At 42.9% G+C, this 517,020-nt stretch overlaps 15 protein-coding genes and 1 pseudogene across 24 annotated transcripts; 9 read left to right on the top strand and 7 right to left on the bottom strand.

Annotated features, from left to right (window-relative positions):
* The first annotated feature begins 30,012 nt into the window (after positions 1-30,012).
* Positions 30,013-37,755, top strand: LOC134340773 (uncharacterized). 2 transcript variants are annotated; one of them, XR_010016633.1, is made up of 4 exons: positions 30,013-30,293; positions 31,532-33,310; positions 33,899-34,312; positions 36,840-37,755. XR_010016633.1 is itself a non-coding variant. In XM_063038278.1 (4 exons), the coding sequence occupies exons 2-4, from the start codon at positions 33,262-33,264 to the stop codon at positions 37,342-37,344; spliced, it is 678 nt and encodes a 225-aa protein (XP_062894348.1). In that variant the 5' UTR covers positions 30,013-30,293; positions 31,532-33,261; the 3' UTR covers positions 37,345-37,755. The 2 variants fall into 2 exon arrangements, 1 of the variants encoding a protein (XP_062894348.1); XM_063038278.1 differs by having other exon boundaries at positions 34,189-34,312.
* Positions 37,756-45,048: 7,293 nt separating this feature from the next.
* On the bottom strand, positions 45,049-49,442 carry LOC134340696 (apolipoprotein A-IV-like). Its single transcript, XM_063038159.1, has 4 exons — positions 49,419-49,442; positions 47,450-47,559; positions 46,892-47,018; positions 45,049-46,137 (listed from the first exon to the last, which is right to left on the bottom strand). Exons 2-4 carry the CDS (start codon positions 47,496-47,498, stop codon positions 45,237-45,239), a joined length of 1,077 nt encoding a protein of 358 aa, XP_062894229.1. The 5' UTR covers positions 47,499-47,559; positions 49,419-49,442; the 3' UTR covers positions 45,049-45,236.
* A 12,043-nt stretch (positions 49,443-61,485) lies between these two features.
* On the bottom strand, positions 61,486-64,788 carry LOC134340852 (apolipoprotein A-IV-like). Its single transcript, XM_063038422.1, has 4 exons — positions 64,746-64,788; positions 63,888-63,997; positions 63,323-63,449; positions 61,486-62,568 (listed from the first exon to the last, which is right to left on the bottom strand). Exons 2-4 carry the CDS (start codon positions 63,934-63,936, stop codon positions 61,668-61,670), a joined length of 1,077 nt encoding a protein of 358 aa, XP_062894492.1. The 5' UTR covers positions 63,937-63,997; positions 64,746-64,788; the 3' UTR covers positions 61,486-61,667.
* A 5,864-nt stretch (positions 64,789-70,652) lies between these two features.
* Positions 70,653-73,955, bottom strand: LOC134340828 (apolipoprotein A-IV-like). The gene is made up of 4 exons (XM_063038377.1): positions 73,913-73,955; positions 73,055-73,164; positions 72,490-72,616; positions 70,653-71,735 (listed from the first exon to the last, which is right to left on the bottom strand). Exons 2-4 carry the CDS (start codon positions 73,101-73,103, stop codon positions 70,835-70,837), a joined length of 1,077 nt encoding a protein of 358 aa, XP_062894447.1. The 5' UTR covers positions 73,104-73,164; positions 73,913-73,955; the 3' UTR covers positions 70,653-70,834.
* Positions 73,956-79,819: 5,864 nt separating this feature from the next.
* Positions 79,820-83,185, bottom strand: LOC134340827 (apolipoprotein A-IV-like). The gene is made up of 4 exons (XM_063038376.1): positions 83,071-83,185; positions 82,214-82,323; positions 81,657-81,783; positions 79,820-80,902 (listed from the first exon to the last, which is right to left on the bottom strand). Exons 2-4 carry the CDS (start codon positions 82,260-82,262, stop codon positions 80,002-80,004), a joined length of 1,077 nt encoding a protein of 358 aa, XP_062894446.1. The 5' UTR covers positions 82,263-82,323; positions 83,071-83,185; the 3' UTR covers positions 79,820-80,001.
* An 8,054-nt stretch (positions 83,186-91,239) lies between these two features.
* LOC134340743 (apolipoprotein A-IV-like) lies at positions 91,240-93,579 on the bottom strand (annotated as a pseudogene).
* Positions 93,580-98,879: 5,300 nt separating this feature from the next.
* zpr1 (ZPR1 zinc finger) lies at positions 98,880-119,848 on the top strand. The gene is made up of 14 exons (XM_063038202.1): positions 98,880-99,052; positions 100,075-100,236; positions 102,635-102,725; positions 104,572-104,642; positions 105,264-105,350; positions 106,610-106,732; positions 109,037-109,087; positions 110,390-110,456; positions 113,598-113,668; positions 114,417-114,506; positions 114,724-114,834; positions 116,169-116,258; positions 116,806-116,871; positions 118,754-119,848. Exons 1-14 carry the CDS (start codon positions 98,927-98,929, stop codon positions 118,883-118,885), a joined length of 1,338 nt encoding a protein of 445 aa, XP_062894272.1. The 5' UTR covers positions 98,880-98,926; the 3' UTR covers positions 118,886-119,848.
* A 5,286-nt stretch (positions 119,849-125,134) lies between these two features.
* Positions 125,135-144,162, top strand: bud13 (BUD13 homolog). The gene is made up of 11 exons (XM_063038136.1): positions 125,135-125,262; positions 128,215-128,308; positions 129,055-129,139; positions 130,557-130,611; positions 131,473-132,257; positions 134,846-135,126; positions 138,678-138,792; positions 141,202-141,340; positions 141,923-142,101; positions 142,242-142,323; positions 143,206-144,162. The coding sequence occupies exons 1-11, from the start codon at positions 125,138-125,140 to the stop codon at positions 143,297-143,299; spliced, it is 2,034 nt and encodes a 677-aa protein (XP_062894206.1). The 5' UTR covers positions 125,135-125,137; the 3' UTR covers positions 143,300-144,162.
* A 204-nt stretch (positions 144,163-144,366) lies between these two features.
* On the bottom strand, positions 144,367-170,052 carry si:dkeyp-69c1.9 (uncharacterized). 2 transcript variants are annotated; one of them, XM_063038137.1, is made up of 8 exons: positions 169,956-170,052; positions 165,017-165,126; positions 162,980-163,116; positions 160,226-160,418; positions 153,164-153,374; positions 148,326-148,461; positions 146,144-146,259; positions 144,367-144,604 (listed from the first exon to the last, which is right to left on the bottom strand). In XM_063038137.1, exons 1-8 carry the CDS (start codon positions 170,033-170,035, stop codon positions 144,499-144,501), a joined length of 1,089 nt encoding a protein of 362 aa, XP_062894207.1. In that variant the 5' UTR covers positions 170,036-170,052; the 3' UTR covers positions 144,367-144,498. The 2 variants fall into 2 exon arrangements, with proteins under 2 accessions (XP_062894207.1, XP_062894208.1); XM_063038138.1 differs by having other exon boundaries at positions 160,226-160,409.
* An 8,437-nt stretch (positions 170,053-178,489) lies between these two features.
* Positions 178,490-229,802, top strand: LOC134340688 (T-cell surface glycoprotein CD3 delta chain-like). 3 transcript variants are annotated; one of them, XM_063038140.1, is made up of 6 exons: positions 178,490-178,789; positions 185,487-185,507; positions 186,795-186,986; positions 187,320-187,442; positions 189,205-189,251; positions 190,650-191,926. In XM_063038140.1, exons 1-6 carry the CDS (start codon positions 178,735-178,737, stop codon positions 190,710-190,712), a joined length of 501 nt encoding a protein of 166 aa, XP_062894210.1. In that variant the 5' UTR covers positions 178,490-178,734; the 3' UTR covers positions 190,713-191,926. The 3 variants fall into 3 exon arrangements, with proteins under 3 accessions (XP_062894210.1, XP_062894209.1, XP_062894212.1); XM_063038139.1 differs by lacking the exons at positions 185,487-185,507; positions 186,795-186,986; positions 187,320-187,442; positions 189,205-189,251; positions 190,650-191,926 and adding exons at positions 198,950-198,970; positions 200,664-200,852; positions 203,983-204,114; positions 204,673-204,725; positions 205,469-206,195 and having other exon boundaries at positions 178,546-178,789; XM_063038142.1 differs by lacking the exons at positions 185,487-185,507; positions 186,795-186,986; positions 187,320-187,442; positions 189,205-189,251; positions 190,650-191,926 and adding exons at positions 219,554-219,574; positions 221,630-221,764; positions 226,409-226,537; positions 228,053-228,105; positions 229,033-229,802 and having other exon boundaries at positions 178,552-178,789.
* A 14,161-nt stretch (positions 229,803-243,963) lies between these two features.
* LOC134341035 (T-cell surface glycoprotein CD3 epsilon chain-like) lies at positions 243,964-256,805 on the bottom strand. The gene is made up of 6 exons (XM_063038770.1): positions 256,613-256,805; positions 252,374-252,394; positions 252,031-252,243; positions 250,996-251,124; positions 247,810-247,889; positions 243,964-246,590 (listed from the first exon to the last, which is right to left on the bottom strand). Exons 1-6 carry the CDS (start codon positions 256,662-256,664, stop codon positions 246,540-246,542), a joined length of 546 nt encoding a protein of 181 aa, XP_062894840.1. The 5' UTR covers positions 256,665-256,805; the 3' UTR covers positions 243,964-246,539.
* A 5,757-nt stretch (positions 256,806-262,562) lies between these two features.
* LOC134341001 (myelin protein zero-like protein 2) lies at positions 262,563-291,680 on the top strand. 4 transcript variants are annotated; one of them, XM_063038681.1, is made up of 6 exons: positions 262,563-262,753; positions 278,494-278,660; positions 287,019-287,229; positions 287,825-288,005; positions 289,091-289,171; positions 290,518-291,680. In XM_063038681.1, exons 1-5 carry the CDS (start codon positions 262,702-262,704, stop codon positions 289,158-289,160), a joined length of 681 nt encoding a protein of 226 aa, XP_062894751.1. In that variant the 5' UTR covers positions 262,563-262,701; the 3' UTR covers positions 289,161-289,171; positions 290,518-291,680. The 4 variants fall into 4 exon arrangements, with proteins under 4 accessions (XP_062894751.1, XP_062894750.1, XP_062894753.1 ...); XM_063038680.1 differs by having other exon boundaries at positions 289,091-289,176; positions 290,518-291,679; XM_063038683.1 differs by lacking the exon at positions 290,518-291,680 and adding an exon at positions 289,246-290,511.
* A 25,915-nt stretch (positions 291,681-317,595) lies between these two features.
* mpzl3 (myelin protein zero-like 3) lies at positions 317,596-347,585 on the top strand. The gene is made up of 6 exons (XM_063038788.1): positions 317,596-317,891; positions 318,949-319,106; positions 340,240-340,450; positions 341,469-341,622; positions 342,198-342,255; positions 343,613-347,585. Exons 1-6 carry the CDS (start codon positions 317,627-317,629, stop codon positions 343,673-343,675), a joined length of 909 nt encoding a protein of 302 aa, XP_062894858.1. The 5' UTR covers positions 317,596-317,626; the 3' UTR covers positions 343,676-347,585.
* A 26,813-nt stretch (positions 347,586-374,398) lies between these two features.
* LOC134340681 (out at first protein homolog) lies at positions 374,399-411,380 on the top strand. The gene is made up of 4 exons (XM_063038128.1): positions 374,399-375,576; positions 397,555-397,689; positions 399,516-399,696; positions 406,748-411,380. The coding sequence occupies exons 1-4, from the start codon at positions 375,334-375,336 to the stop codon at positions 407,011-407,013; spliced, it is 825 nt and encodes a 274-aa protein (XP_062894198.1). The 5' UTR covers positions 374,399-375,333; the 3' UTR covers positions 407,014-411,380.
* A 38,311-nt stretch (positions 411,381-449,691) lies between these two features.
* Positions 449,692-491,471, top strand: pou2f3 (POU class 2 homeobox 3). Of its 3 annotated transcripts, none has more exons than XM_063038250.1 (13): positions 449,692-449,851; positions 450,500-450,570; positions 462,665-462,699; positions 466,081-466,116; positions 466,691-466,796; positions 469,996-470,087; positions 470,740-470,934; positions 471,527-471,668; positions 479,610-479,755; positions 480,579-480,740; positions 486,838-486,904; positions 487,430-487,538; positions 488,544-491,471. In XM_063038250.1, exons 2-13 carry the CDS (start codon positions 450,504-450,506, stop codon positions 488,581-488,583), a joined length of 1,197 nt encoding a protein of 398 aa, XP_062894320.1. In that variant the 5' UTR covers positions 449,692-449,851; positions 450,500-450,503; the 3' UTR covers positions 488,584-491,471. The 3 variants fall into 3 exon arrangements, with proteins under 3 accessions (XP_062894320.1, XP_062894319.1, XP_062894321.1); XM_063038249.1 differs by having other exon boundaries at positions 449,692-450,253; XM_063038251.1 differs by lacking the exon at positions 466,081-466,116 and having other exon boundaries at positions 449,692-450,253.
* Positions 491,472-500,697: 9,226 nt separating this feature from the next.
* On the top strand, positions 500,698-511,907 carry tlcd5b (TLC domain containing 5b). The gene is made up of 3 exons (XM_063038252.1): positions 500,698-500,836; positions 505,366-505,565; positions 508,805-511,907. Exons 2-3 carry the CDS (start codon positions 505,370-505,372, stop codon positions 509,344-509,346), a joined length of 738 nt encoding a protein of 245 aa, XP_062894322.1. The 5' UTR covers positions 500,698-500,836; positions 505,366-505,369; the 3' UTR covers positions 509,347-511,907.
* Positions 511,908-517,020: the final 5,113 nt, after the last annotated feature.

The following is a 517,020-nucleotide window of genomic DNA, read 5'->3' as shown; positions in this document are numbered from 1 at the left end:
AATAGGTGGGTGGCTGAGCAGTGCAGTTGTTGGGCGGAAGGGCCTGTTCCGTGCTGTATCTCTAAATAAATATAAAATAATCAGTGATCTCTAATCTTGGTTATATTTCACAACTATTCCGTAAGATATACATATTTGTCCAAATGCTGGATAAGGGAAGAATCACTACATTTGAATGACATCCACATTCAAAAAGCAAGTTTACCATCTGAAAGGTTCCCAGTACCAGTGAAACTCCAGTACACATCACTGCATTTACTCCTTGGCTGACTTCCTCCTTACCCAGGAGAACTTGGACCATTCCATTCTTTGTGAGTTGACATTACATGGCAGCAGGAAAGATCTTGTTTCAAAAGGGCCCAAAGAATTTCCATTTGGAGGAAGTGCTGAACCCTGAACATCTACTTGGACTGTGGATTAAATTCCATCTTTGTAATTGGTGCACAGTTTGGAACTTGTCCCAAAATGTTACTAAACATCAACTGAACATAGATTTACATTTTTATTTTAATTATTAGCCAAAACCAAAATTTAAGGGCTGAAGGTAACATATTGATATGTCCAGTCCAAGCATTGCACAACTTATCCTCAAAAGGTAGACAGCAATAGCTATCGCAACAATTAATCATTAAGATCATTATAGCATAGTTTAACGCTTCTGCAGTTTAAAGTTTTGAAATTCATATTTTTTCATATTTCTTTATGATGTGTGAGGAGCTAGTCATCTCCTCAAGTCTATGCCAGATCTCAGATCATTCCTGTCAGTTACAACCCTGACTATTTCCTTCTACTTATTCTTCCACCACCTCCCCTCACTTCCAATGTCCCTCCACCCACTGAAATTAGGGACAGTATATACAGCTGCTAATTAAACTACCAGCATGGCTTTGGAATGTAGAAGGAAACTGGAGCATCCAGGAGAAACCCATGTGGTGACAAGGAAAATAAGATCATAAGATATTGGAGCAGAATTAGGCCATTTGGTCCACCAAGTCTACTCTGCTATTTGATCAAGTCTGGTTTCAGAGTTCAAAGTTTAAAGTAAATTTATTGGCAAAGTATGTATATGTCACTATATAAAATCTTGAGATTAATTTTTTTGCAGGCAATCTCAGTAAATACAAAAAAAAACAATAGAATCAATGAAAGACCACACCCAACAGGGCAGACAACAACCACAGTGAAAAAAACTGCAAGTACAAACAAGGGAGGAAAAATAAATAAATAATCAATAAATATCGAGAGCATGAGATGAAGAGCCCTTGAAAGTGAGTCCTTAGATTATGGGAACAGTTCGGTGATGGGGTGAGTAGGGGTGAGTAAAGTTGGGTAATGTTATCCCCTCTGGTTCAAGAGCCTAATAGCTGATGGGTAATAACTGTTCTTGAACCTGGTGGTACATGTCCTGAGGGTTATTATCCCTCTCAACCCCACTCTCCTGCCTTGTCCCCATAACCTTTGACACCCTTGCTAATCGAGAACTTATCAACCTCCGTTTTAACTATAACCAATGACTTGGCATCCACAGCAGTCTGTGTCATTGAATTCCACAGACTTGCCAGCTTTGGCTAAAGAAATTCTGTCATACCTTCACAAAATAATGCCCTTCTACTCTGAGGCTGTGCCTTCTGGCCCTAGACTCCCCCACTATTGGAAACATCTTCTTAATATCCACTCTGTCTAGGCCTTTCAATATTTGATAAGTTTCAGTGAGATTCTCCCCCATTCCCCCAGGCCCTGAGCCATCAAATGCTCCTCATACTTTAACCTTTTCAATCCCAGGATCATTCTTGTGAATGTCCTCTGGACTCTCTCCAATGCTAGCACATCCTTTCTTAGATAAGGGGCCCAAAACCGCTCACAATACTCTGAGTGTAGGCTGATCAATGCCTAATAAAGCCTCAGCATTACATCTTGCCTTTATATTTTAGTTATCTTGAAATGAATGTTAACATTGTATTTTCCCTTCCTTACCAGCAACTGAACCTGCAAGTTAACCTTCCATGAAACTTGCATGAGGACTCCCAAGACCCTTTTCACCTCTGATTTCAGAACTTGCTCCTGGTTTAGAAAATAGTGTACCCCTTTATCCCTTCTACCAAAGTGCATGACCATTCACTTCCCTACACTATATTCCATCTGTCAACTTTTTACCTATTCTCCCAAATCTGTTCGGGTCCTTTTGCAGACTCCCTGCTTCCTCAACACTACTGCCTCTCCACCTGTCTTTGTATCGTCCGCAAACTTGACCACAAAGCCACCAACTTGCATTGAAATCATTGTTATACACTTAATGGCCACTTTATGAGGTACACCTGCTTGTTAATGCAAATATCTAATCAATAAATCACGTGGCAGCAACTCAATGCATAAAAGCATGCGGACATGGTCTAGCAGTTCAGTTGTCATTCAGACCAAACATAAGAAGAAATGTGGTCTAAGTGATTTTGACTGTGGTGTCAGACAGGGTGTTTTGAGTATCTCAGAAACTGCTGATCTCTGGGATTTTCATGCACAAAAGTCTCTAGAGTTTAAAGAGAATGGAGTGAAAATTTAAAAAAAAACATCCAGTGAGCAGTAGTGCTATGGGTGAAAATGCCTTGTTAATGAGAGAGGTCAGAGGAGAATGACTAGACTGATTCAAGCTCACAAGAAGGTGACAGTAACTCAAATAACCACGTGTTACAACAGTGGTATGCAGAAGAGCATCACTGAATGCACAACATGTCAAACCTTGAAGTGGATAGGCTACAACAGCAGAAGACCATAGATATACACTCAGCGGGTACCTAATAAAGTGGCCACTGAGTGCATGATGTAAAAAGAAGTGGTTCTAACACCAACTCCTGCAGATTACCACTAGTCACTGGTAACCAACCAGAGAAAGCTCCTCTTATTCCCACTCTTTACCTCCTGCCAGTCAGCCAATCTTCAATCCATACTAGTATCTTTTCTGTAATACCATGGGTTCTTCTTGTGTTTAGCAGCACCATGTGCCATACTTTGTCAAAGGCCTTCTGAAAATCTAAGTAAACAACACCCACTGACTTTGTTTATCCTGCCTGTTATTTCTTCAAAAAATTCCAACAGATTTGTCAGGCAAGATTTCTTCTTAAAGACTTAGGACTATTTCATGATGTGCCTCCAAGTGCTCCAAAATCTCATCCTTAATAATGGACTCTAACATCTTCCCAACCATTGAGGTCAGGTGAACTGGCCTATAATTTCCTGTCTTTTGCCTCCCTCCTTTCCTAAAGAGTGGAGTGACATTTGCAATTTTCCAGTCCTCCAGAACTATTCTGGAATCTAGTGATTCTTGAAAGATCATTACTGGTGCCTCTACAATCCCTTCAGCAACCTCTTTCAGAACCCAGGGTGTAGTCCATCTGGTCCAGGTGACTTATCTACTGTCAGTCTTTTCAGTTTCCCAAGCAACTTCTCCCTAGTAATAGCAACTGCACTCCCTTCTGCACCCCGACAGTTTTGAGTTTCTGGCATACTGCTAATATCTTCTGCAGTGAAGACTGGCACAAAATAGTTAAGTTTGTCTGCTATTTCTTTGCCCCACCCCCTCCCCATTGCTACCTCTCCAGCATAATTTTCCAGTGGTCTGAAATCCACTCTCATCTCTATTTCACTCTTTATATATCTAAAAATTCTTTTGGTATCCTCTTTTATGTTATTACTATCATTACCTTCATATTTCATCTTTTCTCTCATTGTTTATTTTAGTTGCCTTCTGTTTCTTAAAACCATCCTAGTCCTCTTAGCTTCCCACTAATTTTTGCTATATTATATGCCCTCTCTTTTGCTTTTATGCTGTTTTTGTCTCATACTCCCTTTAGAATGCTTTGTCCTAGGGATGAATCAGTCCTGCATCTTCTGAATTGCTCCCAGAAAACATGTAAACTCCACACAGAGAGGACTGAAGAATGGGATGAAATCTGAATCCTACAGCACCATCTCTAACTACAAGACCATTATGTTGCCCATACAAATACGAAAGCTGTAACATTTTCATACTATTTTTATTTTGAGTAAATCATACGTCTCACAGAAAATCACACTTTTATTGTTCTTAATTATTTCTGCTTGTGATCTCCAGGATTCTTTGAGTAAGGTCTTGATGTTTTTGTTTTATATATTCAGGTAGCTGCCCAAGATGAGAAGAAATCCATTCTCTGAAAAATAAAAGTCAAAATTATTATTGCAATATACATGGGACTGCAGGGATGTATCTGTGATATATGGTCTTGGGAATATTTTGTTGGGAACATAAGATGGAGTTTTACTGTAAATTTGTAACTTTTCCTGTAATTTCCTTGGATGTATTCAAAGGAACTGTGAAGAGGAAGTTCCCCTTTATATAACCTATTAGTTACTTGCTCAGAGCAGAATTACAGCACCATAGAGTGACATATAAATTAAAAAATATCTTTATAGCATCCTAAGCTTCAGATGCAGCTCTTATATCAAGCTAAATTAAAATCAAAATTTTGTTTTTATTTAATAAATATATTTGAATAACATAAAGGTTTGGTGATTACCTCCCACTTTGAACCACAGAACTGCTTGCCACATTGTCTAGAAGAGAGGATGCAGACTCTGCAATTCTTCTTGCAAAACTTAGAAGTTGATGAGGTTCAGCTGTGGTACTGACTTCTTCCACAGGGGCAGCTTCATATGCTGTAAAACAGAGTTAGGAAAATACAGAGATTAAAACAGTGTCCAACAAAGGTAATGTTTATGTATGTTAAAGTATGAAAGCATGCAAATTTAGTTAGGACACTCTATAAGAATCCTAACTCTATTCAATCAAAATTTTATCTTACCCAATGTATTAATTGTAATAAAGGGGCTGATTTTAACAAGAGTGGGAATTTAGATTGTGAGGGTATTGATCTGGTCCCAAAATACTATCATTTGGCTGTGACTCAAATCAAGCCCCAATTTAGAGTAGAAACCTTGTCTACTTCAGAGTATATGAAGATATTAGTTTGGGCTAGAGCAAGCAATTTCTTACTGATAAATAACATTTAACTAATTTAAACCCCAATACATATTATATTTTCTATTGATAATGTTGTTAATGGAAATTAAGGATATCTGATAGAAGCGCAAACTAATTTCAGCTTTAACTGCTCCAAGAAGTTTGATGGGGCAATATTGAGGAAGTCTTACAACTAAACTGAGCTATGTAGAACTGATAGTACTCAGGGCCGATTTGGGTGGAAAAGGTGACATTGTTTCTTTCCTCAGTGTTTAGGGCAGTTCCATTTGAGACAAAGTGACTTCGTGAGAAAATAGTTTCATTTGTTACCATATTCTCAGTTAGGAATATAAAGAGTCATTCACATACCAGCCAGTGTTGCAACTAGAAGAACCAGAACTGTGACTTGAATCTTCATTTTGATTTTTCTTTCCTTTCTGTCCTTTGGATTGAATTAGAGAATTTGCAGTTATTAACAGCATGCAGTTGAGCTTCTGGGTAACCTCTCGTGGGCTATTTAATTTTGGACTCATTGACTAGTTAGTGTTTACATTCTATTCCATTCTCTCATTTTCTTCACCTTCAAAGTAAAACATCAAACCTCCTCCCCCGTGCTCAAAAACATTGCACAAACAGCAACAATAAAAAATGAGTGAAAAACACAGAACATAAAACACAAAATCAAAAGGTATATTTCAGTATTGTTCAGCTCAGTGTTCATTATCTGCAGTCTGCCCTGATTCAAAAATCTCCCAAAAGTAGTAACAAAAAAGAGCAACCATAGTTAGAACTAGAACTAGAACACATCATAAAAAATGAATTGGATATTAGGATGATAGGAAACAACCCTGAAATTGTCCTTACTGCTTTTTTTCTAGAAAAAAAATTAAATTTTCAGTTGTGCAACATTGAAAATAAGATATATATTTGAATTGCTAGGCAGTGGTCTCTTCTGAATATGTGAGAGCAAAAGAAGAATGGGTAGCACTTCCCGGCTTTTTAATTCTCCTTCTCATTTCAATCTCACCTGTATTGTTCCAGGGTGGTTCAAGCTAAACTCGAGGAACACCACCACCACTTCTAATTAGCTGCATTAGAGCCTTCTGAATTTAACACTGATTTTTTTTTTAAAAATCCAGATAATGAACATTTCCATGATTTTATTCCGTATTTCTAGTGCCCATTCCACATTTGTTTGGTAACTTTGAATAATTATTCTGCTTTTACATATCTTTTAGACTTTTGTTAGCTTACTCTATTACCTCTGTAACACAAAATACTCTGCAGATGCTGGGGTCAAAGCAACACTCACAATATACTCCCGGTGCGGCCTCCTCTGCATCGGTGAAACCCAACGCAGATTGGGGGACCGCTTCGTCGAGCACCTCCGTTCCGTCCGCCACAACAGACAGGATCTCCCGGTTGCCACCCACTTCAACTCTGCTTCACATTCCCATTCAGATGTGTTCATACATGGCCTCCTCTACTGCCAAGATGAGGCTAAACTCAGGTTGGAGGAGCAACACCTCATATACCGTCTAGGTAGTCTCCAGCCCCTTGGTATGAACATTGAATTCTCCAACTTCCGGTAATTCCCTCCCCCTCCTGTCCCCCATCCCAGTTTCACTCGGCCCCCTCCCCCAGCTGCCAACTACCTCCCTCATGGTTCCGCCTCCTTCTACTACCCATTGTGCTTTCCCCTATTCCTTCTTCACCTTTCCTGCCTATCCCCTCCCTGCTTCCCTTCCCCCACACCTTTATCTTTCCCCTTACTGGTTTTTCACCTGGAACCTACCAGCCTTCTCCTTCCCACCCTCCCCCCACCTTCTTTATAGGGTCTCTGCCCCTTTCCCCTACAGTCCTGACGAAGGGTTCTGACCCGAAACGTTGACTGATCGTTTCCACGGATGCTGCCCGACCTGCTGAGTTCCTCCAGCGTGTTGTGAATGTTTCTATTATCTCCTGCTTTCTACCTTGGCAGAGACATTAGCTTTTTTCCTCTCTCCCATTTCTTCTTTCTCTGCATCGTAAAGTGGTTTATTGCTATTATTCCTAGTTCCACTGAAAGGTCTTTGATCTTATATAGTATGTTAACTCTGTTCCTCTTTCCATGGATGCTGCCTGAGCTGGTGTTTTGAGCATATTTTTGATTTTACAACATCCAAAAATCTCATAGCATTTATGTGCCTTGACAATGTCAAGCATTTAAAATATGTTTTTCCTGAATAAAAACCAAGTGAATGGGAATTGAATTCCCAAAACTATTATCACATATTCCAGGCTGGCAGATATCCATACTTCTATTGCAGCAAAAAGTGCAATTGTCTTGTCCAAGATTCATCAGGAGCAACTTGAGTTGACTTTTCTTTTGTAGGATGTCTTTGCTGAAGTCTACCACCTACTGGACATTTTTGCAACAGCCAATAGTTTGCTATGCACTGAGGCAAATGCAAGATACCACCCCAGCTCCCAGTGAGAGAATTTCCTTTATTTCAATCTCCTTCAAAGGTACAATAGTATAATTTAAGAAGCACTTGGATAGGTACATGGAGGGGAGAGGCCTGAAGGGATATAGGCTGAACACAGGAAATTGGGGCAACACACGCAAAATGCTGGCAGAACTCAGCAGGCCAGGCAGCATCTATGGAAAAGAGTACAGTTGATGTTTCGGGATGGACCCCTTCGACAACCCTTCTCTTGTTTGTGACAGGAAATTGGGACTAGCTGGGTGGGCATCATGTGGGCAACATGGACTTGTTGGGCCAGAGGGCTGGTATCTGTGCTGTATTTCTCTGTGACTCTGTAGGCAGTTACTCAGGGTTGAGAAAAACTCATGAGGCACACAGGTTTCCAAGGATTGTAGGCAACCCCACATTGCGGATTGTCAGTACATACATTCTGTTTTGACTGCAAGTCCCCTGAGTATACAATCAACTCTCTCCCTCCTCTCTACTCCCTCACCAAGACCTTTAATAAAACATTAGCTAATTTTGGTAGTGCTAGTCTGATTAGCAAAAAAAAAACTTTCTCTTCAGGTTTTAGCCACAATGCATTACTGTTGCAAGAAGGCAGGTGACATACCTGCTGTGGTCGTTGAAGAAGGGTCTCAGATCGAAGCGGCGACTGTTTATTTATTTTCATAGATTCTGTCTGACCTGCTGAGTTCCTCCAGCATTTGTATGTGTTGCTTTCCCCCTCTTTCTCTGTGTTTCTATCTACTCCCACTTGCACTTTGTAAGTACAGTAGCACAATTCTATGATGAAAAGCTAAATCTAAAGGAAGAAGCTTGCCATTGCCTTGGCTAGATTGCAATAAGTAAACAGTGATTGAAGTTTCTGTTGCTTATCATGTGACAGTGTTTACCTTGAATTACTGCAGGGTTGTCTTGATCTCCCCATCGTCTAAACCACTACCATGTGTAAGTAACATAAAAAGTATAGATGCTGGGAATCTGAAATAATATGCTTTTATACAGCCTTTTTCTGTCAAGTCCCTTGGATAGTCCCATGCTTGTGAAGGGGCTATATATGTGGAACATCTTGCTTTTATGTGGTCAGTGGATATTCTTACTCAATGACCATGCTGTGGGGAAAATAATCAGAAGCAGGAATTCTGGCTGATTGCTCGCTTCCACAAGCTGGCCTGAGGTCAGTTACAGTGTCAGCACTGGCTAATCAGCTAGGATCAGCTCATTGAAATTTCCTCAGAAAATACTAGAATTGTTTCTCTAAAGCAGGGGTTCCCAACCCTTTTTATGCCATGGACCCCCACCATTAACCGAAAGGTCCATGGACCCCAGGTTGGGAACTCCTGGTCTAGAATGCTGGGGTTTAGTTGTGATTAGACTTAATTTAATTCAAACAAAAGTAGTAAATTTCATTGACTGTAAAATAATTATAAAGTTACAACAGGGAAGTGGGATCCGAGAGCTAGAGACAGCATGCATCCAACCATTACAGTCAAAATAGTTAAAGAGAGCAAGATGGTAAATTAATATGTAGGTAAATGTTTGCCATGGCATAATTTATTATACTTTTGCCTTGAGTCAGAGATTGCCCACAGAAGTTTAGGCTGATTGTCGAACTGGTATACTGAGGGATTGCTGCACAGCTGTATTGTAAGAATTTAAAATGAGAAGCCCTTTTTCCTCAGTAAAAGATCCATGGAACTACTTTAGAAAATGTGCAGGCCTGTTATCACTAGAGATTTGATCAACATCACTAAATCTGATTGCATAACTATCATGCCACAAATCGTAATGCCATACTGAAAAGGACTATTGTGATTCCTACAACAGGAACCATACATTTCAAGTACTTTATTGGCAGCATCCATCACTAAGGACCCTCACCATCTGGATCATGCCCTCTTCTCATTACGACCAACCAAGGGGAGGTACAGGAGCTTGAAGACCCACGCTCAATGATTCACAAACAGCGTCTCCCCCTCCACCATGAGATTCTTGAATGATCCATATATCCATGACACTACCTCATTACTCCTTTTTTTGCACTATTGATTTATCTTGTAATTTTATATCTTTGCACTACTGCTGTCACAAAACAATAATTTTTAAGTCTTATAATTCAGTGATAATAAATCTGATTCTATTAGCAGAAGAGCAATGCTTAAAATTTGTCTCCTGTGAAATTTTCGACTAAGTTATTGTGAATAATGACCTAGAAAAGAATCAGCTTTTACTAATGCTGAAAGCTCAGAAGGAATGCTTATTAAAGGGCCAATCACTGTAAACCTGCTGTATAATATTATGCACACTGCTCACATTGAAGATTGACTCTGCCATATTCCTTCAAACATTTTGCTACAACCAAAACTGACTTAAATGGTCAAGGTATGACACTGCTTTTCAGAGGGAAATTATTTGCTTCAGGACTAAATCCAGTGTTCGCAGCCTGAGTTTCTGTGGCCAAAACCCTCAGCACCAGCTCCTTCTAGAACTTTTCAAAATCCTCGACCAGTAAACCTATTCACAATAGTCAGAAATCTCTGGTGAGTCTCTAGTAGCTGCAGGATTGCTGTTGAGTGTTGTGTGCTCTTGGGCTGGCCAATAAGCTCTCAACTGAATGTCTTAAGTGCAGGCATCATCAAGAAGTTCGCTAAACATTGGGGCAATATATGAGAGAGTTGAAGAACACTTCTTCAACTGGTGTTAGCAAATATCACCTTTTAGGAGCTATCGAAAATAGTTTTGAGGAGCCAATTTTTAAAACCCAGAGGATAGTGTAGACTTTCTATCTGAACATGTCTCCCTGTTCTCTCTGCTGCTCTCACTCCCCTCTTCCTTTTAATATACATTCCTAAATGCACCTAAGTTTCCAATTATAAAGAATAGCCAGAAACAATTCCTGTAATTTACACTTTTCTTCTCTATTTTTAAGTGAACATTTGGAATAAAAATGTTGAGCCATGCCTTGTGGTTCAAATAAAAATTGTCAGCTTGGCCCATAAAGGAGAAAGAAATAGCTCTTACCTGAAACTGTGTGAGGTTCAGCTTCTGTGAAGCAAGTTGTCGAGTATATATGTATTTATACATAGCTTGATAAGGATGCTCAGGTTAAGATAAGTTTTGTTGACTAATGATCAATAGACGCTTGCTCTTGTGTCATGAGTTTGTCAACAGTAGCACTTAGGCCAAGAATTTTGAAAGTCCTCTAGCATTTCTGCTGATCTGACATGCTGGGTGCCTTGACTTTTGAATCAATACATGCCCAGATTACTGCTGTCATGATGGATACAAGGTTGTGTTGAATTGCCCTGATTGCATAACCTTGATGCCTTCTTTTTTGTATCGATATTTCAAAACAAATAGAGCAATCAGAGATATTCTAGAAATTAAAAAGCAGCCATTTGAGAATGAAAAAAGGAAACACTTTTTCTCAGAAAGGACAATAGACATTCAAAATAGTCTCTTGATAACCAGGGACCAATCCAGGTTTTCAAGGCTTTGATTCATACATATTTGATTTAGAATTTTATCAATGATTTGTGGAACAAAGAAAATCTTCTTCATTTCTTAATTTTTACAAAGCAGCATCACTGGCAAGGCCACTGTTTATTGCCCATCCCTAATGGTTCTTGAGAAAATGGTGGCAAGCTGCCATTTACTGGGTGAAGGAACGTTCAGAATGCTGGATAGACATTTCCAAGCATTTAAATGGAGTGACCATGGAAGAACAATGTAGTCAGTCCCAAGCTCACTGTGACAAATGGTGTAACAACCCTCCTCTATTGTGCATTTGGCTAATATTCATTCAGGTCTCAACCAACCCATTTTAAGGTTAGTTGTTATGCTTTATACCTAACACTGATTGGCCTGGTGGAGTTCACTTCTTCTCCAAAACTGTATGGTAAATGACTTGCTTAGAGCTTATCTGCCCTCTGACATGTCTTTTCGTTTTAGTTTGATCAGGTGTCCACATATCTTCTTCCCCCAGCCTATCCCAGGTCCACACACCAGTTTACTAGCCAACAACCCAACCATAGAACAGGATGTATAGGTTTCCATGATAGCAGATGGCCATCAAGAGAGGCCTGATCTGACAATAACGGTACCAAGAACCCAATCAGAATTACTGCACGAATATGCAATATAAATTCTGTCTTGTTTCAGTTCCTGAGTGGCCCGAAAGGACTGCAACCTGCCTAAGGAAATGTGTAAAAACATTCTCAGGGTTTGATTTCTGTTCAACCAGAACCATTACAGTTAGTTCCTTTGCTTCTTTCCATTCACTCTGCAATTTAAAACTAACTTTCCTTCCCAATACCGATGAGGAGCCTTCAACCTAAACATTAGTCCTGTTTCTATTTCTACAAGTGCTGCCTGAGATACTAAATGTTATTAGCATGTCCATTTTAATTTAAAGTTATTGAATTGGTGTATGTTCCTTTGTTTAATCCAGTAGATGCCTTATTATAATTCCGAATGTGATATGGTATCTTTTTTATTTTATGGTCACCATTCTTAACTTTAACACTAAAACACCAGTGTCCTATGCTGAAGAGACCTACTGAAGATGAGTATTGAGCTTTTAAATTGAGGGATAAATATAGAAGTAACAAAGTTAGCTAGAGCACAGATTTAAGATAATTGAAAATAGCAAATGGGAATAAAGATTTTTGTACTCAACCAGTTATTATTCAAAATGCACTGCATAACGTGGTAGTTTTTAGTTGGATCATGTTGTACTACACTAAAAAACTCTCTTGCCAGAAGTTAATTTGCTGTGTCCTGTTTTTTTCAGTAGTCCATTATTGAAAATTATCCACAAATTATGTTTTAACAAATTCTGCTCAATTATACCAACAGGCTATTACTTCGAGTAGATTTTAACTTCGAAACAATATTCACTTCAGGAGGCATCCTCCTCCTTAAAACACTCCTGTTGGAGTCTTGCAGGACATCTTGGTCCTCTTTGTTCTAGGGGCAATTATTAAATGGGAATGCCTGAAACATGTAGTCTCGAAATCATAGCATCATGTTGGATGAGGAGCAAGATACATAAAATATTAAAAACACAAGAAAATCTGCAGCTGCTGGAAATCCAAAGCAACGTACACAAAACACTAGAGGAACTCAGCAGGCCAAGCAGCATCTATGGAAAAGAGTAAACAGTGAAGGTTTCGGGCCAAGACCCTTCTTCAGGACTGAGAGGGAGTGGGGGAGATGCCTGAATATAAAGATGGGGGGAGGGGAAAGAGGCTAGTTGGAAGGTGATAGGTGAAGCCAGGTGGATGGGAAAGATCAAGGGGTAGAAAGGAAGGAATCTGATAGGAGAGAAGAGTGGGCAATAGGAGAAAGGGAAGGAGGACAGATCTGGCCACTGGGAAGTTCCACTTGTGGCACATGGTGCGGAGGTGCTTGAGAAGCGATCCCCCAACTTACCTGTATCCCAGCAACTCCCAACATGCCTCCACCCAGTTCCAACCAATGACCCCAACCCCTTAACTGTGCTCCCTAGTCTGTCATCTCCAATGAACTTTGCTGCCTCTACTCCTCCCCAGCTCTCATCCTGATTTTACTCTCACTCCTTCAGTCTTAATCCTCTACCCTTCTGCTCTCCAATCTCATCCGTTAAAGAGCAACCTGAACCCTTCAGTGGATAAACTTCCTGAATATCACCCAAGCCTTCGGGTAAGTACCATAAATTTATCACTGAATATACTCCTTGAAGTTAGCCCCGCACCCATCTTTGGGTAAAACACTGAAACTATCCTGAATGAATATGCAGAACACCAACTGTCTGAACCGATCCCTGGGCAAACATTCTGAACTCATTGCTGGGTAGACATTTGGACCCCACTATTGTACGAACACCCTGAATGTTCATAGTAACCCAAACCCATGAATAGATAAACACATTGAATCCATCACCTGGCAACTACCTAAATCTATCAAACGATTTAAAACCATGTCAGCGTAACTGTGCTAAACCCATAACTGGATATACAGCTTGAATCCAACCCTGCATGAAAACCTGAACCTCGGAGAAACAACGTGAACCAACGGTTAGATACCCTAAAAAACCATCTCTGGGTGTGATACCAGAGTGCCTCTCTATCTAAACATCCTGATCCCACCAAGAGATAAGCTCCCCAAACCCACTGGTAAGCAAACACGCTGAAATCATTCTTGGCTGAGTAACTGTACTCAGCCCTGGGTAATTCCTTTGTATCCATCCCTGGTTAAGCACATTAAACCATGAAAAACTCTGAGGACATCCCTTAATAAATTTCCTGAAGCAATTAGTGAGTAGCTGGTCTAAACCCATTACTAGGGAGTGGCTCTGAACACATTCTTGGATAAATACTCAGAACCACCATGGGTAAATACAGTATTCTTGACTAATTCCTTGGAAAAACTTCTTCCAGCACCGGAGAACTACCTTGAAACCAGCACTTGAAAAAAGCCTCAAACCCATCTCTGAATCTTCACCTTGAACCCAGCACAGAATAAACATTTTGAACCATCCCTAGTTGTACAATCTGAACTCGGAGGGCAGTGAGAGTGTGGAACAGGCTGCCAGTGGAACTGGTAGATTTCATATTAAATAAATATTTCCCAGCTGTGGAAAAGCTCATAGAAGCTAAGGAATTAAGGGGAATGAATAGTGATGTCTTGGAGTGTATCCACTTTGTAAAAGTGGTGCTGCCCATCCATAAGGTGTTGTGATTATCAACAGCATTGGAAACATAGTTTACACAACAGAATATATATAACCTCATGGTCTGGCATTCTCTTGCTCTACTTTTACTGTCAAGTCAGATAAAAAAAAAAATCACAAACATAAACATAAAACTACTATCTGGTAGGCAGCCATCAATCCCAGGAGATGATGGGTTTGTGCCTCTGGTAGACTGTATCCTCTCCAGGGCGCAAGCCTGGGCAGGAAGATTTGAAGAACTGGCTGTTGCCAATGCAGTGGGTTCCCCCTCTCCACGTCACTGATATAGTCCAAGGGAAGGGCAAGCACCAATACAGCTTGGCACCAGTGTCGTCACAGGTTTCCAGAGTGAAGTTGTAAACAACATCAAACTGCCTTAGGGACCCCGGCTCCGGATTTCTTCCTTGGGGTTTACTCCTGAAGCTATTCCCATGGGTGGGTCTGGCCGCAAGGCAGTGGAAGTTTAAAATCAGAGTTTTCCTTCTCCCAGGTGTGCTGCTGTCCAAGGCTGATGAGCCCCACCTGCCCAAAGCAACTAGTTTTGAGGGGCCAGTGGTCCACCTTTACCCCTTCTCTTGTCAGTAGAAACAGTTTTGCCGGGCCTAGTAGCTAAGCCACATGTGAAGGCCAAGAGATGGACTTGGTTGTCAGAGGCTGTTAAGAGTCGCATGCCATTTGGAGCACTTCATAGGTAGTGGGAGCTTATCCTCACTACCATCCCTGGCTATGACAACCTTAGGAACCTGAAACTACTATAATTTACAAAATAAATAAAGAGTAATGCAGTAGTGTTTATGAGTTCATAAACTGTTCCGGACTCTGATGTGAAAGGGAAGAAGCTGTTTGTGAATCATTGAGTATGTGTCTTCAGGCTCCTGTACCTCCTCCCTGATGCTAGTAACGAGAAGAGGGCAAGGGGGTGGTGTTTCATTTTTGGGATGAAGGAACAACCTTCGTTCAGTGAAGAGTGTGGTAGGACAGGACAAGACAGCAAGAAGCATGCAATAAATGGTGAGGTGCTAGCCTGATGGAGCTGCAACACAGCATACTGAAGAGTAAAAACATGTGATAGGCAAAGCTAAATGATCTCGCAACCATGGGATCAGATCAGAGCTCTGTAATAGTACCACACTAAGTTGTGAATTCTGGTGGACAGTCAAACAGCTAATGGGAGGAGGATTCTACAAGAATATCCTCATTCTTAAGAAAGCAGAGTTTACCATGTGAATGCTAAAGCAAATCCTGAAATATTTACAACCATTCTCAGCAAGATATGTCATAAAGGTCATAATTTCCTCCTGGCACCCCACCAGCATAGAAGCAGGTCTTCAGTCACCTCAGTACATTTCACATAATAAGAGCAGTGCATACTGCAAAGACTATGGAACTGGGTAATATTCCATCCATACTACTAAAGATCTGCAGTCTAGAAATAGCTGTACTTCTAACCAAACAGATTGCACACTGGCAATTACTCAATAATGTGAAAAATTAACCAGGTATCGATAGACACAAGAAATCCTGCAGATGCTGGAAATCTAGAGCAATACACACAATGTGCTGGAGGAGCTCAGCAGGTCAGGAAACATCTATGGATGGGAATAAACAGTCGATATTTCGGGCCGAGACCCTTCATCTGGACTGGGGATGAGGAAATGGTCCCGGGTTCAGATCCAGCCGGCTCCTTGCACACTTTCCATCTGTGCTGGGTTGAGTGTCGAGCTAGCAACTTGGTCTCATAAAATAGACAAATGGCAAGGTTGCCACCTGGTGTGCCAAACAAGGCATGAGGGGAGGAATTTTACTTTTCATAGGGTGATGGTTGTGATTGTTGGAGGTCTATCATCTTCAAAGCACAAGTCAGGAGTGTGAAGGACCTCCACCTTACTCTCAGTGAGTTTGGTTAAGATTACCCCAGTATGTGCTGGTGGCTACTTGAGAGTGATACGGTATTTCATAACGGAGACTTACTCCTCATCTGCTGTCCACCCACACACACCACTACTTGTTCTAGCTTGTGATCAGGCCTGGGATTTTCCTGGTCACGCTGACTGAATTGCAAATACCAGGATCTCAGAATGGAAAGGAAGGAAGGGGAGTTTGAATCTCAGCTTTGGTGGGGGGGGGTGGGGTGACAATATTAGAGCAACCTAAAGCAAACTGGAAATATTTATTTTAAGATAAACCAAATTACTTCCCATGGGTCTCAAGCCCTGAATTCACCACTCACAGTGACACCATCCCTCAAAGACCACAGATCAAAGTCAAGGCCCTAGTTAGTAACATTTCAACTGATTTCAAACATTCGTTCATCTGGGGACCAAGGCTCCCCCAGCTCAGGGAACTAAATAAACCCAAAAGGCTTACAATCGTCAAACTTCACCAACTGAGACTTGGTGGGACTAAGAAACGGCAAGGTCGGGATGGGATAAGGTAATCCTATAAAGCCCAGTACGGCCCTCTCTAACACTGTGGTTTGCAGATTGAGGGAAGTCAGCTGGAGAAGGCTATTGTTGAGACCCTCATAATCTGGACCCCAGAAAGAACAGTGGGAAATCCCCATCATTCTGAACAGAGGTCAGTACATCACTGAATCATCAAGTGATGGGTTCGCTTTAGGCTTCTGATGAACTTTGTCTTTTAAAATTTTTGCACAAAACATTACACTTATCCTTGGACTTTATACAGATAATAAATTAGCACCAGGATCATCAGTTTAAAGGTAAGGGCTGCCACCTGAGGTCATGAAAGTTTGCACGGTACTTGAACAATATTTACTCTAGGTTACAATTTTACCGACCTCTCTGATTTCAGTACAAGATATCCACCAGTTTAGGAAAGAGTTATGTTATCTTTTTAAGAATTTGTTCTTTGTATAATCAACTAAAGAAAATTCAGATTTAATGCCATCCAAGCAATTCTTTGCCAGTAAGAGCTTTTGGTGAGTGAGGCAAGGTAATTGTGGATGTAAAGACTGATGTATTGGAGTGATATGTGAAGTGACCAAATGACACCAAGATCAGGAACAGTCCTGAAGTTCTATTATTTAAAAATATAAGAAACTCTTGACTTTAATAACTCTTATGTCATATTGAAATGACTTCAAATGATCACCTTTGTTGAAAGAAACCCATCCTTGTAAAACTAATTCTGCATTTGGCAAAGAAATGTGGTTTTACAAGATGATCCACAATATACGAGTTCACAGTCATCCAAGGATGAGGGTCTGTATGACCTTGCACATCGTCTACTCCCCGCCTAATACCTCAGTTGTTTGAGTTAGGCAGAGTTTGGAGTACTCTTCTGAAAACCTATTGGGTTCACTAATGTTCTTTTGAGGAGGGAATTTACCATCCTTGCCTGGCATGGCAATGTGATTGACCCTCAAAAAGCTCAGTACACAATTCCATTCAGAGACAATGAGGGAAAAGTAATAAAAACCTAATATGGGTTGTAACATGTTAGTGTGACAAAAATCGTGGAGTTGGTTATTACCCATGTCATTGACATCGAGGAAGTCATGTACAGTAAATAACGATGACCGAAAATGATTACATTGGCAATTGCAATGAATTTGAGGGTTGGGCGTTTTCAAGGATATTCACATAATTTTTAACTAATTATATCGGAAATATTCCAAAGGAATGGGTGGCCAATCAAAGAGCTTCAAACAAGTCATGGTGGATGTAATTCAATCAGTTTATGGTGTTTCCCAATAGATCAGTGTTTGATGGGAGTATTTGGTAATGTTTCATGTCTCATAACTGTGATGTTTTTGGAAATTTAGCAGAATGTGAAAGAGCCAGGGATGAAGTACAAACAGGAAATGCATTTGGAATGTAAGGGAAAGAAATGAACTGACAAAAGAGAATAAGCTGGGAGAAAAAGAAGAGGGAATGAGCTGGAATATTAAGAATACAGAATATGATTTGGATATCATTGTGGGGGATGACTTACCTGGGACAAACTGCGGCAGCCGGATCTCTGGCACTGAGTCTGGTTCTGCAGTGCAGAAGGGAGGGTGGAAGAAGAGGAGCGCGGTGTGATAGGGGACTCGATAGTTAGATGTGCAGATGGAAGGTTCTGTGGTCGTGACAGAGAATCCAGGATGGTTTGTTGCCTCCCAGGTGCCAGGGTCAAGGATGTCTCTGATCGATTGCATGACATTCTGAAGTGGGAGGGTGATCAGCCAGATGTCATGGTACACATCGGTACCAATGACATAGCAAGGCAGAGTGAAGAGGTCCTGGACAGTGAGTATAGAGAGCTTGGTAGGAAGTTGAAAAGCAGGACCTCAAGAGTGGTAATCTCAGGATTGCTACCTGTGCTAGGTGCCAGTGAGGGTAGGAATAGGATGCTCTGGAGGAGGAACAAGTGGCTGAGGAACTGGTGTAGGGGGCAGGGTTTCAGATTTCAGGATCATTGGGACCTCTTCTGGGGCAGGTGGGAAGAGAGACAGGTTACACCTGAACCACAAAGGGAGCAATATCCTTGCGGGGAGGTTTGTTAGTGCTGTTGGGGAGGATTTAAACTAGATTTGCAGGGGGATGGGAACCAGAGTGCCAGAGCAGATAGTGGAGTGGGGGTGAAAATAAATGATGTTAAAAGTTCATGCAAAGTCACAAATAGAAGGGCTGTGTGTGGTGGTAATAATCTTCTGAGGTGTGTCTATTTCAATGCAAGGAGTATTGTGGGGAAGGCTGATGAGCTGAGGGCGTGGATTGACACATGGAATTACGATATTATAGCCATTAGTGAAACTTGACTGCAGGAGGGGCAGGACTGGCAGCTTAATGTTCCAGGGTTCCGATGTTTCAGACGTGATAGAGGCAGAGGGATGAAGGGTGGGGGTGGGATGGCATTGCTAGTCAGGGAAAATGTTACAGCAGTGCTCAGACAGGATAGATTAGAGGGCTTGTCTACTGAGGCCATATGGGTGGAGCTGAGAAACAGGAAAGGTATGACCACATTAATGGGGTTGTATTATAGACCACCCAATAGTCAGCGAGAATTGGAGGAGCAAATCTGCAGAGAGATAGCAGACAACTGCAGGAAACATAAAGTTGTGATAGTAGGGGATTTTAATTTTCCACATATTGATTGGGACTCCCATACTGTTAAAGGTCTAGATAGGTTAGAGTTTGTAAAATGTGTTCAGGAAAGTTTCCTAAATCAATATATTGTCACAAAGGCGGGGGCATTGGGAGCAAGGGTGGACCCAAATACAAGACACATCTTGTGAGGTTAATTAGATTTAGTTTATTGTTTGATACCAGGAGAGCAAGGCAGAAGCAGGAGTAGCAAACTGGACAAGGACTGAGGACTATGACTAGGCTGGGACCAAGGGTCTGGGCTAGGACTCAGAATCGGCTCCCAGAACTAGAGGAGACATGAAGAGGCTAGGGTATGGACTCCGAGCCAGGGACTGGGCAAGGACCCAGTACCTGGGTCTTGCCTCTGACTCAGACCCCAGAACCAGGCATGGACATGACATGGGCTAGGGAGAGGAGGAACATGGGAACACAGAGCCTCGGTCTCGAGAGAGCAGGTACATGGAACCATGGACACATACACAGAACACAAGCCGGGACCCCTCCTTGGGTACAGGACATAGGGCCGGGACTCATGATCCCCCGCGGTGCAATGGCAAGATGGCCTGACTTACCCCAGGGAGGCGAGGACAAGACAAGACAAGACATGACCCCCCCCCCGCGGAGCAACGGCAAGACGGCCTGACTTATCCCACGGAGGCGAGGACAAGACAAACACCAAAGAACAACACAGTTCCTATCTAGCTCCAGCGATAGAACTAGACCGAGACAGGGGGGTAGGACAGGAATCACAGACCGCCAGGGCCAGGACTTGACTTGGTACTCGGATGCCGCCAGGGCCAGGACTTGGACTTAGACGTGGTACTTGGATGCCGCTAGGGCCAGGACTTGGACGTGGTACTTAGATGCCACTGGAGCCAGGACATGGTACTTGGAACCTCCGGGTAGTGGCGAGCTCTAGACTCGGCCCAGGAACAGTAGACAGTGGCTCCTGACTCTCTCCGGCGGGTTAACTGACGGACTCACCTTGATGAGGAAACTTTGCAGGCTCGCTTCGGCGAGGTAACTGGACAGGGTTGCTCCGGTGAGGAAAGGCGAATTACCGGCACTCGCTTCGGCAGAGACTAGGCTTGCTCCGGCCAGATGACATCGGCACACTGTACCTTGGTGACTTTGCAAACGCTCTCGCGCCGAACAGCTGAAAGCCGGAGACTATAAACTACCGGTTCAGCCGAGCGTTAATTGCTTCTAATCACCAAAGCCGAGGGACACGGGAAAACAGGGAATCAACGGTCCAGATCGTAACATAAACAAGGTAAATTTAAAGGGACCCCTATCCGGACCATGACATATATAGAGGTACCAACTAGAGAGGATGCAATATTAGATCTCTTATTAGGAAACAAGTTAGGACAGGTGACAGAAGTGTGTGTAGGGGAACACTTTGGTTCCAGTGATCATAACACCATTAGTTTCAACTTGATCATGGATAAAGATAGATTTGGTCCTCGGGTTGAGGTTCTAAACTGGAAAAAGCCAAATCTGAAGAAATGAGAAAGGATCCAGAAAGCGTGGATTGGGATAGGTTGTTCTCTGGCAAGGATGTGATTGGTAAGTGGAAGGCCTTCAAAGGAGAACTTTTGAGAGTGCAGAGTTTGTATGTTCCTGTCAGGATTAAAGGCAAAGTGAATAAGAATAAGGAACCTTGGTTCTCAAGGGATATTGGAACTCTGATAAAGAAGAAAAGGGAGTTGTATGACATGTATAGGAAACAGGGAGCAAATAAGGTGCTTGAAGAGTATAAAAAGTGCAAAAAATACTTAAGAAAGAAATCAGGAGGGCTAAAAGAAGACATGAGGTTGCCTTGGCAATCAAGGTGAAGGATAATCTAAAGAGCTTCTACAGGTATATTAGGAGCAGAAGGATAGTAAGGGATAAAATTGGTCCTCTTGAAGATCAGAGTGGTCGGCTATGTATGGAACCAAAAGAAATGGGGGAGATCTTAAATGGTTTTTTTGTGTCTGTATTTACAAAGGAAACTGGCATGAAGTCAGTGGAAATAAGGCAAACAAGTAGTGAGGTCATGGAACCTATACAGATTGAGGAGGGGGAGGTGTTTGCTATCTTGAGGCAAATCAGAGTAGATAAATCCCCAGGACCCGACAGGGTATTCCCTTGGACCCTGAAGGAGACTAGTGTTGAAATTGCAGGGGCCCTGGCAGATATATTTAAAATGTTGGTATTTACGGGTGAGGTGCTGGAGGATTGGAGGGTAGCTCATGTTGTTCCATTGTTTAAAAAGGGCTCTAAAAGTAATCCGGGAAATTATAGTTTGACGTTGGTAGTAGGTAAATTATTGGAAGGAGTACTAAGAGGTAGGATCTACAAGTATTTGGATAGACAGGGACTTATTAGGGAGAGTCAAGATGGCTTTGTGCGTGGCAGGTCATGTTTAACAAATCTATTAGAGTTTTTTGAGGAGGTTACCAGGGAAGTGGATGAAGGGAAGGCAGTGGATGTTGTCTACATGGACTTCAGTAAGGCCTTTGACAAGGTCCTGCATGGGAGGTTAGTTAGGAAGATTCAGTCGCTAGGTATACATGGAGAGGTAGTAAATTGGATTAGACATTGGCTCAATGGAAGAAGCCAGAGAGTGGTAGTGGAGGATTTCTTCTCTGAGTGGAGGCCTGTGACTAGTGGTGTGCCACAGGGATCACTGCTGGGTCCATTGTTATTTGTTATCTATATCAATGATCTGGATGATAATGTGGTAAATTGGATCAGCAAATTTGCTGATGATACAAAGATTGGAGGTGTAGTGGACAATGAGGAAGGTTTTCAAAGCTTGCAGAGCGATTTGGACCAGCTGGAAAAATGGGCTGAAAAATGGCAGATGGAGTTTAATACAGACAAGTGTGAGGTATTGCACTTTGGAAGGACAAACCAAGATAGAACATACAAGGTAAATGGTAGGGCACTGAGGAGTGCAGTAGAACAGAGGGATCTGGGAATACAGATACAAAATTCCCTAAAAGTGGCGTCACAGGTAGATAGGGTCGTAAAGAGAGCTTTTGGTACATTGGCCTTTATAAATCAAAATATTGAGTATAAGAGTTGGAATGTTATGGTGAGGTTGTATAAGGCATTGGTGAGGCCGAATTTGGAGTATTGTGTGCAGTTTTGGTTACCAAATTACAGGAAGGATATTAATAAGGTTGAAAGAGTGCAGAGAAGGTTTACAAGGATATTGCCGGGACTTGAGAAACTGAGTTACGGAGAAAGGTTGAATAGGTTAGGACTTTATTCCCTGGAGCATAGAAGAATGAGGGGAGATTTGATAGAGGTATATAAAATTATGATGGGTATAGATAGAGTGAATGCAAGCAGGCTTTTTCCACTGAGGTTAGGGGAGAAAAAAACCAGAGGACATGGGTTAAGGGTGAAAGGGGAAAAGTTTAAAGGGAACATTGGGGGGGGGGCTTCTTCACACAGAGAGTGGTGGGAGTGTGGAATGAGCTGCCAGATGAAGTGGTAAATGCGGGTTCACTTTTAACATTTAAGAAAAACTTGGACAGGTACATGGATGAGAGGTGTATGGAGGGATATGGTCCGTGTGCAGGTCAGTTGGACGAGGCAGAAAAATGGTTCAGCACAGCCAAGAAGGGCCAAAAGGCCTGTTTCTGTGCTGTAGTGTTCTATGGTTCTATGATTAGGGAGCAAGGAGTAAACTGGATGTTGAGAATGACTGAGAAACAAGGCAGAAAATGATGTGGAAGGAGGGAATGAAGTGGAAATAAGGAATGAATTGGAATTGGGAGCAAGCAATGAGCTGTCAGAGCGGTAAAGGTAAGATTGAGAAATGTACACTGAGAAAGGAATGAAAATGGGGAAATTTAAGGAGCAGGGAAGGTGAGATTTAGACTTAAAAGTGAGTTTTGTAACACCTGCCCATTCACCTCCTCCCTCACTTCCATTTAGGGCCCCTACAGTCCTTCTAGGTGAGGCACACTTTATCTGTAAATCTGTTGTGGTCATTTACTGTATCTGGTGCTCCCAATGCAGCCTCATTTACATTGGTGAGACCCGCCATAAGTTGGGAGACCACTTTATTCAAGCACCTCCACTCCATCTGTAAAAAGAGGAATTTCCTGGTGGCCAACCATTTTAATTCTTGTTCTGATATATCAGTCCATGACCTCCTCTTCTGCCACAATGAGATCACACTCAGGTTCCGTCTTGGTAGCCTCCAACCTGATGTCATAAACATCGATTTCTGCTTCCGGTAATTTTTTTTCTCCTCCCTGTTTTCTCTTCTTCTATTCACCACTCTGGTCTTTTACCTCTTCTCTACCTGCCTATCACCTCCCCCTGACACTGCTGCTCCTCCTTCCCTTCATTGCATTGTCCAGTCTCCCCTCCTATCAGATTCCTCCTTCTTCAGTCCTTTGCCTTTCCCACCTATCACTTCCCAGCTTCTTACTTCATTCCTCCTCCTCCCCCACCCACCTGGCTTCACCTATCACCTTCTAGCTTGAACTACTTCACCTCTCCCTCCTCCTTTTTATTCTGGTTTATTCCCCCTTCCTTTCCAGTCCTGAAGAAGGGTCTTGGCCCAAATGGTTGACTGTTTATTCATTCCCATAGATGCTCTCTGACCTGCTGAGTTTCTGCAGTATTTTGTGTGTGTGTGTGTTGCTCAAATATTGTAAAATGTGTTAGTCAGAGTCTGAGAAACATTAGGTGTTCTGGCTGCAAATACACAACAGGAAAGTTACTTAGTAAATTTTCTATTTGTGTACCTAGGTGATCTTGTGTGATTGTACAGCTTAGGTAAATACCCAAATAGAAAGAAATTTGAGGCTACGGGGAAAGAAAAATTAAATTATCTTTAGATAATTAAATTCTCCTTTGGACTCTGAGGCGATTTGATGTGGCAGAACCAAGGTGAGGTAAGGCGGTGGGCCCGTCACTGAGAGCGGGGGGAAGAAATGAAGGTTTGATTGACTTAAATGCTAGGCCGAATTGGAGAGGTTGATATAGGCCGAATCAAAGTGGGGGAGGGGGGGTCTAGCCCCCAGAGTGCATTGAAGCGACAGAACCCGATATTTGGACGATGATTTAAGCGCTGGGCCCAATTGGAAAGGCTGGGCCGAAATGGAACAGTCGGGTACAGGCCAAATTGAAATGGTGGGGTCCAGGGTCCAGGCTCCAGAGCCTATCGAAGCGACAAAACTTGATGTTTGGACGATTTAAGTGCTGGGCCAGATTGAAAAGGTCAGGCTGTCGGGGCCAGAGACGAGGGACTGCGCTGAACTGAGGCTGTGGCTTTGTGTCTGCGGACAGACTCTCTTTTCTGAATGCTATTTACTTGCTCTTGTTGTTTGCATTTCTTTTTTCTTTACACATTGGGTGTTTGTTGGTCTTTTTTTAAAAGGTTCTTTCTGGCTTTCTTGTTTTGTGGCTGCCTGTAAGGAGATGAATCTCAAGGTTGTATAAAGTATACATACTTTGATAATAAATGTACTTTGAATATGGGTGATAGTGTTCAGTGCCTGTTACCCATCCAATACTGCCCTTCCAGTGAAGATACTGATGCTATGCTGAAGAATATTGTTGGATCCTAGTGTTTTTGTGATCCAAAGGTTCTTTGGAAGTCAAGAATGAGGCATAAAACTTGTTGGTTATGACCATTTATTAAGTGTTATAAGAATGAAGCACAAACAAAGGAATAAGGAAAAGAACAACGAAGTTGTGGTTGTCTTCATGGTCATAGTCATAGTCATACTTTATTGATCCCGGGGGAAATTGGTTTTCGTTACAGTTGCACCATAAATAATAGTAATAGAACCATAAACAGTTAAATAGTAATATGTAAATTATGCCAGGAAATTATGAAGTAAGTCCAGGACCAGCCTATCGACTCAGGGTGTCTGACCCTCCAAGGGAGGAGTTGTAAAGTTTGATGGCCACAGGCAGGAATCACTTCCTATGACGCTCTGTGCTGCATCTCGGTGGAATGAGTCTCCGGCTGAATGTACTCCTGTGCCCATCTAGTACATTATGTAGTGGATGGGAGACATTGTCCAAGATGGCATGCAACTTGGACAGCATCCTCTTTTCAGACACCACCATCAGAGAGTCCAGTTCCATCTCCACAACATCACTGGCCTTATGAATGAGTTTGTTGATTCTGTTGGTGTCTGCTACCTTCAGCCTGCTGCCCCAGCACACAACAGCAAACATGATCGCACTGGCCACCACAGACTCGTAGAACAACTCGTAGGTCTTGTCCTAAAAACTACAAATAACCCGTGAAATAGCCAGATTCAGTGCCAGGACTTCTGCTGCAGAAAAACTAAGAAGCTTCTAGAAAATACAGAATCAGTTATATTACAATTACTAGAAAAAAAAATCACTGGACAGTTATACACACAGGTGATGATATAAAATACAGTAAGCATAGAAAAAGTTAAATTATGAGAATTATTGGCACTGTAATTCAATCGATCTGGAGATCCCTGTTTTGGACCTAGTATTGGTGATTATAATAGCAGATCAAGCTGGTGTGAGAGCCATCAGAGAACTGGGTAAGTGTAGTGTTCCCATGCATTCACTGCCCACCTTCCTTGTAAGGGTCGCAGAGTTGGACGATATTGTTATGAAAAGCCTTGGCAAGTTGCCAAGTTGTGACAAGCTAGTAGAAATTGTAGCCACTGTGGATGGAATGGATGTTTAAGGATAAAGAAAGCACTCTTACTATTGGGACACTAGGGCCTGTCATCCATGGAACTGAACCTGAGCAGGAAACAGTAGCTTCAGGGGAAAACATTGGAGAAGTAATAGTTGTGCTGTTAGTTGTAAAATAAACATTGGTTAAGACAACAGTGACAAGCCTGCTCTTTGAGTGGTGCCACAGATTTTTACACCCGCCTTCAAAGACAGATAGGGCCTTTGCCTAAAATTTCATTCAAAAACAGGCTCACTAACTTAACTGCTCTTCCTCAGTATTCTACAGGAAACATTGTACTTGAATTTAGTACTGAGTTAGTGGAGAGAAAGAACTGAAACAAAGAGGGGTGGAGGTGGGGGGCTGTGCTGATCCTGAAGCCTGTGTCCTGAGTTCCTTTTACCCTGGCCACAAGCATGTCTGTAAGGAATTTGTACTTTCTCCCTGTGACCGCGTGGGCTTCTCCCGGGTGCTCTGGTTTCCTCCCACAATCCAAAAGCCCAATTAAAAATGAATAGATTAATTGGTCACATGGATGTAGTTGGGCAGCACGGGCTCATTAGGCTGAAAAGGTCTGTTAGCATTCTGTATCTCCAAATAAATAAGAAGGGAGAAGAATTTGAATAGAATAATTATAGACAGTAAAACCTCGGAATTGGAGGTGTAATGTATCTGTTCCTCCTCCAGGAGGCAGGCAAGTTCTTCTTTTCACTGCTGACTTCACTTCAGTTGGCAATGAGCATTCTAGGGACATTCCTCAGGAAGAACTCCGATTGATAAGTGTGTTTGAGTTTTAAACCTCTTTAAAACTCTCATCCTGGTAGATGGTTTCACATGACAGGGCACAGGAATGGGAAAAGTTATTTGTGGTTACTTGAGCTGAGACAGTCCCTGAGTTATACCGTAATATGCCCAAGTGCTGGGAAGACGGAACCCAGAACCATGCTGGAAGAAAGAGTATGGCACAGGGCTAGGCAACCAGCAACCTCAGGTCGGTGGAAGTATTGTGCTAGTGTATTAGATTGTTGCTCTGTGAATCTCCCTCACTGTTGCAAGCGTTGGTCAGGGTCAACCATGGACATTGTGTTCGAGCTGTCTACATCAAAGTAAATACATAAGCCAGGGCAGTACGATATGGAGAGCAAGCTGTTGCCCATGCAGTAAGTTCCACCTCTCCACACAGGTGATGAATCCAAAGGAACAGCAGGGACCAATACAGTTTGGCACCAGTGGCATTGCAGGAGTTGTCAGTCAGCATTGAATTCAGCTTATGTAGGACTGCCTGGGTACTCCTGCTCCAGAATTTTCCTCGGGGTTTACTCCTGAAGCCTTCCCCATGAGTGGGTATAGCCACAAGGCAGCGGAGGTTTGAGATCAGAGTTTCCTTCTCCCAGATGAGCTGCCAATTATGGCTGGTGAGCCCCATCAGTGACTGATTTTAAGGCACCAGTAACCCCGGTTATGAAAGCCTTAGGAACCAACACTTGTATTAGTATATTAATGTATCCTAACTTCTTTCATAATTGTCATCACAGTCTGCATCAAGTTCCTTGCCATAGTTATGTTGTAGTTACATTATTCTCTCAAAAACTCAGAGAACTGGGTTTTATCCTGACTTCGAATGCTGTCTATGTGGTGTTTGCATGTTCTCCCTGTGACTGCATGGATTCCACCTGCCCCCCCCCCGCCATATGTTCTGGTTTCCTGCTAAATTCCAAAGCTGTGCTGGTATTGCTCCTTAGCACAGTCTAGGGGAAAGGAATCAAAAGGGGGAGTTACGTGTATGTGAGAGAGAATAGGTTGTAGAGAAATAATATGAGAAAAGAATGGAATTGATGAGATTGCTCTGCTGGGAGCTAGTATAGACCAGAATGACCGAAAAGCCTCCATCTGCGTTGAATACAGTAAGTAAAATTTATGTTACTTCATCCCATGCACCATCCTGGTAAAGACAACATCTCGTCTACTGATGTGGAGATTGTTTTATGTGCAGTCCTCCAGGAGTGGCCCTTTTAAGATTACAAAAGATCACCATTGCCTAAGACTTGCTTTGTGTGTCCAACCAAAGTACTTTTGATGTGTGAAACAAACAGAAAATGCTGGAAGTACAGAGAAGGTGGGGGCAAAAATTAATTTCACGTTTCATGTCGATGGTCTTTCATCAGAACTGGTCACAGATGCTGCTTGGCCTGATGAGTATTTTCGCCATTTGCCCTGGCTTTTCATTAAGGATCTGGACAAGGTTAGAATTGACCTCATATCCTCATGATATTGTAGTGATTACAGTACTTTACAGTAACTGCAACCCAGGTTCAATTCTGCCACTATCTGTAAGGAGTTTGTACATTCTCCCCATGCCTGCATGGGTTTTCTCCCATAATCCAAAGATGTACTGGTTGGTAGGTTAATTGGTCATTATGAATTGTCCTATGATTAGGCTAGGATTAATTTGGGGGGTTGCTGGGTGGTGCCAGAAGGCCCTATTCTGTGCTGTATCTCAAACAAATATACTTGCCATGTTCCTATCCTGGCACTGAAATGTCATAGCTCACCCCTCAACCACCAAACAGGATTAATAAGGTTTCTGTGGGGGGAAGGAAGAGTGGTTGGGGGAGGAAATATTTGCCAAGCTCCTTCCCTGGTGCTAAAAATAACATGGGTCACCCCTCAACTACCAAACAAGATTAAGAAAGTTTCACTGATCGACACCCTGAGAGATGTGATGATGAATCAGTTAAGAAATACAAACTATTTTGACTGTGGTCCCTTAAAGAATCTTCATCTGTAGCACCACAGAACTAAATCATTCAGAACAGGAAGGTCCAATTAAAGCTGAATTTTGCTGAGGCAGTGATCGGAAGCCTAAAGTTGGGTTTGGGTCAACCATAATATTCCACCAGTGATCCTGTTGTAATTTAACCCTATCTTGTAGGGACGGAAGTCATTATGAACTAGGCTAGCATTTAAAGCACATCCACTTGGGTGTCCCTGGAACAGTCAACTTTGCATTAACAACGATAGGCAGACTGAGAGAAGAAAGAAAACCTTCTATATCTTCCTCATCCTTTAAACACATCTAAAGGCACTGTGAGTTTCTTTGGTTAACTCCGTAAGATTGATTTGAAAACTCTGCTGTCATTAACATGGACAATTTGTGATCAAAATTTTCTAATTATTGACTGAATATCAATTACTGTTGGCCAGATTCATTTAACTCACTATGAGAGTGATAGAATGAACCATTCTGTTCCAGGATGTGGACTTTGATTCTGCCTTCATATTTCCAGCTCAATGGGCATGCACAGCACATGTTGTTTTTGGTTAATTAACAGTCAAGGTCTTGTGAACACAACATTGGACTTTAAACAACAGATTACTCCCCCAAATGTGTGAGTGTGTGCGTGTGTAATGTGTATACGTGTGTGGGGGAGGGTGGTGGGGGTTTGTGTCTGTCAGTGACTCTGTATCTCTATCTGTACATGGTTCTGTGAGTGTGTGTATGTATGTATTCATATTTGTAAGAGTTTATTTGAACTTGTGTTTCTGTCTGAGAAGCTTTGACTCTTCTGTGTCTCTTTCCCTGGGCATTTTCTTTGTGAGAGTCACTGTCTGTATCTACATGCCTTGTAAGTGTGTTCCCACTTGTTCCCTACTCAGAATTTCTTATTTTCAGATTTAATATCACCGGTCTACACTGGCCTATGTCATGAAATTTACTGTTTTGTGGCAGCAGAACATATATATATATATTGTGTGTGTGTATGTATATATACTGTATATAGTGCTAAAAGAAAGCCAAAAAATCAGAATCAGGTTTATTATCACCGGCAGGTGATGTGAAATTTGTTAACTCAGTAGCAGCAGTTCAATGCAATACATAATCTAGCAGAGAGAGAGAAAAAAATAAATAAAATAAGAAAAATAATAAATAAATAAATTACAGTATATGTATATTGAGTAGATTAAAAATCGTGCAAAAAACAGAAATAATATATATTAAAAAGTGAAGTAGTGTCCAAGGGTTCAATGTCCACTTAGGAATCGGATGGCAGAGGGGAAGAAGCTGTTCCTGAATCGCTGAGTGTGTGCCTTCAGGCTTCTGTACCTCCTGCCTGATGGTACCAGTGAGAAAAGGGCTGTACTGTTTATGTTCTATGATGTAGGGTACATGACTTTGCTGAACCAGTGGTTCAGGAAGATGAGCAGACTGGTTAATAAGGGCATTACCTTCAGCAGGCCACCACATAAGGAGTGCAGCATGATACATGCACAACAATTGCTACGTACTTCTAGGGCAGCTGATTCCTCGTCTCATGTCATGGAATTTCTTGATTTCACCCATGTAAGTAAAAGGACTTAAGTTTAAATTAAGACAGAGTTACGCAGGTAAACCTCGGTGCTGAAGTAAAACTTAGAATACACAATCCTAAGCAGCCAGGAACATGAATTACCACACCAGCAACGATCTGGCGATGAGTGGATGCAAAGCCGGGATATTTATGCTGCAGGTTTAAATGAACATCAGGTGTGCCGCAATCAAAGGGAATTAGGAGAATATGGGGAATTAACAGTCGGGACCGTGACAATGGTAGAATCATGTTAGGTTATGAGTCATGATCTTTTTTCTTTGGCATTCTCTCAGGTCAAGGATAAGTTGCTTTCCCTCTAATTCATTGATTTCTGGAGTGTTTAACTAGGTCCTGCAGGCTCTGAGCAGGAGGTGTCTGATGGGCCAGGCAGGTGGGTGTTACGGAAAGCGATGCATTCCTTTTGCTTTGCTCTCTGGATTTCCACATGCCCAAGTGGCTCAAAGTTCTGAGCATGGTCTCTATTTTGAGTCGTGATTAGCAGAGATTCCCATGCTGAGGGTGTTACGTTTTTGTCATGGAAACTCTGGGAAAATCCTTGAAACATTTCCTTTGTCTTCTGGTAATGTTTTACTATAACAGAGCTTCTGATTCAAAGGCTGGGACTTCATGGACTAATTGGAGCCATAATGAGGAAAACACATTCGCAGTGAATTGCTGATATCTCAATATCAGCCTCGGTCTAATGTGTGGAGACTGGCTCTTTTGTAGTTGATAGGTAGTGGGTGGTGAATCTATGGAATTCATTTCCACAGGTGACTGTGGAGGCCAAGTCATTGGGTATATTTAAGGCAGAGGTTGATAGATTCTTGATTAGTCGGGGCACAAAGGCTTACAGGGAGAAGGCAGGAGATGGGGGCTGAGAGGGAAATGGGTCAGTCGTGTTGAAATGACAGAGCAGATATGATGGGCCGAATGACCCAATTCAGCTCCTATATCTTATACATGATTCAGGGTGGGGGTCCAAGATGTGATACAGAGCCTCATAAGCAGATCATTGGAAAGTATCCCAGCAGTGGCTTTCCTTCTGGCAAGAGCAGGGAGAGACCTCAGTAGGTATCACAGTCAGACCCATCTCCTTTCTTCAAGAAGGTCACAGGAACATCATTTGTAAGATCCTCTAACGTACTCTTCTCTGCCTGGGTGAGAGTGTTAAGATTACAATGTGACCTAACCATGTTGTGATACTTCAAGTATTTTGTTTTCCTCCAAGGCTTCGTTGTTCTTTATTGGATGGGTGGCAGTCGTGGTGGATCGAGCAGTCCAGAACACATATCAGACAGAGAATCCATTGAAGGGGCCTTTGAAGTGCCTTGTACAATAAGCACTGACTGCTTCCCAGTTAAAATCAGCATCAGGTTTATTATTACTAATTGATGTTGTGAAATTTATTGTTTTGTGGCAGCATTTCAGTGCAAGACATAAAAAAAACCTAAGTTACAATAAGAAATAAAGTAAATAAATAGTGCAAAGAGTGGAATAGTGAGGTAGTGTTCATGAGTTCATGAACCCATGAGAAAGGAAGAGGCCATCCCTAAAATGTTGAGTGCGCATCTTCAGGCTCCTGTACCTCCTCCTTGTTGTTACTAGTGAGAAGGGGACATGTCCCAGATGGTGAGAGTCTTTAGTAATGGATGCTATCTTTTTGAGGTACCACCTTTTGAAGATGTCTTCGATGGTGGCGAGGCTTGTGCCCGTGATGGAGCGGGGTGAGCCTACAACACTCTGCTGTGTCTCGGTGATGCAACTAGTCAGAATGCTCTCCATGGTTTATCTGCAGAAGTTTGCTAGAGCCTTTGGTGACATGCCAAATCTCTTCAGACTTCTAATGAAGTATAGCCAGTTGGTAAGCAAACCTCTATTATTGTCTCTTAGCAAGCTAGTCTCCTTAGGTGTTGGGGTCACAGATGTTTTGACAGCACTGAAGAATCCAAGCCTGTTGCGGTTATTGGTGAGTTCCTGATCTCCCTGTGCATTTCCACCTACCATATGTTGAACTTCAGCTTTCAGTGCCAAAGAAATTGTTTATCTGCTCCTTTTCTTGACAATGTTTCCAGTCCAAATATGATTTGCATTTGTGTTTGGTTTAATCCTGAATCCCCTGATAGTTTTGATAAATCAGGACTTAGTGAGTTCAGATGGAGAAGCCAAACATTTTTTTTTGTAGGCACTAGTTACAATGGACTTCAAGGCTGACCAAATTCTATGAGCATTCTGCTGTCCCTGCTGGTTTAGACTCGGGTTGTTTGTAAGGTAAGTAGATTTAGTGTTGTGGGCTTTCACCTCAATTTATGTCATTGTCCCTCAGACATGAAAACTGATGGGCAGAAGGTTCTTTCAGGATACTATCCCTTTAACAAGTCAGTCAGTCAAAAGAAGCTTTCCCTCCAAAATATAATCGATTTGTTTTTGAAAACAAGAGGCTTTGCTATTGAAGAGCAACATCATTTGATCAGTTGGACTGTGCACAGGAGAGCTTTCAAAATATGGTCAAAATGGGAGTGCTTTGCCCCAATAACATTAACAAGATTCTGTAGATTTTGTGTCATGGGAAGTATTTGGCCCGTTGAAATTCTGTAACGTATGTGAGTGGGAAGAAGTTTGGTCCATTGGATTCTATAGTGTATGTAAATGAGTGAAAGTTTTGTCTTTTGTGTGGATCTGCAATTTATTCTACTAAAGAACATTAGAACAGTTTTAGATGTTTTCCCTCCAGTGACTTTGTTACTGATGCTTATACCAATCCGAACCTTAATGGAATTGCATTGAAAGATCAACAAGTTCTCATTAACAAGGTCAAAAACATCAAAGTGTTAATGAATAACTCTAGTCTGAACCTACAAAGACACCGAATAAAATTTGTTTGGAGTTTTAGAGGTTAAATATGAGTGGAACTCAGATTTTCATTTCCGTTCGGATTGTTCATAGCTTGAAACATCCACCATGATAATCAAGTCATCGATTGTGATTTCAATCCTCCTCACACTCTCAGGTTGGTATACTTTATTTTCCTCTGATTATTTGATATGGTACCTGATCTAGGTAGGCTTTTATACTGGTTTCAAAGCCATAAGAAACTGGTTCAAAGCTTACCTTTTCACTCTGATCACTGTCTTCATTGCCTTGTCCCTCTTGCTCTTTCCATCTTCCTTTCCTTATACTCCCATCCCTATCAACCCATCGCATAACCCTCTCCCACTTGCCTACAACACACTCTTAGTATCACTCTGTCTCTGACCCATTCTCAGTGTGTTATCTCCACTGTGATCCATCACTCTGTTCCCATCTCTGTCTCCAATTGTGAATCATGTGGACCCCATTATGCTGACGAAGGGTCTCGGCCTGAAACGGCGACTGCACCTCTTCCTAGAGATGCTGCCTGGCCTGCTGCGTTCACCAGCAACTTTTATTTGTGTTGCTTGACCCCATTATGCTGCTGTTATTATCCTCTTCCCTCAATTTCTTCCCACAATTTCTGCTCTTTAAGTAAATAACGGTGGGGTATACAACTAACTGCTATTAAGCAGTCAGCTCTACAGTAGGTGGTCAATATAATATTGTGTGCTTACTTCCACTGAAGGTGAATCATTTTGTCTTGGAGTCCACAAAAGCTGCCTCTCTCAGTATACCATCAAACGACATTCCTGTGACTGTCCAAATGTCATGATAGAGAATTGTTTGGAACCCTGCAGAGCAAGTCCTGATGGTGCCTCACCAGCTGCCTTGTAATGGAGAGGGCCCTGGCTCTATGAAGTCACCAGGTTACTTCTTCAATGACTAGAACCCACTTCTCAGTGAATTAAACTGCAGACTCATTGAACCTTTCTCGTGTGTTCTTTCTCTATTCCTTCCATTCCCTTCACCCTGAAGGCTCATGGGCTGACGATAGTGATCAGTTTCAAAATGTCTTGAGAGACCGCATCAGCCAATTGGACAATGATGCCGAGGATGATGCGAACCAGCTACAGGGCTTGAAAGCTAACCAACGACACAAGTGAGTACCTGCCGTGAGGGGTGTTATTAGTACAGGCTGGGCTCCTGTGAGATGATTCGAAATGACAAAATGTTGCATTTAGTAAGATAATTAAAAAGTTGGCACATTTACTGATCAGCAGAGAATTGATGAACTGAACCAGTGCCAGGGTTGTTGAGTGGAAGCTGATGAGCTGCACATGGTAGTCAGACAGAGACTAAACAAAGGGTAATGGATAACACACGCAAAATGCTGGAGGAACTCAACAAGTCAGGCAGCATCTATGGAAGGGAATGAACAGTCAACATTTTGCACTGAGGCCCTTTAACACAACTGGAAAGGAAGGGGGAAGAAACCAGGATAAGAAGGAGGGGGTATGGGAATGAGTACAAGCAGGTGATAGGTGACACCAGGTGATGGGGAAGATGGGTGGATGTGGGTGGAAAGATGAAGTAAGAAGCTTGGAGTGGATGGATGGAAGAGGTAAATATCTGAAGAAGAAAGAATCAAATCTGAGTGGACAGTGGACCATTGGAAGAAAAGAAAGGAGGAGAAGAACCAGGGGGAGGCAATGGGCAGGTGAGGAGAAGAGAACTTAAGAGCGTAACCAGATCAGGAAATGGAAGAAGAGAGAAGGATGGTGGGGGAAGAAATTACCAGAAGTTTGAGAAATTGATGTTTGTACCATCAGGTTGGGGGCTACCCAGTCAGGTGTTACTCCTCCAACCTGTGTTTGGCCTCATCTTGGTAGTAGAGGGGGCTATGAGTAGTCATGTCAAAATGGGAATTGGAAGTCAAATAGTAATGGGTGTTAGATGAAGAAGGTCATATTTGAATCTTATCTGCTGTTCTATACTATCATGAGATCCCCTATCTAAATACTATAGTTCTCCTATCTTCCCATATCCACTGTTGCCTATTATGTGCAGAAACTTATTTGTCTCCTTCAGAAAATATATTCAGTATTTAATTGCTACAGCTGTCTATAGTAGTGAATTCCGCAAATTCACTATGTCCTAAGTGAAGAAAATACTCCTCATCTCCGTCCTAATGCTTTACCTTGTATCCTGAGACTGATCTCCTGCTCTAGACAACACAGTTAGGATTAAGCAATATCATCACTGCATTTATGAAGGGGTATGATAACCCTCCTGGAGTTTTTGAGGCCTCTACTAGTGAAGTAGACAAGGGAGAACAAGTGGATGTGGTGTGTTTGGATTTTCTTAAAGCCTCTGATAAAGTCCCACGTAAGTGGCTACTGTGCAAAATTAAACCACATGGGACTGGGGGGTAATAATCAATCATGGATTGAAAATGATTTGACGGAAGGTGGGAAACAGAGGTGCCACTACAGGGATCAGTGACTGGGCCTCAACTGTATACAGTATGTTCATGATTTGGATGAGGAACTGAATGTAATATTTCTGTCAACAACATGGAACTGAGTGAGATTGTGAGTTATGAGGAGGATGCAAAGGGGTTTCAAGCCAATTGTAACAAGTGGAATGAGTAAATACACGGTAGATGCAGTGTGAAGAAATTATATTTGTTGCAAAAACCTCAAAGGCAATTTTTTTATTTAAATAGTGAGAGCTTGGAAGTATTGATGTACAACGGAACCTTGTTCTTCTTGTACACCAGTCATTAGAAACCAACATGCAAGTGCAGCAAGCAGTTAAGAAGGTGAATGGCATATTGGCCTTCATTACTGAAGTTTTTTGAGTACAGGAACAAGGATATTTTGCTGTAGTTATATGAGGTTTTGGCAAAATGACATTTGGGAGCATTGTGTGCAATTTTAATTTCCTTACCTATGAAAGGGTATACTGCATACTGGAGGGTATAGCTAAGGTTCACTGGATGGGTTCCCAAGATGGCAGGACTATCACCTGAGGAGAAATTTGGTCGATTATATTTTCTGGAATCTAGAAGAATGAAAAAGGGATTTGCTGAAACTGACAAAATCCTAACGTGTTTTAATAGACTGAATGCAAAAAGGATGTTTCCTGGGGCTTGAGGGTCAAATGGAGTAGGGGAGGGAATTGGGAAGGGTTGATGTCTCAGTCATATGCTGACATTAAGGACTGAGATGAGGAGAAACTTTTCCCTTAGGGATTGGTGAATTTGTGGAATTCTGCACTCAGAAGGCAGTGGAGACGGAGTCACTGAGTCTATATTATAGAGGTGAATATATTTAAGAAGGAGATACATTCTAGACATGAAAGGCTTCAAGGGATCCAAGAAAAGAGGAGGAATATTGTATTGAGGTAAGCAATCAGCCATGACCAAATTGAATTATGGGCTTGTCTTGAAGAGTCAAGTGACTTATTACAGGTCTTATTTTCTGTTACTTTGTGCCTATTACCAAACATCAAACAAAGGCATTAACTATGGAAGGTGTTTGAGTTTCTTTCCTTATCTATTATCTCACTCTCCATTTTGTTTTGAATCTTTTCCAAGCATCCAGTTACCAGGAAACTTTCATGCAAGCTGTCTTTTTGGATATACACCTTTCGAGTTCATCTCCTTTTCTTGTTGATTCTTCCAGCCCCACAATGGCTAATCCTGGCCTGACTCCCATCGCAGACGACTTTGAAACGGAGATGTCTGAGAGGAGAGAGGCCATTCAACAGCAGGTCACAGAGCAGCTGAGCAACATGGGTGAGAAGCTCTCAGTTGCCATTGATGGCATGCGTCAGAAGATCAGCAAGGACGTTGAAGAAATTACTCAAAGTCTGACACCCAGCGTTGAAAAACTCAACTTCAACCGATGGGGGCAGTTACTTACCCCCTACAACAAGGTTCTTAGGGCCAGACTGGAAAGCATGAAGGACGCGCGGGATGTGCTGAGTCCATCCATTGAGCGAGTACAACTGAAAACTATTGGAAATGTGAACATCCAGCACATGACTGGCAATGACGAGCAGACACGCAGCATGGTTGACCAAGTCTCGCAAGAGCTGCTCAATAAGATAATTCCGCTGATCAAAGATAGCATGAGCAAGGTGAGCCAACTGGCAATTGAAGTAGCCCAGAAGGGTTGTTCAAAATAAGATAGATTCTTAGCACATAAGGTGGTTCTGTACATCAGAGAACTAACTGTAGGCCAGCCTCACAAGTGTTGAAAGCACCAAATAAAATCTGGAATCATATATCTTAGCAGCAACGTCAACCAGTAGATTGAAACAAGTGGTCCCTGTAAAGAAGGCAACAAAAAATGTGGAGGAAACACAAAACAAAATTGTCACAAAATACAAACGTCAATCAGCAGAATCTACCGTGTGTGTCCTCGGCTTTGCCAAACTTCCACCTGCAGCCCTTAAACAGCAAAAGTACTTAGCTAAATTGTTACCCAGAACTGTGGAATTGCTTTGGAACACAAAATGCCATGTCTTTGCTTGTAGTCATTTAAAGCCCTTCAAATGCTTTTATTTGTAAAAAACAATGATTTTGAAGCCACTAATAAAAATTTTTCAAGCCTGATCTGTAGAATGTGGTTTCTTGAACTCACTCCTGTAAATCCCCACCAGCCGAATGACCCTCTGTAACATTTATTCTGCTCCAATTCTGAGGGTCCTGAATAACCCTGAGTTCAGTTGCCAAGGTCCTAAGTTTCAAGATGTCCTCTTCAAGCCTCTTTGTCTCACTATTTAAGGAGGAAAATAGCAAGGGAAGTAACATAGTAAAGAGTAAGTAAAAGTTATGAATGTTATTTTCAAGAAATAAGCATCAACACTTCTAAAATTAAGACTCTAAGGCATAAGTGGTTCAAAAGGAATTTTATCTCAATACATCATTAAAAGCTCAGTTATGCTTCTTTCAAGAGGACAGTAGTTGCAACAGATTGTATTGTAAGAATAGTGTATAAATGGTTAAAGGGTATATTTAGTCAGCAATTCTACTTGGATTGCCATGTTCGTTATGTCACATAGAGGAGCAGAGTGTCATTGATGGCACTTGCAATTTCCATACTTACCAGCCCAATGAAGACTTCAGAAGTAGCTCTAAGTTTAACAGAATATTGACAATGTGATTAAAGTTTTGCCATCACCACAAATTCATTCCATCATGATGTCATCTTTTCAAGAAAGGCTTGGATTTATGTAGCACTTTTCAGTGCTGCAAAATCCCCAAAATAGTTTCCAATTAATTACAAACAAGAGAAAACCCGCAGATGCTGGAAATCTGAGCAACAGACACAAAATGCTGGAGGAACTCAGCAGGCCAGGCAGCATCTATGGAAAAAAGTACAGTCGACGTTTCGGGCCAAGGTCCTTGGGCAGGACTGGAGAGAAAAAGCTGAGAGTAGATTTAAAAAGTGTGGGGAAGGGAGAGAGAAACACAAGGTGATAAGTGAAACTGGGAGTGTGAGGGATGAAGTAAAGAGCTGGGAAGTTGATTGGTGAAAGATATAAAGGGCTGGAGAAGGGGGAGTCTAATAGGAGAGGACAGAAAGCCATGGAAGAATGGAAAGGGGGGAGGAGCACAAGAGGGAGGTGTTGGGCAGGTAAGGAGCTAAGGTGAGAGAGGGAAAAAGGGATGGGGAATGGTGAAGGGGGAGGCATAACCGGAAGTTTGAGAAATCAATGTTTATGCTATCAGGTTGGAGGCTACCCATGTGGAATATGAGGTGTTGTTCCTCCAACCTAAATGTGACTTTATCCTGACAGTGGAAGATGCCATGGATTGACATATTGGAATGGAAATGGGAAGTGGAATTAAAAGAGGTGGCCAGCGGGAGATACTGCTTTTTCTGGCGGATAGAGTGTAGGTGCTCGGCAAAGAGGTGTCTCAATCTATGTTCGGTCTCACCGATATACAGGAGGCCACACTGGGAGCACTGAACACAGCACTGACCAACAGACTCGCAGGTAAAGTATCGCCTCACCTGGAAGGATTTTTTGGGGCCCTGAACGGTGTAGGGGCAGGTGTACTCGTCATCTTTTTTCTCCAGTCCTGTCGAAGGGTCTTGGCCTGAAATATCCACTGAACTTTTTTCCATAGATGCTGCCTGGCCTGAAGTTCCTCCAGCATTTTTTGTGTGTGTTGCTTGGATTTCCAGCATCTGCAGATTTTCTCTTGTCTGTGCTGCTTCCTACACCCATGCAGAGCTCATCGACTTCATCACCTTCGCCTCCATCTTCCACCCTGCCCTCAAATTTACCTGGTTTATTTCTGACATCTCCCTCCCCTCTCTCAATCTCTCTGCCTCTGTCTCTGGTGACCGCTTATCTACTGATGTCTATTATAAACCCACAGACTCTCACAGCTACCTGGATACTACCCATTCCCACTCTGTTGCTTGTAAAAACACCATCTCATTCTCTCAATTCCTCCATCTCCACTGTATCTGCTCTCAGGATGAGGCTTTTCATTCCAGAATGAAGGAGATGTCCTCCTTTTTCAAAGAAAGGGGCTTCCCTTCCTCCACCATCAATGCTGCCCTCAACCGCATCTCTTCCATTTCGTGCACGTCTGCCCTCACCCCAACCTCCCACCAGCTCACCAGGGATAGGGTTCCTCTTGTCCTCACCTACCACCCCACCAACCTCCACGTCCATCACATAATTATCTGTAATTTCCGCCATCTCCGGCAGGATCCCACCACCTGCACATCTTTGCCTCTCCACCCCCAGCCCACTTTCTGCTTTCCGCAGGGATCGATCCCTGCGTGACTCCCTTCTCCATTCATTCCTCCCCACTGATTTCCCTCCTGGCACTTATCCTTGCAAGCGGAACAGTGCTACACCTGCCCTTACACCTCCTCCCTCACTACCATTCAGGGCCCCAAAAAATCCTTCCAGGTGAGGCGACACTTCACCTGTGAGTCTGTTGGGGTCATCTACTGTGTTCAGTGTGCCCGGTGTGACCTCCTGTATATCAGTGAGACCCTATGTAGATGGGTGACATTAAGAAATTAAATAAAGGGATATCATCGGGGTTGATATTGTTAATCATGCCTGAACTGAATAGAGACTGACACAACAAAGCAGACTGAGAGATCAAGAGCTCATCTTTGTCATATAAAAAGTCAGTTCAAAGGTCTTATAACAGCAATATAGAATCCGTCCTTGTGCTTCTGGTACATGTTCTTAAGCTTTTATATTTCCTACCCAATTGGAGAGGGGGCAAGAGGGAATGGTCAGGGTGAGAGGAGTCCTTGATTATGTTGGCTGCTTTCCCAAGGCAACAGGAAGTATAGATGGAGTCAATGGATAGGAGGTTAATTTTTGTAGTTCACTGGGATGTGTTCACAACTCTCTACAATTTCTTGTGATTTTGAGCAGATCAGTTGCTGTACAAAGCTGCAATGCATCCAGATTGGTGCATTCTTTAAAAATTGTAGAGGGTCTTTAGGGACATACTGAATTTCCTTGGAGGCCTGAGGAAGTAGAGGCACTGGTGTGCATTCTTGGCCAGGGAATCAATGTGATTGGACCAGGGCAATTATTGGTGATATAGAAAACTAGGAACATTAAGCAATGTGCCTGAAATATACAGCAGGTCAGGCTGTATCTCTGGCATAAGGAGCAAAATTATAGGTTCAGTCCCTTCATCAAAGCGTCAAAGAGATCGTTTAAGTTTTGGAGAGCATACAGTTGTGCACCTGAAAAGATGCTGAGGGAAAAAGAGAAGGAAGACTTCAAAATTATGCTTCAGGAGGATGCAAGTTAGAAAATTGGAGTATGTCCGAACAGGACAATTTAGACCAGTTTGTTTAAAATCTGTCATAATAGTAATGCTAATGCTTTAAATTTGTAAACTAAAGATAATTTACAAACTGTCTTGGTAAGGGAAATGATTAGACTCATGAATTTCAGAAAGGGAGGATGATCTTAAGAAACCTAACTGACTTCTTTAAAGAAGTGATGGATAAAATGTCAGAATGGTTCGGATATGGCCCAAGTGCGGAGTGAGAGACACTGACGCGGGTCGATAGTTCACAGATTTTAATGTGAACGGAGTTAAAGGGAAGAGCAAACAAGAAACGCTTGGCCAAACAGGGCCGTTAACTAAAACTCTCAAATGGAAAACGAAGTCTACACTGTGGCTGAAAAGAACGACTAAGTATAAAATGAATACCGCTAGTCTTCAGAGTCAGTTGACTGGACAGTCCAATTTCTCAGGCAAGGCAGAATACAGGCAGTGAAGTGTTGCTGTGTTCCAGGTTCAAGTCCTGACAAGCACTACGACGGAATGAATGGAGTTAAATACTATCACAATGAAATAATAATTAGCTGGCACGTACATATTCATGAGCGCAATTGCCAAAACTGCTGCGCTGCTGAATCTGTGGTTGTGACATAAGATGGGCTAGGAGCCGAATGGATGTGGCGTACATACGGTACATTTTCAGTAAAACACTTACAAAGGTCACCACATGAGATTACCGTAGGGAAGCAAATTGGATTCAAAACAATCTGATGGTAGGAAACAGCAAGTTAGAATTCAGGATGACTTGATGACTCAATGAGAATGAGAAGGTAATGAAGCTGGTCATTACATGAAGGGTTTGTGTAAATCGGTGGTTGATGGCCACTGCAGACTTGATGGGATGAATGTCCTGCATGGAATTATTTGTCTGGATAGCATGCAAGCATAAAGTACAAAATGCTGGAGGAACTCAGCAGGCCAGGCAGCATCTATGGAAAAGAGAACAGTCAACGTTTTGGGCCGAGACGCTTCTGTTGACTGTACCCTTTTCCATAGAAGCTGCCTGGCCTGCTGAACTCCTCCAGCATTTTGTGTGTGTTGCTCGGATTTCCAGCATCTGCAGATTTTCTCTTGTTTGGAGCATGCAAAAAGCTTTTCACTGCATCTCGGTACATGTGACAATAATAAAAAAACAACTACCAATTACCTCCCTACGGCAAAGTCTCAGCTGGGGTGGAAGTCAGTAGTGCATACTGCCCAGGGGTTCATCTTTGTGTACTTGTCTCCAGGGAGTACAATTCAAACTTCCAGTTAATATGAGAAATAATTAATTATAAAAAAATGAATTGACAATATGGCAGAATAGGTTTAAGAAGTTGGAATTGTTTACAGATGACACTGGGAAGATTGATGGGGTTTTTGGTTCTTTAAAAGGTGTTGATGAAGGGCCATAAGCTAGAGTCGGTAACAAAATTGAAGCCCTTGGATTTAGCTGGACACCAGCATCAGGGATATGGAACTGGTCAGAAGGCAGAATTGTGGCACAGTTAGTTGTCAGGCTGCAGCAAATTAAGCAGCGGTGCCAACAAGGGGTCAGGGTCAGTAACATTGGGAATTAAATTTCACATCATTGCCATTCCTTTCCAACCTATTGTGTGGCCTATGCAACGTCCTTCCATGTCAAAGTTGGAACTTCCTCCACTCTCAGAAGGGATACCTGGCCAGAGGGATAGTTTGCCGTTTGCAGGCATGCCACTCCACCTGCCCCATAGAGCTTCAGTGAGATGCACTCTGCCTGCCCCTTAAAGGTTCACTACCCTTCTCCTTGGCCTTTCTCCAGCATGTAACATCTTCACTTCAAATTGTTTGTAGCTGAAGACGAACTTGTTTTCTCATTTTCCCTCTGACCTGTTCAATGATCAAGTCGAGTTTAATGTCATGTGCACAGGGACAAAGCTGGTTAGGGTTGTGCAGGTCGGTTCAAGAACCTAACAGTTATTGGAAAGTTGCTGTTCCTGAACCTGGTGGTATGGGACGTCAGGCTTCTATAACTCCTGACCAGTGGTGTCAATGAAAAGTTGGCATGACCCAGGCAGTGTGATTCTTCATGATAGAACATAACAGATAGAATATAAAACATAGAACAGTACAGGCCATTCGGCCTGCAATGTTGTGCCAACCTACTCTGAGGTCAATTTAACCATTGCCTCCTACATAGCTGTCCATTTTTTTCTATCATCCATAGGGTTAGATGCCGCTTTCTTGAGGCAGTGCCTTGTATAGATGTTGTCAATGGTGGGGAGGATTGTGACTGGGATAGACAGGGCTGTGTCAACTACTTTCTGCAACCACCTACACCCCTGTGCATTGGAATTGCCGTACCAGGCTATCATGCAACCATTTACTTTCTATAATGTATATGTCGAAATTCCCCAGTTGTTCATTGACAGACACTCTTGGTCATGAAGGGGGGTTTCATGAATAATGCAAACAGGTGGCAGCAGCAAGGAAGCTGCCAACTGTGGCCTATCTTGCTCATAGTTATGCGGTCTAGATCTAACCAGAGCAAACTTCAGCACAGTTGGCACCCAACAGCTGTATTGCCATTGGCTGACTTAAATGAAGGAGGTCAGTGGTCAGTTTGTGTAGGAAACATGTATCTATTTTCTGTCTACTTGTATTGTACTTTGTGCTGTGCATTTATTATGGGTGATTCGTCACATAGGTTGGGGCGTAGTAGATGTGGCTAGTATAGTTACATATTCATGTTTTGTCTTTCATTCATTTTTAGTCTGGTTAGAGTTAGAGGCAGCCAGGAATGATAGTTTTTCATTTAAATTTGCTTCACTTAGTTACGCTTGGCTTAAGTATGATTGAATACGCTCAGGCTGTATACTTTCTTGTATCGCTAGTTTAGTTTCATGAGTTTTATCGTTACAAGATAGCTTGTCTTTGCTGGTTTCTCAATAATGGATCCAGAAACTTTCTTCGACTTTAAAACATTGTTATTTGCGGAGGGTGTCATACAGTGTCAGTTTCCCGTTCTTGTCTCTGAGCGGTTTCGGTTAGTTTGTGATAATGCGACAGTTTGCGTTCCCAAATGGGACTTCAGTGTGCACACATCCACGTCCATTTCTGTGTATTGGGTTGCGTGTTCCCTCCAGCCACCAGTCCCTGCTCCTCCACTGGTGGGGCTTCTGGCCCCTTCACACTCAGGTGAGACTGAAGCATATTGACTCAGCTAGTGCACCGTCCGCAGGAGCACAACGGCAAAGTCCCCTGTGTCCCTGGGTAGGGTTAGGGTTATGGTCGGGTGTGGTGGGAGGGGAAGTAGTTAACTATCCATCCAGACTACACCAGTCACCACAACCATTGTGCTTATCAGGTACAAATTAAAGGCTCTATTTTTGGACAAGGTTACCGTTCACTAGTTCCCAATATTACATAGACATGGACCATACGTTATGTATTATTACCATTGTAGTATTTGTTATTGTATATGTATACTGCTTACACAGTGAACATCACACGAGTGAGGAATTTCATTGCACCCTGCTGTATATGACAATAAACTAGCTTGAATCTGGAGTGAGCATATACATCACCATGTAAGGAGTGTGCAATCATTTGAAAAGCAATGCCTCAACCTTTGGACACCTGTCATAGTGGGAGGACTGTACCATATTGCAGACAAGCCTGAAGACACAAAATAAGTAAAAGATTCATTGTTTAGGAGTCTCAATCTATTTAGCAGCATGCCTTGGGTTGAGAAGTGCCCACAGAGAGTTGCCTCTGGGGAAAAATATTCCGGTTTTCCTCAAATGCTCCTGAGGGAGAATAGCAAAAAATATAAGTCTGAGATAGACAAAACCAGAAATGGCACCAATTCAACAAGGATGTCTCAGACTAAGGAGGGTCTGAATTGAAAATCTGAAGTGATGCAAAATCATTGAGAAGTGGTCATTTCCAGGGCTCAGTCCAGATAATGTTAATTACCAATGGTACAACACTGAAGGAAATGTGTTACATGAGTGAATTTCTTATAATATTTACAAAAATGTAAGTATACGAAGAGACGATTTCTATTATGAAAATAAAACATGCAAATGTGATGGATCAAAAGGTAATTCAAACTTTTATTGTACATACTTCAGAAATTCAGACTCAAAAATATAATCAATGATATTGATATATTCCTCTTTGCAAAAAATAAAGAGAGTGGGGAGAGTTACATTTAAGCATTCCTTTATCTGTGCACCAAGAGGACAACAAAGTAAATTCTACTTATCAGTTAGTTCTGCAGATGCTGCCAGAAGTTGCCCCATAAATTGGTGAGCTGGGTCTGAAGATCCTGCTGAACATTACCTCCATTCAGGACAAGTCTGTCCTGCATCTCCTTCACATTCTGACTGATGATTTGTTTCAGCTGCTCAGTGTAGGGAGCCAGGTTCTGATGGAACTCCTCGATTCCCTGGTTAACGTTGGTGTTGAAATTTTCAATGAATTGGCCCAGGTTCTGGTCCATGTTCTCGTTAAGTTTAGCCTTCAGTTCGACGATGTAAGGGTTCAGCCTTTGGTTCAGAACATCCACATGCTCATTGACTTTTGCCTGGAGCTTCTCGGCATATGGTTCAACCATCTGGGACATTTCTCCAATTTGTTGGTTCATCTTGATCTGGACATCCTTGGCATAGGGGGCCAAGCTATTGCGAAGCTCCTGGACATTCTCATTAAACCTGGAGCGGAATTCAGCAGCTTTGGCAGCCACATCCTGCCTGAGGGTGTCCATGTTTTCATCAATCTTCATCTGGAGCTCCTCAGCGTAGGGAGTCAGGACTTCCCTCAGGTTCTCTGTGCTCACTTCCAATCTGGCCTGTAGCTCTTCAGTAAAGGGAGTCAACTTCTGCCGAAGATCCTCTGCATTCTTACGCAGCTGTTGGCCCAGGTCTTCAGCAAAAGGGGTCAACTTCTGATGAAATTCTTCAATGTTCCTGCTGATCTTCCGATGAACTCCATCAGCAAAGGGAGCAAGTTTCTCCCTCAGGTCTTCCAGCTGTTCTCTTATCTGCTGGCGAAGGCTCTCAATGTCGACTGTCATCTTCTCATGAAGACCATCGGTGTAAGGAGCCAACTTCTGTCGGAGATCCTCAGCATAGTCATTGGCAGTCTGCAGATTATCCTGAATAAGGTGACTGGAAAAGAAGAGACAGTTGTTTCTTATTCTCGTTACAGGAAAGAGGTACATTTAGACAGAGCTACATACAAGGCTGGTTCTGAAACAAATGTACACTGGAAAGGAGAGCTTATAAAGGACATTTTGGATCACAAAATCTTCTAAGGATAACTGTAGATGTTCATTGCAGAGGGAGGATGTGAGTCACACAATAGTTTTCATTCAATTTATTATTACCTATCTGTTAAGTTTTGCTGGGTATCTGTTCCACAAGCCCTGATGAGTTTACCCCTTTTATCATTTATTCTCATTCTTGTTTGTTTTTAAACTTGCTGAGGAACCTTCACTTTAATATTACAGCACAGTGGTTATGTTCCTGGTAAAACCAATCTACAAAACCATGACGATTAATCTGAAATAATGAACTCAGCTCCTCGTGAAAAACACTTACATTAGAGTAGATAAATAATACATCTGGAATTCAAAATATCACTCTTGTTATAGCAGATTGACTGTGTTATTATAGAAGTCCATAATGTCCTTAAGGGAAGGAAATCTGTGTCCATAGTTGAGACTTCACTGGCATCTTAAACTGGTCAATTAACAAATAGAGCTGGACAATAATGTTGGTGAGGATCAGATTCTATAAAATAATTGTAAAGAACCTCGTGGACTGTTGCAGTGCTCCAGTCCTAAGGCATGCCTGGCCAGCTCCTTGCTCAATAGACGTTGCTGATCTATTCTTAGTACCCATTAAAACCCCAAATGCTCACTTGAGTTGCTGTCCGATTTCTGAGCTCTGGATCAGCTCGACACTATCCTGGGCTTCCTCAGTCATTTGGCTGATGTAATTCCAGAAGGCATCTCGAATCTGATCTCCATTGATCTCAGCCTGACAGCCTATGGGAAGGAAAATTTGAGGTGATCAGGGTAGGAACACAGCAGGAACATTCCACAACATCTACTGTTCATTCAACCAAATGATGCGTAACAAGACTTCACTCTGTATCTTGCTGATCACTCCTCTTTGGGGATATACTGTAGCTGAATGAGTCGTTGAGTAAAATCCCAGGTCTTTGATTATTTGTAACGGGGACTTAAAACAAACCCAGTAAGGGGAGGAACAAGTTGCAACCAGGAGCTGATGTGTGGAGGAATGGACAATGCAAGGGGCTCCAGAATTCAGATCAGAGCTAAAATCAGGTGCACATCAGTGAAGTGAAGCTAGTGAGTCCAAGGTCAATCAAGAACCACCTATGAAGACTGGAAATGGCAATAAAATCCCAGTCATCGTCCCAGAATAAGAGAACAGGAATATTTGAATCTCATACCTGTGAGAAAGGCAGCAGCCAGAAGCAGGAGGATTGCTTTGGGAAACATGGTGGTGTTCTCAAATGATATTGAGTATGGCAGATTATTTCTATGTCCCTTTACAGTCAATCTATGGAAAAAAAAACAATCAAAGTTAGTCCAGGGTTTAAACCCACATGGAAAATCTACCCGAGTATTACTGCCCCCTTCTGAACTCTATTTGTTATACAAGGAGTCAGCATCCAGCCCTTTGAACCTGTTCAGTTATTGAGATCAAAGCTGATCATTGAGCTCACCACCATTTTCTGCATTCTCCCAATATACCTAGGTGCCCATGGCAACCAGAAATATATCCATTTCTGCTTTGAATGAGCTCAGTGACTGAGACCTCCAGACTTCCAAAGACCTACTGACCTCTAAACATCGAACATAGAACAGTACAGCACAGTACAGGCCGTTCGGCCCACAATGTTGTGCCGACCCTCAAACCCTGCCTCCATATAACCACCCACCTTAAATTCCTCCATATACCTGTCTAGTAGTCTCTTAAATTTCACTAGTGTATCTGCCTCTACCACTGACTCAGGCAGTGCATTCCAAGCACCAACCACTCTCTGAGTAAAAAACCTTCCTCTAATATCCCCCTTGAAATTCCCACCCCTTACCTTAAAGTCATGTCCTCTCCTACTGAGCAGTGGAGCCCTGGGGAAGAGGCGCTGGCTATCCACTCTATCTATTCCTCTTTTTATCTTGTACACCTCTATCATGTCTCCTCTCATCCTCCTTCTCTCCAAAGAGTAAAGCCCTAGCTCCCTTAATCTCTGATCATAATGCATACTCTCTAAACCAGGCAGCATCCTGGTAAATCTCCTCTGTACCCTTTCCAATGCCTCAATATCCTTCCTATAGTGAGGCAACCAGAACTGGACACAGTACTCCAACTGTGGCCTAACCAGAGTTTTATAGAGCTGCATCATTACCCCGCGACTCTTAAACTCTATCCCTCGATTTATGAAAGCTAACACCCCATAAGCTTTCGTAAATACCCTATCTAACTGTGAGGCAACTTTAAGGGATCTATGGACGTGTACCCCAGATCCCTCTGCTCCTCCACACTACCAATTATCCTGCCATTTACTTTGTACTCTGCCTTGGAGTTTGTCCTTCCAACGTGTACCACCTCACACTTCTCCGGGTTCAACTCCATCTGCCACTTCTCAGCCCACTTCTGCATCCTATCAATGTCTCTCTGCAACCTTCAACAATCCTCTACACTATCTACAACACCACCAACCTTTGTGTCATCTGCAAACTTGCAAACCCACCCTTCTACCCCCACATCCAGGTCATTAATAAAAATCATGAAAAGTAGAGGTCTCAGAACCCTACAATCCGAATGTATTCCCTCCACCACGACCCTCTGCTTTCTGCAGGCAAGCCAATTCTGAATCCACCTGGCCAAACTTCCCACCACAGATGTAAGGCTCACTGGTCTATAATTACCCGGACTATTCCTACTACCTTTTTTGAACAATTTACAACATTCTTTCTTTTTGAAGTCCTTAATGGCACACCCCTTACTCTGAAACTCTGACCCCACCCCGGGATCCTGAACTCTTCAGCCAGAGAAAGTATCCTCCACACATCTAGTCTGTGACGTGTCAGTTATAAAACCATAAATCACAGGAGCAGAATTGAGCCTTTTGGCCCAGCAAATCTGCTCGTCCATTCAGTCAAAACTGATTTATTTTCTCTCTCAGCCCCATTCTCTTACATTCTCCCCATAAACTTTGATCCCATACTAATGAAGAACCTATCAAATTCCCAGTTAATTATACCCTGTAACATTACAGAAACAGAAAGCTGTTCTTTTGTTTCTGTGCCTTGACCAATTGCCTGATCAGTGAAGCTGTCCATTGAGAGTAGTTAAAAGGAGAAGCAGGCAAGCTCGCTGGGGTGGAGGAAAGTGAGCGTCAGGGCTCCTCTCACCTGTTTCTGCTGTGTTCTTCCAGGAGATCTGTGGCAGCCCACAGACGCTCACTCTATATAAGGGCACCTTATCAGCAGCTGATAACAAAGTTGGTACATTTGTGTTCAACTCGTGGACTTGCCCTGAAAACCAGGAGAATGTGGAGCTTCCAACAAGAATGTTACTCTGAACTGCTGCCTTCACCATGACTCCAACTCAACCTGAGAGGGCAAATTTCATTCAAGATTAAATTTTCAGTCCAAAGGCCGTGATTTGTTACCTCTGGAACATTAGATCACTCTATGGACTTGGGGTGAGGTATTTTTAATGACAGGGAGAGTCTGTCATCATTGGCAGCAGGTTAGGTAACCTGAGGACATTGATTCGAGATCATCAGCAAAGGAAGCAGATTGGAGATGTCGGAATAATGAGTTGCTGGCGTCTGGAATGAATCTTGTGGAGTGGATGGAAAGAGTCTCCCCTTGCCTCTGCAAATAGATCGAGAGGAAGCAAATTGTAAAGCCATGTGGAAAGTGTGATGATTGGAATTAATTCCTTAGACAGAAATGCTGGGCCTAACAAGGACCTGTCTGAGATAAAAGAATCTATGATTTTGTATCGTTTTACCTGCTAAGGCCTTAAAAGTTCTCCATGTGAACATATTCACACAAGACAATCACTGTTGCTTAAACCTGCGACCTCATGGTCACAGAGTCACACAGCACAGAAACAGGCCTTTGGCCAATGGAGTCCTTGACAAACAACAGCCTACATTAACACTATATTAACTGCATTTTTAAATTCTTCCCACATTCCATTCAAATCTCCCCATATCCTAACCGTCTATCGGCAATTTACAATGTCCAATAACCTACCAACCTGTCTGACTTTGAGGTGTGTCAGGAAAAGGAGCATTTGAAGAAAACCCACTTTGCTTCATGTACAACGTGCAAACTGCACACAGAGCCCTGAGTCCACTGCGAATCCAATGGGGAAAACAAAGCCCAGTGTCTGTGAATCTACAAGTTCACTGGATGCTGGAGGCCCAGAGGCCTGTCCTGGGGTTGGACAACAGTTTGTTTGTGTGTGTGGGAGGGAGGAACAGGGATTGTTTTGCTGTAGTTGTTTTGTTGCTTGTGTGTTTTGTCTTGCTCTGCCGAGCGTTGTGGGCATGTTGTGTTGGTGTTGGAATGCATAGCGACACTTGCAGGCTGCCGTAGATTGTGTTGGCTGTTAACGGAAATGTCTGTTTTGATCTACACATGATGTATAGATGGATCTGAAGCTGACAGTGCTCAAGGTCAGGGTTGAACCCAGATGGGGACACTGTGGGACAGTAGCTCCACTCGATGTAGAGTTGACCTGTGAATACTGTGTCAAGTGGCTGATGCCTGTTGTGAGTTATTGGCAAGGCTGCAAAAAGTATGGGACGTGACACTAAATGAGTTTGGGGAAACTGAAAATGTGGCACTGCGTCCAGACATCAAATTACATGAACAGGTTGTTCAGGTAAATGATACTTGAGGAAAATGGTAGACTGGAGTATGGCTGGATATATTGGAAGGTTAAATTGTGACAAGACGCAGGATTGTTTAATGCATACTTGAAGCAAATGGAGATTTTTTTCCCCCTGCGGTAATGATATTATAGTGCAGTGGAAAGAGGAGAAAATGAGCAGAACAGGGCGATTTACTCAAGAAAGAAAACTAGTATGTAGAAATTAATTTGAACAGTGGTATTTCATTTATTGGTAGGTATTTGATCTACTCACTGAGGCAGTTACGATATTAGGCACTCACTTTAATCCAGTGCCTTCAGAAACTGTCTAAAGCTATAAATCTGGTAACTAAAACTAAGAGCCAATCGAAGGAAGGAATTGGAGAAATCATCACTGAATGGAATAACCTGCAAATTGCTAATTGTGGGATCTTCTGAGATTTAGCAGTTATCTGTACACTTACACTTGATCTCACTCAGGCTCAGGCTTTTACTGCACCAAAGCTCATATTTAATAGAGTGTAAAATTGGCATTGCTGTGAAAAAACCATCAAAGAACCCGAGGGAGTTCTGTTCGGTGCAAAATGCAGATATGAATGTATGTACTGCATGTAAGCAAAATGGCCAGGCAAAGAAACACGGGTGTAACTTCATCTTTACTTTAACGAGTACAGCTGGCCTGGATAAAGTTACGGTGTTAAATTTGTCAGTGACACAATTAGTGTGAAAGCAAGTTGTGAAGAGGATGTAAGAGGTGACAAAATGTATGGTGGAAATTGTGGAATTGTCCTTTTTAGTAGGGAAAATAAAAGATATGCAGTACATGATGTAATTGGTGTTAATGTTACAGCTTAGAGATACAAATGGATTTTGGTGTCTGAGAGCATGGATTACTAAAGATGAAAATAAAGCTACAGCAAATAAATAAGAAATGCAGTATTATTTATTGTCAGAGGGGTTGCATTCACTAGTGGGCAGATTATTCTTCAGTTAGATGGGGTATGAGTGAGACCACATCTGGAATGGTGTGCATAGTTCAATTAAACAAGGACAGGAACTGCTCAGTGGAAACAATATCTGAAATAGGTGGGTTGTCTCATGAGGAAAGACTGAACCGGTTATCTTTTGTGTGTGCACTTTAGAAAACTGGGAGATTGCTTGATTGAAACATATAAGGGATCTTGACAGGATCAACGAGAGAGGATGTTTCCTCATGGGTTATCTGGAACTGGAATCACTGCTTCACAATAAGGGGTCATCGAATGTTTTGTCTTCGAGGACTTTGAGTCTTTAGAGCTCTCTTTTTCAAATAGTGGTTGAAGCAGAGATCTGAATTTTCCTAAGGCCAAGTTACAGGGTATATTGAAACTTGACAAGCAATGGAGTGATAGATTACTGGGACTAGATTAAAAACTGTGCAGAGTTACAATTAAATCCATCATGACCTCATTAAATCAGGAAGCAGGCTCAAGTGGTCTAACTCTGCTGTTGATTTAAATAATTAACAGAGCACAATGAGTACTAAGGATAACACTCCACCACCGTCCCACAGAAAGGACGTAAACATATGAAGCAATCACAGAGGTGTAGTCTGCACAATACTGAAATGAGTGACTAAGAAATAGTAACCTTCCCAAATCCAAGAAACTATGGAAAATTAGAACCATTGTATCAATTCTCACTTGCCACTTCTTTCAAGACTCTTGACAGAACCAGAACATTCCAGCTCTGAGAAGGGGAGCTTGGGTTGTTTTCTTTGGGACTTAGAAACATAGAAAACCTACAGCACAATACAGGCCCTTCGGCCCACAAAGCTGTGCCAAACATGTAATTACCTTAGAAATTACCTAGGGTTACCCATAGCCCTCCATTTTTCTCTTACTATTAATTAGGGGTCCCATTGATAGTGAAGCAGATCATAATGATTTGCAAAATTGCTTTGACTCGAGAGGCTTCGATGAGAAGAGGCAGAGGACAAGCTTGCTCACAGTTACTCTTTAGAATGCCTCCTGAGACGGTGATGTGCCTCTCATGTGAGATGTGGCAGTCTTGGGGGAACTCCCCTGTCCCGCAGAGTCACATCTGCCAGAAGTGCATACGGCTGGGCGATCTGGAAGACCGTGTAAGGAATCTGGAGCAGCAGCTGGATGACCTTCGACTCATAAGGGAGAATGAGGCAGTCACAGATCAGAGCTACTGGGAGGTAGTCACACCTAGGCTGTCGGAAGCTGGTCGTTGGGTGACAGTCAGAGGGGGAAAGCGAAGGTGAGCAGACAGGTAGTGCAGAGCACTCCTGTAGCCATTCCCCTGAATAATAACTTTACTGTCCTGGATACTGTTGGCGGGGACGACCGACCAGGTGTGAGCCACGGTGGCAGGGCCTCCGGCACTTTGTCTGACCCGGTGGTGCAGAAGGGTGGGACGGAGAAGAGGAGAGCTGTTGTCATTGGACACTATAGTCAGGGGAGTAGACAGGAGATTTTGTGGACGTGAGAAGGACACCCGCATGGTTTGTTGCCTCCCGGGTGCCAGGGTCCGGGATGTCTCTGACCGGGTGCACGACATCCTGGTACGAGAGGGAAAGCAACCAGAAGTCGTGATACATGTTGAGACCAACGACATAGGCAGGAAGAGGGATGAGGTCCTGAAGTTTGAGTTTCGGGAACTAGGCAGAAGGCTGAAGAACAGGACCTCAAGGGTGACATTCTCAGGATCGCTGCCAGTGCTACGTGACAGTGATGGTAAAAATTGGAGGAGATGGCAGTTGAATGCGTGGCTGAGGAGTTGGTGCAGGGAGCAGGGTTTTAGATTTTTGGACCATTGGGATCTCTTCTGGGGAAGGTGGGACCTGTACAGATTGGATAGGTTGCACCTAAACTCGAGGGGGACCAATATCCTTGCAGGTAGGTTTGCTAGCATGGTTCGGGAGGGTTTAAACTAATTTGCAAGGGGGATGGGACCCAGAGCGATAGAGCAGTGAAAGAAGTGCATGGAGTAAAGCCAGATCTAACATATAGAGAGGCTTTGAGGAAAGAGAAGCAGAATAAACGTTGTAAAGACAGTAAGGTAGAAGGGCTGAAATGTATGTACCTCAGTGCAAGAAGCATCATACATATATGGAATTATGATGTAGTGGCCATTACAGAGACTGGGCTGGCACCAGGGCAGGAATGGATTCTCAATATTCCTGGATTTCAGTGCTTTAAAAGGGATAGAGAGGGCGGAAAAGGGGGAGGAGGGGTGGCATTACTGGTCAGGGATACTATTACAGCTACAGAAAGGGTGGGTAATGTAGCAGGATCCTCTTTTGAGTCAGTATGGGTGGAAGTCAGGAACAGGAAGGGAGCAGTTACTCTATTGGGGGTATTCTATAGGCCCCCTGGTAGCAGCAGAGATACAGAGGAGCAGATTGGGAGGCAGATTCTGGAAAGTTGCAAAAATAACAGGGTTGTTATCATGGGTGACTTTAACTTCCCTAATATTGATTGGCACCTGATTAGTTCCAAGGGTTTAGATGGGGCAGAGTTTGTTAAGTATGTCCAGGACGGATTCCTGTCACAGTATGTGGACAGGCTGACTAGGGGGAATGCCATACTAGATCTTGTACTAGGTAATGAACCGGGTCAGGTCACAGATCTCTCAGTGGGTGAGCATCTGGGGGACAGTGACCACTGCTCCCTGGCCTTTAGCATTATCATGGAAAAGGATAGAATCAGAGAGGAGAGGAAAATTTTTAATTGGGGAAGGGCAAATTATGAGGCTATAAGGCTAGAACTTACGGGTGTGAATTGGGATGATGTTTTTGCAGGGAAATGTACTATGGACATGTGGTCGATATTTAGAGATCTCTTGCAGGATGTTCGGGATAAATTTGTCCCTTGAGGAAGATAAAGAATGGTAGGGTGAAGGAACCATGGGTGACAAGTGAGGTGGAAAATCTATTCCTCAATAGACCCACTGAGGTGGAAGAAGGCAGCATACATGAGGTTTAGGAAGCAAGGATCAGATGGGTCTATTGAGGAATATAGGGAAGCAAGAAAGGAGCTTAAGAAGGGGCTGAGAAGAGCAAGAAGGGGGCATGAGAAGGCCTTGGCGAGTAGGGTAAAGGAAAACCCCAAGGCATTCTTCAGTTATGTGAAGCAAAAAAGGATGACAGGAGTGAAGGTAGGACCGATTAGAGATGAAGGTGGGAAGATGTGCCTGGAGGCTGTGGAAGTGAGCGAGGTCCTCAATGAATACTTCTTTTCGGTATTCACCAATGAGAGGGAACTTGATGATGGTGAGGACAATATGAGTGAGGTTGATGTTCTGGAGCATGTTGATATTAAGGGAGAGGAGGTGTTGGAGTTGTTAAAATACATTAGGACAGATAAGTCCCCGGGGCCTGACGGAATATTCCCCAGGCTGCTCCACGAGGTGAGGGAAGAGATTGCAAGGATCTTTATGTCCTCGTTGTCCACGGGAATGGTACCAGAGGATTGGAGGGAGGCGAATGTTGTCCCCTTGTTCAAAAAAAGGTAGCAGGGATAGTCCAGGTAATTATAGACCAGGAGCGTCTGTGGTGGGAAAGCTGCTGGAAAAGATTCTTAGAGATAGGATCTCTGGGCATTTAGAGAATCATGGTCTGATCAGGGACAGTCAGCATGGCTTTGTGAAGGGCAGATGGTGTCTAACAAGCCTGATAGAGTTCTTTGAGGAGGTGACCAGGCATATAGATGAGGGTAGTGCAGTGGATGTGATCTATATGGATTTTAGTAAGGCATTTGACAAGGTTCCACACGGTAGTCTTATTCAGAAAGTCAGAAGGCATGGGATCCGGGGAAGTTTGGCCAGGTGGATTCAGAATTGGCTTGCCTGAAGAAGGCAGAGGGTCGTGGTGGAGGGAGTACATTCAGATTGGAGGATTGTGACTAGTGGTGTCCCACAAGGATCTGTTCTGGGACCTCTACTTTTCGTGATTTTTATTAACTACCTGGATGTTGGGGTAGAAGGGTGGGTTGGCATGTTTGCAGATGACACAAATGTTGGTGGTGTTGTAGATAGTGTAGAGGATTGTCAAAGATTGCAGAGAGATATTGATAGGATGCAGAAGTGGGCTGAGAAGTGGCAAATGGAGTTCAACCCAGAGAAGTGTGAGGTGGTACACTTTGGAAGGACAAACTCCAAGGCAGAGTACAAAGTAAATGGCAGGATACTTGGTAGTGTGGAGGAGCAGAGGGATCTGGGGGTACATGTCCACAGATCCCTGAAAGTTGCCTCACAGGTGGATAGGGTAGTAAAGAAAGCTTATGGGGTGTTAGCTTTCATAAGTTGAGAGATAGAGTTTAAGAGTCGCGATGTAATGATGCAGCTCTATAAAACTCTGGTTAGGCCACACTGTGTCCAGTTCTGGTCGCCTCACTATAGGAAGGATGTGGAAGCATTGGAAAGGGTACAGAGGAGATTTACCAGGATGCTGCCTGGTTTAGAGAGTATGCATTATGATCAGAGATTAAGGGAGCTAGGGCTTTACTCTTTGGAGAGAAGGAGGAAGAGAGGAGACATGATAGAGGTGTACAAGATAATAAGAGGAATAGATAGAGTGGATAGCCAGCGCCTCTTCCCCAGGGCACCAATGCTCAGTACAAGAGGACATGGCTTTAAGGTAAGGGGTGGGAATTTCAAGGGGGATATTAGAGGAAGGTATTTTACTCAGAGAGTGATTGGTGCGTGAAATGCACTGCCTGAATCAGTGGTGGAGGCAGATACACTAGTGAAATTTAAGGACTACTAGACAGGTATGTGGAGGAATTTAAGGTGGGGGGTTATATGGGAGGCAGGGTTTGAGGGTCGGCATAACATTGTGGGCCAAAGGCCCTGTACTGTGCTGTACTATTCTATGTTCTATGTTCTAAAAATATCTGACTAGTCAGGAAATAGGGCGAGGAACGGCAAGTGTATTTTGCACCATCAAGCCAGTGCAGGTCACATGCAGTCAATGCAAGGCACCAGTGCTGCAGAGTTTACTGAAGTTCTCTGCACAAGTACATAGGGTAGCGAAAAAGGAATTTCCTTAAGACTCAGAATGGAATTAGTCCATTGGGCCTTCTCCACTTGATCATGACTGATTCATTTTCCACCTCAACTTATTCTTGTGTCTTCTCCCCATAATCTAAGGCAGTCTTATTAATTAAGTACATATCATAAGAAATAAGACCAGGACCAAGTTTGTCAAACAGGACCTGCCTTTGCTGAATCCATGCTGCGTCTGCCTGATGGACCCATTTCTTCCCAGATGCCTCGCTATTTCTTCTTTAATGATAACTTCCAACATTTTCCCAACTACAGATGCTAAACTAACTGGCCTATAGTTACCTGCCTTTTGCCTGCATTCTTTTCTGAACAGTGGCGTGACATTCGCCGTGATCACCAGGAACCACAATGAGGTCCACCAGCTCCCACATCATGCAGCTACAGCACATCACCTGATCCTGCATCATCCATTTATTTAATTAGCTGTAATTTAGTGACCTTTTATTCAACCACCACAAAAGCCTTACTTGCTACTTAGCTGCGCCTCCTCGCCAAAGCTTCAAGTTCCCACTCCCTCACTGGTCTCCTCACACAATGGCTGCTCCACTTTGACCCTGCTTTACTTTTATTTGCTCCTGCTAATGAATCGTGAATCGATTGGTCTGCCGCTAATGTGCCGAGCTCTGCAAAATGCTCCTTTTTTAAAAAAACTCTTCTCCACGACCTGTGCAAAGCTCCCTCTCCCCCCCCTCCCCGATTCGACTGGTCCACCACTAATACCTCTGCTTTAAGTAGATTGGAAATATGCCCTGAATGTCCACCCTATCTGCTCCTTTCCATATTGGGTTGGTTTCAATGATGTCCCACACATTCTCCTAAACTGCAGTGGATACAGGCCCAGAGCCATCAAACAAATCACATGTCAGTCTTTTCATTCCTGGGTTCATTTTTGTAAGCCTTCTCTGGACCCTCGACAATGGCTCCCTGACATCCTTTCTTAGATATGGGGCTCAAAGCAGCTCAATATTCCAGCTTGCCATCTGATACATGACTTAGAACGCCTCAATATTACATTCTTGTCTTTATACTCTAGTCCTCTTTCTACTAACATTACATTTGCTTTCCTTATTACCAGCTCAAGCTGCAAATTGACTTTTGGGGAAATCGTTCACTAGCACTCTTAAAGACCCTGTGCATCTCTGATTTTTGAATTTGCTCTCCATTCAGAAATGAGTCTACGCCTTTATTCCTTCTACCAATGTGCATGATCATATACTTCCCTACACTATATTCCATCTGCTGTTTCTTTGCCAATTCTCCCAATCAGTCCATATCCTTCTGCAGACTCCCCCTTCCTCAACACTGTCTACATCTTCCACCTATTATTGTTTTGTCTGCAAACTTTACCACAATGCCATTAATTCTGTCATCCATATCATTGGCATCTCACATAGTGAACCTAACACCGGCCCCTGTGGAACACCAGCAGCCAACCAGTAAGCACCTCTTTAATCCCAATCTTACCCCACTGCCAGTCAGCCAATCTTTGTCCATGCTAGTACCTTTTCTGTAATACCACATGCTCTTTGTCTATTCTGCCTGGTATTTCAACAGATTTGTCAGACAACGTTTCCCCCTAAGGAATCTATGTTGACTTGAGCCTATTTTATTCTGTTCCTCAAAGTGGCAAAGAGTGGAGATGAGAAATGGTTTTCACCTCGAGGGTGTTAAGTGTCTCGAACTCGCTGTCCAAAAGGGTAACAGAAGGAGAAACCTTCTTTATATTGAAAAACTACTTGATTTACACTGGCGAGTGTTATGGACCTTCTCTCTAGGATTAGGCTGCTTCACAATGTTTTGGCTACAACAGAACGGCCTGGGAGAATTAACAGGATATTATTGCCTGAGTCTGTCCTTAGCTTTGGCACAAGTGAGTTGAGACGTCAAACTGTGATCACATTTATGACTGCAGAAATCCCAATCTGACCTTCTAAGTCTTAAATTAACCGTCACTATGGGCTTGTGCCCTTTCTACCTTCAACTCATGTGGCTGAGTCGTGACCAGTGTCATGGACTTGGCTCTGGGCAACTTGCCTGAAGAATTATTCTGTTCTCTGGTGCTCAAAGCTGAACACCACTTAAAATCAATGATGTATTTAGGGTGGGAACCCATGACTCTGATATAGCAGTAGATATGGAAAATTCCACTGACGTGGAAGTAGAAGCTCCAGGTTCAAACCCGGCAAAGTACCGAGGGAAAAACCAAAGTTATAAGCCTGAAGGTAGAAGTAGGGGCTCAAAATAGTCATGGGAGTCCAAAGGAATCATGAAGACACGGGTTACCAGGGTGAGAAATCTGTGCAAGTCTGGAAGTTGAGGTCTGAAGGTCAAACCTATGATCAGTGTCCTGTGAAGTCTGAAGTTGGAGGCCCGATGCCTGTGAGTCTGAGAATCCAGAGACAAGGCCTGGAGGCCCAAGGGTGAACTACTCTGGGTTTGGAGGCCTGTCAGGGTGTGTGAATGGGTGAATGGATAGAAAAGGGGTTTGTTTTGTTGCTATTGTCTCTTCTAATTTGCTGTCGTTGCTCCTTGTGTTATTTATTGGAACATATTGGGCCAGTAATGTTTGTGATGGAATGTGTGGAAACAATTGCGGGCTGCCTCAGCACACCCTTGGGTTGTGTTGGGTGTTAACGCAAATAATGGAGGATGACCATGTGATAAATAAATCTGCATCTGTCTCTCTCGAAATGCCTTCTTTTCTGCTACACTGGATTATATGCATCCAGAAACTCTGTTTGCACTTGCTCCAATTCCATTCACTCTCACTCTCTGACCTTTTAATTGCACCTAGAGACTTGATTGTTTTGTATTTAATATTTCAATTATACTTGAGTAATCTTGTGTGTGAAAATACATACATATATATATATATAGTTTGATTTAAGTATTTTGTTCGTTTAAATAATTGTGTTGTTATTATATATGTGTGTGTGTGTGTATATATATAAAATAAAATGATATATGCAGATTGATGAAGTAATCCTGTTCGTTTAAATAATTAATTACGGTTTCATGTAAAAATGCATTAATTGTGACTGTCATCACGCTATCACGTGATACAAGAGCGCCTCGCTTAAAGGCAAAGCGAGAGCTATATTTCGGACTCTGTATCTTTCTTTGAATTACTTCAAGTTTTGAAGTTAGAAAACATAACGGTGCTGATTAGGTATTTTAAAACGAACCCGAGCCCTCTACCAACTTGTTAAGCGCAGCGAACCGTTCAAAATAAAATAAACACAGCAGGTGCACCGTCGAGTGAAAATCCACCCCAACGTGAGGAGAGACGGCCCAATTTAAAGCGAATGCAGCCAGCACGTGCTTTTCGGAAGGGAACGCACGATCGAGGTTTTTTTAAAATGGAGTAAACGGAAGAATTTGGGGATCATAAACTGTGAGTAGCGAGTGATACTACGCATTAAAAAAAATCAGAAATGGCTGGTAGCTTCGGAAAGATTGACGAGTTTGATTACTCAAATGGCTCATGTACTGTTTACTGAACTATTGGGACAGTATTTTGATGCAAATGAAATAGCCAATGAGAAGCGAGTGCCAGTTTTGCTAAATGTATTGGGTTTAAAGGCATACAGTTTTCTTCGACGTTTGACTGCTCCAACCAAACTATCAAGTCTGAGTTTTGCCGCTATTATAAAAGTGATGCAGGAACACTGAGAACCCAGGCCATTGTTTATTGCAGAACACTTTAGATTTCATAAGGAGAATCAAAAAGAAGGGGAGCCCATTTTGGCATGGGTGGCTGAATTGAAGAGACTGCCTTCCATGATGGGCTTAATGATGCACTGAGAGATTGCTTAGTTTGTGTAATCTTAAAAGAAAGTATTCCTCAGCAGCTCCTAACTGAGGCGCAGCTTACATTCCAATGAGCAGTGGAAATCACTGTTTCATTGGAAACCGCAGAAATACAATTGAGTTGCAGTCAGGAATGAAAGTGGGCATGAAGAATACTGAGATGCTGCAGTTGAAAACAGCCTGGCTGACCAAATTATGTTATTGTGGCAGTGGAATAGTTGAGAAGGCAAATAAATCAGCCATGATTGAATGCTGAAGCAGATTTGATGTGCCAAATGGCCTAATTCTGTTCCTATGTCTTACGGATCTTGCACTGCAGACATTAAAGTTAGCAGGTTCAGTGGCCTGATGAAATGACCTGTTCAATAATACATATAGGATTGAAGTTATGTTAGAATCTTTGAAACACTGATTGAATTACTGATGTTAAGTATGGTCGAAAGACTTTATGAAGGCTGTCCAAGCTGCAGAAGGAGCAGATTTCCATCAAAGATATGGCAGAATAGGGCAGGTGTGATTTCAATAAGTATCTCCAAAAATTGCATTGCACCAATGCTTGTCAGAGATATTTGCAGTAATTGGGGAAACGTGTGGGAAAATGGGATGTAGTGTGTTGGATGAATTAGATGAATTGCTTTGTTCTGTGCAGTATGATTTACATAGTTCTAGTGATAACTATTTTCGACCATGTAGTACGGCAAGGAAAACTTCTCAGATATTAAAGTTTTATTGCAGGTATTTTATAGTTCACGCTCCAAAGTTTCAGTATTTGATTTTAATACTTTTCAGTCGAAAAACAATAAATAATTTCGGCATATTACCATTTGAGATAGTAAGAGGACCCCTGAGTCTTGACACACAGTTTGATAGAGCCACACTCTACATCTCAATTAGTTCTGCAGATGCTGCCAGAAGTTGCCCCATAAATTGGTGAGCTGGGTCTGAAGATCCTGCTGAACATTACCTCCATTCAGGACAAGTCTGTCCTGCATCTCCTTCACATTCTGACTGATGATTTGTTTCAGCTGCTCAGTGTAGGGAGCCAGGTTCTGATGGAACTCCTCGATTCCCTGGTTAACGTTGGTGTTGAAATTTTCAATGAATTGGCCCAGGTTCTGGTCCATGTTCTCGTTAAGTTTAGCCTTCAGTTCGACGATGTAAGGGTTCAGCCTTTGGTTCAGAACATCCACATGCTCATTGACTTTTGCCTGGAGCTTCTCGGCATATGGTTCAACCATCTGGGACATTTCTCCAATTTGTTGGTTCATCTTGATCTGGACATCCTTGGCATAGGGGGCCAAGCTATTGCGAAGCTCCTGGACATTCTTATTAAACCTGGAGCGGAATTCAGCAGCTTTGGCAGCCACATCCTGCCTGAGGGTGTCCATGTTTTCATCAATCTTCATCTGGAGCTCCTCAGCGTAGGGAGTCAGGACTTCCCTCAGGTTCTCTGTGCTCACTTCCAATCTGGCCTGTAGCTCTTCAGTAAAGGGAGTCAACTTCTGCCGAAGTTCCTCTGCATTCTTACGCAGCTGTTGGCCCAGGTCTTCAGCAAAAGGGGTCAACTTCTGATGAAATTCTTCAATGTTCCTGCTGATCTTCCGATGAACTCCATCAGCAAAGGGAGCAAGTTTCTCCCTCAGGTCTTCCAGCTGTTCTCTTATCTGCTGGCGAAGGCTCTCAATGTCGACTGTCATCTTCTCATGAAGACCATCGGTGTAAGGAGCCAACTTCTGTCGGAGATCCTCAGCATAGTCATTGGCAGTCTGCAGATTATCCTGAATAAGGTGACTGGAAAAGAAGAGACAGTTGTTTCTTATTCTCGTTACAGGAAAGAGGTACATTTAGACAGAGCTACGTACAAGGCTGGTTCTGAAACAAATGTACACTGGAAAGGAGAGCTTATAAAGGACATTTTGGATCACAAAATCTTCTAAGGATAACTGTAGATGTTCATTGCAGAGGGAGGATGTGAGTCACACAATAGTTTTCATTCAATTTATTATTACCTATCTGTTAAGTTTTGCTGGGTATCTGTTCCACAAGCCCTGATGAGTTTACCCCTTTTATCATTTATTCTCATTCTTGTTTGTTTTTAAACTTGCTGAGGAACCTTCACTTTAATATTACAGCACAGTGGTTATGTTCCTGGTAAAACCAATCTACAAAACCATGACGATTAATCTGAAATAATGAATTCAGCTCCTCGTGAAAAACACTTACATTAGAGTAGATAAATAATACATCTGGAATTCAAAATATCACTCTTGTTATAGCAGATTGACTGTGTTATTATAGAAGTCCATAATGTCCTTAAGGGAAGGAAATCTGTGTCCATAGTTGAGACTTCACTGGCATCTTAAACTGGTCAATTAACAAAGAGAGCTGGACAATAATGTTGGTGAGGATCAGATTCTATAAAATAATTGTAAAGAAACTCTCGGACTGTTGCAGTGCTCCAGTCCTAAGACATGCCTGGCCAGCTCCTTGCTCAATAGACGTTGCTGATCTATTCTTAGTACCCATTAAAACCCCAAATGCTCACTTGAGTTGCTGTCCGATTTCTGAGCTCTGGATCAGCTCGACACTATCCTGGGCTTCCTCAGTCATTTGGCTGATGTAATTCCAGAAGGCATCTCGAATCTGATCTCCATTGATCTCAGCCTGACAGCCTATGGGAAGGAAAATTTGAGGTGATCAGAGTAGGAACACAGCAGGAACATTCCACAACATCTACTGTTCATTCAACCAAATGATGCGTAACAAGATTTCACTCTGTATCTTGCTGATCACTCCTCTTTGGGGGCATACTGTAGCTGAATGAGTCGTTGAGTAAAATCCCAGGTCTTTGATTATTTGATTATTTGTAAAGGGGACTTAAAACAAACCTTGTAAGGGGAGGAACAAGTTGCACCCAGGAGCTGATGTGTGGAGGAATGGACAATGCAAGGGGCTCCAGAATTCAGATCAGAGCTAAAATCAGGTGCACATCAGTGAAGTGAAGCTAGTGAGTCCAAGGTCAATCAAGAACCACCTTTGAAGACTGGAAATGGCAATAAAACCCAGTCATCGTCCCAGAATAAGAGAACAGGAATATTTGAATCGCATACCTGTGAGAAAGGCAGCAGCCAGAAGCAGGAGGATTGCTTTGGGAAACATGGTGGTGTTCTCAAATGATATTGAGTATGGCAGATTATTTCTGTATCCCTTTGCAGTCAATCTGTGGAAAGAAATAATGATCAGAGTTAGTCCAGGGTTTAAACCCACATGCAAAATCTACCTGCTTATTACGGCCCCCTTCTGAACTATATTTGTTAAACAAGGAGTCAGCATCCAGCCCTTTGAACCTGTTCAGTTATTGAGATCAAAGCTGATCTTTGAGCTCACCACCATTTTCCTGCACTGTATTAATATCACTAGGTGCCAAGGCAACCAGAAATATATCCATATCTGCTTTGAATGAGCTCAGGGGCTGAGCCCTCCAGACTTCCAAAGACCGACTGACCTCTAATTTACAGCATTCCTTCTTTTTGATGTCCTTAATGGCACACCCCTTACTCTGAAAATCTGACCCCACCCCGGGATCCTAAACTCTTCAGCTAGAGAAAGTATCCTCCATAAATTTAGCCTGTGACATGTCAGTTATAAAACCATAAATCACAGGAGCAGAGTTGAGCGTTTTGGCCCATCGAATTTGCTCGTCTATTCAGTCAAAACTGATTTATTTTCTCTCTCAGCCCCATTCTCTTACATTCTCCCCATAAACTTTGATCCCATACTAATGAAGAACCTATCAAACTCCCAGTTAATTATACCCTGTAACATTACAGAAACATAGAAAGCTGTTCTTTTGTTTCTATGCCTTGACCAATTGCCTGATCAGTGAAGCTGTCCATAGAGAGTAGTTAAAAGGATAAGCAGGCAAGCTCGCTGGGGTGGAGGAAAGTGAGCGTCAGGGCTCCTCTCACCTGTTTCTGCTGCGTTCTTCCAGGAGATCTGTGTGGCAGCCCACAGACGCTCACTCTATATAAGGGCACCTTATCAGTGGCTGATAACAAAGTTCACTCTGTATAGGGGCACCTTATCAGCAGCTGATAACAAAGTTGATACATTTGTGTTCCACTTGTGGACTTTCCTTGAAAACCAGGAGAACGTGGAGCTTCCAACAAGAATGTTACTCTGAACTGCTGCCTTCACCATGACTCCAACTCAACCTGAGAGGGCAAATTCCATTCAAGATTAATTTTTCATTCCAAAGGCCATGGTTTATTACCTCTGTAACATTAGATCACTCTATGGACTTAGGATGAGGTATTTTTAATGACAGGGAGAGTCTGTCATCATTGGCAGCAGGTTAGGTAACCTGAGGACTTTGATTCGAGATCATCAGCAAAGGAAGCAGATGGGAGATGTAGGAATAATGAGTTGCTGGCATCTGGAATGAATATTTGTGGAGTGGATGGAAAGAGTCTGCCCTTGCCTCCGCAGATAGATTGAGAGGAAGCAAATTGTAAAGCCATGTGGAAAGTGTGATGATTGGAATTAATTCCTTAGACAGAAATGCTGGGCCTAACAAGGACCTGTCTGAGATAAAAGAATCTATGATTTTGTATCGTTTTACCTGCTAAGGCCTTAAAAGTTCTCCATGTGAACATATTCACACAAGACAATCACTGTTGCTTAAACCTGCGACCTCATGGTCACAGAGTCACACAGCACAGAAACAGGCCTTTGGCCAATGGAGTCCTTGACAAACAACAGCCTACATTAACACTATATTAACTGCATTTTTAAATTCTTCCCACATTCCATTCAAATCTCCCCATATCCTAACCGTCTATCGGCAATTTACAATGTCCAATAACCTACCAACCTGTCTGACTTTGAGGTGTGTCAGGAAAAGGAGCATTTGAAGAAAACCCACTTTGCTTCATGTACAACGTGCAAACTGCACACAGAGCCCTGAGTCCACTGCGAATCCAATGGGGAAAACAAAGCCCAGTGTCTGTGAATCTACAAGTTCACTGGACGCTGGAGGCCCAGAGGCCTGTCCTGGGGTTGGACAACAGTTTGTTTGTGTGTGTGGGAGGGAGGAACAGGGATTGTTTTGCTGTAGTTGTTTTGTTTCTTGTGTGTTTTGTCTTGCTCTGCCGAGCGTTGTGGGCATGTTAGGTTGGTGACCGCAGTCTGTTCGGATTGGTAAAAACATATCCTCCTCGCTGACGATCAACACTGGCGCACCTCGGATGTGTGCTTAGCCCACTGCTCTATCTCTGTATACACTTGACTGTGTGCCTAGGTATAGCTCAAATACCATCTATAAATTTGCTGACGACACAACCATTGTTGGTGGAATCTCAGGTGGTGACGAGAGGGCATACAGGAGTGAGATATGCCAACCAGTGGAGTGGTGCCGTGGCAACATCTGGTACTCAATGTCAGTAAGACGAAAGAGCTGATTGTGGACTTCAGGAAGGGTAAGACGAAGGGACACATACCAATCCTCTTCGAGGGATCAGAAGTGGAGAGAGTGAGCAGCTTCAAGTTCCTGGGTGTCATGATCTCTGAGGATCTAACCTGATCCCTACATATTGATGTCATCATAAAGAAGGCAAGACAGTGGCTATACTTCATTAGGAGTTTGAAGAGATTTGGCATGTCAACAAATACATTCAAAAACTTCTATAGTTGTACCATAGAGACCATTCTGACAGGCTGCATCACTGTCTGGTATGGAGGGGCTACTACACAGGACTGAAAGAAGCTGCAGAAGGTTGTAAATCTTGTCAGCTCCATCTTGGGTACTAGCCTACAAAGTACCCAGGACATCTTTTGGGAGCGGTGTCTCAGAAAGGCAGCATCTATTATTTTTTTTTTTAATTTTTATTTGGATAAGGAATTCACAATTATCATGTACTTTTTTCACACATATAACCTTTTCCATTTTTTTATACGTATAAAACTACAATTATTTATACATTCTTAAGTACACATTGAGATGATATAAAAGGAAAATAAACATTTATGTACTGTGGTAAATCTAACCTATTAGGCTAAGTAATGAAATTAGTTGTTAAGAAAAATGGTAATAATAGTTTCCATACAACCCTTCTGGACCATTTCCACTGGTCCAAAATGTTGCATATAAGCCTATATACCAACCATTGTAGGTGTTTATATCCCAATTTGTTCGTGCTTGTTCCTGCCCGCAGACATAATTATCCAATCCCTATGTACTTATTTACTTAATTTTTTCATTTTTTTTTATCCCTTTACCAAATCTTTCCCTTTACTTGTGTTAATTCTCTATTTTCCAAAAAAAACAACAAACATTTAGACTAGGGGTGCTTACGTTAGCAATATTACTGTGTTGATGAGAAGAGCAATATAAATCATTAGGAGAGTCATCTAAAGTCTGCTCGCATTGGGGTTATATATTCAATCCATTTATTCCAGATTTAATAAAATGTTTCTTTTTGAGTTCTCAGGGAGTAAGTCAACTTTTCCATTTTAAATATTTCCAAGATAATTTCGTACCAATCTTCTAATGTAGGTGGTATTGGATTTAGCCATTTTCTAGTGATTGATTTCTTACTTGCCGCTAAGAGGGCCTGCAGCAACTTTATATCTTCCTTCTGTTCAAGGAACAATACATGCCCCAAATAGAGCGTCTCAAAGTTCAGGGGTATCTGGGACCTACGTACCTTAACTAATGTTCTATGAATACCTTCCCAAAATAGACTTAATTTAGGGCAATCCCAGAAAATATGAAAATGATTTGCCTCCTTGGAGCCGCACCTTCTCCAACACATCACATTTGTATCTTTATATTTTTCCTGATATGGGGTCTTGAAGTATCTTATAATGTTTTTCCAACAATGTTCTCTCCAAGTCAAAGAGTTAGTCGAGGACCATTGAAAGCTGCAGATTTTCCCCCAAGCCTCCTCTGAAAGTACCAACCCCGCTTCTTTCTCCCACTTCTCTTTAATATACAGTGTATTTACATTTTTAGCATAGGAGAGTGCATTATATAGGCGAGAAACTGATTTACTAGGTATTGAACTGCAAGCCGAATTCAGAATCTTGAAAAATTCTAATTCTACTGTTGATAGGTCTGTATATCTACAACTCTGGTTAACATAGTTTCGTATTTGAAGGTACCTAGAAAAGTCATTATGTTCTAGGCCATGTTTGTCCTGCAGGATTTGGAAACTTTGTAATACTCTTTTATCTATAAATGAGAGGTAGGTTGTAAGACCTTTCTTTATCCATAGCTCAAATCTTTTATCTCCTGGCAGCATCTATTATTAAAGACCTCCTGCACCCAGGGCATGCCCTTTTCTGACTGATACCATCAGGTAGGAGCTACAGAAGCCTGAAGGCACACACTCAGTGATTCAGGAACAGCTTCTTCCCCTCTGCCATCCATTTCTCAACTGAACTTTGAAGCTTTGGACACTACCTCACTTTTTTAACATATAGTATTTCTCTTTTTGCACATTTTTTAATAATCTATTCAATATACATAATTGTTTTACTTGTTTATTTATTATCATGTTTTTTAATTTATTTTTTCCTCTCTCTCTGTGGATTATGCATTGTATTGAACTGCTGCTGCTAAGTTACCAAATTTCACGTCACATGCCAGTGATAATAAACCTGATTCTGATTCTGGTGTTGGAATGCATGGCACCATTTGCGGGCTGCTGTAGATTGTGTTGGCTGTTAATGCAAACATTTGTTTTGAAGTAGAAGTGATAAATAGATGGATCTGAATCTCACGGTGTCTAAGTTCAGGGTTGAACCCAGTTGGTGACACTGAGATGGATGGAAAAGGGGTTTGTTTTGTTGCTATTGTCTCTTCTAATTTGCTGTCGTTGCTCCTTGTGTTCTTTATTGGAACATATTGGGCCAGTGATGCTTGTGATGGAATGTGTGGAAACAATTGCGGGCTGCCTCAGCACACCCTTGGGTTGTGTTGGGTGTTAACGCAAATAATGGAGGATGACCATGTGATAAATAAATCTGCATCTGTCTCTCTCGAAATGCCTTCTTTTCTGCTACACTGGATTATATGCATCCAGAAACTCTGTTTGCACTTGCTCCAATTCCATTCACTCTCACTCTCTGACCTTTTAATTGCACCTAGAGACTTGATTGTTTTGTATTTAATATTTCAATTATACTTGAGTAATCTTGTGTGTGAAAATACATACATATATATATATATATAGTTTGATTTAAGTATTTTGTTCGTTTAAATAATTGTGTTGTTATTATATATGTGTGTGTGTGTGTATATATATAAAATAAAATGATATATGCAGATTGATGAAGTAATCCTGTTCGTTTAAATAATTAATTACGGTTTCATGTAAAAATGCATTAATTGTGACTGTCATCACGCTATCACGTGATACAAGAGCGCCTCGCTTAAAGGCAAAGCGAGAGCTATATTTCGGACTCTGTATCTTTCTTTGAATTACTTCAAGTTTTGAAGTTAGAAAACATAACGGTGCTGATTAGGTATTTTAAAACGAACCCGAGCCCTCTACCAACCTGTTAAGCGCAGCGAACCGTTCAAAATAAAATAAACACAGCAGGTGCACCGTCGAGTGAAAATCCACCCCAACGTGAGGAGAGACGGCCCAATTTAAAGCGAATGCAGCCAGCACGTGCTTTTCGGAAGGGAACGCACGATCGAGGTTTTTTTAAAATGGAGTAAACGGAAGAATTTGGGGATCATAAACTGTGAGTAGCGAGTGATACTACGCATTAAAAAAAATCAGAAATGGCTGGTAGCTTCGGAAAGATTGACGAGTTTGATTACTCAAATGGCTCATGTACTGTTTACTGAACTATTGGGACAGTATTTTGATGCAAATGAAATAGCCAATGAGAAGCGAGTGCCAGTTTTGCTAAATGTATTGGGTTTAAAGGCATACAGTTTTCTTCGACGTTTGACTGCTCCAACCAAACTATCAAGTCTGAGTTTTGCCGCTATTATAAAAGTGATGCAGGAACACTGAGAACCCAGGCCATTGTTTATTGCAGAACACTTTAGATTTCATAAGGAGAATCAAAAAGAAGGGGAGCCCATTTTGGCATGGGTGGCTGAATTGAAGAGACTGCCTTCCATGATGGGCTTAATGATGCACTGAGAGATTGCTTAGTTTGTGTAATCTTAAAAGAAAGTATTCCTCAGCAGCTCCTAACTGAGGCGCAGCTTACATTCCAATGAGCAGTGGAAATCACTGTTTCATTGGAAACCGCAGAAATACAATTGAGTTGCAGTCAGGAATGAAAGTGGGCATGAAGAATACTGAGATGCTGCAGTTGAAAACAGCCTGGCTGACCAAATTATGTTATTGTGGCAGTGGAATAGTTGAGAAGGCAAATAAATCAGCCATGATTGAATGCTGAAGCAGATTTGATGTGCCAAATGGCCTAATTCTGTTCCTATGTCTTACGGATCTTGCACTGCAGACATTAAAGTTAGCAGGTTCAGTGGCCTGATGAAATGACCTGTTCAATAATACATATAGGATTGAAGTTATGTTAGAATCTTTGAAACACTGATTGAATTACTGATGTTAAGTATGGTCGAAAGACTTTATGAAGGCTGTCCAAGCTGCAGAAGGAGCAGATTTCCATCAAAGATATGGCAGAATAGGGCAGGTGTGATTTCAATAAGTATCTCCAAAAATTGCATTGCACCAATGCTTGTCAGAGATATTTGCAGTAATTGGGGAAACGTGTGGGAAAATGGGATGTAGTGTGTTGGATGAATTAGATGAATTGCTTTGTTCTGTGCAGTATGATTTACATAGTTCTAGTGATAACTATTTTCGACCATGTAGTACGGCAAGGAAAACTTCTCAGATATTAAAGTTTTATTGCAGGTATTTTATAGTTCACGCTCCAAAGTTTCAGTATTTGATTTTAATACTTTTCAGTCGAAAAACAATAAATAATTTCGGCATATTACCATTTGAGATAGTAAGAGGACCCCTGAGTCTTGACACACAGTTTGATAGAGCCACACTCTACATCTCAATTAGTTCTGCAGATGCTGCCAGAAGTTGCCCCATAAATTGGTGAGCTGGGTCTGAAGATCCTGCTGAACATTACCTCCATTCAGGACAAGTCTGTCCTGCATCTCCTTCACATTCTGACTGATGATTTGTTTCAGCTGCTCAGTGTAGGGAGCCAGGTTCTGATGGAACTCCTCGATTCCCTGGTTAACGTTGGTGTTGAAATTTTCAATGAATTGGCCCAGGTTCTGGTCCATGTTCTCGTTAAGTTTAGCCTTCAGTTCGACGATGTAAGGGTTCAGCCTTTGGTTCAGAACATCCACATGCTCATTGACTTTTGCCTGGAGCTTCTCGGCATATGGTTCAACCATCTGGGACATTTCTCCAATTTGTTGGTTCATCTTGATCTGGACATCCTTGGCATAGGGGGCCAAGCTATTGCGAAGCTCCTGGACATTCTTATTAAACCTGGAGCGGAATTCAGCAGCTTTGGCAGCCACATCCTGCCTGAGGGTGTCCATGTTTTCATCAATCTTCATCTGGAGCTCCTCAGCGTAGGGAGTCAGGACTTCCCTCAGGTTCTCTGTGCTCACTTCCAATCTGGCCTGTAGCTCTTCAGTAAAGGGAGTCAACTTCTGCCGAAGTTCCTCTGCATTCTTACGCAGCTGTTGGCCCAGGTCTTCAGCAAAAGGGGTCAACTTCTGATGAAATTCTTCAATGTTCCTGCTGATCTTCCGATGAACTCCATCAGCAAAGGGAGCAAGTTTCTCCCTCAGGTCTTCCAGCTGTTCTCTTATCTGCTGGCGAAGGCTCTCAATGTCGACTGTCATCTTCTCATGAAGACCATCGGTGTAAGGAGCCAACTTCTGTCGGAGATCCTCAGCATAGTCATTGGCAGTCTGCAGATTATCCTGAATAAGGTGACTGGAAAAGAAGAGACAGTTGTTTCTTATTCTCGTTACAGGAAAGAGGTACATTTAGACAGAGCTACGTACAAGGCTGGTTCTGAAACAAATGTACACTGGAAAGGAGAGCTTATAAAGGACATTTTGGATCACAAAATCTTCTAAGGATAACTGTAGATGTTCATTGCAGAGGGAGGATGTGAGTCACACAATAGTTTTCATTCAATTTATTATTACCTATCTGTTAAGTTTTGCTGGGTATCTGTTCCACAAGCCCTGATGAGTTTACCCCTTTTATCATTTATTCTCATTCTTGTTTGTTTTTAAACTTGCTGAGGAACCTTCACTTTAATATTACAGCACAGTGGTTATGTTCCTGGTAAAACCAATCTACAAAACCATGACGATTAATCTGAAATAATGAATTCAGCTCCTCGTGAAAAACACTTACATTAGAGTAGATAAATAATACATCTGGAATTCAAAATATCACTCTTGTTATAGCAGATTGACTGTGTTATTATAGAAGTCCATAATGTCCTTAAGGGAAGGAAATCTGTGTCCATAGTTGAGACTTCACTGGCATCTTAAACTGGTCAATTAACAAAGAGAGCTGGACAATAATGTTGGTGAGGATCAGATTCTATAAAATAATTGTAAAGAAACTCTCGGACTGTTGCAGTGCTCCAGTCCTAAGACATGCCTGGCCAGCTCCTTGCTCAATAGACGTTGCTGATCTATTCTTAGTACCCATTAAAACCCCAAATGCTCACTTGAGTTGCTGTCCGATTTCTGAGCTCTGGATCAGCTCGACACTATCCTGGGCTTCCTCAGTCATTTGGCTGATGTAATTCCAGAAGGCATCTCGAATCTGATCTCCATTGATCTCAGCCTGACAGCCTATGGGAAGGAAAATTTGAGGTGATCAGAGTAGGAACACAGCAGGAACATTCCACAACATCTACTGTTCATTCAACCAAATGATGCGTAACAAGATTTCACTCTGTATCTTGCTGATCACTCCTCTTTGGGGGCATACTGTAGCTGAATGAGTCGTTGAGTAAAATCCCAGGTCTTTGATTATTTGATTATTTGTAAAGGGGACTTAAAACAAACCTTGTAAGGGGAGGAACAAGTTGCACCCAGGAGCTGATGTGTGGAGGAATGGACAATGCAAGGGGCTCCAGAATTCAGATCAGAGCTAAAATCAGGTGCACATCAGTGAAGTGAAGCTAGTGAGTCCAAGGTCAATCAAGAACCACCTTTGAAGACTGGAAATGGCAATAAAACCCAGTCATCGTCCCAGAATAAGAGAACAGGAATATTTGAATCGCATACCTGTGAGAAAGGCAGCAGCCAGAAGCAGGAGGATTGCTTTGGGAAACATGGTGGTGTTCTCAAATGATATTGAGTATGGCAGATTATTTCTGTATCCCTTTGCAGTCAATCTGTGGAAAGAAATAATGATCAGAGTTAGTCCAGGGTTTAAACCCACATGCAAAATCTACCTGCTTATTACGGCCCCCTTCTGAACTATATTTGTTAAACAAGGAGTCAGCATCCAGCCCTTTGAACCTGTTCAGTTATTGAGATCAAAGCTGATCTTTGAGCTCACCACCATTTTCCTGCACTGTATTAATATCACTAGGTGCCAAGGCAACCAGAAATATATCCATATCTGCTTTGAATGAGCTCAGGGGCTGAGCCCTCCAGACTTCCAAAGACCGACTGACCTCTAATTTACAGCATTCCTTCTTTTTGATGTCCTTAATGGCACACCCCTTACTCTGAAAATCTGACCCCACCCCGGGATCCTAAACTCTTCAGCTAGAGAAAGTATCCTCCATAAATTTAGCCTGTGACATGTCAGTTATAAAACCATAAATCACAGGAGCAGAGTTGAGCGTTTTGGCCCATCGAATTTGCTCGTCTATTCAGTCAAAACTGATTTATTTTCTCTCTCAGCCCCATTCTCTTACATTCTCCCCATAAACTTTGATCCCATACTAATGAAGAACCTATCAAACTCCCAGTTAATTATACCCTGTAACATTACAGAAACATAGAAAGCTGTTCTTTTGTTTCTATGCCTTGACCAATTGCCTGATCAGTGAAGCTGTCCATAGAGAGTAGTTAAAAGGATAAGCAGGCAAGCTCGCTGGGGTGGAGGAAAGTGAGCGTCAGGGCTCCTCTCACCTGTTTCTGCTGCGTTCTTCCAGGAGATCTGTGTGGCAGCCCACAGACGCTCACTCTATATAAGGGCACCTTATCAGTGGCTGATAACAAAGTTCACTCTGTATAGGGGCACCTTATCAGCAGCTGATAACAAAGTTGATACATTTGTGTTCCACTTGTGGACTTTCCTTGAAAACCAGGAGAACGTGGAGCTTCCAACAAGAATGTTACTCTGAACTGCTGCCTTCACCATGACTCCAACTCAACCTGAGAGGGCAAATTCCATTCAAGATTAATTTTTCATTCCAAAGGCCATGGTTTATTACCTCTGTAACATTAGATCACTCTATGGACTTAGGATGAGGTATTTTTAATGACAGGGAGAGTCTGTCATCATTGGCAGCAGGTTAGGTAACCTGAGGACTTTGATTCGAGATCATCAGCAAAGGAAGCAGATGGGAGATGTAGGAATAATGAGTTGCTGGCATCTGGAATGAATATTTGTGGAGTGGATGGAAAGAGTCTGCCCTTGCCTCCGCAGATAGATTGAGAGGAAGCAAATTGTAAAGCCATGTGGAAAGTGTGATGATTGGAATTAATTCCTTAGACAGAAATGCTGGGCCTAACAAGGACCTGTCTGAGATAAAAGAATCTATGATTTTGTATCGTTTTACCTGCTAAGGCCTTAAAAGTTCTCCATGTGAACATATTCACACAAGACAATCACTGTTGCTTAAACCTGCGACCTCATGGTCACAGAGTCACACAGCACAGAAACAGGCCTTTGGCCAATGGAGTCCTTGACAAACAACAGCCTACATTAACACTATATTAACTGCATTTTTAAATTCTTCCCACATTCCATTCAAATCTCCCCATATCCTAACCGTCTATCGGCAATTTACAATGTCCAATAACCTACCAACCTGTCTGACTTTGAGGTGTGTCAGGAAAAGGAGCATTTGAAGAAAACCCACTTTGCTTCATGTACAACGTGCAAACTGCACACAGAGCCCTGAGTCCACTGCGAATCCAATGGGGAAAACAAAGCCCAGTGTCTGTGAATCTACAAGTTCACTGGACGCTGGAGGCCCAGAGGCCTGTCCTGGGGTTGGACAACAGTTTGTTTGTGTGTGTGGGAGGGAGGAACAGGGATTGTTTTGCTGTAGTTGTTTTGTTTCTTGTGTGTTTTGTCTTGCTCTGCCGAGCGTTGTGGGCATGTTAGGTTGGTGACCGCAGTCTGTTCGGATTGGTAAAAACATATCCTCCTCGCTGACGATCAACACTGGCGCACCTCGGATGTGTGCTTAGCCCACTGCTCTATCTCTGTATACACTTGACTGTGTGCCTAGGTATAGCTCAAATACCATCTATAAATTTGCTGACGACACAACCATTGTTGGTGGAATCTCAGGTGGTGACGAGAGGGCATACAGGAGTGAGATATGCCAACCAGTGGAGTGGTGCCGTGGCAACATCTGGTACTCAATGTCAGTAAGACGAAAGAGCTGATTGTGGACTTCAGGAAGGGTAAGACGAAGGGACACATACCAATCCTCTTCGAGGGATCAGAAGTGGAGAGAGTGAGCAGCTTCAAGTTCCTGGGTGTCATGATCTCTGAGGATCTAACCTGATCCCTACATATTGATGTCATCATAAAGAAGGCAAGACAGTGGCTATACTTCATTAGGAGTTTGAAGAGATTTGGCATGTCAACAAATACATTCAAAAACTTCTATAGTTGTACCATAGAGACCATTCTGACAGGCTGCATCACTGTCTGGTATGGAGGGGCTACTACACAGGACTGAAAGAAGCTGCAGAAGGTTGTAAATCTTGTCAGCTCCATCTTGGGTACTAGCCTACAAAGTACCCAGGACATCTTTTGGGAGCGGTGTCTCAGAAAGGCAGCATCTATTATTTTTTTTTTTAATTTTTATTTGGATAAGGAATTCACAATTATCATGTACTTTTTTCACACATATAACCTTTTCCATTTTTTTATACGTATAAAACTACAATTATTTATACATTCTTAAGTACACATTGAGATGATATAAAAGGAAAATAAACATTTATGTACTGTGGTAAATCTAACCTATTAGGCTAAGTAATGAAATTAGTTGTTAAGAAAAATGGTAATAATAGTTTCCATACAACCCTTCTGGACCATTTCCACTGGTCCAAAATGTTGCATATAAGCCTATATACCAACCATTGTAGGTGTTTATATCCCAATTTGTTCGTGCTTGTTCCTGCCCGCAGACATAATTATCCAATCCCTATGTACTTATTTACTTAATTTTTTCATTTTTTTTTATCCCTTTACCAAATCTTTCCCTTTACTTGTGTTAATTCTCTATTTTCCAAAAAAAACAACAAACATTTAGACTAGGGGTGCTTACGTTAGCAATATTACTGTGTTGATGAGAAGAGCAATATAAATCATTAGGAGAGTCATCTAAAGTCTGCTCGCATTGGGGTTATATATTCAATCCATTTATTCCAGATTTAATAAAATGTTTCTTTTTGAGTTCTCAGGGAGTAAGTCAACTTTTCCATTTTAAATATTTCCAAGATAATTTCGTACCAATCTTCTAATGTAGGTGGTATTGGATTTAGCCATTTTCTAGTGATTGATTTCTTACTTGCCGCTAAGAGGGCCTGCAGCAACTTTATATCTTCCTTCTGTTCAAGGAACAATACATGCCCCAAATAGAGCGTCTCAAAGTTCAGGGGTATCTGGGACCTACGTACCTTAACTAATGTTCTATGAATACCTTCCCAAAATAGACTTAATTTAGGGCAATCCCAGAAAATATGAAAATGATTTGCCTCCTTGGAGCCGCACCTTCTCCAACACATCACATTTGTATCTTTATATTTTTCCTGATATGGGGTCTTGAAGTATCTTATAATGTTTTTCCAACAATGTTCTCTCCAAGTCAAAGAGTTAGTCGAGGACCATTGAAAGCTGCAGATTTTCCCCCAAGCCTCCTCTGAAAGTACCAACCCCGCTTCTTTCTCCCACTTCTCTTTAATATACAGTGTATTTACATTTTTAGCATAGGAGAGTGCATTATATAGGCGAGAAACTGATTTACTAGGTATTGAACTGCAAGCCGAATTCAGAATCTTGAAAAATTCTAATTCTACTGTTGATAGGTCTGTATATCTACAACTCTGGTTAACATAGTTTCGTATTTGAAGGTACCTAGAAAAGTCATTATGTTCTAGGCCATGTTTGTCCTGCAGGATTTGGAAACTTTGTAATACTCTTTTATCTATAAATGAGAGGTAGGTTGTAAGACCTTTCTTTATCCATAGCTCAAATCTTTTATCTCCTGGCAGCATCTATTATTAAAGACCTCCTGCACCCAGGGCATGCCCTTTTCTGACTGATACCATCAGGTAGGAGCTACAGAAGCCTGAAGGCACACACTCAGTGATTCAGGAACAGCTTCTTCCCCTCTGCCATCCATTTCTCAACTGAACTTTGAAGCTTTGGACACTACCTCACTTTTTTAACATATAGTATTTCTCTTTTTGCACATTTTTTAATAATCTATTCAATATACATAATTGTTTTACTTGTTTATTTATTATCATGTTTTTTAATTTATTTTTTCCTCTCTCTCTGTGGATTATGCATTGTATTGAACTGCTGCTGCTAAGTTACCAAATTTCACGTCACATGCCAGTGATAATAAACCTGATTCTGATTCTGGTGTTGGAATGCATGGCACCATTTGCGGGCTGCTGTAGATTGTGTTGGCTGTTAATGCAAACATTTGTTTTGAAGTAGAAGTGATAAATAGATGGATCTGAATCTCACGGTGTCTAAGTTCAGGGTTGAACCCAGTTGGTGACACTGAGATGGATGGAAAAGGGGTTTGTTTTGTTGCTATTGTCTCTTCTAATTTGCTGTCGTTGCTCCTTGTGTTCTTTATTGGAACATATTGGGCCAGTGATGCTTGTGATGGAATGTGTGGAAACAATTGCGGGCTGCCTCAGCACACCCTTGGGTTGTGTTGGGTGTTAACGCAAATAATGGAGGATGACCATGTGATAAATAAATCTGCATCTGTCTCTCTCGAAATGCCTTCTTTTCTGCTACACTGGATTATATGCATCCAGAAACTCTGTTTGCACTTGCTCCAATTCCATTCACTCTCACTCTCTGACCTTTTAATTGCACCTAGAGACTTGATTGTTTTGTATTTAATATTTCAATTATACTTGAGTAATCTTGTGTGTGAAAATACATACATATATATATATATATAGTTTGATTTAAGTATTTTGTTCGTTTAAATAATTGTGTTGTTATTATATATGTGTGTGTGTGTGTATATATATAAAATAAAATGATATATGCAGATTGATGAAGTAATCCTGTTCGTTTAAATAATTAATTACGGTTTCATGTAAAAATGCATTAATTGTGACTGTCATCACGCTATCACGTGATACAAGAGCGCCTCGCTTAAAGGCAAAGCGAGAGCTATATTTCGGACTCTGTATCTTTCTTTGAATTACTTCAAGTTTTGAAGTTAGAAAACATAACGGTGCTGATTAGGTATTTTAAAACGAACCCGAGCCCTCTACCAACCTGTTAAGCGCAGCGAACCGTTCAAAATAAAATAAACACAGCAGGTGCACCGTCGAGTGAAAATCCACCCCAACGTGAGGAGAGACGGCCCAATTTAAAGCGAATGCAGCCAGCACGTGCTTTTCGGAAGGGAACGCACGATCGAGGTTTTTTTAAAATGGAGTAAACGGAAGAATTTGGGGATCATAAACTGTGAGTAGCGAGTGATACTACGCATTAAAAAAAATCAGAAATGGCTGGTAGCTTCGGAAAGATTGACGAGTTTGATTACTCAAATGGCTCATGTACTGTTTACTGAACTATTGGGACAGTATTTTGATGCAAATGAAATAGCCAATGAGAAGCGAGTGCCAGTTTTGCTAAATGTATTGGGTTTAAAGGCATACAGTTTTCTTCGACGTTTGACTGCTCCAACCAAACTATCAAGTCTGAGTTTTGCCGCTATTATAAAAGTGATGCAGGAACACTGAGAACCCAGGCCATTGTTTATTGCAGAACACTTTAGATTTCATAAGGAGAATCAAAAAGAAGGGGAGCCCATTTTGGCATGGGTGGCTGAATTGAAGAGACTGCCTTCCATGATGGGCTTAATGATGCACTGAGAGATTGCTTAGTTTGTGTAATCTTAAAAGAAAGTATTCCTCAGCAGCTCCTAACTGAGGCGCAGCTTACATTCCAATGAGCAGTGGAAATCACTGTTTCATTGGAAACCGCAGAAATACAATTGAGTTGCAGTCAGGAATGAAAGTGGGCATGAAGAATACTGAGATGCTGCAGTTGAAAACAGCCTGGCTGACCAAATTATGTTATTGTGGCAGTGGAATAGTTGAGAAGGCAAATAAATCAGCCATGATTGAATGCTGAAGCAGATTTGATGTGCCAAATGGCCTAATTCTGTTCCTATGTCTTACGGATCTTGCACTGCAGACATTAAAGTTAGCAGGTTCAGTGGCCTGATGAAATGACCTGTTCAATAATACATATAGGATTGAAGTTATGTTAGAATCTTTGAAACACTGATTGAATTACTGATGTTAAGTATGGTCGAAAGACTTTATGAAGGCTGTCCAAGCTGCAGAAGGAGCAGATTTCCATCAAAGATATGGCAGAATAGGGCAGGTGTGATTTCAATAAGTATCTCCAAAAATTGCATTGCACCAATGCTTGTCAGAGATATTTGCAGTAATTGGGGAAACGTGTGGGAAAATGGGATGTAGTGTGTTGGATGAATTAGATGAATTGCTTTGTTCTGTGCAGTATGATTTACATAGTTCTAGTGATAACTATTTTCGACCATGTAGTACGGCAAGGAAAACTTCTCAGATATTAAAGTTTTATTGCAGGTATTTTATAGTTCACGCTCCAAAGTTTCAGTATTTGATTTTAATACTTTTCAGTCGAAAAACAATAAATAATTTCGGCATATTACCATTTGAGATAGTAAGAGGACCCCTGAGTCTTGACACACAGTTTGATAGAGCCACACTCTACATCTCAATTAGTTCTGCAGATGCTGCCAGAAGTTGCCCCATAAATTGGTGAGCTGGGTCTGAAGATCCTGCTGAACATTACCTCCATTCAGGACAAGTCTGTCCTGCATCTCCTTCACATTCTGACTGATGATTTGTTTCAGCTGCTCAGTGTAGGGAGCCAGGTTCTGATGGAACTCCTCGATTCCCTGGTTAACGTTGGTGTTGAAATTTTCAATGAATTGGCCCAGGTTCTGGTCCATGTTCTCGTTAAGTTTAGCCTTCAGTTCGACGATGTAAGGGTTCAGCCTTTGGTTCAGAACATCCACATGCTCATTGACTTTTGCCTGGAGCTTCTCGGCATATGGTTCAACCATCTGGGACATTTCTCCAATTTGTTGGTTCATCTTGATCTGGACATCCTTGGCATAGGGGGCCAAGCTATTGCGAAGCTCCTGGACATTCTCATTAAACCTGGAGCGGAATTTTTCAGCTTTGGCAGCCACATTCTGCCTGAAGGTGTCCATGTTTTCATCAATCTTCATCTGGAGCTCCTCAGCATAGGGAGTCAGGACTTCCCTCAGGTTCTCTGTGCTCACTTCCAATCTGGCCTGTAGCTCTTCAGTAAAGGGAGTCAACTTCTGCCGAAGTTCCTCTGCATTCTTACGCAGCTGTTGGCCCAGGTCTTCAGCAAAAGGGGTCAACTTCTGATGAAATTCTTCAATGTTCCTGCTGATCTTCCGATGAACTCCATCAGCAAAGGGAGCAAGTTTCTCCCTCAGGTCTTCCAGCTGTTCTCTTATCTGCTGGCGAAGGCTCTCAATGTCGACTGTCATCTTCTCATGAAGACCATCGGTGTAAGGAGCCAACTTCTGTCGGAGATCCTCAGCATAGTCATTGACAGTCTGCAGATTATCCTGAATAAGGTGACTGGAAAAGAAGAGACAGTTGTTTCTTATTCTCGTTACAGGAAAGAGGTACATTTAGACAGAGCTACGTACAAGGCTGGTTCTGAAACAAATGTACACTGGAAAGGAGAGCTTATAAAGGACATTTTGGATCACAAAATCTTCTAAGGATAACTGTAGATGTTCATTGCAGAGGGACGATGTGAGTCACACAATAGTTTTCATTCAATCTATTATTACCTATCTGTTAAGTTTTGCTGGGTATCTGTTCCACAAGCCCTGATGAGTTTACCCCTTTTATCATTTATTCTCATTCTTGTTTGTTTTTAAACTTGCTGGGGAACCTTCACTTTAATATTACAGCACAGTGGTTATGTTCCTGGTAAAACCAATCTACAAAACCATGACGATTAATCTGAAGTAATGAATTCAGCTCCTCGTGAAAAACACTTACATTAGAGTAGATAAATAATACATCTGGAATTCAAAATATCACTCTTGTTATAGCAGATTGACTGTGTTATTATAGAAGTCCATAATGTCCTTAAGGGAAGGAAATCTGTGTCCATAGTTGAGACTTCACTGGCATCTTAAACTGGTCAATTAACAAATAGAGCTGGACAATAATGTTGGTGAGGATCAGATTCTATAAAATAATTGTAAAGAACCTCGTGGACTGTTGCAGTGCTCCAGTCCTAAGGCATGCCTGGCCAGCTCCTTGCTCAATAGATGTTGCTGATCTATTCTTAGTACCCATTAAAACCCCAAATGCTCACTTGAGTTGCTGTCCGATTTCTGAGCTCTGGATCAGCTCGACACTATCCTGGGCTTCCTCAGTCATTTGGCTGATGTAATTCCAGAAGGCATCTCGAACCTGATCTCCATTGCTCTCAGCCCGACAGCCTATGGGAAGGAAAATTTGAGGTGATCAGAGTAGGAACACAGCAGGAACATTCCACAACATCTACTGTTCATTCAACCAAATGATGCGTAACAAGATTTCACTCTGTATCTTGCTGATCACTCCTCTTTGGGGGTATACTGTAGCTGAATGAGTCGTTGAGTAAAATCCCAGGTCTTTGATTATTTGTAACGGGGACTTAAAACAAACCCAGTAAGGGGAGGAACAAGTTGCACCCAGGAGCTGAGGTGTGGAGGAATGGACAATGCAAGGGGCTCCAGAATTCAGATCAGAGCTAAAATCAGGTGCACATCAGTGAAGTGAAGCTAGTGAGTCCAAGGTCAATCAAGAACCACCTTTGAAGACTGGAAATGGCAATAAAACCCAGTCATCGTCCCAGAATAAGAGAACAGGAATATTTGAATCTCATACCTGTGAGAAAGGCAGCAGCCAGAAGCAGGAGGATTGCTTTGGGAAACATGGTGGTGTTCTCAAATGATACTGAGTATGGCAGATTATTTCTGTATCCCTTTGCAGTCAATCTGTGAAAAGAAATAACGATCAGAGTTAGTCCAGGGTTTAAACCCACATGGAAAATCTACCCGAGTATTACTGCCCCCTTCTGAACTCTATTTGTTATACAAGGAGTCAGCATCCAGCCCTTTGAACCTGTTCAGTTATTGAGATCAAAGCTGATCTTTGAGCTCACCACCATTTTCCTGCACTGTATCAATATCCCTAAGTTCCCATGGCAACCAGATATATATCCATTTCTGCTTTGAATGTGCTCAGTGACTGAGCCCTCCAGACTTCCAAAGTCCTACGGACCTCTAATTTACAATATTCCTTCTTTTTGATGTCCTTAATGGCACACCCCTTGCTCTGAAACTCTGACCCCACCCTGGGATCCTGAACTCTTCAGCCAGAGAAAGTATCCTCTATACATCTAGCCTGTGACGTGTCAATAATAAAACCATAAATCACAGGAGCAGAATTGAGCCTTTTGGCCCATCGAATTTGCTCGTCCATTCAGTCAAAACTGATTTAGTTTCTCTCTCAGCCCCATTCTCTTACATTCTCCCCATAAACTTTGATCCCATACTAATGAAGAACCTATCAAACTCCCAGTTAATTATACCCTGTAACAGTACAGAAACAGAAAGCTGTTCTTTAGTTTCTATGCCTTGACCAATTGCCTGATCAGTGAAGCTGTCCATAGAGAGTAGTTAAAAGGATAAGCAGGCAAGCTCGCTGGGGTGGAGGAAAGTGAGCGTCAGGGCTCCTCTCACCTGTTTCTGCTGTGTTCTTCCAGGAGATCTGTGTGCAGCCCACAGACGCTCACTGTATATAAGGGCACCTTATCAGCAGCTGATAACAAAGTTGGTACATTTGTGTTCGACTCGTGGACTTTCCCTGAAAACCAGGAGAATGTGGAGCTTCCAACAAGAATGTTACTCTGAACTGCTGCCTTCACCATGACTCCAACTCAACCTGAGAGGGCAAATTCCATTCAAGATTAAATTTTCATTCCAAAGGCCATGATTTGTTACCTCTGTAACATTAGATCACTCTATGGACTTGGGGTGAGGTATTTTTAATGACAGGGAGAGTCTGTCATCATTGGCAGCAGGTTAGGTAACCTGAGGACATTGATTCGAGATCATCAGCAAAGGAAGCAGATTGGAGATGTCGGAATAATGAGTTGCTGGCGTCTGGAATGAATCTTGTGGAGTGGATGGAAAGAATCTCCCCTTGCCTCCGCAAATAGATTGAGAGGAAGCAAATTGTAAAGCCATGTGGAAAGTGTGATGATTGGAATTAATTCCTTAGACAGAAATGCTGGGCCTAACAAGGACCTGTCTGAGATAAAAGAATCTATGATTTTGTATCGTTTTACCTGCTAAGGCCTTAAAAGTTCTCCATGTGAACATATTCACACAAGACAATCACTGTTGCTTAAACCTGCGACCTCATGGTCACAGAGTCACACAGCACAGAAACAGGCCTTTGGCCAATGGAGTCCTTGACAAACAACAGCCTACATTAACACTATATTAACTGCATTTTTAAATTCTTCCCACATTCCATTCAAATCTCCCCATATCCTAACCGTCTATCGGCAATTTACAATGTCCAATAACCTACCAACCTGTCTGACTTTGAGGTGTGTCAGGAAAAGGAGCATTTGAAGAAAACCCACTTTGCTTCATGTACAACGTGCAAACTGCACACAGAGCCCTGAGTCCACTGCGAATCCAATGGGGAAAACAAAGCCCAGTGTCTGTGAATCTACAAGTTCACTGGACGCTGGAGGCCCAGAGGCCTGTCCTGGGGTTGGACAACAGTTTGTTTGTGTGTGTGGGAGGGAGGAACAGGGATTGTTTTGCTGTAGTTGTTTTGTTGCTTGTGTGTTTTGTCTTGCTCTGCCAAGCGTTGTGGGCATGTTGTGTTGGTGTTGGAATGCATAGCGACACTTGCAGGCTGCCGTAGATTGTGTTGGCTGTTAACGGAAATGTCTGTTTTGATCTACACATGATGTATAGATGGATCTGAAGCTGACAGTGCTCAAGGTCAGGGTTGAACCCAGATGGGGACACTGTGGGACAGTAGCTCCACTCGATGCAGAGTTGACCTGTGAATACTGTGTCAAGTGGCTGATGCCTGTTGTGAGTTATTGGCAAGGCTGCAAAAGTATGGGACGTGACACTAAATGAGTTTGGGGAAACTGAAAATGTGGCACTGCGTCCAGACATCAAATTACATGAACAGGTTGTTCAGGTAAATGATACTTGAGGAAAATGGTAGACTGGAGTATGGCTGGATATATTGGAAGGTTAAATTGTGACAAGACGCAGGATTGTTTAATGCATACTTGAAGCAAATGGAGATTTTTTTCCCCCTGCGGTAATGATATTATAGTGCAGTGGAAAGAGGAGAAAATGAGCAGAACAGGGCGATTTACTCAAGAAAGAAAACTAGTATGTAGAAATTAATTTGAACAGTGGTATTTCATTTATTGGTAAGTATTTGATCTACTCACTGAGGCAGTTACGATATTAGGCACTCACTTTAATCCAGTGCCTTCAGAAACTGTCTAAAGCTATAAATCTGGTAACTAAAACTAAGAGCCAATCGAAGGAAGGAATTGGAGAAATCATCACTGAATGGAATAACCTGCAAATTGCTAATTGTGGGATCCTCTGAGATTTAGCAGTTATCTGTACACTTACACTTGATCTCACTCAGGCTCACACTGAATATCATGTGTAAAATTAGCATTTCTGTGAAAAAACTATCAAAAACCACGAGGGAATTTTGTTCTTTGCTAGATGCAGACTGAATATCATGTGTAAAATTAGCATTTCTGTGAAAAAACTATCAAAAACCACGAGGGAATTTTGTTCTTTGCTAGATGCAGATATGAATGCATGTACTGCATGTAAACCAACTGACTGGGCAAAGTAAGTATCTTTTTCAGTGGGACTTGGTTATGTGAAAGTCAGGAAGCCACAGTACTGTTGTCAAGGCAACCATTCAGATCAAATACACATTCAAGTCAGCTTATTGCTTGAACTGAACAAAGTGGGACACATGGTACAAGTCTGCAAGTTGATAAACTGATAAAGTGCCACATCAAATATTACTGTGAAAATAAAATTTACTGACAGAAGAGGTAATGTTTCATATAGAAAACAGGATAGTTAACAGAAAAAGCCAAGAGTTCGCATAAATGGTACTTTTCTGGTCAGAAGGATGAGATGGCTTGTGTGTCTCAGTGTGTCTTAAAACGAGTACAACTGGCCTGGATAAAGTTACGGTGTTAAATTTGTCAGTGACACAACTGGTGTGAAAGCAAGTTGTGAAGAGGATGTAAGAGGTGACAAAATGTATGGTGGAAATTGTCCTTTTTAGTAGGAAAAATAAAAGATATGCAGTACACGATGTAATTGGTGGGTTTTGGTGATACAGAAGGATCTTGGTGTCCTACAGCATGGATCAGAAAAGATGAAAATAAAGCTACAGCCAGTAAATAAGAACATAGAAATCTACAGCACATTACAGGCCCTTCAGCCCATAATGTTGTGCCGACCACGTAATCTACTCTTGAAACTGCCTAGGATTACCATAGCCCGCTATTTCTCTCAGCTCCATGTACCTAAGAGTCTCTTGAAACACCCTATTGTATCTGCCTCCACCACCGTCGCTGACGGAGTGCATTCCACACACCTACCACTCTGTGTGGAAAAACTTGCCCCTGACATTCCCTCTGTACCTACTTCCAAGCACCTTAAAACTATGCCCCTCGTGCTAGTCATTTCAGCCCTGAGGAAAATCCTCTGGCTATCCACACGATCAATGCCTCTTATCATCTTATACACCTGAGAAAGCTCATAAAATGGAGTATTATTTATTGTCAGAGGGGTTACATTCACTAGTGGGCAGATTATTCTTCAGTTCGATGGGGTATGAGTGAGACCACATCTGGAATGGTGTGAATAGTTCAATTAAACAAGGACAGGAGCTGCTCAGTGGAGACAATATCTGAAATAGGTGGGTTGTCTCATGAGGAAAGACTGAACCGGTTATCTTTTGTGTGTGCACTTTAGAAAACTGGGAGGTGGCCTGATTGAAACATATAAGGGATCTTGACAGGATAAATGGGAGAGGATATTTTTGCCTTGTGGGATATCTGGAACTGGAATTAGTGTTAGAATAAGGGTTTTGTCTTAGCAGATTTTGAATCTTTAGAGTTCTCTTCTTCAAATAGTGGTTGCTGCCAATTGCCTCTGGTTTGCTGTGGGCCACTGTGGGTTGTGCTGCACTAACGCGGGCCGCTGTGAGATCGATGGTAGCTGTTGCTGCCCCCAACGCGTCTGCATCCTGGAGCTTCCCTGGCGGAGACTGTGGCTTCTGCACGGAGGTAGGGAGTTGCCCCTGGCACATCCACACATGCCCTCCCCCCCCCCCCCAGTGGGACAGCAGGTCCAGCCAATTATGCAGGACTCCTAGAAGTCAGCTGGCCACACCTCATGCTTCACTGTGTTTTTCCCCACTGCGATGCACAGCCACCTCTTTCTTCACATCGCTGCACAGTCACCTGTGACCGTAGCCAGCTGGACCGCCATCGTTGTACACGCAGGCAGGATTGGCTGGTCCCTGCTGGGGAGGACTCCGGGACAGATGATGGTGCTGGTTGACTCCGTGCCTACTGATGCACGGCATCTGATGCCCTCCACCACGCAGTCCACGTACAAGCCATGCTCCTCATCCAAATGGCCCACCCGGAGAGGCAACAACGGAAGGATTCTGCTGGAAGTCTCAGGTATTGCCACCCACTTGGCATTTCCCATTGGCTGCACTGGGCTGCGGTGTGGCGCTGGTGCTGGGCAATTCCTGGCCACGTGGCCTGCTTTGCCACATTGGTAGCAGAGATTGTTCCGTGGCCTATGGCAGGGTCTGCACAGCGCTGGTTATACCTGTCTCACTGGCTCCTGCTTGTCTGTTTCCTCCTCTGACTTGGTGACAGAAGCCTGGGCTCGTGGTGTGCGGGGTGATGCTGGAACACTTTGGGGGCTAAAATTGGTTTTGCCCTCTCTGCCTTTGCTGGTGCCTTGCTTCTGAATGCACTTGGGTATCAGCACCTTTAGAAAGGTGTGAAGGGCAAGCTCTTTCTGGGTTGCAGGAGGGAACTGGGGGTAGTCATGCCAAGCACAGTGGTGGAGATCTGCTGCAAGTGCCCCCAGGCTTTCTCTCACATGGTTCTGCCTGCTGCCCAGTTCTTCCCTCAATGCTTCCTCCAATGGCCTCAGCTCGAAGCACCATGATAAGGGCCCTGTAGTTACGCTGCTCAGCCGATATTAGGTCGAGAAGGGCCTGCAGGGCATCCCCTCCAGTGCCAGGGCAAGGTGTACTGTCGTCTTGATGGGGCTCCATCTGCTGTGCCATGTCGTAAGTTTCACTTGCGCCATGTAAGGCTCCAAGCGGCTGGTACCATTGTATCTGGGAGCTTCATGATGGACCTTGTGGTGTGAACTCCTGAGGCCATTTGGTTGTCCTCTTGTTCCAGGGGCATCGGTGGTGCCTGCCATATTGCCCGTCCTTCCATGGCTGCGACGTCTTGGGTTCTGCATGGGCTGAGAGTGAGGCAGGTGATATGCTCCACTGTGTGCCCCAGAGTTTGGAGCCTGGGTACGCTCGCCCCATCGGGGATCCTTGGAAAAGCACCATGCTCGGTTCCCAAGTCCTCCCTCTGGGTCTGCGTCCCGTCTTCGAGAGCCTGGTCTGAGGGTGCGGGAGAGGCATACTACTCGGTCCTTCGACTTATTCCCCAGATTTTAAGGCGTTCTATTTGACGTCGTAGTTCTTCAATCTCGCCGTCAATTTCTAATCCCACTCCTGACACCAGCGAGGTGAGCATTCGGTCCATGATGACAGATGAGAAATGCTCAACTACCAGTTTTATTGTGACAAGCACAAAAACTGACCAGGCACTATGGCCCGGGGAGAGAAGCCACTCAATCACACACAGACAGGGGAGGTGATTATTACAAACCTTGGTTACTGTCAGGGTGACCCACAAACGCACATTAGAATAACCCGAGCTGAAAGGTAACAATAAATTAACTTGAACATCCCACTATAATCCCACGAAAGCATTTTAAACAAGTACAATAAATAGTGCTGGCTGCTAGGAGTTCTGGCCAGGACCACATGCCCCCTCCACCCACCACGACCAGAGCGCGACAATATATTTAACAGAACACTATGAGTACTAATGATAACATTCCACCACCGTCCCACAGAAAGGACGTAAACATATGAAGCAGTCACAGAGGTGTAGTCTGCTCAATACTGAAATGAGTGACTAAGAAATAGTAACCTTCCCAAATCTAAAAAACTTTGGAAAATTAAAACCATTGTATCAATTCTCACTTGCCACTTCTTTCAAGACTCTTGACAGAACCAGATCATTTCAGCTTTGAGAAGAGAAGCTTGGGTTGTTTTCTTTGGGAATTGACTGAGGGGTGTAAAATTATGAGGATCTACAGTAAAGAGGTAGGACCGAATTTTTTTTTTTTCCTTTTTTTTTCTTCAAAGAGCAACAAAAGCCAAGTGGCATAGAGGGGAGATGAGAAATGGTTTTCACCTCGAGGGTGTTAAGTGTCTCGAACTCGCTGTCCAAAAGGGTAACAGAAGGAGAAACCCTCTTTATATTGAAAAACTACTTGATTTACACTGGCGAGTGTTATGGACCTTCTCTCTAGGATTAGGCTGCTTCACAATGTTTTGGCTACAACAGAACGGCCTGGGAGAATTAACAGGATATTATTGCCTGAGTCTGTCCTTAGCTTTGGCACAAGTGAGTTGAGACGTCAAACTGTGATCACATTTATGACTGCAGAAATCCCAATCTGACCTTCTAAGTCTTAAATTAACCGTCACTATGGGCTTGTGCCCTTTCTACCTTCAACTCATGTGGCTGAGTCGTGACCAGTGTCATGGACTTGGCTCTGGGCAACTTGCCTGAAGAATTATTCTGTTCTCTGGTGCTCAAAGCTGAACACCACTTAAAATCAATGATGTATTTAGGGTGGGAACCCATGACTCTGATATAGCAGTAGATATGGAAAATTCCACTGACGTGGAAGTAGAAGCTCCAGGTTCAAACCCGGCAAAGTACCGAGGGAAAAACCAAAGTTATAAGCCTGAAGGTAGAAGTAGGGGCTCAAAATAGTCATGGGAGTCCAAAGGAATCATGAAGACACGGGTTACCAGGGTGAGAAATCTGTGCAAGTCTGGAAGTTGAGGTCTGAAGGTCAAACCTATGATCAGTGTCCTGTGAAGTCTGAAGTTGGAGGCCCGATGCCTGTGAGTCTGAGAATCCAGAGACAAGGCCTGGAGGCCCAAGGGTGAACTACTCTGGGTTTGGAGGCCTGTCAGGGTGTGTGAATGGGTGAATGGATAGAAAAGGGGTTTGTTTTGTTGCTATTGTCTCTTCTAATTTGCTGTCGTTGCTCCTTGTGTTATTTATTGGAACATATTGGGCCAGTAATGTTTGTGATGGAATGTGTGGAAACAATTGCGGGCTGCCTCAGCACACCCTTGGGTTGTGTTCATTGTTAACACAAATGTGATAAATAAATCTGAATCTGTATCTGTCTCGCTTGAAATGACTTCTTTTCTGCTCCACTGGATTATCTGCATCCTTAAACTCTCTGTTTGCACTTGCTCCAATTCCATCGATTCTCACTCTCTGATCTTTTAATTGCACCTAGACACCTTATTCCTTGCGCTGAGCATAAACTCTCGTTCCCACTGTCCAGTACCTGATCGTAGTTATCTTCAGGCTTTAAACAAGCTTGTAATAAGCAGCTGGCATGAATGGGTAAGTGTTCATCAGAGATCCACAGTCACCTGCACAGAACATATGGTCATAATATCAGGTACCCAAACATGGTTCTGGTGTGGTGTGGGACAGTGTGTATACAGATATGGTGTGTATGTATGGGTTTGGGCCCTGTATTTAGAAAAGGATGTGCTGGCAGTTGGAGAGGGTCCTGAGGAGGTTCACAAGAATGATCCTGGGAATGAAAGTGCTAACATATGAGGAGCGTTTGATGGCTTTGGACCTGTACTCACTGGAGTTCAGAAGATTGCGGGGGAATTTGATTGAAATCTAACAAATATTGCAAGACTTAAAGGGAGTGCTTCTGAAGTGGATGTTTCCAATTGTCGAAGACTCTAGAACCAAAGGGCACAGACTCAGAATAGAAGGACATCCCTTTAGAACAGAGATGAGGAGGAATATCTTCAGCCATAGGGTGGTTAATCTGTGGAATTCATTACCACATGCAGGTATGGAGGCCAAGTAATTGGGAATATTTAAAGTGGAGGTAGGTCAATTCTTTATTAGTAGCTGTGTCAAAGGTTTCAGGGAGAAGGCAGGAGAATCAGGTGAGAAGGCAAATAAATCAGCCATGATTGAATGATGAAGCAGATTTGATGTGCCAAGTGGCCTAATTCTGTTCCTATGTCTTACGGATCTTGCACTGCAGACATTAAAGTTAGCAGGTTCAGTGGCCTGATGAAATGACCTGTTCAATAATACATATAGGATTGAAGTTATGTTAGAATCTTTGAAACACTGATTGAATTACTGATGTTAAGTATGGTCGAAAGACTTTATGAAGGCTGTCCAAGCTGCAGAAGGAGCAGATTTCCATCAAAGATATGTCAGAATAGGGCAGGTGTGATTTCAATAAGTATCTCCAAAAATTGCATTGCACCAATGCTTGTCAGAGATATTTGCAGTAATTGGGGAAACGTGTGGGAAAATGGGATGTAGTGTGTTGGATGAATTAGATGAATTGCTTTGTTCTGTGCAGTATGATTTACATAGTTCTAGTGATAACTATTTTCGACCATGTAGTACGGCAAGGAAAACTTCTCAGATATTAAAGTTTTATTGCAGGTATTTTATAGTTCACGCTCCAAAGTTTCAGTATTTGATTTTAATACTTTTCAGTCAAAAAACAATAAATAATTTCGGCATATTACCATTTGAGATAGTAAGAGGACCCCTGAGTCTTGACACACAGTTTGATAGAGCCACATTCTACATCTCAATTAGTTCTGCAGATGCTGCCAGAAGTTGCCCCATAAATTGGTGAGCTGGGTCTGAAGATCCTGCTGAACATTACCTCCACCCAGGACAAGTCTCTCCTGCATCTCCTTCACATTCTGACTGATGATTTGTTTCAGCTGCTCAGTGTAGGGAGCCAGGTTCTGATGGAACTCCTCGATTCCCTGGTTAACGTTGGTGTTGAAATTTTCAATGAATGGGCCCAGGTTCTGGTCCATGTTCTCGTTAAGTTTAGCCTTCAGTTCGACGATGTAAGGGTTCAGCCTTTGGTTCAGAACATCCACATGCTCATTGACTTTTGCCTGGAGCTTCTCGGCATATGGTTCAACCATCTGGGACATTTCTCCAATTTGTTGGTTCATCTTGATCTGGACATCCTTGGCATAGGGGGCCAAGCTATTGCGAAGCTCCTGGACATTCTTATTAAACCTGGAGCGGAATTCAGCAGCTTTGGCAGCCACATCCTGCCTGAGGGTGTCCATGTTTTCATCAATCTTCATCTGGAGCTCCTCAGCGTAGGGAGTCAGGACTTCCCTCAGGTTCTCTGTGCTCACTTCCAATCTGGCCTGTAGCTCTTCAGTAAAGGGAGTCAACTTCTGCCCAAGTTCCTCTGCATTCTTACGCAGCTGTTGGCCCAGGTCTTCAGCAAAAGTGGTCAACTTCTGATGAAATTCTTCAATGTTCCTGCTGATCTTCTGATGAACTCCATCAGCAGATGGAGCAAGTTTCTCCCTCAGGTCTTCCAGCTGTTCTCTTATCTGCTGGCGAAGGCTCTCAATGTCTACTGTCATCTTCTCATGAAGACCATCGGTGTAAGGAGCCAACTTCTGTCGGAGATCCTCAGCATAGTCATTGACGGCCTGCAGATTATCCTGAATAAGGTGACTGGAAAAGAAGAGACAGTTGTTTCTTATTCTCGTTACAGGAAAGAGATACATTTAGACAGAGCACCTTGCAAGTCCAATTGTCAAACATACCATGCAGAAGATTGGATGGTTTACAATAAGAAAGACATTGGGATCAGAATACCTTTTGGAATTAATTGCACATGTTCTTTAGTAACACAGGACAGGATGCAACTACAGTCATGTACAGACATGGGAAATGTTGGCCTAAATAGATCTGTGTTGAGGAAGTGGCAGATATCAGATACAGCCTTGGTATGGTTGAAGGCTTGTATCTGATATCTGCTACTTCCTGCACACAGATCTATTTAGATCTACATTTTCCATGTCTGTACATGACTGTAGTTTAAATAAACTGTAGCTGCATCTGGCTTCACATAAAGCTGTTCCTATGCCTGAAGGTATACCTGCTTATACACATAGCTATATGCATTGATCTGATTTCATTACACGAATAAACGTTACTTTGCTGAGATACTTTCAGCATGTGCCAGAAGCAACATCTGTTATTTCAAACACCAGCCTCATTGCTATTTGATCTCAAACTGGCAGAGAAAGCCCTATTTTAGCTTTTCGGTCAATATTTTCCTGTACTGCTATGTCCAGGTGTGTCCCAGCTAGCACAACTTCTGTAACTATTCCTAATATTGCTGACACTCACTTGACTTGTTGGCTGATTTCTGAGCCTTCATTTAGGTCATTGTTGGTCAATTGGCTGATGTAATCCCAGAATGCATCTCGAATCTACTATCTATTGAGTTCAGCTTGGGAACCTGTATGAAAGAAAAGGAATGCAGCATTTCACAGTGGCAACACAGGAACAAGTTCAATATACCTATTATTCATTTAGCAGGCAATCAGTTTGTAAGGCCCATGCAACTTCACCATAACACACTCCGTATTGAAGGGATAATCAGGTACTCCTCTCAGGAGATGAGGTTAGATGATTTTAGAGTAAAATAATTTGTCTTTTGGGACCTGGTTTAAAATCTTTCCAGACTGAGTGTCGAATCAAGTCTTTCACCAAAGAGGAACCAAATTGTAGAACCAATGGTTGCTAAGCTCAGACCTTGACCTTAAAATTGGGCTCAACAGTTGTGTGCACATCTGGTGTCCAAGGTGCGCAAGCTCAAGAGAAACACTAAACACCTAACAGTGTAAAAAATATTTAAAACAAAGGATTAGATATAGAATCTCATACCTGTCATGAAAATAGCAGCAGCTAATACAAGGATCATCCCTTGATTCATGATGGATTTCACACACTAAGTAGAATTCCTGCTCTCTTTTCAAAAATTCTGTGAAAAAAAAATGAAAAGATTTAGATCAATATTCAACACCTATTCCTTCATCAACAGTTATTCATTTTTAAGTGGAACATTTTCTCACTGATAAATGAGAACCCTGACTTGTATAAATGGCATCCCGTGTATTCTTATCTCCCACTGCATACTGTAGCAGACAATTGTACCCTGCCACACAATTGAAAACAGAAAGCTGAATTCTTGACACAGTACATTTGACTTTATGCAAAGACATTTGCTGAACAGATGCACAGCTAAGTGTGCATACACTGTGCCCCTTAATTAGACCCCATCACACAGATGGTGTATCCAGGGCTTCTCTCACCTTCCTCTTCTCTTGAAGCTGTGTCTCAGACCACAGACCTGCCTGTTTTTAAAGGTACTTTATCAGCAGTTGATGACCAGTTAGTCTGCTTCAGTTGGTGGACTTTCCCTGCCACCCAAGACAAAGTGGAGCTTCCAACCACACTGTCACTCTGAACTGTGATGTGTTTCCTTCAATATGTCTCCATCTCAATTGACAGGGGCAAACTCCAATCAAATGGCATGTCTCCGTACAAAGGCCGTACTTTGATAACATGCAACAGTTGAATATTCTATGTATTTTGATAGAGTAAGTGTGTTTGGTGATAATTAAATAAGAACCAAAGAAAGATGAGGGGAATTAAGGCAGTGAATATAATGATCGAAAGATTCAGCTACAATCATTCTAACAAGTATGTAATCCCTGTTGCCTAATGTACTTCCAGTAGGATTGTATAAGGCCTATAATTAATGCTTCTTCTGAATTTTCAGTATTTTGATGCTTACCAGTTCAGTTCAATCCAGATTGTCCCCAGATTAGGGTGGTTTCCAAACAATTTGCAAGTTAGAAATGCAGTTCCCACTCAGCAGAAGATGGGAAGCTGGAGAGGACCTGTATTCCTCCAGTTAGCAGTTAGTAATGTATACAATTTGGCTAGAGTAAGATTTCCTGTACAATGAACCAGATATGTTCCTTAAGTCATAGGCTCACACAATACAGAAACAGCCCACTCAGACTGACATGTCCATGCCAACATGGTGCTTATCTAAACAAGTACTATGGGGTGGCATGGTAGTATAATGGTTAGCATAATGCTTTGCAGTACCTGTGACCTGGGTTCAATTCCTGCCACTGCCTGTACAGAGTTTGTATGTCCCCTCCTCCTGCGTGACCACGTGGATTTTCCCCGTGTGCTCTAGTTTCATTTCATCCCACAGTCCAAAGATGTACCGGTTGGTAGGTTAGTTGGTCATTGTAAATAGTCCCATTATTAGGCTACAGTTAAATCAGGGAATAGCTGGGAAGTGTACCTTGAAGGGCCAGAAGTGCTGTTCTGAGCTGTATCTCAATAGATTAAAAAAAAATACCCACATATGGTCTGTAGCCATCTATGCCTTGGTCAAAACAATGTTCCACACACCAATAATACAGTTTTGCTTTCATTCATCAATACGCATTTGAACAAATTTTTAAAAATGTTGAATACACTTCTTGCTGCACATGGTGGTGGTAGAATTGGTTGAAACAGGGCCGCGACGTGAATGCTTCTACCTTGGCCTCATCGAAATTCTAACTGGAGAGCTGAGCAAAGTAGTAGTGACCTCAGTGTACAAGCTCACCTTGCCTTGTGAAAAGACCGGCTGGCCAGTCTCAAACAACCCCCAACGATGGAAATTCCACCGGATGAAAGCCTTCCCCCAGGAGCTGATTGCAACTAGGCAACCTGGAAGTGCCGTAACAGACTTAGGACTGGTGTAGGTTGTTCAAAGGTGTCACTAAGGGGCTATACAACCAGCCCGACAATTTGTGAATGTGGAACTGAGCCACAAACTATTCAACATCTCTTGCAATGCCCATTGCTAGAGAAACCCTGTACTGTTGCAGATCTTGCCGAATTCAACAACAAGGCGCAAAAATGTGTCTAGTTCTGGCTGGGCCATGTATAGACAGTCCGTGGACATAAGAAGATGATTTGAACAAATTCAGGCTGGTTTAATGTTTAGGGGTGGCATGGCAGTGTCGTAGTTAGCGTAATGCTATTATAGTGTCAGCGACCCAAACTCAATGCCACTGTTGTATGTTCTCAACGTGACGGTGTGGGTTTCCTCCCACATTCCAAAAACATACAGGTTTGTAGATTAGTTCGTCGCATGGGTGTAATTTGGGTGGCACAGGCTTGTTGGGCCAGAACGGCCTGTTACCGTGCTGTATCTCTAAGTAAATAAATAAAAATGTAAATTAGGAATAAGAGCAAGCCACTTGGCTGCTCAAGCCATTTCTGCTATTTAATGAGATCGAGGTTGAAACTTCTCCACCTCAGCTCCACATTCCCACTTATACCTAGTTAATTTTGTTCCCTTCGTTTATCAAATATTGATCTACATTTGCCTTACAAATATTCATAGACTCTGTTACCACTGCCCTTTGACAAAACTTATAACCCTTTCAGAGAAAAGAACTTCATTGCATTGATGTTTTAAATGCAGAATCCTTTTTTTTTTTAGCAGTGACTCTGAGTTCCAGATTGTCCCACTAGAGGTAACCTCTCCATGGCCACTCTCAGAATCTTACAAGTTTAAATCAAGACTCCTCATTCTTCTGATAAGACTTAGCATGCCCCATCTTTCCGACTAAGCCAACTTGCCATTCCAGATGATAATTCACTAAACTGCTACAAATGTATTCACATTGTTCCTCAAATAAGAACATTAATAGCACACATAATACTCAACACGTGGTCTCACCAATACTCCAATGGAAGTATAATTATTCTACTTTTGAATTCTGTTCAAGCGCTCTACTGCACTTGCAACAAAGGCCCAAGGCAATAACATTCTGTTAATGATAACTTTATGTTACCCTTGCATACGAGTCATTCACTGGGATACCCCGATACCACAACACCTCGAGACTGCAACACCTCAGAGCTTTGCAATATATCACCACTTTTGTTTCACCCCTTTCTTGTTTCCACCTCTCACCAATCAGCCTTTGTCTCAGCCCTACCTCCCACTTCTCCATACTGGCCATCTTACCTCTACACTCTCAGTTTTGACCCAAGATGTTGACCACCCCTTTTCCTCCAAGATTATGCTTGATTTGTTGAGTTTCTCAGCAGTCTACTTTTTGCACCAGATCCCAGCATCTGCAGTTCTCCCGTGTCTCCCTACAAACACATTACTTGCCACATCTTGCAAATCAGAAAACAATATGGTCAGCAAATACTCTATCTATACATCATGGTTACTATTTTTGTTAATAGTCTTCTGGAAACCTTAGTACAAGTTTAGTCTTTTTCTCTTCTTGTCAACAGTCTTTTTTTTCAGCCAAGGTCAGAATAGAGCAATTTGCTATTTGTGGGAACTTCCTGTGTGAGAGGTGGGTGCTGAATTCCTCCAATTTACTTCAGGCCTGAACTTGAAAGGAAATACCTCAGATGCCAAACATCTTTTGAAACACCCTAAGGTGATAAGGTGCACCCCTGCTTCAGTTGCTCTTTAAATGCAGGGACTAATTGCATTAAGTAGTTGGCAGCCGTCAATCCCAGGAGATGATGGGTTTGTGCCTCTGGTAGACTGTATCCTCTCCAGGGCGCAAGCCTGGGCAGGAAGATTTGAAGAACTGGCTGTTGCCAATGCAGTGGGTTCCCCCTCTCCACGTCACTGATATAGTCCAAGGGAAGGGCAAGCACCAATACAGCTTGGCACCAGTGTCGTCACAGGTTTCCAGAGTGAAGTTGTAAACAACATCAAACTGCCTTAGGGACCCCGGCTCCGGATTTCTTCCTTGGGGTTTACTCCTGAAGCTATTCCCATGGGTGGGTCTGGCCGCAAGGCAGTGGAAGTTTAAAATCAGAGTTTTCCTTCTCCCAGGTGTGCTGCTGTCCAAGGCTGATGAGCCCCACCTGCCCAAAGCAACTAGTTTTGAGGGGCCAGTGGTCCACCTTTACCCCTTCTCTTGTCAGTAGAAACAGTTTTGCCGGGCCTAGTAGCTAAGCCACATGTGAAGGCCAAGAGATGGACTTGGTTGTCAGAGGCTGTTAAGAGTCGCATGCCATTTGGAGCACTTCATAGGTAGTGGGAGCTTATCCTCACTACCATCCCTGGCTATGACAATCTTAGAAACCAATTGCATTAAAATGTTAATCAAATCAGTGCAGGTGAGCAAGAGGATATTTTTATATTATAAACTCAGAAGAAATAGACGCAGGACTCACATTGTTCAATAAGGCTGAGCTAATCTTTTACCTCAGTACTGCTTGTCACCTTTGACCTTATACCCCTTGATGCCCATAATATCCAAAACTGTGTTGATCTGTCTTGAATGTGCTCAGCAACTGTGCCTTCCAAATGCTCAAAAGGTAGTAAATTCCAGGAGGCACTAGCTTCTAGGTGTAAAAACATCTTAATGATCAATGCCTTATTTTGATATGATGACCCCAGTTTCTAGACAGTAGAACCAGGGAAAATATTCGTAATTTAAAAAAAATTGTAGAGGCTGGAAGTCTACAATAAAGGCAGAAAGGCCACACTGCAGGCTAGGCTTTTGTTGAAAGGCAAAAAAAAGCTAACATTTCAGGTCAAAGACACTGTTGGGGGGAAAAAGTTAAATTTGTTTGTATTTTCCAATTGTGGCCAGAGTATTATCAGTATTTACCTTTTCATTTTATGTTAGAGAAATATCTTCCCTGCATGCATTGTTTCAAGCCATATAATTTTGTAACAACACGATCACATTATAAAACAGAGGTCTATTCTGTTTAATCTCCCCTCATATCAAAATCCCATTGCCTTAAAATCAGTCTGGTGTGCCTTCATGTACTCCCCCTATCCCAAGTACATGAGGGAGATCAAAGCTATACATAATATTCTGGTTGAGTTCTCTGGCTCTATATAATTTCAGTGAGATGTCTTTACTCTTGCACTCAAATACTCTTGCAATGAAGGCCAATAACATTTGCTTTCTGAAATGCTGACCCATAAGCTAACTTTCAATATTCACCAGTCTCTCTGAACTTTAATACCATTCCATTTAAAAATTACTCTGCATTGCACCTTTGCCCTCAAGGTAGATATTTCTGCATTTACTTCCCCCTCCCCCAATCATGTGCAATATCAAAATATTACTGCAAGTCTGGAAGAGATTGGTCCTCCAGCAGGGAGGCAGTAACGGGAGTCAGTGCGAGGTGGAGGGGAAACTCTTGCTTGTGCCCTTAGTTCCTTGCTGAACTGATTGGCGGAGCTGCTGAACGTGACCGAGGCCGGGGAGATGGCGCTGAGCTGCAATGAGAACGGCCAAGGAAATGGGCCGGTTTTTCCGGATCTGAGTGCTGAAGATTCGGAGGATTTCGGCCCGACTCAAATTGAGAGCTTGTGCATGAATTGCTACCAGAATGTGAGTCTGGGCTGGAAAAGGAAGTGACGGTGGGAGGAGAGTGACACACACGCACACACACAAAAATGCTGGAGGAACTCAGCAGGCCAGGGAGCATCTATAGAAAAGAGTACAGTCGACGTTTCGGCCCGAAATACCGACTGTACTCTTCTCCATAAATGCTGCCTTGATGCTGAGTTCTTCCAGCCTTCTGTGTGTGTTGCTTGGATTTCCAGCATCTGCAGATTGTCTCTTGTTTGTGGAGAGGGTGATAATGGGTTGGAAGAAGGCCGAGGTGGGGGAGGCGTGAGGATTATGGTTCTGAGCTTTGGTGAAGGTACTAGTCGACGGGTGGGGAAGAAGGCTGGGGGAACGGGGTAGGCGGTTACGGGATAGGGCGTGGGAACCGAGGTCTAGGGTGGGGGAAGGGGGTTAGGGATAAGGTACAAGGTGGGAGTTGTATGGAAGTGGCTATTGGGATTATAGAGAATAAGTTTAGGATCTTGGGTGTTTTGGGGAATATTGTCGGGTTGATATTGAAGATGGGTTTTTGGGAACGTGAAGTGCTGAGGTGTTGTGATTGAGGAGGAAGTTGCAGACTGCAGATGTTCACTCCTGCTTAATTCTGTTTCTTGTCTCTGTGGGGAATGTTGTTAAAATGGGGAACTATTTAATACCGTACAAGCCAAAAATGTCTCTTCTGTTGGATGAAGCTAAGCCACCTTATAAATACTACTGTGGGCTGTGAATCGTAGCACTATTTAAAATGTAAATACTTTTTACAGGCTGAAGTATTTCTGTTGACAAGTTATACTTCCTCTTCCCTCCTGCTCATTGTTTTTAGATAAATTTTATTTTACAACTGAGTGCAGCAGGAAGTGCAGTTTGTTGCTTACTTTTTTTTTGGAAATCATCACATTAATTGTAATTTTATAACTGTATTGGATGATTCATCTTAAGAGTTTCATGCCTTTTATCCTTTTTTTTGTATGCTGGATGGTAGGCATTGATAATTCCCTTCTACTTTTGTTCTCATGTTAAAGGGGATAACCAGGTTGCTGTTGACTAAAATTCCATTCTTCAGAGAGATTATTGTTAGTTCATTCGCCTGTGACAACTGTGGTTGGGTGAACAATGAGATCCAGTCAGCTGGGAAGATCCAGGAACAGGGAGTACGCTACACAGTCCATGTTTCTTCCAGACGGGTGAGCCTCTCATGAACAATCCTAGACTCTTCCACCAATTCATCAGTGTTTATATTACTTTAGCCCTGGTGTCAGTTTGATGTCCTTTTCAGAGGTAGTACAGAAAAGGATGCAGTAGGGGAAGTGCAGAAGTGTTGTCACACATTCCGACAACAACAGCATACTCATCGCGTTTGTAGAATAACAGCAAAATAAGTTTCTTCCCTTTCTCCCACCCATCCACACAGTCCTCCAACCCCCACGCAGACCGTCTCCGGACCTCTGTCTGTTTGCTAGTTATTTTCTCTCTTTGGTGCTATTTCTCACTCCTTTGTCTGCAATTATCACACTTCTTTCCCCCCCCCCACCACCAAAACAATCTCGATCCCTGTCATGTAAACTGCTGCTCTGTCTTCAAACTTAATTTTTTCCTCCATTCCCTGAATGAGTTGTCATTTTTCAGCTAGACCAGGTTTACGTCTTTCCAAGCACGTTTGCTTTGCCATGATTTTCAAACACAAGCTGTTCAGTGTAACTGTGATTAAAGTTAAGCTGGCATCCAAAGGCTGCAGGTTGAGAAGAATGTAGTTGATCACAATATCCTCCTCTCCTGACACTCCAGTACCTTTCATTTGGGATGGACTGGAATTTCAGCTGGAGATGTGGATCTGTTTATATGGACACTGTTATTTCCCTTCCCCTTTGCTGAAGCTTATTGCCATTGCTAAAACCTACACAGCACCATCTGACTTTACCCCTGACTCCCTCACAAGTTCCGTTGCTGAAGTTCCTTTTGTTTTTTATGTGTCTTTCTGAATTTTAGGTCACTTGCCCTAATATTTCTTGACCTGGTCTGTTGTCAAATTTTTTGATTTGATTCACCGCACCATTCCTCCAAGAGAGCTACATCCTTGTCATGGGTTGGATGCTTGCATGACTTGATGACCCGGCGAGCTATGTTGTCTGGAGTCAGGACTTTATACTTTGGCTCTTGATATAGTCACCCATGCCAAACAGGGCAAAGGGTAGAGGCCAGACTAATACTGGTCCTCCAGGTTCAGGGGTTCAGCTCAGGGCTAACAACCCTGACTGGTTTAAAAAGAAAATTGTTACGGAAACAGCAATGAAGAATCCTTTTACATCTGAGTGAGACGGTATTCCTGAGCCTCCACCCAGGATTTGCGTGACTGACAGTAGTGAAAACTGAGAGGAAGCTACTGACATAATGAAGGAAGCCCTGAACACCACCATAGATGGAGGATCTTCATTGCTGTCCTAAATGCCAGCGGCATAAAGGGCAGAAAGTAAGTAAGTCACCACACCATTGGAACATTTTGAGGTGTTTGCAGGATTTCCTGTACAGGATAAATAATTGTTACTGATGATGTGGTGAGTCATATTTTGGGTTTGGTTCGTGGTTTGTGTGCTGGGTGGAAGTTGTACGAAATTGGTTTGGGACCAGAGGATAAATATCAGACTGTTCTCTGATTGCTGAGCAGTGATTTCATTTTTTTTTTTAATCCCTTAAGCAGTTTCAATGATTATTGAGGAAAGGTGATGTACTTGTAAACATAGAAAGCCTACAGCACAATACAGGCCCTTCGGCCCGGAAAGTTGTGCCGAACATGTCCCTACCTTAGAAATTATTAGGCTTACCTATAGCCCTCTATTTTACTAAGCTCCATGAACCTATCGAAAAGTCTCTTAAAAGACCCTATCATATCCGCCTCCACCACTGTTGCCGGCAGCCCATTCCATGCACTCACCACTCTCTGAGTAAAAAAACTTACCCCTGATATCTCCTCTGTACCTACTCCCCAGCACCTTAGACCTGTGTCCTCTTGTGGCAACCATTTCAGTCCTGGGAAAAGGCCTCTGACTATCCACACGATCAATGCCTGTCATCATCTTATACACCTCTATCAGGTCACCTCTCATCCTCCGTCGCTCCAAGGAGAAAAGGCTGAGTTTACTCAACCTGTTCTCATAAGGCATGCTCTCCAATCCAGGCAACATCCTTGTAAATCTCCTCTGCACCCTTTCTATGGCTTCCACATCCTTCCTGTAGTGAGGCGACCAGATCTGAGCACAGTACTCCAAGTGGGGTCTGACCAGGGTCCTATATAGCTGCAACATTACCTCTTGGCTCCTGAATTCAATTCCACGATTAATGAAGGCCAATACACTGTACGCCTTCTTAACCACAGAGGTGTGGTGTCTGAAGTTGAATAACCTACCAATTCTTGTTGTTTAGGCTGAGATCTAATAACGGTGCCATAAGCAGCCATATGTTCTGGTACTGAGAATCAGATGTTACGGGAAAAAGTTGCCATGTTGATATTTATTAACCCATCTTTTAATTGCATCTTCAAACTTAATCCGGTGTATCATTAATCTTGTTTGACTCTATGTTCCAAAGGACCTGAATCGCGAGGTTGTGAAAGCGGACAGTGCAACGACCAAAATTCCTGAACTTGACTTTGAGATTCCACCATTTACGCAGAAAGGAGGTAAGTGTACCATTAGGTTGTGGTGCCTATAACTAGTTCCAAAACTGAAGTGCAAAAGAATTTGACCACTATGATGCCTGACCTTAGTTATTTGTTGGAAGTATCAGGAATGATTGCTTTCGAAAAACGTGAGTTGAAAGACAATCTGCTGGAGAAACTCTGGGTTGAGCAGCATCTGAGGGGGTAGAGGTATTGTTGAAATCCTGCATCACAATTGAGAGGCTTAATGAAGACAAGATTGCAGAGTGTAGAGTGAAAACGTTTGGTTTATTAGGATGAAAATCCAATTGAAACTGCTGGTGCTGGAAATCTGAAGTAAAAATAGAAAATGCTGGTCATACTTGTTAAGGGTCTTCACTGTGAAATATATTGGCTCCATTTCTCATTCCACAGATGCTTTTGACCTGCTGAAAGCTTCCAACATTTTTTTGATTTTGGTTGAAAATGGAATGTAAGGACTGGGGGGCAGGATGTGCACTCTCCATGTATTGGGATACTCCTTTGACAGAAACATAAGCTCATGACTAATAAAGTGTAGAGGGTTGTAACTATAATTGGAAGGTATGCTGTGTAGAGAAGCAGTTCCTATACGTTTACCATGTGTACCTCCTCACTTTCCCACTGGCTCCAGGTCTAGGCACTCAACTTCTGCACATCCCACCACTTGCCAGTCTCTCCAAAGTTACCTTGCCCCATCATCTCTGATCTCTGATCTCGTATCCCATCCCCAACAACACACTTGACCTTGACACCTCTCTCTGCTTTCTGACCCCACAATTCATCTCAGTTCCAACCCCTGTCATTGTCTTCACCATCTCCCATGACCTCTCACTCTTGATGCTGAGCAGTCAGTGCTCAGCAGAGGCCTCACCATTGTACCCTTGCACCCACACTTCATTGATAGGATGTTGAGCTCTTCTTCCACTGATTTTTTTTTCCTCCTTATTCTGCTTGGGGAGCTGACAGTTCAATAGCATGAATGTTGAATTTTGCAATCCATACACCCACGTGTTCTTTTCCTACTTCCACCAGTTCACCCTAGCTTTCTCCTTTGTTCACCTTTTCTGTCCCTCCCTCCTCGTCACCTAGACTCATCACCCTTCTCCACCTGGCTCTATTTGCCCATCAAACCTCTCCCTTCTCCTTCACCCCTACCCCTTCATCTTGTTCCATCCATCACCTACCATTCTCTCACACCTCCCTCTCCTATATATTGCTGATCTTTTTACACCCTCAGTTCTGTTGCAGGGTCTCTGGGATCCTATACTTCCAGAGATGCTGCTTGATGCACTGATTTCTTTCATCTTTCTTCTGGCAGTTTATTTTTTTTGCTGTACTTTTTCCTCAATTGCTGAATCATCATAAATGAATACTATTAGAGAATAGACCACTAGAGTTCATATTTTGCACTGCAGTCTGTGAGCATTGTCCACTGGGGTTAAACAAGACTCCAATTAGACTGTTTACTAGCATGCCAGGTTCCACAGGCAGTCACAGCTGCTTGAAGCAAAGCAAGCAGATGTTAGCAAATGACAATGGTAAAGGTTTGGAGTATTAGGTTTTAATTCCTTCTAACAGCAATCATGTGAAAATCTGTTATAAATAAATCGAAGTGGAGCTGTTACTCCTTTTCTAAAGTTGTATGCATATTGTTCAATGTTCCCTGTTCAGAGATTATGATTTGCAGTTGGCTATACCAGCCTATAAAATTAAGGACTTCCAAGGATCACATTTGTATGTAGGTTGTGATGAATGTGTAATAGTGACTGTTGTCTTGAAGATATTGATTCACTTTCTAACAAACTGAAAAGCTAGTACTTACACCAAGCTATTCTTGTTGCTGCAGCTCTTTCTACTATTGAGGGTTTGATTGACAGAGCGGTTGGGGGTTTAGAGCAAAACCAGCCTGCAAGGAAGGTAACTGCTTTTGTGTTACGGTTTTTTCTTATTCTTCATGCCTTTGGCCTTTTTAGAACCAGTTTAAAATCTGAATCCAAGAAACTTGAGTAAAATGAATCTCTGCTTCTCATCTGCTTGATCAAAACTTCCATCATTTGGACAACTAGCTGAACATTCACTATTGGCAGAAATGATTTTTTAAAAGTAAAAATTTGGGTTATTGTAGAAGCGTGTGATGCTTGGGAAGGAGGAATGCTGTTTTGAAGCTATGGAGAAAAGTTAGTATAAGAAAGACTGCCTTGAGCCTTAATTCCAACCTATGTTGATGCTCAATGAAGTATTCATAGGATGAGTGCATAGAGTTCAAGAGGAGCTAGAATATTTAGGGATTTGGTATTTAGAACAATGTGAATAAATTAGAGATATTGAAGCATTCTGGAAAGAGAATGGGGGCTAGAAATGAGGGGGGGAGATTGACTCTCAAGTAAAAAGCTTGTGGAGTCCCAAGAAACTAGTAATCCAGACTTGGGCCAACTGTAAACGTCCCAACATTTAGACTTGACCTATATTATGCAATCTCATTCAAGAATGTGACCTCATGAAATATTTTTTTTATCCATGTACCTCTATCAATTGCAGGCAACTGATCCTGTTGTGGCTTCTAAGGTTGAGGAATTTATTGAGAAACTAAAAAAGCTGAAGGAACTTGAGACTGCATTCACACTGGTAAATAATTTGCTACCTTCTTGTGATGGACTGCTGATATTCTTTCACGGGGAGTCTGTTAGATTCCTCATTTTGCTATTGGGAAATAATTTGATTGCTCCTTTTACATGTAATACAAATAAATCATGGAAGATTATTAGTGATAGCTATGGCACTATCTGCAGGGCACCATGTTCTTAAGGAGTGAACTTCTCTGATCACTTAGTTGTAGCAATCCTGCTACAGGTTGAAAGCCTGCTGACTACTGCATGAACTAATGCACAGGTTTGTTTTGACGCTGATGGTATATTATCCAGATGATTGAGAAACCTGGTGAGGGCAAGAGTTAGTGATAATACAGCAGATGATGGATGAAGAAAGGATCTGTGGTGTAGTGTATGATTTTCAGGAAGCATCGATGAAGCACCACACATTTGTTAAAGGTAGAATAGGTGTTAAGATTGAATGATTTTAAGTGTGTAGGGTATCCTCTGGGAATCTGTTTGCTGTTTACATTCATCATTTAGTTGCAGAGCTGAAGACAGTGGTCTAAATTTGGCATTTTAGTATATTACGTAGCTGGGTATCCTGTCTTATATAAAAAATGAGTTCAATCTGGATAGTTACCATGTTATGTTTTCAATTAACAGAAAAATGGGGGGTATTATTAAAAAAGTTACAATGCTAATGAGCGGTGTTGATGCTCAATTGGTGTTTTGCTGGAACCACTTGGCTCCAGAGGTGACTACAGTCTTGCTCCAAGCATGGACAAAAACACCTGAATTCCAGAAGTGATGAGAAATGGCTCTTGATGTCATCAGTATTTGACCAAGTGTGATACTGAGGAATGCTCGTAAAATCGAATCAGTCTAGCACCAAAATCCTGAGTGTGCCAGGTTAATTGAATTTTACTGTATATTTAAATCCTGCAGATGGAAAAAGTCTTAAAACATTTGGTGCCACTGATTTTTGTTGGAAATTGGGTTGATTTGGTATATTGATAAGAGGATAGGAGATGGTTTTTAGAAGTAGACACTTCATGTGCTTAAGGACTGTAATCACTAATCTTCCATATTTAATTTGGGATATAGCACAGTAATTTATCTTAATGGTGACAGTGGAATGCATTATTAAAGATTGTGATTGAAAGTCGGGCAGTATTACCGTAGCTGGTTGAAGATCAGAATGAATAAGAAAGATGTAGATTGCAGTGCAACATGTGATAAACACCAACAATAACAGATTTTCTGTTGCATTTACTTTATTGTTATGCTGTACAGGTTATTGACGATCCATCTGGAAACAGCTTCGTTGAAAATCCATATGCCCCTCAGAAAGATGAAGCCTTAATGATTACTCATTACAAGCGAAATGCTAAACAGGACAGTATGTTGGGTTTGCAGGTAGGCACATTGCCACAGGTGTGTGAGTTAAATTGTTAGGGTCTGTTTAATCTCTATATGGAATAGTCATTTTAAATCTTTACTCTGTTTGGGGGACTGGAAGTGGGCAATAATTGGTGACCTTCCAAATGATACCACATCCCAGTAATCCTAGTAAAATTAATTCAAGAAAACTTGGGCAATTATTTAAAGGAATACTTATAGCAGCAAAAATAACACACAATAGAAGAAAATTTGATTGACCAATCTGACTGAGAAGATTTTGTGACAGTTCTCAAATTTAATTCTCAGATTTCTATTAGAACAGTTAAACTTGGGCTCATTATGGAAGGGTCCTTCAGCTGCACTGGGTTTGGCTGAAAATATTGGAAAATGTCTGTACATTAATGAAGCTCCAGCCTGAAAGTTCACTGATGGATTTCTGCCTATGTATATCATTCATGATACTTGCCCATCTTTTCCCAATTTTTAAATGAATAAATAGAAAGCATTGTATCCCATGTATAATGTGTGAGAAATGTAATGCAAGCATCAAATTACAGAAGGAGACAAGGATACACACTAATAGATAACTAAAAATCTTAATTACACAGATGACACTCAGATTTGTATGTGTTATCAAGTGACTATGGTCCCACTAATCACTATAAAAAAACTATTGAACAAATCACTGATTGGATGAGCCAAAATTTCCTCCAGTTAAACAAAGAAAAAACTGGAATAATTTTTTTTGGTGTCAAAGAACAATTAAGTCAGTGCTTACTTAGAATCCCTGTCATTATAGACCACAAACTAAGCCAGAAACCTTAGTGTTGGGATGAACTCCGACTTGAATTTTAACTGCTACATTAAGACAATTGTAAAGTCAGCCTACTACCATCTTAAAAATATAGCAAGAGTTAAAGGGCTTATGTCTCAGCAAGATCTAGAAAAACACATCCATACATTTATTTTTAGTAGGCTTGACTACTGTAATGGCATTTTCACGGGTCTCTGTAAAAAGTCCATTAGACAGCTGGAGCTCATTCAGAACACTGCTGCTAGAGTTCTCATTAAGACCCAAGAAAGTAGAACATATCATTCCAGTTTTCACTTTGCTATACTGGCTTCCTGTCTATCAGGTGATTGACTTTTTAAAATGTTACTACTGGTTTATAAAGCACTTAATGGTCTAGGGCCAAGATATATCTCTGATCTTTTGCTGCATTATGAATCTTCCTGAGCTCTCGGGTCATCTAGGGCAGGTCTGCTTACCATCCCCAGGGTCAAAACTAAACATGGTGAAGCAGCTTTCAGTACTATGCTCCATATATCTGGAATAATCTTCCAGAGGATCTGAAATCTGCCCCAACTTTAAGCTCCCTTAAATTGGGGCTTAAAACTTTTCTTTTTGGTGTAGCTTTTAATTAGAATTTCCTGCACTGTAACTTCTATTTATCCTACTTTCTGTGCGATTTTATTCTCCTATATATTCTGAAATTTGATGCTTGATTTTTATATCTTGTTCTATGTAAAGCACTTTGAACTGCCTTGTGTTTGGAAAGTACTATACAAATAAGCTCACCTGCTAAAAATCTCATGAGCAGGAACATAAAAGTAGTAGAGGGATTTACTAGAAAACAGTTACGTCACTAGTATTGCAAAGTTTGGTTAAAACATTCCTATGCTGCATACATTTCATGGTTTTAACAAATGATGGAGTAGCTTCAAATGGCCAGATGGCCTTTTCCTGCTCCTATTTCCATGATTCTGTTGGCTATTATGTCATCATAATTTTGATTAAAATAAAAACTCTACAGAATTTGATTCATAAATTTCACAGTAATAAGTATAAAACAAGAATGTCAATCAGTCCATTGAACCTGTTCCACCATTCAGTGAGAGCACAGATAGTCTGAGAACCAAGTACATTCACCTGGCTTTATCCCGTTTGCTGATTTCATAGATTAACTCTGAAGTACTGATTATAGTTAGTTTCAGTCTGTTGGCTTGAACTTGTGGGACTAATGGCAGTGCAATGGCTTTGAAAAAGATGGGTTTTTTTTCTGTGGGCCTTGGGGTCAGAGATGAATTTTCAAAGCTGTTTGTTGAGGGACTTGAACAGAGGCCAGATGAAACTTCCTCTTGTTGGGGAAGTCAACCTGGACTAAATTTTTAATTGCTTGGCAGTCAGTTTGAGTGGGACCATTGAGCACCGTAGCTTGGTGATGCAGTTGAACTGGAGCAACCCATGAAAAATAAACACAACAAAAATGAAGCCTGGTTTTCTAGGATTTTTTAAAATTCGGTTTGATCTCCTTCCAGGAATGGACACAGGAGGAGACTGAAAATATCCAAGAAGATTTGAGGAATGAAGTAAGTATGTTTGTGAAGACTTCAAAATAAGAACAATCTGACCTGTTAAACTGATAATTTTCTTGTATTGGAAATTTCCCACTGTCCCCATGAGACATGAATGACTTGGTTTATTACAGATTGGCTCTAAAAATGGGGATTGATATCCAAAAATTTCTTGTTCCTTTCAGCTGATACGTTGGTGTGGTGCTTCTTGTACTCTGGAGTTCGATCTATCCCCTGTACATATACCTAATTCTTTGTTAATAAGAGTTTAGAAATTAAGTTTCCAGTCCCTGAAACTGTAATTGAACTACCAACAAAAATACTGCCCAGAGAAGCAGGTTAGTGATTGGGCATTCTTCAGTGAATTTTCATTCAAATCTGAAGGCACAGACTCAAGAGCATAATGGAATAAATTAGAATTACATGTTCTGCAACTAGAAAGTCAAACAAAACAACTTGGATGATTGCTGTTACTATTTACTGCAAAGCTCAGCAAGGCTGCTTTGTCCATCCCTCTGAAACCAATGTGTTATACAAGTGAAAAACGAGTGCAAAAACCACATTGTGTATCGGTGCCATTGATGACATGCAGTATCTTGACTTGAAAGTATTTTCCGGCATCAAGGTCAAACATAAGAAATTCCTTGAGTCTTGGTCCTCAATGTACAAGGGATGTCATGGTAGTGTAGCAGTTAGCGCAGCGATTGGGGTTGAATCCATGCTGCTGTCTAAGGAGTTTGTACATTCCCCCTGTGACCATGTAATTTTCCTCCGGGTGCTTTGGCACATTCCAAAGATGCACAGATTAGGGTTAGTAAGTGTGGGCATGCTGTGTTGGTGCTGGAAGCATGTTAATACTTGCAGTCTTCCCCCAGCACAGTCCTTAGACTGTGTTGGTCATTGATGCCAACGATGCATTTCACTGTATTTTTGATGTACATATGAAGCTAATACTTTTATTTTTTTTAGTCAAGGGCAGTAACAGTTGTGCGAAGGAAATAAAATCCATTGCGAAAGACTGAAAGAATCCAAAATCCTGATAGTCCTGAGACCACAGTACAAGCCACTTGTCAATTTGTAATTGTTGACACACTGCTATAAAAATGTGCTATAAATAAATGAGGCAAATGTTAGGAGTGAATTGACATTTTTGTTTTAGCTTTGTCTTTGCTAACTAGATGTGGGATGTGTGATCTTCATACTGAAATGGACTGCTCAACCATCATCAGAAGAAATTATGAAGTAGTCTTTTGGCAGAGGTAAAGAAAGAAGGGAAATTACATTGTTAAATTAAGACATTTTTACTTTTTCATATAGGTGCTGCAATTTCCTACCAACTGCCCAGAATGTAATGCGCCTGCTGAAACAAATATGAAGCTAGTACGTATCCTTTAACAGATAGAGGAAGCCGAACTTTTTGGATTACGTGCTTCAACAAGAATTCCTTTGACATTTTCTGTCATCTACTTATTGCAGTTGATGAGTGGTGTCAGCGCCTTTGTTTCTTGTTTTCTCCCAGAACTTTGCTTCTTTACACAAACTGAGACTATTTGAAAGTATCGATTTGAGACAGATCTTTTCTGCACACTTTCATTGTTTGCTGGCATTTACAATATTTGTGAGCACAGGTCTGTGATTAAAATATAGACATGATAGTGAACACAGGTGTATGTCCACTGAACAGCTATGTTTGTTTTATAGTGAGAAATTATTTCTGTTTTTGAAAGGCCTGAAATGCTTCAGGAAATTACTTCTAACAGCCACTTTGAATATCTACAGTAGCTTCAAATATGGGCAGATATCCAAGGAGAGTAATGGGCAGACTGTATGTTATGTTGTATTTTTCATTTATTTAATATCATTCCATTCAAAGGCCAAATGGTTGAACTTGTCAAGGTGCTACCAGTAACAAACCAAATGCATAGTCTAACCCTGATTGCTGGAAAACTGTAACTAATCCTCAATGGCAATCAGGTGGTGGTGTTGGTATTTGGAATGATGAGCAAGACATAACTTTGGCAAAGAAAAATTATTTACCATTGTTTTGGGGGTGTATACCAACTGTACATCATGATTAATGAGACTCAGTAAGTACGGCATAAAGGAAATTCAGTCTAAGATTCATCTGGTTTCTGTTGTTCATTTACTCATTCCTTATTTGTTAAAGTAAATAACAAAAATGTCCAGAGATAAATTATACATCGTTGTATAATATGCTTTGACTTAATTTGAAAGATCATTGGGAGGGGAGAAATGAGGCCTGTTTAAAGATTGAATCATTTGAATGCATTGGAAATAATGCAACAGTCTGGAACCACTTGAAATCGCCTTGGATCACCTGGACAATATTAATGCTTGCGTCAGGCTGCTGTTTGTTGACTACAGCTTAAGGTTTAACACAATCATTACTACAGTTCTGATCAAAAAGCTCCAAAACCTGGGCCTTTGTACCTCCCTCTGCAACTGGATCCTCAACTTCCTCACTGGAAAACCACAGCCTGTGTAGATCAGAAATAACATCTCCACATTGCTGATAATGAACACTGGATGTTAGCCCACTGCTCTACTCTCCAGATCCATGACTGTGGCTAGACACAGCTCAAATGCTGTCTATAAATATGCTGATGGCACATCCATTGTTGGCAGAATTTTAGATGGTGATAAGGAGTAGTACAGGAACAAGAGAGTTTAGTTGGTTGTGTGGTGTCACAGCAGCAACCTTGCACTCAACGTCAGTAAGACCAAAGAATTGATTGTGGACTTCAGAACGGTAAGACGAGGGAACATGCGCCAGTCCTCATAGAGGGATTGGTAGTGGAGAGAGTGAGCTATTTCAAGTTCCTGGATGTCAGTATATCTGAGGATCTGTCCTGGACCTAACATAATGATGCAGTTACAAAGAAGGTACAACAGTGGCTATATTTCATTCATAGTTTGAGGAGATCTGGTATGTCACCAAAGAAATGTGCAAATATCTACAGATGTACCGTGGAGAGCATTCTGCATCAACATCCAGTATGGGGGAGGGGAAGGCACTGCACAGGGTTGAAAGAAGCTGCAGAAAGTTGTGAACTCAGTCAACTCCATCGTGAGCACTAGCCTTTCCAACATTCAGGACACTTTCAAGGAGCAGTACCTCAAGAAGGTGGCATCCATCACTAAGGACCCCCGTCACGCAGGACGTGCTACCATTATGAACGAGGTGCAGGAGCCTGAAGGCATACACTCGATGATTCAGGAACAGCTTCTTCCCCTCTGCCATCAGGTTTCTGAATGGACAGTGAACCGATGAACACTACCTCACTACTTTTTAAAAATTTCTATTTTTGCATTATTTAATTTAACTTTTTTAATATATATTTTAATTTAGTTTTTCATTATGTATTGCAATTTATTGGTGCTGCATAACAACAAGTTTCACACCAGTGATAATAAACTGGATTCTGAAATCAGTCAGTATGAGAAATAGTAAAGATGGGTTAATCTTTAAAAGGTGAACATTTGAAAGTATGTTTATCAAAGAAGAATTCAGTTTGTCCCACATTATCAAGAACTGAGAGTTCTCTTTTTAAGGTGCTTGATCTTTGGAAGAAGATGGTTATTGGTCACAGCACTTTCACATTTTTGATGTATTTAAGATCAGCTGAAAAGTAATGTCTGCATGCTTGGTTGGATTTGTAATGGCTTAGCTATTCATGCATCAAACCTGTTGTAGCCTACAGCAAAAGGGAGAGCACCAGTAATCAGCTTTACCTCCCAAATACTTTTGATGTTGTCAGAAACTGAGATCTTCAAAATTCACCTGTCAATATTTCAAATATATACATAGTAGGAATGAATTACTTCAATATTTTGTCACAATCTGTGGAAAGAGTCTTGTAGTACCAGCATGGCACACCCCCTGTTTGTCTTGTAGTCCCCTAATCTGAGGAAAGACATCCTTGTCGTAGAAGGAGTACAAAGAAGGTTCACCAGATTGATTCCTGGGATGACAGGACTTTCATATGATGTAAGACTGGATCGACTAAGCTTATATTTGTTGGAATTTAGAAGATTGAGGGGGGATCTTATTGAAACGTATAAAATCCTAAAGGATTGGACAGGCTAGATGCAGGAAGATTGTTCCCGATGTTGGGGAAGTCCAGAACGAGGGGTCACTGTTTGAGGATAAAGGGGAAGCCTTTTAGGACCGAGATTAGGAAAAACTTCTTCACACAGAGAGTGGTGAATCTGTGGAATTCTCTGCCACAGGAAACAGTTGAGGCCAGTTCATTGACTATATTTAAGAGGGAGTTAGATATGGCCCTTGTGGCTAAAGGGATCAGGGGGTATGGAGGGAAGGCAGGTACAGGGTTCTGAGTTGGATGATCAGCCATGATCATACTGAATGGCGGTGCAGGCTCGAAGGGCCAAATGGCCTACTGCTGCACCTATTTTCTATGCTTCTATGTCACATTGTACTGGGTTTGGAATAAAGTCCTAATCTGGAGTCTGGTCAGTGGCTTCCTTTACCAAAAGCTTCCAGAGATCCCACACTTCAAGGAAGTGATAATCATGGCAACAAACTGCGAAGCATGTGGACATCGGACCAATGAGGTAATTATGTTGGTTGGAATAATATTTTTTAAAAAGTTTCAGTTTGGAGAATAGTGTTATAATGACATTAATAAGTGAAGATTCATTTTCCCCAGTCTTGTTTATTGTTTTGTGATGAAATTGGCTTCCTTTTTATTTTTCCTCTCCAAAAGCCAATCCACAGTCAAGTGGAGAGTAGTGATTTTGCTTATGGCTTCTGATAAAGCAGGTCTGGACTAAATCATTAATGATTATTATGGGTGCCTGTTCTTTCACCATCCATACACTTATACTTTTAAATTTTGAGAGAGTTACAGTTTTGCATGTTCAATGATGAAACTATAATAAAAATACACTTCCTTTATCCTGGACCTGTATATGACTCCAATGTTATCCTTGCACAAGTGCAGTTCCAAGAGCAACTATCAATGTATCAGACCACAAAATGGATATTGAGTAGTATTATAGATTATTAGCATGTGGGCAAAAGCTGTCAAGGACGGCTGATGTTCTGGTCCTATAAGCTAGAATGATCCTAATTTGGTCAGTAAGATTCAGTTTATCTTGTGGATGCCAGGTGGGTTGATACAAGTGTTTTTTTTTATGTCTTTTGGTTAAAAGGTGAGGAAAAACTGATTACCTTCTGCATATTAAGTGACTTGTGTTACAATACTTGCACCCATTATTCATTGTGTTGCACATTTTAGTAAATAGCCTGAATGACCAAAATTGTACAGCCTCATTTATTGTAATATTTTCTTAATCATAGGTAAAGTCAGGAGGAGCTACTGAGCCTTTGGGTACAAAAATTACTCTATGGATTACAGACCCCTCTGACATGACCAGAGACCTGCTCAAGGTACAGCCTCATCTTAGTACTACTGGTTAGAGTAGAGTACTTAGACAATGAGATTTTATGTCACATAGTCAACATTCCTGCATTTGATTGTAACCTGGTTTATGGTGTTACACTTGCGGTTGATATGAATGCAGAAACTTTCGTAAATGATATTAGCAAATGACCTGTGCTTTTAGTGGCCATGCTTTTAATTATATCGTGGTGTTTTTTTTTGCAGTCTGAAACCTGCTCTGTTGCTATTCCAGAGCTGGAATTTGAACTTGGAATGGGAATCCTTGGAGGAAAGTTTACAACCTTGGAAGGACTGCTGGCAGATGTAAAAGAATTGGTAAAAAATGTTTTTGTAATCTCACCAACAGTCAGGTGCAAAGTGCTAAGACGTGTAAGAACACAAGTTATTGTTGGTCCTTGTACTGCATCATTTGAGGAAGGAAAAAAAAATCAATTTTTTTTTGCTTTTGCTCTTCCCCTCATACAGTTCCAAAAGAAAATTAGGATTGTAATCAAAAATGGAAAGTAAAAAATTAATGGGAAGCAACAGCAGGAAAGATGTTTTCACTGAGAAATGTTTGGAATTTATGAAACAAAGTACTACAGGAACTTATAAAATGTAGAAATTTTCAGAAGCATATAGTAGAAGCAATGTTGGTTCTGATTTTATGGTCTATTTAAAACATCAAATAGCATTGTATTTCTAGTTTTTTATTATTTTCCAATTGTTGTTTTTGCCGTGTTCCTTTTTAAAATTGTAATAGTGGGTTGATCATTAAGCCAAATAATTTTTTTTCTTGTGATGTTAGGTTGCCCTTATATTGGTCAACTGATATTTCTCAAATTGATTTCAGTTTTAAGCTTCAGAATGCAAACTCAGAATGTGATAAGATTGTCTAGTATTTGTATTAGAAGGCTGCAATGTCAAGGTCTTGGCTTTAAAAAAAAAACTGATTACCTCATCTAAATGAAGCAGTAGAACTGTTAAAAATCTTATATTTGAGTATGCCCTGGGTTTGAATTAGTTATACAAAATGGAAGCAGGCCATTTGGTCCAACTTGTCCATTATGACCAATGTGCCTGCCTGAGCTAGTCCCATTTGGCTTCATTTCTTTATCATTCCTATCCATTTACCATCCCAGTGCCATGTAAATGTACCTGCCTCTCCCACTTCCTCTGGCAATTTGTTCCATACTGTATACCTACTTCCCAGTGTGTAGGAGAATCTTGCCCTTCAGCTCCCTTTAAATCTCCCTCTCCCCCTCAACTTAATCTAGTGCCCTTTAGATTCTGGGGGAAAAAAGACTGACCATTCACCTCATCCATACCCTTTATTTACTGTAAGTTCATGTTCAGTTATCAGAAGCAGTGTTATGAATGCTTAAATGATGGCAGAAAAGCAGTCTGTTCACAGACGTCTGTTGGAGGTGTTTTAACACTGTTGACACGCAATGTAATCTTTTGGTGGGAGAGGAAACTAGAACATTAGGATTCTAGCACTCTTGCTTGATTGGTAATGAAGCACTGACCGATTAAGGCATTGATCAGCAAGAACATGGGAGCAAATGGAAAAGCTGTAAGTTAATGTGTGAATTATTTTCTGTTTTATTAGCAACTAATATAATTTTTGATTGCTGAAACGCTGAATAAAGACTTTTCTCCTTTGTTAGATTGTGACAAAGAACCCATTTTTTATTGGAGACAGCAATGATCCTGAAAGATCTGCAAAACTTAAAGAATTTGCATCCAAGTTGGATGAGGTAAAAAAAGTTCTTGATTACTAAATTTTGTATTTTCAAACAAAGATCATTTTTCAAGTAAACTAATGGTGTAGGTATCCAATTTTGTGTAATTGGAATAGGCTTCATAACAGAATTTTACTATAAAATTGCATTTTATTTGATGTTAGTAATGCTTCACTGCATCTTGATGTGAGCGGTATTTTGGGTACACTGACTACACTGAAAACTGTTATCACACTGAAGTCCAATGATTGCTTTGCCTAAAAATAATGTTTTATAATGTGGAGTAACTGTGGTGACCTAAAAGTTTGCACTTTTCCTCATGGTTGGACTTGATGTAAACTATGTTCCTAATACTAGCAATATAATGTGTACAAGACTTGCTGTTCTTGGACAATGGATAGCCAAGCAAAGAACATCTTGAAGTGAGAGAATCTGGTAGCTGTAGCTGCGTACAAAGAAACCCTCTGTAGGCTAAATACATTTTTTTGGACCATTTTGATAAATGTGCTTTCATTAAACATGCCACAGAATTACGATTTTAATTTTAATTTTCCACTTTCAGATTATGTTGGGTAAAAAAGAAGCCCATCTTATTCTTAACGACCCGGCTGGGAACAGTTATCTCCAGGCAAGTACTAATGCAGTAGCTTCAATGATACACCATCATTAATTGTGCTTAGCACTGTATACTGTTTATTTTGAGCTTCATGTGAGCAGAAATTAATTGCAGTCTGATATATATGACAGTAAACTAATCTTGAGAATGAAAAAACAAATGGTGACTTCCCTCTAATTAAGCTCGTGGAAAAATTACAGCACTGAAGGAGGCCATTTTGGCCTATGTCCATGACAGAAATGGATTTTTGTTGTTAAGATTCAGCAAAAGCTGAATTTGCTCTAGACCAAGTCTCCCCAATAGGGTGTTAAGTTTTTCTTTTGCTAGTGTGAATAAACCAGAATACTTAACTGTCACTATTTACAGACTAACCAGTGTCATAATGTGCATACCTTTTTCATTTATTCTCTACCTGGACGTGGCATAAAATACTGGTATTGCTATTAATATCCTTTAATTGCTCCTGAATTGCGTATCAACCATCTTACTGGGTCTGGAGTCATGCACAGGCTAGACAAGGTAAGATACAGGGTTCCTTCCCTCAAGGGGCATTAATGAACCAGATAGTGTTTCTTAATGGCAACTCAGTCAATTCCTGCTTACTATTTCTGAGACAGTACCAAATTTTAACTTCATTCAATTACCTAAATTTAATTTCCCTAAAATATCCAAAGATTCAAAGTACATTTATTATCAAACTATGTATGAGTATACAATCCTGAGATTCATCTTCCCACAGACAGCCCCAAAACATAGAAATCCATGGAACCCACTCAAAGAAATAAATCAACCCCCCCAGCGCAAAAACAAACAAATCGCGCAAATGGCAACAAAAACATCACCCCCCCATGTGCAAAAAAAAAACAAATCTCACAAATGGTAACATGGACATGATGCCCCCACGTGCAGAAAAACAAATCACTGAAATGGCAACAAGAACATCACCCTCTCACGTGTGGAAAAAAAACCGCGCAAGTGGCAACAAGGACATTCCCCCCCCATGTGCAAAAAAAACGAATTGCGCAAACAGCAACAAGAATGAATGAGCGAAAACACAGAAAATAAAACAAAATCGAAAGAGTCCATATTCAGTTCAGCTCAGTGTTCATTAGTCCAATCCACAAACCACAGACCCAGAACTTCGGTAGCATCCTCCGACGGCATTGAGAGAGAGCGAGCGACCACTTAAACACAGGGCCTTCCCTTGGGAGCAGTGAACGAGTGGGAGAGCAAGACTGTCACGCAGATACCTTCCTCCGGCAGCAACAAACGAGAGGCTGGTAGATGGTGCTGAACTCTCACTCGCATTTCGCACTTGCCTCTATGTTTTCAATCTTCATGAATGCTTAGATCGGTGAGAAATGGAGTTGATCATCGGCTCTCTAAGCTCCTTGCCCTCGAGGCTGCTTGCCTCCCAGAACTTTCTCGGAGATAGTAAAGTGCCAGATCACTCAATTGGCCCGAAAACACACCATTAAAGTGTAGGTCACAGGCTTCACCAATACCAGAACCACATTTGAAAGAAAAAGAAGACATAAAAGAAGTGAAAGAAACAGTTTCATAGACCATCTGGAGAATGTCGCCGGTGGTAGCGTTGTTCGCTGGTGCCATCTTCCGGATGGTAGAAGAATCATGGTAGGGTTGAAACTTTTGTATCTGGACCAGTAGGCTAGATCTCTGACTGAACCTCGTGCTACTATACTCAATATCATCCTTTCAATGAATAAGCAAGGTGCCAAATCTAGACAGTGGATCTTTTGCAGTAACAACTTGAGGTACTTGATTTAAGAGACTGATGGCAGAAGAGAGAATGCATGGCGGAGAATCCTAGAGACTTGGAAAAATTTAATTTTTTTTTGTCATTTCTAATGTTTGCTTGTTTTTCTTTCACTAGAATTTGTATGCCCCTGATCCTGATCCACAAATGACGATAGAGAAATATGAGCGCACGTTTGAACAAAATGAGGAACTAGGTTTGAATGATATGAAAACTGAAAACTATCAGCCACAGAAAATGGATAAATAGTGCAATAAGTCAATTGAGAACAGGTTGAAGAGAAAGAGCTAATGTGATTGTCACGTGAAAATAATTCATTCTCAAAAGAAACATTATAAAGGACAAGGCATTGAAGTATTTATAGAAGAATTTGACATGGAGCTGGGCCATTTCAAACGAGAAGCAATCAAAATGTCTTGAACATTGGCATGGTGTTTGATTGAATAATAGTTCCTCTTCGGGGAATGTGTCCAGTATTAGTTTCTGCTCTATCCTTCAAGCTCTGTGTATGCTTCAGCAGCAGTTTCCTGATCAAGATGAAAAGAGTGGAATTTACAGGGAAGAACCTACTTGCTACCATCTGAAAGGCAGCCACCTTGTATTCTTTGTGCACTTTGAATTCCTAGTACTATTTCTCAGTCCTAATTTTGGATAACCTTATCCAAACTCTTTCAAGCCCCTAAATGTAAAGGGTTTCCTGGATATCCCACAGATAAGACTGAAATTGATATCCAGATTATTAGTCAATTGCCTCTGTAGACTATTAGTAGTCACACAAAATTCAGCCATAAAGTATTTAATAAATATCAGAAATATCCCTTTCATTTCTCTTGACCAGCTGGCAAAACTAAATCTGAATAAAGCGCTTCAGTGATCAAAATTGCCAATGGCAGATGTTTGAAAGAAGCTGATGTGAATTTCATCCTACATGAAAGGGTGACTTCTGTCTGGTCCATGAGCTGAAAGGGATCAATGCTGTTATCCTGTCTGTATTTTATGTCATTGATGAGAAAAAGGGATGGTTAGCATTGGAAAGGCTTTTGCCCTTCGGAATCTTGTTATGATGACTGAAACTGTGTAATTTGTTTCATGCTGCTGTTTGAGGCTCTCTCTCTACAGTTCTGTATACTCATCATTGGGATAATATGAACATTTTGGATGGTTATATTTTAGTGGAAGAAAAAAATAATAAATCAAATTTTAAGAACTCAAGACTCTTGGAAGTGTTGACCTCTGTTTACTCTTTGAATTGAATATCTGAAATTTGAATGAAGATGCCTTCATTGTTATTTTCATCTGTAAAATTGGACCTGAGGGCCTGTGCTGTTCCATAACACACTGTAGGAGCGCAATTAGGCCAATTGCCCCATCTTGTCTGCTTTGCCACTCCATCATGGCTGATTTATTATCCCTCTTAACTCCATTCTCATGCCTTCATAACCTTGATGTCATTGCTAATCAAGTGCCTATCAACCTCTGCTGGGGCACCACTGTAGTGTAACAGTTAGCCAGATGCTATTATAGCTTGGGATGTTGCCATCTGTAAGAAGTTTGTATGTCCTTCCATGAGCGTGTGGGTTTCCTCCATGTGCTCCAGTTCCCACATTCCAAATAGGTCCCAGTTAATAAAGAAATTCCTTCTCATCGGTTCTAAAGGGATATCCTCCTGAAGCTGTGCCTGCTGGTCCTAGACTTCCCCACTATACGAAACATCCTCTCAATGTCCACTCTGCCAGTCTTTCAATATTTGATAGGTTTTGAGATTCCACCTCTCCACCCCCAGTCATTCTTCTAAACTTAAGTACTAGCCCAGAGCTATCAAACACTCCTGATACATCGACCCTTTCATTCCTGGGATAATTCTTGTGAACCTCCTTTGGACTCTCCTACGCCACACATCTTTTCTTAGATAAGGGGGCCCAAAACTCTTCACAATACTCCCAATTACGGTCTGACCCATGTCTTATAAAGCCTCAGCATTGCATCCTTGCTTTTATATTGCATTTGCCTTCCTTAATACCGACTCAACCTGCAAATTAACCTTTAGGGAATCTTGTATGAGGACTTCCAAGTTCCTTTGCACCTCTGATTTCTGAATTTTCTCCCCATTTAGAAAAATAGTCTACACCTTTATTCTTTCTACCAAACTGCATGACCGTACACTTCCCAATACTGAATTCCACCTGCCACTTCTTTGCCCATTCTCCTAATCTGGCTATATCCCTTTGTAGATTCCCAGCTTCAAAACTACCTGCCCCTCCACCTATTTTTGTATCATCCACAAACTTGGCTACAAAACCATTAATTCCATCATCCAAATCAATGACAGAGGGATAAGGTCAGCAATTTTAAATTCCTTGATGTTATCATTTCAGAGGACCTGTATTGGGCCAGTACACAAGTGCAATTACAAAGCAAGCACGGCAACGTCACTATTTGAGAGTTTGCAAAGATTCGGTGTGACATCTAAACTTTGACAAACTTCTATGGATGTGTGACGGAGAGCATATAGGAGAGAGACTGAAAATCTGGCTGAGTGGTGCCACAATAACAACCTCTTACTCAATGTCAGCAAGACCAAGAAGCTGATTATTGACTTCACGAGGAGGAAACAAGAAGTCCATGAGCCAGTCCTTATCAGAGGTGGAGAGGGTCAGTAACTTTAAATTCCTCATTAGCTTGGATGACCTGTCCTGGGCCTAGCACATAACTGCATTTACGAAGCAGCAGCACCTCTATTTCCTTAGGAGTTTGTGAAGGTTCGGCATGACATCTAAAACTTTGACAAACTTCTATAGATGTGTAGTGGAGAGTATATTGACTGGCTGCATCACAGCCTAGTATGGAAACACCAATGCTCTTGAATGGAAAATCCTATAAAAAGTAACGGATATGTCCCAGTCCATCACGGTAAAGTCCTCCCCGTCATTGAGCACATCTACACAGAGTGCTGTTACAGGAAAGTAGCATCCATCATTAGGGACCCCAACACCTAGCTCATGCTATCTTCTCACTGCTGCTGTCAGGAACATGGTACAGGAGCTTCAGGACTCGTACCACTAGGTTCAGAAAGTTATTGCCACTGAACTATTTTGCTTCTGAACCAAAGAGAATAACTTATCGCATCACTGAAATGTTCTAACAATCTATAGACTCACTTTCATGCACTCCACCTCAAGTTCTTGATATTTGTTTATTATTTCTTTCTTTTTATATTTGCACAGTTGGTTGTCTTTTGCACACTGGTTATACACCCACTTGGTGCAGTGTTTCATTGATTCTATTATGGTTAATGGATTTATTGAGTATGCCCACAAGAAAATGAATCTCATGGTTGTATATAGTGACATGTGTACTTTGAACATGTAAACAGACGCTCCCAACACCAACTCCTGCAGGTCACTGGCAGCCAACCAGAAAAGGCCTTGTTTATTCTCAATTTTTGCCTTCTGTCAATCAGCCAATCTCCTATCTGTTAGTACCTTTCCTGTAATACCATGGGCTCTTGTCAAACAGCCTCATGTGTGGCACCTTTTTAAAGGGCTTCTGATAATCCAAGTAAACAACATCCACTGACTCCTTAGTCTATCCCGCCTGTTATTTCCTCAAAGAATTCCAACAGATTTGTCAGGCAAGATTTCCCCTAAAGGAAACCACGCTGACTTTGCCCATTTTCATCATGCACCTCCAAGTATCCCAAAACCTCATTCTTAATGGACTTAACATCTTCCCAGCCATTGAAGTCTGGCTAACTGGCCTATAATTTCCTTCCTTTTGCCTCCCTCCCTTAAACAGTGGGGTGGCATTTACAATTTTCCTGTTGTCCAGAACCATTCTAGAATCTAGTGATTCTTGAAAGATTAATTACTAATGCCTCCACAATCTCTTTAGCTATCTCTTTCAGAACCCTGGGGTGTAGTCCATCTGGCCCAGGTAACTTATCTACCTTCAGACCTTTCAGCTTCCCAAGCACCTTCTCCTTAAGAGATGTTTTTCCCTGACAGTCTTGAATTTCTGGCATACTGCTGATATCTTCCACAATGAAGGCTGACACAAAATACTTATTAAACTTGTTTGCCATTTCTTTGTCCTCCATTACTACCTCTCCAGCATCATTTTCCATGATCTGATATACACAGTATAAAGAGGCGAGAGTGGATATCTGAAAAAACTTTTGGTGTCCTCTTTTATATTATTGCTTAGTTTGCTTTGATATTTCATTTTTTCTCTCATTGTTCATTGAAACCAGCTTTATTCTAGTATGTAGTCTCTACCATCTCCCATTCTTCATAACCATCTGATCTACAGGAGGAGGCAAGAGATCAAACCGGGTACAAAAGTTTTTCATTTCATGATAACTTACAGAATTTAGAATTTATTTAAATCTTACATTCATCCCACAATGTGAGGGAGTAAAATCTTTGCATTATAACTCCATTACAATGTACAGATATGTGCCACATGTCTCAATAAACCCTCCTGTAGCAAAATACTAACTGCTGGGAATGCACAGCAGGCCAGGCAGCATCTATGGAAATAGACAAGTGAGACGGGAAGAGTGGAAATCAGGACAGACTGGAAGGTGAATTGGTTGAGCACCTTTTTGCTATGTCTTATAACAAGCAACAATTAACTCTGACAACAGGAATTCTGCAGATGCTGGAAATTCAAGCAACACACATAAAAAGTTGCTGGTGAACGCAGCAGGCCAGGCAGCATCTCTAGGAAGAGGTGCAGTCGATGTTTCAGGCTGAGACCCTTCATCAGGACTCTGCATGGATCAATCATAAGTGCTTATATTTTACTTGCTGCAAGGGAAAACTAGGACTGTACAAGAGCTAGTGATGGCTTCGAAAAACAGACAGAATACACAAATCCTTTATAAAATAGTCCTTTATACACAAATGTTCATGGTCAGGGTGTATTCTGTTTGCATGTTCAAGCAGTGTACTTGGCATTCTCTTCCAGTAATGCATCTGTTTATCTTTCTGTAGTTTGTCGTATACTCAAGGTCCATCGACATAATGTTACACAAACACCATTAGCAAACTACTCTGGTACAACACAGGTTCCATTTTGCCATTTTGTTAACACAAGTACATTTCCACACGTGGAACCAAATGAAGGAGGTGTGGTGGGCAGATGCAAACGGAAGGGGACAGAGAAATGGTGCTGCACTTTCTTAAGAACACAAGAAATAGGAGCAGGAGTAGGCCATCCGGCCCATCGAGCCTGCCCTGCCATTCAATAAGATCACAGCTGATCTGTCCGTAAACTCAGCTCCATCTACCTGCCTTTTCCCCATAACCCTTAATTCCCCTACTATGTAAAAATCTATCTAACTGTATCTTAAATATATTTAGTGAAGAAGCCTCAACTGCTTCCCTGGGCAGAGAATTCCACAGATTCACTACTCTCTGGGAAAAGCAGTTTCTCCTCATCTCCATCCTAAATCTTCTCCCCTGAATCTTGAGGCAATGTCCCCTAGTTCTATTCTTTCCTATAATGTGTGGCCTGTTGTTGGCTCCAGTTATCATCTTGCCAGCTTTTGCTTTACCCCTTCTCACCTCTTTTATGCTGGCTATTTCCCCTGATGTTTCAGTCCATATGAAGGGCCTCAACCTGAAATGCAGTTGGTGCATTTCCATCCACAGATGCTGCCTGACAGCTGAGCTTCTCCAGCAATATTTTGCTCTAGATCCCAACATCTACAGTTTTTGTGTCACTTTTCTCTGTAGAAGGTTTCACTTCTTTCAAACCTGAGTAAGAAACTGAGAAGGGATAGGTGGAAGAGGTAAAGAACTGAAGGAGGAGGAATCTAATAGGAGAGGACAGTGGACTATGGAAGAATGGAAAGGAGGAGAACTGGAGGGAGGTGATGGTCTGGTGAGGAGAAGGGGTGAGATTGTAACCAGAATGGGGAATGGAAAAAGAGAGGGGGAGGAGAGAAATTGATGTTCATGCCGTCGGGTTGGAGGTTACCCCGCCGAATGTGAGTTGTTGCCCCTCCAACCTGAGTTTGGCCTCATCATGGCAGTAGAGGAGGCCATGGACTGACATATCAGAATAGGAATTCGAATTGAAATGGGTGGCCACCGGGAGATCCACCTTACTTTCGCGTCGGACAGAGCGAAGATGCTCGACAAAGCGGTCCCCAAATATGCGCCGGGTCATACCTTTTCACTCACCTGATCCCAGCTATCACCTGCCACTGCCAGCTTGTACTCTTTCTCCTCTCCCCACCACCTCATTCTGGTTTCCGCTCCTTCCTTTCCAGTCCTGATGAAGGGTCTCGGCTCGAAACTCGACTGTTTATTCATTTCCATAGTTACTGTCTGGCCTGCTGAGTTCATTCAGCATGTTGGGTGTGCTGCTTTGGATTTCCAGCATCTTTTATGATTTGCCGCTCAGTTTGACGACTGTCGCTCGCTTGAATGGAGCGGCGTTACGTCATGACGCCCCTGTTGCTTGGTGACAGGCGCGGTGTTGGTAGGGATTGCGATGGCGGGCCTCAGCAAAGAGGAATACTTGAAGCGGTATCTTAGTAGCTCAGACTCCGGGAAGCGACGAGACCGGGACCTTCCAGCCGGGCGGAAAAAGCGAAAAGTGAAGATCAAAGGCGGAGGGTAAGAAGTCATGAAGCTTACCGGTGTCTGCTCGCCTGGGTGCCAGGAGTGGCCTATGGTCGGGCCCGGCGAAGGCGCAGCATCGCCAGCTCTTCACAACGTAGTCGGTCAGTCAGCATCTATGCAGAGAAACTGACAGTTCACCTTTCGTTATAGACCCTTCAATCCACTCCCGATTCCTCTTACAGATGCTGCTCGACTCTTAGTTCCTCCAGATTTTTATTTGCTCTGAGTTTCTCAGCATTTTTCGTGTTGAAAAACGGAGAAGATTCCAGCATCTGCAGTCTCTTGCGTTTCAGCTTTTAACTCTTCACCATCTCTAACCTCTATGCCATCAGTCTATTGGTATACACCTCCACTCTTAAAAAGAGGACCCAATTCATCCCAGAATTTGCCCCCGTGTACCGTTTTAGTTTATTTTTAGAAATAAACTATTTTTCTCAAAGTATATACAGGAAATACCGTACAATCAATATGTCTTTTTAAAATTAATTGTGCCTTCAAGCCAATTTATTCTGTTTAAAAAGAACCAATGGCACGTGCGTGGCCTCTTTGAACAATATGCCTATCAAGTATTTGAGAAGCAAATAGATAGTACTCAGCTCCTCAGTATCCAGTGGTGTCAGGAAGGACTTTAGTGCTTTCCCACAAAGCCTTCGCATTGGTTGTGTCGAGCTTCTGTGCTCTTCAGCATGCATTCCTGCAGCCTGGATTGTGCCACCAGCAGCTCTTGCTTGCTGACATCTTGTACAAGAAGAATAATGAGATTTGGGCTGACCAAAGTACACCTTTCACACAGTTGATTATCTTTCAGTACTAGTTGACATTTTCTTGGTATGCATCCCTTAGTTCTCTGTCACACAGTTACTGGTGAGAAACCTTGATAAGAACCCTTGTATCCTTTTCCAGAAGTTCTTGGCAAGCACACAGCCCACAAAGAAGTAGATGATCATTTCATTCAGATTTCAACGATTTCACTTACATTTGCTCTTTGTTAACCATCTAGATTTGCTTTGATCACCACCTTTTGTAATGTAAAAAAAATCTATCACAATTGGTCTACACATGTTGCTCCCTTTATTGTGTGCTCTACATCCAGTTTATTCTTCATAAGGCCATGCACTCTAACCCATTGCATAAGTAGCCCTATGTTATTATTTTGTACTGAAGAGTTGCATTTTTACAGTGAAGAGCTCTGGGTTTATCAACGCCTTGAAAAATTGTACTCTACTAAAACTTCAGTTAAATTGTGGAGAAAACAAAGAACACAAGTCATGTTCTTGAACAAATTTTGTGAAAAGAAAGAAATTTTCCTCCTATATTTTTATTATTAAAATTGCTTAAAGTAAAGTCCTGTTACCTCTCATACTATATTGGGGGTGGAATTTTGGTCAATCTTGCACACTATTGACAAGTTAAATATATATCTTCCAGAAGATATTTTCTTCTATTTTCAGGCAGGAATAAATAATGCTTGAGTATTTATTCAAATCTAAAATCCTAATTGAATTATAACCATGAGATTCGGCAGATGCCAGAAATCCAGAGCACATAATGCACATAGAATTTAAGAACATAAGAAATAGGAGCAGGAGTAGGCCATCTAGCCTGTTGACCCTGCTCCCCCATTCAATAAGATCATGGCTGATCTGGCCATGGACTCATCACCTATCCGCCTTTTTTCCATAATTCCCCGACTATGCAAAAATCTATCTAATCTTGTTTTAAATCTATTTACTGAGGTAGCCTCCACTGCTTCATTGGGCAGAGAATTCCACAGATTCACCACCCTCTGGGAAAAGCAGTCTCTGTCCTAAATCTATTCCCCCTGAATCCTGAGGCTATGTCCTCTAGTTCTAGTCTCCTATCAGTAGAAACAACTTTCCTGCCTCTGTCTTATCTATCCCTGTCATAATTTTATATGTTTCTATAAGATCTCCTCTCATTCTTCTGAATGTCAGCAAGTACTGTCCCAGGCGACTCAATCTCTCCTCAGTCTAATCCCCTTATCTCTGGAATCAGCCTGGCGAACCTCCTCTGCACCGCCTCCAAAGCCAATATATCCTTCCTCAAGTAAGGAGACCAGAACTACACATAGTACTCCAGATGCGACATCACCAGTAGCCTGTACAGTTGCAGCGTAACCTCCCTGCTGTTAAATTCAATCCCTCCAGCAATGAAGGCCAACATTCCATTTGCCTTCTCGATAGCCTGTTGTACCTGCAAACCAACCTTCTGTGATTCATGCACAAACACTCCCAAGTCCCTCTGTACAGCAGCATGCTGCAATCTTTTACTATTTAAATAATAACCTGCTCTTTCATTTTTCCTTCCAAAAGGCTGAGACCCTTTTCTTGACCTGAAAATTCTGTTCTTTATTCCTCTCCATAGATGCTACTTCCAGTATTTTGTGGTGTTACTTTGTAATTGAATTCTGTGTCCCCAGGTCTTTCAGGAAATTTTATTTGACATGATATATAGCCTTTCTGAATAAACATATTTAACTTCCCATCTTTACCCAGTTACTAATTCTGTCTCTTCTGTTGATTGTTTTTTTTCTGAAACTGGAAGCAGTAACTACGAAGTTATTAAAATCCTTTGTGACTTTAAATACCACAAATCTATCTTAAGGCAGCCTTGGCCCCTTGAGTCTCTCACCTAACTGAAGAGCTTAGTCTTTGATACTGTACAGTCTCCACTTTGCCTTTTGCAAGTTCATTGCATCCTCACTAAAGTATAGTGTCTAGTGTTAAAGCCCACTAGAACAGTGCTTTACTCAGGTTTAGCGTGATTTTTTGCTTTGTACTCTATGGTTGCTTTATTGCTATGGTGATGGCAGTTTTTTATTTTTATTTTGCCATTTAAACATTGAGTTTGCTGAACACTTGTACTACTTGAGTCTGATGTTAGCTGACAATAAGTTGAAAATCTTTACTTGGTGTTATGATACAGAATGCGGATTGTGGATGATGATGTGACTTGGAAGAGCCTTGCGAAGGAGAAGGCATTGGAGGTGGAGTCTGGCGAGGAAGATGAAGCTCCTGTGGTATGTAATAGGCAGTTAACCTTAGTCCTAAATTCACTTTCTGCAGTGAGGCTTACTTGATGCTTTATAGCATGGTAGCTGTATAACTCACTGTTATAGACTGCTGCTAAAATCTGTTCAATATTTTTAATTAGTACAAGATGGCAATTGACTGAATGGTGCCGGAACTATTGGATTGAAAAATGTATTGCATCCATTTGACCAATCCTAAAATATATCCTTCTAACAACCACTCTTCCAAACGTATGTCCGATGCCAGACCTTTTAGTGGTGTTGCGGTGAGGTGTTTTGAATTGAATTGACTCTATTACTTACATCCTTTATATACATGAGGAGTAAAAAATTTTAGGTTACCCCTCCATCTAAATGCAATGTGCAATTTATAGTAATTTATAATAGATAGTATGTACAACAGGCTGGTCAATATAACATAGAAATACAGTTGTGTCAGCGTGAATTAATCAGTCTGGTGGATGAAGCTGTCCCGGAGCCTGTTAGTCCTGGCTTTTATACTGTGTTACTGTTTCCCGGATGGTAACAGCTGGAGCAGTCTGTGGTTGGGGTGATTTGGGTCCCCAATGATCCTTCGGGTCCTTTTTACACACCTGTCTTTGTAAAAGTCCTGAATAATGGGAAGTTCACTCCTACAGATGCACTGGGCTGTCCGCACCAGTCTCTGGACACTGTATGAATGACAGCTTATGTTATTATTGTACTTCATGTTCATCTGAAACCTGCTTTTTCAGGTTGCAGAAATCATTGATGAGAGACCGGTAGTTATTCAACGAATGGAAGAATTTCGTTCAAGCAATAAATGGAAAATTTTAGGAGGTATGTGGTAAAATCATGATGTAAGCTTTTCAAAATGATTGTGTATCAGTTTCAGGGTAGATTTTGAAGTCCTGTTGAAAGCAGTAGTGACGTTTTAAAATTCTTTGTTGAAATGTAGATGTCACCGTCGTGGCCAGCATCTGTTGCCCAGTCCTGGTTACCTAGCCTTGAAATGAATAGCTTTCTGAGCAATTTCAAAGAATCATTGCGAGCCAATGAGAAGTTTGGATAAGTACATGGATTTACATAAGTACATGATCCAGGTGCAGGTCATTGGGACTAGGCAGAATTATATTTCAGCATGGACTAGATGGCCGCAGGGCCTGTTTCTGTGCTATAGTGCTGTATGACTTAATCATGATATTGTGGGACCAAGATTAGAAACAGACCTGGTTTGATGACAACTGCTGTGTCATGAAAGACATTCATGAACTAGTTTTTTTTTCAGTGATCTATTGCTACTTAGTCACTTCCCTTTTCAAACTGGCTTGATGGGATTCGAGCTTAATATCACATTATCACAAATCTGCAATGTGACTTTCAGTGCTCTGTTAGCTGTTCTGTTGGTTAATAGCATATGTTGTCTATCCAACTGGCTGGTTTCCCCATCTGAAAAATGCTGATAATTACCCTCCAGTCGCTCTTCTGACATACCAGACTGATGAATATACAGCATCAAAAGCCATCAGGCACTGGCTCTTAGTAAGGTCGAGGGCTCCATGCAGAATGAGTTACAGAACCGGCACGATGATCAAATACCACAGCATGGTCTGAGAACTGCAGCTAAGAATCTTTATGTGTCTGTTATGTGCAGCTCTGCTTCCAGAAGCATATTCCATATTTCCATATGATATAAGAGGGAAGCCTTTTGTTCCATCAGGTCCACGCTAGCCAACACAGCAAACCCATTCTCCCACTTATTTTCCTTGTGACTATTCTCATTAACTAACCACCTCTAAGATTCTGCCACCCCCCTACACTACGGATAGTTTACAGAGGCAAATTAATCCATCAGTCAGTAGGTCCTTAGGAAGTATGAATAAATCAGAGTACCTGGGGGAATCCTATGCAGTCACAGGGAGAATGTAAACTTCACACAGACAGCACTGGAGCTCAGAATCAAACCTGGATCACTGGAGCTGGACAACTACTGTACTGCCCATCATTTTGTTTGAGGACTTCATTATACATTCATATTTAGGTGAAGCTGAATGTAGATTCAGTGTCGTATCTGTTTAAATTGCCAGGTGGGTTCTATTCATTTTCTTGCACGCAGGTCAAGAGAATAAACAAAAAAAAGAAACTTTTAGCTAAGCTTTACCCTTAGTGATACGATTCCACTAAAAAGAAATGTTAAGTAAGCGCAAGATGGTCTCCTGGTATAAAAAGCCATTTACACTTTTGTGTTTTCTTTTAGATGAAAATGCAGACTCCCAAGACTCAGACCAGTTTTTACAAACACATACTGACAGGTAAGTTTCAATTGACAGACACTGCAGGGTGAAGAGACTGTAGTCTTAAGAATTATCCCTTTGAGGAAACCTCTGGTCTTTAGGGCATTTAATATCATAGCTATAAGAAAAATTCTCTCTCTGGAAGAGGAAATCCATGACTAAAAGTCTGAAAGACAAGATGCTAATATATTCAAAGAATTTCAAAAAGTCATTGTCCACATGAGGTAAATGAGGTAGATTCAGGGTAAGCTCAATGTGCACACTTGGGAAGAGTAAATAGAAGAATGTGCTGTAGCAGTAGGTTAACAAGAGAAGAAAAGAAGGATAACTATTATAGATCAGATGGTGTTTTTCTTTGCTGCAGGTCTAGTGTAATTCAATTAGTATTGACTTGTCAACTACCGATTCTGCTCTTTATTCTCTGCCCTTCTTTGGGCTTACTTACAACAGATTGATTAGCCAAATGTTTGGGTTCTATCAGCATAACAGCTTACATTTTTCACAACACCACACAACCCAAGCTGCTTTGTAGAAGTTTTATTGGACAAACATTGGAAAGAAATGATCAGGGTAGGTGACTAAATCCTCAGTGAAAGAGGTAGGCTTTAAAATATTTTTAAAGGAGGAGAGATCTAAAATGGTTTGGAGAGCGAATGTTTACCTGGGACCTAAGATTGGTGAAGCAGAGGCAAACTTAGCACCTGCTGTGTAGTGGATGTAGTCACACTGCCTTCATATCTTGTCATTTGCTTTGCTGACTGGTTCTAATGGAACGTGTGTAGACAATTAAAATAGTTAAGTCAAAGTACTGATATCTTCTTATTGGAAAAAGAAGTTTTACTTTCAATATGTTAACGTATGATTTGTTTTTATTTTCAGTTCAATATTAGGTTTTGATTCTGTAACAGGAAAAAGGATGGATCGTGGCTCTCAACTTAGTAAGAAAAATGTTGACGCTGTTTCTCCTGAATGTTCAGCTACCACAAGGCAACGCCATGATTCTACAGATGACTCACCTGTTTGGAGCAGGCGCCGTGATTCTCCTGACCGTTCACCTCCTCGAAAGGGACGCCATGATTGTCCTGACTTTTCACCTCCTCGGAGGGGACGCCACGATTCTCCCGACCTTTCACCTCGGAGGGGACGCCAGGATTCTCCCGACCTCTCACCCCCTCGGAGGGGACGCCATGATTCTCCTGACCTCTCGGCTCCTCGGAGGGGACGCCACGATTCTCCCGACCTCTCACCTCCTCGGAGGGGACGCCACGATTCTCCCGACCTCTCACCTCCTCGGAGGGGACGCCACGATTCTCCCAACCTCTCACCTCCTCGGAGGGGACGCCACAATTCTCCCGACCTCTCACCACCTCGGAGGGGACGCCACGACTCTCCTGACTTCTCACCTCCTCAGAGGGGACGCCACGATTCTCCCGACCTCTCACCACCTCGGAGGGGACGCCACGACTCTCCTGACCTCTCACCTCCTCGGAGGGGACGCCACGATTCTCCCGACCACTCACCACCTCGGCGGGGACGCCACGATTCTCCTGACCTCTCACCTCCTCGGAGGGAATGCCACGATTCTGACCTTTCACCTCCTCGGAAGAAAAAGATGGAAAACATGGAAAGATCAGTCCGATCTACTACCTTGTCGTATGGAAAGAGTAGGTATAATTTCCATAACTTATCACCTGCTTTTAGAAAACAGTTTGATTCCTCAGATCTCTCATGTCTAGAAATTGTTCTGATTTTGGTCTGTCTCCATCTTGAGAAAGATGTGGTGGTTCCATGGAAACACAAGCAGGTGAACTGGTGCACAAAGGTAGCCTGGTGAAGGCCAATCAAGGTCCTCTGTCCTTACAAAAATTGTTTATGAAGATTGAATGTTAATTCACAGTTAGGAACATAAAGGATTCTTTACACATCAGGATAGTGGCGTCTCATCGAAAAATCTTTTCAATTAGGTTCCCTGCTTTCTTGAAGAGTTTTGCAAATTTACTAATTTTTAATTTAAGAATTTATCAAACTTACAAGTTTCTATTCTTTTGTGTTCTATCCTTTCAGGTAATGCAATCCAGGTTCTAGCTACTAGTAGCATAAAAATAATTTATTTTTTTATTGCCACTGAAGTCAACTTTTCTTTTTTACTGTCTGAAAGTAGTCACAACTTTGAACCAGTGATCCCTTAACTTTCTTTGGACTAAGCAGAGCAACACTAGTTACCCTCCATACACCTTACATCTATCACCATTTATGCCATAAAATCTTGACTGTACTCTGTCTGAGGCCTGGAATTCTTTTCTAAAGTATAATGCCCAGAGGAAATAGGAGATGGGGAATCGAATTGAGAATGCTGCAACCTATTTCCCACCTTAGCATTTGCTGTCATCTCCAGCAATGGCAGGATAGGTACAGATTAGGTTAGATGAAGGATAAAGCACTTACTACACAGTTCCAACAAATAAGAGGCTAAGTACAAACCCTATTTAAAGAAAAGTTGGGATATTTTCCAAAATGCAATAAAAACAAAAATCTGTGATATGTTAATTCACGTGAACCTTTATTTAACTGACAAAAGTACAAAGAAAAGATTTCCAATAGTTTTACTGATCAACTTAATTGTATTTTGTAAATATACACAAATTTAGAATTTGATAGCTGCAACACACTCAACAAAAGTTGGGAGAGAGTTAAAATAAGATTGAAAAGTGCACAGAATATTCAAGTAACACCAATTTGGAAGACTCCACATTAAGCAGGCTAATTGGTAGCAGGTGAGGTATCATGACTGGGTATAAAAGTAGCGTCCATCAAAGGCTCAGTCTTTGCAAGCAAGGATGGGTCGTGGCTCACCCCTTTGTGCCAAAATTCGTGAGAGAATTGTTAGTCCGTTCAAAAGGAACATTTCTCAACGCAAGATTGCAGAGAATTTAGGTCTTTCAACATCTACAGTACATAATACTGTGAAAAGATTCAGAGAATTCAGAGACATCTCAGTGCGTAAAGGGCAAGGTCAGAAACCACTGTTGAATGCGCGTGATCTTCGAGCCCTCAGGCGGCACTGCCTAAGAAACCGTCATGCTACTGTGACAATTATAGCCACCTGGGCTCGGGAGTACTTCGGAAAACCATTGTCACTCAACACAGTCCGTCGCTGCATCCAGAAATGCAACTTGAAACTGTATTACGCAAGGAGGAAGCCATACATCAACTCTATGCAGAAACGCCGGCGTGTTCTCTGGGCCCGAGCTCATCTCAGATGGACTGAAAGACTGTGGAACCGTGTGCTGTGGTCAGATGAGTCCACATTTCAGCTAGTTTTCAGAAAAAACGGGCGTCGAGTTCTCCGTGCCAAAGATGAAAACGACCATCCAGATTGTTATTAGCGAAAGGTGCAAAAGCCAGCATCTGTGATGGTATGGGGGTGCATCAGTGCCCACGACATGGGTGAGTTGCATGTATGTGAAGGTACCATTGACTCTGAGGCATATATTAGGATTTTAGAGAGACATATGTTGCCATCAAGGCGACGTCTCTTCCTGGGACGTCCATGCTTATTTCAGCAGGACAATGCCAGACCACATTCTGCACGGGCTACAACAGCGTGGCTTTGTAGACACAGAGTGCGTGTGCTTGACTGGCCTGCTGCCAGTCCAGATCTATCGCCTATTGAAAATGTATGGTGCATCATGAAGAGGAGAATCAGACAACAGAGACCACGGACTGTTGAGCAACTGAAGTCTTATATCAAGCAAGAATGGACAAAATTTCCAATTGCAAATCTACTACAATTAGTATCTTCAGTTTCAAAACGATTAAAAAGTGTTATTAAAAGGAAAGGTGATGTAACACAATGGTAAACATGCCTCTGTCCCAACTTTTGTTGAGTGTGTTGCAGCCATCAAGTTCTAAATTTGTGTATGTTTACAAAATAATTACAATTAAGTTGGTCAGTAAAACTATTGAAAATCTTTTCTTTGTACTTTTGTCAGTTAAATAAAGGTTCACGTGAATTAACATATCACAGATTTTTGTTTTTATTGCATTTTGGAAAATATCCCAACTTTTCTGGAAATGGGGTTTGTATAATACAAGTTGAATGTAAGTTTGTCATGATAGTTAACTAACAACCTGACCCCTCTTATTTGTGGCTGAAGCTCAGTTCTAATTGTTGCTAATTTGTGCTTACTTTTGTTTCAGTTTTTTAAATTAAAATTGCTGATATTTCACTGTTGAAACCTTTCTTACCTAGCCCTGTCCCCAGTGAAACATAAGGACCGAAGAGCAAGAGGATCTCCACAGAGACTTCAAGATTCCGATTCTGATCCTTCACCCCAACGAAAGGGAGGTCAGCATTCTTCGGATTCAGACTTGTCACCACCACGGAGGAAGAAGCTGGGAATTCAAACCTCAGACAACAGGCCCAGCTCAGAAAGCTTGGATATGTCACCCACTCAGCAGAGGCGACCTACCCATAAGCACACTTCCTCGAAGGGGCAGGTTGTCAGTCGAGACTCAAGTCCCAACAGAAAGGTAGGGCCAGGTGGTGCAGTACTGGTATGATTTAGTAAGAGCCTGAGGGCTGAGGCTTCATAGGTAGGCGTGGAATACTGCTATTCAATTTAGAAGCTGCAGGCTTTGTCAATGTTGACATTCCCGTGCGAAATCCTTTCAACTTTATTTGCTGTTGTGGAGCACTTTTGGATGATTAAATGTGCATTATAGATTTGGGAAATAACTTCTTTAAGGAGATAAAATTGAATTAGCTTTGTTTTCCTTCCGAAGCATTTCCTTATAGGTCACGTTGATGTTGACATGTGAAGCTAATTGAATTAGGAGTATGGATGGCAAGACAGGTCAAGGTTGGAAGCTTTATCAAATCATCCCCATCCATGGTGTCCCCCTCCGCCCCATTCACCCTTTGTTTTTGTAATTGATGTTCTCTATATTGGGTCTACTGACTACAGATTCCAGTCACTTGCTTTTGTGATCTAGATCATGTCTACTCGAGAAGCTCATTGACAAGGTCTGACAGTGAAATTTCCTCAATACCTTTCCCCTTACAGTTTTCTCCCCAGGTACAATGTTGGGGGGAGTTAAGGATCAACATAGGTGCGTTGGTGTCAGTTCAGGGAAGGTTCACTATGTCGATTCTTGAGAGAGATTTGCTTGACAAGGAAAAGTTGAAAAGATCGGATCAACACTTATCAATATTTAGATGAATGAGAGTTAACCTTATTGAGCCAAAATCATGAAGGGATTTAATAGGGTCAATACTAAAAAGGATGTTTCTCTAGAATTAGAAGGCATAGATTTGGAATAAGGAGTCTTCTATTTCAGAGAGATGAGGAGGAATTTCTTCTCTCAGGGTTGTAAATGTTTGAAATTCCCTATCCACATAAAGCTGTGGAGGCCATATCATTGACTATATTTAAGACCACAATCAACATATTTTTGTTTTATAAAGGATAGGAATGTAAAATTTGAACCCGAGATCAGTTCACCCACAATTATATTGTATGGTGGGCCAGACCTGAGTAGAAGTTGGGCCTGCTCTTGCTCCTTTTTCTTGTATTCTTGGGTAAAGTTCACTGCAGCAACTGGGTGCTCTATATCATCATGTAAAGATATGTCATCCTTAAGTGCTATGGGTCTTCTAGCTCAGTCCTATTTACTTGTCATTTTGCTACTTACTAGTTTGTTCTGCTTAAAATCATGTTAATGGGTGGTGTGGAAAGGGCAGTCCTTAACTTCGTTGGATTAGTAATAGGTCAGGACATCAAAATATTTTAGTATCACCAACCAGAGTTGTTCGGAAATTACTGCTTTAGGCTTTATGTGGGTTGTCTCCATCCCCTATGTCTCAAAGGGAAGGTGATCATTTAGCTTTTCATTGCAGCCTAATCCTACCTTCCAGATTTATGTCCATAGGTCTAGATATTCAAGTACAAATCCTCTTTAAAATTATTGAAATTAGGGTTTCTGCTTTTACTACCCATTCAAACAATAAGTTCCAGATCCTTTCCAACTTCTGGGTAAAGGTTTGTTCCCTTATCTACTCTCTAATCACTCTACCATTTATTTTAAAATCAATTGTTCCTTATTGTAGATCTCTGTTGTGGAAGATTGGTACTTTGTCTAAAGTACCAATATAATCTTGAACATCTTGATTATGTCTCTCCTCAGCTTCCTGTCTCAAAGAAAACAACTCAAGCTGACTCAATCTTTCTTCTTGCTACAATTTTCCAGTTTTGACATCCTCATTGATGTAATTACCTTTTGTGTAATTACTTATTTCTTGTAATCCAGTGACCAGAACTATATATAGTACTCTGGCTGATGTCAATAGAACAATGTAAACAGTTTCAGTACAACCACTGTGACCTTGTATTGTATGCCTTAAATAGCAAAGAAAATTGTCTGTTGCATTTTTTCTTATCATACTTATTGACTTCCCTTACTATGTTATACCTAAGATCGTTTATCCTTCTCCATGGTGCTCAAAATCCTCCCATTTATTGTATTTTCCATTTTTGCACATCCACAAATGCATTGCCTCTCAGTCCTCCGGATTTTTTTTTTGCTGTTTTTAACTGACCAGTCCCTCCAGACATTACTGCAGTCTAAAGCTTCCCTCCTCACTGTCAAATGCATGACCAACCTTAAATTGTCCATAAGCGTCCTTATCATGCCCCCTACATTTAGGTTTCACTCATTAATGTATTGATTAAAAGTTGGATCCTCTGTAATTTCAGGAAAACTGGTAAATGATTTTTGAAAGAAGGAGCTATGATTTTTTTTCGAGAAAGATGAAGACATGTTTGAACTTAATGAAGTCTTTTGTATTATTGGAAGAGTTATAACAAGTATGCTCACGTTCTGGCCATTTTCAAGTCAGCAGATGTCCAAGGTTTGCATTGTTATGGTAGCCCTTGTACAATGTGCGTGTGGAGGCACTGGGTGTAGTGTTGCTTTTTTGACGTCACTTCTGCAAAACTACCATTTACAGAAGGCCCATAAGTTCATTGAAACATTTGTCTAGGAAGGTTGAGGTAGCTAAAGATCTTCATTTTGCCTCGCCTGCTTGCTGTCAAGTAGTTAGTTTCATAAATCTACCTCCAAATAGGTGCCTTCTTTAACTTTATATTGTTACTGAGAGCTTTCCACCCCCAAATTACCTCCCTGACCATCAACTCTACCCTTCCCATCAAATGCTTCTCTGGCCAACTCTGCCTATAACCCCACATCCCCATTTTCCTTTCAACCATACTCATTCCTCTCTGATTGCATCTCCAGCCATTCTCTTTCAAAAACCTCCACTTCCGCAACCACTACAACAGCATGCATCTTTTCAGCACTTCACAGCAAACACCTCCCTTGTTCATGTTGTCTAGAATCTCAGCAGTGGGACTGGATAATGTCGTGCACAGTGTTGGTTCTTCATGGGGTGCTGTACACAAGTTGCCATGGGCCATATTTTTATCATTTGATTTGCAAGATGGATGTGGAGAAAAATATCAGTTGGACACTTGCTACTAATAAATGAAAATGAGAACAATGAACTTTTGCCTTGAGAGTACCACTCACAACTGCAAGGAGTGATGAGTAGAGTTACCATTAATTATTTAATGGGAGGCTGGACAATCACTCAAAAGAGGAGTGGCTGACATAACAATGGAGCTATGCGAGTTGTATAAGAAGAGTCTTGAATTGAACATAACACTAGCATAGACCAATTTGTCTTGATCTGCTTTCAACAGATACATTAAGGAAAGAGAAAGAGGACCAGAAATTTTATGCAATAGACTTGAAACTCCAGAAGAGTTTAAGATGAAATCCCAGTAGTCTATGATATTGCCAGGGTAGACATAAATTTTCAAAATTTCATGTTTAAGTAAAAATCACTTGTTAATATCTCAAACAAGCCACTTACATCAGAGAACTAAATTGTGGAGAGTGGAAAGAGGAATAATTGTTTTTTAAAACACATTGATTTGTTGTAACTGGGCACTGGGATTCTTAATCTTGCTGTCTTTAAGATACTAACACAAAAACAGATGGACTTACAAAATCTTGTGTTTCAGTCACGAGGGAATGAGATGCTATCTGGGGGTCAGGCTGGTCTGGTATCGACAGATACATTAAGGAAAGAGAAAGAGGACCGGAGGAAAAGGGAGCGAGCAGCCGAGCACTTAGCAGGTATCGATGCAGCTTGAGGGAACTCCAACACTTGCAGTGTTACACCATTCTTTTGGAACATTTTTCCCTGTACATGCTGATTCTATAGGTCTCTATATTCCTGTCATAAATGTGAACAGCGCATCAGCAATTGTGAAGGCATCGACATAGAGTCTGATCCTTCACATAATCTGTTTAAGTAGCTGCACATTTTCTTAAGTATATAGCATCAGGGTCACAGCCCTTGGCTGATGCAGCCAGGAATGACGAGCTTCTCCAATCCTGCCCCAGCTTATTCAATATAGACTAGGGAATGTGTGCGGGACTTCCTGACTTGTTGGTTCAATAATATGCAAATGCAGTTTTCTCCCGACCCAAAAAAACCTCTTGCTCTTTACTATCATTAATGTGATGCTTTAATAACACTAAAGGTTAAGAGTAGGGCAACTCCAGCATCAATGCCGAGTCTAAATTTGTCTACTTTCCTGCTTTTTCTATTACCTGTTTCTTGCTTTCTGTCTTTCACCGTTTTGCTCTACATTCCCTCTATCACTTCTGTTAAAATCTTTTACTTTCTAATTCTGTCATGCTTTTATTCTATACACTACTCTAGAACTCTCAAGTATGGTTTCACTATTCAATCTGAAAGAAAATTAAAGATGGAATTATTGAGTGGAAAACTGTGATGCTTATACAAGGCATTGTCAAAAACTCAAAGTACATTTATTATCAAAGTATGTGTGCAGTATGCATTCCTGAGATTTGTCTTCCCCACAGACAGCTGTGAAACAAGGAAAGCCATGGAACCCTTTCAAAGAAAAAACATCAAACCCCCGCCCCCCCATGCGCAAAAAAATCGCGCAAATGGCAGCAAAAAATACGCAAAAACCATGGAATATAAAACACAAAATCAAAAGAGTCCTGGCATATTCAGTTCAGCTCAGTATTCATTATCTGCAAGGCAACCCAATTCACCCCAATTCAAAATTACCCAAATTAGCAACAAAAAAAAGAGCAACCAGAAACACACCATAACATGAACTACAGAGTCCAATCCACAAACCGCATTGGTAACATCTTGCCCAAGACTCTGGCAGTGTCCTCCAACAGCGTCAAGCGAGAGACCATTTGAATGCAGGGACCTTCCTTCAGAAGCAGCAAGTGAGAAGGGGAGAGAGACCGTCATATGCAGACACCTTCCTCTGACAGCAGCAAGCGAGGCTGGTAGATGGTGCTGAACACCCGCTTGCTTCAATGATTTCAATCTTCCTCGGCGCTTTAATTGGCGAGGTGAGAAATGGAGTCGATCGGGGCTTGCATCCTGTCTCCAGACTTCTTGGTTTGAGGTTGCACACTTCACTCGAAGCCTCAGAGACAGCGAAGTGCCAGATTGCTCAATCGGCCCGAAAACAACCCCCCCCCCCCACCACCCCAAAATGTAAAGAAGTAGTTTCGAGAACCGTCTGAAGGATGTTGCCCTTGGTCACGTTGATTGCTGGTGCCATCTTGTTCTGGAAGATATAAATATTCTGGTCTTCCTCATTCGAAGTCACAGAAAGCATCAATTCAATCGGATAATACAAATTATTATATGGTGGCGAGAAAATATGTAGCAATTTAATGGAGGATTGTAACATTCCAAAAGACTCTTAAAATTAGCAAGGATTTTAAAGGGAAATATTTGCCCTCCAATTCGGCAATCCATCATCAGCTGTATCTGTTTAAAAATGTTGTTAAGAAAATAAAAAGGAAGGCTCAGTGAAATTTCTTAAGAACGTTTTTGGAGCAAGGATACCTTTCTATAGCATTAGTTAGAAGACATTCTCTACTTAATGCTATAGCGAAAAAGGCTGGCGAAATAATTATAGTCAGTTGTAGACAAACCTCTTGGTGCCAGTTACCTGTTCACTTCTCAGTGAAGTGTTTCCTTTAATGAATGAGACAACAGATGATAACTGTACTTCTGGGATTAAAAAATCTGAAAAATTTGGGAAGGAGCCTCATTTTTATTTTGTCTTGACATTACACTTGAGATAACCAGAGAAAGTGTGTCACTTTTTGAAATATAATGGGCAGCCTTCTTTGTTTAGACCCAAAACTATGTTCTCTTTCTGACTTTAGTGTATGCTCTAGGATAAAGGAAATAAAATCTTTCCATCCAAACTTGTGTGCTTTGTGACATTCCCCAAATGGGGGGTGGGGGGGGCAGTGGATGGATTGCTCTTACCCAACTGTTAACACCCTGCACTAATTCAAGAACCCATCTGCATGTCATTCTAGCCATGTACCTACCTTATAATCCTGCTGTGATAAAGTGATGTTCTGTTGCAATAACTTGGTAAGAGATGTGGCTAGTAGTCAAGATGTGAGGTATTTTAAAAATTCGCAATGAAAATATGATGCTGACATTTATTTCTTTCTATTTTAAAGATAACTCCAGAAATGCAGTCACTGTGTTCCGGGATAAATTAGGGAAAAAGAGGGACTTGGATCAGGAACGGCTTGAACAGAAGAAGAAGGAAGAGGAGAAAGCAGCAAAACTTGAAAAATATGCCCAGTGGGGAAAAGGGTGAGAGCACAGAACGTTAGTAAACCATCAGGCTCTGGTAATGTTAAGTAATACTGTTACACCAGATTCGGTGTTCCATAGCAGCTGAATTAGTCTATCGCAATTCCTTTTGACTGTGGATTGACATACCTCGTACTTATTTTGCACTGTTGTCCATTTTCCCTCTCTACCAATCTGCATTCCAATCTCTTGCCACATTTATCAATCTTATTTCTTCCCCCTTTGACATGTAATTTACCTCATTCCCTTTCCTTCCCAATCCTCTCCCCTTTTCACCATTTTTCCTCCTTCCATCTCCCTCCCAATCACAGCTACAAGCTCTGTCTTGTTTTCCTTTCATACTTCTTTGCCCTGGCTTTATCTTTGCACTCCCTCAATGGCATTTGCACTGTACATATTGGTCTTCCCTCTCTGTTAATGGTCTCCCTGCCTTTCACCCTGGTTCCAGCCCAATCTTTTACATTTACCTCTTTCAACCCCTGCACACTCCCTCACATTCTGCCTTCCCTTTCCTCAGATTCTTCTCTCTTTCTTCTCCATGCTATTTCTGGCCCTACTCATTCTTAATGCACTTTCTCTCAGGGTGGCTCAGAAAGAGCAACAGAAACAGAACATAGAGGATGCTCTTTACGAGATGCAGAAACCATTTGCTCGACATATCGATGATGAAGACCTGGACCGCCTTCTCCGTGAAAGAGAACGTGACGGTGATCCAATGGCTGGGCTAATCAGGAAGAAGAAAGAGGTTAAGAATAAAAATGGTGAGTTTTAAGCAATTTGCTGAACTGAAGGAGTCGCATTACTGAGGGGATTTTAAACGTTGTAATCCATAGCAATGTGAATGGCTGAGCTTTCTGACTCCATGGTTAAAGGCTGAACTTGTTTATCTTTCTCCTTGTAGAGAAGCCACGGTACAATGGCCCTGCACCACCTCCAAACAGGTTTAACCTGTACCCTGGATATCGCTGGGATGGAGTGGACAGGTTATGTACTGCTTCTACTTTAACGGAATTTTTGTTTGGTTTAGTTTTAATTATTAATGTGTTTTTAAATAATATGCCAATGTCTACACTCCATGATATTCAGATAACTTGGAGAAGTTGTTATGTAAATGGGATCAAGAACTTCTGCTGCTGAAACAATATTAACCACGATCATAAATATTAAAACTAATGGTCAGTTGAACTTAAGGAAGTAGCACAGGATATGAAGAAAAAAATGAGTGAATGAATTTGCTACAGTCTAATTGAATGGCAGGATAGACCTGATGGTCTGAGTGGCTTTTGGTTGTTAAGACATGGAAAAATAAAAGAAGAAAGGGAAGAGACGCTTTTGGTTACATGGAAAAATAAAAGAAGAAAGGGAAGAGACTCCAAGTTTAGGACAAAATAAATTGATCCATGGATGCCATATGTGCAGACATTTCCCTGCAGTACCCCCCCCCCCCAGTTGATCATCACTTCCAGTTACGTGGAGATACAAAGAAAATGTTTTTTCACCCGCAGAAAGTTACAAATTACCTTGGGATATTTTATGTATAGTCATTCTAAGCTTGTTATTGAAATTAAATCCATCTTTTGCAGGGCAACATTTCATAGGTGAGTGTAGAAAGAGTCTACTCTATATCTAATGAGTGTTACACCTGCCCAAGAGAGTTTGATTGGATAATAGGTAGAGCTGTATATTGAATCTAACCTTTGCTTGACTGAGGCACTTTGTGTCTTATATGTAAGTCATTCCATTCTCTGTTGATAGCTTCGTTTGCATGAATGAGAAGCAATATCACAAATATGTCCCATATCTATAGTTGCCCTCATAAAGTATTTGAAATTACTTCAACTCAAAACATAATTTTTAATTTTTAGGTCAAATGGTTTTGAAAAGAAGCGGTTTGCCAGACTGGCTGAGAAGAAAGCAGTGCAAGAGATAGCATACAAATGGAGTGTGGAGGATATGTAAACAACTAAATGGAATAGCTCTGCACACAGGGACTGTTATACTGGGAGCATAGCACTCTGTGAGAAGAGACTTCATTGAAAGATGTTACCTCATGTATGCTCTGCACAAGGATGGTTTGGATTTCAGGGAACTCAAGAAATGAGTTTTTTAATTCTATTAATATTTTGTCTTTTTGAATACCAAGTTTATACTGTGTAATTATAGATTTGTTTAATATATAGGCTGGTTCTCATGTGAATTTTCATTTTATTAATTTTTACAGCCTGATCCATGAATCCAACAGGTAAAATTATTTGTTGTTCCCTTCACTGCTCGAGTGGCATTAATGCCAAAATTAGGACATATATTTGAATTTATCTAAACTCACATTTTTGAACAATGCTCAGCAAAATATGTAGGAGGTGGGACAAATTCTTTCACCCACTTCCTTCCCTAGTCAAGGAATTTACAACTTCAAATTAAAGACATCGGAACATTCATTGTGACCCAGTGTTAAATATACAACTTGCATTTTAATGTCATTGGTGTGATCTATGTATATAGAAAGTGTGACAAAAATAACACAGGCTCTCTAAAATGCCATCCAGCAAGAGCATACTGTCGTATTTGATGCCAGGGACTGATTAAATAGAAGCAATGTTGCTGTTTTCTAATTCTGAAATCATCACAAGTTCTATTCAGTAATGGTAAATTTCTTATACCTGTTGTTCAATTGTTACGCCTATTTCAGGTTCAGTGACAAGATGGTTTGGTATATTAAAAGAACAATTTTTTTTTATTTTTTGAACAAAATCATGGTTATATTCTATAATTAATATAACAACTTGGAACTCATCCACATAGATTCTAAAAACATATGTTGATTAGCTAGTATTAAAACAAGACATGTAATTGCTGATCTGTCCTAGAAACATTCTTACAAAAGTCTTTAATATGTGGTATCCACCATCCTTGTTTGGATGTAACTGTCACTGGCAAGGTCGGCATTTATTGCCAGTTCTGGGTTTCCTCAAGATGGTGGAACAACTTTTTTCATTTGATGTATAGACTGAATGGTAAGATTGCCTCCACGCTGCATTAAGACGATTATCCAGTGATGATGACCTGAGGCAGATTGGTCCATGCTTGAGTTATAAAGACCTTGATGGGATGAAGTATTATTGTTCTGTGGCTATGGTTCACCAGCTCTGGCTGTGCTCTTATTGTGTGCATGTAATAGGCACAGCTCTGTTGGAAATTTTCATTTTTTTGAGATGCTGGTGAATCAGATAGGCTTGCAGCTTGCACATGGGGAAGGGCATTGAACTGAAAAAGAAAGAGAGGTGACCATTCAGGATTTTATGAACATTTTGAGAAAGCACATATAGAGACATGATAGAATTGTACACCATGAAAAACCATGCAGTGCATGTATTGGAACTTGGATAAAACTTAGTCAGTCAGTCTCTCTTCACTGTACTTTCCCCATAATTCTGCAAATATGGAATTCCCTTTGAAAGATGTTACTGAATCTGTCTCCAGCACTCTTTCAAAGAGTCTAATCCAGATTATTTTAGTTCAATACATAAAAATTGTAGTAATTAATATTGCCCTCTGGTTACAGATCTTTCTTTTTGACATAAGAATAAATAAGAAAAAACAGGCAAATTAATATGAGGATGTACTATATTTTAGATGATTCTTTTAGTCTTAAGATGAAAATCATAGGTTCTTCTGCCTTCCCCTGCATCTGAGTTTGCTCATGCCCTGATACTCATTGGTACCTACCTAAACTAAACTGTCCAGATTAGGGAAACAGCTGTTACTTAACTCATGATTTGCAAATGTTTAGCATAATTTCCTTGTTTAGTACTTTCTCCCTCAACACAAAGCCCCTAATCCTGTATGATTTATTAACAGCCTTGATCACTTGTCTGGAATTTGTTTCATACTCCTTTCCAACAATATTTCCAGGCCTTTCACTAGAATGAAGTATAGCAGTTGTTCTGTAGCCAAATACAGTAGCTGTGTTAAAGTTCGATAACCAGAAGAAAATATCCAAGGAGTCTTGATTTTAGTTGGCGTAATAGGTGGCCAGGACAAATGGAGAATTTGTTGGTCTTCAGTGAGTGTCTTATGAAAAAGTATTCAATTGGGTCAGCTGGGTTGGACCTTAAACTGGTGCACAGTCTAGGGCAAATGTGCTACCGACTGAACAAATAATCCCGAAATACCTCAATCCCATTTTAGAGATGTGAGATTTAATAGTGTTCAAATATACTGCAGGTTTTAAAGGGGAATTTTATTTTCTCTATTGTGTAGTTTATCTGAACATATTTATAGTCTGTGAACTACTTTAAGTAGTTTTGAAGTGTAATCACTGTTCGAATTTAGAAATCACAGTAAACATTGTGTACAAAGCAAGGTTCACATACAGCAGTGAGATCATGAGCATATATTTTATCCAATGTTGATCAAGTCATCAGGGATAATACTTCTCTTTATAGTGATGTATTTTTTATATTCACCTGAGAGTGCAAAGATGTTGTTTAGATGCCCCATTTGAAAGATAATACCTCAGTTAGTACAGCATGTCATTAGTTTTGGACTGCAACAGCAGCCTGGATTATTGTACCTAGGTCTCTGGAGTGGAGTTGGACTTGAACCACAATCTTCTGAGTCAGGTGAGAGTCCCACAGACAAATGTTGTTGCCTACTGGCATGATCACACCCAGCCCCAGAAATTTATTGCCATATTTGAAAACAGAGGTTTTTACAAGAGTAAGCAAGCTTTTTCAGCTTCAAGTTAACTCTGGCAAGAATGACTAAGCATTCAATGTATCAGTGTTGAAGTGCTGGTATTACCTGCAGGCTTCATGGTGGCCAGGAGTGTTCTTTTGTTGTTTAGCTGAATACATTGGCTTGCAGGCGTTCTTTGGAGTGAAATCTCGTCCAGTGACTGATGTACTTTCAATCCTCCCCTATTGTACAAACAAAAATGGTTAAGTTACAGCACTACTGGAGATTGTTAGAGCAAAGGTATGTGTGTTCAACAAAACCTCTCACATTTTATGATTCAGAAGTACAGGAGTAACACTTCAGAAGTCATTTATCTGCTCAAGGCTGAAGAATGCTTACAGAAAATGTAATTGTTGTGAGCTATCATTTGGTAAAAGACCAATTGGTCAGGGAAAGCTCATATCTAACTTCTATTATAGGTGCTCTGGGAATGGTTGTTGGAAAAGCATAGAGGAAACTTCACTCTACATCTAAGTTGTGGCTGCTTACTGGTGGTGGTGGTTTGTAGGCTCTGTCATAAAGGTCACCATGGCGTATCCTGGTCTTAGGCTTCCAGTCTTTGAAGGAAATTTTATATGCTGTTTCGGAATCAAATCTGCCACCAATAATCTGCTTCGTTGCGGGACGAGTAAGTCCTTGCTGTCTAGATAAACTTTTCATTTTATACTCAAGCTGAGGAGATAAAGTACAGAAGAATAACACTAGCAGGCAAAAACTAGTTCCTCCAAAGTGGGGAGAGGAAGCAGACTATCATTAACCATTGATGGATGACCTGTAAACGATGCACTGAATAGTTAACTGATTTAAGAATTGGGGTGCAGATTCAATGATATAACCTAGAGTCAAGTGGACACAATAGATTCCTTAGAGGTGGCTTGCAGAGGGGCAAGGTACCTCGGTTATACAAGGGATTCAATTACTTATTCTGAATACAAAAGTAGATTTCTAGGTAGTATAAGATACACTGGAATTAAATGGAAAGGTTGATGTAAAAAGGAAAATTAAATCCATGATTGTGAATAGGGGCTTTAGAAATGAAATGGGACAAATAACGTACTTTCATACCAAGATTTCGAATTTGAGTTAATCAGTGAAGTTAGTCTACAGTTTGCAGTACCTAGCAGTACAGTTAGGGATTGCTCTGACATGGCGAATTTTGATAATTGTTTCTGAATGATTTCAAATAAAAATACCAGTCTTCTATTAGGGAATGGGTTTCCGGATCTGGGAGGTAGAGGCGGGAAGTTAAGGTATCAGCCATGCTGTTTTGATCTGTATGTAACTCTACTAAGCACCCTACAAAGTCATTATTTTATATCAAACTGTTAATCAGCAGAGGGCAGCACAGTGATTTATTGTTTTGCGGCTCCACCATGACAAGATCAGTCCTGACCCCTGGTGCTGTCTGTGTGGAATTTGCACAATTATGGGTTTTGGCTGGGTCCACACTCTGAAGATGTTCTTGATTGTTGATGTGGACATGGTTTTCTTTGTTTCATGGCTGTCCTTGGGAAGATGAATTTCAGGGCTGTGTACTGCATTCTTTGTTAATAAATGTACCTTGAATCTTTGAAGTGAATAGGTAAGTGGTGGGATATAAGGGAGATGATGGGAATATAGTGAGAATAACATGGAATTAGTGTAGGATTAAATTGATACCTGATGTTTGGTGCAGCCTTAGCGTATGTAGCCTCATTACCACCATCAGGGCAAACAAAGTCAGACAATGAAACAACACACATAAAATGCTGGAGGAACTCAGCAGGCCAGGCAGCATCTATGGAAAAAAGTACACTCAACATTTTGGGCTGAACCCTGGCAGGACTGGAGAAAAAAAGCTGAGGAGTAGATTTGAAAGGTGGGGGGAGGGGAGAGAGAAACTTCAGGCAATAGGTGAAACTTGGAGGGGGAGGGATGAAGCAAAGAGCTAGGAAGTTGATTGGTGAATGAAGACAATGAAGGCCAGTTTTGCCTGCAGGAGATTACTGCATTGCTGAAATGGGAACTACTGGAAGCAGTTCTTTCCTTTGAACATATTACAGGCTACAGCTCCTCAACAGGAACGACCTACATTTATGCTGCTAACTGTTTACAGACCCTTGAAGACATGATTGTACAGTTAGATTCTAATGTTTGCATGAAAACTGAGATGTATGCTAGGAATCCCATTCTAATTCACTGCCTGGTGACTCTTGGAAAGAGAGATCTTCACATCCTCCAACCTACAGAAGCAATAAACAGGCATTACCTGTGTCACTGTATCACTTTCAATGAGTCCATCCCCTACAGCCAACTCATCTTTATATTTAATAGCGTCAGGGCGGGGATAACGAGTAGTATCCCAGCCAATATATGAATTTCTCTGAATTGTGTTGAAATCCGTCCTGTAAGATAGGGAAAATGTATTGAAGGATTATAAAATGGTGTTACTTATGTGCAACAACAATTTCACTTAAAAGACATCTTTAACTTTGAAAAATATTCTGGATGGTCTATGACAGTACAATCCATGTTCATAACTCCTCAGAGGAGATAGTAAACAAAAAAACCCCACCAATTTCAGAAAAAAATTGCTATGGGTAAATATCAAAAGATTAGAAATCCAAAACAACACACGCAAAATGCTGGAGGAACTCAACAGGCCAGGCAGCATCAATGGAAATGAATAAACAGTCGACGTTTCGGGCCGAGACCAGCTTCACATGGCCTTAGATCACCCAGACAGTACAAACACTTATGTCAGCAGTTCTTCAGAAAGGGGAGGACAAGGCAACACAAACCAATCCTCATAAAGGGATCAGAGTGGAGAGAGTGAGTTAATTTCAAGTTCCTGGGTGTCAAGACCTCTGCAGATATAACCTAGTCCCAACATATTAATGCAGCTAAAATGAAGGCAAGACAGCGCTATATTTCATGAGTTTAAGGAGATTTGGTTTGTCATCTAAAACACCCGAAAACTTTGACAGATATACTACGGAGTGTATTCTGAAAGTCTGCTCACAGTCTAGTGTGGCTTGGGGGGGGGGAGGGGAGGCGAGGCTAGTCCACTGGATCCAAAGAAGCTACAGAAAATTGTAAAATTAGTCAGCTCCATCTTGGATACTAGCCTCTGTAGTATCCAAGACATTTTCAAGGAGCGGTGTCTCAAAAAGGTGGCGTCCATTATTAAGTACCCACATCACCCAGGACATGCTGTCTTCTCATTATTACTGTCAGGAAGGAGGTGCAGAAGTCTGAAGGCACACACTCAGTGATTCAGGAACAGCTTCATCCCCTGTACTATCTGAATCCTAAATGGATATTTAACCCATGAACACTGTCTCACTTTTTTTTTTACTATTTCTGTTTTTGCACTTTTTAAAACATTTAACTAATGCATACAGCTGCAAGAAAGGTTTGTGAACCCTTTGCAATTACCTGGTTTTCTTCATTAATTACGCATAAAATGTGGTCTGATCTTCATCTAAGTCACAATAATAAACACAATCTGCCTGAAGTAATAACACACAAACAATTGTAATTCTCATCAATATTGTGTACGCCATTTAAACAATCACAGTCCAGGTTCAAAAAAGTATGTGGACCTCTGGGGTAATGCCTTCTACAAAAGCTATTTGGAGTCAGGTGTTCCGATCAATGAGATGAGATTGGAGGTGTAGGTTGTAGAGGTGCCCTGCTCTATTAAAAAAAGACACAGGAAGTTAAGTTACTGACAGAGCCTGCTCTTCTCAAGAAAGATCTGTTTGTGCGTACCATGCCTCAATCAAAACAACTTTCAGAGGACCTGAGAAGAATTGTAGGTATGCATGAAGCTGGAAAAGGTGACAAATGCATTTCTAAAGATCTGAGTGTTCATCAGTCCACAATAAGAGAAATTGTCTACAAATGGAAGAAATTCAGTACTGTAGGTACTCTCCCAAGGAGTGGGCGTCCTGCAAAGATCACACCGAGGGCACAACATGCAATGCAGGAGGAAGTGAAAAAGAACCCAAGGGTAACAACAAAACACCTTCAGAAATCTCTAGAACTTGCTAAAGTTTCTGTTTTGTTGTGTCAACTGTAAGAAAAACACTGAACAAGAATGGTGTTCATGGAGGAAACCACTGCTCTCCAAAAAAAAATATTGCTCAAGTTTGCAGAAGACCACCTGGATGTTCTACAATTCTTCTGAGACAATGTTCTGTGGACAGATGAGACAAAAGTTGAACTTTTTGGTGGAAATGTACACCAACACCAAAACCTCATTCCAACCTTGAAGCATGGTGGAAGGGGCATCATAGTTTGGGGCTGCTTTGCTACCTCAGGGCCTGGACAACTTGTAATCAGTAAGGGAACAGTGATTTCAAAATTGTATTAAGACATTTTACAGGAGAATGGCAGAGTAGCAGTCAGTCCGCTCAAGCTTAATAGAAGTTGGATGATGCAACAAGACAATGATCTGAAACACAGGAGTAAATCAACAACAGAATGGTTTAAAAAGAAGAAACTTGTGTTTTGGAATGGCCAAGCCAGAGTCTAGACCTTAACCCAATTGAGAGGCTGTGACATGACCTGAAGATATCCATGCAAGGTATCCCAGAAATATTGATGAACTGAAACGGCTTTGTATGGAGAAATGGTCTAAAATTTCTTCTCACTGATGCACAAATCTGACCAGCAGCTACAGGAAATGCTTGGTGGAGGTTATTGCTGCTAAAGGAGGTTCTACCAGGTATTGAATACGAGGGTTCACATACTTTTTCCAGCCTGGACTGTGAATGATAAAACAATATGCTCAATAAAGACATGAAAAGTACAATTGTTTGTGTGTTATTAGTTTAGGCAGGTTGTGTTTGTTTATTATTGTGACTTGGATGAAGATCAGACCACATTTTATAAGTAATTAATGCAGAAAACTGGGCAATTGCAAAGGATTCACAAACCTTTTCTTGCAACTGTATATACTTTTTTTTAATATATATATTATCATGTATTGTACTGCTGCTGCTAAGTTAACAACTTTCATGATATATATGGGTATTAAACCTGACTCTAATTCTGATTCAGGACTGGAAAGGAAGGGGGAAAACTCCAGAATACAAAGATGGGAGGGAGAGGAAGGACACTAGCTGGAAATGATTGGTGAAGCCAGGTGGGGAGGCAAGGGAAAGGGCAAGAGAAGAAGGAATCTGATAGGAGAGGAGAAGGGGCCCAGGGGGAGCTGATAGAAGAGGTAAGAGGCTGGAGTGGGAAATAGAAGAAGAGGGGCGGGGGAGGGAATATTTTTTACTGGAAGGAGATATCAATATTCATGCCATCAGGTTGAGGAATACAGGGTGTTGCTCCTCCACATATCAGAATGGGAACTGGAATTAAAATGCTTGGTCCCTGTGAAGTTCTGCTTTTGACAGATGGAGCAGAGGTGCTCAACAAAGCAGTCCCTTCGTACTTCGTCAAAATATTTAGATATTCTTCCATCTCCCACATGTCCTGACATTGTCAGGAACACAACTAAACACTCCACTTTTACTCAATGCATGCATCAGACCCAATAACTGGTCTCCAATGTCACCCATTATCCACATCATGCACCAATCCATAAGATCACATGCTTCTCACCTAACTTTTCACAATGGTCTCCAAGAATATATACTTTCCATACCTACTTCTTACAATAATCTCTGGGGTTATCCAGATGCCCTCACGATGGTTCCTAGGGTATCACCCTTACCATTAGCATTACACCCGATACTTCAAGATATGCTTTCATTGGTCAAAGCTGCTCCAAAGCCAAATACTTCCCACCTTCATAAAAATAAATTATTAAACACTTGTAAAATTTATCCCTCATGGTCCCAGCTACTTCAGTTGTATTCATTCAAGTGTAGAAGCCCTCAATATTCTCTATGAATAGCTCTTTAAACTGTAAGTAAGAATGCAGCAAATATTAAGTTGTAGCATTTTGATTGACCTGTTCTTGGTTCCAGGGTTGTTGAATCAAAAATTAGAGGACATAGATTGAAGGTGAGAGAGGAAAGATTTAATTAGAACTTGAGGGGCAAATTTTCACCCACAGAGGAGTCAGTATATGGAACGAGCTAACAGAGAAAGTGATTGAGGCAGATACATTAACAATGTTTAAAAAGGTATTTGGATAAATACACAGAATGGAGAGGTTTAGAGGGATGAAGGCCAAATGCAGCACATGGACTAGCTTGGATGGAAATCTTGGTCAGCTTGGACTAGTTGGACTGAAGGCCCTGTTTCTGTGATGTAGAACTCCCTGTTGGCTTGGTTCTGTGGGCAAAAATGCCTTGTTAATCTCATTAATGAGAGAGGTTAGCGGCAAATGGCCAGACTGTTTCATGCTGACAAAAAGGCGACAGTAACTCAAATAACCATGTGTTACAACAGTGGTCTGCAGAACAGCATCTCTGAAAGCACAGCAGGTTGAACCTTGAAGTGGATGGGCTACAGCACCAGAAGATTACAAACATACACTCTGGCCATTTTATTAGGCTCAGGAGGTACCAAATAAAGGGCCACTGAATGTAAGTTAGTTTTCTCTTTCCCATTTCTGATTAAGGGTCTTTGACCTAAAATATTAACTATTTTCCACAGATGATGCCTGACTTGCTGAGTTTTTCCAGCACTTTTTATTTCAGTTTTCAAGCATCTGCATTTCTTTCATCACTAGACCTGAACCCGAATTGATATTTGTTCCCTGGTACAACCTTTATGGTGAGTGGGGTGGTAGACGAAATGGTCAAGAGAATAAAGTAGAGAAGTTGAAGTTAAGTTCTCTCAAAAATTATTGGAAAGTGAAAATAAGGTCCTAAAATTTGTCATATTCTTCAGAAACCAAACAAGAAGCAGCAGCAGAAAGTACTGAAGGAACTCAGAGGATCAGGCATTATCTATGGATGAAATGGATAGTCAAAAGCGGCAACTGTCCATTTCCCTTTATAGATGCTGCCTGACATGCTGCATTCCTCCAGCGCTTTGTGTAATGCTCCAGATTCCAGCATCTACAATCACTTGCCTCCAGGATGCAACTACTGTTCATAGGCAATCTGGTATTAATGTGCATTAATGCACTATTCTTACGGTAGATGGCGGTTAACTTGCAGGTTGTCCTGTGCTGGTATTATCAAGTTCATCTTTGGTTGGTGGTGTTCAGGAAAATCTTTGCGGTAACTGCTGAGCAGGTCCATGGGAGCGGGTTTGGCTTTTGGTCGCTTCTTAGATCCTGTGTGCTGTTTCTCGAAGGGTAAAGGCTGAAACATGACTTGGTAAGTGGTATTCAAATCAAGAACACCTTTAGTGACAAAGTAACATATTGTGAACAATTTCATTCAATGTATCACAACTTTACAAACTGAAAAACTGAAAATAATTACAGACTTCTTTGTCTGCATGACCCACAAATTAATCCAGTAGTCTGTATCAGATCCATATGTACTCACCTTGTAAGTGTTTGATTGGATAATATAGAGGAAACTTAGTGAAAAAGAAGAAGAAGAAAGCCCTTAACTCTGAGTGAAATTATCGGGACGCCGTCATAACGGCGTTCTTTTAGCAGGCTTTCTTATTTTCACAAGGCCGAGTTGCTAGCTCGACGCTCAACCTAGTATGGATGGAAAGCGTGCAAGGGAGCTGGCTGGATTCGAACTCTGGAGCCTTCACTCCGAAGTCCGGCGCTGATGCCACTACACCACCAGCCGGCAGAAACTTAGTATTGTCTCTCAAAAGAGTTAACTGATCTAAGCCATATCACGCACAACCCCACATCATCTCAATTGGTTTCCAGAACTGTCAGAGGTGCAGATTAGATTAGATTAGAACGGCCCTTGTTAAAGCCACAAACTACTGCAATAAATGTAAAGTATCACTCCTCATCCTTGTCAAACCAGCTGTCTTCCTTGAAGTGGTTTAAAACTGAAGTTCAGCTGGATTGATCAACACTTGCTTGGCTCCAATATTATCTATTCAGTATAAGCCAGAGACTTGCTTGGAATCTTATATCTTTACCTCTTAGTGCACCCCAAAGATCTATTCTTTAATCTCTCTTACTTGTTCTCTATGACTGCCGTTTCAACAACGTCATCTGAAAGTAGTTGCCCAGAAATGCTAGTGCATCCTCAAGGACATGGTAGTGCAATATTGACGTGATGGGACAATGACCGTTTTGGACATCCCCATATTGTATTAAAATGCAGTTGCAAAAGAGGCCTTAGTCACAACAAACTGGCTGTAGGCCAGTTGAATATTCAAACATGAGCCATCTGGTTGTCTTCTCCCATACTCGGGAGATTGGTTACAGACCAGACCACTGCAGTTACATTTCCAGGTAGGTGTCAGGTTCTACAAGGATGCCAATGACAGCCAGCTCCAACTCACAATTACTTCAACTCTTCTGCCAAACTACTTGTCCAACATACAGCACTGGATCTGTAAAAGCTTCCTTCTACTAAGTATTTGGAAAGCTGAAATCAAGTGTTTAGTTCTTTTCACAAACTGTATCTACTGTATGAAGTCCATTTGATTCTTTCCTTTAGCCACTAACTGTGGCTGAAATGGATTGATTTACATATCCATGACCATCTGTTTCCATTTTTGGCTGCTCTTGCCTTATCATGTCCGCTGTTGAAACCACAGCTGATAATTTTGTTAATCGATACCTGACCAAAACATTACTGGCTGTCTTTACTCTTTCGGTCTTATAAAACTGAGGTAAACTCTACTGCCTAGCTATTCTTTCAAACTGCTGCCCATCATTTCCCCTAAACCTGCTGCCCTGTAGTTTGTAGTCAAGCAAGTCCATGATTTTCAGATCCTCATCCTTGTTTTCAAATATGTCTATGTCTTTTCATTCTTACTACTCTCTCTCTCTAGTCCTGTGACTATTTAGTCTACTCAGCACTTTTAGTTCAGGGCTCTTCAACGTTCACAAATTTAACTGATCCATCATTAAGAGTCATTACCTAAACCCAGCATACCAGAATTCTTCTGTTTTCCAATTTCAATATAATTAACTTTTTGACTAAATTGCCATAACTTTTTTTTCGGTGTCTCAAATTCCATTTGACAATGTACCTGTGAAGTTGGTATTTCCTTACCTATCCTTTATTGTTCTGATTTGCAGGTGAGGACATGACTAGGTACTTTCTGACACACAGTGTAGCAACAATGGGAATACTTTATGATGAATACCTGGTGTTCATTGTCCAAGTCTTACCTCCCTGACCTTGAATCCATAAGGTACAAAGCCCAATTTCGGTACACTGAGTAGAGTACCAAAGAGCTGTTGTGGGACCCTGCTCTTATCTGTGGCTCTAATTGCCATACCTTCAAACTTCAAGTTGTCTGGATTTGGTTTTGCACGTTCTGGCATATTGCAGAAATTCTTATGAATTTCTGCTTGTCTTGTGGGTTGCTGGATTTTGTTCTGATATTGGGAGCACTGACATCCTAGGGAATGGAAACAGAATGTTATAAGTTCTGGGCCCTTTACGCTCTCTACAGTTGCAGTGCACATAAACCTTACTACAAAGAATCAGGAGGGTGTTCTGCAGATGGAGTTTGACCATTGTTCTGTGCAGCTAAAGTGCTTCTTTTTCCTTCCTTATCTTTACTTAAGGTAAGCAGTAGCATTTCATTAGCCTTTCTATTGCATTTCACTTATGACAGCTGACGTTTGTTGATTTCTATAATGGAGTCCCAAGTTCCATGACTCTAGGAAATTATTCCTGTATGCTCATTCACGGGGTGTGGACATCATTGCCATCAGGAGTCATTTATTGTACATCACCAGTAGCTCCTGAATGAACAGTCAACTACATTGAGTTTAGAGTCTCATACACCAGTGTGGGTGACAGACATTAGTGAACTAGAGGAGTTTTTCAAAATTGTTTCAAGATTCAAGATTGTTTAGCATCATTTCCAGTATAAAAGTGTAAAGAACAATGAAATAATTGTTACTCCAGATCCAATACAGCACAAAAAAAACACTAAGATAAAGAACACAATAAATATAAATATGTAAGATAGATTATATACATTGATTGTACATTACATGACACTAGACACAGGTGTGACTGACAGGAAATAAAACCATAAGATATTGGAGCAGAAGTAGGTCATTTGGCCCATTCAGTCATGGGCTGATCCAATTCTTCTGATCATCCCCACTCCCCTGCCTTCACCTCTTACCCTTTGATGCCCTGGCTAATCAAGGACCGATCTATCTCTGCCTTAAATACACCCAATGACTTGGCCTCCACAGCCGCTCATGGCAACAAATTCCACAGATTTACCACCCTCTGACTAAAGTAATTTCTCCGCATCTCAGTTCGAAATGGACATCCTTCAATCCTGAAGTCATGCCCTCTTGTCCTAGACTCCCCTACCTTGGGAAATAACTTTGCCATATCTAATCTGTTCAGGCCTTTTAACATTTGGAATGTTTCTATGAGATCCCCCCTCATTCTCCTGAACTCCAGGGAATACAGGCCAAGAGCTGCCAGACGTTCCTCATAGGGTAACCCTTTCATTCCTGGAATCATTCTTGTGAATTTTCTCTGAACCCTCTCCAATGTCAGTATATCCTTTCTAAAATAAGGTTCCCCAAACTGCACACAATACTCCAAGTGTGGTCTCATGAGTGCCTTATAGAGCCTCAACATCACATCCCAGCTCTTATATTATCTACCTCTAGAAATGAATGCCAACATTGTATTCGCCTTCTCCACAACCAACTCAGTCTTGAGGTTAACCTTTAAGGTATCTTGCACAAGGACTCCCAAATCCCTTTGCATCTCTACATTTTGAATTCTCTCCACATCTAAATAATAGTCTGCCTGTTTATTTCTTCCACCAAAGTGCATGACCATACACTTTCCAACATTGTATTTTATTTGCCACTTCTTTGCCTATTCCCCTAAACTATCTTAGTCTCTCTGTAGGTTCTCTGTTTCCTCAACACTACACCCTCCTCCACCTATCTTTGTACCATCGGCAGATTTAGCCACAAATCCATTAATCCCATAGTCCAAATCATTGACATACATCAGAAAAAGCAGTGGTCCCAACACTGACCCCTGTGGAACTCCACTGGTAACCAGCAGCCAGCCAGAATAGGATCCCTTTATTCCCACTATGTTTTCTGCTGACCAGCCAATTGTCCACCCATGCTAGTAACTTCCCTGTAATTCTATGGGCTCTTATCTTGCTAAGCAGCCTCATGTGCGGCATCTTGTCAAAGGCCTTCTGAAAATCCAAGTACACCACGCCTACCATATCTCCTTTGTCTACCCTGCTTGTAATTTCCTCAAAGAATTGCAGTAGGTTTGTCAGGCAGGATTTTCCTTTTAGGAAACCGTGCTGGCTTTGGTCTATCTTGTCATGTGCCTCCAGGTACTCTGTAATCTCATCCCTAACAATCGATTCCAACAACTTCCCAACTGCTGATGTCAGACTAACAGGTCTATAGTTTCCTATCTGCTGCCTCCCACCCTTCTTAAATAGCGGAGTAACATTTGCAATTTTCCAGTCACCCGGTACAATGCCGGAATCTATGGATTGTTGAAAGATCATTGTTAATGCTTCCGCAATCTCTCCAGCTACTTCCTTCAGAACCCGAGGGTGCATTCCATCAGGTCCAGGAGATTTATCCACCCTCAGACCATTCAGCTTCCTGAGCACCTTCTCAGCTGTAATTTTCACTGCACAAACTTCACTTCCCTGACACTGTGGAATGTTCGGTATACTGCAGACGTCTTCCACTGTGAAGACTGATGCAAATGATAAAGTAGTGGTGGTTGGGGATGCTGTGGGGTGAGTTAGTGGGTGGAGGTGTTGATTAGCCTTATTACTTGGGAAAAAGAACTGGTTTTGAGTCTGGTGGAACAACTAGTTTAAATCATAAACCAGTTGTTCAATGGTCACTGCGAATATATTCCAGAATTAAAAATTTGTCTCTGGATCAATGATACAGATCTCTAATCACTTGTCCAATAACTGAGCTACTGCACCCACTGTTCCTGTTTTCTTTCTTGAGTCTGAAGGAAGTGACTTTACACTTTCCTATAACAAATTCTATTTGTCACACCTTTGCCCACATGCTTACTCTGTTCACATCCCTGAACAACTTTCCAGTGTCTGTACAATCCCTCCCAATTTTGCATTACCATCAGAACAGAGGAAATAGAGATAGGAGAAGTCCATCCAAGCTCCATATCTGAGTATCATCTCCCTCAATTTTCCAGCACTGATTGAATCAAATATATAGTTGTTAGTTCTGCATCCACAGTCTAATGAGGCATGGAATTTTTAAGATTCATACACTTCTGAGTAAAGATATTTATTGTCAACTTGGTCCTGAATCTGTCCTTCCTAATTCAGATGTTCCACTCTCCCTACATTCACTTTTAGTGATTCTCAGAACCTCATATTTCAATGAGATAGATAATTTTTCATTTTTATATTATTAGCTTACTTACCATTGTATTTCATCTTTTCTCCCCTTATAGCTTTTTAGTTGCCTTCTGCTATTTACTAAAAGCTTACCAATCCTCTAGCTTCCTACTAATTTTGATATATTGCACGCCCTCTTATTTGCTTTTATGCTGCCTTTGACTTCCCATGTCATCTACCCTTTAGAATGCTGTTTATTTGGCATGAAATGATCCTCTGTTTTCTAAATTAGTCTCAGAAACTCTAGCCATTGCTGTGCTACCGTCATCCTCGATAGCATCCCTTTGCTATCAACTTTAGCCAGCTCCTCTCTCATGCCTCTGTAGTTACACTTACTCAACTGTAATACTGGTGCATCCAATCTTAGCTTCTCCCTCAAATAGCAGGGTGAATTCTATCATAATGATCACTGCTCCTTAAGGGTTCCTTTACCTTGAGGTCCATAATCAAATACAGTTCAATGCACAACACTAAATCCAGAATTGCCTTTTCCCGAGTGGGCTTAACTATAAGCTGCTCTATTGTTGGCTTTCTACAAATTTCTTTTCTTGGGATCCAGCCCTAACCTGATTTTCACGGTCTGTCTCCAAATTGAAGTCCCCATAATAATAGTAACATTGCCTTTCTTACATGCCTTTTCTACCTTCTGTTGTAATTTGTATCCCACGTCTTGGCTACTAATTGGAGGCCTGTATATAATTCCCTTCAGGGTCCTTTTACCCTTCAGTTTTTTAACTCTACCCACAAGGATTCTACATCTTCTGATTCTGTGTCACTTTTTACTAAGGATTTTATTTCACTGTTTTAACAAATGGAGCCACCCCACCCCCTCTACCCACCTGCCTGTCTTTTCAATAGCATTGGTATCTCTGGATGTGATCTTCCTTTAGCAAACATTACATTTATTCTCTCCAATTGTCACTACATTCTCTGTATCTTAAGCCATGCTCATCTCAAATGATGAGAGGACATCAATCCAAAATGTTCTTCTCTCCACAGATACTAGCTGACCTGCCGAGTATTTCCATCATTTTCACTTTATTATATTCATATCTGCCTAATCTTACATTCTATTCCCCATGCAATAATGGCCAACCCCCCACTTACTTTCCTATCACTTGTAACTTTCTGCATTTTATCTACCAGCACATTCAGGTTCCTCAGTTCACCAACACTTTCTCGTTTCTCACCATTGAGGGAAAAAAATTCTGCTTTTTCATTCTTCCCACCAACGTGAATAATGTCCTCTTTTCCCAAATGAATCTCCATTCACCAGCTTCTTGCTGATTCAGTTAATACCTGTGGGAATCTCTTAGTAGTCACTGTTCCAGTTATTAAACTTGGATAAGCTATTCTTTGTTCTTTCCTTCATTGTTAATATAAATTGTAAATAACACACATCCCAGGATACTGCTTCTTGTGAATGCCCCTCCAATAAAAGCCTCCTACTTTCAGTTTTGAATGAATTATCCTATCTCTGTCATCTGATACAGTACTTACATTGTAAGATCCCAAACTGTGAGGTGCTAAGAAACCATTAATATATGGAGAAAGATCTTTGAATTCATTAGCTTATCTCCAACATCTGATGCTATACTCATATCATAAGATCCCAAACTTTGAGTTGCTAAGACACCCTAACATGGAGGAAAGTTAAAGCTAAAGGAGGTAGCTCAGAGAATTAGGGAGCTTCACCTGCTGTGGTCAGACATTCCCCAGATCTCACTTGAGGCTCCGACTTCCAACTCTTGCTGTTGGTGTTGCTTCTGGAACTCAATCGACCAGACCGTGAGCTTGTGCTAGGACATTTCTGTACCATCACTGGACGCTCTTTCAGAGTTAATGCCTTGGTGTGGATAGATTTGGAATGAAGTTGTTCCTGCATAGGCTCATAATTGTAAAATAACCCATCAGCAGAGCACAAAGGAACTGGAAATATTTTCTTATTGTTTCAGATTATTTAAATCCTGTTAATAATCCAACATTCAATAATTATTGGCAGAAATAAATCCTTGTAAGAGTGAAATGAAAGAAGAAAATATTGGAAACACTCAGCAGGTCAAGCATCTGTTGGGGGGGAAAGAGTGATAATATTTCAGGTCAACCTGCTCTGATGAAGGGGCTTTAACTTCAAGTATTAACCAAAGTTTCTCCTTCCACCGAAGCTGCCTGAACTACTGAGCATTTTCAACATTTTCTGCTTTATTTCGTATTTACAGCATTGGTGTTATTGACATTTATTTTAACCTTATTCAACTAGCCACTGAAAGAGAGCTACTGTTGAGAGAATTAACCTTTCACCTCAGTTTTGGCTTCTCTCTTTTCATGACCTGAAGCTTTCTGTCATTTCTATCCATTTTGGTGCCCCTAGAAAAAGCTCCTAGCCAATGCCGCCCAAAATTCTCATCATCCCAGGCAACAGTGGGTGCAACAGGAATATTTTCAAATGTGCTAAGGTTATATTGGTGAAAATGGCTATGTCCCGCACTAGGAGACACATCTTATCTGCTGCTCACCCACTATCATCCTGAATTACCACCTGATAGCAGGCTGAAATCACCAGAGATCTCATTTATTCAATCATATAACAGCCACTGACCTTATGTTCCCCCCACAGAAGGCCTGTTCACTATACCCATGCACCTTTAGACTTTTGTTACCTTCTTATCTTTTTGCACTTCTTTGGGACAGGTAAGAAGAGTTTTATCAGCTGGATGATTTAAATCTATTTTTTAATCTGCAACCCTCTCCATCTCACCTTTATAATCTCTTCCTACTGATACTGCTCTGCCTAATGTTCACCCGAATACCCCTCAGCAAAGCCCTGGTCTTATCCTAACTCTTGCATCATTGCTGTTAATTTCCAATGTTGTGCAGTGGCTCCAACACCAAACCCTTTTGCGACCAAAGTTCCAGGTTACAAGAACCCAAGCTTATGTCATCTGATCCTCACTTTCAGATTTATATCGCCTTCCTCGCAATTCAATTCAACCTGACTGTTTGGCACTTCAACCCTGTTATCAAAAACAAAAGGGTGTAATTTTAAGATGAGAGGTCGGAGATTTAAAGAGGATCTTTGGGAAGCTTGCTGCCAGAGGAAATGGTGGAATGAGATACAATTACTGTGTTTAAGAGGCATTTAAATAGACACTTAAATAGGGGAGGTATAGAAGGATATGGTCTGAATGCTGGCAAATGGGAATGGTGTAGATAGGCAAAAAGGTTACCATAGGGAGATGAGGTTGAGTACAGGGCTACGGTAGGAAACTTTGTCACATGGTGTGAGCAGAATTATCTGCAGCTTAATGTGAAAAAGACTAAGGAGTTGGTGGTAGACCTGAGGAGAGCTAAGGTACCGGTGACCCCTGTTTCCATCCAGGGGGTCAGTGTGGACATGGTGGAGGATTACAAATACCTGGGAATATGAATTGACAATAAACTGGACTGGTCTAAGAACACTGAGGCTGTCTACAAGAAGGGTCAGAGCCATCTCTATTTTCTGAGGAGACTGAGGTCCTTTAACAACTGCCAGATGATGCTGAGGATGTTCTACGAGTCTGTGGTGGCCAGTGCTATCATGTTTGCTGTTGTGTGCTGGGGCAGCAGGCTGAGGGTAGCAGACACCAAGAGAATCAACAAACTCATTCGTAAGGCCGGTGATGTTGTGGAGATGGAACTGGACTCTCTCACGGTGGTGTCTGAAAAGAGGATGCTGTCTAAGTTGCATGCCATCTTGGTCAATGTCTCCCATCCACTACATAATGTACTGGGTGGGCACAGGAGTACATTCAGCCAGAGACTCATTCCTCCAAGATGCAGCACAGAGCGTCATAGGAAGTCATTCCTGCCTGTGGCCATCAAACTTTACAACTCCTCCCTTGGAGGGTCAGACACCCTGAGTCAATAGGCTGGTCCTGGACTTACTTCATAATTTACTGGCATAATTTACATATTACTATTTAACTATTTATTACTATTTTCTACTACTATTCTATTACTATTTATTATTTCTATGACTATTACTATTTACTAATAGTGATATTACTATTACTATTTCTATTACTATTTATTATTTATGGTGCAACTGTAACGAAAACCAATTTCCCCCGGGATCAATAAAGTATGACTATGACTATAGACATGGGGGGGGCGGGGGCAAAGGGCTCATTTCTGTGCTCTGAGTCTATGACTGATACCTGGCACCTTGGGACTGGATCCTTCCCCCGGTGCCCTGCACAATGGCATCAGGTCCTTTCCTGGGATCTCTCACCCTACAATTCTGGAGCCTGCCCTGTGGTAAAGAGCTCTCTCCCCTGCAAACCAGCTGCTTTCCCTCTGGTTCTGTGCTGTGCGGTGTGGCTACTTTATAATCCCATAACACTGAACCCTTCCCAGGAATTGAAAGTAAGCACAATGAATGTCAGCATAGGGCAGTCATGCTCTACTCACCCTGTTCCCAGCTTGTTTCCATTCCTTCAGGACTTTTGGACCAAATTCCGAGCGCTGTGTGGTTTCACACTGCATAGCTGGTGGGTTGGGGTGTGGCGGAGTGCGCAGTGGCCTCTTGCTGCTGCGGGGCAGGACATCTAAAATGGAATTCAAAATGAATCATTGCGTTTCTGCTACTTGCAAGTGCATAAAACATAGATCAATACAGCACAGTACAGGCCCTTTGGCCCATGGAGTTGGTGACCTATGATGTTGTGCTAACTTTTTAACCCACTCCAAGATCAATCCAATGCTTCCCTCCATTTAACCCACCATTTTTCTTTCATCCATGTGCCCACCTAACAGTTGCTTAAATCTCCCTAATGTATCTGCCTCTGTTGTTGCTGATAATAAATTAACTAACTGGAGCTAGAACACATGCACACTTACCACTCAACGTACATATATTTTGTCATTTATTTACTTATTGATTGATTTATTGCGATACAGGGTGGAATAGGCCCTTCCGGCCCTTCAAACCATGCCGCCCAGCAATCCCCTGGTTGATCCTTTACAATAACTAACCAATTAACCTACCAACCAGTATGCCTTTGGACTGTAGGAGGAACATGGAGCACCCGGAGGAACCCATGCAGTCACAGAGAGAATGTACAAACTCCTTCCAGGCAGTGGCGGAAATTGAGCCCAGATCGCCTGCACTGTAATGGATTATGCTATCCATTATGCTACCATGCTGCCCCATTTGTGCAATAAGGAGAATAGCATGGCCCTTGTCACCACACTGTTCTGAATACTGACTTCTCAAACTTCCGCTAATGCCCCACCTCCCCCTCGTACCCCATCTATTATTTATTTATATACACACATTCTTTTTCTGTCTCTCCTTTTTCTCACTCTGTCCCTCTCACTATACCCCTTGCCCATCCTCTGGGTTTTCCCCCCTCCTCTTTTTCTTTCTCCCTAGGCCTCCTGTCCCATGATCCTCTCATATCCCCTTTGCCAATCACCTGTCCAGCTCTTGGTTCCATCCCTCCCCCTCCGGCCTTCTCCTATCATTTTGGACCTCCCCCACCCCCTCCCACTTTCAAATCTCTTACTAGCTCTTCTTTCAGTCAGTCCTGACGAAGGGTCTCGGCCTGAAACATCAACTGCACCTCTTCCTAGAGATGCTGCCTGGCCTGCTGCGTTCACCAGTAACTGTGATGTGTGTTGCTTATTTTTATGCAGAATTGGCTAGCAGTTACAGATAATGACCATTTGGTAAACTATGTGTGAAAGGCCTAGATGGAAAGGATGTTTCCCATGGTGGGGGAGTCTACGACAAGCGGGCACAGCCTCAGAATAGAGGGGCGTCCATTAAACCAAGAGATGCAGAGAAATTTCTTTAGCCAGAGGGTGGTGAATTTGTGGAATTTATTACCACAGGCAGCTGTGGAGGCCAGATCGTTGAGTGTATTTAAGTCAGAGCTTGATAGGTTCTTGATTAGACAAGGCATCAAAGACTATGGGGAGAAGGCAGGGGATTGGGGCTGAGGATGGCGAAAAAGAAAGGTAAGCCATGATTGAATGGCGGAGCAGACTCAAAGGGCAAAATAGCCTAATTCTGCTCCGATGTCTTATGGTTTGAATTCCTTAATTGCAAGAACAATCACCATTCACAATACAGTTGTTAAAAATCAATAGAAACTACAAGCTGACAACTGATGATACTTTGAAATTAGGAAAGCACCTTAGTTGGTGCGTGTGCCTTGGATCGCTTATCTTGTCTCCAGAGCCCTGCTGTGCCCCTGTTGGAGCAAGGATCTGGAGGGCTTGGAAATCACTGGGTGATCTGAGCCTGGGAATCTACCCAGTGTTCAGAAGTAATTATGTGCTACACCGCCCTTTTGACTGAAATCTATTTGAGAGCTATCTCCACTTTGTGGGTCAGTTCAGCTGGCCTCTCAGACCAGAAGCAAATCTGAGCGAATTGTGGAAGCAGATATGACCTAACTAAGATAAAATGTAGATGTGCCACCATGTTATTGTGGTTCTTACTCAGAGGTCTTGTGAAGGATGACTGGTAGTTTGTTAGAAGCCAGTCAGTATTCACTGAGCGTTGCTGATTTGATTGGTTCTTCTTACAATTCTGATGGCATTTGTGTTGACTGGAAGAGAGAAGGAAGAGTTCATTAAGACAAAGTAACCAGATGAAGCTATTAACTAACTAACACCAAACAATTTTACAGTTGGTGACCCTTATTAATTTAGAAATAGTTGCTTGTTTTTATATACTCTATACCCTTTACTGCAAAAGTCAGCATTTCATCTTCCTTTGTAGTTGCATGCTGTAATGTACTTCATACCAGGTCACCCAACTCTATTTTTACAGCTACATTTTGTAGTCTTCATCCATTTAAGCAAGATTGGGTTCCTATTCTACCTATCAAAATAGATATCTTTGTATTTCCCTACATTATGCACCATCTGTCAAGATTTTGTTTAACCTATTTAAATCTCCTTTCAGATTTTTGTCTCCTCCTCACAACTTGATGTATTTGGCTCATCAGGAAATTTGCCTTGAGTTCTCTCAGTCCTTTAATTTATGTTGTTAACATAGACTGTGAATAGATAAGTCCCCCATTTGATCCCTGTGGCATCCCACCAGTTACAGCTTGCTAACCTGAAAGTGATCCATTCACCCTGACTTTAGTTAGTCAATCTTTGATCCATGTTAAAGTTGTAGCCTGAAGATCATGATCTCTTCTCTTGTGCAATAATCTCATTGGTTGCATCTTATTAGATGTTATAGAAACATAGAAACCCTACAGCACAATACAGGCCCTTTGGCCCACAATGCTGTGCCGAACATGTAATTACTTTAGAAATTACCTAGGCTTACCCATAGCCCTCTAGTTTTCTAAGCTCCATGTACCTGTCCAGGAGTCTTTTAAAACACCCTATCGTATCTACCTCCACCACCGTTGCTGGCAGCCCATTCCATGCACTTACCACTCTCTGTGTTAAAAAAAAACAACTTAACCCCTGATATCTCCTCTGTACCTACTTCCAAGCACCTTAAAACTGTGCCCTCTCATGTTAGCCATTTCAACCCTAGGAAAAAGTCTCTGACTATCCACACGATCAATGCCTCTCATCATCTTATACACCTCTATCAGGTCACCTCTCATCCTCCGTCGCTCCAAGGAGAAAAGGCCAAGTTCACTCAACCTATTCTCATAAGGCATGCTCCCCAATCCAGGCAACATCCATGTAAATCTCCTCTGCACCCTTTCTATAGTTTCCAAAGTTTTCTTGAATTCCAAATACATACCATCTTCCTTAATTACATTCCGAAAGAACTGCAACAAATTTTCCAATCCTATTTTATCTTTCATAAAACCACATAGTACCATAGAGCTGTGCAGCACAGAAACAGACCATTTGGTCTATCATGTTCATGTTGGCCTCCAGTCAGTCCATATCCTCTTTTGCCTTGCCTGAGTGCCTGTCTATGTGTCTCTCAAATGTATTGATTACATCTGACTCCCATTTCCTCTAGCAGCAAGCTCCAGACATCACCCACTCTTTAAAAAAGAACTTCCTCCTTAACTCCCCTTTAAAACTCCATTTCAACATAATAACTTGTTATTAATACCCTTGCCATGGGAAAAAGTCTGACTCTCTACCCTGTCTCTGCCGCTTATAATTTTATATACCTCTAGCAAGTCACTCCTCAGGGAAAACAAACCCAACCTATTCAATCTCTCCAAATTCAAAAATATTCACTCTAAGTGATGATGACTTTCTAAATATTCTGCTGCTACATTCTCAAAAATGAATTTCAGAATTTTCTTAAAGACAAATATTAGCTAATAGAGTAGCTTATTAGTTTGCCTGTCCTTTCTTAAAATGGCATGAATTTTGAAGATTTTAATTCCACTGGGACCTAATCTGAGAGAACCCTGGATGTATCCATAATCTCTGTAGCCTCTGAGGAGGTGTGCCTCAGAAAGACAGTATCCATTATTAAGGACCCCCCCCCCCCCCAATCAGCCAGGTCATGCCCTCATTGCTACCATCAGGAAGGAGGTACAGAAGCCCGAAGGCACACACTCAATGATTCAGGAACAGCTTCTTCCCCTCTGCCATCTGATTCTGAAATAGACATTGAACCCATGAACACTACCTCGCCTTTTAATTATATTATTTCTATCCTTGCACTATTTTAAACTTAACTATTTCATATACATATATACTTACAGTAATTGGCTTACTTATTTTTTTTCTAACATTATCATGTATTGCATTGTACTGCTGCCGCTAAGCTAATAAATTTCACAACATATGCTGGTGATATTAAACCTAACTCTGATTCTTTTTTTTAAGACCCCAGGATGCAGACTACTAAATCTGGAGGACTATTAGCCTTTAGTCCTATCAATTTGCGTGGTATATTCTCTCTGGTGAGAGTCATATACCTTTAACTTCCTTCTTCCGATTTATCCTCTGAATGATCTACTATTATTGGAAAACTTTTGTGAAGACAGACAAAATATTTGTTCATTGTCTCCACCATTACCTTGTTTCCTATTATTTCCTCATATGTGGCTCAGTGTCAAATGTTGCTTAATAATTCTCTTTGATTATATTTTGAACATGCTATACAAATACTGCTTGGGTTAAAGTTGCTTGTATTTAGTCACTAAAATTAGGGCATTTGTATACTTTGTCTCTAAATCGCTCTCTTCTACAGTTCAGAGCAATTAGATGTTCTGATCTGACTTTGGATCCTAAGAAAATTATGTCATATTTCCCTACATTAAGTGCACTTTGTTGCAGTTTTGCTCACTCACATTCTGTCAATATTAATCAACATGGAACAATTTGATATGAAGTTTGCTTATCAACAGCCAATGAGATTCCTGGAAACTGTTATAAAGTGGGGTAGGTGGTTCTCATCATCCAATGATGGTTCAAAACAAGACTGACATTTATTGTTCAGAAGTAGGAAATCAGAAAAGTTTAATAGGTGATGAGTGTACACTGTGTTTCAAAAACATCTCAGTCCTCTGCACTCAGAGTAGTTTTTGAAACACAGTGAGTGTACAAAGAAACCCAATGAGTAGAATGTCATGACAGATGTCTGCTACTCATGATACAGGAAGTCCACTGTCACGAGTAGCAGACGTCCAATTCAGAAAATAAACTATTAAAATGTTTTCTCTATTTGTATTTTTTTTACATCGTCCATGCCACATCCTGTGGAACAGTCTGTGAAACACCAGTAAATGATAAAATTGCTGGAAGGACATTCAATGGACTCCAAGTCATTCAATGCTATTGTTTCCAGGATAATGGGGAAAAACATACATAAAGCAGAAAATGTAATGTGCGTCCCTGGCAATTAAGTTTTTTTTTAAATGGACAAGAGCTGGAATGGAGAGCTTACATTTTAAATGGGATTAATTTGGATTGATGCTGGACTATAAACCAATGGCATTAGACAACTTTAGGCAAAGGACAAGCTACAGTTTGGGATTAACATGGCGCTATGAGGAAAAGGTGCAATCGAATAAATTATCTAGGTTGGTGCCTGATCATGATTAAAGTTTGAGATTGGTGCAGACTTTTGACTAACGGGCCCTATATGGCTCATACACAGAGTGAATGGAATGGTACAGTGGTGATCAGGGTTGATGACCAGTGGCTAGTTCAGTGGAATGTTTAACAGAATCTGGTATGCCATGAAGCCTGGCAGTCTCAAAACAGAAGAGCAGAAACTTCAGTTTCCAGTATGTAAAGGGTAACCTGTTCCACACACGCATCCTTGACTGGTGTTGTTTTATACTGAGACACAAAAGTTGTCACTAAATCCGCAAGAATTTGCACAATTCCCACCTCCACTTCCACAATCCTGGTGAAGTTATGAACACTCTCACTGTGTTGGTCTGAAGATCTCCCACAAAGCTCGAGGGCAGCAGGATAGAAATCTTGTAAGTAGAGCCACTCATACCCTACAGGGTGCCCCAAAGTGCTCAATGGCCAATAAGGAATTTCAGAATTGCTATCACCACTGCTTTATGCTTCTAAATTTCTTACCTCCAGCATTGAAGGAATTGACTATTTATTGCCCACTACCCTCATTCAAAGGACCCATTATGTGAGAGAACAGGTTTGACACTCCAAATTGGATATCACAATCAAGATTAGAATTCCACAGACACTTACCAGCAAGAGGAAATAGGTAGTGATTACGAGTTGGATCTCTGGCTCCAATAATCCTGTCCTGAGATGCTGAGACTAATTGTTCTGAGATGTCACTGGTATTGTGATGTCAATAATATAGTGATCAGTGACTTATCACAGACTGACATTGAACTTTGCTGAAATGGGAAAACTTTTGAACGTTGGATCCTAGATACTTGGATAGAAGTGTTGTGGTTAGGATTGAAATTAAGAATAGAATAGAAGGTAGAGTTGGGATTCAGATAGGGGGGATGTGGTAACGCTACTACAATGAGGAATTGAAAAAAAATCTGGTTAGGATAGGGCTGTGATAAGGATAGGCAAGTAAGGTTACTGTTGAAGAAGTTGAGTGTAGTGTAGACAGAGTGGGGTTGAGATTAAAGGCATGGAATTGTGGTTGAAAGGGCGAAAGAAGGAAGCATAATGCTGCAATGCTTGGCTCAGGTTGGGGTAGAAAAGAGAAAGCTGGGATAAAAATGGTTTTTAGGGAGGTTGAGTGGGTGAGGAATAGAAGGACTGGGTTTGCTGATAATGGATACTCTTGAAAGTGAATTTGCTTCTTCCAAATGCATTCATGGTTCAGCACATGGCTTACAGCCTTGGTACATTCTAACATAATATACAGGATTACACTTCAGAAGTACTCTCTTAACTGTGCCAATCATTGGACTGAACTACAAATGTTACAAAAGGTGCCGTATAAACACAAGTCTTTCTAACTTTGTCTATATTGGAGAGACACTCTTACCCACAATCACACAGCTCACAGAGGCACGAAAACTCCGGGAATCTCAGATCTTCTATTTTTTTCAAATAATTGAGAGCCATTTTAACAAATAGTTCTTTTTGAAGTGCGTTCCTAAAGAGAACCACTCAGAAACTGAGCAAGTCCTTTCAGAGCGTCCCACAGTGTGTCCAGGAAGAACTTCCTCCTGACAGTGGTCAGTCTGTGTTCCTTAATTGGAGTCAATTATAATCAATCTCTTCAGTGTATGCCTGTTGCTATGGCACTTTCTCACATGCAACTTGACTACTCAGTAGGGGGTTGTTTAGGTTTGAAAGGAATAATGAGATCTGAGCCTATTTTAATTATGGTTGAAGCAATGAGTAAGCCAAGTTTACTACAGGCTCACCTGAGAGGGAGAGAGGATAGTGTCGAGTACCAATGTGGGTTCACTATTCAGAGTTCCTTTGTTACAAATTACCAGGGACTGCCAAGTCTAAAGCCTTTATTTAAGAACCCTGTGCACAGTAGTTCCTTTCAGCGAGCAGGATTCTTCTCTTTGTGTAAAGTTCCACTGGAGTCACTTGATCGCATAATCGAGACTGGCACTCCCACTGGGGTACTGAAGAACCATTGCATTGTGACTGTATTTCAGAGGGGATGTTAAACTCAGGCTTGCAGCACTTTCCTTGCTGGATGTCACTATTTCAAAGAAACACAACTCTTTTTGCTGCCCCAGCCAACACTTAGAAACCTCAGGAAGGCTATTTGACATGTCATGCCTATAATCACTCTTTTCAAAATAATTATCCAAGCTGTTCTTCAACTGATTCTTTTTCCAATTATTTATCTAATTCCCTGAAGCTGTCTGAGAATCTTTCCGGGCAGAAGGTTAGAGATTATACTAATTTACCTTTGACATACAGCTCCAGCTGCCTATCATGTTCTACCCTTGGAATTTTTGAGTGCGAAATAATGAATTTAAAGGAAGAAAGTTGTTTCCATTTGTGAGTGAATTTTTTGGGTTTGTGTCATGGTTAACCAGAGTCTGGGGTCGGGGTTGGGGGGGGGGCGGGCGGCTGCGCGGGGTTCAGAGGTTTCTTTATTGTGCAAGCCATGACTTATATTCCAACTGTATTACCAAATTATAACTGCAGCATGGTCTAGTTACCAGAATTGCAAAGTAATCAAGTTAGGAGACACAAATTGTGTAGATGAGAGTTGTAACGGAGATGATGAGCTCCAATGGGACGTTCTACCTAGCTCTGTCAACGAGGTTCAGATGTTGACTTTGCACATCTAGCAATATGAATGGAGGAGATATTGTAGCACATTTGGACTGTGATTTCAGCACTATTAACAGATTAATCTCCATAATAGAAAAAAGAAGAAATGGAGGTATTGGAAAAGATGCAAAGAAAATTTATAAGAATGACACCAAAATAACTATTGCTTACAGTAGCAAAGTATTTATTGAAGTCCAGATTTTTGGACTCAGGTTATCACACCCAATTTGGTTATGTTAATGTTTGACTACTATAACAAAAAGATTGGAGAAGAGCAAATGTTGCATTATTTGATCATTGTTGCTGCAGCCACAAGGACACGATTGAGTTGCCATTGGTGGAAAACGTACCAATTTTTTTTGAAGTCCTGATGAAAGGTCTCAGCCCAAAACATCAACTGTTTATTCCCTTCAATAGATGCTGCCTGACTTTGAGTTCCTCCAGCATTCTGTGTGTGTGTTGCTCAAGATTTCCAGCATATGTAGAATCTCCTGTGTTGCAAATCTTCTTTGTCTAGTTTTATTGTCAAGTTCAAGGTTATCCATACTGTATATTGTGTGGTAGGTCCAGTCCTGCTGCTGGTTCCATAGTTCATTACTGAAATTATTGTTATTCCATTGAGACTTACATTGTTCCTTATAGTTAATTGAGATTGGAGTCTCCCTCTTGGTCTTTTCCCTGATTTGAGTTTTGATCCTGGGATGCCTGCAATTCTGTAGTGAAACAGATCTGATTGGTTACAGAGGTTTCTCTTATCAGAGACTGTAATGTTCTTCACTGTTCAGTGAATGATAACCAACTTCAATTTTCCAGTATTGTGATTGCACATCCATTAATCAGCCATGATGGAATGGTGGAGCAGACTCGATGGGCCAAGTGGCCTAATACTGCTCCTGTTGTCTTATGGTCTCATGGTGCGTTGTTTTAGGACAACATTGTCTATTTACACTGGAGCATAAGCATCCCTCCAGGGTGGACTTGCTTCCAATTCCTGTTCTGTGAGTTGGTTGATGAGGCTAATATGGGACTGTAGGCTCTGATACACCTAGTGTAGGAAATGCTTGACAAGTAGGTTTGGGTGGGTGTTTTAGGTTCCTGAAGTTCTCAATGTCATCCAAATCCTCCTCCTCCTCCTCCATGGTTTCATCAAAGGGAGAATCTCGGACCAGAGGGCAGAGCCTTAGTACGTGATGGAATTGCATAGCAGACTCGATGGGTCAAGTGGTTAAATTCTGCTTTTACATCTTGTGTTGTGCAGGCATGGGTCAGAGATTCCCTTTAAACAATGAGGATGTTACAAGGCTTTGAGAACAGCCTTGAATCATTCCTCTGTCCATCCAGAGAGGAGTATATCTGTTTTAGGAGTGATGCTCGGCAAATGAAATGGGCTCTGATGAGCAGGTTACTGTACAGTCTCAATGCATGGGAGTTGGGCTGGGGTGGGGCTCTAGTGTTAATTTTCTTTCCCTGCCAGTGGATTTGAAGAAGATTGCCCAGACAATAACGCTTTGTGTGAATGTTACAGGCTGTTCATATCTCAGTGTACAGGAAGGTGCGAATCACTGCAGCCAAATAGACCATGAGTTTTCTGCTAGTTTGATTTCTTGCTCTTCAAACGACCAAAGATTGTACTGATCCTCTTAGAACAGTGATGATTTTCAACATTGCTGAGAAGCAGCTCCCAGGATGGTGGGAAGTGGTCCCTATTTTCCAGGTCTCATCCTGGACCTTTATCGTCAGGGGATGTCCCATATATTGGAAGCAAGCTCAGAGAGGATTTTTTTCCCTGCCGAGGTTAAGCAATAAGGCTCAACGTTTCATGTGAATTAATGAGCAACATGCACAAAATGCTGGAGGAGCTCAGCAAGTCAGACATGATCTATGGAGAGGACTAACAGTCAATGTTTCAGGCCAAGACCCTTCTTCAGGACTGCTGAGTTCTTCCAGCATTTTGTACGTGTTGCTCTGTATTTCCAGCATCTGCAGAATGTCCGTTTATGAATCAGTGAGTGAGTCAACCTGACTTGGAGCTCTGCTTCTGAATGTATGCACATGTAAGTGTTGTCTGTGCACCTCACCTCAGTGACTGCAGTAGAATAATAGGACTGGAGGGTGACATAAGCTGAATGGTTTCCTGTATGTCTTGTAGATTGGTTCCACTCCAGGAAAGTTTGTTGGAGGTGAGATGCAACATTGCAGCAAGAAATTGTTGAAAGCAACTTCAGACAATTTCTGTGGGCAGCTAGATTTAAGGGTCGTCAACAGTCCCTCTCGACTGACCTTGTGAAACCATTAAACATAAGGTAAGGTGGTGGATGTAGCGTCCTGCACTTCACCTTTCCATTGTGCCTCTTGATGGTGGAATCTGGTGACCCTGTCATCTCTGTCTCGGAGGCTAATGTCAGAGCATCTTTCAAGAGGATGAATCCTCACAAAGCGTCAGGCCTTGATGGTGTACCTGGTGGGTCTCTGAAAACCTGTGTTAACCAACTGGCAAGTGTATTCAAGGACATCTTCAATCTCCCACTGCTGCAGTCCTGACGAAGGGTCTCGGCCCGAAACGTCGACTGTACCTCTTCCTAGAGATGCTGTCTGGCCTGCTGCGTTCACCAGCAACTTTGATGTGTGTTGTCGGAGGTTTCTGCCTGCTTCAAAAGGGCGACAATCATACCAGTACCCACAAAGACCAGTGTGAGCTGCCTCAGCGATTATTGCCCAGTTGCACTCACATCTGCTGTGATGAAGTGGTTTAAGAGGTTGGTCATGACCAGAATCAACTCCTACCTAAGCAGGAAACTGACCCTGCAATTTGCCTGTGGCCACAATATGTCTACAGTGGATGTGATCTCCCTGGCTCTCCACTCGCCCTTGGATCACCTGGACAATAGCAATACCTACGCCGGGTTGCTGTTTGTTGATTACAGTTCAGTGTTCAACACATTCATACCCTCAGTTCTAATCAACATGCTCCAAAATCTTGGCCTCTGTAACTGGATCCTTGTTTTCCTCACCGGGAGACCACAGTCACTGCAGTTTGGAAATAACATCTCCTTTTCGCTGACAATCAACACTAGCATACCTCGACGATGCATGCTTAGTCCACTGCTTCACTAGGGGAAGTCGAGTGAACACACCCAGTCCTCATCGAGGGATCAGCAGTGGAAAAGGTGAGCAATTTCAAGTTCCTGGGTGTCAACATCTCTGAAGACCTCTCCTGGGTTCAACATATCAATGCAACTACAAAGAAGACACCACAGCAGCTATTTTTCATTAGTAGTCTGAGGAGGCTTCATACGTCACCAAAGACACTTGCAAACTTCTACTGATATACCATGGAGAACATTCTAACTGGTTGCATCACCATCTGGTTTGGAGGGGCCACTGCACATGATTAGAAAAAGCTGCAGAAAGCTGTAAACTCAGCCAGCTCCATTATGGACACTAGCCTCCTCAGCTCGAAAAAGGTGATGCCTCCAAAAGGCCCATCACCCAGGGCATACCCTCTTCTCATTGCTTCCATCGAGGAGAGGTACAGGCCTGAAGATACACACTCAACAATTCAGGAACAGCTTCTTCCCCTCTGCCATCAGATTTCTGAATAATGTTCCCCAACCATATCGCAGCCACCACCCTGCGACCAGACATTGTCCTCGTGTCTGAGTCTACTAAGCAAGTGGTGCTGCTGGAGCTGACAGTCCCATGGGAAGATAGCTTGGAGGAGGCCTTTGAAAGGAAGCTCTCCAAGTACGCAGGACTGGTCAGCAACTGTCAGCAGGCTGGATGGAGAGCGAGGTGTCTCCCAATGGAGGTTGGTTGTAGGGGATTCATAGCCCGTTCTTTAGTTAGAGCCTTCAGCATTTTGGGCATCGAGAGAGAGAGGAAGAGGAGAGCCATCCGCAGTACCACCAATGCGGCAGAGAGGGCCTCAAGATGGCTGTGGCTCAAAAGAGGGGAGCCATGGAGTCATAAGTAGCTAGCCATCTGGACACAAGCTGGGGTCTGATCAGCCCCGGCTGGGTCACCTGGAGGAGGGTGTATGATGTTGAAAAACCCAAAACACCCGATGATTCCAGGAACATCACTGAAGCTGTGTCCAGAAGCATCAATAGATGTATGTACACAGAACCCATGAACACTTACGTCACTGTTTCTTCCTCTTTTTACACTATTTGACGGCACGATGCAGTGCGCGCAGCCGTTCCACATGAATATCGATTATGTGTAACTAGGGGCCATGCACAATCCAGATTTGATGGAGACAGCCGTGAGAAGCACAGAGGAACATCTGGAGTAACTTCTGAAATGCCCGCTTCGCTGCCGCTGCTACTGTGTGATCGAGAATCTCCGGAGATGAAGGCCCCAGATCCTTGGCTTTGTGTATCGTCTGTTGCCAGGGCCGGGGTCGAAGTGCTCGGCAGAGATGGTGCTCAGTGTCAAATAGGTGGTTGGAGGCTCGAAGTTTTTCGGACGGACTCGGAGTCGGACTGTGGTCGGATGCTTCCTGGATGCTGCCTCGGCAAGTTGATGGCGCTGGAGGTTCACCGTCTGCGTGAGATGTTGGGACTTTCGAGAGACTTTGAGACTTTTACTGTGCCATGGTCGTTCTTATCAAATTATGGTATTGCTTTGCACTGTTGTAACTATATGTTATAATTATGTGGTTTTTGTTAGTTTTTAAGTCGGTTTGTCATGTGTTTTTTGTGATATCATTCTGGAAAAACATTTTATCATTTCTTAATGCATACATTACTAAACGACAATAAACGGGGACTGCGTGTCCTCATAAACATAATCATAGTTAATGTACATGTATTTCTCATTGTAATTTTTAGTTTTATTATTATGTATTGCAAAGTACTGCTGCCACAAAGCAACAAATTTCACAACATATGGCATATTAAATCTGATTCTGATCAACATTGAAGAACAGATTGGAAACAGAAGAGACTATAGTCGCTAGAATCTGGAGGAACTCGACAGGTTGACAATTCAGTCATTACCCCCACGAGATGCTGCTCGGCCCACTGAGTGCTTCCAGCAGATTGGTTGTTTATGGGGAACAGATTTTTGGCCACTAGGAGGAAACAGTTGACAAGAGCACCTGCTGTGGCAGACAATACTCTGTAATTACCATAATCAGAAATGATCAGATGGTCATGAGCTTTTCTGAGGTCCCTGGTATCCCCCTCCCCCTATTACAGCTCGGGGTCTCAGAGTTCAGAGTTCAATCCTGACATCACCTGTAAGGAGTCTGTATGTCCTTCCTGTTTTCTCCGGGTGCTCAGGTTTCCTCCCACAGTCCAAAGATGTACTGGCTGGTAGGCTAATTGGTGATTGTAAATTATCCCGTGATGAGGCTAGGGTTAAATTGGGGGTTGCTACGTGGTGCAGCTTGAAGGGACGGAAGGGCCTGTTCTGTGCTGTCTCTCAATAAATAAATAAATTGCCCCTCAACCATCAGGGTCTTGAACCAGAGAGGGTAACTTCACTCACCCCATCATTGAGCTGCTCGCAGACCTATGGACTCACTTTCAAGGACTCTGCACCTCATGTTGTCTATATACAGAGTGAGTGAGTGAGTGTGTGTGTGTGTGTATGTGTGTGTATATATATATATATATATAATTCTTTCTTTTTGTATTTGCACAGTATTTTTCACATTGGTTGTTGTCTGCCCTGTTGGGTGTGGTCTTTCACTGATTCTGTGGTGGTTCTTGTATTTATTGTGATTGCCTGCAAAACAAAAAAGAATCTCAGGGTTGTATATAGTGGCATATTTGCACTCTGATAAATTTACTTTGAACTTTGACACCACTGATGAGTCCACACTTGTCATGATTATCAGCGAGTTGTAGAAGTCACAACCCCTCTCCACCCCACAGTTCCTTCTAGGCACCACCAATTCCCATAGGCTTCCTGCTTCGGGGATGTGTGGAGCTGTTTTCTTTTCCTTGCAAGAGTTTCCAATCCAAGAAGGCCTTGCATATGCAGTTAATTAACTCATCATTCTCCAGGTAATTTTCATCAAGTCACATCTGGAGGAGAGCCCAATTGATGAACTTCGGGACAATCATCCAAACTCTGAAAGCACTCTGCAACTCCCAATGGTTCAGGTTCTCATGTTGTCTTTAAGACGTTCAGCATTTATTCTCTTGCAGCAGCTGGCCAACCGGCATTGGTTCCGGACAGGTTGATGGAGGGGATGGACTGATTTAGGTGATGTTTATCACTCATATGATATCTAATAGGTGCTGTACCTGGATAAGGGATAACCCTGAGGCCTTGTTCTTGAATCTGGCTGTGACAAAACCATACTCCTAGCAGGGAGTGCTAGGGAGACTCCAGTGGAGGTAACTTTCCAATCTGCCACATCCTTTCCAACCCTGGCATTATTAAATTGCCCAGAGGATCAATTTACCTTCCACTGGGATGTGGATGAGGACTTTTTTTCCAGGGTCAAGTAAACATTCTCCTTGGCCTTATCCGTAGCTTCTGAAAGTTGGGTGAGAGTGTTGATGGCCATTGTGTGTGCTGCTTTCATATTACAGTGAGTCAGTGTGAAGGTCCTTATTCTGCAGAACCAGATTAGTTCATTCTTGATGTCAATAAACATCCTGTAAAAGTACCTAAAACATTTTGACCTAAACCATAAATTATTCATTTTCCCCTACAGACGCTGTTCCACCTGCAGAGTTCCTCCAGCAGATTGTTGTTTAAGATTGAGCTGAGTCAGACTATGATGGAGAAAAAAATTCACAAGTATGTTGGGGTTAGTTGAAGGGGAGTGGGCAGAGATTCCTATGGATCAGGAACACCTATAGGTTGCTTTGTGATGTAACTAGATTTGATTACCTTCCTTTACATCTCTGGCATCAAGGTGGGAGAGTCAAATAACCTGACTGAATTTGAGCCAGTAACCTGTTACACCCTGTTTCATGGACTCCCCACTGTGTGCACCCTCGTGGTAGAGCCCCCAGTTGGACAACAGCTTGCTCAGGGACTGCTGATGGTCAGGCATTTTTGATGGATACTGACAATACATGCTATTTCACAGTGCATTCCCACAGACAAAACCCAGTGAAAACAACTGAAGACACGTATATACAACGAAGAATTTTCTTCAGAGAAAGTTCCACTGTTGCCTGCAATCCCAAGTACTTTGTGAACTGTGCATTTGGGACACAGCATCTTTGTTTTACATTGTTCAGTTTTGACTTATTTGAATTTAAAGTGTCTTAAATTATTTAAAAAAATAAAACGTTTAAGAATCAAACATTTCTTGAGTAGATGCGATTGCCATCATGACGTCTGCTGCAGAGCCCAGAGTAGCTGAAGCCTCACGGTTTCCTGTTGTGTATCTGAAGGGGAATCAGCAGCGACCAACGTCTCCTCAACCCCCGGAGTAGATACTGTCATCACATTTCCGTAGCCCAGTGTGCAAGAATATTATAGTCATTGAAAATTAGCTAAAATTGTTTCGAGCTTTTAATTTGTTTTTCTCCAAAGGTAGCGGAAAGATGCAATTTTATAAGATCCTCGGGTTCATCGTAGGCGCGGCATTCCTGCTCTTCGGTAAGATCAATATCAAAGTTTTGTACTCTGGGGATAATGTCCTATTAATTAACAATGTCAAACTACATTGGTTTAATTACATTTTGTCAGCGCCAGGGCCAACATGAATATCATCGAATTGTGAATGGTTCCCTCTATGAAAATTATTATATGTTCTGTCGGCTTAATGCTTGTCCGCAAAAAAAAATTTCAGTCATTCGTAACTATAAAATCAAAATTAAAATTATCGCAAATGAGGCCAATGTATATTGTGAAATATGTTTACCTCAGCGGTCAAAAGTATATGGTAATAACTATGGTTAGATTTGCGTTTCCCAGGTGTTAAACTGAAGACCTAATCGTAACAGCAAATACATTCCCATTTTCGAATTAAATTTGAGCTTTTTTAGTTAGAGGGAGAAGAATAAATAACTTTATAGAAGGGATAAAAGTAGAAACTTAATATTTGCTTCCATGGGCTTTGTGATTTTGTTAAAGTAGAAGTCAAGTCACTTAAAATCAAACTTAAAAACTTCGGTATCAAGGCGTTGAAATAAAAGAACTTGTGAAATTCCAACTTGAACGAAGCCGAAAAATAAAGTTATTTTTATAACGAAAGGAAACTCAGACCTGTGCAAAATCCATCAACGTATAAATTAATAACCTTATAAACGCTGCAAAAAGGTAGGTTTGATTATAGTTAGCCCAATTCTTTAAAGCAAAAACCCTAAGATGGTTAAAAGTACTTTCTCAGCATTAAAAAAATATTTTATAATGTTTCCTAAATTATGATTTAAAAAAATACAAATATTTTATATACTTTGATTGTATTTTCCAGCGTATGCCTTTTAATTTAAATTGCTATCGTTTCAAATATATTTCTCGAGTTTTAATATTCGGAAAGTAGGTCACGAAGCAGCTGTCCTTGCGGGTTTTCTTTACAAGAGGAGCAAATTTCACAGATGTTAATTGCAAAATATATTTGCTATTGCCAATTAAATTGCATGCTGCTCTACAACTGAGACTTTGGTTTAATTAAGTATTTAACAGCATAATTAATCACGCTAATTACCCGGCTATTGGTTATTTATTTAACCCATTACCTGCGCACGCGCCTCCTGCCGCCCCGTGCCGCGCGCTCCGGGACCGGCCGCGAGCCCGATTTCTCGCGTGCTCCTGAGGACCGCCCGGTGCACATGCGCATTATCATAATCCCCTTATCACCGCCATCATTCGCATCCTGTATGCAGGATGTCTGAGTCTTTTAGGGTTACTTCTTCCATTTATTTAGGAACTCTTTCTCCTATGTTGCATAATGTTTGCTAAACGTCATAATTTGTTGTAGATGTAAAGCTATCTTAAAAATGTTTAAAAGTAAAGGTAATATTTTCTTGTGATTTTGCCACCTATGTCGTTGAATCCAAATGGCCTCATGAATGGTGTTAAGATATAACTTTAATTTTTTTCCTCAATTTATTAGAGTGAATAAAATTAGGGCACTGCCATTTTAAAATGAGGTGCATTGAAGCTTCTCAGAGGGCTGCAAATCGATTATTGACAGAGAGTTGGGTAAACAATTGTCCTCTGACTCCAGTATGAGTTTTGTGAAGCTGGGGTTCATTTGATCACCTCTTAGTTGGTCAGAATATTAAAGCTGTAACTCTGGGTCCTGTGTTCGGTTCCAGTTCCTCTCTTGCTCCAAGGATAACAAGAAGACTCCTTATCCATGGAGCAGAAGAGGTTCTGAGGAGATGTAACAGAGTTTAAAATGTGGAAGTGTATGGAAACAGTTCCCACTGGCAGAAACACAAAACCAGAGGACAAAGAATGATGACTAGCAAAAGAAACATATGAGAGGAGGAATTTTTCAACAAACAAGAGGTTAGTTAGTGAAATGCACTCCCAGACACCCTTGAAGGCAGTTAGTGTTCAAGAGGGAGTGGGGAAAAATGTGCAGAATAAAGGGATTTGCAAGAGTACAGAGAAGGAATAAGGGAATAGGTTGCGCTGGTTGCTGTTGTGGAAGGGATGTGTGGATAGCTGCTTTCTGCAACAAGAGTTTGCAGATCCTGGAAATCCAGAGTAACACACAAAATGCAAGAGGAATGTAGCAAGTCAGGCAGCATCAATGCAGAGGAAGAAAGATTGAACGTTTCTGGGCTGAGACCTTGCATCAGAAACACAAAACAAGTGAGGAATCCACTAGGTGAGAGCCAATTGCAGCTGTGCCCATCACTCGCCCTTTTCATGAGTTTATTCCATTTTTACTTGAAGATATTCTGCGAGTCTCTGAGAGGGATAAGTAAGATTTTCAGGATTATTCACCCTGGAGATACCGTCCCATATTGAGTCTGTGATTAGATGCTGTTACAATGGGATATGGGATCGCACAGATTTCTGATTGGAATGCATACAAGTTGGTCAATTTCTAAACCACTAGCATGGGGCTTTTGGAAAGATGCAATTAACATCTTTTACGTTTTGTTTTCCCCACAGCACAGTAATTTTGAAAATTGTATTTGTTCTGTCAATGAAGGAAGCATTTTGGGGTTTGGGGAAGAAGATTCTAGTTGACCAACCACCTTCAATTTGAAATGGAATCTGAGAGTGATGTGAATATTAGTGAGGACATTGGACATGAGGAGGAAGAAATGCCTATTGAGAGTTGGGCTGAAGGGCACCAGGATGCAGATTGGAGTATCACTCTTGAAGATATTGATGTGCCATCTTTCACAGAACCTACTGGTCCCCAGCACCAGCTCACAAGTACAGCTAGTCCTCTGGATTACTTCAGTTTACTCTGGCCGAACACCTTGTTCAACACCATAGCTGAGGAAACCAATCGTTATGCAACACAGTGCCAAGAGAAAGCAGGCAAAAGGGATTCCTCTTGGATTTCCACTGATTCCCAGGAAATCAAGGCTTTCCTGGCTATGAACATAATGATGGGCATCAAGCAACTGCCTCGCATCTCTTTGTACTGGAGCCAAGACACGGCCCTCCGCTGCCCATGGATTTCCTCTGTCATGTCCAGGGACAGGTTTTGGAAAATAAACCAGTACCTCCATCTCCGAGACAACAAAGGAGCCCTGGACAAGTCGGACCCCAATCATGATCCGGTATACAAAGTCAGAGCCCTCATGGAGGTAATACGCTGCCTTTTTGGCCAGTGTTATCGTCCGAATCGTGAGCTCAGTGTCGACGAGGCCATGGTTGCTTACAAAGGTCGGCTATATTTCAAGCAGTACGCCCCCGCCAAGCCGACAAAGTGGGGTTTGAAGGTGTGGATGCTGTGTGAAGCTACGACAGGCTACTGCCTGAACTTCAATGTCTACACCGGTCGGCGGACGGTCAAGTCCCCACACAGTACTGGCCACGATGTGGTGATGGAGCTCTGCCGTCCCTACTTCCACCGCAATCACCACGTGTACTTTGACCGGTTCTTTTCAAGCCCCATTCTGCTAGAGCAGCTGGAGGAGCAAGGGACAAAGGCATGTGCCACCACACACCTCAACCGTCGAGGGCTCCCCATCGATGCCAGAAAAATGAAGCTTAAGAAACTGGGTGATGTTAGGTTCTTTCAGAAAGGATCTTTATTGCTAACCATTTGGAAAGATAAGCGACAAGTAGCAACACTCTCAACAAACCAAGGGGGCAAGATGATTGCAAGCTCAGGGGTAGTCAAGCCCCAGTCAGTGATTGAGTACAATAAATACATGGGTGGTGTGGATATTTCGGATCAGATGAGAAGTTATTATCCCGTGGGTCGTCCTTCCAAAAAGTGGTGGAGATGTCTTTTGTGGTTTTCATTGAATATTACTATTGTCAATGCCTGGCTTATCTTCAAAAGGTCATCTCATGATCCACCACTCCCCAGCCGCTATGACCATCTGAACTTCAGGACAGCTCTGGCCAAGATGCTCCGTGGGGATTACTCAGCGGGAGGGAGCAGGAAAGGTAGGCTGTCCTTGTCCGTGGAAACCAGGTACCAAATGGCCTTCTCCAACCCCAGCGCACACAACATGGTGAAGATAGAAGGACGTAAGAAGGTATGCCGGGAGTGCTCGCGAAGCAAGCGCAAAACCGTCTCCGGGAGATCAGTGGAGACTTCTTTCAAGTGCGAATTCTGTGAAGTTCCTTTGTGCAGAATCAAATGCTTTAAAGATTACCATCAGTCCCTCCCTTAACGTCAGGATTACTCCAGGATTGATTTCTCAGACCCTGTTGGGAGTGATCCAGAAGGGAGAAGAAATCAGACAAAGCAGTACAACAAAAAATAAAAACAACAGGAATTCTGCAGATGCTGGAAATTCAAGCAACATACATCAAAGTTGCTGGTGAACGCAGCAGGCCAAGCAGCATCTATAGGAAGAGGCGCAGTCGACGTTTCAGGCCGAGACCCTTCGTCAGGACGAACTGACGAAGGGTCTCGGCCTGAAACGTCGACTGCGCCTCTTCCTATAGATGCTGCTTGGCCTGCTGCATTCACCAGCAACTTTGATGTACGTTACAACAAAAAATAGTTCACTTTCTTTGAGTTCAAGATTCTGTGGCAAGTCTCCCTGGGTATATCTCCCTGATATGGGCAGTTCTACTGCGACTTGAGTGATGTGGCTACAGTGTGTACACCCTGGATCAAACATTGGACTAAATTGTCACCGCATATCATTGAAACAGATCCATTGAGGATCCTGAGAAAAGAACTCTCTTAGAAGAAGCCACATAGTGATTTGTCAACCTTGAATTTGTCAAGCCATGGATAGCAAGAATATTTCCTTCTGAATGCTTGCAATTCTTTGATAGAAAATGACAGGAGATATTGAAATTCCTTGTTTGGTGGTATGGTTGTTGATGGGTGGTCTTGTGATGAAAGCTTCTATAACATGTCAAATCCACTTATAAACCCATACTGATTTCTTGCCTAAAGTCAAGTCAAGTCACTTATTATTGTCATTTCGACCATAACTGCTGGTACAGTACACAGTAAAAACGAGACAGTGTTTTTCAGGACCATGGTGCTACATGAACAATACAAAAACAGGCAACATCTGTCACAGTTTCCTCCAATAAGGTGCTGATTTCTTGTACATGTGTGCATATGTTACCTATGCTTGGACATATTTTTGTGCAATCTTAAACAGAGCCCTGGTTGTGGATCAGAGTGATGTATAGGTGCTAAGATGAAGCTGTTGTGTCTAGCAGGCCTGACTTGGGTATTCCTCGAGAGGAAATGGTACATCGGAAAGTTAACTGGAGGATGTCAGTTAAGGATGCATTCCAGATTTTGACAGATGCTCGTAAATTACTGCCTCCCATACTTTAAAAGAAAATTACTCCTTGTTTTTATTAAGTGAATCTGTTTGGAAAATTTTCCAGTGATTGCATTTTTAATGATAACTGTCACATGTTAGGTATGAGGAAGGGCCCTTAATGCCTTTGCATGCTCTGTGGTGCATTTTAACTACAAATGATCTGTGCCAAATAAGAACTCATGCAGTCTTGTTTTTCTCTGAATCCATTGTTTTGCTTGCAGTATACCTGGGAGAATCTGAGAGAAATTTAATTAAAGAATTATTGGCTTTATCTCTGGTGTTCAGTGATAGATTTTCTTTAAATAATTTTCCCTGATAACTTTTGTAAATCTGTTTCTTTCATTGGCACCTGATTCAGTAAATGCAACAATTAATACATTGCTCAAAAAGGACCAGCATATGTAATGAATAATATGGGTCACATTTCCCACTTTCAGAGAATATCTAATGAATAAATATCAGATCTGAGCAATAGATTTTGTAGAGCTGAAGGGCTTTGTTTATCATTATAATTTCACATTTCGCACACTTGATTCTTAGAAAGTTGCCATGACAAGCCCTAATTTCAGGGTTTGCATTTCCTGAAAGGACTTTGCTCACATCCACAGAAGTAACGCTATCAGATCTGCTCCTTGGGTGTAAAGTTTTTGTCACTGGAATTGTTCATCAATTTTTATCGGTATTCAGTCCTAAATTAATTTTTAACCGGAACCATGTGAGTCCTTGATTAAGAAGAGTCTTAGTTTCCAAGTTTACTTCCTGGTTAACAAGATGGGTGCAGAAGGAGATCACTTGGCCCTTCTAGTCTGCCCACCTTTTGATATGATCATGGCTGATCTGTCCCCAGCATCATCTCCTCTTTGTGGCATTTCTTCAAAGCCCTCAACTCCCTGATCTCTTGAAGACTTATCTATTTATCAGTGGTACAATCCTCTGCAGCCTTCTAGGGTAGAGATTTTGAGAGATTCATCACTCTGTGAGAAATTCCCATGCTCCTCTGTTTAAAATGATTGTTCCCTAAGCTTGTTTACCCCACTGAAGTGATCAATAGAAAAGTCAAAGCTATATCCTTACACCATTCATAAGGCCCACTTGCACTGTCAGTTACAGAGTTCAGAAGCATTTTTTCTGAGTTCATGAATATGCAATTAGGATATTAGGATAATATGCAATGAGGAAGATCTCATGATAACTATAATTGATTGGATAGTGCAGCAGTTATGTGATCAATACACTATGGAGACAATAATGGTTTTTACTGGGACTTGATACTAACCTTAATCACTTGTATATTCTGGTTGGTCTGTGTCTAAATGTGCCTTCCACCTTGCAGTCAGTGTTATATTTAATGGTAAACTACAATCCTTATTGGCCTGGTGACTGATTTTTAATTTCTTTTTACTCAGGGATTTCTGATGGAACAATTGGTAAGCTGTTTTTTTAAATTATTGGGGTTACAAATAAGTTGGAAATATGAAAGGTAAGAAATTGAAGGTTAGGATTTGTGTTAGATTTCCCAGTCTTTTGTTTTGGTTTCCCTGATCCTTGTTTTGTCTCCTGGATAAAGCAACAGCTGGGACATTTCCTCCTCTTCCCCTTGTGACTCCCTTGTCAAGATCTCTGTATCTCAGTTGTTTTTTTTCCCTCCACTTTCCCTGCCACTTGCCCCTGAAACTGTCATGAGAGCTTGCCAGTCAGAGATGTAGGTGTAAAGGTCCTTGGTTCACTGAACTTCCATTTAAGATGTTGGGAAAGACTTTTCAGCAACCAATAAGAATAATAGAATATTACGAAGATAAATAAAATATTACAAAGAGCCATCCAGAGCTGTTTGACCGAAGGTCAGTTTTAAAAATTCTCGACATGGAGAACTGTCCCTCTGCACATTGACATGGGGTCTCACTTCTCGAGGGGCCTCAGTGATCCAGTTGTATTTACAGTATATGATGGAGACTCAAGAGAGAGCGGATGCTGGAATCTGGAGGGACTCTGAAGGTCAGGCAGCATCTATGAGGAAGGTTAACTGTCTGTTCTCCACTGCTAACACATAAATACCAGGTAGTATGTGTAAGCAGTCAACACTAAACAGGCAGGCAACCAATCAGAATAATAGAATATTACAAAGATAAGTAAAATAGTACAAAAATATATCCTGAGCTGTGTGACTGAAAGTCAATTTGACAGTTTAAATTTAGTTTTAAAAGTTCTGGAAATGGAAATTTAGCCCTTTGCACATTGACAGAGGTTCAAGTCCATCTATGAGAGGAAATAGACTGTTGACATTTCAGGTTCTGAACCGGAAATGCTGACTGTCCATTTCCCCCCAATGATCCTGTCTGATCCACTGAGTTCCTCCAGCACCTTGTGTCTTTCTTTCAGAATATGGCCATTTTCAAGATTATTTTATCTGTTGCCAATCACATATTATCACTCATATATCAGTTCCACAATTGTGTGCTGGGATGTGAACTTGCAAGTTTATTTAGTATTATACCACTATCAATTGTCAATACTGAGGAGAAATCCATTTCTTTTTCTCTCCCTTCTTGGCTTCTCTTTCACATCGGTATTCTAAGCTTGACACCAGCTGAATAGACAAAGCTGAGTTCAGATGTTTAGCTGAGAAGCGGACTCTGGATTCTGGCAGGGAGTTCATCTCCCAGTTGGTAGAACTGTATGAATGCTGCTCAGTTCCCTGCACTTTACTCGCCTAGTGATCAAGGAGCTGTCTGGTGGAATCGCTTTGCAGTGTCCAAATGCTGGAGAATGGGAGAAGGACGGAGTGAGCTATGCAGGAAAAATGGACAATGGGAATTTGAAACTGCCAAGGCTTTCAGACACTGATACTGGAGAATATACCTGCATTAATGGCCAACAGAGGTCCTCTGCTTTTGTGTTTGTCAAACGTAAGTTGATCTTTTTGTATGTAACAGATGTGATAAGTGCTGCTTTTCATCACGTCAATGTCCTTGAGTTATCTGACACTTAATTCCGGATTGCAATATTCCCAATTTAGGTTGGGAGCTAAAAGAGGTGGTGAGGTTTCTTTCTTAAAGACAGGATGGGACATCTGATTACCATGGCTGTACTCTCCAATTCAGCACTGGCTGAACTTTGGAAGAAAGTCAGCTACTTCCCAAAGGTGTTTATCAACATAGCATCAATAAGATTAAGAAAAAAGATATCCTGATAAAATTTTTATAAAAATTGACATGTTTTCACCCTATTTTTAATTTCAGTTTGCAAGAATTGTGTGCAGTTGGACCCTAACACCATCTCCGGAATTGTGATTGGAGACCTTATTGCCACCATCTTTATCGCTGTGGCGATTTACTGTGTGGTATCTTCAAATAAGGGGAAAGGTTACCATTTATATTATTAATTCTAATTAATTTTGCTCTGATTTTTTCAGACTTTACTTCCTTTACCTTTAAAGTCTTTATGTTCCAGGACAACCTTTGTCCTTGGGCCAATACTTCATTCATCAGTCATGGTAGAATAATGTACATATCCCAGCAAAGCTCATTGGAACCGTGAGTTGTTGTTCAACCAAAAGCTGCTTCTCCACTGCCATCAGGTGCTTCAACTGACCTGAACAACTGTAGTAGCCTTACACATCAGTGACAATTGGCAGTGGACTTAACACCAAATAAACTTGCAAGTTCACATCCCAATATAATTTGGTGCGACTAAATTCTAAAATCTCATGATGTGATTGGCAATAGATAAAGTAACCAGAGAAACGTCCAAACTTTCAAACAAAGACTCAAGATACTAAAACAACTCAATGGATCAGGCAGCATCTATGGAGGAAAATGGATAGTTACCATTTCAAGTTGAGCTCCTTCATCCAGATTCTTTCCATAGATACTTCCTCACACCTGGGTTCCTGCAGCACCTTTTGTGTTGCTCCGGATTCTGCACTCTTGTGTCTCCACCATACAAAGACAACTGGATCACTGAGGCCCTTCAAGAAGTGGGACCTTATCTTGTTGGACAGAATGCGCCCAAGGTCACTTTTCCGTTTCCAGAATTTTTAAAACTGAATTAAAACTGACCTTCTGACACACAGCCCTAGATGGCTCTATGTAATATTTTATTTATCTTCATAATGTTCTACTATTCTGATTGGTTGTTTACCTGTTTACTCTGAACTACAAAGACACAGTACCTTGTCCTTTGTGTGTTGGTAGTCAAGAATAAACAGGAGGATTTCCAAATGTTTCTGATCAGGAAATCTGATTCATTTTCTGCATCACTGTCATTCTCAACATTTTAAGGATAAGTTCAGTGAACCAAGAGTTTAGCCCTAGAAATTATTTTACCCCTACATCTCTGACTGGTGAGCTCTCACAGCAGTTTCTGGCGGAAGTGGCAAACAAAGTGAAATCACTGAAATACAGAGATCTGGGCAGGGAGTCACCTTGGCACCTTGATGTAAGAGTAGAGAAAGTGGAAGAAATGTCCCAGCTGCTGGACCAGGGGACATGACAATGAGAAGGAAAAACAAAGTTAAAGAGTGCAGGAAATCTCAAGCATTTAACCTCCACTTTCTTATCTTTTCATATATCCAAGTTATTTTTAAAGCCAGTAGTAAGAAAACAGCATATCAACCATGATACAAAACCTGGCTAAGTTTTTGGTCTTATAAACCTGTTATTTATATGCAGGTCATTGGTTACCATCAGTAAAAAAGAATAGTTTGCCTTCCTCTTAATTTCTTGAATTTGGGGTCATCATTTAGTGTTTTACAGTTGAGAGGTACATTTAAACACATGCAATAATATGATAATTAGCAGAAAATCTATTATTGTGATATTAATAGAGTGACAAATACTGCCCAGAACACTGGGAATAATTTCCTTCTCATGAAAGTAGTATAATGCATGTTATACTATATGTCATCAACAGCTGACAGGAACTCGGAGTTCAATGACCCTTCTGAAAGAAGGAATATGTAGGTTGCTTCACTAGCTTGAACATGGGGGAGTTCAGCTGTACTGGAGGTGTTGTCTTTCAAAAGGAACAGTCCTGTCAATTGTTTGCCTGTACATTAGGGGCATTGGTCCAGCTGCAGATGATGATTCCAAGTTTCTTACTACTTTGCTTGTACTTTCCTTCCAGCTTCTGGCAATAGGAGCTTTGCTCCCCATAACAATGATCTCTATCAGGTAAGGACAGTTAATAGTTATCATCTATAGTAATCGCTTAATTGAGTTTGAGTAGGTTTTGGTCTTTGGAGCATTGTGTAGCTAAATGTGTGGAGTTTGCATGTTTTTCCTGTTACCCCAATGGGTTTTCCCCATGTGCTTCAATTTCATCCAGCCCCTGGTGTGTGCAAGAGGCAGGAGAATCAAAAAAGTTATTGATGGCCATGTACAACATATTAGTTTACAATGGAATCAATTGGAGAAAGCAAACAACATAAACTGATAGATGAGAACGCAAGGGAGCTGGTATCCAATGGTTTGCTGCCTTTATAGTTGAGGATGGCTTGACCCTACCACCACCATCCCCCTACATATAGCCAATTCTGGCTATGTCCAGCTGATCCGGAGATAATTGGTGGGAATATAGGCAAAACCTTCAGATATCTTCCATTGAGGAAATGTTTTACTTGTAAGCACTGAAAAGCATCTTCCCTGAAACTGGCAGGCTCAGGTTTTGCAATATGGATGTGTTGGTACTGAAGGATTGGGATGGGAAGAGGAGAACTGCTCCTAGAACTCTGCCAAAAAAACACGTACAGGCATGGATATGCATAACTCTCCTTCTTGGCGGAGGTTTCCTGCTACTGGAATGGGTGAAATGCAGGTATATTAGTGCAAAGAGCTGAGAGTGTGAAGCTGTAATTTTGTAAATCCATATACAGTGAAGTGAAGGAGATTTTATAGAGAGACAGAATGTCTCAGGCCAACCAAAAACTGATCTGCTTAGATTAAAGATACTTCTAGCAATGACCCTTGGCTTTGGAGATAGGAGTCTTCAAGAATTCATCCGGATTTCTTCTACACTTTATAATAGTTTCTATCTCCACAACTCTTTCAAACAGCAAGTTGTGCACTCTTCACCTCCTCCCACCACTGCCTTTGATGAAGAATTTTCCTCAACCCTTCCACCAATTGTCTAATGCTTTATTCTATATTTATCGCTCTTCCTTCAGAGAGAAGTATCTCCCTTCCCTTCCTTCTTTCCAAGTCTCTCATAATTGTACATTTATAATGACACACAGAGTCCATTCAGTCCATCACTCTGACCTATGAACATATCCTTTGCAGCTAACGATCATGACAGGCATCCAAATCTCTCTCAGCTGCCCTTGTTCCAAAGAATCAACCCCAGCCTACCCAGATGCTTCTCATAGCTGAAAACTCGCAACACAGGGTACATCCTCTGAAATCTTTTCTGTATTCGTCTTATTCCTTCACCTCCTTTCTATGATGTGACAACTAGAATTGAGAGAAATAGCTGGAGTTTCTTTGTGACTCATGGGGAGGGGGGAATAAAGACAGTAAATAGTCACATTTCTATTGAAATTGAGGTGATAACACTCTAACGTTATTTTCCAGGAGCTTGCGGATCGTAGAGGGAGCTCTGAATACAGTCAGCTTACTCCACGCCTGAAAATATAAAAATGGGATTCAAAGACTTTCAGCCAAGCAGATTTTAGTTATCTTGTGCTTACTGCTTTTGCTACTTTTTTTGTTAAACCATTTTTAAGAAGCTATTTTGCAAACAAAAGCAAAAAATTGTATTAAGCTGTTATTTTAGATGGTAGGTGTGTAAATTCTGTTATACAAGACCCCACTATTCTCCATTCCAGCTTCTTAATGAGGTGGCTAAAATGTAATGTCCTTGAGTGGGGCATCCCCCCCCCCACCCCCAGCACTAAATGCCAGAGCATCTTCCTATTGTGTGTTTGAATGGCCAACAAAGGGCTGAGAGTGGAGAGTATACAGGAACAGCTCAGAAAGAACTGCCGGCAGTTGTGCTGTTTGGGGAACTTGTGAAGGACAGTTCATTCGTGTCCAGACTGCAGCCTTGTTGCTTATGCTGGAAATACCAGAGCAAATGTGAAATTGTATTAGTGTAATTTCAGTGAGGACATTTTGTGGATGAATAACTTAATGGGCTGAAAATGCAAAGTGTAATTTCTCCAAATCAGCCTGGCTTATGGTAATGAGTACAATATAGCAAAACCCCAGATGTGCGGATATCTTCCCCTGCCATATTGTAAGTGAAATATCTGGTACAGAGTGAGTTTGTGAGAAACCAAATAGGAAGCTACTGATACTGCTGCTGCTGCGAGACTTAAGAAAACAAGTTGTGATGTGGTCAATAAGTTTGGCTCACAAGACAACATTTCGTGAGAGAAGAGCTTTATGATAGCGGTTAGAATGCACTGAACTTTTGTTAACACAGACTTGTAGAGAAGCAAAGAATAGTTAGCTTTCCAGGATAGAATAATTGGTTTATTATTGTCACAAGTACTAGGGAACTTTGTTTTGCACGCCATCCATATAGATCATTTCACAACAACAGAACATCAATGTAGTACACGGGTGGGGGGGGGAGAGCAATAACAGAATGTAGTGTTACAATTACAAAGTGCAGTTAGGCAGACAATAAGGTGCAAAGTTATGATGAGGTAGACTGTGAGGTTGAGAGTCTGTTTGCATAATATATCTGTACCAAGCATATCTAACCATTCTAATCTATAGAAAAGGCACTGGTTCCATAGTTGCTGCACGAGTTATACGTTGCTGGTTCCTCTACCTTGTCTTCTCAAAACTTTTTGTCCATGCTTCCACATATTTCATAGCAGGAATCATTTGTAGCTTTTTGATTGAGAACAATTAAATAAAATATCTGTGAATTTCATATGGTGTGAATGTGTCCTTGGTGTTTTCAATTAAAGCAGAATTCAAGGGGTAGGGTTGACTTTCACATTTAAAACCCCAGCAATACACTCGGTGGCCACTTTATTAGGTACCTCTGTACACCTTGTTAATGCAAATATCTAATTATCAGTCACGTGGCAACAACTCAATGCATAAAAGCATGCAGAGATGGTCAAGAGATTTAGACCAAACCTCAGAATGGGGAAGAAATGTGATCTAAGTGTCTTTGCCCATGGAATGATTGTTGGTGCCAGATGGTATGGTTTAGGTATCTCAGAAAATGCTGATCTTCTGGGGTTTTCATATACAACAGTCTTGAGTTTACAGAGAATGGTGCGAAAAGCAAAAAACATCCAGTGAGCGGCAGTTCTGTGGGCCTTGTTAATGAGAAGTCAGAGGAGAATGGCCATACTGGTTCAAGCTGACAGAAAGGTGACTTTAGCTCAGATAACCATGGTTACAACAGTGGTCTGCAAGTAGAGCATCTCTGAATGCATAGCATGTCGAACCTTGAAGTGGATGGGCTACAGCAGCAGAAAACCACACCAGACTCCACTCCAGTACCTAATAAAGTGGCCACTGAGTGTATATTTTGTACACAAATCAACTGAAGTCTTTCATTTGATTTCAGACTGTAACGCAATCACCAGTGTCTCTTCTCTATGAATAAGCAATCCAAACTCTTTTGTTACATTCCGAAAAGTGAATCTCATTCAGGTATTCATTATTCTACATGTAAACCCACTAACTGTATTGCAGCCTGTGACTCAAATGCAGGTAATTCCCACATTCCAGGGAGGTGTGTTGTATTCCGAGAAAACCATCGGTCTTGCAATTTTGCATAAAACAAAGCCACATCATTCCGCATGTGCCAAGAAACACAAGCTGAAGATAAAATTGGCAAACAAATTCCATAGAGTAGATTTTATTCTGAATCCCAGAATTTTGGGTACTGATAAGTGAATTTGACCAGGGTGAATTTCTGTTGCTAAATGGCTGCGATGTGGATCTCACCTGCATCAGTTTTCCAGTGTAGAAAACTGCTGAGCTCCTCAATTAGATCCCAGCCTTTAACTCACTACAGCTATCGAAATCCAATAGAATGGCATGTTGCCATATTTGTGAACCATGAAATTCTGCTTATAATACACTGAGCCACGATTAAAGCCATTCACTTTCTCATACTGACCGAAATATAAGCTTGATGGTGTTTTGTAAGGCGAGAGTTGAGTGGCACACATTTTATTTACACAAAAACCCTCAGATGACCAGTGGTATAGGGCATCAGCACTGGACTTTGAAGTTGGTGGTCCTGAGTTCAAATCTAGCAGCAGTAAAGGCCTGGAAACCGACTTTTGTATCATGCCACAAAAACTACCACGGTCACAATGAGTCGACAGCACTAAACACACTGGTCTCCTGTGATCTAGGTAACTGAGTGAGTGAGACGGAATAAATCTGGTAACGTATGTGAGATAACAGCATGTGTTGATGTGCTCTGAAGCTGGCAAGAGATATGAACGCAAAAGGAAAAGGAAGGAGGTGAAGATGATGCAGGCGCTTAGAAAGACAAGCAGTTGTCTAAGTGCGTGGGAGGGGGAAGTGCTTATCAGATATTGGGACTTGCTGTGACATCACATCCCCTCAGTTTTGTACATCTGTCAAACCTGACAGAATAGTCAGGTTTCATAATGGTAGTTTCATAACCTTCAGGACTGGAGTTAGATTAGTTCTTGGATTGGAAGCTAAAGAAATTCAGCATGACCCTGACAACTTTTACCAATTTTTATTGATGCACTATAGAAAGCATTGTGTCTAAATGCATAATGGCTTGGTATGGTAACTGCTCTGCACATGACTGCAGAGTGGTGAACACAGCTCAGCACATCACAAGAACCACCTTCCCCTTTATGGACTCTGTCTATACATCTCACTGCCTCAATAAAGCAGCTAACATAATCAAAGACCCTACCCACTCCGGATATTCTCTCTTCTTCCCCTCCCATATCGGGCATAGGACACAAAAGCCCACTAGGCTCAAAGGCAGCTTCTATTCCTGTGTTATCAGACTCTTGAACAGACCTCTCTGCGCTTTTTCTGTAGCTTGATACAGGTGACAATGATAAACCAATACCAGTACCAATAACCATAACCCAGCCGTTTAAGAAAGGAGAGGGAAACCAGGAAACTGTAAGCAAGTGAGTCTGGGCTCAGAGGTTAGGACATTATTAAAATACAACTATTGGGAAATGGTAAAAGGGCCATTGAAAATCCATCAGCAAAAGTCAACAAGGATTTATGAAAAAGGAGTTTTATTTCATAGGATTATCAGCCATAATGGCTTCCATTTCTTTTGGTTGTAATAAGATTAAATAAGGGAAGCAATTGATGTAATATATTTGGATTTTTTGTGAAGCATCCAAGAAGTTGCTCGACTCTGAGATTAAAGACTGGGATGGTTGGATTAGAATAATATATTAGCAAGGATTTGTTGAAAGCAAAATACAAGAAACTAATGACAAGATCTTTGTCCACAGAACTTGGGGAAAAAATGGGAGGTGATTTAAGGAGAAAATGAGAAATTTTCCTTAGTAGTGAACTCTAGTCATAGAAATAGAATCGGAGCTTATGGATTCAGATTTTCTTATTTTATATCTAAGATTTTCTCAGAGGTCTCTGAATTTCTGAACTCCCTACCCACTGAAGGAGTAAATAGTAAAGTATTGATAAATTTAATGTTTTTTAACACTGTGTGAGCAAAGGAATATGGGAGCAGAGCAGAACTATGCAGAGATGATCTCATTGAATGTTCTAAAATACCTGTAGGTCCTGATAGCCTCTCCTGTGCCTATTTTCACATTCTTATAAGCAATTAAAATAATGAGATGTGAGTTCTAGTTTGTTGCTTTAATGTTCTACCTCCTGAATTAAGTTCTCAATTGCATCAGTTCCTGGGAGAGGTAGTTGGGATTGGTGCAGGAGGACCTCCAAACATTGCTTTGTTGAGCATCTGATAACAACCTGGGAGAATAACGGTGAACCTCACCCATGACCCCCCAAGTCTAAATTGGGTTGCTGTTAGGAACAAGCTGTACCGCCAATCAGAAAATTCCAAGTCAATCCCACCACTTGGAGTATCAAGAGCAGAGGGTGAGCCACATTGAGGACAGAAGGAAAAGGATTAAGGGAAACAGGCCGGTGTTTTAATATACTGGATAAAATATATAATATCATAACTTGTTTCTTGCTGGATCATGTCCTGCCCAGTGGCAATTAATCCAATGGTAGAGGTGTTGTCTGGGTAGGAATGACAAGCTGACACCACATCCCTTTGTGGACTACGTACTCGATAGGACAACAGTATTGATTCTGTATCACATTATCCAAAATGCATTAATCTTATAGGACCTTAGTTACCCCGCACTACATGGCATGCCCTTTCCCCACACTGATAATGTAAAATGTTGCTCACCTGTTACTTACATATACTTGTACATGCTCACCTTGGTCTATTGTTGTACCAAATTATCCTGACACAGAATTCTCACTATCTATTACTGTTGGAGCAATTCTCCGGATATCCCTCTCATTTTCCCTGCACCATGTCTTATTCTATCCACCTTCCCTCTGAGTTATCTCCATGTTAAAACTTAACTTATTCTGTCACATAGCAAGACACTGGAACTAATCCAACTAGACTTCACATTCTACGTTATTAGCTGGTATTCTGAGCTGTCCTTAGAACTCATAGGAATACAGGTCACCCTTCACATGCCTAACACCTTTATTATGTTAATACATTTGTTTCAGAACCATTGTGGTCGCATTTTAAAATGTTAAAAAGAAGATTATTGCTCTTTAGACAGAATTCAATGAGAATTTGCCTTTGACAAACTATCCAGCTTCACAAGTGGTGATCTTATAATTAATAACTGCTCACTGCATTTCATTGATTTAAATGCAATGAGCAGATAATCACAAACAGGCCTGTTAAGTACCAAGAGTAAAAGAAGGAATTTGCATCAGGTTACCCCTCTGTAGGAACATGAGCCCTGAGGGAGCTCTGTCCTGTTGGAAAAACTCTCCTTTTTGCAGGACTCATCATCCAAGTTCTTATTTCCTTCAAAGGTGGGTGTAAAAGGCTCCGCAACATTTTTTCCCCGTAGTCCAACAAATATTTATTCCTCAGCAAACATAACAAAAATTTCTCTGGTCATTGTCATGTCAATGTTCATGGGACTTTGCTAATCGCAAATTGGCTGCTGTTTTGCTAACATTATGGCAATGAATTCACTTTGCACTTCATTGATGGTAGAACACCTAAAGCCATGACAGATCTGGATTACAAGTCTCCCATTAGCATCTAACTGTGTATTAGATTGACTGTTTATTTGCTCAATATGACAGTTGAACTCAAACATTTATTTTCGCACAGAGAGGCACTGACTGTTGCTGCTTATAAATATATTTATCAGAGAAAACCCTGATAAGAAAAGCTCATTGCTGATTGGTTGATAAAGTTAGTCAGCGCTCACGTATCAGTCTCTAATCTCATCTCTCGCCTTCCAACATGGTTGCTAAGCGAGGTACTTCAACCCGCCTTCAGATAAATCCGGCTCGTTGTCAGCCAAACATGCAGTAGGGAAAGGGTTAATCCATTGCTTATGCGCCTATGTTCATGAAAAGCCAATCGTTCAATCCTTCTGAAGTGGAGTTATTTCAACACTTGAAATTATCTTGTTATCTTTGTGTGTTCTTTAATGATTTTTTTTGTGCTGAATATTTCCTGCTTTGCAACAGCATCTGTGCTTCTGAAATCCTTCACTGGGACATCCTGAATGAAAAGTGCTGAAGAACATTTCTCTTTCAGCCATTTTGATTATTATGCTCTCCTGCTCTACAAGATCCTCACGTAATTCATTCAAGGACACAGGACGTTAGGTTAACATTAGGACTTGAAAGTAACAAATATGCAGCTGATTGACGTACAGTGCCCTTGGCCCCTAGATAACAGAGCAATCTTGTATTTTGTTTGGTGTGACGACTGAAATATGATTTTATCATCCAACAATCATGGCAGTGAAATGTCTGTTGCATTCACTAAATAAATACAACATAGCCAAAGTAGGTGTTGATACTTTGCCCCCTTGTTTCACCATCAGTCACAACATCCCAAACACTGTAAGTACTGAAAGCAGGCAGAAGCAGGAGTAGGATAAGATCAATAAGCCCCTGGATCCTGTTGCATCATTCAGTAAAGTAAATTTATTATCTGAGTACCTATATGTCACCATGTACTATTTTGAAATTCATTTTCATGCAGGCATCTATAGGGAAATAAAGAAATCATATCGTTGAAGATATGAAGAACTATACATTTTAAAAGACTGATAAGCAACCGATGTGCAAAAGATAATAATACTGAGAACGCGAGTTGTAAAGTCCTTGAAAGCGCGTCTGTAGGTTGTGGAAAACTATAACAGAAATGGGATCTAATTCCAAATGCTTCTCTTTTCCCCTTATTGCTTTATTTAAAATTTTCAATGATCCTAGTTTAATATTAACATTTGAACAACATTAATGGCTATTATACGCCTTCTGAGTTCCAGGGAATTCAATGTTCTCTTCTAACGATTGAACCATTGGAGTCCAAACACTGTTCTCGTAATCCATAGAGCAGCCTGTTCAAGGCCAGTACTTCTTCATCATCACAAGAGATTCTGCAGATGCTGAAAATCCAAAGCAACACACACAAAATGCTGGAGGAACTCAGCAGGTCAGGCAGCATCTATGGAAATGAATGCTCTCAACGTTTCAAGCCAAGACCCTTCATCAGGACTCAATATGATTTATTGTTTTGGATTGAAGATAGTACATCAAGTATCACTAGCTAGGCATTTGCACCACAGAACCAGAACTTCCTAATATTTTGACCAGTATCTCACTAAACTGTTTTCCTATTTTTGTGCTATCCTACATCAATGTAAATGAAGTTACAAGTCTATTTGTACCTGTCTGCCTTTAGATTTCTCACTGCTTAGAAAATAATCTGTCCAATCCTATATAAGTCCAAAGCAAATTATCATTTATTTGCACAATTAAATTAATTTGCAATACTCAATCATTTACAACAAATGTACTCAATTGTTTAAGTCTATTCATTGTTCTTCATATTTTTTCTACACTGCTTAAAGTGTCTTTTATCTTTGTACTTTTTTTGTGGTTCATATCCCACAATAAATCATAAATAGTTCATCAAATGTTCCCACATAACTGAAGGTCCAACACCAGTCCTTATAATCAAATTTTGCCAATTTGGCCTCTCTTGTACAGCTCAGCTGATTTCTTAGCCAGTTCGATAACCTGCCTTCAATTCCAGAAGTTTGAATTTCAGCTCACATTCTCTTATCAGAAGATTTCTACAATTTTATATAAACAAAATATCTTAGCATTGCTGACCACCAGTTCAGTTACCTCTTCAAAATGTTCAGTCACTGTCCTCTGACATGAACCTTCACAGATCTATGCTAGTTCTTTCTGAAAGCTGACAATACAGTCCCTCATGTTTTAATCAAAGGCACAAGTAACTTCTCCTTAAGTTATTTTCATTACAAGTAACTTCTCCTCAAATTATTTTCATTAACAGGTGTATAATTACCTAAATTTTCTGCCCTGACTTACTCAAAAAGTGGAATAATATGTGTAGATTTTCCGTACTGGGACAATGAAAAGTTTGGTGGAGAGAGGGAGATTGTGGGCGGTAGGGGAAGCGGGGATGGGATGATGTGTGTCAACTGTGCAACTCTCTCCGCCAATTGATATAAAACCTTAAAGAAAGAGCCTTCAGCATCCTTATCCAGCAAAAATATTGATCTTAAAAATGGTCTCTTCATTTTGTCAGAGATAATGTAAAGCACACATTAACCGTACTTGGTCGTGTTCTCATTTTCTTTTTCTGTTGCTTTCAGGAGTCAGCGAGGCAGAAATAGGTAAGTGTCCTTTTTTAGTAACATTGGAAGTGAATTAAACTTTTGGGAGATACTACTCGAGTTAAAGCTGCTTTGAGCTGGGAGGATAATCAATGTTTTAAAAACTCTGTGACACCACAGATGATTTAAACTCCTAGTGTTTGCATGATAAAGCCCAACAAAGAAGTAATCCTTTCCACAGGCAACCTTGGGTAACCTTGACACTCACAAACCAAAACTAGTGGTGAAGGGTCAATAAAGCCGTCCAGCAAGAAAATGGGCAAGTATTGGTATTGGTGTATTATTTTCATATATACCAAGGAACAGTGAAAAGCATTTTGCATACCATCCAGACAGATCATGCCACTGAGCGAGTCCACTGGCCTCTGGAGATAGGAGGCTGGAGGTGGCCTGTCCTGGAGTCGAAGGACTGTGCATTTGCATGTCTGGGTGTGTGGGAGGGAGGAATGAGGCTTGTCTTGCTGTTGTTGTTTTGTTGCTTGTATTGTCCTGTGTTGTCCTGCCAAGCATTGAGGGCCCGCTACGTTGGCGCTGGCATACGAGGCGACACTTGCGGGCTGGCCCCAACACATCCCAAAGTTGCGCTGGTTGTTAACGCAAATGAAGTATCTCACTGTATGTTTTGTGAAAAATGAATCTGAATAGTAGAAGGAAAACTGAATGCAGAATATTGTGCTGCAGTTATAGAGAAAGTGCAGTGCAATATACAAAGAAAGTACAAGGGTCACGATAACATTAATTGGGAGATCACAAGCTCAAGTCTTCTCTGCTGTTTCTTGAGGTGTTGGGCACAGCAGTGGCCATGCAAAGCTGTGACACCTCCTGATAGGAAGATCTTTATGGTGCAAATTGGTCTTCATGGATCCGCCAAATTTCTTAACCTTCTGAGAAAGTAGAGACATCCATTTCTTGGCTGTGGCGCTCACGTGGCTCGACCAGGACTAATTTTTGGTGATAATGTGATTGCTGCAGAGAATATGGGAAGATATACTGAATTAGCTATCACTATGGACTGTGAAACAATGGGATGGGTGCACTCCGCTGCCTAATCTATTGCACGTTCCCTACCACTATGAAGGATGGGGCATGGGTAGGGATCACGAAGCAAGAGACAACAATCTGCTGAAGAAACTCAGTGCTGATAGAACCCGCCGGGTTTTGGTCCTAAATGTCGACAATTCTTCTTCTCCCGCACATGCTGTTTGACTCACTGAGTTCCTCCAGCAGATGGTTTGTTGCTCCAGATTCCAGCATCTGGTGTCCCTTGTGTCTATATGAAGCAAGGAATTGTATGACTTCACCTCCCTCCCTTTGGATGTAAACCTTTTGTGCTTCAAGAATGTAATCACTCCAGGGCCTGGAATTGCAGCTTATGACCTTGAGTTTCAGACCACCTATTGTGCTATTGGAGGTCCTTGCACTTTCACTTGCCAACCTGAAGATCTGTTTCAAGCCTGGCCCTGGTGCAGGGTGAGAGGGAGCGAATAGTGGTTGTGGGGTGGAGGGGGTTGTGTGCAGAACGTTGATAGAGGAGTACAGCTAGGAAGGAGGAACTAGAACAACAACTGCACAGAATAGTAACCATATTAGTGACTCCTAACAGAAATAGTACATCTGTTGCATTTAGTGTTTTGAGGCTCTGTGAAGTGGGGAAGAGACCTGCTGGGGTGCAAATTATTCTATGTTTTTCCAGAGATCACAGCGACTGGAAATTCACTCAGACTGCAATGCAATAATGGAAACATAACATTCCAAGGAAATGAAATTGTAGGTTCCAGGCCCATATCCTCCTGCCCGCTGATGATATGGAAAGCCACTGAAGCAGACAACGGGGTGTATGACTGCGCCAAATCTTCAGAACCTACCTTCCTCTTCATCAAAGGTAGGTTGCAAAGTCTTCTCTGTCAAGTACATTGGCCATCCCAAGCACAGTGATTACACTACCTGACTGGTAACTTGACTATCCCACCATGATTTAGGGAATGTACACTGGAATAACTTATTCAGGAAGAATCTGAATTGCAAAGTATCAGTTAAGAAAATAAATACTACAAGAATGAGGAGCTTGAAACTACCGGATTGTCATAAAAACCCTCCAAATTCACTTATGCCCTTCTGGGAAGGAAACTTACCATCCTCAGCAATGGGTTGGATCAGAATGAGAATCAGGTTTAATATCACTGACTGTTATTTTGCAGCAACAGTGCAGTGCAGTACACATATACTGTACTACAATAAGAAATATATTAAATTAAATAAGTAGCTCAAAGGGAGGTAGGGTGCAGATAAATCTCTACCAAAGGAGATGTAAGGCGCTCCTTACCTCCGCTAGCCTGCAGGTCTGCCTTGGACAAGGTGTCGCACCTGCTTAGCCCCCCCCCGATCAGGGTCACATGAAGCCATGGGGGCAGGCGGTGGATGGTCGTATGAGCAGCTGGTTCATATCACAAGTCCAGGTTACGCGACCACTGATGCCAGGCACTCAATCTCTGAAGAGCATTGAGAATGGCTGGGGGGGGCGGGGGTCACCCGTCTTGTAAAGACACTGGCCAGAAAAAGGCGATGGCAAACCAGTTCTGTAGAAAAATTTGCCAAGAACATTCGTGGTCACGAGACCATGATTGCCTACGTCATACAACATGGCACATAATGATGATGATGGTGAAGTAATGCAAAAAGAGAGCAAAAATAGTTTTTCCTAAAACATTGAGTGTGTGTCTTCAGGCTGCTCTACCTCCTCTCTGATGCTAATAATTCGAAGAGAGCATGTCCTGGGTGACAGATGCTGCCTTTTTGTGGCATTGCCTTTTGAAGATGCCTTTGATGTTGGGGAGGCTAGTGCCCATGATGGAGCTGGCTGAGTTTACAACTCTCTGCAGCTTTTTCCGATCCTGTGTAGTGGCCCCTCCACACCAGGTGGTGATGCAACCAGTTAGAATGCTCTCCACAGTACATCTGTAGAAGTTTGTGTATGTCTTTGGTGACATACCAAATTTCCTCAAACTCCTAATGAAAGATAGTTGCTGACATGCCTTCTTTATAATTGCATTGACTCTTTATTTATAGAAACAGCCCATAAACGTGCCGTTCCGGCCCCTTCGACCATTTACACTCATGTGACCAATTAACCTGCTAACCCGTGTCTCTTTGAAACATGGGAGGAAAGCCATGCGGTCACGGGGAGAACGTACAAACTCCTTTCAGTCAGCAGTGGGAATTGAACCCCAGTGACTGGTGCTGTCATAGCATTACACTAACCACTTTGCTCCCGTGCCGCCCTTAAGCTCTTAACTAATTTCTAGTCCAACAAGACACTGGGTTCAATGGCAACTAGGCATAGCTGATGGTTGCTGAGCTAGTTAACCAATAAATAAAATAATAATATCTTTCAAACAGAGTAGGGCTGGCTGACCAATCAGAACAGTGTCCAATCAGTTTCACCCCTGCTGTCAAACCTCTTGTTTGAAGCAGAAGGAAAAAGAATTAAACTATTTTTAGTTATATTGATAATTTTAAAAATTGTTGAATTGCAAGGTTCTTACCTTCCACTTACCTGTTGTTAGATTAGTGTGTAGGTTTGTCATTTTTCTTGTCGGTTAACTTACCTATGTTTGCTTTAGTTCCATATATTCGCCTATATTCATCTAATTGTTCAGTGAATTTTCCAGTAATTGTAGTGTAGCTGTTTCTGTACTTTTCTAGAATCATCTTCTTAGTATTTTTGCAGCAGGTGTCGCGCCACTTGAAGCTGGCTATTTCATAGCTTAATTGTTATCACTGGAATGTTTATCCTTTTTTTAAATTAATTTTTTAATGAGTTTCTACATTAGAACAAAAAAAAACCACCAACAAAAAGGAGATTTATACAGTGCAAAACCAACGTGTCTGATGTACAATTCATAGTCTTGCGAGACCATGGATCTGCGCCTGGAAAGTCTTCACTCTCCAGGGCGCAGGCCTGGGCAAGTTTGTATGGAAGATCGGCAGTTGCCCATGCAGCAAGTCTCCCCTCTCCACGACACCGATGTTGTCCAAGGGAAGGGCAAGGGCCGATACAGCTTGGCACCATGTCGTCAATTCATAACAGTAAAGAAAAAGCACCCAAAATAAAGTCATATAAAGTTAGTTTCCACGCCACCCTTCCACTACGCACTCCAAGCCAACCATTACGATATAAAGAAAAGTTAATCAGAGCTTTTGTCACCACAGAGCTGGGAATATTAAAAAAAACTGTATTGCCTACTACCTAAACTATAATATATTTCACATCATTAAAAAAAAACTAAAAAAGTTAACCAGAAAAAAAAGCTGGATGTAGGGGACTAAATCACTGAAAGAAAAAGGAAGATAAACCTTTAATCTAAAGAGGAGTTATGAAAATAATCAAGAAAAGGTCCCCACACCTTATGGAACTTTATGTCCGAATTAAGAAGTGGTTTATTCTTTTAGTTGAAGCTAGATTTTGTATAAGACGACCATAACTTCTTTGTTCTTGCCTTCTTTTCCTTTGTTTTTTCTGTGCTCAATAAACAATTATAAGCAGCAAGTTTTGTGCCTCATTCTTGACCACCAAACCTCTAGATCACAAAGACGCCAGGATCCAACACTGTTGACGATTGAAGCTCATGATTAATATCCTAGCTTTTGTTTCCGGTGCCAGTGTCTGATCTGTTGATTTAACTGAGCTTGGCAGAAGTAGCAGTGAGCTGGCATACAACATACGCCAGCCCACTGTCACAGAGGTAAGCTAAGAATCAAGTTTCCAATCCCCCTGGAAACAGTCAACAACCTCAGGTAAAGGGGTCCTCCTTTTGCCAGTGGGGATTATGGAGGGGAACTTCAATCCTGGTGAGATACTGCATGTCCAGCAGAGGAGGAGAGAACATATACTGGTTTAGTTTCAGTTTGTTTTTGTGTGCATTGATTTTTAACATTTCTCTTCAGGTCTGGTCAGAACTGTGATTTAGATCCCTGCTTGATCTTTCATATTTTCTGGTCACTTCTCTTTTCAGATTGCAACAACTGCATTCAAGTTGATCCAGGGACCTTGTCGGGGATCGTGATTGGCAATCTTGTTGCGACATTTCTCATCGCAGTGGCTGTTTACTGCGTTTCTGCCCCTCCCAAAGTCAAGATTTATCAAGGTAGGACAGGCCAGTTTTCTCTGGGTGTTCAACACCAAGTTAAATAATTAAATAGAGATAGAGCCCCAGATTTGCTCGGCATTCATTCACACTGACATGTGTGTCAGTCAGTCTTTTGACCATGGGGATTAACAAACTCAGTCTAAGTCTCAAAAGTAAAGTATTTTCTCCATTGTTGCTGTTACTGGTGATGTTACACCAAATGTAGAGCTTTCTCAGACATAAACACGAGAAATTTTGCAGATGTTGAAAATACTGAATAACACACACACACACTCAACAGGTCAGGCAGCATTTATAGAGGAACTCAGCAGGTCAGACTGTCCTGATGAAGGGTCTTGGCCCCAAACTTTAACTGTTTATTCCTCTCTATAGATGCTGCCTGACCTGCTGAGTTCCTCCAGCATTTTGTGTGTTTTGTTCACAGTGTCTAAAGGCAGGAATGGGTCTCCATGGGGTTACGACAGCAGAGATGCCTCATATTCTATCACTGACAAAATGATGCTATAGAATGCAAGTCTTTTCTTGTTACTAACAGTCCTCTCTTCTCCCATGCAGCTTCTGATCGACTGGCCCTAGTTAAGAATGACGCCACTGCTGCACTTTACTCAGTAAGTACGGACTTAGTGTGAACTATCTCATACGTCTGCCTGTGATATTGGGTGAGCTCAAAGCTAGTGACCTGTGAGCAATAAACTTAATGAAAGGCTTAAACGATGGTCCAAACCAGCTCTTGAATGGGTTAAAAAAGTAAATTCATTGTCCAGTTTAAAAATGAGCTGGACAGCAAAGAGAATGCCAAGTTCAATTCCTGCTCCGAGATTGATTCTCTGTGCCACATTCGTCTGTGACACTGGGTTTTGACAGGAAAGAGTTCAGTCAGAACCTTCATCTTAGGCCTTGTCGTTGGAGAAAAGGGCTGGGTCCAGGAATATGGGTAGGGCAGGGGAGGATGTTTGGGGGAAGAATGGAAACAGAAGTTGGCAAACAGGAATAGAGATTTAGTCATGGGGAATAGGATGTGCGTTGTGGGGCTGGGATGAAGAAAATGTGAAAGGCTGAGTGGATTGGGAACTGTGATTGGGGAAGGGACTTAGATAAAAAGGAATGACATTTGGGAATAAGAGAATAGAGCTGTGAATTGTGGAAAGTGGGTTGGGATCCTTGGGGTGAAAAAAAGAATTTGAAAGTGGCGGATGGAATAACTCCCAAGAAGCTGGCCTGCAATGTGAATACAGGCTCTCAGGGCAGCAAGGACAATCCAAGGAGACATTTACATGATCTGATCGACAGTTTGCTGAAGGACTGAGTTTCCCAGAGATGAATTTGCTAACCTCCTCACTCTTGCTTTCAGGGACTCAGGATGGAAGACAGAGCAGAATACAGCAGACTGAAGTCCAAGGCCAAACAATAGATTCACTGCAATTTCATCCAAGAGGCTTTTCTTTGATCTGCCCCTTTCTGCAATTTCAAAACTTATTTGTACAATTTTAAGTAATTAGAACTGATTACTGCTGAGGTAATATTTAGAAGCAGACGTTGCTGGACTTAATAAAAAGAGAAAATGCTGGAAATTCTCAGAATGTCAGGCAGCATCTGTGGAGGGTAACTGAGTTAGCATTTGAGGATTTTGTGGCTGCAAAGTTTGAGTCGCAGAATGGAGGTAAGTGTTGTGCCTTTGCACGGAGCAGGGACAATCCTGAGTAGATTGTTAGTGGGGAAGTGGAGGGAGTACAGTGTGGGAGGCAGGATTGATTGACTGTGAGAGGTGAAAGCAGATGACATATAAAAAGTAAAGGACTGTTCCAATAACCTCTGCCTGAAGAATGGGAGCAGATTTAAAATTATTGAGATAAAATTTAAGAGTGGGGAGTTACAAGATGTTATTGAAAGAATCCCCTTTCCTGCTGACTATTTCCAGCAGTTTCATTTTTTTATTTCAGATTTTCTGGATTGGTGTTAACTACTTTTGTATTAGTAACAAACATAATAAACTGCTTTTAGATTTCGTCAATATTTCCATTCAGGGTTACTCCCAGTTAAGGTCTGAATTGTAGGCAGAAACATGGCCTTTCAGCACTGAAAAGGAAGAGTATACAGTATTTGCAGATCTTTCTTAACTGAGAATAAGAAAATTATGAGAATTTATTTTTATTTTTAGCTTAACAACATGGTAACAAGCCCAATGGGAACCATGTGACCAATTAACCTACTAACCTGAACACCTTTGGACTGTGGGAGGAAACTGGAGCACCCGGAGGAAACCCACGTAGCCATGCAGGGGGGAACGTACAAACTCCTTGCAGACCACAGCGGATTTGACTCTGGGTCGCTGGTGCTGCCATAGTTATACTGACCCCGACGAAATGGAAACGTTAAACCTGTACATCCAGTATACTAATGCAAGAACAAATAATGAGCTACGTTGTTGGCGTTGCAAGTGTACAATTTGTGCTTATTGCACCACAATCGCTCACTTGTCCTTCATGTTCATGTTCAGAATCAGAATCAGGTTTAATATCACTATCACAAATATCATGGAATTTGTTAACTTTGCGGCAGCAGTACAATGCAATACATGATAATGTAGGGGAGAAAAGTAAATCAATAGCGGTAAGTGTATATATATATACAGTATATGTATATTAGATAGACGTCCTGGTCATCCACTGCGCCTAGTCCCATCTCCAGCCGTCTCAACTCTGTCTTGCCACTGGATCCAGATGGGAATTGGGAAGAGAGAGTGAGGCTGACGCTGCACAACTCTCCCTCACTTAAATCCAAATCACGCGCTAGTCTCGACACCATCAATAATGGTGTCGAGGTCCTCATCAATGTCAATGATGGACAAACACACATATTAGATAGTTAAATTAAAAATAGTGCAAAAACAGAAAAAAAAGTGGGTTAGTGTTCATGGCTCCTAAGTCCATTTAGGAATCGGATGGCAGAGGGGAGGAAGCTGTTCCTGAATCGCTGAGTGTGTGCCTTCAGGCTCCTGTACCTCCTCCCTGACGGTAACAATGAGAAGAGGGCATGTCCTGGGTGACGGGAGTCCTTAATGATGGACACCACCTTTCTGCAGCACCGCTCCTTGAAGATGTCTTGGATACTACGGAGGCTAGTAACCGTGATGGAGCTGACTAAATTTACAACGTTCTGTAGCTTCTTACGGTCCCATGCAGCAGACTCCCCCCGCCCCCCCATACCAGACAGTGACGCAGCCTGTCAAAATGCTCTCCATGGTACACCTGTAGAAGTTTTTGAGTGGTTTAGGTGACAAACCAAATCTCCTTAAACTCTGAATGCCTTCCTTGCCTTCTCAAACTGCCGTCTTTGTAGCTGCATCGACATGTTGGGACCAGGTTAGATCCTCAGAGCTATTGACACCCAGGAACTTGAAATTGCTCACTCTCTCCACTTCTGTACAGGATTTCTCATTGTATCTTTAAGCAGTACGTACCCTGTAGTTTGACAATAACATAGATCCAAGTGCAGAGTTTTCAATGCTCATTTGGAAACTGAGCTCTGGGAATAGCATGGTGTAACTTAGTGGCAGTAATGGCCCAATGAGTAAAATTCTCATCAATGTGAAAAATATAGCTGCTGACTTTCACTCTTAGAAAAAAATGTCGTGACTAATCTGAGGAGATTGCTTTAACCAAATGTGAGAATTGGGGCTGTGATGATTGTATACTTTCAGGCACTGAGAACTGAGAGGTGGATAGCATCGAGAAGGTGTTCAGGTAAGTTGAGCAAAAATGAAAGCTGGTGGTGGATGATTTTCTCAAACACACTGGGATTAGAGCAGCTACTTTGTCTTGTGGATGGCAGAGAAAAGATTCAAATTTTTTAATGTGTGGGAAATAAGTGAGGCAGACAGTTAAAGTCCAGACTTAACTTTTAAGAAATTGATCAGCACTCACAGGGAGCTAAAACTGGTGTTTCGACCATGAGTTGCAAAGTCTGAAGCAGGAAGCAGGTGGACGTGTGGGCAATTTCTCTATGGAGCTTCAAAACACACACAATAAGTCCAAGGTCAGAGAAACCAATGAAGGGAGAGCGGTCTAGTGAATATGGAGTTCAGCATACTAAGACATACAAGAACCCTTGAGTGCGGTGTTGGAGCTCACAGTAGCATTGACTAGAGACACTGCCAGTGTACAGGAAGCCACAGGTGGAGGGGTGAATACGCTCGCTTTGTGAACAGCCAGCCCCAGCTCAGTTCTGCTGAAGGGTTGACACAGTTAGACAACAGAAACAACGGAGTGAAATGCAAATGAAAACAAGGTCATGTAGCACCTGTGGAAATCCAGCAGTCAGCTGACAGGGAAAGAATGCTTACAGAACAAAATACAGACTATGTGGCATACTCAAACGGGGCGAAAATATGCAAATTGAAAGTGAAAACAAATTGAGCAAGTGCAAAGGAAGAGCAGAGGTTCAATAGAAGAACAACAAAACCAGAGCATCCTTACTGTGGAAGCACACAGAGTTTGAAGGCACACCAGGTAATGGGGCTCTGATTAGTGTGCAGTGTGGATGTGACAGAGAAATGAAATCCATACTAGTCTCCAGATCAGAGAAAAAGAGAAATCAACCCGAGAATAAAACTGGATACAGAGGCAAAAGGAACATCATATCATTCAGATTACATCTGAAGGTCTTCACTGGAAATCTAAAAGACAGAAATCCAAATGAAACCATCTTGAAACAAAGCAACATTAATTCCCCAATCTTCAAAGGATTATCTACCTCAATCTACTCAACCGTCTGAAGCAGAAAGTTCCAGAGATTCCCCACCCTCTGCAGAAGAAATTCCTATGAACCCCTTATTTGCATCTATGCCCACTCATTTGAGATTCTCCCATTATGGAAAAATTTCAGTATCCGTTAAGCCCCTTAGGATCTTATACGTGTTTATAAGATCACCCTTCATTCAAATAAGCGCCAAAAAGTGCAGATGCAGATTTGCTTGCCATTTGTGTTAAGACAACCCTTTCATCCCAAGAACTAGCCTGGTGAATCTCTTCTTGACTGCTTCCAGTTTTGGTACAACCAAAAGGGGAGCGAGTTTGTGCAGAGTACTCCAGCTGTGGTCTCATTGACAAATTAAAATAAAGACCTTCATTGAGAAATATTTCTTCATTGCATGTTGCTATATTGGTCCATCATGTATCCCACAGTAAGAGATCTTAAACAGCTCACATTTCATCACCCAATTAAAACATAAAAACATAAACCCTGTTTCTCTCTCCTCAGCTGCTGTTCGACCTGCGGAGTGTTTCCAGCATTTTTGTTGTCTTTGTCTTATTATCCAAATTTTGTAAATTGATAATGCTCCAGATATAACTTTTAATTCACTTTTAGTATCACAATTATTTCCCGCCAAGAATCTGGTTAAATTCAGATTTGTGCAGAGGAATATTTTGAACAACACTTATCATCCAAGAGTCAGAAAGAGGAAGGCCCCTGAGGGGGTGAAACACGATGTGTTACTGATGATCCTAGGTGTCAATGGTGACCCTACACTTTCATAAGACCTTAAGCCAATAAGATATATGAATTGAAATAGGCAATTTGTCACACTGAGCCTGCTGCACCATTCAGTCATGGCTGATTTCTTTTCAACCTTGTTTTCCTGCCTTCTCCACATAACCCTTAATGTCTTTACTAATCATCACCAGATCGGTGTCAAAGTGCCCTAATAACATGGGGTTATGGGTCTCACTGACAAGCATTTATCGTCCATCATTGATGGCCCTGAAATGGAGGTGTTCGTTCGTTTGTGGATCAGTGGCCGACATTGCTGTAAACTGCAGCTCTCCTTACGTGAGCATATATTTAGTAAGTAGATCATACTGGAGCAGCTTGTGGTAAGGTGAAGGCAGAATCATTGAAGACACAACCCCAAGCGCAGATGTAAGCTCCACCCTGACTTCCCGCCTGCTCACAGGGCGGCCCAGGTTTGGGCTTTCACACACTGCCGCCTCATCGAGTCTCCACACCAATCAGTCAGTTAGGAGGGAGAGGGTTAAGATCCTCAAGATTTTATAGAAATGAGCAGATCTCTCTGATCCTAAAGTTTCCAAAGCTTTTGCCTAAATAACTGTTGTAGTCTCCATTTAACTTAAGATGACTTACGAGGTAGAACACTTATTTTGGAACTTATTTTGGTGGCAAGGCAGGCGTTATTTTCCCTCCCTTGCACCCTGAGGAAGTACAGATGAGTTTCCCCCCCCCCAACCCCCCGATCTGTTGGAAGAGCTCTCAAAGCAAAGTTAGCTTGGGGCTTCCAGGGTTTACACAATTACAGTGAAAGAACAGCCACATATTTCCAAGGCACAACAGTGTGTGAGTCAAAGCGGCAGAGACACACGTGTAAGCGTTGTCATGGCCGAATCGAGGGAAGAGTCAGCTGCTTTAGCAGAGAAGGAGCTGGGACAATGACATGGTGGGACTAGGGAAGGGACATTACTATTTCCAGGAAATGTGGCTTAGAGACAGGGATAAAGTCACAGAGACAAACAGCATGGAGATGGCCCTGTGGCCCAACCCTCCATTCCAACCAATTTGCCCACCAGAGCTATTTCCATCTGCCCCTCCATAATATAAATCACCTGGATCTCATCTCTTGGGGTCATTGGTTAAGATGTACGTGTTCCCCTTTATCTTGTGTGAATGCTTCTGCCCCATATCCCTTTAAACCTTTCTAAGCATGTATCTGGCGAAATGCCTTTTGAATGTTGTAATTGTACCACTTCCTCTGGCAGCTCATTCCATATACCTATCACCCTCTGTGAAGAAGTGACCCCTCAGTTCCCCTTTAAAATTTCCTCCTCTCACTTTAAATCAACACCCTCCAGTTTTAGGCTCCCCTACTCTGGGAAAATGACTGTGACCATCCACCTTATCTATGCCCCTCAGGATTTAGTCAGATCACTCCCCAGCCGCCTACAATCCAAAGAGAAAGGTTCCAACATATCTAGTTTCTCCTTATAACTCGAGCTCTCCAGTCACAGTAATGTCCTTATAAACTGCTTCGCTCCTTTCCCAGTTAGTGATGCCCTTCCCATGGTGACCAGAGCTGCACACAGTATTATAGGATGCAGGCCCTTCCTCTCTACTGCCCTGAGGATGTGATGCACGCTGCATTTCTGAGTCGTTCAGTGACCCGTGCAAGTTAAAGCAACATACACAAAGTGCTGGAGGAACTCAGCAGGCCAGGCAGCATCTGTGGAAAAGAGTACAGTCGACGTTTCGGGCCGAGACCCTTCATCAGGACTGGAAAAAAAGATGAGGTGTCAGAGTAAGCAACTGGGGGTAGCGGAGGAAGAACCACGAGCTGGTAGGTGAAACCGGGAGGGGGTGAAGTAAAGAGCTGGGAAGTTGATTGTGGAAAGAGATAAAGGGCTGGAGAAGGGATAATCTGATAGGAGAGGACAGAAGGCCATGGAAGAAAGAAAGGGGGAGGAGCACCAGAGGGAGGTGATGGGCAGGTAAGGAGACAAGGTGAGAGAGGGAATGGGAATGGGGAATAGTGAAGGACATTACCGGAAGTTCAAGAAATTGATGTTAGCACCATCAGGTTGCAGTTTTCTCAGACGGAATATAAGGTGTTGCTCCTCTAACCTGAGTGTGGCCTCATCACGACGGTAGAGGAGGCCACGGATGGACATATCGGAACAGGAATGGGAAGTGGAATTAAATTGTGTGGCCACTGAGAGATCCTGCTTTCTCTGGCGGACGGAGCGTGGGTGCTCGGTGAAGCCGTCTCCCCATCTGTGTTGCTTAGATTTCCAGCATCTGCAGATCTTCTCCTGTTTGTGATTGCAAATTAAAGCACCATGATTTTCAAGCACATTAGCAGCAGGTACTCACACCCTCTTTAATGGAGGGGGAGGGGTACCTCTTCAGCTTGTGGCCTGACCTGATTCTGCTGATGTGGGCACCCAGCAGAAGCACAAAGGGAAACACGTGTAAATCTTAAACAATAATTCCAAGAAGTGAGATCCAGGCAGTATCAGTACCGCAATGGAATAAAGGGAATTACAGAAGTATGAGAGAGGAGCTTGCCCAGGTGGATTGAAGGAGGATACTGGCAGGGATGATGGCAGAGCAGAGATGGTTGAAGTTCCTGGGAATAGTTCACAAGGTGCTGGATAGATATGTCTCGCAGAAAAAGTTCTCAAATGACAGGGCTAGGCAACCGTGGCTGACAAGGGAAGCTAAGGACTTCATAAAAGCCAAGGAAAGGGCATATAAGGTAGCAAAAGTGAGTGGGAAGTTGGATGATTGGGAAGCTTTTAAAATCCAACAAAAGGCAACTAAAAAAGCTATAAGAAAGGAAAAGATGAAAAACGAGGGCAAGCTAGCCAATAATATAAAGCAGAATCACAAGATCACAAGATCACAAGACAAAGGAGCGGAAGTAGGCCATTCGGCCCATCAGGTCTGCTCTGCAGCTCCCCCATGAACTAAACTATTCACCCATCTAGTTCCAATTTCCGGCTTTTTCCCTATATCCCTTGATACCCTAACTAATTAGATACCTGTCAATCTCCTCCTTAAACACCCTCAATGATCGGGCCTCCACAGCTGTATGTGGCAACGAATTCCACAAATCCACGACCCTCTGGCTAAAAAAATTTCTCCTCATCTCTGTTTTAACTGGGTATCCTCTAATTCTAAGACTATGGCCTCTTGTCCTGGACTCACCCACCAAGAGAAACAACCTTTCCACATCTACTCTGTCCAACCCTTTCAACATTTGAAATGTTTCTATGAGATCCCCTCTCATTCTTCTATACTCTAATGAATACAGTCCAAGAGCCGACAAACGCTCCTCATATGTTAGCCCCTGCATTCCAGGAATCATCCTCGTAAATCTTCTCTGAACTCTCTCCAACATCAGTACATCCTTTCTAAGATAGGGGGCCCAAAACTGCACACAGTATTCCAAATGAGGTCTCACTAATGCCCCATAGAGCCTCATCAACACCTCCTTACTCTTATACGCTATTCCTCTTGAAATGAATGCCAACATAGCATTCGCTTTCCTTACCGCCGATCCAACTTGGTGGTTAACCTTTAGGGTATCCTGCACGAGGACCCCCAAGTCCCTTTGCACTTCCAATTTTTGAATTTTCTCCCCATCTAAATAATAATCTGCCCGATTATTTCTTCTTCCAAAATGTACAACCGTACATTTGTCAACGTTGTATCTCATCTGCCATTTCTTTGCCTACTCTCCTAAACTGACTAAGTCTCTCTGCAACCTTTCCGTTTCTTCAACATTTCCTGCTCCTCCACCTATCTTGGTGTCATCCACAAACTTAGCCACAAAACCATTTAATCCATACTCCAAATCATCGATATACATCATAAAAAGAAGCGGCCCCAACACCAACCCCTGCAGAACACCACTAGTAACCGGCAACCAATCAGAATAGGATCCCTTTATTCCCACTCTTTGCTTTCTGCCTATCAGCCAATGCTCCACCCATTCCAATATCTTTCCTGTAATTCCATCGGCTCTCATCTTACTAAGCAGCCTCATATGCAGCACCTTATCGAAGGCCTTTTGAAAATCCAAATACACAACAACCACAGCCTCTCCCTTGTCAATATTATTCGAGATTACCTCAAAAAATTCCAATAGGTTGGTGAGGCAGGATCTTCCCTTCATGAAACCATGCTGGCTTCGGCCTATCTTGTCATGCACCTTGAGGTATTTCATAACCTCGTCCTTGAGGATTGACTCCAATAACTTTCCAACTACCGATGTCAGACTAATAGATCTGTAATTTTCTTTTTGCTGCCTCCTTCCTTTCTTAAATAGCAGAATTACATTTGTGACCTTCCAGTCCTCCGGAACCATGCCAGAGTCTATTGATTCCTGGAAGATCATTTCCAATGCTTCCACAATCTTCAAAGCCACCTCCTTCAGAACCCTTGGGTGCACCTCATCCGGACTGGGAGACTTATCTATTCTTAGTCCACTTAGCTTCCCAAGCACTTTCTCTCTAGTAATCTTGACTGTACCTAATTCTATTCCCTGATACCTCTGGCTATCAGATATATTGCTCATGTCTTCCACTGTGAAGACTGATGCAAAATACTCATTCAGTTCCCCCGCCATCTCTTTGTTATCCATTATAATTTCTCCAGCATCATTTTCAATCCTAGAAGTTTTTTCAGTTATATAAGGAGTAAAAGGGAAGTGAGAGTTGATATTGGACCACTGGAAAATGATGCTGGTGAGGTAGTAATGGGGGACAAAGAAATGGCAGATGAACTTAATGAGTACTTTGCATCAGTCTTCACTGTGGAAGACACTAGCAGTGTGCCAGAGGTCTATGAGTGCCATTGCTATTACGAAGGGAAAAGTGCTAGGTAAACTCAAAGATCGTTAAGGTAGACCAGATAGACTACATTCCAGGGGTGAAAGAGGTTGCTGAAGAGATAGCAGATGCATTGGTCAAGATCTTTTAAGAAACACTTGATTCTGGCATGGTCCTGGAGGACTGGGAGATTACAAATGTCACTCCACTCTTTAAGAAGAGAGGAAGGCAAAAGAAAGGAAATTATAGGCCAGTTAGCTTAACCTCAGTGGTTGGGAAAGTGTTGGAGTCTATTATTAAGGATGAGGTTTCAGGATACTTGGAGACTAGTGATAAAATAAGTCAAAGTCAGCATGATTTTTGTAAAGGAAAATTGTGCCTCACAAATCTGTTAGAGTTCTTCGAGGAAGTAACAAGCAGGGTGGACAAAGGAGAGGCAGTGGATGTCATTTACTTGGATTTTCAGAAGGCATTTGATAAGGTGCCACACATGAGGCTGCTTAACAAGATAAAATCCTATGGCGTTACAGGAAAGAGTCTGGCATGGATAAGGGAATGGCTGACAGGCAGGAGACAGCAAGTGGGAATAAAGGGGGCCCTTTCTGGTTGCCTGCCCGTGACTGGTGGTGTTCTTCAGGGGTCAGTATTGGGACCGCTACTTTTCACATTGTTTGTCAATGATTTGGAGAATGGAATTGATGGCTTTGTGACAAAGTTTGCGGATGATACGAAGATAGGTGGAGGGGTGAGTAGTGCTGAGGAAGCAATGTGATTACAGTAGGACTTAGACAAATCGGAAGAATGGGCAAAAATGTGGCAGATGGAAAACAGTATTGGGAAATGTATGATAAAGCATTTTGGTAAAAGGAACAATAGTGTGGACTATTATCTAAATGGGGAGAAGGTTCAAACATCAGAGGCGCTGAGGGACTTAGGAGTCCTCATACAAGACTCCCAGAAGTTTAATTTACAGGTTGAGTCTGTGGTAAAGAAAGCAAATTCAATGTTGGCATTTATTTCAAGGGGAATAGAATATAAAATCAAGGAGATAATGCTGAGCCTTTATAAGACACTAATTAGGCTGCACTTGGAGTATTATCAACAGTTTTGGGCCCCATTTCTCAGAAAGGATGTGCTGTCATTGGAGAGAGTCCAGAACAGGTTCACGAGGATGATTCTGGGAATGAAGGGGTTAACATATGAAGAGCGTTTGGCAGCTTTGGGTGTGTGTTCACTGGAATTTAGAAGAATGCGTGGGGATCTCATTGAAACCTACTGAATGTTGAAAGGACTAGATAGGGTGGATGTGGAGAGGATGTTTCCTATGGTGGGGGTATCCAGGACTAGAGGGCACAGCCTCAAAATTGCCGAGTGACCTTTTAGAACAGAGTTAAGGGGAATTTTTGTTTTAGCCAGAGAGTAGTGAATCTGTGGAGTGCTCTGCCACAGACTGTGGTGGAGGCCAAGTCCGTGGGTATATTTAAGGCGGAAGTTGATCGTTTCTTGATTGGTCAGGGCATCAAAGGATGTGGTGAGAAGGCAGGTGTACAGGGTTGAGCGGGATCTGGGATCAGCCATGATGGAATAGCAGAGCAGACTCGATGGGCAGAATGGCCTTATTTAGTTCCTATGTCTTATGGTCTCATGTTTATGTAATGAAGTGGATGGAGACTCAAGAAAAACATTGGGACTTTGCAACAGACTATTGTTCAACTAAACAGACAGCGTTAGAACACAGAATTGACACTTGGTGATCTGGTCTCAAAACGTTAGCAATTTTTCAATTGCATGTGGAGAAACACTTCAAAGGCTTTTCCACTGAGTTACAAGTAGTTACAGCTTTCCAACAGAGCAAACTGAAAGGCAAAATGGAATAATGGGTCATTTACCCAAAAAACTGGTGTGCTCCAGAAGACCAGTCAAAGCTGATCTACCTCAGTGTGAATTTGGCATGGATTTTACATTCTCAGTTGACAAGATTACCAGTAAAACTTCATTTTGATAACTGAATGGTGGCTACAGGAATACATAATTAAGTAACAGACTAGGCCCTGATTACAGAATAAAATTATTATCTACAGATCGAAGAGTAAATCCACTTTTCTATTACAACAATGGGTGCTCACTGTAACATAATCAGTGGAGCTCCTGAAACGTGGGTGTTGTCACTGCTGCATTCCATGTCTCCACTTCTAGGCTTTGTCTGTGGTTCCCCGTTACCACATCAGCACAATCCCCATTCCTAGTTGCTAGTTATTAGTTCTCATTATTTTTCCCTTACAACAGCTTTTACACAGAAAGTACAGCCATTGACCTTTGATGCATTTTATCGCTGACCTCCACTGCTAGTGCTTGGTCAGACAATTACACAACTGCTTTTGCTTCATTTTTGCTTTTGACTGCTTTGTAAGCATTTTGCAGGTGAGCCTCTTCGCTCTTTATTTTACTCAGGCCAAAATTCTCAGGTGTGTGAGTGACTTTTTGGCCATTCTATGTCTCAATGCTCTGTTAACCCCTTGAGGTTCGGCTTAGATGAACTGGCTTGCAATCCTTCACGCTGCTGACAACTTTCTTGATTCTTCACAGTAAAAGCCTAGACCTTGATCTCAGCAATGCTCTGTGTGCTACGGGACAAAGCATAGGCACCTTATATCGGGCAGGAGCACGAGGGAGCTGTTCACCCCGCATAAGTATGGAAGGGTTTGGGGTGACTTCTAATCACACTGAATCAGCATCAGAATTAGGCTTATTATCAAGAACCTGTTTTATAGCAGCTGAGTGCATATAAAAATGCTATAAGTTACAATAAGAAATAAAAACAAATAAGTAGCACAAAATAGTGAGGTAGTGTTCATGAATTCATGGTCAGTTCAGAAAACTGATGGCAGAGGGGAAGAAGTTGAAAGTAAAATTTATTATCAGAGTACATACATGTCACCGCACACCATCCTGAGATTTTCTTTCTGTGGACCTACTTAGCAAATCTATAGAACAGTAACCGTAAACTGTAAACATCAGAAAATGTACCACGTAAATAAACTGTGCAAATGCAGATATAAGTAAATAGCAATAAATACCAAGCATGAAAGAACAATATAACAGAGTCCTTAAATGAGTGTAGCTATCCCCTTTTGTTCCAGAAGCTGGTTCTAAAATGTTGAGTGTGTGTCTTCGGGTTCCTGTATCTTTTTCCCTGATGGTAATAGTGAGGAGATGTCGTGGGTGGTGATGGATGCCGCTGTCTTGAGGCTCTACCTTTTGAAGATGTCTTCAATAGTGAAGAGGCCAGTGCCCATGATGGAGCTGTCTGGGTATACGGCACTCTGTAGCTTTTTTAATCCTGTGCCTTGGACCCTCCATACCAGACGGTGAGGCAACCAATCAGAATGCTCTCCACACTTGTCGAAATTTGCTAGAGTCTTTGGTGACATACCAAATCTTAAACTTCACTGACTTCTCTTTCTGATTTGTTTGGAATTAGCCATTTTTTTCAATAAATTGATTGTTTTGTGGACTGATAACAAAAATGTGTAAGTTTAAAAGGTTTTTCCATTGTGTGTAGGATTTCTTATTAGTTAGTGACAATTATATTAGATTCCAATATTTTTTAGTTTCAGAATTCAAGCTGTTACCAAGTCCTCCCTTGCTTCATTCCCTCTCCCATACCTCCTCCAATCTAAATAGCTGTCCATTGATCCCCATTCTCATTTCCATCTCTTAACCTTTCCTAACTCAACTCCTTCTCTATCCTGTCCTGCCCCTGAGCAACTCCACCGTTGCCCCGATCCTGCTCTGGAGATACAGACCATGCTCTTGGTAGGTGGCAGGAAGGGAGCGGTCAGGTTACTGCTCTGCATCCTCAGCCCCAAAAATTTTCCCAGCTCTGAAACCCACTGGACAGAAGGGTGGGTAAATGGGTCAGTGGTTGGATGGGGCAGAGAAGACGCAGACGTATGAAGGACAAATAGACCATGGACCGTTCTGGAAATCCTTTATAAAACATTGGAAAATCAGAAATTGCAGAGATTTTTAAACATTGACTGTATAAGATATCCATATTCTGATAACTAGGATCTTACTCCACAACCTATGGCATCAATGCTAGAATTCAAGGTTGCAATGTGTATGAAACCCCGTTAGTTTCCTTGGCTGTGTAAGTCCAGGGAATACACACTCTGGTCCCACCAAACCCATGAGATTGAGACGTTCTCCCACCCCAAACCCCAGTTTGTGTGGATGTTGTGTAATTTGCTACCCTGTTACCACTCAGTGTCAAGAAATAACAGACAGCACACTGCATACGATTAAAGGAATTATATTTATGAATCTTAACTAAAGGGTTAGTAAAGAAAAGAAAGAAAAAAACAAAAAGGGCCCATTATAATTAAACAGTCAAATGTGCACAAGCTTAACTCTTCCCAAAATTCATATTCACCAATACACAGTCAATCTCGGCACCTGACTCCATCGAATCATGGTCCCCCACCGGGTTGAATCTACGACTGGTTCTCTCCAGCGTCTTCTACCTTCATCTCCCGCCGAATAAAAAAAGCCCAAGACCAATCTTCCTAATTGGATGATACACATTCCTCAGCATCCCTCATCTTCAACAATAACCTAAGCAGAACTGCTAAAATGAAATACCTACAGCATAGCAGTGAAAACGTGAACCAGGGTGTTACATGTAGCATTTTTTTAAATGGGATTTATTTGAGGTCACTGCTTTGTGGCTTTGGCCAGAACTTCACTCCAGTTTCCAGGATCCAGTGATGCATTTTGGGAAAGTTTGGTAGTCCATTGGTGGCCGAAAGGTCTCCATGCCTCAGAAAATGAGACTCTAAGTTCTGGAATTCTCTTTCTACCCCTCCACCTCTTTTTCCCCAAATAGCTATCTGTCAACAAAATTTTGATAATCAAACCTAAGATCCTCTTCTATAATTTGGTGATAAATGTTGTTTGATAGTGCTTCTATAAAGCATATTAGGAGTATCAAGTTGAGAAAATAAGCACAACAAAGCTTTATTCAAGTTCTCCTTGAAACAGGTTTTTCACTTGAAGAATCCAAGACTGAATTTGTTCTTTCTTTTTCATTCCAGGTTCGACTTCAACGGAGGCTAGTGAGTTTCCATTTTATACTAAGGCAGTTGATGGATTAAAGGTGTTCCGCTGACATTACCAGGCACATTCCCAGCTTCATATAATTTTTACACAGAGTTCCAGTTCTCAGGGCAGGTTCCTGTGGATATCCATCCAGAATCCCTTTTCCTTTCCATTCATAAGCAACCTTCACTTTCTCCCTCAAGAACGATAGAGCTGTGTGGTGGTGATAGGAAGTCTGACTGAAACTAAAACTCCCACTTCTATAGCCTTGACATTTTCCCAATGCCCTGCAATGCATCATGATAACAGCGCCAGGTAAAATCAATTGGAGATTTTGATCAGGGTTCATTTCCCACTGCTGTCTATAAGGAGCTGGTACATTCTCCCGGTGACATGTGGATTTCCTCTGGTTAATCCTCTTTTTTCCCATATTACAAAGACACGCTACGTTGGTGTTGGAAGCACAGTGACACTTGCAGGCTGCCCCCAACATGTCCTCAGATATATTGGTCGTCAATGCAAAATGACGCATTTCACTGCAAGTTTCGATGCTCCAATGTATATACGACAAGTAAAGCTAATCTTTAATCTTCATTTAATATATCTGGCTATATATCAACCTCATAAATCCACAGTCATTCACTTTCCAATCCCACATGGACTTTGCTGTCTTCTTCTCCCCGTTCAGCACGTGATCCAGAGCAAACTTGAGGTTCACTTGCCTGATTGATCTGTGCTTTCTCAAAGATTAAGTGGAAAAATCTCTCAGGAGAAGTTACCTTGTATACCACTTGCCCCTGTTTCCCTGACAGAAGCAACCAACAGATAAACCATCGATACCAATGGTATTCTATGGTTTCTTATATATTTGGGTCTTGTGATAGTTGGAATCAGTGGAGACTCTGTGGATCAAATAAAAGAGGGGGAAAGGTGGAAACACAGAACATAGAATATAGAATAAAGAACATTACAGCATAGTACAGACCCTTTGACCCATGATGTTGTGCCAACATTTTAACCTACTTTAAGAACAATCTAATGCTTCCCTCCCACCGAGCCCTCCATTTTTCTATCATCCTGGCATCTATCTACAAGTCTCTTAGCCCCTAATATATCTGCCTATACCACCAGCCCTGACGGTGCGTACCATGCACTCTCTGTGTAAAAACCTACCTCTGAAATCTCCCCTTTATACTTTCCTCCAAACATTTTAAAGTCATGCTTCCTTGTATTGAACGTTCTGCCCTGGGAAAAATGTCTCTGGCTGTCCACTCTATCTGTGCCTCTCATAATCTTATACATCTCTGTCAGGTCACCTCCCATCCTCCATTACTCCAAAAGGAAAAGCCCGAGCTTGCTCTACCTTTCTACATAAGGCACGCTCTCTAATCCAGGCAGAATCCTGGTAAATCTCCTCTGCACCCTCTCCACAACTTCCACATCCTTTCTATATTGAGGCAAACAGAAATGAATGCAATACTCCAAGTGTGGTCTAATTGGCGTTTTATAGAGCTCTTGAACTCAATTCCTCAGGTAATGAAGGCCAACACGCCATACACCTTCTTAACCACCCTATCATCTTGCACCACTATGTTGAAGGATGTATGGACATGGACCCAAGATCCTGTTGTTTCTCCACACTGTTAAGAATGCTGCCATTAACTCTGCATTCTGCCTTCAAGTTCAACCTTCCAAAGTGAATCACTTCACACTTTTCCAGATTGAACTCCATCTGCCACCTCTCAGCCCAGCCCTAGACCCTATCAACATCTCATTGTAACCTATGACAGCGTTCTATATTATCCATAATTCCACCAAACTTTGGGAGAGAGAAGAGAGAGAAAGAGGAAGAGTCAAGGTAGATCGTGAGAGATGAAGGAAAAGAGAGAGAGTTAGTGGGATTTAAAAAGAAAGGGTGAGAGATCTGTATAAAAAGAATATAAAGAGAATGAGAGAGAAAGAGGAAGAGAGGAGAGAGAGAGAAAAAAACATAGAAAGAGAGAGAGAGAGAGAGAGAGATGAGGGAAAGAGAGTCCTGAACATATGTCATCAAGACTTATTTTGTCTCTCAGATTTTCGGGACACCAAGGACGGTGTCTTTGTGTCCTGCGATAAAGATACATTGACCCTTCAGAACAATCCAGTAATCGATCCTTCATATGTGGAATTCACCTGTGGCTCCGATGGTTATTCTGTCTACGTTAAAAGTAAGTTTTGCCTCTGTCATTGGTCATTTGTGAGGAATTAGTTACTTGAAGGTCTGACAGCTGCTGACATTCGGTCAAATGCACCAAGTATAAAATAATGTATATTGTCCCTTTTCCCAAAACCACCTATCTGTTCTTAATCCCACCATGCACATGTGAGAGCTCTAGGCATAAGAAACTACATTTTCATTTTAAAATATATTTTATTGATACAAAATTCAGATCATATAATACCAAGCGTTCAAGTCAATACTTTCATCACAAGCCATTATTCTAATTACTTCTTGTTAACATGATATCTGTTACCATTTATCTTCGACACTTGAACCAACAGTTCACTGGGTTTAAACATGGAGTCAATTTGCTTCATGCACGTTGGGAGGAGGTTCTTAAAGACCATTTCTTTCCCAGCGTCTATGAAGTAGCTGCTCCAAACTTTAGTGTGCCATAGGCTATTGAGCATGCCAGTTTGCAGCTCGGAGACCACCTGGTCATGGACAATGCGTTGTTCTGGAAGACCACTAAGTTTCATGCATCTTTCCCCAAGTTGATGCTTCTCCTGCAACAGTTGTTAGTTGTCTTGGTGTGTGTACCTGGGAACATCCTGTCCAGTGCAGAGTCTCGTGATACGTAGCTGTTGAGAATGAACTCAACACCGAACCCTGCATTTTTTTTCCCTGGACCTTTCTGGTCATTCTAGAAGGAGATGGATGGCAGACTCATTTCCAGTGCAGCCATTCCAGGAGTACGTGAGGTGTGAACAATGCTCTGAAGATCTGACATGGAGGGAATTTCTCAGCAATGGCCAGATGAGGTCTTCGTGCTTGCTTGAATTTATTGTGCCTCCTTACTAAACCTCAGGATGTGAAAAAGAGTTTTGCAACAGCGACAATCTAAAAAAAAACATTTGCATTTATAATTTACTTTTAAAGTAGTACTGACCTGTATTTGTGTCAAAGAAAAGCAGAATCATGGAATGAAAAATACTGAATGATGTCATAACTTCATACTGCACTTTTGTTCCTTGGATTAAATTATGCAACCAGTTCAATTCCTATCCACTTTCTCCACAACCCTGCACAGCATTTCCTCACATTTACTGCTCTTAATCTGGTGATCTGCCCTTAGGCATTTCTCAGGAATGTTATCAAAGAAAATTTGACACCGAGGTCACATAATGTAAGAGGTAAGGACAACCTTTGCCAAAGAGATGGGTGTTAAATGAGTGCAGATGGACAGAGAGAGATAGCTGTAGGAATGAATTCCAATGCTTTGAGCCATGGCATCTGAAGATATGGACATCTGTGGTGGAGTTGTTAAAGGAGGAAATGCCCAAGAGGAGAGAACATAGAGGCACAATATTCTCTGACAATTGAAGAGCTGGAGGAAACTGTAGAATAGGAAGAGACAAAATTTTGAATACTTCCAATCTTTCCATTTCCTCAATCCTTCCTCTGTCTCAGCTTAATTCAGATATTGCTTTTACAGGAGCCAAGTTGTCTAATGGGGTTGAGAGACTTGCCTTTTCCATGTCCAAGGGCTACTACATACCGTCAGCTGAACATATCAGTGTTGCACTGTTGAAGAAGGTTCTTTACAGATAAGATATTAAAATGATATCCGGTATACACAGATGGATACAGATGATCCGATGATTCAATTGGAAGAAGGACACAGTCTTGTCCCATAATTTTGATGTGGCTGATAGCTCTTCTAACCTTGGTATCACAAAGTTATCTGGTTATAGCTCTTGATATGTACAGATTTGGTCATATTTCGGTAATTTACCTTTAGAAGTATTTCAGTGATTGTAAAGGACTTCTAGGAATCCTAAAGTTCTCAAAGAATAATAGAAATACAAGCTTTCCTTTCCGTCTGGCTCTTAATGAGTGGGCAACCAGAGGACATCATGTGTGGGAATGAGTTATGTATGCAATGACCCATATGAGCTATGAACCATTTGAAAATGACCATGTCTGGAAATGACCTATGTGGCCAACTGAACAATGTTCCCCCACCACAACCAAAGATGCCTCTGGAGATGAAGAGGAACTGCTTTTCCCAGAGAGTGGTGAATCTGTGGAATTCTCTGCCCAATGAAGCAGTGGAGGCTATCTCAGTAAATAAAATTAAGACAAGGTTGGATAGATTTTTGGATGGTAGTGAAATTAAGGGTTGTGGGGAAAAGGCAGGTTGGTGGAGATGAGTCCATGGCCAGATCAGCCATGATCTTATTGAATGTTTGAGCAGGCTCAACGGGCCAGATGGCCTACTCCTGCTCCTATTTCTTGTGTTCTTATGACCCGGAGAGCTATATTGACTGGAGTTGGGGCCTTATGCTTTAGCAATTATTAGGGTCACCCATGCCAAGCAGGTCAAAGGGTAGAGACCAGACTAAGAGTGGTCCACCGGGCCTCCAGGTTCAAGTGTCCAGCTCAGGTCTAACAACCCTGACTGGTAAAACAAAGTTGTTACAGAAACAACAATGAAGAATCCTTCTACATCTGAGTGCGATGGTATTCCTGAGTCTCCACTCAGGACTTAGATGACCGACAGTAGTGAAAACCGAGAGGAAGCTACTGACATGATGAAGGAAGCCCTGAACACCACCAGAGATGGAGGATCTTCATTGCTGCCCTAAATGCCAGCGGCATAACGGGCAGTAAGTACAACCAAAGATCAATCTGGCCAGTGGCCTACCCGTACAATGACCCACCTTGAGGATGATGTTTAATAACTGCAGAAATAGAGACAGAAGCCTCTATGAAGTAAATCAAAGTAAATTGAGTTCATTGTAATATGCACAAGACCATGTATGCATAGGTGCAATGAAAAACTTACTTGCAACTGCATCACAAATGCATAACATCAGAAAAGCAACAAGAAAAAACATACATTATGCACAATTTTACAAGAAAACACAATCAGAGCAAATTTTTTTTGAAGTCCATTGTAGTGCAAAGTGGTCATAATGTAGCTACACTGAGGTAATGATTAGGGTTGTGCAGGTTGTTTTAAGAACAGATGGGTCATCTGTTGTCAAAGCAGATAACAAAAATACATAGTGTGGGCAACATTAGCTTATTATTTTATTCATTGTGTCTGAAGTCATCCATCATCATTATGTGGCGTGTCATGTGACGAAGGTGATCACAGTCTTTCTCTATGATTGTTCTTGGCAAATTTTTCTACAGAAGTAGTTTGCCATCGCCTTCTTCTGGGCTGTGTCTTCACAAGACGGGTGACCCCAGCCGTTATCAACACTCTTCAGAGATTGTCTGCCTGGTGTCAGTGGTCGCATAACCAGGACTTGTGATATGCACCAGCTGCACGTACGACCATCCGCCACCTGCCCCCATGGCTTCACGTGACCCTGTTCGGGGTGGGGGGGGGGTGCTAAGCAGGTGCTACACCTTGCCCAAGGGTGGCCTGCAGGCTAGCGGAGGGAAGGAGTGCCTTATACCTCTGGTAGAGATGTATATCCACCCATGTGTCTGAAGTTATTTATAAATGACAAGGCTCATCCACGAGAGTGTCTTGAGAAGCTAACGATGAGCTCTCTTCTCGAACCACTGTTGTCTGTGAAGGCGTTCCCATTTTGATGTAGAGAGTCCCAGTATTTTGATTCAGTGACAATAGAAGAGTGATAATATTAATCTAAATCAGACTGTTATGTGCCACGAAAAAGTGTTTGGAAACATTGTTGTTCCCATATGTCTCCTTTCAGATTTTTTACAACCAAGTATTATCTTAGGGGCCACATGAGTGACAAAAGTGCTATGGTTCAAAAATAAACTTAACTTGTAGTATCTTCTGACTGCTCCAACTCATGGACAATCAACCTAGTCAGAGCGGTTATAAAAGTGTTCATCTCAATTTCAAAAACAAATTTTATTCATAATTTTAAGAAATTATGTAAAAGAATAAACACAGTGCAAAATGTGTTATGATTTTAGTGTCAAATGTATTGACAACACAGGCCCACAACATGACATTTGAGGTCACGATAATTGGAGACGTCCATGAGATGCACCTTCAGCTGCCTTGGTGTTAAGCTTGGAAATTCTCTCTCTCCTCTAGGCCTTTCCTTATGAAGCTCTTTAAAAATTTACCCACGTAATTGATGGCATATCCTAATATTTTATTTATTGAAGATAAAGAGTCAGGTAGAAAGAGTATCGCAGTGAAGAGCAGGCCTTCTTCATGTGGTGCTTCTTAGAATGGATAATGAATTAAACACTGAAACAACAGCAAAATCTGAAACACTAACAGATCACTGCAAAAAAATGTTGGAAATACTCAGCGAATCAAGCAACATCAGATGAGAGTGATGTAGACTTAGTTCTTCAGAGCAGTGATCATTTTGGTGGCGTTTTCACCCTGTTTCTCTCTGCATTAATCCTATCTGAACTGCTGTGCATTTCCAGCGTTTTCAATTAGGCATTTCCACAATGGCATAAATTGCTTTGACCTCTGGGTTCCCATTTGTACCTGTATCTCTATCCGAGGGTCAACCTCTGCTTCTGCAAAAAGCTTTGGAATGTTATAACTGGAAAGGTGGATTTGTTAAGCAAGTTAGACAGATTTTTTTTCTGTTGTGTTACATAATCTAATTTTTCTTTCTGCTTCTCTATTTTATCACAGCAATGAAGAATACTGTGAACTCTCTCTCAGGAATGCTTGGTTTAGTAATCGCAAGTATTATCTCCACCATCTTCATTGGCCTTGCAGTTTATTCTCTATCATCCCAGAACAGACCCAGAACTTACCAAGGTGAGAAGTAGGAATAATCTGCCAGTTAATTTATTGCAGCTATTTTCCGGAAAAAAACAATTGCTAACGTTCCATCGTGAGATCCTGATTTCCTAACAGCAGTTGCCTTCTCTGCTGTGGGGCATTTCCATTTCATTCTCAACTGTGATCTGAATACTTATCTGTTATCTGTTCAACATGGAGAGGCATCATAAACCAGGCCTGATGGAGAGATTCACACAAGATGCTGGAGGAACTCAGGAGATCAGGCAGCATCTGTGGAAGGAAGTCAACGGTCCACGTTTAGGATTGATAAACATCTGTTTATTCATTTCTATAGATGCTGTCTGATCTGCTTGGTTCCTCCAGCATTTTGTGCGTGTGTTGTTTTTTATGTGTTACTCTGGATTTCCACCATCTGCAGAATCTTTTGTGTTTATGAAACCTTACAATATTTTCCATGTCTTCATTACACTTCTCCTTAATGTTTGTGGCTCAGAAGAAAGCATTTCCAGTTTTCTTGTTTATTCATATTAATGAAGCCCCCCCCCCCCCCCACTGCTAATAGTATTCTGGTGCATGGCCATGCACTCTGGTAGTGGAAATAAATGTGCAGACTATTTTCAAAACGGGAAGAAAATCCAAAAATCTATGATGCAAAGGGACTTGGGAGTCCTTGTGCAGAACACCCTAAAGGTTAACCTGCAGGTTGAGTCAGTGGTGAGGAAGGGAAATGCAATGTTAGCATTCATTTCAAGACGTCTGGAATACAAGAGCAGGGATGCGATGCTGAGGCTTTATAAGGCACTGGTGAGGCCCCACCTCGAGTATTCTTGACAGTCTTGGGCTCCTCATCTAAAATAAAAAATGTGCTGGTGTTCAGAGGAGGTTCAAAAGGATGATTCCTGGAACGAAAGGGGTATCATATGAGAAACATTTGATTTCTCTGGGTCTGTACTCATTGGAATTCAGAAGGATGAGGGGGATCTCATTGAAACCTTTTGAATGTTGAAAGGCCTAGACAGAGTAGATGTGGAAAGGATGTTTTCCATAGTGGGAGAGTCTAGGACAAGAGAGCACAGCCTCAGGATAGAGGGGCGTCTCCATTTAAAACAAAGATGCAGAGAAATTTCCTTAGCCAGAATTTGTGGATTTGTGCAATTTGTTACCACAGGCAGCTGTGGAGGCCAAGTCGTTGGGTGTATTTAAGGCAGAGCTTGATAGGTTCTTGATTGGACATGGCATTAAAGGTTATGGGGAGAAGGCCAGGGAACTGGGGTTGAGGAGGGGAAAAAAAGATCAGTTATGATTGAATGGTGGAGCAGACTCAATGGGCCAAATGGCCTAATTCTGCTCCTATGTCTTATGGTCTAAGTTTCTGCTCCCTGTCCAAAATCTTGGTACCTTTCCAAATTGTATCTGTTCTCTTTCTGGTTTAGTTAGCTATAACATCCTTGTCCTTGCATCCCATGCATCTATTCATAATGCTGTGGATTCTATTTGCCTTTAATATCTGTGTACTTTTGCTTTGTACAGCTTCTGACAGACACCCATTGATGCGCAATGATGTCAATGAAGCTGTGTATTCGGTAAGTGCCTCATGCGATTAACACACACCCTCAGAGCAGCAATCTGAAGTGTAAAACATCGACTGTTCTATTCAATAGTGAACTCTGTGGTGGCCTCTGACCTCTGAATCCAGCTGTAGCTGAAGCACTTCACTTACGTTCAATTACATGACGTTATGTGTTGATCCAGTGACCCAATGTTCATAGAATCCTCGTTGTTCACCTCAATAATTGGGGGCAGCACGGTTAATACATCACGTTACAGCCGCGACTGTAAAATTTGATTCCTTCCAATGTCTGTAAGGAGTTTGTACGTTCTCCACATGACTATGTGGGTTTCCTCCAGATGCTCCGGTTTCCTCCCACATTCCAAAGATGCACTGGTTGATTTGATTTGAAGCACATGGTGGAAAGACATCCATCTTCATTTTCACTTTATTTGGCCTTGAAACTGCAATATCTGTGACTCTTCAGTTTTTGTTAATATCGGTCAACATTTAATAAATACGGTGCTGTGCAGAAGTCTGAGACACCCTAGTTATAAATGACTCCCTTTGACTCAAGCTGAATGGTGCTCCCAGGAAAAGGTTGGAGGTAGTTTGTGCCCCCCGAGAATTTGCATAACCCTAGAGAAGTTAAAGACTTTACTTTTAACAATCCAACTCTCACTCAGTACCTGTCCTTCAGTTAGATGCTTATAGGGACATTTCACCACCTGTGACATGAGAGGAAGTATTTGCACTTCACAAAGGCAGCAATGCTGCTCTGCACCCAGCTATACACTGGCTCTTCCTTGAGTCAAGTTTATATTAAAAAAGCTTAATAGATGACAATGATAACAAAAGATTGTAATTAATATTAGAGCATTGAAATAAATAAATTAATAGGAATTCATGGTATGTATAGAAATAATCTTTTCAGTGTATCATTGATGTTTTCTTCTTTCAGCATCTCAACCAGGAAGGGCAGTCCCCCTACAGCCAGCTTGTCAAAAATCGAGTCAGATGAATGACTGAGCAGTTTCCCAAGCAACTCCTGAAAACCGGCTTTCCTCTCTTTGCTGCAACACTTGGGATCACAGAAGACAAAAAGATTGACCTTGCCTGCTAATTAACTATGGAAATACATTGCTTTAGTGTAGCATTGCTTCAGATCAGGGGATTGTAACTTTAAAGGAGAAAGAGCAACAGATTATTCTTAACTTGATGTATCTTAATTCCTATAGTTCTCTTAGGCCCTTCTTACATTTTTAATCCATGTCTGGCCTGCTCCCACAATGCAACATGATTCCTTTGGAGGATTACTAACTTTGGAGGAAGCCATTTTATGGGTTGCCCTGGGAACTTCCTTTGAAGTCTCTGTCCTGGTGTGATGTTAAACAACAGAGTGAAAGTACCAGTGGGTCCTCCACTGACATCATAGAATTTCTTCTACTTGATGCTTGGCTTTCAAAAATAAACAGATTTGATGGCTTACTATGAATTATCTGGCTGTTTAACAATTGGACTTGATTCTCCTAAAATGGTAATGTTTGTTTATTGGTCAATCAATATTTTCAAGGGCATTTTGTAAGTTTACTTCATTAAAATATTACTTAACAATTTTTTTACAGATTTAAGAAGCAGCATTTATATCACTTCTCTCTGCCCCCTTGGGTTGATAAGGAATGTCTGATGTGTAGGGAGGGTAGCAGCCAATTTGCACACAATGAGCCCATTCAGGACTCATTCCTTTCAAATGAGACTACAAAGAGAAGGAAGGCTCCAGCCCGTATCAGTTTTGCCAATCTGAAGTTAAAAGGTTGGACTTACTCTTGATTGCCTCAGCTTTCTGTCTGGTTCTCAACTACAAACCATTATGCTTTGATCACAGTGTATACAAAAATTTTGCTCTGAAAAATGTAAGCAGGAAATGAAAAATATGTATCTTAGATATTTGGATTAACTTCAACTACAATGTCAATAACTTCATTGCTATTACAAAATATATGCTCTCAACTAGATTACCTACAGCTAAGAAAAAGTTTTACTTCTCTGTGAATTGCCAAGGATTAACATTTCCTAGCCCATGTTGAATACATTCCCATTTTAGCCTACCTTTTCCCAATATTCTATATTATGGCTGCCAAGCTTTGCCTTAATTAGGTGTCCTTCTCTTAGAACAACACTGGAGGCTGAGGCTGCATTTGTGCAAGTGTTTCGAGGCCGGTCTTCACTTTAGACTTGAGACTTCACTTGAGTTTCAGATCCTAAGTTGAAAGCTTGACCATTTATCCAAGCTTCACATTCTACAAAAGCTGCACAAGTTGCTGTTCTGAACCACTTCAGCAGCTCAGAAGCACCTCTAGCTGTTTTGTATAAACTGTTGTTATGTGGGTAACCGCTAACGCTGTTTTGTGTTCAGCAAGTTCCTAAACTGTATCTAAATCATCAGACTTTATCAGCGAATCAAAGCCAGATCTATAAGTGGAACCAAAGTCGAACTAGATGCAGGCTGTAGGTCTGTATAGAATCTGTTACTTCCCAATAGCCCAAAAAGTCATCATGACCTTAAGGGAAAAAGCTGTGATGGAGGCTACAGATGGTAGTCCAAGTTAATGCATTGCGATTTATATTTACATTACATGATATTGTGGGTAGACCCACACTTCAAGGGCTGCAGCAGTTCATGAAGGTGTATTGCTGCCACCTTCTCAGGGGCAATTAAGGATGGGTAGCTAATTGCTGGCTTGGCCTGCAAAGCCCGCATCAGTTGCAAAAATACAAAAATCCCTGAAATGTAGAGGAAAATCGCATGGACGTAATCAAATAAAAGCAGCCATGCAATCATATAAAGCTATGTTAAGGTAGTCAAGCAAAAGCTAGAAAAATAATTGACTTTGAAAGAGGATTTTACAGGACAGTGATAAAGATATAATAGAAGAAGTTACAGAACCTGTGACCCAGCTGACGTAAGACCCAGTTACGAATGAAAGTGGAAGGAGGTGCAATGGACCAGGAGTGGACAAACATATGATATTGTAAGTCTGCGGGGCTGGAGGAAGGTACAAGGTGGGAGATGCCTATATACATAAAAAGATTTCAAAATGAAGATTAGAATAATTTCGGTATGATGATGCAAAGGGAGCTATTATGGTAAGGATGATGAGTCAGTAAGGCTAGATTTCAACTCAGGTCTGAGCAGCAGAGTTTTAAGCAGAGTTTGGACTTTGGAAAACTGCCTATGCCTATTGGAAAAGTCATGCCAGGAGTTCACAATGGCACAGATGATGGGTTCAGCTGTTGGTGAGTTGAGGTCAGGTCAAAAGCAGAGGATGTTAGTGTAAATCTTGGCAATGACTTAGATATGGGATTGGAAACTCACCTCAAAGTCAAATTCAATTGAAGAGAAGAGAAGGAGTGACAGGGCAACCAGAATGGGGAATGGAAAAAGAGAGAAGAAAGAATGGGGAGGGATTACCAGAAGTTGGAGAAATTGATGCTCATGCCATCAGGTTGGAGGCTGCCCAGAAAGCATATGAGTTATTGCTCCTCCAACCTGAGTGTGGCCTCATTGTGGCAGTAGAGGATGCCATGGACTGACATGTCAGAATGGGAATGGGAAGCTGAATTGAAGTGGGCAGCCACTGGGAAATTTTGCCTTTCGCAGCGGACACAGCAAAGGTCTAGCAGATTGGAAAGTGTGGTGATGTGTTAATGCTGAGTGTCATTGGCGTGCATGTGTCATTGTTGGTATTCATGGGGAAGGAGGACAGTACCTGAAGAGAGACCATCTACACTGTCTGGTATCATGGAGTCCAATAATGGAAGTGGGGTGGTCACAATTAATGATAAATGAAACTGAGAATACAACTCCTTGAACCTTTTCTAAGATTTAAAACATTTGGCAAGCATCTTCCTGCCCATCCATTCTCCGTCGAACCCCCTGATTCCTTTTGTAACTCCCTGGTTCACATCTTTACTGCTATGCCATAGGTATTTCATTTAGCAGTTCTGTAAGAGCTGCTGTTCTGCTGTCAGTCTGTTTGGGTTATTGTTGAAGATAAGGGATGATGAAGAATGTGAGCTATCCAATTACGTTGGTGGAACTGGGGGGAGGTTTTTTGGTGAGGGACACTAAGGTTGGTCTTGGGGGCTTTTGTTCGGTGGGAGATGAAGAGAGAAGACGCTGGGGAGAACCAGTTGTAGGATACGATCCGGTGGGAGACCCGTTTGTTCGAGATGGATTGCGAGCGACGTTCGGAAGGTGGTGTGGGCATTCACGCTGCCTGAGGGCTCAGCGCGTGAGTGACAGAGAAGTTCAAGATGAACTCCAACTTGTGCACGTTTGACTGTTTAATTAGAATGGGGCCTTTTCTTTTTGTTTTTCTTTACTAACCCTTTAGTTAAGATTCATAAATATAATTCCTTTACTCGTATTCAGTGTGCTGTCTGTCATTTTATGGCACTAATTTGTAACAGGGTAGCAAATTACACAGCATGCACACAAACTGGGGGTTTGGGGAGGGGTGGGGGAACGCTCATGCCTCAATCCCACACGTTTGTTGGGACCGGAGAGTGTCTTTCCTAGACTTACACAGCTAAGAAAACCAGGGGGTTCTACTTTATTATCTGATAATCTTTTAATCCATTCTTGATCGAAGTAGTTGTAAATCCAGAGGGTCCTCTTGGGATAATTCCAAACGTTCATGATCCTGAGAGTGAGGGCAGTTCTCACATAGCATCAAAATGGCCAACAATTTACCTGAGATTGTTACTTTCCTGCGAGGCAAACAGTCTCGCTCCATCTACTCTGCAAAGTCCTTGAAGAATTTTATTCCTTCCTGTGAGACCCCCTTTCATTGTTCTCGCGAATGAGAAGAATGTCTTGCTCATCCTGAGAACTCAATCCAAGGATTCTTTGTTGCACCTACTTTAAATCATGTTATCCCTTCCTTAGGTTAGGAAACCAAATATGCAAATTGAGTAAAGGGAACATGAGGTGAGCATCATGTGATGAGCTTGGAGAGGGGTCTTGGCGTGAAATTTGGGGAGGAAGCTCAGAAAAATGTGAGCTTCAGGGCTTCAACCAGGCAATAAAGTACAGGAGGTGTGTGTGGCCAGCAGTGGGAAGAAAGAAGTGGCTGATTCAGGTGCAAAGGATATCTCAGCCCTGGAGGCACGAGCTACCTACACCTCCCACCCGTGCTTTGGAGCTGAGGTTGAACAGGGTAAGGAGATTGGAGAAAACAAGCCAAAGTTTGCTGTATAATTAAAAACATGAACCTTGTTTCAGATAAGAGAATGTTTTTCTGGTCTATTATTACTGGATTTCTCAATAACAGAACAAATGACATAATCTAGAAGCATTCTTCAAAACATCAACAATAGCGACCTTTGGTCCTTTCAATCACAGCAACCTCCGACCTTAATAGTGAACATAGAACAGTACAGCACAAGAAAAGGCCCTGTGCCAAACATGCCAATCTAACTAATCCCTTCTGACTGCATGAGGTCCATATCCCTCTATTTCATGTCTATTGATGTGTCTGTCTAAATGCTTGATCATTACTATTAAATATGGTTCCACCACCTCCCCTAGCAACACCTTCCAGGCAGCTTCCACTCACTGGGTAAAAAATCTACCTGCCAAATCTCCTTTAAGCCTATTCCCCTTATTTTACAATTCACACCCAGTTCACACCTTTCTGAGTTTCAAGATTCAAGACTGTTTAATGTCATTTCTGGTACACAACTGTAAAGGAGAACAAAATAATTGTTATCCTGGATCTGACGTAGCACAAAAGATACAAAAAGCTAAAGAACACATTAATGTAAAAAAATACAATAAATGTAAACACGAATGATAGCTGATATACATAAACTGATTGTATGTCCATAAAGTGACGCTAGGTACAGGAGTGTTTGTACATAAAGTGACCCCAACAGGAAATGATAAAGTAGTGGAGGAGGGGTGGGTTAGCGGGTGGAGGTGTTGATCTGCCTTACTGCTTGGGGAAACTAACTGTTTTTGAGTCTGGTGGTCCTGGCGTGGATGCTACATAGCTGTCTCTCTGATGGGAGTGGGACAAACAGTCCATGAGCAGGGTGGGTGAGATCGTTTATGATATAGTCATAGAGTCATAGGTCAAAGAACACTACAAAGAAACAGGCTCACCTGCCCATCAGGTCTGTGCTGAACCATTAAACCTCCCTAGTCCCATTGACCTGCACCTAGACTTAGTCCTCCCTATCCCTCCCATCTATGTACCTATCCAAATTTCTCTTCAATGTTAAAATCGACCCTGGATCTACCACTTCCTTCGGCAGTTCGTTCCACACTCTCACCACCCTCTGAGTGCAGAAGTTCCCCCTTATGTTCCCCTTAGACATTTCACCTTTCACCCTTAAACCCATGACCTCAGCTCAGTGGAAAACGTCTGCTTGTATTTACCCTATCGATCCCCCTCATAGTTTTGTATACCTCTATCAAATCTCCCTTCAATCTTCCACATTTTTGGGAATAAGTTCCTAACCTATTCAACCTTTCCCTATAACTCAGGTCCTCAAGTCCTGGCAACATCCTTGTAAATTTTCTCTGCACTCTTTCAACCTTATTTACATCTTTCCTGTAGGTAGGTGACCAAAACTGCACATAATACTCCAAATTAGGCCTCACCGACATCTCATACAACTTCAACATAACATCCTATCTCCTGTGCTCAACACTTTGACTTATGAAGGCTAATATGCCAAAAGCTTTCTTTATGACTCTATCTACCTGTGACGCCACTTTCAATGAATTATGGATCTGTATTCCCAGATCTCTCTGTTCTACTGCACTCCCTACTTCTACTGCTTACTGTGTTGGTCCACACGAAGGTGCAACACCCCACGCTTCTCTGCATTAAGTTCTATGTGGCATTTTTCAGCCCATTTCTCCAACTGGTCCAGATCCCTGTGCAAGCTTTGATAGTCTTCCTCGCTGTCCACTACACCCTCAGTCTTGGGGCCATCTGCAAAATTTACCACATTATCATCCAGATTGTTAATATCGATGACAAACAGCAATGGACCCAACGCCGACCCCTGCGGCACTCCACTAGTCACAGGCCTCCAGTCAGACAGGCAACCATCTACTACCACTCTCTGGCTTCTTCTGCTAAGCCAATGTCTAATTCAATTTACTACCTCATCTTGAATTCCAAGTGACTGAATCTTCTTGACCAACTTCCCATGCGGGACCTTGTCAAATACCTTGCTAAAGTCCACGTAGGCAACATCTATTGCCTTGCCTTCATCAACTTTCCTGGTAGCTTCCTTGAAAAACTCTATAAGATTGGTTAGACATGATTTACCATGCATGATTACCACTCTGATCTTCCAGAGGACCAATTTTGTCCCTTGCTATCTTTTTGCTCTTAATGCAGTATATCGGTAGAAGCCCTTGGGATTCTCCTTCACCTTGTCTGCTAGAGCAACCTCATGCCTTCTTTTAGACCCCCTGATTTCCTCCTTAAGTGTTCTCTTGCATCTTTATACACCTCAAGTGCCTCATTTGTTCCGACCTGCTATGCATCTCCTTCTTTTTCTTAGCCAGGGCCTCAATATTTCTCAAAAACCAAGGTTCCTTACACCTGTCGTCGTTGCCTTTTATTCTGACAGGAACATACAAACTCTGTACTCTCAAAATTTCACTTGTGAAAGCCTCCCATTTACCAAGTATACCTTTTCCAGAAAACCTGCCCCACTCCACATTTGCCAGACCCTTTCTGATACCATCAAAATTGGCATTTCTCCAATTTCTAATCTCAACCTGTGGACCAGACCTATTCTTTTCCATAATTACTTTGAAACTACTGGCATTATGATCACTAGATGCAGTGTTCCCCTACACAAATTTCTGTCACCTTCCTGTCTCATTCCCTAATAGGAGATCTAGTATCGCACTCTCTCTTGTCAGGACCTCTAGGTACTGATTAAGGAAACTTTCCTGAACACATTTGACAAACTCTATCCCATCCAACCCTTTTACAGTGTGGGAGTCCCAGTCAATATGTAGAGAGTTAAAATCACCTACTATCACAACCTTATGTTTTTTGCAACAGTCTGCGATCTCTCTACAAATTTGCTCCTCTAAATCCAGCAGACTGTTGGGTGGTCTATAATATAATCCCATTAATATGATTATACCTTCCATATTCCTCAGCTCTACCTATAAAGCCTCATTAGACACGCTCTCCAGTCTGTCCTGACTGAGCACTGCCATGACATTTTCCCTGACTAGTAATGCCACCCTCCCCTTTTAATCCCTCCCACTCTATCACATCGAAAGCAACAGAACCCCAGATCATTGAGCTGCCAGTCCTGCCCCTCCTGCAACAAAGTCTCACTAATAGCTACAATGTCATAATTCCACATGTGGATCCACGCCCTGAGCTCATCTGCCTTTCCTACAATACTCCTTACATTGAAATATAAGCAGCTTCCCTGGAAGTGAACCCAATGGTCCGTAGATCTGAAGCCCTCCCTACTAACACCATCTCCTTAGCCACATGTTAAACTGCATAATCTTCCTGTTTCTGGCCTCACTAGCACGTGGCATGGGTAGCAAACCTGAGATCACAATCCTGGAGGTCCTATCTTTTAACTTGGCACCTAACTCCCTGAACTTACTTTGCAGGACCTCGACACCCATCCTACCCATATCAATGGTGCAGAATTGGACCACACCTCTAGCTGCTCACCCTCTCACTTAATAATGCTGTGGACTCGATCCTGGCACCCGGGAGGCAACAACCCATCCGGGAATCTCATTCTCATCGACAGAACCTCCTTTCTGTCCCCCAACCAATGAATCCCCTATCACTACAGCTTGCCTCTTTACCTCCTTCCCTTCTGAGCCTCACATCCAGACTCAGAGCCAGAAACCCGCTTGCTGTGGCAATAATACTTATTATTGAGGGGAATGGCCACAGGAGTACTCTGTACTGGCTGTCTATTCCCTTTCCCTCTCCTGACAGTCACCATGTACCTGCCTCCTGCAACTACCTGCCTGTTGCTCTTATCTATCACCTCTTCATCCTCCTGTTTGAAGCAATAAGCATCGAGCTGCAGTTCCATGTCCTTAACACGGTCTCCAAGGAGCTGCAGCTTCGTGCACTTTGTACAGACGTAGTTATCAGGGAGATTGGAGATCTCCCAAAGTTCCCACATCTCACACACGGAACATACCACTAACTCTGGACCCATTCTCAGTGCACGAACTATGAACTAACAGGGGAAAAAAAACCTTACTGGAAACTTACTTGGAGCCTGTTCTCACCCAAGCCTACTGAAGGCCTTTGTTTCTGCAGGCCTTTTTCTGATACATTTCTGTATATATTGTATGGCCACCAAAGTAATAGTGATGACATGTTCATGTTCAACTATAGTGAGTACTTCCTTGCTTTAACCTCCAGAGGAATTGATTGCAATTGCCATTGTGGTAAATCTGGTAATTATTGAATTATTACTGAAGCATTGGTTACTTCCTATCTTAAGGTTCTGATCTGAATCCACCCGTGATCGCAGTCCTAGTGGATTCTCATCAAAAAGCGCAAGCCAAGCTCAGCAGAGTTTTAGCAATTAGTTACTGAGAGCACTATAAATAGATGTTGTTGCACCGTAACACCGTGGAAAATGTGAGCAGACACAACATTTTGCCTTTGAAACACTGGCAGTCCGTGGGTTGTAGATGTTTTCTCAAACTATCAGAACCGTCAGAGATTTCTCCCCAACTGCATTTCATCGGCACCCCAGAGTCACATCTTAAATCAACATTACTTACAGTAACACAGACCACAAACCACACGGCCAGTCACACCGGGGCTCTGTGAAAGTCAATGCTATGAGTGTGTTTATTAGAGTTAGTTGGGGGCCAGGGAGATGTAGGTGAATCTGAATGAGTGAGCGTGTCAGTGAGTGTGAGTAGAAAGGCTGGAGACCCATGTGTGCAGGGCTATCAGTGAGTGTGTGTTGCTGAATGGGAGCACAAGTATCTGGCTGAGTGTGCAGTGAGAAGGGCTGCTAGTGCAAGAGTTGGTGAGCACACGTGTATTGGTGAGTATGTTGGTTGGTGGGAGTGGGTGTGCCGGTGGGCGTGAGGTCCAATGGCATCAATCCCTGCCAACAGTGTCTCCAGATGTGTTGAGTCAGTGAGTGATGAAGTAGGGCTTAATGCATATGCCCAATCCTCCTGGCACAGACCCTCTGTGGTATTCCTGCTGACTGGAGTGAAGCCGGGTCCAGGAAAGAAGGCTGATGTACTGAGGAAGACGATCAGGGCCTGGAGTTGGGGGCCAGGAAAGACTTTCCAAACAGATTTAGGGTCGAGCAACAGGGTCAATTTGGTGGTCGGGGGTCTGTCAACTCTGTGTTCAGGGGCTGGAAAAACACGGATTGGAAAGGTGAAAGGTTGCATGCTGAGGCTGGGAATTGTTAGTGTCTTGTTAGTAGTGGCCAAGAAGACTAGAGGTAGGTAAGGGATTTTCCTTCCAAGGGTCTCAACCCTGCGTCTTCCCAAGTGGGACTAGATTAAGTTCACCCACAGTGCTCCAAAGCGTTCCATCATCTCCTGCCTGACAGCCTGCAAAATCAGGTCAACATTTGAGACCTACAGGATGACATGGGAGAACAAGGCATTGTTGTCATGTCTCACTCAGAGTAAGTTAAATTTCAGTCACATAATGCTGAAGACCTTATGAATCTCCGGGCCACCAACAATTGGGGTTCTGCTGTGAAAGTTAATGTCCTTCCTCCCTACCTCAGAAGCAGAATCAGGGTTATTTCCCCTCCTTGCTCCTGCCCTTCTCAATTGCCCTGAGACAGTGGAATTGGGTTAGGCCAGAGGTGGAATAGAGTTAGAGTGGTAGGGTTGTGGCAGAGTTGGAAATAGCAGTGAGGGAGCTTTGATAAGGATGAGGCAGGAGAGTGGAGATGGGAAGAGATTGGATTGGAAAGGATCAACCTTGATGGAAAGGGTGTGTGAGTCTGGGAGTGAGGGATAGGAGGCCATTGAATATGGTGCGAATGGGAAGTAAAACATAAGGGAGGTGTATCCCTAACCCAATAGGATACACCAATTATCCATATTTTAACATTTAATTAGGTTAACTGTGCTATGAATGGGATTTGGTTCCTGATATCAGATAAAGGTCTGCCAAATGGTAATAATTAAACTAAAACCCAGACATCTATTTTAATAATCTGACCCAAGCTGAAAGCAGCATGGCGGAGGACGGAAATAAGAGGAAGTTCCGTACAATCTATCTGCCCAAAATCTCTCACTTCTGACCAACCAGTGGGGACTGTGGTCAACACAATGGCCTCATTGCAGTGTTCAATGGTCATTTATGAGGCCATTTCGCCTCTGGCTCTGATATGCAGATCTAAAGCTGTGTGAATCCCTGCCATTGTAAAATAACGTCTTAGAGATACTTGAATCCTCCTGTTAATTTTCTGGGCTGTTGTGGAGGAAGGAATATATCAGACCCTTCAAATGGGGCTCCAAAAACAACAAAGTTTTACCATGAAAACATTTATAGTTGGCTAGCAGAGTACTACAGAAACATAAGAGCTGAATATTTTGGAAAAATCATCTCCAACTTCCTTTGTCAGAGAAAGACACACTTTGGAAGAAAATGTGGTCAGAACTCTTGGGGATCACAAGCAATGATTCATGACCACGTGCTCTCTCAGCCCACTGACACGGGTGCCTCCCTTTCAAAAGTGCCTAGTGGCTCCTGCAGCAAACAGATCATGAGCTGCTGCAAAACAGCACAAGGTGAAACCACTTCCGTCTGCCAGGGAGGAGCGATGTGCCTGATAAGCTTATTGAGACATGCTGCAAAGCTCTGAGATCAGAAAGTAGCATTGTATCAAACCACACCACATCTCAGGGCTGCTCCAAGCAGAAGTCAGCTACCCACCCACCTCAAGTCAGCAGAGTAGCTCATCACCTCGAAAAACAATTAACCCTTTGATACCTCAGCAGTCAACTTACAAAGTAAGAAACTAATTTGATAAATCACTATTACGCCTGTGTAGTTTTTTAATGCAGAGTGTAGAGGGAGCTTTCACCATCCACCTGATCTACTCTAACCCTACCCTGGAGTGTTTGACGGGACAGAGGAAGGAGCTTTAGTTCAGTGTAACTTGTGTTAGACATACCCTGGGATTAGCTGATAGGGCTACGCATGCAATATTTAAAAACCTGTGTGATTTTTTTTAATTTTAAAAATAAATTATTTCATTATAGATGTATATCCTTCAAGAGGACCACAACCTTGTCATAGGGTTTGGAGGTTTACGTGCTTCAATGACATGGAGAACTATGCTGGCTGGAGTGAGGGCTTCATGCTTTTGCTCTTGGTAGGGTCACCCATGCCAAACAGGTCAAAGAGTGGTCCACCAGGTTCGGGGGTTCAGCTCAGGGTTTACCTTGACTGGTAAAACAAAACTGTTACAGAAATAGCAATGAAGAATCTTTCTACATCTGAGTGCAATGTTATTCCTGAGTCTCCACCCAGGACCTGCATGACTAACAGTAGTGAAAACTGAGCCACCGACATGATGAAGGAAGCCTTGAACACCACCAGAGATGGAGGACCTTCATTGCTGCCCTAAATGCCAGCAGCATAATGGGCTGTAGGTATTCAGTACATATATAGTTCAATGTTTCCATTTAATATCAGAGAATGTATACAACATACAACCTGAAATTCTTACTCTTTGCAGACATCCACAAAAACAGAAGAGAACCCCAAAGAATGAAAGACAAAAAAACGTTAGAACCCCAAAGCCCCCCTCTCCCCCTCCCACGCACAAGCAGCAGTCACCTATTTCAGCAGCAAGTATCAGTGCCTACCACTCACCAAGCAAGCTCCAGCAAAGTCCCCCAAAAAAGAGACCATGATTTGCAGTCCAACAGGAACTATTGTTCACCCAACAATTTGACATGCCACAGGCTCTCTCGCTCTCACTAACAAGGGACAACAGAGAGGTGTCACCCTTTCACAGCAAGGGGGGAGACCAGCAAAACAAACAGCGCGCTGATTACGGTGTTGCAGTCTGCCATGTCGCTTTTATTCGAGTTTCTCCGACTCGAGAATTGGTGGCAAACTCTCCCCCACCATCGAGAGAGAGAGAGAGAGAGAGAGAGAGAGGGAGAGAGAGAGAGAGATTGCCCAAGTACAGAGGCCTCTGACAGCCTGATCCGCTGTCGGAATGTGATGATCCATTCTCCTGCAACACCTCAGTCGATGACACTGGCATGGAATCAGTTTGTCCACAGGGCTGCAGGGCCTTACCCTGAAGATGCACGTACTCCAGGCCACATCCTGGGGATATTGAAAATAGCCGGTCGACAAGCTCTGAAAGCAGGAACCAGCACCATAAGGAATGGTATGTGTACAGTATGTACACACACACACACATACACACAGTGCCTACAAAAAGTATTTCCCCCACCTTGGAAGATTTCATGTTTTATTGTTTTACAACATTGAATCACCGTAAATTTAATTTGGCTTTTTTTGACACTGATCAACAGAAAAAGACTCTTTAATGTCAAAGTAAAGACAGATCTCTACAAAGTGATCTAAATTAATTACAAATATAAAACACAAAATAATTGATGCATAAGTATTCACCCCCTTTAAGTGACACACCAAATCATCACTGATGCAGCCAATTGGTTTCAGAAGTTACATAATTAGTTAAATGAAGATCACCTGTGTGTAGTCAAGGTGTTTCTGTAGATTATAGTAAAACTACACCTGTATCTGGAAGGTCCAACTGCTGTTCAGTCAGTATCCTGGTGAAAACTACACCATGAAGACAAAAGAACACTCAAAGCATTTCTGTGAAAAGATTATTGAAAAGCACAAGTCTGGAGATGGATACAAGAAAATTTCCAAGTCACTGAGTGTCCCTTGGAGTACAGTTAAGTCAATCATCAAGAAATGGAAAGAATATGGCACAGCTGTGAATCTGCCTAGAGCAGGCCATCCTCAAAAACTGAGTGACCGTGCAAGAAGGGGATGAGTGAGGGAGGCCACCAAGAGACCTATGACAGCTCTGGAGGAGTTACAAGCTTCAGTGGCTGAGATGGGAGAGACTGCGCACACAACAACTGTTGCCCGGGTGCTTCACCAAGAGGGGTGAATACTTTTTATAGGCACTGTATGCATGTATAATTAGTGTCAATTAGTCAATATATGAAATACTGATGTTTCTATGTGTGCCAGTGATCACGCCCATGGCAGCATATATTTTTTTTTTGTACAGCACCTTTTCTGTCTTTTGGTCCCTGCAAAGGGGCACCCTTCTATTCTTTGGGAGTATTCTAACCTGTCGTGTTGCCTTGACTTTCATGATATTCTGGTATTGGAATAGGGAGCAGCCCACATCCCTGGGCAATAAATCTTCTTTACAGCAAACAGAGCAAGATTAAGCAAAACCTGTTTTCCCCTCTTCCCCCCCCCCCAGCCCCCTTGTCACATTCTGTTGAGGTGGCAATGTGTGATTAAAACTTTGCCCTTTTCTCAGTTATTATAGCATTTAGACCAACTCCCAAATCAAAGGTTCAGCCCCTTGAATGCAGAAGACCCACTCAGGAAGAACAAGGATATGAGTGCAATCCCAGATAAGTGAATAAGGATACAATTGCAATTCCAGATGAGATCAGGACAACATTATTTGGATCCTGACAAACATCAAAGTAAACAACAATTTTTAAACCATGGTCTCTGTGTTAGGGTTATATGGACAATGGAGGCTGTCCAAAAGACATTTGCTACTCTAATCACTAGGATGAGTGGGTTGTCCCAGTAATCTTTGGTGTATAGAAGAATGGAGGAAGGTCTAGAGAGACATGACAGGGTAGATGTTGACATATTTTCGCTCTTGGGTGCATCTTACATGAGGGGACATGGTAACAAAAGACTTCTTCTCTCAAAGGGCTGAAACTGCCTTGAATTCTCTACCCTGTAAGTTTGCGGAAGCTCAATCTTTGGAGTATTTAAAGGGGAAGCTGTAACATTTTTGAAAGGTTGGAGAATTGATGGGGAACTGGATAAGGCCTTGAGCAGATCTACCATTGTCGGATGGAGTTGCTTACTCCTAGTCCTATGTCCTTATTAGCTGTCAGAAAATAAAATTAGTAATTCACCGTATGTAAATGGAGATGCAGAGTGGTTAGGTTTCACCTGCTTCCCATGCACTCAAATTCCAAATGTCTAATAGGCATAAAGTAAAATCACCAACTTGATCAAAATCACAAGGGTTAATTTTCTACCAGTAGAGCTCTGTCTGCGTGACTCCTGATGGGTGCTGTTGCATTAATTGCCACTCTGACTGCTGGGTAGTGAATCGATGTTTGAAAGTGCACTCCCCACATACACCATCACTGGCAGCCTTGGAGGTGAGGGAAAACAAAGTTGGTGAAATGGGCTGGGGTATTTCAGTGTTTGGAACCATACTCCCAGTGATCACGCCCATGGCAGCAGGGAATGCTTCCACGGGATGTTATGGTGAGCAGCTATGATGTACAGGCAGGGACTGGGGCTATCGGGTCCTTTGTGAACTGGCTTGTCCTGGGTGATCCAGAGCTTTGTGACTGCAACCCCAGGTGAGCTGGGACTGTCCTCTTGCACTCCAGTTTTGGGCTGAGCAGATGACAGCTAAGTTCTGAGGGGAAAGAAGGTAATACACTTGTGTTCCTTCCTGTTCTCAGCTAATGGGTGCCAAGACCGGAGCAGTCCAGCCTTTAACCACTGTAGACCCCAAGATATTAACAAAATTGATGTTTATGAAGGCTTTGGTAACTCTTGTTGGAGACTGACATAGCCAACACTTAAGTAACTTCTGTCAACAATGAATGCAGCTTTGTTTGTTTCTCTTTATTAAAACCAAAAGACATTGAGGAAACAACAATTAGCGACTCTGTCACTGATATGTAGGATGGCAACAATGTATTTAACTTGATAATCAGATTATAGAGAAAACACAAATAAGAGGCTTCGAGATTACATTAACAAGCTGGGTACATTTCAAAAGGCTAAGTAGAAAATGGCAGAGATTCTAACCTGGCCAAGGCTTGAGCTGAACTTGTGTTGAAAGCAATGAGACTAAGATATCTAGCCAAGCCAAATCACTCTCAGAAAGAAACCTCAATTATCCTTCGTCTTATATCACATTATTCTTTCTCCAACAAAAAACTGCTCAACAGAAAACACAATGGTATCCTTTACAAGTAAACAGAGTCACAGAGCACAAAAATAATGCAAAACATTGGAGTAGCAGGTGTCCCCCGCTTTTCGAACGTTCGCTTTACGAAACCTCACTGTTACGAAAGACCTACATTAGTTACCTGTTTTCGCTAACAGAAGGTGTTTTCACTGTTACAAAAAAAAAGCAGCGTGCGAAAAAAGCAACGCGCACACCGAGCAGCCGCTCTTCCCCCCCCGGATTCGGAACTGCATTCTTGCCGGCATTGCTTAAGCACGTGCCTGTGAGCAGCTGTTTGCAAGATGAGTTCTAAAGTGTTGGAAAAGCCTAAAAGAGCTCGTAAGGGTGTTACATTTAGCGTAAAACTAGATGTAATTAAGCGTTTCGATCGTGGTGAACGAAGCAAGGACAAAGTGAATCTGGCTTGTGGAAGCTGACGAAGAAGACGTTGAAGAGGTTTTGGCATCCCATGACCAAGAACTGATAGATGAAGAGCTGATGCAATTGGAAGAGGAAAGGATAACAATTGAAACCGAATGCAGTAGCGAACAGACCGAAAGTGAAGTCGTCCAGGAACTGAACATGAAGCAACTGCGTGAGATTTTCGCTGTAATGATAAAATACGACTTTAATTTTGAAAGGGTACGTCGGTTTAGGGCATATTTGCAGGATGGTTTGAGTGCTTGCGAAGAACTGTATGATCTAAAAATGCACAAGGCTAAGCAGTCAAGCAAGCCTTCCACATCAGCCGCAGCAGATGACGAACCTCGACCTTCGGCATCGAGGCAGGCAGACATAGAAGAAGATGACCTGCCTGCCCTCATGGAAACAGATGATACCCCAGTGTCCCACCACCCCAATCCCCGGGCCATGGACAGATACTGATCCGCGGAGAATGCAGCGGTAGCCGCTGTACCCCTGCATGCTTCGCAGATCAGTATCGGGTCGCTGCCCGGAGGGTGGGAGCCACTGCACCACCCCCACCTCCGACGACTCAGCCTAACACACCCTCATCAGTATGCTCGATGTCTTCTCGATTCCCGTAAGTGATACGACACTGCACATACATTATTTCTACTTGATATTGGCTGTGTTTTTTGACGTGTTATTTGGTATGATTTGGCAGCTTCATAGCTTAAAGGTTACTGGAGAGCACTTGCGCCGTGTTTTTGCCGAGAGCGCTTGCGCCGTGTTTTTGCCGAGAGCGCTTGCGTGAGATTTTCACTACGGAGAACAGTGCGGCAATGACTGTGGAAAAGTATTTCTACTTTATATAGGCTGTGTATTCATCATATCATTCCTGCTTTTACTATATGTTACTGTTATCTTAGGTTTTATGTGCTATTTGGCATGATTTGGTAGGTTATTTTTTGGGTCTGTGAATGCTCACAAATTTTTCCCATATAAATAAATGGTAATTGCTTCTTCACTTTACGACATTCCGGCTTACGAACCATTTCATAGGAACGCTCTACCTTCAGATGGCGGGGGAAACCTGTATTGGATTCAGCTCCAGTCACCACACAATAATATTCTGAAGCTGTGGGGAGGGCCCAAGGAATTTTACCGGAGTGTTGGCAGGGATGGGGGATCTTTAGGGAAGCTGGGTTTTGCCACACCCCACCCCACCCCACCCCCACCCAGGACAGAGAATGTAATAGTAGATCCGTGGAGGTGCGGAGTTGTGCATTATTTTGAGTGCAAGTACAGTCATTGGTGAAACCCTTCATATTGACAGTCATGCAGACAGGTACTTGAGTATAATGGGGCTGTAATGCGTCCCAGGAATGAAGGAAGGAGAGTATATGAGATGGTGACGTGATTGTGCATCTGTTGTCATGGCTGTGTCTACTCCTGTGAAGCTCATTGCTTTAAATTAGGAGAATAGTAAAAAGCACATGTACAGTATAATGGTGGGAAAATGGGAACAAGAGGGGAAATGACAAAGATCTCACTTTGGATAAGCAGTGTGAATACTACTACGTGTACGTACATCTCTGAAAAACGGGTAAATAAATCCAGGAGCTGGGTTAAGACAGTGAGAAAGTAAGGCGAAAGAACGGAGAGAGATTTGGTTGGGAGGGGGAGTGGGGGGAAATTACAGTATGGCTGAGAAGGAAGAAGGGGCAAAGGAAAGACAGCAGGAAGGGTGGAGAGAGCAACAGGAACAAAGAAAAGGAGATTCCAGTTCTTCCCTTGTCTTCGCAATCAACGTTTTTGCAACTTGTCATAAACCTCCCGTTGTCCGCTTTTGATTGGCTGAAAAATACAAATGTTAAATCAAAAAAGGGAATCAACTTCATCAACAACATTTTGAATAAACACCAGTTAGAAATGTAGTAGCAAGGACTAAGATGGGAGAGAGAAGTGCAAGTCAAAAGGTGCTTGTAGATGGTGAGGAAAAGATGAGGGGTGGAGATAGGGAAGGGGAAGAAGTGGAGATAAAAATTGGGGTGATATGGGAGGGAAAGAAAGATATGGAGTGGAAGGGAAGTTAAGGAAGGGAGCAGTGAAGTGGGGGAGGAGAAATTGAGAAGAAGGCAGCTAAGGAGGGGAAAAAAAAAAGACATGGACAGACTCGTAGAACATTTCAACACCGAACAGGCTATTCACCCCATCAGGCCTGTGATAGTGGTAGAGAAAAGTAATCTAGTTAGTCCCAAACTGCAATTTCTGACAATTTTTTTTTCTTAACTTAATTTCCATTTGAAGCCTTCTGCTACATTGGTAACCACACTATTAGACAGTCGTCAGTATAATGTAGTAAAAGGTGGTGATTGATTTATACACAACAAGATACCATAGAGTAATGGGATATGACCAATTAATCTGTTTAAATCATCTTATTTGGATAGCAAGGGCCCCAGGGAGAGCTCTCCTGCTCGGATTTGTAAATGAGTACGGGATGCTTTACGTCCACCTGAGAGGGTGGCACGGTAGTTTTAGAGTGCTGACTGTAAGATCGGGATTCACTTCCTGCTGCAGTCTGTAAGGTGTTTGTATGGTCTCCCCGTCACTGCATGGCCTCCTTCCAGGTTCTCTGGCTTCCTCCTGCATTTCGAAGACGTACGGCTAGTGGGTTGTGGGCCTGTTATGTTGGCGCCAGAAGTGTGGCACACACTCCCTCAGGACTGTCTCTGCCCCAATTGTAGTCCCCTTCATACCCCAGAGAGATCTTCATTACCACCTGATGCCCTAGTATTAGCCTAGGACTGCCCTACCAACTGTACAGTGTGGTCTTCCCTTAGCGTCAGCCAGGAGCTTCGGAATAAGGAACAGGGACTTAAGCCAGAACTTTCTGACCCAGAAGCAATGATGGTAGGGGTATGGTTGAGGATTCATAGCATAAGATGGGGAGCAGTCTTGCCTTACTGCCCCTTATCTTGCACTATGGATCCTCAAGCCTAAAGCTAGTGCCCTCAGATGCAGCAGTGATATACACCACTGGGAAAGGATAATATCATCTGAAAGTCTTTACCGCATATTCAGCTTGATGTGCTGAAGTCATGTGTGGTGGGCGACTTGGTGGGAAGTCATCGGTACCAAGTGATCGGAAATCTAGAAGAGAAAAAAGAATAGTAAATAAAGAGAAGCAGGACTTTCACTGGCACCAACAAGGGACAATTAGCACCTACAATGTCCCATCAAAATGATCTCAGAACAGACACTATACAGTTAGAATACAGGTCCCCTCCTCAATGTCCCTTCAGACATTCCCAGGACCAGAACAGCACAGGTTGGATACAGATTAGATTTCCATTGACATTGTGAAAACAAACAGTCCTGCAGCAACTACTACATGGATTAAATGTGGATATGATAGTAAGTAAAGCTTCCTTTAATACACAAGTTTGAGAACACGCACCAGCAGGCTTAAGGATAGGTTCTATCCCGATATTATTGGGCTGTTGAATGGCAGTCTCATATACTAAAAGATGAACTCCTGATCTCTCAATCTACCACATCGTGGCTCTTGCACTTTATTTGTCTACCTGCACTGCACTTTCTCTGCAACTGTAACATTATATTTTGTATTTGGTTTTCCTTTTTTATTACTGAGATGTACTTAGTTATGAAATTATCTGTCTGGAATGCACGTAAATAAGATTTTCACCGTATCTCGGTACATGTGACAATAATAAATCAATTCCAATTCCGACTCCCATGGTTGGTGTCGAGAGGGCGTACAACAGCAAGATGTACCAGCTGGTTGAGTGGTGTCGCAGCAACAACCTCGCACTCAGAGGTAGTAAGACCGAAGAATTGATTATGGACTTCAGAAAGGGTACAATGAGGAAACAGATATCAGTCCTCATAGAGGGATCAGAAGTGGAAAGAGTGAGCAATTTCAAGTTCCTGGGCGTCAATGTCTCTGATGATCTAACCTGGACCCAACGTATCGATACAGCCACAAAGAAGGCTCGGCAGCAGCTACATGTCACTAGGAGTTTGAGGAGATTTGGTTTGTCATCTAAAACACTTGCAAATTTCAACAGAAGTGCCATGGAGAGCATTCTAACTGGCTGCATCACTGTCTGGATATGGGGGGGGGGGGCAGGGGGGCTACTGCACAGGATTGCAGAGAGTTATAAACTCAGTCAGCTCCATTTTGGTCACTGGCCTCCATAGTATACAGGACACCTTCAAGGAGCAATGCCCCAAAAAGAAGGCAACCATCATTCAGGACCCACGTCACCCAGGACATACCCTCTTCTCATTGCTACCATCAGGGAGGAGGTACAGGAGCCTGAAGGCACACACTCAACGATTCAGGAACAGCTTTGTCCCCTCTGCCATCAGATTTCTGAATGGACATTGAACCCTTGAACACAAACTCACTGCTTTTTTATTCCTATCTTTACTACTTAAACTATTTTATATATTTACTGTAATTCAGTCTTTTTTCTCTATTCTGTATTGCATTGTACTGCTGCCTCAAAGACAAATTTCATGACATGCCGGTGATATAAAACCTGTTTCTGATTCTGTGACAGTAAAGCTCTGTTTACTTAAACTCATTACACATTCCCAGGTAGATATAATTGAGTTAGATACAGAGTTCAGTCTAATGAAGCAATCAAGCACTCGTGGTAGTTGTAGCGTGGATTAGATACAGATTAACATCTAGTCAAAGTCTCCTAGGCAGACTGGTATGGATTAGATTTTGGATACAAAGTAAAGTTGTTTCTACAGTGCCCCATCAGCCACTCTCACAGTAATATTAGAGCCATAGAGCACAGAAACAGGCCCTTTGGCCCATCTAGTCCATGCCAAATGATTATTCTGCCTAGTCCCATCGACCGTAGCCCTCCGCACCCCTCCCATCCATGCATCCCTCCATGCAGCTCTTAAAAGTTGAAATTGAAAGTGAATCTCCCATTAGAATAATCTGTAAAGCACTTGCTGGTTAAAAACGGGACCAATAAAGGTCTTCTCCTTCTCATACGACAAGCAGCAAAGCCACTTCCAAGTCCTCAACCAAATGAAAATTAAAGTTAATCCACAATAGTTGCTATTGACTTCCATAACATTCAAGCAGTTTTGATTTTGAACTCAATGAAATTTAAGTTTTTTTTCTGAAAATATTCAAAATAGAAAACATCTTTTGATAATCTGAGCAAGTAACTGCAGAGTCTATTGAGTGCGAACGTTCTGCAGTGTTTAACTCTCTGAGTGCTGACAGCTCGGGCTGGGCTAAAGATTGGTTAGATTACTGGTACAAGCTTTATCAATGCTGTGATCTCTCCTGGAATTTGGATTACGAGCCCATGTCTTACAATAGTTTGTGAGCACCTGTCATGTGGGAATTGATGTGTGGGCACAGGTATGGGTGGGACTGCAACTGCACTATGGCTAATTTGGAGAATGTACTATACTTCAGGGCAATGAGCCATTTCCTGTGTACAGTCAGTGTGTGAAGATGCCATTAGGTAAGATCCAGGTTGTGTCTGAAACATCAGCTTGGGAGAAAAACACACTGGCAATGTGTTTGAAGGTGAATTTCATTAATATGCTAGAAGGTCACTGGGGATAGTGATATCATTTAGCCCAACAAAGATGGGTGAAATCTGATCGCCAGGCAATTGCAGGAGTTTCCTGAGTGAATGACCTGACTTGTGGAAATTCAACTTTATGTAAATACCCCCTATTTTTAAAGCATTTTTTATAATAATATTTCATGGTATTCATTATTGATTGGATACAGTATACAGCATCTATTTAATCAGTGATTATTCAATAAAATGAAAGATTAATAGCAAGAGTGTATAAAGTACCATGATAAGATAACTATAGAAAATGAACATTTCTGACTTATGGGGAAATTGGCTTGTGATCATTTTGCAGAAAGGGAACTCTCTCATAACCTAGGGACTGCCTATAAATATGCCAAGAAGGTATAATCTAATATAGTGTTTTGTTGACTTAATTCAGATGGACGTTAGTGTTATGGACTGGAGTCACATATAGCACCAGAATAAGAAATGATGGTGTATGGTTTTTTTTTGTGCGAGACTCTAACAACCGCATGTTCACTTTTGCTGGGACTGGTGCTGTGTTTCAAGCTTCTTTTCATGTCTGGAAGACTAAAGGTTTTTTCTTTTCCTGATCCAGTAACATAATCTCAACGTCTTTGAATTGAATATGTCGTAAAGCAAAGTCCAACCTTTGGAGGATGGCCCTCTTCGTTTGGCAAACCAGTAGACCAGTCCAGCCACGATGAGTGTGAGAGCTAGATCTCCGCAGATGATGCCAATGACCATGCCTGTGTCGAGTTCAATGCAGTCAGCGCAAACTGTGGGAGAGGGAGTGACAGGTTCAGCATTCACAACATGCAAAGTAAAAATACAAGTGATGCAGATTTCAAATTATTCTCCAGATAAGCAGTATCTCAGAATTAATAGCGCAGAATGAAGCCAATTGACCTATCAGGTCTCAGTTGCTGTTGATCTCCCATTGTATACATCAGTATCTCTTTGAGTTATAGTTCCTATGCATCTTTTCTTAACACCCTCGCTCGGATGACTTCAGAATTAGAGAAATAAAATGTCATAGGCTGACTGGGGAATACATTTATAAGACCATAAGATATAGAAGCAGAAGTAGACCATTTGGCCCACGAGTCTGCTCCACCATTCAATCATGGGCTGATCCAATTCTTCAGTTATCCCCACTCCCCTGCCTTCTCCCCATACCCTTTGGTGCCCTGGCTAACCAAGAACCTATCTATCTCTGCCTTAAATGCACCCAATGACTTGGCCTCCACAGCCACTTGTGACGACAGTTTCCACAGATTTACCGCCCTCTGACTAAAGTAATTTCTCCGCATCTCTGTTCTAAATGGGCGTCCTTCAATCCTGAAGACGTGCCCTCTTGTCCTAGACTCCCCTACCATGGGAAATAACTTTTGTCATATCTATATTTGGAGTAGGTCAGCCAAGACATGGCAAAATATTTGACAGAACCCCATTCTGACTGAGGATTAAATTGTAAACTTGTTATTTTTAATAAATACCTTAGACAAAACTAAAACCAGAAACTGGAAACAGTCTGCTTATTACCAGTATTTTCTATTTTTATTTCAGGTTCCAATATCAGCCATTTTTTTTTAGTTTTCAAGACCTTCAGAGCAATATCTTTTGTGTCTTGACAGAGTTACTGCAATTATCTTTATTATATCATTTCATTAATCAATACCTACCTCTGGCTCGAATGTAAAAGTAGTATTTGGAAGATCCGTCATCACAATAATATTTGCCATTGTGGTGATCATTAAAGTTTTCTATCGTGTACTTTTTGTCATTTGTGTCTTTGGTTAAAGGTTCCTTATCTTTTCTCTTCCGAAACCATGTAACAGGTTGCGAAAAAGGGCAGGTTAAAGTCACTGAGTCCGCTTCAACTTTCACGAGCTCTTCTAAAGTAAGCAAAATCAACAATGGGTCAGTCATATTTTCCAAAGGGTCTTCCCTTTAATCAACAATTTGTTTTGTTTAATTTCAAAAATCTATTTAAAGGTTAGGAGGGAGAATTTAAAGCGTACTCACCGTTTGCTTGTGCTTCACCTCCTGTTGAAAGAGGGAAGGACAACCATTAGAAAAGGTAAAGTAATCGGTATTACTATATTTTTGAATAGATAGGAAACATTCACTTGTATAATGACATTAATATCTGCTCCTGGTGTGTTGGTTGGGACGCTGAAAGGGGTTGGGGTGTTCAGAGGATTGGAATGTTACAGGGAATCGGGTTGCTGAAAGGGATTGGGATGCTGAGGGGATTGCAATGCTCCAGGGGAAGGGGTGCTGCAGGGATTAGTCAGAATGCCTGTTTAGCTAGGGAGAGGGAATTGGCTTAAGGAATTTAGCAACTGTCACTGCAACCCTTCCAGGGACTGAGTTTGAGAATAGACAGTCGACACTAAGGTTTTCTTCTTTTCCATTTTTAAGTTGTTAGTCTTTTAGTTTAGTTGATTAATTCTGTTTTTCTTTGGGAATGGGGTTTGTTTTTTTTTTTGTTTTTTTCTTTTTCATGATTTTTTTTTTCCAGTTTTTGTTTTGCTTTGTATTATCCGTTGTTAGTTCTACATGATTGGGAGCTTTGTTAATTTACACTATTTGGTTTTGCAACTACTTTTTTAACTGTAACAATATATCTCCTACTATTTGTATTATTGCTATGTTTTGTTTCTATATTTTGAAATTAATAAAAAGATTGAAAAAGAGAATAGACAGACAGAATTTTTAATTTGTCAACGCAGTATCTGATTATTTTACACCGTTGGGAAAGGAGAGGAGAAAATTTTAAAAGACAAAGTACCTCAGAACATTCTCACTTAAGCTGCCATGTAATTACTTACTTGAATTATCAAAAGATGTTTCCTACTTTGAATATTTTCAGAAAAGTTTAATAAGAACACTTAAAAGACAAATAACATTTAAAAGACTTTTGGATAAGTTCATGGATAGGAAGGGTTTAGAGGGATAAGGGTCAAATGCAGGTAAATGGGCCTTGGCTTGGTGGGCACCATGGTAAGTATAGACAAGTAGGACCAAAAGGCATGTTTCTGTGCTGTGTTACCCTGACTCTAAAACTTGCTGATACTTAACTCCTTCAGAGTTCAAAGTCAAAAGTGCTTGAATGTTCAAAAGACAAATAACAGCAGTCTGGGATGCAGGAAGGCCAGAGGAGATTCCTGTGGAATTGGACCATCTACATTTATCAAGTGCACCAAAATAATCTAAAGAAAAATTTTGCTCTATTATATACCCTCTCTTTGGCTTTTATTTCGGCTTTGAATTAAAAGCTCTTACTTTCATTTGTGCTTAAGTTTTTTTGAATGAATTAATCATTTTGGAATGTAACAATTAAAATTGAGCACCAATCCACACTCTGCATTCAGAGCTTGAATTCCAGTGACATGGATGGGCGACAAAGGACATCCACAGTCCGTGCTTCCACTCCACGTTCGAAGGCTGGTGACCAAGAATCCTCGTGAGTAGGTGGCACGAGGGTTGGTCAGTCAGCGCGCTTGGAGTTTGAGCCTGGAGGTTGCGGTCCCATCATTGGCTAGTCCAGAGGTCAATGCTGAAAATCAGAGAATGTCAATTGGTAGTCTGGAAGTCAAAGACCAATAGACTGGATCCTGTCCTGGATTTGGAGTATTTCCCATATGGATGGGTAGTTAAAAATGGAGGGTGGGTGGGAGGAACGGAGCTCATTTTGTTGCTTGCTGTGTTTTGTGTTCTTCTGCTAAGCATTGTGGGCGTGCTATTTGGCATCAGAATGGGTATTGACACTTGCACTTGAATCTGCAATCTCAACCTAAACAATAAGTTATACCAATCAATGATTAGATCAAGGAGTAAGGATGCAGCTTCAAAAAATTGAACAAAATATTCAAGGGGATATGAGGAAACAAAAATAACCAAGATTATCAAAATGGAATTCCAGAAGGCAAAGGCTTAGGATAGAGGGATGTCCACTTGGAACAGAAATGAGGAGGAATTTCTTCAGCCAGAGGGTGGTGAATCTGTGGAATTCATTGCCATGGATGGCAAGTCATTGAGTATATTTAAACCAGAGGTTGATCGGTTCTTGAATAGCCAGGGTATCAAAGGTTACGAGGAGAAGGCAGGAGAATGGGCTTGAGAGGGATAATAAATCAGCCATGGTGAAATGGTAGAGCAGACTCAATGGGTTGAATGGCCTAATTCTGCTCTTCTGTCGTGGTCTTATAGTGTTATGGCATTTGTGGGAAAATAATGTGAAAACAACAGGGAAGAGGCGAATCATAAACACAGTTTCTGCAGATGCTGGAAATCCAAAGCAGCACACACAACATGCTGAATGAACTCAGCAGGCCAGACAGTAACTATGGAAATGAATAAATAGTCAAGTTTCGAGCCGAGACCCTTCATCAGGACTGGAAAGGAAGGGGGATGATGCCAGAATAAAAAGATGGGGGAGGGGAAGGAGGGTGGTTAGAAGGTGATAGGGTGAAGCCAGGAAAGACAAAGAAGTGATATTGATGAGATTGTGAAACTAGGAACTGGCACAGATTTGAGGGGTTGAATGGCTTTCTTCTGTGCCCTAGTGACTCCCTGAGCTTAACCATAACAGGAGGACCTTTGTGCTAGTATGCACTCTTGGAAATGTTCTGAAGAGCTGATGCAAGTGATAATGAACCAAAATGGCTGCTTATCCACAGAGCAGGAACCTGCTATGGTTAGCAGCCAGTTAGCAATTTGATTGGAATCTATGCAATAAAAGAAGAATTAAAAGAATCAAAGACTTTGCAGTTACAAAGGTAGTTATTTTCCCAGTTAAGGAGACACAGGTGATGGCAGATGATGAATCTGGAGTAACATACAAAACACTGTAGGAGTTCAGCAGGAGGAAAAAAGACGGTCAATGTTTCAAATCAAAACGCTTCCTTAGGATCCAATCAGTCCTGTGCCTGTGCTATCTTTTCAATCTAATCCTTGGAGTATTTGTGAGCATTTTTGGGTATGGTGGCACTGGAGAGGGTCCAGAGGAGGTTCATGAGAATGATCTGGGGAAAGAGAGGGTTAACATGCGAGGAATGTCAGATTTCTCTGGGCCTGTACTTGCTGGAGCTCTGAAGCATGAGGAGGGATCTCATTGAAACCTATCGAATATTGAAAGACCTAGATAAAGTGGACATGGAGAGGATGTTTCCAATAGTGGGAGAATCTAGGACTAGAGGACACAGCATCAGAATAGAAGGACGTCCCTTTAGAAAAGAGATGAGGAATTTCTCTAGCCAGAGGGTGGCAAATCTGTGGAATTCACTGCACAGAAGGTTGTGGAGGCCAAGTTATTGGATATATTTAAAGCAGAGGTTGATAGATCCTCGATTAGTGAGGGCTTCAAAGGTCATGGGGAAAAGGCTGGAGAATGGGGTTGAGAGTGAAATAAATCTGCTGTAATGGAAAGGCAGAGCAGACTCGATGGGCTAAATGGCCTAATTCTATTCATATGTCTTATGTTCTTATAATTACAGACTACCAGGCTTTGATTACAGTCCTAGAGTACCAATCCTCATTAATTTATCTAACGTCCTACCATGTTTTGTTGTTGGATGCACCAGGACAAAGCAAGTACTGCATATTTCCTGACACATAAGATGCTATTTTAACACAACGGGTCTGTGCTAGTTTACAGAGAAATACTATTTCCTGCTAATTTTCCCTGTAATCTATTCCCCTCATATTCCCAGGTTCTACCACGCCTCAATGCACTATGGGCTACTTACAATAGCCAATTAACCTACAAACCTGCACATCTTTGGGATGTGGGACAAAACTGGAGCACCTGGTGGAAATCAATGTGGCCGCAGGGAGAATGTATAAAACCCAAACCATAAAAACATGAAATTAGGAGCAGGAATAGGACCTCCAGCCCCACCATTATATAAAATCATGTTCTGACCCAGCCTTGCCTTCTCTTGTGCTGATTCCCCTGAGCCCTTAATACTCCTCAAAGGGGGTCACTTGAGTTGCGAAGTAGCCATTTTACCAGCTAGAGCACATTCGATGAAGCTGAGAAAATGGTGGACATCTTGGCTTTGCATCGGACCTGAAAGATGGTGCCTCCAACTGTGAAGCACTCTCTCAAGGCAGCAGTGAAGTGAACTACCCCTCAGCACTGCTCCTTCATGAGCACAACTCACAGTGTGGCTCGCAACCCCCAACCTCTGATCTGAAGCTTATTCAGAAATAACAAACTTTTCCTTTAACATTTGCCCTATTGAAAGTTGAACTCACCCTGTAAGAGCAAGGTTGCAGTTAGGACAATTTCAGTGAATGTCCACAACATCTTTGCTCCCAGATCCTTGGGAGTCACAGCTTCCTGCCTCCTTGCACACCGAGTCCGTTAGCTGTTCAGAAAATAAGCAAAAGGCTCAGGCCCCTACCCAAACTTCGCGAGTTTCTCGCTCAGAGCTGGTGGCTGCTGGAGTATTTAGCGTTGAACAGGAAACAAGAGCATCAACTGACTTCACAAACCACGGCCTGGTGTGTGCAGCTTCTCAAAAACACGCTGAAAGCCACATCCCCCGCATCACACAGTTTCCATGCTGATTCCAAATCGCTCTCTTTACATTGACATTAACAAATCTACAAATAACAGAGCAGCAGTGGAAAAGAGATTGAAATCTAATTGAGGGGTAGTGTTGGATTAACTGAGTGTGTCTTAGATGGTGGGAGGAAGGTGAAGGGGAGACTATAGGGAGGGGATTAGAGGGCAAGGTATGGTAGGGAAAGTGAATGAGAGGAGGTGTGAGGGAGGAAAGAAGATAGGGGACAGAGTGAGCTACGCATCAGATAGGGAGTCATGTTCACAGGAGCTGGATTATTAGAACAAGGAGTGCTTTGAGATCCTTTGCAAATCAGGTCCTGAGACCTCAAAGATACCTTCAATACCTTGAAGATAAATGGTAGAATTGTTTCTGTAGCCCCTTCAAGACCAGCACTATACCTCCCATTTCAAACCCAGTGCAAAGTGAAAAAACTGGAATATTGTCATACTTGACTTGTGATCTTCCTTGGTACTAACCTTTGATTTAAAACATTAACTCTGTCTCTCTCTCTCTCTTCACAGATGCTGCCTGACCTGCTGAGTGTTTCTAGCACATTTTGTTTGTATTTCCAACATCTGCAGCTCATTGTTTTTCAACATTTTGTAGAATTTTGCTGCCTGGGTCTGAATTGAGTTCAGCCTCTGTTTACCCATTGCACCTGTGCTCACTGACCTATATTGGCACATGTATAAAACCTCAGAATCAATATCTTTGCTTCCAAATTGCTCTGTGATTTTGCTCCCACGCCACTCCACCTCCGCAACTCCTCTCTTCCCTCTCCTCATGCCTAGTATTTCCAAGGCTCCAACCATCAAAATTCCCTTCCTCAATCTTTCCTCTCTCAGGACACTTCATAAAACCTAATTGTTTTTGTCTTTTTTTTTGTCCCAAGTTAAACTTGGACACAAATTTTGTCTTGTGAAAGAATTTTTCTGTTAATGAACCTATACAATTTTTGAACAATTCTTGACTTCGAGTCATTTTTATCTCAGTTTATTTTTGGGGGAAAAAATATCCTTTGATTTGAATCTATGTTCTATTCACAACCACTCCCTATAGATAAACGTTTAATTGGTCTTGGTTTTCATACAGTCGTGCTTTCTGATAAACTGAAATGGAGTGATCATCCAATGCTGCATTTTACATTTTGTTCAAGCTTCATACTTATTGGCTTCAAACACCTGCAGGATTGAGGGCTCTCCATTTTAGAAGGAGTCAAAGTCGATCAACAATGTCACCTCAAAATGGTGGCCAAATACCATGAAGCTATTTCAGTGCGACTGCAGGGGCGCTGTTGTTCCTTTCTGCATTGATAAGCAGTTTATATCGCCACCTGCTGACAAAAAACTAGTACTACAGAGAAACTGGCACCTTGAGAGACTTCTTTAAGATCCATCCTCTGCCTGCAGTTACTCTCTGATTTTGGTGTTGTTGGACTGGCAGACTGCTTGCATGTGGTGGTTATCTAGGACAGTCCTGAAGCAGGCATACAGTCCCTTCACTTTTTATTCTGGTGACGTCCTCCTTCCTTCTCAGTCCTGAAGAAGGATCTCAGCCTGAAACATTGACCGTTGATTCATTTCCATAGATGCTGCCTGACCTGCTGTGTTCCTCCAGCGTTTTTTTTTGTCTGATGCATAAATTAGCATGAACTTAAATTAATATATAAATGATGCATAATTTACATGTGCAAAAATTAATGATATCATTCTATACATTTAATATTTACTATCACTTTTTTCATCCTCCTCTTGTAAATGCTAAAATGTTTCCAAGCCTCAGGTTTACTGCTCTTTTTTTGTTCTATTACTATCTTGTTTTGTTAGCTTCTTCCAGAACAATTTTCCTGTGCGGTTTAAAAGGACACATATTTATTATAAGCTACACTTTAATTTGTGTTTACTGTCATGATTTTTAATATCATTCCCCAATCTACCAGAGCCAGGCCATGCTTTGTTAATGTTAAGAGACTGAGGAGATTTCAATGTCATATGTATCATTCTGACTGGTGGCATCATGGCCCTGCTATGGAGACTGCGATACGAAAGGGGCTTCTATCGAGGACATCTTCAAAAGGTGGTAACTCAGGAAGGCAGCATCTATCATTTTCTAGGATATGCCCTCTTCCATTACTATCATCAAGGGGAAGGCATTGGAGCCTGAAGAACTACACTCAATGTTTTAGGAACAGCTTTTTCCCTTCTGCCATCAGATTTCTGAATGGCCCATTAACAGTACCTTACTATTCCTCTTTTGCACTATTTGTTTATTTATCTATTCAACGATTGTTTGTGACTTCTGGTAATTTGTTCCACCTGCACTGTACTGCTGCCTCAAAACAACAAACTTCACAACTAATAAACAGATTCTGCAGATGCTGGAAATCTTGAGCAACACACACAAATTGCTGGAGGAACTCAGCAAGTCAGGCAGCATCTACGGAGAGGAATAAAGAGTTGACTCATTTCACGTCTTAAGCCAGTGACAATAAACCTGATTGGATTCTGATTCTGTACAGTGCTGCCCTCTGTTGGCCATGGTGAGTAGATCTTCTGGCACACATTCCTTTTCCTGAATGTAGTGCGCCAGGTGGCAGCAGCTTGTGTTAAATTTAGAGCAACACACAAAAAGTACTGGAGGAACTCTGGGTCAGGTGTCAAAGGAAGGAAATGGACAGTCAAACTTTCCAGTTGAAACCCTGACCTGGAATGAAAGATAGCTGTATAAAAAGATGGAGGGAAGGAGCGGTGATGATAGGCAGATGGGGGAGGGGAGAGTGGGAATAGTGCCAGAAGCTGGGAGGTGATAGGAGGAAATGACAAAGGGCTAAAGACAATAGAATCTGATAGGTAGGTGGACTATGGAATCGAGGGAGGGAGGTGGGGAAGCCAATAGGAATGGCGGGAGAGGGGAACCAGTGTGAGAAGTATGTGGGGGATGTGCAGATGGAGAGGAAAGAGGCAATGTGATGGGGAACAGGTAGATCGAGAATAGAGAGAAAAGGGGCAAAGGGGGGCAGTTACTGGAACTTGGAGAATTCAACGTTAATACTATCAGATGGATTATGATGTGCTGTTCTGCTAGTTTGTATTTAGTCATGTGGAGGAGTCCAGAGACAGACATGTTGGGGTGGAAATGAAGGGGAAGGGTTCGATTTGAAAATGGCTCGCAACCCAGAGATCAACGAACAGCAGATGGAGCAGAGGTGCTCAGTGAAGCAGTCACCCAGTCTGCTTTGAGGCTCGTTGATATCAAGGAGGCCTCTTTGGGAGTACTGGATGCTTACAAGTACCACTGCGGCATTTGTATGAGAAATACTGCCTCCTCGGAAGAGTTATTTAGGGCCCTGCATGGTGGTGAAGGGGGAGCATAGGGAAAGGCTCTTCACAAGAAGAGTGAACTTTGCCTGGCCTGGTCCATCCATGTTGATGTCAAGGCCAAGAAAGGTCAGCAATGCTTCTACTTCCTCAGGAAGCTTAAGAAATTTTGCAAATCCCTGTCAACCTTTACCCTTTTTATCGATGCAACATAAAAATCATCCTGGCTGGATGCAAGCAACACACACAACGTGCTGGAGGAACTCAGCAGGCCAGGCAGCGTCTATGGAAACGGTCTCGGCCCGAAACGTCAACTGTATTTTTCCCCCCCCATAAGACGCTGCCCGGCCTGCTGAGTTCCTCCAGCATTTTGTGTGTGTCGCTCGGATTTCCAGCATCTGCAGATTTTTCTCTTGTTTGCTGTCTGGATGCATCACGGCCTTGAATGACAACTGCTCTGCACATGACTGCAAGAAACTGCAGAGAGTTGTGCACCCAGCTCAGCACATCACAGAAAGCACCCCCTCCTCCCTGGACTCTGCCGACACTTCTCGCTGCCCCAGTAAAGCAGCCAGCGTATCAAAGTCCTCACTGACCCCAGATATTCTCCCTTCCTCCTCTCCCATTTGGGAGAAGATACAAAAGCTCATGTCACAAAGTTTAAGTATAGTTTCTACCCCAATGTTATCAGACTCTTGAACAGACCTCTTGTACAATAAAGTGGACTCTTGGTCTCAAAATCTTGCACTTTATCACTTACTGCAATCTTTCAGTAGCTTTTACACTTGATTCTGCATTGTTATTGTTTTACCTTGTTCTAGCTCAATGCACTGTGTAGTGATTTGATCTACATGAACAGTATGCAAGACAAGCTTGTCACTGAATCTTGGTACATGTGACAAAAATAAACCAATTCCAATATCATTACCTCTTGTGGTTCCAGTAGAGTGTCTGGGGCGGGATGGAGGGATGAGCTGGCCAGGGGATCATGGAATGGTTCCTGCAGAAAGGGCAGGGGAGAGGAAGGTGACTAGTGGCAGAGGTTTTGAAGGATGATATGCTGGATGCATAGACTGATGGGATGGTAGTTGTGGACCAGGGGTTCTCTGCCAGGGGGTGGGGGGGGGAGGGGATTAGATGAGGGCAGAAATGCAGGAACGAGAAGGGAAATGCGTAAGGGCATCAATAGCAGTGCGTGTGTGGGGAGAGGGGTGAGGCATTTTCTGAAAAAGGAGGACATCTCAGATGTCCTGGAGTGGACGGCTAGATGTCAGTGGATATTCTGTCTTCTGAAGTTGCGACAGGGAGATCAAGAAAGGGGAAGGAGATGTCAGAGATGGACATGGTCAGGGTAGAAGCTGGAGGCGGAGTTGATAAAATTGACAAGTTCTGCACTTGGGCCCCCTCTGCACCTTTTGTCGCCCTTCCTGAGCTACCTCATCCCCATCACCTTGCCTCATTCCCCTCCTCCATCCTCTCCATCTGCCCATCACTCCTCACTCCTCTCACTGGTTCCCCTTCCCCACCATTCCCCCCTGACCTCCCCACTCCCCCCTTCCTCTCCTCCCTGATTCCACCGTTTGCATCGCTTTGTCCCTTCCAGCAGCGATTCCCAATCTCTCCTCTACCGTTTGCCTATCAGCCCGCCCACCTCACTTGGATCCACTATCACCTGCAGCTCTTGTTTTCCCTTTATACTGGCCATCTCCCCTCTTTCTAGTCCAGATGAAGGATCTCGACCCAAAAGGTCGACTGTTTCCCTCCATAGATGCTGCCCAACCCGCTGAGCTCCTTTGGCGTTTTATGTGTCGCTCCCGCGTCCCGATTCTGAAGCCACTTGTGCCTCCGGTGTTAAATTTTGGCCGATCCTTTGGGGGAATTACAGCAAGCAACGCGGTAACTCGACTGCCCTGCAACACTATTTTTGGAACGGAACTCCGAATTGACGCGAATGCCACACCCTAAAAATATTTCTGGTTCCCAAAAGAAAACCTGTTGCATCCCAGTTTCGTGGCTGTTTCTGAGAACTTGCTTTCCTTAAATTATCTGCCGCAATTTCTACTCTTAACAATGGTGTCCGTACTCCAACATCTCAGACGTTGCGAAGTACTTGTAACGTCTCCAAAGGCGTTCCAACTCAATAAACTGAAGTACAATGTTTTAAAACATTGTTTGATTCACACCTTCTAGACATGTAAATATATTTTACATTGTATAAAACATTCCAAAAAAAACATTGTAAACGTTGGCGCCCTGGCACGTCCGCAAATTTGGATTGAGTAAACACTTCCTAGGCATTGATTTCGCGAGAGGCTCCGCCTCCCAATTCCATGTTTGAACTTGTGATCCACCAGTTGTTCGCCTGCCTGGAGGTTCCCAATCTCCACGACTCTGCCTGTATATAAACCCAGAGAATAATAATTTTTTAAAAAAGCAGTGAAGGTGGATCTGCGGCTCGATGTGGCCCCATATCTCGTCGCAGGATCTGCTGGTGGTGGTGATACTCGCAGGTGAGTCTAAGGGGTTTAACACAGGGTCACGGGCAGGTTTAAAACATTTGAAAAAACCTTCTGAAACCCTGTCAGTTTCGGGGGGCTCCCAGTCAGTCAATGACAGCGAAAGGTATTTCATTTGGAACTTATTTTGTGAGGTTGTGAGGTAGATTTCGTAGGGCGTGGGGGGAGTTATTCTTAACATTTCTGGATTCTGTTGCGTCGTCTTTCTACACGTTTGGAAGTATTAAAAGTAGAGGGTTCCCTTAAACTCTGTCCCAGTAGCAAATAGAAATTTGGAATCGAACTGTCTTTGAATATCGAGTTGAATGTTGGACATATTGAAATCTCGATCGCACAACGTCCGCCTGGTGAACCTGTCTGTAACATTCCAGAAGGAGAAGTCGGCTACAGGTTGGAGCCGGCGGAAACAGCAGGGTGGATTTTGAATGCCGGTCGGCTATGATGTGAGTTCATGGCAGAACAGGTTCTGAGCTGAATGACCTTATCAATTTCTCCTGTGCTTGGCTTCTGGTAAATTACGCCTGTATGTGAGAAATTTGGGGCAGAAGATGAGATAAGTCCCCGATAGCTTGAAAGCGCGTACCACCAGTAACAAGAATACCCCGGTATTATGAGATTGTTGAACGAACTCCCTTACGCTAAAGATTCTAGATCGCTCAATCGATTTCGTTGTAACCCTTGTACTTTATTCTTTACCTGCGTTGCTCTTTATCTGTATATTCTATATATTTTTATTTTTATTACCTTAATGTATTTATGTATGGTATGCAAACAAAATCCATAAGACATGGGAACGGAGTTGAAGCTTCGAGTCATCTGTGACATTCAATCAAGGCTGATTTATTTTCCCTCTCATCCCCATTCCTCTGCCTTCTCCCAGTAACCTTTGCCACCCAAGAACCTATAAACCTCTGCTTTAGATATATTTTAATATATTAGATACAGTACTCTGTGAAAGTCTTGGGCATATATATAGCTAAGACTTGCACAGAAATGTAGTAATTTTATGTAGTTAATTTATGTAGTGAATTTTATGTATTGCAAAAGAAGCAAATTTCATATGTGAGTGATGATAAACCTGATTCTGATATTGGTCTCTGTTGTGGACTGAGAGTGGGAAGGGAGCAGGGAGAGGGGAATCATGGTTGGGAAAAGGGGGATGGGGAAAGGGAAGCACCAGAGAGACATTTTGTAATGATCAATAAACCAATTGTTTGGAATCAAATGATCTTGCCTGGTGTCTCCGGGCTGGGTGTGTCTGCACCCATGCCACCAGCATTCCCCTGGCACTCCTCTGCTACCTGTCCCACACCCTTCCTGGTGTTCCACCCTCCCCATTCCCAATATCCTTTGCTCCTGTCAGATTTACAACCTCACTCTCTGCTCCATGTTGACAAAAGTCTTAGGTACCCTAGCTATAGAAATGTGTCTAAGACATTTGCACAGTACGGTATATTAAAAATATTTATACTGTGACGATATTAAATCAGGAACTGGTTGAGTTATTGTGTCAGGTCATTGTTCAAGGACAGTGTCACTGTGCTGATACAATGCGTGTTTGAAGCTTGCTGTGTGGGACCGAGCTGTACACGGCCAAGTGAGTGGAAATGCTGTGAGCTGCCCTGTGGAGGGGTGAGTGTGATGAATGGGAACACTGGCTGAAGGGCAAAGCCACAGCTCTGGCTGGAAATGAAACTGAGGTTGTGATCCCAGCCTGTGGTACCATTGAAAAGCCAGAAAACGCTGGAAAGGCATTAGGTTCTGGTGGTTTTCAGACCTGAAACATTGACTCTGTTCTTTCTTCCACTGATGCTGCCCAATCTGTTGAATATTTCCTGTTTTCATTTCAGACTTCCAACATCTGTATGTTTTGAAGTCTTTGGTTGACCCAACAAGACATCAGACCAGCTTCTGGTCAGTTCTTTGCTTAGGGAGAAGTTGAATAGATTCCAGATAAAGCTGGGACATGCTGTGATTCCAGCAGTAGAACCGTCCAAGAGCAGATTGGCCAGGCTCAAGGAGATGCATGGGCTGGTCCTGTCCCTGTTTAAGTACTTCTGAAAGACCTGTTTATAAAGTGCTTTGAACTTAAGACATAACAGTAGAATTAGGCCCTTCAGCCCATCAAGTCTGTTCTGCCATTCCATCATGGCCGATTTATTTTCCCTCTCAATCCATTCTCCTGCCTTCTCCCCATAACCTTTGACTCCCTGACTAATCAAGAACCTATCAAACTCTGCTTTAAGTATACCCAATGATTTGGCCTCCACAGCTGCCTGTGGCAATGAATTCCACATCCTCTGGCTAAAGAAATTCCTCCTCATCCCTGTTCTAAAGGGACACTCTTCTGTTCTGAGACTGTGCCCTCTGATCCTAGACTCCCACACTAAAGGAAGCATCCTCTCTACATCCACTTTATCTAGACCTTTCAATATTTGGTAAATTCCACCCCCCCCCCTCAACATCATTATTCTGAACTCCATTAAGTACAGGCCCAGGGCCACCATTTTGATGTGATCAAGATGCTAAAAAATGTTGAACAAATACACTTCTCACTTTTCTTTTCACTCAGTCCTAGAAGCCCTTCTCACTATCTCCTGTTGAACAGTTCCAATACATGGAAATCTTTCCTACTCGTAAAAACATTCAATGTTTGTTAAACTAATATTAAACCTCCATATGGTCAGGTTCATTCTTGAGCTCAGGGATCAAGTTTTGGTTGCTGAAATTTATCTCACTTTAGTCCATATATCCATCCACCTCAGCTTTTATCGAATCTACCTCCACAGCTTTCGGTGGCAGGTGAGGCAAGAGGTAGAGAATTCCAGAGATGGTGTTCCTCCTTCTCCTCCAGTCCTAAGCAGATGGTCCCTTATGTTGAAACTACACTCGTAGATCGAAGCTTCCCACCGCTACCCTAAAAGGAGAAAACAAACCTACAGCAGTTGCTCTTTCAGTTCCCCCTTTGAAATTTGTATGTTTTCAAGATGTTACTCATAATTTTTTATAAGGAAGAGGTTAGGCTAATTCATAGGACAGCTTCCTTGTTCCAGGAATAGACAATAGGTGCAGGAGTAGGCCATTCGGCCCTTCGAGCCAGCACCGCCATTCACTGTGATCATGGCTGATCATCCACTATCAGTATCCAGTTCCTGCCTTATCCCCATAACCTTGGATTCCGCTATCTTTAAGAGCTCTATCCATCTCTTTTTTGAAAGCATCCAGAGACTTGGCCTCCACAGCCTTCTGGGGCAGAGCATTCCATACATCCACCACTCTCTGGGTGAAAAAGTTTTTCCTCAACTCCGTTCTAAATGGCCTACCCCTAATTCTTAAACTGTGGCCTCTGGTTCTGGACTCACCCATCAGCGGGAACATGCTTCCTGCCTCCGGCGTGTCCAATCCCTTAATAATCTTATATGTTTCAATAAGATCCCCTCTCAGCCTTCTAAATTCCAGAGTATACAAGCCCAGTTGCTCCAATCTTTCGACATATGACAGTCCTGCCATCCCGGGAATTAACCTTGTGAACCTACGCTGCACTCCCTCAATAGCAAAAATATCCTTCCTCAAATTTGGAGACCAAAACTGCACACAGTACTCCAGGTGTGGTCTCACCAGGGCCCTGTACAGCTGCAGAAGGACCTCTTTGCTCCTATACTCAATTCCCCTTGTTATGAAGGCCAGCATGACATTAGCTTTCTTCACTGCCTGCTGTACTTGCATGCTTGCTTTCAGTGACTGACGAACAAGAACACCTAGATCTCGTTGTGCTTCCCCTTTTCCTAACTTGACTCCATTTAGATAATAATCTGCCTTCCTGTTCTTGCCACCAAAGTAGATAACCTCACATTTATCCACATTAAACTGTATCTGCCGTGCATCTGCTCACTCACCCAGCCTGTCCAAGTCACCCTGCATTCTCATAACATCCTCCTCACATTTCACACTGCCACCCAGCTTTGTGTCATCGACAAATTTGCTAATGTTACTTTTAATTCCCTCATCTAAATCATTAATATATATTGCAAACAGCTGCGGTCCCAGCACTGAACCCTGCGGTACCCCACTGGTCACCGCCTGCCATTCCGAAAGGGACCCGTTAATCGCTACTCTTTGTTTTCTGTCAGCCAGCCAATTTTCAATCCATGTCAGTACTCTGCCCCCAATACCATGTGCCCTAATTTTGTCCACTAATCTCCTATGTGGGACTTTATTAAAGGCTTTCTGAAAGCCCAGGTATACTACATCCACTGCCTCTCCCTCGTCCATTTTCATAGTTACATCCTCAAAAAATTCCAGAAGATTAGTCAAGCACGATTTCCCCTTCGTAAATCCATGCTGACTCGGACCAATTCTGTTACTGCTAGTGAATTAATAGTGAATTCTTCTTTCCTCCTCCTCATGCATGTATTGTTCCTAAACTTCCCTGTGCAGTTTAGCAAGGCTTCAGTACTGCATTTCACTTGCACTGAAGTCCAATACCCTATTGACCTATTAAGTTGTTTTATACAAAACTTCTACTTTCTTTTCTTCCGAACAAATGGATAAATTCAAGCTTTGATGTATTACAAACTTGAGCACTATGGAAGAAAGGGAAGGAGGAGGGGCACAGAGGGCTTTCTCCCCCCCCCTTTTTTTCCATTCCCCATTCTTGTCCCCCTTTCACCCTTTCTCTTCTCCTCACTACTCATCACCTCCCTTTGGTGTCCTCCTCTTTCCCTTTTTTCCATCTATGGTCCACTGTCCTCGCCTATTAGATTCCGTCTTCTTTGGCCTATTACTTCTTACGTCTATCGCCTCCCAGCTCCCCACCTCCCCCACACACCCACCTTCCCCTTCACCTAGTCTCACCTGTCACCTGCCAGCTTGTACTCCTTCCCCCCCCACCCCACCACCACCTTATTCTGGCTTCTTCCCCCTTCCTTTCCAGTCCCGATGAACCGTCTCAAACTGAAACTTTGACTGTTTATTCCCCTCCATAGATTCTGTCTGACTTTCTGAGCTCCTCCTGCATTCCCACTGAGACCCTCCCCTTGTTGTCCTGTTGGAGACCTGAGTTCTTTACAGTTGTCCTTTTCATTTAGTTCCCATGTAAAGGTGTAACTGGTTCCTGATGCTTCTTTCCAGATACAGCTTGTCTACTTGTGACTTGCTTCTTCATGCTCACTTGATATCTAGAATGACATAGTACGAGGAGGTTTGGCAAGCTCTGAGAGTCAGCAATGTGATGAGGACTGGATAATCCGTTATTAGTGATGTTGATTGAGAGATGAATATTGGCCAGAAGGCCAAGGAGATTATCTCATGTTTTCCTCAAAATGGTGGCATGAAATTCTTTGCAACCACCTCTGAGAAGGAATAGGCCTTCAGTATCACATTGAAGAGCTCAAACAACTTTTATTTATGTTGATATACAGTGTGGAACAGGCGCTTCAAGCCCCCCCCCCCAGCAAACCCCCTATTTAATCCTAGCCTAATCCCGGGCCAATTTACAATGGCTAATTAACCTACCACCCCTTGTGTCTTTGCACTGTGGGAGGAAACCGGAGCACCCGGAGGAAACCCATGCAGTCACGGGGAGAGCGTACCAACTCCTTACAGGCGGTGGCGGGAATTGAACCTGGGTCGCTGGTACTGTAAAGTGTTGTGCTAAATCACTACACTACCGTGCTGCCCACTTTGAGTGCGATTTGAACACATGACCTCTGAGAATGTTAGCAACTGAGGTAAAGTAATTCTGTCCAATTAGTCCACTTGAATATAAGTGGGAAACACATCTGTAGTGGTTGGGTTTCAAATTTAGAGAAAACATTGGTCCTCCTGCTTTTTATAAGCTGTATATTTGAACATTATAAAGGCATTTGGATTGATCCCTGAATCCACAAAGGACCTTGTGAGTATGCAAGGTTTGAAGTTAATTTCTAACTGTGCTGTTACTCTGGACTGGCCTTCAGGATTTTGCTTAGTTTTGCAAATGCTGCAGATATGTTTGGATAGTGGGGGAAAAAGTTGGAGTTGGAACAAATTAGTTGAAGTAAATGAACTCGGAAACGAAGCATAGAACTAATGACAAATACAAATAATTTACTGCAATAACATGTTGTTGTGTCAGGAGTAGCGTGTGGGGGGTGCCATATCTTGCCCTATCAGCATGTTATGTAATTATTTCTCCCTTGTGCTTGTTTACTGCCTCGTAAATTGAACCTGTGCTATTTAGTTAAATCACTCCTTGTGTTAGTGAGTTCCAGATACCAGACTGAGAGTGTCGGAAGGGTGGCTATTAATGGAAGTGGTTTGGGTACAGTTGGTTGGTTGTAATTTTAGTCAATGAGAACAGTGCTGTTAAGGGTGGGGTGGAGGAGAGATACTGCTGGAGTATAAGTGGGGAGTTTAATCGCGTGACATTATAATAACTCTCTGATCAAATCATCCTCAATTTTCTGACCAGTAAGGATAGGTGGTTACACCAGTGCCATGGTTAGTCTCAACAATGGTGCACCATAAGCCCCCGACTCTACACTCACAGTGTGGCCAGATGCTGCTCCAGGTTTGTAGTGGGCTGCATCTCAGATAATGATGAGTCAGAGTACAGGAAGGAGGTCGAGTGCTTACTGACTTGGTGTTGTCACCAATGAACTGGAACCTGACAACTCGCACTCATTCCTCAACCGTGCTTTGTTTACTTGTGTGCAAGGAGAACAGTGTGGCCCGTCACCACACGGTTCTGACGTTTGAACAAAGAAATGGCATTTTATACAAAAATTGACAAGATGAATATAGATATTGATCCAATAGAAACTTCAGGTACTTTTGAATTCCATAATTGGCGTATTTAAGTACCAATCCTAATAGATATTTTAGGTGCTAATATCCATTTAAATCTTGTGGTAAAGGTCAATAATACTTGAGAGTTAGTAAAATAACGATCCAATAATTAGTGTTGCCCTCAAATCCTTTATTTACATCTTTATCCAGTCTTGGTACACTTAGTGACTTTGGTTCCAAGGATTGAACATAAAAACTGTGCAAAGGAGAGTTGGGGTTTGAAGGCCATGTTCAGCCTAAGTGACTGCACTACATCTGCACACTGTCCCTCTCAGCTTATCATTTTGACTCTTGCTTTACTGAACTTCCACACTCACAAAAGGCTGTACAAAGTGTCTGCACTCTGTTCTGCCAACTTACAGTTTTAACCCTTGCCTTGCTGTAGCCTTCCCTCCAATGTCAGTAAAACAAAAGAGCTGGCCACTGACTTCAGGAAGGGGGTGGTGCACGTGCTGCTGTCATCAGCAGCAGCTGAAGTTCAGAGGGTTGACAGTTTCAAGTGCTCAGGAGCTAAGATCACCAACAGACTGTCCTGATCCAACCATGTAGGTGTCGTGGCCAAGAAAGCTCACCAAAGCCTCTACTTCCTCAGTAGGCTTAAGAAATTTGGCATATCCTTGCCAATTTTTGTCGATCTTTGTGCAGCCTGACCAGTGTCTTATAAAGACTCAGCATTATCTCATTGCTTTTATATTCTATTCCCCTTGAAATAAATACCAACATTGCATTTGCCTTCTTTACCACAGACTCAACCTGTGAATTAATCCTCTGGGAGTCTTGCACGAGGACGCCTAAGTCCCTCTGCACCTCTGATGTTTTAGTTTTCTCCCCACTTAGATAATAGTCTGCACTCTTGTTTCTTTTACCAAAATGCATTATCATACATTTCCCAACACTATTCCATCTGCCACTGTTTTGCCCATTCTTCCAATTTGTCCAAATCACATTACTTCCACCTACCCTTCCATCTATCTCCATACCATCTGTAAATTTTGCCACAAAGCCACCAATTCCATTATCCAAATCATTGACAACGTGAAAAGTAGCGGACCCAATACTGACCCTTGGGGAACATCACTAGTCACTGGCAACCAACTAGAAAAGGCCCCTTTTATTCCCACTCACTGCCTCCTGCCTGTCAGCCATTCCTCTATCCATGCCAGTATCTTTCCTGTAACACCATAGGATTTTATCTTGTTAGCAGCTTCGTGGGTAGTACCTTATCAAATGCCTTCTGAAAATCTATGTAAATGACATCTACTGCCTCTTCTTTGTCCACCCTGTTTGTTACTTCTTTGAAGAATTCTAGCAGATTTGTCAGGCAAAATTTCCCTTTACAGAGCCTGATGGTTGAGGGGTAGTATCTGTTCTTGAACTTGGTGGTGACCCTTGCTTTTTCTTCACAAACATCCACGAAAACAGAGGAATGCCCCAAATAATGAATGACAGTTAAATGTTAGAACCCCAAAGTCACCCCCCCCCAGCTCACCTCTCTCCTGCGCGCAAGTGGCGGCAAACACGATCCCCCCTTCTCCCACCGGCAAAAAAAAAGTGGGAAGAGATTCGACAAAAGGAGAAAAGGGTAAGAGCTGAGAAAGGAAAAAAGAAATTCTGCTTGGTGAGGAGAAGCTGGTATGATGAATGCTTCTGGACTTTAGACTGTGGAGTGCAGAGGACTCTGGGATCTGTGACGTTGCAGGTTGTTTGAGGAGCGAGATGGGTAGTGATGGTACAGAGGAGGGAGATCTTCAGAGAATATGTAGTTGGTGACCTGAAGTACCAAATGGGAAGGGACAATCCAGGGCATTTGTTAAATGAGGTATATAAACAAAAACGATTAAGTGAATGGGTGCAAGAATCAGGTTTAATATCACTGGCATATGTTACAACATTTGTTAACTTTATGGCAGCAGTAAAATGTAATACATGATAATATAGAAAAAAACTGAGTTACATTAAATAGTTAAGTTAAAATAACTAGTGCAAAAAAAAACACAAGAAATAAAGAAGTGTTGAGATAGTGTTCATGGGTTCATAGAAATCAGATGGCAGAGGGGAAGAAGTGGTTCCTGAATCATTGAGTGTGTGCCGTCTTCCTTCCTGATGGTAACAATGAGAAGAGGGCATGTCCTGGGTGGTGGGGGTCCTTAATGATGGGAGCTGCCTTCCTATGGCACCGCTCCTTGAAGATGTCTTGGATACTACGGAGGCTGGTACTCGTGATGGAGCTGACCAGTTTTACATGTTTCTGCAACTTACTTTGATCTTGTGCAGTAGCTCCCCCCCATACCAAACAGTGATGCAGCCAATCAGAACGCATCATACATTACAATAAGTGTCCAATCCACTACAGATGACTGATAATTTCAAAAAGTGACTTGAATCTCATAACTTTGGGCAAATACCAAATACTTTATTGCCATATCTCTTTATAGTCACTGTCCGACACAGGAAGTATAGCAGCCCTTTTGTACACAGCAAACCCTGCCAACTTCACACACAAAATGCTGAAGGAACTCAGCAAGTCAGGCAGAATCTATGGAGGGGAATAAACAGTCGCCGAGAACTTTCACCTGACTTGCTGAGTTCTTCCAGCATTTTGTGAATGTTGCTTATGATTTCCAGCATCTGCGGAGTGTTAATCACTTCTTTCGTGATGCTTGTGAGGGGTAAATTTTGGCAAGGACAGAGAGGAAGAAGTATTCTTATGGAATCTACATTCACTGGCAGCATCTCCAAGTTTGCTGATGACATGAAGCTGGGCGGCAGTGTTAGCTGTGAGGAGGATGCTAAGAGGATGCAGGGTGACTTAGATAGGTTAGGTGAGTGGGCAAATTCATGGCAGATGCAATTTAATGTGGATAAATGTGAGGTTATCCACTTTGGTGGCAAGAACAGGAAAACAGATTGTTATCTGAATGGTGGCCGACTAGGAAAAGGGGAGGTGCAACGAGACCTGGGTGTCATTGTACACCAGTCATTGAAAGTGGGCATGCAGGTACAGCAGGCGGTGAAAAAGGCGAATGGTATGCTGGCATTCATAGCAAGAGGATTCGAGTACAGGAGCAGGGAGGTACTACTGCAGTTGTACAAGGCCTTGGTGAGACCACACCTGGAGTATTGTGTGCAGTTTTGGTCCCCTAATCTGAGGAAAGACATTCTTGCCATAGAGGGAGTACAAAGAAGGTTCACCAAATTGATTCCTGGGATGGCAGGACTTTCATATGATGAAAGACTGGATCAACTGGGCTTATACTCTCTGGAATTTAGAAGATTGAGGGGGGATCTGATTGAAACGTATAAAATTCTAAAAGGATTGGACAGGCTAGATGCAGGAAGATTGTTCCCGATGTTGGGGAAGTCCAGAACGAGGGGTCACAGTTTGAGGATAAAGGGGAAGCCTTTTAGGACCGAGATGAGGAAAAACTTCTTCACACAGAGAGTGGTGAATCTGTGGAATTCTCTGCCACAGGAAACAGTTGAGGCCAGTTCATTGGCTATATTTAAGAGGGAGTTAGATATGGCCCTTGTGGCTAAAGGGATCAGGGGGTATGGAGAGAAGGCAGGTACAGGGTTCTGAGTTGGATGATCAGCCATGATCATACTGAATGGCGGTGCAGGCTCAAAGGGCCGAATGGCCTACTCCTGCACCTATTTTCTATGTTTCTGTGAATGAAATATCTCATTGTCCACACCAATATGAACGCTGTAAATCTAGACTTGTGTTTCAGAGGTGAGGAATCCAAATCCACAGATGTAACTTTGAGAATTTGTTAATCTCAAAGTGAAAAGATGGGTTCTCTAAAAATGAACATAACATCTTCTGAATATTGGGCAACTTGATATCCCTACCAAGTTACCCATTTTAGCTCCTATATGATGCCAGTCTCATGACTAATATGTTATTCAATTGTATTAAACTGCCAGTTCCTGGACAAAGGGTGAGTGACTATTTGACAGTGAGCATAATTTCCTAAAAAAAACAATTAACTCTTTCATAGTTTCTGATAAAATTAATGGGTCTCCTTACAGCACACTTCCAGGATGTTGGGAAATTAGCCATTTATTCAGAACTGATACTTAAGTTTGTATTTGCTATAACATACTGGAAGGCATTTAGACCGTTTCTGACTTTGTCAGTTCTTAGAGCAATCTCATTTCCTCTGTAATTCCCCTGTAACTCATTCCTTGTCATATCTGTTCATTATTGCAGCCCCTCCCTAATTCTCTCAGTTCCCCCTATATAAAGCGCAATGTACAGGAGATAATTAGTCTACCAATTAACATGTTGTTGGAATGTGGGAGGAATCCAGAGCACCCAGGGGAAGCCTACACAATGCAGGGAGAACGTGAAAACTCTGCACACAGACAGCAGCAGTTGAACCTAGTTTGCTGAGGCTGGTGAGACAGCTGTACTCCCTGTAGTGGCACTGACCCACTTCTTGTCATAAAGGTTAAATATTAAAATCAGATGGTATGTCCCATGCTGAGTGTTTGAAATGATACTGCAAGGAATGTTAGCGTGGGCAAGTAGGGACATGTTTGGGCGATAACATTCTGCTATGCCAAGAAATAGAATTATCTTATTGACTATGAACTTGCTCTTTGGGGTTTGGCCCAAGAAACGTCATAAATACTTGGCACCACAATGCACTGAACTGATGAAATGGTCCGTATGCAAGTTAGGTGAAATATTTGATCCTGATGAAGGGTCTCGGCCTGGCCTGCTGAGTTCCTCCGGTATTTTGTGTCTGTTGCTTGGATTATTTCATATGACTAGTTTTGCATTTTGAGATTGTGAAACATTGGGAAATTGTTTCGATGTTATAATTGTTGATTAACAGGGTTTGGGGTAATCGGGGAAGAAAAGCTGAGGTGAGGTGAGAAGATTCCTTTTCCCCAGTGTAAGAAAATGGTGCGTGATAATTCCATAACAAGTTTCCATACGGATTTCAAACTGTATCACTGAAGGATTGGAATTGCAGAGCTGTAATGAAAGAATAGGGGAAGGGATTAACTGGATAACTTTTCCAAAGAGATGGCATGTGCAATATTAGGCACAGAAATAGATCCTTTGTCCCGCTGAGTCTGTACTGACCATTGAGGACTCATTTACACTAATTCTATTTTTCACTCCCCACATTCCCATCTAGCCCTCTCCTTCGCACTCAAGGCAACTTGCAGCGGACAATTAACACCCCAATTTTTATGCTTTTGGGATGAAGGGTGTTTTCTCATGGTCACAGAGAGAATCTCTGTCTGTGCCTGACACACAGACAGCACTGGAGGCAGGGATCGAACCTGTTCACTGACCTTAAGCTACATCGTCTGACCGAATCTCAGGCAGATATCCCATTCACTCAAAGTGTGGTTTGAAGGGACAGTTGTTGGATTCAGGTTTCAGCTGGAATGACCTTGAAACTTGTAGCTTGACCTAAAACCTTGAAACATATTTTGTGGTGCTAATATTTGTATGTGCCAAAAGTACTGGTGTGAGGTGTTTATCTGTACTTTGCAGCTAGTGATTGTTCTGACATTGTATTTCCTGCAGTATTTAGAGCACGAGATGCTAATTGATAAATTGTAATCTGAGCCCAGCTAGTGGTACCACCTCTTCAGTCTTTTACCCAGTTGATCCTGTTCGCCACAATGCTGAAAATAAAACTCCCATGACTCACTTGCAGTTGACTCAATAGTTGCACAAAAAAAAAATTGTTTTTCACTAGGCTAAGTTTGGATGAAGCAGGTTGCTTTTGTTAATCACACTGGCTTCACATTAAGATTAATTGCCCTTATTTCTAGGACCTGGGCAGTATTGTTGGAGACATACAGTGTTTGTCAAGGATTAACTTTATTTTCCATTTACCCTTACATGTATTGGGCATTTGCTGTGAAGTGTTGGTCAGGGTGCAACATGTAACGAAAAACAACATTCAACAATTATAAAGTATAAAGAATTATATAAAAATAAAGTTAAAGTACAAATATGGAATCAAATGTGCATAAATAACAGCATGTATTTATAGTTCAAAGTAAATTTATTAAAGTACATGTATGTCACCGTACACAACCCTGAGATTCATTTTCATACTCAATATAACCAATAACCATAATAGAATCAATGAAAGCCTGCACCAACAGGGCAGACAACCAGTGTGCAAAATGTAACAAACTCTGCATGCACCTACAAAAAGAAAGAAAAATAATGATAATAATAAATAAACTATAAATATTGAGAACATGAGATAAAAGAGTCCTTGAAAGTGAATCCATGGGTTGTGGGAACATTTCAGTGATAGAGCAGGTGAAGTTACCCCCTCTGGTTCAAGAGCCTGATGGTTCAGGATTAAAAACTGTTCCTGAGGCTTCTGACCTTTGTCCTGATGACAGCAGCAAGAAGAGAGCATGGGGGTCCCTGATGATGGATGCTGCTTTCCTGCGACAGCACTCCATGTAGATGTGCTCGATGGTGGGGAGGGCTTTACCCGTGATGGACTCGGCCATATACACTACTTTTTGTGGGATTTTCCGTTCAAGGACATTGGAGTTTCCATACCAGACCTTGATGCAGCCAGTCAATATACTCTCCACCACACATCGATTGAAGTTTGTCAAAGTTTTAGATGTCATGCTGAATCTTCACAAACTCCTATTGAATTAGAGGCGCTGCTGCGCTTTCCTCATAATTGTACTTGCGTGCTGGGCTCAGGACAGGCCCTCTGAAATGATAACGTTGAGGATTTTAGAATTGCTGACCCTCTCCACTTCTGATCCTCGATAAGGACTGGCTTGTGGACCTCCTCTTGAACTCAATAATTAGCTCCTTACATTCTAAGTGTTTACAGGGCAGTGCAGTAATGGGGGGGGGGGGCTAAATAGAATGGTTGATCAGATTTAACTGCATGGGGGAAGAAACTGTTAAAATGGTGTGAGAGCTTTATTTTAATAGCTGTACAGCATTTTCTAGGAGGGAGCTTTTAGAAAAGGCAGCTTGCTGAGTGGATGGCGTCTGCAATGATTTTCCCTGTCTACTTTTTTGTCCTGGACGCATACAAGTCTTGCAGTGATGGTAGACTGCAGCCAATTACCTGTTCTGCTGACCTGATAGCTTGCTGTAGTTTTTGGCTATTGTGAGAGGATATGCTGCACAAAACCAGACAGTAATAGCTGTTGTGAGGATGCTTTCTATGATGATAAAATGCAGAATTGCTCTAGTATGTTCTGCGGAAGATAGAATTTTACCAGCTGCCACAAGAAGTACATCCTCTGCTGAACCTTTCTGTTAGTGAAGTGGATGTGGTTCTCCCACATGGGGTCTTGTGAAATAATGGTGCCCAGGAACCTGTTAAAATGGTGCTAATTATAGAGTGGTTGATGATTGGGCGGTGAGGAGACACATTTCACTTGAAATTGAATATGCATCTCCATGGCTTTGAGGGCATTCAGCTCCAAGCTGCTGTGATTGCACCAAGACAATAGGTTGCTTATTTGTTGATGGTAGTTGGATTAGTCATCTCCTGTAATTAATCTAATGTCAGTAGATCATTGGAGTGCAGTCATTGGTGTAGGTAGAAAATAGGAGATGGGAGGGAACACATCCATGTGGTGCTCCAGTGCTGAGTCTATCCTGAGTTGTTACAGGATCAGGGAGGCCAGTCTGACAACTTCTGTTCACTATCATCACACCCACCATTGTGCTCAGTCCTATTTATCAAATCTTTTTGTGTTTGGGAGCTATCATTGCATTTTTCATGACAGTGTTTCCATATCTCATTAAAGTTAGTGTATTAACAGCGGTTGGTCTAGGTAAGTTTCGGTGCGGGGTGTAATGTGAGAATGGTTTGAGAAGTGAGGTCTTTCCTATTGGTACCTGGAGTCAAGGATGATGTTTCTTTATACCAGGCCACCTTGTCCTCTCTCAGAGGAGAGAAATCTCCCCCATTGTCATATTCCACATTCTTCAACCAATATCCTCATGGCAGACAATATGCTCAATGTCTCATTGCTGTTTACTACAGAGACTTGCCCACTGGGATGGATCATTATTTCTGTTAGAATATTTGCCTTCATGTGGTACTAGAAATAGGAACAAAAGAGTGGGTGAATGTTCTGTGGAACAGCAGAAACAAGCTAGGCAATCTTTGTCCCAAACAAGTTGCTAGTATTTCACTTAGTTGCTTTTTGTCCCATATCCAACCCTTTCCTTTTCATATACCTGTTCAAATATCATAATTGTACTCGCCTCTACCACTTCCCCGGCAGCTCATTCCACATATTCACGTGAAAAGGTTGTCCCTTGAGTTCTCTTAAAATTTTCCGCTCTCACCTTAAACCTAATCGCTCTAGTCTTGGACTTCCATAATCTGGGGAAAAGACTTTGGCTGTTCATCTCATGATCCGCCTGTTCATCTATGACCCTACGTGATTTTCCCTCAACCTCCTACACCCCAGGGGAAAAACAGTCCTAGCCTATCCAGTCTCTCCTTATTCCCATTATCCATGGTAGGATGATTGAGGTTTTGACTGCTTTTAGACTATTAATACAAGTGGTCTTTCTAAGGGAGGCTCCCTCCAGATTGGCAGCATCTGCTAAAGGGTGAAGTGTTCTTTTTTTAAGAGATTGCCTTTACCCATTCCTTGTGACCAATGAATGGTTACTTCTGTTGTAAACGATGTTGTAAATGATGAGTGTATGTTTAAAAATAATGTCAAGGAAGTATTCACAGGAATTAAGATTTATGCAAAGTGAAGTTAATAATCAGAACATTAGCTGTTGTGTAATAGTTGAATACACAGGAACTGTGCATTTGCACAGTACATGACTCTTATCTGAGAAACTGTAACTCTGTACATTTGTGAAGTGAGTGGTGCTAATCTTGCTGAACGGTGATCTATTTCCTGTGCAGGTATCGGCAATGTTGCTGGTGTTCACATGTACACAGAAGGCAATGTTGAGGCCCGAAATGGCACCGAGCGCCGTCTAAAGTGCACATTTCAATCCAGCTCCCCTGTTGGGAAACAGACGACTGTTACCTGGTCCTTCCGACCCGAGAACGGTGGCACTGAGGAAGTTGTGAGTATTCTGGGTGGAGCTCCAGCACAAAATGAACTCTCGGACTGGGAATGCACCGACAGAACAACACAAGCTCAGTGTTACTTTGATTAATCCCTTCCCAACAGGTGTCTCCTGCCCCAAATACTGTGGCTTGGACTCGCTTCACTAGATACGGTTTGAATCCTGTGCCACACAAACTGCATGTCTCCGGCAAGACCAGCATTAGAGTCATTGAGGTTAGAAAGCATAGAAACAAGTCTTTTTGCCTAATTCGTCGATGCCGAGCTAGGAATCTCCCTGAGCAATCTCCTTTGCCTGCATTTGGCCAATATTCCTCTTACTCTATCCTAATCACACCCACCACCACCACTCCTTCTGGCAGCTGGTTTCAGATACCCCTTGCCTTCTGTGTGGGAAAGCTTGCCTCTCATATCATTTATAAATTGTTCCCTCTCGCGCTAAACCTGCGCACGCTAGTTTTGTGGACACAGCTCAGCACATCACAAAGGCCAGCCTCCCCTCTCCGGACTCTGTCTAAACTCCTCATCTCGTTAGTAAAGCAGCCAGCATTTTAAAACAATATTTTTTTAAAATTCTACCTATATTTCACATATACAAATAAACAATAATAATTAAACTAAATAGTGAAACATGTCATCATGTTTTTCACCATCAAAGGAAAAGAAATATAACATTACACATATTTCACATATTTAACAAAACAAAATAAAAACACGTCAGGAAAAAAAACCCGTAAAAGCACTCAACAACAAGTAGCTATTTCAAAACGACTGTGCACCTTGACGTCCAAGAAAGTCCAATAAAGGTTTCCACACATTTTCAAATTCTCCTGCCCTTCCTCTGGTTCTCCTTCACCCATACATGTATGGAAGGTATATCCATTTTTCTCCAAGATAAATTTATCATCCTCCTGGCCTGCAGGAGTCCAAAGTCAATTAAAGTTGACTGTTTTGAACTAACAGAAAAGTTTTTTGGATATATACCTAGTACACACATTTTTGCTTGGTGAGGCACCTTTATTCCAACAATCTCAGATATAGTCTGAACAACTATTTTCCAGTATTTTTTAAATTTTGGACAGTCCCAGACACAGTGAAATAGAGTACCTTTTTCTTCTCAACATTTAACACAAGTGTCTGGGATGTCAGGGGACCAACGGTTCAGTTTGACCAGGGTAATATAAGTTCTCATTAACCATTTGTGTTGTAATAGCTTCATTCTCATGTTAATTGATTGTTTTTGGGCTTTTAAGCACGCCATTTCCCACTCAGTTTCTTGTATGTCCTCTTGAGCATTCAATCTCCATGCCTCCAGCCTGTCAATGGTGGACTCCTTATCATATGACATCAAAGCTGTATAGAATAAAGAAATCTGACTCCTCCCCGTTAGGTTTCGAAGCGTAAGAGTTTCAAGATGTGATAGTGGTGGGTCAGATATTAAATGCTTATATTTTGATAATATGAAATGTTTCAGTTGCAAATATTTAAAAAGTTTTTTAGGAATATGGTATGTCTGACACAATTGATCAAATGTCATAAGATTACTATTCATATAAAGGTCCTCTATTTTCTGCACACCTTTGTCTGCCCAGATTCTGAAACCACCATCTGCTCTTCCTGCCCTGAAGTATGTATTGCCCCATATTGGGGAGAAGCGAGAAATGGGAGGAGTATCTTTAATATGCTGATGTGCTTTATACCAGATGTCAATAGTATTTTTGAGGAAAGGGTTCTCGGTTGTTCTTTTCAGATTTCTGAGGTCTGCAGAGTATAGACGGAGCTTTAATGGGAGGTTTGGTACTGATGCCTGTTCCACACTCACCCAGGCTGGAAGGGCCTCCATTGAGAAATAAAACATTGCAGAACGTAACTGAGCAGACCAATAATACTATTTCAGGTTCGGGAGCCGTAGCCCTCCCCTTTCACAAGGCAGGTACAGCAGCCTAAGTCTCAGTCTAGATTTTTTATTATTCCAAATGAATTTACTAAAGATACTATTAAGCTTCTCAAAAAATAATTTTGGTGGTGGGAGAGGAAGTGATTGGAAAAGGTATAGAAGTTTTGGTAATATATTCATTTTGATCATGTTTATATGGCCAATCATTGATATGGGCATTGTTATCCATCGATCCAACGTCTCCTTCACTTCACCCACTAGTGGGTCATAGTTTGTTGGGACGATCGTTTTAATTTCAGGAGTAATTTTGACACCAAGATACGTTTGTAGGTAAATCCTTCCTAAATGGGGTTTTTATGACTGGTTTCAATCTTTCTTCTTTGTTGATGATTTTGAGTTGTTAATGTTATAACCAGAGAACTGCGCAAACAATTCAATCCGTTGCACTAAGTTTGGAATACTGACGGATAAATTTGTTAAAAAATGAATCATGTTGTCAGCATATAAGGATATTCTGTGTTCCTGTTCTCCTAACTGGACGCCCGACAGGCCTGTCTGCGTTCTTATTGCCATAGCCAGGGGTTCTATGGCCAGTATAAACAACATTGGTGACAAAGGGCATCCCTGGCGAGTAGATCGTTCCAAGTTGACTGGTTTAGAAACTATATATTTGTTAAGACACTGGCTATTGGGTTTGTATATAAATTCTGAATCCATTTAGGGAAGTTCTTTCCAAATCCAAATCTAGGCAATACATTAAATAAATATGGCCATTCTATTCTATCGAAGGCCTGCCAAGCGTCCAGTGATAATACTGCTGTATCTTTAGCATCAAATTTTTCATGAATTGTGTTAAGAACTCTTCTACTATTATGGAATCCTTGGCGTTTTTGCACAAAACCATTCTGATCATTATGAACTAGATGTGGAATATAAGGATCTAATCTTCTTGCTGAGGCTTTACAAAGTATTTTTGTGTCCGATCCAGTTAGACTTATCAGTCTAAATGAGGAACATTCTGTAGGCAGTTTGCCTGGTTTCAAGATCAGCGTTATCATTGCCAGCCTTAAGGAGGGTGGGAGAGTTCCATTCTGATAAGATTCATCATGCATATTTAAGAGTGGGACAGTAATTTTTCTTGACATGTTTTGTAGAATTCAATTGGTAGGCTGTCAGGCCCTGGTGCTTTACCACTGTTAATACTTTGGATAGCCTGTGATATCTCTTCAATTGTTTTCCCTCTATCTAACTCCTTTTTTGCATCTTCTGCCAGTGTCTGGAGTTGAAACTGATTAAGAAATGTGTCCTGTTCTTCTGAGGCTTGGGGGCATTCTGATCTATATAAATGTTCATAAAATTCTCTAAAAATGTTATTAATTTCCAGTGGGTCTACTGTTAGGCTTCCTGAAGAGGTTATTCTATTGTTAATTGCTCTATCAGACTGTATTTTTTTAATTCTCCATGCCAAGAGTTTCCCAGCTTTTTCTCCTTGATTGTAATAAGATTGCTTCAGCCACATTAAACTTTTTGCAGCTTTATCAGCAGATAATTTATTATATTTGGCTCTCAAAGGTAGCAAATCTCTTTGTTTTGTTGGATCATCCCTTTCATTTAGTTCTATCTCTAAAGATTTAATTTGTTTTTACAAAGTTTCCATCTCTGTTTTTTGCTGTTTGGCCTTAAAGCTTGTGTAGCTAATGATTTCTCCTCTAATATATGCCTTGAACGCCTCCCATCTCGTGCTGGCGCTAGTTTGATCTGTATTTAACTCAAAATAACTATCTATTTTAGTTCCCACAAACTTAACAAAGTCTGGGTTTTGTAGCCATCTCACCTGAAATCGCCAGTTAGGGGGACTGTGAATAAATTTCTCTCTATGAATACTTAATGAAATAGCAGCATGGTCGCTTATTACTATGCCATTATACCAGCAAATTTTAATCTTTGATAAGAGCTCTCTTGAGACAAGAAAATAATCAATATGAGAATGAGATTTACATATACTTGAATGGCAAGAGTATTCTATTTTGCCAGGGTTTTGTTCTCTCCATACTTCAACCAAATTTATATCCACAATGTATTGTTTTAGTAATTTTCTAGTTTGTGCCTTATAGGTATCACAGCCTGTAGAGCGATCCATTGCTGGGTTTAAAGTACAATTAAGGTCTCCTCCAATGATATAAAAGCCTCGTAAAGTGGACACAGTAAGGAAGAAATCTTCAAAAAATTTAGGATTATCCTCATTTGGGCCATATATACTGACTAGGTTTAACGTGAAAGAAAGGATATTACCTTGCTTAATAACATACCTTCCGGCTGAGTCTTGAATTGTTTTTATAGTTTGAAATGGTATCGTTCTATGAATAAGAATAAGTACACCTCTAGCATAGTTGTTGTATGTTGCATATATTACTTGGCCTGGCCATCTATTCCATACCAGTTTAATATCTGAGACTGTCAGATGGGTTTCTTGAAGAAAAATTATTTTGGACTTAAGCTGTTTGATCCTACTTATAACCTGTTTCAATTTGGTTAACTCCTTTAGTCCCCTATAACATTCCAGCTTGTGACTTTTATATTAAAGATATTCTGAGTGCTCGTTTGTTCCATATATAGTACATGTCAATTACACCAGGAAAAGGAGTAAGGAATATTACTGCTGTGTTGGGTGCACGACATACATATAGAAAAACAAAAAACACATATACATTTACACATATAGACATTTGAACTCTTGAATGTTCAGATATGGCCCTTGTGGCTAAAGGGATCAGGGGGTATGGAGAGAAGGCAGGTACAGGATTCTGAGTTGGATGATCAGCCATGATCATACTGAATGGTGGTGCAGGCTCGAAGGGCCGAATGGCTTACTCCTGCACCTATTTTCTATGTTTCTATGAATTCCCCCTCCCTTACTCAAAACAAAAAACTATACGGCTTGTGCTGATCCATTCTATGGAAGAGCAGCCAACTGTGTGAACCTAACTCCATCGGCAACTAGTGGTGTCCATCAACCACGCACCTTATTATATCTTGAACGTTATATACTCAACCCACTTAACATAAAAATAAAATCAAAGTAGCCACTGAACTATATGCCAGTATTGCCTATTTTAAATGTTCGTTCAGATCTATGGAGTTCCATCTCAATAGAATTAAGGTTTCAACAAAAATGTAATAAATAATGAAAATAGGCAAAATGATAAAGCTATTCTGATGGCATAAACAACCTCTTAAGTACAGTATCTTTTCAAGAATAGAATAAAAGGGGCTAAAGTGGCAGTTCTAGAAAAAGAAAAATAAAGGAAGGAAAAAAAAAGATGGCTTCTGGGACTCAGTGCAGGCTTATACCTGTTAAGCAGTCAGTATCAGCTGATTCTCATGGGTATGGAAGTAAATAAATCTCACTACTACCTTAATCAGACCCCTCAGGCGTGTCCTCGATGGAAATCTTCTGCCTCTGCATCTGGTGATGAAAACAGGAGTATTTTCCCATTGTGAAGGACCCTCATCTTGCATGGCTTACGTTGAAATCCGCGGAATGTTCCTTTTTCGACAAACACGCTTCTGACCGTGTTGAACTCATTTCGCTGTCACATGGTCTCAGCTGAGAAGTCCTGAGTGAAGAAAAGCTTGTATTCCTCATATGTGATATCACGCAGTTTAGTGAAGTGAAACTCCCGATCCTGAAATCTCAGGAACCGAATGAGAACCGCTCTGTTCTGGTTTGGTTTCGATGGTGCTAGAGTTTGGTGAACTCTTTCTAGAATGAAGGAGCTGTCGGTGTCCAGCTCCAGCCAGCGCGGCAGCATGTTTTGTATAAACTCCAGCAGTGGTTGGTTTCCGTCAGCGCCCTCCCGGAGGCGGAACAACCACAAGTTTTTCCTTCGACTCCAATTCTCCAGGTCTTCAGTCTTGGATTCCAAGTGGGCGATTCGTTTCATGGCGTTGGTTAGTTCAGTCTTGTTCTTTTCCAGGTGCTCCTCTGCCGCCATTATTCGGTTTTCAGCCTCTTCCATCCGTGTGGTATTAGAAGCAACATTTCGCTTCATCTCCAACATATTGTTTTCCAAGGCAGCGACAGGGCTGGCCATCTTACCCAGGCGGTCATCTATACTGTCCAGTTCTGATCCAAATCCTCCAAACTCAGAGTGAAGTAACTTTAGTTCAGCTAGAACTGCCATTAGCTCCGTCATGTTACTAGTAGCTTCACAATCTGGCTCTGTTGATGGAGTGTTGATTTTCAGTTTTTGGGAGCCGCGTCTTCAGGTGAAGATATCACAGTCCTTGATTGTAGTCATTTTTGACATAGTCCGGGTTCAGTTGGTATTGTTAACTTAGGGTTTTAAAGCTGTTTAGTGCAAGGTTGTATGGAGCCTCCACGTTAAGCTGCCATCTTAGATCATGGCTCCAAAGCACCCCCAAAGCAGCCAGCATACTCAAGGACCCCCCCTCCACGCCAGACATTCCCACTTCTCCTCTCTCCCATTGGAGGAATGGATACAAAAGCCTGAAAGCACCTACCACCGCACTCAAGGGACAGCTTCTAATCCCACTGTTCTTAGACTCTTGACTGGGCCTTTTGTACGATAAGGTGGTCTCTTGGCATTCACAATCTACCTTATTATGATCTCGCACTTCATCCTTTACATGCACTGCACTTTTTTGAGTTGTCTTTTGCACTTTATTCTGCATTCAGTTATTGTTTTACCTTGTTCTACCTCAACACACTGTGTAATGATTTGATCTGTATGAACAGTATGCAAGACAAGCCTTTCCCTCTATCTCAGTACATGTGACAATTTGAGACAATAAACCAATGGATTCCTTACCTTGGATAAAAGACTGTGACTATCCACCTTATGTATGCCCATCATAATTTTATAACCTGTTTTGTCACCGCACCCCCAACTTCCTTTGTTCCAAGGAAAAAAGTTCCAGTCTGTCCGGTTTTTCCTCATAAATCAAGCCCTTCAGTCCTGTCATCGTCTTTGTGAATATTTTCTCCACCCTGTCTGACTTAAATTGTCCATCTCTAACTGCCTTTGAAGGTGGAGGTGAACCACTGTTGCAGCCCTTTGAGTGAATGTATTTCCCTGATGTTTCTGGGCAGGGAGTTCCAAAATTTAGACCCGGCAGTGATAAAGGGCCATTAATGTATTTGCAGATCAAGATGGTGTTCTTGAGTTGCTGACTTCCCATGCACCTATTCACCTTGTCTTTCTCCATGGTAGTGGCTTGGGTTTGGAAGGTCCTGCCCAACCCAACCTGGAGTCCACTGACCCCTTGGATAATGGTAAGGGTCCAAAGCATATATAGAAAAAAGGGAAACCCTGTTCTAGAGTAACTGTAGTGCATCTTATAGATAATAAACTGTGGCCTAGTGGTGGAGGGGATACTTGTTTGGGGCTGTGGATGGGGTGGTAAAATCATAAGACCTAGGAGCAGAAGTAGGCCACTCAGCCCATCATCTGCTCCACCATTCCATCATGGCTGATTTATTATCCCTCTAAATTCCATTCTCCTGCCTTCACCCCAAAACCTTTGATACCCTGACTAATCAACCTCCGCCTTAAATACACTCAATGAGTTGGCTTCCACAGCCATCTGTGGCGATGAATTTCACAGATGAATGCAATCCAGCTTGTCTTCCACCCAGAGAACGCTGGATGACAGGCCTCTGCTCCCTCCCACACCAGCGTCTCCAGGCAACTGTCAAGCACTCCGTCATGAAGGAGTCCTGTATTCCGCCATATCGAAGGAAGGATGTGCTGGCATCTGAGAGGGTCCAGAGGAAGTAAAGACCTCGGGGTGTCAGAATGGGAGTCGCTCACCACAAGATACCTACTTTGGGAGATGAGAAATTTTAATTGTAGTGAATTATAATTTGGAGTGCCCTGTCTGAGGGGATATGGAAACAGAGGCCAAAGTCTCCTATAAAAACGAATCTGATAAACAATGGTAAAGGAAGAGATTTTACGCACTACTGCAAGAATGGGATTAATTGCATTACCGAAGATGGAATATAATGAACAAAATAACTGCTTTGTTAAGGGGGAGAGAAACAGGAGCAGGAGTGGGCTGAGAAAGGAGGGCTAATGACATGTTTACAAGTAAAATCTTCCACACTCTCCCATTCATTTCATGCCTTATTATGGTCGTCCCTTAACCATGGAATATTCTGTCCCTGAAACAGTGTGTTGTGTAGTCACTTCTCCCTGTGCACCTAACAAGGAGTGGTTAGATATTGCACAAAAATCCCTCTGCACTGCCCCACGCGTCAAACTAATTCCAGTGCAGGCACAGCACTGGTTAGATTCAAAAATCCTTTATATTGTCACACCAAAGATTCCGAGAGCAGGAACAGCATTGGTTAGGTACAAAGTGAAGCTCCTCGAGCACCATGCTAATGGGGATACTGCCCAGGTTAAGTGAATCAGCTTCTCTTTCTCTCCATAGGTCCTGTATTATCTTGAGCAGCCATATGCAACTTCAAAGGGACGGTTTAAGGAACGGGTGGTGTGGTCAGGAAACATCTGGAGAAAAGATGTATCGATTACCATCATTGATCTACAGTTTTCAGACAATGGAACCTTTACGTGCGCCGTGCTGAATCCCCCTGATGTGGACCTGGTCTTTGGTGAAATCAAACTTAACGTTGTGCATAAAGGTTTGTTTTAAGTTGCCCCTATTGTGAGCCTAGCATACTTCCCAATATTACATGGGTGGAGTTACAATGCATTTTAGCTCTTAATCTGCTGTTTTGCTTCATTACATGATAAAAATGAATTAGAGGTGAATCTGCTGGAACACAGTGACATTTGCAAGCTGCGCCCAGCACACCCTCGGCACAAAAGATGCGTCTTCCAGTATGATTCGATGCTTCAATGTACATGTGGCAAATAAAGCAAATTTTAAAAAAAATAAACCTGAACTCCTTTCTACATCAGGGAAAGCTGGATAGCGGTCCAGACCGGAATGGGGCTGTTTCAGACTATTTCTGACATCTGTCTGCCTGGATTGAGTTTGGGAACCTGTCTGGGTTCAGAGAATTCATTCAAATTCAGTAATGTATTCTCATGTTGCGCTCTCTCTCTTTGTGTCTTGCACCTTATCTTCCACCTGCATGGCACTTTCTTGATAGCGTTTGTATCACATCAACATATTGATGTGATGAGATTAGCTGTATGGATGCATGCAAAACAAAGATTTTCACTGTACCTTCGTGGTGTGGCCGTAATAAACCATTTTACCCAATCCCACAGTCACTTACTCAGAGATGCTGATCCTGGGGATTGTGATCGGAGGAGCGACAGGACTGGTGATCCTGATCGTGGTCGTGATGGTTACTGTGCAGCTCTGCCGGAAATCGGGGAATTTGATAGACGACGAGGAAATGATGCAGGAGCCACAGAAGGGGGCACTAGAATACGAACACAAAGATGGGTAAGGAGCAACACTCTACCTCTCTCTGTAGAAGGGTGACATCGGGTCCCGATGCCTCAGAGTCCACAGGTAAAGCTCTTGTTGCTTTGTCCTCTCAACAGCCTCGTTTTGGGTCATCTGGCAATTAATCTGGGGTTTAGAAAAGAATATGAAAGTCATTGAGCTCCCCCCACCCCCACAACTGTCTCCCCTCTCCCTCTCTCTCTCTCCCCCCCCACGTTTTCCCTCAGCTGTGTCACCTCCACCGTTTGTTCTCTAACCCCTCTTATTTTTGCCACCTCACCTTTTCGTGCCTTCCTTCCTCTATTCTCGCTCTTCCCACTCCCGATTAATTCCCAAATTTCTCCAACTGCTAAAATATAGCTTGCGATCTTTCCACCATGAGGGAACAGAAATACCAAGGCCCTGTTCTCAAATGCCGCGGTTTACAATATTTAAAGTGGACAAACCAACAAGCAAGAATCAGCAGCATTAAGATTTGCAGAGGCTTTGTGGCTCAGTCCTGGTGTGGATTCCTAAAGGGAAGTTGTGTGAACCCATTTTCCATCACTTAAGCGGGCTTTCCAGATTTGGGTATGTATTTTTTGGAGTTTAGAACTAGTGGTGATCATATCGAAACATAGAAGATCTGAAGGGGTCACGAGAGGGGCATTGTTTTCAGTAGTTGGAGAGTCTCGAATGAAGTGATGATCGTTTAAAACAAAGTTAAGTCAACATCACTTCTCTCAGAGGGGAGTGAATCTCTGGAATTCTCTACTTCGGAGGGTAGAGGAGGCAAATTGTTAGAGGTGCTTACAATGGCAGTTGATAAATTTTTGAAAGATCAAAAGACTGAAGGCCATGAAGATCTGGCACAGAGGGGTTGAGGCCTAGGGTTGATCAACTATGATCATACTGAATGGTGGGCCAGGCTTTGGGGACCAGGTAGTCAACCCCCCTGCTCTTGTTTTCACTCCCATGAACTTGCTGGGTCCTGCATCCTAGGCCTCGAGTCTTGGTACTCCCTGAAATACCAGTTGCCAAGGTCATGGGTTGATCCTGTTCACCTGCTCCTCCTTCACCTTCCCTCTGTATTCTTTTAACAGTACGGAAATGGAGGAGTTAAATGGTGAGATGATTTTTGCGGAAGAGGCCAAGTCAGCAAGGGTTGTCTGAAGACTGACAGAGTAAGGTACCTGACTCAGCAGTTTGTTTTATAAAACACCTATAGCCCATGACTCAGTGTGACCTTTCCCACCAGCCACATCTCAGCTGGTAAATCATAGGCTCGAGGCCTACTCCTGAGACTGTGCGAGCACTGCCAGAGAAACTATTGATGAGGTAATTCACTGTTTCTGGAACAGCACGGAGGCATAGCTGGGATTTGGGTAAGAAATTCTGACCTTTTAGACTGCTGTAAAAGATCCTCCGGTTTTTGAATAAAAGAGGTATTCCTGACTCAGTGAAAGGCCAATATTTTTGTTCCCTCAACTAACATCACTGAAACAGGTTTGCTGTGTGTAATTTATCCACTTTATTTCCTGCACTGCAACGGTACTGTGTTGAATGTGAAGCACTTCATAATGTCATACCATGCCATAAAAGTTACTGTAGAAATCAAGACTTCCTTTGCTTCCCCACGCTGCCACCCTCTACTGCACCCCTCACCCCACCTTTCCCATACGGCCCCATACTGGCCTGCCGAAGTGCTAGCACATGTGGGAGAATCCTTGTTGTTGTGTTCCTTCCCCTTTCGATACCCATCCATACCCTGGTTGCAACTGAATTTCAATTTGCATTTGAAAACTATCATGTCTCTCCCCCTCTGTGCCTTGCCCAATTCCCACTTGCTTTTTAGGATTGCAATCCCACATTGGGATGGGAATTCCAGTGCCTTGCTGAAGGTGTACAAGCCAAGAAGTTGTTGGCTAGGTAATGGAGAACTTTGGAGAGAGGGGTCAGTCACAGTGCAGTCCTGTCCAACCCTTTATCATTATCAACACTTCTGATTAGTTCTCAGCCTTTGAAACTCAAGGGAATGAAGTCTGTTCTCCTTAGAACTAAAGAAATTCCCCATATAGGATCTGACCAGCACCAAGATCCATAACTCCCAGTATTCCCAGAGCTTCACTGGCAAGATTACTCAACCCTGGCTAACCTTCAGTTGGAGAAGATGCTCCCATATTACTGTTGGGTTGGATATCCTGGATTTTGATCCCGTGACCAGCTGGTGTAATGTTACAGGTCGACCTTCACAAATCCGGCTACCTGTAATCCAGTTCCTTCGATAATCCGGCACTGATTATGCTTAATGTGACCCTTCTGTAATTCGGCATTTTCATTAATCAGGCACTCCTCAGGTCCCAATGGTGCCAGATTCGTGAAGGTCGATCTGTAGTGAGATGTTGGTGATCCACAGTTTCTGGCAAACCTGGGAGAGCAAAAAATGCATCTGATGCTCCTGAAATATCAAACATAACTGTAACTATGGACCCTCTGTCTTTTATAAAATGGTGTTCTTTGTCTTTTCCAGATCAGTTGCAGAACAAAGTTTAATTTTAACAAGAGAAGAAGCAAGATTTTAAAATAAACCTCGTGTCTCTCACCTTCTATAGAGGGAACATTTCAGACTATTATCCTCCTGCTGTTCAGCACTTCATGCCTGATGCTGAAGTCATTACACTAACAGTGTTATCCTTAAACCCAGAGACCAACATCGGTCTGTTGCAGGTAGCTGAAGCCCAAAGCATGCCAGGAATCTAGCGACTCCATCAGAGAATAATCCAGGCACAAGAAATGTAACGGTCACATCACTGGAATATTAATCCACAAAATTTGAATTTTAAATCTCACCAGAGAAATGTGAGAATAGAAAATTTTAAAAGAAAGATTCTGATAGAGGCAATGCTAAAGCTGCTGGATGTTTGGAAAATTCAACAGGTTTATGAATATTCTTTAGAGAAAGGAACATGCTGTTCTTTCTCACATTAGTTCTATATGTGACTCTAGCTTGATGTTACTTCTTTTTAACTGTCCTCTGAATGAGCTACTAAATAGTATCAAAGGCAGCTTCCCAGGCACCAGTATTTCCAAACGAAGGTCTGCCATGTTTGCTGGACATCCAGGGCTGGACAATAAACACCAGCTTTGCCTGACAGCACGATCAAGCTCTAGATTTGGAGATTCTTCACCGCAGTGAGATCCCTACACAGAGCAGCTTCGCTTCCTTTATCTGCTGATCTGCTCCATTCCCTTTCTTCAGTTTACTTGCCTCCATCCTCTCCAAGAGGCAGTAACTTGCTGAGCCTTTTGTACTATAGAAACTCCTCAGCTGCTGCCCCAATGACAATCCCAAAATAATCCAGGTTCTGCTCCTGAGGTCCAAGGCAATAATCAAGAGTTATTAATGGAAATTATTACGTCTCTCTGATTTTTTTTTTCAATTTTAAAGCGATTCAGGATCTTGGTTTAGTTCTCCCTTTAAAGTTAATACAGAATGGGGAAGATCGTTTCAACAGCGGAACATCTGTTACTGACCTGTAAATATTAAAGCAAACTTGAACACTTTTTAAAATTGCTCTTAAAGATGTATAGATTTGTATTTAATTGTTGATAAATTTCTTGTATGTGAAATGTATTTTCACGTTTGCAATTGCATAAAATAAAACAATGAACATGGAGTTGTAGTTAAAAGCAAGGTGTTGGTATTTGGTTGATAGTACCATTAGTTGAACTATCAACCACCCATGAAGTTTGAATCAATTCTAGGCAACAAGTTGGGAAACAATCAACAATCATTGGTGAAAGAATTCAATGTCTGAGAGAGGACTGTTGAACCATTAAAACCAGACCAAAATTTCAGAGTGAAAATGAGGAAATGGACTGGATCAGGATGTGCCTTACAAGGCACTACTAGAAAGGATAGTGGGAGCAGATTTTCAAATGGGATTATGAAAAAAGGGTGAAATATTGGAGAAACAGGTGAAAAATTATTTAGCTAGCTCTTCTCAGCAATAGCCCTAAAGACTACTTCCTGTGCTGCAAGATTGAAGTGCAGAATGGGGTCAAACAGGGCTGCAGCTTCAAACTTCCTTTTTCAATCTTCCTCGTTACAATACCGCACCTCAGCTCCAACAAGCCACTTGCTGGAGTTAATCAAATGAACCCATGAAATCTTTTCACCATGAAACTGAAGATACAATAAATCAATGGCTTTCTACCAACTGGCCTTGCTTGATCTTCCCTCCAACTCTTGCCCACCACTCTACCCAGAGTAATTCACTTTCTGTGTCTTGAAAGACTCATCTGAATGAAGACATATTACTAACAAAATTTACCACTTCCAGTGGACTAACAAGAGTGGGTAAAGGGTGGTTAAAGACAAAACCTGAAACCCCACAGCACGCTCACAGTCTATCAAGCAGATTGAGTCTCAACTTCTTGTATGTGTTAGAGCATGGATATCTTACTGTAGGCACTTCACTCTAGTGGAGAATTGCCACTAACATGTCCCTACAGAGTCTACCAAGTTCACTGGCAGATTGGTGAATCAATATCAGTGTGCTCTCCCATGCCAATACACACTTAAAAAGACTCTGATTGTAGTCAACCAGCTCCAGCATGTTGACATCATCGTCCACATGCTGACAGCCAATTCCCAAATCAAGCACTTTGAGCTCATTCTCAAAGAGATTTCCTGAAGAGCACAGGTTTCTCTTCAAGGACCACCTCATAGACCACTTTATATAAGAAAGCGTAATTCCTGAGAGTAACCATCCTTGTGCTGGGATGGTTCAAAAGGAGCATTTGCAAAGGCCCTGAGACCTTTTAATATTAGGTGCTGAGGCCATGCATAAACAGCAGGAACAGGCACCATTTCAAATAACCCTCCCCTATCTCCCATGGCCTAGTCTCCTCTCCTATCATATTGCTTCTTCACTCCCTTACCTCTTCTACCATTTCCCTCCCAGTTTCTCACTTCATCCATCCCACTTCCCCACCCTCCCCCAGTTTCAGCTATCACCTGCCATCTTGTACTCCTTCCCCTCCCCAACCCACCACCTTACTCTGGCTTCTTCTGACTTCCTTTCCAGTCCCGATGAAGGGTCTCGGGCCGAAGCTTCAATTGTGCCCTCTCCATAGATGCTGCCTGACCTGCTGAGTTCCTCCATCATTTTGTGTGTGTTATTCCAAATAACACACTTATTTACTAATATTAGACTAACTGCCCTATCTTTGATCTCAGAACTGGAGTAGAAGCAAGCCATCATCATTGCGAAGGTACTGCCAGAGAGGTATAGTGAGGCCTCTGCTGGTCAGAGTTGACCACGGTGCGTCCCAGCTCTGTAGATATGCAAACCTGGGCAGCACGTTATGGAGAGCAAGCTCCTTCTCTCTATGCATCTGCTGAAGTCTAAGGAATGGCAGAGACTGATTCCGTTTCAAGGCTTAAGGAACATTTATTATCAAAGAATGGATATAGTATACAACTCTGAAATTCGTCTTCTCCAGACAGCCATGAAACAAAGAAAATTATGGAACAGTTCAAAGAAAAGCATCAAAAAATAAAACGAATAGTGCAAATGGCACCAAGGACATCAATCCCACCACATGGGGAAAAAATAAATTGCGCAAAGAGCAGCAAGAACATCAAAAACCATATAAACCCCACTGCGCTCAAAAAAAATTGCGCAAACGACAAGAGCATCAAATCACAAACCCCCCTTTGCAAAAAAAACTAATTGCACAAATGGCAACAAGACCTTCAAAACCCCCCTCGCGCAAAAAACAAGTTGCGCAAACGGCAACAAGAGCATCAAACCCCAAACCCCGCCTCACGCAAAAAGCAAATCTTGCAAATGGCAACAAGAGCATCAAACCCCAACCCCCCCCCAGCAAAAAACTAATCACGCAGACAGCAACAAGAGCATCAAACCCCAAACCCCCCCCGTGCAAAAAGCAAATCTCGCAAATGGGAACAAGACCTTCAAACCCCACCCCGCGCAAAAAAACTAATCACGCAAACGGCAATAAGCATCAAATTCCAAACACCCCCACACAAAAATACAAGTTGCGCAAACGGCAACAAGAGCATCAAATTCTCAAACCCCCCGCGCAAAAAGCTATCATGCAAACAGCAAAACGACCTTCAACCCCCCCACGCAAAAAACAAGCAAATGGCAACAAGAGCTTCAACCCCCCCGCACAAAAAACAAATCGTGCAAACTGCAACACCTTCAAACACCCCCTGCACAAAAAACTAATCACGCAAATGGCAACAAGAGCATCAAACCCCAACCCCACCCCGTGCAAAAAGCAAATCTTGCAAACGGCAACAAGACCTTTAAGCCCCCTCCCGCGCTAAAAGCAAATCTCGCAAATGGCAACAAGACCTTTAAACCCCCTCTCGCGCTAAAAGCAAATCTCGCAAATGGCAACAAGAACTTCACACCCCCCACGCAAAAATCTAATCACGCAAACGGCAACAAGACCTTCAAACCCCCCTGCACAAAAAACTAATCACGCAAACGGCAACAAGAGCATCAAACCTCAACCCCCACACACAAAAAACTATCACGTAAATGGCAACAAGACCTTTAAACCCCCTCTCGCGCTAAAAGCAAATCTCACAAATGGCAACAAGAACTTCACACCCCCCACGCAAAAATCTAATCACGCAAACGGCAACAAGACCTTCAAACCCCCCTGCACAAAAAACTAATCACGCAAACGGCAACAAGAGCATCAAACCTCAACCCCCACACACAAAAAACTATCACGTAAATGGCAACAAGACCTCCAAAACCCCCGCGCAAAAAACATGCAAACAGCAACAAGAACTTCAAACCCCCCCCCGGCGCAAAAAACAAATCATGCAAACAGCAACAACACTTTCAAACTCTCCCGCACAAAAAGCAAATCTCGCAAATGGCAACAGTCCCCCTCGCGCAAAAAACTATTCACACAAATGGCAACAAGAGCAACAAATTCCAAACCCCTGCGCACAAAAAAAAGTTGCGCAAACTGCAACAAGAGCATCAAACCCCAAACCCCTGCACGCAAAAAGCTATCATGCAAACGGCAACAAGAACTTCAAACCCCCCCCCCCCGGGCAAAAAACTAATCACACAAACGGCAACAAGACCTTCAAACTCCACCCCCCACGCAAAAAGCAAAGCAGAGAAACGGCAACAAGAGCATCAAATCCCAAACCTTCCCTCGCAAAAATATCACGAAATCAGCAACAAGTCCTTCAAACCCCAGACATCCCCCCCGTGCGCAAAATTCAATTTGCGCAAACAGCTTTAAGAGAATCAAACCCCAACCCCCCCCCCCGCACAAACGGTAACAAGAGCAGCAACCCTCAAACTCCCTCTTACGCAAAAAACAAATCGCGCAAACTCCAACAAGGCCTTCAAACCCCCAAACCCCACCCCTCTGAGCAAATGGCAACAAGAACATCAAACACCAAGCCTCCCTCTTCGTGCACAAAAAAATCGTACAAATCTCACAAACAGCGACAAGAACCTCAAGCTCCCCATGTGCAAAATAACAAATCATGCAAACAGCAAAAAGAACATCAAAACCCAAACCCCAAATCCCACCCCCCGCGCAAAAAAACAAACAAATCACGCAAACGGCAACAATAACCTCTGGTAAGATGGCGGCGCGTTTGGTTGCAGCGGCTTCTACAAGAGGTGTTACAGTCCTATTTAAACCTATTTTTAATGATCGTGTGATCCTGTTATACATAACGGACATGAAGTATTTTGTGCGGTTGTATTTTCTACTGATATTCTATATGGGCTTGTTGATCGAGACCAGTGCATTCCACCAGGGGCGTTGTGGTCGACTGAAGTTTTCGATACGTATTTTGTGCGGTTGTTTTTTTTCCTGATATTCTAGATGAGTTTGTAGTCGTGTATATGCGTGGACTGGACCTCAAGCCACAGCCAGGAGCTGGTGTCGGGGCTGGTGCGCTCCACTGGGGGCGTTGTGGTCGACTGTAGTTTCGATGGGCTGCCGGGTGGGAGTATCTGACTAATACAAGTTTATTTCCGTCTGGGTAGCCTCCAACTTGATGGCATGAACATTGACTTCTCAAACTTCTGCTAATGCCCCACCTCCCCTTCGTACCCCATCCCTTATTTATATACACACATTCTTTTTCTCTCTCTCTTTTTACTCCCTCTGTCCCTCTCACTATACCCCTTGCCCATCCTCTGGGTTTCCCCCCCTCCCCCTTTTCCTTCTCCCTGGGCCTCCTGTCCCATGATCCTCTCATATCTCTTTTGCCAATCACCTGTCCAGCTCTTGGCTCCATCCCTCCCCCTCCTGTCTTCTCCTATCATTTCAGATCTCCCCCTCCCCCTCCCACTTTCAAATCTCTTACTAGCTCTTCCTTCAGTTAGTCCTGACGAAGGGTCTCGGCCCAAAACGTCGACTGTACCTCTTCCTAGAGATGCTGCCTGGCCTGCTGCGTTCACCATCAACTTTGATGTGTGTTGCTTGAATTTCCAGCATCTGCAGAATTCCTGTGTGTACAAGTTTATTTTATATGGTTGTATTTTTTTCTAATATTCTATATGGGCTTGTAGCCTTGTATATGCATGGACTGGGCCTCAAGCCGTGGCCTGGGGTGCTCATGGAGTCTAGGCTGGATGAGATGGGCTCTTTTGTAGTTGATTGTGGATTGATGACATGAGTTTTTAGATTCTCTTATTGCTTGATGGTGATACTATTTGTGCTTGCTATCTTTTGTGTACTTTGTGCTGTGTTTTACACCTTGACACTGTTCTGTCTAGCTGTATTCATGATTATTTATGTATGGTTGAAATGACAATTAAACTTGAATTGAATTGAATAATGTCAAACCCCAACCCCACCTCCCCCACAGCGTGCAGAAAAAAAACAAATTGTGCAAACGGCAACAGTCTTCCTCAACACTTTAACGACAAGATCAGTGAAAAGTGGAGTCGATCATTGGCTCGCACCCAGTCTCTTAAGCTTCTAGACCTCGTGGCTGCTCGCCTCATAGAATCTTCACAGAGACAGCAAAGCACCGGATCGCTCAATTTTTCTTCAAACTGTGGATCACAGGCTCCAACGGTATCAGAAACACATTTAGGATAAAAAGAATACATAGAAGTGAAAGAAACTGTTTTGTGGACTATCTGGAAGATGTCGTTCGAGGAAGTGTTGTTCACTGGCGTCATCTTGACCGGAACGAGCAATTTTGTAGGAGTTGCCAGTCAGCGCTGAAGGCAACATGGCACTGCCTTAGGAACTCCAGCTCTGGAATTTTCCCTCAGGGTTTATTCCCAAAGCATCCCCCATGAGTGGTGCTGGCTGGTGGCATAGTGGCATCAGCGCCGGACTTCAGAGCGAAGGCTCCAGAGTTCAAATCCAGCTGGCTCCCCAAGCACGCTTTCCATCCGTGCTGGGTTGAGCACCGAGCAAGCAACTTGACCTCGTAAAAAAGAAATGGCCTGCGACAGAAACACCAACAGCAAGAAGTTGATGGCCTATGCTCTCTCCTGAGTTTGAAAGCAATTTCTTCTTCTTCTTCATTCCTCATGAGTGGATATAGCCACAAGGCAGCAGGTTTGAGATTGGAATTTTTTTTCTCCAAGATGAACTGCCAACCACAGCTGATGAGCCCTGTCTGCCTGAAGCGACTGGCTTTAAGGCGCCAGTCACCTGCCTTTGCCCCTTCTCCTGTCAGTAGAAACAGTCCCACTGGGCTTAGTAGCTCAGCCACATGTGAAGGCCAGGAGCTGGACTTGGTTGTCAGAGGCTATTTGAGGCACATACCATTGGGAAAACTTAATAGGTAGTGGGAGCTTGTCCCATTACTATCCCTGTCTATAACAGCCTTATGGAACCAAGGCAACCAGAGAAGTATACTCAGTAAGGATATCAATAATCTACTGAGGCAGCACTAAAACCAGAACACTATATTTATATATCGAAAGACAGCTAGTTATAAGACCATAAGACATAGGAGCACAATTAGACCATTCAGCCCATTGAATCTGCTCTACCATCCAATCATTTACTTACCCTCTCAACCAATGTTCCCTCTAATTTGTAATGAGCAGTGTGCACAAAAATCTTGTGCTGTGCAATTTTTTGCCCAGTAACACCAATATGTGCACACTGAATAATTTCTTCAAGAAAAACAGGACAAACAGCTTGTTCTAAAACCTGCAGACACATCACCGCAAACTCCATGCTTAACCAGGCCAGTCTGAAAAAATCACTCAGCAATTACTATTAACAGATCACTTGCAATATCAGAGGAAACACTGGACCATTGCTACACCACCATCAAGAACACCTACCGTGCTATTTCACGCCCTTACTTTGGGAAGTCTGATCACCAGGCTGTACTTCTACTCCCTGAGTATACACAGAGACTGAAGACTGCAGCACCAGTTGTGAGGACCAAGAAGGTATGGACAAGGGAAGCACAGGAGCCCTTACAGGACTGCTTTAATCGGTGGACTGGACTGTATTCAGGGATTCATCTTCGAACCTGGATGAGTATGCTGCAGTTGTTACCGACTTCATTAAAACCTGTGTGGATGAGTGTGTGCCGGAAAAGACTTACTGTACATTCCCAAACCAAAAACTGTGGATGAACCAGGAGGTACGTTATCTGCTGAAGGCTCGATCTGTAGCATTCAAGTCTGGTGACCCAGGCCTGTACCAGAAAAACCAGGTATGATTTGCAGGGGGCTATTTCAAGGGCAAAGAGACAATTTCAAATACATGGCAACTCTGGCAGGGTTTGTAAGACATTACTTCCTACAAAGCGAAACCCAATAGCATGAATGGCAGTGATGCTTCACTACCAGATGAACTCAATGGTTCCTATGGCCGCTTTGAAAGGGAGAATACAACTGCAGCTGTGAAGATCCCTGCTGCACCTGATAACCCTGTGATCTCTGTCTCAGAGGCCGATGTTGGGCTGTCTCTAAAGAGAGTGAACCCTCGCAAGGCGGAAGGTCCCAATGGAGTACCTGGTAAGGCTCTGAAAACCTGTGCCAACCAACAAGCAGGAGATTTCAAGGACATTTTCAACCTCTCACTGTTAAAGGCGGAAGTTCCCACTTGCTTCAAAAAGGCAACAATTATTCCAGTGCCTAAGAGGAATAAAGTGAGCTGCCTTAATGACTATCGCCCTGTAGTACTCACATCGACAGTGATGAAATACTTTGAGAGGTTAGTTATGACTAGACTGAACTCCTGCTTCAGCAAGGACCTGGACCCACTGCAATTTGCCTATCGCTACAATAGGTCAATGGCAGATGCATTCTCAATGGCTCTTCACACAGCTTTAGACCACCTGGACAACACAAACACCTACGTCAGGATGCTGTTCATCGACTATAGCTCAGCATTTAATACCATCATTCCCACAATCCTGATTGAAAAATTGCAGAACCTGGGCCTCTGTACCTCCCTCTACAATTGGATCCTCAACTTCCTAACCAGAAGACCACAATCTGTGCGGATTGGTGATAACATATCCTCCTCGCTGACGATCAACACTAGTGCACCTCAGGCGTGTGTACTTAGCCCACTGCTCTACTCTCTATATATACATGACTGTGTGGTTAGACATAGCTCAAATACCATCTATAAATTTACTGACGATACAACCATTGTTGGTAGAATCTCAGGTGGTGATGAGAGGGCGTACAGGAGTGAGATATGCCAACTAGTGGAGTGGTGTCACAGCAACAACCTGGCACTCAACGTCAGTAAGACGAAAGAGCTGATTGTGGACTTCAGGAAGGGTAAGATGAAGGAACACATACCAATCCTCATAGATGGATCAGAAGTGGAGAGAGTAAGCAGTTTCAAGTTCCTGGGTGTCAAGATCTCTGAGGATCTAACCTGGTCCCAACATATTGATGTAGTCATAAAGAAGGCAAAACAGCGACTATACTTTATTAGGAGTTTGAAGAGATTTGGCATGTCAACAAATACACTCTAAAACTTCTATAGATGTATCGTGGAGAGCATTCTGACAGGCTGCATCACTGTCTGGTATGCGGGGGGGGGGTTGTTACTGCACAGGATCAAAAGGAGCTGCAGAGGGTTGTAGATCTAGTCAGCTCCATCTTGGGTACTAGCCTACATAGTACGCAGGACATATTCAAGGAGCGGTGATTCAGAAAGGCAGTGTCCATTATTAAGGACCTCCAGCACCCAGGACATGCCCTTTTCTCACTGTTACCATCAGGTAGGAGATGCAGAAGCCTGAAGGCACACACTCAGCAAGTCAGGAACAGCTTCTTCCCCTCTGCCATCTGATTCCTAAATGGACATTGAATCTTTGGACACTACCTCACTTTTTAAAAAATATACAGTATTTCTGTTTTTTGCACGATTTTTAATCTATTCAATATATGTATACTGTAATTGATTTACTTATTTTATTATTTTTTTTCTCTTCTATATTATGTATTGCATTGAACTGCTGCTGCTAAGTTAACAAATTTCACGTCACATGCCAGTGATAATAAACCTGATTCTGATTCTGTCTGCATCGGGAACTCGAAAAGGAAATGTGATTGTGTACAGTTGTGAAATACACTTAACACGCCGACGATGTAGAGGGTGACAACCTTTTGTGCACACGCACATGTGCACACCTTAGAGGGAACATTGCTCTCAATCTCATCAGTCAGCCTTCTCCCCTAATTTTAACGCCCTTAGTAATCAAGAATCTATCAACCTCTGCTTTAAATATACCCAATGGCTTGGCCTCCGCAGCCATATGTGGCAGTAAATTCCACAGATCCACCACTCTCTGGCTAAAGAGATTCCTGATCACCTCTGTTCTAGTTTTGAATTTGCAAGAGTCAGAAGAATCTACATTAAAGACCTCAGAATCTCCTTTGTTTAGTAGCTTTGCAAAAAGCAACCAAACTGCACGTAACAAAGTCCCACAAAACAAAAATATGGAGATAAAAGGTAAGATTTGTGTGCTGCAGTGACCTTAACTGAGGATAATATTTTACAGACTTATCTACAGAATTGTACCATGGAATCATCCGCCTCAGAGAGACACACGGAATTGCTTTTTAATGTCTGATCCCAAGGATACCATGTCTGAGAGTGTAGAAATCTTGTGTAACAGCCCACCAGTTGCGCAGTGCTTAAATTGCACAACTGGTGGTGGAGACATGCCAAGGGAAGTGTGCCACAAAAGCAGTGTCTTCATAACTTTAACATAATTGGGAGAAGTGGAACAGTTTGTGAAATCATGTAAGTGAACTTAAAAAGGGCAGTTAGGTTAATTTTATACAATGCATTTTAGTCAAGGGAACAAGCTAGATTAAAGAGAACAAAAAGAGAAGGGGTCAACAATCAGATAGTAAGTGAATATTTTGTAACTAATACAATGGAACAATTGAATATAATGTTTGCATTAACAGAGAAAAGATATGAAGGATTTAATCTTCATGACTCTTCAAAATGGCTGTTTTGTTCCTGTTGGTTGGGCACAAATTGATGAATCTCAGAGCCTATAGCAAAGTCCTTGTGAATCAACTGAGTCAGAACAAGGTTCATTCTTGTGCAGTACTGTCACTTCATCGGCTTGTCTGGCTTATTCCATTTTATATTAGCAGTATTTTGCAAATAGTGCCCTGGCAACTCAGCTCCACCCAAACAATGTTGTGCTTACTGCTTTACTGGTTCACAAAGAACGTCTCACATTTCAGGAAGATTAAATACCTACAGCACAACAGTCTTTGGCTACTTACACAAACGATCTGTGAACCTGCTGGACTATCAAAGATCATTTCTCCTCCTCACTTCACACAGAACCAAACTGCAATCTGCCAAAGTTATCAAACTACAAACTCCCATTGAATTTTCTTTTAAACGAGGCTGCATCGGAAAGAATTCTCCTGAGGCCAGACCAAAAGATGGTGTTGGAATAAAGTGAAATGCTGGTCAATGAGGAGAGAGAGTTGGATACTCATTACCATTTAGGAGGGGAGTGCATCAGATCGGTCCCAGTTTCTAAAAGCTCACAGAACTATGTTGCTGCCAAACTGGGAGAAACAAGGAGGCTTTTGTAGAAACGCCTTTATGGGGAGAGTAACGGCTCAGGCTAAATGGGCCAAAGGGCCTGTTTCTGTGCTGTAGTGTTCGATGACTCTACTAAAGTCATGGTGTAACAGCAGAGTGATCCCTGCCCTCCTATAAGCTTTTGATACCAGGACTACTTACAACAGGCATAACAAGACATGATAACATACCCTCTGTGCTGTCTCCACAATATTGTACCAACATTTATTTATTGATTGATTGAGATGCAGCAGAAAGTCGGCCCTCCGGCGCTCCAGGCTATGCCGCCCAGCAATCCCCTGATTTAATGTGAGCCTAATCAGGAGACAGCAGTACCCTACAGAGAACTCTCTCCGGGCAAGAAAGATTGTGGTGCCCCGCGCAAGAGATACAAAGACCAACTTAAGCAGCAGCTCTCTCACGCAAATATCAAGGTCAATGAGTGGTAGCAGCTAGCTTGTGGCAGAGGGTAGGCATGGAGAAGCCAAGAACTTTGAGGAATTCAGAAGAGCGACTGCTGAAGAGAAGAGGAGACGCAGGAAGAATCCTAGTACCATGCACCTGCATCCCGGCTGCTCTCATGTCTCTACTGTTCCAGAGTCTGCAGATCCAGAATTGGCCTCTACAGTCACCAACAATCGTGCCTTCGCTCCTGAGGACGCTTCTTCCCTCCTGATCTTCACAAGTGAAGAACCAGCCATCAATCAGGGGACAATTTACAATGACCAACTAGCCTACCAATCAGTTCCTCTTTGGACCGTGGAAGGAAACCGGAGCACCCAGAGGGTGCACATGCGGTCACGGGGAGAACGTACAAACTCCTTACAGACAGCGGCAGGAATCGAACCTGGGTCGCTGGTACTGTTAAACATTGTGCTAACCACTACACTACCGTCCCACCCATAAACGTAGAAGCATTGAAACAAGAGCACAAGTAGGCCTTTTGCCCTTCATGCTTCACTGTCATTTAATACAATCACAACTGATCCTTTATCTTACCTTTGGTGCCTTTTATGTCTAGAATTCTAACCACCTTCTTAAATATAGAAAGATAAGACCATAAGACATAGGAGCAGAATTAGGCCATTTGGCCTATCATGTCTGCTCCATCATTCAATCATGGCCGATCCTTTTTTTCCCCTTCCTCAGCCCCACTCTCTGGCCTTCTCCCCATAAACTTTAATGCTATGTCCAATCGAGAGCCTATCAAGCTCTACCTTAAATACACTCAACAACCTGGCCTCCACAGCTGACTGTGGTAATAACTTCCACAAATTCACCACCCTCTGGCTAAAGAAGTTTCTGTTTTAAATAGATGCCCCTCTATCCTGAGGCCGTGCCCTCTTGTCCTAGACTCTCCCACCATGGGGAACATCCTTTCCACATCTACTCTGTCTAGGCCTTTCAACATTTGAAAGGTTTCAATGAGATCCCCCCTCATCCTTCTGAACTCCAGCAAGTACGGACCCAGAGCTATCAAACATTCCTCGTATGATAACCCTTTCATTCCTGGAATCATCCTTTTGAACCTCCTCTGGACCGTCTCTAATGGCAGCCCATCTTTTCTAAGATGAGGGGCCCAAAACTGTTCACAATACTCAAGGTGAGACCTCACCAGAGCTTCATAAACCCTCAGCATCACATCCTTGCTCTCGTATTCTAGAACTCTTGAATTGCATGCTAATATGGTATTTGCCTTCCTCACCACCGACTCAACCTGCAAGTTAACCTTCAGGGTGTTCTGCACAAGGACTCCCAAGTCCCTTTGCATCTCAGATTTTCGGATTTTCTCCCCATTTAGAAAATAGTCTGCATATTTATTTCTACTACCAAAGTGCATGACCATGCATTTTCCAACATTATATTTCATTTCCCACTTTCTTGCCCATTCTCCTAATCTGTCTAAGTCCTTCTGCATCCTACCTGTTTCCTCAACACTACCTGCCCCTCCACCAATCTTCATATCATCTGCAAACTTGGCAACAAAGCCATCTATTCCAACATCTAAATCATTTATATACAGCATAAAAAGAAGTGGTCCCAACACTGACTGCTGTGGAACATCACTAGTTGCTGGCAGCAAACCAGACAAGGATCCTTTTATTCCCACTTGCTACCTCCTACCAATCAGCCAATGCTCTAACCATGTTAGTAACATTCCTGTAATACCATGGGCTCATAACTTGGTAAGCAGCCACATGTGTGGCACCTTGTCAAATGCCTTCTGAAAGTCCAAATATACAACATCCACTGCATCCCATTTATCTATCCTATATGTAATCCCCTCAAAGAATTCCAATAGGTTTGTCAGGCAAGATTTTTCCTTAAGGGCACCATGCTGACTTTGACCTATCTTGTCCTGTGACACCAAGAAACCATAACGTCATCCTTAACAATTGACTCCAACATCTTCCCAACCACTGAGGTCAGGCTAACTGGTCTATAATTGCTTTTCTGCTGCCTTCCTCCTTTCTTAAAGACTGGAGTGACATTTGCAATTTTCCAGTCCTCTAGCACCATGCCAGAGTCCAATAATTTTTGGGAGATCATTACTAATGTCTCCACAATCTCTACCACTACCTCTTTCAGTTCATTTGGTCTGGGTGACTTATGTACCCTTAGGTCTTTCAGCTTTTCTCCCATGTATTAGTAACTGCACTCACTTCTCTTCCCTCACACCCTTCAACATCTGGCACACTGCTAGTGTCTTCCATGATGAAGACTGATGCAAAACACTCATTTGGTTCATCTGCCATCTCCTTGGCCCCCGTTATTATTTCTCCAGCCTCATTTTCTAGCGGTCCTATATCCACTCTCATCTTTCTTTTATTTTTTACATTTTGAAAAAGCTTTTAGTATCCACTTTGATACTGTTTGCTAGCTTGCTTTCATATTTCATCTTTTCCCTCCTAATGATTTTTGTAGTTGCTGTCTCTAGGGTTTTAAAACCTTCCCAATCCTCTGTCTTCCCACTAATTTTTACTTTGTTGGGTGTATGGGGTGTCTGGGAGGGGTAGCACCTCTGGTGGGGGAATATGTTGCATCCTTTTCAAAGCAGGTAGTCCGCCTTTGGTCCCCACCTGGCACTCAGCTCTCACCTGTGGCTCCCAGTAGCTGTTTGCATGCGACAGCGGCCACACCCCGGGCAACGGCTTCGACAAGCCGACTAAACCAGGTGAGGGTTATTAAAACCCTCGGTGAGATAGGGAGTTGTCTATCCCAGCATGTGAAGACAGACTCCGACGGATTGAGCGGACGAGACCAATGGAAGGTCCAATGGTCAAGAAGGCGGTCTCTGCAAGCGTCGTGGAACGTGTAGAGCAGGACAAGACACAGAAGACGTCCTGATCATCCACTGCGCCTAGTCCCATCTCCAGCCATCTCGACTCTGTCTTGCCACTGGATCCAGATAGGAATTGGGAAGGAGTGAGGCTGATGCTGCGCAACTCTCCCTCACTTAAATCCAAGTCACGCGCTAGTCTCGACACCATCATTATGGTGTCGAGGTCCTCATCGACATCGACGATGAACGAACACTTTGTCGTATGCCCTATCTTTTGCTTTTATATTAGCTTTGACTTCCCTTGTCAGCCCCAGTATTGTCATCTGAGTAATTCTTTGTTTTTGGAATACATCTATCCTGCACCTTCCTCATTTTCCCAAGAAGCTCACACCATTGCTGCTCTGCTGTCATCCCTGCCAGCAGCTCCTTCCAATTTACTTTGGCCAACTCCTCTCTCATACCACTGTAATTTCCTTTACTGAAATAACGCTACATCAGACTTTACTTTCTCCCTATCAAATTTGAGGTTGAACACAATCATATTGTAATCACTGGTTCCTAAGGGTTCTTTTACCTTCAGCTCCCTAATCAACTCTGGTTCATTACATAACACCTAATCCAGTATAGCTGATCCCCTGGTAGGCTCAATGACAAACTGCTCTAAAAAGCCATCACGTAGGCATTCAACAAACTCACTCTCTTGAGATCCATTTCCAACGTAATTTTCCCAATTGACCTGCATGTTGAAATCTCCCATGACTACCATAACATCGCCCTTTTGACATTTCTATTTCCTGTTGTAATCTGTGGACCACATCCCAGCTACTGTCGGGAGGCCTGTATATAACTGCTAATCAGGATCCTTTTACCCCTGCAGTTTCTTTACTCAACCCACAAGGATTCAGCATCTTCTGATTTTATGTCACATCGTTCCACTGACTTAATGCCATTCTTTACCAGCAGAGCCATGCCACCATCTCTGCCTACCTTCCTAAACCCTCCGATATATTTCATGTGTTGGCCCCTATTTCTTCTAAGGTGCAAAATTCTGCCAAATATATGAAGAATTGTATTCTTCATCTCCATCCTAAATGTCTACAGGAGGACTAGAATTAAAAGCAAGGCTGAACTGCTGAGGCTTCATAAGGCATTGGACAGACTGCATTTGGAATATTCTGAGCAATTTTGGGCTCCCTATCTAAAGAAGGATGTACTGGCTGTGGAAAGGGTCCAGAGAAGGTTCATAAAATGATCCCATGACTGGTTCCTCAGCTTCCTAACCAGAAGACCACAATCTGTGCGGATTGGAGATAACATCTCCACCTCGCTGACAATTAACACTTGCGCTCCTCAGGTATGTGTGCTTAGCCCACTGCTCTACTCTCTATATACCCACGACTGTGTGGCTAGGCATAGCTCAAACAACATCTAGAAATTTGCTGATGATACAACCATTGGTGGTAGAATTTCAGATGGTGGTGAAAGGGAGAGATATTCCAGTTAGTTGAGTGGTATTGCAGTAACCACTTTGCACTCAATATCAGCAAGACCAAAGATCTGATTGTGGACTCCAGGAAGGGTAAGATGAGGGGACTCACACCAGTCCTCACAGAGGGATCAGAAGTGGAGAGAGTGAGCAGTTTCAAGTTTCTGGGTGTCAACATCTCTGAGGATCTAACCTGGCCCTAACATAGTGAAGCAACTAGAAAGGAGGCAAGCCAGTGGCTATATTTCATTGGAAGTTTGAGGAGATTTGGTTTGTCAACTAAAACACTCAAAAACTTCTACAAATGTACTGTGGAGAGTGTTCTGACTGGCAGCATCACAATCTGGTATGGGGGTTGCCGGCAAGGGCTTACTGCACAAGATCGAAATAAGTTGCATAATCTTGTAAAGTTAGTCAGCTCCATCATGGGTACTAGCCTCCGTAGTACCCAAGACATCTTCAAGGAGTGATGCTGTAGGAAGGCAGCGTCCACCACTAAGCATCCCCATCACTGTTACTGCCTGAAGGCACACACTCAGCGATTCAGGAACAGAAGTTAACAAATTACATGACATATGCCGGTGATGTTAAATCTGATTCTGATTCTGATGTAAGGACTGTTTGATATCTCTTCCTACTTGTAAACTGCAGTAAATGAGTGCCCACCTAACACGATCTCTCCTCAGATGACAGTCCCGCAATCCGAGGACTCAGTCTGGTGAACCCTTTCTACACACTATGTAAGGAGACTGAGAGAGCACACAATATCCCTAGGCACTTTACGATTATAGCAAGGCAGTCATTCTGTACTCACCCTCTTGCAATGAAGGCCTACGTCTCATTTCCATATTAATTTCAGTGATAGGAAGGATTAGTTAAGTGCAAGTGCTTTCTTCCAAGCCAATAGACCCAGCACTGATGCCCCAGCTGTGTTAGGGAAACCACATCGCTTGTGTACACAAGATTCCCATTTCCATTTTGAGCTTAGTCATTGGAAGATGTTTCCAGATTGGCAAAGGAAAAGTCTCAACTTACTGCTTCAGCATCTCCTTGAAAAATTGCAGCATCCCCTCTGACCCTTGGGAATCTCTGTCCCAGGACCACCCAAAGTGGAGAGGGAACACCTGGGATGGTAATGAGAACCGCAAGTCCATGCAGTGGGAACCCATGGTATTCCAGTCTAAACCACCTTACAAGTTACCCACCTCCCTCCCCAGTCAGGCAGCTGTGGAGAGTTTATGGTTCCGATGACAGCCTCATCAGTCACCTCAGAACCATAAAGCTGGAGTGGAAGTAGGTCATCCTCGATTCTGAGGGCCTGACTAAAAAGGGTGAAGTTTGTGGCTGAGGGTGTCAACAAAGCTGGAGTAACAGAAGACATGACAAGCATTAAACTGGAGCACTCACAGTGGAAGTACTATTATATATTTTTATAAGCAGAGTTAATTCCATTAGTTGCATTTTGGCTCGTTTCCCTGTCTGCTGCTCCTTTTCCTGAATATTTGTTGTTCCATAATCAGCCATGATATTTGACTCTCCCTGAATTAGACTCCTCTCTGTCATTCATTTCTGGTAAAATTTAAAGCACCACCAACCTCCATGCTCTCTAAACCCTTTTTGTTATAGCCTGTAACTCACTTTCAGTATTTTGATAAATATACACCATTCAAATCAACATAGTTTCTCATCTGCCACTCTGCGTCTTGAACCTGGTGGTCACTGCTTCATGTTTCTTTCTGGCCTGGTCTGACACGACACAACTGTGCTATGACAGGAAATGTCACTGCGCCAGCTGACTGATGGAATCCTCCCTGTTCTGCTGAACATTTCCTTCTATGCATTCAAGGGTAAACATTTTGCAACTAATGAGTCTCCGGCACTGCCCAACTCCACAAGAAAAAGATCAAATGAGGTTGAAATCACAAAATGGCTCCAGCTATAAATAAAATGCCTGCTGAGTGCAGTTTTGCAAAGTTTTGTTAATCTATAATTGGATTAGTCAAACATTGTTTTGAAAGATGCAGGATGTAAGTGAGGCCCAGATAACTTATTGATTTAAGCATTAAAAAAAATCTGAAAATCCTTGACTAGTCCAAAGTGTGGTTTTATTGCTCCATGTCCTGAAATGTACAATCTAAAAAGAAGTCATTAAACCCATCATACTTAAGCTAACTTAACTAAAATGTATTTTCTATGTTCCCTTGAATCTCTTTATATTTGTTCCTGGTATATTCTCTTTTAAATGATTTACTGTACAGTTTAAGATCTTAGAAATGCAAGGGTTTGGAAAAGAATTAATAAGGAAAATAGTAAATTTTTCCATTGGTGGGAGGAATCTATAGTCATAGTCATAGTCATAGTCATACTTTATTGATCCCGGGGGAAATTGGTTTTCGTTACAGTTGCACCATAAATAATAAATAGTAATAGAACCATAAATAGTTAAATAGTAATATGTAAATTATGCCAGTAAATTATGAAATAAGTCCAGGACCAGCCTATTGGCTCAGGGTGTCTGACCCTCCAAGGGAGGAGTTGTAAAGTTTGATGGCCACAGGCAGGAATGTCTTCCTATGATGCTCTGTGTTGCATCTCGGTGGAATGAGTCTCTGGCTGAATGTACTCCTGTGCCCACCCAGCACATTATGTAGTGGATGGGAGACATTGTCCAAGATGGCATGCAACTTGGACAGCATCCTCTTTTCAGACACCACCATCAGAGAGTCCAGTTCCATCCCCACAACATCACTGGCCTTACGAATGAGTTTGTTGATTCTGTTGGTGTCTGCTACCCTCAGCCTGCTGCCCCAGCACACAACAGCAAACATGATAGCACTGGCCACCACAGACTCGTAGAACACCCTCAGCATCGTCCGGCAGATGTTAAAGGACCTCAGTCTCCTCAGGAAACAGAGACGGCTCTGACCCTTCTTGTAGACAGCCTCAGTGTTCTTAGACCAGTCCAGTTTATTGTCAATTTGTATCCCCAGGTATTTGTAATCCTCCACCATGTCCACACTGACCCCCTGGATGGAAACAGGGGTCACCGGTACCTTAGCTCTCCTCAGGTCTACCCCAGCTCCTTAGTCTTTTTCACATTAAGCTGCAGATAATTCTGCTCACACCATGTGACAAAGTTTCCTACCGTAGCACTGTACTCAGCCTCATCTCCCTTGCTGATGCATCCAACTATGGCAGAGTCATCAGAAAACTTCTGAAGATGACAAGACTCTGTGCAGTAGTTGAAGTCCGAGGTGTAAATGGTGAAGAGAGAGGGAGACAAGACAGTCCCCTGTGGAGCCCCAGTGCTGCTGATCACTCTGTCGGACACACAGTGTTGCAAGCACACGTACTGTGGTCTGCCAGTCAGGTAATCAAGAATCCATGATACCAGGGAAGCATCCACATACATCGCTGTCAGCTTCTTCCCCAGCAGAGCAGGGCGGATGGTGTTGAACGCACTGGAGAAGTCAAAAAACATGACCCTCACAGTGCTCGCTGGATTGTCCAGGTGGGCGTAGACACGGTTCAGCAGGTAGACGATGGCATCCTCAACTCCTAGTCGGGGCTGGTAGGCGAACTGGAGGGGATCTAAGTGTGGCCTGACCATAGGCCGGAGCAGCTCCAGAACAAGTCTCTCCAGGGTCTTCATGATGTGGGAGGTCAATGCCACTGGTCTGTAGTCATTGAGGCCGCTGGGGCGCGGCGTCTTCGGCACAGGGACGAGGCAGGATGTCTTCCACAGTACAGGAACCCTCCGGAGCCTCAGGCTCATGTTGAATACATGGCGAAGTACTCCACATAGCTGAGGGGCACAGGCTTTGAGCACCCTGATACTGACACCATCCGGTCCTGCAGCCTTGCTTGGGGTGAGATGTTTCAGTTGTCTTCTCACCTGTTCAGCTGTGAAGCCCACCGTGGTGGTTTTGTGTGGGGGAGGGGTATAGTCATGAGAGCAGGGTGGGGGACTGTGAGGAGGGGTAGGAGGGGAGAGTGGAATATGTGTTGGTTGGGGGCCGACAACAGATGGCTCATGTGGGGGATGGGACTGGGCCACAATGTCAAATCTGTTAAAGAACAGGTGAAGTTCGTTGGCCCTGTCCACACTGCCTTCAGCTCCTCTGTTGCTAGTTTGCCGAAACCCAGTGATGGTCCTCATCCCCCTCCAGACCGCTCTCATGTTGTTCTGCTGGAGTTTCCACTCAAGCTTCCTACTGTACCTGTCTTTAGCCTCCCTGATCCTGGCTTTCAGGTCCCTCTGTATTGCCCTCAGCTCCTCCCTATTTCCATCTCTAAACGCCCTCTTTTTAGCGTTCAGGATGTCCTTAATGTCCTTTGTCACCCATGGCTTGTTATTTGAATAACAAAGGACAGTTCTTGTCGGAACATTGCAGTCCACACAGAAGTTGATGTAATCAGTGATGCACTCTGTGAGCCCATCAATATCCTCTCCATGTGGCTCACAGAGTGCCTGCCAATCTGTCACATCAAAACAACCCTGGTGCGCCTCATAAGCCTCCTCCGACCATTTCCTCACTGTCCTCGAGGTTGCAGGTTTACTCTTCACCAGAGGCATGTAGCAGGGTTTTAGATGCACCAGGTTGTGATCTGACCTTCCCAATATGGGGGGAGGAGAGAGGAGCTGTATGCATCCTTAACATTAGCATACATCAAATCCAGAGTCCTCTCCCCTCTGGTTGTACAGCTCACATACTGCGTGAAGTTGGGCAGTGTTCTAGCCATGGTAACCTGGTTGAAGTCACCCGAGATGGTAATGAGGGCACTCGGGTGCTGGGTTTGTAATCTGGCTATGACGGTGTAAATGATGTTACACGCTGATGTCGGGTTGGCAGAGGGAGGGATGTACATAACAACCACAATTGCATGTGAGATTTCCCTTGGCAAATAATATGGCCGGAGTCCAACAGCAAGAAGTTCAATATCCGGGCTATAGACACGTTCCTTGATCGTAATATGCCCAGGATTGCACCATCTGTTATTTACCAGAACAGTAAGCCCCCCTCCTTTACGCTTACCGCTCTCAGTGCAATTCCGGTCAGCTCGAACGGTCTGGAAGCTCTCTATGGAAACGCTTTGATCGGGTATGTCCTTGTGCAGCCATGTCTCAGTGAAGCTGCTCTCCCGAAATGTTCTCTGACTCCTGACAAGCGCCATCAGGTCGCCCATTTTATTCCCCAGCGATCTCACATTTCCCATGATGAGAGAGGGGAGACACGGCTTATAACTTCTCTTCTCCATAAGCCTCTTTTGTCTCGACCCAGTCCTCTTTCCTCGCCTTTTTGATCCCCCTCTGCATCCTCTGTGTGTTTTCCTCCAGATTTCAGCCGGGATGTCCGCTGCTCTGTTCGCTAAACCGGCCGGCATGAGCGCAATCAGTTGGTCCCTGGAATAAACAATGTGGCCATCCTGCTGCCACGCTAATGAGACGTGTCCGAAAGTAACTAATTCCAGCACTAAAAAAACAAGTCAAACTCTCTCCACCAGCATGTTAGAGAGGGAGCAGCTTCAACCTGTTACCGTGAGAAAAAAAATACAACAAATAACTAAGTTAAAGTTTAAAAGTAAGAAATTACAGAGCAACTGTAACCGGCTGCATGCACGACTGGCGCATGTGCACATCAGGACGTCAGGCAGAGGACACAAACTTCAAAGGAGACCATGACCATTTTGTAGTGAAGTATGGGAAGATATCCGTATTTAGAACAACACATTTTTGCTCCTCAAAAGGAGATGAAGCCAAGGAGAGTGATGTTAGATTGTCAATCTCCTGTGATCTTGCTGAATGGCGGAACAGCCTCAGCATAGGAAAAGCTGGGAATGGCTGTTCATCTGCTCAAACTGGCTCTGCCGTAAGTTCAGCGCTCATCTTTCAGCACATTGCTATTTTCCAGTATTAGCTCCATTTTTTAATTCCTCAAAAATCCAAAAATCTATCGATCTCAGTCTTGACCGAGCCTCCACAGCCGTTTGGGAGGGAATTCCGAAACTGAAGAACTTTATTCCCACCTCCTTGCTGAATGGCCGACCCTTTGTACTGAGACCATGGTGTCCGGTTATGGAAGCCCCAGTCAGAGAAAACATCAATTTTGCATTCACTCTTATTCAAATCCTGTGAATATTTGAATATTTCATTCACATCCCTTTCTTCTAGACTCTAGATAGTAAATGTCCAGCCTGCTTATCTCTCAACAGTTTCTCATTCTATCTTCTTCATTGAATGTTGCCCCACGGTTACTGGAAAAGCCAAATGGGGTCAGCTATTAGAACCAATTCCTCCAGTAATTATACCTTGGCTGATTTGGCGTATTAGGCTCAAACTAAAGTCACCCTAGAATCAGATATTTGTGGGTTCAAGGCTCAATCATGTATCACAGACAGCACAGAAACAAGGCTGCATTATCCCAGGTGTCATCATATAGACCAGAGGATAGCTTGAGTCTTTCTATCATTTACAATGGTCGAGAAGGACTTCCAGCTGCCATATTGAAAAAAGATGGAATGCCTGGACCACCCCCCAATGGGAGGCAACAAAATAAACAGGTTCGAAAAAGGATGTAGGCAAAAGGCAGGTAACTATAAGTAGTTAGTTTAACATCTGTAGTTGGGAAAATGTAGTCTAGCAGATGGGGTACAATGTTGGTAAATGCAAGGTCATCCACTTTGGAAGGAAAAATGGAAGATCAGATTATTATTTAAATGGTAAAAGATTACAGCATGCTGGTCTAAGAACACTGAGGCAGTCTACAAGAAGGGTCAGAGCCATCTCTATTTCCTGAGGAGACTGAGGTCCTTTAACATCTGCCGGACGATGCTGAGGATGTTCTATGAGTCTGTGGTGGCCAATGCTATCATGTTTGCTGTTGTGTGCTGGGGCAGCAAGCTGAGGGTAGCAGACACCAATAGAATCAACAAACTCATTCGTAATGCCAGTGATGTTGTGGGGATGGAACTGGACTCTCTTTCTTTTTAAATCTTTTTATTGAGTAAGTATACAAAAAAGGTAAGCCATATAAACATTAATACAATGTTAAAGTATAATAAAATTCCAAAAGGTATCAATACCAAAAAAAATACTACAAACAATGTAATTTAAACATAAGAAACCAAGATAACATAATAGTATACTAAATTTTATATATATCAATGGAAAAAAAAGAAAAAAAAAACCCCAAAAAAAACCCACTGTGCAACTAACTAAAAGCAAGGCAAAGCAATGGGCTAACTTGAAACCAAACAGAGTTAAACTTAAAATCACGTCCTCAATCCCGACCTCCATTAAAAACAGTGAAAAAAAAACAAGAAGGGTAAATATTACATTAAATGAAAATATCGAATAAAAGGTCCCCAAATCTGTTCAAATTTAAATGAAGAATCATAAAGGTTACTTCTAATTTTCTCCAAATTCAAACATAAAATCGTCTGAGAAAACCAAAAAAAGGTAGTTGGAGCATTACGCTCTTTCCAATGTTGTAAAATACATCTTTTCGCCATTAAAGTAAGAAATGCAATCATTCTACGGGCTGAAGGGGAAAGATTACTAGAAATTTTAGGTAGTCCAAAGATAGCAGTAATAGGGTGAGGAGAGATATCTATATTTAATACCTTAGAAATAATATTGAAAATATCTCTCCAAAAAGTTTCCAAAGTAGGGCAAGACCAAAACATATGAGTTAAAGAGGCTATCTGCCCCGAACATCTATCACAGAAAGGATTAATATGCGAGTAAAAACGCGCTAACTTATCTTTGGACATATGTGCTCTATGAACCACTTTAAATTGAATTAGGGAATGTTTAGCACAAATAGAGGAAGTATTAACTAATTGTAAAATCTGCCCCCAATCATCCACAGAAATGGTAAGCCCCAATTCCTGTTCCCAATCTACCCTAATCTTATCAAATGGAGCTTTCCTAAGTTTCATAATAATATTATAAATCATAGCCGATGCACCTTTCTGACATGGATTGAGGTTAATTATCGAATCTAAAATATATGTAGGAGGAAGCATTGGAAAGGAAGAAAGTATAGTACTTAGGAAATTTCTAACTTGTAAATATCTAAAAAAATGTATTCTTGATAAGTTATATTTATTAGATAATTGTTCAAAAGACATAAGGGAACCATCTAAAAATAAATCCAAAAACCGTAAAATACCCTTAGTCTTCCAAGTTTGAAAAGCGCGATCCGTAAAAGAGGGAGGAAAAAATATGTTACCTAAAATAGGAATCGCTAGACTCTCTCACGCTGGTGTCTGAAAAGAGGATGCTGTCTACGTTGCATGCCAACTTGGACAATGTCTCCCATCCACTACATAATGTACTGGGTGGGCACAGGAGTACATTCAGCCAGAGACTCATTCCACCAAGATGCAGCACTGAGAGTCATAGGAAGTCATTCCTGCCTGTGGCCATCAAACTTTACAACTCCTCCCTTGGAGGGGCAGATACCCTGAGCTGATAGGCTGGTCCTGGACTTATTTCATAATTTACTGGCATAATTTACATATTACTATTTAACTATTTATGGTTTTATGACTACTTAATTATTTATGGTGCAACTGTAACGAAAACCAATTTCCCCCGGGATCAATAAAATATGACTATGACTATGACTTGGGAGTGCTTGTGCATGAATCACAAAAGGTTGGTTTGCAGGTGCAGCAGGCTATCAAGAAGGCAAATGGGATGTTGGCCTTCATTGCGAGAGATTGAATTCAAGAGCAGGGAGGTTACGCTGCAACTGTACAGGGTACTGGTGATGTCGCATCTGGAGTACTATGTGTAGTTCTGGTCTCCTTACTTGAGGAAGGATATATTGGCTTTGGAGGCGGTGCAGAGGAGGTTCGCCAGGTTGATTCCAGAGATGAGGGGATTAGACTGAGGAGAGATTGAGTCGCCTGTGTTATGGTCTGGTCCGTGAAGTCTGTATTCCGGTTCACGGTCCGGTCCATCGACCCTTGCTCCAGGTTTTCCTGTTTACCCTGTTTCTGTCTCGTTGAGCTCTAATTGAGTCAGCTGATGCTAGCTGGGGCTGGCTGCATTAATACCTCCAGAGACCAGGGCCTGGCTGCTGGATTGTTCTTGTCCTTATTCTTTGTATCCCTTCCCCTGCCTTCTGTTTCCTCGCCTGAAGCCTTGCCTTGTCTTGCTGGTAACTCTCACCTCGTCTCGCCTGCAGTCTTGTCCTGGAGCCACCCTGTACCTAGCTCCCTTCCTGTCCCTTGATTCTGCCCAGGTAAGCCAGGCTGTCTTGCCGTTACCTGTGGTTGGTTCTGTCCCCTCCTGTCCCTTGCCTCTGTCGGGTGGTGATCCATGCCCTGCCCAGATGATCCGCGCCCTGCCCAGGAGGAGCCAAACCTCGCCTCAAGCCTGAAGACTCCAGCCTCCTGCCTAGCCTCAAGCCGGAAGGCTCCAGCCTCCTGCCTAGCCTCAAGCCGGAAGACTCCAGCCTCCTGCCTAGCCTCAAGCCGGAGGGCTCCAGCCTCCTGCCTAGCCTCAAGCCGGAGGACTCCAGCCTCCTGCCTAGCCTCAAGCCGGAGGACTCCAGCCTCCTGCCTAGCCTCAAGCCGGAGGACTCCAGCCTCCTGCCTAGCCTCAAGCCGGAAGACTCCAGCCTCCTGCCTAGCCTCAAGCCGGAAGACTCCAGCCTCCTGCCTAGCCTCAAGCCGGAAGACTCCAGCCTCCTGCCTAGCCTCGCCTCAGGTCTCTAGCCTCTAGCCTGAAGACTCCAACCTCCTGCCTCCTGCCAAGCCTCGCCTCGAATCCAGCCACCTGCCTCACCTCAAGTCTCCTGCCTCCTGCCTCGCCTCATCTCATCTCCTGCCTCCTGCCAAGCCTCATCTCAAGTCTCCTGCCTCCTGCCAAGCCTCGCCTCAAGTCTCTAAGACTCCAGCCTCATCCTGCCTGCCAGCCAAGCCTCGTCCTTGCCTAGTTCTGGGGTCCGAGCCAGAGGCAAGACCCAGGTGCTGGGTCCTAGTCCAGTCTCTGGCTTGGAGTCCAAGCCCGGGCTCGTAGCTCTTTTGTCCAGTCCTGTTCCAGGTTCCTGGTTTTCCTGTCCATGTCCTTGCCTTCACCCTGTATCCTAGTCCTGTCCCTAGTACTTCAGTGTCTGTGTCTTGCACTTGGGTCCGTTCCCAGCCACCGCCCTATGACAGCCTGGGACTGTACTCACTGGAATTCAGAAGGATGAGAGGAGATCTTATAGAAACGTATATAATTATGAAAGATGTAGATAAGATAGAGGCAGGAAAGTTGTTTCCACTGATAGGTGAGACTAGAACTAGGGGTCATAGCCTCAAGATTTGGGAGAGTAAATTTAGGACAGAGATGGAGAGAAACTGCTTTTCTCAAAGAGTGGTGAATCTGTAGAATTCTCTGCCCAATGGAGGCTACCTCAGTAAATATATTTAAGACAAGGTTGGGTAGATTTTTGCACAGTAGGGGAATTGAGGGTTATGGGGAAAAGGCAGGTAGATGGAGATGAGTCCGTGGCCAGATCAGCCATGAGCTTATTGAACGGGGGAGCAGGCTCGACGGGCCAGACGGCCGACTCCTGCTCCTGTTTCTTGTGTTTCTTACGTTCAATCGTATTGCTGTTCGTGCAAGAGGAAAGGATAACACTGAACCGTGCCTTCCTGCCTAGATTGGGAAAGGGATCAGAACAAAGTATGCCCGCTGCCTGGGGCAAAGGAAAGCGGTGCTGGCCAAGGTGTCTCTGTCTACCGGGGGACTGGTGTATTTAGTGGCACCTTTAGGCAGTGAAGATGTCACTGCGTGATCGTGAGCTGCTCATGGGGTATGGCGGCGTGGGAAAGGTCCGATCAGCGAGGCGACTCGCTTGTGCCAGGACTGCACCTGAGTCTCCTCCCTCCTTCATCTGGGACACGCGTTTCCTGCCTTTGCTTCCGCTGTCGCCTGATGTCGCTTCGATCAGGGTCGGAATGAGCCTGAGGTTTCAGAATCTGAATCCTGATCGGACCCCACACTGGATCCCTGCCCTGCTGCTCTTCCCCTTGTTGCTACTTCCAGGTGAGTCTGGGGCGCCTCAGCGGCCCGGGACCCAGAGTAAAACTTGAAGCAAACTTCGCCGGAGTGAGGAACCTTTTCGCCTCATTTCCGGGGTTGCTTTCGTTTTAAACATCCCGATTCAGTCCCAAGACACAGAGCTGAAACGTTCGTCATTCTCCTCGCCCCCCCCCCCCCCAGCACCTCTCTTAAAACTGTCTCCACCTCGGCCCAGGACTCTTCTTCGGGATGCATCCCTCCACCCCTAGCTCGAGATATCCTCCTCGACATCAATCCAACTTCCTCCTCAACTTCTTTCTTAACCCTCCTCCTCCTACCAACCCTCCTTCTTCCCATTAGCTTCTCATCTCCCCCTTCATCCCTTCCTGTTGCCCATGTCCATCCCTCACCACTCCCCCCCCACCCCGTTCTCCCTTCCCCATTCATCCTCTCTCCAGGCCTAGCCCCATCATACCTATTCTCTTTGCCCTATCCATCCTTCCCTTCCCCACCGCCTTGGCAACTTTGAAACTAGCTTGTTTTCTCTCTCTCCCAGTTCTGTCAGTCTTTGACTTGAAACCTTGACCCCATTTCTCTCTCCACAGGTGCTACCTGGCCTGCTGAATGTTTTCCATTTTCACTTTTATAATTTAAACTGCCAGAACAATAACCTTGCTCCTGAACTCGAACTGTTATATGCTATTGAATGTCAAGGATTTGCCTAATCACAGTTTAAACAATTTCAGTTTACATCACAAACGAGAAAATCTGCAGATGCTGGAAATCCAAGCAACACACGCAAATTGCTGGAGGAACTTAGCAGACCAGGCGGCATCTATGGAAAAAAGTACAGTAATCTGGTATCTTCCCCCTTCTTTCTCAGTCCTGCTAAAGGGTCTCGGCCCGAAACGTCGACTGTACTCTCTTCCATAGATACTGCCTGGCCTGCTGAGTTCCTCCAGCATTCTGCGTGTGTCAGTCAGTTTACGTCATCTGTGTTAGGTTAATATAGATACAAAACTATATTGCACTAGTTAAGTCTTTCCCCTCAGTGTTGACTGCTGCATTCTTTGCAAAACAGGTGCTGCTTCTATCAAAATTACTTTGCCATCAAAGGTCAGAGGCTTCATTGGAGAGGACATAGAACTGAATTGTAAATTCAAGACGTCTTCTCCCATCACAGAGCGTCTGACAGTGAATTGGTCTTTCCGACCAGCAAGTGGCGGATCAAAGCATGGTGTGAGTATCATTGATAATGTTGGTAGCAATGGTACCTTTTTTGAGAAAGCATTTCATAGAATTGATGTACAGTGACAATGTTTGCTCGTAATGGGTTTGATTGTACTTTCTTGCTCAATTTAAAGATTTTTGAAAAGACATATAGATAATCACTTTCTTCCAACAAGAAATATGGTGAGTGTTTCAGTATAGTGTAAATTATTTGCAACAAGTCTTCTTGACAATTTTTCATTGTTACATTCTAATGTGGGTTAATGGAAATCTGGAACTTTTTCCTGAAAACTGCGATGAATCAATGAAAATTTTCGAAAGAGTATTGAAAGTTGGAGAGTCCATAGAGTGCAGAATCAGCCACTTCGGCCCACATTCTATGCTGGCCCTGAGTATATGTCCACACCAACTGTTTTTCCAGCAGTCAGCCCAATGCTTTCGTTGCTTTGATAATTGAAGTGCTTGTCTAAATATTTTCTTAAATGTGAAGATACCCAATTCCACTACCGCCTCAGGCAGCGTGCTCCAGAATTTAATGACCTTCAGCTGAGAAAATATTTCCTCAGGTGCTCTCTAAACCCTTTGTGCTTGCCAGGGTCTTACCATCTATTCTGATGCAATGCATCACATTTTTCAAATTTACAGTGTGTGCACGTGTGTGTATATTCCTATATGTAATAGTTAAATTAAATAAGTAATGCAAAACCAGAAATAAAGTAGTGAGGTAGTGTTCATGGGTTCAATGTCTATTTAGAAATGAGAGGGGAGGAAGCTGTTTCTGAATCGTTGAGTGTGTGCCTTCAGCACACACTCAGCACTACTCTCATCGACAGACTCGGTCATCTCCTTGAAAAATCATTCAGGTAGGAACTTCCCTTAATAAAGCCACGTAACCTATTTTTGATTAGCCCCTGATCCTCCAAGTGCAGATTAATTCCGTTCCTCAGAATTTTCTCCAATAATTTCCCTCCTACCGATAAGAAATTTGGAACAAAGGTAGATTAGAGGAGTCCAGGAATAAATCGCCCAAAGAACTGCTTGAAATGTCAAACAAAATCGTATATCTGAATATTTCTGTTTCCCTGGAAGAACCATATTTCTCTGGTAAAACTGTATCAATGCAGTGATAAACAAAGGCTTTTGGTCAGTCATACAGTACCTATTGATGTCTTTCTGAAGTTAACCCTTTAGCCATCCTATGCTCTTTCCCTATATCTGTGCAATTTTTTAAACTTTAAATTATTTATCCAATTCCAAATTCATTTTTTGGAATTTATTTTGAACATCTCTGTCAGATTCAGGCTGTCCCTAGGTTACGGAAATCTCTACATGTCAATAAAATTTTATCTTATTAAGCTGAAAAGTCTGATGTACATGCAAATGTTCATTGCTACAAATGGTAGAACTGGTTTCCTCTTTCTCTGCATGTTCTGTTTTATCATTCTTATGTGCTCTTCATGCCAGTCATCACCATTACTATGAGTAATTTTTATTTGCATTTTTAACCTATGGATAAAATCAGCTTGTGGACGTTTGTAAAAATGGAACCTGCTAGTTACCTGAGGATGGCAGGACTCTGTCCCACCTTAACCAGGGTAGCTCACAAGTTGGAACAGCGGCCGCAGAGTTCCCACATGGCAAAAGATGCCTGCTGCTCTACAGCTGGCAAATCCATCCTTTTGATCTGAATGCTCAATAGTCTGTATATAATTCAGGCTTTCATAAGCTGGGGAGGACCTGTAGTGCATTACAGAATGAAACTCAGTATATAAGAAAAGTTTGCCTTCTCGTTATCCCTGGCCCATTTGCCAATTACAGATCTGTGCTTTGGAAATTGGCCCACGAGGCAATGGAAGAGGTGTATGTAGAATTACTGTACCAAACCCACTTTGTGTTTAATATTTAATTTCCCATGCTTGCTTGAGGTAGAGGATTTCTCCTGCTGCCATTCTGGTAAATGCATCTGCACCCTGTCTTAATCATTGACATTCCTCCTGTAGTTTGGTGTCTCAAATTCAGCAGGGCTGCAGCTGAGTCCTGAGCAACTGCTGAGACTCAGGAATTCGATGTTGCAATTTATGAGATTACTTCAGGCACATTATGACGTAAAAGGTCAGACTGGAGTGGAGTCAGTGACTCATTGTTCTGCTTTTTGAGTATTTGTGAAGCTGAAATGGAAAAGTTAACAAAAAATATAATTCAGAGTTGCCATTACAACAGAAACTTGCTTTCTACAACCATAACAATCATGTAATTGAGCTCATCTCAATTATGCTGTTTGCCCTAAATTATGCTGTGAGTTTGATTGCAGCTGATAGTTAAACATATTATGAAGTTTAATTAAAAAGTATGATCTCAGCAGCTTTACTTTTTCCTGTACCTGGGTGCCTGTCTTCTCCAAAGTCTGATTGCCAGCTTTGATGCATGTCTTCCTCCCAGGATCAGGCAGCCTTTGACATGTGATGTGAATTTGAGTCTTCTCATAATGGTGAAGAGAAGGTTGAAGAAGCTTTCCTGCTGTGATTGAATCTTCTGGAGATATGAAAATAGGAGGCCTTAACAGAACTGACTGGTCTGATGAAAACGGTGAAGGGTCCCAGATGGAAATGTTAACCAAATGGTAGCATTTTCAGCTGATCTGATAGTCATACACAGAATCAGACTTTTTGGCCCTTTTGGCCCATCTAGTCCATGCCAAACTGTTATTCTGCCCAGTCCCATTGACTCTCACCTGGACTATACCCCTCCATCCCCCTCCAATCCATGTATTTATCTAAATTTCTCTTAATTTCTAGGTTCTTTAATGCCCCACCATTCTACATCGCTTTCTTTCTTTAAAAAGCTCTTTACAAATGCTCCTTGGCCAAGCTTCTGGTCATCAGTGCTAACATCTGTTTGTATTCTATGCTTGGAAAATGTTCTTATGATATCAGTCTTAAACACATAGTAGATTTTCCAAACATTTGGCGTTTGTCCTGATAATGTTCCACAACGCACTATTATTCCATTGTTTTCTTTTTGTCATATTGGTACGATAAATTTTTGAGTGAACTCAGATTAACGGGAATGGAAAAACATAAACAAGTACTCTTGAGCCCGACTGTGGCCATGGACTTACTCATGGTCCTGACCCCCTGGTATTCCAGACCCCAACACCCACTCTAGCTGCAGAATTGCTTGCACTCATTTCAGGTTCTGGACTATTGAGTTAGCCAGATGCTAGACCACCGCGATTTTCAAACAACTGGATGCCGGATTATTGGAGTTTACTGTAAATGTAAATGATCGATCATTTCTGTTTATTCCTTTTGAAAATTTCCAGCAGTAAAGTGTTTGCTGAACAAACATAATGACTTCAGAATCAGTGCTGTACAGTTGGGGGAAGCAGGGAAAGGAAGAGGGGTGGGCAACACTTGACAGTGCACAGCCCTTGAGTAATTCCTGAGGGAATGGGGCACTGCACTGTTGGAGGGACAGTCCCAAACAAGGACAGCATTGTTGACAGGGAACTATCATTGCAGGGACAATACTGAAGGATTGCCACCTTGTCATGGTGGAGGAGCTTGTAAGTTCCTGAGATCCCGAGAGTATTGCCATTTAGAGTTTAGCCATCTGGCACTGGTAGGGTCACCCATGGGGGTAAGGTCAACGGGGAGGTTCTGTCCAAGGAGCAATCCAACCAAGACCTCAACAGTGGAGATGGCAGAAGGTGAGGACACTTCACTAAGGCAGTGAAGTTGGTGGAAGATTGTAGGAGTGAAGGATCACGAGTCGTCTTGCATTCCATGTCACTGGATCCTGACCCCAATCTGTCAAGGATAGTGTAGTGTCTGCCCGTGCATCAGCCTCCCACGTTAAGCAAGATCACACGCAGGCGTCCTTCATTAAGGGAATCCATCCTAACATCCCGGATTAAGACCCGTGGCGCCCCCCCCTACATCACCTGAGGACCCATCGATAAAAAAAGCCCTTGGGTCGAGTCACTCCTTGAGTCGAGTGGTGGCACTACTACTGAAGAGCTGCACAGTTGTGAGGGGCAACGTTGAGAGGGTGCTTTTTTTATGACTGAGGAGTGGCACAAATTAAGTGAGCTAAAGTTAATGGGATAATATTGGCTGAGTACTGTGCAGAGGAGCAGTTCTAACAGAGCACCATTCCTTTGGCAGTGTCATGTTTTAAACAAAACTATACCTGCCCCTTAAGCATCACTATTTTCATAAAGAGTGGGGATTTTTAATTTAATTTTATTTTCATTGAGATGCAGTGTGGAGTAGACCCTTCTGGCCCAGCAACCCCCCGATTTAACCCTATCCTAATCACGGGACAATTTACAGTGACCAATTAACCTACCAACCAAACTGTGGACTGTGGGAGGAAACCGGAGCACCCGGAGGAAATCCGCGCAGTCACGGGGGAGAACGTACAAACACCTTACAGGCAGCGGCGGAAAGTGAACCCCGGTTGCTGGTACTGTAAGGCGTTGTGCTGACCACTACACACTACCGTGTCACCCCCCAGGGATTCTGACATCCTGGTTGATCGTCATCACTCAGTTATGACAGTCATCTGATCTTCAGTGAGTTTAAGATTATTATTTCAATCATTATTAATTAACTAGTCTTGGAGTTATAAGGTACTTTTTTAAAATTTGTAAATAGCGCAGAATTTTGACATCCTTCATAAAACATAATGACATTTACAATGTAGTGTTGTGATCTACAGGGTATAGTGATAGAATGCAACAAGTTATAGAGAGGCTGGTGGATGGGCAGGCACGTGGCTGTTGAAGTTCAGTGCAGATGACTTGGAATGAACTGCCTGCAGATGTGGTGGGGGCAGCTTCAGATGTGGTGGGGGCAGCTTCAGATGTGGCTTTTGAGAGGGAATAGGTAAGGAAATGGCGAAGGAAGATTTGCAAAGCTGCAGATAAGAGAGTAGAGGAGGGGGCAGGAAAACCAGGAGGAGGCCTTGTATGAACACAGTGGGTCAAGTGGCCTCATTTTGTGTCATAACTATTCTGTAGTTCCATGATTTTATGTATGTGGGATATTTTTGAGTTTAAAGTGGTTTCGTGTATTTCAATGATAAATTAGTTCATTGGCTGTGAAGCACTTCAGCACATTCTGGAATCCTGTTAGGCACTACGTAAATGCAAATTCTTTCTTAATAACGTTCATTCCCTGCTGTCTTCTGCATCTACTCCACTGCGTAATTTTCTGTGTCACCGGCTGACTATGGCACTTTGAGTGAAGTTATATCTTTTGATGTTCTTTGTTTGTATTTGTTTAATTGCTGTTCATTCTGTGTAATCGGCTTCTTCCTTCCTGAAGCCAGTTGCTGTATCTACGTGTTGATGGTGGGCTTTATCAGAAAACATCCTCAGACTGGCCCAGCCCAGCTGGTCGCATACCGGGAGATGTGGGCCTCATACTTACCCAGTCTGATCGTGCACAGACTGATGTCATTGTTGGCTTGTTTTGGACTGTGTTGAGTGAGGTTTCTTTTGTTTAGTTCTTATCTCAGCAAATGCTGCTGCTTCATGTGATAGATAATTGCATAATAGCCGTGACTGGGGAGGGCAAGTGTGGAGTTGGTGGACATGGAATGCAGTCCAAACCTCAGACTTCGCACAAAACATGGGTTTCATCTCTGGCTTGAGGGGAGTAATAGTGTTATTCCAGTACTGGGCCTCCAACATTTCTCCCTTTTCATGGCTTTGGGAGTTCACTGCTCCTTCGACAAAGTCCCTCCATGATCTCGGCATTCCTGCCAGTGGCCCTTTGCTGTGGGAAGGGAAGTCTGCAGGGAGTACAGGGCTGTGTTAGCCCTCTGATAGTACGATCTCATGGAAAACGCTGTATTTCCTGGCCACCAACCGTCAGGCTATCACCCACACCCTCCTCCCACTGGTTCCCTCTCCCAACACTCCCATCTGCCCTCTCCACCTTCCTTTCCTATTCTCTTCAGACCATTGTCGACTCCACCTATCACCTCCCAGATCCTGGCACTATTCCCGCTTGCCTCTCCCTTGTCTGGCTATTGCCCCTCCTGATCTGGATCCACCCGCTTCTCCACCACTCCCATCTTCCCTCCCCATCGCTCTCCATCTCCCAGATCCTGGCACTACTCCAACTTCCCTCTTCCTCATCTGGCTATCAGCCCTCCTGACCAGGATGCACCTCCCCCCCCCCCGCACCACTCCCATTTGCCCTGTTCCCCCGGTAACTGCCCAGTGCAGAGCTCCCTGGGGCAATCTGCAGGAGTGCCGAGATTTTGGAGGGGCTTTGATGAAGGAGCACTGCATTTTCAGAGGGGTGAGAATGAAGGAATGTCAGATGGCTCTGTCCTGAAATGGTATGCTCACTCCCCGCTGTGTCAGTCCAACGTCCTGTCAGACCTCCCAGCTTCTGTCGCTATTTATACTCTCCTCTCCCCCATCTGCCTAGCAACCCTCCTCACTTGGATCCACCAATGGCTTGCTACCTCTTGCTCCACCCCTTCCCCTCATACTGACTATCCCTGTTCCACCTTTCAGTCGAGGTGACAGAACGTCGACTGTCTGTCTCCTTCCGCAGACGCTGCCTGACCCACTGGGTCGGTCTGGTGTCCTGTGTGTACCCCTGTGCTAAACTCAGATGACAGCCCCGTTCCTCAGCACCACCACTCTGATGTCCCTGTGCTCCCTCAGCACTGCCCCTCCAAGAGCACTGGTAACCCTCTATATCTGCTCGAAACAGTGGTTAAGTGAGGCTCCGAAATCTGCTTCTCAACTCCAATCCATTCATAAACTTCAAAGCTGATAAGAGAGGATTTACAATCCTATGGCAATCAAAACATACTTGAGCTGAGGAGCTGTAAACCACTTGATTTGACAACCTGAGTGTTTTATGACCACTTCAGTTTAACAAGGGGATTGCTGAAGGATTGCCTCCCTGCCTGTCAAATAGCTCCTGTTCAGTACAGGGCGCAGCACATGAGGAACAGAGAACGGGGACGACATCTGTTGCAGGGGCAAAATGGGCAAAAGGTCAGGGGTTATCTTCCTGGGGTGGGCTTTAGTGTGTGTTTTCTCATTTGGTGTCTCAGTGGCTCCCCCCAGTGTACACTACGATAAAGTACACAGCCAATGGCTCCTTGCTGCAGGAGATCCTGCAGGACACTGGTCTCAATCAGTGTGGTCGTTCTGGATGAGGCCCATGAGGTGAGCCTCAGCAACGTTAAGTAATACTTCAGAATTCTTGTGAAGCCTGCCTGGCCACGGATTGAAGGGGGTGGCCTGTCCTAGGGGTTGCAGGCCTGTCTCGATGTGCGGGTGGGTGGGAGTGGGGCTTCTCTTGCTGCTGTTGTTTGTGCCTGTGTTGTCCTGTGTGCATGGTGGGCTTGCTATGTGTGGCGACACTTGTGGGCTGCCCCCAGCACGTGTGCATTACCTTTGACGCGATATGTACCATTAACATCTGCCCATCTGCACTATTATCTCCATCAGTTGCTCTGAAAACAATAGGAACAGTGACTGAAATATTTCCATGGGAAAATTCAATACTGAAATACAGAAATAACTCCTTTCAGACAGCACCTCAACAATAACATGATAGGCCGCAGTCAACTGCAACACAGTGTGGCCACTGCATCTGCAATCCCTGAAGTTACCCAGTGAAAAGACTCATTTCTGTTGATGAGAATAAGCAGGAAACCAGGAGCGACAACGAAACTCTGATAACCTAGCACCATCGGGACTGTGATGTCAGATTGGCAGATTTTCCTGACCCTTGGATGTTATTCCCACTGAGGACTATTTTTAATTCACTATTTTTTTTAGATATTACACAATGAATTTAAAGAACTGTGATAAACAGGGTCCAAAAAACTTAAAGGGAGTGCAGGAAACGGGGCCCCAGTAAGCGTAAAGGAAAATGGAAAATAGAACCCAGTGGGTCAGATCCTGGACTATTACGATTTCCGAACAATAGGATACTGGATTATTGGAGTTCTAATAAACTCAAGGGTTTATTAAATTGGAAATTCCACCACACCTTAAGAGAAAAAGCATCTCTACAGATTCCTAGAGTCCAAGGCCCAACAGAAAACCCATGATTTAAGAACAATTGGTGGGTGGGAGGAGGGCAGGAGAATTAGTAACTGCCTGGTAACCATGCACTGCAGATTCTTCAAAGCCCGATCGCCCAGAGGCACACTCTTAAGAGCAAGAGAGGAGATGAACTATGAAGGACAGACAGACAGCCAATGAAAGAACACCTTGTTAGTCCCCATGCCTCTCTCTCTTTGAAACCTTCTACCTGCATACAGTCAGAGGCTAACGAGCAAAGCTCCAGACATTAGGACGACAAAGAGAAACAGTTGGTGAACTGGGCCATGTTCAGGGTCTCATCTGTGGATCCGAATGGATACACCATGGTTGTCACGGATTTTATTAAAACAGTTGTAGATGAGTGTGTCCCCACAAGATTGTATAGAGTCTTCCCCAATCAGAGCCCTGGACGAACCATGAGATCCACAATCTGCTGAGGGCCAGGTCAGAGGCATTCAAGTCAGGTGGACTAAGAGAGTTACAAGAGGTCCAGGTATGATCTCTGGAAAGCCATCTCACAGGCAACGTGGTAATTCCGGACTCAACTGAAGTCACTGAGGGATGTCTGACAGTTGTGGCTTGAATCATATCACCTCTTATAAAGTTAAATGAAGCGACATGGACAACAGCAGGGCTTCGCTTCTCGATGAGCTCAATACCTTCTATGCTCACCGTGACCATCAAAACATGGAGGAACCACAGGCCCTGATGATCCTGTGATTTCAGCCTCTGAGGCTGACGTGTGAATAGCCTTCAGGAGGGCGAACCCATGGAAAGCATTCGGCTCAGACAGGTTACCTGGCCGAGTACTAAAGACCTGAGCTGATCAACTTGCTGGAGTGTTCACTGAGATCTTTAACCTCTCACTCTGGCAGTCTGAGGTACCCGCCTGCTTCAAGCAGACTTCACATACGCTGGTGCCCAGGAGGAACATGGTGACCTGCCTCAATGACTATCATCCAGTGGCACTTACATCCACAGTGATGAAGTGTTTTGAGAGGTTGGTGATGAAACATATCAACTCCTGCCTGAGAAGAGACTTTGATCTGCTCCAATTTGCCTCCTGGCCCATCAAGTTCACAGCAGATAGCATTGCATTGGCTCTTCACTCAAACCTGGAACATCCGCACAGCAAAGATGCATACATTAGGATTCTCTTTATTGACTCCAGCTCGGCACACAAAACCAGCATCCCTTCAAAACTAATCAATAAGCTTCAAGACCTTGGCCATAATACCCCCTTGTGCAACTGGATCCTTGATTTCCTCACTTGCAGACCCCAGTCTGTTCGGATTTGCAACAACCTCTCCACAACCTCCATCAGCACAGGTACACCACGAGTCTGTGTGCTCAGCCCCTGCTCTACTCACTTTACACTTGTGACTGTGTGACTAAGCACAGCTCCAATGCCATATTTAAGTTTGCAAATGACACCACTGTCGTAGGTTGAATCAAAGGTGGTAACGAATCAGTATAGAGGAGGGAGACTGAAAATCTGGCTGAGTGGTGCCACAACAATAACCTCTCACTCAATGTCAGCAAGACCAAGGAGCTGATTATTGACTTCAGGAGGAGGAAGCCAGCAGTCCATGAGCCAGTCCTCATCGGAGGATCAGAGGAGGAGAGGGTCAGCAACTTTAAATTCCTAGCTGTTACCATTTTGGAGGACTTGTCCTGGGCCTAGCACGTAAGTGCCATTATGAAGAAATCACGACAGCGCCTCTACTTCCTTGGGAGTTTGCAAAGATTCGGCATGACATCTGTAACTTTGACAAACTTCTCTAGATGTGTGATGGAGAGTATATCAACTGGCTTCATCACAGCCTGGTGTGGAAACACCAATGCCCTTGAACAGGAAATCCTACAAAAAGTAGTGGATACGGTGCAGTCCATCACAGGTAAAGCCCTCCCCACAACTGAGCACATCTATACAAAATGTTATTTCAGGAAAGCAGCATCCATCTCCAGAGACCTTCTCCACCCAGGTCCTGCTCTCTTCTCACTGCTGCCTTCAAGAAGAAGGTACAGGAGCCTTAGGATTCACACCACCAGCTTCAGGAACAGTTATTACCCCTCAGCCATCAGGCTGTTGAACCAAAGGGATAACTACACTTGCCCCATCACTGAACTGTTCCACACAACCTATGGACTCACTTTCAAGGACTCCTCATCTCATGTTCTTGATATTTTATTGCTTATTTATTTATTATTATTTCTTTCTTTTTTGTATTTGCACAGTCTGTTGTTGCTTGCACACTGGTTGAATGCCCTGTTGGTGCGGACTTTCACTGATTTTATCATGGTTATTATTCTATTATGGATTTATTGAGTATGTCCACAAGACAACAAATGTCAGTCAGGGTTGTATAAGGTGACATATATGTAATTTGATAATAAATTTACTTTGAACTTTGAATAGTCTTCACAAATAAGATGTTGAAATGTCTGTGTGTCAACTGCAAAACGCAGCCTCTGGACTAGATGATATTTCTAAATCTTGACAGAGAGTAGCATCAGTCACAAATGATTCTGTGAAGAGAAGGAGGTTTCAGGGGTCCTTAAAGATGCATTGGAACCATCCAAACAAAAAGGACACAAACCTTGTGCTGCCTATAAAGGGGTCTCACCGCTATCTATCATAGGTAAAATTATCACTTGGTCCTTCTCAATCATCTCGTCCCAGTGGCCAAAGAACTACTCTATGCCAATGCAGAGATCTAAATCAACTGCGATGCATCACCTTTTTTCACCTCCCTTCAGCTTTTGGCTCCATCAATTGAAAGGAACTATTGAGTCTTCTCAGGTTTGAATGCCCACCAGATAGTCATCTCAACTTCATGTCTGCTGCGTAGCAGCAAGCTGGTCATGATCTTACCCAGCAGACCCAACCTCAGAGCAGACTGGCATTGAGCAAGGCCATGTCACTGGCCTGACACTTTTCGGATTACCTCTTCTGGTAATGCTGCATCTCAGCTCCAATGCAAGGAGCACACCTTTGACCAACCTACCTTTCTGAAAGGCACCTGCTGGGGTAGAGTCTTGCAGCCCCACATTGGCCTCATGAACAACTGCAGAACCTACGGAACCACAGTGGAAGCAAGTGTATGAGGGTGGTGTTTATAGTTACAGTGAGAAGTTTTAGAGCAGTTTTAGGAGTTTTTTTAATGTCATGGGCCCCTACCATTAACCAACGGGGTCTGTGGACCCAGGCTGGGAACCTCTACTTCAGATAAATCATCTAGAGTTCAGTGGAGATCTAAAAAGTCAACTTAGTTTACTCTTATAGTTCAAAATTTATCCACTATAATGTAAAAAATTCCAAAATGAACCAGATTGTGTTATTAAAAAATGCAAAATAAGAAAGTAAAATGAGCTTTTGCTAAAAATATATAACCAGAGTGAAGGATTGACTGATTTCTGTATTTTATCCCCTCTCCCCCTTTCCCTTTCCTCCCTCCTGGCTACAAAATTCTGCTTGCCCTCTTCTCTCTTTCTCTGCTTCCTCCGCCAGACAAAGTTCCCCAGCGTCCTGACCAACAGTCATTCCTCAAAAGTTTGATTGGTTGTTAGTCATTGTACTACTTTATGTGATTTTACTGTACACTCATTGGGCGTTGACTTTTTCCCATAAGACATGAAGTATAATTAACAGCTTATAAATCACAGTGTAAGTTGAGAATGGTTTGTTCTTGTTTACTATTCTTTTACTGCAACCACAGTAAAGCTGGTTTACAACCAGGGACACAGCCAGGTACCTGCTTGTTACACAGAACAGGAGATGCTGTAGCTTATCAGCTTATCCTAAAAGACCTGTGTCAAGCTTTAGGCAACACACATCCAAGTTGCTGGTGAACGCAGCAGGCCAGGCAGCATCTCTAGGAAGAGGTACAGTCGACGTTTCAGGCCGAGTCCTGACGAAGGGTCTCGGCCTGAAACGTTGACTGTACCTCTTCCTAGAGATGCTGCCTGGCCTGCTGCGTTCACCAGCAACTTGGATGTGTGTTGCTTGAATTTCCAGCATCTGCAGAATTCCTCTTGTTTGTGTCAAGCTTTAACTTGCTTGCACTAGCAAGCATGAACATGTTAATTCAACTGTGTCGTGATTTCAACTGCTGTAAGAGATTAAGCAGGCTATAACTTCCTGGCTTTTCCTTGCCCGTCCTTTGGGGGCTGGGGTGGGGGAGAAGTACAATGGATTAGCACATTCCAGTTCTCCCACACGCCTCTTCTTCACACCCAAATTATGAAAGAATTCTCCTCAGCCTCTCTGATATTCCCCTCCCACATACCTCGGAGATCCCAAAACAAGCCAACAAGTGATCTGTATGAAGTTACTTTCAGTTCTAGTTCTTGGAATAATAATATCTTACACCAACGCTCTCCACACCCTTTGGTGTGCCTTTATCCTTTAACTGTAGCAATAGACATATTTGATACTCCACCACAGTTCGTCTTGTCCCAGAATCCATGCCTCTCTTCCTATCCTCCTGTTTAAAACTTCCAGCCCTTTATGTGAGTTAGATCTTGCCTTTTTTTTTTATCTTAATCTTGTAAACTCTTTTCACCTCTGGTTGAATCATTGTTGTCACACAGCAGTGAAGCAGGTCCTTTGGCTAACCAAGTCCATACTGATCATCAAGAACTTATTTCCAGTGTCTCTACATTCATCCCATTTTATTCTCTCTGCAATATCCGTTCTACACATTCTGAGTGTTTCTTATTATGGGTGTTATTTAATCACAGTTTATACCTAAAATTGACACAACTGTTTGAAACATTGTTATATGGGTACCTTTTATTGGTCCATTATTCCCTGTCGACAATAGTATTTTTTCTCGGAGTACCCTACCCCTCAGTTCATGTCTCTATCAGCACTCATGATTGGACCCACAACACCTAATCATGAGAAGCTTTTAGAACTTATCTACTTACCCAGCCTGCTTGGTGTCAGTGACGTTATTGTGCGCAGTTCTGGTTACCCCATCACAGGAAGGATGTGTAGGCTTCACAAGGTCACTACAAGGAGAGACTGGACCAAGTTGGGTTGTTTCCTCTGGAGCATCAGAATCTTTCTCCCAGTAGAGGATACGCACTTAAGGTGAATGGGGGAAGGTTTAGAAGAGATGTGCGGGTCATGTTTTTTTACATAAAAAGTGGTAGGTGTCTGGAATGGGCTGCCAGGATTAATGGTGGAAGCAGATATGATAGTGGTGTTTAAGAGGCTTTTAGATCGAAGGCAAATATGCAAGAAATGGAAAGAGATGTGACCAGTATTTTTTCACAGGGATATGTTCTGGGATCCCTGCTCTTGATAATTTTTAGAAATGACTTGGATAAGGAAGTGGAAGGTGGGTTAATAGGTTTGCAGATGACACGAAGGTTGGAGGTGTTGTAGATAGTGTGGAAGGCTGACGTAGGTTACAATGACCCATTGATAGAATGCAGAGCTGGGCGGAGAAGTGACAGAACAGTGTAGAGAGGCTCTCGTTGAAAACTCAAATTTGATGGCAGAATACAAGGTTAACAGCCATATTCTTGGCAGCGTGGAGGAATAGAGGGATTGTGAGGTCAAAATCCACAGATCCTTCAAAGTTCCTGCACAAGTTGATAGGGTGGTTGAGAAGGCATGTGGTGTGTTGACCTTCATTAGCCGGGAGATTGAGTTAGAGTATAGAAGAGTACATCACAGGAACAGGCCCTTTGGCCCAGAATCTTGTGCTGAACCAATTAAATTAGTAATCAAATGGCTAACTTAACTAACCTCTTCTGCCTACACAATGTCCATATCCTTCCATTTTCCTCACATTCATGTGTCTATCTAAACGTCTTTTAAAAGTCTCTAATGTATCTGCCTCTACCACGACCCAGGGCAAAGCATTCCAGGCACCCACCACTTTTTGTGTAAAGGGAGCTCCTCACATTTCCTTTTGAAATTACCACCTCTCACCTTAAATGCATGCCCCTTGGTATTCGACATTTCAATCCTTGGAAAAAGATATTGTCTGTCTAATCTATCTATGTCTCTCATAATCTTACAAAGCTCTATCAGATCTCCCCTCAGTCTGTGCTGTTCCAGAGAAAAAAAAAACAGCTTTGTCCAGCCTCTCGTTATCGCAGATGCTCTCTAATTCAGGCAACATCCTGGTAAGCCTCTTCTGCACCCTCTCCAAAGCCTTGATGTCCTTCCTATAGTGCAACAACCAGAATTGTATGCAATACTCCTGATGCAGCCTAACCGGAGTTTTATAAAGCTGTAACATAACTTCCTGATGTTGGAACTCAATGCCTCGACTAATAGAGGCAAGTATGCCATATGCCTTCTTAACCACCCTATCAACCTGAGTAGCCACTTTCACAGGGTTCCCTCCGCTCATCAGCACTGTTCAGGATCTTGCCCTTAACAGTGTACTGTCTCTTTGCATTTGACCCACCAAGGTGCAACACTTCACATTTGTCCGGGTTAAACTCCCATCTGCCATTTCTCCACTCATACCTGCAACGGGTCTACATCCTGTTGTATTCTTTACCAGTATGCTATCCACAACACCACCAATCTTTGTATCACCTGCAAACTTACTACCCACCCTTCTACATTTTCATCCTGGTCATTTACACATATAATAACCAGCCTGACCCAACACAGATCCCTGCAGAACACCATGAATCGCAGACCTCCATCTAGAATAAGTCCCTTTGATCACTACCCTCTGTTTTCTGTGGGGAAGCTAGTTCTGAGTCCAAATGGCCAATTCACCATGCGTCCCATGTATCTCAGTCTTCTGGATGAGCTTGCATGAGGACCTTGTCAAACACCTTACTAAAACCCATGTGGACAACATCCACAGGTCTAGCTTCATCAATCGCCCTCGTCGCCTCGTCAAAGGACTCAATCAAGTTAGCCCCACACAGAGCCACAGTGGCTCTCCCTAATTAGGCCTAAAGCTCATAAATCCTACCCCTGAAAATTCTCTCCAGTAACTTCCCTACCACTAACGTGATACTCACCGGTCTATAGTTTCCAGGATTATCCCTTGTTCCCTTGAATAATGAAACAACATTAGCTACTCGCCAGTCCTCCAGGGCCTCACCTGTGGCTGGAGAGGACATGAAGTAATTGGTCAAGGTCCCAGTAATCTCTTCACTTGCCACCTTCAATAACCTAGGGTATATTCCATCACCCCCTTGGGACATCCACCTCAATGCCCTTTAAGAGATCCAACACTACCTCCCCCTTTACCTCAAAATGCCCCAGCTTATTAATACTGTCAGCACTAATCTCCCTATCCTACACGTCCATCTCCTTGGTAAATATTGATGTAAGATACACATTATGGACCTCACCCACATACTCTCCAAGCAAATGTTCCCCTTTATCCTTAAGTGGTCCCACCCTCACCCTAGTTATCCTCCTGCTCTTACTGAAAGAACATGTATAGAATGCCTTGGGGTTCTCTTTAATCCTACTTTCCAAGGACTTTTCACAGCCCCTCCTGCTCTCCTAATTCCCTTCTTGAGTTCTTTTCTGGCTTCTTTATGATCCTCAAGGGCTCTGTTTGATTCTAGCTTTCTAAGCTTTACATAGATTTCCTTTTTCTTCTCGACTAAATTCATCACCTTTGTCGACATCCAAGGTTCTCTTACCTTGCCATCCTTGTCCTTCCTTCTGACCGGAACATACCTGTCCTGTACCCTGTGCAGTTGGTCTTTAAATGCCCTCCACATGTCAGACGTAGACTTGCCCATAAACAACTTTTCCCAATTAACTCTCCTTAGTTCCTGCCTAATGCTTTTGTAATTTGCCCTGCTCCAGTTTAAAACTCTCCCGCAAGGTCCGTACTTATCCTTATCTATAGACATAGACATTATTGATCCTGAGGGAAATTGAGTTTCGTTACAGCTGCACCAACCAAGAATAGAGCATAAATATAGAAATACAAAAACCACAAACATCAAACAACAATATGCAAACTATGCCAGATGGAAATAAGTCCAGGACCAGCCTATTGGCTCAGGGTGTCTGACCCTCCACAGGAGGAGCTACAAAGTTCGATGGCCACAGGCAGGAACAACCTCTGATGACGCCCAGTGTTGCATCTCGGTGGAATATGGCCGGAGTCCAACAGCCAAAAGATCAATATCCAGGCTACAAACACGTTCCTCGATCGTAATACGACCAGGATTGCACCATCCGTTGTTAACAAGAACAGCAAGCCCCCAACTCCTTTACGCTTACCGCTCTCAGTGCACTTCCGGTCAGCCCGAACGGTCTGGAAGCCCTCCATGGAAAAGTTTTGGTCGGGTATGTCCACGTGCAGTCCAGGTGGAGAACTCCTCTTCTCCATAAGTCTCTGTTGTCTCGACCCGGTCACTGTACCCTAATTGTTCACCCACTGAAAGGTTGGTCACCTGGCCAGGCTCATTACACAACCCCAGGTCCAGCACAGCCCCTCCTCTTGTTGGACTATCTACATATCCTCCTGGATGTGTGGGACCCACAGTAATGTGGAGCATATTAATAGACACTGGACACCTCCCCCCTAATTTTCTTACATTTTGTTCATTCACAATTTGATTAATGTCCATTTGCACTAGCAATGGTAATATTTTAGTATGATATTTTAGGTTACAATGAGTAAAGCTCACACAGGCACTTGGGGCAGCTGAGGGGTCCTTGGGACATGGGAGCGCGCAGTTGGCGTTGAGTAGACAGAGATGGCCCGCCAGCACGCATGTTAAGCTGATGCGCTTTTCCAGGTGAGCAAAAGTGGTGAAAAGATGCATAAAAGTAGCGACACAGATGTGTGATGAATGTGAAAGATGAATGGACTGTGGATAATGCAAATATGAGTTTATTATCGGATATTTGCAAGTTAATTCAAAGACCATGTTGTGTGAAAGTCACTTCACAATTTGCTAAAAGAAAAGTAAAGGTGTTATTTTGAACTTCTGCATGCCTGGAAGTCCTTTTTGTGTCCAAGTGTGCAACAGATGCACCTAACAAATTCCGCCTATCTAAACCTCTTGCATCAAGAAAGTCTCAGTTTATATTAGAGATGTTGAAGCCCCCCATGACAACAACCCATATTGTCTTTACGTCTTTCCTTTGACATGGTGGTTAGCACAACGCTTTACAGTATCAGTGACCCGGGTTCAATTCCCACTGCTGCCTGTAAGGAGTTTGTACTTTCTCCCCGTGACTGCGTGCGTTTCCCCCAAGACGTACCTGTTGTTGGGTTAATTGGTCATTGTAAATTGTCCCGTGCTTAGGCTAGGATCACATCAGTGGGTTGTTGTGTGGCTTGAAGGGCCGGAAGGGCCAACTCCACACTATATCTCAATAAATTAATCTGCCTGCATATCTGTTTCTCAATGTCCCAGTGTCTATTGGGAGGGTCTGTAGCACAATCCCATCAGAGTGATAGCGCTCTTCCTGTTTTAGAGTTCTACCCATATAGACTCCAGGAATGAGCCCTCCATTTTGACTCCTCTGAGTGCAGCCGTGATATTGTCCCTCATTAGTAGTGCAACCCCCCTCCTCTTTTACCTCCTCCTCCATCTGTGCAACCTGTCCCTCTTGTACACATCACCCCTGCCCCAGAAAGGTTCCAATAATCCAAGAACCTGAAACCCTGTCCCCTCCACCAGTTCCTCAGCCACTCATTCATCTGTACCAATCATCCTATTCCTGCCCTGACTAGCACGTGGCTCTGGGAGTAATCCAGAGATTACTACCTTGGAGGTGCTGCTCTTCAGCCTTCCCCTAACTGCCTATCCTCACTGCGCAGGACCTCCTCCTCCTTTCTAAATTCTACCTTTCATTGGTGCCAATGTGCACCACAAACTCTGGCTGCTGGTCCTCCTCTCGAGAACATGCTGCAGTCGCTCTGGGACATCCTGGACCCTAGCACCTGGGAGGCAGCAGCCCATCCTGGCATCTCTTTCGTAGCCGAAGAATTTCCTGCCTGTCCTCTTAAGTACCAAGCCTCCTATCACTATCGCTCCACCTGACTTTACTCTTCCCTGCTGAGCCTCAGAGCCTGGCACAGTGCAGTGGCCTGGCTCCTGTTGTGCCCTGTTAGGTCAAGAGTTCGAGAGCCACAAAGTGACACTGCAGCTCTATGAGACTCTGGTTATGTCACACTGGGAGTGTTGTGTTCTGTTTTGGTCACCTCATTACAGGAAGGATGTGGAAGCTTCCGAGAGAGTGCAGAGGAAATTTACCAGGGTGCTGCCTTAACTTTCTGACGAGGAAAGGCTGGGTGAGCTAGGGCTCTTCTCTTTGAAGTGAAGGTGGATGAGAGGTGACTTGATACAGGTGTACAAAATGATAAGAGGCATAGATAGATTGGAGAACCAATGCCCTTTTCATACGGGGCTATAATTCCCTAAGGGGGTATAATTTTAAGGTGATTGGTGGAAATTACGGGGGGATATCAGAGGTTTTTTTGCACAGAGTGGTGAATGCATGGAATGCGTTGCCAGGGGTGCTGGTAGAGACAGATACATTGTGGGCATTTAAGAAACTCTTAGAGAGAGACACATGGATGAAAAATAGAGGGCTATATGGGAGGGAAGAGTTAGATTGATCCTAGAGTAGGTTAAAAGGTTGGCACAACATCATGGGCTGACGGGCCTGTATGGTGGTGTGCTGTTGTATGTTCTATGTGCAAGCAAAAGAGATTTAGTTTAATTCTTCATTGTGCTTGGCCAAAGAGTCTGTTCCTGTGCTGTACCGTTCTGTGTTCTCTGTTTAAGTCAGCTCTCAATGCAGATAAAAGCCCATTAGATGGGAATGGCGACCAGACATGGAACTGGCACACACCAGCAGTACAGGGGGAGGTCCCTCTCCCACCTCACCACTTTAAATCATATTGATTGCGAGGGAAGGAAATCTAAGTTACCAATGTCAATGGTACAGTATGTGTTAAAACTAGAGTTTGCTGTCAAGAGCAGCTTGAGTCTCTCTCCGAATAGCATCCAAATACTAGACAACCATATTCTTCAACACTTTTATTGCTTGGATTTTTTTTCTGCTTTGTGTCCTCTTTTGAATTTCTTCTCACTTGATGAATTAACATTCGAACATAGTACAGCACAGGAACAGGCCCTTCAGCCCACAATGTTGTGCCGAACCAGATAAATTAGTCATCAAATGGCCAACTAATCTAATCCCTTCTGCCTACACAATGAAAACTTCCTTCCATTTTCCTCTCACCGTGTGCCTATCTCTCTTAAAAATCCCTAATGTATCTGTCTCTACCACCACCCCTGGCAGGACATTCCAGGCACCCACCACTCTCTGTGTAAAAAACTTAGTCCTCACATCTCCTTTGAGATTACCCCCTCACCTTAAATGAATGCCCTCTGGTGTTAGATATTTCAACCCTGATTTTTCAGATTTTTATAAAATCTAAGTGGCGTCCTTTGTTACATCTCTTTAGTCAAGCATTCTTGTCCTTCAGTGACTGGCCTACCTGATCTGACCTGCCCTGCACTTTTACCCGCAGTCTAGAAAGAGACGTGCCATATTCTGGGTTGAGAATTGTATTGAAATTCTATGAAATGGAGACAATCCCAGTGCCTTTCTCAGGTGCTCACCACTTACTCGTGTGGCAGAAGCGCCTCCTAGTGGCAGTATTTTGTATTGCAGCTCAGAGCAGCAAGGCTGCTGGTTCAAACCTTTACCTCGACCGAAAGACTGATTAAACAGTTAATATATTTTACTGAAAGCTAGCCTTGAAATTAACCGCATCCTTCACAACCCCAAACTATCCCAAGCAGCTATATGAGAACTTTTTAAACAAAGCCACTTACTTTTATATCAGTTTTACTTAATTATATACTTTTATATCTGTTTGTGAACAGCAAGATCCCACAGCTGGCAATCCAGCAATGGTGAGATACGTAATATGAATTAAAATAAAGTAAGATCAATAGGCATGTTGTGCCAAGAATATTTGTAACCTGTAACAGGATATAGATATGTTGAGTGAAAAGGCAAAACTCAGCAATTGAATTTATCGTGGGAAGGTGTTGACGTCATGCCCGTCGAAAGGAGGAATCAATAGGCAGACCGGATACCAAACTAGAGTCACGCTGAAAATGAGCAGTGCAGAGAGGGATGTAAGTGCTCTTGTAGATAAAGTCTAAAAAGCTAGCATAATTAGGTCCAGCAACTAATTAAGAAAGTAAATGGATCTGTTTCTGATCAATCTGATTCTGATTTTGGAGTATTGACTTTCAGTGCCAGTGGTTTGGAGTTTAATAATAGTGAAGTATTGTTACCATTGTGGAAGGTGTTGGTGCATGAAGAGCTGATCTACTGGGTACAGCTTGTATCCCCTTTTGACCCTTATTTTATCCCCTTATTTAAGAAATTAAATACAGTACTGTACAAAAGTCTTTGGAGCAGTGCTGTCAGGAGAAAGTTATCACAAGTAACTAAGGCAGCTGGATCTGTAGTATTTGGAGTTTAGAAAAATGAAGAGTGATCTTCTTGAAACTTATGAGATCCTGAGGGTGTAGTATGGGTAGATATTGAGAAGCTTCAGCCATTGTGAGAGTTTCAATTGAGGGCACATGGTAGAAGATAAGGTTGCAAATATTTAAAGCTGAGGTGCCTAGGAATTTCTCCATGCAGAAAGTAGAAAAATGCCAGGTATTCTCTCCCCATTTGGTCGGGGAGGGCAGATGTATTTAAAAGGAAGATAGGTAAATGTTTGAAAGACAAACTGGCGTAGAAGGGTCGATCAGTTGTCATTTTGAATGTCGGGACAGGCTTAAGAGGCCAAGTGGCCTACTCCTGCTCCTATTTTCTTGAGTTCGTCTAAATGATGTGACACACTGGGCTACAATCTCCAAATATTCTAGATTATACAACTTGGCAGTTCTCACTGCCGTCGACTAGAAGGCAGCGGTTACTTCCGGAATATGAAAGTCAAAACATTTGCGGCATCACCGCTGTGGGAGAGGGTGTCTGCAAATGGTTGGTTTGTGGCTCAGCCATTATGGGTTGAGTTTACCTCAGATCATTCTCACTTCCTCTCCCACCAGATACTCTACTATCACTCTGCAGCCTTCCCTGCACAGAACACTCCGCTGAAGGGCCGGGTCCTGTGGAACGGGGACCTCAGAAATGGCAACGCTTCAATCATTGTGAAGAACCTGACGCTGGGTGACAATGGGACGTTCAGCTGCGTGGTGCAGAACCCACCGGATGTCAGCAGTTCGGTGCCGACGACTGAACTCACCGTCACCAAGAAAGGTGGGCCGCTCAAAGTGACGTGCATGTATTTGTCAAATGTACATGCTGTATTTCAATCGTGCCTCTATTTCAACCCACTTAGTCCATGACCACGTTTCACCACAGAGCAGAGGCCTCACGTTTGATCTTGTCCTTCTCTCAACTTTACTCCATTTTTACAGTTGAACATGGAACAATACCGGCCCTTCAACCCACATCGTTGCTCCAACCTTTAAAATTGATTCCCATTGAATCTGATGTTCTCCAGAATGGAAGGTTTTATTAGGATTTAGATGCATCAGGACCTTTCTTCAAAGGAAAGGGCATAGGATGTAAGAGGGCCTGCTTCATTCCACTGAGATGCAACACAGAGCGTCATAGGAAGTCATTCCTGCCTGTGGCCATCAAACTTTACAACTCCTCCCTTGGAGGGTCAGAGACACCCTGAGCCAATAGGCTGGTCCTGGGCTTATTTTGTAATTTACTGGCATAATTTACATATTACTATTTAACTATTTATGGTTCTATTACTATTTATTATTTCTGGTGCAACTGTAACGAAAACCAATTTCCCCCGGGATCAATAAAGTATGACTATGACTATGACTATTCAGGAGCTAACCAACAGTAATCTTGGTTAGTAACTGCCAAGGTTAACAGTTAGTATGCAGTGTCACCTCTACCCCAGGAATCCCTAGACTCCAGATCCTTCCTCAAACACCCTTCGCCTTGCAAAGTTGCGTTACCGAAATTAATTCAATCAATCCAAAATCTGGGTTTATGAATACAAATTGTTAATAACTTGAGTTAAGAAGTTTAAAAATAAAACTTTACTGGAATTGTAGTTACAAAGTGGAACTTTCTAGCACAGATAGCAATTGAGGAAAATAGTTTGGATGGTTTCCAAATGAAATTATATGGTACAAGAGAGATAAAGAAATTTAAAAATCTGAAAAGCAGCAATATAGTGGACAGAAGGATAGGAGACATGCGTTTTCTGGTTGGGCTGAATGGCCTGTTTCTTCTCTTCTTTGCACAGAGCTCCCTTTCCGTCTGAGTGTGGTGGTCATGCTGCTGCTGCTGGTGGTGGTGCCCACTGTGCTGGTGGTCACCGTGCTCCTGGTGTGGACGGGCAAGAGATTTGATTTCTGCGGACCCACGACCACCAAGTCATCGATTGAGGTGGTGGAAGGGTAGGCTCAGAACTGGCACTGGAGATTGGTGTTGAGATTACTGAGGAAATCAGTCACCTTTCCTTAACCGCCCAAAGCACAATTCAATTCATGAGAGCATTTAACAAAACAATTCTAACAGCCAGGAAGACAGAACAAGGTCCAACAAGGAGCAGTGAGATGATTCACCAAATAAGCATGGGAATATAAAGTCCACTGACAAACAGGGTGGTGATTCATCAGCAAACCACTGAATGAGGCCATTTGGTCCATCATGGCCATTCTGGCTCTGAAAGATATTCTGAATTAATCCCATCCCCTGATCTTTTTCTGGCTCCGGACTCCCTTCTTCTCCCCAAACACCGTTCTGTTCCCAATCCCCATTCCAGAGATTTCCACACAAACACCTACTACCCACCTCCCAACCAAAGCATCCCACCCCTGCCCAATATCTCTGCAGCCCTGGTCTTTAGAAGGTTTTCCAAAGGAACCAGTTTACACTTTGGTCAAATCAAATGCTATTTGTTTTCTGAGGGAATGAGTCTTGTTCTTGCCGCCGTATTACAAGCAATAGCTGCTGGTGTCTTTCTTTACAGAGCTGGTGACGCTTCTGAAAATGGTTTAAGGAACAGCTTTTGCATGCGTTGTTTGCAGGTGAGTGCCAGCACAAAGTGTCCAGAAGCCAACCGTCCTCTCAGGATGGTGCATGAGGAGGGACGGAGGCCGAGAGTCAGGGGCGGGTGAGATGATAAGGAGGGGCTAGGGTGGATAGAAGGGAGGCAGTTCGGAGTGGGAGGATGAGGTGGAGGAGTGTGGGCAGATGGGAAAGAGGGAATGGTTGGAGCTTTTGTTGCTCCATGGGCTGGTTTCAACCCTACTGTGGCGTTGAAGATCTGTGGTCAGAGCAATAAGGAACTGTGGTGAAAGGAGTGTTGTGTCGAACACAATCTGATGATAACTTATAATCTATCACATCAGAAGTTATGAGGGTGTGCAGAGAAGGAGTTGGAAGCTGTAGGGAGCCACATACAAGGTTCCACAAATATAATCTTGGGAAAGGGTGGGATTCTCCATTTCTTTATTCCTCCATTGCAGATTCCTCCAAGAATTCTTCCATTGCAGTGGAATGGAAGCTGTGCAAATAGGTCTGCATATGAACATTGAAAAGTGTTTTATCGATTTGTAAGCTGTAATTTTAAGAATGTTGGGTAAGAGAAAGTGTGGCCGGGAGGCATGGGATCCATGGGAGTCTCACTGTATGGATTCGGAATTGGCTTGCCCACAGAAGGCAGAAGTTGGTAGTAAATGGGACATATTTTGCCTGGAGGTCAGTGACAAGTGGGTTCTGGGACCCCTGCTCTTTGTCATTTTTATAAATGGCTTAGATGAGGAAGTGGAAGGGTGGATCAGTAAGTTTCCAGTTGGCATGAGGGTTGGTGGAGTTGTAGGCAGTGTAGGAGGTTGTCATGGGTTACAAGGGGACATTGACAGGATGCAGAGCAGGGCTGAGAAGTGGCAGATGGAGTTCAATCTGGAAAAGTGTGAAATGCTACACTTTGGAAGGTCAAACTTGAAGGCAGAGTAATGGCAGGGTTCCTTGCAGTGTGGAGGAACATAGAGATCTTGGTGTCCAAGTCCATAGATCCTTTAACTATTTAACTATTTGACTATTTATGCTTCTATTAATATTTAATTATTTATGGTGCAACTGTAACGAAAACCAATTTCCCCTGGGATCAATAAAGTATGACTATGACTCTGACTAACTGCCACGCAAGTTGACAGGGTGGTTAAGAAGGCATATGGTATGTTGGCCTTCATTAGTCGGGGCTCTGAGGTCAAGAGCTGCAAGACAATATTGCAGCTCTGGCCAGTTCTGATTGGCTCATTATAGGAATGATATATACGGGTTGTAGAAGCTTCAGAGAGAGTGCAGAGGAGATTTACTAGGATGCAGGGTCTATTCACTGGCATTTTCGAAGGCGACTAAATTGTTCTTGTTTCTCTCCAGGATTCAGATGACGAAGATGAGGATTTCCATCAATTTTATCCCATGTCAGAATCGGTGACATAGCCTGCAGTGTCTCGGGCACCGTGGCGGAATCATTAGGAAGGCTTGCTGGGTGTTCCCTGATCAGTGTCAGGGAGGGAGTAGTTTATCTGTCACCACTTCAGCTAATGCATGAGTGGGGGTGGGATTGGGTCTCAAAACATATTACCTTCTTCCTTGCTCGCACTGGTAAAAGGGATGAATAAATCTGTATATCTTTTAAATTATGGGCTGGATAAAGTCACAGTGAGATAGTTTTCTAGATGGCAGTTATTTCCAGTATTTAAACATTATAAAAAGGAAACTGCAAATAACAGTAGAACACTAATTATCCCTTATATACAGGGTGCACTGTACAACCCAGTGAGGTTCTGGCTGTCGTTACTGCTATCTCTCTCCAGTGATCTACCCTTGCTACCTAACACCCTGGATGGATGTTAATTAGCGACCTTTGCAAGGCCAACTCATGAGCTTTGCATTGTATAGTACAGGAGTTCCTAACCTGGGGTCCACGGACCTTTCGGTTAATGGTAGGGGTTGAGAACTTTGGTGGGTGGGCATCATAGGAATGGCTCTGAAATCTATTGTTGTCTGTTGAGAATATTCTCAACAGATGAGCCTACTCACCTCGTTGAGGGAGAGAATTCCAGAGATTCATGGACATGCCCTTATTCTGGGATGGTGCCCCTGGTTCCAGACTGGCAACCCAGTGGATATATCCATCCATTGACCCTGTAGAATCGTTTCATTGATCAGCAGCGCCATCAGCAGGCGTTTAGTGGAACTGTAGTTAATCCCTGATTCTGAACTCCCCACCTCATCACCAACTCGATAAAAAACAATCTGCAGATGTTGGAAATTCTCAGCACATCAGGTCACAAATGTGGGAAGAGAAATAAAGTGAACAGTTTGAATTGAAGATACTTCCTCTTACAGATCCTTCTGACTTCTCTGCTCCCTGACTACCCCTCTTTTCCCAGCCAATCCCAATTTAAGGAGCCCACCAATTGTGAGATAAAGCTTCAGCCGACAGGAACTTAAGAAACAAAAGCAGGAACCGATCAAACATTCTCGGAGACCATGGCTGATCCTGGGAGTGGCATCTTTTTGATTTTTAGTTTTGGATGAGTTTGGACATGTTTCCTTTTTTACTGGGGCAGCATGGTAGTTTAATAGCTAGCGTAACACTGTTTGGTGCCAGCAAATGGGGTTCAATTCCTACCGTTGTCTGTAAGGAGTTTGTACGCTCTCCGCATGACCATGCGGGTTTCCTCCGGGTGCTCCAGTTTCCTCCCACACTCCAAATACGTATGGATTAGTAACGGTTAGCCCCCAGCACAATCCTCAGACTGTGTTAATCATTGACACATTTCACTGGATGTTCTGATGTTTCAATGTACACACGAGAAATAATAAGACCGTGAGATCATAAGACATAGGAGCAGAATTAGGCCATTTGGTCCATCGAGTCCTCTCTGCCATTTCATCATGGCTGATCCTGGATCCCATTCAACCCCATACACCTGCCCTCTCACCATATCCCTTAATGCCCCAACCAATCAGGAATCTTTCAGCTTCTGCTTTAAACTGGACTTGGCCTCCACCGCAGTCTGTGGCAGAGCATTCCACAGACAACCACTCTTCTGCTAAAAAAAAATCCCTCCTTCCTTCTGTTCTAAAAGGTCGTCCCTCAATTTTGAGGCTGTGCCCCCTAGTTCTGGATACCCCCACCATAGGAGACATCCTCTCCACATCCATCCTATCTAGTCCTTACAACATTCGGTAGGTTTCAATGAGACTACCCCGCATTCTTATAAATTCCAGTGACTACAGGCCCAAAGCTGCCATACTTTTCTTATGCTAATCCTTTTATTCTTATTAGTTCCAGCAAAATCACCTATTTTCAATTATTATGTGGTGTCATTTTTGAAAAGAGTACAAATTTGGTCTGATAACATAATGAAACTGGAGTAACTTTAAGTCATGACAGCCGTGGTATTCCTCTACACTGACTCTACAAACTATTTGGTCAGATTCTTTTAAGATTTGAAGTCTACTTAGCCTAGTCAATGGAGGAATATGTAGGTGGGGCCCCTGCCACGGTGGTAAGCCATGCTTTTAAGGAGGCGGGGATTTCCTCATACATGCTGGGTCTTTATTCAGACATGAATGGGCATTGAGTCAAGCCTGCTTCACAATTAGTCGAGAAAGGGTTTTAACACTGGAAATGTTCCATTGCACCACAATGGCTGGTTGCTTGTGCAGAGACTGTGAATTGCCTGGACGATTACTGCGGCTGTTCGTGAAGTCTCTGCTGGATATCACAGCCTCACAATCATCGTCTTGAATTTGTACCCTGTAACTCTACACACCGGATTTCTTCCACCCGTTCTGCTGGTATATTTACACTTCCATCCATCCTACAGCGAAATAAAACCTTGTTTTGAAAATTGCATTCAACGCAATTTTCAGTACAAAATGTATACTTTGTACAATATTTTTGTACTTCAAGTTACATTTATTATCAAAGTATGTAAGCTGTATACAACCTTGAGACTTGCCTCCCCTTACAGGCAGCCACTAAACCCAATAGAACCCATTTAAAAAAAGAATTTTTCCCAATTTTAACAGTGGGGGAAAAAATTGTGTATTTTGAAGTAGAACTGAAAAAAAAATCAATATGGTGATCCACTATTTAGCGAGTGAGTTGGCACCTGGTTTTATCACTTTAGGACAATGGCCTCACATCAGAACTGATGAGCTGATTAGGGACTGTAATGGGCTAAGTAACAAATCTCGTGTCTACAGCAGAGGAGACCGTAGATGGTGTTTTGCCTTCCCTGTCTTTACACTTGGTCAAACACAACATTGGGGGAACTCAGCAGGTCAGGAAGCATCTGTAGAGGGAAATGAACAGTCAATATTTCAGGTCTAAGCCATCCGTAAAAGCATCATTGTACTGGAAAGAGTACAAAGAAGGGGACGGAGTTATAGGGAGAGGTCGGGCAGTTTATGACTTTAAGAGTTAAAGGTGGTGATGTTACAGATGTATAATATCATGTGGGGTGTAAATAGAGTGAATGCATAGCCTTTTCCCCATATAAAAAAATCCCTCCTTAAAAGCTAGAGAGCATGGGTCTATTAACAAGCAACTTCTACCTTCACACAGAGGATGGTGCGTATTGGAACGAGCTGCCAGAGCACGTGTTTGAGGCAGGGACAATAACAATATTTAGAAGGCACTTCACAAAGTACATGGATAGGAGGAGTTCAGAAAGATAAATCGGGTAAATGGGACTAGTTTGGGACTAGAACCATGGTCAGAATGGAGGAGTAGGGCTGAACAGCCTGTTTCCATGCTGTGTTACTCTATAACATCTTTGGAAAGGCCTCGACCTGAAATACTGACTCTACATTTCCCTCGACAGATGCTGCCTCACCTGCCGAGTGTGTCTAAGGCAGGGGCTCCCAACCTGGAGTTACAGAGCCTGTGCTTAATGCTATTGGTCCATGGCATAAAAAAAAGGTTGGGAACCCTTGGTCAAAGGGATGAGTAAATGGAAACTACAAAATTATTGTCAAAAATTCTGGTTTCTCTTTCTCTTCCCCTTCCCCTTCCCCTTCCCCTGCCTCTGTACTTGGTCAAAGACTGTTGCATTGCTCACTTTTCATGAAAGTGCATTAACTTGAAGCGTTGACTTTGCTTTTCTCACTACAGATGCTGCCTGGCCTGCTGAGTATTCCTGACTACTATACCCAGCATTGCTCTAGTTATTTTGGTGGCAATCATGATGTTTGCATTTATTTCCCTGTAACTGTATTTTATAATACTTCTGGAAATGAAATAAAGTATATGACTAATGCATAAATAATATGATTAGGCGGTTATAATTATGTAGTTTAACTTAAGCTACCAATAAAAAAATACAAATTGTTATAAATTTTTTCTGTATTATTTACACATTTGTATACATTTTGTAATTGTATATGATATATCCAAAAATGGCATTTAATATAGTTTTCTTTATATAGATATTGCCTATGTGCAATGTGTACATTTACTTGATCTCAATGTTGATGGGTTTCAGAATGCATTATATTTCTGGCTTTTGAATCAGTATAAAAATGTATAGATTATTTTTATCTCCAACTCTGTAGCAACCAACATATAGATGACCGTTGAAAAAGCGTTGAGCTTTAAGATTAAGGCCAACAACTTTCAGATTGTCCCTGCACAAAGTTAATGCTCATGGCAGAACTAAACTGAACAGGACACTGAAGACACTGGAATTGGAACAGTTGATTAGAAGGAATAATTGATACCCAGGAGATGAAGATATTTTCCCTAACATCGTTATGAGTCTTAATTACAAGGGTAGTTATTTTTGAACTGATACTCCTGTGATGTTGCATAGTGTTACTGGATCCAAATTCCTGACTAACATGATTGGAGCTCCTTTTAGTTCAAGATTACATGCTGGTACACCAGGTGGTGACAGAGAGTTTAAAAAGTACAGATTGCACCGAGATGTATCAATGTTTGCTGGTAGATTTACATTTGGTGGCCACTTTATTAGGTACATCGGCTCTTAATGCAAATATCGAATCAGCCAATTATGTGGCAGCAACTCAATGCAGAAAAGCATGCGGACATGGTCAGGAGGTTCAGTTGTTCACAATGGGGAAATGTATGCTCTAAGTGACTTTGACCATGGAATGGTTGTTGGTGCCTGATGGGATTGTTTGAGTATCTTAGAAACTGCTGATCAGTCTCTAGAGTTTACAGAGAATGGTGCGAAAAACAAAAAGAACATCCAGGGAGCGGCAGTGCTGTGGGTGAAAATGCCTTGTAATTGAGAGAGGTCAGAGGAGAATGGCCAGACTGGCTCCAGCTGACAGGAAGGCGACAGTAACTCATATAACCACACGTTACAACACTGATGTGTAGAAGAGCATCTCTGAATGCACAACAGGTCAAATCTTGAAGTGGATGGGCGACAGCAGCAGAAGACCTCGAACAGGAGGTACACAATAAAGTGGCCTTTGAGGTTGTCCTGGAAGCTTCAAAAGTAGGTCTTTATTCATGGTCTGAGCTGCATTATTTCTGCGTGCTAAAATTGCCCTTTCACACAACCATTGATAATTCAAATAGTGCGAGTGACATTTGGAAAACAGCTTTGATCAGATGCTGTGTAATGTGCACGTACTTCATTGAAGTCATTTCTGCTGCGTCTCCTGTTTAATTTTCCCCATTTCCTAATGTGAGTATATTCAAAGCTATGTCTACTGATGGATCACCTGCCAAATGAGCCCGCATATTGGTTTTCAAGTGTAAATGTGTAACATTTTCCCTGATATATGATACTTTATGCAGGATTTTAATTAATTTGCTTTAGTACCTCATGAATTACTGGTAGCATTTAATGAAAATATCCAGTTAGTGCTAAAGTATCACCTCTCACTAATTTATTGTTGTGTTGAAGATCTTGCAACATTCAATCTAATGCTTCAGCGGCTGGTTTGTGGTGCACTCATCCAAAACAAGTTTACAATTTTTTGTAAGGCCTGATGAAGGATCTTGGCCCAAAGCGTCGACTGTTTATTCTTCTCCATAGATGCTGCCTGACCTGCTGAGTTCCCTCAGCTTTTTGTGTTTGCTGTAATCGTTTAGAATTCTTTGCCTTTGCTGTTCCCCTACCAACGTTACATGTCAGAGTCTCCACTTTTGTCAGGCTTAAAAGGAATTTAAAAGCCAACTGTGCAGATTTCACTCCTGTCAAAAGTGTTAAAGCAATGCCTGACGATGTCACAGCCAGAGCAATCTTGTCTTATTTTCAAAAACTGGGATGATAAGGAAAGAACTTCCCATTCCACCACCAGCATCCATAAAAATATATTTTCTTGGTCACTGTGAGCAGCCTTTGTCATAGTATTTGTGGCATTTCTTTAATATCTTAGTAAACTTAGTTCTTTCTCTGAAGTACAGAAGCCTGAAGGCACACACTCAGTGATTCAGGAACAGCTTCTTCCACTCTGCCATCTGATTTCTGAATGGACATTGAATCCTTGAACACTACCTCACTACATTTTTATTTCTGTTATTTTGCACTACTTATGTTAACTATTTAATAGATATAGATATTAAATCTGACTGATATTCATCTAACAAGCCTCAATCATTGCTGATCTCTGACAGAAATGCAGAACACAGATTTGATTCTTTTTTTCTTTGTGCTTCAGGTACACCAGACATAAGTTGGATCAGGTTCACCCAAATGTTTCATACCTCAAGCATAGAAATCTGAAAAACAATTCTCATTGATTTTCAGTGGGAAAAAATTCAAGTCAAATTCAGGTTTATTGTCATATTCACAATACATGTATGTACAGGTGCAGTGAAAAACTTGCAGCAGCAGCATCACAGGCACGTTACAGTAAAGACATAATCTTCACAAGAAAAACATAAACACATTATACAAGAAAGAACAAAATTAGACCAAAAAAAAGTCCACAATAGTGCAAAGTGATTATAGTATTGCTATAAATGGGCTTCTGGGCCATGGAGGTTTTGTAGGAGGAAGTGTTCATCCTTATGATAAGCCAAACTCACCTGTAATATTTCAGATTTCTAGGTCTCATTGCTGAGCTACCGTATGTGTGGGACATATGGTCACTCTGCTGCTGATCTCCAACAGTTTTTTGCTATTATTGCTGTTCCACTGTAGGCCACTAGAGGGCAGTTGTGATCCAAAACCAGATTGCAAAGTTTAATTTATCCATGTACAGACAAACTAAAGTTTGGTTAAAAAAGTTGCAGCATTAATGTTAGTAGCAAATGAGTTTTTGCACAAATATAAAATTATACAGTCAAGGGACTTGAGTTCACACAGTTTTTATCTTCCTTATAGATTGTGTGTTCCCCTCACTCCATTGCCTGAACTTGTATTTGTCCACTGTCATACCTCCTCACTCCTTCCCCCATGTCTCTTCCATTCTCTTCTCTTTGTTCCCATTCCGCCTCCCTTTCCTGGCACCTCTCCCGGTTTTGTTCACCTTGTTTCCTCCTTTTGAACCCCTCCTCTCCCTCTTCTGCTCCCCCTCCCTTCCTCTCCTCCTGCCTCCCCTACCCCTCCCGCTCCCCAATGACTGCGTCCCCGGTTACTGGGTGCCCCTGCTCTGTGTACCATGCACAGGGTTGTGGCTGATTTTATTGAAGTGCCTCCTGTGCTTTATTCTTGGCCCTCTTAACCATGTGCACCTCTGCCCAGTATTCTGGAAAAGTGCTTCAGTCGAAGAGATGTCGTTTCCTTTTCTATTACACATACTTTACAGCGAGATTACAATAGAATGTGTGTGGTGTGTTCTAGACATCTAACTGCAATATGACTCCACTTGAGACCAGAGCCAAGTGGAGTTATACTTCCATTTGTGTTTCTATGGAATGAAGTGACCGCTGTCACCATCTGCTTTGCAGAACTGAGGAAACTGGCACATCACACAGTGTCCAACAGGGTGAGTCTGTTTAGTCATAGTCATAGTCGTACTATTGATCCCGGGGGAAATTGGTTTTCGTTACAGTTGCACCATAAATAATTAAATAGTAATAAAACCATAAATAATTAAATAGTAATATGTAAATTATGCCAGGAAATAAGTCCAGGACCAGCCTATCGGCACAGGGTGTCTGACCCTCCAAGGGAGGAGTTGTAAAGTTTGATGGCCACAGGCAGGAATGACTTCCTATGACGCTCTGTGTTGCATCTCGGTGGAATGAGTCTCTGGCTGAATGTACTCCTGTGCCCACCCAGTACATTATGTAGTGGATGGGAGACATTGTCCAAGATGGCATGCAACTTAGACAGCATCCTCTTTTCAGACATCACCGTCAGAGAGTCCAGTTCCATCCCCACAATATCACTGGCCTTACGAATGAGTTTGTTGATTCTGTTGGTGTCTGCTACCCTAGGTTTACTCCCTAGGTCTATCCTCCTGCTTTTCCCCTTTATTCTGAGGTGTGGCTGGCAAAGCCACCACTTTGTGCCTGTCCCAATTTTCCCTTGGGGAAGGTGAGGACGAACCATCTACCTCTGTAGTCCATCTGGTGACCTTGCTACAGTGCTGCTGGGCTGGGATTACCTGGAGTTCGGGTAGTAGTGAAGGAATGTTAAGATAATTCTAATTCAGTATAACTTGGAGGAAAAGCTGCAGGCAGCGTGTCTCAGTGCAGAGCCTCACTTCGAGCTGCTGGGCGCGGGATCACCCAGTCCTGTCTATGATGTTCAGGTAAACTCGGTGCTGCTCCCGGCATCCTTACCGAGCTCCTCGTGGAAACCAGGTTAGCCCCAGGCTCGCTGGTGATGGCAGAGTAAGGGTTAGGCCCAGGAGGTTATGGGCTGGGGGGTCTAGCAAAGCCCAGTTTTGATCTGCTGGGCGTGTTCTGCATTTGAATCGTTTGGCATGTCTGTCGCGGCTTACGGCGCAAGGGAGAGTAGACTGGGGATGAGGGTGTGATCTTGTTTCCACAAGAGCTGCCCATGCTGTCATGGACAGAGTCATCTGTTGAGTTTGGTGAGAAGACGATGAAGCAGGTTCATCCCATGCATTTTCTCACTGACTACCTGCCGCGTACCCTACTGGAGAGCTCGTTCCTTCACGAATCAGTGATTACATGATAAATCACTCGTGGTAAAGGACAGCCAGGTCCCGCAATACGTACACACTGCACTCTGTGTCCTTGTTACCGTCAGTGTTACTTGACATAGAGGAGCACTGATTCACCAATTGAGCAAAGGTGGTTGGAGAGAGTCGAGAGGTTTCCCTGTCCATGTTGGACCCAATGCTGTGAAACATCATGGCGTCTGGAGACAATGTTGAGAACTCCTCTCGCCTTTAGTATCAGGACCCCACCAGTGGGACAAGATGTTTCCAATGTTTGTGATCACTGTCCCCTCTAAGATGCACGGGTGCGCTGCCGCGCAGTAACTGAAATGGCCTTCGTGGGCACGCAGCTGGACTTTTCCTTTATACACCCAGGCACACAGACTGGACCCAGCAGCGGTGGGGCTGAGCCATTGAGATCGGAGTGAATTCATCAGAATTCTGTCCAGCAACAGCGGCAGTCATATCAGCCTGCTGCTCTGACTACAACAGTAACGGTCTCTCACATCTCGCACTCAATAGAAAGGCTTTCGGCATCAAATTCCGACACTGGATTACCCAGTTTTATTCAAAGAGCTCTGCTCTGGCTCTTGCTGCAAGCAGTGGGCCAGATTATTCAATTCAGAGCTTTGCCTCTAATGTTATAATCCTTTGCTGGCACGCCGAGAGGCTCGGGACTTCTTGAAGAATGGTGTCTCCTCTCAGTCACCAGCTCTGCAAGTTCCCGAACCATCCAGGAAGGTGCGTTTTGCTCCTTCCTGCCCTCTCTCGCACTGACGCTCTCGTTGATCCACTCACACCACCCCCCCCCCCCCGATTCTCCCGGACTCTCTCTCTCACTCTGGCTCACTCAGGTAATCGCTCACACTGGTTACTCTTGGCTCGGTGTTTGGGTCAGGCGTTCGGGTACGAGTATTCTGCGGTGTGGCGGGTGAGGCCAGGCCCACAGGCTCAGGTCTTCGTGGCCAGCTGTTCGGGGGAGGGACTCACATCTATGAGGGCAGTTTTCCAGAGGCTGATTTACAGGGGCAAACATGCCCAGTGTGCTGACTGCATCTGACCTCAGGATGCCAGGGCCATAAGACCATAAGATACAGGAGCAGAATTGTGCCATTTGGCCCATCAGGTCTGGGTGATTCAACCATGGGTGATTTTTTTCAAACATTCTCCCCCCCCCCAAAAAAAATTCTCCTTCATTCTCCCCATAAATCTTAATCCCTTTACCAATCAAGAACCAATTAATCTCTGCCTTAAATACGCCCAATATCTTGGTCTCGAATGCCCCCTGTAGCAGCAAATTCCACAGATTCACCGTCCTCTAGCTGATGAAATTCCTCCTCATCCTTCTATTCTGAGGCTGGGTAATTTAGTACTGCGCTCTCCTACTCATGGAAACATCCTCTCCACGTTCATTCTATCCAGGCCTTTCAGTGTTCGGTAGGTTTTAATGAGATTTCTCCTTATTTTTCTGACATCAAACGCTCCTCGTGTATTGTGAGGAGACTGGTGTCCTGTCCCAGAGTTTTGACCCAAAACATCAACAATTCCTTCCACACCCCTTCCCCCCCCCCGCCCCCAAGCAGACGCTGTTTGACCTGCTGAGTTCCTCCAGCAGATTGTTTGTTACACTCGATCCCAGCGTCTGCAGTCTGACGATCCTGATTAAAACGCAAGAGATGAGGGTCTTTGGCGAAAACATTTTGGGCTGTGACTGTGGACGGGCCAACCGCATCTGAAACCCAATTCACCCAAAACCCCTCACTCCCTTGTAAACACTCCCACACATCACATATCACACCCGCACCAAAATCTCCCCACACCCAGTTACCTCCCTGATGTCTTCACCGTGCATCTCCTTCACCCATCCCTCAAACTTTTTGCCTCATTCTCACCCTCCCATCACCTTTCCTCTTGCCCCTCTCCTCCTGCTCTGCCTCATCACACCTCCTGCCCTCACCCCAGTTTCCCCTCTCGTCCTGAGCACACTCTCTCAACCCCCCCCCACCCATCTCTCCGCTCCCTCACCTCTCCCCTTCTTAACCTTTTTCCTATCAAACCACTTCATCCTCGCACCTCAGTCCTCTCTCTCCTGCCCCCCCCCACTCCTCTCATCTCCCTCTCCCCTCATCACACTCCCTGCCTTCATCCCAATGTCTGCTGCGGCTCAGCTGCCTCAGGATGATCCGAGTTCAAGTCCCACCCCAGGAGTACTAACAGGCCTTTTGGCCCGTCTATTCGGTGCTGGCCTGGTTTTCTGCTTAGTCTGCACCCAAACTATGGCCCTCCTTACCTCTCTCATCCACGTGGCTATCCAAGCTTCTTTTAAATGTAACGGTTGAACTCAAGAAGTGAAGAAGTTCCCCCTTAAGCACGTCACCTTTCACCCTTAACCTATGGCCTTTAGTTCTAGTGTCACCCAACCCGAGGGGAAACAATGTGGCGCTGCTCTGTCAGTGATGGTTGTTTCATGAGGGGGCATCCGGAAGGGTGCTACGCAAATGCAAGTTCTCCGCATCAATCTGCGCCATCCGGTCACCTAACAGGTTAAATAACCTGGGACTGCTCATACGCGGTTCAATTGCATTGCGAGGGTCAGGATGGAAAACATGTGACGGTCACTGCGATGCACCGGTGCCAACAGGAACTTCTCAGCTCTGCGTGTGTGAGCATTGGCAGCCGCAGATGCGGTCTGTCTCAACAGGTTTCTTCGACGCAAACAATTCATGGCGTAATTTTAGTGTGTTTGTGTGTGTGATCTTGGAGGAGAGGAGGGATCTTCAGTGAGGAACCCAAACAGGAATCTGCCCCATTCCGTGTTGAATCTGTCGAGCAGAGGTCCGGGTGTTTCTGGCACAGTCTCCGGGACTAGCTGTGGTTCTGGCAAGAATCCGGAGGCTTCCTGGGAAAGGCTGCTGTCTCCGTGAGCCTGTGGCACTGTAGTCGGGGGGTGGGGGGGGGTAGTTATTGCAGGCAGAGCTGGCAGTCAGCCGACAGCAGGCTTTTCACCAGATCAATCACACACATCCTCTCTCCCTCGTACCTCCCTTCATCTCAGCCTGCAGTTTCAAATAAACATTCATCTCTCTGTTTGAATGCTTTTACACAGAGGGAGATGGTGCAATGCTTGTGTTTACAGGAATATCTGTCAGAGGGTTGTGTGCTTTGCTCTGATTGGTCAACGTCTGGCTGAATGAAAAACAATAAAGTATTGCAGATATTTCCTGGCACTTAACACTGTGTTGATCCAGCCAGTATAGTTTACAGCCCCAAATCTGCTCTACTGCAATCCCGAGAAGAATTTCTGCACGCCACAGATCTCGAGGAGATATTGAGATTGTGTAGCGGGGGGGGCGGGGGGCGGAGTTCAAAAGAGGCAAGCACGTTACAGTTCTTGAGGAGATGTTGGATTGCATAGTGGGAAAGAGAGTTCAAAAGAAGCGAGCGGGAGCAGTCGGGACATTCCCGAGGAGGCATTGGATTGCGTATTGGCACTTGGCAAGGGCCAATAAAAAGAAGTTAGGTTTAAGCAGAGTGGTCATTGTGGGAGTGGGTCAGTGTTAGAGTGGCGAACTTGGGCTTTGACTCATAGAGGCTTTGGCGAGGAGAGGCAAAGGATGTAAGTAGAGTTTTTTTGTTTAATTTTCTTTCTTATTTCACATTTAGAGCAGTGGGGATGCCAGGTAGGCTAGTTGAATGCCCCTCTTGTGGGAATTGGGAAGGCAGGGAGATCTCTAGTGTCCCTGCTGACTATATTTGCAAGAAGTGCATCCAGCTGCAGCTTCTAACAAGCCGTGTTAAGGAGTTGGAGCTGGAACTGGATGAACTCCAGATCATTTGAGAGGTTGAGGGGGACATACAGGGAGGTAGTTACACCTAAGGTGCAAGACACAGGTAACTGGGTGACCATCAGGAGGGTGAAAGGGGATAGGCAGTCAGTAGAGTACCCCTGTGGCTGTTCCCCGCAACAACAGGTATACTGCTTTGGATAATGTTGTGGGGGGGGGGTGTGATCTAGCAGAGGAAAGCCACGATGGTGAGGTTTCTGGCTCTGACTCTGTCTCTGCGGTTCAGAAGGAAAGGGGGGGGGAGAAGAAGAGTGCAGTAGTGATAGGGGATTCCATAGTTAGAGGAGTAGACATGTGATTCAGTGGACATGATAGAGACACCAGAATGGTACGTTGCGTCCCAAGTGATCAGGGATGTCTCAGACAGGGTCCACAGCATTCCAGAGGAGAAGAGTGATCGGCCAGAGGTCATGGTACATAGTTGAACCAACAACATAGGTAGGAAAAAGGGGGACGTCCTGAAGAGTTAGGTTGAAAGCTGAAAAGTAGGACCTCCGGGGTAGTAATCTCTGGACTGCTGCCTGTATATCGCACCAGGGAGGGTAAGATTAGGATGATTTGACTGGCGTGCATGGCTGATGACTTGGTGCAGAGGTCAGGGTTTCTGGTGTCTGGATCATTCGGATCTCTTTTGGGGAATGAATAACCTGTACAAGAAGGACGAGTTACACCTGAATCCAAGGAGAACCAATATCAATGTGGGCAAGGCTGATAGAGCTGTTGGGGAGGATTTAAATGAATTGGCAGAGGGAAGGGAACTGAAGGGATAGAGCTAAGTTGGTATACAAGTCGATGCAGTGTGTAGTGAGACTGTAAGGCAGATGATAGGGAAAATTTGGAGTCAGGGAGATGAGTTGAAGTGTAACATGGGGGCAAAATTGAAAAAGGTGATGAATACAATACTGAAGGTGTTACATTTGAATGCATGCAGTATACGGAATAAGGTAGATGATCTTGTAGCACAGGTAGGGATTGATAGGTATGACGTTGTGGCTGGAAGAAGAATATGGTTGGGAGCTTAACATCCAAGGATACACGTTGTATCAAAAGGACAGGCAAGTAGGCAGATGGGGTGGGATGGGTCTGTGAGTGAAAAATGAAATCAAATCCTTAGAAAGAAGTGACATAGGATCAGAAGATGAAAAACACTTGTTAAGAAACTACAAGGGTAAAAAGTCTCTGATGAGAGTTAAATACAGACCACCAGACAGTAGCCAGGACGTGGGCTACAAATTACAACAGGAGATAGAAAAGGCATGTCAAAAGGGCAATATTACGATTTGCAGGTAGATTGGGAAAATCGAGTTGGTGCTGGATCCCAAAAGAGTGAATTTGTAGAATGCTAATGGGATGACTTTTTAGAGCAGCTTGTGTTGAGCCCACTAGTGGAAAGGCTTTTCTGGATTGGGATCTGTAATGAACCAGATTTGACTAGGGAGCTTAAGCTAAAGGAACCCTTAGGAGCCAGTGATCATAACATGATAGAATGCATCATGCCATTTGAGAGGGAGAAGCTGAAGTCAGATGTATTAGCACTACAGTGGAGTAAAGGGAATTGCAGAAGCTGGCCAAAGTTGATGGAAAGGGACACCATCAGGGATGATACCAGCAGAGCAATGGCTGGATTCTCTAGGAGAAATTCAGAAGGCACAGAATAGATACATCCCAAAGAATCGAAAGGAAGGATGAGGCAGCTGTGGCTGACGAGGAAAGTCAGTATAAAAGTAACAGAGTGGGCATATAATAGAGTAAAAATTAGTGGGAATTTAGAGGACTGGGAAGCTTTTAAAAACCAGCAGAAGGCAACTAAAACAGCCATAAGGAGAGAAAAGATGAAATATGAAGGTAAGCTAGCCAACACTGTAAAAGTAGATTCCAAAAGTTTTCCAGATAAATAAAGAGTAAAAAGAGAGGGGAAAGTGGATATCGGACCACTGGAAAATGACACTGGAGAGGTAGTAAAATGGGGACAAAGGAATGACGGACAAACTGAGTAAGTATTTTACATCAGTTTTCGCTGTGGAAGACACTAGCAGTATGCCAGAAGTTTGAGAGCATCAGGGGGCAGAAGTGAGTGTAGTTGCAGTTACTAGGGAGAAGGTGGTTGGGAAGCTGAAAGGTCTACAGGCAGATAAAGGTCTAGGTACACCTCGATGAGATGGACTATACCCCAGGGTTCTGAAAGAGGTGGCTGAGGGCAGCTATGGAGGCATTAGTAATGATCTTTCAAGAATCACTAGACGGTTCCAGAAAACTGGAAAATTGTTCCACTCTTTAAGAAGGGAGTAAGACAGAAGAAAGGAAATTATAGGCCAGTTAGCCTGACTTAAGTGGTTGGGAAGATGTTGGAATCCATTATTAAGGATGAGATTTCAGGGTACTTGGAAGCATACAGTAAAGTAGACCAAAGTCAGCATGGTTTTCTGAAGGGGAAATTTTGCCTGACAAATCTGTTGGACTTCTTTGAGGAAATAACAAGCAGGATAGACAAACAACAGTCAGCTGATGTTGTGCACTTGTATTTTCAGAAGGCCTTTGACAAGGTACCACACATGAGACTGCTAAACAAAATAAGAGCCATGGTATGACAGGAAATGTACTAGCATGGATAGAAGATTGGCTGATTAGCAGGAGGCAAAGAGCGGGAATAAAGGGGGCCTTTTCTGATTGGCTGCCGGTGCTAGAGGTGTTCCACAGGAGTTGGTGTTGGGACCGCTTTTTTTCATGTCATATGTCAATGATTTGGATGAGGAAGTTGATGGTTTTGTGGCCAAATTTGCAGAAGATACAAAGATAGGTGGAGGGGCAGGTAGTTTTGAGGAAGCTGGGTGTCTGCAGAAGGACTTAGACAGATTAGAAGAATGAAGAATGGACAAACAAGTATCAGATGGAATAAAGTGTAGCGAATTGTACTGTCATGCACTTTTTCAGAAAGAATAAAGGCAAAGACTATTTTCTAAACGGGGAGAAAATTAAAAAAATCAGAGGTGCAAAGGGACATGTGAGTCCTCATGCAGGATTCTCTAAAGATAAATTTGAAGGTGGTAAGGAAAGCAAATGCAAAGTTCTCATTCATTTTGAGACGACTAGAATATAAAAGCAAGGATGTGATGCTGAGGCTTTATAAGGTATTAGTCAGACTGCTCTTGGAGTATTGTGAGTAGCTTTGGGTCCTTTATCTAAGAAAAGATGTGTTGGCATTGGAGAGGGTCCAGTGGAGGTTCATGAGAATAATCCCAGGAAAGAAAGGGTTAACATATGAGGAGTGTTTGATCACTCTTGGCCGGTACTCACTGGAGTTTAGACGAGTAAGGGGAGGACCTCATTGAAACCTATCAAATATTGAAAGGCCTATACAGAGTGGATGTGGAGAGGATGTTTCCTGTAAAGGGGGAGTCTAGGACCAGAGGCCTATTTCTTCTCTTATGTTTTATGGTCTTATGTTGACACGCAGGAAATTAAAAATGTTCACTCTTTCCGTTGCTGACCCCTCAATAAGGAACCACGTGTGTTCTATCCCCTGTGCCCAACCAACCTCCTGGCCTTAGGTTCCATACCCGAGGCTTATCCATCCAGATAAAGGGTGCTGCCTGACCTGCTGAGTTCCACCAGTGCTTCAAGTGTTTCTCCATGGGTCCCAGCTCACGGCTTGTTACAGACAATTACCACTGTGTTCTGGCTCTGATTTCTTCATGGGGGATGGGTAATGGGGGTGTTCAGCAGCTGTTTTACACAATGACATCACCGTGGTATTAAGGTTGAGCGTTTTAAATTCCCTGCAGGATTGATAGAAGTGAGTCTGCAGCTCAACAGTGATATCATTTTAACATCTGTCTGCCCTTAATACTGTTACCGCGACCCTGTACACAGCAGTGCTGATGTCTGACAACTCGGGAGACTTTAGTGGCACAGTAAATATTCTTTGGACAGTGGTGAGTGGATGCCCTTCTCTAAAACAACCCAGAGTTCGGTGTATAGAGAAGTTTCTGACGAGTTTAATCCTGTGAGAGAGGGAGGCGGTAGTGATGAGAATTAGCAGCCCAGAGAAATTACTGGTGTCCTGCACGCAAGCTCCTCTGCCTTGGGGCTGAAACTCAGCAGGTATGGGACAGTTGAAAGGCTCAAATATATAGTTCCCGGAACTATGGACCGTTTAATGAAACCATCAGCTGAAACACTCCCAATCCGACACACTGACTCCTTCTGACTTTCTGGAGTTCAAAAGCCATTGACAACTGGCTGGAGGAAACAATTAACAAATGCCCAATCCTGGAGAATTAAAACTGCAAAATAATTGCAAAGTAATACCATTGCATTCACCCCTCTGAAATCTTAACTCATCTCTGAGGTCACCTAACCCTCAAACCAAACCCCGTCTATGTACAGAATCTCATCTCGTTTATTTCAAAAACTGAGCCCCTTTCTCTGCTCCCCTAACTCACCAAACAAATCCCCTCAAGTCCCCTCATCCTGAATTGGAACTTCAATTTTCTTGCCCTTAACCATCAAAATGAACCCTCTGCCTTGTCCCCCAACCACCAACCCCATTGAGCTCTTTCCCTTTCCCCTTAACTTTCCCACTGAACCCTAAACCTAACCCTCCCATTGAATATCATGCCTACCGTTCTGTAGCCCTTTCGTTCTCTTCCTCTTGATGCCAACAAACCTATTGAATCCCATTCCTCTGAAACAGAAGGCTTCTGGCTTTGTCTGGGGCAGTTGGGGTCTTTGATGATGCGGGCTGCTTTACTACCTGGCAGCAAGAAGTGTATATGTCAACTCTTGTGACTAGAGTTTGTTTAAGATCAATGCAAAAACTCCTGGAGAGTGGGTAGTTGTTGAGCTGAACTTTCATTGGCCTCTCACTCTGTTACAATTCCTATTTTCCTATCATTTCTGAGATGGTGAGAACTTTACAAAAGTTTGACCAAATGTTTTGATTTCTTACTTCAGTCCTCATGACATGTGGCTTTGTGCATGGGAAATGGCATCTCACAAGTTGAAGTTTAATTGTCATCCTTGCTACAACTCAGGCCACACAACTCCTCCACTGTCGGTCTCGCCCAACAAAACAGTGAACCAGACTTGAAGTATTTTACATGATCAATGTCCAACAGGATTTCAAATATATCTGAGTTTTTTTGAAGAGGCAACCAAGAGGATTGACCAGGGCAGGGCATTAGATGTTGTCTACATGGACTTGAGGAAAGCTTTGTCAAGGTTCTCCACGGTAAGCTGGTCCGGAAGGTCGGATCACACAGGATCCAGAATGAGCTACCAAGCTGGATACAAAATCCAGGGGGCATGATTTTAAGGTGATTGAAGGAAAGTATAGGAGGAGATGTTAGAGGCAGGTGTTTTACACAGACAGTGACGGGTGCATTGAATACCCTGCTGTGGTTGCTGGAGGCAGATACACTAGGGGCATTACAAGAAACTCTTAGATAGGCACACGGACCATGGAAAAATGGAGGACTACGTGGGAGGGAAAGGTTAGATTTATCTTAGAGTAGGTTAAAATCTGGCCACAGCATTGTGGGCTGAAGTGTTGGTACTGTATTGTAATACAAGAAATTCAGCAGATGCTGGAAATCCAGATGTTCTAAAATTAGCTTGCTGGTGGGAGCTAAGGGTGGTAGTGGAAGGTTGTTCTTCAGACTGTAAACCTGAGACTAGTGCTGTGCTGGAGTGATCAATGCTGGGTTCCCTATTGTTTGGCATATACATGAATGATTTAGCTGAGAATGCACGTGGTGTCACGGTGAGTGCTGGCAACGACTGACGCCAGGCGCAGAGGAACGGCAGGCTCTCTTGTAAAGACAGAAACAAGGAGTTATGCATAGGAATACCAACAGAGCATCAATGGCTTCGTGAGACAAATCATTCTCCACACACAAGTGCGAGCAGCACTAAACGAGAGTCCAAATGAAATATGGATCGAGCTGGTAAAGGCCATTACAATTATAATGATTAAAATACATTTAGACAGGCACATATATTGGAAAGCTTCAGAGCAACTGTTCCCAGCCATGGAGCCTTACCATTAACCGAGCTGTGCGTGGACCCAGGTTGGGATGCCCTGCTTTAGAGTGATATGGGGGAATTGCAGGCAAAAGGGACTCACTCGGGAAAGCACCTTGATCAGTGTCGATGCATTAGGCAGGAAAGCTTGTTTCTGTGCTGCATTACTCTCTCACTTGGCAACTCTATGACTGTCTCAGCCTTTGTATATCGCATTCCCACTATTCAAGTATATTGGTGTCACAAGACATGGTGTTTGGGAGCTGCATTCACAGTGATTAACAAATACACAATGAAAGCTTAACTAATCCTGCTTAGAGGAGAGAGGAGGGGTGGATGTGTATCCTGTTAAATCACTCTAGGACTCGAGCAATTTTAGGAGCAAAATCTTCTAAAAGGTTTCTCTTACCTTCCATTATATGGCAGGGAATTGTGTAAGTAGTAGTAGTCATACTTTATTGATCCCGGGGGAAATCGGTTTTTGTTACAGTTGCACCATAAATAATAAATAGTAATAGAACCAGAAAATGTTAAATAGTAATATGTAAATTATGCCAGTAAATTATGAAATAAATTCAGGACCAGCCTATCGGCTCAGGGTGTCTGACACTCTGAGGGGGGAGTTGTAAAGTTTGATGGCCACAGGCAGGAATGACTTCCTATGACGCTCTGTGTTGCATCTCGGTGGAATGAGTCTCTGGCTGAATGTACTCCTGTGCCCACCCAGTACATTATGTAGTGGATGGGAGACATTGTCCAAGATGGCATGCAACTTGGACAGCATCCTCTTTTCAGACACCACCATCAGAGAGTCCAGTTCCATCCCCACAACATCACTGGCCTTACGAATGAGTTTGTTGATTCTGTTGGTGTCTGCTACCCTCAGCCTGCTGCCCCAGCACACAACAGCAAACATGATAACACTGGCCACCACAGACTCGTAGAACATCCTCAGCATTGTCTGGCAGATGTTAAAGGACCTCAGTCTCCTCAGGAAATAGAGACGGCTCTGACCTCTCTTGTAGACAGCCTCAGTGTTCTAAGACCAGTCCAGTTTATTGTCAATTCGTATCCCCAGGTATTTGTAATCCTCCACCATGTCCACACTGACCCCCTGGATGGAAACAAGGGTTACCGGTACCTTAGCTCTCCTCAGGTCTACCACCAGCTCCTTAGTCTTTTTCACATTAAGCTGCAGATAATTCTGCTCACACCATGTTACAAAGTTTCCTACCGTAGCCCTGTACTCAACCTCATCTCCCTTGCTGATGCATCCAACTATGGCAGAGTCATCCGAAAACTTCTGAAGATGACAAGACTCTGTGCAGTAGTTGAAGTCCGAGGTGTAAATGGTGAAGAGAAAGGGAGACAAGACAGTCCCCTGTGGAGCACCAGTGCTGCTGATCACTCTGTCGGACACACAGTGTTGCAAGCACACGTACTGTGGTCTGCCAGTCAGGTAATCAAGAATCCATGATACCATGGAAGCATCCACCTGCATCGCTGTCAGCTTCTCCCCCAGCAGAGCAGGGCAGATGGTGTTGAACGCACTGGAGAAGTCAAAAAAACATGACCCTCACAGTGCTCGCTGGCTTGTCCAGGTGGGCGTAGACACGGTTCAGCAGGTAGTCGATGGCATCCTCAACTCCTAGTCGGGGCTGGTAGGCGAACTGGAGGGGATCTAAGTGTGGCCTGACCATAGGCCGGAGCAGCTCCAGAACAAGTCTCTCCAGGGTCTTCATGATGTGGGAGGTCAATGCCACCGGTCTGTAGTCATTGAGGCCGCTGGGGCATGGCGTCTTCGGCACAGGGACGAGGCAGGATGTCTTCCACAGTACAGGAACCCTCCGGAGCCTCAGGCTCATGTTGAATACATGGCGAAGTACTCCACATAGCTGAGGGGCACAGGCTTTGAGCACCCTGATACTGACACCATCCGGTCCTGCAGCCTTGCTTGGGTTGAGACATTTCAGCTGTCTTCTCACCTGTTCAGCTGTGAAGCCCACCGTGGTGGTTTTGTGTGGGGGAGGGGTATAGTCATGAGAGCAGGGTGGGGGACTGTGAGGAGGGGTAGGAGGGGAGAGTGGAATATGTGTTGGTTGGGGGCCGACAACAGATGGCTCATGTGGGGGATGGGCAGGGGTCACAATGTCAAATCTGATAAAGAACAAGTTAAGTTCGTTGGCCCTGTCCACACTGCCTTCAGCTCCTCTGTTGCTAGTTTGCCGGAACCCAGTGATGGTCCTCATCCCCCTCCAGACCGCTCTCATGTTGTTCTGCTGGAGTTTCCACTCAAGCTTCCTACTATACCTGTCTTTAGCCTTCCTGATCCTGGCTTTCAGGTCCCTCTGTACTCCCCTCAGCTCCTCCCTATTTCCATCTCTAAACGCCCCCTTTTTAGCGTTCAGGATGTCCTTAATGTCCTTTGTCACCCATGGCTTGTTATTTGAATAACAAAGGACAGTTCTTGTCAGAACATTGCAGTCCACACAGAAGTTGATGTAATCAGTGATGCACTCTGTGAGCCCATCAATATCCTCTCCATGTGGCTCACAGAGTGCCTGCCAGTCTGTCACCTCAAAACAACCCTGGAGCGCCTCATAAGCCCCTCCGACCATTTCCTCACTGTCCTTAAGGTTGCAGGTTTACTCTTCACCAGAGGCATGTAGCAAGGTTTTAGATGCACCAGGTTGTGATCTGACCTTCCCAGTGGGGGGAGGGGAGAGGAGCTGTATGCATCCTTAACGTTAGCGTACATCAAATCCAGAGTCCTCCCCCCTCTGGTTGTACAGCTCACATACTGCGTGAAGTTGGGCAGTGTTCTAGCCAAGAACGGTGTGATCCTCCAGTCAGTCATTCTGGTTCATTGCCTCAAAGACTCTAGCTCTGCATTTTGTTGTGTTCTTACCATTAACTCTCACAACACCCCCAGCTTCAATGCTAGAAGGCTGCTTTCTCACTCTAGGTGTTCTATCTGCACTCATACAGAAGAAGATAAGAGCAAGAAATAGGAGTAGGGGTAGGCCATTTTAGCTTTCTCGCCCATTCAATAACATCATGACTGACCTGGCTCGTTGACTCATCTCCACCTACTTCCTTTTTCCCCATAATACTTAATTCCCCTGCTATGAATAAATCAATGTAATTGTGTCTTAAATATCTTCATTGAGGTAGCCTCTGCTCAAGTCAAGTCAAGTCAAGTCAAGTCAAATCACTTTTTATTGTCATTTCAACCATAACTGCTGGTACAGAACATAGTAAAAACGAGACAACATTTTCCAGGACCATGGTGCTACATGAAACAATGCAAAAACTACACTGAACTACGTAAGAAAAAGCACAAAAACTACACTAGACTACAGACCTATCCAGGACTGCATAAAGTACACAAAACCGTGCAGGCATTACAATAAATAATAAACAAGACAGTAGGCACAGTAGAGGGCAGTAGGTTGGTGTCAAGCCAGGCTCTGGGTATTGAGGAGTCTGATGGCTTGAGGGAAAAAACTGCTGCTTCCCTGGGCAGAGAATTCCACAGATTCACTACTCTCTGGGAAAAGCAGGTCCTCCTTCATCTCTATTCTAAGTCTAGTCTCCCAAACCTTGAGGCAATGTTCCTTAGTTACGGGGTTACGGGGAGAAGGCAGGAGACGGGGCTGAGAGAGAAAATGGATCAGCCATGATGAAATGGTGGAGCAGACTTATTTGGCAAAATGGCCTAATTCTGTTCCTATATCTTATGGTCTTATAGGGCTAGTCTCACTTACCAGTGGAAACAGCTTTCCAGCCTCTATCTTATCTATCCCTTTTATAATTTTATGTTTCTATAAGATCCCCTCTCATTCTTCTGGATTCTAGTGAGTATCATCACTGACAACTCAATCTCTTCTCATAAACTGAACCGGTTATCATACTCAGCTCTCTTGCCTCCCCCTCTTTGTCCATGGCAAAGGCTTAAATAGTCCTCATGCAGTTGCTTCCCACTCTCTGACCCTACAACTTCCCTTCAGGGCCTGGGAACTCCCTTTCACCTTGCACTTGGCAACGCCTTCTGACCTTTGGTCTGTAATAGTTATTACGATGTCCTGTCACAGTGTTTTACGGGCTGTGCCTCCATCAACTGGAACAGAAACAACACTGGAGGAGCTCAGTGGGTCAGGCAGCATCTAGGGAGGGAAATGGACAATCAATGTTTCAGGTTGAGATGCTTCATCTGAACTGGAAAGAAAGCGAGGGAAAACCCGTATAGAAAGGCAGGGGAAAGGGGTGAAGCAAGAGCTGGCAGGTGAGTGAGTGGGGAGATAGGCAGATGAGGGCAGGAATGTTGCCAGAAGTTGGACAGTGAGAGGTGGAAGTGACAAAGGGCTGAAAATGATGGAATATGATAGGCAAAGCAGTGCAGCATGAAATAAAAGGCGGGAGGTGGGAAGGGAAACTGGTGCGAGGAGTGTGCGAGTGATGGGCAGAGGGAGAGTTTGAGGGTGAGGCTGAGGGAGGGGAAAGGCATTGAGTGATAGAAGCCAGTTGGATCAGGATGTGAGCGAATAAGGGGGAAAAAATGAAAAAATACTGGAAATGGATTAGGAGTGTCTCCTGGGTGTTTGAGGATCCAATTTTCATACTGTCAGTTTGGAGACTGCCCAGGCGGAATATGGGGCATTTTAATTCTAATGTTCACTTGATTATGTTCTGGCAGTAGAGGAGGCTATATGCAGACAGGCCAGTGTGGTGTGGGAACTGAAATGGCTGGCCTCTGCTCGCATCATCTGTTTTCAGTGACCCGATTTTTACCATGGTGAGTTTGTAAAGACTGTACAAACAGGTGAAAGCTCATCAACTTGAAACATTAGATCTGTTTCTCTCTCCACCAAACCTTGCTTGCACTAAGATATTCCGGCTCTTTGACGTAGAGTTTTGACCTGAAACGTTGACTCCTTTCCTCCTACAGATGGCTGCCTGACCCCCAGCAGGCTATTGCATTTTGGCTCTTGGATTTGGTATTGGTTTTTATTATTGTCACAAGTGCTGAGATAGAGTGAAAAGTTCATCTTGCATACTGTTGATACAGATCAAATCATTACCCAGCGCATTGAGCTAGAACAAGGTAAAGTGTAAGATCATAACCAGGTAGATTGTGAGGGCAAGACTCCATCTTATCAGATAGAAATCCATTCAAGAGTCTGATAACAGTGGGATAGAAGCTGTCCCTGACCCTGGTGGTATGCGTTTTCAGGCTTTTGTATCTTCTGCCTGATGGGAGAGGGGAGAAGAGAGAAGGTCTTTGATGATGCTGGCTGCTTTACTGAGGCAGTGAGAAGTATAGACAGAGTCCATAGAGAAGAGGCTGGTTTCTGTACACATCTCTCTTCAATTTCTTGCAGTCATGTGCAGAGTAATTGCCATACCAAGCCGTTATGAATCCAGACAGAATACTTTCTATGGTGCATCAATAAAAATTGGTAAGAGTTGATGGGGACATGCCACATTTCTTTGGCCTCCTGGGGAAGTAAAGTCGTGGGTAATTATTCTTGACCAACTGGTCATGCAACTGTATAATTACCTCCTTCACCAACAACAACACCCACCACCACCACTCTCACCATTATGCAGATACTCTCTATGGGGGAGTGATAACATTCTGTACCCAGAACAGTTCAAGCCACCACAGTACCTAGCTTCAACACATTCACCATGATTGCTGTTGCCAAGAGCAGCTGGCTAGATGGTGAAACATTCCGATCACAGAGGAACAATGTAACTCTGACAACCATCTCCAGGAGGATGTTTTCCTTCAGGGAAGTTACGTTCTGGAAATTACATCAACAATAAAATTTTGTGTTGAAATATCCACATTTCAGTCACAGATCACGGGTTGTATGTCACACGTCAGTTAACACATCACTATCTGATCAGGTCCAAGTGGGAATCTGATTGGAATCAAATTTCATTTAGGCTGTGAATAAAACTAGTACTTGTATTTTTGAAAGGAAATTTTCAAATAAGATCTTGCAGGCCTCCACAACCCCCACAAGGATTTACAAGGACCTGTCAGGTTACATCTTTCCCTCCCATTCTTTGTTTCTCATTCTGTATCTAATTCAGCACCAATTCATCCAACATTCCTCTGCTGTGTTCTCAACGCTAAACTCTTTTGATAGACTAATCTCCCAATCATCCAAGTCCCAGAACTCACTTGCCTTCACCTTGCTATTATCTGTAAGTGATAGTATAAAGCAAGAGAGGTTAAAGTCTAACAAATGTGGCATATTTGGAGATACACAACGTAAATATTCAGAAAACTGTGATACATGGGTAAGGCAATTTAGCCCTATTTTAGCTAAAACAATAGGATGACATTAAGGCACCACTATAATGCAATGTCATAGAGACTCAAGCAATGGATTATAACACAATGTAGTGATGTTTAGACATACATAACACAATATGACCATCTTGAAACAGAGGTGTTTAGCTCAATCTATCAATATAGTGGATTCCAGTTAATTGGCTCATTGGGGAATCATGCAGCTACTTATTTGGCTTAAAGAACTAAAACTAATCAAGAAAATAGCTAGGATTCCTTTCATTTATTTGGGACACTATGCCACTTAATTGGGGCAGGAGACAGTTGCCAAACAGTTTCTAAATAGTGTCATATGTGTTCATTTGTGTGACTGTTAGACACTACACCATGCTTAGAGCAATCAGTTTTTGAGTAGCATCAGTTGTGTGCACTTGTGTTCAAAAAGTATTGTTTTTTGTCATTGATAGCTGGTAAGAAATAAGCAGTAATCTCACTGTGATTTCAGGCATTCAGGTTTGGAGATGCCAGAAATGGCTGGTAGTGAAAATGAAATGATTGCAGTTCTTCAAGTTAGGAAATGCAAAAAATTTGAAGGTATCAACAATCATCTTGAATGTTACAATGAAAATGAAGATTTCGAGGATGCAATCATTGATAGCATTATATGAAGGCAGTCTATTATCTACTCTACGTGTCTACGCTGATTTTGTTCATTTACGATCAATCAAAAGAACACGTACACTGGATCAATTCCTTCATTGATAACTATAAGGAAGTAATACACAGTTTTATAGTACTGTAGAAGTATTAATAGTGTTCTAATTTGTTCTGTATTTCATTTAAATATGCAATTTGTTATTCAATTAAATGGTAACTTGTCCTTTTTATACCTTTTTTAACTACTTACATGAAATTTCGGGTAATTGGGGGGGGAAATCTGTACAGCATGTAGCCTGACATATAGATGCAGTCCTATAACCCAATGTAACTATATTTAAACAGATGTGTAGCTCAATGTTATAATGTTTAGATGCACAGAGAAGGACCACAATGCACCCATGATTAGGCACATGTATAAATCAAAGTAGCAGTATTAGACATACTGTAGTACAATGTGACAATCTTTATTAAATGCATTATAGCATTTAGAGGTATCTAACTCAATGTAACAATATCTTGATGCAGCTGTGTAAACTAATCAAACAGTACTTAATCATGAGTAATTCAATGTAATAATGCTTACATACAGATGTGCAACTGTTTAGTACATGGGCACTCAACAAAATGTAACAATGTTAGACTCAGATGAGTGACATATGTTCAACATTTAAAGGCAAATGGAAAGTGCCACATTTATACTGAGATTATGCATTTAGCTTCAGTTTACCAGGATACAGCAGAACAATAAAATTCTAGAAAATAAATTATTTTGGATATAAAAATAAGCAATTCATTGGGATTAGATCCAGTCTGGATTTGGCTACAGACTATTGGTTTCAACTAGTGACTACGATACCAGATGGCTTGTGGGGATTGCAGATTCTCAGGACAGATAATTGGCAGAACCTTTGGTAGCGAGCAGGGAATAGTGCAATCCAGCTTCATCAGTGCAGATGATGACTTGATAGGGAAGTAGAAATTGGTGCCAGGAAAATCTATGCTTCTTCCAGAAATCCAACAAGAAGCAGATGTTTTAACAAAATTTCTCACTATTTCAGCAGTCTGTTCAGATTACGCCACCCACACATATTCCCTTCCCTGCACCCTAAATACTGATATTCTCACCGGGTTATTTACTGCCTTCCCCCCAACCTTATATAGTTGATTACCAAACCACATAGATTTAGAACTTGTCACTTGAGAGTCTATACTTCATCCTAAAATGAACACTTTGTCGCATTCAACATCTGCTTCTGTGAGCTTCTGTGACATCTGCCAGTGAACCCTTCCTCAAGCCTTTCTCACCTCCAGGCACCCCCGAAGATTTGAACCCTCTGCTCCAAGGAGGAGAATCCCAGTTTTCCAGAATAATTTGGCAGCTGAGATTCTTCATTTCTCATTCTTCACCCTTGGTCAGCACTCTGTCCATCATTTTAAATTTCAGTGCCTGTATCCTACTTGCATTCTTCCCCACTCACCCATTCCCACATGTCATTCCATCCCCCCCCCCACACACACACAAAATGTTGGAGGAACTCAGCAGGCCAGGCAGCATCTGTGGAAATGAGCAAACAGTCAGTGTTTTGGGCTGAGACCCTTCATCGAGATTGGAAAAAAAAAGGTGAAGGTGGGGGGAAGAGATGAAAAAATACAAGAGAGTAGGTGATAAGTGAAACTGGGAGAGGGAGAGGGATGAAGTAAAGAGCTGGGAAGTTGATTGGTGAAAGAGATAAAGGGCTGGAAAAGGGGGAATCTGATCAGAGAGGACAAAAGGCCATGGAAGGAAGGGAAGTGGGAGGAGCACCGGAGGGAGGAGATGGGCAGGTAAGGAGATAAGGTGAGAGAGGGAAACGGGAATGGAGAATGGCGAAGGAGAGGGTGTGACATTACCGGAAGTTAGAGAAGTCAATGTTCATGCCATCAGATTGGAGGCTACCCAGATGGAATATAAGGTGTTGCTCCTCCAACCTGAGTGTGGCCTCATCACGACAGTAGAGGTGGCCATGGACTGACATGTCAGAATGGGAATGGAAAGTGGAATTGAAAGGGGTGGCCACTGGGAGATCCTGCTTTCTCTGGCGGATGGAGCGTAGATGCTCACTAAAGCGGTCTCCCATTCTATGTTGGCTCTCACTGATATACAGGAGGTCACACCACGAGCACCAAATGTTGTTGATGACCCCAACAGACTCACAGGTGAAGTGTCACTTCATTCCAGAACTAAGGAGATGTCCTCTATCTTCAAAGAAAGGGCTTCCCTTCCTCCACCATCAATGCTGCCCTCGCCCGTATATCTACTATTTCGTGCACAGCTACCCGCAACCCATCCTCCTGCCATCCCACCTGCCATCCCACCAGGGATAGGGTTTTTCTTGTCCTCACAAACCACCCCACCAGCCTCCGCATCCAGCACATTATCCTCTGTAACTTCTGCCACCTCCAACGGGACCCCACCACCAAGCAATCCTGCCCTACCGTTTCCCCTCCCCCCCACCAATTTCCGCAGGGATCACTCCCTACGTGACTCCTTTGTCCATTTGTCTCTCCCCACTGATCTCCCTCCTGGCACTTATCCTTGCAAGCAGAACAAGTACTACACCTGCCCCTACGCCTCCTCCCTCACTACCATTCAGGGCCCCAGACAGTCCTTCCAGGTGAGGTGACACTTCACCTGTGAGTCTGTTGGGGTCATCTACTGTGACTGGTGCTCCTGGTGTGGCCTCCTGTATATCGGTGAGACCCAACGTAGATTGGGGGACCGCTTGGCCAAGCACGTACACTCCGTCCACCAGAAAAAGCAGGATCTCCCAGTGGCCATCCATTTTAATTCTACTTCCTATTCCCATTCCAACATATCAGTCCATGGCCTCTTCTACTGCCATGATGAGGCTACACTCAGGTTGGAGGAGCAACACCTTGTATTCTGTCTTGGTAGCCTCTGATCTGATGGCAGGAACATCAATTTCTTGAAGTTCCAGGAATGCCCCCCCCCTTCACCATTCCCCATTCCCATTTCCCTCTCTCACCTTATCTCCTCACCTGCCCATCACCTCCCTCCCTCTGGTGCTCCTCATCCTTCTCTTTCTTCCATGGCCTTCTGTCCTCTCCTTTCAGATTCCTCCTTCTCCTGCCCTTTATCTGTTCCATCAATCGACTTCCCAGCTCTTTACTTCACCCCTCCCCCACCCCCCGGTTCCACCTATCACCTATCACCTTGTACTTCTTCCTCCCCTACCCCCACCTTCTTACTCTGACTTCTCATTTTTTTTCTCCAGTTCTGCCGAAGGGTCTTGGCCCGAAACGTTGGCTGTACTTTTTTCCATAGATGCTGCCCAACCTGCTGAGTTCCTCCAGCATTTTATGTGAGTTGCTTGGATTTCCAGCATCTGCAGATTTTCTCTTGTTAGTCATTCCTACCCACATTAGTTCTTGTATCTTGACAATTTATTTCTTACTGCGAAAAAAACTGCAGAGTTGTGGACACAGCTCAGTACTTTATGGAAACCAGCCACCCCCCCCCCCCATGGACTCTGTCTATACGTCTTGCTGCTGCGGTCAAGAAGACAGCTGAATGAAAGACCCCACCCACCCCAGGCCTTCTGTCTTCTCTCCTCTTCCAACAGACAGTAAATATAAAAGCCTGAAGCATGTATCACCAAGCTCAAGGACAGCTTCTAACCCACTGTTATAAAACGATTAAATGGTTCCCTAGTACAATGAGACGGACTCTTGACCTTACAATCAATCTTGTTATGATCTGCCACGTTTCTGTTTATCTGAACTGCACTTTCGCTGGAACACGTACAAAATGCCGGAGGAACTCAGCAGGCCAGGCTGCATCTATGGAAAAGAGTGCAGAGCTGATATTTCAGCCCAAGACCCTGTGCACTTTCACTGTAGCAGTTACACTTTATCTTACATTGTTGTTGTTCTACCTCAGTGCACTGTGTAATGATTTGACCTGTATGAACGATATGGTTCAAATGGTTTTGTTTATTATCAGAGAATAATGCAGTACACAGTATACAACCTGAAACGCTTGTCTTTGCAGACATTCACAAAAAAACAGGGGAACCCCAAAACAATGAATGGCAGAAATATGTTAGAGACCCAAAGTCCCCTTCCCCCTCCCCTGCACAAGCAGCAGCCACCCCCTCCCCCCTCTTCAGCAAAACAAGTATGCAATAGGGGCAACTTTTTCACAAGAGGGCAATGGGCATGTGGAACAATCGGCCAGAGGAATGATATAGCTGGGTACAATTACAATGTTTAAAAGCCGTTTGGACAGATACATGGATAGGAAATGTTCAGGGAGATACGGGCAAAATGCAGGCAAATAGGACTCAGCAAGCAACTAAGATGAGTTGGGCCAAGGGCCTGTTTCCATGATATATGCTGTAACTCTGTGACTCTAACTGCCGCCATATTGACCTTGCTTTTAGTCAGTCTCCTCATAAGCCTTGCTATGTATTCTGATTTTCTCCTGCGCCTCACTGAAGCACCATGGAATGGTTTTCTATGTCGAAGGTACTATCTAAATGCTTGGTTGGTGTGGAATATTTCATTTCCATAAGACCATAAGATATAGGAGGAGGATTAGACTACTTGGTCCATCGAGTCTGCTCCATCATTTCATCATGGCTGATTTATTATTCCTCTCGACCCCATTCACCTGCCTTCTCCCTGTAACCTTTGACAGTCTGACTAACCAAGAACCTATCGACCTCTGCTTTAAATAAACCCAGTGACTTGGCCACCGCAGCCATCTGTGGCAATGAATTCCACAGATTCACCACCCTCTGACTAAAGAGTCTACTTCCAGGTATATTTGCATTGATCCTCCTAGTGTGACCTGAATAATTTGCATCATTAAGGTGAATGTCCTCTGTTTAAATTCGATGCCCAGAGGTTGCATTATCTGTGGAATTGGGGTGGGGAGGAATTAATGACCACGTGTTGGCATTTTGACCTGGACGGGGATAGAATCAAAAAGGAGTTGCGATTTGGCTTGATGATCTTTTATTGGGTTTTACACCAGTCCACAGATCGCTTGGTTAATGGTATCTGAGATGGGCTTGATGCCAATCTGTTAAGATTCACTAAGGCAGATGTCCTGCATGGAGATTGTTGGTGCCCAATTAAAAGACTGGAGATAAATGATGATCTTGCCAGGGAACACATCCCGTGATCTGTATATAAGAATAGCTATATATATATATATATTAATATCAATTCCACTGTTGTGCTGATGCTCTTGTCTGGGACTATATTGCAGCTGATTTGCAGTGATGCCCTGCTTTGGAACTGGTACCCCAGTACTGCGTGCAGATGGGAGGCATCATTGACAATCTCTTTGAACCACATAGCATTAGAATAAGAACTGTTAGGATGGGAAACAGCTAAGGTTTTAAGACTACGGAACTCCCTGCCACCACCCAGGTCTCATCACGTATGAAGCGCCAGTAGCATCTTACTATTTACTTTTTCACTTGTGCCATAAGTGCACCTTCTTCTTTGTTAATTTATTTGTGGCAATATTACTTTGTGTTACTTGTGTGAGTCATATGCACTTTAGTCCAGAAGAGCATTGTTTGGTCTGGAGGTTTTCATGTACACGTTGAATAACCATAAACTGAACTTGAACTCGAACTTGTACGCCTGCGATGGTTTTATGGCATTGGCCTTGCCTCTACAACGGGGACTATGACAGTTTTTTTTGGGGGGAGGGGGTATATCCGAATATTGGGGTTGATTCTTCTGCAGTGGCGATCGAAGTCTCTTCCGTGATTCTTATATTCCTCTGCTAGGGATGAGCTCGGTCTTTTTGATGCAATACCTCCACGCCATTGCAGATTTTTATAAAGGATTGCCGTCCTGAAACTTGCACCGTTTATTTTACCACTGCTGAGACTTGGCTTTGATTTCCCCTGACCTAATATTAGATACCCCTTCACTGGGGGGCAAGATGTCCGAGTGTTTGATGCCTGTTCGTTCCACTGGAGTGAGGTGACTGCGGCTTTAAAGTTGTTTCGGGCGGAGCTGCAGGAAGTGACGGGAGATCCCGGGAGGAGAAGTTGGGAGAGAGTTTGAGAGCGAAGTCGGGGGGAGTAGTTGGGTTTCAAGGTGAATGACTTCGGGTTTCCCGGGAGTGTGCTGTGGCGTCAGGGGGAGTTGCTGAAGCTGCTGCCCCCACGATGCTCGCCGCGCTCCCGCACCCCCGCCGGCCGTCGCTGCTGCTGCTCCTGCTGGCCGTGATGTGGGTGGCTGGAGCCGGACCGGCGCAAGCCCTGGTGGCGGGGCTGAAGGTCCGAATCCGGCAGGCGGACGGGCAGGTCGGCGAGGAGGCGCTGGAGGCGGACACAGACACCGACTCCATCAGCATCGAGTTCAAGAACAGCGACGGGAGTCTCATCACCCTCATCGCAGACTTACGGAAGGTGAGGTGGGGTGGGGGTGTGAGGGAGTGAGTGAGGGAGGGAAGGAGGATGTGAGGGGGTATCTGAATCAGGTGGAGTCAACTAAACGCAGGGGAGGGAGAGGGAAGGGATCGCCTTGTCTCGGGATGGGGAAACTGGATTCTTGGGAGCGGGTGTGAGAGTAGGTGGGGGTGGTAAATAAATGGGCCAATTAGGGTCTCATGAACACTCAAGAGGGTGGGGGATTAGGTCAGCTTGTCTAAGGGGGCAACTTTTTTCTGGGAAGTGGGTGTGAAAGGGGTACTGATATCTGGAAGAGGAGTGTGTGAGGGTGGGGGTGCAAATGGATGGACCTGGGGCTCAACTGGCCACTTTGAGTCAACTTGCCTCTGAGGGTGTGTTGAGTGGGGTGGACCTGGGAGGGGGAAGGTCTGGGGTCAGTTAGACCCTGTGATGAATGGACAAACCCACCCTGAGGGAGAGGCAGGCCAGTATTGCCCTGGGAGGGTGAAATCAGGGTTGAGGCAATCCAACTCTGATCATGGGAAAGTAACTGAATTCTGGTTAGTGGTGAGTGTTTGTGGTTGTCGTGGGAGGTGAGCCATGGCAACAGGTAGTGACACATTTTCTTCAGCTTGAAGGCAGGCATGTTGTGGGACTTGAGGTGAAGGAGAGAACCAAGCCCTGGGGGAGGATAAGGTGGAGGGAGGGGGCTTGGTCAACTGAAGAGAAGGCATTGACTTCCTTGTGTTTAGCTTGAGAAAACTGTGGCTCATTCAAGATCTGGGTGTTAATAATCTGAAAGACTGTGAAGTGGGAGAGAGTATATATTTACCACTCTCTCCTGCATTTCCATCTCTCTCACATTCTCAACCTTTTGATCTTCTTACTGCAGTTATCAGAGAATTGGAGGAGATATTTATTTAATGAGGCCACAGGACTTTTAATTAGAGCAGCTGTCTGGTAAATTAACAAGTCATCTGTTAAACATTGGTCATTGTGGTTACATGTTCCCAGATGACAGTTTTGTTGGAGCAAGAGGTGCCCAGGAAATGACAATACTATAGCAACTAATGTAGGAACACAGCCAAGTGGCCCCAGTGAGTGGGAGTTGGTCTTTGCTGGGTACAGAGCACATGCCATGAAGTCACTGCTGGAGTATTGTGTGCATCATGGTGTCCTTAGTGTGTGTGTGTGAGAGAGAGAGAGAGAGAGAAAAAGAAAAAAAACTCAGCAGGTCAGGCAGCATCTATGGAGAAAAATAAGCAGTCGACATATCAGGCTGAGATCTTTCATCAGGACTGGTCCTTTCTAGTCCTGATGGAGAGTCTCAGCCTGAAATGTTGGACTCCTTAGTCTTCTCTGTACGTGCTGCCTGGCCAGCTAAATTCCTTCAGTGTTCTGTGTGTGTGTTGCTCTGGATTTCCAACATCTGCAGAATCTCTTGTGTTTATGTTCTCAGTATTTACTCCTTATTTAAAGGAGTTTGTACAAATGTTGCAAACTGTTCTGAGACTGATTACTAGACTGATAGATACAAGGAAAGGTTGAACGGAGGTTCATATTTCAGTGATAGAGTTGCACAAAACGGAAATGGGTCCTTGACCTTCCTACCCATCTACGCTAAAGGCATTTGCTGGAATGAAGTTTGTATTCTTCTGTCCCTTGTCTAAGTTCCTATACGTCTTTTAAATGTAGGGAATGCAACTGACTCCTCTACCTCCAGTGGCAGTGACTTCTAGACATCAACCATGCTCTGTACAATTTTTAAAAAAGTTTCCTTTATATCCTCTTTAAAACTCTTCCCAGTCACCTAAACCGATGCTTTCTTGTTTATAATTTCATATACCCCTAACAGGCCATTCCTCAGCCTCCTTCATGCCAGGGAAATCCAGTGCACCCAATCTCTATCCAATCTAGGCAACATCCCGGTGGATCCCCTCTGCATTCTCCCCAGCACAACCTCTCATTCTTCCTATAATGTGGGAACCAGACCTACAGAAAATACTCAAAGATGGTTGAACCAGGGTTTTATAAAGTTGCAACATAATGTCTCATTCTTATTCTATGCCCTGACACGTCATATGCTGCCTTCACCGCCCTATCTACCTGTGTGCTGCATTTGAGAAACAATGGGATTGAATCCTCAGGTCTCTCTGTTCATTATTATTCATTGCCACCCTGCCATTTGTATCCTAATGCTATTTGATTTACTAAATGCATCACCTCTCCTTTGTCAGGATTAAATTCCATCTGCCAATGCTTCACCCAACTTTCCATTGGATCTATATCCTACTGTAGCCTTAGCCAAACTTCCTCACTTTCCAGCGTTATCAGCTTTTGTGTCATCCACAAACCTACTAATCACATTTCCTACATTCACGTCCCTCAACCATCAGGCTTTTGAACCAGAGGGGATAACTTCACTCGACTTCACTTACCCCATCACTGAACTGTTCCCACAACCTATGGACTCACTCTGAAGGATTCTTCATCTCACATTCTCAATATTTATTGCTTATTTATTTATTCTTTCTTTTTGTATTTGCACAGTTTATTGTCTTTTGCGCACTGGTTGAACACCCAAGCTGAGTGGTCTTTCATTGTTTTTATGATTATTATTTTATGGATTTATTGAGTATACCACAAGAGAACGAATCGCATTTTGTATATGGTGACATGCAGATATTTTGATAATACGTTTATGTTGAACTTGGAAAAGATCCAAGATCCCAGCACTGGTCCCTGCAGAACACCAATCGAAAAAGCATCCTTCCACCCCTACCCTCTGACTCCTGACTCCTATCACCAAGCCAAGTTTTGATCCAATTAGCCAGCTCATCTCGGATCCCATGTGCCTTAATCTTCTGGACTAATTTACCATGATAGACCTTGTCAAATGCCTTATTAAAGTAAATATAGACAATGAGTTCATTGTTCTTCAAACAAAAAGATCAATAAAAATTAGTGAGGAAGGATTAATCCCACATGAAGCCATAATGATCAATCCCTATCTTTACAAACGTGCATGAATCCTGTCCCTTAGGATTTTCTCTGCTAATTTCTCTACCACCTGTGAAAGACTCACTAGCCTATAATTACCAGGTGTATTCCTGCTGCTCTTAAATAATAATCATCATCATCATCTTAATCATATGCACAGTGTCATCTGATGTGGGTGATCATGGTTTCATGACCATGATTGTTCTTGGCAAATGTTTCCACAGAAGTGGGTTACCATTGCCGCCTTCTGGGCTATGTCTTTACAAGCTGCCCAAATAAAGGATCATCAACTATTCTCCAGTTTTCTGTCACCTCACTTGTAGATAATGACAATGCAAAAAATCTTCATCCAAGTTCCAGCTATGCTCACTTGTTTCCTATAGCAGCCTCAAATAAATCTCATCTGGCCCTGGTGATTTATTAACGATGATATCTAACACTTCCTTCTCCTTAAGCAGACCTGCACTAGATTATCCAAGTACCCATCCATGAACTCACTATGTTCCATGTCCTCGATGAATATATTGAAGGCCTTGATTTGGGGGGTATGGTGAGGATCTTTACTTTTGTAGGAGAACACAGAACTAAAGTCTCACTTGGCTATCACTTTCCCTGAGTCACCACCTCCTTCCCCTTCTCTTATGGTCCACTCTGCTCTCCTCTCAAATTCCTCCTTCTCCAACCCTTGACCTTTCCCACCCACCTGGCTTTGCCTCTCACCTTCCAGCTCGCCTCCTTCCCCTCCCCCACCTTTTTTATTCTGGCGTCTTCCTCCTTCGATTTCAGTCCTGGAGAAGGATCTCAGCCTGCAATGTCAACTGTCTATTCATTTCTATAGATGCTGCCTGACCTGCTTGGTTCCTCCAGCATTTTGTGTGTGCGTTGCTTAAAAAATAAAGGATACCTGTGTAAGACTAGGTACAGATTAGGCCTTTTGGCCCTTCGAGTCTGCTCCACCATTCAAACACGGCTGATTGATTTTCCCTTTCTGCCCTCATTCTCCTGTCTTCTCTCTGTAATCTTCGGTGCTCCAAGAATCTATCATCCTCCACTTTAAATATACCCAATGAAGTGAATGTTTCCGTGCCAAGAGAGCAGTGAGTCTTTGGGATTCTCTTCTCATAGGAGAGTGGAAGCAGAGTCTTTGAATATTTTTAGTGCAGAAGTAGATAACTTCTTGCCCTTTGGCTTATCAGGAATTTATCAGGGGTAGATGGGAAGGCAGAGTTGTGATAAAGTCAGAACAGCTGTCACTTGTTGAGAGGTAAGGCAGGCTAGAGGGATATAATGACCTACTCCTCCTTTGCCTGCCTTAATCATTTCTCTTGCAGAATCCTATTTAATAGTGCTCTGCAATTATTTGATTTCATTGGCAGTGTGTGCATGCCTTACTCAGTGTGAGGGCAGGCAAAATTCAACTGAGCAACACACACAAGATGCTGGAGGAACTCAGCAGGCCGGGCAGCATCTGTGGAAGAGTACAGTTGACGTTTCAGGCCGAGACCCTTCATCAGGACTGGGGAAAAAAGATGAGGAGTCAGAGTAAGAAAGTGGGAGGAGGGGAGGAAGAACCACAAGGTGGTAGGTGAAACCGTGAGGGGGAGGAATGAAGTATAGAGCTGGGAAGTTGTTTGGTGAAAGAGATGAAGGGCTAGAGAAGGGGGAGTCTGATAGGAGAGGACAGAAGGTCATGGAAGGAGGAGGAGCACCAGAGGGAGGAGATGGGAAGGTAACAAGATGAGATGAGAGAGTAAAACCGGAATGGGGAATGTTGAAGGGGTGGGGGACATGACTGGAAGTTTGAGAAATTGATGTTCATGCTATTAGGTTGGAAATATCCGGACCTGCCTCTCGGTTACTTTTGCACTACCTTACTTTCCCTTTTCTATTTTCTATTTATGATTTATAATTTACATTTTTAATCCAGGGAGCACGAAGCGCAGAATCAAATATCGCTGTGATGATTGTACGTTCTAGTATCAATTGCTTGGCAACAATAAAGTACAGTAAAGTAATACCTAGACAGAATATAAGGTGTTGCTCCTCCAACTGGAGTGTGGCCTCATCGTGACAGTAGAGGAGGCCATGGACTGACATGTCAGAATGGGAAGTGAAAATAAAATAGGTGGCCACTGGATTATCCTGCTTTTTCTGATGGATGGAGTGTACGTGCTCGGTGAAGCAGTCTCCCAATCTGCGTTGGGTCTCACTGATTATACAGGAGGCCACACTGGGTTCATTGGATACATTATATGACCTCAACAGACTCACGGGTGAAGTGTCACCTCACCTGGAAGGACTGCTTAGGGTCCTGAATGGTAGTGAGGGAGGTGGTGTAGGGGCAGGTGTAGCACTTGTTCTGCTTGCAAGGATAAGTGCCAGGAGGGAGATCAGTGGGGAGGGACGAATGGACAAGGGAGTCACGTAGGGAGCGGTCCCTGCAGAAAGTGGGGGAGGAGGGAAGGGTGTGCTTGGTGGTGGGATCCCTCTGGGTATCCATGCTTTCAAAATTGAGCTGAGCTTTTTAATACAGTGCGACAAAGATTCTGTAAAGTTAGTTATGAACATGTGATAGTTTGCAGATGCTGGAAATCCAAAGCAACACGCACAAAATGCTGGAGGAACTCAGCAGGTCAGGCAGCATCAGTGGAAAAGAGTGCAGTCAACGTTTGGGCCAAGACCCTTTTTTAAGACTGAGAAGGAAGGGGAAACATTTAGTTGTTTCTAATTTGGAATTATAGTATAGGAATGTAATGGCAAGGATGGCTGTAGTTAGGGTCAAAAAAACGTAGATTTTCGAAGAAGATTATGGAAGATTTGGTGAAGATTTGTTGGGAGTAGACAGTGACTTTGTCCCATGTTACTCAGAGACCTGGAGGAAGTCTGGAAAATGTTACAGTGTCACAAAAGCTCCAGTGAAGATCAGCGAGGAAAGGTGAACCATAAGCACTTATTTACCAATTCAGGTTTAAATAAGGACGTGGACACTGGGTCATTTGTCAGGCTGCTGGGAGAGCATGGCACATTTGTGAAGGGCCCACACTTACTGACAAAGTGGTTGTTCTTCCTTGTGGTTTATTCTAACGGCTCTCCTGCAAATTGCCCCACCCAGCACCAGTTTAGCTAGTTGAAAATAAAGAACAGGAAGTGAGACGTTTCTTTCTTAAAGTTGATTTATACTTGTGTGTATTAGCTTACGATGTAGTCTACACAAGTGGGCTACGCCGTTGTGAGCGTTTATACTTGGGCATTGGTGTGTCTACGTCGCTCTGCAACTCACCGCCAAAATGCTAGTTGGCGGTGGGGTTTCTATGCCACTGCGTTGAGTTTCTTCGTGTTGAAACTCAGCACGAAGAAACTCAAACTTCAAACAATGGCGACTGAAACTGAAGGAGGGTGAATTTTCTGTGCTTGTCCGGCCACTGAGAGACATGGACGAGGAAATGCATTTCAAATATTTTTGGATGTCGGCAGGTAGATTTGACGATTTGGTTCATCGTCTCCAACCATTAATTTCGCATCAGTGTACGCACAGTATACTCAGAGACTGGCAATCACCATTCGAGTTTTAGCTTCAGGTGGAAGTCAACAGGCCGTAGCAGCTAGCTACAAACTGGCGTCAAGCACAGGGTTCTCCATAATTTCAGAGGTCTGTAAAGCTTTATGGAAAGTATTGCAGCCAGAGTTCCTTCCCTGCCCTTCAGTCGCCCAATGGGAAGCTATTGCAGCGTAGGAGGAAATGCGATGCTACCAAGCGGACAACCGCAGACGTTGTGGTCTGTGTCGCTGCGACACGTAGTTACATTTTTGGGGAGGTGCTCGTCAGGCTACAAGGTAGGATACGGTGTAGAGTACGTGGCTACGCCGTACCTACGGTGTCCATTTGACGCACAAGTATAAATTGGCCTTTGGTGTTTGATGTCCGTTCTCAATTTGTTGTCCTAATCCGTGTCAGAGACTTGACTTATGGCAGCTGACGCCACGCACTTCACACTTATGTGCCATCAGTGGGATGTAGAAATGCATGAGAGAGCCATTTTTCTCTTCCTAATGGAGGACAGAGTGCTCAAGGTGGAGTCAAATGCTGGCTATTGAAGGATTTGTGTTCTGAAGTGGGAACATCTGCAGCACCTCTCTCACACGGTTCCACATTCCACACTTCTTTATCGGAATTTGAATTATTCTTAGGTGAAGCACATTATGGCTGCTTCATCGTAGTGTAGTCATTAGCATATCACTTTACAGCTCCAGCAATCGGCCATCAGGGTTCAATTCCCGCTGCTGCCCGTAACTCCCTGTGACTGTATGGGTTTCTTCTGGGTGCTCTGGTTTCCTGCCACAGTCCAAAGACGTACAGTAAAGTTGGTGAGTTGTGGGCAAGTTAAATTGGTGCTGGGAAGAGTGGCTGCCCAGCACTATCTGCGCTGAGTTGATTTGACACAAATAACACATTTCATTGTATGTTTCTGTGTACGTGTGACAAAAAGACTTAATCTTGTTCCCAGTACACACTGTTGTCTGATGAATCAGGGAAGCCTCCGGTCATGTGCCGTCAACCAGCTGGCACTGTATCCCATTTCATTGGTCACTGACTAGGGCTGAGGGTTGTCCATTCTGATGGTATCCTTCAAAGGGCTAGATGTGGTGACTCCAGGTATTCTCACGGATTTACTGACACAAAATACGGCAGATGTTGGAAATCAGAAATAAAACAGTTCTCAGACACATTGAACTAAAGAGGAACAGAATGATTGTTCCAAATGTTATGATTCATTTCCATCAGATTATGATCTTTAAACCACTCGCCACTGTAGGATGGAATGTGAGGGGGCTGTAAATCCACTGAATTGATTATATTGCATTTTTTGGCTAGTTAGCTGAAGATGGAGGAAATTGTACAGCAAGAATAGTTACTGTGTTCTGGTTAGTATCTCAGTGGTTAATTGTGTTGATGACCCTGGATTGGGGAGACTAACAGAGCAGCCTGTGTTTCATACGAAGTTCAGTTATTTATGAGTTCTGTGGGAAGTTTATGAATTCTTTGGAAGCAATAAATCACTGACGAGCTGTAGTATTTTGATTGCAGATAATTCCCAAGGTACTGGTTGGCTGTGGTTTACCTCTTGAAAGGTGGATGTTGAAATTGCTGTTGACTGCACCATGTTAATTCCCATGAAACGTTCTGTGTCTTTGCGTGGGTGTGTCTTTGTTATGTCATGACTTGTTCCAATCCTTCAGGAAATGTGTTAAGAATATTCATTCCCATTGTCCTTTTAGCCCATCCTTCAGAATTTGACAAAAAATTGTTTGGATCCGAACAGCGATTTAAATTTTGATTAACCCTTTCGACCAGCCCCTGTGCCCTGTGGATGTCCTGCTTGCTAAATTAGTTGGAATGACTACAATCTGTAATATTCGATTCATGTAACTTGGACCCCCTGCCCTCACCCCCGAGCTGACATTATATCTGATATGCTGCAAACAGTTCCCTCTGCTCACTCTCCTCCCCTGCTACACTCAGCCACAACAATCAGTTGGTTCACTGCTTTGCTGTCAAGCACGAGCACAAACCTCCTCCTGTTCTCCAGCGTCCCCTCTTGCACCCTGCATTTCACATCACTGGCCATTCACACACTGCGCCCTTCAAATATATTGTATGTCCTCTTTTCTTTCAGCAAGTTTCACCCTCTTCTTGCAAGTGCTAACTCGTTGACTTGTGGGTTGTCATGGGAGCTGACCCTTGACGTTTGCGCCCCATGAGTGTTAACCCTTTGGGGGGGGGAGGTGCGGTTCGATGCACCTCTGAGAAAAGCATTGCAGCTGTTAGAAATCCAAGACACAGAAAATAATCAGGAGGTCAGGGTAGCATCTGAGGAGAGAGAAACAGACTTGACGTTTCAAGTTGATGACATCAAAGCTGGTAAAGTAAGAGAACGGGATGTGGTTTAAATTGCAGAGAAGGGGAAGAAGCAGAGGGAATGTCCATGGTAAATTCAAAACCATGATTGTTGGTGCCTTCTAGGAGAGGACAATGAAAGCTTGTCATTATAACTGGTCATTCTGGAGGAGTGTCAGTGGAGGCTGTTGAACGTGGAACATAGAGTTGGGGCGGGGTTGACGACAATGCTGGAACTGAGACGGTGAACACAAAAGCTGATGGAAAGCTGAAATAAAGGAAAATTCCAAAAAATGCTGAATGGATCAGGCAGCATCTGTGGAAGGAGGAAACACAGCCAATGTTACAGATGGACGACTTTTCATCCAATCCAGCCAGCTGCGACACAAACAGGAAAAGCTGGTTATCTGAAAATGCTGAATTTGTTATTAATCCTTAGGGGTTGCAAAATGTTAGATGAGTTGCTGAAACTTGATCTAGCTTTGTGATTCACTGGAACAGCGTGGGAGACTAAAGACAAGTGACAGTAGAAATGGGGTGAAGGATTAAAGTGAGAAGCGGCTAAGAGATGGGAGCTGCTTTTGTAGACTGAGCAGACATACTGTCCAAAGCAGCTTGGTATTTCCAGTACAGTGGCGACCACATCATGTCCTCTTGTATTGAGCAGTGGTGCCCTGGGGAAGAGGTGCTGGCAGAATAAACCAAGGGAGTGGCCTCGGAGGTGTTGAAGTAGACTGGGCAAGTAGAATCATAGAGTGGTACAACGCAGAAACGGACATTTTGGCTCAACTGGTCCATGCTGATCAAGCTCCCCATCAAAGCTAATCATATTTGCCAGTGTTTGGCCCATATCCCTCTGAACCTGTCTTATCCATGTACAATACTGTGCAGAAGTCTTAGGCACATATGTGTAGCTCGGGTGCCTAAGGACTGTGTTTGTCAACGTGGAGTGGTGAGTGAATTTTTCAATCTGGGTACAAAGGATGTTGGGAAAGGCAAGGGTGGAGCACCACAGGAGTGTGGGACAGGTGGCAGAAGAGGAGTGCCAGGGATGGGTGACGTGGGTGTAGACACACCCAGCCCTGAGATACCAGGGAAGGTTATTTGATTCCAATCTGGTTTGTTGATCATTACAGAATGTCTCTGGTGTTTCTACCCCCTTCTCCCTTCCTCTTTTCCCAACCCATGATTCCCCTCTCCTTGCCACTTTATCCACAACAGAGACCTATATCAGAATTAGGTTTATCATCACTCACACATGTATCATGAAATGTATTTATTTTTTGCAACAGTACAGCGCAATGCTGTGCAAAAATCGTAGGCATCCTCGCTGTATAAATCTACTAAGACTTTTTTACTATACTATACCTGTCCAAGTATGGATAGGATGGACTGGTCAAGGGAATGAGTAGATATTGTGGTGGAAATGGAGCAGAGGGCTTTGCCTTGATCATGTTGGTACTGCACTCTCCACTTTTCCATTCTAATCCTAACTTGTTCCTTGGAAAATGTGAAGAGGACTTGGGGTGTCAGGTAGTGGGTCACTCACCATGGGGTACCCAGCTTCTAGCCTCTCTTGTAGCAATGATATTGACATGACTGGTCTTGTTGAATTTCTGGTCAATGGTGACCAGCCAGGATATTGAGGACGAAGAACTCTTCATGGAAATGCCCCTGAATGCCAAGCAGTTGTTTTTTTTTCCACACAGGAGATTTTTGTCCCTCTGTTCCCCCTCTCTGCAATTGAAACCACATCCTGTTTTCCTACTTCTCCAGCTTTGGAAAAAGTCATCAATTTGAAACGTCAACTGTTTCTCTCTCAGATGCTGCCCTGACCTGCTGGTTATTTTCTATTTTATCTTTGATTTCTAGCAGCTGCAAAGTTTTGCTTTGAGGTGCATCGAACTGCACTCCCCCCCCCCAAAGGGTTAGCATTCAAGGGGCGCAAACGTCAAGGGTCAGCTCCCATGACAACCCACAAGTCAACGAGTTAGCACTTGCAAAAAGAGGGTGAAAGTTGCTGAAAGAAGAGAGGACACACAATATATTTGAAGGGCGCAGTGTGTGAATGGCCAGTGATGTGAAATGCAGGGTGCAAGAGGGGATGTTGGAGAACAGGAGGAGGTTTGTGCTCGTGGTTGACAGCAAAGCAGTGAACCAACTGATTGTTGTGGCTGAGTGTAGCAGGGGAGGAGAGTGAGCAGAGGGAACTGTTTACAGCATATCAGATATAATGTCTGCTTGGGGTTGAGGGCAGCGGGTCCAAGTTTCATTGTTGACAGGAATGTTACATGTCACCAATCTATGCTGTCATTTAGATTTTGCTGCAGGCATGGGCTGCTTCCCTTGCAAAGAGTTGCAAGTTGTGAGCGGAGGTAAAAATTGCACAATTACCTACAGTCATCCCCACTTCAGGTGTTGGGATGGAAGAAAGGTCAGTGATGAATCAGCTGGAGATGATGGGACCTAGGACTCTGCTCCAGGGAGCTGCTGGAGGTGATGACATGGGAATGGGATGACTGACTCATCCTACTCCAGCCCTTGTTCCTGGTGCAAGGTCTGACTGCAACAACAGGAGTATTTTAACTTTTGAGTTGAGTTTGATCACGTGTGGTCTAATGTAGCCTTGACAGCAAGGACTGGCCTGCTTGCCTCACCTCCTAGAGTTTTTCTTGTCTGTTTAACCAAGACTATAATGAGAGGCAATGCCAAGTTGTCCTGGTTTTATCCAAGCTGGGCACCAGATCCAGATTCCGATTTATTTATCACATGTTCATGGGACGTGCAGTGAACTGGGTCGTTTGTGTTGATAACCAGCACATCGAAAGATGTGCTGTGGCAACCGGCAAGTGTTGCCACAGATTCCGCTGCCAACATAGATTGTCTACGACTTTCAGAAGAACAATCCCAGCAAAAATGATAATGGTAGCAGCAACAACAGCAAAGCAGGGCTCTTTCCCACCCGTTGCCTCACACACTGGCCTCCTCTGGGTCTCCAGTCCTTGACCCCAGAATCTTTGACTTGCAGACAACAGGCCTCCAGCTTCGGATTTTGCCCCAACACTAGCCGATCACGGGTTTGACCAGCGCTCCCTATAAATTTTTTTTTAACAGCTACATGGACCAGCCTTTGCTCTGAGTAGGAAATTTTTATGTGGCCTGAAAACTACTCATTACTTTAATAAAACATTATGTAAAGGAAAATTCCAGCTGTGCAGCAACAAAGGCTGGGTGTGTGGGAGCATCTTTGTTACTGCGTGGTCGTGCCCCCGTGCAGCTTAAAGGGAACATTGGGTTTGACCTTCAGGCCTTGACTTCCAGACTTGCATGGACCTCCAATCCTTTTTGACTCTGGCGCTCGTGACTCCTTTGTGCTTCTACTTTCAGGCTTCTGTTTCTGAACTTGCCATGCTCTGGACTTCAACCTTTAGCTGTGCCCAACAACTGGGTAACAACCCCACGATTCGCCCGATCATGGGTTTGACCCTGGGGCCTTGACATCTAGATTCGCACGGATAGCATTTGATCTTTGGGCCTTCACTTCCAGACTTGCATGGGCCTCTGATCCCGGTGACGTGGTTTTGGGGGGGGGGGGGGTTGGCGGAGTCTCTGGCCCTCGTGAATATTGCCCATACAGTCTTTCGACTCGGGACTGGGAATAGCTGGTCTCCTTAAAGCCTGCTTGACCAGACCTGAATCATTGACGCTTGACTAGACTTGAACTCCTACCCAGTCTTTTCATATCCTGCCCTTGACTTCTAATGTCCCCCTCATCCATGTCCTCAAATCCTCAACTGATTCCAAACTGATGCTATGACCTACAGACTCACTTTCAAGGACTCTTTTACAGCTCATGTTTTTAGTATTACTTTTTTTCCATTTGCAGTTTGCCTTCTTTTGCACATTGGCTGTTTGCCTGCTTATAGTTTCTCATAAATTCTATTGCATTTCTTTTTTTCCCTGCAAACGAGTGGGAGGATTGTTTGCAGCCTGTTTAGGGGAATGTAAGACACTCTTAAATTTCTACAGATGTACAGTGGAGAGCATTCGAACTGGCTGCATCACTGTCTGGTATTGGGTGCGGGGGGGGTGGGGGGAGTCTACTACACAGGATCAAAGTAAGCCGCAGAGAGTTGTAAATTTAGTCAGCCCCATCACAGGCACTGGCCTCCATAGTATCCAGGATATCTTCAAGGAGTGATGCCTCAAAGAGGCCGCGTCCATCACTAAGGACCCCCATCACCCAGATCATGCGCTTTTCTCATTGCTGCCACCAGGAAGGAGTTGCAGGAGCCTTAATGATTCAGTAACAGCTTCTTCCCTTCTGCCATCCAATTTCTGAATGGACGTTGAACCCATGAACACTACCTCACTACTTTTTTAAAAATTTCTGTTTTTGCACTAATTTAACTTAACTATTATTTATATATATATTTGCCAAAAGGGAATCTGGATTGGTGTGTTAAGCTGCTGTGATGTTTAGATTCAGATTTAGTTTAAAAAAAACAACACGGCTGCATCAGGTGACAGCTGTAACTTCCTCCTAATCAGTGGGATCAAGGTTCAAAGTAACTTTATTATCAAGACCATATGTTACCATATACTACCTTGAGATTCATTTTCTTGCAAACATTTGCAGGTTTTTTTTTAAAAAAAAAAGAAATGCAATAGAATTTGTGAAAGACTATAAGCAGCCAAAGAAGCTGAACTGCAAATGAAAAAGTAATACTGAGAACACAAGTTGTAAATGGTCCTTGAAAGTGAGTCTGTAGGTCATAGGATCAGTTCAGAGTCTTTTGGTTTCTGGGCATTGGTGTTCCCATACCACTCCTATGATGCAACCACTCAGGATACTCTACATAGTTAATCTACAAGGTAACGTGACGAATCAATGCCAACTTCTAAGAAAGTAGAGCAACTTCTTTATGGTGACACTTGTGTGCTGGTCCCAGGACAGATCCTTTGATAGTCAACACCAAGGAATTTAAAGCTACTGGCCCTCTCCACTTCTAATGCCCTAATAAAAACTAGCTCATGGGCTTCTTCTTCCTGTACTCAGTAATCAGCTCTTTGGTTTTGTTGACATAGACTTGTTGTAGCACCGTTCAACCACATTTTCAATCTCCCACCTAGATAGGACAAAACTTCTCACGACTTTTGCCCACGCTCAAGATTTTCTGATGGGGTAATTTTTTTTTGTAGAGCATTGATCTGTTACTGTATAACTTGTGTATTAATCTAGTACTTTATGATATATTAGATTGTTAATGTGTAACAAGTTGGCTAGCCATTTTGTTCTTTAATTAGATGATTAACCCTTTATTGTGTAGCTTTCAATAGAATTCTGAGTGTTTGATCTTTCTATAAAGTGACTTTGTGATGTTGAGTGGAATTGCCAGGGACACTAATGTACATATTTTTGAGTATTGTAAAACTTGTCTGCTTGTGACCTGTAGTTAATCGTTAATGTTAAGAGCTCTGCTGATGTAGTTTTGAAATTTAACTGCTGGGATTGATTTAATTAGTGTGTTTAAGGCTTCAGATTTAGTCCGCTTATCAAGTCGGGTTGCTGTAGAGTTTTGTGGGGGTTTTTTTCTTGTGGAGAGTTCAAGTTATTAAGGGCAGGAAATTTGAGGAAGTTTCCTCGTATTTAGACAACTTTGATGTTGTAAGAGCCAAGTTTTCTGGTGCCTAATTAACTTCAGGGAATAAGCCAATCCAATTCCTCTTTCTATCTGCATTTTTTAAATATATTAATGCATTGATTCATGTTAAAATCATGTTTAAATATCCAAAACATGGAGCAATTTTCTTAGCTGAAATGTACATCTGTTTTAGTCAATGCTTCTGTAGATTTCTGGCCAATGGTACAGGGGGTGTTACTGTACTGTGTCTGGCAATAGGAAAGATCACAGCATGATGCTTACATAGGCATTCACTGCACGGGTGCGAGTGAATAACCACTCCATGCCCATCACTGCTTCTGGATCCAAGCAAGTCAGACAGCGTCTGTGGAAAAGAGTAAACAGTCGGCATTTTGGGCTGAGACACTTCAGGGCTGGAGAAAAAGATGAGAAGTCAGAGCAAGAAGGTGGGGGGAGGGGAGGAAGAAGTACCAGGTGGCAGATGATAGGTGAAACGGGGAGAGAGGAAGGGGGAAGTAGAGTTGGGAAGTTGATTGGTGGTCTGGTGGAACAGAAGTAACGAGAAGCTCGGGGGTTGAGATTAGAGTCACTGTCATTGGTAAGTACTCCAAAAGCAACACACACAAAATGCTAGAGGAACTCAGCAGGTCTGGCAGCATTTATGAAGAGGAATAAACAGTGGATGTTTTGGGCGGAGACCCTTCATCAGGACTGGAAAGGAAAGGGGGACAGAAGCCAGAGTAAGAATGTGTGAGGAGCAGGAGGAGTACAAGCTGTCGGTGATGGACAAGGCCTGGTGAGGGAAAGGAAGTGGGTGGGGGAGTGAGCGAGGATGAAGTAAGAAGCTGGGAGCTGATAGGTTGAAGAGATAAAGGGCTGAAGAAGAAAGAATCTGATAGGAAAGGACGGTAGACCATGAGAGAAAGGGAAGGAGGGAAGGGCACCAGGGGAAGTGATGGGCTGTGAGGGTAACCAGAATTTTAGTTACTCAGTATCAACAGCTCAGCACTTTACCTATCATTTTGTGACTTAACAATGGCATTTTATTAAAAATGCCGAATTCCTCAAGCATTTTGTGTGCACTGCTCAAGATTTCCAGCATCAGCAGAATCTCGTGTTCAAGTGCTCCAAAATGTTTGGAAAAGGTTGGTTCTCAAGTTCTTTGTAATATGCAGGATGTGGGTGTCTTTTATTGTCTATTCCTATTTGCCTTCGAGGAGGCAATGATGAGTTTTCTAAACCAACATCCTGCTGTGCAGGAGGGAGGCTAGATTGCTCAGCGTGTTCTGTAAGCTCAGAATTGTACATCTGTTTCTTATCGAGTGATTCCCCCCGCCCCCCCCCCAACTCTTAAACTCAAGGAGCACTCTCAGCTAGAGTCATAGAGCAATATTGTACGATACAGGCTAACCAGTCCATGGTGCCATCCAACTGGTCCCAATTTCCTGCATTTGGCCCATATGCACCCAAGCCTCGCCTCTTCATGTACCTGTTTGTGTTAGCAAAATGTTAAGATGTTAGGTAGAGTAAAGAGGCAATCTATTCTTCAACCTGGTGAACGAAAAAACAATCAGAAATATGGAAGCCCAGCTGGTTAGTGTGTTGGTATGTGTTCCAGGAAATAAGCTGTCAACGTTCTAGGAAAGGGGGTTATGAGGAAGGACAATGAGAGACTGGTAAGAGTTAGAGTATGTTGGGCAATTTGTCTTGATAAGTTCAAGCTGCTTAAAGAAATGGTGCAGATATTGGTGTCTGAACCTTGGTCAGAGTCAGTACCATAGTGAACAGTTTGGCTTGTCTTCAGAGAGTTGTTTGATTGGTGGCTCCAGGTGCTTTGCACCTGGGCGCTGAAAACCCCTCCTTAAAACCTTTCCACTTCCTCCCTCGAGACTGCCATCACTTCACTTCACTGATCAATCTGTTCCTTGGTTGCCTTTGTGTCTTCTCCATTTTGAAACCCTGGATAGAATCGGCACTCTTCGTTCCAAGGCCACCAAAGGCAGACACTGACAATTCTGTCCCGAAACCCAGCCAGGTGAAAAGAAACCAGCTTAGAGCAGCGTAGTAATGCTATTACACAACCAGTCACCAGGGTTCAATTTCACTGCTGTAACGATTTTGTGCGTTCTCCCTGTGACTGCGCATTTCCTCAGGTGCGCCAGTTACTTCCTACGTTCCAATGTGTCCAGTTAGTAAGGCAATTGAGTGGCATGGGCTTATTGGCCCAGAAGGATCTGTCACCATGCTATATAAATAAATAAATAAATAAGCAAGCAAGCTACCATTGATTGTTAGGGAAACTGATCCATTATCCCATGGCTGGTATTTAGTTTGTTTCGACCACCCCTAAAAGAGCTTTCTCGAAGAATAACTACCAATCAACATTCATTTGCTGTAATGAGATTGTCCTGGAATCACGTCCTTCCCATGGCAAGGTGGCCTTTTGGTTATTGGACTGATCATTACCATATTGCAACATGGAACAGTACAGGCCCTTCAGCCCACAGTGTTGTGCTGACCTTTTAACCTACTCTAAGGTCAATCTGGCCCTTCCCTCCCACATAGCCCTCAAGTTTTCTATCCATGTGCCTATTTAAGAGTTCCTTAAATGTCCCAAAATGTGTCTGCTCCTATCACCACCGCTGGTAGTGTTCTTGTGTGGCTGTGGAGGGAAAAAACTCTGACAGATTATATTGGACATTGCCTTTGTCAACTGAATCTGGCACCAGTCAATATTACTAATGCTTTCCTCCTTGAGTATGCTATTTATAAGGCAAAAGACATGGGAGCAGAATTAGGCCATTCTGCCCATTGAGTCTGTTCCGCAAGACTCTTCCACACTACTATTCCAAATAAGTCGCGGAGAGAAAGGGCATCTCCATTTCGGGTTCAGACAAAGGTTTCCTGCTGTCCACCAGTCAGCTGGTTCGGGGATGCACTGGCTCACGTGATCAGGCTCTTCAGCTTTCCTTGCTTCCCTCTTGTCTAACCACAATGAGGAATGGGTCGTCAGATTTCAAATATCACATCCTGGCCCTTTTGCTTTGATGCAGGCCAAGCCTTTCAGGGTTAATGCTAGAGAGGAAGAAGCATCCTGCAGGAACATGGCTTGAAGAGTTAAATTCCTGATTATTAATTTGCCTTGTACTCGAACTACACTTTGCATTCATGTTACACTTCCAGGATGGTAGAGGTTCTTGGATGCTTCACCTCAGGTGACGGTACTTCAAGTAGAAGTGATTGAGTAGGGCAGAAGAAAGCTTCTGGGCTGTGGAGAGTCAATAAAATAATGATGTGTTAATTTGGGACAGACAGCCACTCGTATAGGGAGGAAGGGATGCAAGGAACTGTAGCACAGTGGGCCGTGTTAACGCTGGAGCCCCTCCAGTAGAGGAGGGGGCATTAAAACACTGGGCTGGAGAATGGAAATAAACTGGGAAATGGTGAGAAACTTGGTGATTCACAGACTGAAAATTGATCACAGCCAGAATCACCTCCCTGTGGGTTGCGAGTTTTCTCCGGAACAACATTCCAAACATCTGGTGGAGAATTCCAGGGGCCAGCTTTGGGTCTGCATATGTCCAGGCCTTTCATTAATCAGTTCACGACAATGCAAACGACTCCACCCGCTGGAGTACTGCAGAGTTCTCAGCTCAGGGATAGCGGTCGGCGGTATCATTTTCCTCTTTCATTTTGTGTTTGTGTGTGTGTCTAGTTTATTATTTCTCCTAGCTCACAGGCATCAATCTCTTCCCTATTACCACGTCTCAACCAGCTCCGCTGCCCGCAGAACAGTACCAGTATGATGCAGCACGTTCATCGGACGTGACATGGTCTTGCTGTCCAGCTCTCTGTGCTCCTTCCACAGGGCGAGGGGACGTCCAGGGTGCCTTCAGAAATATCGGCAATGTAGAGAAAGCTTGGCCAGAGACTGTTGATGGGGAGATGGGGCGAGCTGTGTGACGATGTACAACCATTTGGCCACAGGAGCTGGTGATTTTATTACAGGATATGCAGTAGGCAATATAAATTCAGCTGCTCCGAGAGTCTACCTTTAAGATGAACATCATGAGTTAGGATGAAGTGTCTCAGTGCAGAATGTTGACTGTCCATTTCTCTTCACACGTACTGCCTGACCTGCTGAGTTCCTCCAACAGTTTTTTTCCTTTGTATGAGTTCAGATCTAATGCTTGGTCACTCTAATTCAGTCTGTCTTTTGTCACCAAGCCTAAGCTGTTGATTCTCAAGTACATTCTGGTCGAAGACCCACAATAAACCTGGATTGTGTAAATGGGCGCTTGGCACACAAACTTGAATGCAGTGAAGCATTGTCTGACCCTGTGTCACATGAACACCAGCACGTGACCTGGAACTACAGAGGAAAACTCTCTGGACAAGTCAAATTGGCTTTTTGCCATGGTCTGACCTTTAGAGCTGGAAACAACTAGGAATCGCAATGGTGCCGTATCCCTACTCTTCCGCAGTAAGGGAGCAAGTCATCCGGAAACTGGAAGGTGAAACATAGCCCACTGAGTGTCAGGGAGCTGCTGCATCTCATCTCCCTCTCCACCGGCTGCCTGCCCCTCTCCCATCAGTTGCCTGCAGTCTTCCCGTCTCCATGCTCGGCTTCACTTCTGAAAGCTTTAAGCTTAAAACTGTTTGGCTCACACGGCTTAAAAGTGACTAAAGCTCAAAACTGTTCTCTCAGCAGTGGGGGAAGAGTGTTCGTACTGCTTCACTGGTGAGGCCTTTAATGTTAAGACAGAAACACAAAGGTTCAGTTCATTTTCTTCTCATCAGAATCAGGTTTAATCACTGGCATATTTTTCTCTTTGCGACAGCAGCACAATGCAATACATAATAATAGAATGATAATAAATTTGCAGCTCTCTGCAGCTTGCTTCGATCCTGTGCCAGGCAGTGATGCAGCCAGTTAAAATGCTTTCCATGGTATATCTGTAGAAATTTTTGAGCGTTTTTGGTGACATTACTGAATCTCCTCAAACTCCTAATGAAATATAGCCCCTGTTGTGCCTCTTTTGTAACTGCATTGATATGTTAGGTCCAGGAAAGATCCTCAGAGATATTGACACCCAGGAACTTGAATTTGCTCACTGTTTCCACTTCTGATCCCTCTGAGGACTGGTGTTTGTTCCTTTGTCTCAACCATTCAGAAGTCCACAATCAGTTCTCACTGACGTTAAATCTTGAAATTAAATCTATCACTATTAAGAGAAAATCTGCAGATGCGGGAAATCCGAGCAATGCACACAAAACGTTGGAAGAACTCAGCAGGCCAGGCAGCACCTGGGGGTGGGGGGGGGGGTGGTGCGGGAAGTACAGTTGACGCTTTGGGCTGAAACTATTCGGCAAGACTATCATTTTTGTGTAAGCAAAGGCCCCAACCAGCTTGTGAAAAACTAACCAATGCATCCGTCCAATGTGGTTAGCATTGGGTTCTGATATCTGAGTAAACACAAATGTGCCCTGAAGAGAATAAGTCCTGCTCCTTCTCAAGGAAGTGCAATTTTGGTAATTCAGTATGATCATGCTAACGCTGTTGCATCTTCAAAGAAATGAGGAATCCCACTCATTTCTTGCTTTTCACTTCAGAGTTCAGTCCTTTGCAGCAAAGGGTACAGAATAATATCCAACAAATACCCATAAATCTCTTCATGATGGTGTTGGATGAGCAACACTGGGAAGATTGGCATGCTGCTTTTGAAATGCCATGGGGTGTTTAATGCCCATCCGAGAGGGCAAACCAACCCTGAGGTTAATGTCTCCTTTGAAAGGTGATGGTATTCAGAACTGCAGTGAAATATCAGCCTGGATATTTGTTCTGCTTCCCAAACCTGGGTTTGTGATGTACAGCACGGAAAAGGCCCTTTTGGCCCATACACGTCCAAGCTAACTTGTGATCAAATTTTTCCAAACCACTTTGTTGAGTGGAATCTAATACCAGGCTTGAGTGACTGTCACTCAGATTTTCTGAACAAATCAAATATAATTAGTCATGTCGGAATTGCTAATTTTCCAGATAGGGATGGTGGGAAATGCATCGGAAAACACTGACCTATTATTCAACACTCATCTTTCCACCTGTCGCTGTCTTTCAATCTTATCGCTGTTACCACTTTAATCTGTTTGAAATCTAAACTGTGCATGAATATTCAGTGGAGGCTGAGCCTTGTTCAAGTGGCTTGTCCTTCTTTTGGCTCCAGCAGAGATCCATAGGGACTTTCCTGGTTGAACATGGTTCAATTTTATGCTTGTACATACTTATCAACAGGAAGTGGTTTATTTACATATAAGGGACCTGGACAGATTTCAAAATGTGACACATAATTTGAGCAAGAGAATGATTAAAGTCTGCTTCCTCAGAGGTTTGTTTTCAGGAACATGATCTTTCTGTTTCTTGATTGCAAATCTACAACCTTCTAATGAGCTGCCTCGAAGGTGAGCATTAGTTGCATGTTAATCTTTTAACTTCTCCGAGTCTGGGAGTGATGGAGGGTCATTAATGAAATTTCAGTGAGTCAAGTGGTTATATTTAACTTGCTGAGTTCTTCCACTGTGTGAGTGTCAAGTGAATTCCCAATGTTGCTGGAGGGTGGGATAAATCAGATAGTGGTCCAAATGCACGGTAGGTCAGGCAGTACTGGTGGGAAAAGAAGCAGAGTTAATGTTTTGAGTTGAAGCCCCTTGGCTCTGAAAATCAACTTTGTGTTTCCTTCTCCTCAGATGCTGCCTGATCTGCTGAATCTTTTTGGCATTTTTTTGGTTTCATTTCAGATTTCGAGCATCTGATTGGTCTTCTGAATTTTGTTTTCATCAAGATGTCAAGTCAGAAGATGAGGTGATGGAAACTACTGAGGGAGTTAAGGTGGCAGTGACGGTGGAGCGTGAAAGTAGTTGACTATTAAACAAATTCCTCTGGACCAATGAGCCTGAGGGTGATGGAATTTGTAGGGTGTCTGGCGCCATCATCTGGGCAAGGATTTCAATTGTCCTTAAATCATTTTTATATTGTTGTCACAGGTGTTACTGTATGCTGTAAACTGAGGGGTAAGGTTATGGTGTATTATGGAAAGGTTGGGAGGAAGAAGAAATAGATGTGGTAGTGATCTGTCTCTAAAGCTTGGAAGGTACTGTACATTTTGAAAAGGACTCCTGCAGTCATCGTTGTGTTCTGAATTATCTTTGGGGATGTACAACATGAATTTCTTTTTGTTATGAAATCATCCAGTTTTGACTCCCTCAGTGGGTCTTGCTGGACTTGGGCCAGTGTTGCAGATCTGACGAGCAAGTTTTTCATTGTACCTGTATCTCAACTTGACTTGAAAACTCGGGTAACAGAAGAGTGTCGATGATCTGAGTATCATGTGGACTCTTGTCCTGCATTCTTCCACAATATTGGTAATACTTGTCTCATTTTCGTTCTCCTTGTAATAGGAAGTGAAGATTATCCGTTCCCTGATCTTGGGGGAGATGGAACGAGGTCAAACACAGTTTCAGGGTCTGTGTTTCATCACCAGGCTTCACAAGAATGAAATTATTCCCAGTGAATCCATGGCAAAACTTCGACAGGTGAGACATGGTTCCACACAAAGCCAGAGGGAGTCTTTAACCATTTTCACTACCTCTTTTCCTACAGTTTCTTCTCTCCTCCTCCGTGTGGGCTTGTGAAGTGATATTCTGAGGCATTTTGTGAATGATTTCATGTTGCTGTGAGAATAAGATGCATTCACTCATCTCTGGAGTAATTGAACAGAAAGGCCTGTTGCTCTAATCACTGGGTGGGAGTGGAGAGCTGGAGATGGGTCTGTAAATCACCGCTTCTCTTGTGAAAATGTCAGAACCTGTTATTAAAGGTGTTACAGCAGGGCGGTTAATATTTATTTAATGATCATGTTTGATTATATCTGTTGCCATGCTTTTAACAAGTAATGTGTTGTGGATAAAGGGAAGGTGGTATATCTCCTAAAAGGCAGTTGATAAGGTGTTGCATTAAAGGCTGATGAGGTAAATAAAATCTCTGCAGTATACAAATTAGGGTGGATAAAAGACTGACTGTCTAACAGGAAACAAAGAGAAGCAAAATGGGTATTTCTCCAGTTAGTAAAATTCAAGTGTGTGCCACAGGAATTGTGAAAACAACAAATGCTTACAATTCATAAATGACTTGGAAGGAGTTGCCAGAGAAACATAGAAACATAGAAAATAGGTGCAGGAGTAGGCCATTCGGCCCTTTGAGCCTGCACCGCCATTTATTATGATCATGGTTGATCATCCAACTCAGAACCCCGCCCCAGCCTTCCCTCCATACCCCCTGATCCCTGTAGCCACAAGGGCCATATCTAACTCCCTCTTAAATATAGCCAATGAACTGGCCCCAACTGTTTCCTGTGGCAGAGAATTCCACAGATTCACCGCTCTCTGTGTGAAGAAGTTTTTCCTCATCTCGGTCCTAAAAGGCTTCCCCTTTATCCTCAAACTGTGACCCCTTGTTCTGGACTTCCCCAACATCGGGAACAATCTTCCTGCATCTAGCCTGTCCAATCCCTTTAGAATTTTATATGTTTCAATCAGATCCCCCCTCAATCTCTAAATTCCAACGAGTACAAGCCCTTTCTTCATATGAAAGTCCTGCCATCCCAGGAATCAATCTGGTGAACCTTCTTTGTACTCCCTCTATGGCAAGGATGTCTTTCCTCAGATTAGGGGACCAAAACTGCACACAATACTCCAGGTGTGGTCTCACCAAGGCCTTGTACAACTGCAGTAGTACCTCCCTGCTCCTGTACTCGAATCCTCTCGCTATAAATGCCAGCATACCATTCGCCTTTTTCACCGCCTGCTGTACCTGCATGCCCACTTTCAATGACTGGTGTATAATGACACCCTTAAACTTATTAAATTTTCTGTTGACACAAGCTGGGTAGGAAAGTTGTGAAAAGGATGCAAGGAGGCCACAAAAGAGATGAGATAGTTCAAGTGAATGCACAATGATCTAGCAAATGGAGTACAATGGGGGGAAACAGTGACATTGTCCATTTTTGCAGGGAAAAGGAAAAGGGAGAGTGGATCGAGAAGAAGCTGAGTCCAAATGTGTGATTCACGAATGTTAGTATGTAGGTATTGCTCGTAACGGAAACTATTGAAAGCATCCTGACTGCACCCTAGGGAAGATTTCACAACCCATTTTCTATCCCATTTAGGTGAGATTAGACCGGATGAGTAATGTGGGCAGAAGAATTGGATTGGTTGTCATGGAAAATCCTCAGTGCAATATTCTGTAGTTTAACTTCTCAAGCCTTCATTTTAGCTATTGCAGTACTTCTGCTGATGTTGTTGAAATGTGACTGTTGCTCTTCCTGCGTCATCAGCACCGAATGCTTTCTCTTTCATTGTAGAAGAACCCAAGAGCGGTGCGCGTGGCAGAGGAGCAGCGCGGGCTCGAGCATTTATACATGGACGTAGTAGTGAACTACAGCAAGGCCAGTCAGCTGAGCGCCCATGTACACAATGTCTGTGCAGAGGCCACAGACGGCATCTACGCAAGAGAGAGCGACGTGAAACACTGGATAAACTCAGGTTGGTGAAATTGGTGGAAGAAGTGGGAAAGAAAGTTGGAGGAACGGCGCACGAGAGGTTGGGCACCAGCTTTGTCCAACGTGGCTCAGACCCCTGCTGGAGTACAGCGTGCTTTTCTGGTCGCTGTGCTGTGAGAAGAATTTGATGATGTTTGAAAAGATGCAGAAGGATAGTACATTTCATTATTATGGAGAGATTGCAGAGGCTAGTTTTTTTTTATTTGGAGCACAAGAGGTTGACATGGGACTTGATTAAGGTATATAAAGTCTTTTTCTTACATTTGTCACATGCGCATTGAAACAGTGAAATGTGGTGTTTGCGTCACTGACCAACGCAGTCCAAGATGTACAGGGAACAGCTCTCAAGTCTCGTCACACTTCCGGCGCCCGTATCTTACGAACCCTAACTGTACACCTCTGGGACACGGGTGGAAACCGGAGCACCACGCGGTCATGGGAAAAACGTACAAGCTGCTTACAGGCAGCAGCGGGAATTGAGCCCCAGTCTTACAGTTGGCGCAATAAAGCATCACGCACACTGCTATCATGCTATCCCAGTAGCTATGAGGAATACAGATGGGGTAGACTTCAGCAATCCCCTCCCCATTTCAAGAGTGAAAGAAACAAAAGGACACAGATCTGGGGTAAGGGATAAGATGGGGGCAGCATGGTTAGCACGGTACTAGTGACCCAGGTTCAATTCCCACCGCTGTGTGTAAGGAGTTCGTACGTACTCCTCGTGACCGCGTGAGTTTCCTCCGGGTGCTCCAGTTTCCCCTCTCAGTCCGAAGACTTGCCAGTTGGTAGGTTAATTAGTCATTGTAGATTGCCCTGTGATTAAACTAGGATTAAATTGGGGGATGCTGGGTGGCGCATCTTGAAGGGCCGGAAGAGGCTATTCTATGCTGTATCTCAATAAATAAATAATAAATACTTGGAGGGGATCTTTTTCACCCAGAGAGTGCTGGGATGCAGAGCAAGAGAGAGTGGTGGGAGCTGATCTACCGAGCACTTCAATTGCCAAGATGTAAAAGGCAAGTTGCCAAGTGCTGGGAGATGGAATGAATGGTTGGTAGAGATGTGCGGCCGAATGACCTATTCCCAAGCTGTAGGATTCTCTAACTATTCCCAATGAGGCAGATGGTTCCAGTTATACTCCCAGCTTTTAAAACAAAATGTAGGGTGTATCTCCAGTCCTTGTTATCTGTGGGTTTGCCTTTTCACCAGGTTGTCACAGACACCATCTTCAATTGTTTTTTTTTTAAATAAATATGTATGTGTACAGTTTGAGGAACCAATTGTTGCCTTTCTGAACAAGGTCATCAGTTTCAAACCCTTTGGAGTCACGTGGCTCCCGGCTGGGCTCTGCTCCAGTAAAGAGCTGCCTGTATTCACAAAAGTGTACCTTGTGATTTCAAAATTAGTCATTGCTTATATGTTTGAGTACATTCATTTGCTGCTAATATAATTTACTTTTAAGTATATTAATATGTTCACTTATGTTGATGCTTTTTAGAACATTCAAATTCAATTATCATTCAAACATACAGGAATACAGCCAGATAAAGCAGCATTCCTCTGGGGCCGAGGGGGTGAAACATACACAGCACAAGCACAGCTCATACATTGAAGGATATCTGTCTATTTGATGGGCCTATTGGCCATTTGTTTTTCTACCTGTGGGATGTTTATGCCTTTATCCCTCTGTCCATCGTGAATAACAGGGACTCGTACCATGGGTGTGCTACATTGTTGAAGGACAAGTTCTTCAGGCACGATAGTTTAAACGAGGCTATCTTTACTCTCCGGTAGATGTTTAACAAAGAAACTGCTCCAGTGGTATCATTTTGCTGAGGAGCAAAGGAGTTATCCCTGGTGATCTGGTAAATAAAAATGACTGAGCCATTATCATATTGTTGAACCTGGCTAAAAGGTGCTTCAGCAACAACCTCTCACTCAATGTCGGCAAGACCACAGGGATGATGATTGACTTCAGGAGGAGGAAACCAGAGGTCCATGAGCCAGTCCCCAATGGGGGGTCAGAGGTAAAGGGAGTCAGCATGTAAGTGTCTTTCTGAAGAAAGCACAGCCGCGCCTCTACTTCCTTAGAAGTTGCGAAGATTTGGCATGACATCTAAACTTTGACAGACTTCCATAGATCTGTGATGGAGAGTATGTTGACTGGCTGCATCACAGCCTGGTACGGAAACACTAATGCCCTTGCACAGAAAAGGCTATGAGAAGTGGTGGATATGGCCCAGTTTATCACGGGTAAAGCCCTCCCCACCATTGAGCACATCTACACAGAGTGCTGTCACAGGAAAGCAGCATCCATCGTCAGGACCATGCTCTCTTCTTGCTGCTGCCATCAGGAAAAAGATACAGGAGCTTTAAGGCCTATACCCAGACATCCCACCTCTCCTGGAAGTTCCGGGAGTCTCTCGCATATTGATAGTGGCTCCTTGATGCCCGGAAATTATATACAATATCCCGCAAATCGATTTTTTTTTGAGAGGGAGAGAGAGCGAGCATCCTGATAGGTTTACTCAGCACGAAGAGAGACCAATCAGTTTTCTCTGTGGGCAGGCTTTACAGTCGACCTCAAAAATAATGACAGTGTTGCTCGCTGCACTGTTTGCAACAGTGACTTTTCTATTGCCCATGGTGGGTTAAAATGTAAAAGACATGTTGAGGTGAGTTTAACAGGTGTCATTCGTTCATTAGCATAGCTAACGTTATTTAAACTAGCTGGCTAGCTGCTAAGGAGCTACTCTATTGATGTCCTATGTGATAATGCCAGACTCCCTGTAGACTTGCTTAAAGTTGTAATAAAATAAACATAATGTAATATATGTACATATTTTAATGTCACATTTTCTGCATATACCCAACTTGGTTTACAGATTAGACAAAATCACTAAACAAAGTATTACATACACCCATGGAGGTGGACCGGGGGAGGGGGGGATATGGGGTTGCGGGGGGTGGGGGTGCTACCTCCCTGAAATGAGTTTTTGCAGGGTGGGATGTCTGTATGCCACCAGGTTCAGGAACGGTCATTAACCCTCAACAATCAAGCTCTTGAACCAGAAGGGATAATTTCTTTCGCCCCATCAGTGAACTGTTCCTAGATTTTATGGACTCTCCTTCAAAGAATCTTCATTTCATGTTCTGAACATCTATCTATCTAAACCTATTATTTTTTTTTCTTTTTGTATTTACTGTTAGTTTTTTTTGCACATTGGTTGTTGTCCATCCTTTTGAGGTGTGATCTCGTTGGGAATCATTGATTCAATAGTGTTTCTTGTATTTACTGTGATTGCCTGTAAGAAAATGAATCTCAGGGTTGTATATAGTGATATATATATACACACATACCATACACACTTAGATAATAAATTTACTTTGAAATTTGAACTCAGAAATTTGATTATGAAGGCTTGCTATGTATAAATTAGTCACTGCATTTTCTACATCACAACACCCTTTCCAAATGTACTGGACAGATTGTAGAGTGCTTTGGGATGTTCTGAAAGAGACATAAGAGACGGGATTAGAAATGCACGCTCTTGCTTGGGAACCTCTAGCTGCTGATTGACTCCTAATTGAGCCAAGCACTCAGATGCTGGAGGAACTCAGCAAGTCAGGCAGCATCTGTGGAGGGAAATAAACATTTGACATCTTGGGCCAAGTCCTTCTACCAAGAATACACGTTGCGTCGAAAGGACAGGCACTTAGGCAAAGGGGTGGAGTGGATCTGTTGGTAAAAAAACAATATAAAATCAAATCATTTAGAAGAGGTAACATAGAATTGGAAGATGTACAATCCTTGCGGGGTACAGTTAAGAAACTGCAAGGATAAAAAGACCCTAATTGGAGCTATATACAGGCCTCCGAACGGCAGCCAGGATCTGGACTACAAATTACAACAGGAGATAGCAAAGTCATTTAAAAAGGTTAATGTTATGGTAGGCATGGGGGATTTAAATATGCAGGTAGATTAGGAAAATCAGGTTGGTGCTAGATACCGAGAGGGGGGCATTTGTAGAATGCCTACAAGATGCTTTTTGAGAGCAGCTCGTGGTTGAGCACACTAGCCCACTAGCGGATCAGCTATTCTGGATTGGGTGCTGTACAATGAACTGGAATAGATTAGACAGTTTAAGGTAAAGGAACCCCTAGGAGACAGTGATTGTTAAAGATGGAATTAATTAAGATGCAATTTGAGAGGAAGAAGCTAAAATTAGATGTATCATTGTTGCAGTGGAGTAAAGCAAATTACAGGGGCATAAGAGAGGAGAACAAAGATCAAAGTTGATCTAGAAGGTGCAGGATAGATGCATCCCAAAGAAGTAGTAGTATTCTAAAGGCAGGATGACAGAACTGTGGCTAACAAGAGAAGTCAATGCCAATGTAAAAGCCAAAGAGTGGGCATATAATAGAGCAAAAATTAGTGGGAAGTTAGAGGATTGGGAAGCTTTTTAAAAACCAACAGAAGGCAACTAAAAAGTCATAAACAGGGAAAAGAGGAAATATGAAGGTAAGCTAGCCAATAATATCAAGGAGGAATCCAAATTGTTTTTCAGATATATAAAGAGTAAAAGAGAGAGTAAATATTAGACTACTGGAAAATGATACTGGAGAGGTCGTAATGGGAGTCAAGGAAATGGTGGAAGAACTGAATAAGTACTTTGCATCAGTCTTCACTGTGGAGACGTTAGCAGTATACTGGAAGTTCGAGACTGTTGGAGGGCAGAAGTGAGGGCAGTTGCTATTACTGGGGAGAAGGTGCTTGGGAAACTGAAAGGTCTAAAGGTAGATAAGTCACCTGGACCAAGGTTCTACACCCCAGTGTTCTGAAAGAGGTAGCTGAAGAGATTGTGGAGGCATTAGTAATGATCTTTCGAGAATCACTAGATTCTGGCATGGTTCTGGAGGACTGGAAAATTGCAAATGTCACTGCACTCTTCAAGAGGTGAAGGAGTCAGAAGAAAGGAAATCGTAGGCCAGTGAGCCTGACTTAGTGGTTGGGAAGATGTTGGAATCAATTGTTAAGGATGTGGTTTTGGGGTCGGCTGGTGACACAGTGAGATCAGCGCCAGGCTCGAGAACGGAGGCTCCCGAGTTCGATCCAGTGACAGACTGCCCCCGTGCGCGCTCTCCATCCACACCGGGTTGATGTCGAGCTCACAACTCGGCCTCGTAAAATAATACTGCGAAGTGTCTGTGCGAAGAGTGGCGTCCCACACAGCCTTTCGAACTGCACCTTGTACGGCATGAAAATGCCCGACACTGGCCTCTCGGAACTGAGTCGACGTCATCATCGTCATCATTTGGGGTACTTGGAGGCACATAATAAAATAGGTCAAAGTCAGCATAGTTTCCTTAAGGGAAAATTTTGCCTGACAAATCATTCGAAATTCTTTGAAGAAATAACAAGCAGGATAGACAAAGGAGAATTGGTGAATTTTGTCATCTTGGATTTTCAGAGGGCCTTTAACAATATGCCGCACATGAGGCTGCTTAGCAAACTAAGAGCCCATGGTATACAGGAAAGATTCTTGCATGGATAAAGCATTAGCTGATTAACAGGAAGCAGAGTGGAAATAAAGGGAGCATTTTCTGACTGGCTGTCGGTGACTAATGGTGTTCCATAGGGGTCAATGTTGGGACCATTTCTTTATATGTTATATGTCAATGATTTGGATGACAGAATTGATGGCTTTGTGGCCAAGTTTGTGGACGATGCAAAGGCAAGTGGATGGGCAGATAGTGAGGAAACAGTGAGGCTGCAGAAGAACTTTGATTTAGACAGGTTAGGAGAATGGGCAAAGAAGTGGCAGATGGAATACAGTGTTGGGAAATGTATGATCATGTACTTCTGTAGAAGAAATAAAAGCCTACAATGTTTTCTAAATGGAAAGTAATTTTTTTTTTAAATGTGTGGTTTAGAGGGACTTGGGAGGCCTCGTGCAGGATTCCCGAAAGTTTAATTTGCAAGTTGAGTCGATGGTGAGGAAGGCAAATTCAATGTTAGCATTCATTTCAAGAGGATTAGAATATAAAAGCAAAGATATAATATTGAGGCTTTACAAGGCATTGGTAAGGCCTTACTTGGAATATTGTGAGCAGTTTTGGGCCCTTTTTTGGACTCAAAGGAGATTCATGAGAATGGTTTCAGGAATGAAAGGGTTACCATATGAGGACCGATTGATGCTTCTGGGACTGTACTCTCTGTTGTTCAGAAGAATGAAGGGGGATCTAATTGAGACCTATTGAATGTTGAAAGGCTCCAATGGAGTGGATGTGGAGAGGATGTTTCCTATGGTGGGCAAGTCTAGGACCAGAGGGCAGAGCCTCAGAATAGAGGGATGTCCTTTTAGAGTGGAGATGAGGAGGAATTCCTTTAGCCAGAGTGGTGAATCTGTGGAGGCCAGGTCATTGGGTGTATTCAAGGCAGAGGTTGATGGATTCTTGAGTAATCAGGGCATGAAAGGTTACAGGGAGAAGGCAGGAGATTGGGGCTGAGAGGGAAATGGACTAGCCATGATGAAATGGCAGAACAGACTCGATGGGCCAAATGGTCCAGTTGTGCTCATATGGTCTTATGATCAACACTGGAAAGGACGTGTCTATAGTGGGGAATATATAGCCAACGTTCTGATCTGAGAACCTTCATCAACAATGGAAAGGAATTGGGCTGAAGCTAGAATAAGGTGGTGGGGGGGAGGGAAGGAGTACGTTTGCAGGTGATTGGTGAGACCAGGTGAAAGGGAACATGGGTGGATGTGGAAGGGAGATCAAGCCCCATCCCGCTACCACCTTCTTTAGGCTCCTGCCCCCTTCCAGTCCTGATGAAGGGACTCTGCCACTGTCTGTTCCCCTCCTTAGATGCTGCCTGATGTGCTGAGTTCCTCCAGCATTTTGTGTGTTGCTCTAGATTTCCAGTATCTTCAGAATCTCTTGTGCTTATGACTCCTGGTTGATCTATTTCTGTTTTTGCTCCCTCCCACCTCCCAACACCCCCCCCCCCCCACTCACCACACCTTCAGGTGTCGACAGTTCAATCTTTGAAGCAATCCGCGTGTCTGAAGACGTTCCACGATGCCGGGCCAGTCGGGAATGGTGGAAGGGTTGCATCTGCCGCTACTCCTTGTGTGTGGAATGGTACCCTTGCTTCCTGAAATACTGTCGGACAAAAGATGCTACTGGCAAAACCAGTACCTACAAGTGTGGCATCAAAAGCTGCCAGAAATGTTCCCAGTTTGATTTCTATGTCCCACAGAAACAGTTGTGTTTGTGGGATGAGGACACTTAATCCCTGTCCCTCCCCACCCACTGCTCATATTTGATGGGGAGGGGTTTGGGGTAAACCTGATAACTAGTTGTGTGCCAAACATAGACTGGCAACCAGTTTCAGAGCTCTCATGTTGTGATCATTGAGGGAAGATCCCAGAGTTTCAGAACGAGTCCATGTGGGATGGTGTATTTGGATTAGATTTTTTTTTCAATGTGAGGGAACACATCCAGCTCTTGGGCACTCAGCTGAAGCTGGGGGCTGAGATTGGCGGGATTACTGGAGTTTGGAGGTTTGGGCTTTGTCTCCGGTACAAGGACTTGTTCTGTGGTAGGTCTATTCCCACATTTGGTGCATCTTTTACATTTCAAAAAAGATTTTTTTTTTAAATTTTTGGAGTTTGAAGAATCTTCAGAGACCCTGAATGTGTAAACTGAGCTTTATTTGTGCTTTTTGAAGGACTGCAGATTTTGGCATTGAGCCATTTTTCAGAAATTGAATTTGTTTCTCCAATAACCTTTCCACAAGGGATTGCCTTGTTTACTTTGTGGAGAGTTTGAATTAACTAATGCTATATTTTAAGAAATCTCCGTGTTCTAGGAGTTTAAGTGGTGATAATTTCAATGCCCTGTTTTACCAATATTGCTGATATTTTATCCAGAACTGGCTCCTTGTTGACTACAAGAATGGTTGGCCCATTCAGCCTTTGAATGGTAGAAACCAGCGACTGGCTGCATGGACATTTTCTGAAACATTTTTCAAAGTCAAGTCAAGTTTATTGTCATTTAACTATATACATGTATACCGTCAAATGCGACATTTCTCCAAACCAGGGTGTAAAGCACGGTAGTACACATAACGCATAATAACTTACGAAAGTAAGGATGAAATCTACAGATGGATTATACATAAATAAACAAACTAAAGTGCATAAATTAAATATTGTAGGGTACAGAGTAGATTAACCAGTGATACTTTGCAGCCAGGGATTCAGAAGCCTAGTGGCCTGACGGATGAAACCGTTTCCCTTTCCTGGCTGTTCTTGTTTTTATGTATGGTAGTTTCTGCCTGATGGTAGAAAGTCAAAGGATGCTGAATGGATGGGTGGGATCCTTAATAGTACTAAGGGCCCCGTACATGCAGAGCTCCTGAAAAATGTCCCCAATGGATGGTAGGAGACCCCTATGATCCTCTCAACCATTCTCACCGTCCTTTTAATGAGTGGTAGTGGAAATATCCCTTTATTGGGTCAACATTAGAAGTGTACTTCATCCTGTACCCGATGTGCCTTGGATTGTTGGGTAAACTTATCCAACACTCAAAAGATTTTCTTACCATTTCACTATAATATGACCAGTGGTTTATTAGTTTACATAAAACATACAGTGCAGCCACCCTTACTAATTCAGTGGTCAGGAATTGAATCCACAGCTATTAGAGCTTTAAATATTAACCACTAAACTACTAGTGCTGTTGCTGATGCAGTGTAGTATTACAAGAATGTGAAGATGATGGCTTGACCAGAATTCCAGTTATTGATCCACTGAGAACAGTCATGGAGATTATTACCCAATACAGGAGCAACCAGCAGTTTGAATAAGATGCTCCTTTGCTCTGACATTAGAAGATTGTATCCTCTTTTAATCTGCCAGAGGAGGTAAAGCTATCTCAGTACAGAGATGCAGGAAAGGAAGTTCAGATTAGTACCTCCTTTCCCCAACTCAGGAGTTCCACCTAGTCTTATTATTTGATCTTCCCAAGTGAATAAATATTATTCTGCTTGCACGCCTTCCTCCTTGGACCAGCCTGTCTGTCTTGAAGCTCAAATTATTGACTGGAATAATGGGGGGGGGGGGTCCATATTTTCACCAATTACTTAATTCATGATAGTAAATTAAATCGGTGGTCTCCATTTTGTGTTCCTATCTTTATTTACCGAATTCCACAAAAAGAAGGCTCCTGAATCCAACTAAAGTAGTCTCCATCCTGTGAAACTTAGCCAAAATTTCCGGAGATTGAAGAGTGAGGTCAGATTAACAAGTACTACAGCCTTAATTTGAGATCTCCAGCATCCAAAGTTTTTTCTGTTTTCAAATTAAAGAATTTATTCATTGTAAGAAGGAAGTCAGGGAGGTGCCTGGAAGTAAAGAATATTGTGAAAGTATTGAGTTTTTATTGATGCTTTTTCTTAGGAAAATTATATAAAGTAGAAATTTAATGAGACAAAGTAACCAAAGATCCTAGCAACTGCACTGAGCTACTTTTAAACTGACACATGCACTTTCTGAGGCGAGGGTGTGTGTGCGTGCGTGTGGACAAGCTAGTGAGGGTGCGGTGGAAAGAGGGTAAGCTCTTGCACACAAGCACATTCCCTTCACTACTTCAATAACCTCTTGGCTTCTAGGCATTTCACAGCAGATAACTAAATGAGAGTTCCTGGCCTAAACATTTTATATTTTTTTTAAAGCGCCAGACGGAATATTAAACACGAGATTCCACAGATGCTGGAAACCCAGAGTAGCGTGCACAAAATGCTGGAGGAACTCAGCAGATCGAGCAGCATCTGTAGAAAAGAATAAACAGTTGATGTTTTGGGCTGAGACCCTTCATCAGGAGTACGCCGGCTGGTGGCGTAGTGGCATCAGCGCCGGACTTCGGAGCGAAGGCTCCCGAGTTCGAACCCAGGCACGCTTTCCATCCGTGCTGGGTTGAGCGTCGAGCTAGCAACTCGGCCTCGTGAAAAAGAAATTGCCTGCTACAGAAACACCAACAGCAAAAAGTTGATGGCCTATGCTCTCTTGTGAGTTTAAAAGGCAATTTCCTTTCCTTCCTCCATCAGTCCTGGAAAGGAAGAGGGGTGACCTTATTGAAACTTATTGACTGGTGAAAGGTCTTTATAGAGTGGATGTGGAGAGGGATGGCTTCATATGGTGGGAGCGTCTAGGACCAGAGGACACAGCCTCAGAATAGAGGGGCATCCTAGAACAGATGAGGAATGTCTTCAGCTAGAGAGAGATGAATCTGGGGAATTTGTTGCCACAGGTAGCTGTGGAAGCCAAGTGTTTATGTATATTTAAGGCAGAGGTTGATAGATTCTTGATTGGTCAAGGCTTGAAGGGATATAGGGAGAAGGCAGGGGATTGGGGCTGAGAGGAAAAATTGGATCAGCCATGATGAAATGGCAGAGCAGACTCAATGGGCCTAATAGCCTAATTCTGCTCCTATATTTTATGGTCTAAACCAGATTATTCTTGTGTGTTGCTCTTATTCTAGCTTCCTTCCCCTTCCTTTGCCATCCTGATGAAGAGTTTCGGCCCAAACTCTCGATAGTATATTCCCCTGCATAGATGTTGACTTCCTCCAGCATTTTGTATGTGTTATTCCAACCAGAATATCTGTGACTTGTATGAGAATTGACGCTGGGCCTCAACTCCTTGAACCATGTCTGATACTCTACAACGGGGGTTCCCAACCTTCTAAAGACCATGGACCAATACCATTAAGCAAGGGGGCCATGGACCCCAGGTTGGGAACCCCTGCTCTAAAACAACATGTTCCCAGGTTGTGCAGCTAAAATTATATTTTTGTTGCTGACTCTGTGCTTCTAAATGTCCATTCTGTTTGTCTTCTGGTTGGAAACAGCAAGGTGAATGTGATAACTAGTGGAGATTCATATGAGAGATGGTGAGGCAGTGCCTCGTTTTGGTGAAACTGCCAGTTATTGAACCATTAAGTGGCCAAGACCCAGCAAGGGACAGTGTCGTTAGTCGAACCCAGTTCCCTGACCAATTGGACATGGTGACAGTTCTCCAATTCTAATTCCGCACCTTCTCTTTGGGAGATGAGTTTGGATAATCTGGTCTTGGATGCTATTGATCAACATTTTGCAAGGTCCTGAAGGAACGACACTGTTTCAAGTGAACGTTTTGTGTGTTGTAGCTGTCTCTTTGAGGGATCTTTTTAGAATAGAAGCTGATTATATTGATGTCACTACAATCCATATTACTATTCCAGGTGTGAACGTGTTCACGATTGCCCAATTTGGGGCTTTAGAGGGTCTGAGCCAGCAACGTGTCATTAGGCCTGTGCCTGCTTTGATTGGCTACCTATAGAGGTGATATTGTGGAGACACCAGAGCCTTGGACAAAACCTCCTGGAGGTGCCGTGGTATCAGTGAGAATATTAATGGAGTCTTGTAGGAGGGGTCGTGTGGTTCTGGGAAATTGTTAAGGGGGGTCTGCAGCATGAAAAAGCCTTCACCTAAATAACTGAAATCTCACAAAAGTGCCTTTGGTTCAGTGTTTCAGAATTCCTAACAAATTATTTTTGTATTAATGTGTTTTAAAAATAAAAGATGACTTTATTCACTGACTTTCCATGTTTTTCCTCTTCAGTATCTTGTACTCATCATTCATTTCTTCCCTCAGATTCCCATACTCAGTCTGGAGACTGACCTGGGCTTTTATTTACTTGGAGATATAGCATCCAATTACACCCACTAATCCATACACCTTTGGACTGTGGGAGGAAACTGGAGCTCGTGGAGGGGAGCCCATGTGGTCACAGGGAGAATGTACAGACTCCATACAGGCAGTATCAGCATTGAACCCAGGTCACTGGCTCTTTAATAATATATACCACTATGCTGCCCTTTGTTGATGAGGAGTTGAATGAGAAGGGTGAGTGTAGGCCGTGAGGAGGCTGCAGGGATCAATGAAGCCCGAAGCACCCAATCGAAATGTGTGCCTACAGCAGCTGAGCAGTACTGGAGGAAGATGTCACAGTACATTACGAGAGTGTTTGAAAAGTGCTTCTGTGGAACAAGGACAAGCACTGTCTGCTTTAAGTTGTGTTATTCTTCTCAGGCGGCCCCTCGTGATCAAGAATGGCTTGCTTGCACTCCAGTTCTGAGGTGGCTGATGACACCACTGTGGGACATAAGACAGAGGAAGCAGGAGCCATTCCATCCTCTTAGCTGACTCTTGCTGTTCAGCGAGAGCACTGTCTGATCTACAATAACACCATTTGCTTGTTCTTGCCCCGCATCCCTGATTCCTTTCATCCATGAATCTATTGAATGCAAACAGTGACTGAATCACAGCCATCAGTAGTCCAATGCTTTGAGTAAAGTAGCTTCTCTTTCTGATGATCGTAAATGGTCTACCCTTTTTGAGACTGATACACCCCACCCCCCTCTAATTCCCGACTCCTCAGCTGAGGAAAGCATCCTCCGTGTCCAAGAGATTCTGCGGATGCTGGAAATCTTGAGCAACATGCACAGAATGCTGGAAGAACTCAGCATGTCAGGCAGCATATATGGAGGACAATGAACAGTCGACATTTTGGGCCAAGACTCCCAAGAATAAGAATAATCTAGCAGCTTGTGCTCCTCCCCTTCTGTCTCCTCTTTCCCCCCCCCCCACCCCTCCAAAAAAAACATCTTATTCTGGTTTCTGCCTATTATCTTTTGTAACTTCAAAACATTAAGCTAATTCAAAGGAAGACGTGGGGAGTCTGAAAATGCAAGTGTAACATCGTCTTTACATTAAGCGAGGTGCGCACGTTCACGTGGTAGCCTAACGTATGCAATTAATATAGTTTTACATATAACCGGTAATTATTTAAATGAACAAGAATGCTTAATCGAACAACATATTTACAAGATTATTCAAATAATATTGAAATATTAAATACACAACACTCCTCCCTACTTAGCTGTAAACTCCAACTCAATGTTGAATGAATCTCAACTATATACACAGTATACTATTTAATACAACTACTATGAGACATCCACAGCATAGTAAACTTTAAATTGTCCCATTCAGCCTGAAAGATTTCACCACTGTGAAAGCTTCCTTAATCTTTTGGGATAATATCTTGCCTGACAAGGGGAATCACTCTGCTTGGTGGGTGAGGTTTGTGACTGTGAAACAATTTCAGGTGCTGGAGTGGTTGTAGGAGTTGACTCTGAGACGGCAGGAAGTGGTTCTGACAGCTCTGGACATCTTTTCTCTCTCTGGATCTACTTCGATCCCTTTCTTCTTTTTCTTTCTCTTTATCCTTTTCTTTCACACCTTTCTCTTTCTCATTCACATTCCTTCTCTCCATCTCCTCTCCTTTTTCAACACACACCTAAGTTGCTGGTGAACGCAGCAGGCCAGGCAGCATCTCTAGGAAGAGGTGCAGTCGACGTTTCAGGCCGAGACCCTTCGTCAGGACTAACTGAAGGAAGAGTGTGTAAGGGATTTGAAAGTTGGAGGGGGAGGGGGAGATCCAAAATGATAGGAGAAGACAGGAGGGGGAGGGATAGAGCCAAGAGCTGGACAGGTGATGGGCAAAAGGGGATACGAGAGGATCATGGGACAGGAGGTCCAGGGAGAAAGACAAGCGGGGGGGACCTAGAGGATGGGCAAGAGGTATATTCAGAGGGACAGAGGGAGAAAAAGGAGTGTGAGAGAAAGAATGTGTGCATAAAAATAAGTAACAGATGGGGTACGAGGGGGAGCTGGGGCATTAGCGGAAGTTAGAGAAGTCGATGTTCATGCCATCAGGTTGGAGGCTACCCAGACAGAATATAAGGTGTTGTTCCTCCAACCTGAGTGTGGCTTCATCTTTACAGTAGAGGAGGCCGTGGATAGACATGTCAGAATGGGAATGGGATGTGGAATTAAAATGTGTGGCCACTGGGAGATCCTGCTTTCTCTGGCGGACAGTAGCTCTTCCTTCAGTTAGTCCGCTTACAAGGATAACTGCCGGAACAAGTGCTACACATGCCCTTACACTTCCTCCCTTACCACCATTCAGGGCCCCGAACAGTCCTTCCAGGTGAGGCAACACTTCACCTGTGAGTCGACTGGGGTGATGTACTGCGTCCGGTGCTCCCGATGTGGCCTTTTATATATTGGCGAGACCCGACGCAGACTGGGAGACCGCTTTGCTGAACATCTACGCTCTGTCCGCCAGAGAAAGCAGGATCTCCCAGTGGCCACACATCTTAATTCCACATCCCATTCCCTTTCTGACATGTCTATCCACGGCCTCCTCTACTGTAAAGATGAAGCCACACTCAGGTTGGAGGAACAACACCTTGTATTCCGTCTGGGTAGCCTCCAACCTGATGGCATGAACATCGACTTCTCTAACTTCCGCTAAGGCCCCACCTCCCCCTCGTACCCCATCTGTTACTTATTTTTATGCACACATTCTTTCTCTCACTCTCGTTTTTCTCCCTCTGTCCCTCTGAATATACCTCTTGCCCATCCTCTAGGTCCCCCCCACCTTGTCTTTCTTCCTGGACCTCCTGTCCCATGATCCTCTCGTATCCCCTTTTGCCTATCACCTGTCCAGCTCTCGGCTCTATCCCTCCCCCTCCTGTCTTCTCCTATCATTTTGGATCTCCCCCTCCCCCTCCAACTTTCAAATCCCTTACTCACTCTTCCTTCAGTTAGTCCTGACGAAGGGTCTCGGCCTGAAACGTCGACTGCACCTCTTCCTAGAGATGCTGCCTGGCCTGCTGCGTTCACCAGCAACTTTGATGTGTGTTGCTTGAATTTCCGGCATCTGCAGAATTCCTGTTGTTTCCTCTCCTTTTTCATCTAGTTTGTGCAACTTGATCTTGAGAAGGTACATTCAGTTAGCTGGAATATTCTCTACAGCTCCCTTTCTGATCTGATCTCACCTCTTGGTTTCCGCATCCACATCATCTGACGAATCCTGTTTTCATATCTCTATTGCCTCCTTTCTTTTTAGCCTTCCATTCATCCACCTGGGGTTTGGTCTTTGCATCTATTTTTTACAAGCAGCTTTTTTGTCTCCTACTTGAAGTTAATGCAATAACCTTAATGCACATAGAGTAGATTCTGGCTCTTTATATCCACAAAAGCCAAATGCTTGCAACTCTTTGAACTCTCTTCCAGTTTAAAACCAAACCACATTTTGCAAGTAACTGCCTGATTAACATAGCAGAAGCTTTTTCAGATATGTTACCTACAAAATCTGTTGTAGTCAGACCAGTGCTTTTATCACGATTCCTCCGAGCAGCATGGTCCTTCCTTAGTCCAATATGCTCTCCAACCAGAGGCACAGAAGTTGGCACTAACACCCGTTTGTCCTCTGGCAACAGTTCATGGTGTTGGGCATGGAGACAGTTGTGTCGTCATCAAGTACATTTCTTAATTCACTTTCAGTTGGCTTCATTGCAGGGGGCTATGGTATGCAAATAGTGGATGGATCTCCAATCAAGTTGATTTTGTCTCAGCTTCTCATGCACCCACAATACGCTGGAGGAACTCAGCAATTCCAACCCTTGAGGGTTCCAGGCCGAAACGTTGACTGATCGTTTCCACGGATGCTGCCCGACCTACTGAGTTCCTCCAAGGTGTTGTGCGTGTTGCTTTGACCCCAGCATCTGCAGAGTATTTTCTGTTTACCATGCACCCACAATGCTAGTCCTTCTGTTTTTACCACATACAAGCTCAATGCAGCTTGTTAGTTGTTGTATTTCACAGTTACAAATGCCATTCCCGCAGGAGTTGTCTGTTCTCCAGTATAAGTACTTAGTTTGGATATCTGCAGGCTTCAGTTTACTACCTTTGAAATGCCATTCAAACACATTTTGTGGAATGACTGAAACAGCCGACCCAGTATCCAATTCCATTTTAATTAATTTGCCGTACACTTCTGCGTAAGCCATATTGCTTGTCTCCTATTAGTTTCCAAATTGTAAATCTCAAGGCTACCCAGTCCTGGTTCACTCTCATCATTATCAGATTTTTCATCAACAGCATGCAGATTAGTGGTCTTTTTGAAACTGCAAATTTTTTAAGCATTTTCTCTTCCCTATTTATTTTTGTCCGACATGCTCTTTGTATATGACCTACTTTGTTGCATTTTCTGCAAGTTTTGCCTTTAAATCTGCATTTATTTGGTGTATGTGAGCCCCTGCCACAACAGTAACACAATTTGTTCAGCCAGCCTGGTTTCTGTTTACACAATGCAATTTTGTTCACACCCACTTCCATTCCTGACTGCAACTCAATTGTGCCTCTGTCTGCTGTTCCCATTGATACAGCTATTTCAACAGTTCTTTTAAACATGAGTTCTGTTTCAATTAGGAGCCATTTTTGAATGCTTTCTTGAACAATTCCACAAACTAAACAATCTCTTAGTGTATCATTGGGTCCATTACCAAACTGATTATGCTCAGTTACTTCAATTTAGCTACGTACAGTGAAATGGACTCCCTAAAGTAATAGGGTTGTTGTCATGGGGGATTTCAACTTCCCTAATATAAACTGGTACCTTCTTTGTGCAAAGGGTTTAGATGGGCCAGAATTTAAGTTTATCCAGGAAGGTTTATTAAATCAATATGTGGAGAGGGGCTGTACTGGACCTGGTGTTGCATAATGAACCTGTTTCAGTGGGTGAGCAGTTAGGGAACAATGACCACAACTCCTTAACTTTCCAGATAGCTATAGACAAGGATAGGTATGGTCCTTGTGAGAGAGTTTTAAATTAGAGTAGGGCAAATTACGAGGGCATTAGACAGGAACTAAGAAGTGTTAATTGGGAACACTTTTTTCCTGGCAAGTCCACATCAGACGTGTGGAGAGTTTAAAGATCAATTGCACAGAGTACAGGAAAGGGTTGTTCCTGTTCGAACGGAGGACAAGAATGGAAAGATAAGAGAACCTTGGATGTACCAGAGAGGTGATGAATTTAGTTAAGAAGATAAAGGGAAAGTATGTAAAGCTTCAGAAGTTAGGATCAAACGGAGCACATGAGAGTTATAAAGAAGCCAGAAAATAATTCAAGAAGGGAATTAGGAAAATCAACAGGGGCCATGAAAAGTCCTTAGAAAGTAGGATTAAGGTGAATCCCAAGGTACTCTATACATACTTCAAGAGCAAGAGGATAACTAGGGAGAGTGTAGGACCACTGAAGGATAAAGAGGGGAATATTTGCTTGGATGTGGAGAATGTGAGTGAGGTACTTAATGAGTACTTTGCTTCAGTATTTACCAAGAAAAAGGATATGGAGGGCCAGGAGATCAGTGATGAGTGTATAAATACTTTTGGGCATTTAGAGGTCAAGGAGGAGGAAGCATTAATGTGGATAAGTCCTCAGGACCTGATGGGATTTACCGCAGGTTATTGAAGGAGGCAAAAGACGAGACCTCTAAGGTCTTGACCAGTATCTTCGTGTTCTCTCTTGGCACAGGCAAGGTCCCAGAGGACTGGCAAGTGGCTAATGTTATACCCCTATTTAAGAAGGTAAGAAGGGAACAAGTGAAAATCCTGGGAACTATGGACCGGCGAGTCTCGTGTCAGTTGTAGGGAAATGGCTGGAGAAAATTCTTAGGGATAGGATATATGAGCATTTGGAAACCCATGGCCTAATTAGGGAGAGCCAGCACGGTTTTGTGTGGAGCAGGTTGTGTCTTACCAACTTGATTGAGTTTTTTGACAAGGTGAGGTTTTTCAGATTCTCAGTGTAAACTGGTAACACAGTGCCCTCTCTTGGTTGAAGTGCCTGTTCTTGGATCATGGATTGGTCTTGTTCAAACTCCATCTGAAACTCCGTGCCTTGCGATGGGTCACATTTTTTTCAATTCTTCCTTCTTGCCTGTCAAAGGTGGGTGTGGAATTTTCCTCGCTGCATTTTGATGCAGGAGATTGCCGCTGGCCATTTGCACTCTGTAAGTGAATGCGGCAAGGAAGGAGAACTGGCCTATTGTTGCCAATCCCTTCTCGGTGCAACTCACTTCCCTGTTCCCTCATCGCTCGCCAGAGTCGTATCAGAGGAGAAGATAATTGTCTGGCTCTGGCTCTCTGACATTCGCACCAACTCATCAGGATTTACTCCATCTTGCCTCCAGCTCGGGTGAACAGGTGATGATGCCACTGTGCCTAGAAATTGAGGCAGAGTTCAGTCACTTGCAGGTCCCTGAATAGCGAGCAATCCTGGGCTGTGGGTAAAACAATGAAGGAGGGAGGTGAGATGGGATGAGTCGATAAATGAGGAAAGGGCCCAGGTGAATGTGAAAGAGTGAGCTGAAGCTATAATAGAATTACAAATGTTAATGACATAATTGTAGAAGAAGGAAGCTTTCTGAATCTTGACAAAGAAAAGAGAGCTCTTAGTTCCGTAATGGGCAGCAAAAAGGGAGATTCCTGGGTGTAAATAGGAATGCACAGGCAGAGGTGAACAGAGAGGTGAGTTGGTTAGAATATTGAGTCTGTGACTAAAAATGCTAATAGAGAGAGTGGAACTGGTACACCAGATTGAGAATCCCAGAGTATTGATGTAATCCAATTAGGTTGGGATTTGTAAGTAAACAAGGCTCAGAGAGGAATAAGCAGATGATGAGCTGAGAAGTGATGAGGGTTTTGCTTAACATTGCAATTAGGGTCAATTTAAACACTGGCCTGGATAGACTGAAAAGACAAGGTGTCGGGATCAAAGGCGAGAGTAGATTTCGCTCATTCGCTGCAATGGTCATCTCTGTGGTGCTGAGGCTATGGAGAAAGCCCTGGCTGCTGGACCCCATGCCCGCTAATATTATGAATTGATAAGCGAGCCTTTGGGCCTACTCCAGGGTTTCGATCTGGGAAATTATAGACCTGTTAGCTTGACATCGGTAGTTGGGAAGTTGTTGGAGTCGATCGTCAAGAATGAGGTTACGGAGTACATATGACAAGATAGGCGGAACTCAGCATAGATTCCTTAAAGGAAAATCCTGCCTGACAAACCTATTACAATTTTTTGAGGAAATTACCAGTAGGCTAGACAAGGGAGATGCAGTGGATGTTGTGTATTTGGATTTTCAGAAGGCCTATGACAAGGTGCCACACATGAGGCTACTTAACGAGATAAGAGCCCATGGAATTACGGGAAGGTTACATATGTGGATAGAGCGTTGGCTGATTAGCAGGAAACAGAGAGTGGGAATAAAGGGATCCCATTCTGGTTGGCTGCCAGTTACCAGTGGTGTTCCACAGGGGTCCATGCTGGGGCTGCTTCTTTTTATATTGTACATCAACGATTTGGATTATGGAATAGATAGCTTTGTGGCTAAGTTTGCTGATGATACGAAGATAGGTGGAGGGGCTGGTAGTGCTGAGGAAACAGAGTCTGCAGAGGGGCTTGGATAGATTGGAAGAATGGGCAAAGAAGTGACAAATGAAATACAATGTTGGAAAGTGTATGGCAGAAGAAATAAACGGGCAGACTATTATTTAAATGGAGAAAGAATTCAAAGTTCGGACATGCAACGGGACTTGGGAGTCCTCGTACAGGATACCCTTAAGGTTAACCTCCAGGTTGAGTCATTGGTGAAGAAGGCAAATGCAATGTTGGCATTCATTTCTAGAGGAATAGAGTATAGGAGCAGGGATGTGATGTTGAGGCTGTATTAGGCGCTGGTGAGACCTCACTTGGAGTACTGTGGGCAGTTTTGGTCTCCTTATTTAAGAAAGGATGTGCTAACGTTGGAGAGGGTACAGAGAAGATTCACTAGAATGATTCCGGGAATGAGAGGGTTAACATATGAGGAACATTTGTCCGCTCTTGGACTGTATTCCTTGGAGTTTAGAAGAATGAGGGGAGACCTCATAGAAACATTTCGAATGTTGAAAGGCATGGACAGAGGGGATGTGGCAAAGTCATTTCCCATGATGGGAAAGTCTAGTATGAGAGGGCATGACTTAAGGATTGAAGGGCGCCCATTCAGAACAGAGATGTGAAGAAATTTTTTTAGCCAGAGGGTGGTGAATCTATGGAATTTGTTGCCACGGGCGGCAGTGGAGGCCAAGTCATTGGGTGTATTTAAGGCAGAGATTGATGGGTATCTGAGTAGCCAGGGCATCAAAGGTTATGGCGAGAAGGCGGGGGAGTGGGACTAAATGGGAGAATGGATCAGCTCATGATAAAATGGCGGAGCAGACTTGATGGGCCGAATGGCCGACTTCTGCTCCTTTGTCTTATGGTCAATTTGGTTCAGAATACTGGTGTTCAAATTGTTGGCATGATTTGTATTTTATTTTCTTTCTCTTGCACATCGAGGGTGAGTCTTTTTATTTTATTTTCTTTAATTGGGTTTTTTCCAGTTTCTTGCTTTGTGGCTACGTGTGAGCAAGCAAATCTCAAGGTTATATAACTTGTACATTCCTTGATAATAAATGAATCTTGAAGTGGTGTGAGTGAGAAATAGTGTTGGCATACTGAGGACAAATAGATTTGGTGATAGATAACTGGGAAATGCATTTATGAATTGGACTAATTGTTCAAATTGCATTTAGCTGGAGTGAGAAGCCCTGGTTTGAAATTGAGGAAATTCTGACATCCAGTGCAAGATGTCATCTCTAAGCAGAGATGTGACAATGGGGGTATGGGTTGTGGATGATAGTAGTGGGCTCCTTTTTTTCTTTAACCATCAAGTTTCAGGCTGACCAAAGAGCGTCCTTCACCGAGTTGATGATCTGCCAGCAGCACCGGATGTTGGTCTCCGTGTGCGTCCCCGGGAACAGCCCGTAAATCAGGGAGTCCTCAGTTACGCAGCTGCTGGGCATGAATGTCAACACCGTCCCTTCCATCCTCCTCCACACCTTCTTTGCGAACCCCACAGTGTGCAAAGAGGTGAGTCACTGACTCCACCTCCGTGGGCTCCTAAAAAAGGTGCATGGCACTCTGCCTGTAATGTGTGTTCTTGCCCCGCGAAAAGTGAGGTGGATCCAGGCGGAGAGCAAAAGATCACTAAGGGACAGAGAATTATCCATTGTTAGATCAATGGCAGAGGAACGTAGCTAGAAAGAGCAGGAGAATTTGGGAGAGAATAGAAAATAAACTTTCAGGTAGAGATATACATCAAAGTTGCTGGTGAACGCAGCAGGCCAAGCAGCATCTATAGGAAGAGGCGCAGTCGACGTTTCAGGCCGAGACCCTTCGTCAGGACTAACTGAAGGAAGAGTGAGTAAGGGATTTGAAAGCTGGAGGGGGAGGGGGAGATGCAAAATGATAGGAGAAGACAGGAGGGGGAGGGATAGAGCCGAGAGCTGGACAGGTGATAGGCAGAAGGGGATACGAGAGGATCATGGGACAGGAGGCCTAGGGAGAAAGACGGGGGGGGGTGACCCAGAGGATGGGTCTATCCCTCCCCCTCCTGTCTTCTCCTATCATTTTGCATCTCCCCCTCCCCCTCCAGCTTTCAAATCCCTTACTCACTCTTCCTTCAGTTAGTCCTGACGAAGGGTCTCGGCCTGAAACGTCGACTGCGCCTCTTCCTATAGATGCTGCTTGGCCTGCTGCGTTCACCAGCAACTTTGATGTATGTTGCTTGAATTTCCAGCATCTGCAGAATTCCTGTTGTTTCAGGTAGAGAGACCTGTGAGAAAACAGTGCGAAAGAAATCGGAGAAGGAAAGCTCAATGTTTTATGGCAGCAAAAACACTGAAATTAGGCAGAACTGCAGCTTTGGAAAATATTGAAATAGTTAGCATCCCAAAAATTAGCAAACAGAAGACAGAACAATCTGAAAGGATACAAGATAAAAAATCTAGAACAAGCCAGGTAGCCATGTTATCAATCACTTTTAGGAAGGGAGTGTCTACTTGCTGATGGGTTGAGAAAGTAATATAGCTGATGAAGTAATTATAAGGAGACAGGATTATTAATCATTAACCATACAGCAATAATATTATGTCTGTGGATGGAATTATTTGGCAGAAAAGGGCTATCAATATTCCACAGGTTGAATCAACAAGTTACTTCCTCAAAAACTAAATATAGGTAATTTAAATCCAAAAATGTGAATACAATTCAACTCCCTGAGGTGTTCATAAATGGTTTCCTCTCCCCTTATATCAGGCAGTAAATGAGCTAACTCTTTTCCATCATGATTTTGGCAATTTGCCAGCACTGATCAGAAACACAAAAGCTGATTCTTTGGGACCCATTATTCACATCATCTATGTCCACATTTAACTAGCGGTGGATCCTGAGATATGGGAAGTGCTTCATTTTGAGGAGAAATGTGACAGATTTAGTCTATAAGAAAAAGGAAGCATATGTGAGGTTTGGAAAGCTGAAAGCAGATGTGGCCTTCGAGGAATATAAAAGAAGCAGCAGTGAACTTATAACAGCAAATCAGGAGAGCTAAAATGGGCCATGAAATGTCCTTGCTGAGTAGTGTTAAAGAGAATCCTAGGGCATTTCATATAAGCATAAAAACAAGTTTAGTAGGGAGAGGGTCAGACCACTCGGAACAAAGGAGGGAAGTTATGCCTATTGCCAGAGGAAGTGGAGAAGGTACTAAATGAGAATTTCTTATTAGTATTTACCGAGGGAAAAGTATATGGAGGATAGGTAGGTTAAGGCGAGGTATCCTGATGTTCTGGGGGCATGTTGATATCATGAGCAAAGAGCTGTTGGGGCTTCTGAAGAGCATTAAGGTGGATGTTCCCAGAGCTTGATGGGATCTATGCTCGTTATTGAGAGAGGCAAGAGAAGAGATTGCTGGGACCTTTATGTCATCTTTAGCCACAGACAAGGTCTCAGAGGACTGGAGAATAGCTTGTATTGTTCTGTTTAAGAAAGGCATGAAAGAATGCACAGATTCAGAGTCATCATCATCCCATATTGCACAAACTCATGGGCCGAAGGGCTAGTACTGGGTTAAGTCATATTTGATGCTAACGGACTCTAAGAAGTGTATTTGCGATGTTGGTAGCTGAGACAAAGCAAAGCCTATGTGCAGAAGTGGTTTGAAGATCTGAAGGTGGGAGCAGAGACTAGGGAAATGTTGACTGGGAATACAGCAACAGAAAGGTGGGAGTGTAAGTGAGAATTGTTTTGAGTATGTGCACTGGTAATGTCAGGGTACACGTACTAAACACTGAAAATGCTGGAATTACTCAGGGCAGGCAGCATCTGTGGAGAGAGAGAAAGAGTTAACATATTTGGTCCATGACATGAGAGAAAGCTCAATGAATAGAAAGAAAAATTACCTGGTTTGGGGATTGTTTGAGAGTAGAACTGGAATCAGGAATGTGTTGTCAAATTGAAAGGAACTCGGTTGCATAATGATTGACGGAGTGGTTCTGAAAGGTCTTCAACCCAAATTGTTAGCTCCATTTCTCCTTCTACAGATGCAGCCTGACCTGATTGATTCTTGCATTGTATTTACAAGAGACACTGATAAATTCAAAGAATGGCAAATGGATTTCCATACAGGCAAGTATGAGATGATCTTTTTGTGGCCCTCCATTGGTCGAGATCAGCCATGGATGTTGTGTCCTAGCTACCTACATTGTTGGTGTGGCTGACCAGATGAATGTGAGAGTGGCAGGCGGTCTCTGTTGCAAAGGTCACATCGTAAAGTGGTCTCGGCTCTGCTGGAGCTGCAGCATTCCTTTGTATGGGCGCATTTGTTTTCTGCCACTTTTCCAAATTGTTCCTTGCCTGACTTGAGTGTGTTGTTTCAGGGTGCTTCTCCATCTGGTGTGGTCAGTTGCAGGGTCTGCCCGGAACTCAGTGTTGAAGTCCAGCACCTTCATGTGCCACTTGTGGGCATCCTTGTTGCTCAGTTGTGGGAGGGCAGCGGTTCCCTTGCCTGAAGCCAGCTCACCGCAGAGGATGTCTTTTGGGATGCGGCCCTGTTGCATGCGGCAGACGTGGCTGAGCCAACTCTTTGTTTTGACTGAGAGTTTGAAGTTTTCCCATGCTTGTGTGGTGACTCAGCAAGAGCTGCTGCAGCCTTCCCAATGTGCTTGTCGATTTCTGTGTCCAAGGAGAGGCTGAACTGATGAGCAACTTCCAGTCTGTAGTCATCGGTAGTAAGGACTATTGGTGCCTCCATGTCTTGTCCCAGGACGTGTCTTTTTCAGGCTGATAGTTAGGCCAAATCCCTTACAGGCCTGGGAGAATCGATCCATCAAGCTCTGGAGGTGCTGTGGAGTGCGGGTTGCACCTGCGCATCATCAGCAAACAGTGCGTCTCTGATTATAGCCTCACGCACTTCGGTTATGGTTTTTAGGTGGGTGAGGTTAAAAAACCTGCCATCCGATCTAGTGTGGAGGTAGATCCCCTCTGCCATGCCAAATGTAAGCCTCAGGAGAAGGGCAAAGAAGATCCTGAAGAGCGTAGGGGTGAGAACACAGCCTTGCTTAACGCCACTGCTTATACTAAAGGGCTCTGAGGAGCTGCCATTATACTGCACAGTCCCCTTCATGTTGTTGTGGAAGGATTTGATCATGCGAGTACCCTATCTTCGAGAGGATCTGAAAGAGCCTATCTCTGCTGACCAGGTCAAATGCCTTGGTGAGATCAATAAACGCAACATAGTTCTACTGATCTTTCATTCTCTACACTTCTCCTGGAGTTGGCAGAGAGAGAAAATCATGTCCATAGTTGACCTTCCAGCACGAAAGCCGTTCTGTGACTCCGGGCAGACATGTTCAGCCAACAGATGTATGCAGACCAAGAAGACTTGGGCAAAGACACTGCCAACAACATTCAAGAGGGAGATGCCCCTGTAGTTGGACAGTCGCTTCTCTCACCTTTGCTTTTGTAGAGGGTAATATTCTTGGCATCCCTCATGTCTTGTGGTACAGCTCGTTCCTGCCTTCACTGACAGAGGACTTCATGCAGCTGGTGCAGTAGGGTAGTCATATAGTCCTTGATCAGATATGGGACAATCCCATCATTGCCTGGTGCCTTCCCTGAGACCAAGCTGCCAATGGCCTTGCTGAACTCCTTTAAAGTTGGTAGGCATTTAATGACATCCAGGGCTGAGGTGGTGACAGTGTTCACTTTGGAGTAGAGGTCAGGGTAATGCTCTATCTATCTCTCCATCTGTTTACCCCTGTGTGTGATTACTTCCCCGTTGATGGATTTGAGGGGAGCCATCTTTCCACGTTCTTACCATAACGCAGACTGCGACACAAACTCATTGGTGTGTTGCAAGATCAGACTGCAGTTAAAACATTTTAATCATGCTAAGCAAGAAGGGAACCCTCACATTGATGTCAGCAAGACGTCTTACCCAGACGTGCTGGAGCAGTTTGTGAAGTCCTTCAAGAAAGAAAGAGCTGAGTGCCCAGTGGCCTAGAAACTCTGTCACAGAGAAATGGGTAGTTCTTTAAAAACCATCTACAGCACAGGCTTAGCTACCTTTGGGGGAAAAGGACCTCGAAAACAAATGAGTGGTTTGAAGCCAAATCCAACAAGATGACCCCTGTCATTGGCTGCCCTAGCCAAATGTAAGCGTTGGCCAACTGAGAGGAACCTGCAGATCCTCAGGTAAAGTTGAGCAGGCTGCCCGCCAACGAGTACTGGAGGCAACTCAGTGAAGACACTCAGACACAGCACTGACAGGCAATATCAGGGGTAACAAATCAGAAACACAAGAGATTCTGCAGACGCTGGAAATCCAGAGCAACACAGACAAAATGCTGGAGGAACTCAGCAGGTCAGGAAGCAACTATGGAAATGACAAACCATCAGTGTTTTGGGCCAAGACCCTTCTTCAGGGCTGGAAAGGAAAGGGGAAGATGCCAGAATAAAAAGATGGGGGGAGGGGAAGGAGAATAGCTAGAAGGTGATGGGTGAAGTCGTGGGTGGGAAAGGTCAAGGGGTGGAGAGGAAGGAATCTGATTGAGGAGGAGAGTGGACCATAGGAGAAAGAGGAGGAGACGACCCAGGGTAGGTGATGGGTAGGTGAGAAGACACAAGAGTGGTGAATAGAAGAATAGGGGAGGGGGAGGGATTTTTTTTTACCAGAAGAGGAATTCGATATTAATGCCATCAGGTTGGAGGCTATGCAGATGGAATGTAAGGTGTTCTTCCTCCAACCTGATAGTGGCCTCATCGTGGCACAAGAGGAGGCCATGGACTGACTTCTTGGAACAGGAATGGGAATCAAAATGAAAGTGATTGGCCATTGGGAAGTTCTGTTTTTGGTGAATGGAGTGGAGGTGTTTGACGAAGCATCCCCCAGTTTACAACGGGTCTAATATCAGGGGTATGTATGCACCAAGAAAGTGCTCTGCCCTCCTCAGAGGTAATTTATTTTGGAGCAAAATATATTACATGAGGAAAAAGGAGCTGGATCTCAGGAGATGCAGCTGGACAATGTACTGATAAATCTGGGTCCAGGGCAAGGCCTAATATTAATGAAGAGAAATGAGAATGACATTTGTTTTTCAGCGTTTTCTTTCCGACTTCTCTACAATGGGCATTTTTAAAGAGGAAGTAGATGATTTGTTTTGAAAATTCAGGGAACTGAGGACTCTGAGGAACTTGCACAGAAGAGGAGATGAGGCTTGGGGCAAAATCAGTCATGGTCATATTGAATGGTAGTGCAAATGGTCTATTTCCTTAAATTCTTATCATTTTGTGGGAGTTAAAGTTGGCTAATGTACCAGATTTTTGTGAACTCCATTAAGACAAGGTGTGCAATCTCTCTTCATTAAGGAGCAAGACTAGGTGGACTCCAGCTTACAGATATCTCTCTGGATTTGCAACTTGCTGGGTAAATGGAATTTATTAGCATCTCTAGTATAATGTAGTTACTATATTAACAACAAAATATTTCAAATGATCACTGCAAGGGAAAAACAACCCTGATAGGAGTTATATACAGGTCTCTGAACAGTAGCCAGGATATGGGCTACAAATTGCAATGTGAGATAGAAAAAGCAAGTCAAAAAGGCAATGTTACGATAATCATGGGGATTTCAATATGTGGGTAGATTGGGAAAATCAGGTTGATGCCAGATTGCTGGAGAGAATTTGTAGAATGCCTACAAGATGGCTTTTTAGAACAGTTTGTGGTTGAGCCCACTGGGGGATCAGCTATTCTGGATTGAGTGTTGTGTAATGAACTAGATTTGATTAGGGAGCTTAAGGTAAAGGAACGCTGAGGAGACAGCAATCATTAAGTGATAGAATTCACCCTGCAATTTGAGAGGGAGAAGCTGAAGTCCAATGTATCAGTACTACAGTGGAGTACAGGGAATTACAGAGGCATGGGTGAGCAGCTGGCCAAAGTTGACTGGGACAAGACACAAGCAGGGATGACGGCAGAACAGTAATGGCTGGAGTTTCTGGGAGCGATCAGGAAGGTGCAGGATAGATACATCCCAAAGAAGTAGCAGTACTCTAAAGGTAGGGTGACATAACCGTGGCTGACAAGGGAAGTCAAAGCCAACATAAAAGCAAAAGAGAGTGTATATAGTAGAACAAAAATTAGTGGGAAGTCACAAACATGAGGAATTTTGCAGATGCTGGAAATTCAAGCAACACACATCCAAAGTTGCTGGTGAATGCAGCAGGCCAGGCAGCATCTCTAGGAAGAGGTACAGTCGACGTTTCGGGCCGAGACCCTTCGTCAGGACTAACTGAAGAAAGAGCTAGTAAGAGATTTAAAAGTGGGAGGGGGAGGGAGAGATCCAAAATGATAGGGGAAGATGGGAGGGGGAGGGATGGAGCCAAGAGCTGGACAGGTGATTGGCAAAAGGGATATGAGAGGATCATGGGACAGGAGGTCCGGGGAGAAAGACAAGGGGGGGGACCCAGAGGATGGGCAAGGGATATAGTCAGAGGGACAGAGGGAGAAAAAGGAGAGAGAGAAAGAATGTGTATATATAAATAACGGATGGGGTACGAGGGGGAGGTGGGGCATTAGCAGAAGTTGGAGAAATCAATGTTCATGCCATCAGTTTGGAGGCTACCCAGACGGAATATAAGGTGTTGTTCCTCAACCTGAGTGTGGCTTCATCTTTACAGTAGAGGAGGCCGTGGATAGACATGTCAGAATGGGAATGGATGTGGAATTAAAATGTGTGGCCACTGGGAGATCCTGCTTTCTCTGGCATACAGAGCGTAGGTGTTCAGCAAAACCAGTCTGCGTCGGGTCTTGCCAATCGGGAGCACCGGGCGCAGTATATCACCCCAGCCGACTCACAGGTGAAGTGTTGCCTCACCTGGAAGGACTGTTTGGGGCCCTGAATGGTGGTAAGGAAGGAAGTGTAAGGGCATGTGTAGCACTTGTTCCACTTACAAGGATAAGTGCCAGGAGGGAGATCAGTGGGGAGGGATGGGGGGGACGAATGGACAAGGGAGTCACGTAGGGAGTGATCCCTGTGGAATGCAGAGAGAAGGGGGGAGGGAAAGATGTGCTTAGTGGTGGGATCCCGTTGGAGGTGGTGGAAGTTACGGAGAATAATATGTTGGACCCGGAGGCTGGTGGGGTGGTAGGTGAGGACCAGGGGAACCCTATTCCTAGTGGGGTGGCGGGAGGATGGAGTGAGAGCAGATGTGCGTGAAATGGGGGAGATGCGTTTGAGAGCAGAGCCCCCTTCTTTAAAAAAGGAGGACATCTCCCTCATCCTGGAATGAAAAGCCTCATCCTGAGAGCAGATGCGGCCGAGACGGAGGAATTGCGAGAAGGGGATTACATTTTTCAAGAGACAGGGTGAGAAGAGGAATAGTCCAGATAGCTGTGAGAGTCAGTAGGCTTATAGTAGACATCAGTAGATAAACTGTCTCCAGAGATAGAGACAGAAAGATCTAGAAAGGGGAGGGAGGTGTCGGAAATGGACCAGGTAAACTTGAGGGCAGGGTGAAAGTTGGAGGCAAAGTTAATAAAGTCAACGAGCTCAGCATGCGTGCAGGAAGCAGCGCCAATGCAGTCGTCGATGTAGCGAAGGAAAAGTGGGGGACAGATACCAGAATAAGTACGGAATATAGATTGTTCCACAAAGCCAACAAAAAGGCAGGCATAGCTCGGACCCATGCAGGTGCCCATAGCTACACTTTTAGTTTGGAGGAAGTGGGAGGAGCCAAAGGAGAAATTATTAAGAGTAAGGACTAATTCCGCTAGATGGAGCAGAGTGGTGGTAGAGGGGAACTGATTAGGTCTGAATTTTTTCAATGATTTAAAGTTCCCTGGCCCCCACCGCTTTATTTTCACCATGGATGTCCATCCCTATATACTTCCATCCCCCATCAGGAAGGTCTCAAAGCTCTCCGCTTCTTTTTGGATTCAGACAGTCCTTCCAGGTGAGGTGATACTTCACCTGTGAGTCGGCTGGGGTGACATACTGCGTCCGGTGCTCACGATGTGGCCTTCTATATATTGGCAAGACCCGACGCAGACTGGGAGATCGTTTTGCTGAACACCTACGCTCTGTACGCCAGAGAAAGCAGGATCTCCCAGTGGCCACACATTTTAATTCCACATCCCATTCCCATTCTGACATGTCTATCCACGGCCTCCTCTACTGTAAAGATGAAGCCACACTCAGGTTGGAGGAACAACACCTTGTATTCCGTCTGGGTAGCCTCCAACCTGATGGCATGAACATTGACTTCTCTAACTTCCACTAATGCCCCACCTCTCCCTCATACCCCATCCATTATTTATATACACACATTCTTTCTCTCACTCTCCTTTTTCTCCCTCTGACTATACCCCTTGCCCATCCTCTGGGTTTCCCCCCCCTCCCCCTTTTCCTTCTCCCTGGACCTCCTGTCCCATGATCCTCTCAAATCCCTTTTGCCAATCACCTGTCCAGCTCTTGGCTCCATCCCTCCCCCTCCTGTCTTCTCCCATCATTTCAGATCTCTCCCTCCCCCTCCCACTTTCAAATCTCTTACTAGCTCTTTCTTCAATTAGTCCTGATGAAGGGTCTCAGCCCGAAACGTCGACTGTACCTCTTCCTAGAGATGCTGCCTGGCCTGCTGCATTCACCAGCAACTTTGATGTGTGTTAGTGGGAAGTCAGAGGATTGGGAAACTTTTAAAATCCAACAGAAGGCAACATCCAGGGAAGTTTGGCCAGGTGGATTCAGAATTGGCTTGCTTGCAGAAGGCAAAGGGTCGTAGTGGAGGGAGTACATTCAGATTGGAGGATTGTGATTAGTGGTGTCCCACAAAGATCTGTTCTGGGACCTGGATGTTGGGGTAGAGGGGTGGGTTGGCAAGTTTGCAGACGACACAAAGGTTGGTGGTGTTGTAGATAGTGTAGAGGATTGTCAAAGATTGCAGAGAGACATTGATAGGATGCAGAAGTGGGCTGAGAAGTGGCAGATGGAGTTCAACCTGGAGAAGTGTGAGGTGGTACACTTTGGAAGGACAAACTCCAAGGCAGAGTACAAAATAAATGGCAGGATACTTGGTAGTGTGGAGGAGCAGAGGGATCTGGGGGTACATGTCCACAGATCCCTGAAAGTTGCCTCACGGGTAGATAGGGTAGTTAAGAAAGCTTATGGGGTGTCACCTTTCATAAGTTGAGGGATAGAGTTTAAGAGTCGCAATGTAATGATGCAGCTCTATAAAACTCTGGTTAGGCCACAATTGGAGTACCGTGTCCAGTTCTGGTCACCTCACTATAGGAAGGATGTGGAAGCATTGGAAAGGGTACAGAGGAGATTTACCAGGATGCTGCCTGGTTTAGAGAGTATGGATTATGATCAGAGATTAAGGGAGCTAGGGCTTTACTCTTTGGAGAGAAGGAGGATGAGAGGAGACATGATAGAGGTGTACAAGATAATAAGAGGAATAGATAGAGTGGATGGATAGCCAGCACCTCCTCCCCAGGGCACCACTGCTCAATACAAGAGGACATGACTTTAAGGTAAGGGGTGGGAAGTTCAAGGGGGATATTAGAGGAAGGTTTTTTACTCAGAGAGTGGTTGGTGGAGGCATGTACACTAGTGAAGTTTAAGAGACTAATGGACAGGTATATGGAGGAACTTAAGGTGGGGTGTTATATGGGAGGCAGTGTTTGAGGGTCGGCACAACATAGTGGGCCAAAGGGCCTGTACTGTGCTGTACTATTCTATGTTCTATGTTCTAAAAAAGCCATGCAGGGGGATTAAATATGAAGATGAGCTAGTCAACAATATGAAAGAGAATACAGTTTTTTTTCAGATATATAAAGAGTAAAAGAGAGGTGAGAGTAGATATTAGACCGCTGGAAAATGATACAGGAGAGGTAGTAATGGGAGTCAAGGAAATAACGGAATAACTAGATAAGTATTTTTCATTGGTCTTCACTGTAGAAGACACCAACATTATGCCAGAAGTTCGAGAGTGTCAGGGGTTGGAAGTGAGTGCAGTTACTATTACTAGCAAGAAGGTGCTTGGGAAGCTGAAAGGTCTGAAGGTAAATGGGTCACCTGGAGCAGATGGACTACACCCAAGGTTTCTGAAAGAGGTGGCTGAAGAGATTGTGGAGGCATTAATAATGATCTTTCAAGAATCACTAGATTCTGGAATGCTTCCGGGGCGGCTGATAAGTTGCAAATATCATTCCACCCTTCAAGAAGGGAGAGAGGTGGAAGAAAGGAAATCATAGGCCAGTTAGTCTGACCTCGGTGGTTGTGAAGACAGTAGAGTCAACTGTTAAGGATGTGGTTTTGGGGTACTTGGAGGCACATGACAAAATAAGCTGAAGTCTGCATGGTTTTCTGAAGGGGAAATCCTGCCGGGGAAATCGTGTTGGCATTCTTTGAGGAAATAACAAGCAGGATAGACAAAGGAGAGTCAGTGGATGTTGAGTATTTGGATTTTCAGAAGGCCTTAGATAAGGTACCGCACACGAGGCTGCTTAACAAGATAACAGCCCCAGGTATTACAGGAAATGGACTAGCATAGATAGACCATTGGCTGATTGGCAGGAAGGAAAAAGTGGGACTAAAGGGGGCCTTATCTGATTGGCTGCTGGTGACTAGCAGTTTTCCAGAGGGGTCGCTGTTGGGACCAATTCTTTTTACTTTGCATGATATAATTTAGATGACGGAATTAATGACTTTGTAACCAGGTTTGCGGACAATACGAAGCTAGGTGGAGGGGCTGGTAGTGTTGAGGAAACAGGGAGGCTGCAGATGGACTGATTAGAAGAATGAGCAAAGTAATGTCAGATGGAATACAGCATCGGGAAGTGTATAGTCAAGCACTTTGGTAAAAGGAATAAAAGCATAGAATATTTTCTAAATGTGGAGAAAATTCAAAAATCTGAGGTACAAAGGTACTTGAGAATCCTCATGCAGGATTCCCTGAAGGTTAACTTGCAGGTTGAGTTGGTGGTGAGGTAGGCAAATGCAATGTTAGCATTTATTTCAAGAGGACTAGAATATAAAAGCAAGGATGTAATGCCAAGGCTTGATAAGGCGCTGGTGAGGCCTCATTTGGAGTTTTGTGAGCAGTATTGGGTCCCTTATTATGAAGGGGTCCAAAGCTGACATTGGAGAGTGTTCAGAGAAGGTTCGCGAGAATTACTCCGGGAATGAAAGGCTTATTATATGAAGAGCGATTGATGGCTCTGGGCCTGAACTTGCTGGAATTTAGAAAAATAAGGTGGGGGGGGGTATCTCTTTGAAACTTATCAAATGTTAACAGGCCTAGATGGAGTGAATGGGGAGAGGGTGTTTCCTATGATGAGGGAGTCTAGGTCCAGAAGGCACAGCCTCAGGATAGAGGGATATCCATTTAGAACAGAGATGAGGGATTTCTTTAGCCAGTGGGTGGTGGATCTGTGGAATTTATTGCCACAGGCAGCTGTGGAGGCCAGGTCACTGGGTGTACTTAAGGAGGAGGTTGATGGCTTCTTGATTAGTCAGGTTACGGGGTAAAGGCAGGAGAATGGGGTTGGAGGGAAATGGATCAGCCATGTTAAAGTGGCAGGGCAGAATTTATGGGCTGAATGGTCAATTCTGCTCCTGTGTCATGGTCTTATCAGCAGGTCGAGGAGTAGGTGTCAATACTTACAGTGAGATCAGTGTCTGGGTCTTGAGTGAATTAGTTGAGTTTTTACAACATAGTCCATAGTGCCTTTCGTAGTCCGCGCCCTTTAGGTTTTGGGCACAAATCAGCAGAACTTCTGGATTGTATTTTGCTGTTTTCATCTGAACAGTTCATCCACAATGATAACTGTGGAAAAGCTCAAGAAGTGACTATTCAGCCTGATAGTCTTGTGCATTGTCCACACAAGTTTCTCCTCGCCCTTTACGAAATCCATCACCATGTGGTTCTATTAACCTCTCCCTCGTGTATTATTTAGTTCTTCTAAATACATTAATGTTATTTGCTATGATAAATTTAACTAAGGGCAATTTCACATGAACTAGCCAAAATGAACGTGGTTGCAGAATTAGTCAGTTGAAACTCGGTGACAGCCATTTATAGGAATACTTCAGAAACGGAAGAATAGATGCATTGCAACATGAAGGAATTAATTCCAATGGGAGCATGCGCCATTTGTGGTTAACTACAAAGTTAAAGAGTGACAGACTTAAAGATAAAGCATACATTTATACAGTGATCATAAGAATATAAAAAATGGATGGATGACAAAGGTTAATAAGGAAAGAAATGGAGTACAAGATAAAGTGAGCTAGAAATGTAATAACATGGTAAAAGATTTTATAGATAGTTAAAAAATGTTAATTAAGTGAGCATTAGTATGAAGGGAAGCGAGACTAGGAAATTAAATATGGAGGAAGCAGATGAATTAAAAAGAATTTGCATGGGTCATGACTACAAAGGATATATGTAATATCCCATAAATAACTGTGCTTTGGGAATTGGAAGGGAGGGGGAAAGAAGTCTGGAAAATGCAATCACCAGTGCAATGTTACTGGGCAAATAGTTGGAGCTGTGGGATGATAGCCCTACACTCTGATGGACTTCATCACAGGGTCTTAAAGGAAGTGGCAGGTGCATTGGTTTTACTCTCAACTGAGGGAAGATCCCATTTCATCAGAAGATTAAACTTCACTGTTAAAGGGGAGGCAGACAGAAAACAGGAAATTGCAGACTAGTTAACTTAGCATCTAACAGAGGGAAAACATTGCAAGTTATTAATAAAGATATCGTAGCAGGGCAATTTTTGAACTTGAGGCTAAAGGGCAAAAAAACAATACGGTTTTGTGAAGGAGTTATCATAGAATACAGAAGAGTACAGCACAGGAACAGGCCTTTCAGCCCACAATGTTGTGCCGACTCAGCTTAAAAGCAAATCAAAAACAACCAAACACTAATCCCTCTTACCCATGCCATTGTCCATATCCCTCCATCTTTCTTATATCCACATCTCTTAAAAGCTTCTCATGTATCTGCCTCTACCACAATACCAGGCAGTGCATTCCATGCATCCACCACTCTATGGGGGGGAAAAAAAACTTGCCCCTCACATCCCCTTTGAACCTACCCCCTCTCACCTTCACTGCACGTCCTCTGGTATTACACAGTTCTACCCTGGGAAACTGGCACACCAATTGTGAGTTGGAGAGCTCCAAGAGAGGAGGTGGAACACAGGTCCAGGAGCAAAGTTTAAAAGGGAAACTCGGCTATAACCGGCACACCAATCGTGAGTTGGAGAGCAGGGAAGGTTCAGGCATAAAAGGGAGACACTGAGGCGAATCGGTCATCAAAGGAGCGGTCATCGATGGAGTGGTCTGAGGCAGAAGGGTAGGGCCTTGGCGAGGTAAGTGGGTAGATAGGCTTTATTTTTTCCTTGCATTTTTTTTGGAGGAATAGAGACCATTTCTGTAGGGTTAGTACTTTGCTCTGGGTGTCAAATGTGGGAATCCTGGGAATCTTCCAATCTCCCAGATAGCCACATCTGCACCAGGTGCACAGAGATGCAGCTTCTGAGAGATCATGTTAGGGATCTGGAGCTGTGGCTTGATGACCGACAACTTATTAGGGAAAGTGAGCAGGAGATAGATCGGAGCTACAAGGAATTAGTCACCCTGAGGCTGCAGGAGTTGGATAAGTGGGTGACTGTCAGGGAAGGGAAGAGAAGGGAAGCTAAGATAGTAGAGAGCACCCCTGTGGCCATCCCCCTCAGTAATCGTTATCTCGTTTGGGATGCTGTTGGGGGTGGGGGTGGGGTGTGACCTGACACAGGATGACCACGGCGATCGGGTCTCTGTCATTGAACCTGGTTCTGTGGTGCAGAAGGGAGAGAAGATGATGAGGAATGCAGCAGTCATCGGGGATTCCATAGTGAGGGGAACAGACAGGAGGTTCTGTCAGCCTGATAGAGATACTCGCATGGTGTGTTGCCTCTCAGGTGCCAGGGTAAGGGATATCTCGGATCGGGTGCAGAGTATTCTGAAGGGAGAGGGTGAATAGCCAGAAATCTTGGTACACGTTGGTACCAATAATATAGGTAGAAAAAGGGAGGAGGTCCTAAAGAGAGAATTCAGGGAGTTGGGTAGGAAGCTGAAAAGCAGAACCTCCAGGGTAGTAATCTCAGGATTGCTGCATGTGTCACGTGCTAACGAGCGCAAGAATAGCATGATAAGCATATTAATGCATGGCTGATAGACTGGTGTAGGGGGCAGGGCTTCAGATTCCTGGATCACTGGGGCTTGTTCTGGGGGACGAATGACCTGTACAAAAAGGATGGGTTACACCTGAACCCAAAAGGTTCAATATCTTAGCAGGCAGGTTTAATAGAGCTATTAGGAAGGGTTTTAACTAATTTGGCAGGGGGATGGGAACTGGAGTGATAGGGCTGAGGAAGGGGCAAACAGAAATAAATCAAAGGTAACGTGCAACAGAGATCAGTGAAAGGACAGGCAGGAGATGAGCCAGTGGGATAAGATACAGGGCAATAGAGGCGTGGTGCAGTTAAAGCAGAAAGCAACAAATACTGGACTGAAAGTTTTGTATTTGAATGCACACAGCATATGAAATAAAATGGACGACCTTGAAACTCAGATACAGATCTGCAAGTGTGACATTGTGGCCATCTCTGAAACTTGGCTAAAGGATGGCTGCCATTGAATGCTGAACATCCAAGGATATACAGTGTATTGGAAAGATAGGTTAGTAGGCAGAGGGGATGGTGTGGTCTGTGTATAAGAAATAACATTAAATCATTAGAAAGAAATGACATAGGATCAGAAGGTATAGAGTCTCTATGGGTTGAGTTAAGAAATGGCAAGGGTAAAAGGACCCTAATGGCAGTTGTGTACAGGCCTCCAAACAGCAGCTGGGATGTGGAATACGAATTACAGCAGGAGATAGAAAAGGCGTGTCAGAAGGGCAATGTCATGATAATCGTTGGGGATTTTAACATGAAAGTGGATTGGGAAAACCAGGCCAGTACTGGACCTCAAGAGAGAACAGCTTGTTGTTGAGCCCACCTGGGGATCGGCTGTGCTGGATTGGATATTGTGCAATTATCTGGAACTGATAGGAGAGCTGGAGGTGAAGGAACCCTTGAGGGACAGTGATCACAATATGATTGCGTTCACTTTGGAATTTGAGAAGGAGAAACTAAATTCCAATGTGTCAGTATTTCAATGGAATAAAGGAAATTACAATGGCATGAGAAGGGAACTGGCCAAGGGTGACTGGAAAGAGACACTAGCAGGAGGACAGCAGAGCAGCAATGGCTGGAGTTTCTGCGAAAAATGAGGGAAGTGCAAGACAGATATATTCCAAATAAGAAGAAACTTTTGAAAGGAAGAAGGACACTACCGTGGCTGACAAGTGAAGTCAGAGCCAAAGTAAAAGCAAAAGAGAGGGCATACAAGGAAGCCAAAGCCAGTGGGAAGATAGAGGATTGGGAAGCTTTTAAAAACTTGCAGAAGGAAACTAAGGCCATTAGGAAGCAAGAGATGAATTATGAAAGGAAGCTGGCGAGTAATATCCAAGAAGATGATAAAAGTTTTTTATTTAAGTATATAAAGGGTAAAAGAGAGTTGAGGGTAGACATAGGACCAATAGAAAATGAAGCTGGAGATATTGTAATGAGAGATGCAGAGATGGCAGAGGAACTGAATGTGTATTTTGCATCAGTCTTCACAGTGGAAGACATCTGCAGTATACTGGATATTCAAGAGTGTCAGGGAAGTGAAGTTTGTGCAGTGAAAATTACAACTGAGAAGGTGCTCAGGAAGCTTAATGGTCTGAGGGTGGATAAATCTCCTGGAACTGATGGAATGCACCCTCGGGTTCTGAAGGAAGTAGCTGGAGAGATTGTGGAGGCATTAACAATGATCTTTCAACAATTGATAGATTCTGGCACGTGGCCAAGTGGTTAAGGCATTCGACTAGCAACCTGAAGGTCGTGAGTTCAAGCACCAGCGAGGCAGCATGTTGTGTCTTTGAGCAAGGCACTTAACCACACAATGTTCTGCGATGACACCGGTGCCAAGCTGTATCGGCCCTTGCCCTTCCCTTGGACAAGATCAGTGTCATGGAGAGGGGAGACTTGCAGCATGGGCAACTGCTGGTCTTCCATACAACCTTGCCCAGGCCTGCGCCCTGGAGAGTGAAGACTTTCCAGGTACAGATCCATGGTCTCGCAAGCCGAATGGATGCCTTAATGATCGATAGATTCCGGCATTGTACTGGATGACTGGAAAATTGCAAATGTTACTCCACTATTTAAGAAGGGTGGGAGGCAGCAGAAAGGAAACTATAGACCTGTTAGCCTGACATCAGTGGTTGGGAAGTTGTTGGAATCTATTGTTGGGGATGAGATTACGGAGTACCTGGAGGCACATGACAAGGTAGGCCAAAGCCAGCATGGGTTCCTGAAAGCAAAATCCTGCCTGACTAACCTACTGCAAATTTTTGAGGAAATTACAAGCAGGGTAGACAAAGGAGATGCAATAGATGTGTTGTACTTGGATTTTCACCAACCTTTGACAAGGTGCTGCACATGAGGCTGCTTAGCAAGGTAAGAGCCCACGGAATTACAGGGGAGTTACTAGCATGGGTGGAGCATTGGCTGATCGGCAGAAGACAGAGAGTGGGAATAAAGGGATCCTATTCTGGCTGGCTGCCGGTTACCAGTGGAGTTCCACAGGGGTCGGTGTTGGGACCACTGCTTTTTATGATGTATGTCAATAATTTGGACTATGGGATTAATGGATTTGTGGCTAAATTTGCCGATGATACAAAGATAGGTGAAGTGGGTAGTGTTGAGGAAACAGAGCCTGCAGAGAAACTTGGATAGTTTAGGGCAGGGGTCCCCAACCTTTTTTGCACTGTGGACCTTTTTAATATTGACAATATTCTTGTGGACCAGCCAACCGGGGGTGGGGAAGGGGGGGGAGTAGGGTTTCCAACGGACAAGAGTAGCAGTCAAATGCGTTGAGCTTACCCCAGAAAGACTACCATGACCATGAAGCCTTGCGCGGGCGCCAGTGCACATGCGTGACTTGCGCATGTGTATTTATGCCGATTTTTTTTTTTCTACAAATCGTTTTTGGCAATTCTGTTTGGGGGGAGGTGTTAATCACGACTGGAATATAGGTGATAAGTGGCTAATACACTCAATTTCATTTCTAAAAGTGTTTATCTAACGAATTTAATATTAAACACACAGCGCATATTTTCCTCGAAAGAATATAGTGATAAGTCAATTGTAAGTCACTTATAAGTCAATAGCATCATAACATTTTAAGTAACGTTTGGATATTAAACACACAGCACATATTTTCCCCATATAAACATATAAAATCATTGCAACACACCAATATCGCTGAATCAGTGGGAGTCCTGGGCTTGTTTCCCTGCAACAAGACGGTGCCATCGAGGGGTGATGGGAGACAGCGATACTCGAAGGGGGTTCCTTATGTCCAGTCCATTCCGCAATTGAGATATGTTGAAAATAGAAGCAACGTTTTCAGTGCTTTCGTGGCTATCTCAGGATATTTAGCCTTGACTTTGATCCAGAATGCCGGCAGAGATGTTATGTCAAACATATTTTACAGCCCGTCGTCATTTGCAAGCTCGAGGAATTGATCTTCTTCCTGCGCTGACATGGATGACACTCGGGTAATGACCTCACGTGCGTTCAAGTTCAACAGTGGGCGTGACAGGGAATGAGGAAAGGTGCAGCTGACACATATCGCCAAACCATATTGTTTCCTCGCGGCCCGGTAGCACATGCTTTGCGGCCCGGTGGTTGGGGACCACTGGTTTAGGGGAATGGGCAAAGAAGTGGCATTGAAATATAATGTTGGAAAGTGTATGGTCATGCACTTTAGTGGAAGAAATAAACGGGCAGACTATTATTTAGGTGGGGAGAGAATTCAAAATGCAGAGATGCAAAGGGACTTGGGAAAACTTGTGCAAGATACCCTAAAGGTTAACCTCCAGATTGAGTCAGTGGTGAAGAAGGCGAACGCAATGTTGGTCTTCATTTCTAGAGGTATAGAATATAAGAGCTGGGATGTGATGCTGAGGCTCTATAAGGCACTTGTGAGACCACACTTGGAGTATTGTGTGCAGTTTTGGGCTCCTTACTTTAGAAAGAATATACTGACATCGGAGAGGATTCAGAGAAGATTCATGAGAATGATTCCAGGAATGAAAGGGTTACTGTATGAGGAACGTCTGGTAGCTCTTGGGGTTGTATTCCCTGGAGTTCAGGCAAATGAGGGGGGATCTCATAGAAACATTCCAAATGTTAAAAGACCTGAATGGATTAGATATGGCAAAGTTATTTCCCATGGTAGGGGAGTCTAGGACAAGAGGGCATGACTTCAGGATGGAAGGACGTTCACTTTGACTGAGATGTGGAGAAATTACTTTTGTCAGAGGGTGATAAATCTGTGGAATTTGTTGCCATGAGTGGCTGTGGAGGCCAAGTCATTGGGTGTATTTAAGGCAGAGATAGATCAGTTCTTGATTAGCCAGGGCATCAAAGGGTATGGGGAGAAGGCAGGGGAGTGGGGATGACTGGAAGAATTGGATCAGCCCATGATTGAATGGCAGAGAAGACTCAATGGGCCAAATGGCCTACTTCTGCTCCTGTATCTTATGGTCTTAAACATGCAGAGATGCAAAGGGACTTGGGAGACCTTGAGCAGGATACCCTAAAGGTTAACCTCCAGGTTGAGTCAGTGGTGAAGAAGGCGAATGCAATGTTGGCCTTCATTTCTAGAGGTAGAGAATATAAGAACAGGGATGTGATGTTGAGGCTCTATAAGGCACTCGTGAGACCACACTCTACTCTCTCTATGCCTCTCATAACCTTATAAACCTCTGTTAGATATTTGACCAATTTATTGGAAATTCTTTGTAATATGCTCTGTGCATAGTCAGGAACTGGTAGATGTACTAAGAATTTTAAAGGCATTTGATAAAGTGCTGCATCAAAAGTTATTGTGGAAAACAAAAGCTCATGATTCGGTGGTAAAATCCTAGCACAGATAAAAAAAAGTCGGCTGGCTAACAAGAAACAGAGAGTAGCCATAAACTGGTGGTTTATGGCTGGCAAAATGCAAATATGTTCCACTGGTGTGTCAACTTTTACCATTTATATAAATAACATAGAGAAGGGCCTGATGAGTGCTGATGATAGGAAGATATGCAAGGAAAGTAAATTAGGAAGAGGATGTAAGGATCAAAGGGTGATAGATAGATTAAATGAGTGAACAATGAGATGGTAAATGGGGAAGAATGTGGGAAAATGCTAAACAGAAATATATGGTGAGAGGTTGTGGAGTATACCAGGACATTCAAATCATGTACATTGAAGCATCCATTGAAATGCTGTTTGTGCCAACGACCAACACAGGACGAGATCGGCTGCCCTCAGCATACCAAGTGTTGACATGCTTCTGGTGCCAACACAGGGTAAGTTAGTTAGGGGGATACTAAGTCCTATGTAGGAGGAAACCAGATCACACAGAGGAAAACCCTGTGGTCACAGGGAGAACGTACAGTACTAACTCCTTATAGTCAGCGATGGGAAATGAACCACGATCCTACAGCTGGTGCTGTAGGGCGTTATGCTAACCGCCACACTACGGATATGGCAAAGCTGTTATCATTTATAAGGGAGTTAAACACAGGAGTAGGCAAATTATGTGTCTCTTATGGTGAGGTCACATCTGGAGAACTGAGTACAGTATTCTTGTCATTATCTAATGAAGGGATGTAACTGCATTGCTAGCAGTTCACACTGATGCCTGGTGCGATGAAAAACTCATTTACAGCAGCATCACAGGCCCATGGCATCTGATACACATCATTCACAAGAAAAACAAATTAATCATAGTTTGGACAAAATGATACAAGAATTAACATAGAACAAAAAGTTCATTGTTGTGGTCATAGTATTGTTATAATATGATTAGGGTTGGGCAGGTTGATTCAAGAACTAAATAGTTGAATAGCTGTTCATGAACCTGGTGGTGTGGGACTTGAGGCTTCCGTACCTCCAACCTAATGGTAGCTGCAAGAAGAGGGCATAGCCCAGATGGTGGGGTCTTTAATGATAGATATTGCCTTCTGGAGGTAGCACCTCTTGTAGATACTACTGATGCTGGGGAAGGATGTGCCTGCAATGTATTGGGCTGAGTCAAAAAGGGATCTCTTGTGAGATCAATTACTAATGATCTCATGAGTACCGCGTTGTAATTGCACACTCAGTAAAATCAAATCCCAGTTGGATTTATTAGTGATTATCTTAATTATGGCCCCTAGTTCTCATCACCATAAGTGGAAGTATATTTTTTTTACAACCTCAGTCTTTTCTAGAGAAAAGATCCCAGCCTGATGTGATTTTCCTGATAAGCACCATTCCTCTGTTTTTGGTTTCAGTCCAGTAAACCTCTTTGCTGTTTCCCTAGTACTGCATAAGATATGGGTGCAGAATTAGACAATTCAGCCCATCGAGTCTGATGATTTTTTTCTCACTCTCTCACTCTCTCACTCTCTCACTCTCTCACTCTCTCACTCACACAGCCCAGAATTGTTGTTCACAGGTTTCAAAAACGTGGTCTAAACACAGTTTGATACATGCTTAACAAATTTGCTGCTTGTCATTTCCAACTTCCCTACCTTTTTATTATGTCTCTCAAGATGTATCCAGTTGGGGAAAAATAAAACAACTTGAACTTTCAGAGGAGTTTAGACAGTGTTAAGTACGAGACTGTTTGAGAGATCCAGCCAGGTTCAGGTTCATGTAATGTCAGAGTTATGCAATGAAAGAGTTCTGTTTGAAACAAGTTTGGACAAGAATTCAGCCAGATGCCCTCTCACTGTATACATCATTATAAATCCCAGAAATGTGCATGGAATTTGGGTTTGGGGGTGTAGACAATAATTTACATTATAATAATGTACAATAATTTGCATTACTGTGCAAAAGTCTAAGGCACATGTATATACATAGCTAGGATGCCTAAGACTTTTGCACAGTAGTAATTATGTATTGCACTGTACTGATGAAGCAAAAGAAAGCATATTTCATGATATGTGAGTAATGATAAACCTGATTCTGATATTGAGAGTGGAAAGGGGGCAGGGACAGGGGAACCATGGTTGGGGAAGGGAGAGGGGAGAGACTGAGACATTCTGTAATAAAACAATTGTTTGGAATCAAATGACCCTACCTGGTGTCTCAGGGCTGGGTGTGTCTGCACCCACAGCACCAGCATTCCATCTCTGCCACTTGTTCCAGACTCCTTAACCTACCCTCGCAATTTCCAAGATCCTTTGCTCCCGTCAGACTTACAAACTCATTCTCTGCTCCACGTTGACAAATGCACTGCTGTGCAAAAAGTCTTAGGCACCAAAACTATCTATATGTGTCTAAGAATTTTGAACAGTACTGTATTTCCAGTTATTCATTCACAGGATATGGACCTCACTGACAATGTTGACATTTGTTGTGATACAACTGAGGAATCAGCAAAGGGTTAACCACAGCAATGGGAGTGAAGGCCTATTTAGACCAGATTTCCTTCCCTGGACAAGAACAAGATGGGTTTTTCAAAGTTCAAAGTAAATTTTATTATCAAAGTACATATGTCACCGCATACAACCCTGAGATTCATTTTCCTGTGGGCATACTCAGCAAATCTATAGAATGGTAACTAAACAGGATCAACTAGCGTGCAGAAGACAACAAACTGTGCAAATGTAAATAAATAGCAATAAATAATGAGAACGTGAGATAACAAGTCCTTGAAATTGAGATCATTGGTTGTAGGAACATTTCAATGGATGGGCAAGTGAGTGTTTTATTCAAGAGCCTGATAACTGAGGGGTAGTAACTGTTTCTGAACCTGGTGGTGTGAGTCCTGAAGCTCTTGTACCTTCTACCTGATGGCAGCAGCGAGAAAAGAAAATGACCCGGGGATCTCTGATGATGGATGCTGCTTTACTACAGCAATGCTCTGTTTCGTGTGCATCCACTACCTTTTGTAGGATGACGTTTCAGGCATTTCATCGACCTCATTACTGAGATAATTTTTTTTAAAAATTTCTCAAATTTAAATTATTCCTCTCCTATGGTGTGGTTCAAACTCAAGTTTTAGAAGCAACAGTCCAAATATATGGATGCTTCTCAAGTAACTTTATCACTCTGCACAACACAATTGCTTTAATATCGCATGATAAAACAAGAGTGCAGGATTTAATTTGCATAGATGTGAATGCTATGCCTAGTGTGTCCTGTAATGCTGCTGTAAGTAGGGTTTTCAGTGCACCTGTGCATACATGTACTTGTGAACATAACAATGAACTCAACTTTGGCTTTGACTTTGAGACTGGGAAACTAGGCGATTGTTCCCCTTAATTTTGGGAGAGCTAAGGATTGAGAGTGTTTGTGGATTAAATAAGGGAGATATTTTTCCCACTGGCAGGACAGTTGATTGGCAAAGATGCTAGATTAAAAATTGACAACAGTGTGGAAGGGAAACTGGAACGTGTTTACATGCCTTTAAATATAGCAAGTTGTTGTGATGTAGACTGCACAGCCTGAAAGTGTGTTGAAGCAGATATAATAACTTCCAAAAGAAATTGGTTACATAGTTAAATTGAAAAATTTGTAAGTTTATACAGGAAGGTGAGTGGGGAGTGGTTCCTTTAAAGAGCCAGATATATATTAGATAGCTAGGGTGCCTAAGACTTTTATACAGTACTGTAGCAATTTTATATATTGCACTACTGTTGTGAAATAAAACAAATTTCATGATGTGTGAGTGATGATAAATCTGATTCTGATATGGGTTTCTATTGTGGACTGAAAGTGGGAAGGGGGCAGGGAAAGGAAAATCATTGTTGGGGAAAGGGGGAGTGGGAAGCACCAGAGAGACATTCTGATCAATAAACCAATTGTTTGAAATTAAATGGCCTTGCCTGGTGTCTCAGGGCTGGGTGAGTCTACAGCTGCTGCACCACCACAACCTCTGGTACTCTTTCTCAGCCACGAGTCCCACACCCGTTTCGTGGTGCTCCAGCCTCGCAATTCCCGACATCCTTTGCTCCCGCCGGATTTACAAATTCATTCTCTGCTCCATGTTGACAAAACAGTACTGTGCAAAAGTCTTAGGCACCCTAGATATATAACATATAATGGCTCTTTCAAGGAACCACTCCCCACTCACCACCTTGTATAAACTTGCAAATTTTTCAATTTAACTAGTCATACTTTATTAATCCCGGGGGAAACTATGTAACCAATTTCTTTATATATCTAGGGTGCCTAAGACTTTTGCACAATACTGTAAATAAAATGAGCTGAATTGCATCCTTTTGTACTGCAACAGTCTTTGATTTGATCAAAGACTGTTTCTTGCACATTTGAATTGGGTAACTCTCATAAAATGGTGGAGGAACTCAGCAGGCAGCATCAACGGAGAGGAATAAAGAGCCAATGTTTCAGGCTAAAAGCTGATTTATGCTTGTGCATACGGGCTACGCCGTAGGCCTGATTTATACTTTTGCATAGCCCTACGCCGTAGCAAGCATGCATAGTTGTGCCTGCGTCACTCTGCAATTCACCGCCAAAACGCTAGTTGGCGGTGGGGTTTCTATGCCACTGTATTGAGTTTCTTCGTGCGAGACATGGACGAGGAAATGCATTTCAAATATTTTCGGATGCCGGCAGTTAGATTTGACGATTTGGTTCATCGTCTCCAACCATTTATTTCGCATCAGTGTACAGACATGGCGGAGAAAAGTAACTGGAAATGCGATGCTACCAAGCGGACCAATCACAGTTGTTGCAGTCTGCGTCGCCACGACGCGTGAGTTACATTTTTGGGGAGGTACACGTCACCATACGGCGTACATGTGACGCACAAGTATAAATCATCCTTAAGACTCTTCATCAGGACTGGAAAGGAAGCGGAAGGAGGCCAGAATAAGATGGGGCGGGGAAGGGAAAGAGTACAGGCTAGAAGGTGATGGGTGAAACCAGGAACCAGGTGTGGGGAAGGGGAGATGAAGTGAGAAGCTGGGAGGTGATGCTTGGGAAAGACTTGAATTGGGTGAATTAAGTAGTTGTGACCCCCCATCCACCCTGAATGTGGAATGTTGATGAGCAGTTCATTTTGGCAGACCTACAAAAGGACAGTGACTTCTACCTTTCACCTCTGGCAATGGCTGATCTCCCATTCATTAACCACACCCTCATCTATTGATTTTGGCACATTAACTGCAAAGCTGCTGTTGATTAGTAGTTGCATAGAATACAGCTGCTTCAGATGTACTTTGTCAAACTTATTTTGAGACAGTCAGTTCCTCAGCCACCTCTAGAAATTCTGTCCCAATGTCTTGTGAACAAATTTTTTATTACATTTTTTCACAATAAAGGTTATCCTTTATTAAGGGGTCCCGGAAAAAGTGTCCCAGCCCAAGGCATCAACTGTTTATTCCTTCCGGTAAACACTGCCTGACCTGCTGAGTTCCTGTAGCATTTTGTGTTTGTTGGTCTAGATTCTAGCATCTGCACAATCTCTTGTACAAAGGATATCCTTAAAATCTTAAAGATATGCCAAAATAATCATTACAGCTGCATTCAATACAATTCCATGAACATTGGATAATAAGGTTTCATATAAAACATGATCATATAGTAAGCAGGCTGTGAGATAAAGCACAGAAATATGGGTCTTCACCCTCTCAGGTTTGTTCCTTCAGACTCAACCTCAATTTCACAATTCTGCCTGGTCCCTGTATCTCTTTAATTCTGCTAAGAGTCCAAAATTCTGTTAGTCCTGGTATCGGGTACTTTAATAAAGGTGCAGTGATATGCCTCTGTGATTGAAAGTTTTTAAAAGATGAATAACTCTATGAGCGTTGACTTTTACCGTCATATGTTCCTTACCCTAAGGGTGTGCATGAAAACCTCATAATTTACAAGTTCAGTTGCTTTCATGCATCAGCTTTTCTTGGAAATATAGCCTCATTCTTTTTATCATCATTGGGTATAAATAGTCTAACTCCATACCCAGCAACACTTGGAGAGTACCTTCACCAAGAGCACTTCTCACACACAGCACCTCCTCAAGGGCAGTTAGGTTGGACAATAAATGACAAATTTGTTAACAACAGCAACAACCAACTAAAGACTCTCTTAAAAGGTTGTCCTCCAGCCAGTGGCAATCACTTGCAGCATTTGATTTCTTTTGTTCGCTAAGAATCTTGTGAATCAATGAGCTTAACATTTCAGTCCTAATTTAGGGACTCAACCCAAAACATGGACATTAGGTCCGCGCCTGGTCCTCTGAGTTCCTCTCAGATAGTTTGTTGCTCCAGATTTCAGCATCTGCAATCTTCTGCGAACTCATTTTTCTAAACTTCAGAGAACATGGGCTAATTTATTCTCAAACACAACCATTTTATTTCATTGTTTAATTACTGAGCACATTTATCTGTTTGAGCTTGAATGTCCACACAACCAGCTTTCATCCACATAAATGGAGCAAGAATTCCTTTCACTTGTATCGTGACTATTATAATAAAGGCAAAGTGGTGTGTATCTTTCTAGTTGTCTTATGGTACAGGGGTCCTCAAGTCCCTCTGAATGCAAACCTATAATAACTTCCTATCATTTAAGAATTGTTATTTTTTTCCCCCATTGAAGTGAATAACCATATGCTTCTTTCTGATATAGCTTTGGTTCATCAGTAGACTTTGATAGATTCAGTTCCCTAATGAAGTCACTAATGCAGATTCTGATTGTAAGATGATCAATATGGAGCACTAACTCAGGTCTTGCCTCCATAGTAGCTGCTTGACCTGTTGAGCATTTCCAGTGGTATATTTCCAGCGTTGGTAGGGCTGCAGAATCTAGCACTGATCTTTATGGCTCCTCACAAATAGCAGCCGTCCATCCAGATATATGTAGATTCATTTATTCCCATTGCTGTCTTTTAACCAATTACCAAACAATTTATATATAGTGCCTGTAAGTACATTGTGTATCACCGTTTCACATGGCATCTTATGCAAAGCCTTTAAAAGATCTAGATGTATCTTTGAGATTTCTCCTGTACACTATACTTGTTAGATCCTCAAAAAACTGAAAATTACAGCTATATAAGACCCTGATCAGACCGCACCTGAGTACTGTGTTCAGTACTCCAGGAAGGATGTGGATACTACAGAGAGAATGCAGAGGAGATTTACAAGGATGTTGCCTGGATTGGAGGGCATACCTTATGAGAATAGGTTGAGTGAACTCAGCCTTTTCTCCTTGGAGCGACAGAGGATTGAGAGGTGACCTGATAGAGGTGTACAAGATGATGAGAGGCATTGATCGTGTGGATAGTCAGAGGCTTTTTCCCAGGGCTGAAATGGCTAACACGAGGGAGCACAGTTTTAAGGTGCTTAGAAATAGGTACCAAGGGGATGTCAGGGCAAATTTTTCACACCGAGAGTGGTGGGTGTGTGGAATGCACTGCCAGCGACGGTGGTGGAAGCAGATACAATAGGGTCTTTTAAGAGCCTCTTAGATAGGTACATAGAGCTCAGAAAAATAGAGGGCTATGCGCTAGGAAAATTCTAGGCAGTCTCTAGAGTAGGTTACATGGTCAGCACAACATTGTGGGCCAAAGGGCCTATAATGTGCCATAGATTTCCATGTTCTATTCATTAAATGAGAATTCCCATTCACAAAACCATGCCAACTCTGTCCAATCATGTGAATCTTGTTCCCCTCCCACTGCACAGGAGATACAAAAGCCTAAAAGCATGTACCACCAGGCTCAAGGATAACTTCTATCCCCCTATTGAATGGTCCCCTAGTATGATAAGATGGACTCTTGACCTCACAATCTACCTCATTATGGCCTTGTACCTTATTGTCTACGTGAACTGCACTTACCCTGTAACTGTAACACTTTATTATGCATTCTGTTATTGTTTTCCCTTCTATTACCTCAGTAATGAAATGATCCTCATGGATCACCCAAAACAGATTTTCACTGTACTTCAGTACATGTGACAATAACAAACCAATTTACTAATTTTACCATTACCCAAATTTTCCCTTCTTCTTAGGCAATCCCTTGGGATTGAACATGACATGAATCCCACAAAACTGGAGTGGAAATGAGGAGACTGATGAGGGCAATGAGGCAGTGGCAGACTTTCACAGATGGAAAGTGGCTGACAGAGCGGGCACAAGACTTCAACAGTGCCTCTAGTACAAGGATTGAGGTTTTCAATGCATTTTCAAACACCCCCTTTTCACCTCGAAGAGTCAAAAACCAGGGATTTCCAAGAATCTGCAGAGATATTGCACTTTTTCCTCTATCCACCATTGCTAGAGATTGGAATAATAGAACATTACATTGCAGTACAGGCCCTTTGGCCCACAGTGCTGTGCTAACCTACTCTAAGAACACTTAACCCTTCCCCCTCATAGCCCTCCATTTTTCGAATGATTTTAGTTTATTATTGTCACATGTATCAAGATACAGTGAAAAGCTTTCATTTTGTATGCCATCCAGACAGATCAATTTCTTGCATAACTACACTGAGGTAGTAAAAAGAAATCAGAATGCAGGATGTGTGTAATTATGGGGACGTGGGTCTTGGAGAGGATACTGATGTTCCGTTGGTTATCTTTCCAATGCATTTGGAGGATATCGTGGAGACAGTGTCTCTCCATTGGCTAAGATGTTACCGAAATTGACCCCTACCTCAAACACAAGAGGTACTGTAGATGCTGGAAATCTTGAGCATGCACACAAAACGCTGGAGGAACTCAACGAATCAGGCAGTATCTATGGAGGGGAATAAACAGTCGACGTTTCGGGTGGAGACCCTTCATCATTCCTGATCAGAGTCTCTATCAGGACTGAAGAGGGTCTCACCCGAAAAGTCTGGTTATTCCCCTCCATACTCACCGCCTAACTTGCGAGTTCCAGCTGAGTGAGTGAGTGTGTGTTGTTCAACCCCTATGCCCTCAGGAATGATGGTCTCTGTTCTACTTAAACATCTCCTCCGATCTACCCTCCCAGACTTTAACATGTACTGCTCATCCAGTCGCAGGATGGTTTGCATCGGGGTCAACCTTATTTTTAGCGGAGCGCCCTTTGAGCCCCGGGACGCCCACGCCACCCTTGGAATCCACAATCCAGCTCCCTGATCTGCTGGTGCCAATTTCCACTGATTCAGGTGACACCGAGTCAGCGCCGATTAGCAGCCCGTTTGCACTAATCCGAAATTCAATTCTTAAAAAACTCCTCAGACTCCTAATTCCCAGAAGCGCGCTTCTATTATATAGTGGGTGGCCAGAGTTTTTCTGGAGATACTGAGAGTCAACATTTTGGCCGGGCAAGTAGTAGAAACATTTTTCCCTCAGCAGGTACCGAGTCAGGACTGTTTCTGCCGCTCCGCGTGTCCCGTGCAACACCAACTGTTGCATATCTGAGAATCAGGCGAACCGCCCCTTCCATACGGAGCGATTGAATACTGGAATCCAACATCCACTGAGATTCCGAGTTTCGGCCGATTCTCGGAAAGAGGAGTTCAAGTCCTTCTCCAAGCAAGGTGGAAGGGACTTTAGTCAGTCCTGGTCCCAAGAATCAATGACCGTTGAGTGAGGCAGACGTGAAGCCGCCGTGCCTTTAATATCTAGGTGGTTTAAGGCGGAATGATTCTGCGCACCCAGCTGCTGGGAGTGGTGGTTGTGTTGGAATATAATCTATTCCAAACACATTTGCAGTACCTTCACGCAATTTTTTTAGTTGTAGAGTTAAACGATAATCTCTGTTTATTCAGAACTGGTACTTGTTGAGTTAAACAAATGAGGGTGGATGGGTAGGCTGCTAGTGTACTGTCTCAAATGATATGCAAATACCTCTTTGTCTTGCACCTAAACTCACAGCGAGTTACACTGTCGAAAGGCACTGAAACCCACCTGCAGTGTCAGAGAGTCACATTTGCCCAATTTACGTAGAACTCCGAACTGCCTCCTGCGTTGCACTGAAGATTCGCGATCACTGACCAACTGAAAGAGTTCGACCCCGGTCTCTGTGAGGTAATTGTTGCTCAGCAGCTGTAATTAGGAAGGGAAACAAACATCCCGTGCCATCTCCACACCTGGGGGAAAAAAAACGTTTGTGCTTGGTATTGGGGAGCGATCGAAGAGGAGCGCGAAGTAACTATTGCCCATGTGATGTGGTTGTCCATTAGATCAGGGTGATTTTGCTGGCAGGATTTTTGTGCGTGTGTGTTTTTTTAAAGCCGCGTTTTAATTAAAATTAGTGTTTTCCTTTCTTTGCAGTAAGATGAGTGTCGGGACGGATAAATCATCAGATGTCCGAGTTGGTGTGTCACAACCCCAGGAACAGGCAGGTAACTGCAAAGCGAGGCGATTAGTAAGAAGTTTTTTGGTTAAACTCCTGTCGTTAGTGCTGGAATCTGAGTTACAGGAGTTATCTAAGCAGAAAGTATCCTGGATAGCGAACTCTACGCGTTAACCTATCAATGGGACTTGAGTGCTGTGGAATGAATTAGACAGACATAACATCTCCAGCTAATTTAAACGGCTCCGTGGGCTGCCTGTAAAGGATTTAATTACCTTTGCAGCTGTTCATTCTGATCAGAGGGGCAGGAGTCTGAAAGCTTAGAAAATGTGATTGTCAATATTTGCATTAATTTCACCCTTACAGCGATTGCAGAGTGAAGGGCAGAAAGTGATATTTCTCTGGTACCCTCCTTGTACCTCTCCTATCCCTGACCCTTCTCCAGTTCAATTCCAAACTGGCTCCAGCACACGTTGTAGTGGTACTTTACTCCATCCAACCTAGAATCAGGGAGCAGCCCAAACCAGTTTTGAGCTGAAGGCTCTTGCTGTTGGGTCTTCCAAAATTTCATAGTTGGCAAAGATCCCAGCCAAAGAGGGTTGACTGCAGATACTAGTTTGAGATGTTAATATTTGAACGTGGGTCCTGATTGGAACTCCTTGCTTTTGTTTCTCTCTCTTCACACCTGTTGTTGATCTGCTGTGAACTGAAAACATTTTGTGTTTTTCTTTAGTGACACAGGCTTCTAAATTCTGATTTAATGGACAGTGTATCTGACTTGGGCACAGTTGGAGGTTTGATCTAAAGCTGCACACAAAGTGACAAGTTTAAATGTTTCATGCAAAATTTCTGTAAAAACTCATTCACCGATTGCGAAATGTAAATTCTGCCCAGACGGTTTCCACAGTTTCTCTTTGACCTTTGGAGAGGTGAGGTATTGTATTGAACGTGGACCTGGAGTACAATTACCTAACTTTCCTGGAAATGGTGATACAGATGGACAGGGTGGTGAACAAGGCAAATGGTGTGCTTGCCTTCATTGGCTGAGTTGGGACATCATCTACAAAATGTTGGTTAGGCTGCATGTGCAATATTGTGTACACTTCTGATTGCCACACTACCGAAAAGTTGTGATTAATCTGAAGAGAACGTGTTTTTAAAAAAAAAAATCACAGGAATGTTGTCAGGATTGGAAGATTTGAGTCATAGCAAGAGAATAGATAGTATGTGACTGTTTTCCTGAGCAAAGGAGACTGAGGGGTACGATGATGATGAAGATATATGAAATTATGACTAGATAAGATGTGTAGCTGGAGTTAGCTTCCCATTGTATCTAAAATTAGAGGGCATAGGTGTAAAGTCACAAGGAAGAAGTTTAATGGGAATCTGGATGGTATATTTTTCACACAAAGAATAGGTTTGTGGAATGAGCTGCTTGAGGAGGTGGTTGTGACATGAACAGCATGTTAAAAGCCTCTGGACAGGTACTTGAATGAGGCATGTGGAGTCATTGCAGGTAAATAGTTTAGTGTAGATAGGCATGATGGTTGGCATAGACACGATGGGCCAAAAAGGCCTTTTACTGTGCTGTACTACACTGAATCCATGACCTGCTGTGTGTTTTCAGTATTTCCTGTTCGTATTTCAGATCTTCAGTATCTTTTGTCCTTGGTTCTGTGACTAGTGTCAATTTCTTGGAAGTTAGATAAAGATTCTGGTAGACATTTGAAACTTAACTATTGGTGACCTTGCACCCAAAAGCGAAGGTTTAATTTGAGAGCGACTTTGCAGAAATGCAATGAACTGTCATTGGTTGGCTGTACAATGATTGACTCAAACACGAGTGGCAGGCATGACTTTGAGCATATTTATTTTCTATTTCAAAAAGTGCAAACTGCTGTGGAAATTTGAATTCCTCAAGCGTTTATTTTCAAGGATATTGCAGTTTTCAAAATGATGTGAGCTAGCTCTGTTTCTTTGATTTGCTATTGATAGCCAGTGGTCCATTTTAATTTCTAGCATTCAGTGATTTATGGAGCACTTTCAAGCATCTGCTGTAAGCGTTAAGCAAACTGTGAGGTACCGGATGTATTGGTTTGTAAGGATTTAAAAAGAGGATGTAAAACACCTATAGGATCCCAGCCTGTTGACTGCTCCCCTGTCCAGCTGCACTTCAGCAGAAGCTGTAGTTGGAATATTGTCTGATCATTGTTCCTGTTATTTGTTTGTATTGCCAACATGCCAGTACTACTTTTACAAATGATGTGAAATTAAGTATCAGATAGTATTGTTACACTATAATACAAATGGACGTGGGCCAAGAGTAGGTAAATGGGACTTAGTCAGCAGGGACAAGTTAGTCTGAAGGGCCTGTTTCCATGTTCTAGGGACTACTGCAGCTCTACCTTATTTTCCTATCTACCCCCTCATTTTATATACCTCTACCATCTTGCCTCTGTCCATTCTCTCCTTTTAACTCATGCCCTCCAATCCCGACAACATCCCTATGAATCCTTTGACAGCGAAGTAGTGTATCTATTTTTGCCCAGTTTTTTCTCGTGCATACCTGGCTCATTGTGACCACTCTTTGTACAAATGGGAGTTCAGGCGTGATTCCGGGAGGTCACAGAACCACTCTATGCTTACAGAATAGGAGGCCGTTCAGCCTATAGAGTTCATACTGGCTCCACAAAAATGCGGTTCAGTTAATCCCACTCTGCAAACCCAACCACCTGTAAAATCTTTCATTTAATTATTTATCCAGATTCTTTTTGAATGCCGCACTTGAACATAGGCAGTGTATTTCAGATCCATGCTGCATTTTGGTTTAAATCCCTCATCACTTTATGTTCCCTCCATTAATCCATGGCTATAAAATGTTTAGTCAGATACATGGATAGAAAGGGCTTAGAGGGATAAGTCCCAAATGCAGGCAAGTGGGAGTGATATATTGGTCTGCATGGGCCGAAGGGCTGTATCCACACTGTATAATTCTGACTATAAAATAGAATAGTTTCTCTCCGTAGTTACCCTGTCCCATGCCTCATGACTTGAAGTGCCTTCCGCTGGTGCCCTCATAATCTTCCCTGTTGCAAGGAGAGCGCCTGCAGTTTTAAATTCTACCACCAGCTATTAGGTTGAGACTGGGAGTTTGCAGTCTGGTGAATTATAGAATATGGTGAGTACATAATCCAGGGACTGGAAGCTCTTTGGGTAATTGGTATTGGCAAAAGAGCCACTGCGAAGGTGATGAAGTGCAACAATTAGTGTAGTGTGACCTCTTCCAATGGTCACCTGTGTATTCTCCATCACTGCTCACTAGATGATCAAAAGTTGAGCTCTTTTCTTGTTGCTCTCTTTACCAAGCTAAGCACAGCACCTGCATTACTGCCATTGGCTACCTCAGGGCATAATGCCTCTGAATCACTTCAATTATTAATAAACCTTCTGTGAAATGCCTTGGAATGTTTAACATGTTAAACATTTACCTTTATTGGAATCCGTCATAATGTTGAAGGCTTGTCTAACACTTCAATCACCTTGTTTCCAAAGAGAGGAAAAACGGTCAGCAATAGCAAAACTTTTTATAGCCAGGAATACTCTCAGTCTCGCCTGCCAACTTATACATGGGTATGTCCAGATGAGTTAATCTTCTGTTTTTCTATTAGTTGCCCAAAACAGTGGTGATGCAGTTTATATGGTAACTGCAGTATGTCATTCACTGCAACTGATCAATGCTTGGTGCTTGTGCCCATCTGGAATCACGTTAAGCAGCCTCTTGGTACGCAGCAGATGCAGACTGTCTCCAGTGTTCCATCTACGGCCTAAATGTGGTCCTGAACAAATTCATTAACAAAAATATTGCTGTGGCTCTTTGTTGTTGTTGTTCAGTTGAGTCCGACTCTTTGTGACCTCCTGGACCATTGGGCCCCTAGGGTTTTCATGGCAAGATACGGAAGTAGATTGCCAGGCCTTTCTTCCGCGAAGACACTGCTGCTGCCCAGGTTGGGACCCGGCTGGGTTTGAACTCAGGACCGTCTGCCTTGACGTCCAGTGCTGATGCCACTGCACCACCAGCCGGCCCCTGTTGCTCTTTACTGTTGAATAAAATCTGGGCAGTAATACAATGAATGCTGAGAGAATGATCAGAGTAATACAGCCCTCTCATTCCAACTTGTCCCATGCCAATAAAGATACCCATTTGCCTGTGTTTGGCCCAGATCTCTCTAAATCCCAGGGGTCATGGAACCCTTGTTTAATGGTGTTGGTCCATGGCATAAAAAAGGTTGGGAACTCCTGCTCTAAACTTTTCCTACCCATGCTGAATCTGCTGCTCAGACTGTGAGTAATCATTGGAAGAGGATTTCTGGCGATATTTTTAAAGCACGTTGATCAACTGGCCATTATTGGTGAATGATTTAACTGTCTAATTGAATGTGATTGAAAATCAGAGGGGGAGAAAACTGCAAATGCTGGAAATCTGAAATAAAAACAGACAATGGTTGAAACAGTCAGCAGGTCAGGGCAAGAGCTGTGGAGAAAGGAACAGTTAATGTTTCATAGAGTTTATGCAGAGTACAGAAAGGGGCCCTTTGGTCCATAACCTTCTAAAACTTTCCAAACCATGTACCAGTCCAACTGTCTTTTAAATATTGTTATTGTACCTGCCTCAACCACTTCCTCTGGCAACTGTTTCCATATAAATACCATCCTTTGTTTTTTTTTAAAAATGTTACCCCTTAAGTTGCTCTTAATTCTTTCCCCTGTCACCTTAAACCTATGTCCTCTAGTTTTTGATACCCTGGTGAGGAGGGAAAGACTGAGTGCATTCACTCTATGTTGTTCTTGTTTTTATGAATCTTTAAGATCATCTATCATTCTCCTCTGCCCGAAGGAAGAAAGCCCTACCTTGTCCAACCGCTCCCTATAGTTCAGTCCCTCATGTTCTGGCAAATCTTTGTAACTCCTCCAGTTTAAAAACATTTTTTTTTATATAGTAGGGTGACAAAAACTGAACACAATACTCCAAATGCAGCCTCACCAGTGTCCCGTACAATCACACCATGGTCTCCTGACTTACGCTCGATGGCCTGACTGATGAAGGTCAGCATGCCAAAAGCTTTTTTCACCACTGTCAACCTGTGACTGCTTTCAGCAAACTATGTACTTGTATTCCAACGTTCCTCTGTTCTGCAGTGCTGCCCAGGGTCCTGCTGCTCAGTGTGAAAGTCCTAGCTAGATTTAACATTCAGATTGAGAACCTTTCCCACATTGTCCATTTTTACCAGGGAAACGTGATTTACTGCATGGTAAAGGATTTTGGTGAGTGATCAGAGATAATCTCTGCAATAATTCATGATCAAGTAGCATCAATGCAACATTGCTTTTTAAATGAATTCTCTATTGTTAACACTTTCAGTTGAATCTGGCTTAATCCTGTGTGACTCATGCCTGTGACCCAGATTTTAATATTTGTCTTATGACAGGATGTAGGCGTCTTTGGTTAAACCAACATTTATTGCCCATTTCCAATTGCCCTTAAAAATTGTGGTGTGCAGCCCTGAGGCAAAGATGTTTAAGGTTAATTCTATATTTCCAAGCTTGTAGGGGTAAATTTGGGTGCTAGGTATCCCATTTCCTATGTACTAGTGAGTACAGCTTTGAATAATATCAAAGAAACCTTGGTGAATTACAATTTAGGAGCATTGAATTGCCTCAGGATAGAAGGCTTTGGGCCAAGAGCTGGAAAACGGAATTAATACAGATGGATGTCTACTGGTCAGCGTGGATGTGATGGGCCAAATGGCCTGTTTCCATGCTGTATGATTCTGTGAATTATTGCTGTGCATTTTGTGCACAGCAAAGGGAGGCTTAGTGAATATGGAAGGTGATTATCAGAATGCAAAAAGTGGGACTGCTTTGTTGTGATGTTAAGTATCCTGAACATGATGGAACTGTTTTTAATTTGTGGATGGTTGCAATGCACTGAGGAATTAATGCAAGTAATTTTCTTGTTGTCGACGACCCATACACTGTCAAGTTCTTGTAGTTGGCACTATTAGTATAATACCACCATCACAGAAACTGATCTCAGGAGAAGATGAAGATGGATAAAACATTCAGTAGTAAGGAAGTTTTCGATCTGCTTCTGCAGCAGATAGATTACTAAGGAAAGGCTGTAGCTTTTATCTTGTATTGATTTGCTTGCCAGTTGATGGTAATTCAGTCAGGCAACTGTGCCCTTAAAGATTTGGCCAAGTTAGCCAGTGTTGGTGGGCTACTGAGCCAGCCTTGATGATGGATGTTGAAGACCCCCACCCAAACTTTGTGCTCTTTTTGCTCTGCTGCTTCAAGCAGTCAGTATGGAACAGTACTGGTTCATCAACTGAAGGGGGAAAGTGAGAGTCCTTGCCCTGGTTTGACCTCATTGAGTCTCTGATTCAGGAATCATAGTTGAGCAATTTTGGATGCACTCTGCTTTTAGCTACATAAATCACGTTGTCACTCCTGAGGTATTCATCCTCCCAGTGGAACAGAGTGTACCCAGGGGTGGTGAAGGAGAAATCTACACTGTTGGCTGAAAGGTATGAACCCCCAGAGATTCTAAGGAACAGGTCTTTCTTTTTAGACATATTTCCAGATGTTTGTGAGGGAATGTCCTCTATGGGTTCAACTGGGCTGTGTTTGCCTTTATAATGTCCAATTCATGTGCATAGATTGATGTTGGGTGAAATGAGCTATTGCATTATTGTTCCTTTAAGGCAGCGTGACACTGCTGTGTGACTTTATAGGTTATGTCAGGAGGAAGATGCTCTTGTTGCTTATGAGGAATGATTACATAAATGGGCCTGGGTAAAGAAGATTTTAAAGTTGAAGATTGGAGTTATTACCAGATGCACGTTGAAACATACAGTGAAATGCGTCATTTGCGTCAAGTCAAATCAGCGAGGACTGTGCTGGGCAGCCTGCAAGTGTCGCCACACTTCAGGTGCCAACATAGCATACCCAAAGATTGAAATAATTTATACAGAATATAACTCTGAGATTCACCCTCCGGCAGGTAATCATGAAACAAAAAAAAAACACCATGGAACCCATTCAAAGGAAACATCAAACACCCACACACGAGAAAAGAACAAGTTGCACAAACAGCAAAAAGCAAGCGAACAACACGTAGAATATCAAACTTCATTCCAGGAGTCCTGTAGTATTCAGTTTAGTTCAATGCCGTGCTGCTAGCTGACTGCTAGGCCGCAAAGCCGGTCTTCATTGAAGAGCTCCGATCAAACTGCTCAAAAGCAGCAAAAAAAAACAGAGCAAGCAGAATCCAGAATATACACGCAACATGAACCTCAAAGCCCCCCAAAACCAGTCCACAACCACGAGTCTTGTCAATCAATCCTTGCAAAGTGGAACCCAAGGCTCCCGCATTTTCCTCCTCCAGCAGCAGGAAGCCACAACTCATAGCCCTAACCAGCCCTCTTTGGAATGTGGGAGGGAACCCATACAGTCACATGGAGAATGTACAGACAGTGGCGGGCATCAAGACCCAATCTTACAGCTGGCGCTGTAAAGTGTAACCATACCCACAACACTAATGTGCTGGCCCTACCTAGATTTAACTAGACTAGCAAACTAGATTGGTTCTGTAACATTTCAACAATTTTTCTTCATTAACATTATTGGCATTGAACTTTTCTCCAACTGGCTCCCACGACCTGCCACCACACCACAAAATTTCTTTTAACAGAACTTAATGATTCCATCATCTGTGGTAGAATTTGAACTTGTGTGCAGATCATGAAAGCAGAAGCTTAAAGTACTAGTTCAGTTCTTATTATGTATTTATTCACAGGATATTTATAATTGCAATGCCAGCATGTATTGTCCATCTTCAATTCCAGTGATAGTTGTGATCTACTCAAATAAGCCATGTAGGGTAAATACTCAATGTTATCAGGATTCTGCTGAAGTAAAGGTGAACTGTTTCCATATCAAGCTGTGTCTGATTGAGGGAATAATGAAAATGCTGGTGTTCCCATCCGGATGCTGCCTTTGTCCTTCTGGATGGTGAAGGTCACATTTGTTTTTAGAGAGGTATAGCATGGTAACAGGCCCTTGTAGCTCACCCAATTATACACATGTAACCAATTAACTTACTAATGTGTATGCTTTTGAATGTGGGATTTAACCGGAACACCCAGAGGAAACCCCTGCATTCACAGGGAGAACACACAAACTCCTTGCACACCGCAGCAGGAATTGATCCACGGTCGCTGCTGCTGTAACAGCATTGCCCTGATGTGCCACCCCATGTTTGGAGGTGCTGTTGATGAAATCTTGGAGCACTGCTGGAGATGTTGCACTATGTGGAGTGGAGGTCCGGTGCCTACAGCAATGAATGGAATCCCATTCGCTGCTGCTCTTCCTTGATGTGATTGAGCTGCCTGACTGGAGTTGTATTACTCCAGGTTAGTGGGAAAATTCTGTCATAGTCCAGAAACCTGACTTTATAGATGGAGATAAATTAATGGGGATTCTAAAGGTGAGACACTCTCTGCGAGATAGCTGGTCTTGTAGCCACAATGTGTATATCAACACAGAACAGTACAGGCCCTTTGGATCTCAATATTGTGCTGATCTTTCAACATACTCCAAGATCAACCTAACTTTCCCTCCAACATAGCCCTCCATTTTTCTTTCATTGATGTACCTCTTAAATGTCTCTAATGTATCTACCTCTACCACCACCCCTAGCAGTATGTTCTATGTATTTTTTAAAAAAACTTGCCTCTGACATCTCCCCATACTTTGCTCCAGTCACCTTAGATGTATGCCTTCTTGTATGAGCTATTTCTGCCCCGGAGAAAGGAGCTGGCTGTCCATTCAATCTATGCCACTTATCATCTTGTACACCTTGATCAAGTCACCTCTCATTCTCCTTTGCTCCAAAGAGAAAAGCCTTAGCTCACTCAACCTTTCCTTGGTTGATATGGGTCCATATGGTTGAATAAAACTCATAAATAGTGAGTCACTGGAATATTGATGCTGAAGGATTCAACAATCTTGGTGGTGTGTTAGGGGGAAGTAGATTTTCTCATCAATTGACAATCGTAATGTGAGTGTTTCTTGCCATTACCAGACCAGGCATAAATATTCTCCAAGTTGTGCTCTTGTGAGCCAGGTTACAGGTCAAGGTCGGGGCTGCTCACGGATCCTCTTTGGTAAATACCTTGTTGACCACTCTCTCCCTTCTGATTAGATGGGGCAGGTTTTCAAGCCTGGTTCTAGTTGCTGATTCCTTGCCAACACACTGTTGCTTTTTGTGTTTTGAATGTTGGTTGTCCTGGCTTACTGTTTCTGTAGGCCAGTGCCTAAGAAACTCCCTCTCACATTTGTTTAATTTGGGTTTGTTGTGGGATGGAGGCAAGTGAAGAAATGTTTGTGGTATGCCCGTGACACCCTGAGTTCTGGTCAATGCCCATTACACACTGAGTTCTGGATCTGCCCTTTGTTGTTCCAACTAAGTGAAGAGCGGAGACTTGGTGAATGGTATAATGATGGTCGTACCGACTAATGCAAAAATGTCTAAACCTGATTACTTGTATCTGCTTCCTTCTGAGATTCTCCTCTGAAAGGTAGAAGTGGATGTTCAATACAAAGGAGTATTAATTTATTTGCTGAAGAGAGAACTAGACAATCCAATAGTTTCTTTGACCTAATTTGACTTGAAACCATAAGATTTTTTCTAGGCCTGGATTCAGTGATAGGGACTGTCCATGTGTCCTGGAATAACAGGATACAAATGGGAAGATGATGATGCTGAAAAAGACTGGGTCGCCTGAGTGAGCTGAATTATCCCAACTAGGACACCAATCCTACAGAGTAGAAGGGTAGGGTAAGGTTGGGTTGGGATAATCCAAATCTTGTGCTTTGTTTCATGCCTCTGGCATTGTGAATCAAGTGTGGTTGCTGAAGTTTATACCGTTTGAGGAAAAGGGCAGGAACTAGATCCTAAATTCATTGTTTTTGCTGAACTGTTCATTATTTGCATATTTTCAGTTGGACTGGCTTTGTTCAACACTGCTCTGAAAGCAGCTGTGAGTAACATGGTGTAAGATACCATCTAGGTCAATACAGCAGGAAAGCTGCATTTGGCATGGATAAAATGAGACTTTTAATCTGCAGTTTTAAAAAAAATAAACTATACTATAATGCATTCAGTTTGTGAATCATCATCTTAACCTCTGCTCCACAGGTGCCCTTTTGAAGAGCCAGAACATTCCAAGATTTATTTTAATTTCAAAAAATAATTTTTATTCAAAAAGTATGTACAAGAATTAGAGAAAAAAGTCCTTCTGGTTAGCCCCTACTCCTCAACCTGCAGCAATTTTGTTTTGTAAGTGTATCATGTCCTTAATAATTTAACTTGTATTGAATTGGGAATCAAAATTGAAATATTTTGGTCTGCGTGGTTAAGCACTGCACACCCACATGTACAGACATATACATAATATACCCACTCACTCTGAAGTATGGAGAAGTTGCCATAAAGATGGGCTCTTGCTAATTTGCATTGCAAACTATTTCTCATATTAGAGCAGGAAGGATTTACATACTGGGGGAGGGGGAGGCTGCTTATGTAGGAGCAAAGGGGAGCTCATTTGAAATTCAAATTGGATGCCCAACAGAACTACAGTGTTGTGGAGAATTAAATAACATGGAAACATAACAAAAGCTGCAGCCTTCACCGATACTAAATCCTATTTGTGGATTACTTGTGCCTCCGGTACACTGCACCTGTGTCTAGCTGTCCTTTGTGGCAATGACTAATTCCGCATTTGTGCTGTTCCTAGAAAAAGGGTGTTGAAAATTGCAGCTGATAACAGTGGCACAGGACAGTTTGCCCCACAACAGATCTCAGGAAGCAAGTTGACTTCCCATATCTGCTTCAAGGGGTAGGGGGGAACTATTTTCTTCCTTCCCCCTCCCCCCTCCATCCTTGTTGTCTCTGACTCTCTGTGTGAATTTGGCCCTGTGTCTCTCCCTCTAATTTCGACAGTGGTCATGGAGTCGTACAACAAGGCAACAAGTTCTTTGGCCCAACTGATTCGTACTAACTAAGATTCCCATCTACGTTAGTCCCAGTTGCCTATGTTTGCCCCGTATCCCTCTAAGCCTTTTGTATCCATGCACCTGCCCCAGGTTGATTATTAGAATGCCAAAAGACTCTGGCTGAGCTGAGGGTTGTAGGATACTGTCACAAGAGTTGTGAAGTATTTGTGCCCGTAGTGCTGAGTAGAAGAGGGAGGTAAGGACAGAAGGTAGCAATGCGGAGGAAGAAGAAAACCACCATGTTATTATGCATTTCAATGGATGAATGGAATTTGAACTAAGTTTTGTTCTTTCAGTAATGAACAGCCCACCTAACTGTATTCTGGCTCATGTAAAAATGGAAGATTGGTGATTAGCAATGAATCTTCATCGCCACTAAGTCTACATCTTAGAACTCCTTACACAAATCATTGTTGCATTTACTTTGCTGAAAGTACTACACTGTTTCTAGAAAGTGGCTTACCAATTCGAGGGTGGTTAAGGAGAGAAAGTATTTCAAAGATCAGAATGAATTTATTATCAAATTGTGTGTACATTATACAACCTTAAGATTCTCCTAATAGGTATGCACAAAACAAAGATACCCAAAAAATTTTTTTTAAAAAGACTGTCAAACGCCCAATGTGCAGTGGGGTTGGGGGAGAAACAAATCATGCAAACAATAAACATGAGCAACTAACGTTCTGAACTGAAGTCCACAAAGAGAGTCTGTCCACAGACCCTTAGTTCAGCAGAGAGTGGAGCAGCAAGCTGAACTGGATCGTACCTTTTGTTATTTATGCATAAATAAACCCATGATTGCCATATCCTAAAATAACAAATAAATAATATAAAAAATATATTATTTATTGGAAAAGTGTTGAGAACAGGTCAAATCTGGCCCTCCAAAAGGTTGCCTCTGATAAGGATCATTATGCTGAAAGGTGATGCTGCTAATCTTGCAATGCCAGTGTTCACGAGTCTGCAATTGTTGCACTGCCACAGTCACTGGAACTGTTCTGAATATTCATGCTTTATTCTTATTTCAGGTGTTGAACAGAACGGCCTGGACTTTACTCGACAGGTGAGTGTTTGATGTGTCTGCACCCAAATTCATAATTAAGTTTTTGATATTTCAACTTTCTGATTATCCATTTCCCCCTGTTAAACAATAACTTAATAGTACAATAATCACTACCACTGTTTACCATGGTGGGAATATTGAATTGGGTTTAGGTTTGGATTTCAGATTGGGAATATGAGTTCAAATTAGTAATTAAGATTAGTGATGGAGTGGAGTTAGTGCTTGATTTAGTCAGAAGACAGGAAAAGTTACGGTTAAGTCAAAAGCTGATCAGACATAACAGATCAGATGGTATCTTTTTGGGAAATACAGTTAAAGTTTTAGGTTTGTACCTATTTTACTGATTGCTTGTTGGGTGGAGGTAGTTTTGCAGTAAGACTAAATTAGGGTTGAGGGTTTTTAATTAAATTTTAAATGATTCTAGATGGGACATGTGAACCAATAACACTAAATTTATTTAAATTATTTAGAGATACAGCACAGAACAGGCCCTTCCAGCCCAACGAGCCACGTGGTCCAGCGACCCACCAATTTAACGCTAGCCTAATCACAGGGCAATCTACAATGACCAATTAACCTAAGTGGTATGAGTGGACACTGTGAGGAAACCGAAGCATTTGGGGGAGACCCATGCGATCCTGGGGGGGGGGGGAATATACAAATTCCTTACAGACAGTGGTAGAATTGGACTCTGACACCACGAGCTGTAATAGCATTGAGCTCACTACTATGGTACCATGGTGCCCATGGTGGTTACAGAATCCATGATCTCCATTTCCTGTTTTATCATCAATGGAACTTTAAATCCCAAGTCTAGTGTGACATTAACAGCCTTTCCCCAGCTTGCCCTGTCTACCAGCAAAATAATTATTGCACTGGGCACCAGCACTCTACTTTGAAGCAATCTGCTTCCTCCCATCATCTTTTCCAACCCCAAACATACTCCAATTTTTCTGCCAGCAGAAATCGATCTCTGCTGAAGCCTTTGCTGCTTTTTTGGGTCCAAAACATCAAATGTACATGCACAAAATAACTGCTGGAAAATCTCAGCAAGTTGGGCAGCATCTGTGGAAAGTTTTGGCTCTGTGACCTTTCATCAGAACCAAGATGCTGACTGTTTCTCTTTTCGCAGTTGCTGTGTAACATGCTGAGTTTCCAGCATTTTATGTTTTTGTTTCAGATACTTAACATTTTTTCTATTTAGAGATATGACACGGAATAGGCCCCACAACCCCTGATGACGCCGATTTAACCCTAACCTGATCACGGGACAATTCACAATGCCTAATTAACCTACCCGGTACATCTTTGGACTGTGGGAGGAAACCAGAGTACTTGGAGCAAACCCACACATTCCACAGGGAGGATGTACAGAGGACGTTGGAATTGAACTCTGAACTCTGATGTCCCAAGCTGTAATAGAGTCCCGCTAACCGCTACACTACCGTGGCACATCTAAGCACCTCCTGCAGCTTTTTAACATTTTTTTTCTCATCACAAGTACATTCTTGTCCTTGCTTCAGTCTTCACACCACTGTCATGGTCAGATAGAGCTTAACTCCATAACATTTCTGAGCTGCATCTCCTATGGGAGTGTTAGATTTGGTTTTGCAATATTATGTGCCCTCCCTTCCCTGGAAATGTAAACAAAAGTTTGCTCTGCATCTAACCTGCATTGTGTCACCCCAAGTGGGAGTATTTGGCATTGAAAGCAGATTAAATTTCAAAGCCTAGGCCCTGATGGTGACTAATACCAGGGAACAAACCTGCTGACAGACCATCTGAGCTCAGGGGGCGAGGGATAGCAGGGATAATTGATCTACACTAAATTTTATTTAGCAAGAGTCAGCACTTTCAGAATAGGTGAGCAGGAAATAGGTTTAGTCATAGGTTCCACACTGTTGGTCTCTCATGCTGTGCTCTTAATGCAGAGAGCTTTAGCTATGAAAAGCAAAATTGTAACATTTGGGCTGGTTAATTACCTAAAGTCTTTGAGTTAGATATTTGTTGTCCACACAGCTAGTGTTTTCTTTCTTATAGAATTGCTCATGTTGGTTGAATCATTCGCTGTAGAACTTGAGAGGGAGGGATGACCTCAGTCAGGTTTTGGTTAGTGCTGAAAATGAGTGCTGGTGGGAGTGGGAATTTGCATACAGAGGGAAGGTGGGGCCCAACCTACCCGGTCCAACCAGTTTGGTTTCTGGACTTGTGACTACACATTCAGTGACATTTAACACATGGTGCACAATGAGCTCCAGCTGCAAGCTGAGGGTGCAGAAGCCTTTGTAGAAATGCGTAGTGTTTGTGGGTGAAGTGGGGAGGGATGCTGGGATCGTGGGTGTAGCAAGAGCAGTCAGTTCTCAGAAATACATTAAAGTACCACTTAATATCTTGTGGGATACAGAAGTACCACAAAACTTTATATTTTGATTGCTTATAAACATCAATTTATAATTATAATGTATAGAGAATGAAACAAAATTACTTTTAAACAAAGCATTTATCTTTGCGTGCGTGTTTCCTTTGTCAAGTACTCAGATCAGTGCGCCCTGTTGCCAAGCCCCTGGAGACAATCCCAGTCTTCCAAACCCTCCCTTGCAAACAGAGATTCAGGTCAGGATCTGAAGGCCAGTGGGAGTATGGAATCATCTCCAAGTTATTACTTCAAGCAGTAGCGTCAGAAATAAATTCTAATGGTGTCAACTTTTTGGTCTCGAGCCAGGTGATTTGGGAAGCGAACAGGTTTTAGTCCTAGTGTGTGCAGAATCTATAAGGCTGCAATGGGGATGTTTACATTTAGCTTCCTTTACAATGCATTGGGGAGGTAGGCTCCCTATCCCAGGCAGATCATGAAGGAGGGCCTGTCATTTTTTTTTCAAATCTCAGAATCAGGTTTATAATGCTACTGTGACACAGTAATTTTTTTTGGGATCAATAAAGTATCTATCTATCTATAATCACAGTCATGACATGAAATTTGTTGATTTGTGACAGTAGTACAATGCAATACATAAAAATTAGTATAAGTTACAATAAGAGTATATATAAACAAAATAAATAGTCCAAAAATAGAGCAAAATGGTAAGGTAGTATTCATGGGTTCATTGTGCATTCAGAAATCTGTTGGTGGAGGGGAAGAAGCTGTTATAGAAATGTTGAGTATGTGACTTCAGGTCGTTCTTTAGTCTGAGCATACTGTTAGATTGGTTCCAGTTTTTTGGTATACTGGATATTGGAGTGACCGGCTTAGGCTCTCTCTAATGCTAAGGAGGAAGGTTTTGATGGGTTTCTGGTATCTGGACTGGTGTAGGTGTTGTTTGCATCAACAATACTCTTTTTTTTTCCCCTGACGTTTGATGCTGGTTACCTTCCATTTTCCAGATCAAAACTGAGGACCAGAGAGAGTCACCTTCACAGGTATCTGCAGAGATAGCTCGCCATCCACGGTGTACCACCTCCTGGATTGCACTGATTTCAGTGATGTGTATTCGGACGCCCGAAAGTGGCCGGTTACACACACCATCCAATCCACCGGGACGTCTGTTGCTGCAAGGGATAGCATTTCAACTTGTGTACTTGCAGCCATTTTACAAAAGTGTCTGTTGTCGGAGAATGTGTGTCTGGTGTGGGGATTAGCTGCTGAGACAGCGAGTGTGGTTGGATCGGGAGTGGGGAGCAAAGACGATGTTTGACATGAAGCGCTGTAATTGTATTGGGAGCAGTGATTGGAAGTCTTGGGGCTGGCGATTAAATTGGGTTTGTGGGGGTTTGGCAAGGGCGCCAAGGAGTTACATTGTGGGCTGGAGGATAGGGTGTGGGTTTTAATAAAATGTGGATGTGTCTTTTTTTTGGGGGGGGGAGGGGTGCGAGGTGACTGGTATCAATTCCAAGCACGGTATTGCATAAGAATCTGTTCGAGAATTAATTTGCTCTTCTGGGGAAGAATGTTAAAGGTGTGAATCCCAGACTGATAAATGCCGCCTTTGTTTAGGACCTGCAGCCACTTCACACCTTGCAGCAGTTAGTGGTCGTACCTGGGCATCATCTGCAGACGGCAGCAACCTTCCTACTGCCTCAGACACAGCAGAGCCAACAAGGTGATCTCTCATTCTGCTCACAGGGGCTTTCTTATAGATGACTTGTATGTAAGTTTGTCACGGCTTGGACCAGAGAAAGGACTGGCAGGATTGGGATAGGTAGCACTGGACGAATATGTGGCAGGTGGAGATTGAGGAAAAGCTAGTCTCAGAGGGGCTGCTTAAAAAGCTGTATTCTTGGGGTTAGTTATTGCAAATAGGGCACCAGTTCTCTGGAATATAAACAGAAAATACTGAGAGGACTCACCATGTCAAGTAGCATCTGTGGCGAAAGAAACAGAATCAATATTTCACGTTAAATGTCCTGTTGTGTCGAAAGTTTTTAATAGAAACATTTCCTCATTTCTCTTTCCAGTGATGCCTGACGTACTGAGTGTTTCCAGCATTTTCTGCTTTGATTTCATATTGCCAGTATCTGCAGTTTTTGATGTTCAAATGATGAACAGGTTTGGGTTGGGTGGGTTCTGCAGGCTGAAAGAGATGGGGATGGAGCAATACAGTTGGCCCTCCGTGTCCGCAGGGGATTGGTTCCGAGACACCCCGCGGGTACCAAATTCCGCGGATGCTTAAGTCCCGTATATAAAATGGTGTAGTATTTTGCACATAACCTACGCACATCCTCCCGAATACTTTAAATCATCTCTAGATTACTTATAATACCTAATACAATGTAAATGCTATGTAAATAGTTGTTATACTGTATTGTTTAGGGAGTAATGACAAGAAAAAAAGTCTGTACATGTTCAGTACAGACGCCATCATCGTAGTTCTTCCACAAACCCCGAGCGGCGAGAGTGGTGAAAAGCGGAAATAGCGTCCGGCGTTTGTTTTGCAGCGAGCCATTATAGAGGCAGTGCGCAAAACGAACAGCGGGAGTGGCGAAAAGCGAAAATAGCGCTCAGCATTTGTTTTGCAGCAAGCCGTTATAGAGGCAGCGCACACCTCGAGCAGCAGGAATGGCGAAAATAGCGTTCGGCGTTTGTTTAGCAGCGAGCTGTTATAGAGGCAGCGTGCACCCCGAGCAGCGGGAGTGGCAAAAAGTGAAAATAGCGTTTGGCGTTTGTTTTGCAGCGGGCCGTTATAGAGGCAGCGCGCAAACCGAGCAGCGGGAGCGGTGAAAATAGCGTCCGGTGTTTGTTTTGCAGTGAGCCGTTATAGAGGCAGCGCACGAACCGAACAGCGGGTGTGGCAAAAAGCGAAAATAGCATTCAGCGTTTGTTTTGCTGCGAGCCATTAAAGAGGCAGCGCGCACCCCAAGCAGCGGGAGTGGTGAAAAGTGAAAATTAGCCTTCGGCGTTTGTTTTGCAGCGAGCCGCTATAGAGGCAGCATGAACCCCAAGCAGTGAGAGTGGCGAAAAGCGAAAATAGCGTTCAGCATTTGTTTTGCAGCGAGCCGCTATAGAGGCAGCATGAACCCCAAGCAGTGAGAGTGGCGAAAAGCGAAAATAGCGTTCAGCATTTGTTTTGCAGCGAGCCGCTATAGAGGCAGCATGAACCCCAAGCAGTGAGAGTGGCGAAAAGCGAAAATAGCGTTCAGCATTTGTTTTGCAGCGAGTCGCTATAGAGGCAGCGCGCAAACCGAACAGCGAGAGCGGCGAAAAGTGAAAATAGCATTCAGCATCACTCAGCATCAAGCCGCCATAGCTTTGAACTGTGTGAGATTTTCGCGACAATTGACAGTACTGCAGTGATTGCAGAAAGTATGACTTCAATTTTGAAAGGGCACGCAGGTTTAGGGCAGGTTTGCAGGATGTTTTGAGTGCTTACAAAGAACTGTATGACGAAAAATGCATGAACCTTCCAGTGTGCTCGCTGTCTTCCCAATTCCGGTAAGTGAAACTACACTGTACATACATTATTTCTACTTTATATATGCTGTGTATTTATCATATCGTTCCTGCTTTTACTGTATGTTAGTATTATTTTAGGTTTTATGTGTTATTTGGTATGATTTGGTAGGTTATTTTTTGGGTCTGGGAACGCTCATAAAATTTTTTTCATATAAATTAATGGTAATTGCTTCTTCGCTTTATGCCATTTTGGCTTACGAAAGGTTTCATAGGAATGCTCTACTTTCGGATAGTGGGGGAAACCTGCACAATGGAAATGCTATGTAAATAGTTGTTACACTGTATTGTTTAGGGAATAAGAAGAAAGAGAGAGAACTTCCATTTTTTTTGATCCCGATCCGCGGTTGGTTGAATCCGCGGATGCGGAGGGCTGACTGTCTGTTTGAATTGGAGTAGATAGGGAGGTTGGAAAATGCCTTGTCAGGGCAGGGGAATGCCTGTCTGGTTGGGGGAACCAGAGGTAATGGGGTACTTGGGTGGGTTGGAATTGAGGAATACATGAATTATAACAACTCCAGTCTATTATCAGTGGTAAAGGATTGCTTGTCTGGATTGGGGTGCATGGCAGCAGCAGGTGCTTGCTTCCTGTGGGTTAGGTGGGTGCTGCTGGTGAGGGAACAACTGAGGTAGGGAGTAGGGGAATATTTATCTGGATTGGTGGCGATTCAGGGGCAGAAAATGGGAAGAGCCGACCAGCCTAGCCTGAAGATGTGGTGTGGCAGGAGCTCCTGTGGTCATTGGGTTGTTCGGAGGTAGATAGGGTGAGCTGTCCAGGTTACATTCAGAGGGAGTAACACCGTGACGAGTTGCGGTGTTGATGGGAGAGAGGGGAACTCCAGCAGAGTCTGGGGTGCGCTGGGCTGATGAGAAGGGAATAATTAGGTTATCTTGGTAAAGGATGGTTGGTGATGGGGACTGCATGTCCATTTTGCGGCAGGATCCCTTTGCAGGTGGGGAAGGGAATACGTTGGTGGGTTTGAGAAGTTGGGGAGAGGGTTCAGAGCAGGGGTTCCTTACCTGGGGTCCATGGCATGAAAAAGGTTGGGAACTCCTGGCTTGGACCCACCTGGATGGATTGTTTGAGGGAGAGAGTTGGCATATGTGTGACTGAGGGCAAGGGACCCCTGACAAGAGGGTTTGATTGGGTATTTGAGCAGTAAATATCTCTGTTTCTGAAAACAAACTCTAAAGTGGATGCTTCATCACATTGTTAATCAGCATTGACATTGAAATTATGGTTGATTTTCCCCTCTTTTTGGACCTTTAGAGTGCAATATATTGTCTCTTTGGAGGAGGTTTGTAGTAATTTTGTGATATAGTCATTGTATAATTTGTTCAAATATTTTCAGGTGCACTTCAGTCTCCCAACTTGCTTCCATTGTCTCAGCAATCACAGAGTTCCCTCTGTTCTCCTCAGACTGGCGTTGGGCTCACTTCACAGGTTAGTGCATCATCTGAAGGGTTTCATTAATATTTAAACACTAAACAACTTCTCTCAGAGATCTTCCGCTTGTTACTTCCAGAGTGAGCAAAGACTCCCCTGCTGATCTGTAACTACATGGCCAAAATTGTACCAGGCTGGAAGGGTATCACAGCAGTGTCACAGACTGCAGTCTAGTTAGGCGTTGTTACATTTGCGTGGGATTAGGATTGTGGGATTGAGATTGCTGCAAATGTAAATTTATTGTTAAATGCGTTTGCCTTTTCTGATGAATGAAAATATCCCGTATCTAGGGCTTGTGGTATTAGGCAAAGAGTTTGACTGTTTGGCCCAGAGCAGAGAATAAATTTCTTCGGTCAAGACTTCTGAAACTTTGGAAGTCTGCATTTCCTGTGGACTGTGGAAACACAGTTGCTAATTTGTGTAGGTCTGACTCATCAGTTTTTTGGGAATGATCTGATAAATGAAGCAGTTGGGAGAGTGCTGTAGATAGAATTGCAGTTGTGATCTTACTGAAGAGGATTACAGGGATAAAGGGTCTGTTCCTCTGACCTATGGTAAGACCTTAATTGAAAGGTTTTTCTGGACAATTTAGTTCTCCAGAATTTTGTGCTCAAGCCCATTAACTGAATTTGTTTTAATATCTCAACAGGCAGTAATTCGATCAGGTCTCATGGGCTCGACCCTGGAGTCACATTTGGAAGCTCTTCCTCCTCACCAGGTCCCAAAGCATATTGCTCCAAAGCACATCGCTCCTGTGCAGTCAGATGAGCCGAATGACTTGGAGGAACTGGAACAGTTTGCAAAAACATTTAAGCAAAGGCGAATTAAGCTGGGTTTCACTCAGGTAAGACAACAGGATGCAGCAGTTGTTGGGGATTCTATGTGGCAAAGGAACTCTTGGTTGTTTCTCTCTCTAACTATACTGGTCGTATGAGCAGCTGGTGCATATCACAAGTCCTGTTTATGCGACCACTGGCGCCAGGCAGACAATCTCTGAGTGTATTTATGATGGTTGGGGTCACCCGTCTTGTGAAGTCGCTGACCAGAAGGAGGAATGGCAAACCACTTCTGTAGAAACATTTGGCAAGAACAATTATGATGATGATGATTTACAGAGGAAGTGCAGGGACAGGTTGTGCACAGACAGTGAGCAAATAATCTGTTTCGGTAAATTTGGGTGGAAAAATGTACATTGGCCAAGACATAGGGGAAAAACACTTTATTTAGTTTCAAGGGATCTTTCTCATCATTCTGGGAGTGCATGTCTGTTCTTGGTTTCATCCAAAAGAAAGCACCTTGGATGGTTGAACTTTCATTCTTCAGTAGACTGTCAGCTGAGACAATTATGCTTGATTCTCCAAAGTGATTCTTAAACTCTTGCCCAGTTGAAAGTAGATGGCAAGCTTTCACATCCCTAAATTCTTCTTTCTTTGCAGGGAGATGTTGGATTAGCGATGGGAAAACTATATGGGAATGATTTTAGTCAAACTACAATCTCCCGATTTGAGGCTTTGAACCTGAGCTTCAAGAACATGTGCAAACTCAAGCCACTGCTGGAAAAATGGCTGAGTGATGCAGGTATCCGGTTCAAATGAGTGCTTCTTCCCTTGGTGCTTCTCCCTAATGCAGCTGAAACTGTGCTCTTCATGTTGTCAGGAAATAAAAATATTATTTCACAACTCCATTTTCCCGTTAAGTAGAGTGTAAACACCAGACTTCCTCACTTGGTTGATTATTCCAAACATACATCCCACTGAATGTCAAGTTACTCTTGAGTTAGTTTGTAAGATGTTTCTCACCAACGTGAGGGGGCAAAAGTTCAGTAATATTCAGGTTTTCCCTCATTCATTTCGTAATCAATATCCCTTCTGAAGTGTGTCCCTTTTCAATAGTAATTCAGAAATTTGCTGATCTTTGAGAACTACATTGAGGCTCTTAATCTGTTCAAGGCAAAGATATGCTTCTTGTCAGTTCAGCTTTAGCAATGATGTATCCAACTTGTTCCCTTGATAATGACAATTGTTACTAGCTGTCCACATACTATCAATGTGACCAGTCAGACAGCCCCTGACTGAGGGTAAATTTACACAGACTCCCTTGTGTGATTTACTAAACACAAAAGAAACAAGCACAGGAATTTGTCTTTCAGCTTGCAATGTCTATACCAACCATGATGCTAATCCAAATTTAGCCCATTTCCTGGCACAAGACCTTTATCCTTCTATTCCCTTACTATTCATGTGTCTGTGTAAGTGCTTCTTAAACAATATGCCACCATATTCTACCAAGGTTCATTTTGGTGTGGGCAATCACAGCGAATACAAGAAACACAACAGAATCAATGAAAAACTACAAAGAAAGATAGACATAGGACCAGTGTGCAAAAGACGACGAACTGTGCAAGTTCGAAAAAGAAAACCAATAATACCATCTCACTTCTTATCTTCTTACTGCTGTCATTGGGCAGGAGGGGCAGGAGGTACAGGAGCCCTGGGTCCCACATCACCAGGTTTTGGAACAGTTATTGCCCTTCAACCATCAGGCTCCTGAACCATTGTGGATCACTTCACTTACCTCAATGTTGAACTGATTCCTCAACCTAGGAACTCACTTTCTTTTTTTTAAATTTTATTTTTATTTGGATAAGGAATTCACAATTATCATGTACTTTTTTCACACATATAACCTTTTCCATTTTTTAATATGTATAAAACTACACTTATTTATACATTCTTAAGTACACATTGAGATGATATAAAAGGAAAATAAACATTTATGTACTGTGGTAAATCTAACCTACTAGGCTAAGTAATGAAATTAGTTGTTAAGAAAAATGGTAATAATAGTTTCCATACAACCCTTCTGGACCATTTCCACTGGTCCAAAATGTTGCATATAAGCCTATATACCAACCATTGTAGGTGTTTATATCCCAATTTGTTCGTGCTTGTTCCTGCCCGCAGACATAATTATCCAATCCCTATGTACTTATTTACTTAATTTTTTCATTTTTTTTTATCCCTTTCCCAAATCTTTCCCTTTACTTGTGTTAATTCTCTATTTTCCAAAAAAAAAACATTTAGACTAGGGGTGCTTACGTTAGCAATATTACTGTGTTGATGAGAAGAGCAATATAAATCATTAGGAGAGTCATCTAAAGTCTGCTGGCATTGGGGTTATATATTCAATCCATTTATTCCAGATTTGATAAAATGTTTCTTTTTGAGTTCTCAGGAACTCACTTTCAAGGACTCTACAACCCATGTTCTCAGTATTTATTTATTACTTGCTTGCTTATTGTTATTTTTGGTTTTCTTTTTGTATTTCCACAGTTTGTTATCTTTTGCACATTGGTTGTTTGTCTATCTTTGTGTGTAATTTTTCATTGGTTCTATTGTGTTTTTTGTATTTACTGTAATTGCCGCATGAAAATGAATCGGAGTAGAATATGGTGACATATATGTACTTTGATAATACATATACTTTGATCTTCAAACTTCATATCTGCTTCTGCACTTCCCCCTGTAGCTCGTTTCAGGCCCTGAGCCTGTAGTGTAAATGTTTAATCTTTGCCCCATCACCTTAAAACTTGTGCCCTCATGGAATCTTTAAAGCACAATTTAAAAGGAAATTAGTTAAGGGACACGTCAGAAGGAAGATTGGTTATTAAATGAATAAAGGGAAACCCTGAATATCACCGTTTCTGCCCCTTTGTATAATGATCTTTTGACATTTCACCCCAAAAAAAGACAGCATTTTCCCCTATATATGGCTCTTATAATTTTACATAAGACTGCAAGATACAGGAGCAGAATTAGGCCATTTGGCCCATCGCTTCTACTCCACCATTCCACCATGGCTGATTTATTATCCCCGTTAATCCCATTCTCCTGCCTTATCCCAGTAACCTTTGACGCCCTGACTAACCAAGAACCCATCAACCTCTGCGTTAAATATTTGGCCTCCACAGCCACCTGTGGCAACAAATTCCACAGATTCACCCCTCTGGCTAAAGAAATTCCTCCTCATCTCTGTTGTAAAAGGACGGCTCTATTCTGAGGCTGGTCTTCGACTCCCCCAGTGTAGGAAACAGCTGCTCCACATCCACTCAATCAAGGCCTTTCAACATTCAATAGGTTTCAATGAGGTCACCCCTCATTCATCTAAATTCCAGTGAGTACAGACCTGGAACCATCAAACTCTGTATGACAAGCCTTTCAATCCTGGAATCATTTTCGTGAACCTCCTTTGAACTCTCTCCGATGTCAGCACATTGTTTCTTAGATAAAAGGACCAAAAGTGTTCACAATACTCCATTCCTGCATATTCATGTGTCTTGTCTAACAACCTCTTAAACACCAGCATAATTTCCGCCACCACTCCTGGCAGCACAGTTCAGGCTGCTGCCATGCTGTGAAAAGCAAAACAAAACTTGCCCTGCACAACTCCTATAAACTCTTATAGACCCGGGGAAACAATTCTGGCTGCCTACTCTATCGACCTGATTTATAATCTTATAAACTTTTATTAGGTTTTCCCTTGCCCTCTGACACCCCAGAGGAAAAAAAATCCAGGTTTCTCCCTATAGCTAATATAATCTAATCCCGGTGAATCTTTTCTGCATTTTCTCTAAATCTTCCACATCCTCCCTATAATGCAACAGCCATAACTGCAACGATACTCCAAAAGTGGTTGATCCACAGTTTTACACAGGTACATCATGATCTGCCATCTTTGTACTCTGTGCCCTGACCAAAGAGGGTCAGCCTGCCACTCAATGCTCCTAAGGGTCCTGCCCTTTACTGTATACTTTCCTCTTGTATTTAACCTCCCAAAAAGCACCACCTCACACTTGTCCAGATTAAAATCCATCTGCCATTAGTCTGCCTAAACTTCCAATTGACCTATATCCTGCTGCTTTTTGAAAACCTTACTCTCTGCAATTCTACCAGTTTTTGCATCAACTGTCAACCAACTAATCAGAGTATGGGGCCGGGTTACACAACGAAGCTATAAGTAAAAACGCTGGAGACGGGAGCTAAGTTAACGAGGTTCTTTACTGACTGAAACCAAACTGAACACACACGTACAGGTCAATACATGCCTAATAGTGCATGCAACGACATAAGGTAGTCCTATAATATACAGTAAGCTATATGATACACTCCTCCCCTTTTATTTTAATAGTGTATCAACTTTTTTTTTCTGGGGCACTACACTAAACAAATATGTGTACCCTTAACATAGAAATGCCTACGTTTACTTAGCAACTTAATAATATCACATAATAACAAAGTAACGTAATAATTATTATAATAATTATAACTGAAGTCTTGGCGGGGGGGGGGCGGTCTTACCTGCCTCTCTGGGTAATGTCTTCCCTGAAACATTTGCTTTGGGGAATGAGTCTCCACAGGTACATCAGGTGGGTCATCAGCACTGATGACAGGATTATCTGTGGATGAGGCTGATGTGGTCACATCAGGAGTGTTTGTGTCTATGTCCAGCGAGTCAGGGCAAGGTGTTGTTGTGTTTTTCACCTAAGCATCCAGGATTTGATCCACAGGACGTCTCCGTACATTCTCTCCCACCTGTACTCTATACATCAGTGGCCCGTCTATGGCGGAAATTATACCCGGTTGCCACTTTGCACTCCAGTGATCACGTGCAAGAATTGACTGTCCCACACTGAGGCTCCGTGTGGACTTAGCATTCAAGTGTTTGAACTGTCTGTTCTCCACATCACGCCATACATCTGGTTTAAGAAGATCCATGCGGGACCTCAGGTTCCTGTTCAGAAACATCATCGCTGGAGTCTGGTTAGTGGTTGCATGTACTGCATTACGATAGGCAAGGAGGAAGTTGTCAATCTTGTGCTGTAGTGGTCGTTTTTTGTTGTCCATTGCCTTGATGGCTTTCTTGAATGTTTGCACAAATCTTTCTGCCAAGCCATTTGTGGATGGATGGTAAGGGGCAGATGTAAAGTGCTTGATTCCATTGTTCTTCACAAAACTTTGGAATTCTTCAGAGACAAATTGTCGTCCATTGTCTGCGCAGATTTGTTCTGGTATGCCATTCCTGGCGAACATGGTCCTCAGAACTGTGATGGTCTTTTCTGATGCTGTTGTCTTCATTTTGATGACCTCTGACCATTTGGAATGTGCATCAATGGCGATTTAAAAAGTTAGAGTCCATGAATAGTCCAGCAAAGTCGATGTGCACTTGTTGCCATGGTGATGAGGGCCACTCCCATGGATGGAGAGGGGCTTGTGGTGGTGTGTTCTGGATCTTTTGACATCCAGAGCAGTTCTTGGTCAAGTCCTCAATCTGCTTATCGATTCCTGGCCACCACACATAGGCACGGGCAAGACTTTTCATCTTCGCGGTACCCAGGTGCCCCTCGTGCAGTTCCTCCAGCACTCTGGTGTGTAGCTTGGGAGGAATCACAACTCGTAAACCACACATTAGTATTCCTCGGCACACCGACAACTGCACCTTCCTCGCTGAGAAGGCTGGAAACAGTGTGTTACCACGCGCTGGCCATCCCTTTACCGTGATGTCATGCACTTTTGACAACATAGGGTCATTGCGTGTTTCTCTTTCAATGAGGCTGTTTGTCACTGGTGATTGTTCAACTATTGTTGTGTGAAAGACCTCTGCTGAATCCATTTGTGTAGTTATCACTGAAGTGGGCAGTGGTAAACGTGACCAACCATCTGTGTTGCCATGTTGCTTGGTCCCCTTGTGTTCAATGTCATACCTGTGACCTCCTAAGAAAAGAGACCATCGCTGCAGCCTTTGTGCTGTCATCACTGGAACGCCTTTTCTTGGGTTGAAGATTGACAGGAGAGGCTGATGGTCAGTCAACAGAGTAAACTTTTGGCCATACAAGTAGTGATTGAATTTCTTGACTCCCCACACGAGGCTTAGGGTCTCTCTGTCAATCTGTGCGTAGTTGCGTTCAGCTGAAGTTAGCTTTCTTGAGGCAAAGGCTATTGGTCTTTCGGAGTCATCTGGAAACTTGTGCGATAACACAGCTGGTCCATTGCCCTTTGCCAGACTGCAGGCGCTGATGCTATCCCAAACACCAAACTGTTGTACTGGTAAAGTCCTTTGTGTGTATTTATTGTCAGGTATTTCTTGGATGCTTCATCGATTTCCATTTGGAGGTAAGCCTGGGTCAAATCGATTTTTGTGAATGTTCCCCTCCTGACAGGGAAGCAAAAATGTCCTCAATTCAGGGTAGAGGATACTGTACTGTGCGGAGAACTGGGTTAACAGTCACTGTAAAGTCACCACATATGCGCACCTTGCTTGGTTTCCCTGGTTTTGTGCTGGAGGTTTTCTTCATCACTGGAACAATAGGCGTGGCCCATTCACTCCAATCCACCTTTGACAGGACCCCAGTCTGCTCCAGATTTTTCAGCTCTGCCTCTACTGTTGGATGGATTGCATATGGCACTGGTCTGGCTTTGTGAAATTTTGGACATGCATCTTCCTCAATCTCAATCTTTGCCTTCATGCCCTGAAGTGTTCCTATTCCTTTCATGAACACTTCCTCAGAGTCAGCAAGTACTTGTGACAGTCTCTCGGATGTAGCCTTGCTGCCCTCCTTTGTTGACACATCTAGTGCCTTGATGGTGTGCCAATCCAACTGGATTTTCCTGAGCCATTCACGTCCCAGCAATGGTGGTCCTCCATTTTTCAGTACATAGTGGTTCAGCTGCTGTGTTTTGTCTCTGTAGGTCACTGTCACGTTAATTTTACCTTTGGGACGCACTGTCTGTCCTGTGTAAGTCTTTAGCAGTAGTTTAGTTCGTTTCAGAGGTATGTGAGAAAACAGTCATTTGTAGTCGTGTACAGAGATCATTGTTAAAGCTGAGCCTGTGTCCAACTCCATTTTCAGTCTCGCACCTGCCACTTGTGGAGTGACCCATATTACTCTTCAATCATCTGTCTCTTTCACGCTGTGAAGTTGCCGACAAGACAATTCACTTTTGTCTGAGTCGTTTTCACCAGAATTGCTTTCTTTCATTTTGTGTACATTGTTGTATTTTCCTTTCTGGGGTTTCTTGTTTCTCTGTATTTTGTCCTTTTTCTGCTGTTTACTAGCTTTGCATACTCTGCCAATGTGGCCCTGTTTGCCACAGTTTCTGCATTCTTTGTCTTTAAACCAACAGTCCTCAGGATCTTGTGACCTGTTACCACAACGGTAACATTTCTTTCCTTCATTTCTGTTCAGTGACCTTTTATTTGTGGCATATTCCAGAGATTTTTGTTGTATCTCGGAAGCACCCCATGCCGCTGTTTCTGTTGATATTGAGATGTTTAGTGCTTGCTCGAATGTAAGGTCTCTTTCACACAGAAGCTTCTTCTGTGTGGTTTCACAGTGCATGCCACACACTAACCTGTCCCTCAATACGTCTGATAGACCAGCTCCAAATTGACAGTGTTCTGATAATTTGCGCAATTCAGCACAATATTCAGAAATGCTTTCATTTTTGCTCCGATTCCCTTTATGGATTTTAAATCTTTCAGCAATGACCAGTGATTTGGGATTTAAATGCTGTTGGAGAGTGTCTACTATTTGCTTGAACGTTTTGTCAGCTGGCTTTTCAGGGGTTAACAAGCTCCGTAGCAGCCCGTATGTTTTTGCTCCCATAATACTGAGTAAGACACTGGCTTTCTTTTCATCCTTAACACCGTTAGACTCCCAATATAACTCCACTCTTTCAATGTAAGTTGCCCAGTCTTCAATGCCACTATCAAATGCTGTAATGGTTCCAATCATCGCCATCTTTGTTATGTTAATTAAGGCCCATTCTCCCTTTTTTGACTCACGCGATCTTTTTGCTAGCGCCACGAGCGCACTCCGTCTAGATGTGTGTGTTGCTTCTTTTTATCTCCCTTCTGGGGCAGGCAGACCCTCAGCCCCTGGGGGTTAGCGCCGGCTGTGGTCTCGGCTGGACGTGCTGTGGCTCCGACTGTGTCTCTTGGTCTCCCGACGTTCCCGACCCGAACTGTGCTTCTGTTTCCTTTTGGACTCGTGGCCTCGCTCTGCCTTGGCTCTTACCTTGCGCTCTTCTTCCGAGTGTCGTTATTAATTAAAACACGGCGTTCCCATATGATGTAGGTTCATTAACCTCATCGCCAATTTGTGATGTATGTGGCCGGGTTACACAACAAAGCTATAAATAAAAACCTGGAGACGGGAGCTAAATTAACAGGGTTCTTTACTGACTGAAACCAAACTGAACACACACGTGCAGATCAATACGCGCCTAATAGCACATGCAACGACGTGTAACTACAACATAAAGTAGTCCCATAATATACAGTAGGCTGTATGATACACAGAGCACCTTCATTTTTTAATCCAAATCATTTTGTATATTTTAAACAACAGATCCTACACTGATCCATGCGGATTTTCTCAAACAAAATAGATGCTTTCTCTTCTCTTGGGTTGTGGTGTACACACAGTAATAAATCTCATTAACACAACGTTTCTTTGGGTAGAAAATGTCCCCTCTGATTCTACACTGAACAGCCTGGCATCTCTCACTCCGCAAATGATTGGATTGGAGGGTCTTGGCCGCAAAAGGAAGAAGCGGACAAGCATTGAAACCAACATTCGCCTGACTTTGGAGAAGCGTTTCCATGAGGTGAGTTTATTTGAACAGTGTTAACATTTGTCTGAGTCAGACTTCACTCCTTTTCCTGTACATGTGTAAAACTTGGCAAACGTATGGTTATGGCCGATCATTTTTTTAAATTCATCCTTTCTCTTCATCTCCTCTCCCTGTTGTTCTCATTATCCTCATGTTTGTCTGTCTCTTCCCCTCTGTCCATCTCTCCACCATAACAGTTGGAAGAGAAGGCGATTCGTCAACCATTTGGGATTGTCTTTGGTGAATTCTCTTGATTCCCATTTACCAGCCATGTCTTCATAATGTATATAGAGCACAGATACAGGGCCTTTGGTCCCGTGAGTCCATGCTGATCCCGGTGCTCAAAACAGCTAGTCCCAATTTCTAGCATCCAACTTGTATCAGTGTGGCCCCCAGAACTCTGTGTACCTATCAAAATGCTTCTTAAAAGATGCTATTCTATCTGCCTCAACCACGGCAGCCTTCAATAACTTTGCTAAAGAATAATCTTTTGGTACTGAGTAGGTCAGTCAGCATCTGGAGGGAAAGGACATGGACAGTAAAAATTTATGAGTTGAAACCCTTCATCTGGAATTGGTCTCAACCTGAAATGCCAACTGTCCATTTCCCTGCCTGACCCATTTAGTTCCTCCAGCATTTTTGTGTAGCCCAGATTACAACATTTGCCGTATTTTGTGCCAAACTGATCAGTTGTCATTAACCCTCTCCTGGACATCGTTCATTACTTTTTATACTGTTAGACCTTGTAGTTGTATTGCAATGTGGAATGTACCTGCTGAGTTCAGAAATAATCTAATTTATTGATTCTGATGATCAGAACTCTAAGCCCAGCTCCGAAGAAATTGTGATGATTGCAGAACAGTTGTCAATGGAGAAAGAAGTTGTCCGTGTTTGGTTCTGCAATCGGCGTCAGAAAGAGAAGAGGATTAACTGCCCTGTTGCTCCATCCACCAAAACACCAATGTACAGCTCAAGACTGGTGAGCCTCAGAGTTGTTGATGGTTATCTTATTGGCGATCATTCCTCTCGTCTTGGAGACTTTGTTTATATTGGATACCCATTCACTCTGCTACAATCCAATTCCGCTCTCACCTATGTTTTGAGTAAATCAATCATTAAACTAAAATTAAACTAATTAGTGGGGAGAATTTTCTAATTGTTGCTTATGGTAGACTTGCTCTTATCAGTTAAATTGCCCACATTTTTCTCAGCAGGTTGTTGCAAGTGGGAGTTGGAAATGGCACGTCAATCTCTAGAAAGCAAGAATGGTCTTAACTAGTCAGACTAAAAGATTGTGAAATTCAGAGTGCTAAGACTGAACAAATAAATTCAAACGGGTGAATTTAGATTCAGAGCGGAAGATTGAATTCGGACAGAGATAAATATGCAAAGTTAATTTTAAAGCTAGGAAAGTGACATGCTCCACATGCAGCATTTAAAATGAAATGAAGTTTTATTCTTGCTGAATTGCTGGCCACTCTGACTTCCCCTTCCTGTCTTCACATTGGGCGACATTATTAATGTTTCTGCCTTCGTAGATACTCTTTCCCCCGTGTCCTAAATCCTTCTGGCACCAAGCACTTGTGGAAGAACCTTTGAACCCTCTATACTGCAATACCCCATTTCCATCTTCCCTACCCCGCCCCCCCCACCACAAATGCCCCAAAGTGCTGTGATACCATACATCGGTTAGCAATATTCTTGGAACCTCATGCTTGAACACTGAAATTGCATTTGCAGCTGAACCACAACACAAAGGATCTTATTAATGACTCATGTGATTTTTGATCATAGTAAATTATTCCTCACTGTTCCTCTGAACATGTCTGCAACTTTTAACAATGCCTCTCCTCTACTGACCACTCATCTGGTTTCATTGTCTCTCCATTCATTGCCTGATAATCAGTTAAAGCAACGTCAATTCCTGCAGGTGCACCATCAGCTCTGAAGCTTCTTCCATGACCTATGCTTGGCCCCCTTGTGTTTTTCAACAATTTGCTGCTCCTTGGACGTCATCCAAATGCCGTTGGTATCCATGCAATCTGACAACAGTAGGGGTGCTGTGATTTATCGGTCTGGACCAATAATCTAGGCTTAAAAGTTCAAATCTCGCCATGGACCTGCAGAATTCAAATTTTCCATAATTCTTACCCAGTCTGATTTGAGACTCTGGGGCAACAATATGGTTGACTGAAATGGCTCAGCAGGTGCTTTGTTCAGAGCAACTGGAGAGGGCACAATGCTGGCCTTGTCAGTGATGTCTGCGCACACACACAAAAAAAGTATAAATAAATCATATACCCAGCTCTACCTCCCACCATCTCTCTCTTTGCTTCTTCAATTGACCTCCAGCCCTGGATTAGCAGCCATTTTCTGCCTTGGTGTGTGGGTGGATACCTGTGCCCTGTGATTAGTGAACAGAATAGTTGGAAGGGAAGGGCAGCCAGATATCTGGAATGAAGGCATCGTGTTATTTCGGATAGTTCAAAGTAAATTATGATCAAAGTCCAAATATGTTATCATATACTATCTTAAGATTCATTTTCCTGCAGACATTCACAGGAAACAATGAATATAATACAATTTTATGAAAAACTATACATAAAGACTGACAAACAGCCAATGTGCAAAAATAGATACTGTGCAAATAAAAATAATGCTAAGAACATGAGTAAAGAATTCTTGACGGTCATAGGATCAATTCAGAGTAGTGATTATAGTTAACCACACTGGTTCAGGAGCCTGATGGCTAGAGAGTAATAATTGTTCCTGAACTTGGTGTTGTGGGTTCTAAGGCTTCCATATTTCCTGCCCAATTATGGTAGTGAGAAGAGGGCTTGCTGGGCAGGGGTGGTTTGTTTGATGAATGCTGTTTTCATAGTCATAGTCATATTTTATTGATCCCGGGGGAAACTGGTTTTTGTTACAGTTGCACCATAAATAATAAATAGTAATAGAACCAGAAAATGTTAAATAGTAATATGTAAATTATGCCAGTAAATTATGAAATAAATCCAGGACCAGCCTATTGGCTCAGGGTGTCTGACACTCTGAGGGGGGAGTTGTAAAGTTTGATGGCCACAGGCAGGAATGACTTCCTATGATGCTCTGTGTTGCATCTCGGTGGAATGAGTCTCTGGCTGAATGTACTCCTGTGCCCAACCAGTACATTATGTAGTGGATGGGAGACATTGTCCAAGATGGCATGCAACTTAGACAGCATCCTCTTTTTCTTGTGGCAGAACCCCTTGTAGGTGTGCTCAATGCTGGGGAGGGCTTTGCCTCTGATGGACTGGGCTGTACCCACCACTTTCTGCAGACTTTTTCCATTCCTGGGCATTGGTGTTTCCATGCCAGGCTGTGATACAACCAGTTAGGATGCTCTCCACCGTGCACTGAAGTTTGTCATCATAGAAACATAGAAAACCTACAGCACAATACAGGCCCTTTGGCCCACATTGCTATACCGAACATGTACTTACTTTAGAAATTACCTCGGGTTACCCATAGCCCTCTATTTTTCTAAGCTCCACGTACATATCCAGTAGTCTCTTAAAAGACCCTATTGTATCCACCTCCACCACAGTCGCCGGCAGCCCATTCCACACACTCACCACTCTCTGCGTGAAAAAACTTACCCCTGACATCTCCTCTGTACATACTTCTAAGCACCTTAAAGCTATGCCCTCTCGTGCTAGCCATTTCAACCCTGGGAAAAAGCCTCTGACTATCCACACGATCAATGCCTCTCATTATCTTCTACACCTCTATCAGGTCACCTCTCAGCCTCTGTCGCTCCAAGCAGTAAAGGCCGAGTTCACTCAACCTATTCTCATAAGGCGTGCTCCCCAATCCAGGCAACATCCTTGTAAATCTCCTCTGCATCCTTTCTATGGCTTCCACATCCTTCCTGTAACGAGGCGACCAGAACTGAGCACAGTACTCCAAGTGGGGTCTAACCAGGGTTCTATATAGCTGTAACATTACCTCTCGGCTCCTAAACTCAGTCCCATGGTTGATGAAGGCCAATACACCATATGCCTTCTTAACCACACAGTCAGCCTGCACAGCTGCTTTGACTGTCCTATGGACTCGGACCCCAAACTCCCTCTGATCCTTCACACTGCCAAGAGTCTTACCATTAATACTATATTCTGCCGTCATTTTTGACCTACCAAAATGAACCACCTCACACTTATCTGGGTTGAACTCAATCTGCCGCTTCTCAGTCCAGTTTTGTGTCCTATCGATGTCCTTCTGTAACCTCTGACAGCCCTCCACACTATCCACAACACCCCCAACCTTTGTGTCATCAGCAAATTTACTAACTCATCCCTCCACTTCCTCATCCAGGTCATTTATAAAAATCACGAAGAGAAGGGGGTCCCAGAACAGATCCCTGAGGCACACCACTGGTGACCGACCTCCATGCAGAATATGACCTGTCTACAACCACTCTTTGCCTTCTGTGGGCAAGCCAATTCTGGATCCACAAAGCAAGGTCCCCATGGATCCCGTGCCTCCTTACTTTCTCAATAAGCCTTGCATGGGGCACCTTATCAAATGCCTTGCTGAAATCCATATACACTACATCTACTGCTCTATCTTCATCAATGTGTTTAGTCACATCCTCAAAAAATTCAGTCAGGCTTGTAAGGCACGACTTGCCTTTGATAAAGCCATGCTGACTATTCCTAATCATATTATGCCTCTCCAAATGTTCATAAATCCTGTCTCTCAAGATCTTTTCCATCAACTTACCAACCATTGAAGACTCACTGGTCTATAATTTCCTGGGCTTTATATACTCCCTTTCTTGAACAAGGGAACAACATCTGCAACCCTCCAATCCTCTGGAACCTCTCCTGTCTCTATTGATGATGCAAAGATCATCACCAGAGGCTCAGCAATCTCCTCTCTCGCCTCCCACAGTAGCCTGGGGTACATCCCATCTGGTCCCAGTGACTTATCCAACTTGATGCTTTCCAAAAGCTCCAGCACATCCTCTTTCTTAATGTCTATATGCTCAAGCTTTTCAATCCACTGTAAGTCATCCCTACAATTACCAAGATCCTTTTCTGTAGTGAATACTGAAGCAAAATATTCATTAAGTACCTCTGCTATCTCCTCCAGTTCCATACACACTTTTCCATTGTCACACTTGATTGGTCCTATTCTCCTTCTTTTTAAATCTTTTTATTAATTATTATTGAAAATCAACAACAGAGAAAAATACATCAAAATAATCAAGATAACATATCCATATGTAGAGTAAAAGTTAAACTATCAACCGGGCTAAACAGTATATCATAATAATCAAAAAACAGTATTAAAGCTTTTCTTTTTATGGAAAAAAGGAAGGAACCCCTACTAACTAAAACAGAGAAAAACCCCTAATAACTAAAAAAAAAAAGGGGGGAAAAAAACTCATTTGGAGCACAAACCCAGAGCTATGCGCCATACAAGCTTCCATTAAAAAAAAAAGACATCAAACAGCCAACCAAATTCATATAACCAAGCATCAGAAAAGGACCATCTTAATTAACTCAAGTCAAATGATAATAACGGGCAAAAGAGCCCCACCTTTTCTCAAAGTCGAATTTAGGATCAAAAGCTCAACTTCTAATTTTCTCCAAACTAAGACATAACATCACCTGAGAGAACCATTGTATCAAAGTGGGAGTTGAGGCATCTTTCCATTTTAATAAAATAGCCCTTCTAGCCAATAATGTGACAAATGCAATTACATATTGGTCAGATATAGAAATACCTATGAATATGTTGATGAATTATACCGAACAAAACTGTCAATTTATTAGGTTGTAAATTAATTCTTAAAGCTTTAGAGATTATAGAAAAAATAGATTTCCAAAATTGTTTCAATACAGAACATGACCAAACATGTGTGTCAATGTAGCTATCTCAGTTTTGCATCTATCACACTGATTATTTACATTAGGAAATATTTTAGACTATCTCTCCTTCGTCAAATAATAACGATGTACAATTTTAAATTGAATTAGAGAATGACTGGCACAAATCGAAGAAGAGTTAACCAGCTTCAAAATTTGCAACCAATCCTCTGTTATCAAGGTCATATTAAGCTCTCTTTCCCAATCTTGCTTGATCTTAAGTAAAGGGTAATTATCATGTTGTAATAGTAAAATTTTCCCAATAAAGCCTTTCACTAAAGGATTCATTTTTAAAATAATGTCTAACAGGTCAGAATCTTGTATATATGGAAAATTACTTAAATATTCCTGTAAAGAATGTCTGACCTGAAGATATTGCAAAAAATTTGAATATGAGAGAGAGTATTTAGTTACTAATTTCTCAAAGGACATCAATCGACCTTCTTGAAACAGGTCCATAAAGGAAAAAATTCCTTTATTCCTCCAAAGAGAAAAGGTAGGATCATTAAGTGAAGGTTTAAATAAATAGTTTCGATAAATTAAACTAAGAAGGTTAATTTTTTTAAGATTAAAAAACTTACGAAACTGATACCAAATTCATAATGATTGATTAATCATAGGATTTATATTTAGAATAGAAATTTTGGCTAATTGTACAGGTAAAGGAGCTCCTAATAACGAAGCTAAATGAAATTGTTTCACAGTTTTCAATTCCAAATCAACCCAAGATGGTCGTTCCTTTTTATCGGTGCAATACAACCAAGAACACGCATAACGTATATTAACCACCCAATAATACATTCTTAAATTAGGCAAAGTAAGACCTCCATCCTTTTTTAATTTTTGTAAATGACATTTTCCATTTCTTGGTCTTTTATTATTCCAAACAAAAGATGAAATAATAGAGTCAACTTGATCAAAAAACTTCTTAGTTAGAAAAATAGGAATGTTTTGAAATACATATAAAAATTTTGGTAAATGGTCCTATTCTCTCATGTCTTATCCTCTTGCTCTTCACATACTTGTAGAATGCCTTGGGGTTTTTATCTCCAAAATCAAAATGAATCAAATCCATTGAAGATGTATTCTGATTAAATCAGCAATTTTGGTCATTTAAGGCACAGGGTAAACACAGTTTAATAACTTGTGTATTTGTTTTTGTAGGTTTCTTCATCTGGATCCATTGACTCTCTGATCATGACACATGCACACAACGATTTGAATATGACAGGTAATAACTGCACTGATGCATTGATTTATCAAAGATCAAGTTTGGGAATCAATTGCATGGACATACTGTGGGGCAATGGAGGGGCTGGAAAGTGATGGTAGAAGCAGATGAGGGTCCATCAGCCTCTGTCTCACCCCCTCCCTCTCACTTCTAGACTCCAACCAAATTCCTCTGCTCTCTCTCCTGATGCAGGGTGTTGTTGATAATCCCTTTGCTTCCACTAATGCTGTTTGACCCACGGACGACTTTGAGCAGTTTACCTTTTGCTGCATCAGAGACCATCATGCCACCATTCTTGTATTTAGTTCAAGAATGAATGTGATTATTGTTTTTTGTCACCCAAATACTTCCAAGGACAAATTTTCGCTTTGTTTGATTTGAGTATTGGCATTCATTACCCCAAATTTGACCCCCTTCATTGTCATGGGTACATGTGCTATAGAGTGATAAAGAGGACTCTGGTGTGCCTGATCTGAATGCTCAGTTTAAGTGTGACTCTCTGTACTCTATTGTTTGTTTTTCAAGGAGTGTCTTCCTCCAGTATGACCAACAGGCCCTCCTCACCAGTCACATCGTCCACTGAGAGTGGACACACCTCTACGAGCAGTCAGTCTGGGCTCGGCACTACTCCAGGGTAAGGAGCATGGGAAAGGTATCTGGAGCAAGGCAGGCTTCCAAATTGTCTTTGGAACTGAAAGTTATCCATGCCACCTTGCTGATGCACTATAATCAATGGACAATAGCCTTGGCTATTCTTACAACGACAGATTTGCCTGTTCTGTGTGTTCTGCTAATGCATCTGTTAACGTTGCAGTGTTGGAAACCAAGCAGTTGCCTGGTTGCTTCATGATCATCTCAATTCCTAGCAAAGGGAGTTAACTGCAGATTGATCAAGAAATGGGAACCAAGTAGCCAATGTGAACCTGCAAAGGCAAATAAATATCCTTTTTAACTTCTCAAGCCTATAGATATTTTTTTTTCAGTTTTGTACTGAGTTACAATCCCACATTTAGTGTTAGGTTTTCAACCACAGACAGACCACATGCCACATAGACCATAACAGGCCCCTCCACCCACAATGTTGTGCCAACCTTTTAACCAACTCTACCATCAATCTAGTCCCTTCCCTCCTAAATAGGCCTCCACTTTGCTATCATCCATGTGTCTATCTGAGGGTTTCTTAAATGCTCCTATTATATCTGTCTCTAGCACCACCCTTGGAGTGAACTCACTATTCTTTGTGTAAAAGAAAAACTTGCCCCTGACATTTCCCTTGTACTTTCCTCCAATTACCTTAAAATTATGCCCCCTCATATTAGCATTTCTGCCCTAGGAAAAATTCTCTGACTTTTATCATCCTGTATACGTCTATCAAGTCACCTCTTGCCCTCCTTCACTCCAGGGAGAAAAGCCCTAGCTTGCTCAACCTATCCTCATAATACGTTGTAAGCCTTTGTAGAAATGTCAAGTACGGAATGATTGCAGTTGCTCAGTTGCCTCTCCCCCCTCAATAACACAGTTCTAGCAGAGATTGTGGCCTGGTCTCGGCAGATACCTTTTGACTCGGTTACCTTTTGATTCTGTGCTGGAGGCAACAAAGTGTTCTGCTAGCAACTGACTATTGACTTTTGTTTTGCAGCTCACGATTCTGGTGGAATAGTCCCTCATTTCTACACTGAAAGTTCTGGGATTTCACTTTCTGATCAGCCACTTCTTCAATCCTCAGCTACATTTTGCACTGTACAGGTGCACAGTGAGAGTGGACAATGGAAAACATGCATTACTCAGAGACAACATTTAATGCAAAAGTTTTAGAAGTTTTGCAATGAGAATATAAACATTGCAATTTAGTAACAATGGTCCAATGGACTGAGTGTTGTGCTGCCTTCAATATGTTCTCTTCACTGCCAATCAAAGCTAATGAAGCATTAAACTGCAACCTTCTGCCATTCTGATCTCTATCCAGTGGATTTATTATAGTGCCTCTTTTTGTGCAAGTTGCAATAATGTTACCATGAATCTTTCACTGTACATGAGACCTGACTCCCTAGATGTTAGGAAGCATTTACAGGCCCATTTCTGTTTCCATTAGCAGGATGTTATTTTACTTCCAATTAAACTTAATATTCACCGTACCGCTGGCCCCTCTTTTTCTGTGACTCCATTCTGACTGGCCAGTAGTTGTGTGAGCATCTTGCATTCATGCTATAGATACTGGTCAAAAGAATAATGGGAGCTGAACCTCCGTGTTTGCTTAATATTAGGCTTTTTAATTGCATTAATGTATGTATAATTCAAGATTGTGTGTAGCAAAAAGACAGTTCTTTTAACCCTGTAATCCATCTTTATAATGTCTGGGATTGTTGCTCACAACCCTCTAAACTGCTGAACTGCTTTAAACTGTTTGGCTCTGGGCCTCGGCAATAATCTTGGCAATATTGTGAGCCTGCTCCTCAACTAAATTCTGGGGCAATAGAAACAAATCTGAGAGAATATTAGAAAATGGGTGACAACCTAGATCTGCCCAGTTGTTCTGATATCCCATCAAAATGTGTATGGTATCATTATCTATTTGTTGATTAGAGAATGCAGGCTTCTTGATTACAAATTGTGCCACAACAGCCTTAAGTAAAAGATAGTTCATACAAATATCTGCTTTGACCTTATTAACTCTGCTTACAGGTTATATTTTCCAATTCTACTTCCTCTTCTATCCTGTGTTCAATATTGAGGAATATTTTCAACATTCCCATGTTAAACACGTTCCAAAAGTTAATTAATTGGTCACATTATCCATAAAAAGTGATACTTATTATTACTTTTAGGGCATCTTCTTGTAATTTCCTGAGTTTTTTAAATTAATGTAAATTTTACATTCCAGTTACATTAAATTTGTGATTTCAGTGAAAATCAAAAGCTACTTAATCCGTGCCTTAACCAAAGTACATTATATTATCATACATAACCACTAATTTATACTCATTACATAGACCATGATTGAGGATAAAATGACTGTGGTTGAGGATTAGAACTGCTGCAATACATAAACACCAGATACAACAGAGTGGGTATTGCATTAACAAAGTATAATATTCTGGATAGTTTGACAGTCGGTCTATCTAAGGAAACAATCAAGTGATGGAAGAGTGTTTCAGATCTCAGAACTTCAACGGATTGCATCTTGTTCTTAGTAAAGTGACAAGAATGTAAAAGAGGGACTTTCATATGTATAAAACTTAAACTGTTTCAATTGGCTTTACAGCCAGTTATGCATTTTTATGTGCAGTCACTGTTGTATCAGGGAAGCTAAATGCATATACAGTAGTATCTCTCAAACAGTGGTATAAGCATATAATCTATATTTGGTAATGTTAACAGAGAGGTTGATAAGGACACCACAGCTGCTTGAGGTATGTTTTGTTTTATTTGGTCTGAAATTGAATATGAGGCCATATTTCAAAATATTAAACTGCTTCATGTGTGGTATTTGAAACCATAACGTATATCTGCGCAGCTATGCCAAGAATAACGTACTTACTACTTTTTATTGAGTATGTCCAATAATACCATTGGAGGTAGCATCAACAGTTCAACCTAAATGCGATTTGTAAGTGCAAAGGAAGGGAACGGTTTAGCTCATTTCTGTGATTACTAGTTTTGTTTTAGAAGTCCAACTTGAAAAGGATCCAAAAACATTAAAGAAAATGCTGCTCATGTTGGATATCTGTGTTTTTTTAAAGCAGTTGATGAATTGGAAGTGAACTTAATGAAATAAAAGTTCAAGGCAACATCCCTGAAGAAAAAGAAACAGATGTAGCAGTTCAGATTGTTAACTTTCAACAGAACTCCATAATGCTTTAAGATACAGCAAGAAAGAAAGCATAAAGGAGAGAAGAATAGGGGATTTTATATGTGAGAAGCAGTATGGATTAAATGATAAGAAATGGCAGTACAAGCCAAAATAACCAGACCCATAGAATAACTTGTGCCCTCCAGAGAAAATAGCTAAATACTTAAGACAGTAGCATAAAATAGAATTTGGGGTGTTAAAGCCCAAGGAAAATGGGAATAGATTGCAGAAGTGAGCTATGGGATGGGGCAAATAGAAGTTCTTCGTTTTATGTTCTTCAGTCTCAGTTTGAAGGTAGGCCCTGACTTGCCATCTGGAATTGCACTGAAGTATTGGTCTGCCTGAAGAAAACAAAACAGATGTAATCAATGTTATAACATTCTGTCCATCCCGTTTTTATTTATTTTTCCTTCTGAATTCTACATGTTATTTATGACGTTGCTGTGTTGCTAAATCATGTGAAGTCTTGACTAAAATACTTTAGGCTGATGTGATTTACATGCTAAGGCCGAATATGAGTACGTCTATCATTGCTGAAAGGAGTTGAGGGAATTAGCAAACTAGTAATGTATTTCAAATAGCCTCAAATATTTGAGGACTCGATATCTAAATAATTTTGTGTGAGATGGGGTTTTGTGGACGATGTGTGGAGGTAGCTTTTGATTATTTGTAAGACTCTGCCTCAGTGGTCGGGACACCTGCCTTCAACTTTGTACGTTTCGTGTAATAAAGTTTTTATTAAAGCTAAGAATGAATTATAACGCGGCGTCTCGTCTCAGCTTTCTTAGGATTGACGTCAAACCGGATTAGAGACCGGAATTCAACAATAGGATGTGGTTAAATACAGGGTAGCCGCAACTATAACCGCTGTTCCTCAAAACAACAGCCTTCTCCACTCACTCAGCCCAGCTCGCAAGCCATACTCCCCCCGTTGCAGACACCCAGTCCAATGCCCCTGAAAAGAAGTCACGCCCATGGTTTGTCCCTTGTACAAACTCAATCCGTGGATCATTCCCATAGACGAGCGTGTACCCTGGAATTCGCCCAGATCCCACAAGAAGTCTCCACCCCCTCCTAGCCCTGCCCCTGGGTATTTAGTCCCACCCCTTCATCGAAGCTCTGCTGACTTCAGTTCCGTCCCGACACACCCCGTCCCCGATATCCTCCTGCACCAACAAGCAAACCCCGCCCTCCCCGGATCTCGTCCCAGCAGCGCCCCCTTTGCAAACTGACATCCTCCGGCCCATAGGCCTTCTGTCGATGACGCTGCTGCCGGAGTTCGCCGGATCAAACGGCGCCGCTATGAGAAGCAGCGACTGCAAACGTCGGTGAGTCGGCGTCAGTTCCGAACGAAGAGTACGCCAAGGAGCGGCGACGCCGCGTCCCCAGTGACTGTAGGCGGGGTAGGCGCTCAGGCGAGGTGGGGCCCTGGGAGAGAGGGGGTGTGGCTTCCCGTCAATCGTCTCGGCAGTTGCCATGGTAATCACAGCCTCCTGAAGGTGCGCTGGTGCTGATTCCTGATGGGTTTGGAAGAACGGGTGGCGAATGTGTACCAGGGCCGCATCGGTGGAAAAGTCGATGACCGGCTGGAGAGGAGGAGTAACGTTGTCAAAGAGGAAAGGGGATTATAATAGGCAGTAACATGATCTGCAAGGGAGGAGAGTTGTCCGTAAAGGTAGGAAAAAGGGTCAGTAGTGGAAGGGGGAGAACGGAAACAAGGTAGGGGAGGGTCAACAGGAATCGTTGCCGTGGATGGGACAATGGGAAGGGGGTTATAATTTTGAACGAGAAGATTTGGGCTACTGGTTTGGGAGGGAGAGGTACTTTAGAATGGTGTATATATTTAGGCAAATGTAGGACAATGGGGAACAGCTTGGTAGGGTTTGGGAGCTATTTGATATAGGAGGGGGCATCATGAGTTGGGGCAGAAAGAAGGGGCCAACAAGGAGAGGTACGTTGGGAGTAGGAGGAGTTAAGATTACCTTTATTTGTCAAATTTACATCGAAAGATTGTGAATTCTGTTGGTTATGTCAAATCAAATATGCGAGGATTGTGCTGAGCATCCTGCCAGTGCAGAACTGCCCACAAGTGTTGCCACGCTTCTGGCGCCAACTTAGCATGCCCACAACTCACTAAACGGTATGTCTTTGGAATGTGGGAGGAAACCGGAGCACCCGGAGGAAACTCATACAGGTCACAGGGAGAATTGAACCCTGATCTTACTGCTGGCACTGTAAAGCGATTGTGCTCATCGCTATATACTGTGCCATTGTGTTATCAGGACAAGGAGGAGAGTGCAAAGTGAAGGAAGATGGAAGGGGGATAACAACATTTGGTAAAGGAGACCATTATAATAAAGCACAAAGGAAAGGTGAGGCAATGGAATGCTAGTAAATGTGAGCAGTGGGTTGGTGAAGGCGAGGGACACTGGGTGTAGGAAAAAGCAGCAAAAGAGTATGGAAGCCTGTGAAATGGAACAGATCTTAAAAGTCTGAGGCTATGAAATACAATGAGAAAATACTGGACTCTTTATTAAAGAAAGCAATAGGAAAATATCTAGATATGTAGAACATACTGTATTGAAAGGTGGAGGTATGGATTCCAAAAGTTCAGTTCTTGCTTCTCTGACCTGATTGAATTCTTTGAAGAGGTATCTAAAGCCTTTGTTGGTCAGAGTTGAACATGGGTATTGCATCCTAGCTGTCTAGGTGCACAAGCCTGGGCAGTACGATATGGAGAGCCAGCTGCTGCCCATGTGGCAAGCTCCCCCTCTCCACGCACCTGATGAACCCAAAGGAACAGCAGAGGCCAATACAGTTTGGTACCAACAGCATCGCAAGAGTTACCAGTCAACATCGAACTCAATGCAGGACTGCCTTTGGGACTCCAGTTCTGGATTTTTCCCTCAGGGCTTACTCCCGAATCCTTCCCCATGAGTGGGTATAGCCACAAGGCAGTGGAGGTTTGAAATCAGAGTCTTCCTTCTCCAAGATGAGCTGCCAACCACAGCTGACAAGCCCCATCTGCCCGAAGCGTCTGATTACTGACACCAGTAACCTGCCTTTGCCCCTTCTCCTGACAGTAGAAACGGTTCTGCCGGGCTTAGTAGCTAAGGCACATGTGAAGGCCAGGAGCTGGACTTGGTTGTCAGAGGCTATTTGAGGAGCACGCCATTAGGAGCATTTAATAGGTAGTGGGAGCTTATCCCCACTACCATCACTGGCTCTAACAACCTTAAGGAAGAGGTAAAACAGTATAAAAAATGGAGAGCAGCTGCAGTTCAGTTAGTTACATTCTCAGCTCTGAGTTAGAACATTGTAAATTCAATCTCACACAAACTATTGGCCTAACTGCCCATCAGCCTTCTCCTGTCCTGTCAATGGAAAAGTCTGATTCCCACATTGACCTTATTGGCCACCTCATAACACACTAAAGGACAATGAAAGTAAGTCTTCCTCTAATGCAAGTGACTGCCAAACAACAAGAAGTAGAAGAAGAAGATTCAACACAAAACAATTAGGCTGATAACCCTATGAAACCTGTTGCTACTATTACAGTGTTGACACCCCACCTATGTTCTCAGGTGGAAGGTCCCATGGATTTGTTTTAAAGAACAGTGGGATATTGTTGTGTGTAAATTCACTGTTGCATTTCCTGTTTTCAACACTATACTGAAGAACATTATCGGTTGTGGAGAGTAGGCACAGTCAATTGTGAGGAGGAAGAGAATAGCCTAAGAAGATGTCAGCTGGATTAGACTTCTATAAAGCAGGCTGGGAGCCCCCCAAGTAATATCAAGTTAATGAATAATTGGAGTTGCAACAATGCTCAAGAAATTCGGTGCCATCCAAGGAAAAGATAGTTTTCTTGATTGGCACCCCATCCACCGTCCTAAACATTGTCATTTACAGTGCTGTGCAAAAGTCTTGGGTACAAATATATGGTAAGGATGCCAAAGACTTTTGTGCAATAATGTGGTAATTTTATGTATTGCACTATACTGCTGCTGTCAAAAAAAAATTCATGAGATGATTCTGATATGGTATGTATTGTGGACTGAGAGTGGGAAAGGGGCGGGGGCAGGGAGAGGGGAAATCATCGTTGGGAAAAGGGGAAGTGGGGGGGAGGAGGAAGCACCAGAGAGACATTCTGTAATCATCAATAAAACAATTGTTTGGAATCAAATGACCTTGCCTGGTGTCTCAGGACTGGTGTGTCTGTACCCATGCCACCCTCTGCCCCGGCACTCCTCTGCCACCTGTCCCACATGCCACCCTCGCCATTCCCAACATTCTTTCCTCCCACCAGGTTTGCAAACTGGCTCTCTGCTCCACATTGACATATAGAGCCTGTGCAAAAGTCTCGGGTACCCCAGCTATATAAATGTGCCTAAGACTTTTGCATAGTACTGTACAAAATACCTTCACAGGCTACTCCAATAGCACATCCCAAATGCTTTACTTCTACCACCAATGTACAAGAGCCTCAGGTACTTCAAAGGCCATCGTGTACACATTCTCCAGATCACACACCATCCTAACCCTTCCTCCACCATCAATAGCATCTCTTCCATTTCGTGCATGTCTACTCTCATCCTTCTTCCCGCCACCCCACCAGGGATAGGATTCCTTTTGTCATCTCGTACCACCCCACCAATCTCTGCGTCCAGCATGTAATCCTCCGTAACTTCCGCCATCTCCACCGGGATCCCATCACCAAGCACATCTTGCCCTCCTCCCACTTTCTGCTTTCCACAGGGATAGCTTGCTATGCGACTCCCTTGTCCATTCATCCCTCCCCACTGATCTCCCTCCTGGCACTTACCCTTGCAAGCAGCACAAGTGCAACACCTCCTCCCTCACTACCATTCAGGGCCATAAGCAATCCTTGCAGGTTAGGCGACACTTCCCTTGTGAGTCTGGGTCATATACTGTATCTGGTGCTCCCAGTGTGGCCTCCTGTATGTTGGTTGAGACCTGATGTAGATTGGCACCTATGCTCTGTGCGTCAGAAAAAACAGGATCTCCCAGCGGCCACTCATTTTAATTCCACTTCCCATTCCTATTCTGACATGTCAGTCCAGAGCCTCCTCTACTATTGCAATGAGGCCCCACTCAGGTTGGCAGAGTAACACCTTATATTCCGTCTGGGTAGCCTCCAACCTGATGACATGAGCATCGATTTCTTGAATTTCCGGTAATGCCCCACCTCCACTTCACCATTCCCCATACCCATATCCCTCTCACCTTATCTCCTTACCAGCCTATCATTTCCCTCCTTCTGGTGCTTCTCCCCCTTTTCTTTCTTCCATGGCCTTCTGACTTCTCTTATCAGATTCCCCCTTCTCCAGCTCTGTATCTCTTTCATAAACCAACTTCCCAGTTCTTTGCTTCACCCCCCTTCCCATCTTCACCTATCACCTTGCATTTCTTCCTCCCTTCCCCCACTCTCTTACTCTGACTCCTCATTTTTTTTCCCAGTCCTGATAAAGGGTCTCGGTCCAAAATGCTGAGTGCTTACACTTTTCCATAGATGCTGCCTGGCTGCTGAGTTCCTCCAGCATTTTGTGTGTGATCCTAACCTGGAAATAGATTCCTTCATCACTGCTGGGCCTAAGTCCTGGATCTCTTTACCTAACAGCTATGCCAGAATACCTTAATGAGAAACACTGCTGGTAGAAGATTGCTCACCATAATCCCTCTTGAAAGCAGTATAGCTGGTCTTTCTAACAATGCTACATGCCAAAAAGGAGGAATTGAAACTTACTACTTAAAAGTGCAGAGAGATACATTTTGGTAGGAAGAATGAGAAGAGGTAACGTTAAGGTCACAATATAAATGTGGTGCAGGACTAAAGGGATCTGGGTGTATACAGCATGTTTACAGGGCAGCATATTTATGTAGTGGTTAGCACAATGCTTTATAGTGCCAGCGATCCATGCTCTTCGGCAACTGGCCTGACCGATCCAGTTGTCCCCTTCACCATCAGGTCTGACCACGTGAAGTTGTTGGGGATCTGGTTCGGAGGGGCCGAGGCTTGCAACAAGTACTGGCAGGAGCGGACTGCCAAGGTGAAACAGAAACTAGGACTGTGGGGAGGGCACTCCCTATCGATAACGGGCAAGAACCTGGTCATCAGGTGTGAGGTGCTCTCAGGGCTGCTGTACTTGGTGCAGGTGTGGCCCGTCCCCTGCTCCTACAGCTCGGAAATCACCTGAGCTGTCTTCAGATTCGTCTGGGGATCCAAGATGGAGCGGGTCAGATGGACCGTCATGCACAAGTCCCTGGACAATGGGGGCAAGAACGTCCCCAATGTCGCCCTCACCCTGATGGCCAGCTTCGTGTGTGGCTGCATCAGGTTATATGTAGAACCCATATATGTGGGCACCAAGTACCACTATGTGGCCAGGTTCTACCTGTCGCCCTGGCTACGAAGGATGGGTCTGGCTCCACTCCCGCACAACACCCCAGTCAGCTGGTTGTTGCCGCCATACCTGTCCTTCGTAGAAAAGTTCTTCCAGGACAACGCCTTTGACCACAGGGCCATCAGGCAGTGGTCGGCACATAATATCCTGCAGGCACTGCAGGAGAAGGACGTGATGGACACAGTGGGGTGGTTCCTTGAGCAGACCATCCAGTACATCTGGCAAAATGCCTCATCGCCAGATCTCACCAACAGGCACCAGGACCTCGCCTGGCTGGCGGTGAGAGGGGCCCTCCCAGTCAGATCCCTCCTGTACGCCCGGAACATCGTCTCCACACCCCGCTGCTCACGGGAGAACTGCAGTGAGGAGGAGTCTGTGACCCACCTCTTTGCACACTGCGAGTTTGCAGAGAAGGTGTGGAGGAGGATGGATGGGCTAGTGTCACGTTTCATCTCCAGCAGCTGCGTAACAGAGGACTCTGATCTACGGACTGTTCCCGGGGACGCACCCGGAGACCAACATCCGGTGCTGCTGGCAGATCATCAACTCGGTAAACACGCTCTTTGGTCGGCCCGAAACTTGGTGATCTACCAGCACATGGAGATGTCCGTGGGAGAATGCTGCCGACTGGCACATTCTCGGCTGCAGGAGTATGTGCTGAGGGACGCACTGAAACTCGGTGCAGCCACCGCAAGGGCCCGGTGGGGAAGGACCACAGTATAGGGTTCTTCTCCCACGGGAGTGGGAGAGGTCAGGTGGTGGGGAGTATACCCCTCAACAATGGTGTGGTAAGGTGAACAACTGGAGTGCCACGTGGGTGGCCAAAAGTGTGGATATATATAGACCATAATGGAAACATCTGTAAAGGATTGACAGTCATTGAATGGTTTATTGTACATAATTTTATTTTTTAAGGTATATTTTGGTAAAAAAAATAGTGCCAGCGATCATTGATAGGAGTTCAATCCCGCCACTGTCTGTAAGGAGTTTATGTGTTCTCCCCACAACCACGTGTACGTTTAGGGTTAGTGAGCTGTGGGCATGCACTGGAAGTGTGACGGGACTTGTGAGCTGCCCCTAACACACCATCACTGATTTGATTTCATTGTATGTTTCAATGTACATCTGACAAACAATGCTAATCTTTAAGAGGTATTAAAAAAACTTTTAAGGTAACAGGCAGGATAAGAATGGGACTAAAAGTGTGCAAGATCCTAGCTTCACAAATAGAGATACAGAATATAGTATTCCTTATAAAATACTGGTTTGGCCATGACCAGAGTATTGCTTCTAATTTTGTTTCCTGTATTTCATGTTTTCCCATCCATATGCTTTTGGAGAGGATATAAAAAGATTTACTGACATGGTTGCAGGGATAGGGACATGTTAATATAGAACATACAATGTTGCAGTATTGTATAGGCCCTTCGGCCCACAATGTTCTGCCAACTTTTATAGAGCCATAGAAGAGTCATACAACACTACAGCACAGAAACAGACCCTTCAGCCCATCTAGTCTGTGCTGAACTATTAATCTGCCTAGTCCCATCGGCTTACACCTGGACCCTAGCTCTCCACACCCCTACCATCTATGTACCTATCCAAATTTCTCTTAAATGTTGAAATCGACCTCGCATCCACCACCTGCACTGGCAGCTCATTCCACACTCTCGCCACCCTCTGAGTGAAGAAGTTCCTCCTTGTGTTCCTCTTAGACATTTCACCTTTTACCATTAACCCATGATCTCTGGTTGTAATCTCAAGCCTGCTTGCATTTACCCTATCTATCCCCTTCATAATTTTGTATACCTTTATCCAATCTCCCAGCAATCTTTTATGTTCTAGGGGAGTCCTAACCTATTCAACCTTTCCCTATAACTCAGGTCCTCCCAGCAATATCCTTGTAAATTTTCTCTGCACTCTTTCAATTTTATTTATATCGTTCCTGTGGAGTGGTTGGCCAAAACTGGACACAATACTCCAAATTAGGCTTCACCAACATCTTATTCAATTTCAACATAACATCCCATTGCCTGTACTCAATATATTGATTTATGAAGGCTAATGTGCCAAAAGCTCTCCTGATGATCCTATGTATCTGTGTTATCACTTTCAAGGAATTATGGAATCTGTTTTCCTAGATCCTTCTTCTCCACTGCTCACTGTATAAGACCTACCCTGGTTGGTCCTCCAAAAGTGAAAAACCTCATACTTGTCTGCATTAATTTCCATCTGCTATTTTTCAGCCCATTTATCCAGCTGGTTCAGATCTCGCTGCAAGCTTTGATAGTCTACCTCGCTATCCAGTACACACCCAATCTTGGTGTCATCCACAAATTTGCTGATCCCATTTACCACATTATCATTGATATAGATGACAAACACCAATGGAGCCATTACCGATCCCTGCGGTACGCCACTAGTCACAGGCTTCCAGTCAGAGAGACAACCATCTACTACCACTCTCTGGCCTCTCCTGTAAAACCAACATCTAATCCAGTTTACTATCTCATCCTGAATGCCAGGTGAATGAACTTTCTTGACCAAGCTCTCATGCAGGACCTTGTCAAAGTCCATGTAGGCAACATCCACAACTTAACCTTCATCAACTTTCCTGGTAACTTCCTTGAAAAACTTTACGACTTTCTACACACAAAGCCATATTGACTATCCCTAATCAGTCCCTGTCCATCCAAATACATATATATCTGGCCCTTAAGAATGCCTTCCAATAACTTTCGCACTATTGATGTCAAGCTCATTGGCATATAATTTCCTGGCTTATTCTTAGAGCCTTTCTTAAACAGTGGAACATTATCCTCCAATCCTCTGGCACTTCACCTGTGGCTAAGGATGTTTTAAATATATTTGATGGAGCCCCTGCAATTTCAGCACTAGCCTCCCACAGGGTCCACAGGAACATACTGTCAGGCCCTGGGGATTTATCCACCCTAATTTGCCTCAAGACAGCAAACACCTCCTCCTCTGTGATCTGTATAGGGTCCAGGGACTCTGTGTCCATCTCTAGAGTAAATGCAGATGCAAAAAATCCACTTAAGATCTCCCCCATCTCTTTCAACTCCTTGCATAGTTTACCACTCTTTGAGGAGGACCAATTTTGTCCTTTTGCTATTAAAATAGCAATAGGTTTCAGTTGGTACATTTAATGTCAGAGAAATGTATACAATGTACATCCTGAAATTCTTTTTCTTCACAAACATCCATGAAAACAGAGGAGTGCCCCAAAGAATGAATGACAGTTAAATGTTAGAACCCCAAAGCCCCCCCCAGCTCCCCCCTCCCATGCACAAGCAGCTGCAAAGCATCAACCCCCATATCTGTAGAAGCCCTTCGGATTCTCCTTCACCTTGTCAGCTAGAGCAACAAAGGAGAACAAAGCAGTTACATTTGTTAACAAATTACTATGAACTTTTTCTTCCAGAAGAAAATTCATGAGTAGCAAAATTATACTACACCTCCATAGGACTCTGCTGAGACCTTTCTTTGAGTACTGTGCACCGTCTTGGTCTCTATTCTCTGTTAAAAATATGGAAAAGTGCAAGAATGATTTACAAGAAAGAAACCAAAATCAGAAGATTGCAGCTGCTGGTAAAGACTGAACAGCTTCTTTCCTTTGGAGGAGGCAAAACTCAAGAGGTGAGTCGTGATGCAGTGTGTCGACCCCAAATTCTCAACAATTCTTTTCCTCCTACAAATGCTGCTTGACCAGGGTTCCCCCAGCAGATTGCTGCTCCAGATTCCAGCATCTGCAGTCTCTTGCCTCTCCAACACAAGAGGTAACTCAGTAGAAGTGCTTAAAGTGATGAAGTAAATGGGCAAAGTTGAATCAGAGGCAATGTTTCCATATGGGGGAATCATGAAATTAAAAAAGCCATAACTACTGTACATTATAGTTGCTTATAAATAATGAGGAAATAAGTGAAATTTCATAACTCAGGATATAGTTAAAATGTGGATCTTACCACCACAGGAAGTGGTTGAGCTAAATAGCTTAGAAACTTCCTAAAACTAAGCATTGCAAAAGTGGGAAAAAAATAGAAATATTTATCAAATGCTGAGAGAGAAAGGTGCAACGAGATACCAACACAAAATAGTTGAGCTAAATGGCTTGTTGTTTATTTTAAAGGATTGAGGAATCAGATTGAGGCTGACGCTATGGCAGGGACAGACACCGAGGTGGGCTTTAATCCCATTCTGATTTTAGTAAATGCGACAGCGCTAATGCAGTAAGTAAGATTGACACAGTAAAGTGTGTAAGATGAGTATTAGAATTGCTTCTATTCTAAGCCCCAGAGCCAGTGATCACTAAATTACCAAGTACAGCAGATAAACAGGACTTAACGCAAGGGTCTGATTTACACCAACCAAAAGCTAGAAACTGGCCTCAATTTCACATCTTTCCTTATGGGAGTCACAGGACACATGGATTAAAGGTTGTATGAAATCTGTTTCTTCTAGATAATGTATTTACAGTAACAAGGAAATGGAAGTTGTACTGGGACTGAGGACTAATGACAGACTAATCAAGTTGTTTTCCTGAGAGCAGAAATGGCAAAGAACACAGATATCTGGAGGGAGTTGTCTATAGACTCCGGGCAGTAGTGATGCATAAATATTGAGATAAGAAAAGCTTGTAATGAAGATAAAGGAATTATAATAGAAGATTTAAATTTTCATGAGAAGACAGAAGACTGCAGGTTGTAATAGCAATATATTTCTAGAGATTTGCATGGGCTGTTTTCAAAACAACAGACTTTGGAACAAACAAGATAGTAGACCAGATTTCATCATGATGATCATAAAATTAGAGTGAGACCATTAGGAGTGAGATCAGGAAAAGCAGTTACATAAAATAATCAGCATAGACTTCCAGGTTTAGGAATAGTTATTACCCTTCAAACACCAGGTTCCTGAACCAGCATGGATAACTTCATTCACTGCTACTCTAAACTGATTCTATGACCTACAGACTCACTTTCAAGTTATGTTCTCAGTATTATTTTTATTTTCACAGTTTGCCTTCATTTACACCTTGGTGTTTGTCAGTCTTTGTTTATTTATAGTTTTTCATAAAATCCTATTGTATTTCTTTTTCTCTGTAAATAACTGCAAGAAAATTAATCTCACTGTCGTGTATGGTAATATGTATGTATTTTGATAAATAAATTTTCTTTGAACTTCGAGAAAGAGGTCAGTTAGCCAATTGTCTGTGGTGTCTATACCTGAGTCTCCTTCCTTTCCATTTGCTTCATCTCACATCTTTCTATATTCCTTTTTTCTCATGTACTAATCTTGTTTCCTTTAGAAATCATCCAAACTATTAACCTACTACTTGTAAAAGTGCCATCTCCTTTTCTCAATTCTTCCATTTTCACCACATCTGCCCTCAGGATGAAGCTTTCCTTTCTGGAATGAAGAAGATGTCCTCCTTTTTCAAAGAAAGGGGCTTCCCTTCCTCCACCATCAACGCTGCCCTCAACCACATCTCTTCCATCTCATGCCCCTCTGTTCTTACCCCATCCTCCCACCACCCTACCAGGGATAGGGTTCCTTTTGTCCTCGCCTACCACCCCACCAGCCTCTGCATCCAGCACATAATCCTCCGAAACTTCTGCCACCTCCATCGGGATCCCACCACTAAGCACATCTTTCCCTCACCCCCCACTTTCCGCAGGGATCGCTCTGTACGTGACTCCCTTGTCCATTCGTCCCTCCCCACTGATCTCCCTCCTGGCACTTATCCTTGCAAGCGGAACAAGTGCTACACCTGCCCCTACACCTCCTCCCTCACTACCATTCAGGGCCCCAAACAGTCCTTCCAGGTGAGGTGACACTTCACCTGTGAGTCTGTTGGGCTCATTTACTGTGTTCGGTGCTCGCAGTGTGGCTTCCTGTACACCAGTGAGACTTGACGTAGATTGGGAGACGGCTTTGCTGAGCACCTACGATCCGTCCACCAGAACAAGTGGGATTTCCCAGTGGCCACTCGTTTTAATTCCATTTCCCATTCCCATTCCGATATGTCCATCCATGGCCTCCTCCACTGTCGTGATGAAGCCACACTCAGGTTGGAGGAACAACACCTTATATTTCTACACTCAGATTGGAGGAACACTTTATATTTCTTTTGGGTAGCCTGCAACCCAATGGCATGAACATTAATTTCTCAAACTTCCAGTAATATCCCCCCCCCCCCCCGCCGGCTTCTCCATTTCCCAACCCCTTTTCCCTCTCTCACCTCATCAACTTGCCCGCGTTTTGCCTCTCTCTGGTGCTCCTCTCCCCTTTTTCTTTCTTCCATATCCTTCTGTCTCATTCACCAATCAACTTCCCAGCTCCCCCTCCAGATTTCACCTATCACCTAGTGGTTCTCTCCTCCCTCCCCTCACCTTCTAAATCTACTCCTCAGCTTTTTCCCCCCAGTCCTGCTGAAGGGTTTCAGCCCGAAATGTCAACTGTACTTTTTTCTATAGATGCTGCCTGGCCTGCTGAGTCTCTCCAGCATTTTGTGTGTGTGTTGATCGGATTTCCAGCATCTGCAGATATTCTCTTGTTTGTGATTTGGAAACTATTAACCTCAACCATTTCTCCTGGCAATGAGTTCCACATTGTAGCTTATTTCCTTGTTGAATTCATTGGTAACTTTGTTGTTAAATTTGTGCCCCTGTATTTAAGGCATCTGCTAGTCTTGCGAGACCATGGATCTGTGCCTGGAAAGTCTTCACTCTCCAGGGCACAGGCCTGGGCAAGTTTGTATGGAAGACCGGCAGTTGCCCATGCTGCAAGTCTCCCCTCTCCACAACACCGATGTTGTCCAAGGGAAGGGCAAGGGCCGATACAGCTTGGCACCAGTGTCGTCGCAGAGCACTGTGTGGTTAAGTGCCTTGCTCAAGGACACGACACGCTGTCTCGGCTGAGCCTCGAACTCATGACCTTCAGGCTGCTAGTCGAATGCCTTAACCACTTGGCCACGTGCCCCTGGATTATCCCACAAATATTCCCAAAAAAGATAAGAGTGTCTGAGGGGCAAACAGTAAAGTTGGGTGGATGGATTGGAGAAGCAGTTCACTAGAAATGGATTGAGGGAATAAATGGTCTCCTGCTGTTTTTAACAATGTTATGCTCCTAACAAGATAATCTGCTACAGCTCAAGAATGAGTGCATCATTATCCTGTCAACTAGGAATGGGCATTAATAAACAGATTTGCCAAGAATGCACACATCTAGATATATGGGATCAAGTTGTGTCCTGTAATGTAATCAAGGAGTTCATTTGACATTGCTCAAGAACTCTCCTTGCAATTGTCTGGAGTGCACATGCACCATGAAGTTGGAAGCTGCCCCTAGTGCGAGCTTTGTTGAACTGTTACCTTAGCACACCTCTTTCCTGAATAAGAATGAACTTTGAACACTAGTCTGAAGGATTTTTGATTGCTCTCCTCAGAATACTATTGTTGTGGAACTGACCTTAAGGGATTTATGAATCTGGATGAGTCATTGTCAAATCTGTAACTAGTAAGAAAGTCCTTTTTTGTCAATCCTTGTATCCTAGCTGCCTCCATGAGGACTACAACCTTGTCGTGGTTTGGAGGCTTGCACACCTCAGTGACCTGGAGTTATGTTATATCAGGGCTTTATGCTTTGGCTGTTGGTTGGGTCACCCATGCCAAACAGGTCAAAGGGTAGAGGACAGACTAAGAGTGGTCCACCAATCCTCCAGGTCAGGGGTACAGCTCAGGGCTAATAACCCTGAATGGTAAAAATTGTTATGGAAACCAGTGATGAAGAATCCTTCTACATATAAGTGCAACAGTATACCTGAGTCTCCACCTGGGACTTGCATGACTGACCGTAGTGAAAACCAAGAGGAAGTTATTGACATGATGAAAGAAACCCAGAACACCACCAGAGATGGAGGACCTTCATTGCTGCCCTGAATGCCAGTGGTGTAACAGGCAGTAAGTAAGTTGTGTCCTAGATGAGTGGGAACTGACTTTCAGCTTGGCATTGTTACTGCCTAAATACTGTCTCCTGCTGGTTTTGGTGACTCTGGTGGACATAAATGCACATTGTGAACAAATCTCTAACTTCATAGTCCAACCATGCCCCTAACTCAGCACCTGATTGTACCTGTGTACGTGTAATAATATTTTCTTTCTTTCTAGTGAGATGGCTGCGCCCCTGCTCCTGGTGCTTTGCAGTTTGATTTGCTGGGTGTCACTCTATGTCTTCTTCTGTCAGCTAAACCACTATCGCAGCTACGAGTGGAACTGTCGCTTGGTAACACTTGTTCACGGCATTCTCATTGTCTGTCTCTCTGGATACGTTGGATTTATAGATGGGCCTTGGCCCTTTAATCATCCAGGTGAGTTCTGGGATACGATGCAGTTAGGGGGAGATTATTACAGTGTTACATTCTAAAATTAACATGCTGGATGGAGTCAATCACAGACTAGCTCTGTGCTGCTGACAGACAGGCAGTTCTACAGTCTGGCTCGTGGTCATAATCTATACTAGTATTGTTTGGTTTGAATGACTCCTGGACCTAGGGCATTTGCAGTCAATGCGTGACTGGTTTGCCTTGTTGCAAGATCTGTACCCAGTAGTGCATTTGACAACATCATATTTGCCTTTGCTAACCCTAGAGAGCAAGAATTAGGTTCCACATAAATCACTCAGGAGGATGCTGAGTCAAGGCCTGCACTTTGATTTCTGAAATGGACTAACCCAGGGATGACAGGGTCATAGATGTCTTTAATCATGCTCTCATAAAAATTAAGGTTGCATTTGCAATATTGCAAGTCCTGTTTCGAAGTTTCTGCTGCTGTTCTCCTGTCTGTGAACAAAATGATTCACTTTTGTTTGACGTGTCAGGAGTCCCTCTGAGGAAAATCAAGAGCTGACAAACAGCTAATCTCCAGAGTATGAACATAACTGGCATGCTTTGCTTTCTGAGAATGCTTTGGTGATGTTGCCAGCAATGCTGGGATTGTTGACTGAGACAAGGGAATAATAGACATAATCACAGTGCAGTGGAATAAAGAGGTCAAGCAACAAAGTAATTGAACACATACTTGGGTGGGAATTATGCATTTGTTTATCTAAAGGTGAATTTACCAGTCTCTTGGAGATTTCTTCCTATTTCTCCCCTGAGGGAGAATGACCAAAGCTTTGTTGATGCTCCTTGGGTGGCCAAGTCATGACTTGTGGGAGTAGTGTGAAGTGACAGTGTTAGAGCGTGTGTGGGCTGTGTCAGGTGATGAAGGTTGCTTTCTGAGAATGTTTTATTGCACACAGGGTGAGAAAGGAAGATTTTACAGTGGTGTGAGAGGAGGAGGTCAGAGTACGTAGGAACAGTGTGAGGTAACGTGCCTCTGATTTTCCCCTTTTATATGTTGTGGGGGGTTTAGCTTCATGCTGAGTGTTCTTGGGTGGTAAATGGTTTATTACTGTCATGTGTACTTAGGTACAATGAAAAACTTTGTTTTCCACGCCATCCATACAGATCATTTCATCACAACAGTTACGTTGAGGTAGTATAAGGGAAAATCGATAATATTGCAGAATATCATTTCACAGTTACAGAGAAAGTGCAGGGAGACAGGAAAGTGCAAGGCCATGACAAATTAGAGTGCATTTTATAGTATAATTGTCTTATAGCAGTAGTACAGAAGCTGTCCTTGAGCTTGGCAGTACATGCTTTCAGGCTTTTGTATCTTCTGCCCAATGGGAGAGGGGAAAAGAGAGAATGTCCGGGGTGGGTGGTATCTTTGATTATGCTGGCTGATTTACCAAGGCACAGGGTCTATGGAGGGGAGGCTGGTTTCCGTGATGTACTAAGCTCTGTCCACAACTCTCTGCAGTATCTTGCCGTCTCAGACAGAGCAGTTGCCGTACCAAACTATAGTTCAAGGTTCAAGGAACATTTATTATCAAAGAATGGATGCAGTATACAACTCCGAGGTTCGTCTCCTCCAGACAGCCATGGAAATGTTTCAAAGAAAAGCATCAACACACACACACAGCAAATGGCAGCAACAGCATCAAACTCTTCCCACATGTAAAAAAACAAATTGCGCAAACGGCAACAAGAGCATTAAACCCTCCCCACATGCAAAAAAACCCAAATCGCGCAAACGGCAACAAGAATATCAAACCCTCTCCGTGCGCAAAAAAACAAATCGTGCAAGTGGCAACAAGAACATCAAACCCTCTGCATGCACCAAAAAAAACCAAACCAATCGCACAAATGGCAACAAGAAAGAATATAAAAACATAAAACTGAAAGAGTCCAAATGAACTACAGTCTAATCGTAAATCACAGGTCCAGAACTTTAGTATCATCCTCCAGCAGCATAGAGGGGGGGAGAGAAAGAGATAGAGAATTCAATCACAGGAGCCTTCCCTCGGGAGCAGCGATCGAGAGACCTTTACACACAGACACCTTTCTTCAACAGCACTCACCTCAGTGTTTCAGTCTTTCTTCGTGCTTTAATTGGTAAGATTGGCGAAAGATGAAGTTGATAGTGGGCTTCTAGGCCTCGAGGTCGCTCGCCTCCTGGAATATTCTCAGAGACAGCAAAGCGGCAGATCGCTCAACCGTTCTTCAAATTGTAGATCACAGGCTCTAACAGTAGCAGAAACACATTTAAAACATAAAGGAGATGCAGGAGAGGTGAAAGAAACAGTTTGGTGGACTATCTGGAAGATGTTGCCTGAGGAAACATTGTTCGCTGGCGTCATCTTGACCGGTGTATCTGGATAGGATGCTATCTGTGGTACATTGATAAAAATTGGTGAGGATCAATAGGGACATTCCAAATTTCCTTAGCCTTCTGAGGAAGGTGAGGTATTGGTACACTTTCTTGGCCATCGTGTCATGTGGTTGGAGCAGGATAGGCTCACTCCTAGAGACTTGTAGCCTCCAACCCTCGTGACCTCAGCACTGTTGATATTAACAGGAGCATGTGCCCCACCCTTTCCTAAGGTCAATGATCAGCTCTTTAGTTTTGTTGACATTGTGGGAAAGGTTGTTGTCATGACACTATGTCACTAGACTCTCTATCTGCTCCAGGGGGTCGGGGGGGGGGGTGGGGAAGAAAAGAAATTTCAATTATGTTGGCTGCTTTACTGAGGCAACTGGTGTTTGGTCTCATCATTGTGGAAGCGGTCTCTCCCTCTATCTGCTGCTGCAGTCATAGTGTTTTTTCTCAAGGTACCCCTCACAGAAGCTCCATAGTGCATTGCTGTTGTCCTTGGTATTACAGTCCATTAGTTCAAAGGGCTGCAAGCTCTCCACACAGTTCCAATAGAAAGTTATTGACTGAAACACAAATTCTATTTCACTCCTCAAAGACATTACTGAGTATTTCCAGCATTTCACTTTTTAATTCAGATTTCCAGCAAGCTCATAATTTTGCTTTTTTTTTGTTTATTTAAAACTTAATTACAGGTGGTATAAGCCAAAAGAAAAGAACTAATTGGAATGAGAAACACTGTTAAGTGTTGGAAATATCAATTTTGTCTTAGAAAGAGTTGGTCAATGGAAATAATTTGGTATTGAACCTGAAAGGGTTAAATGCAACCTGCATTTATGTTTTTTAGGGTCTCCAAACACACAGCTCCAGACTCGAGTGCTGTGCCTGTCGCTGGGCTATTTTATATTTGATATGTGCTGGTGCGTCTATTTCCAAACGGAAGGTCTGGTGATGTTGTCTCACCACAGCCTCAGTATTCTGGGCATCATCATGGTGTTAGCTTTGGAGCACTCAGCTACGGAGGTCAACGCAGTCATCTTCGGTAGTGAAATTACCAATCCGTTCCTCCAGACCCGCTGGTTTCTCAGAGAAGCTGGATATTACCACACCTTGCTGGGAGATGCTGTGGACTTCCTTTTTGTTGTGCTGTTTTCCAGTGTGCGGATTGGGGTGGGAGCCAGGCTGTTGTACTGTGAGCTATCTTCCCCTGTGCCCCTCCCAATTGTGAAGCTGGGAGGAGTTGCTATGTACATGGTGTCCTGGGTCTTCATGGTGAATATTGCCAAGTTTGCCTGGAGGAAGAGTAGTCACAAGTACAAGGCATGGAGAGAGCGGAGCCAACTCAGTTTACGCCCACAGATCAACGGACACACAAAGAAAGCTTACTAATGTTAATTGATCTCCATCCTTGTCCATCCTGGTTCCTTACTTTATTTACAGTACAATTTTCGAATGCCCTTGGCAGGTGTATTATGTTCTCAGCAAGAAATGCGTTGTAGGTTACTGCCGACCTGAAACTGCCTCTGAACTCAGGCACCGCCAGAATTCTCAGTAGTGTCTCACTGTCTTTGTGTCAATTATAATGCCTATCTTGTGCTCAGCTCTGATTTTTTTTATTGGCTATAGAGGTGGCACGTGTGGACCATAAAATCTTTGGTTGCATGGTAACTGGTGTCCTAGAATTCTGTTCTTCTGCTCCTCAGTTTGGGTGCAGTCCTACAACAATGGTGACCTTAGCAGAGTGCCAATAATCACATCCAGACCTAGACAATGAATAAGCACAAGAGATTTTGCAAATGCTGGAAATCTTCAGGAGCACACACAAAATGCTGGAGGAACTCAACAGGTCAGACAGTATCTATGGAGGGGAAAAAACAGTCACTGTTTCAGGCCGAGACCCTTCATCAGGACTCCTTCCACTAGGGAGACAACAACCAGATGTCACTTCAGTTTTTGTAGGCGAGAGCTTGCAATCATCTTAGATTTCCTGTCCTTTTTGCTATTGTCTCATCTATTGTTTATCCCTGTAGATTGCATAATTTTCAATGACTTCTGTAGACCTTCAAGTAAACTTCTGATCCAAAGAAATCCTGCCCTTTGTGGTACTATCATAATGAATTACAGAATAACAAGTGGAGTCTATTTTGCACCTTGAGAGAGAGGCAAAGACTGTTGAGCTCTTGAGCCTTCTGCATTGGAACAATAGGAGAGTCCTTCAGTCTATTTCACTGTAACAAGTAGGCCATTCAGCCCATTGCTGCTATGAAAATGGAGAATAGGCCATTCCGCCACACAAGTCTCTTAGAGAGGCACAAGTGGAGTTAGTTCACTTCCCTAACCGTATGAAAAAACAGGAATAGGCCTCTCAGTCCCTTGTGTACTGTAAAGAAGCACACACAGGGCATTCAGCTCTCCACACTGTTGCGAGCTGAACATTAATTGGAACATTAGTTGTTCATCCCACACCTCAGGGATCAGAAAGAGGCTTTTCTACCTTCGGATTTATGCAGTAGTTCTCACATTCTTTAAATGAAATTCCAAAATTGTTCAATTTACACAACACTAACTAATCTATTCTGGGACAAGTTCATCATCACATCCTTGTTTTGTACTTGCTGCCCTGTATATAAAGATCACAATCTCTTTTCCCCTCTAATTTCATATTTTTCAATCCTCAGTTCCACTTCCTAGGCTGTATATTTGCTCCACTTAGTCACCCTTTTCTTCTTCACTTCTAAGAAGTTTTATACCTGATCTTCGATTTCCTCACTTGCAGACCCCAGTCAGTTTGGATTGGTAACAACATTTCCTCACAATCTCTACCAGCACAGGAACACTGTAGGGATGTGTACTTAGCCCCCTGCTCTACTCACTTTACACTTATGACTGTGTGGATAAGCACAGCTCCAATATCAAATTCAAGTTTGCTGATGACACCACTGTCGTTGGGTGAATCAAAGGTGGTGACGAATCAGCATATCGGAGGGAGATTGAAAATCTGGCTGAGTGGTGCTACAACAACAATCTCTTACTCAATGTCAGCAAGACCAAGGAGCTGATTATTGACTTCAGGAGGAGGAAGCCAGCAGTCCATGAGCCAGTCCTCATCGGAGGATCAAAGGAGGAGAGGGTCAGCAACTTTAAATTCCTAGCTGTTACCATTTTGGAGGACTTGTCCCGGGCCTAGCACGTAAGTGCCATTATGAAGAAATCACGACAGCGCCTCTACTTCCTTTGGAGTTTGCAAAGATTCGGCATGACATCTGTAACTTTGACAAACTTCTCTAGATGTGTGATGGAGAGTATATCAACTGGCTTCATCACAGCCTGGAGTGGAAACACCAATGCCCTTGAACAGGAAATCCTACAAAAAGTAGTGGATATGGCCCAGTCCATCCCTCCCCACCATTGAGCACATCTTCACGGAGCATTACCACAGGAAAGCAGCATCCATCATCAGGGACCCCCACCACCCAGGACATGCTCTCTTCTTGCTGCAGCCATCAGGAAGAATGTACAGGAGCCTCAGGACTCACACCACCAGGTTCAAGAACAGTTATTACCCCTCAGCTATCAGGCTGTTGAACCAAATGGGATATCTTTACTCAACTTCACTTGCCCCAGCATTGAAATGTTCCCACAATCTATGGACTCACTTTCAAGGACTCTTCATCTCATGTTTTAATACTTATTGCTTATTTATTTATTATTATTATTATTCCTTTCTTTTTGTAATTGCACAGTTTGTTGTTTTTGCACACTAGTTGAATGCCCAATTTGGTGAGGTCTTTCATTGATTCTATTTTGGTTATTATTCTATTATGGATTTATTTAATATGCCTGCAAGAAAATGAATCTTAGTGTTGTATATGGTGACATATATGTGTACTTTGATAATAAATTTACTTTTCCTCAAATATCTCACTTCACATTTAACCCATAGTGAAATGTATTTGCTTCTTTTCTAACTGTAATCTGCATTTCCATTCTAAGTTCAAGTTTATTGTCATTCAACCACACACATGTATACCACACAATGCAGTAGACATAATTCACACACATAACACATAAAGTAATATTACCACAAATAAATTAACAAATAATAAGGTGCATATACGATACAAGTTAAAAAGAAAACAGTATAATGCTACAGGTGCCTCATATGTCATGAGATCTGGCTGGTGGCAGGGAGTTCTGTAGCCATATGGCCTGGGGGAAGAATCTGTTTATCCTTCCAACAGTTCTTGACCTTCTGCCTGATGGTAGGGGCTCAAAAAGATTGTTGGATGGATGAGTGGGATCATTGACAAAGCTAAGGGCCCTGCATATGCATGGGTGGAAGAGAGACCACAAGATCCCCTCAGCAGTCCTCACAGTCCTTTGTAGGGACCTGGGGTCAGGTGCCTTGTAATTCCCTTGCCAGATGATGATGCAGTTGGTCAGGACACTCTCAATGGTGCTCCTGCAAAAATTGGTTAAAATGGGGTAGGGGGAGGAGGGAGCTTGACTTATCTCAATCTCCTCTGGAAGTGGAGGCACCACTGTGCTTTCTTGACTAAAGAGGTGGTGTTGAGGCACCAGGTGAGACTGTCTGTTATGTGCATTCCCGTAAACTTGGTGCTTCTAACTCTCTCTATGGAGGAGCCACGTTTGTGCAATGAGGAGTGGTCAGCCTGCGCCTTCCTAAAGTCCACAATCATCTCTTTAGTCTTGTCCATGTTGAGACTCAAGTTGTTGTGCTTGCACTGTTATACCAGCCGCTTGTACCTCCTCTCTGTGTGCTGTCTCATCGTTATCGTTGATGAGGTCAACCACTGTGGCGTCATCAGCAAACTTGATGATTCAGTTTGAACTGGATCTAGCAGTGTAGTAATGCAATAGTAGTGTGAACAGCAGTGGGCTGAGCATGCAGCCCTGGGGAGCGCTGGTGTTCAGCGTGATGGAGCTTGAAACAAACAAGAGAAAATCTGCAGATGCTGGAAATCCAAGCAACACACAAAATGCTGAAGGAACTCAGCAGACCAGGCAGCATCTATGGAAAAGAGTACAGTAGATGTTTTGGGCCAAAGGGTCTCAGCCTGAAACGTCGACTGTACTCTTTTCCATAGATGCTGCCTGGCCTGCTGAGTTCCTCCAGTATTTTGTGTATGTTGATGGAGCTAGAGATGTTTCTGCCAACAAAGACTGACTGTGGCCTTTCTGTCAAGAAGTCCAGGATCCTGTTACAGAGAAAGGTGTTGAGAGGCCCAATGAGGACAGTTTACCCACCAGCTTCTGAGAGATGATTGTATTAAGCACCGAGCTGAAGTTAATAAACAGCATCCTGGCATATAAGTCACAATTTTTGTAGGTGGGACAGGATGGAGTGAAGTGCGGAGACTATGGCGTCATCAGTGGAGTGATAATCTAGGAAGATGGGATTTAATGCGATCCATAACCAGTCACTCAAAGCACTTCATTATTGTTGAGGTTAGTGCCACTTGTTGGAAGACACTGAGGCAGGTTACTGTTGCTCTCTTGGGCACCAGGATGCTGGGACCACCTTCAAGCCTGCGGGAACAGTGAACTGTTCCAGAGAGATGTGGAAGATATCTGTTAGAACCTCAGTTAACTGGGCTGCACAGTCCCTCAGCACCTGGCCAGGTTATCAGGTCCCAGAGCTTTACATCGGTTGACTCTGGCTAGGATTTTCCTCACATGAGCTGTTGTGGTGTTAACAACTACCGATGATTTTCTTTTGATACAAACAAATGTCATTGGGGACCAGGAGAGATTTCTTCACTAACCTAAAGGCACAGCACCAGACTTGTCTCTTTCAGAAGCATCCATTTTCTCTGACTGCCTTCTATCCTTAAGGCAATGTTCCATCTGTGCTGGGAATTACACACAAAGAATCTTTGTAAAGTAATTTATTTTTAACTACTCCAGGTTTTTATAAGTGTAAAAGAAATTTCCTTTCTCTAAATCTGAGTTATTTCCTCAGAGATTAATAAAAATTTCTATCCTCTAGCTGAGTATCCATGATGTGCTCAGAAATTTGCTGACTGTCCGACATAGTGTTATGCCGTCTGCACTGTTGGTGCAGTGCACGCTGTAAACAACAGGAGTTGACTGCAAAGCTGGCAGTGCAGTTTAAGTTAGTTTCCAGCAGGTGGCAACACGTGCCCAGCTCTTTCCCTCCAATCTGCAGTCTTGCTTCATTGGGAGCCAGTGTAAACACAGCAGTTTAGAGGTTGCTTTCATGTCCGAGGAGAGTTCTTTCACATATACGTTGAAACATCCAGTGAAATGCATCATTTTGTGTCAACAGCCAACACAGTCTGAGGATTGTGCTGGGGGCTGCTCACAAATGTCATCATGTTTCCGGTGCCAAAATAGCATGCCCACAACACAACAATACATCTTTGGAACATGGGAGGAAACCGGAGCACTTGGAGGAAACCCACATGGTCATGGGGAGAATGTACAAGCTCCTTACAGATGGCAGCGGGAACCCCAATTGGTGATTGTTGGCGCTGTATCGCAGTGTGCTAACCACTATGCTACCATGCTGGTATAGAAACATTGATACAGAGGATTTTGCAGTTTTTTTGATGCCACATTAAATGCTATAGAAGATTAATATATTGTTAAGTAACAAATAATTTAGAATTAAGTAATTTAACAATGAAAAATGATTTTTTTCTCAGATCCAGGTTAGGCTTTAGTGCTATTTGCATTTGGGAGTATGGAGAAAGACAATCAAATTTGGAGCTTGGAGCTCTCTGTAAAATGAAGGCCTTAAGTTGGAGCTCGATAGGGTGAGAGATTCAGAATGAAGCTTTCTATCGTGCAAGTGTCACACAGTGGATATTAGCATAGGGAACAGCCTCATAAAAAGAAGGATGTCTCTCTAATACAGACAAGAGGAGAAATTTCTTAACATAGTTGAATTCATTGCCACAGACGGCTGTGGAGGCCAAGTCATTGGGTATATTTAAAGAAAATGTAGATAACTTCTCGATTAGTAAGGGTATCAAATGTTATGAGGGTGAAGGCAGGAAAATGGGGTTGGGAAGGAAAATAAAACAGCCAGGAAGGAATGACAGAGCAGACTTAATGGGCTCAATGGCCTTATTCTGCTCCTATGTCTTATGGTTCATAGGTTGAGAGTCTCAAGGTGGAGCACCGCATAGGCCAGGGTGACGTGGGTTCAGCAAATGGAAGTGTATTGAATAGTTAAAGCAATGGGAGGAACAGGGTTGCTTCTGATCACCAGACATGGAAGAGGAAGGATGTAAGAGGAGAGCAGTAAAATTGTTATCATGCATTACCACAGCTGATGGCTGAGGGCAGGAAAATATTTGAGATAAATCTTAAGGAGTACTGAGATAAAGCAGGGAAATGGCTTTTACTGAAATGGTATTCTTGCATCAGCATGAGTGTGATGGTTAGATGGTCTCCTCTAATCGCACTGACTGACGTGTCCCCAAGCTGAACTGCAGCAGAAATTACACACAATATAGAAACAGGCCACTGGCTCTGCCAGTTCATGTTTACACTCCTTTTGAGCAAATGTTATGAACCACTTATCTTTTCAATGCCCTTTTCTATATCTACTCCAATTAATCCTCCTTGATAGACTCTGTGAGAGAGTCTGCATCATCAAAAGCCCAAGGAGTGAATTCTAGCCCCCCAAAACATTGTGAAGATATTTAGCATGTCCTATGTTCTGCAGCTCTCGTATCTACTCTAGCATCTTCGGCTCCTCAATCTTAAACCCATTTCTGCTGAATATAGCCTGTATATACAATATAAATGCTTGAACTTAGAAATAATTTTTCTTGTATGTCACAGGATGAAATTTGCCCATTGCGAGTGTCCGAGAGTGCTCAACCATAGGAACCTATCTGGTTCCAATGAAGAGCACTCATTTGAAACTTTTCTGAAAGCAAGCAGCTATGAGATTTTTTGCTCTTGCCCCACTTCCCCTTCCTCTTCCATACTAACATTCCTTGCTCTTTCCTCACTTGTCTCACTCCCCCTTTCTGTTCCTGTTCCTCTCATTTATCATACTCAAATATTCCACCTTCCCCCAATTCCTTTCATCATCCCTCTGTTTTTCTTCATAGACCTCTCCCCATTTTCTTCACACCATGCCCCTTTCCTCCTATCCTGTTCACCCCTCGCTACTCTCCCATTTCCCTCTACCTATTAGCCTTTTTTAATTTCCTACATTCCTGTATGTATCCTTCCCACTCACTTTTATACACTCAGTAATTCTAAATTCAAAGTACATTTATTTATTATCAAAGTACATGTAGTATATGTCACCATATACTCCCCTGAGATTCATTTTCTTGTGGGCATTCACCGTAGATACAAAGAAACACAATAGAATCAATGAAAACTACACACAAACAAAGACAGACAAACAACCGATGTGCAAAAGACCAACTGTGGGAAAAAAACCCCATAAATAATAATAATAATAAATAATACTAAGGACATGAGTTGTAGAGTCCTTGAAAGTGAAATCAGTTCAGTATTGTAGTGAGTAAAGTAATCCATGATCGTTCAGGAGCCTGATGGTGGCACAGCTGCATAATAAAAACAATGTAATATTTTGGAAATATTGGCATTTAACAGAGTGTGTAGATGAAAGTTCTGCCAAAGTCTGGTCTGAGCTGAATGTCAAGACTCCAGTTTCCTGAGAATAGCAGGGTCTGGTCCTCACGGGGTCACTCTTTATCTTCACTCAGTCATGGATTCTGGTCCTCATTGACACTGCAAAGTTCAAACTCAAATCTCTCTTTTGGAGAATATCTCCAGAAACCTACATGGTGCAAGCGAATGGTCCATTAATCTACATCTACTGCAGCATAAATGGAGTGTTCAGTCAAAAAAAAATAAAGGAACCCTGTGATGATACTCAGTGGAAGTCAGTGGGAGGAGCATTTGGAAGCAATAAATATATTGTAAACCCCATTCAAAGTCTGATTCATCATTTACTATCTTATGCCTGACAGATATTTCTGCTGTTATGGTTATACAAAACATAATCCTAAGAAACAAACAATTCAG

Source organism: Mobula hypostoma, chromosome X2 (genome assembly GCF_963921235.1).
Source record: "Mobula hypostoma chromosome X2, sMobHyp1.1, whole genome shotgun sequence".
In the NCBI taxonomy this organism is placed as follows: Eukaryota; Metazoa; Chordata; class Chondrichthyes; order Myliobatiformes; family Myliobatidae; genus Mobula; species Mobula hypostoma.
The sequence above is the reverse complement of the archived record's forward strand: the minus strand, read 5'-3'. Positions and strand labels throughout refer to the sequence as shown.

Bases quoted from the DNA above. Each gene is read 5' to 3' on its own strand.
- LOC134340773 (XM_063038278.1), top strand. From the start codon at position 33,262: ATGATAATCAAGTCATCGATTGTGATTTCAATCCTCCTCACACTCTCA. The intron at 33,311-34,188 runs GTTGGTATACTT...TTCACCCTGAAG, and splicing joins AATCCTCCTCACACTCTCAG to GCTCATGGGCTGACGATAGT. The intron at 34,313-36,839 runs GTGAGTACCTGC...TGATTCTTCCAG, and splicing joins AAAGCTAACCAACGACACAA to CCCCACAATGGCTAATCCTG.
- LOC134340696 (XM_063038159.1), bottom strand. From the start codon at position 47,498: ATGTTTCCCAAAGCAATCCTCCTGCTTCTGGCTGCTGCCTTTCTCACA. The intron at 47,019-47,449 runs GTATGAGATTCA...TCCTTCCCATAG, and splicing joins GGCTGCTGCCTTTCTCACAG to GCTGTCAGGCTGAGATCAAT. The intron at 46,138-46,891 runs GTGAGCATTTGG...CTTCTTTTCCAG, and splicing joins GAAATCGGACAGCAACTCAA to TCACCTTATTCAGGATAATC.
- LOC134340852 (XM_063038422.1), bottom strand. From the start codon at position 63,936: ATGTTTCCCAAAGCAATCCTCCTGCTTCTGGCTGCTGCCTTTCTCACA. The intron at 63,450-63,887 runs GTATGCGATTCA...TCCTTCCCATAG, and splicing joins GGCTGCTGCCTTTCTCACAG to GCTGTCAGGCTGAGATCAAT. The intron at 62,569-63,322 runs GTGAGCATTTGG...CTTCTTTTCCAG, and splicing joins GAAATCGGACAGCAACTCAA to TCACCTTATTCAGGATAATC.
- LOC134340828 (XM_063038377.1), bottom strand. From the start codon at position 73,103: ATGTTTCCCAAAGCAATCCTCCTGCTTCTGGCTGCTGCCTTTCTCACA. The intron at 72,617-73,054 runs GTATGCGATTCA...TCCTTCCCATAG, and splicing joins GGCTGCTGCCTTTCTCACAG to GCTGTCAGGCTGAGATCAAT. The intron at 71,736-72,489 runs GTGAGCATTTGG...CTTCTTTTCCAG, and splicing joins GAAATCGGACAGCAACTCAA to TCACCTTATTCAGGATAATC.
- LOC134340827 (XM_063038376.1), bottom strand. From the start codon at position 82,262: ATGTTTCCCAAAGCAATCCTCCTGCTTCTGGCTGCTGCCTTTCTCACA. The intron at 81,784-82,213 runs GTATGAGATTCA...TCCTTCCCATAG, and splicing joins GGCTGCTGCCTTTCTCACAG to GCTGTCGGGCTGAGAGCAAT. The intron at 80,903-81,656 runs GTGAGCATTTGG...CTTCTTTTCCAG, and splicing joins GAAATCGGACAGCAACTCAA to TCACCTTATTCAGGATAATC.
- zpr1 (XM_063038202.1), top strand. From the start codon at position 98,927: ATGGCGCTGAGCTGCAATGAGAACGGCCAAGGAAATGGGCCGGTTTTT. The intron at 99,053-100,074 runs GTGAGTCTGGGC...CTCATGTTAAAG, and splicing joins GCATGAATTGCTACCAGAAT to GGGATAACCAGGTTGCTGTT. The intron at 100,237-102,634 runs GTGAGCCTCTCA...TATGTTCCAAAG, and splicing joins TCCATGTTTCTTCCAGACGG to GACCTGAATCGCGAGGTTGT.
- bud13 (XM_063038136.1), top strand. From the start codon at position 125,138: ATGGCGGGCCTCAGCAAAGAGGAATACTTGAAGCGGTATCTTAGTAGC. The intron at 125,263-128,214 runs GTAAGAAGTCAT...GTTATGATACAG, and splicing joins GTGAAGATCAAAGGCGGAGG to AATGCGGATTGTGGATGATG. The intron at 132,258-134,845 runs GTAGGTATAATT...TTTCTTACCTAG, and splicing joins TACCTTGTCGTATGGAAAGA to CCCTGTCCCCAGTGAAACAT.
- si:dkeyp-69c1.9 (XM_063038137.1), bottom strand. From the start codon at position 170,035: ATGGCTCTCAATTATTTGAAAAAAATAGAAGATCTGAGATTCCCGGAG. The intron at 148,462-153,163 runs GTAAGAATAGTG...CCTATCTTACAG, and splicing joins CAAGTTAACCGCCATCTACC to GACGGATTTCAACACAATTC. The intron at 146,260-148,325 runs GTAATGCCTGTT...TTTGTACAATAG, and splicing joins AAAGTGATACAGTGACACAG to GGGAGGATTGAAAGTACATC.
- LOC134340688 (XM_063038139.1), top strand. From the start codon at position 178,735: ATGCAATTTTATAAGATCCTCGGGTTCATCGTAGGCGCGGCATTCCTG. The intron at 204,115-204,672 runs GTAGGACAGGCC...TCTCCCATGCAG, and splicing joins CAAAGTCAAGATTTATCAAG to CTTCTGATCGACTGGCCCTA. The intron at 204,726-205,468 runs GTAAGTACGGAC...TCTTGCTTTCAG, and splicing joins CCACTGCTGCACTTTACTCA to GGACTCAGGATGGAAGACAG.
- LOC134341035 (XM_063038770.1), bottom strand. From the start codon at position 256,664: ATGTTGTGGACATTCACTGAAATTGTCCTAACTGCAACCTTGCTCTTA. The intron at 252,244-252,373 runs GTGAGTACGCTT...TGCTTACTTTAG, and splicing joins AGGTGAAGCACAAGCAAACG to AAGAGCTCGTGAAAGTTGAA. The intron at 247,890-250,995 runs GTTGGACTTTGC...TTTCTCTTCTAG, and splicing joins AAGAGGGCCATCCTCCAAAG to ATTTCCGATCACTTGGTACC.
- LOC134341001 (XM_063038681.1), top strand. From the start codon at position 262,702: ATGTGGCCCCATATCTCGTCGCAGGATCTGCTGGTGGTGGTGATACTC. The intron at 278,661-287,018 runs GTGAGTATTCTG...TTCTCTCCATAG, and splicing joins ACGGTGGCACTGAGGAAGTT to GTCCTGTATTATCTTGAGCA. The intron at 287,230-287,824 runs GTTTGTTTTAAG...CCAATCCCACAG, and splicing joins ACTTAACGTTGTGCATAAAG to TCACTTACTCAGAGATGCTG.
- mpzl3 (XM_063038788.1), top strand. From the start codon at position 317,627: ATGTCACTGCGTGATCGTGAGCTGCTCATGGGGTATGGCGGCGTGGGA. The intron at 317,892-318,948 runs GTGAGTCTGGGG...TTTGCAAAACAG, and splicing joins CCCCTTGTTGCTACTTCCAG to GTGCTGCTTCTATCAAAATT. The intron at 342,256-343,612 runs GTGAGTGCCAGC...GTTTCTCTCCAG, and splicing joins TTTGCATGCGTTGTTTGCAG to GATTCAGATGACGAAGATGA.
- LOC134340681 (XM_063038128.1), top strand. From the start codon at position 375,334: ATGCTCGCCGCGCTCCCGCACCCCCGCCGGCCGTCGCTGCTGCTGCTC. The intron at 375,577-397,554 runs GTGAGGTGGGGT...TCCTTGTAATAG, and splicing joins TCATCGCAGACTTACGGAAG to GAAGTGAAGATTATCCGTTC. The intron at 397,690-399,515 runs GTGAGACATGGT...CTTTCATTGTAG, and splicing joins CCATGGCAAAACTTCGACAG to AAGAACCCAAGAGCGGTGCG.
- pou2f3 (XM_063038250.1), top strand. From the start codon at position 450,504: ATGAGTGTCGGGACGGATAAATCATCAGATGTCCGAGTTGGTGTGTCA. The intron at 462,700-466,080 runs GTGAGTGTTTGA...TCCATTTTCCAG, and splicing joins GCCTGGACTTTACTCGACAG to ATCAAAACTGAGGACCAGAG. The intron at 479,756-480,578 runs GTGAGTTTATTT...TCTGATGATCAG, and splicing joins TGGAGAAGCGTTTCCATGAG to AACTCTAAGCCCAGCTCCGA.
- tlcd5b (XM_063038252.1), top strand. From the start codon at position 505,370: ATGGCTGCGCCCCTGCTCCTGGTGCTTTGCAGTTTGATTTGCTGGGTG. The intron at 505,566-508,804 runs GTGAGTTCTGGG...TATGTTTTTTAG, and splicing joins TTGGCCCTTTAATCATCCAG to GGTCTCCAAACACACAGCTC.